Raw genomic sequence first — 547838 nt, 5'->3', positions numbered from 1 at the left:
ATCACTTCCTCTGGGTAGCCTTTCCTAGACCCCACTCTGTGTTCCATGACACTTTGCATTTCTCTGATCATAACTCATTGTCCAGTATTGTTAACATTTACTTCATCATCTGGCTTCATCTTTTTTTTTATAAATTTATTTATTTATTTATTTTTGGCTGCATTGGGTCTTCGTTGCTGCACGTGGGCTTCTCATTGTGGTGGCTTCTCTTGTTGCGGAGCATGGGCTTCTAGGTGCGTGGGCTTCAGTAGTTGTGGCTCGCAGGCTCTAGAGCACAGGCTCAGTAGTTGTGGCGCACAGGCTTAGCTGCTCCACAGCATTTGGGAATCTTCCCAGACCAGGGCTCGAACCCGTGTCCCCTGCATTGGCAGGCGGGTTCTTAACCACTGCGCCACCAGGGAAGTCCTGGCTTCATCTTTAACAATAACAGATGCCTTGTGAGCAGTCACTGTGTGCCAGACGCTGTGCTAAGTGCTTTACGTGCAACTCTCAGAGCAACCTTATTTCACAGATGAGGAAACTGAGGCTGGGCAAGAGTAGATACCCTGTCCAAGGCCACGTGGCTGCGAGGTGACAAAGCAAGGATTCAAATCCAGAGCCACACATTTACCCACCAAGCTCTCCAAGAGGTGAGATCTTGCTTTTTTTTTTTTTTTTTTTTTTGCTGTATCTCATCACCCAGCACAGCGTCCAGCCCCCAGCTGGTGCTCAGGAAGGCTTTGAATTATGATCATAATGCAGAGGGCATTACTGTGCTGTTGGGGAAAAATTAAAGAGTAAGTGGAGACCCTCAAGTCCTTCAGAGGCATCACCACATCAGGTGACAATGACAGTTGGCAGACAACTGTAATTGCAAATCAAGTTTATAAAAAGTTCTCAGATTATCAGTCATCGGGAAGATGCAAATCAAAAACCACAATGAGATACCACTTGACACCCACTAGGATAGCTATAATTTAAAAGACAGATAATACACTACATTGTAAATCAATCTATACTTGGATAAAATAAAGTTTTTAAAAAGACAGATAATAATAAGTGTTGGTGAGGATATGGAGAAGTTGGAACCCTCATACACTGCTGGCAGATTATATGGTGCAGCCACTTCGGAAAACAGTCTGGTTGTTCCTCAAAAGAATTAAACATAGAGTTACCATATGACCCAGCAATTCCACTCCTAGGTAAGTACTCAAAAGAAATGGAAACTTAAGTCCACACGAACACCTGTACACAAATGTTCACAAGAGCATTATTTATAATAGCCAAGTGGAAACAACCCAAATGTCCATCAGCTGATGAATGGATAAATAAAATTCTATCCATACAATAGAATATTATTCAGCCGTAAAAAGGAATGGAATAATGATACATGCTACAACAGGGATGAACCTTGAAAAAATTAGGCTAAGTGAAAGATGCCAGTCACAAAGGATTTATATTGCGTGATTTCATTTATGTGAAATGTTCAGAATAGGGGACTCTACAGAGACAGAAAGTAGATTAGTGGTTGCCTAGGGCAACAGGACTTGGGGGGTAATGGGGAGCTGAAAGGTACAGGGCTGCTTCTGGGGGTGATGAAAAATGTTCTAAGTTTGATTGTAATGATTGTTGTGAGTATGCCAAAGACCATTGAATTGTACGCTTTAAATTAGAGAACTATACGTGAATTTTATCTTAAAAAAGAAGAAAAAGGTCCTCTGAGCAGAGAAGAATGCCTGTTTTTAGTGGGAAATGAATCAAGCAGAGAAACACAGCTTCCTCAATTCCAAGGCCACTGGACTCATGTTTCAAAAAGCTTCAACCAGTCCAGTCTCCATGCGAGGAAAATCTCCCCCAAGCCGTCTTTAGGCTCAATCTTTCCATGTGTTTCACTTCACACTTAGTAACTTTTTGTAAAGGAATGTTTTTTCACTTGAATTGATTTTCAGAGTCGATTTTAACAAAAACAAGTGAGAGGTTCAAAAAAGGTGCAGCAGGGGACTTCCCTGGCGGTCCAGTGGTTAAGACTCCGTGCTTGCACTGCAGAGGGCATGGGTTCCATCCCTGGTCTGGAACTAAGATCCCGCATGCCACGCAGCCAAAAACAGAAAAGAAAGAAGGAAAGAAAAAAGCGCCTCCCTCTGGAGTGGGGAACTAAGTAAGGGTGGAGGGTGGGAAGGCAACTTCCTTTACGATATGCATCATTTGGACTATTTGAATTTTTTACCACTGCCTTTAGAGAAACAAATATGGCATCTCTTGCATAGTTAAACAAGCAAACAAAAAAACCCAACTCAACTGTGCAAGAGATGTCTAAAGCCTGTGCATAATTAATGTAAATTCTAAAGAGAGGTGGGAGAGAGGGGTCCAGAGTGGGAAGGAGGGAATTGCTCTGGCCTCGGAGGGAAGGGAGGGTGGGACTTGGGGGGCAAGCGGGGTGCACAAGCCTGCACTTTGCTTCTCCCAAAACTTGGTCCAGAGCCTGGGCTGGGCCTGTTTACTGGCCAGATGCAGCCTCTCTGAGCAGCTTTGTGTCTGAGACTGACAGAGAAGAAATAGAAATAAGCCAGTTTAGGAGGCTGGACAGTCTTCCTGGAACAAGGGAGACAGGGACTGGAGTTGAGCAGAATCGTAATGGGAGAGGAAAATACTGGCTGAGCTGGCCCTGGCCCTCAGAGGGCCACGGAGGCCAAGGGTGCCTCCTGCAGGAGAACGGGACCGAAGTCCTGCTGCTGTGGGTGGGGCCCTCCTGGCCTGGGAGGCTTCTGGCTCTCAGGGAAAGCGAGCTGCCCCTTCCCACACGGCCTCAGCGCCCCGCAGGCCACTGCTCAGCCAGGCCCAGATGTGGGGCCTCTCTCCCGGGACTCAGAATAACCACAGCCAGGCCGAGGGCTAAATCCGGGGACCCAGTCCCAAGCGCATAGCCTCTGGGGAATTTCCCCGACCTCGGGCTGGATCTGGGCCCGTCATAAACAGCCCCCGCTATTGGCTAATAGATGTCTGATTTTACTACTGAAAAGACCGGGAGAGAAGGATATTCTGTCGTCTGGGAGACAAGAATAGAGAAAGGGGGTGTGGGGAGGCGGAGGCGAGATACAGACGGGACAGAGAGAGGAAGCTCTGGTCAAAGGGACAGAGTCAAGCCCGCTTAGAGGGGCACAGCCTGAGGCCAGATAGGCAGGCCAGAACCAGCGACAGCGACAGGAGAAAGACCAGACGCAGGCTGAGTCAGCCTGGACCAAGGAAGCATCAGATAGCCTGACCGAGACAAAGGATGAGCCGGAATGCGTCCGAGGTCGAGCCAAAGAACCGCGGTCGAGCACCGAGGGGTGAATGCCAATCAGGAGACCAAGCAGGTGACGCAAAGGGCCCGCCTCCACGCCTCAGCCACGCCCACACCCGCGACTCCTCCCCTCCGCGCCTCAGCCACGACCACACCCAGGACTCCTCCCCTCCGCGCCTCAGCGTCGCTCGCACACCCAGGTTCCCGAGGGAGCCCCTCCCTTCGCGTCCCCTCAATTACCCGCCCAGGTGAGGCCCCGCCCCTTTTCCCGACGAGCCGCGGGAGCCAGGTGACCGCGATCTTGCTGGGCCTCCCAGGTAAGGACGCGGTAGGAGCGCGGCAGAGCCTCCCCGCTGACGCCCCCCTCCCCTCCCCTGTCACAGCGCGGGAGTGCGGGCGTCCAGGCTGTGGCCCCCGCCTCCGTCCAGGGGAGCGGGTGCGCGCCCGCGGGGCGCACCCAGCGGGTAGGGAGGCACCTGCCTCAGGCTTTCTGGGCGTGGGCAAAGCTGGAGGCGCGCGCTCGAGCCGGCGCCTCGGAGGCTTTCTGTTTTTTACGACCCACCTCCACGCTGAGAGGGAGATCTGTGGGCGTCTCGAGTTTTGAGAAGCGGAAACGGAGTCTGAGGGGTGAAGTTAACTGGCTCGCTCTTGATTACAGCTCAGTTCGCAGGTGATGGCGGTGGGATTGGGAGCAGGCGGTACCGTCTCCTTTTGCGTTCCCATCTCTTTTTTTTTAAAAGTCAGGTTTATTGTAGTATAACTTACACCCTTTAAAACTTTAATGTGCTTTGTAATTTTTAAGAATTTACACCCCTTTAAAGCCAGCAGGTCAGAGAATTTTGACAAAAATATACAAGCATGGGCTTCCCTGGTGGCGCAGTGGTTGAGAGTCCGCCTGCCGATGCAGGGGACGCGGGTTCGTGCCCCGGTCCGGGAAGATCCCACATGCCGCGGAGCAGCTGGGCCCATGAGCCGTGGCCGCTGAGCCTGCGCATCCGGAGCCTGTGCTCCGCAACGGGAGAGGCCACAACAGTGAGAGGCCCGCCTCTACCGCAAAAAAAAAAAAATCTATCTATCTATCTATATATATATATATATACACACACACAAGCATATGACCACCACAGTGGTCAAGATACAGAACATTGTCATCACCCCAAAATGTGCTCTGGTGCCCCTTTGCCCGCCCCTCCCCCACCGCCATGCTCTGGTAACCACTGATGATTTCTTTCCTCTACATCTGCGGTCTCCACAATGTCATGTGAGTGCAGTCACACAGTACGTGTCATCCCTGGCTTCCTTTAAGGTCCCACATATCTTGCTTTTGCTGCAGTTCCCCTTGGCGGTGTCTGACCACCTCCCAGGCCCCTAGACTTTGAGGAAAATTTGTTGTCCCTGCCTGGGGCTAGTGCAGGCCTGGAAAGGAAGGATGTTTTGAAGGTGCCTTAGTCCATTCAGGCTGCTGTCACAGACTAGGTAGCTTATAAACAACAGACATTTATTCCTCTTAGTTCTGGAAGCTGGGAGTTCAAGTCAAGGCCCCAGCATGTTCACCTACTGGTAAGGACCAGGATGGTAGCCAGGGCCTTCTCCCTGTGTCCTCACCGGATGCAAGGGCAACATCCCTCTGGGTCTGCTTTATAAGGGCACTAATGTCATTCATGAGGACTCCATCCTCCTGTACTAAGCACTTCCCAAAGCCCTACCTCCTAATACTGTCATCCTGGGCAATAGGATTTCAACCTGTGAGTTTTGGGGGGCACAGAGACTTTCAGACCACAGCAGAGGGAAGGACAAGTTGACTCAAGAACCAGGGACAGGAGTGCAGAACAAGGGTTTAGGACGTTTCAGAAATGTCACTCACATTTAGACTTTATCATGTAAGTTGTGGAGAGTGAGTTAGAGTTTACTGTTAGACCCTCCCTCAGAGCCCCAGGGTGCCCCAGGGGGCTGCCTCAATGTTAAAAACCCATCTCAGAAGAGAAAGGGTGTTGGCCAGGAAGGCTGAGTGTCCAGGCCGGCACAGCCTGAAAGCAGCACTTGGGTCCAGTGAGTTGGAGCGAGAACAGGAAAGCTTCAGAGTCTCCTTTGTGTCTCTGCGTGGTCTCCTTTGGTCCCAGTTCCACTTTTTCTGTTTGCTTTGCGGGGATCTCTGCCTTTCATGGAAGAGGCTTTCCTCGAATGTCTGGCACCAAAAAGCCAGCTGTGTGGATGGGGCTTCACTGAGCATCCTCCATGGGTGATGTCACAGTTCCCACAGTTTAGCAGACAGGTGTCCACTTCATTCCCCCCAGTCAGCAGGGTCTCCTCTGTGCTTGGGTTCCCAGGGCACTAGGTCTCAGCTTCTCTACTGAGTTACGAGTGGCCATCCACCGTCCATGGCGCAAACACTGCTGGCCGTGCCTCTGCCTGGTCTCCCCTCCCACTCTCTTTGTCCCTGTGGATTTACTTTTTTTTTTTTTTTAATCTTCTATGATCACTTTAGAGGGGCTTGGGGAGGAAGCCATTTTTAAACCATGGTTGTGATGTTTTATTTCTTTTTTCAAGACAATCTGAAGTCATCCCCACCCCCTCTGCCCACAGAAGGTGAAGAAGTTGAAGTTGGGATAATGGGCAGACCACCCTTTGGAGGTGTTTCATCATACAGGGAAGCAGGGAGGTGGCACAGTAACTAAGGAGACGTGAGGATTGTTCGTTTAAAGATCAGCTGTCCATGAAATGACAGATTCTGTTTGTATGCTGATGCATGTCCAGTGGTCAGTGCAGGGGGGAGGGTACCTGCAAGAACAGAGACCTCAAGAAGGTGAGAGGATGGCCCAAGTGGAGGTTTTCATCTCTGTTCATGGAGCGAGAAAAGGAGTCAGGTGGCCCAAGTGTGGACAGGTTTCAGGCCAAGGGTGGGAAGGTCTGATGGCCGGTGTTTTCTCAAAGAAACGTGAGGTCAAGGTCACCATCTGGGAGTAAGGGTGTGGGAAGGTTGAAGAAATAGAGCCTATCACCTCTTAGAGAAATGGAGAACTGCAGGGCAGTGCTCAAACCCCTTCCGAGTTTTGTCGTCATGAATTTAAAATGAAGCCAGTCAGCTGAGGTGTGTGATACCCTCCCCCGAAGGCAGGTGCAGGACTCTTCCAGGCTTCAGGTTTTGCTAGGTGACTAGGGAAGAGGAAGAGGTGTGTTTCCAAGGGAGGGTATATGCAGGGATCAGACCCTCTCCTCCCTCCCCCACCCCAGCAGCTCCCAGGGCCCTGGGTACCCCAAGGCTAAAGGGGTTCCCAGCCTCTCTTGTAAATAAGCCAGTTACCACATGACAGCTGGTGCACAAATCTGCCCGAGCCTGAGAAACTCAGGGAGAGTGTCAGAGAAGGAAAGAGAGGGAAGGGGCTTTCCAGAGGCTGAAGTAGGGGGCATCAATTAACCTCCAACCCAGAGAGCTGATCCTGCCCAATAAAGGGCTCATGCTAGGGGCTGGGGCTCTGAATTCACTTCTGTACCTCAAACCTGCAGAAGTGCCAAGGCTCTACCAGCTCTGAACTCATGTGTGCAAAAGTTATTTTAATTCTGACTTCAATGGTTGGTTTTATGAAAGTATTTCCCCTTTTTCTTTGCTCTTAGCTATATATATTTTCCTTTTTTCCTTTTTTTTTTTTTTGGCTGCGCTGTGTGGCTCGCAGGATCTCAGTTCTAATTAGAATTTTTGTCTCTTTTGGATATGTGCCCAGAAGTGGGATTGCTGAATCAAATGGTAACTCTATTTTCAGTTTTTTAAGGAACCTCCATCCTGTCCTCCACCCTCTTCAGCATTTTTTATTTGTAGATTTTCTGATGATGGCCCTTCTGACCGATGTGAGGTGATACCTCATGGTAGTTTTGATTTGCATTTCTCTAATTAGTGATTTTTTGTTTTGTTTTGTTTTTGTTTTTGTTTTTTTTTGCGGTACGTGGGCCTCTCACTGTTGTGGCCTCTCCCGTTGCGGAGCACAGGCTCCGGACGCGCAGGCTCAGCGGCCATGGCTCACGGGCCCAGCCGCTCCGCGGCACATGGGATCTTCCCGGACCAGGTCACGAACCCGTGTCCCCTGCATCGGCAGGCGGACTCTCAACCACTGCGCCACCAGGGAAACCCATTAGTGATGTTTTTTAAAAATGTTACTTATTTTTGGCTGTGTTGGCTCCTCGTTGCTGCACATGGGCTTTCTCTAGTTGCGGTGAGCAGGGGCTACTCTTCGTTGTGGTGCACGGGCTTCTCATTGCGGTGACTTCTCTTTGTTGTGGAGCACGGGCTCTAGGCTCACGGGCTTCAATAGTTGTGGCTCGTGGGCTCAGTAGTTGTGGCTCTCAGGCTCTAGAGCGCAGGCTCAGTAGTTGTGGTGCACGGGCTTAGTTGCTCCACCGCATGTGGGATCTTCCCAGACCAGGGCTTGAACCCATGTTTCCTGCACTGGCAGGTGGATTCTTAACCACTGCACCACCAGGGAAGTCCCAATTAGCGATGTTATTAGTTAGCACATCTTTTCATGTGCTTCTTGGGCACCTGTATATATTCTGTGGAGAAATGTCTATTTAGGTCTTCTGCCGATTTTTTGATTTTTATTGAGCTATATGAGCTGTTTGTATATTTTGGAAGTTAAACTCTTGTCGATTGCATCATTTGCAGATATTTTCTCCCCTTCCATAGGTTGTCATTTCATTTTGTTGATGGTTTCCTTTGCTGTGCAAAAGCATATAAGTTTGATTAGGTCCCATTTGTTTATTTTTGCTTTTATTTATTTTGCCTTTCCTCCCCTCCATTTTTATCTCCTTCTTCCAGGACTCCTATTTTCTAAATGTTACCACTTCTACTTTTATCCTCCATATTTCTTAGCTTCTGTTTTATACTTTCTGTTCCTTTGTTCTTTCTTTTTTCCTTTTGGGGAATTTCTGTTCTTCCAGTTCACTAATTCATTCTTCAGCTGTCTAATTCATCCGTTCAAGAGAATGTTTAAATATTATTTTTTAGTCCAACTATTACGTATTCAACCTAGTCTCTCTTATTGGTTCTTTTTGATGTTTTCTTGTTTTGTAGCTCCAATAGCTTCCTTATATCTTTTAACATGTTTATTAATCTAATTTAAAATTCTTATTCTGAAGATAATGCAGTGTGTAGCTTTTCTCTTGAAAGTGGTGATGTCCTTAACCTGTGGGATCTGACCTGTCTCCAAGTAGATAGTGTCAGAATTTAGTTAAATTGTAGGACACCCAGCTGGTGTTGCTGAATTGGTTAGTGTTGGGGAAAAAAAAACCAACCTCACATTTGGTGACCAGAAAAATCAGAAGTGCAGTATTGAGAGCAGAGGAGGTTGCCATACTATATCCTCTGGGTATATTCTGTTCTGTCTGCAGGCCCCAACAAGCTCAGCGCATGGGGAGTAGATAAACCCCAGAGGGAGGCTCCAGAAAAGCACAGCCAGCCACCCCTCGACCCACAGAACAGCCCCTCCAGGCCTGTTTTCACATTGTGCTCTCCAGAGAGAGGGACTCACCCCTACGATGTCATCCGTTAAGCCTGGTTGTTTGGAGGGGGGATGAGTAGGCAATTGCCGAAATCAGTCAGTCCCAGCTTGTTTTTCTCAGCGTACCCCAAACACAGGAGGTCTGGGCCGCCCTGATTTGGCTCCAGAGGCCTGGAGCAGAGATGAGAGTCACTGGAGGGGTGGCAGCAGGTACTGCGTGTTCCAGCGCAATGGTGGGGGAGAGGCAGGAGCAGACCCACTCCTCCATTTCATCGTCCCAATTCAGAACACGCGTCCCCCCCCCAGCACCCCAGGAGACTTTCACACCCTCCCCTGTCTTGGGGAACAGCCCTCAGGGCTCCTGACCCTGACCTAGCTTGGTATTTATCATCCCTGGTAAATATGGGGATGTTACAGGCCTGTTCCACTTGATGACTGGGCATGTTTGTCTGGGCGGCCTCAGCACTTTGCACAGGGTAAGAAGGACCAATTTTTTTTTTCCTTTTTTATTTTTTTAATTGAAGTATAGTTGATTTACAGTGTTGTGCTAATGTTTGCTGTACAGCGAAGTGACTCAGTTATACACATATAGACATTATTTTAAATATTCTTTTCCATTCTGGTTTATCCCAGGAAATTAGACAGAGTTCCCTGTGCTATACAGTAGGACCTTGTTGTTTATCCATTCTAAATGTAATAGTTTGCATCTACTAACCCCAAGCTCCCAGTCCGTCCCTCTCCCTCCCCTCCCAGAAGGACAAATTTTATTCCTACACACGTGAGGCTTTGGAGCAAGGCCCAGAACTCGTATCCCCAGGAGATGTTTAGGCCCATATTCACACAGAGCTGTTCGGCCCCACCTGTCCAGATGGAAGTGGTGATATTTGCTGATTTCTGGGTGAGACCAAACCATGCCCCACAGAAAGTTTGTGTCTCCACCTTCTGCCCCTTACGTTCTGTGTTCCTGGGTCACCCCAGAAAGCCTGCACAGATGGTGTATATACTTTGGGGTATGTCTTTAGGCATGGGCCCCGTATTTCACTATAAATTTCCATGTGAGGAGACCCATTTTGCGCCCCGCTCACCTGAACCTCGTGGCCAGAGGTTGGAGCCATGCTGCACTGCTCTGGCCTGAAATACAAGTGGGGACGGCAAAGCAGGAAGTGAGATGAGTGAATTATTTTAGGTGGATGACGTGAGTCTGCAGGGGAGCAGCCTCTTAGAGGAAACCACCAGCACTTTACTAGGACTGAGCAGTCTCCACCTGCCTTCTTGTGGTTTTACAGAAAAGAGGAGAGGAGGTCGCAGAGGTTTCAGCGTCGGGGTGGGGGTGGGGGTGCCAGAGGAGTGCAGAGGATGCAACGTGCATACTCTTCCAGCCCCCGCTGCACCCCTTCAGCCTCTGTCTGCTCGCCTCTGGAGGTCTCTGTCTCAGCTCCCTGCTCACGCCCTTGGGTGGCTCGGGGCCTTGGTCCCTCCCGAGGTCCTGGCTGGTGTGGGAACAGGAGCCTCCAGGAAAAGCTCGGGGCAGGAGTAGCATCATCTAAAAGGCCGTCAGAGCATCTGAACTTAAGTATTGGCCGCAAAAAGAGAGCAGGCCGCTTGAGCTTCTAAAGGTGATTACGCTCAGGCCTGATGCTCAGAAAAACAGCTTTCACAGGAGTGGGAGGGGCCGGGGTGCCGATTCTCAGAAGCCAGGGCAAAGCAGGAGGTGTTGGGGCTGCCAGCTAACCTGTATGTAGCAGGGTGGGAAGGCCGAGGATTATGGAAGGGGAGAGCATTCTCCCTGGGGAGTAAGGCCTTCTTTGGGTAAGCCCCAAAGGCCCTTTTCTCTCCCAAATGCTGAAGCATCCCCTTTGCTGGAGCGGTCAGTATTTTCCGCTCTGACTCAGGGCGAGCAGAGCAGTTCTGAAAACTAGAAGTCTGAAGAAAGGCAAGCTGAGCAGAGCCGGGCCTCCCTCCGGCCTTCTCCCGCTCCAGAGCCTCCTGCGCGGATGGATGTGAACTTGCTGCTGCTTCGCGCAGCAGCCTGAGTTCTGGGGCCAGGTGGCCCTGCTGGCCCAGCCCCTCCACTCCTTCAGCGTGTGGTCCATGCCTCTCAAACACTGGCCTTGAGGGATGGAGGGAAGGCCCCCAATTTTCAGAACGGCTCCCTCACTTCTTTGGCCCAGAAATCATAAAGAAAAGGATTGGCAGATTCCTTTTGAAATCCAAAACTTCGGTTTTTACAAAGACACCATAAACAAAAAGTGAAATACCCCTCTGAAAGACACTGTTTATGACAGTTATAACAGAAAAGTGATTACTTTTTAGAATGTATAAGGCGGTCCTACAAATTAATAATAAGAACGGGCAAAGATGTGAACAGGTAATTTGCAATACAAATTAATGTCAAAAAATGCAAAAAGTGTTTAATCTCACAAGTTTAATCAGGGACATGCAAATTAAAAGTGTCATTTTTGCCCTTCAAATTATCCAAAATTAAAGTGATTATTAATATATATTGGATATGGTCACCTTATCTTTGATAAAGGAGGCAAGAATATACAATGGAGAAAAGACAGCCTCTTCAATAAGTGGTGCTGGGAAAACTGGACAGCTACATGTAAAAGAATGAAATTAGAACATTCCCTAACACCATACACAAAAATAAACTCAAAATGGATTAAAGGGCTTCCCTGGTGGTGCAGTGGTTGAGAGTCCGCCTGCCGATGCAGAGGACACGGGCTTGTGCCCCGGTTCAGGAAGATCCCACATGCCGCGGAGCGGCTGGGCCCATGAGCCATGGCTGCTGAGCCTGTGCGTCCGGAGCCTGTGCTCCGCAACGGGAGAGGCCACAACAGTGAGAGGCCCGCGTACCGCAAAAAAATGGATTAAAGACCTAAATGTAAGGCCAGACACTATAAAACTCTTAGAGGAAAACATAAGCAGAACACTCTATGACATCAGTCACAGCAAGATCCTTTTTGACCCACCTCCTAGAGAAATGGAAATAAAAACAAAAATAAACAAATGGGACCAAATGAAACTTAAAAGCTTTTGCACAGCAAAGCAAAACATAAAAAGACAAAAAGACAACCCTCAGAATAGGAGAAAATATTCGCCAATGAAGCAACTGACAAAGGATTGATCTCCAAACTTTACAAGCAGCTCATGCAGCTCAATATCAAAAAAACAAACAACCCAATCCAAAAATGGGCAGAAGACCTAAATAGACATTTCTCCAAAGAAGACATACAGATTGCCAACAGACGTATGAAAGAATGCTCAATGTCACTAATCATTAGAGAAATGCAAATCAAAACTACAATGAGGTATCACCTCACACAGGTAAGAATGGCCATCATCAGAAAATCTACAAACAATAAATGCTGCAGAGGTGTGGAGAAAAGGGAACCCTCTTGCACTGTTGGTGGGAATGTAAATTGATACAGCCACTATGAACAGTCTGGAGGTTCCTTAAAACACTAAAAATAGAACTACCATACGACCCAGCAGTCCCACTACTGGGCATATACCCTGAGAAAACCATAATTCAAAGAGTCACGTACCACAATGTTCATTGCAGCTCTGTTTACAATAGCCAGGACATGGAAGCAACCTAAGTGTCCACCAACAGATGAATGGATAAAGAAGATGTTGCACATCTTCAATATACAATGGAATATTACTCAGCCATAAAAAGAAATGAAATTGAGTTATTTGTAGTGAAGTGGATGGACCTAGAGTCTGTCATACAGAGTAAAGTAAGTCAGAAAAAGAAATACAAATACTGTATGCTAACACATATATGTGGAATCGAAACAAAAATTTAAAAAATTGTTGTGAAAAACCTAGGGGCAGGAGAGGAATAAAGACGCAGATGTAGAGAATGGACTTGAGGACACGGGGAGGGCAAAGGGCAACCTGGGACGAAGTGAGAGAGTGGCATGGACTTATATATACTACCAAACATAAAATAGATAGCTAGTGGGAAACAGCCACATAGCACAGGGAGATCAGCTTGGTGCTTTGTGACCACCTAGACGGGTAGGATAGGGAGGGTGGAAGGGAGACGCAAGAGGGAGGGGATATGGGGATATATGTATATGTATAGCTGATTCACTTTGTTATACAGCAGAAGCTAACGCACCATTGTAAAGCAATTATACTCCAATAAAGATGTTAAAAAAAAAAAAAAAAATATATATATATATATATGGGATTCCCTGGTGGTCCAGTGGTTAGGACTCCATGCTTCCACTGCAGGAGGCGCAGGTTTGATCCCTGGTCTGGGAACTAAGATCCTGCAAGTTGGGCAGTGTAGTCCCCAAAATATATATATATGAGGGTCTGGAGAACTAGATACTCTTATGCAGTATTGGTGGGAATTCATATTGGTATAGTTCTCTTTTTTATTGTGTTAAAAAATACGTAACAAAATTTACCGTTTTAACCCTTTTTAAATATAAGATTCAGTGGCATCAAGTACATTCACATTGTTATGCGCCATCACCATTATCATCTCCAGAGCTTTTTCATCATCCCAAACTGAAACTCTACACCCATTAAACACTAACTCTCCATCCCCTTTCCTCAGCCCCTGACAGCCACCATTCTACTTTCTGTCTCTATGAATTTGATTACTCTAAGGACCTCGTGTAGGTGGAATCATAGAGTACTTGTCCTTTTTGTCTGGTTTATTTCACCGAGATTCATCTACATCGCATGTGTCAGAATTTCCATCCTTTTCAAGGCTGAATAATATTTTGTTGCATGTGGTACCGTCTTTTTTTTTTTTTAATAAAGCATTTTATTTTTAAAATTTTATTTATTTATTTATTTATTTATGGCTGTGTTTGGTCTTCGTTTCTGTGCGAGGGCTTTCTCTAGCTGCGTTGAGCGGGGGCCACTCTTCATCGCAGTGCACAGGACTCTCACTATCGTGGCCTCTCTTGTTGCGTAGCACAGACTCCAGACGCACAGGCTCAGTAGTTGTGGCTCACGGGCCTAGTTGCTCCGCGGCATGTGGGATCTTCCCAGACCAGGGCTCGAAACCGTGTCCCCTGCATTAGCAGGCAGATTCTTAACCACTGCGCCACCAGGGAAGCCCCCTGTACTGTCTTTTTGAAGGGCAACTTTGTAGTAATCACAGATTTCAGTGCCATATTCTTGGATACCATTCCACTTCTAGCTATATCCTGAAGAAATATTTGCACGTCTGAGATGAGACGTTCTCAAGGATATTCATTGGAGCAGTGTTTTATTTATTTATTTTTTTGGCCACCCACCACATAGCTTGTGGGATCTTAGTTCCTGACTAGGGATTGAACCCGTGCCCGTTTCAGTGGAAGCCTGGAGTCCTAACCACTGGACCGCCAGGGAAGTCCCTGCAGGGTTGTTTTAATAGCGAAAAAAACCCACAAATATCCATCAGTAAAGAGATGGGTAAAATATGGTCTATCTGTACTGTGAAATATATTGTAGCAATTCAGAAAGAAGCAGGGAGATCTGTATGTGCTGGCTTCAAGCTACATGAGTATGTTCTGTACAATTCCTTTTATGTATAATTTTTAAAGTATGTTTTTATATAATACATACATATGTAAACACACTAGAACAACCTGGTGGTAAATACACCAAACCTTTACCAAGTGACACAGAGAAAGATAAGTGTGGAGAGAGATTCCGAGGAGGGACACTGAAAAAGGACTTTCAAGTTTTATTCTATACACACACGCACACACACACACACACACACACACACACACACATCCATTGATTGAGTCTTGACAACTGGATCACACTCACTGTTATTTAAGTAAAAAATACTGAGAAAATAGGAAATATGCTAAATTGAGTATATTTGGATTGTAGGTTTAATGGGTGCTTTCTTTTTCTGTATTTCTCAAGTTAATTACATTGAGTATGTATTACGTTCATAATTAGGAAAGCAATAATTTTTTTTTTGTGGTACACGGGCCTCTCATTCTTGTGGCCTCTCCCGTTGTGGAGCACAGGCATGGCTCCCGGGCCCAGCCACTCCGCGGCATGTGGGATCTTCCCGGACCGGGGCATGAACACGTGTCCCTTGCATCGGCAGGCGGACTCTCAACCACTGCGCCACCAGGGAAGCCCTAAAATGATTTTTTAAATAGCGCTTTTTTAAACCATTTTAAAAATTGAAGTATAGTTAATTTACAATGTTGTTAGCTTCAGGTGTACAGCAAAATGATTCAGAATATATATGTTCTTTTTCAGATTCTTTTTCATTATAAGTTGTTATAAGACATAGAAATTGAAGTATAGTTAATTTACAATGTTGTGTTAGCTTCAGGTGTACAGCAAAATGATTCAGAATATATATGTTCTTTTTCGGATTCTTTTTCATTATAGGTTATTATAAGACATAGAATATAGTTCCTTGTGCTATACAGTAGGTCCTTGTTGTTTTTTTGTGTTTTTTTGGCCATGCCGCCATGTGGGGTCTTTGTTCCCTGACCAGGGGTCGAACCTTTGCCCCCTGCAGTGGAAGCGTGGAGTCCTAACCACTGGACCGCCAGTGAATTCCCGGGTCCTTGTTTAGCAATAAAATTATTTTAAGGAAAACATGGTGTACCTACTATGAATTATTATGCAGACATTAGCAAGATTGAAGTAAATATATACATTGGGACATGTATATATTTACACAAATGTGTCTGTAGTGGCATAGAAATCCAGAAGGATACCTACAACGTGTATCCTTACAGTGTCCTTATGAACCAATAAGTAATGTTCCCATCACCCCTGATACAATTTCATTCCACTTTTCTCCTTGCTAAGTTCCTGCTATACAGGCCATCATATTGATCTTGAATTTAAGCTTTCTTCTGCCGTAGGACCTTTGCACGTGATGTTCCCTTTGCCTGGAACACCCTTCCCCCAGATATCATGAGGCAAGTCCCTCATTTCCTCCAGACCTTTGCTCAAATGTCATATTATCTGTGGGGCTTTCCCTGATCACCCAATGCCCTTTATTCTGCTTTATTATTATTATTTTTACTATAGTACTTTCCATTATCTAAAATATGATGTATTTGCATATTTGTCTGTCTCCTCTTTAATGTAACTTCCATGAGGGCAGACTTGGTCAGTTTTGTTCATTGCTACATTTCCAATGCTAGAAACACAGTAGACGATAAATATTTGTTCAATGAATAAATGGATGGAAAAATAGTCTCTTTCAATGGTTTGCTCGGGGATGTGTGAGAGAGGTAAGAGGGGATTTTTCACTTTTTACTGGATACTCCTATATGTCATTGGATGTGTTTTATCAAGAGCTTGGAAAAAAAAAAGAGCTTGTATCACTTTTGTATTTTAAAAAAATCAGGTAACTTTTTAAAAAATCACATGTCCAAACTTTACTACTGTTTTGTCTGTTAACAGCTGATGAAGACAAGCCACAGCAGGTACCAGCTGACTAAGAACAACTTACAGAAGAAACATTTAACCTGAAGTCTTATCCATTTCCCTGTGAGTTGGAAAAATGTTTTCCTTTATATTCTCTTTTGTATTTGTGTTGCTCTATTTTTTTTAATTTTATTTATTTATTTATTATTTATTTATTTATTTTTGGCGGCGTTGGGTCTTTGTTGCTGCGCGTGGGCTTTCTCTAGTTGCAGCGAGCGGGGCTACTCTTCGTTGTGGTGCGAGGGCTTCTCATTGCAGTGGCTTCTCTTGTTGCCGAGCACAGGCTCTAGGTGCACAGGCTTCAGTAGTTGTGGCACATGGGCTCAGTGGTTGTGGCTCGCGGGCTCCAGAGTGCAGGCTCAGTAGTTGTGGCACACAGGCTTAGGAGCTCTGCAGCATGTGGGATCTTCCTGGACCAGGGCTCGAACCCGTGTCCCCTGCATTGGCAGGCGGATTCTTAACCACTGTGCCACCAGGGAAGCCCCTGTGTTGCTCTGTTTTAGTAGTAGAATATCCAGACCCAGTTTGTGACACTCCCTGAGGCCAGCAATGCTTCTGCCCTGCAGAGGCCAGGAAACCAAGCAAAATCAGCAGTGCTGGGTAGGGAGATGGGAGGGGTCATGGCTCTAACAAGGTTTCTCAAAGTGTGAGGGATGTTACCCGATTGAAGAGTTAAGTGGAAAAAAAAAAAGTGAAATTGGAACACACTGGGTTGAACCACATTAAACCGGTTTCTTTAAGGCAGAACTTCTTGGAGTCTTCAAGATGGTCTCCAAGGGGGAAGTAACAGACAACTTCCTGAGCTCCTGTGACCACAGCATCCTTTCACAGTGGTTGTAATGTTTGGAGGACAGAGGGAAACACTGATATCAGAAACTTGTGAAGGTAAAGGTGTTCCTTAAGAGGAGTGCTGGTGTTAACATGGTTAGAGGAGTAGGTGCTAGAGTAAATTACTGGCGTTGGCAGACCTACTAGCTGGAGAGTGACAGCTTCTGATGGCCACGAAAAAGAGGGGGAGATAAGGATGGTGATGGGATCAAGAAAGTATGAAAAAAGGAAAATCTCGGGCTTCCCTGGTGGTGCAGTGGTTGAGGGTCCGCCTGCCGACGCAGGGGACGCGGGTTTGTGCTCCGGTCCGGGAGGATCCCGCATGCCGCGGAGCGGCTGGGCCATGGCCGCTGAGCCTGCGCATCCGGAGCCTGTGCTCCACAGTGGGAGGGGCCACGGCAGTGAGAAGCCCGCGTACCGCAAAAAAAAAAAAAGGAAAGGAAAATCTCAAAACTTATTTCCCAGTTAGTATCGTTGCACTAAGTGCAAGATCCTTTCCCCAAAATCAACATTTATCTTAAAGCTTCCACTTGGTGTTGGCTGGGCCTGATTGAAAGAGAGCCATGACTTGCCCCTTTGGATTATTTGAGGAATAAGCAGAGTGTATCTAAAATGAAGCTTGTGATGGACTTCCCGGGTGGCGCGGTGGTTAAGAGTCCACCTGCCAATGCAGGGGACACCGGTTCGAGCCCTGGTCCGGGAAGATCCCACATGCTGCAGAGTAACTAAGCCCGTGCGCCCCAACTACTGAAGCCCGCGCGCCGAGAGCCCGTGCTCCACAGCAAGAGAAGCCACCGTAATGAGAAGCCCGCGCACCGCAACGAAGAGTAGCCCCCGCTCAACGCAACTAAAGAAAGCCCATGCACAGCAATGAAGACCTAATGCAGCCAAAAATAAAAATAAATAAAAAAAATTTTTTTTTAAATGAAGCTTGTTGAGGTTCAGTAATCTTGTTGAGGTTCGGAAAGTCTCGTGAGATGTAGTTTCCATGGAAAATGAAACAGAGACTGGTGCAAAATAAGTCTACTCTGCAGTTTGGGAGTGCGGCCTGACTTCAGGGCGGAATGACTGGCCCTTGGACAGGGGCCCGCTTGTTGTGAACACTGCTGGTGCTGTGTTGTCAGTGACTTCAGTCCTCTTGAAAGCCTGGGGGTGGCGATAAAGAAGCTGAAATACATCTCCCTTCACAATCCCCCCTTTCCTCTCCTGAAGCCACACACAGGGGCCCACTCATCTGCGTGCTTGTGCACATGCGCACACCTTTTTCTCTAGCATTTTTCACTGTCTTGAATGGTGTTCCATGAGTTCCTATCTCCTTCATTCTGTTGAACTACTGCATTATCATCATTTAACCACTCCCCTTTGATGGGCAATTAGCTTGTTCCCAATTTTGTCATTAGTGTTGTCAGCAGTAGGCAAGTTTTTCCATTGTTTTAAGTACTTCACATGTGATCTTCATAACTACTCTGATAGGTATAACTACCCCATTTTTATAGGTAAGGAATCTGATGTACTGACAGGATAAATGAGTTGCCCAAGGTTACAAGCCAGTAAGTGGTGCAGCCACGTATGAACTCAAGTAGTCCGGTCTGCAGAGCAACACTCTGAACCATTACATTAGACATTTTTACACTGAGGGCATATGATCTTTTAAATTGAATAGACCTAATTTTATGTAAAATCCACTGTGCCGTTTTCATATTTTTCATTTCACTGAGAACTGGCAAAAACTTATCTTGGAGTGGCAGCAGGCCACAGACCAGCCCCTGGGACCACTGCTTTCAGTATACCAAGCAAGTATTCTTTTAACACATCTTTGCACACACGTGTGAGCTTTCTTTCAGGAAAGGGAACAAGAAATATATTAACAGAAACTCTTCTTTTATCCAATTCCTAAGTAAAAGGGAAACAGTGAAGATTACAAGTGGGGGTGGTTGAGTGGCAGCTTGTTGTGCAAACTCTGGCATCTCAGGGCACGTAATGATGTACGGTACAAGCAGTTCTGGTCAACACAGGGAATCTGCTTTCCTGAGATAGCACAGGTCCAAGATTAAGTTTAAAATAATTTGCAAGACTGACCCACATACACTTTGGACACCAGCCTAACAAGTCACAAAGGTCCCATAAGCATCCCTCTGTGTTATTGTTTCTGAGGTTTTATAAGGGGTGGAGAGGTCCAGGGAGACATTCCCTTAAAGGAAGGGCAGGTGAAGTATTTGCACCATGGGCTGTAACGGAATATACATGTATCTTCCTTCCCATGGGCTCTTTAACATTTGGACCAACACTGGACTTGAGAACTATATCCCTGACAGTTGGATGAGAAGCTAACTGGACAAGGAACGTTGAGATGAGTAGGTGACAGGACTGAGAACTCTCTTGGCTTGAGATCCGTGAACAAATCTTTATGAACTCTCCCATCCCTTTCTAGGTCATCCCGAAGTTTCACTCCTAGTCACATTTCCCCCCTGCATTGCTGACCCCTCAGTCAACAGGAGTCAGCTGGGACCACAAACCACAACGGGCCTGTTTAATGCAGCGTAGAGCAAGGTTTGAGGCCAAGAGTGAAAAACCGACTTCCAAAACCAACTGATGGCACAGGTTGTTGAAGACCAACGCATTTAGAGAGACTTTTCCTTGCTCAGACTTCAGGTGTGTAGAGTGAGTTTCCTGAGATCCACAGATTTCAGGTGTGTAGAGTGAGTTTGCTGAGATCCATGAATACCTTAAGGGATCCCTACAGATAGGAAGAGATCCTGAGAGAATTAGGGCAACAGCTGAAACCTTACTCAAGGGATTCACAGGACTGCAGACCTGAGAGCCTGTCAAGTCAGTGATTTGGGAGAAAGGCCAACACAATTGTGCGAGTCCTATCGCCCAAATCAGCACTAGTCTTCACTTACTCAGGTGAAATGATTTTTCAGGTTTATTAAGTGTAATGTGTAGGAAAGAACTTTTAATCCTCAAAACCCAGCTTTACTGCAAAAGGCCTAAATTATTAAATATTCAGCAAAACACCCGACCTGCAAGCAGCAGTTTGAGGGGCAAGGAACCTAATAAAACTTCATGAATTTTCTGAGCTATGTCGGAGTTGACACTTGGATTCCAGTCCTTGGTTTGCCTGGAACAAAAACCAGGCCTTGAGCAAGTCAAAACACTGGGACTGGGAAGGATATAACCTTCCAATCTGACAGTGAATATAATGTGTTCCCTTAAGTCTAAGGAAGGCTTTTTAAAGGCTTGATGTTTCATTACCACTTTTTGTTGTTGTTGTTGTTGCGGTACGCGGGCCTCTCACTGTTGGGGCCTCTCCCGTCGCGGAGCACAGGCTCCGGACGCGCAGGCTCAGCGGCCATGGCTCACGGGCCCAGCCGCTCCGCGGCACGTGGGATCTTCCCGGACCCGGGCACGAACCCGCGCCCCCTGCATCGGCAGGCGGACTCTCAACCACTGCGCCACCAGGGAAGCCCCATCCGAAGCAGGGGACACGGGTTCGTGCCCCGGTCCGGGAGGATCCCGCATGCCGTGGAGCGGCTGGGCCCGTGAGCCATGGCCGCTGAGCCTGCGCGTCCGGAGCCTGTGCTCCGCGACGGGAGAGGCCCCAACAGTGAGAGGCCCGCGTACCGCAAAAAATTAAAAAAAAAAAAAAAAAAGGTTTAATATAAGCAGTTTCCCCCCTTTCTGGCCCAAGTTTTTACCACTCCAATTAGTTGAAGCATTAACAGTCTAAAATTAAGAGCTACCTCCAGTGTCTAACTTAACCAAGAAAACCGGGTAAGTATTCCAATTTAGTATTTCTAGGACAGAAGTTTAAGAAAAGCTACTGCGAGGGCAGAGTTCCTAAAACTATGCGCCAAGCACTTCTCAGGTACACCTGGAGTTATCAAAGGTGTATTTCTAGACATGCTCGGCTTTCTACATTTTTAGTGATTCTTACCCCTAACATTGCTTTTGTGGTTACACCAGCTTTAGTACCGGAAGAGCTATTTCCCTAGCATAGTGCAAAACTGAGATAACCAGGAGGGCTTCCAACTCCTCCCCCTTACTTGCACGTCCCTCCCCTCACCACTGTTTTGTACCAAGTTGAGAAGGAGCACTGAAGTTACATTACAGCGAGTCGACTATGAAGGGGGAAAAGGTTGAGAACTTAAAAGTATTGTAAAAAAATAAATTAAAAAAGAGTACCTTGTGCCCAGAAAGATTCTTACTCCCTCAGTTTTGTATCAGTATTGGAAACATACTGCCTAGTGTTTATTGGTATGGCAGCACAAAAACTGCTTGTGTAGGGCTTAGACAAGATTCTTACCACGACCTGAATTAGAGAATCTCTTACTGGAGCAATCTTATCCTTACAGTGAGGCAAAGCTGTTAGTCATTAGGAACCAATTATGTTAGGAACCACCTTAATTTGCTGCCTAACACACCCAAGTCAGCAAGTTGCCTTAAATTAGTATACCCTTTGTTATTTTAGAAGATGTTGGGGGTAGGAGTTTATTTTTGCTGTGCTGGGTCATCCTTTCTGTGCTAGGGCTTTTAGTTGTGGCAAGCGGAGGCCACTCTTCATCGCGGTGCACGGGCCTATCGTGGCCTCTCTTGTTGTGGAGCACAGGCTCCAGACACGCAGGCTTAGTAGTTGTGGCTCACGGGTCCAGATGCTCCGTGGCATGTGGGATCTTCCCAGACCAGGGCTCAAACCCGTGTCCTCTGCATTAGCAGGCAGATTCTCAACCACTGAGCCAGCAGGGAAGCCCTAGTATACCCTTTTAACTCAGGAATTCTTCCAAGCAATTTGTCTCTCCACCTTTGTTGACTAGGGCTCCACTTGGTTCTTGGCTCAGTTCACAAAGCAGAATTAGGGTTCTATATCATTGTCTAAGGCTGAGCACTTAAATGTATGCACTAGAAAGAAAAAAAAAAGCACAAGGATAGTCAACAAATAATGATATTGAAAGCACAACTGAGCAGCCTGGATCGCCATCTGAGGTGGAGGCACACAGGCAAGTTTGCTTTCTCTCAATATGCCTCCATATTCAATAGTTTTAAATTCTTACACTTTAAAATTGTTTTAATGACACCAGAATCCTAACTTGTAAATGATCTTGAACAAAGGACAAAAGTCCCTACACCTTGGCACACCCAATGTTTACCAAAGTCAAGTGACTTAATTTTGGTCATATTGACCACCTCAAGTTAAATGCCTTCTTTGAACACCACTTTAACCAGTTAGGAGTCCCCACCATCACTACATAATTTCAGGACAACAGACACCAAATATGCTACCATGCAACAAAACCTTTATTAACATTTTGAACAAGTTCAGCTACTACTGAAACTATCTTAAATTGGGGCAAATAGCTAGAATGCAGGGTGATGCCATTATTGGGCATTATGAATGCAAGACTGAATAATTAACAGCCACCCCTCAGACGAAGGACCAGGTGCAGGGTCGACTCTTTCTGGATGTTGTAATCAGAGAGAGTGCGGCCATCTTCCAGCTGTTTGCCTGCAAAGATGAGCCTCTGCTGGTCAGGGGGGATGCCTTCCTTATCCTGGATCTTGGCCTTCACGTTCTCGATGGTGTCACTGGGCTCCACCTCTAGGGTGATGGTCTTGCCGGTCAGGGTCTTCACGAAGATCTGCATACCACCCCTCAGACGTAGGACAAGATGCAGGGTCGACTCTTTCTGGATGTTGTAATCAGAGAGAGTGCGGCCATCTTCCAGCTGTTTGCCTGCAAAGATGAGCCTCTGCTGGTCAGGGGGAATGCCTTCCTTATCCTGGATCTTGGCCTTCACGTTCTCGATGGTGTCACTGGGCTCCACCTCCAGGGTGATGGTCTTGCCGGTCAGGGTCTTCACGAAGATCTGCATACCACCCCTCAGACGGAGGACCAGGTGCAGGGTCGACTCTTTCTGGATGTTGTAATCAGAGAGAGTGCGGCCATCTTCCAGCTGTTTGCCTGCAAAGATGAGCCTCTGCTGGTCAGGGGGGATGCCTTCCTTATCCTGGATCTTGGCCTTCACGTTCTCGATGGTGTCACTGGGCTCCACCTCCAGGGTGATGGTCTTGCCGGTCAGGGTCTTCACGAAGATCTGCATACCACCCCTCAGACGGAGGACCAGGTGCAGGGTCGACTCTTTCTGGATGTTGTAATCAGAGAGAGTGCGGCCATCTTCCAGCTGTTTGCCTGCAAAGATGAGCCTCTGCTGGTCAGGGGGGATGCCTTCCTTATCCTGGATCTTGGCCTTCACGTTCTCGATGGTGTCACTGGGCTCCACCTCCAGGGTGATGGTCTTGCCGGTCAGGGTCTTCACGAAGATCTGCATACCACCCCTCAGACGGAGGACCAGGTGCAGAGTCGACTCTTTCTGGATGTTGTAATCAGAGAGAGTGCGGCCATCTTCCAGCTGTTTGCCTGCAAAGATGAGCCTCTGCTGGTCAGGGGGGATGCCTTCCTTATCCTGGATCTTGGCCTTCACGTTCTCGATGGTGTCACTGGGCTCCACCTCCAGGGTGATAGTCTTGCCGGTCAGGGTCTTCACGAAGATCTGCATTTTGACCTACAAAGTAAAACGTTAGTGTTTCACCTCAGGATTTTTTACTGCTTTCGTAGGTAATCAATTCTTTACAACGAACAGTTTATTATTCTTAACTACGTTAATGACTCTCACTAACCTCCCCCAATTACTAGACTAACCGTTAAGTTAATCACTGAACACAAAATTCCTTAGTCAAAACGGCAACCCAAACGGGATGGCAGAATCAAAAGTGCTTTCTGAGATGAACATCCAGTTCTCTTTCCCTTAACTGCTACAGGTATTTCGCTAAAATGCCCCCGCCCCAATTTCCCCTAAACCTAGTATCATGGCGGCATTAAAATAAAAATCCCGGTTAGACGGAAGTACGGTGCGATACCTTCTCCACGTCGGGATTCAAATTAAAACCTTTCCAGAAGCCCCAGCCGACTACCTCTCTTCCACCTTCCCCGCCACGAAAAGAGAGAATGGAATCTCCATCGGTTAAGTATCCGTTGGCCTCTGCGGGCTCGCGCACCAACCGCCCCGCTCCCAACCCGTAAACAAGGCCCGCTCTTCCGGAAAAGCCGGCGCCGCGTCACCTCGCCTCCCCTCCCCCACCCCTCCCCGCGGCCTCCGAGCCCCCGCCCGCTCACCCTCACGGACGCCCCCCTCTCCAGTTCTCCCGGCACTCGTAGGCCGTGGGCCAGTACCTGTGAGCGAATCCGAAAATGCTGCGAATTCAACAACGCCGAGTCACCTCCACCCCAACACAGCAGGCCCCAACGATGCCAGTCGCCTCTGAACGCTGCGGTTCGGCAGGGCCGAAATTTATGCAACGTCTGTTGCGTCACTTATCACTCTTACGTAGGCGCCGTGTCCGTGCGCCGCTGAAAGTAGTTCGCTCGGCCCCCACCTCCCGCGACGCAGTTAGGCCCTTCGACTGACCCCTAAATTGCTTAGAGCCGAGCAAAGGATCCTAACAAGTCAGCTCACCTCTCTTCCAGGTGATCCTTCTCCTCCTTTCGGAAAAGGTAGGAAAATTATCGGGCGGATGAATTCGAGTTAAGGGGACCTTCCTCGAAAGCTCTGGAAACTTCCTTGCGGCGCCGGCGCTGATTGGTGAGGCGTGTGAGGCGAGGCCGGCGCTGATTGGTGGAGAACGCGGCGGCTCGGCTGTTGCTGGGCTCTGGCTGGAGTGGTTCGGTACCGACGTTACTTAGTAACTGAGTGCGCGTGCGCGGCAGAGGAGAGCCTTCGGGAGAGAAGCGTACTTCCGGCCGGGGGTGGAGGAGGGGGCCTTCGCTCCTTCCTCCGAGGCCCCGACCCCGTAAATGTCGTGTTTTCAGGGCTTTGGTTGGAGCATAGCGGGCTCCGCGGCGACTTTCCTGAGAAGGGCTCCCTGTCCCGGTCTGGAGGTGCCCAGGCGCTGGGCGGCGGGGCCCGTAGTAGTTTTTCCCGGTGTCTGCTCTGAAGCATAAGCCCCCCTCACACTGGCCTGTTTTTAGTTTTGTTCTTGTCTGGATCAGCGTTGCGGAGCTTTAGTCACGCTTTACAGTTAGGGTGCTTTGGTCGTGCTGTGAGGAGACGAAATCTAGACTCTGTCGGTGGACTCTGCTGAGCCCCGGTTTCTCCCCCGACCCTTCCCCCACCGCGGAGCCCCCGGCTCCCACCCCATACCGTGGAGGTTTCTCCTGAGCTCTCTCATTGCGGAGCACCCCTCCCCCCAGCCTCTCCCACGGCGACGCCTCCCCCACTCCCCATCCCCCACTCCCCATCCCCCCACCGCGGATCCCCACCCAACGCACACTGCGAAGGCTCCCTCCCTCTTCCGCATCATGGAGGCCCCGCTCTCCCCTCCCCAACACCCTCCATGTGACCCGGCGGCCGTGCAACGACCAAAACTGCACATCCCTTTCCCTCTTAGCAGTTTGTCCAGACTCTGGTGGGGAAAGAGGGAATGTGGATTAGGGAGCCGAAAACCCACTTGGAGAGACAGAGAATCCATGTACGAGAAATAGCTAGTATTTTTAGTGTCCCATCAATGTGTTGGTTGTGCATGCGACAGTAAAGGTGGGCCTAACCAGCTCGGACTGGTTTCCGCGCACTGGGGTTATGGCCGCTCGTCCGCAGGGAGATAACCCAGGGAACGTGAGTCAGGCAGGCGTGTTTGGATCCGGAGCCCCGCAGCCCCGCGTCTAAGTCATGCAGGTGGAGGCGTAAACAAACATGTGAGCGGCTGTTTGTCACGTAATAGCAGCCTCCCTAAGTTAAGAGGTGGTGTAACGATGTGCGCATGAGTACCAACTGGCTAGCTATCACTTAGAAAAGGTCGTTAGTCATTAAATGACATCTCTAAGCTTAACATTAAGACTATGTCGGTGGAGCTGCAATGTGACAGGTTTATGCGTTAACGCCTAGACAGCTCTGAATTATTTAAAACTTGGTAAGATCTACTTACAGGGGTAATAGGAGATGGAAATAAAGTTTCTTTAAGATCATTTGGATTGGGAGGTAGTTGATAAAATGTTTATTGCGCAAAGTATAAATTTTCATTTTCGTTAAGCTGACAGTGAGTAGTCTGAGCTTGTTTCACCAAATCGCAGTTCCTCCTGAGTCATACATGTGAATTGGTAGAATGATCTAGAATGGAGATCTCATGGTTTGATATGATGACTTGGCTGGGAATTCTAGCAGTTACCAGAAATAAGTTAGTTATACAGCTTCTTGGTTTAATGTTTTACCGAAGGGCATTTGGTAAGCTCAACATAGCAAACTGTTTTCAGAAAGGAGGCCTGTGCCTTCCTTGTATAATAAAAACAAGATGAATTTTTTATGGCCTGTTTATAAATAAAACTTTTAATAATAGCATCATTTCTGGTGATAAATTGTAAAAAGTAATTGGTAAACAAATTAAAGACTAGATGGGCAAAATCCCCCAAATCAGGAATTTGGAAATCTAGCACAATACTTGGTATTGTGCTCAATAAATGTTTGTTCAGTGAAGTGCAGTTTCCCTTTTGTTCAACTGGGGAAAAAAAACCCAAACAAACAACTGTGACAGCCTTAGACACTTAAAATACAAAACAGAAAGCCAGTACTTATTTAACATCCATAGACAAATAGTTTTTGCCTAGGCAGTTCCTTTGAAAAAAACGAAGAGGATTTGATTCTGAGATTCAAAGTGATGTTTTACTTAGCTAGATGTCTTTTAATAAAAATCTGTGAGAAAACTATGTTTCCAATTATAAATTCACAATTGTTTTCTTGACATTATCAGCTGATATTTAAAGTATGGAGTTAGTCTGTGGTTTGTCATTTCCTTGTTTGGCAATTTATCTCGACAGAATTATGAGACTAATTCCTAATTTCTTACCACCGAGTTAGAAACTTTGATATTGAATGCCCAAATGAACACAGAGCAAAATTCTAAATTGTCTTTACACTGGGCCTCAAAATTACAAAAATCTGTCCATTTAAAAATAGGTACTCAAAAATGTTTTTACTGTGAAATATTACATACATATATGAAAGTTGGAGGTAATATAATAAACACCGTATAACCACCACCCAACTTTATTAAATCTTAACATCTTGCTATTTTGCTTCAGCTTTTTTTTAATATAAAAATTTATTTAGTTTATTATTTTTGGCTGCGTTGGGTCTTTGTTGCCTTCTCTGGTTGCGGCGAGCGAGGGCTACGCTTCGTTGCGGTGCGCGGGCTTCTCGTTGCAGTGGCTTCTCTTGTTGCAGAGCACGGGCTCTAGGAGTGCGGGCTTCAGTAGTTGTGGCTTGTGGGCTCTAGAGCGCAGGCTCAGTAGTTGTGGCACACAGGCTTAGTTGCTCCGCGGCACGTGGGATCTTCCCGGACTAGGGCTCGAACCCGTGTCCCCTGCACTGGCAGGCGGATTCTTAACCATTGTGTCACCAGGGAAGTCCCAGTATTAGTCATTTTTGGACTGGCTGATTTCACTTAACATAATGTCTTCAAGGTTCATCCGTGCGTGTGACAAAATTTCCTTTTTTTAAGGCTGACTAGTATTCCATTGTGTGTATAGAACACATTTTGTCTATCCATTCATCTGTCTATGGATATATTGGATTGCTTTCACCTCTTGGCTGTTATGAATAATGAACTGCTGCGATGCACACGTGTGTGCAGATATCTCTTTTTAAGACCCTGCTTTTAGTTCTTGTGGGCAGACACCCGGAGGTGGGATTGCTGGATCTTTTTTTTTTTTTTTGCGGTACGCAGGTCTCTCACTGCTGTGGCCTCTCCCACCGCGGAGCACAGGCTCCGGACGCGCTGGCTCAGCGGCCATGAATCACGGGCCCAGCCGCTCCGTGGCATGTGGGATCCTCCCGGACCGGGGCACGAACCCGTGTCCCCCGCATTGGCAGGCGGACTCTCAACCACTGCACCACCAGGGAAGCCCTGCTGGATCTTAATGTGACAAAATTTTTAAGTTTTCGAGGAGCCTCCATACTGTTTTCCACAGCCGTTGCACCATTTTACATGCCCACCCAAAAAGGCACAGCCACGATTGTTCCACTTCCTCAACATTTGTTACTTAAAAAAAAACCCAAATGGTGGCTGTCCTCACGGGTATAAGATGATATCTCCTTGTGACTTCGATTTGCATTTCCTTAATGATTTATTTTTTACTTCAAAATAATTACAGATTCACAGGAAGTCGCAAAAATAGCAGAGAAGTCTCAATGTACCCTTCACCCATTTTCCCCCAGTGATAACACCTTACACAACGGTAGTACAATATCAAAACCGAGAAATTAACACTGGTGCAACGCACAGACCTTTATTCAGACTTCAGCAGTTTTACGTGCGCTTTTGTGTGTGTGCATAGTTGTGTGCAGTTTTATCACATGGGTAGTAGATTCATGTCATCCCCACCACGGTCAAGATACAGAGCTGTTTTCATCACCGTGAGGATAACCTCTTGATACCGCTTTATGGTTGGTCACAAGCTTCTCCCACCACTTACGCCCAAGCCCAGGCAATCATTAATCTGTTCTGCACCTGGATAATTTCGTCATTTTGAGAATGTTACATAAATGGAATCGTACGATGTGTAACTTTTTGACATTAGCTTTTGTCTAAAATTCATCCAAATTGTTGAATATATATTCATAGTTCATTCCTTTTTGTTGCTGAGTAGCATTCTGTTGTATATGTGTCCCACAGTTGGTTTAATCATTCACCTACAGATGGACTTTTGGGATGCTTCCAATTTTTGGCTATTACAAGGCTTAAGCAACAAAAATTCAACTGAGTAATGGCTTTATGCAACAATTTGTGAATCAGGCAGTATCACACCTAGCAACAGAAAGGATCTCTGTAGAGCTGCAGAAAAGGAAAGGCTTTTATTTTTTTGGCCACCGGCCACGCGGCATGGGGGACCTTAGTTCCCAGACCAGGGATCAGACCCATGCCCCCTGCAGTGGAAGTGCTGAGTCTTAACCATTGGACCGCCAGGGAAGTCCCAAGGAGAGGTTTTTAAAGCCAGAGAGGAAGCAGAAAAAAGGAAAGAATTAGCAAAGAGTACCTTGTTTGGGGCGAGGATGCCCTCCTAAGGGGAAGGGAAGGGGTGTACCCATGGATTACCTCCTAGTGCTAACTACGACATTTCCAGGTTGTCTGGTTAAAGGTCACATTCCCGGGGAAGCTTGGAACTGCAATTGGGTTAGGTATTAAGTCTTGGTTTGCTGCCCTGGGGCCTAACACGAGTGACTCCATTTGGGACATTTTGTCTCCTTTTAAATTTTTTATATTTGGCCACACTGCGCAGCATGCGGGATCTCACTTCCCTGACCAGCGATTGAACCCACACCCGCTGCAGTGGAAGTGTGGAGTCTTAACCAGTGGACCGCTAGGGAAGTCCCTTGTCTCCTTTTTAACACAAGCTTCTATGATCATTCATGTACTTTTTTTTTTTTTTTTTTGGTACGCAGGCCTCTCACTGTTGTGGCCTCTCCCGTTGCGGAGCACAGGCTCTGGACACGCAGGCTCAGCGGCCATGGCTCACGGGCCCAGCCGCTCCGCGGCATGTGGGATCTTCCCGGACCGGGGCACGAACCCGTGTCGCCTGCATCGGCAGGCAGACCCCTAACCACTGCGCCACCAGGGAAGCCCCATGTACATTTTTGTGTGAACATATGTTTTCATTTCCCTGGGATGAATGCTTACTACTGTAATTGCTGGGTTATATGGTATGTATATGGTTAGGTTTTTAAGAAACTGCTAAGCTATCTTCCAGAGGGGCTGTATTATTTACTCTCCCACCCCCAGTGTCTGGGAGATGCAGTTTCTTTGCATCCTTACAGCATTTGGTATGGTCACTATTTTTTATTTTAGCTACCTAATGCTTGTGTAGTGATATTTCATCATAGATTTAATTTGCATTTCCCTAATGATTGATGATGTTAAACATATTTTCATGTGCTTATTTGCCATGTGGATATCGTTTTTGCTAAAATGTCTGTTCATGTCTTTTGCCCATTTTGTAATTGGATTGTTTGCCCTTTTACTGTTGAGTTTTGAGAGTTCTTTATGTGTTCTAGATACAAGTTCACAAATTCTTAGAAGAAAATACAGATGTTTTCCTCCATTCTATAAGTTGTCTTTTAACTTTTTTTTTTTTTTTGGCCACGCCACACAGCATGTGGAATCTTAGTTCCTCAACCGGGGATTGAACCCGCGCCCCTTGCATTGGAAGCGTGGACTCTTAACCACTGGACCGCTAGGGAAGTCCTGTCTTTTCACTTTCTTGATGGTGTCTTTTGAAATATAAGTTTGTTATTTTGATGACGTCTCAACACCCTATCTTATATCACGCTTACCTGATCTCTTCCACAATCACCTCCATTTTACCTGAGCAATGAACCTTGGCATCACCGGAAACTGACTGAACTGTGCTTTCTTAAACCCCAGCATTCAACTCTCAGGGCCCAACCTGTTGCTTGTCTAGCTGTCTTTCTACCTTGTTTGCATCTGCTCTGTAAACCTTCTAAGGCCTGCAGTTCCCCAGTTCTCTGTTTTTTTCCTCTTAACAGCATCTTTCACAGAGCAAAATTTAAAAATTTTGATGAAGTCCAATTTACTGTTTCTTTTCTTTCTTTAATGGATTGTGCTTTTGGTGTCATGTCTAAGAGCTCTTCACCCAGCCCTAGATCCCAAAGATTTTCTTCTGTGTTTGTTTGGTTTTTTTAAAAATTATTTTCCTTATCGGTTTAGCATAGATTTGTTTGTTGTTGGTACTGTTGTTGTTTTGGCCCGGAGGCATGGCATGCGGGATCCTATGCGTGGAGTCCTAACCACTGGACTGCCAGGGAAGTCCCATTCTCCTGTATCTTTTCTACATGTAAATCTATTATTCATTTTGAGGTTTAAGTTGAGGTTCATTTTTTCACTTTTGGATGTCCAGTTCCTCCAGTTTCTCCATGGAAACACTATCTTTCCTCCATTGAATTACTTTTGCACCTTTGTCAAAACTCAGTTGGCTGGACTTGTATGGATCTATGTTAGTTGTTTGGTTTTTAAACTATTCCCTTTCCAATAACAATTCTTTCTTTCTCTTCCTGAAGGTAACACAGTGCTGAGTTCGATGTTTATCAACCCCAGGAACCTTTTAAGTCTAATAATATAAATTTATGTTTCCGTAAATATTACATGTTGGTATAGATTGACTGTGACCCCCCAGAATTCATGTATTGAAACCTAATCCCCAACGTGATGGTATTTGGAAGTGGGGCCTGTGGGAGTGATTAGGCCATGAGAGCAGAGCCCTCAGAAATGGGGTTAGTGCCCTTATAAAAGATCCCAGAGAGCCCCTTTGCCCCATGTGAGGACACAGTAAGTGGGCCTTCACCAGACACTGAATCTGCCAGCACCTTAATGTTGGACTTCCCAGCCTCCAGAACTGTGGCAGATACATTTCTGTTGTTTATGAGCCACGCAGTCTGTGATATTCTATTAGAGCAGACTGAATGGATTACGGCACCTGTTTTTAGACTTTATGTAAATGATGTCATGCCCTCCATATCATTCTACAACTTCCCTTTTTTAATATTGTTTTTGTGATTTAGCTGTGTTGATAAATCTAGTTCAACTGCTTTAGCTGCTATATAGTATTCTGCTATGTGAACATATCACAGTTTAACGTTAGGGTATCCCTAGTTTTCACAGTTACAAACAAAGCTGCTAAAAGCATTTTAAAATTTTATTTTACATTTATTTTATTTTTAAGAACTGTGGTAAAAGACACATAAAATTTCCATCTTAACCATTTTATGTACACAGCTCATTAAGTACATTCACATTATTGAACAGCCATCACCACCATCCATCTCCAGAACTCTTTTCATCTTGCAAAACTGAAACTGTACCTAGAAAACAATAACTCCCCATTCCCTCCTGCCCCTGGTCCCTGGCAACCACCATTCTACCTTCTGTTCCTATGAATTTGCCTACTCTAGGTACCGCATATAACTGGAATCATACAGTATTTCTTTTGTGTCGGGATTATTTCACTTAGCGTAATGTCCTTGAGGTTCATCATGCTGTAGCATATGTCAGAATTTCCTTCCTTTTAAAACTTGAATAATATTCCACTCTATGTATGTACCACATTAAAAATATATATATATAGGGGCTTCCCTGGTGGCGCAGTGGTTGAGAGTCCACCTGCCGATGCAGGGGACGCGGGTTCGTGCCCCGGACCGGGAAGATCCCACATGCCGCGGAGCAGCTGGGCCCGTGAGCCATGGCCGCTGAGCCTGCGCGTCTGGAGCCCGTGCTCCGCAACGGGAGAGGCCACAACAGTGAGAGGCCCGCGTACCACAAAAATATATATATATGTATATATATATTTATTTATTTGTTTGTTTATTTGTCTAGGCTGTGCCAGGCATTGTGGCGTGTGGGATTTTTTTTTTTTTTTTTTAGTTGTGGCGTGCAAACTCTTAGTTGTGGCATGCATGTGGGATCTAGTTCCCCGACAGGGATCGAACCTGGGCCCCCTGGGAGCATGGAGTCTTACCCTCTGGACCACCAGGGAAGTCCCTGTACCACATTTTGTTTATCCATTCATCTGTTGATGGACTCTTGGGTTGTTTCTATCTTTTGGCTGTTGTGAATAATGCTGCTATGAACATGGTGTAGAAATATCTGTTTGAGGGGCCCTGCTTTCAAATCTTTTGGGTATCTACCCAGAAGTGCAGTTGCTGGATCACATGGTAATTCTGTTTTTGATTGTTTGAGAAACTACCACACTGTTTTCCATAGCAGCTGCATCATTTTACATTCCCACCAACAATGAAAGCATTCATGTATATTCTTGTATGGATGTGTGAAAATGTCTCTAGGAAATATACCTAGGAATAGGATTGTGGGATGTATCTTAAACTCTATTAAACTTTGCCAAAGTGCTCTCCAAGTGATTGTACTAACTTACACTCCCTCTGGCAGTGTAGGACAGTTCCCACAGTTCTGTAGCTTCAGCAGCACTTAGGATTGACAGGCTCTTAAAATTTTGCTAACCTGATGGGAAGACTTTTTTTTAGAAAACAAGATTTACAAAGTCCCCTTCAGTTTACTTTATAAATATGAACCTATTTGTTTTCAGATGGGTTTTGACTATAGGGAGGGAGACACCACTGAGGCAGGTCTGACATCTGGTAGATTTGGCCACAAGAGGTCCGTTGGTGTGAGGCTCGAAGGAGCCTCTTGGGAAGACCTGTATGAGGCAGAGAAAGGTGACTTGTAGCTGCTGATGGAGGGTGTGAGGATGCAAAGGAATGTTGGGTTAGCTCCTACAAACAAATTGCCTTTGCAGTGTTTGGTGATTTATTTATTTTTTATTTATTTTTAATTTATTTTATTTATTTATTTTTTAAATTTTTGGCTGTGTTTGCTCTTCGTTGCTGTGCATGGGCTTTCTCTAGTTGTGGCGAGCGGGGGCTACTCTTCGTTGGGGTGTGTGGGCTTCTCATTGCAGTGGCTTCTCTTGTTGCAGAGCACTAGCTCTAGGTGCGAGGGCTTCAATAGTTGTGGCACGTAGGCTCGGTAGTTGTGGCACATGGGCTTAGTTGCTCCGCCGACATGTGGGATCTTCCCGGACCAGGGCTTGAACCTGTGTCCCCTGCATTGGCAGGCAGATTCTTAACCACTGCACCACCAGCGAAGCCCCTGGTTATTTATTTATTTATTTATTTAACATCTTTATTGGAGTATAATTGCTTTACAATGGTGTGTTAGTTTCTGCTGTATAAAGTGAATCAGCTGTACGTAAACATATATCCCCATATCCCCTCCCTCTTGCATCTCCCTCCCACCCTCCCTATGCCACCCCTCTGGTTGGTTACAAAGCACCGAGCTGATCTCCCTGTGCTATGCGGCTGTATCCCACTAGCTACCTATTTTACGTTTGGTAGTGTATATATGTCCATGCCACTCTCTCACTTCGTCCCAGCTTACCCTTCCCCCTCCCCGTGTCCTCAAGTCCATTCCCTACATCTGCATCTTTATTCCTGTCCTGCCTCTGGGTTCATCAGAACCATTTTTTTTTTTTTTTTTTAGATTCCATATATATGTGTTAGCATACGGCATTTGTTTTTCTCTTTCTGACTTACTTCACTCTGTATGACAGACTCTAGGTCCCTCCACCTCACTACAAATAACTGGTGATTTATTTTTAATTTAAAAATTTGGTAATTATGTCAGATTTGTCAGTAAATCCTTTTAGGAACCTAAGGCAGTGTGCTGCAGCAACAAGAGCATGAGATTTGGAATCAGACACGACTGTGTCAGATTCCCAGCTTGATTTCACACCAGTCCTATGACTATGTGTATTTTATTTGCCACTTTTTAAAAAATATATTTATTTATTTATTTGTCTGCGCCGGGTCTTAGTTGAGGCACTCAGGATCTTAGCTGCGGCATGCATGTGGGGTCTAGTTCCCTGACCAGGGATTGAACTTGGGCCCCCAACATTGGGATCGCAGAGTCTGAACCACTGGACCACCAGGGAAGGCCCTCACCACTTTTATTTTATTTTATTTTTTACATCTTTATTGGAGTATAATTGCTTGACAATGGTGTGTTAGTTTCTGCTCCATAACAAAGCGAATCAGCCATACATATACACATGCTCCCATATCTCTTCCCTCTTGCGTCTCCCTCCCTCCTCCCACCCTCCCTATCCCACCCCTCCAGGCGGTCACAAAGCACCGAGCTGATCTCCCTGTGCTATGCGGCTGCTTCCCACTAGCTATCTACCTTACGTTTGGTAGTGTATATACGTCCATGCCTCTCTCTCGCTTTGTCACAGCTTACCCTCCCCCCTCCCCATATCCTCAAGTCCATTCTCTAGTAGGTCTGTGTCTTTATTCCTGTCTTACCCCTTGGTTCTTCATGACATTTATTTTTTCTTAAATTCCATATATATGTGTTAGCATACAGTATTTGTCTTTCTCTTTCTGACTTACTTCACTCTGTGTGACAGACTCTAGGTCCATCCACCTCACTACAAATAACTGGTGATTTATTTTTAATTTAAAAATTTGGTAATTATGTCAGATTTGTCAGTAAATCCTTTTAGGAACCTAAGGCAGTGTGCTGCAGCAACAAGAGCATGAGATTTGGAATCAAACGCAACTGTGTCAGATTCCCAGCTTGATTTCACACCAGTCCTATGACTATGTGTATCTTACTCGCCACTTTTTTTTTTTTTTTTTTCGCAATACGCGGGCCTCTCACTGTTGTGGCCTCTCCCGTTGTGGAGCACAGGCTCCGGACGAGCAGGCTCAGCGGCCATGGCTCACGGGCCCAGCCGCTCCGCAGCACGTGGGATCCTCCCGGACCGGGGCACGAACCCGTGTCCCTTGCATCGGCAGGCGGACTCTCAACCACTGCACCACCAGGGAAGCCCTACTCGCCACTTTTTTAAAAATATATTTATTTATTTATTTGTCTGCGCCGGGTCTTAGTTGAGGCACTCAGGATCTTAGCTGCAGCATGCATGTGGGATCTAGTTCCCTGACCAGGGATTGAACCTGGGCCCCCAACATTGGGATCGCAGAGTCTTAACCACTGGACCACCAGGGAAGGCCCTCACCACTTTTAACCTTTAACTTCCCTATCTGTAAAGAAAAATTGTGGACTAGTTGTCTTCCTAGCTTGTCAGATTGTGGTGAGTCTTAAATCTAGGCAAATCGCTTGGCACTTGGTGCTGAGAAAATGTCATTTCCACACCTTTCTCTTTGCCTTTTTGCTTGGTTTCCTTTGCCAAAGAAAAAAGAGAGCTGCCCTTGGAAAGACTGGTATTTTCTTTTTTTTCCAATACCTTTCTAGGGAATTCTCAAACTTAGTCAATGAACCAAGAAACTGAGGCTTAGTGTATCAGTTTCTCAATCTGTTAGAAAATTGTATTAGGTATCCAGAAATGACTAGGCAATAGTTGCTATTATATCCTTGGATAAATAAATTAATCTTAATACCAATCCCTTAGACTTCAAAGAGTTATTCTTCATTTCTTTTTCTGATTACCATAGACTGTTTCCCAATTTGTATTTCAGGGTCCAGAACTGATTCTAGGATTTAAGTGACATTTTAAACTTTTTTGTGGTACCCGGGCCTCTCACTGCTGTGGCCTCTCCCGCCATGGAGCACAGGCTCCGGACGCGCAGGCCCAGCGGCCATGGCTCCTGGACCGGGGCACGAACCCGTGTCCCCTGCATCGGCACGCGGACTCTCAACCACTGCGCCACCAGGGAAGCCCACATTTTAAACTTTTATATATTGTGTTTAATATTTGCTGTCAAGTGAAAGAACAGAATAGCTAGACAAAAGACACAGATGGTTTTTTCAGTTGATGTGTTATTTTTGTTGGCTGTGTCACATTTAAACATAGATGAGCTTTATTATGGGATCTGTCTTGAAAGCAGCCCTTTGCCCCTGCTTTGCTGTCATAGGGTTGTCTAGTACATCTTCTGATGCTTAATACAGTCTCTGATACATAAAGGAATTTCCTTATCTCACATTCAAAATGCAGCAAACATACATATTAAGTCAGCCTTCATATCAATCAGTTCTCATTGCTGTGTATTTACAGCAACAGATTTCTAATCTATTATCATAATCTCCTCCAGGCAACTGTGTCTGGGCACCGTGGACTCTTGAAGTTTAAATGTGAGGCAAGAGAAAGACTAGGTGATTGGTTTATTCACTCATCCAGCAGCCATGGGTCCAGCAACTTCTGGGCATGGGAGGCCTTGGGGTTGCTGACTAGGGTAGGACATGCGCCCCACCCAAGGGGGTCATGGTCTCAGCACCAGTAAGGGGTCGTTGTGATGCTGAGAGTAGTTCCCTTAAAGAGTTGGAGGATTCAGTGAGTTAATCATACAAAGGGCTGAGAAGAAAGCTCAGCATGTAGGGCGTGCTTGATACATACTAGTTACCGTTATCAATCTTAAAAGGCAGAAAGGGCTTAGTGGTTAAAGTACAGACTGGACTGGGTTGAGATCCTGACTCTACCATTGGCTCATTGTGTGACTGTGGGTGAATTTCTTAACTTCTCTGGGCCTCAGTTTCTTCATCCATATGGTGGGGATAGTAATAACACCTAGCTCAGAGACTTTTTGCGGGTTGAAGGAACCTGCCTTGCAAGGTTAGTTTCTACAGGGAGAGTGCTTCGAGCAGTTTCTGGAACATAGGAGGCACTCAGTAAACGTTAGCTGTATAAACAAGGAGAAGTCCTTGGACTTCTCTGGGGGCACAGAGGAGGAAGGAGCAGTCCAGCTGCCTGGAGGTGGGGAGCAGAAGAACCCGAACGTTACGACTAAGGTATTATTTAGAAGCCCAGTCACAGGAGGAGGAAGGATTGTCCAGAGAGAGGGGAGCAGGTGAAATGTGAGAAGGTGGTGTAATGAAGAAATGGTGGGTGCCGGGAGTCCGCCTGCCGATGCAGGGGACACGGGTTCGTGCCCCGGTCCGGGAAGATCCCACATGCCGCGGAGCGGCTGGGCCCGTGAGCCATGGCCGCTGAGCCTGCGTGTCCGGAGCCTGTGCTCCGCAACGGGAGAGGCCACAACAGTGAGAGGCCCGTGTACCGCAAAAAAAAAAACCAAGAAATAGTGGGTGCCTGGGCTTCAGGGGCTTCAGGTGGGAAACAGGCTGGAGAAGCAGGCAGAGGTCAACTCCCCAGCAACTTCACTACCTCCAGCTGTCCTGGCTATCCCAGCTGTTTCCCACTTCTGGACCTTTGCACTTGGTGTTTCCTTTGCCCACAACTCTTCCATGGCCACTTCTGTCTTTCCTTTTCGGCAATGTAAACGTCACCTCTTCATAAAGGCCTTCTCTGACGTCCGTTCCTCCCGCCGTGACTCAATTGCATCATCTTGGTTATTTCTTTCAAAACGATTTCATGTTTCCCCAATCCATAATTATATTGCATACGTGGTTATCTCTTTATTCACTTCCTCCACTGGAGTGCAAAGTCCGTGAGTGAGGTACAGACCATGTTCCTCTGGTTTATCACCATACCTCCACACTTAGCCAGCTAGCATAGAGCCTCGTCGTAATCAGCACTCAGTAAATATTTGTTGAAAGAATGAATGACGAATGAGGGACCTGCCTTGCCATGCTGAGGACTTCAGATTCTTCCTGCAGGTGTTCTGCATGGGAATGACATGATCAGATTCCTACTGTAGAATGATAACTCGGTGACACTGTAGCAGGTGGAGAGAAGGGGGATGAGATTAGAGACCAGCACTCCGGAGATGGTGGCCGATGGTCAAGCAGGAGAGGATGGGCATCTACAAGTAGACCAAGTCAACGAAATCCAGCATCCCTAAAGAAAGTGGCAGGGAAGAGCCAATAAAATCGAATAAAAACAGAGCATTGTTTACTCATAATTGGCCCTTGTTTCCGGAAAGGACCAAGATGACTGACTTAAATGTTTATAGTGTAACAAGATAAAATGAAAGAAAGATGAACGGGTGGGGAACTTATAACAAAAGGAGAAGAAAAAAGAGAAAATGAACTTAGGGAGAGATTAGAAAGTGCTGGCTTTGAAGTCTATCCTTTTGCTAGAGGTGGGCCATAGATTTAGTATTTTGGTAGTTTTTTTCTCCAGCCAGTGTGGAGAGAGAGACACACAATCAATTACATGCATAGTAAGTCCTTGCGATAAAGTGTAAATACATCCATACAGTGGAGCACTACTCAGCAATAAAAAGAAATGAACTACTGATACACATAGCAACATGGCTGAATCTCAAAATAATTATGCTGAATGAAAGAAGCCGGACCAGAAAGGGTACAAACTGTAGGATTCCATCCCACATAAAATTGTAGAAAACGCAAACTAATCTATAGAGTGAGAGAGCAGATCAGTGGTCACTTTGAGATGGGGCAGGGAGAAGGGATGAGGTGGGATGGATGATAAGAGGCCGGAGAAACTTTGGGGGCGGGGTGAGGAAAATGTTTATTATCTTGATTTTGATGATGACTTCATGGGTACAAGCATCTATCCTAACTTAACAATTTGCATACTTCAATTAGGTACAACTTCTTGTGCATCATGTATACTTCAATAAAGGTATAAAAAAGTTAAATTAGATAAACATCTGGCAAAGCAGTCCCTAAGAGCTCAGGTAAACCCTTGATGAGCATGGAGTTACCTCAAGAAGTTAAACTGACTTCAGCAATAAAAATTAAGAAAAAATACTTTTTAACAATAAATATCAGTCTCCTTTTATAAAATATAAAGATACATTTACCCAGTTTGAGACCTCTTAAATTACGTTAATGTACCAGACATTAGCGTTACCCTAATAGATCCCCTCTGTTTGAGTTTATTTGACCTCAAACGGAAGCTAAAGCACAGATTCTTTAATTACTTTGGAATTAAGTGCTGCCCTTTGAATCCAAACAGACGTATTGTCAGAGGCTGTATCAGAAGACATTAATAGTAATGAACCTGTAGTGACCAAGGGTCACCCTCAGTAATGAATGCCTCAAGCAGGACACATATCTTTTCCATGTTTTCCCATCCTGTTGGGCATATAAATTATGCTCCCTTGCTACACGGTGTTGAGAGGAAGAGCCTCCCAGATGCAGATTTAATTCTCATGGCAACTTTTCCGAAGACTCTTGTCTGTAGGCTATGAATAGCAGATTAAAAATAATAATAACAGGGCTTCCCTGGTGGCGCAGTGGTTGAGAGTCCGCCTGCCGATGCAAGGGACACGGGTTCGTGCCCCGGTCTGGGAGGATCCCACATGCCGCGGAGCGGCTAGGCCGGTGAGCCATGGCCACTGAGCCTGCGTGTCCGGAGCCTGTGCTCCAAAACGGGAGAGGCCACAGCAGTGAGAGGCCTGCGTACCGAAAAGTAAAAAAATAATAATAACAGTAATCAGTTTATGCAATTCTGAAGTAGAAGTCGTCTGTGTGTGTGTGTGTTCTTTCTTAGGGACCAGAAAATACTAAAGGTAAGAGGAATATGACCACACAGAACTGCTTAGGTTAAAGTGAAAATGATTACATTTATGCTGATTGTTGTGCCAGGCCCTATGCTTAGCATTGTATCCTTTAATCTTTACACCAAAATAACTTCCCAAAGTAAATAATGTGATTATGCCCATTTTATAAATACTTGGGAAGAAAAAAGATAAGTAGCCCACAGTCACACAGCTAAGAGGTGGCAGAAGTGAGATTTCAACCCAGGTGGCCTGACTCCAAAGTCTTAAACCTGAGGCTGATTTTCTCCAGTGGTCCTTTAGGGTTATTAGAAATAGTCGGCAGATTTACTGCTAAACTACCTAGTAGTGGCCAAAGCAAAGAGGGAAACATGATTAGGCATTTATCACACTGTCCCTAAGACACAGACAAATTGATTCAAGAGACACAGCACGTTTCCTGCGAAAAATGTCTTCTATAGGTTCTAAGGAAGAGTATGCCCTGTGATGAATGGATAAAACCTTCCATTGCATCCCTCTGGGAGAGAGAATCAAGAAGTTTACTACAGGGACTTCCCTGGCGGTCCAGTGGTTAAAACTCCGCACTTCCAATGCAAGGGGTGGGGGTTTGATACCTGGTCGGGAAACTAAGATCTCACATGCCGCGAGGTGCGGCCAAAAAAAAAAAAAAAAAAACAGTTTCAGTACAATAAGATGAATAACTTCTGGGAATCTAATGTAGAGCGTGGTGACTGTAGTTAATACTGTATTGTACACTTGAAAGTTGCTAAGAGATTAGATCCTAAATCATCTTAATTTAATCATCCTAAATCATCACGCTATATATCTTGTACTTACATAATGTTACTTGTCAATTATATATAAACTGGAAAGAAAAAAATGAATTTCACTACGGCTACATCCTATGCTGGCCCTTGATACAGACTTGTGCCCAGCTGTTCAGTGAGGGTCCAGCCCAGTTGTCCAAAATCTCAGATGTTTTTCAGGGAAAACATATCTGGACAGATAGAGGCCACAAGCCCTCTGGTCAATCCACCCTCACTACTATGTCTCAAGAACAGTCTTGGCCAAAGATGTGGCAGCAAAGAATTGGTCCTGGAGCAAACCCAAATGTCCTTAGGTACTCAGGGCTGTCCTCAGGTGCACCCCACGCACATATCTCACCAGGCCAGTCTTTTGCGCCCCCAGCACACAGCAGAGCTGAACAGCTCCGTGTCTGTCCTGAAGTATTCTTCATCCAGAGGAACAGAAAACATGTCGATAGATAACTCACGCTGTGTGAGAAACACTGTACAGAGGCGCTTATAAGAAGCGCGGGTGACGTAAAGGCTGTGCTCAGCCCCAGCTGGCAGGGGTGGGCGAGTTCTCCCTGGGCGGACCCTGGAGTTGGATTCACCAGGATGCCAGACCTCCTGCTCAGACACACGCTCCCGTGCAGCCCGATACCCACGTGAGCTGCCAAGCCTCGGAGGTTTTGCCGTTTGTCGGGAGGCCTCTGCATCTCACCGTTGTTGGATTCCCTAGCTGGGTAGAAGGTGGCTCTTCTGCGTTCGGGCCTCCCGGCTCCGAGCTGAGCACAGTGCAGTGTAGACCGGGCGCGCTCCACTGCTGGAGAATCCAGCTGCTCACTCACTGTGCGTCACTCCTCTGCTTCCTGTGGTTCCCAAAGAAGATCCAGAGTCCTTGCCGTGGCCTCCCTTGCTGCTCTGCCCCTGTGATCCGCCCCTCAGTCACTTCAGTCCCACCGTGACGGCCTTCCTTCCGTCTCCCAGACTCGCCAGGCCCGTGCTGGTCTCGGGCTGGTGCCCGTCTTTCTGCTTGGACTGCTCTTCCTTTTTTTCTCATCATTCAGGTGTCAACTCAGGAGTCCGCTCCTCAGAGAGGCCTCCTCTGACCACGCTGTCATACTACACTGGATGGAATATTCTTTTGTTGCCTGCAGCACACTTATCGATGCCTGAACTTGCTCGGCTCATTCATTTTTTACCCCCCATACATTGGAAGCCCCAGGAGGCCAGAGACTCTGTCTTATCATGGTACCCAGAGCGATGCCTGGCACACAGCAGGCGCTCAGTGGGCATCTGCGGGCTGTCGTGCTCCCTCCCAGACCAAATGGGTCAATGTCCGGGCCCACTGGAGGGCTCCTGGGCTGTGCCTGGATGAGGCCTCCAGTGCACGAATGTAGTCCCCCAGACCCCAGTGGACGTCAGCAGGGACGTGCAGAGTCATCTGGTGCAGAGTCAGTCCCTTTGCTCCAAGGACACACGTCTGCTTCTGGTTTCAGCAGCCACGCCCTCATCTGGCTCACTGGGAAGACCTGCCCTGCTTCCAGATCCTGAGTACATCCCAGAACAGAAAGAAAAGTGAACATGTCAGATGGATAGATATTTGGGGTGTAATGGAGGAAAGAAGGCTTTAAAGCACTCTGTCCACAGTCCTGAGACTGACTGAATTAATGTGGGATAGAGAAGCAGGGCCCACAGGAATCCCAGGGAAGGCTCTAGGAACATGAAGAGGTCCGGCCACCAAGGGGACGAGTTGGGGTTCAGGCCCCAGGATGGCTCCAGAGAAACCCCAGGCACTAAGAAACAAGGTGTTTCCAGAGGAGAAGAAAACTCTCACCTGCTTTGAGTGTTTTGTTTTTTAGTAACAAAACCAAACGTTCATTATTACACATTTACTGAAAACAGAAAGTTATGGCCCAATAAACCAGCCGCTAAACAAGCTGGAATAAGAGAAAAAGAACTGATTAATTTCCCCAAATGGAGAAACATACCGTGTTTTTTTTTCTTTTTTGGCCACGCCACATGGCATGTGGGATCTTAGCTCACACACACACACCCCTTGCATTGGAAGCACGGAGTCTTAACCACTGGACCGCCAGGGAAGCCCCCCATAGCGTGTTTATGGATTGAAGTGCTCCACACCGTTAAGATGGCAGTTCTCCCCAAGTAGATCTATAGCGTCACTGCAGTCACCACTGAAATCCCAGCAGGCTTTTAAAGATAGGCATTGATGACCTGATCCTAAAATTTATGTGGAAACAGAAAGGACCTAGAATAGCCAAAGCTATTCTTTGGGAAAATAATGAACAAAGTTGGAGTACTTAGCCAATTTCACACTTACTGTAAAGACATAATAAAGACAGTGTGGTGCTGGTATAAGGATCAACATAACATAACAGAGAGTCCAGAAACAGATCTTCCCGTTTGTTAACAAATGATTTTCTCGAAAGGCATCAAGGAAATTCAATGGGGAAAGGATAGTTTTAAATAAATGGTGTTGGAGCAATTGGATATCCATATGCAAAGTAAATCTTACACCAAATCTTACACACAAATTAACTCAAGATGGCACAGAGAACTAAATGTAATGAAAAACTAGAAATCTTCCAAATGAAAAAAAAAATTGTGTGTGTGACCCTGAGTTACGTAAAGACTTCTTAATTATGACATCACAAGTGTAATCCATAAAAGAAAACATTGATAAATTGGAATTAATTAAAATCAGTCTGCCCAAGCCCACATGTAGAAGTAGGATGGATAACATATTTGCAAATAAGACTCTAAAAATCATTAGGTGATGAAGTACTATCCTCCCTGGGAAATCTTGAGGGATTGTGGCCAGTTTTTTGTTTTCAATTGATAAGCACTAGCCAGATAGTTCTAGAACTTAGGATAGCTGTAGCTACATGTCGCAACTCAGAGAGCTTGCCCGGGATTTTCCCGAAGCGTCCTGATCGTTTGTCTGATCTTGCTACTTTCGTTCATTCAGCAAATTTACTGAGTGCTTACTATGTTCTGGGCATCGGTCAAGGCCCTGAGGACATAACAGTAAACAAGACAGATGGAGTTCCTGGTCAAGGAGCTTAGTTTCTAGTAGGGAGGTAGACAACAAAACCAAACCATCTTTAATGTGTTAGGTAGTGATGAGGGCTGAGGGATAAAGGAAGGGTTAGAGAGACATGCAACAGCTCTTTTACATAGCACGATGGCCTCTTGGAAAAGGTGGTTATTTGAGCAAACACCTGCTTAAGGTGAAGGAGCCCGTCATGCAAATAAGGGGCAGAGAGTGGTGGTGGTGGGTAGTTTCTAGCAAAAACACAGCCAGAGAATGCTTGTTGAGGTCCAGGGGTGCCAAGGAAGGTGTGACTGGAGCTCAGAGGGAGAGGGAATGGTGGGCAACGAGCTGGGGCAACGAGCTGGGGGTGGTTGTGTGGATTGGTTTATTGGCGGTGGTGAAGAGTTTGGATTTTATCCTAATTTTGATGCGAAGACCCCAGACTGTCTTGTTCACTGTTGCATCCCCAGGGCCATGAACAGTACCTAGCACATAGGTATCAGGTTTGTTTGGGTTTTTTTCCCCAAATCAATAGATTTAATGCATCTCCAATCAAAATTATAACAGGATTTTATGGGGACTTGAAAAGCGAATCTAAAATTTATATGGGGACTTCCCAGGTGGTCCAGTAGTTAAGACTCCACGCGTCCACTACAGGGGGTGGGGGTTCGATCCCTGGCTGGGGAACTAAGATCCCACACGCCGCTCAGCACAGCCAAAAATAAATAAATAAAATAAAATAAAATAAAATAAAATAAAATTTATATGGATGTGCACAGGGCCAAGAACAGTCAAGACATTCCTGAAGAACCAACATATCAAGGCTTTATTACATTTTCTTTTTAATTTGGTTGCGCCAGGTCTTAGTTGCGCCATGCGAACTCTTAGTTGCGGCATGTGGGATCTATTTCCCTGACCAGGGATCGAACCCGGGCCCCCTGCACTGGGAGCACAAAGTCTTATCCACTGTGCCACCAGGGAAGTCCCTCAAGCCTTTATTAGGTTTTAAAGTTATAATAATTAATGCAATGTGATTGGCTCAGGATCAGTGAAACAGACTAGGAGCTCAGAGAAAGAGCTGTGCATATATAAAAGCCTAGTATACATACATGGGGTAAAGAAGGGATATTGGAAAAAATGAAAATAGACTCCTATTCTACACTGCACCCAAAACTAAATTATGGGTGAATTTAGGCCTTAACTGTGAAAGGGAAAACTTTATATTTTTTAGAAGGAAATCTAGGCAAATATCTTTATGACCAAGGTGAAGAGCTTTGGTAAATCTTTCATAAGTTCAACTACATTAAAATTGGGACTTCTGTTCATCAACATACCTAATAAAGACAGCAAAGGGACTTCCCTGGCAGTCCAGTGATTAAGACTCGTGCTTCCAATGTAGGGGGCATGGGCTTGATCCCTGGTTGGGGAACTAAGGTCCCATATGCTGTGGCAGCCAAAAAAAAAGCAAAAACGACAGCAAGAAGACTGGCCATAAACTTGAGGAAGAGCCTTGCAACACATAATTCACAAGGATCAGTATCTAGCATGGGGCTGTCCAATAGCATTCTGCAATGATGGGAATATTCTATATTTGCACCATCCACTAGCCACTGACCACACATAGCTACTGAACACTTGAATTACGGCAAGTGAGACTGAGAAATTCAGTTTTAAATTGTATTTAATTTTAATTGTAGTCACATATGACTAGTGGCTACCATGTTGGATAGCACAGATCTGGAATACATAAAGAACATAGAAGAGGAAATAGGATGGAATAAACATACGAAGTTGCTCAACCAGATCAGGAATAAACAAATTAAAACCATGATGAGATCCCACTTCATAACTTCCAGATGTGCAAAATTAAAAAGTCAGACAATAGGGACTTCCCTGGTGGTCCAGTGGTTAAGACTTCACCTTCCATTGCAGGGCCTGTGGGTTCGATCCCTGGTCAGGAAGCTAAGATCCCACATGCCTCAAGGCCAAAACACCAAAACATAAAACAGAAGCAATATTGTAACAAATTCAATAAAGACTTTAAAAATGGTCCACATCCCCCCCCCCAAAAAATCTTTAAAAAAAAGACAATACCTGCTGTGGTGAGAGTTTAAATTGTTACAACCCCTTTGGAAAACAAAATTGAGGAAGTGTATATCCTAGACCCAGCTATATCACTTCAATTATTATAGAAGAAAATTTGTCCTTAACCTGGCCTGTGGGGTGACATAATTCACAAACAGGTAGCATTGCTAATAAAATATTTAAGCAGTTTTATGACAGATCATAATCAAATTAAGATCTCTTCTGAGACACTAGATATCCATATACTAAATCGACTGTCAGCTATCAATCAAGAGTCTAAAGATCTTTAATTAGACTTTTCTTTCGTACACAGTCTAACTGACTGTATTACTGTGATGCTGGAGCAGTGATTACTGTGATGATGGGATTTCTAAGAAATTGGGCTTAATCCCCATTCCTACCACAGAGCTCCTAAAACCCTAGGAATTTTCTAAGTGATCAGAGTGATAGAGATGTCTTGTTATTCATAACAAGCCCCTTTTAAAATTCCCAGAGTTTGTGTTAATGGAGCGACTTTTGGAAAGGCCTTAAATTTGTGGGCTGATTGCCACGGGAATCAACCGTGTGATTAGAAGGTTGGAAGTTACAGCCCTACTCCCCCATCTTGGGGGAGGGGAGAGGGGCTGGAGGTTGAATTAATCATCAGCAACCACTGATTTTATTGATCATGCCTACGTAACGAAGCCTCCAGAAAACTCTCTAAAGTGCGGTGTTTGGGGAGCTTCTGGCTGGTGAACAGTGGAGGTGGGAAGGGTGGCTGGAAGAGCGGTCCCAGAGAGGAATGGAGGTCGGCACCCCTTCCCACACGCCCTGCCCTGCGCATCTGTTCCACCTGGCTGCTCCTGAGATACATCCTTTCTAATCAACCAGCGATCTAGTGAGTAAACCGTTTTCCTGAGTTCTGTGAGCCGATTGAACAAATTAATCAAACCCCAGGAGGAAGGAGGTCATGGGAACCTCGGCTTTATAGCCAGTGGGTCAGAAGCACAGGTGACAACCTGAACTTGGAAGTGGTGTCTGAAGTGGGGAGGGAAGGGGACGGTCTTGTAGGACTGAGCCCTTAACCTGTGGGCTGCAGGCAGATGGTACCAGTGTGAGTTAAATTACAGGACACCCAGCTGGTGTTGGAGAATTACTTGGTAAAAGACCCCCCAGACATCTGGTGTCAGAAGTAATGAAGTATGGAGAGTAGAGGAATTTTTTCCTTTAAATTGCCTAGTCAAAACAAACAGACAAACCAAAAAAAAAACCCAAAACAAAACAAAAAAACCCCGGAAAAAAAAAAAGGGAATTCCCTGGTGATCCAGTGGTTAGGACTCTGACCTTTCACTGCCAAGGGCCTGGGTTCGATCCCTGGTCAGGGAACTAAGATCCCACAAGGCGAGAAACTAAATAAATAAATTGCCTAGTCATTTTTCCCCCTTTAAGTGTTTCTACCAAGAGAGAAATCTTTGGCTTGGTCCATCAGAGACCTTTGTTCTTACAGCAAGACTATAATAAAACTTTGGCATGTACTCATAATCAAGTTGTCTTAAAAGATTTTTAAACACTCTATCCTAGAGAATCCCTTGCATACCTGCCCCAGGGGATATGAACAAGAACGTTCACAATAGCAAAAACTAAACGTGTTTCTCTATCAACAGTGAAATGGACGTTGTGGGATGTTCACATGATGAATACTAAGCAACACTGAACATATATCAACTCCAACTACATATGTCAACAGGGATGAATCACAAAAGACTAGTCTCAGCAAAATGCATACAGTATTATTCCACTTACATAGAATTCAAGAACAGACGAGACTAAATAGCATCCTCTCTAGATGTACATATACACGTGTGATAAAGATTAGCACAAGAGTCAGGACTGCGGTTACCTCTTTGGGAGCAGGGAGGAGGACGTTGGCAACATCCGCGAAATGGCTATTGGGCACTCTTTTTATTAATATTATTTGAGCTGAACGTTTGCATTATGTACAGTAGTTCCTCTAACGACAAGGAGCTACTGCGGCACGGGCGCGGGCACCACAGTCAGGAGGAAGCCGCGCCCTGGGGCGGGACTGCGGACAGGTGTGTGTGCAGGTGCGGGCGCGGGGCCCCTGCCCTCGGAGCAGGTTCCTCCGGTGCTAGGCCTGGGGACTGCTGCAGCTCAGCCTGTTTACCTGGAGAAAGCTGGGCCGTATTTATGGAAAGGTATTTATGGGCAGCCAGACATGCCCACTGCACCCCTGGGCGCTGGAGGGCTGCCCGCCACCTGCCCCGCCCGGGAGACCCTGACTCGGGACAGCGGGGCCCTGAGGGGTGTCCGGGCGGGGGCTTCGGTACCACGTGAAACCCAGTAAGTTAAGGGAGGAACAGCTGCTTCCTCGAAAAAGAAGAAAGAAAAACAAAACAAAAATAAGGAGCTGAAAAAATGCCTCTTGCTGCTGTGAGGGAGCAGACGGGGAGGCGGGGGTTGTAGAAGCAGGGAGCTCTTCGGCGAGGCTGTGCGGCGGCTGGGACTCCGCGGGCGCAGGGGACGTGGGAGGGACTTTAGGGCCGCCAAGGCCATGGCCCTCCTCTCTGGCGGGAGCTCTACCGCCTGCTGGCCCTGTGAGCCTGAGTTACTTACACCCTCAGTGTCCACAGCAGAAAAATGTGCACGCTAACCGTGCCTGCCCTGTGCCGAAGTGCCTCTCAGCACAGTGCCTGGTACTTTGAACCGTCCCAGGGCCACCGCGTGGGGCTGCCCGGAAGGAGGGGAGCTTTCTCTAACCCAGCAGCATCAGTCAGCTTGCCAAGCCCTGTGCCTGCCAGCTTGTGTGCCCGGAAGGAGGAGTCTTCTTGTTCGAATCGGCACAAAAGTTAGTGGTGGCCCTGCATATGCTCAGAAAACAGAAGTCACTCCTGGCATGTTCGTAGGAGGGAGGGATGTAGGTGTTGATATCAATGGCAGCAAGGAAAGCAATAGGCCTGTCCCAGGAGCTGAGAGATTTGGTTACCCCTCCTGTGGTTGAGAAGGACGCCACCCGAACCTCTGTCAGGTGCTTTCCCCATCTGCAGGCAGCTGGAAAGCTTGCAGGTAGCCTCCCGCACGCCTGCGGGTACAAAATGATGCCTTTGACAGTGGGCACTAACTCCCCGAGCCTGTGCCTACCTGGTCTGCACGACACAGGGACTCCTGCCCCCTGGTGGCCAGTACGGATTCTGCACACTCCCTCGAGCTAAAACAGCCAGGCACCCTAGTCTCAAGCACTGGCAAACCGTATCTGAAAAGCACGTTTGCCTTTGGAGGGCAATGTTATTTACTCTCTTATGCTTCTATACTTCTAGCACTTCTGGCCGAAATCATGGGAACTTGTGCTTTATAAAAAAGCAAATCGAACACACTGTACTATTTTCAGATTCCTAAAATCCTGTACAGATTTGCCAGGGGTTTTTGTGTTTTCCCTTTAAAGTTGAGTGTTACCTGTCCTCTTTCTGCCAGCACATTACACGCTGGACGTGTTTCTCCACAACTGGGGTCACCAGAGACCTTGTCATGTTGGTTTTAGGGGCTACACTAGAACCAAAAAAGCCCACTTACATTAAAAAGAAAAAAATATGGTAAAAGGAATTCCCTGGCGGGCCAGTGGTTAGGACTCCGCAGTTTCACTGCCGGGGCCTGGGTTCAATCCCTGGTCAGGGAACTAAGATCCCTCAAGTCGTGTAGCATGACCAAAAAAAAGAAAAAAAAATTATGGTAAAATATACATAAGATGTACCATTTTAGCCATTTTAAAGTGTACAGCTCCATGGCATTAAGTACATTCACATTGTTCTACAACCATCACCACCGTCCACCTCCAGAACTTCTTTCATCTTCCCAAAGTGAAACTTGGTACTTATTAAACAATTACTCTCCATCTCCTAGAACCACCATTCTACTTTCTGTCTCTACGATTTTGACTACTCTAGGTACAAGTATGTATATTTTTGATTTTCACAGGTGGGCTTTTATATTATGACACAAAGAGAAATTTCGAATCTACAGAGAATATATATACCCTTCATGTCAATAGAAATCAATTATATGCCACAAAGAAAAGGATAATAAATTCGAAAATAACAAGAGATTCTATAATTCAGAAACTTTAGCTATAGCCCAATACAGTTAGAAATCAACCACAAAAATATTTTTTTAATTTGCGTTTGGAAATTAAGAAACAGTCTCTCAGGTCTAAGAAGAAATCAAAATTATTGGGAAAATTAGTGAATTTAGCAACGTCAGTGGATACAAGGTCAATATACAAAAAAATAATTGTTTCTATATACTAGCAGCAAACAGTTGGAAAATGAAATTTAAAAATACCGTTTATAATAGCAGCAAAATATTTAGGATAAATTTAACAAAAGACATATTAAGTTTATAATTGCTGAGAGAAATTAAATAAGATTTCATAAATGGAGAGATATATTTGTGGATTGGAAAACTATATATATATGTGTGTGTGTGTGTGTATATATATATATATATATATATATACATATATAAAATTTTTTTTTAATGGCTGAAAACAGCACAAATTTATTATCTTCCAGTTCTGGAGATCAGAGGTTCAACACAGATCACTGGATAAAATGAAGGTGTCAGGGCTTTCCCTGGTGGTCCAGTTGGTTAAGACTCCGCACTCCCAATGCAGGAGGCCCGGGTTCGATCCCTGGTCAGGGAACTAGATCCCATATGCCGCAACTAAGAGTTCACATGCCCTAGCAACTAAAGACCCCATGTGCCACAACTAAGACCCAGCACAGCCAAATAAATATTTTTTAAAAAATCAAGGTGTCAGCAGGGCTACATTTCTTTTTTTTTTTAAGTGACGAATAGTTGATTTACAGTGTTGTGTTAGTTTTGGGTGTATAGCAAAATGATTCAGTTATACATATGTATACATTCTTTTTTATATTCTTTTCCATTCTTGTTTATTATGAGATATTGAATATAGTTCCCTGTGCTATACAGTAGGACCTTGTTGTTTATCCATCCTGTATATAATAGTTTGCATCTACCAACCCCAAACTCCCAGTCCATCCCTCTCCCCCACACCCCTCCTGTGACCACAAGTCTGTTCTCTATGTCTGTGAGTCTGTTTCTGTTTTGTAGATAGGTTCATTTGTGTCATATTTTAGATTCCATATATAAGCAATATCATATGATATTTGTCTTCTCTGTCTGACTTACTTCACTTAGTATGATAATCTCTACTTCCATCCATTATTTCATTCTTTCTTATGGCCGAGTAGTATTATATATACGTACCACATCTTCCTTATCCATTCATCCGTCAATGGACATTTAGGTTGTTTCCATGTCTTGGCTATTGTAAATAGTGCTGCTATGAAAGTAGTGGTGCATGTATCTTTTTGAATTATAGTTTTGTCTGGATATATGCCCAGGAGTGGGATTGCTGGATCACATGGCATCTCTATTTTTAGTTTTTTGAAGAACCTCCATACTGTTTTCCATAGTGGCTACACCAACTTATATTCCCACCAACAGTGTAGGAGGGTTCCCTTTTCTCCACACCCTCTCCAGCATTTGTTATTTGTAGAGTTTTTAATGATGGCCATTCTGACCAGTGTGAGGTGATACCTCATTGTAGTGGGGTTTTTTAAATTAATTAATTTATTAATTTATTTATCTTTTGGCCACGTTGGGTCTTCGTTGCTGCGCGCAGGCTTTCTCTAGTTGCGGTGAGCGGGGGCTACTCTTTGTTGCGATGCGCGGTGGTTTCTTTTGTTCCGGAGCACGGGCGCGGTGGTTTCTCTCGTTGCGGAGCACGGGCTCTAGGCGCTCGGGCTTCAGTAGTTGTGGCGTACGGGCTCAGTAGTTGTGGCTCGCAGGCTCTAGAGCTCAGGCTCAGTAGTTGTGGTGCATGGGCTTAGTTGCTCTGCGGCATGTGGGATCTTCCCGGACCAGGGGTCGAATCCATGTCCCCTGCATTGGCAGGTGGATTCTTAACCACTGCACCACCAGGGAAGTCCCGTCATTATAGTTTTGATTTACATTTCTCTAATAATTAGCGATGCTGAGCATCTTGTCATGTGCCTCTTAGCCATCTGTATGTCTTCTTTAGAGAAATGACTATTTAGGTCTTCTGTCCATTTTTTGATTAGGTTGTTTGGTTTTTTTTTTGTTGTTGAGTTGTATGAACTATTTGTATATTTCGGAAATTAAGCCCTTGTCAGTCGCATCATTTGCAAATATTTTCTCCCATTCCGTAGGTTGTCTTTCTGTTTTGTTTATGGTTTCCTTTGCTGTACAGAAGCTTGTAAGTTTGATTAGGTCCCGTTTGTTTATTTTTGCTTTTGTTTCTATTACCTTGGGAGACTGACCTGAGAAAACATTAGTATGATTTATGTCAGAGAATGTTTTGCCTATGCTTTCTTCTAGGAGTTTTATGGTGTTTTGTCTTATATTTAAGTCTTTAAGCCATTTTGAGTTTATTTTTGTGTGTGGTGTGAGGGTGCATTCTAACATCATTGATTTACATGTGGCTGTCCAACTTTCCCAACAGTGCTTGTTGAAGAGACTCTTTTCCAGTCCATATTCTTGCCTCCTTTGTCGAAGATTAATTGACTGTGTGGGTTTATTTCTGGGCTCTCTATTCTGTTCTGTTGATCCATATGTCTGCTTTTGTGCCAATACCATGCTGTTTTGATTACTTCAGCTTTGCAGTTTTGTGGAAGACAATATTTGTAAGATGTCATTTCTCTCCATGTTTGTCTACACATTCAATGGAACTACAGCCCAATATCCCAGCAGGCTTTTTTTTTTTTTGGTATAAAAATACAAAAAAAAAAAATCCTGGTAAAATTTCCACCCTGAACACTAGGTCTCTCACTTTTGGAACTCTGAGCTGCCAAATATAAAAACATCTGAATTCTCTGAGGCCACCATGTTGTAAGGAAGCCCAAGCCATATGTTGAGGCTATGGGTAAGTGCTCCAGGTGACAGCTCAGTTGATCTCCCAGCCATCAGCCAGCATCAGTTGCAGCATGTGAGTGAAGCCATCTTTGACATCCAGCCTGGTGAGCCTTCAGGTGACTGTGGCCTTAGCAGACATCCCAGTGAATTGTGCAAGAGACGCCAAGCAAGAACTGTCCAGCCAAGTCCTTCCTGAATTCTTGTCCCATGAGATCATCAGAAAGATAAAATGGTTGTTTAAAAAAAATCATAGCAGCCTTATTATAATAGCTCCAACCTGGAAACACTCTAAATGTCCTTCAACAGTAGAAAGAAGAAATAAAATGTGGTATATGCATATATTGGAATACTGCACAACAATGAAAATGAACAAATCATGGATTCATACAACAACATGGATGAAACTCACAGACATAACATTGAGTAAAAGAAGTTATACACAAGGGTACATATTGTATGAATGCATTTATATGTAGTTCAGAATCATGGTGATAAAGCAAGAGTAGTGGTAATCCTTGGGTGCACTGATTGGGAGGGGAGACAAAGGACCCTTCTGAGATGCTGGAAATGTTCTCTGTTTTGGTCTGGGTGGTGGTTGCAAAGGTATGCGTATGTGTGAAAACACTTCAGTGTGTGCAAGGTTTAGCCCAATTTAAAAATGAAAAACATGAGAGCCCAGAAATAAATCCATGTACTTATGGTCAATTAATCTATGACAAAGAAGGCAAGAATATACAGTGGAGAAAAGACAGTCTCTTCAATAAGTGATGCTGGGAAAACTGGACAGCTACATGTAAAAGAATGACATTAGAACATTTTCTCACAGCATATAGAACAATAAACTCAAAATGGATTGAAGACCTAAATGTAAGATTGGAATCCATAAAACTCCTAGAAGAAAACATAAGCAGAACACTATAAAGAACTCTGTAAATAAGATGGGATATATATAAAATACAATACTATTCAGCCACAAAAAATAATGAATTTTTTTTTGCCGTTAAAATTGGTTTTTATTTGTTCATTCTTTAGTGGAGATGTATAATGACTAGTCAGTATCCCTTATATAAAAGTCCCTGAAGATCAGCCATAGTTAAATTACCACTTCAGCCTTCTTTTCAGGGACAGCAATCTGTTTCCTTACATAAAAAATAATGAATTTTGTCATTTGCAACCACATGGATGGACCTGGAGGGTATTGTGTTTAGTGAAATAAGTCAGACAGAGAAAGACAAATACTGTATATTATCACTTATATGTGGAGTCTAAAAAATAAAACAAATGGATATAACAAGTAAAAATGAAAAACATGAATTAGGCTTAAAAAATTTTTTTTGAGGTATAGTTGATTTACAATGTTGTGCCAGGCTTGTTTTTCTTTTTTTTTTTTTTTTTGCGGTACGCGGGCCTCCCACCGCTGCGGCCTCTCCCGTTGCGGAGCACAGGCTCCGGACGCGCAGGCTCAGCAGCCATGGCTCACGCGCCCAGCCGCTCCGCGGCACGTGGGATCCTCCCGGACCGGGGCACGAACCCGCATCCCCTGCATCGGCAGGCGGACTCTCAACCACTGCGCCACCAGGGAAGCCCCGTGCCAGGGTTTTATTTTATTTTGGCTCCACCGTGCAGCACGTGGGATCTTAGTTCCCCGACCAAGGATCAAACCTGCGCCCCTTGCATTGGGAGCGTGGAGTCTTAACCACTGGACAACCAGGGAAGTCCCCAGAGTTTTATTTTAAAGATATTATACCATTAAGTTGGCTTGAGGTGGAGAAAACAAAGTTATTGCATGCCCAAAACCCAAGAAGGCGATTAAAAAGGTATGTTCTTGGAACAGTCTGACTCTAGGAATGAATGAAGTTGATTTGATTCAATCAAGGAGTAACTAGAATAATATGAAAAATATTAGTTGGTCTAGCTCTCAGAAGAGCAGTAGTGAAAGAATGAAAATTAAAGGAATGAAGTTAGGAATATTAAATTGGAGGAACTGAGGGATTTTCATAGGAATATGGTTGATAACGTAGAGTATCAAGCAGATTTTTTTTGTGCTCAATAGAACAGAATAGAGGATTGAGACATAGGCCACAGGATTTCAATATGGAGGAAAAAACAACAACCACCTGGTGTCTACCTCACACTATATGCAAAATTAATTTGAGTTGGATCATACACTTACGTATGAAAGCTAAAACTGTGGGGACTTCCCTGGTGGTCCAGTGGTTAAGACTGTGTGCTCCCAATGCAGGGGGCCCAGGTTTGATTTCTGGTCAGGGAACTAGATCCCACATGCTGCAACTAAGAGTCCACATAACGCAACTAAAAAAAAAAAAGAAGATCCCGTACATGGCAATGAAGATCGCACGTGTGGCAACTAAGACCTGTGCAGCCAAATAAATAAATATTTTTTTTAAAAAAAGCTAAAACTGTAAAGCTTCTAGAAGAAAAGATAGGAGAAAATCGTGAGCTTTGGGGTAGACAAAGATTTTTTTTAAACCTGACACGAAAAACTCTAACCATAAAATAAGTAATTCACAAGTTGAATTTTCTCAGAAGAAAATACCCAAAATAAAAAATTTCTACTCATCCAAAGATATTAAAGTGAAAAGGAAAGCCACGACTCAGAGAATATATTTTAGATAATATATGTCTGGCCCAGAACTCATATCCAGACATAAAGAACTCCTATACATCAAAGAAGCCAATTTAGTGCCTGTCAACAGGCATTTTACAAAGAAGATATACAGGGACTTCCCTGGTGGCGCAGTGGTTAAGAATCTGCCTGCCAATGCAGGGGACACGGGTTCGAGCCCTGGTCCAGGAAGATCCCACATGCCGTGTAGCAACTAAGCACACGTGCCACAACTACTGAGCCCAGGCACCACAACTACTGAAGCTTGCGCGCCTAGAGCCCGTGCTCCGCCGAAGAGAAGCCACCGCAACGAGAAGCCCATGCACCGCAACAAAGAGTAGCCTCCGCTTGCCACAGTTAGAGAAAGCCCATGCAGCAACGAAGACCCAACGCAGCCAAAAATAAATAATAAAATCTATCTTTAAAAAAATAAAAAATAAAAGAACGGCCATCATTAAAAAGTCTAAAAATAAGTCTAAAAATAACAAATGCTGGAGAGGGTGTGGGAAAAGGGAACCCTCCTTTTGGTGGGAATGTAAGTTGGTGCAGCCACTGTGGAAAACAGTATGGAGGTTCCTCAAAAAACTAAAAGTAGAGATGCCATGGGATCCAGCAATCCCACTCCTGGGCATATGTCTGGACAAAACTATAATTCAAAAAGCTACTTGCACCCCCTCTGTTCAAAGCACTATTCACAATAGCCAAGACATGGAAACAACCTAAAGTGTCCATCAACAGATGAATGAATACAGATGTGGTGCATATATATATACAATGGAATACTACTCAGCCATAAAAGAATGAAAGAATGCCATTTGCAGCAACATGGATGGACCTAGAGATTATCATACGAAGTGAATTAAGTCAGAAAGAGAAAGACAAATACCATATGATATCACTTATATGTGGAATCTAAAATATGACATAAATGAACTTATTTATGAAACAGAGACAGATGCACAGACAGAGAGAGCATACCTGTGGTTGCCAAGGGGGAGGGGGGCAGGCAGTGTTGGATTGGGCTTTTGGGATTAGCAGATGCAAACTACTATATATAGGATGGTTAAATAACAAGGTCCTACTGTAGAGCACAGAGAACTGTATTCAATACCCTGTGATAACCATAATGGAAAAGAATATGAAAAAGAATATATATATGTATAACTGAATCACTCTGCTGTACACCAGAAACTAACATTGTAAATCAACTATACTTCAAAAAAAAACTAAAAGTAAAAAACTAAAAAAAACTCACAAAATGGCACTTTAGCCATGTCAACTACTTCATCTTCCTTTCTTCTATCTAATACCTACTGTAAAAAAGTTTTTAAACAAACTTACTAAAAAGTTAAATCAGATTTATTTGAAATTTACCCCGAGTGGAGTCATAAACCAACCCAAAGGTGGCAGCAGAAGAAAAAGGTGAAACAGATGGAGTATCTTTTAGCTACTCTTGTTTAAAAAAAAAAAAAATCATTTAGTAAAATGTCAGTTATCTGCTGAGGGAAATCTACACAACGTTTAACTCATTGAATTTTCTATTTACCAATGAGGCATAAATATAATATTAAAAACAGTAGAAGAGTTTGAAACTAGGTAGAGGTGATGACCGTATAGCATTGTGAATGCAGCAAGTACTGCTGAACTGTACACCTTAAAATGTTTAATTTTATATCTATTTCGTCTCACTTTTTTTTAAGGAATTTTGTTTTTGCCAGGCCACGTGGCTTTCGGCTTCTTAATTCCCCGACCGGGGATTTAACCCGCACCCTCCGCAGTGAAAGCGGGGAGCCCTAATCACTGGACCGCCAGGGAATTTCCCATCTCAATTTTTAAAAGTATTCAGTAAAACAGTAGAAGACAAAAAAAGCTATGTGCCTTTTGCTGTATGTAAACTACGCCTCCAATGGAACCCTAATGCATACAGCTAAAGCTTTACTCAGGAAAATTTATAGTCATTAATATTTTATTAACAAAAATACTAAAAATAACGGAACTATGTATTTAATTCAATAAACTATCAAACTAATGATAAAACAGAATTAACAAAGAGGAAAGTTGATATTAAGGAAGTAGAACACAAAAAAGAAAAATGAGTAAATGAAAATGTTATTTCTTTTAAGATATGAATAAAATAGAGCAACAAAATAGGTTTGCAAAAGACTTGGGTTCCATCAGTGGTTTTCGTGATTTTGTGTTTAAACTTTGGTGCTGTGTTCAACAAAACCATAATAATTGGGTTTGGTGCGGAGTTCATTTATTAAATTGAAAAAAATCCGTTGACCATCGAGATCCTGAAGACGCTGTTTTATAATCTGGCAGGAAAGCCCAAGTTTAAGAACTCTGATTTCAGCTGCTACCTGTCCTGCAGTTGCAGGTGCTTGGCCATTTACCCACATTGATTAGCTCATTCAGGCACGCGATGGCTCCTGCCAGTAAGGTGCTGTCCTCATCCTGGAGATGAAGTTGCCCCGGGGCCCCTGCTGGGATGTGGCTGTGAATTCAGGGTGACCCAGGAAGGCAGGAAGAAGCCCTCGGGGTTCAAGGGCCCCGGAGGAGCCTCGGCAGGTGCAAACAGGCTCCGCGTGTCGGGAGCCGAGGCCAGAGGCGCGGTTCCGCAGGGCCTGCCGGCTAGAGCGACGCAGGTGTGGGCCCCGCGGCGGGCGGGCGGGGTGGGTGCGCTGAGCTGTGGCCAGGAGCGGGTCGGGGAGGGGGCCGGGGCCGGGGCCGGGCGGGGCAGGCGGGCGCAGCGCCCCCTGCGCAGACGGGGCAGCGGGCGCGCGGGCGGCGGGCGCGCGCGGGGCACAGCGGGCGCGCGGCGGAGCGGGAACGCGCGGCGAAGAGGCCTGCGCACCAAGGGTGCGGGAGCCATGCGGCGGGCGAGGAGCAGCGCGGCGGCCAAGCCACGCGGGCAGAAGCGGTCCGGGGCCTCCAGGGCCCCCGCGGCCGCCGCCTCGGCCCCCGGCGCCGACCGCGCACGGAGGCCCGCGGGCCAGGCCGGGGGCGGGAGCCGGGCGGCGGCGAGGCAGCCGTCGGCCAAGCGGCGGCCGCAGTCGTCGCCTCGGGCGCAGGAGGCGGGCGCCGGAGAGCCGCCGCCGGAGCCGCCGCTGCCCCCGCCTCCGCCCGCAGCGCCCTCGGCGTCCGAGCTGGACCTGGGCGAGCAGCGGGAGCGCTGGGAGACGTTCCAGAAGCGGCAGAGGCTCAGCTTCGAGGGCGCCGCCAAGCTGCTGCTGGACACCTAGTGAGTGCGGCGCGGCCGGGCTGGCGCCTGTAACGTCCCCGCGGCGCCCGAGCCGCGCACCGGCCGGACAAAGGCCTCCCCGCTCGGCCAGCGCCGCGCGCCAAGGCGGCGGCCTTCCCGCGAAGAGGGTCGGCCCGGCTCTCCGGTCCCCGAGCTGCTTTTGTGTTTGCGCACGTGTGTTTGGAGAGCGGCTGGGGGAGGGGGCAGGGCCGGGGTGAGAGGCGCTGGGACAGTTCGGAGCCGCTCGGGAGGCCGGTGGCCCCTGTTACTGCGCGCGCCCTGTGCGGAGCCGGGCGGCGGGGAGGAGCGCGCGGGCCGCTCGGGTTCGGAACCGCCGCGGGGGCCCGAGGGCCGGGGCTCCGCGTCCCCCGGGTTTGCCGCCGCGGGGCGAGGACCCCGGCTCCCCGGCGGCCGGAGGAGGACTTCGGAGGGTCCGTGGAGCTCGCAGTGAGCTGTTAGCCCTGGGGGGCGCCTCGTCGTCTCCAGATGGGGCCCCTGCCCCGTAGCACAGTTGTGCTACCGAGAAGTAGTTTAGCGCCCTAAATATCTCAGAATCCGTCGTCTTATGCTAGAAAACCCAAGAGAAAACAAAGCAACCTAACAATTGCATAGCAACCTGAGGATTACTCCTTTTCTTGAGCAGAAATGTTCCTTTGTCCTTGTTCTGTAAGAAATTCTCTTCATTAGGACGAGTCTTCTCAGAGATGGAATATTGGGTTTTCCGTGTGCTTCACTTTTTGGTTCATCATCTTGGACTATAGGCTGAACATTCTTCAGGATACATCATCATTCAGTATTTTTGAGCTAAGGTGTGCCAGCTACTGCTCGGTGTGGGGAATATGTCGGAAACGTAGAACGAAAGTTTGAATTTATACTTCAGAACAAGCTGATAAATGGCCAAGAAAAAGATTTTAAAATGTTGACATGAAAGGGTGAGATTTTTTTTAACTTATCAGATTGGCGCAAGTCACATACATTTGTTAAAAAACCAAAACTCAGTAAATTAAAAATATATTAAACAATAATCGATGTTATTGTTAAAACGTTATTGTACGGAAAATAATCTCAGGAACATAGAGCAAACAGTTAACTGTGGATCCCTCTGGGTGTTAGGACTTATGAGACTTTCATTTTTTACATTATCAAATGTTGTAATGTTTGCGTTTTTTACCATAAGCATTATTTGTGTCTGCAGAAAAAAATACATCAAATTAACGGAGTCAACTTGTACAGAAACGTGAGAAAGCATTCAGTCTTGGTAACCAAATAAATGCAAAATAAGACTGCAGCGAGCTATTCTTCCTGTAATTATTGCTTGAGAAGATTCAGTGAAATGTTTTCTCAATCATTACTGATAAGAGTGTTCAGCCCTTTTGGAAAGCAGTTGGATGATATTTATCAAATCTTAATGTTCAACGAAGGGCCTGACTCATAAGTTTCAAAAAGATTCAAGTTGTACGTAATGTGTACGGGTAGCTCTGTAAAAAACCACGTATATGCAAAATACCGGAGGAGAATACAGCAGAATTACAGGAGCCTTTTGTTAACTTTCTCCGGACTCGTCAGGTCTCCTTTCTTTTTCATGGCGGCCTGTACGCCTTTATCACAAGTCATGTAAATAGTCAGTTAATTTGTTTGATGGCTGCTCCAGGTCCCTGTGGCCAGGACCCCATCTGCTGTATCTTGTTTACTGCCTTCTCCCCAGTGCCTCGCTTGTAAAAAATCTTAGTAAGTATTTGCCATGTAAATAAAAACGTTCGGGTGGCTGGATTAGGATCCTCCACCCAGTTCTCTTTTTTCCATACTTTGGAATGCTTTATTTTACAATTTAACGAAATAGAAGTGGAAAAAAGAGCTCACATACAAAGAAGGTACTGAATCCTTTTATAAAACTGACAGTGCCTCCTCAGAAGCAGGAACGCATCTGGTTGTCCCGTAAAGACTCCTCTCCCATCTTGCTTCTTTCTTTCAACCATGGCCTGACTATTCAGAAACCCTCATCTTCCTGATTTGTGTTCCCTTCAGTGAATACCAGGGCCTGGTGAAACACACAGGAGGCTGCCACTGTGGGGCGGTTCGCTTTGAAGTCTGGGCCTCGGCAGACCTGCACATCTTTGACTGCAAGTGAGTGTTTTCTCTTCCCAAGTTGCTTAGACGTTAGAAGTTGTGTTAGATGTTTTCATTAATGAAAAAGGTTTTAAAGACTGGGGGAGGCTAAAAATAACAGCCTGCTGTGTGTGACACAGCTCAGTCTTGCAGCACAGCCCCAGGGGATGTGGAGCAGGGCCCTCGACTTGTGCCCAGCAGAGTGCCCCAGAGACACCGGTGCAGGGGATGGGGGCTGGCGGTGGGAGTGCTTCCCCAGAGACCTTGCGGCTGGGCACTGAATGAAAGGCCTTGAGCAGAGTCTTCGGGAGTTGGGTGAGGTGAGGTGAGGTCAGGGCGTACGCACCTGGAAGCTTGCCATGCCCCAGGCCACCTGGCCCCGTTGCTCCAGGTGAGGCAGGCAGTGCTGCCAGGATCAGTGGAGCGCCTGCTGTCAGCACCTCCCAGGCCTTGTGATAGAACAGGGTCTCCAGGCTCTGACTTCTGTCTGACCCGTAGTGACCCGTAGTTGGTGTGTAACTGATTACGCAACAGTATCCAGTCCTTTTGCCCCTTGGTGCTGTGGTGCCTGAATTACATGTGAAGAATAAATAAATAAATACCGTGGAATTCCTCCCACGGGGAGCTGACCTTGCTGCTAAACAGTGCGGTCCAGATTGAAGAAGCAGCCCCTGGAATAAGTTGTTAGAGGATTTTATACAAAATTAGAGTTTTTTAAAAGGTGGACTAAAACGGGGGGGGGGACTTATATTTAATTCTGAGGATGTGATTCTGAGGACCTGTTTGACGTGGAGCTGGGCTTTCTGTGATGTGCAGATGAGGACAGAGGGAAACCTAAGCTTCCTTATCCGTTTCTGGTGAGGATAGCCCAGGGGCAGAAGGTCGTAGCTCTGCCTGCTGCTTGTTTTCTACTGTCTCCAGAATCCAGCAGTTCCCTTCACCGTAGTAAACCAAGGGTGGGCGGCAGGAGCGTGGTTCTCCGGGTCCTGGTTTCATGAGGGGTGCGTGGCCTGCACTGCTGGCTGTGGGACCCGTGGGCCCTCCTGCACACACAGAGCAGAGGCCCCAGGCCGCTGGCCCTCCTGCCCCAGCTGCCCTTCCTGGGATGGCGCTGCAAGGGGCTTCACCTCAAGGGTCAGCTGGCTCCTGGGACGGGGCAGGTTGGGCCCCGGGGGGAACTCAGAGGGTGCAGGTGGTCGTTCACAGTCCGAGGTCTGCTCTTGTCTTTCTGTAGCTGCAGTATTTGCAAGAAGAAGCAGAATAGACACTTCATTGTTCCCGCCTCTCGCTTCAAGCTCCTCAAGGTGAGTGTCGTGAGTGGGGCTTACAGGGTGCCAGGCGCAGGGGGCCTCCCGGGCCGTATGCTTTCCCCTGTCACCCAGCTGTCATTCCCCCCTTTATATTGGGTTGGCCAAAAAGTTTGTTTGAGTTTTTCTGTGAGATGTTATGGAAAAACGCAAACGAACTTTTTGGCCAACCCAGTATTTTTGGATATATATTTGATATTACAGTGGAAACATGTACAAACACAGAGAATCAAAAATAAATAAGATCACCCAAATCCTGTCAATCAAAGGTAACCACTGGTTGTGTTCTGCTGAATATCCTTGCATGTTATTTTGGACATGGATGAATACATCTAAATAAATCATGTGTGCTTTTGTCAAGGTAGAATTTTACCTTTTTATCTGCTTTATAACTGACTTTTATCATTTCCCGATGAAAAATAAATGATTGAAAAGATTTTTAACTTTAGTATTTGGGGGAGTTTTCCGTGCTTGGTACCAGATTTGCAAAGTACAGAGTCGATACATACACGGTGAAAGGCCTCCCCTCCACTGGCCCTCATGCCCCTGGCCTCTCCCCGCGCCTACAACTGTTTCGTAGTTTACTTACAGACTTCTTGCTGTGTCTGTAGCATATTTCGTTGCATGAATGTACCACGAGCGACCTTCTACGTTTGAACTTCTAGGTTGAGTGCAGTGCTGTCGTAAACCTCCCTGTGTATAAATCTTTGACAGTTTAGACATTATGTCTTTGGATCAATTCTTCTGGAAGTAAAATCTCCGGTTTAAAAAAGGCTTCGGCAGGCTTTGCTCCCTTGGGGGTGGGGGGGGGCGGGGCTCTGGCCTGTCCTCTGCTCCCATTGCCCCGCCCCGGGCCCGACAGACGCCTCGCCTTGGGCATCATGCGCAGTGCCTGTCGGGTAGGGAGGGCTTCCCGGAACCACCTTTGGTCGAGTCTGCGTTCCTGGCCCTGGGGCCTCGGCAGGCAGTGGCCCCTCGGTGAGTGTCTGGGAGGAAAAGCTGAGATTCAATTCCAGACGCTTCAGGCCAGGGTGGCTCCTTGTCTGTGTCTGCCCTCGATCCTGGGGTGGGTGTCTGGTCGGGGTGGGAGCGCCAGCGGGCAGCAGACCTGCCCTCGCCTTTCCCGCGAGCCCCCCTCGGGTGCCAGCTGGAGGCTGTGGCCCCAGCCCCCCAAGACAGGCGGCTCCCGAAGGCACGCGGCCGGCCGGGGTCTCGCGGCCTCGGAGGTGGCAGCGCCCCCGCCATCCCACCCCCGTGGGCCTGCTTCTCCGGCCGCCCTGGTGTCTGGAGCACCCGCTCTCTTCTTCCGCCCGGCCTGGTGAAGGAGAGAGCAGTTTTCCGTTTGTTCTTTAAGTACAAACCTCCTTCCTTGATTCAGCAGCGTTTATGGGGCAGCTGCTGTGTGCCAGGCTGCGTTCCACTGAAACCCCGCAGCTGTCGTGGCAGACAGGGCCCTTGTCCCCTGGGACCTCACGCCTCATGGGGGAGACAGAGGAACGGGACGAGGCCCGGAAGTGCCCAGTGGAGCGTGGGAGCGGGGCAGCGTGACGGAGGCTGGCCGGTGGCGAGTCTCGGCGGCTAGGGCAGGCCCCTCTGGCGCTTCGATGCCGAGGCACGGGGGTCCTGGGCACGGGGCGGGCACGGCGCCGGGGGACCGCTTGGCGTGTCCGAGGAGCTGCACGGTGGCCCTCGTGGCCGCAGGGTGGAGGTGAACCAGCGGACCGAGCTGGGGCTGGAGAGAGGCCGGAGTGGATGAGGAGACAGGTTTTGTCCTCTGGAGAGTGAAGGCTGGGGAGGGTTTTAAGCGGGGCGGGACGACATGTGCTTCAGTGTTTGAAAAGAGCGGTGGCCGCCGCGTGCAGAGAGGATAGTGAGGAGGTGAGTATGGAGGCGGGGTGGGGGGGGCGGCCGGGAGAGGGTGGCAGCCGTGGGGACGGGCAGACAGTGGTCAATGCAGATGTGGTTTGGAGCGGGTGGTTCTCGGAGTCCAGGTTGTGCACGGCCACCGGAGGGCTCGTTAGACAAATCGCTGGGCCCCCTCCTGACTGTGCAGGTCTTGGGGGGGCGGGGTGGGCACAAGATGGACGTTTCTCGCAAGTTCTCAGGTGACGGTGACGCGGCTGGTCCTGGGACCACGCGCTGAGAGCCGCTGCTCGAGAGGAAGGACGGGTTGTGAAGAGCGGAGAAGGAGGTTGGGCCTCCGAGCAGCCGGTCGCCTGGAGATGCCAGGTCCTGGGGGAGAAGCCAGCGCGGAAGGTGCTGGACTCACATCCGATTCTTGAGAAGGTTGAGGTGAAGCGTCGTGAGCGCTGACAGAGGCGGAGCCAGGGGGTGGGCAGCCGCACACGTGTGTGTCTGGAGTTGTGGGGTGAGGGCAGCTGGGCAGACGGTGCAGTCCAACACGTGAGGGCCCAGGACCCAGCACGTACAGGGAGCGGAGCGGAGGGGCCTGAGAAGGGTGGCCGGTGGGGAGGGAGGAAGAGCCTGCACGGCGGGGCAGGTTCAGAGGGGCACGAGTCCGGGGGTCAGGAGAAGTAACCGTTAGACTTGCCACGTGGGGACACTGGTGATTTCTCATTGGGCAGGAAGACGGAAGCGAGCAGGGAGGGTGAGTGTATAGCAGCGTCCTGACGATGGACCACGTGCTGTAGCGGCCAGCAGGGTGGGGGTCAGGCAGGTGGACGTGTGGACACTATGGGACGGGGTCTGCATGTCACCGGTGGGCCCTCGTGCTGAATGAGGTCCAGGAGGCTGTGAGCCGGCGTCTCAGGCCTCCCGAGGGTTTCCTGGGGGAAACCGTACGCCCAGATAACTCTGCAAGGTTTGGGACCCCTTGGCTGTTCTTTGTGGCCTCCCTGTGGGGTGAGAAGAGGCCCCCCTGGGAACAGTCTTTCGATGCAGCTCTGAGGGCCTGTCTCCCGTGGTGGCCGGGGAAGACCCGTAAAAAGCTCTGACCCTTCAGCCCCCCAGTGTCTCCCTGGAGAGAAGCTGCTGCTTTCTTGGTTATTTCTTTAAAAGCACATGCCAGGATGTATGTATGCTTTTTAAAATTAGGAATGTTAGTATGCCACACAAATTGTTTTAAACCTTGCCTTTGCACTTAACTTTGTAACCTTGGAGATTGTTCCCTAGTAGTATTTGTAAGTAGAACTGCCTTATTTTTTCCAAAACTTGCTGAGATTCCATTTTTATGCCTGTCCGTGATTGCTCTAACCAGTCTTCTGTTGATGGACAGTTTCAGAGTTTCTAACGTTCAGCTTTTACAAATGCTGCGTTAACATCTACATACATCTCATTGGATAAAATACGGAATTTTAATTGCAGGATACATTTCTAGAAGGGGAATTGCTGTGTTAAACAATATGTGCATTTTGAAATTTTAGTAGATGTTACCAAATTTATGGGTTTACATTCCTGTGACTCATATCCGAGTGAGTGTTTCTCTACACATGCAATATCATTAGCTCACTGTTTTTTTTTTTTGGACGTAAAAATTGTATTAGCCCTCAGATTAACTATAACTTTCAATTACCTATAATACGCGTATACCTTAGGCTTCTATTAAGGTGTTTTTTTTAAACATCTTTATTGGAGTATAATTGCTTTACAATGTTCTGTTAGTTTCTGCTGTATAACAAAATGAATCAGCTATATGCATACATATATCCCCATATCCCCTCCCTCTTGTGTCTCCTGCCCTCCCACCCTCCCTGTCACACCCCTCTAGGTGGTCACAAAGCACCGAGCTGATCTCCCTGTGCTATACGGCTGCTTCCCACTAGCTATCTATTTTATATCTGGTAGTGTATATATGTCCATGCCACTCTCTCACTTCGTCCCAGGTTACCCTTCCCCCTCCCCGTGTCCTCAAGTCCACTCTCTACGTCTGCGTCTTTATTCCTGTCCTGCCCCTAGGTTCATCAGAACCTTTTTTTTTTTAGATTCCATATATGTGTTAGCATACGGTATTTGTTTTTCTCTTTCTGACCTCACTCTGTATGACAGACTCTAGGTCCATACACTTCACTACAAATAACTCAATTTTGTTTCCTTTTGTGGCTGAGTAATCTTCCATCATATATATGTGCCATGTCTTCTTTATCCATTCGTCTGTCGATGGGCGTTTAGGTTGCTTCCATGTCCTGGCTATTGTAAATAGAGCTGCAGTGAACATTGTGGTACGTGACTCGTTTTGAATTATGGTTTTCTCAGGGTATATGCCCAGTAGTGGGATTGCTGGGTCGTATGGTAGTTCTATTTTTAGTTTTTTAAGGAACCTCCAGACTGTTCTCCATAGCGGCTGTATCAATTTACATTCCCACCAACAGTGCAAGAGGGTTCCCTTTTCTCCACACCCTCTCCAGCATTTGTTGTTTGTAGATTTTCTGATGATGGCCATTCTGACCGGTGTGAGGTGATACCTCATTGTAGTTTTGATTTGCATTTCTCTAATCATTAGTGATGTTGAGCATCTTTTCATGTGTTTGTTGGCCATCTGTATGTCTTCTTTGGAGAAATGTCTGTTTTTCTGCCCATTTTTGGATTGGGTTGTTTGTTTTTTTGGTATTATAGCTCACTTTTTAATTTTTGCCCCGAGTGAAAACTACCTCATTGCAGTTTGTGAGTGTGGATATTTCACAGCTAAAGAGAGATTTGTTTTCCCCATTCCTCTGAACTGTCTGTTCACATCCTCTGCCCAGTTTTACGTTTGTGTTCTCCATTAAGGAAATTAGCCTGTGACGTCTGGCAGATGTTCTTTCCTACTTGGTCCTTTGTAGATGAATTTGAGTCCAGTGAGTGTGTTCTTAGGACCTTGAGTTTGGGGACACGGGGACCCAGTCCCTCGGCTGACCCCCCCCCTTCCCGGTTTAGGCCGGGGATGCAGGGCAAGCTCGAGGCCGGGGTGTTCTGTGTGCAGCTGACTAGGGAGAAGCCCTGAGCTGTCAACACTCCAGGCTGATGGGTCTCTGGGCCGTGCAGATGGGGCCCCGACCTCAGGTTGGACGTGACCCTGGGAGCCTGGCGAGTTGGGTTTCCCCATTGAGCCTTTTAGACGATTTGTCTTTGTAAACAACAACTGAAGCTCCTTGTCTGTGTCCCTCAGGGAGCCGAGAGCATCACCACATACACCTTCAACACCCACAAGGCGCAGCACACCTTCTGTAAGAGGTGCGGCGTCCAGAGCTTTTATTCTCCCCGCTCCAACCCCGGAGGCTTCGGTGAGTGAAGGGGGCCAAGCTCGGGGCACCGATGCCCTGCGGCCACGCAGATGGGAAGCTTGGGGAGGGCGCTCTGGTGTCGCAGGCTGCCTCCTGCCTGGCCAGGCCCCTCACACGTGTGTGAGGAACGGGGCCCACCAGCAGAGCTCCCTCCTGGCCCTGGCCCTTCCGAGACCATCCGGATCCTGACCCGCATTTCCTGCCGCCGAGGGAGCTGGACTTTGCTGGGGCTGACGGTGGAGGGTAGAGAGAGGCCGGGGGCCTGGGGGCGGGGGAGGAAGTGAGGGAGGCAAGAGTGAGGGGCAGGGATGATAACAGTAAAAAAAATTGGGTTTGTTCAAACACAAGCACAGAAACCCCAAGCCCGTCTTCGGGTCCTACTTAGATCTGGGGGCAGAGCGTCCCACCTTAGACAGTTGTCGAGAATGACACCAGCTGCCGTGCGAATCGGGTGGGACGTAGCCGTGGAGGATGCTCCTGGAATCCCGGCCCCGCAGAGACGCAGCCTCCAGAGCTGCAGTGGGGCGGCTGCCACAGCCTCGAGCCTGGTTGGTGGGGGGGCGGGGCGGGTGGAGCGCATGACGTCACCCTGCCTCCCCCCCCCCCCCCCCCCCCCGTTCTCCCCGTAGCAGCTCCCGTTTCCTCTTCATCTGTCACACGGAGAGTCTTTCCTGCTGACCTTCCTGTACGGATGGGGAGGTGTTTATTGCTCAGAAAGCTGCCCCTCTGAGCCCTGGACCAGGCCTGTGAAACCTCCAGGCTGCCAGGCGGAGGTGGCTCTGGGCTCGAGGCCTCCCCCGCCTTTGTCCTCCCAGCTTGGTACTGAGTGAGGTCCAGCCGCGAGTCCCTGGCCCCCATCTCAGAGATGGGGGGAGTGGGCCAGCAGCAGGGGCGCAGGACCCCTCGGAGAGCCCACTTCCTGCGACACCTGCGGGCTGGGTTGGTCTGAGAGCCAGCCTGCTGCCGGGTCTCACGCCCCCCTGGCTTCCCTGTAGGGATCGCCCCCCACTGCCTGGACGAGGGCACCGTGCGCAGCGTGGTGGTCGAGGAGTTCAACGGCAGCGACTGGGAGAAGGCCATGAAGGAGCACAAGACCATCAAGAGCATGTCTAAGGAGTGAGCCCCCGCCCCTCCCGCAGGAGGGCCCGTGGCCGCCCCCATCTCCGCAGTCAGCTCTGGTACCAGTGTCTTCAGGCAGCTCTTGTCCTCCCTCGGCTCAGATTTTGACATAGGCTAGCTGACACCCTCCTATCCCTTCCCGACTTTTGTGTGATCTTTTAGAAAAATAAATATTTTTAACATTAAAGCAGTTACTGCGGTTTGTCATTTTCTCTGTACGTTGATTTTGCCGCTGAGGCCAGTCACGAGCGGCAGGTGTTCACTGAGCACTGTTCTGGCGCCTGCAGCCACGTCGGGAGGGAGGGGTCAGGAGGCAAACTTAGGGGCTGTTAGAAACGCCTCACGGGTCACCGAGCTGGGAAGAGAATGAAAGGCTGGTCGTGGGAGACCTGCGGGGAGTGTGATTGGAGCCTTTTTTTTTTTTTTTTTGAGAGGTAAATCTGCTTCTGATTTCTTTTTCTTTTTTGTCCCAGTTGTGGTAAAATACACATAACATAAACTTGACCATCTTCACCATCTTTAGCACACAGCTCAGCAGTGTTGATTACGTTTATGTTTTTGTGTCACCGATTTCCACAGCTCTTCATTTTCCAAATCTGAGCCCCTCTACCCATAAATAACCCCTTTGAGCCTGTATTTTTAAAGGAAGCAAGATTTGGGAAGAGAGAAGGGAGAAGTAGCTGTGGACAGAGGTCCGGGCACAGGGTAAAGCCAGGTCACTCTGGAGGCTTGTGGTGGGAAGAAGCAGTGGGTCAGAAAAATACGTCGAAGCCGACTGCAGACAGTCCTGGGTCTTTACCTTACAGGCGTTGGGAAGCCTTTTGACTGGTTCCCTGTCCCCACCCTCTGTGTCTCATGTCACTTCCTGTTATAATCAGTGCTTTTTATTACAAGATGCCTTCCTAAAGCATTCTTCCATTATGAAGTGCTGGGTATATACATAAAGGCAAACGCCTAATAAATAATTGCTCTTTGCTTTAGGAAAGTGAATCATGAAATGATCCGGGACATAGGATAGACCAGAAAAAGGGGTGGGGGGAGGAAATACAGACACACTGGATTTCTGTGTGGTCACCATGTCAGCTGACAGCCGGTTGGAAGGAGCTGGTAAAAAGTTGTATGGGTGAAACGAGTATATCCTGGTGCAGTGAATGTCCCCTCTGACCTGCCTTCCCTCTTGCAACGATATATAAAACACATAGTTTTGTGTCTCTTTAATACTATTTTATTTTTAAAATTTATCTATTTATTTACTTTTGGCTGCGTTGGGTCTTTGTTGCTGTGCGCGGGCTTTCTCTAGTTGCAGCGAGCAGGGGCTACTCTTCGTTGTGGTGCGCGGGCCTCACTGTGGTGTCCTCTCCTGTTGTGGACCACAGGCTCTAGAGCGCAGACTCAGTAGTTGTGGCGCACGGGCTTAGATGCTCCGCGGCATGTGGGATCTTCCTGGACCAGGGCTCCAACCCGTGTCCCTGCTTTGGCAGGTGGACTCTTTTTTTGTGTGTGTGAACTGCCTTTTCTCTCTTTTTTTTTTTAACATCTTTATTGGAGTATAATTGCTTTACAGTGCTGTGTTAGTTTCTGCTTTATAACAGAGTGAATCACCTATACATATACATATATCCCCATATCTCTTCCCTCTTGCGTCTCCCTCCCTCCCACCTTCCCTATCCCACCCCTCTAGGTGGTCACAAAGCACCAAGCTGATCTCCCTGTGCTATGCGGCTACTTCCCACTAGCTATTTTACGTCTGGTAGTGTATATATGTCCATGCCTCTCTCTCACTTTGTCCCAGATTACCCTTCCCCCTCCCCATATCCTCAAGTCCATTCCCTAGTAGGTCTGCATCTTTATTCCCGTCTTGCCCCTAGGTTCTTCATGACCTTTTTTTTGCTTGTTTTTTAGATTCCATATATGTGTGTTAGCATACGGTATTTGTTTTTCTCTTTCTGACTTACTTCACTCTGTATGACAGACTCTAGGTCCATCCACCTCACTGTAAATAACTCAATTTCGTTTCTTTTTATGGCTGAGTAATATTCCATTGTATATATGTGCCACATCTTCTTTATCCATTCATCTGTCGATGGACACTTAGGTTGCTTCCATGTCCTGGCTATTGTAAATAGTGCTGCAATGAACATTGTGGCATGACTCTTTTTTTTCTTCATACACACACACTGTATTTTATTTTTACAAGAGATAAACTGACACCAAGCATTGTAAATGGGTGACCACAACAAAAGCAATAATGATTGCAATTACCAAACACAAAACACACTCACACTATGTCATAATATTGACATTAAGTCCAGGAATCCTCCACTGTAACAGTTCCTTTACTTTGCAGTGAAAATTGGTTTGTATATTTTTTGCCTCTGAGTCCTTGTGGGATTTTTTTTTTTATTCAAACAGAAAGAAAGTCACAAAAATTATAATCATCCTCATCAGTTCACTCAGTCCCATGTAATTAATTTTTTTTTCATCTTGATCTTTTGTTAGCACTTTTATGAGTTCATCAGTTTTCCATTAGAGTTCTGAAAATGCTTATTCATTCAGTTCAGCAGTATAGTCAGTTACCAGAAACCTGTACTTGTCAGAGTCTTTTCCATGAATTCCTTGATGATGAAACCCTTTTATAGGAACATTTTTGCAAAAGCATCAGAGTACACCCAGAACTGTCTGTAAATGACAAAAGACTTAAAAATGACCACGGTTAAAGATTTGATGAAAGTTCATAATAATGCAATTGACAAGGAAATTTAGTTATTTCTGAGATACACATTTTAAAGTAATAACTAGAATTATGACTTATAACATTATACCAAACATACGAGATTTTTAGGAATTTCATGTAATGTCTGAAACATTTATATTAACGTATTTCCATACAAGTAACCCAAAGAAAGTTTAGTATTAGTTGTTTTATTTGTTTGTTTTTTTATACTGCAGGTTATTAGTCATCAGTTTTACAAATATCAGTGTATACATGTCAATCCCAATTGCCCAATTCAGCACACCACCATCCCCACCCCACCGCGGTTTTCTACCCTTGGTGTCCATACGTTTATTCTCTACATCTGTGTCTCAACTTCTGCCCTGCAAACCAGCTCATCTGTACCGTTTTTCTAGGTTCCACATACATGTGTTAATATACATTATTTGTTTTTCTCTTTCTGACTTACTTCACTCTGTATGACAGTCTCTAGGTCCATCCACGTCTCAACAAATGGCTCAATTTCATTCCTTTTTATGGCTGAGTAATATTCCATTGTATATATGTACCACAACTTCTTTATCCATTCATTTGTCGATGGGCATTTAGGTTGCTTCCATGACCTGGCTATTGTAAATAGTGCTGCAATGAACATTGAGGTGCATGTGTCTTTTTGAATTATGGTTTTTTCTGGGTATATGCCCAGTAGTGGGATTGCTGGATCATATGGTAGTTCTATTTTTAGTTTTTTAAGGAAATTCCATACTGTTCTCCATAGTGGCTGTATCAATTTACATTCCCACCAACAGTGCAAGAGGGTTCCCTTTTCTCCACACCCTCTCCAGCATTTATTGTTTGTAGATTTTCTGATGATGCCCATTCTAACTGGTGTGAGGTGATACCTCATTGTAGTTTTTTTTTTTTTTTTTGTGGTACGCGGGCCTCTCACTGTTGTGGCCTCTCCTGTTGTGGAGCACGGGCTCTGGACGCGCAGGCTCAGCGGCCATGGCTCACGGGCCCAGCCGCTCCGCGGCATGTGGGATCTTCCCGGACCGGGGCACGAACCCGCGTCCCCTGCATCGGCAGGCGGACTCTCAACCACTGCACCACCAGGGAAGCCCTCGTTGTAGTTTTGATTTGCGTTTCTCTAATAATTAGTGATGTTGAGCATCTTTTCACGTGCTCGTTGGCCATCTGTTTGTCTTCTTAGGAGGAATGTCTGTTTAGGTCTTCTGCCCATTTTTGGATTGGGTTGTTTGTTTTTTTGATATTGAGCTGCATGAGCTGCTTGTACATTTTGAAGATTAATCCTTTGTCAGTTGCTTCTTTTGCAAATATTTTCTCCCATTCTGAGGGTTGTCTTTTCACCTTGTTTTGCACAGCTTTGCTGTGCAAAAGCTTTGACGTTTCATTAGGTCCCATTTGTTTATTTTTGTTTTTATTTCCATTTCTCTAGGAGGTGGGTCAAAAAGGATCTTGCTGTGATTTATGTCATAGAGTGTTCTGCCTATGTTTTCCTCTAAGAGTTTGATAGTGTCTGGCCTTACATTTAGGTCTTTAATCCATTTTGGGTGTATTTTTGTGTGTGGTGTTAGGGAGTGTTCTAATTTCATTCTTTTACATGTAGCTGTCTGGTTTTTCCCAGCACCACTTATTGAAGAGGGTGTCTTTTCTCCACTGTATGTTCTTGGGCAGGTGGATTCTTAACCACTGCGCCACCAGGGAAGTCCTTTGTGTCTCTTTAAAAACATAAATGGCATTCTGTACGTTTTGTTCTGCAACTTGCATTTTTGTTTGGTAACATCTTGATCTCATGTCAACATACAAATCCTCATCATTGGCTATTACATAGATTTGCAGAGTACGGGTCTAGTCTACTTAACTTTTTTTTTTTTAATGGAAATTAGGGATTCCAGTTTCTGCTTTACAATCAGTGTTGGCAGTGAGTATCCTTTTACAGGCCTCTTTGTACATGTGTATTATTGAGGCTATAGAAGATGAATTGCTAGGTTGAAGATATGCATATTTTAAACATTAAAAATGCTCAGTTTCCCTCAGAAAGTATATACCAGCCCCTAAAGGGTCCATCAACCCTGTGAATAGCAGTGCCCTCACCAACACCTGATGTTATCAGTCTTTTTACTTGTGACCAATCTGTTGGGTGAAACAGTTTCATTTCTTTATGTTTCCATTTTCCTGATTACCATGAGTTTGAGCATCTTTTATGTTTTTGGACCCATTTTTATTTCCTGTCCTGTAAGTTCCTTGATCACATCCTTTGCCCATTTTTGGGGGGGGGGGCTATTTTTTTTTCCATCCACATGTTAAAAAATATTAGTAAATAATGTGTTTCAGATACTATTTTTAAAATTAATTTTTGGTGCTTTGTATGTTCAGGATATAAATCCTGTGATGAATTTTGCAAATATTCTTTTACAGTTTGTCACTGTTCTAACTCTGTTTATTCGGGTTTTAGATTCCGAAGCGCTCAAATCTATCAGTCTTTTCTTTTCTTTTTCTTTTTCCTTTATGGCATTCTGACTTTTCTGCTTCCTGGCTTTTGTGATTTATATCTTGTTTGGGAATACCTTCCTATCGAGCTTATAAACTAGATTTTCTTCTACTGCTCTCATAGTTTTTTGGTGCCTTTTTGGTTTTGTTTTAACATATAGCTCTTTAATCTGGATTTTTTTTTTTTCTGAGTGGTTTTCATTTTTAATTTTTGTCTGTAGTATGAGGTTGGGGTTCAGCTCCCCACCCTCAAAATGGATAACCACTGACTGCATTGGCCCTTCCACTGACTCATCCATCCATTCCTTACTGATTTAAAATGTATGTTCTAGATGAGGTTGTTTCTGGACACTACTTTTTTTTAAAAAAGTTTATTTTTCTATAGTCCCACAGTTACCAAAGCATTTTAAATCCCTAAAGTTTAATGATGTGCTTTAAAAAACGCGATAGAATAAATCTTCCTGATTATTCTTTTTTGATTATTTTGTCTTCCAGATGAATTTTAGAATTAGTGTATCGAGTGCCATATAAAATCCTGTTCGGATATTGATTGAGAGCGTTCTGAGTTTATAAATTAATTGTGGGGGGGAGGGGACAGGCTTCTTTACAATACTCAGTTTTATCCTCCGGGGAAGTGCGACATCTCACCAGTTGGTTTTGTTCCTCTCGGCTCCTCTGTCAAGCTTCCTGCTCTTCTCCATGTGGCAGCCGTGTAGATGGCGCATCCTGTGTTAGGTTTATTCCTGGATGTCTTATGGTTTTTGGCCGTCCTTGTGAACGGGATCTCTTCTCCACTTTGCAGTTGGTTATTGCTGGTGGGGAGGAATGCTGTTGTCTTTGGTATGTTACATTTTACCTGGCTACTTGTTGAGCTTCTGGTGACTTTCTAAGCCAGCCTCCTGGAAGCACCCCTCGGCAGTGAGGTCACTGGGCGGGCCCCCGGCAGGAGACTCCCGGCTTCAGCCTCCTGAGCTGTCTGTCATCTTAGATGTTGGTATTTTCCCACATGCTTGGGGCTCAGAGAAGGCAAGAGTGTGATGCTGGCTAGAAGGAGCTCTGGCTAAGACTGTGCCTTGGAACATTAGATGCTGTCGGTAGCAGCCTGGCACCTGTCGCTTCCTTTTGGTCGCGGCCAGGAAGCTGCCTCTCACGTGACAGTCCCACACATGCCCCGTGGAGGAATCTGAAGGCATCTGTGTTACAGCTTTGTTGTACATCTTCTGCATTCATAAAGGAAGGCAACAGTCCTAAACATGGCAGGAACTTCCAAAAGACAAGTTCAACTAGCTGTGGTGGGTGGAAATCCAAGCTCTGGGATTCCCTCAGGATTCTTTCTTTCCTGAAATCAACCCTCACCCCTGTAAGGCCCGGGTCACGGACCGGTGCTGCTTTTGTGACTGAGGAGGTGCTCGGGGACGGTCTGTGGACCCCTAGCTCGCCCTCTGTTGCTCCCCTCGGGCGGGGAGAGCAGCCCTGGCGCTGGGACACAGCCGTTGCTCGGGGCCCAGGCTGGCAGATGGCTTCCGGGAGAGCACGTTTCTGCTGTTCCTGGTGGCTTCCTTTCAGGCAGCAAGGCTGCCACCGTGATCATTCATATGGAGTAGACCTAGGTCGGTGGGAGGAACGACCCTCAGCAATTCTGCGCTCATAGACTCTGATGAACCCTGTAGATCACTGGGATCCTTTCCCTTGAAGACCTCACCGCTCTCAATCTCCTCAAGACCTTCCCCCAGGGGCACTGGGTCGACCCCGTGTTGTCCAGCTTTTAATTTCTGAAGTTGACTACACTTCATGTAGATTTTCCTGGCAATACTGTCCACGAGGGAGGGGAGCCCCTGGCAGGGGTGCCTGTAGGATTCAAACTTGACCAAGACCTTAACACTCTGATCAAACCAGAACCATGTTTCTGCTGCCCGACCTCTTGTGGGCCCAAGAGCATAAATGTCCTGTTCTGTCCGTCCCTCCACACAGTTTGACTGGCTCACTTTTCTCAGGATTCACTGACTTTACACGATAGGCTGGTCGGGTGGTCTCCAGTGTACGGTGTGCTGCCTCCAGGAAGTGCTCAAGAGGGTCCATTATGGGTGGGAAGAAAACGTTAGAACTCCTATTTATCCATTAAAATTTTTTTTTCCGTATGTTTTATAATGTGCACTTAGAATGTATACATTATTGAAAACTCAGAAGTCGGGAGATCATTGCTGTAGCCGCTTGATTCTGTTCTCCCTCTGATCAGTGCTGCACATCAAACAACTGTCTGTGCATCTCTGTACGAGTTTCTACTTCCCAAGGATAAGTGCACGTGGAGTCCAGGGATATGTACATTTTAAAGATTTCTGACGTACTGATTTCCAGAAGATTCCACCATCTTCTGTTTGCCCCAGCAGCATATATGTGTCCATTCCCTCACCTACAGAACACTGGGCGTTACTATTGATAGACATCTTTGCAAATTAGATAAGTGAAAATGGCATTTTCATATAATCTGTGTTCCTTTAGTTAGTAGTGGGATTTTTTTCACATTTATTTCGTGTGTGTGTGTTTGTGAGAGAGAGAGAGAGAGAGAGAGAGAGAGAATGAGAGGGAGAGAGGGGGCAGACCTGTTCATGTCCTCTGCCCTGGAAAACTCCTACTTTAATCCAATCACCACCTTCAGTGAAAAATAGATTTTCATCTTTGCCTTAATTTGTAGCCACTACTGAGGTTGAATAGTTTTTCCTGTTTAATGGCCATTTAGATTTCCTCTTTCATGAATTTTCCATCCTTAATCCATTTTCCTTTTGGGATGTTTTCTTATCAATCTTTATATATTTGGGCTATTAACACATCTGTGATACCTGTTAATTTCAGAAACCTGTGAAATATCTGTTTTTTTCCTTTACTCCTTTTGTGAGTTTCCAGCCTGGCTTTGTAAGGGCTGCCCCATTCCAAGGTATATATGCATTTAGAGTCTCCCAAGTTTCTTAAACAATATTTTAATTGTTTTGATTTTTATGTATAAATCTGTAATGCATGTACAGTGTGTTTCTGTACTTGGTATAAAGTATGGAGTCTTTGTCTTCTTACAAATGCCTGACCAGCCATCCTGAAACAATTTATTCAATGTTTTTCCACTGAGTTAAAATGCCCCCTCTACTGTACAGTAGCTCTCATATAATATGGATCTGTTTCTGGATTTTCTCTTCTGTCCAACATCTGTGTACTCCTTTGCTTGTATCATACTGTTTTGGTTGCCATGGGTTTATAAGTTTTAATGTATAGAAAGGCAGGTCCCATATCTGCATTGTTTTTAATGTGTATAGTTTGGCTGTTCTTGGACATCTCCTCTTCTAATATATTTTCAAAAATAATTTTATCCAAGTCCAGAGATAATCTATTGAGTTTCTGACTGCAACTACATTAAATTTATATGTTGGGCTTCCCTGGTGGCGCAGTATCTCATTGCATTTTTTTGTTTTGTTTTGTTTTTCTTTTTTGGCTGTGCCGGGTCTTAGTTGTGGCTCGCGGGATCTCTTGTTGTGGCGCGCGGGCTTCTCTCTATTTGTGGCGTGCGGCTTTTCTCTTCTCTAGTTGTGGCACGCAGGCTTAGTTGCCCCGCCACATGTGGGATCTTAGTTCCCCAACCAGGGATCAAACCCGTGTCCCCTGCATTGGAAGGCAGATTCTGTACCACTGGACCGACAGGGAAGTCCCCTCATTGTGGTTTTGATAGACATTTCCTAATGACTAATGATGTTCTTGTGCTCATTGGCCGTTTGAAAATCTTGGATAAATGTATATTCAGGTCTTTTGCCCATCCTTTAATTAGGTTGTCTTTTTGTTGTTGAGTTGTTTATATATTCTGGATACTAGGTCCTTATCAGATATTTGATTTGCCAATACTTTTTCCCATTTCACTTTTTAAAAAAAATAAATTTATTTATTTTATTTATTTATTTTTGGCTGCGTTGGGTCTTCATTGCTGTGCGTGGGCTTTCTCTAGTTGCAGTGAGCGGGGGCTACTCTTCGTTGCTGTGAGCAGGCTTCTCATTGCGGTGTCTTCTCTTGTTGCGGAGCTCAGGCTCTAGGCGCGCAGGCTCAGTAGTTGTGGCGCGCAGGCTCTCTAGAGCCCCGGCTCAGTAGTTGTGGCACACAGGCTTGGTTGTTCCGTGGCACGTGGGATCTTCCCGGACCAGGGCTCGAACCCGTGTCCCCTGCATTGGCAGACGGACTCTTAACCACTGTGCCACCAGGGAAGCCTCCATTTCACTTTCTTGATAGTGTCTTTTGATGTACAAAGGTTTCTATTTTTTCTTTTGTTGCTTGTGCTGTTGGTATCATATTTAAGAAACTGTTGCCTAATCCAAGGTCACAAAGATTAACATTTGTGTTTTCTTCTAAGAGTTCTATAGTTTTAGCTCTTAAATTTAGGTCTTTGTAGTAGCTTTTAAAATTGGGACATGTGAGTCTTACAACTTGGTTCTTTTTTTAAGATGGTTTGGCTTCTGAGGCTCTTGCAATTCCATATTGTTTTAGGATCAATTTGTCAGTTTCTGCAAAAAAGATAGCTGGAATTTTAATAGTGATTATAAAATTTAGACAGACCGGGGCTTCCCTGGTGGCGCAGTGGTTGAGAGTCCGCCTGCCGATGCAGGGGACCCGGGTTCGTGCCTCGGTCTGGGAGGATCCCACATGCCGTGGAGCGGCTGGGCCCGTGAGCCATGGCCGCTGAGCCTGCGCGTCCAGAGCCTGTGCTCCGCAGCGGGAGAGGCCACAACAGTGAGAGGCCCGCGTACCGCAAAAAAAAAAAAAATTTAGACAGATCTTCTATCTTTTATGTTGAGCTTATTCCTAGGTATTTTATAGTTCTTGAAGTTGATGAGAATGGGATTTTTTTCCCCCGTTTTCATTTCTGTCACATTATTGCCAATTAAAGACAGTCTATTGATTTTTGTAAAGATACCTATTATCCAGCTGCCTTACCAGATTCCCTCATTTATTTTAGTAGATTTTATGGACATCTCTTGGGTTTCTAAGCACAGCTGTCTCTTCTAATACTTATATCAGTTATTTTCTTGTTCTGTCCTACTTCGTCAGCTTCACCCTTCAGAGCAACCTTGATAATCACGACGGTGGCAGCTTACCTTTCTACCTTGGCCGCTTGGTTTTAGATGCCAGATTTCGGTAAATAGTCTGTATTATATTTACGCTGTATTCTTTTTTCCTATTTTTCTTGAAGGTTGTTATTAGGAATAGTGACTGAATTTTGTTATCTTTCGGCGCCTGTGCGTAGAATATGGTTTTTCTTCTTAATTTGTTGATGTAATGAATTATGTTGATGGATTCCCCAAAGTGGAACCATTCTTACACTTGGAATAATCCCCTGCTTGGTCATGGAGTCGTAATTCTTTTTTTTTTTTTTTTTCGTAATTCTTTTGATGCACTGCTGGATTCAGTTTGCTAATATTTTCTTTTACACTTTTGCATCTATATTCACAAATAAAATTGTCAGGGGTTTTTTTGGTGCTATTTCATGTTTTGTTATCTTGTGTGTGAATTGGAGTACTTTTCTATTTTATGCTCTAAATAATATTGGAATTATTTTTAGATAGCTGCAAAACCATCTAGACTAGGAATCTTTAAAAAATCTGTTATAATTACCTTTCTAATTTCTTCTGTGGTTATTGGGTCTGTTCCCTTTCACTTTTTAAGTCAATTGTAGTCATGTAAAGTCCCATTAATAAGGTGCCCACCATTGGATATAAAATCCAGTTCTTGTTCCCTAGTTCCTATTCTCAAATGTGGGTGGCCAAAGCTGTACTGGGGGTGTGGGTGTGGAAGGGGGTTTGGAGGCGACCCCCAGATGGGACTCTCTCAGTTTAAGGAGAGCGTTTTTTACTTTGCAAGGGCTCAACAAAAGCAGCAGTGTGCAGCTCTCCAGTGGACGGAGACAGCCACCACGCCAGCCTCAGTCCATTGGGGGTCCAGCCCCTTGCAGAGCCTGGCTCCTCTGCCTCTCCCCACTGCTGCCATGCCTTTGGTCCCGAGCTTCTTGCTGCACAGGTGTCCCTCCCTCACTCCTAGACGCGGCCAAGAAAGCAGGACAGCCACCTGCCCAGGAACGCTGACCTCCTTCAGGTCTTGGGTGCACTAGCTTGATGCTGAGTCCTGGGAAGATTAAAAAAAACTGGTTGTCACTCATCTTGCAGTGATGCAACCCTGCATTTTATGGGATTGAAGTGTTTGGACCCTATCTGTGACATTACGGTAGGGTCTGGCGGTGGTCCAACATGTACTCGGAAGTCATCCATTTCCTTTCGATTTTCAGTTTTGTTGTCCTGGACTGTGCATATCATCTCCTATAGTTTTCTCAGTCTCTTCCATTTTTGTGGCTGTCCTATCCATTCTGTTCCCAGTAACGGCACGTTTGTCTTCTCTCTTTCTGAATTGGAGCTTCCCCTCTTTGGGCCACTTCCTGGACCACCAGCTGGACTCGGAATAGCTTCCAAGCCAGACCCCTTGCTGCCCTTTTATTTGTAGCACCATTTTAGGACATAGGTTCCTGAGTGTTAAGCTCCAGGTCTCTCTTCCTATTTCCTGCTTCTCCCAAAAGACTGATATGTGAGATATTTGATTGTATGCCGTTAAACGGACATGTCTTCCCTAGATTCAAATCTGATATGTAGGCCACGAAGATAAATCCAAGGAATTATGGTTGAACTAATTCAGTATAGACCATTCTTCTTTTTTTAAATTAATTAATTAATTTAATTAATTAATTTGTCTGCACTGGGTCTTTGTTGCTGCACTGGGCTTTTCTCTAGTTGAGGCAAGCGGGGGCTACTTTTTGCTGCGGTGCGCGGGCTTCTCATTGCGGTGGCTTCTCTTGTTGCGGAGCACGGGCTCTAGACGCATGGGCTCCAGAGCGCAGGCTCAGTAGGTGTGGCGCACGGACTTAGTTGCTCCGCGGCATGTGGGATCTTCCCGGACCAGGGCTCGAACCTGCGTCCCCTGCATTGGCAGGCGGATTCCTAACCACTGTACCACCAAGGAAGCCCTAGACCATTCTTTTGTGTGTGTTTATGTCTGATGAGGCTGCTTTGGAAACAACGTAAAAATACATTGCATTTAAGAAGGGATTTCAGAGCACTTTACATTCATTTACAACAATCGCGTGTGTGTTAGGGGGTTGACATACATTGTGCATTATGTAAACTGTCTTGCACAAGAGCTTGAGAAGCCGGCAGGGTGGCTGTTGTCCTCGGGTGGTGTGTGTTCCGGTGGTTGTGGATTTGCTCCCCACAGGAAGAAGCTCAATTCTGGACAGCCCGGTGGCCTGCAGGGCCTCCCTTTCCTTAGAGGCCGGGCAGCTTGGAGGAGAGGGGCCGGGACTCAGTCTTATGCTGGGATCTCCTTGTCTCAGGGAGATGAGCCGCTCCAGACACACCCTGGGCTCCCTGGCCATTTTTCTCTCTGTTCCTTGGGTCTGAGAGCCCTTCCCAGCTCAGAGGAAGTGCAGAGAGTTGATTCTCATGTACCGGGAGAAGAGCACATAGAGGTGGCGGAACCAGAGCAGCTGGCTGCGGTGGCAGGACATGGCTCTCTGGAAGAATCAGAGGACTGGTCGTGAGTGCTGGCGCCGGTGGTTGGTTGTTTTCACTCTGCTTCCTCTCCTTCAGGCCTCCTCCCACCCACATACTGCAAGCTATGGCCTGATCTGGCTTCTGCTGTGCCCTTCGAACCCCTCTGGATTGGACACCCCCTTCAGTCTCCTGATACCCGATGTGATAACAGCAGAGGATGCTGATGCAGCTGAGCGCTACCTCAGTTTAACAACCGTGTGAGTAAAGGACTATTATTATTGCTTTTTTTTTTTTTTAACAGATGAGGAAACTGATTCATCAGTCTCAAATAGCAAGTAGGGAGTAAAGCTGAGATCGAACCCAGAGCCATCTGGTTGACTGTGGAGCCTACATTCTTAATCCCTGGCTCCGCTACCCTGCATATATAACTCGTATAGGGCTATTTTGTGCCCAGACGCCTATGGATTAGCCAAGCTGGGCAATTACAGTCACTCTTAGAAGAAGAAGAAAAGGAATAGTACCCATATGTACTGGCTCTCCCTGCCATGCAGTGGGGGAAACGTTATCCTGTTATTCAGATCTAGTGTAGCTCAGTCTTTAAACAGAATAGATCATAACAACTGATTTAACTAGATGTAACCTATATAAACGGTTCCTGTTTTTCTCTAAGTACCATAATTAATGCTTATAATCTAAGCTAATATCATTGCAAACCTCTACGTAAAAAACTCATTTTATATTCACTATTGGAACATCCGTGGCTTTAGGGATGTAAACACCCCTGTGATGCCTGCAAGCTTTAAGTTGATAAAGAGAATTATCACCACATTCAGGCAAAATATTACATAGCATGGTTTCAACAGGAAGTACAACTAAAATTTTTAAATAAAAATGACTTTCAGAAACAAAGTGGATGTGTGAACTCACAGAATAATGTTTCAGTTTTGAAGACCATAGTGAGAATAAAAGGCTCATTTTAGAAAAACGTTGAGGGAAGATAGGAACTCTGTGGTCCAAACACACTTGTCTACTTGTGAGAGATTCCGAGTCACAGGGGCTTCCCACATCCTGCTGCCCAGGTGGCCAATTTTGTAGATTCCCTCGTCTTTCAGTGGCTGCAGCACCCACTCAATAAGATGGGCGCTTACAGTAATTATATATTTACGGCCAGTTTGGCTTTTTACAAGCTTTTCTTCCTATTACTTTTCGTTCAGAAATTTCAAAGGAATACTGCAAAATATCAAAATTGTTTCTATTTCCTCCCTACTTTTGGAACATTTTCACTACGTGTGTTTCAAAACTATGATTTTTCTGATTATATAGTACCACATCATTCACCTGCTAAATAATCTTAGCTCCTTTTTTGGGCCTCGTAAATTATACTAGTGAACATTCTTATACATCAGTCTCTGGACACAACTTTACTTCTTTAGGATAAAATTCTGGAAATCAAAATTAGTGGGTCAGAGAAAGTATAGATTTATTGATATATTGCTCTGCAACCCGCTTGTGTCTACTTAACGTATTAAGAACTTCAGAAGGGAAGTACAACTTCTGAGAAGACTTCTGATATTTACTACTGTTGCTTCCCAGAAAATGATAGCCGTTTACACACCTATGTCATTTAACGGCTCAACATGGGTTCTAGCCTTTGAACCTTTCCACCTGGATAGCAGAAATGGAAAGGGTCAAGGCTAGAACTCCTCAGCAGCCTCTCAGACCACCTGCCCCACCGACCACCAAGAGTCTTCACCAGGAGGGCCTCGCTGGGCCTGACTCCTCAGCCGGCAACCCGTGGTCAGCCCCAGTGGCTCTTTACAGAGGCTCCTGGCAGGTCTGAGTTCCTCTTGGCTCAAGCTGGGAGCACCGGTCCACGTGTAGCAGGGAAAAACCGGTAAATCGAGATGTTCAACCGTAAGGGGTGTGTGACCTATTTTATGGTGCGCCCATGCCATGGAACACAGGCAGACATTACAATGTGAACACCTAATAACCCTGGAGAAAATGGTCGTGATGTTGCTAAAGTAGGTTTCCAATAAGCAGGCTCTGTGTCCCCCACTCTAAATGCCTGTGCATGAATACTCTTTATGGAGGGCGTATATACTGTCAAGAGTGGCTACCCCTGAGGGGTGGGCTTGCAGGCAGTGGGGTTTCTTCTTTTCTGTATTTCCAGATTTTCTACACTGAGCCTGTATTGTTAATTGCCTTTTTTCCAGCACATATTATTTCTATAATCAGAAGAAAATGTGCAAGTCCCTGGTCTGCGGCTCCCAGGGTCTGGCTGAGGGCCAGCTCTGGGGACAGTGGAAGGCCTCGGTGAGGGGCTTTGAAGAGCCAGGGACGGGGCGCAGACCTGGGGGGGAGCACGGGGGTGGCGGGGCGGTCCTCACCTGGGCCTGGGCCGCCTCTCGGCGACTGAGCACGAAGAGGGCATCGCGGGCACACAGCAGGGAGCAGGGCAGGTCCAGCAGCGACAGGTACTTGCGCAGCAGGTTCACAGACTGAAGCGTGAGCACCGAGCACCCTGGGGGGCGGGCAGAGCGGAGACTTGCTGCTTCAGGTAGATCTTCCTGGGTGCCCACCCCTTGCTCCGGGCTCAGGGCAGGGCAGTGTCAGCAGAGCTGCTCTTTGCCCATCATTCTCACAGATAAGAAGGGTGAAAGGGCCCCAGAACACCTGACGGCCGCCCTCTACCTGCTCTGTGCCCCCAGCAGGGAAGGGTCGGCTGCTAGAGGCTGGGGTCAAGGCCCAGGGAGAGGGGATGCAGATAGGATTTCTGTCCTGGGAGGCCAGAGACCCGGTTCCTGCTCGTCACTAAAGAACTGACGGGCTTGGGGAAGTCCTTTCAGCTCTCTGAGCCTCAGTTTCCCCATCTGTATGATGGTGTTGGTCACGAGTGTGGGACCGGCCTGTTTCCCAGGGTTGATACAAGAATCAAACACACTAGGGTCATGTTCCGAAGCCCCCGTGGCACTGCCAGCCAGAAAGGCCATCATTCCATCCCCAGGGTTCTCCTGTGAGGGTGCACATCGTGACAGAAACCAGCTCAGGGAGGTTAGGGGGTGTCGCACAGAAACTGGCCAAGCGGGTCAGACGCCTTCCTGTGAGTTGGGAAGAGTTTCAGACCCGTCCAGCACCCATGCGTCACCCACAGCCTGGCCAGTTAACTGGGGGATGGGTGTGAGTTTCGGTGGACGTCCTGAAAGGATACCAGAGGCGGAACAGACCTGGCCAGGGAGAAACCAGGCAGGTGAGGGGCAAGGCCTACGGAGGAGGTTAACCTCCTTTGTCAACCCGACTGGGTCCTGGGTGCTCAGATGCTTGGCTAAACGTTGTTTCTGGGTGTGTCTGTGTTTCACGTTTGAATTGGATGACTTGGTAAAGCAGAAGGCTTCCCCAGCATGGGTGGGCCTCCCCCAATCCATTGAGGGCCCGGACAGAACAGGTGGAGGAAGGGAGACTCCATTCCTGTCTGTCTGACTGCAGAGCAGGACATCGGTCTTCTGCCCCGAGACTGAGATCTATACTATCGGCTCCCCTGTTCTCAGGCCTCTGGACTCAGGCCGAGTGACGCCCCAGCTCTCCTGGGCCCCCGGCTTGCCGACGGTGGATCTCTCAGCCTCCGTAATCATGTGAGCCAATTCCTTATTTTATATGTATATATATAAGTGCACATACCACCATAGCTATCTATCTGTGTGTCCTGTTTGGTTCTGTTTCTCTGGAGAACCCCGACTGCACGCTCCTCCCTCACACCCGGAGGATACTTCCCAGTGGATACAACCTGATTTCGAGACCTGGGGACCCGCCGTGACAGGCACGCTGAGCTGAGTCAGGAGAGTGTGGGCCTGCATCCCCCGACACCCGCCCTGCCCGGCCTGGCTGAGGGCAGCTCTCTGTATATTTACCAGTTTCACCCTAGAGGGATGGTAACGGTGACCTTTTACGGGAGGGACAGGCCTTACCTTTAGGTAACTTCCCTTGTGCGTGCAGGGTCCTGGAGGAGGGAAAGGACAGGTGACAGTGAGCATCCCTCTGCAGCTAACAGGCAGGGCCTTCAGGGCCACGCCTGTCCCACCCTGGGGTCCCTCCACTGTTGGTTTCTAGGCAGTTTCTTGAGCACAAGTCATCATATAGAGTCCCTGGATTCCACACCTTTGGCTACAGCTGAAGGGGCCAGGGTGGGTCCCTTACCCAAGGTCAGCCGATCCGGAGGTGGCCAGTGGCTTATGAAGTGCCCTGGTCCAAGCTTTGCCCAACAGATAGGAAGGTAAGGACAGTGGACTCTGTGAAGTTTTTCTCTTTTGAAATTGAGATGTGAGAGTGGTGGAGAATATTGAAAATGTTAATTGGTGTTTCCTCTCTGATGCCCGTTTCTCCTATTTGACGCCCTGCCCCACCCCTTCTGACCTTAGAGGCCCTTCTGTGCTCACTACCTTAAGAGGAGGGGTGAGGTGGGTCCACCAGCAATGAACTTGTTTTGAAAGCTGAGGGATGGAGGCATGGGGCAGAGTCCCCTCCCCGCACCAACACACAGACACACGCACTCGTCCACCAACACACAGACATACGCACTCATCTGGAAGGGATTCCCCAGAGCAGGAGTTAAAGTTGAGAAGCTGGGAGGAAACGGATGAACTTACAGGCCTGACACACACACACACACACACACACACACACACACACACACACACACACACACACACACACACACACACACACACACACACACACACACACACACACACACACACACACACACACACACACACACCCGCAGAGCCTGAGGGAACGGATGAACTTACAGGCCTCACACACAGATACACATAGACACACACACAGACCCCCCCCCCCCCCCCCGCAGAACCTGAGGAATAGAAAACCCTGAGGTCAGAGGCCACTTGTCCTGCGCTCTGGGTACAGCCCTGGGGATGATCTCCAGGGAAAGAGCTGGGAGGCAGCATCTAAGTGGAGGAGGGAGGGGCCCTGGAGATGAGCCTGGAAACGGCACTGCAAGCCCTGAAAAGCGTTGGGCGCGTTCAGAAGAGGGTCATAAAATCAGTCCTTCACGTCAGCCTGCCCCCTCCTTCCCCAGGCCCGTCCAGCAAGCTGCTTACGGGCCCAGGGGGAGCACGGCTTCAGAGGTCAGGACACATGCTCTAGGTCTCCATGACCCCGAGGAAATCCCTCAAGATGTGTGAGGATCGGGTTTTTACTGGTGAAATGCAGGTGCGTGTCAGTCACGTGGAGAGGCTGCAAAGGGCAAGTGAGGTTTCCTATGACATGCACATCCTCCTTCTCCAAAGCAAGGTCTGAAATTGTGCACAGAATACACAGCAGGAGAGAGCAAACAAGCTGGGGTTAGAGGAGGGAAAGAGGGTGCAGCCAGGAGGGCCGCCGATCCCCAGAGCTCAGTCCCTAGTCCTGTGCATGCGCTACAAGGAGCTGAGATTCGGCCCTAAAGCTTTCTGTGGCCAAAGCAGAGGGATAGATCAAATCCGTTCCCCCACTTGGCGTATCCGGGGGTGGGGAAACTCAGCTGTTCAGGAGACGAGACCATAATACCAGGACCCGAGGGCGACTGCCCCGGAAGCAGGTGGTGAGAGAGCATGGCTCTCTGATGGCCCGAGGGGGGACAGTGACGGGGAAACCAGAGTGCCCTACCTGGCAGCCGCATACAGAGCCACGTGGTTGCTGTGGCCGCTCACACCCCCCGCGTCAAAGGTCACCACCTGCAGAGACACACAGGCTTTCACTCCGGGCCGAACCTGTCTCTCCCACCTCGTCCCCGCGGCCCGGGAAGGACAGGAGGCCCCAGACCCTGTGCCTGTTCACGTTCTGAGTGTATCTGAACTGACGTGGGAGCGGGTCGGGGGTGTGACCATTGCTCGGCCGACTGTGTGGAGACCGTGACTGTGGGTTTGACTGTTCGCTCTTTTTTTTAATAAATTTATTTATTTTATTTATTTTTGGCTGTGTTGGGTCTTCGTTGCTGCACGTGGGCTTTCTCTAGTTGAGGTGAGCGGGGGCTACTCTTCGTTGCGGTGTGCGGGCTTCTCACTGAGGTGGCTTCTCTTATTGCAGAGCATGGGCTCTAGGCGCGCAGGCTTCAGTAGTTGTGGCTCGCGGGCTCTAGAGCGCAGGCTCAGTAGTTGTGGCTCGTGGGCTCTAGAGTACAGGCTCAGTAGTTGTGGTGCACGGGCCTAGTTGCTCCGCGGCATGTGGGATCTTCCCGGACCAGGGCTCGAGCCCGTGTCCCCTGCATTGGCAGGTGGATTCTTAACCACTGCGCCACCAGGGAAGTCCCGAAATTTTTTTTAAAAAGGCATATAAGCTAATCGCATTATGGTGGATACGTGTCATACATTTGTCAAAACCCACAGGACATGCAGCACCAGAACTGAACCCTAATGTGAACCAGGACTTGGGGTGATGATACTGTGTCAGCGCTGGTTCACTCACTGTAACACATTGTAGGCTCGGGGAGTATATGTATGTCCTTTCTGCTCAATTCTGCTGCGAACCTAAAACTGCTCTAAAAAATATACTGTATTAAAAAAAGGTCACCCCAGAACTCAGGTACCCTGTTCTGAGCCCACCCTTCCCCGCAGCCCAGTGTGGGCCCTGTGTCCACTCCCACCTCTGACGCTAGCTGCCCCCGCCCCTCAGGCATGTCGCAGCATGTCACCCTGGGAGTGATGTCAACTTTCAGTGTCTTGGTCTCCTCTTCTGTGAGATGGGATGAGTGAGGCCTGCCCGCCTTTCCTCTCTGGGTCGAGGTGAAGGTCAAGTGAAGCCATGTGGGAGTGTAGGACCTGGAGAGCAGTCAGGGCCGAGTGTCTGCTGCCCTTGGGTGGAGGTGATGCCGGGGCCGGGCTGTCACTGGTGAGCTGGGGCGCACTCCCTGGTCTGGGAACTTGGGGCCACTGCACGTTGGCTCCATCACTTCTGAAATTCCTCAGGGCCTTGTTTCTCTTCATCCTATACCTTCTGATGAGCCCCCTCTCTTCCTGCTTCGAGGAGGGCTGAGCTGATCTGCCTCTAGCCCTGGACTTGTGCAGGTTAGGGCCTGACAGCGATGGCGTCTGCGGTTCTTTGCAGAACTCCATCCACCTTCCCCGCTAAACTGCAGAAATCTCTGGGCAAATGAAGTCTTACCCAGACCCCAGTAAACAAGAGGGAACAGTGGGGTTGCTCTCGCTTCTTGAAGATAGTGGCTCACAAGACATGGTCTGTACTTTAGAGGATAAACAGCAACTCATGTCACAGGTGCAGGACACACGACAAATGCTGTCTCAAAGAGGGCTGAAGAAGTCAGGGAAAGCTTCTTGGAGAAGGCGGTCTTAAGCCGGGCCTGGACCACAAATCACTTTTCTGGGACACAAACTTGGGAGGCTCTTCTGAGAGCAGGAAAGGCACGCAGAGCGTCTGTGTCCTGAAGCTCCTCCCTGGATGTTCAGGCCCATGGCTGCAACATGGTCTAAACAACAACCCGGCCCCTCAGTAAGGACCAACCCTGTTCATCAGCGAAGAGCACCGAAGGAAGGTCCAGGTCAGAGACGGCCAAGTTCACAAAGATGGGAGTTTATCCTACAAGCAGGAGTTACTGGGAAACCAGCCGTTCCCATGCACCAAAGCGGGGGAGGGGAGAGTTTGGGGACCGGTCCTGGGGAAGCCGGGGTGCCGAGGGCCACTGTGCCCACCTCACAGGCCCCGCCCTGTACCCCAGGCAAGCCCGGAGGACCAGCTCTGCCCCCCTGCCAGGCTTGGGGCCCTGAGAGGTTCTGAGCATGGCGTGGGGGGTGGCGGGCAAGGGGGCCCAGGCCAGGCAGCAGGCCCGGGCGGTGAACCCTCCAGCTGTGACCCTCAGACCCTGTGGGAAGTACAGCTGGGAGGGGTGGGCCTGCGGCTCTGGTGACCATATTTCCAGCCAGAACAAAGAGGGAAGTCAGTGCAGAGCCCTGCACCTCCGCCTTGCGTGGGTCAGAGCCAGCCAGTTAGGTGCCCCTTTGGCCCATGTGGACGAAGTTCCCGCTGCATTTCTGTCATTAGAGCTCAAAGACGGTCTAATATATCCACGAAAATCTGCTCTTAACAAAGGTCTAACAAATCCGTTCACCTGGAGAACTCATCACCGATAAAAGCTTAACAGCAGGGATCATCTTTCAACGAGGCTTCATCAAAACTCAAAGCAAGTGGCTGGGTCTGAATGGTAGGATTTAGGTCTTAACTCCTGAAGGGTTAGCGTTCTTATTTTAGAGGTGGACACCTTCTTGGAGCGTAAGATCGACCGCTGGCGGGGCCCGGGCCGGTGGGGCCCGAGAGTCGAGGTGGGTGTAGCTGGGCCGTCCGCCTCTGCAGGTGCATTGAATGCCCACTAGAGCTCCAATCGTGACCAGAGCGTTCTCCCTGCAGGGGCTGTGAATGTATCCTCGCAGCTTCTGGAGTGAGGACTCCAGGCTTAAAATCCCAGCTTCACACTTGGCGGCCTGGGCAGCTGGGGGCCTCCGGGGGCAACTTCCTCAGTGTAAAGTGAGCATGATAACAACACTTACCTCCAAAGTTGCAATGATACCTTAAAACTAAGACGCTTGGTAGAAAGCTCTGTGCCAGCGGTCGTGGCGCAGCTCGCGGGGTCCTGAGGCTTCAGGCGGCAGCACAGGGGTGGGAGTGGGTGGGTGAGGAGGGCGCACTGTGGAAAAATCTCTGCCTGTGTCTGAGCGCTGGGATTTCAGCTACTCAGGAAAGGTGTGTGTTTTCCTCGGTGGGTTTCAGGCAGATGCAGCTGGGCCTCTGCTTCGAGCGGAAGGCATCCCCTTACCAGGCTGACGCGGCTGGCCTCTACGTGCCGGAGGAGGACGTCGGCCACCCGTTCGGTGTCCCACCACACGCCGGGGTCATCTGGGAAATCCCTGGAAGGAAGAAGCACAACCTGGAAACCATTTCTAACCCGGTACAGGCTTCCCCTGGGGGCTCCGGTAGGTGTGGGGGGCGGGGGGGAGGCAGCGGCATCCGGATGAAACACTGCGCTCTGGGGGCTTTGGCTCGTGGCCGGGGAGGGAGCAGACATCAGCGAGACACGACTCTGTCCATGAGCTGGGGACAGGTGTGGTACCCACGAGCTCGGACGCAGGGCAGAGGGACACGTGTCTTTGTAAGAGTCAGAGGAACGGCGCGTTGATAAAAGTACGGGAGTTGCTTCATTTAACCTCAGACAGGTGTGAAGGAGCCTCGATGGATGAAGTTAAGTAGCCTGTTTGTTGCAAGGTCGTGAGGGATGGATTTGACCCAGGTTTGCTGACTGTAGAGCAGAGAGGTTTCAGCCCTGGGGAGCACTGCAGCCCCATCCCGCCGGGCACCCTCAGGGGCAGAGGCCTCTGCAGGTGACTCCAAGCCTTACTGCTCCCTCCCCCTGCCACCTGCTGAGCTGAGGCCAAGGCCATGGTCTGCCTTCTGTTTGAAGATATTGTTCAGTCTTACACATAGATGGCCATCTCTGCCGGCTCAGGTCCCGGCAACACCCACCCGCTACTGGGAGGACACGGGCCTCTCCGCTCCCCACCTGGCAGGTGGCTGTCACCTCTCCGTGGACAAGGGCCGTTAAGGGCCCCACTTAGGACTTTGGTCAAAGGAGAGTCGCTGAAGGTTTTTCAGTAGGAAAAGGACATGAACCTCAGCACTAGATAACACAGCTACTTCCTGTGCTTCCTTGGCTACCTCTTCCGCACCCTGGGGAGCCCCCTGCAGAGCTGGCTTCAGGCTTTTCAGAGCACTGTCCTGCCAGCCGCGACAGGACAGACAGCTCAGCTGGGGGACGGGACAGGGAGAAAGGGAGAGGGAGGGACCAGGACAAAGTCCTGCCTTGTCCCCCGGGAGGGAGCTGAATATGGGATGGAGAACATGGCCTGAATATGGGATGGAGCTCAAGAGCAAGAGAGACGGGAAGGTACCCTGGAGTGAGCTGCACACTCGCCCCTGGCTGGGAGGCCCACGTACAGGTACCAAGGCGTCCTTTTGGAAACTGGATTTACCAATAATGGTCACGTGGATGGAAAAGCAGTGTGAGAGGAAGGGTAGGATGGCTGTTGGCTAAGCCTAGTTCTCGGGCCTGAAGTGCTGAAAGGGGAGGCCCCGAGTGGGGAGCTCGCTGCCGCCTTCTGGGCACCTCCCTCAGAGCCAGGCCCACGGGAATAAGTATTGCTCCCTGAGGTTCTCTCAGGGCCTCTACCCTGAAAGAGGAAGTCAGCTATTTGGGGGACTCTGGACTGTCGACACCCGCCCCCCTCTGTAACCCGATACATCTGATGTGGCAGCACCGCTCTTGGGATCTAGTCCAAACTCCTCTTGGTCAGGCATTCGAGATCTCCCCAGTCTGTCTCCTATTTGACCCTCTTCTCTTGACTTGGGCGAGTAAGTGAGATAACCTACGTGAGAAACTTTACATTCTAAAACTGTAAAGCGATGTGTAAATGTCAGAAGAGGGTCATAAAGTGGTGGCTGTTATTGAGGCATTAGCCTAATCTAGGCCCCTTCAGAAAGGAAGGCAGGAGGGAAGGGGTCCCCCATCGTTTTTCCTTGCTCTGGAAGTCCCTTGCAGATATCTCTGTGCTGACTGCCTGCATCAGCGGTCTCTGGGTTCACAGTGGGGTGTAGGCATCCCAGGAGATGTGTGAGATGATCCACTGAGGTTAAGCAAGACATCGCCAGAATTTCTAGTTACGTTTCTCTCTCTGTTTAAATGTCTATCTTGTAGCTATTTTATAAGGTAACATACGTTAACAGAGTTTGACACGTATACAATTTAAGGAAGCCCACAAACATTGGCAGCGCGTACTCAGATTTTGTTTCTTTTTGTCAGGGGGCTGTGATAAGGGCTGTGTGGGGATCACTTGTCTCATCTACTCACCCTCCATTTTACTTCATCTTTTCCTGGATATTTTAAAACAACTTTATTGAGGCATAATTTACATACTATAAAACCTACCCATTTAAAATGTACAATTTAGTCATTTTTAGCATATGTACAGAATTTCTACATTTTATTTTACTAGCATTTTGCCTATATTTAATTCTTGATTCTCTAACCTATTGTAAGTTCCCCGATGGCCAGCTGCTACGTTAGCCATCGAACAGTCAGGGCCAGCTAGGAAAACAGAAACCACCAGGGATTTCAGAGGGAATTTAATACAGAGAATTGCTTACCCCATTGATGGGAAGAGCTGAGAGGCCCAGCAGGGAACAAGGAGACGATCAGAGACTGGAGAAGCCACTGTCACCTCTAGGGTGGGACATCAGAGTCTAGAGACGGGGTGATGGTGGGAACTACAAGGGCAGTGGCTGGAGTCACAGAGAACATTTAGCTGCTGACGGAGGTGCTGCCCGAGGTGGAGGGAGCAGGAGAGGCCCTGGTTTTCCCTTCCTCTGCCTTCAGTCTCCCATCACAGCCACCTATTGTCAAACCTATTGAGAAGCCAGGTGACTGGCAAGGAAGCCTGGAAAGTGTGGTGTCCACTGGTCCTGAGCAAAGGCATAAGGTGTTTGGTAGTGCTCCCAGCAGGGGCCCAGTGCACGTCTGCTTTCAACTGCATCCCAGTTTGTTTGTTTTTTAAAAAATATTTATTTATTTGGCTGCACCGGGTCTTAGTTGCATCACGTGGGACCTAGTTTCCCGACCAGGGATCGAACCTGCGTCCCCTGCATTGGGAGTGCGGAGTCTTGGCCACCGGGCCGCCAGGGAAGTCCCTGCGTCCCCGTCTTGACCCTAAGCCTTCGAAGGGCAACAGCAGTCCAGCCACCTGCCTGTCGCCGTTGTCCACCCCTCTGGGCATGCCGTCGCCCACTAGCTGCTCGGGTGTGGAGGCCACTGCCACGAAGCAGGATTCCAGTCTCAGGGAAGGGAGGCGTGGCAGCGGTTGATGGGCAGCTTCACCCCCGCAGCTCAGGGATGGGGCCCCGCCCACGCTCAGAGTGGTCCAGTGTCACCAGGAGGCAATGTGATGCCAGGACGGACCACAGAACACCCGAGTTCCAGCTCCCTGCTCACCAGGTGACTGGGGCACGCGCTGTGTCATCGGGAAAGCTGGGAGAACCTGGGCCACACCTCCTGAGAGCCCTGACTTCTAGGACTTTATGTTGCAAGAAGCTTCTGAGGGAGGTTTGTTCATTACTGGGTATTTTGCACTGGAATAGTGCCTGGCACAGAGTAGGCACGTGTTAAATGTTGTCTTCCCCTTAGTATTTTGTAATGTTTTCCTATTTCCCAAGAGACAGAGGGATTACTTGTCATCATGAGGAATAACTGAGATTGATTTTGGACTAGTGTCCCCCAGTGGCTGCCGATCTGTGGCTCTGATGAGGGCTGAGCATGTAGAGATTGTCTCCCCAAAGTCTCACGCTATCTTGCTCTAAGTGTGTCTGTGGTGGGACTGGAACGTGACGTCATCCTGGGGAGGTGAAATCATCAAAGTGAGGAAAACAGCCTTCTGCTTCCCTGTCGCTGGAGTCCTCCCTTCGTGTGGCCTCCGGCCTCTGATAACTTGGGATTCCTCTCTGCTCTTCTTTCTACCCAGCCAAATCTCACACATCCTGTGGAGCCTCCTCCACGGACCCTTCTGGATGGAGTTTGGGGCCCTCATTTCTGAAAATAACTGCAAGTCCAGGGGTTCCCCCGGCCACCCTCGGGGTGATAATTCCCTGGAAGGACTCGCAGAACTCACCGAGAGCTGTGATGTGCACAGTTAACAGGTTTTCACCGGGAAAGGATACAGAGTAAAATCAGAAAAGGAAGAGACACATAGGGCAGCGTCCGGGGGCATGCTAAAGGCGGATGGTCTGTTGTCCTCTGCCTGTGGAGTCTGGGCGCTATTCTCCCAGCACTGACGTGTCACGGTACACACGGAGCATCGCCGCCAACCGGGGGCGCTCACGCGAGCTTTGTGGTCAGAGTTCTTATCGGGGCTCCATCACTTAGGATTCATTGGTTGCTGACCGGCAGCCCAGGTGGTTGATCTCAGCCTCCAGGTGACCCACAGCCCCACCCGAAGCTCCGATGTGATGCCACCCCCTCCCCAAACAAAGGCACTGCCATCAGGTGTGCCAGAGGTTACTCCCCAGAGGCCAAGCGCAAAGGCCAGACCTCTTTTTGAACTTGGCCAAATTCTTCACTACGAACTTCCTTGCATTTAGGAACCTTACTGAACTTTTCTACCAACTATGGCTCGGACGGCCCCACTTCGCACCTAATGAGTGCAACATTCTGCTAATTTCCGTTGTTTTGTGTGTCTCTCTACCTGTAGCCAAGTATGAGAACAGACCTGTGTCTCACCTATGTCTCACGTGGTACTTTGCACAATTCAAGTCAACCCAGTTTATGTAAATAAGCAACAGCAATAAACGGGATCTGCCGTGTGCCAGGCACCGACGCGCTGGGGAGCTGAATAGTGGCTGAGCCACAGGCAGGTGTACCTGCCCGCCTTTGGGGGTTGGAACATACAAGTAAGAGCTTTGGAAGATAGCAATTTTATAAAACAGATTAGGGACAAAAAAAAAGATATATATATCTATAAATATATATATATGAATTGCAGAGGGGAGCAAAAGGCATCCCAATGGGACCACTTCCCCTCAAGGCAGGAAAATATAAAATTTGACAGTGGGAAACTTCAAACAGAGAAACGTAGAAAAAGTGACTCCTTTGAGACCAGCGACGTGAGTTGTCTTCTTCCTAAAGTTCAACCCTAATCAACTCAAGGCTTGGGTCCAAGTAATAGCTTCTGCAATAGTTCCTTTCTTCTCTGATGGATTAACAATCCCGCCTTAGATAAACATGCCGGCAGAGGTGTAAACACAAGTGTGAGTCAGCCGTTGGACCCCTCCTTAAGGGAGGGCTGGTGAATGGCCTTTGCCCTGTGTTCCTTTGTGCTGTCCTGCTTCTCGCTGGCCGGAGTTGGCGGGGGTGGGGTGGGGTGGGGGGTGGGGGGTGACTGGAGTTGAAGCAGCCGTCTTGGTGCGTGAAGTAGCCTTAGGTATGAAAGCCAGACACGGCGGAGTCACCACAGAGAAGGAGCCCTGGCCCTTCACACCAGGCCCAGACGGTGCAACTCCTATCACAGTTATTGTAGTTATTGTGGGTTTTCTAACCAGATCCTGATTTATATATGCCAGAATTTTGTAAAGCCTCCGTTTTATTGATTATTTAGGTTGTTTCCAATTTTTATTATTGAACTAAGGTGGTAACTAGCATCCTAATACGTAACTGTTTGTATGCATCTCTCAGTATTTCCTTGGGATAAAATCATAGAGACGTACCTTCGGGGTCAAAGGTGAAGTGAGGAGAACCTGGGTAGATCTCCCTCTGAGGAACCGTGTTAAGAGGAGGAGGTGAAGGGACTTCCCTGGCGGTCCAGTGGTTAAGACTCCGTGCCTCCTCTGCAGGGTTCAACCCCTGGTTGGGGAACCAAGATCCCACATGCCGTGTGGCATGGCCAAAAATAAATAAATAAACAAATGAAACAGTATAAAAAATTTAAAAAATAGAGAGGAGGAGGTGGAAAGCATGTTAACTCACAAGGAACACCATCACGGAGAGAGAGCCGTGCACTTCACAGGCTGGAAGGAAAGACTAACAGGGACAACTCTTATCAAGAGCTCCATTCTTTCTAAACAACTCAGGTGTTTTGTACCTACTTCCTTATCCCTGAGAGCTCCCTGAAAAGGCCAGTTCATTTACATTCTTTGACAGCTGGAGAGAGCGGGTTGGAAGGGAATGAGTTACACGTGGAGTAGGCACCATGGCTGGCTGAGTGGGGCTGTAAGGGAACACGTGTGTTGTCAGGACCCCAATTTCATCTTGTTAACCAACCCCTCTCCTGGGAAATCACGTGGATGTAATTCAAAGCCAATAGGAAAGCAGAGGTCAAGCCCTAAGAGTAGTCAGGCTTCATATTTAAGGAACGTCTGGACTCGCCCTCCTACCTGAGGCAAAGGTGATGCGTGTGCTTCAGCAGCTGACAGGTATTCTGCAGCTGCTCGTTCCTCTCCCCGAACCCAGACCTGAGCAGGCCTACGGCGAACTACTGAGAGGTCCTAGAAACTTCCTTTAATTATTAGCAAGCTCCTTCTTGGCTTTTATTGCAACTTTAATGAAAAGAATATGGATCTATGCCTGGGTAGCTCTGCTAAGATGTAAAGCTGAGTAACCCTTTCTGGCTGAGACAGGATATGGTGGGCTGAAAACAAGTTTCTGGCCAGGTTTGGCCAAGTAGAGCAGAGGTGACACCTCTGAAGACCTGAGGACAAGGGCAAGCAGGGGTTGCACCGGGCGCCCTTACCCGACGCTTCTCCTTCCAGGAGGATTCCCGCCTGCAGAGCCCTTCAGCCCAGAAATGGTCAAGCTGGAGCTGCTCTGAAATGTCAGGCAAGTCACCATCAAGAGGCCCGCGGTCCCCCCACTTCACTCTAAATCTCTAGTCAATCAGGTGATGTTTCCTGATAAAGAAGCCAGCCGTGGAGAACCAGGAATGGGGGTGGAATTTCCAAGGTCGTTTACAGAGGAAGCCTGGAGACTACTTAAAACATTAAAAAGGCCTAGGAAAGATTGTTTGAAGAAAACAGGCATTTTACAAAGCAAGACATGCAAGCTGCCAGCATATATTCTTTTGATTCTCAGAAAGAGTCAAAACAAATGCAAAATGAAAGCAGGACGTGGTGTGGAGGAGGGCTCACAGGAAAGGGCGTGGCTGTCCCCCACCCCCCACCCCGAGCTGAAGGCTGCACCTATCTGCGAGGGCAGTTTGGCTACGGTGCGATTATTCGTGCTCTTTGACCTTATCTTTCTAGAAATTGACTCTAAGGAAATAATCAGCCTAAAAGTCAAAGTCCGATCAGGCAGAGACACCACTTTCACTGCAATTACCGGGGGAAAGAGGCCGGCAGTTCTGTTGTTCTGCCACCAGGGAGCAATTTCTCTAACTTCCTGAATTGTGGTTTATGAAAAATGCTAAAGATAACACAGAATTTTAGGGCATGTTCAAAGTAAAAGCAAAGAAACTTAGATACACCCAAGGAAAGGAATGTTAAAGCAAAACCAAAAAAGAGAACTCCAGTTAGTAAACTTTAATTTTGCTCCTGACTTAAGAATGAGACTCATATGAAAGAGGAAATCTATGTAGAGGAATTGAATTTTGAAAACAGCCTGTGAGAGAACTTCCAAATAAAGGGCTCTGGGTGTGTTCAAATGGCCAGGTATCCTGGCCTGCGCTCCCCAGAAATCAGGACCGGGACGAAGGCCTATTGGGAGGTGTGACCCGGGAGCAGGAGGGAAGCCGCACGGGGAGGGGAGGCGGTGCTGAGGTGCGGGCTGGCTGCGGGGGCCCGCGGGCTGCAGGACTGCGCAGAAGGCAGGCATCTCAGAATCGTGCATCTGTCCGGGACGAGAAAGAGGCAGGTACTGATCTCCGGGGGCGGGGGGCGGGGTGGTCAGCTCTCCGGTACTTTAGGGCTGAGCACGCGTGGCAGACACCGCGCAGGGGCAGGGCTGGCCCGGGCGACGGGCAGCCGGCCTCCTGGCCGCGGGGAGGCGTCGTGGGTGGTGCCGGCACGCACCGCGCAGGGCACGGCAGGGCGGGGCTCCCAGGGGGAGGGTCGCTGCACGTTTACCCGTGAGGGCTGCGCATGCAGTCGGCGCCAAGCGCGGGCGCCAACGCGGGTGCAAGACCCAGGGAGGCGGGGGAAGGGGCTCGGCTGCTGTGCGGGGAGGAGGGCTTGCGGGCCGGCGGGGGCCGCAGAAGCGCGGGGAGCACCTCGTGAGGACGCGGCCCTGCGACCCCGAGCGGGCGGGTCGCGACCCGACACAGCCGAGGAAGCGGCCCTCCCCGGAGTGCAGCTAGCAAACGCTGTGTTAATTCCGCTGGAAAATGCCCCAAACCTAGCCCTGCCCTAGACCTTCGTGCTCGGCCTGTGAGGGTCATAGAATAAAGTTTGTTTTCCTGCCGGCGGAGCAGCCTCGGACTCCGACCTGCTCTGCTCTTTCTAGTGACTTGCCCGGGCTCAATGGGGGCATCGTCCCGGGAGGGGTGAAGGGGGCGGTGGGCCCTCCTCCTCCCCCCTCCCTCCGTCCCCCTGGGAGAAGGGCTAGCCGGTGGGGACCCCGGCGTGGGACACGGGCCGGGGGCTGATCACCGCGCCCCGCCCCAACGGCGCCGCGCACGCCCTTATTTGGTCCTGTGGCTCCTCTGCCCGCCTCCTCCCCAGCCTCCCTCCGGTACATTTCTAAACCCCGGGGCTTCCTCTGTCATCCAGGCGGGCAAAGGTCATCTGAGTTCAGCACTAACCCGAGGCGGTTGGGCGGAGTGCTGGCAGATCACCTGGGCCCAGGCGCCGGGCCTCGGGCTGCAGGAGCCGCGCCCAGGCCAACGCGGGTCCGGGGACGCTGGGTGCGCCCGAGACCCCGGGGGACCCGCCGAGCTGGGGCCGGTGCGGGGACCTTGGGAAGCGGGCGGGCGGCTGCGGGGCGTCCCTTGTTCGCCAGGGACCAGCCGAAGAGGAGTAGAGAGGAATAGAAACCAGGGGAAGAGGAGGGGGAGAAAGGGAAGGAGAGAGAGAGAGAGAGAGAGAGAGAGAGAGAGACAGAAGTGAAATAGACCAGCCTGTGTATGTGAAGTGTCCACTCCGACAGGGGCCCCTCCTTAAGCAGTTTAAGAGCCCAGACAACGACCAGATGTCCCAGGAGACCCTCGTCCACATAGGCTCCCCACCCTAACCGTACAATGGATTTTCCTTTCTCAGGGACAAAAAGCTAATCATGACTGTTAGGTATACCTGTAGCTCTCCTTTCTCTGAAAGATGCGTTTTATGTTAGTATCACAACAAAGTGTGCAAAGCTTGCAAAATGAGAAATTCTTTTCCAAAAATTGCTAATTTATTAGCTGTCTTAGTGGCAACTGAAAAACAGAACCTGCTCACTGAACTCCCTTCAGAGGTCACCGGGTTCTGCTGGAGAGGCCCAGGCCTGTGTCCGGACTCCTCCCCTCTCCCCACCAGACACACAAGGGCTCCCCTGAGCAGAGGCTGTGTAATAATGTTCTCAGAACAGAGGAAGGGCCGTAGCCTAAACTTTCGATGGGTCTCTCAGTCTTCTGGTGCCTGAAATGTCTGCCTCATTCCTTTTTCTAAAAAAGCCAAATTTAGGGTTATGTCAGAGAAGGGGTTCATCCCTGATCTTGGCAAGCACCCGAGACACTGTCACACGCCAAGAAACAAGAGCAGACATGTAAAAAACAGAACTAAACTAAACAAAAATACAGACATAAAGCCAGAGGGTGGGGTGTGGAGTCCCCCCGGCCACTTGGCCTGCTCACCAGGACACCCTGGAGTCCCAAGGGGTGGGGTAGGAGGGCTGAACCAGGGAGCCAGGGCAGCTTAGGATGAAAGGGAGCCTTAACTTGTAGCTTCCACTGGGCTGCAAGGCACTGTGGGTGCAGGAGGATCAGACCAGTGCTCAAATAGCAAAATCCAGGACAAACGGCGCTGTCAGAAACAGCCAGACACGTTGCTACGGGGGATCAGAGAGGAAAATTTAAGGTTGCACAGTGTGGATAAAAAAGGCTCCTGTGGAGGTGGAGGCGTCTGTGCTGGGTTGGGAGGAACAGGCCTCCCGGCAGGGGCCACACGTCCAGTGAGAGGAGGAGAGCAGAGCCACGGTGTGCAGGCTGAGTACGGGGCTGTGGCTGAGACCACAAGTGTAGTTTCGCTGGGCAGGGGGCACCCGTCCCTGTATAGAGACTGTCGTACAGGGAGGAGCACGGGGCGGTTCCTGCAGGGCAGTGGGCAGATCAGGTTTGCTTTAGGAAATCAACCTGGGAACAGTGAGGGACGCACTGGGGGCGTGGAGCATAGCTAGGCGTCGGCAAGTTCCAGTTCAAAGACGTGCCCGTGCGATAGAGGAGAGCAAGGCGCCAGGAGGTCTCATGGAAGGAGACTTTGCCAGATTTAGCAGCTGATTGGGTGGTTCCTACCATCATGAACAAGGAAGAACACAACATCGCAGGTGATTCCAGCATCACACACGAGGGCTCCACGTTTAGAAACAGCGCCTTCCTTACAGTCAGATGCCATCACTTTATTTAGTCATCACTTGGTGTGACGGTCCAGGATGGGCACTGAAACTGGTGGTACCCAACTATAGAGAGCTCATCCAAATGGTGCTTACTTTTTTGGGTTCGTTTTAAGATCATCAAAATTGCAACAGCACGTAAAAAAAAATAATTCTCATGAAGAAGCTGTAGCCATGGAGAAACTCTCCGGGAATAGCCTCGAGGGAGCAAGAACCAGAACAGTTGCTTGGCGAGCTCTTGAGTCGGGATGGGGGAAGAGGATCGGGTCTGGTGGCGCAAAGACAGCGCAGAGCTGTCGACGGGACCAGCGCTGCGCAGGGCTTCAGGAAGAAAAGGCCGCTGCATTTCACCCCTTGGGAGACCACGGCTGGCCCTGGAAGCAGTGCCCATGAAGAGGGGCAGGCAGTGCAGAAGGACGGGGTCAGTGGGTGGTGAGAGAGCGGCACCAAGAGCTTCAAGAAGTTTGGGAGGAAGTGAGAAGGGAGGCCTGCAGGACCCGGAGTCGGACCCGGAGTTTGCGGAAGGGTCTGTATAGCCCTGAGGATGTCTGAGGATGCGGCAAACAAGTCAGCTGACTTGGTAGAGAGGAAAGCTGCCTGGTGAGGGCAAAAGGAGAGACGGAGGTAAATCCTGGGCAACGTGTGGCTGCAGGGGATGGACGTACCACGCAGGGAGCAGAGCTACAGGCTTGCGCAGGGGTAACGGTTCCCGCTCCGTCGGCTGCTGTGAGGATGAAATGAGATAATACCTGACGGACACTTAGAACAGAGCCTGTCCTGTGGTCGGGGTCCAACAAAGGTGAGCTCCTGACCGGATTCCTGATTGGAAGGGAATCTGATGCCAAGGAAGGAAATGGGCGATGGGGTGTCAGGCCACAGAGAAGTGTGGTCCACGGCCCACGTGATTAGATCACAAATGTGAGGGAGAAGAGCCACACTCACGTGACCTGACTGTCATCGGCCCAGCAGGGGGCCTTCAAAGGTTTCTGTGGATTCGACCTACATTTTGGGAGGGTGTCAGCGAGGGGACGTCTCTGCAGAACCCTGGATGCAGACGGTGGGGTAGAAAGATGGAGACTGAATGGAGACACGGCTGGAGGGCCGAGCAGAAGCAGGGGGAAACTGAGAGGACCCCGGCACCCGCCACGGTGACCACGCGGGCCACAACTACTGAAGCCCGTGCGCCTAGAGCCCTTGCTGTGCAACAAGAGAAGCCATTGCAACGAGAAGCCCGTGCACCGCAACAAAGAGCAGCCCCAGCTCGCCTCAACTAGAGAAAGCCCGTGCGCAGCAACAAAGACCCAATGCAGGCAAAAATAAATAAATGATAAATAAAAATAAATAAATAAAATAATTCAAAAAAAAAAGCCAAAACATGTCTCAAAAGAAAAAAAAAAGTGTCAAAATCTACCTTGTCAAAAAATGGGTTCAGGGACTTCCCTGGTGGTCCAGTGGGTTAGACTCCACGCTCCCAATGCAGGGAGCCCAGGTTGAATCCCTGGTTGGATAACTAGATCCTGCATGCATGCTGCAACTAAGAAGTTTGCATGCCATAACTAAAGACCCCACATGCCACAACAAGAATCATGTGTGCCACAACTAAGACCCAGTACGGCCAAATTAATGAAGTAAATACTTTTAAAAAATGAGTTCAAAATGAACTATTGTTCTGCATCAGAGTTTTCCAGCTGAGGCCCACAAATCCCTAGATGTCTGTGGCCAAATTCTCAGGGCTCCAGGAGTTCTTAGAAAAAGGTATTTTTATTTTTATTTTTGCGGTACACGGGCCTTGCACTGTTGTGGCCTCCCCCATCGCGGAGCACAGGCTCCGAACGCGCAGGCTCAGCGGCCATGGCTCACGGACCCAGCCGCTCCACAGCACGCGGGATCTTCCCGGACCGGGGCACGAACCCGTGTCCCCTGCATCGGCAGGCGGACTCTCAACCACTGCGCCACCAGGGAAGCCCAGAAAAAGGTATTTTTACTGAGATGACAATCTAGAAAAATTGTGATTATCTCACTGACAAGAAAGCAGATATGGTCATGTGATGTTAGCGCTTGTATTTACGTGTCTGAGATCACATGTGTATTCCCAAAGTTCCTGAGATACTTTTTTAAAAAGGACTCAAATAATACATATGAGCTAAACATGAACAGAAAACTAAGTTACGAGGAAAAAAGGATCCACGCACCACTCAAGATTAACGAACCCTGCCCCACAGCACTGTGGGTGGAAAACCACCCCACGTTCTCTAGGCATAAAGGCTAATCTCTCTGTACCAAGCCATCCTTCCCCAGAGTTGTGGGACCCTTAGCCCCTCTCCTGTGGGGTTACCATGGGCCCAGGCAGCACCGTTTAGTGGGTCGCACCCCAGGAGCAGGTGGGACCTAGAATTAACAACGTGAAGACACATTTTAGACTCGATTGCAAAGGGCCTGTGGTGAATTCCCGCACCTGTGTGCGCATCAGGCTCCAGTCTTTCCCCCAGCGATGCTGTGGTTTCCAGCCCTGTGTGCTGGACTCTGCCCTGGTTCACTTCTATTTCTTTACTAAGAGTGGAGCCAGCCCACTTGGTCAGGGCCTCGCGAGGGTCTGGTGAGGTCACATGATAAAAACAAGTGCCTTGTTTCCTGTCCTAGATGCTGGCTGTGGTCTGGCTCCAAACAAGAAGGTCAACTCAGAATCACCGCAGGCCACTTGCCCGACTCTGACGCCCCTGTTAGCTTGACACTTGCTGCGGTGTCACACCCACTAGACCAGGCCTCCTTGGAGACAGACGCTAGTCCAGTTCAAGTACGTTCGCCCCGTCCTCAGACTGCTATAATCTGACGGCTGATGGGCTGGCCTGTGCTTTGAGGTCCCTGCCCCTCCGGTAGACATGCCTGTCCGATGTGACAACACGGAGGGGAGGGGGGCGCAGTGGGGGCTGAATTTAGCTGTAATGGGAATAAGTTAATACGACATATAGAAGATCCTCTGTTGGGAAGTGCAGTGGAATGAACAGAAAAGTGAATGAAAATTGAAAAGTTAGAGATACACACGAATGTGCTAAAGGATACCTTGGGGCTTGAGGCCATCCTAAAAGGTCCCGCTGAACTCGCAGGCAGACCTCCTGACTCCATGCATCCACTGAGAAGGCACAGCCTTTGATGCAAGAAGCCTCATTTTATGCCTTTGATGCAAGAAGCCTCATTTTATGCCTTACAGGGCGGCCCTAAACACGGACAGAATTAGCACCTAAAACGTGTAAGATTCCGCTTGTAAAGATGCGTTTAAAGTGAAATGCTGCTGTGCAGCGAGCTTTCTGACGAGGCCTGCAGAGACTCCTGGCCTCCTCTTCCCTCGTCCTCACATCTGAATTGCTCATCCTGACCCATTTCTTTTTTTTTTTTAAATATTATTTATTTAGTTAGTTCTGGCTGTGTTGGGTCTTCGTTGCTGCACGCGGACTTTCTCTATTTGCGGCGGGCAGGGGCTACTCTTTGTTGTGGTGCGCGGGCTTCTCATTGCAGTGGCTTCTCTTGTTGCGGAGCATGGGCTCTAGGTGCATGGGCTTCAGTAGTTGTGGCTCGCGGGCTCTAGAGTGCAGGCTCAGTAGTTGTGGCGCAAGGGCTTGCGGTGCGTGGGCTTCTCATTGCGGTGGCTTCTCTTGCAGGGCACGGGCTCTAGGTGCGCAGGCTTCAGTAGTTGCGGCACGTGGGCTCGGTAGTTGTGGCTCACGGGCTCTAGAGCACAGGCTCAGTAGTTGTGGTGCGTGGGCTTAGTTGCTCTCCGGCATGTGGGATCTTCCCGGACCAGGGCTCGAACCCGTGTCCCCTGCATTGGCAGGTGGACTCTTAACCACTGTGCCACCAGGGAAGTCCTGTGACCCGTTTCTTATACCACATTCCAGACCCCTCGCCTCTGGCCTCACTCTTGATCTCCTATTTCTGACCTTGTCCTGACTTTCAGCCTCGACCCCTGACACTGTCTTTCTGGCAATCCCCTTGGTTCCCAACTGGCCAGGGCTTGGGGTGTCCATCTGTGACGGGCAACTTGGGAACACATTAGATGAGCACCTTTCCTGCCGAAGCCCTGGAAGCTCTGCTGATCGGGGGCTCTGCTCCCTGCCCCGTGAGTGCCCGGGTCATTGAGGGAGGCCATCGCCTCTTTACTAGCTGGGCAATCTGGAGACACTGCCCTCGCCCAGAAACCCTGGCCGTGGCTCTGACACCCCCGCCCCAACACATTTCCAACGGCTCCATTTAGCGGTAGGGCAAAAGGGAAAATTCAGGCCCTCGAAAAATATTTGTTTTCCCTTTTTAGGCAGAGTGACATTTTTGGTGTCCAGTCTGACAGGGATGCTGGAAAGACGGGTCACTTAGTGGAGGTGACACGTACACACCTGGGAGACCCTCTGGCCTCCCCTCTTACCTTTCACAGCTAGGTGGTCACCAAGTCCTTGAGATGCTGCCTCTGCAGCAGCACTTGGCACCGTCCCCTCTCTCTGTCTTCTCTGCCACTGCTGTGTTTCTGACTCGTGTGTCACCTGATTATGCTGACTGGTCCCACGGTGCCAAGTCTGGACCACCCCTCACAACGCTGCTCTCTAGTGTTGCCAGAGAGCTTTCTAAGATGCAGATCAGATCAAGTCATTGCTTCCAAGCTTTCCATAGTTTTCAGAAACTGCTGAACTCCCCTGACCTCCACCTGGTTTGCGCTCGTCGTGATCCGCACCCGCCCTGCTCTGCGCTGCCCTGGGTTCGTCACCTGTTGTGCTGGGATTCTCTTCAAGACCGTGAGATCCTGAGGGCAAGGGCCTGGCTTTTCCTTTTGCGTCCCTAGGGCCCAGCCTTTGAGATCCGGCATATGCTCAGTAAGTGAAGGCTAAATGAATAAAACGCATTTCAGGGATCGATAAAGAAACACACTGAGGGGCATCCCTGGCGGTCCAGTGGTTAGGACACTGCACTTCCATCGCAGGGGCCACGAGTTCGATCCCTGGTCAGGGAACTAAGATCCTGCATGCTGCGGGATGTGGCCAAAGAAAAAAAAAAAAAAAAAAAGGAGGAGAAACACGCTGAAGCCCAAGTATCTCTCACGAGCTCTCAGACCTCACTTCCTCCTGACTCCTGTGTCAGCCTGGACCAGCAGGCCCCAGTGCTTGGTGAACGGCCTCCCTCACAGTGCAGAGGTGCACCAACCCCGAGAACACAGGCTTAGGGGGAGCGCAGGCAATGCGAAAAGAGCTAGGGACCAACCCTGCAGCAGGTGTAGGTGACGGCCCCAAGTGGCCGGGAAGGAAGGAGGCGGGGGACAGCTGGGGCTGGTACTGCTGTCGACGCCAGAGTAGTGTCCCGAGGTGCGGGGGGTCAGCGTGCACCAGGGCTGCTGAGAGGTCAGGAAGGTGGGACTGAGAAGTGCCCCACCGATTGCACAATTAGAAAGTTACTGTGACCCTGACAAAGAGGGCTATCAATGGCAGGAGGAGGGAGGGAGGGCAGGGATCCAGATGTGACTGCGCTGGGGAATGAGTGAGAGGCGGGGATGGGATGGGGGACAGGTAGTACCTGATTATACGCAAGAGAGAGAAGCGGGCGGCGTGGGATGGAAGACAGTTGAGTGGAGGGGTTTTTTTGTTTGTTTATTTGAATGATGCAAGAATCTCGAACAAACAGACATGGAAAGTAGCCAAAACAATGAAATAAGAACGAACAGAAGCAAATGAAAATTTCCACTGAAGCTCCTTATGGGTGTAACAAACTGTGGCAAAGGTCAGGATTACTGACGAGGTTATCAGTGGCGAGGCTGTAAATAGCAGGTGTCCAGGTGTCTCCTGGCTGACCTGACAGCTGGTCCTAGGAAGTGGACCGTAGGTGACTCACCTCTCTAAATTCTGGGAGCTTATTTCACAGGTAAGGCAACGCAGTGAGCAGCCAATTTCTGGCTAAGGATAAAAGCCAGGAGACAAGCAGGCGCAGGTAGGGAAGTGGTGAAATCGACCTCAAATGAGATGGAAGGGAACGGCCTTTGGGCTTGGGGTGGCCAAGACGAGGCGCCAGCCAAAACCTGAATTTCAGACAAACAGTGAATAATTTTAAAATATAATTATGTCCTATGTGATATTTTGGACATACGGAGATTAAAAAAAATGATTGTTTACCTGAAACTCAAATTTAACTGGGCCACTTGTCCTTTATCTGGCAACTCTGTTTAGGGTACGTACCTTTCTGCAGTATAACATTATGTTCTTTGAATCACAAAATGTTAGTTGTGAAATAAAGACCTCAGAGATGATCTCACTCACATCCTTATCTTATTTAAGAAAAGAACGAGGATTGGGACACAGATCTGCCTGCCTGCTATCACCTTGCCGGACAGAAGCAGGGGAGCTGGGGCCAGATCATACGGTCCCCAGGGCTGTCAGAGAAGAGAAATGCCCAGGAGACATCATGAAATTCTCTAAGAGGCCTTATTATAAAATTAATTTTATTATTAAAAAAGGAACACGCCACCTATTCTATGACATCTCTCGGAGCCCTTGAGGAAGAAGGTGCATTGTTAAATGGAGCAATCACATATAACATATCCCAGTCACAGAGAGGCTGAGAGATAATAGTTTATACTGGATACACTGGACATGAGCCCAAGGTTATGTCTGCTTCAGTCTCCATGGGCAACGGCTCACATGTTTGTAGGTAGGTGACCGATAACCATCTAGTGAAAAAAAATGCCACGTCAGTTCCTCTCAGGTTGGATCTAGTAATTTGAAACTACTTGTGGGATCACAGAGGATCAGTCCAGGAAACCAGCCTCATAATAAGAACCTGGGCAGGATAACAAAGACCAGGGCAGGGATCCGATTTATGGAAGTGGGAAGATGAAGAGTGTCGGTGAGGCTGGCATCTGATGAACCTCTTAAGAGTGTAGCTTGGTACTGAGCAAACCCCCACCAGGACCTGGACTCAGCTCTGTAAAGACTGACGAATGAAACACAAGATGGGGAAGACAGTCTTGGTCAAATACTTGAGAGACGCCGTGACTCATTCTTTAAAACGAATCTGTGGCTTCCTGTGTCTGACCAGAAGCTCAGGGCTAGACAGCAGCCTAAGCGCCTTGGCCGTGCTCCACAGCCTTTCACCTGGTTGTAACTCCCCAGATCCCGTCTCCTGCTCTGCCCCTGCAGCCCCTCCGGACACCCTGGGACTTGGATTCCTGCATGTTTCTGGCTCTGTGAGTGTGTCTGGCCCTGGAGTCTGACAGTCCCTGCCCTGACTTGGGCTCCTAAAGGATGCCGTTCCAGCCCACCTGGAGGCTGAGGGGTTACAAGTGCCCACATGGTCATCTGATGATCCCATGCTGTAGCTGCTCTACACACTTCTTCGGGGTGGCTTAATAAGAGTGATGAGAGACATTCTGATTCTTCTTCAGCTCAGCTAGGACCAATGGAAGAGGCGTCTCTATGCCTTACCTTTTCCTCCGGAAAACAGTGATTTCCAAAGTTAAGGAAGACACTGGATTGGAGGGTGACAAGGAGAAAGGGGTGGCAGAGAAAGAGCAAATCTGCAGGACAGTTTGGTGAGAAGTAAAGGAACTTCATTCTCATCTGTTGGGCAGAAGGAAGCTGAGATGGGGGAGGGCCTCTCCTCAAGGAGCTGCATCTGAGGACCAATGTTAGTTGCTTCCGCGGTCTCGTAAGGAGTGACTGAGCTAAGGCTGTGTTATCGGTATGCGGGGTCAGGGGACAGCATACTTTGGGCTACACACAGAGGTTTCCCCAGGAATGCCAGTGACTGAAGATTCTGGTATTTTCTTCCTCACTCTTGCAGTCCTTTCTGCTCTTGAATCCCTATCAGGAGCCTGCTCCCATGCCCGAACTCCACGCAAAGAGACCAAATAATGCCCCCTCCCAGGCGACCTGATCCAGGCTTCTCCACTCCACTTCTCTCTCATGGGAATTCGGACCTGCAACTCAGACACAGCAACCCAGAGGTTCCCAAACATTACTGTGCCTTAGGACCATCTGGGGGGTCTGTAAAAAATGCAGAATCCGGACCCCTCACCCCACTAGAGTCAAGAGGATTACAGTAGAGCCTAGGTACCTGCATTTTCACAGGCACCACAGGTAGTTCTGCTGCACCAGGCCTACAGATCAATCCCCGTATTTTATGAAATACCATTCCAGTTAGTCTGTTTGGATGGAGGGGGGCCATGGAAAGCCAGGGCCATGGAGACCATAAGCACAGGCCAAAGCAGAGGGGAGGCCGTGTGGCCCTGGTGTGCTTTGGGCAAGTTACTTAACCTCTCTGTTTCTTCAGTTCGAAAATGGAGTAATAACAGTATTCACCTCATAGGACCGAGAAGTAAACAAGTTAATATATTTAAAGCATGCAGAATAGCGCTGGATACAGAGTGAGGATGTGTCAGCTATTATTATTATAAGGCTGCTGATCCTGTTTCACTGGAAAAGGAAGAAATGGGGAAAAGGAAGTGGCAGCAGAAAGGGATGGCTTGGGGGAGAGAGGGCTTCGCTGGACGCTGGCGTCTTGCACTCTGCCGGCATGACACACCACTCCCCTGGTGTTCACGCCACGTGGCTTGGGGCCTCTGACACTTTTGGGGTTTTCCACCTGTAATGCTCCCCTGCTGCTTCTTCACCAGCCTGCCTTTTACGCATTCGTGACTCGGCTCAGGTCACTAGAACAGTCACATCTTTAGGAAGACCTGCCCCAAATCTCAGGTCAGGTGAAGCAGTGCTCCTTGGAGACCTTCCTCTGCCCTTGCCCTTGCGCTCTATCTCTGCTCTTACCATGGCATGATGAAAATGTATGTGCTCATCTTCTCCCTAGCCTGGGGGCTCCTGGAGGGGTGAGTCTGTTTCACTTAACCAGTCTGGTCCCGGCTGTCAGCCCAGGCCAGGTGTGGAGCCAGGCAGAGGGGAACCTGGGATACCTGCTCTACTGTGGCTGGTCCTGCACAAGCCTCCACTACCCCCAGATGCACTCAGTGGGCTGGTGAGGGTCTTGAGTCTGAACTTGGTGGTCGGAGAAAGACTAATAGCCAAGTCAGAAACCACAAGTTCATTCCTAAGACCTCAAAGCCAAAGACTTGTCCTATGACTACATCCAAAAATAATTCAAAGAGTTAGGAGATTCATGAACTTGGTTTCTACCACCTCCTTGGAAAAAAAAAAAAGGAAGGGATTAATATTTATTGAGCAGTTATACTTGCCAGGCTTTGGGTTCCGGATTTAGTTCAAATAAGGGGCCTGTGAGGCAAGCAGCACCCCTACTGTGTAGCTATGAAGCCATGATTTAAAAAAAAAAAAAAATTATTTATTTATTTATTTAGCTGCACTGGGTCTTAGTTGTGGCATGTGAACTCTTAGTTGCAGCATGCATGTGGGATCTAGTTCCCCAACCAGGGATAGAACCCAGGCCCCCTGCATTGGGAACGCAGAGTCTTAACCACTGGACCGCCAGGGAAATCCCCAAAGCCATGATTTCTAACACGCGGCTGTCAGCTGCCCGGCACTACCTGGCACAAAAGACGAAGTAATGGAAGACCCTCAGGTCTCATCCTGGAGGTGGACAGGAAGCCCACCCTGCAGACACTGGTGTATAATTAAATAGTGTTTTACTCTATGTAACACGCCAGAGTGAGCGGCCATGGGGATTTATTTCACGAGGTTAATGAGGTTTCTAGCAAGGCCACGGGACAGTTTTATTAGTCAAATAAATTATGATACAGGTATCCCATGGAATAGTGTGGAGTACTGGAAAATGAACTATATTTGTGCTTGTATGTAAATATATATTTGTGAAGTATTGAAGGTATGGAAGTTTACACATCAAGAGGTTAACAGTGGTTTCTTCTGAGGAGAGAAGTGTATGGAAGGAGACATTCATTTCTTTCACTTGATATATTTTTGTACTGTTTGTTTTTACAATTAACATTATAAATGTTCTATTATTAAATGTTACTATGATTTTCATAACAGCTTGGTTGAGATTATAATTCACATGCTGTGCAATTCACTCACTTAAAGTGCACAATTCAATGTGTTTTCGTTTTTAGTATGTTAACAGAGTCGTGCAACCGTCACGGCAGTCAATTTTAGGAGATTTTCATCACCTCAAAAAAATAAACCCCATTATGAGTCCCTCCCCACTCCCCTCTCCTCCCCACTCCTGGCAGCCACTGATCTACTTTCTGTCTCCATGGATTTGCCTGTTCTGGGTGTTTCGGATAAACGGACTCATACGCTATGTGGCTGTTATCTGACTTTTTTTTTTTTTTTTTTTTTTGTGGTACGCAGGCCTCTCACTGTCGGGGCCTCTCCCGTTGCGGAGCACAGGCTCCGGACGCGCAGGCTCAGCGACCATGGCTCACGGGCCCAGCCGCTCCGCGGCATGTGGGATCTTCCCGGACAGGGGCACGAACCCGTGTCCCCTGCGTCGGCAGGCGGACTCTCAACCACTGCGCCACCAGGGAAGCCCCTATCTGGCTTCTTTTTAGGTGCATCCACACTGTAGCATGTATCAGTACTTCACTCCTTTTTGTGGTTGAATAATATTCCACTGTGTGGATAGACCACATTTTGTTTGCCCATTCATCAGCTGATGGGAATTTGAGTTGTTTCTAACTTTTGACTACTGTGTACAGTGCTGCTATGAACATCCATGTACACGTTTTTGTTTGAATGTCTGTTTTCAATTCTTTTAGGTCTTTACTTTGGAATAGAATTGCTGGGTAATGGTAATTCTGTATTTAAGTTTTTGAGGAACTGCCAAACTCTTTTACATGATGACTGAACTATTTTACAAACCCACCAGTGCATGAGGGTTCCAATTTCTTTGAATCCCAGCCTACACTTGGTATTTCCCTTCTAATTTTATTTTTAAAAAATGGTTGGGCTTCCCTGGTGGTGCAGTGGTTAAGAATCGGCCTGCCGGGCTTCCCTGGTGGCGCAGTGGTTGAGGGTCTGCCTGCCGATGCAGGGGACGCGGGTTCGTGCCCTGGTCCGGGATGATCCCATATGCTGCGGAGTGGCTGGGCCCGTGAGCCATGGCCGCTGAGCCTGTGCGTCCGGAGCCTGTGCTCCGCAACGGGAGAGGCCGCAACAGTGAGAGGCCCGCGTACCACTCACACAAAAATAAATAAATAAAATTAAATAAAATAAAAAATGGTCAACCTAGTCGGTGTGAAGTAGTGTCTCACAGTGGTTTTGATTTCTATCCTATAATGACTAATGACGTTGAGCATCTTTTCCTATGCTTATTGGCCATTTGTATATCTTTGGAGAAATAGCTATTCAAGTCCTTTATATCTTATTTTATCTGTTACGTATACTATACTCTATATAGTATATAAGGTATATTACATTTATATCTATCTACCTATCTATATCTGGATATTAATCCCTTATCAGATGTATGATTTGCAGATATTTTCTCTCATTCTGTGAGCTGTCTTTTCACTCTCTTGATAGTATGCATCAGGCACTAAAGTTTTTAATTTTGATGATGCAGTCTATTTTTTCTTTTGTTGGTTGTATATGCTTTTGGTGTCATGTCTAAGAGGGCTTTGCCTGACCCAAGCTCATGAAGATTTGCTCCTATATTTTCTTTCAAGAGTTTTATAGTTTTAGCTCTTATATTTAGGTCTTTTTGAGCTAACTTTTGGGTTTAGTGTAGGGAAGGGGTCCAGGTTTGTTCTTTCGTATGTGGATATCCATTTGTGGAAAAGAGTATTGTTGCCCCATTGAACTGTCTTAGCAGCCCTGTTGAAAACCAATTGACTGTATATATGAGGGTAACAGTATTATTAAAGAAAGAAAGAAAAAGAAAACCTAAAAAAGAATAGATCCTATAAATCCTTCCAGTACAGAAACTGGCTAGTTAAGCTGTGGCTCAGCCTTGCAGAACTAGGTCTACCTCACCATGACAGTTTTGCCAAAGTACGACCACATCGTCTTAAATTGCAACACATACAGGCAGCTGCAATTTTTCTTATCCCAAGGGCTCTCTGGAACATCCCACAAATGACTAAGAATTATTTCTTGGAACTTGGTGTTATGGAGAAATAATCTGAAAAACTGACCCAATAACCTTTCTTCTGGATCCTAACACTCTTTGTCTATAAGACTTGCATGGTAGAGAATTAGTTGCCTCTTATCCAAAGTTTTTGGTGCCTAGTACAATTTTTGTAGATGCTCTAGACTGAATATTTGTGTCCCCTCAAAATTCGTACGTTGAAACCTGTTTCCCCAATGTGATGGTATTTGGAGGTGGGGCCTTTGGGAGGTGATGAGGTCATGAGGGCAGAGCCCTCATGCATGGGATTAGTGTCCTTATAATAGAGACCCTGGAGAGCTCCCTTGCCTCTTTTGCCAGGAGAGGATACAGCAAGAAGAGAGCCATCTGTGAACCAGTAAACAGGCCCTCACCAGACACCAAATCTGCTGACCCTCTGATCTTGGACTTCTCAGCCTCCAGAACGGTGAGACATAAATTTCTGCTGTTTGTGAGCCACCCAGTCTACGGTATTTGGTTATTAAAAGGGCTGCTGTTTAGTTTTTTACATCCCTATTCAGCTCTCTGATGCAAGGACCCCAGCATGTCACAGCGAACACAGTCTACCGTGGATGTCGTGAAATGTGCCGGTGCTTAGTAAAATGGAAAGCACTTAAAAGTGTGTCAGCTGTATTGCCAAGCTGAGCACATAAACCTCCATTTGTAGAAGAACAGCCATATCTAAACACGTCCTGCTCTGCTCTGGATAAGATCTAGGCGCTTGAGGTAAAGTCGCCATCTCATCCAGTCATTGTACGTATAAGAAAAGAGAAGCCCAGAGAGGGGACATTATTTGCCAAAGGGAACACAGTCGGTTTGTGGCAGAGCTACAACCTGAAGCCCCATTTCATGACCCCTGGACCAGAGCTCTTTCCGTCATACTGTACTTCCCTCATTTTCTTTTCTCTGGTCTTGATTTCCTCTTACTCATTCTCCCTTCAACTGCTAGCAGGACTCCTAGGTGGGAATATGGACTTCCACTTACAGTGCCAGTAACACTTCCACTTCACTCTCTTCCCTTAGACGCCATCGAACACAACAAAAGGAATAACAGTTATAGAGCATCGACTTTGATGAAGCAAAAAAACCCCCACCATATCAGAAAATCAGAAAACATAAACATACCCGCCTAATACTGTAAGATCTGCCCCAGAAAGAGGGGCATACAGCTGGCCAGCAGATGCTCTACCTTGCATCTGCTTTTAGCAGGATTTGAAAGTCCCTCAAAATCAAGCCTCACCATCCTCAGAGGCACCAGTACTCTTTGATTAGCACTGTGAGAACCAGAGATAATAATGGTCAAGGAGAAGCACACTTTGAAGGAGAATCATGTTGATAAGCTATTTCTGGTGATGTGACATCATGTCTCCTTGTCCCAGGAGAGTACCAAAAGGCGAATAAGAAAAAACACAAGGGCTTCCCTGGTGGCGCAGTGGTTAAGAATCCGCCTGCCAATGCAGGGGACACGGGTTTGAGCCCTGGTCCGGGAAGATCCCACATGCCGCGGAGCAGCTAAGCCCGTGCACCACAACTACTGAGCCCACGTGCCACAACTACTGAAGCCCGCATGCCTAGAGCCCGTGCTCCGCAACAAGAGGAGCCACTGCAATGCGAAGCCCTCGCACCGCAACGAAGAGCAGCCCCTGCTCGCCGCAACTAGAGAAAGTCCGCGCGCAGCAACGAAGACCCAACGCAGCCAAAAATAAATAAATAAAATGAATTAAAAAAAAGAAAACGCACGAAAAATATAGGTGCCTCCATGATAAAGGAAAGAGAATATCTGAAGAGCTGCAGCTGAAGACAATTAACATTCAGTAGAAGTTTCGGATGGCCTAACCACTGGACCGCCAGGGAATTCCCAGAAATAATATATTTTAAAATAAATCTAATGAAACTTTTGGTTTACAAGTAATGTATACTCACTATCAAAACTATGGAAAATACAGAAAAGTGTAAAGAAAGTATACACTGCTTTTTAAACTCAACATTATATTATGAACATCTTCCTGTGTTATTAACTATGCAGAGAAAACTCTGAATTGTGGTTTCATGTTCTGGACCGTGGCTATATAATTAATTGCCTACTGCTAAATTAGGTTGCTACCAACTTTTTGCTATTATGAAGAGTGCTGTAATGAGTATCACAATACACAGTCACCTTGAATCCTATTTTTGTGGTGTATTTGCAGCCTCTTTCAAGGAGTAGAATCAGCCACAAATACATGCTTTGTTAAGCCCACTCTCCCTGGTCCCACTCTACTTCTATACTGACTTATGTGACTTGAAGACCAGTCATGTGACTTAAAGACCCAGCCTCCCTTCAGCTCCCAGAATAACCCGCCTTTGAAGTAGCAGGGAAGCAGCTTTCCAAGTTCACACAGTAGCTCCGTATCAGCTTGGTCCACTTCGGTCTCCTCCCCTGGTTCCTTTTCTAGGAAACATTCCTGTCCTTCGCGCCCTTTGGGAGGACGGGAGCCCTGCTCTGCTCCTGCCAACTGGGACTGGAGCTGTGCCCTTGTCCTGTGCCCAGGCACTTGTGTGTATTTGGAGAAAGCCTGCGTGGAGCTTTGTTTTCATCTCTTATAGCGAGAGGACGCTTGGTCAGATCCACTTTGGCTGTTGGCATATGGTCTTTTCCGGTTTTTTTGGGGGGAAGGCTCTTACTGGGTCTTGAGAGAGAGAGAGGGGGTTTAATTACAAACATGACCCCAACAGTCCCAGACTCTCTGCTTTGTGGCTTCTCTTTCACTGTATGATTTGTGTAGATTTATTGGAAAACACAAAGAGTTCCAGGAACTGCTAGCAAGCCAGGCTCATTTACGGTTTATACTAGGTACTGGATTCTGTTTCCTTGTTCAGCTCAAATTAGTCTGTCAAAGTCTTGGGCGTGTTAATGCCGCAATGGTGTTAAGACAAGCACTGGGAATGAGATTTTCATGACGCTGAACCTTTAGGACAGTGGAGCCAAGCTTATAGAATGGCAAAAATCAAGAGATGTAGAAAAATTCTTCCAAACCAAAGTACTCACTTAGGACTTTCCAGAAGTTTAAAAATAACGACGCAAGTCAGGGATCAAGACTGTTTCACTTAATTAAAAAGTGGAAACAGTCTCACTGAAGTCTCAGAAATTGGTTTGCTAATCACCATTTCCGGGTAAATGAAGAAAAAGTGAGGAAGGGGGTTGAGACGCTTCGGTATCATCTAAGTTCTCGAGACCACACGTTTACGTGCTGCCACAGGAAGAAAGCTTCGGGTATAAACGGAGTCATTCATTTATTCAACAAACATGAACTGAGCACCTACTATGTGTCAAGGGTTAAGACAGAGGTTGCGGATACAGGAATAAAAGATATAGAGGGGCTTATGGCGCAGATTAAAAAATTAGTGTATGTGCTAGGATAGAACGGGACAATGAGAATATAACCAAAGTGCCTAAGAAGATCTGGGATGGTGCTGCAGAGTCTAAGATAATCTTGAGCTGGGGTTTGAGGGATGAAGAGGTGTTTGCTAGAGGGCCAGGGTGTGGGGTGCTGGGAAGAGAGGAAGCGTGTGGAAGAGGGCCAGGCACATGCATGGGTGTGGACGCAGAGGAAAGCGTGGTGTGTTTGCGGCCCAGCTTACATACGAGGACACAGGTTGGGGCGCTGGGAGTCCTCCCTGTTTTAGTTGTGGGAATAGCTGTGACGTGGCATTGCAGGTGCAGGACGATGGGAGCATGGATCAGACCACGATCAGCTCTGAGACCCCATAAGTTTTGCCCAACAGTTGGTCATTGGGCCCGGAAGGCATTTTAATGGGCCTGGGTTATAACCGGAGGGTCTCCGGGGGTCAGGCCCCCCACATTTCCAGCCAGAGCCCTTTGGAGCAGCTTATCTGACCCTGTGCCCGCTCATCCTCCAGAATGAGGCCCATGAGACAAGCATAGTGTTTATAAAAAGGCTTCAAAGCATTATTATCTTTTCAAGGAATTCTATTCTATGTTTTGAACTTATCAAACCAAATATTATCAAAACGTACGCAAAATTATTTCTAATTTAGCCTTCACTTGTAGGGATAGAAGCTGAGTACAGAGGGAAGAATGTTTTATTACTTAGGTGGAGTAGTCTTTAAAAAATATAATACATCAATATAACCGTTTCCTTGTGCTTCACTTTATTGCGCTTCAGAGATGCTGCATTTTTTTTTATAAATTGAAGGTTTGTGGCAACCGTGTGAGAGCAAGTCTATTGGTGCCACTTTTCCAACAGCATTTGCGCTCTTCATGTCTCTGTGTCACATTTTAGTAATTCTTGTAACATTTCAAGCTTTTTCATTATTATCATCATATTTGTTATGGTGATCTATGATCTTTGATGTTATTATTACAACTCGCTGAAGGCTCAGATCATATCTATTTTTTAATTAAGCTATGTATGTTGTCTTTTTAGACATAATGCTACTGCATACTTAATACGCTATAATGTCGACGTAACTTTTATATGCACTGGGAAACCAAAACATTCCTGTGACTTGCTTTATTGTGATATTCGCTTTATTGAAGTGGGCTAGACCCCAACCTGTGATATGTCTGAGGTCTGCTTGTACTTTTTTTTTTTTACATCTTTATTGGAGTATAATTGCTTTACAGTGTTGTGTTAGTTTCTGCTGTACAACCAAGTGAATCAGCCATATGTATACATATATCCATCCCCATATCCCCTCCCTCTTGAGCCTCCCTCCCACCCTCTCTATCCCAGTCCTCTATGCCATCACAAAGCACCGAGCTGATCTCCCTGTGCTATGCGGCTGCTTCCCACTAGCTACCTATTTTACATTTGGTAGTGTATATATGTCCATGCCACTCTCTCACTTCGTCCCAGCCTACCCTTCCCCACCGGGTCCTCAAGTCCGTTCTCTACATCTGCATCTTTATTCCTGCCCTGCCACTAGGTTCATCAGTACCATTTTTTTTTTAGATTCCATATATGTGCGTTTCTGCTTGTACTTTAAAAAGTAATATAGGCGGGCTTCCCTGGTGGCATGGTGGTTGAGAGTCCGCCTGCCGATGCAGGGGACACGGGTTCATGCCCCGGTCCGGGAAGTTCCCACATGCCGCGGAGCGGCTGAGCCCCTGAGCCATGGCCGCTGAGCCTGCGCATCCGGAGCCTGTGCTCCGCAATGGGAGAGGCCACAACAGTGAGAGGCCCGCGTACCGCAAAAAAAAGAAAGTAATATAGGCTTCCTGAAAAAGCAAAAGCGAAATAAAACGGTACAGAATTCTGTGGAATTAAGAAGTGCAAGTGTCCTTCCCTGGTCCAGTTAAGTAGCAGCTACTATTAACGAGTCTGGTATATGTTCTTTTAGAAATTATCTATGTGTACAGAAAAGTGTGTTTACTTTTTGTTTTGTTTTGAAATGTAAATGAAATAATTCTATGGACTCTTCCTAATATATTAAGAAGCACAAAAGCAACAAATGAATACTAAATCTGTAGGTTGCATTTCCCAATCACATTCAATTCCCAAGTACCCTGGAGAGGGTCTCTAAGCCCCTTCTAGGCCTGAACCTTGGCACAGTGAACGTTTCTGCAAACTCAGCAGTGGCGACGGTCAGGCCAACACCTACTACCCGGCTCCTGGACCTTGAACTGTTCTCCTTCTTCAGCATCTAGCACAGCGCCTTTCCCAGTCCAGGCACTTAATATGCATCTGTTAGTAACATGCAGTTAAATATCATATGATTCATTAAATCAGCAGAACCCACAGATATTAAGGAGCTAGGTACAATCACCCGAAGTATCCATTTGGTTGTCTGATTACCGAGATGCCTTCTCATCTTGAGACCTGAACTTTTTCCCTCTTTAAGGCGTTGGATAAGGGTTTACTTTAAAAAAATTGTATTTATTTATTTATTTGGTCACATAGGCTCTTTGTTGCAGCACGTGGGCTCCTTAGTTGTGTCATGCAAACTCTTAATTGTGGCATGCAGGTGGGATCTGGTTCCCTGACCAGGGATCAAACCCGGGCCCGCTGCATTGGGGGCGCGGGGTCTTATCCACTGCACCACCGGTGAAGTCCCTGGATAAGGGTTTACCTGACTGAGCTCCTCTGGCTAAACGTCTCCCTGAAACCCAGCCACGAAGTTCAGAACAATGGAAGACAGCAGACAACATCAATCAAATGTTCTCTTAAACACGCATTCGTCTTCCAAATACACTAACAAAGTGGTGACCTACTTTCTCGCAGAAAGTCAGGAATCAGTTCCGTCTTCCTTTCTGCTTTCGAGGCCTAGCACTGACTGCCATTTGTTAAATGTCTGGCCTCAGACGAGTGTCTTAAGCTTTAGTTTCTTCATGTGAAACTGAAAAAGGATAATAAAGACCTATCTTTCTACAGTTAGTGGAAGAATTAAATGAGATGACCTTTGTGAAATTGTGAGTCCCTTCATGGAGTTGACAAAGCACAGTGACCACAGAGCCTCAGCTGGAACGCCAGCTCTACCACATATTAGCTGGATGACCCCGGGCCAATGACTCAACCTCTCACTAGGCCTGTTTCTTATCTATAACGTGGAAGAAGTAATTGGATTATTTTGAAGGTTTTAAGATCACGTATTTAGTATGGTCTTTGGCACGGACAATAACAGTTTAATATACATTTACCATTATTATTCCGAGTGTAGGTCCTCCATAAAACTTTTTCTTTTTTTCTTTCTCCCCTTCATTCTTCTCTTTGACCCATCTAAATAACCCAAAGCAAGATTCCAAAGCTCTGCTTTTTCTGGGTTAGGAAGTGAGAAGCTGAAAGACTAAAAGTTGCATGTTGCTAGGGACTGAATTGTGTCCTCCCACAATTCATGTGTTGAAGCCCTAATCCACAATGTGACTGTATTTGGAGACGGGGTCTTTAGGAGGTAAAGTGAGGTTAAGTGAGGTCATAATGGTGGGACCCTAACCCTATAAGACTGGTGGTCTTATAAGAAGAGGAAGAGAGAAACTTCTCTCTCCCTGCTACATGTGAGCAGTGAGGAGACGGCCATCCGCACACCAAGAAGCAAACTCTCTCCAGAAATCGACCCTGCTGCACCTTGATCTTATACTTCCAGCCACCAGAACTGTGAGAAAAAAATACATTTCTGGGGACTTTCCTGGTGGCGCAGTGGTTAAGACTGCGCTCCCAATGCAGGGGTCCCGGGCTTGATCCCTGGTCAGGGAACTAGATTCTGTGTGCATGCCACAACTAAGAGTTTGCATGCTACAACTAAGGAGCCCGCCTGCTGCAACTAAGGAGCCCACGTGCCACAACTAAGACCCAGCGCCACCAAATAAATAAATATTAAAAAGAAAAACTTCTGTTGTTTAAGCCACCCAGTCTCTGGTATTTTGCCATGGCAGCCTGAGCAGACTAAGATACCTGGTTTCCTTGAATCTTCAAACTGGCTTCTTGAAGTATTTATTTTTAACAAGTTTACTAACCCCCTCCTGTAGCATCTTCAAAGTAGGGGATATTGCTGAAGCTGCATGATCTTCGGGATATGTAAAAATTGTAATAAATTAAGTCAGAGTCTTCGTTTCTTATCAAAAGGATGCATGAGCCAACATGAAGAGGCCAAAGAGGAGACAACTGGAGTATCAAAGAACACAGTGACTTAAACTGAAAATCCGAACGCGTGAACACAGAAGTTCCTAATGAAATAAAGCAGTGGCCTCCCCATCCAAGAAACAAACAAACAAACAATGGGTTACCATCGGAGGTATGTAGGGGATCAACTCCTATTCTGAAAACGGCGATTAAAGGGAAAGAATTAAGCATTTAGCCTGTCTTTTGGGATCAAAGTACCTATCAGGATAACTAAATAGCCCCAGTTGATAAAGTTCTGCTTTATAGAAGAATATATAGCTAATACATTTGGAACGCAGGAGACATTTAGAAAGTCACCGTTTTGCAACTTCTAGTTCATTAAGGATTCGTGAAAGCACCGCGTGAAAGGCTGATGTGGGTCTTTACAGTGAACGGGGCGGCCATTGCCACGTGAGCTCACTAAGAGTGAGGCACACAGTATGTGTGACAGACAGTCACATGCGTGACTAAAAGTGAGACAGGTAGTACATGTCCTGAAATGACGGAACAGGGAGTACACAGTGCAGCTTCTTGCCCCTGAAAGTTAGCGTTCATTTCCAGTTTGCAAGAAATATGGAGGATAGAGGAACTGCTTAGGTAAAACCACGAGGGAGCAGACAGACAAATCCTTCTGTACGACAACTGACTCAGGTTTTCAACAATCAGTGCAAGGTCGGGGGGGGGAGGGACACGCAGAATATCAAGCAGGTATAATGTGTGCACTCTGTCTACATCCTGATTTGAACAAACCAACTGTGAAAAGACATTCATTTTTGAGCTACTTGGAGTAGCTCAAAATGGACTGTGCATTGGAGACATCAAGGAATTGCTGTTACTATTAATTTTGTTAGATGGATAATAATGACATTGTGGCTGCATGAAAAAAAAGTCTATCTTCTTAAGAGATGTATCCCGAAGTACGTAGGGATAGAATAACCTGATGGTTGGGTTTTCTTTTTAAAATACTTCACACACAGGAGGGATAAATTGGGAGACTGGGATTGACACATACACACTACTATATATAAAACAGATAACTAATAAGGACCTACTGTAGAGCACGGGAAGTCTACTCAATACTCTGTAATGGCCTATACGGGAAAAGAATCTAAACAAGAGTGGATACAAGTATATGTATAACTGAGTCACTTTGCTGTACACCTGAAACTAACACAACAGAGTAAATCAACTCTACTCCAATAAAATTTTTTTAAAAATATATAACAGCTAAGTTACAACTGCAAAAAAACCACAACTTCACACACAACAGATGTTATGTGGGGTTAGACGAAGTACGTACGGCAAAGGCTTGACAATCACTGGTCTCAGATTACAGGCATGTGGGGTTCGTAATACTGTTCTTTACACTTTTGACTCTTTTTTTTTGGCTGCGGCATATGGGATCTTAGTTCCCTGACCAGGGATCGAACCTGTGGCCGCTGCAATGGAAGCGCAGAGTCTTAACCACTGGACCTCCAGGGAAGTCCCTGAAATTTTTTATAATAATTTTTTTTAAAGATTCAAGAGAAGCAGCTATCTTAAGACAAAATCTGAACAGAAGTTGAAAAAATTCACTTGCACTACACTGTCACTTAAAAACAAACGTGAAACTATTTTCTGTAGACTTCTCAAGTAAGATGTTCTTATCCACCCACGTTATGTTTGTGTCTTTTCAGTGTACCACTGCATTTTTATTGCCAATGAATTTCCACTTGTTAAAAGATAAGTTTACCTGTTGTCAATAATCATTACGTTGGAGGGTGGAATCCCCAAAACATCACAGCTCTGCAAAAGTTCCTTCTTACGAGTCTCCCCTTGATTGTAGTAATTTCCTGAGGATAACAAATACACAGTTGTTGATTTCTTTATCAGTGGAGATCTATCGGTTCACTCATTCTTATCTCATCTTGTTCCCTATAGGATTTAAGCTACCTGAAAATTTTGTGGTGGTGATAAAAAGTTGAAGAAGACGCAACGCTAGGGTTACTATCAGACACTCCTGTGAGAAGCCGTCTTTAGAATCACCTTTGAATTCTTCCCCATCTCTGTGTCTCTCCCTGTGTCTGTCCATCTGCCTGCCTGCCTATGTACCTTTCAGCCCCAAGCTACAGGCTTTGAGCACCTGCTTTGCAGTGAAACAGATTTAGGACTGACCCTTCTGTAACCACTCAGAACAAGTCAGGTATCTGGACACACTATTTGTTTGGGCTCCTTATTATTTAATCTTATTTATTTTTTAAATTATAGTTGATTTACAATGTTGTGTTAATTTCTGCTGTAGAGCAAAGTGACTCAGTTATACACATATATACATTCTTTTTAAAATATTCTTTTCTATTAAGGTTTATCACAGGATATTGAATACAGTTCCCTGTGCTACACAGTAGGACCTTGTTGTTTATCCATCCTATATATAATAGCTTGCATCTGCTTATCCCAAACTCCCACTCCTTCCCTCCCCCACTCCCCTTCCCCTTGGCAACCACAAGTCTGTTCTCTTATGTCTGTGAGTCTGTTTCTGTTTTGTAGATAGAGTCATTTGTGCCATATTTTAGATTCCCCGTATAAGTGATATCATATGGTATTTGTCTTTCTCTTTCTGACTCACTTCACTTAGTATGATAATCTCTAGTTGCATCCATGTTGCTGCAAATGGCATTATTTCGTTCTTTTTTATGGCTGAGTAGTATTCCGTAGTATATATAAACCACACCTTCTTTATCCATTCATCTGTCGATGGACATTTAGGTTGTTTCCATGTCTTGGCTATTGTGAACAGTGCTGCTGTGAACATAGGGGTGCATGTATCTTCTTGAATTATAGTTTTGTCCTGGTATATGTCGTTTGGTCCCCTTTAAATTGATAGTCTTCAAATATCTGTTAAGCACTTATTTAAAGAGGCTGCTACTCCTGAGTGTTACAGGAAAATAGCCTCCTTCAGAGTTTAGTAACCAGCTCTCCCAGCATGTCCCCGGGGATCTGGACCACATCAGCACCCCAGATAGCTTGCGAAGTCTTTATTTTCCCAACACAGACACTATACTTCCCAAGAATGGTTCTGTTAAGTAACGGCTCTGTATCCTTACAAATAACATATGGTGACGTTTTGGTACCACTTAAATTGCCCTTATGAGCAATTGTCTAGCTACTGGCCCCCTTAATTCAACCCTCCAGCAGATAACTGCATGTGTGCTTTGTGCTAGTTACTTAACTCTCCTGAGCCACGGTTCCTGTACCTGTGCAGTGGGGATGATGGACGTCTGTCTCCAAAGGCTTTCCTAAGGATTATATGATGAGACACATCTACCTAGTCAGGTGCTCAGTGTTTCTCTTCTCTTCCCTTGACTGCTTTCTCTTTCCCTTCCCCCTCCTCCTCTCCTTTCTTCCTGAATTATAATTCTCCCTCATCATCCAGATCAAATGCCATTCCCTCTGGGAAGCCTTCTGCTCTTTTCCCCGGCAAGCAGTCATTTCCAGTATTCTGCTCAGAAATGTGAACTTTCCTCTGTGATCTGATTATTAATGCCTAAATGTCATTGACCTGAAAAGCCACTCTGTATCATCCTGGTGTCAGCACACTGCAGGCACTCCAGAGGCCCCGAGCAGAGAGTGGCTCTGCTTACTGTTCCAGAAAACTCAGAAAGGAACTCCCAAGTGAAACCTTTCAACTTTGGCAGGGGTTACTCTAGGGCTCGTTTTGAACTGTTTGAACCCAGATAGGAGACAGTCATTACATTGTATCTGATAAAAGGACTAACCCCCAAAAGACTCCAGAAAATAGCTTAATTTTGTACTGTTCTCATCACAGATTTTTGAGTCAAATAGAAATTGTCAATTTTTGTGATGGTCATTATATTTTAGGTTCCCCTCTCCCATTTTATCTCAAGGTTACTTATCTTCGGTGATAAGTAAATAGTCTAACGTACACTAGTGACGGGCTTCCTAACCTCAGAGGCCGAGCATGTTAGACTCTGGTTACAGTTGTGAGAAACAGCTTAGAAGTGAGGCCAAGGTGTTTTTGGACCTGGTTTTATTTCTTTGTGTTTGAACTGAGGAACTTAGAACAAGTTAGGGAGTTGAAGTCAGAGAGCATTTTCAACATTTTCATTCACTCTGGTGAACGTGTAAGCACTTCAGTGGAGTAAGTGTCTGGGACCCTCCAGCAGCTCCTGACTGGCATTCTCTAGAACAGTGTCCCCTGGGTGCATGTGGGGTGCACAGGACCATCTGCTGGGGTGGTGGAAAGGTTTTGGAACTTCTCCTCCTAATTTGTTTACCTTGTCCTTTATACATGTCAACTTTCATTGTTTTAGACTGTACACATTAATTCAGCGGTCTAGCTACTTAATATAATTATAAGTAAATATACATATAATGGGAGTATATGTTCAAAAGCTTTTACCAATAGGAAAATGTGACCCCAAAAAAGCTTGGAGATCATTATTCTAGAAGGCAGAAAACAAATGGGATTAATGTGGATTTATTTATATAGAACTACATTGTGTGTGTGTGTGTGTGTGTGTGTGTGTGTGTGATAACTAATACTTAGTAATAACTAGCAAACATAATGACATTTAATAGAAATTAAATTCACTTTGTAAAAGACCCACATTTACATAGCACAATGTATAAAGGTAGACATTTGTTTTACCTTAAAAATTCATTTATTTATTCTAAATAGGTAAAAAGACTTACATGGTTAAAAATACAAAGAAACAAGACCGTATAGATATTTTTTTAAAAAGCCCCTCTCCCACTCCTCTAGTTACCCATTTTCCTACCCTGGAAGTTTTAATTTGTTAGAATGAGAAGTGGTTTGAGAATCAAGGCATCGTGGACCCAATACCTGGCCTTCCACTAACTTTGTGAACCTGAAGAGATTCTTTAAGTTCCTGGGTTTCAGGAATGCTAGCAAGGGTTTTCCTTGAACATGACTAAGCTAATTCTAAAAGGTATTGGGAAGAAAAAAAGGTCCACATTTTCTCAACTATAAAATGGGGGAGTTTAGGTTCTCTACCACTTAGGGTCTACCCAGGAAAACAGAAACCATATCAAATATTTACATCAGTAAGAATTTAATAAAAAGAATTTGAAACGTAGCTGATGGGAGGAATTGAGGGCCAAAGAGGGAAGAGTGAGAGACCTAGAGTGTAGTGATGGAGGAAGTAACTACCAGCCCTAGGCTGCAGAGGTAAGAGGAAGCAATATCACTCAAGCCCAAACCGGGTTCCCCAGGAGCTGAAACCCAAAGAGCTGGCCACCTTCCATTAGAAGGTGTCCACAGAGCCCAGCTGGAGAAATCACGATGTGCGTATGTGTGATACACACACACACAGGGGAAGGATCATGCCCCTCTGATGAGCAATTTGAAAGATGGAAGCAGCAAGAGGAGAGGGGCCCAAGAGGCTGGATTTGCGAGGATCTCTCTCTCGAGCTGAAGACAGACGGATAAATCCTGTCTAAGCCGAGTGAACAGGCATGGGGGCTCTAGACCACTCACCCGTTTGGTTCATTGAATACCAAGACTCTCCTAGACTCGGCCAAGGGTTTGTGACCGCGCGGGGCGCCAGTGGGGACTCTCAGAAAGAAATAGGAAAGAGGAGGAAAAGGGGGCAGGGCCTCGGTTGGTGGCATACTGGGGAGTGCCCTCCATGTGCGGGCCATGTCATAAACAGTTTGATAACATTCTTTTTTTCTATCCTTTTAGTCCTCTGGCTTTCTCGCCCAGCTTTCGATATTTTCGAGATATATATACACAGATATATATTTTTTTTACAAAATAGGGCCAGAGATATGTAACCTTTGAGTCCTGTTCTGAAGTTTCTATCACTCTCTTAAACATAATTCATATTTACCTTGTTTATTTTATTTTTTTTGGCTGTGCCACGTGGCAAAAAAACCTTAGTTCCCCAACCAGGATCTTAGTTCCCCAACCAGGGATCAAACCTGTGCCCCTTGCAGTGGAAGTGCAGAGTCCTAACCACTGGATCACCAGGGAAGTTCCCATAATTCATATTTTAAATATTACTAATTTATCCCATTCTTAATAAGATGCAGTCAATCTTAAGATCATATATTTTTAGAAATCCCAAATGTATTGAGTTAGAAAGAAAAGAGTAAAATAGATGAGACTAACACTTTTGAGCCTGGATCTAAATTTATCTCAATAAGGAAAATTCTGAATAATTATTCATGATTAAAAAGCAATAGTGAGGGACATCCCTGGTGGCACAGTGGTTAGGAATCCACCTGCCAATGCAGGGGACACAGGTTCAAGCCCTGGTCTGGGAAGATCCCACACGCCTACATCCCACATGTGCTCATAGCCAAGGAGCAACTAAGCCCGTGCACCACAACTACCGAGCCTGCGCTCTAGAGCCCGTGAGCCACAACTACTGAGCCCGCGTGCCACGACTACTGAAGCCCACACGCCTAGAGCCCGTGCTCTGCAACAAGAGAAGCCACCAGAACGAGAAGCCCACGTAACGCAATTAGAGAAAGCCCGCACACAGCAAAATGAAGACCCAATGCAGCCAAAAATAAATAAATAAAAATAAATTTATAAAAAAAAATAAAATGTTTGGAAGAAGGTCAAAAATGGCAAACACACCCTGAGGAACAACAGATCAGAGGGCTGGCCCTACCAGATACAGTGTTGTAAAAGCTACAGAAGTTAATTGTTGTAAAAGCTACAGCATGATATTGGCACAGGGATGTCAAACTGACTGAAGGGACAGTATTCAGATCAGAAATACACGGAGCTCTGACATATGAGAGGTGGCAGTGCAGTCAGGAGGGGAAAGGATGGCCTGAACTGGTTTTCCCGACTCCAGTCTTTCCCTCCAAACGGTTCTCCATATGCCACCAGTATGAGCTTGCTAAAACACAGAACTGGCTGTGTTAATTCTCCAGCACATGCATTCTACAACACCCTACTACCTACTGTGGCTTCCTCTCATGTGTATATTAATAGGTACTTCAATGGTTACATAAATTGGAGAAATGCTGGACTAAACAAAATTAAATAGGAATTCTTTATAGCAAGACTTCTCCAAGATATTGATAGTCTAATAAGGACCGTGCACCTCTAAAGGGGGAATAGCACATCCGGTTAATTTCCCTAAACTTGTCAGGTCAAGGTATTAACATTTTTTTTTTTTAATAGCAGCTTGAGGAACTGCTATTTCGTGGAACATACACTGGGAATCAAAATGGTTACTTCCTTAACTGATACAGCAGCAAGGCAATGTGTGTGGGTGCAATGGTTTAGAACAGGAAAGAGCCACTGGGTCCTGGCTCCTCTGTGTTCTAGCTCTTCACTTTGGTCAAGTTACCTAACTTCGTGGTTCAGTTTCCACAGTTAAAAAATGAGAAAAACAAATTATATATATGTGTAATGCCTATCATAGGATTGCTGAGAGGATTAAATGAGCAACTAATAACAAAATACATTTTTTCCTGCTTCTCCCTACCCCTTAAAACTGGAGATGTAGTTAGAATGAGTTATTCAAATGAGTCCAAGACTTACTTATGCTTTTACTATTGCCCTGAATGGCTTGCCCCATTTCCTGTATACTTAAGTCCTATTTTTAAAGCCTAGCTCAAAAGAAAAGCTCTTTGGAGAAGTTTCCTTAATCCAATTGATGCTTTTCCCCATTTTGAGTCCACAGTCTTTTCTCTGTCAATTACAGCTTTCATTATGTTATATCACGTTATTAACTTCCTGTTTTTCAGGTTAGAATAAATCAGGAAGGTGGGTAATGTTTAGTCCGTACATTTTTTAAATGAGTTGGGTATTTTAAAAGTAATTTAAAAAATTACAAGAGAAAACAATTTAAACAGAAAGTTGGATTCAGAGGAAATAATGAAAGACAACAATGAAGATACTGAGTTTTAGTATGTGTCAAGGGCGTGGTGTTATATTTTTTACCTAAAAAAATTTTGATTTCTGGCCCCAACCTACTAAAAAATAAAGAGAAATTTATTAAAGAATCCTGTGTACCTATAATACTTTGTAAATAAAATCCAGGCATCTTGTAACAAATTTTGCTTATAATTTGATTCCCATAGTTGTAATATGAAACATAAATAAAATTAAAAGCAAACAAAAAATGAGGCCATTACTTGCATATATTTGCAGTTAATATCCTTAATAGCACAAACTGAGAAGAGAAGTGCTTAGATTGAAATTCTCAATATTTATGAAAAATGGTTTAATCTTACTGGCAACAAAAGATTTTGAAGGAAAAAAATGTTAGTCAAATCAAGAAATATTATACATAAAGAGATTATTTGTAATAGAGATAACCTGGGGGGGAAAAATCCCTAAATATATGTATAATAAGGGATGACTAACTAAATTAAGGTTTATCTGTATGAAACCATTTAAAAGGCTATATATCTAGTTCTTATAAACATAGGTAAATATTTAAAATATAAGTTTCAGAAGGACATGGTCCTCACCTAGCTTGTTTTCAGTTTTATTCCTAGGGCAGAGAATAAGTCTTGGCAGATAGACTTTTTTTAAATTAAAAACTTTTTTTATGAAGACTTTTTTTTAAAAGAGCAGTTTTAGGTTCACAGCAAAATTGAGGGTAAGGTACAGAGAGTTTCCATATATTCCCTGCCCTCACACACGTACAGCCTCCCCCATTATCAGCATCTCCCACCAGATGGTACACTTGTTACAATCGATGAACCTACACTGACACATAATAATCACCCCAAGTCCATGGTTTACATTAGGGTTCACTCCTGGTCTTGTACATTCTATAGGTTTGGACAACTGTATAATGACATGTATCCATCATTACATTATACCATACAGAGTATTTTCACTGCCCTAAGAATCCTCTCTGCTCTGTCTATACATCCTTCCTCTCATCCCAACCCCTGATCCCCACTGATCTTTTTACTGTCTCCATAGTTTCACCTTTTCCAGATTGTCACATAGTTGGAATCACACAGTACAAAGCCTTTTCAGATTGGCTTCTATCACTTAGTAATACGCATTTAAAATTCTTCCTTTTCATGGCTTGATAGCTCATTTCTTTTTGCCTCTAATATTCCATTGTCTGGATGGACCACAGTTTATTTATCCATTCACCTACTGAAGGACATCTTGGTTGCTTCCAAGTTTTGTCAATTATGAATAAAGCTTCTATAAACATCTGTGTGCAGGTTTTTGTGTGAACATGTTTTCAGTTCTTCTGGGTAAATACCAAGGAGGGCTACTGCTGGATGGTTTGGTAAGAGTATGTTTAGGTTTGTAAGAGACTACCAAACTAACTGCCTTACAAAGTGGCTGAACCACTTTGCGTTCCCACCAACGATGAATGAGAGTACCTTGGTGCCACATCCTCACCAGCATTTGGTGTTGTCCGTGTTCCGGATTTTGGCCATTTTAATAGTAAGCAGTGCACAAAAATCTTTAATAAATATTTGAGAAATTAATGAAAAGGTAATATTCGGTGAAAAATACAAAGTCTTATAAAATGTGCTGAGAAAAATCTGTATAGAAAAAGAACGGGTACGAAACAACCAAATGGGAAAAGAGGTCACTGGGCATTTGTTAAAAACAGCTTTATTGAGGTATGATTTTTACATACCATAAAATTCACCCATTATATATGTACACTTCAATTATTCCATTTATACAGCTGTGCAATTACCACCATAACCCAGTATCATGGTCAATTTGTTTTCTCATTCCTTCTTTTCTGTATGGTAAAGAAGGACTTAATTCTTTGAAAGGCCCTAGTGAAAGCTGGGTGGAGTTGAACTCTAAAATGACCTGTAAGATTATTTTCTAGTCTAATGAACTCTCTCTTCAATTTGATACATGCATCTTTCTAGCACAAAGTGGACTGAAGGATTGATCAGGAATGACAGCCCACATTCTGTTTGGTCGTTATTCTTGGCCTTCCTGGAAATGAAAAGGTTCCACAGGATACTGATCACAGTCGCAGTTCCCAACGCGGATGCAGGTACTGAATGGAAGCAAATGTGAGCTCCCGGATCCTGCTAGCGGAGAGCGGAGCTCGCACGCTGCCCACGCCTCCCAACGCACCTGGGAAGCCGGCCCTACAGCCCTCAGGCTGGGGCCACAGATTCTCGGTGAAGCGCCCGGATAAAGGACCTCCAGTGTGTTCACCCGGTTCCCTCCGACAGAGACCCCTCCGGGAAGAAGTCAAGTGAGACAGGTTGGCGCCTAAATGCCTTCCCAGCCCCGGCTCCCCGCGCCCCGCCTACAGCTTCCTACCTGCGGAGAAGCAGAGCAGGGACACCTGGTGCCGCATGCGGACCAAGCCTAGAACGGTGGGAGCAAAGAACATGGCTTCATCGTCGGGGTGCGCGGTCACCAACAGAGTCCGGCTTCCGCCTCCCGGCAGGCCAGCTTGCTCCGGACTCTTCATTCGCTCCCAGGAGTCCCAAACCCAGAGGAAGCCCCATGTCAGGACCGCCGCCGCCACACACAGCAGCAGACCCACCACCTCCATGCCCTGAGGAGGCACTGCGCCTGCGCAGGAGGGGAGGCGGCCGCCGGGCCGGCTCCGGCGGGAGACCGGCGCTCGCGGAAACCACGTTCCGAGTGGAAATCCGTCCGGTTGCCCTGCTCCAACGGCCGGAGGCTTTAAGCGTCGGGCTGTGTGCTCTGACACGGACGCCTCCCAGCCCCTCTTCACCGGCTGCCGCTACTTTACGCGGCCTTTACGAGCTCTCGTGCACGCTCCGCTTCAGGGCTGAGCCAACCCCCTTGCCGTCCACACAGTACTTAAGGGGAAGCGTCTGAAAAGAACCTCCAGCATCTTCAGTGCGAGTTCCTCCTGTTTTTACGTCACCATTTTCTCACTCATTTCTTAAAACCCGGACTTTCTCGTAATTATCCGGGTGAACACCGACTTTGTTTCTCCTAATTCCGGGATGTGGAGTGGCGCCTTCTCTAAAGGAAAAGTATGCGGTGGCGAGGCCCGTCCGGTCAGTTCCCTGGGAGCGTGAGGCCGAGAGCGCAGTTGGCGGGCGCGGGGGCCCGGGCTCCTCGGAGGGGCCGGAGGGAGGGCCGGCATCACGGGCGGGTCGGCCTCGCGCGGCCTTTCTGGCAGGCCCGCTGCGAACGCAGCCTGAGCCCGGGAAGCAGCTGCGCGGGTGGCCGCGCGCACCCCCCGGGCCCCCGCTTCCCTCCCGCCCTCAGCCCGGGCTCTCAGGCCCGGGGCGCGGCCTCGCGTCCTTCCCTTTCTCACGCCCGCGGGGAGTCCCGGGCGCGACGGCAGCACCCTGGGTCCGCCGCCGGGCCAAGGGGGTACGCCAGGGGCCCGGGAAGCTCGGCCAGCGGAGGGAGTCGGCCTCCCAGCCTCCGGAAGGAGGAGGAGCCGGAGCAGCCTCAGCCGCGGTCGCCGGGCCGGGGGGTGGGGGGGCGGAGGAGAGGGGTTGAATCAAAATGGCGGCCGAGGTGGCGAAGCAGCAGCGGCGGCGGCGGCGGCGGCGGCTGGAGTGAGCGCCCGGCTCGCCGCGCCGACCAGGGCCCGGGCAGGGCCGCGCGCGAGGCCGCGTCCTGCCCCTCAGGCCCGGGGCCGCGTCGGCCGCCGCGCTTCGTCCGCTCCCGGTGAGTAGGCCCGGCGCCCGCAGTCCGGCCTCCGGGCCCCCGCTAGCCCGGGGCCGCCGAGGGCTCCGGGGCACCAGCCGCGGGGGAGGCTTTCCGGCCGGCGAGGGGCGTCGCGGGCCCGGCGGCTCGGGACCCGCCCAGCCGCCGGCCTCTTGCCCTCGGCGGCCGGGGCGAGCCGGGCGCGGCGGGGAGCGGGGCCGGGCGAGCGGGGGAGGCTTATGGAGTTTGGAGGAAGAATGGGTTGCGGCCGGGCCGGGGCGCCCAGGGTGTCCTGCGGGGAGCGGGCTGCGGGGCCCGAGGCGGGCGCGGGCCGGGGCCGCGGGTGGGGCCGGCGCAGGTGGCGGCCTGCTCTCCCTCCGGGGCGGAGTTGGTGGCTGCCCGGGAGTGTGCAAGGGGTCAGGGCGGGTGACAGCGGTGGACAAGTGCCTGAAGAGCAAACTAGTTCACCTTTGCGACCGAACCACTTGGGGTGTAATGGCGAAGGGAGGGCGGGGGAGACGGTGGAGATCGGAACCCGGTACCTTCTGCCTTTTATCGTTGCTGTTTAATGTGAATTCTCTTTTGGGGGGAGGAGCGATTCGAGAAACTGTAACTGAGAAGTCAGTCTTAGTGGCGAGGAGACTGAATTCTTCGAATTAGCCGGATTAGGTATAGTCGTGTATTAAAGGTGTGGGTGGGAATAGGTGATATTTGTGAAAAGTGTTTGCTCAGAGTGTCAGTTTTCTTTTACCGATGTTGCATGCTACAGTGCCGCTTCTCCAGAGTTTCCCTTGGAGAGCAGAGGTGTGGGTGATTCTAATCTGCGGGATTAGTGTTTTCACCTGCATCAGATTTGCTTCCCTAAGTATATCCTAATTGTACTGAAATTTACATTCCTTGCGTGCACCTTGGTGAGGCGGTGACTCGAGGCGGAACGTTGCGTAAAGAGCAACAGGCCTGGGATTTTAAAATGCCTACAAATATTCATTCATTCGTTCAACATGTCGTGATCAATAACTGCTGCTGATAGGTCACATGTGACTTTCTCTTGGATAACTGAAAAGTTGATGGCATTATTTAATTTTTAATAGTTTTTGAAAATGTTTTGATGTATCCTTTCGTAAAGATATTTATTGGCAGAACTAACTTGCCCGACCTCAGGAGCAGACCAATTTTAGAATATTATTTAGACATGGGTGAAGATTACAGAAGAAATAAGCAAGTTGTTGCAGAAAGAAACATTGTCTTTATTTTCTCATTCTGTTAAAATCCAGTGGAGGTTTATTTATTTATTTTAATATTTATAGTACACAGTTGCTTTGCCTTGCTTTAAGCACACCTGTTAATGGAAATCAAGGTTAACACACACATGTATATAAATAATATGCACATACATACATAAGGATGTGATTGCTTGCAGTACCAAAATACTCTTTCCTTTTACAAAAGGCTTGCCATATGTTGGACTCCTACCCCAGAGAAAATACAATACAAAGAGTCCTGATTCCTCCTTTAACTGTGTCATTTTGGAACATGATCAGTCTTTTTCTGCTTGTTTCCTCATCTATGATAGCAGGAAAACATCTCTCCTAAGTTGCTGTTGTGAGCCTAAAAGAGCTGTTATGAAATTGCTTTACAGAGATCGGAAAGGTTATATTTCTGTGCCAGAGTAACAGCTCCCTCTTCTCTCCTGAAATGCGTTAACTACACATCTCCTCTCATGGCATTTACACTTTCTACCTTGTATTTAGGTACGTACCTGTTTTATCTCCTATTGAGGAGCAGGATGGGCCCTTCTCTGACTTTATCTTGAAGGCACTGCCTAGGATATTGACACTGCAAATGTTTATTGAACGAATAAACATTGTATTCTAATTAGGGAAATGTGTTCACATTACAGCTTACCAAATACATCTGCTAACCTGCTGTGACATATTTATATAGGTGTGATTTTCTCCATGATCTATGAGGAATACATTTTTTTAAAAATAAATTTATTTATTTTTGGCTGCATTGATTGGGTCTTTGTTGCTGCGTGCCGGGCTTTCTCTAGCTGCGGCGAGCCAGGGCTACTATTTTTTCTTTTTTTTTCGTTGCGGTACGCGCAGGCTCAGCGGCCATGGCTCACGGGCCCAGCCGTTCCGCGGCATGTGGGATCTTCCTTGACCGGGGCACGAACCCGTGTCCCCTGCATCGGCAGGCAGACGCTCAACCACTGTGCCGCCAGGGAAGGCCGCGGGGGCTACTCTTCGTTGCGGTGAGCGGGCTTCTCATGGTGGTGGCTTCTCTTGTTGTGGAGCACGGGCTCTAGGCGCACGGGCTTCAGTAGTTGTGGCTCACAGGCTCAGTAGCTGTGGCTTGCGGGCTCTAGAGCACAGGCTCAGTAGTTGTGGTGCACAGGCTTAGTTGCTCCGCGGCATGTGGGATCTTCCTGGATCAGGGCTCGAACCCGTGTCGCCTGCGTTGGCAGGCAGATTTTTAACCACCATGCCACCAGGGAAGCCCAGGAATAAATATTTTTAACTGGGTGTCTTGTTGGATTTAATCATGTAGTAAAACTTAAGAATTTGCCCTGCCCACATAATTTTTTAAAACACAGAATGCTCAAAATTAACTTTCTTTGAATTTGAGTAAAATTTGTCCCAAGGCCAAGCATATTTGTATTAATCAAACTATTTTTAAGCTTTTTTTTTTTTTTTTGGTAAATTTTGTGAAGTGGGAGATTGTCTTGCCATTGTTATCTGCAGGAGAAAAGCAGAGGCCTTTCAATATGCCAGGGATTGATGTAGGTAAATGTCAGGCTATTTGTTTCTCAGGTTTTTTGTGTTTGTTTTGTTGTTCAGTTTTAACTGTATTTTGTGACCTGTCTTTTTTTTTTTTTTTTTGTGACCTGTCTTAATTGCAATTTCAAATTCTTAACTGATGCCTGAGAATAGTAGAGATCTCAAATACTTAGTTACTTCCTTGTGTTCATTTACTTCAGAGACTGGATTTTACTGGAGTATGGTACAAAGGTTGTCAGGGTTTATTATGTCTGGACTTATCTGTTGGTGTGTAGTTCATTCACTTGTTCAACCAGTGTGGCATGCCTTATGTTTACAGCATGTTACTAAATTCTATAAAAGTATAAAGTTGACCAGATCAGTTACATGCACAAAGAACTCAGTCTGTAGATTGATACTTTGTCCTTTTCAGGTTTAATGTTGCAAAAGTACATTTAGATAGAATATTATTATTATGTTTCCTCCTAGGAGCCATGCATCCCCACAGCCTCATACTCCTTGACAGTCAGGTCTAGAGCTGCCCATTCCAGCCTCCTCTGACTTTAAGCCCAGCTTCTTCTCCTGATCAGTCCAGCTCGGGGTGACTTGGCGTCTCCTGTCATGCTGCCCTGTCCCTTTAATTGTCTTATTGATTTAGTATTTTTATTTTATGGCTGTTTAATTTCCCTGGTATTTATGGCCTATTTTCCCCCAACTAAATTGTGAGGATCTCTGAAGAGCAAAGGTCTCACATTTCTTTGAGTTTCTCAGTGCACCTGGTTTGAAGCCATGCCAGTATTGCTGCTCAAAAAAGTTTGAGAATTCTATCTTAATAAATAGCAATTTAATAAAGAGTATCAAATCTTGTGTTAGATACCCCTAAAAAAAAAAAGAAAACATTGGTTTTCTATCAGGACTCCTTAGGAGTATTGAAAAGCTATGAAAGCTTCTGTCATGTAGCGATAACTGTATGTAGAGCATCTGTTTTTTATTTTGGTATTATTGTGGTGGTCGTTTTCCATGAACATTTTTACTGTTCTACCATTTTTTCCTACCCCAGAAGCTTGTAAGCTTGTGTGGTAAAAATATTACTTGGATATTACTTGGATTGTTTTCAGATACATATTTTTTTTTGGGGGGGGGCGCTCCTCTTTGCATGTGAAAATGAGACTATACAAAGACATAAGAATGTTCCTGGGGAGCTCTTCAGTTTGATTCTTCCATGTGTGCTGCTGTTACTTTTATTTAATAATCTCAAAGACAAATCTAAATTGGTTAAAATAAAATGCTCATAATTTATAGAGTTACAGAATGTAGAGTCATGTAGATTATCTAGTCTTACTTGTTTTACTGGTGAATAAACTGAGGGTCACTGAATTGAAGGGGTCTGGCCTAAATTGTTACTGTTGGCCAGTAGCAGAATCCAGTCTTCTGCCTTCCAGGGTAGCTCCTTCTGGGACACCATATCATCCATGGGATGAGTCAATGTGATGATTGACTACTACTTAAAACAAAAATTGGGGTGGGTGGGAAATGAGTGCTCAGTCACTCAGCTTAGATATTGAATTTAGGTACTCCCCCTAACTTTACATTTCTGCAGTGAAAATGTAGCTTGAAAAAACTTGGTATTGATCTACATTAGTAACATGATCACCGGGAATTATGTTTCATTTTTAATCTGCTATGATGATTAAAAATGAAATGACAGTACCTTTTGTCTTCTTAAACAGAAATGTCTTTAAGGTTATCTGGACCTACTGATGTTTCATGGAATTTAAGTGTTACAGGGATGGAAATTTTATTATGCCAATGGTTAGGTACCTCTGAGATACAAATAGATAGGTTAAATTATTTTATATATTAGTTATTCCTTGCTTCACTTACTCTCAAACTTCTGGACTTTTTTTTTAAGTGTGAGAAACTTCAATTGTTATATGAAAGCTTAGATAAATAGCGTAAACATGAACTATCTTTTTAATGCCGTGTTGAAAAGCTCATATAGAATGTTAGTTTTCAATAGGTACTCATGCCATAAAATTTGTTTTAAAGGAAAAGGCGTAGTATTCTTTTTAAACTAATGTCCTCACATGAATACTGAAGCATGGCATGTGTGTTTTTTTAATAAATTTTATTTATTTTTATATTTATATTTGGCTGCGTTGGGTCTTCGTTGCTGCGCATGGGCTTTCTCTAGTTGCCGCGCGCGGGGGCTACTCTTCATTGCGGTGCGCGGGCTTCTTATTGCGGTGGCTTCTCTTGTTGCAGAGCACGGGCTCTAGGCTTGTGGGCTCAGTAGTTGTGGCACACGGGCTCAGTAGTTGTGGCTCGCGGGCTCTAGGGCGCATGCTCAGTAGTTGTGGCGCACGGGCTTAGCTGCTCTGCGGAACGTGGGATCTTCCTGGACCAGGGCTCGAAACCATGTCCCCTGCATTGACAGGCTGATTCTTTACCACTGTGCCACCAGGGAAGTCCCATAGCATGTTTTTTTATTCCACTTGGGCTATTAAATAATATGCCTCTTTTGTGTTGCATTAAGAAGGGTTGTTTTTTTCCCATTCTGTGCTCTTTTCTGGAATGCTATTTCCCTACCTTACTTTTCCAAACTCTACCGCACCTACATACTGCCTATTTTTTGAGGGGTTTTGAGCACATATCACTTCATCCAGGAAGTCAGTCTCCCTCCTCCTCCCTCTTCTCTGAAGAAAAGTGTTTTATGGTCTGGAAATTCTTAATGCCTCACTTACGCCTCTGCTATAATGTCATAGTTATTTATGTGCATGCCCGTTTAGTCCCCACTAGACCATAAGCCCATTGTGGGCATGTCTGTGTCTCAGTTATTTTTTGATCCTTCCCCTGCCCCCACTCCCAGAATAACACTCTGTCCCCAGGAATGGTGTAGTAGAAATTTGTTGAATGCATAAAAAGCAGCCCAGCTGCTTGGTGCAGCTGTGGAAGCCGACGGATACACTTGTGGGAACTTGATGGTGAGTAGTTTTTGGAAATAAAAAAACAGGTAGAAATTCACCAGTGTCAGTGAGATAAAATGTCTGTTATCAGTGAATTATTATTTTTGTTTGTTTGTTTTTGATTTGTTTTGTTTTTTTGCAGTACAAGGGCCTCTCACTGTTGTGGCCTCTCCTGTTGAGGAGCACAGGCTCCAGACGCGCAGGCTCAGCGGCCATGGATCACGGGCCCAGACGCTCTGCAGCATGTGGGATCTTCCCGGACTGGGGCACGAACCCGTGTCCCCTGCATCGGCAGGCGGACTCTCAACCACTGTGCCACCAGGGAAGCCTTGTTATCAGTGAATTATTAAAGCATTTCTTTAAAAAAGTATTTCTCTCAGTTTACTGGGATTTTTGGGAGAAAGAGAAAGTAAGCACAGAATCAGTTCATCTCAGATTATTTGTATTTCAGGTAATATTAGAACAAAAATGTGTTAATTTATATATGCAGGGAACTTTGGAGTTCAGTGCTAGGGAAAAAATGTGAATTAGGAATAGTTGGTTTATAGGATTATTATAAAATCCCTTTGGAGGGATCCCTTTGAAAGAATAGTACTTGATTAGTTTTATATCAAAAATTAAATTTTTGAGTAGATTAGTCAAGAACAAAGGAAGAGAAAAGTTAAGATTACCAAATTATTTTGATCCCCGCCCCCCGCCGGCAGTTTCTACTTGAGGAATAAAGTTTGGAGTGTTTTTCTGTTTTTTTTTCTTCGTTACACATAAACTGAAATTAAACCAGAATAAATTGAGGTTACATTTTTTAAGGAAAATTTGACTAAGTTGTTAGGAGGGCCATAACCTTTATGGTTACAGATTGCCTCCCCCCTCCCCCATACTTTATTTAACTGATAGGCTCTTTTCTTGACATTTTTGTTGTCATACACAGTTTAGCATCAGAGTAATCTGTTTTCGGCAGTTCATTTCCCTTGGCAACAGCACAGGGATTTGTATAATTTTGAAATGTTTTAAGTAGTAATCATCATGCCTTTGAACTCCTGTTCAAAGACATTTAACTTTGTATTACTTTTGATTAAGTTCTTTTAATTCAGTTTTGAATAATGATAACTTTTAAGTATTTGGAATGAAATCAAAACTTGTGCTTTCTAGGAGTTACAGCCTAAAATATACACAGTGTAAATATACCAGAAGTAGGGAGTGTGTAGTCCATTAACTGAGTGTGTGTGTGTGTGTGTGTTTGTGTGTGAGTGTGAGAGAATGGGAGGAACAAAGGGGGAGGGCATCAACTGAGCAGGAGCGGAGGGTGGAGGAAGTTACTCCCTATTTACACAAAACCATTTTAATGAGTGAAGGGGGTATGTTAGTTTGAAATCTTTACTTGTCTTTTATTTATTATAAGTAATACATTATTTTACGGAAGTACAATATGGAAGTATATAAAGAAATTGAAGCACCACTTCCTAGATGTAACTTGCTAAGTGTTGTGTATTCGTTCAGGTGTTTTTTTTTTTTTTTCTGTATGTATGTAATTTTCTGTATTATGGGACCATGATATGCTGTTCTTGTGTATACTGCTGTTCCATGTTGGTATTTTTAGAGCTACTTCTATCAATAACAGTTACATAGTATTCCACTTATAAAAAGAAAACACTATAATTTGTTTAATTAGTTTCCAGCCAGTACTGTTTTGTCAGAAAAACAAAGCTGTAGTGAATTATTTGTGTGTGTGTGTGTGTGTGTGTGTGTATTTATTTTGTATATTTATGCAAGCAGCTCTGTAGCATAGATTTCTGAAGTAGTGTTGCAGATATATGAATAGTGTAGATCTGGATGGATATTGTCACAGTGTATGGGTATGCCCCAGACCCTGGCCAGTACTAGATATTGCACATAAAAGCATTTTGCCAATTTAAGAAGTGGAAAAAGGGACATCCCTGGTGGCACAGTGGTTAAGAATCTGCCTGCCAGTGCAGGGGACACGGGTTTGATCCCTGGACCAGGAAGATCCCACATGCCGGGGAGCAGCTAAGCCCCTGCGCCACAACTACTGAGCCTGTGCTCTGGAGCCCGTGAGCCCCAACTACTGAAGCCCGAGCGCCTAGAGCCCATGCTCCGCAACAAGAGAAGTCACCGCAATGAGAAGACCGCGTACTGCAACGAAGAGTAGCCCCCGATCGCCGCAACTAGAGAAAGCCCACGCACAGCAACGAAGACCCAATACGGCCAAAAAATAAATTAATTAAAAAAAAAAGCGATTCTGACTGGCCTTTATCAGTCACTACTGACGCTGAACATTTTTTAATGAAGGGAGTTGTATTTCTTTTAGAAATTATCTACTTTTGTTCTTTGGTTATTTTTTGATGGGATTGGTGTTTTTCAGATTGATTTGAAGAGATGTTTACATATTAGGGTATTCACTTTTTACGTATGTGCACATCCCCCTACCCCCCAGCTGTTCTTTTGTAGTATTATGTAGTCAGATATATCCAACTGGGACTGTGCTGGCTATGTGACCTTGGGCAGATTACTTAACCTCTCTAAGCCTTAATTTCCTTATTTGTAGAATGGAAATAGAGATAATGTAAATAACATTTAGCATAGTGGCTGGCACACGGTAAGTAAAAATTCTAAATGTTAGCTGTTTTCATTATTGGTCTATATATGGCTTCTGAGTTTCATGCTCTGCTTAGACCTTCCTTAGTCTAAAATTTAAAATATTCATCCATCTATTAAACTGAAAAAGCAAAGTGAGGAATATTAAGTATAGTATGCTACTGCTTGTTTTAAAGAGGAAACATAATGTGTACATATTCACTTTTATATCGGAATATTTCTGAAACAAAACCTAAGAAACTGGTATTCCTTGTTGCTTGCTGTAGGATGGAGAACTGAGAGGCACATGAGTGAGAGACTTGATTGTATACCTTGACTGTATTTTTTTTATTTTTTTATTTTTTTGGCTGCGTTGGGTCTTTGTTGCTGTGTGCAGGCTTTCTCTAGCTTCTGAGATTGGGGGCTGCTCTTCGTTGTGGTGTGCTGGCTTTTCATTGCGGTGGCTTCTCTTGTTGCGGAGCATGGGCTCTAGGCGCATGGGCTTCAGTAGTTGTGGTACGCGGGTTCAGTAGTTGTGGCTCACAGGCTCAAGAGTGCAGGCTCAGTAGTTGTGGTGCATGGGCTTAGTTGCTCTGCCACATGTGGGATCTTCCTGGACCAGGGCTCGAAGCCGTGTCCCTTGCATTGGCAGGCGGATTCTTAACCACTGTGCCCCCAGGGAAGTCCCTTGATTGTATTTTTAAAACAAAGACGTCTTTAGATTTTAATTTTTTATTTTATTATTTTTTTTTTGCTTTGCCTTCCTTTCTTTTCCTTTTTTTAAACTTCTAATTTTTGGGGTCCATCTGGAATTCATTTCTAGTATAGGACATGAGGTAGACATATATTTTGGGGGGATAGAGGTGTGTATGTTTTTCCCCCTGAAATAACCAGTTGTGTCAGCACCATTTGGTGAATAATCCAGCCTTTGCCCCAGTTACCAGATTTGCACCTTCTATCAGTTTACTAAATATGTTTGGAACTGTTTCTAATCTGTTATGTTTTCTTGATATATGTTATCATATTCTTTAAATTACTGTTGTTGTATAATTTTGATACTAGTAGGGTTCGTCATCTGTTCATTACTCTTTTTTTTTTTTTCAGACTTTGGCAATTCTGGTCTATGTATTCTTCTGGATGAACTTTAGAATCATTCTGTGAGGTTCAAAAAGAAATCTTGCTGAGATTTTTATGGGGAATACTGAATAGTGATTGGCAATATTGAATTCATAGGTTAATTTTAGGAAAATTGACACCTTTGTGTACTTTCTATCCTTTTTTTCAAACAGACTTTTATGTTCTTCAGTAGATTTTCAAACTTTCCTTCAAATAAGTTCTGCACATTTCTTGTTTCTTTTGTCCAACAAATATAGTAGGGAATCAAACAGGGAGTTTATATTCTAGTGGGGGAAGCCAGTTTAAGTAAAACAAACGAGTGCATTTCAGATTATGATTGATCTATAGAAGAACAAAAAGGGTAACTGGAGGGTGGCTGGGAAAGGCCCTTATGGGAAGATGGCATTTGAACTGAGACCTAATTTTGAGGAGTCCTTGGCCCCAAGGGTGAGCCAGGAAGAGCATTCCAGGCAGAGAGTAAAGGACAAAGGCCTGAGTCAAGGAAGGACCTGGCCCTGGGTGAGGGAGCTGGAAGGAAGCTCCTTGTGGCCTCCTGAGCAGTTGTGGGGGCGGGTGGGAGCCCCTGGGCCACAGTGAGGAGTTCAGCTTCTGTTTGAAGTGCGTGGCAGCTCCGGAGGAGTCTTGAGCAGAAGAGTGATGTGTTCTGATTTATGGTTTAAAAAACATTTGGCTTTTTGAGTGGAGAAAGTATTGAAGTGGGAAGTCCAATTAGGAGTTTCTTGCAGCAAGAGATGAGGATGGGGGTAGTCAAGATGGAGAAGCATGGGAGGCTTGGGGGCGGGGCATGGAAGGAAGGCTAGGACTTGCTGTTGGAATTGGTGTGTTGAGAGCTAAGAACTCTTAGGTGCTGGGGAGGCCGTGTGTGCAAAGAAGAGATGGTCCCTGCCCTCAGAGGTCTCTGATGGTTTTGTTTATTATTATTATTATTGTATAGAATACAGTACCTTTTAAGTCAGTTGCTTTTTTTCTACTTTATTTTGGTATATATCTTAGAAGTAGAGTATGTTCATTAGCCTTGTTTTATTTTGCTTCCTAATCTTTAGCAGTCTCTCTTAGCAGGTCAAAGGGGAGGCAGCAAAACATGATCTTTAAGATAGCTCTGAGCTAAAAAAAAATTACCTTGTAGAAGTTACTTAGCCTCTCCAGTGCCTTACTTAGGGGTAATAGTGGAACTAGTGTTTTAGGTGAGCTCGTGCACACCATGCTCTTAGTACACTGCTGGGGATGTAGCAAAGGCTCAATAAATGGTGACTTTTTGTTATTCTCCTTAGATATTGTCATGTCTATTAATCCCAAGCATCCAAAGTTAAAATTTTTCTTTTTTTTTCTTTTTTTTTTTTTTTTTTGCGGTATGCGTGCCTCTCACTGTTGTGGCCTCTCCGCGTTGCGGAGCGCAGGCTCCGGACGCGCAGGCTCAGTGGCCATGGCTCACGGGCCCAGCCGCTCCGCGGCATGTGAGATCTTCCCAGACCGGGGCACGAACCCGTGTCCCCGGCATCGGCAGGCGGACTCTCAACCACTGCGCCACCAGGGAAGCCCAAAGTTAAAATTTTTCTGATCTCAATACCCTGTTCTTTGTGTTGATGGAGGAGAGGGTTGGTAAATAGTTGTCCTTTTTTTTTTTTTTTTAAAGTCTTTATTGAATTTGTTTCAGTATTGCCTCTGTTTCATGCTTTGGTTTTTTGGCTGTGAGGCATGTGGGATCCCAGCTCCCCGACCAGGGATCAGACCCGCAACCCCCCGCACTGGAAGGCAAAGTTCCAACCACTGGACCGCCAGGGGGGTCCCAATATTTGTCCATTTTCACTTTGAAATATATTCATTCTTATAGCTGGAGTGAATATTGCTCAATTTAGAGAATTAGGTTAGTACAGTGCCGCTGTGCCACAGGGTTCTCAGTCATCAGCCTGCTGCCGTCTGCCTGCTGCTGCTGTCTTTGGAAACTTCTCCTTTCTCACCTTAGGTAGGGATAGCGTAGTGTTGTTTTCACTCAAGAATTATTTATTGAATGTCTGTATTCTTAGATTAATGAAATGATTATGCCCATATTAATGTGTTCCTTTCATTGTCATACTTTATCGGGGGTAGGGTAGTCTAAAATGTTTTTTTCTTTAGCTCCCCTTTATCTGTCTTCTAAGTGAGATGTCATTATGTCAAAAGAGGCCACAAATAAAACACCTTGTTAATGACATTCCCCCAGAGTAACTCCTCCCCGCCCCGCAAAGGGAAGAATGCTTTAGATTATTTTACAGGAGAAATTCTGTTCCAGTTTAGCACCACTCTGATCTCATACAAATTACAGAATTCACTTGGATGGTTCTAGCCTCTGTATCCTCTCCTGGAGGCTGGACCCCGAGATAGGCTCAGATGGGCTTTCTCCAAACCTTCGCCAACCCAGAGACTCTTAGGTGGTTGGGATATCCCAGGGGGTGGTCCTTAGCCTCTCCCTGTCTCCTGGGCTTTTGGAGTTGGACTAGAGCTGAACTGCTTTGTGAGAATTAATGAGACCTGATTTGCCTCAGTTTAGTATCCAGTGTTTGGCACCTGCAGTGTCATAGAGGCCATTCTCGTATGCCATACTTTTGTATCGAAAAGTATTATTTGGTCATTTAAAAGAAAATTGAATTGTGTCCTTTTCCTGCTTTGGTGAAATGTGGATTTCACCTCTGTTGTGACCCTTGGTGGAGTCATTCTTGGTCATCTAAAGAGGCGTCTGTAGTCCTTCCACAGCGAAGTATATTTTTAGCTCTTTTTCCAAGACAGCTTAGGCCACCTTGAAAACCTATCCAAGTACATTTTGATTATGCAGAGATTGTAGGCCAAAAGCCAGGAGTTCCTGGGGAGAAAGGATTTGTTTTTTTTGTTTTATTGGTGTTTTTTTTTTAGGATTGCATTTGAAATATTGTTTTGCAAGATAAGTTTCCTGTTGAGTAAATTTGTGTGTGAGTATGTGTGTCTTTATTATGTTAATATGGGAAGATTCAAAGAGAAATTTAAATAGACTGACTTCATTTTACTGTATTTTATTACCTGTTTGCAAAACGTTGGAGGCTAGTTCTGAGTTTATCTCCAAAATTCCGATAAAATGTGTGCTCGTCACTTATAACAATGACGTCTGGTTTTAGTATATTATTTTCATCCTAGAATACAATTATATATGTTTATGATATGAGGTTGTTGCACATAAAACCTTGACCAGGTTTCTTAAACATTTCACAGAATTTTTATAGTCCATGAGTCAAGCATGTAACTGTGAGTTAATGAGTTTTGGAGCTATGAACTGAACTTAAAATTGGAAACTGCCATTTAAGGTTTTCCCTTCCCCTTCAGCCTCCACTTTAAACCGATTCTTTTACTTCAGTTGTTTTCAAACTGTCAAGTGTTCTGTGGAGGTGTCCTGGTGAGCCAGGACTGGAGTGAGGGTCCGAGGCAGGACGGGAATGGGGAGGGGGCTGAAAAGACAGATTTAGGTTCCGCGTTCTCCCTGAATCAGAGTATTTCTTCTTTGTGTATTTTATACATTTGGCTTCCATGTAAGATGTTTGAGGAAAGAAAGAGAGCTGGTTAAACAAAGGTCTGAACTGTTGTGTTGTGTCTTGTGGGTAAGTTTTTTTTGTTTTTTTTTTTGCGGTACGCGGGCCTCTCACTGCTGTGGCCTCTCCCGTTGCGGAGCACAGGCTCCGGACGCGCAGGCTCAGCGGCCATGGCTCACGGGCACAGCTGCTCCGCGGCATGTGGGATCTTTCCGGACCGGGGCACGAACCCGCGTCCTCTGCATCAGCAGGCGGACTCTCAACCACTGCGCCACCAGGGAAGCCCTAATCTCTAGTTTTGCTGATGTTTTGTTACCACCTGTGGTGGGCTGATAGTAACTAACTTTAATTTATTTTTAAGATGATTCAAATTAAACTTCACTAAAATCACATGAGAAAACTGGGGTGTCATGAAGGATTGGTTATGATAAAAGGGAAACACGGACAAATCATTTGACTTATATTTGAATGACATTGAATGTACGTGTTGAAATCAGGACTATCGTTGCTGAAAATGAAAATAAAACAACCCGAAAACAACACTGTACTCTATAGATCTCTCATCATGTAGGCCACTGATGGAAAAAAATTTGGATGACCTTGAACTAAGATCTTTCCTTTTGCCTCTCCATTCCATTTATAGCTTTATTAGGATGTCTGAATTGGGAGGAGAGCTCAGAGACAGATCACCTAAGCATTTCTTAGGGGTGCAGATCAGAATTACTTGGACAATGTATAAAATATTTGTGAACATTCATACAGTGAAATACATTACAGCAATAGAAAGAATGAAGAAGCTCTTTATGGAGTCATGAAAACGATTGTCAAGATCTATTAAGATGTTAAGTAATAAAAGCAAGATATAGAACAGTATATTATCTACTCTGCTCCCATTTATGTAGGGGGCAAAGTGTGTGTGTGTGTGTGTGTGTGTGTGTGTGTGTGTGTGTGTGTGTGTGTGTGTGTGTGTGTGTGTGTGTGTGTGTGTGTGTGTGTGTGTGTGTGTGTGTGTGTGTGTGTGTGTGTGTAGGCTCTTTCTAAAGGATACTCCAGAAACTAGTAACTTTGGTTGCCTTTTGGTTGCCTTTTGGGAGGAGAACTGAGTAGAAGCTGGGGACAGGGTGAGAAGGAGATTTTTCCCTCTGTATTCTGTGGTACTTTGAGAAACTCTTAAACTTTACGTATAATATCTATTTCTAGAAACAAAAACAAACAAAGCCTCCCCCTCCCCCCACACACACGTTGACTTTTCCCCTTCCACTAGCAGGTGCAGGTGTGTAGGAAGGGAGTGCTGCCCAGGTGGTTTTTTTGTTTGTTTTGTTTTAATTAGTAGGAAGGAATGGTTTATTTTTATTCATTTATTTATTTTTAAAATTTATTTTATTTATTTATTTTTGGCTGTGTTGGGTCTCTGTTGCTTTGCGCAGGCTTTCTCTAGTTGCGGCGAGTGGTGGCTTCTCGTTGTGGAGCACCGGTCTAGGCGTGCGGGCTTCAGTAGTTGTGGCTCTTGGGCTCTAGAGTGCAGGCTCAGTAGTTGTGGCACACGGGCTTAGTTGCTCCGCGACATGTGGGATCTTCCTCGACTAGGGCTCGAACCTGTGTCCCCTGCCTTGGCAGGCGGATTCTTAACCACTGCCCCACCAGGGAAACCCCTTGGTGGTTTTGATGGGTGGTCTCACCGCACATCTCAGCCCCTCAGAGTAGCTCACTACCTGCTGAGAAAGCTGCACAGCATCACAGAGAACACTAGCTTCTCCCATTTTTGCCGCTGACAACTTTGTGACATAGAGAAATGATTGAATTTCTTTGTGCTTCAGATTCCCAGTCTGTGAAAGCGCTGTTAGTTGGGCCTTGTGGGGGAGCAGGCAGGAAGCAGTCCGGGAGGCGTTGGCCCTCTTCTCACCCCTTCCCTGGCTGCTGCTGGGACAGCAGGAACAGTGCAGTGAGTAGTAGTAAGGATGGTAACATTTAAAAAGTTGTTTTCTCTTAAGTTTTCTTTTAAGGTTAGATTGAATGGCAGTTCTCTAGAAAATTTTATTTTCTAAGCCTAGCTGGGTAGGAATTTGGATCAAGTTGGCGCACTGAATTTTGCTCTTCCCAAATCCCTTAAGATGATGAAAAAGAAAAAAGAAAACTTAAGCCGTGTGTCAATAATATATAGTATTGTTTTCTGTATTTCGAACATACGTATCATTCTACAAGTTGTTTTCACCAAGCTTTACTTTTTTTGAGGTTTATATGTATTGAAACATAGCTGTAGTTTATTCATTGTAACTGCTGTATAGTATTTTATCATATGAATATGGAATTTGAGCTGTCTTCAAATTTGCCTATTGCACTGCTGCAATAAATATCCTTTTGTATGTACATGCGAGTTTCTCTAGGGTATATCCTGAAATTGCTGGGTTGTAATAAGAATGATTCGCATTTCAGATCGGTGTGGAAAGGGAGACATGTTTAGTAAGAGTTTTGTTTGGATAATTAACTATTAAGTAGTAAAGAAAATACATCTAGACCCCTACCTTACCATTCTTTAGAAAAAAAATTTAGATGATTAAGGAGCTAAATGTATTAAAAAACTTTAAGAAGTGTAAGAGGGGAAAGTAGAAGAATATTTGAAAATTTTGAGGTAGAGAAGGTCTTCAGAAAGACAAAACAAGTTATGAATGCTGAAAGAAAATATTTGTAACATAAGGTCACACACCAGCAGAACCCCATGCAGTCTCCCCCACCCAGTCTCAGGCCTGGCCTCAGTCACCCTCTCCCTCACTCCCCCTCAGCATCCTTGCTTTGCCTTAGGGCTTCTCTAGTTTCTCTCCATGGAATGCTCTTGTCTTTTCAAGGCTTTGGCTCAAAAGTCATCTTAGAATATAATTTATTACCCAAACTGGGACCGTTTTGAGAAGGAAATGGAGCATAGTTAATAACTGCACTGGGATAGTAGTTGTAAATTGGGTCTGTTTCAGGAAATTGGGGCATACGGTCATCCTAGCTGAGATTGGCTTTCTACCTGCCAGACGTGTCTCCCTTTCCCTTCTCCCATCCTGTTTTATTTATAGCACTGTATCGTAGTATTTTGTGGTCACTTATTGTCTACGTCACCCCAAGATAAGATGCCAATCGTGGTCTCATTCTATGCCAGCATTTAGAGCTGTTGACACACAGTATATACTGTTCAGTAGATGTTAAGTGAATACGTACATGATATTTCTGCCTTTGGCCTTGAAGTCTTGTGAAGATGTGATAGACACATGAAAAATAGAGAAGTAGTGGTATATACAAATCATACTTATATAAAACAAAATGTTCTCATTTATAAGAACTTTTTTTTGTGGCATGTTCTAAGTAAAATTTTTCATTAGCTAAATTTCTTAAAAAACAATTTTCTAAGCTTGTGTATTGGATATTTAGGACAGTTCCTTGAGAAACATCCTCAGGCATTCATTTTTGGATATATCTGTATTGAATAACCAAATGAATTCCTAGAAGTGGATTTGCCGTGGTAGAGGATATGCATATTTTCAAGGCTGATGCTGTATAAATTGCCATTCTTCTTTAGAAAGCAATTTGTACCCATTTTACATACACACCAGTAATGTGTGCAACAGTACCTTTTTCTCTAAACCCTCACCAGACACTAAGCATTATTTTTTAATATTTTGCCAGTTTCTTTGTTTTACTTTTCTGTCATTATTGAAGTTGACTTCATTAATTTTATTTCCTTTGTTAATCTCATATTTCTGTCATGTCTTATATTTCTGTTGCGATCATTTTTTCTTATTGATTTGTAAGATACATATGTATATCAGAATTTTGCTGTTGTGCTTTTTCTGGTTTGTGGTTTGCCATTTTAGGGTGTCTTTGTTTTACAGAAAAATTTTTTCTCTGTCAAAGATAACAATCCTGTTGTTTGTGCTTTTGGGGGTTGTGCTTAGGAGGGTGTCCTCTGTTCCTTGTTTGTATATGTGTTTCTGTTAGGTTTCTTGAAAGTCCTGCAAACGTTACCTGGTCTTTTGAAGGACCCCAGATTGGAAATCACTTTGGGAGTATCAGTGTCCTTAATTTTCTTGCCTTATCCTAAGCGTCAAGGAACAAATTAAAAGGACAAAAAGCTTTCTGGAGAGAGATTTAGGACAGAAACCTAAGACTGGATGCAGTAACTCTCTAATACTGTATTTCAGCAAAAAGATGTCTTTGCTTATAAGATACTGTTATTTACCTCTAAGATTAAAGGAAAAGTACTACTCATGAAACCATAAAATGCTAGTGATTGTGGGATGGATATTGACTTCAGAGTTTTTAAGGTATGAACATGTGGGTATTAGAATTCGTGAACTATGGAATATGTCAACTTGGACTGCAGCGCAGTTGTTTTTATTTATTTTTAATAAATTTATTCATTTAACTTTTGTCTGCATTGGGTCTTTGCTACTGCACACGGGCTTTCTCTAGTTGCAGTGAGTGGGGGCTACTCTTCGTTGGCGGGGCGCAGGCTTCTCATTGTGGTGGCTTCTCTTGTTGCAGAGCACAGGCTCTAGGCACGTGGGCTTCAGTAGTTGTGGTGCGTGGGCTTCAGTAGCTGTGGCACACGGGCTTCAGTAGTTGTGGCTCGCAGGCTCTAGAGCGCAGGCTCAGTAGTTGTAGTGCACGGGCTTAGTTGCTCCGCGGCATGTGGGATCTTCCCAGACCAGGGCTCGAACCCGTGTCTCCTGCATTGGCAGGCGGATTCTTAACCACTGCGCCACCAGGGAAGCCCCAGCACAGTTGTTTTTAAATCTTGTGGTTGCATTGTATAGTTTTTTTGCTTGTTTGATTTTGGCTAGGTAATTTTTTTAAAAAAGCTTTATTGAGATATAATTTATGTACCTTAAAATTCATCCATTGTACAATTCAGTGGTTTTTAATATATTAGAGATATGTGCAGATACCACTAGTCAATTTTAGAACATTTTCATCACCTCAAAAAGAAACCCCAATACAATGGAATATTATTCAGCCTTAAAAAGGAAGGGAATTTTGATACATGCTAACACATGGATAAACCTTGAAGATTTCTGCTAAGTGAAATAAACCAGTCACAAAAGGACTGGTGACTCATATGATTCCACTTATATGAGGTCCTTAGAGCAGTCAAGTCCATAGAGACAGAAAGTAGAATGGTGGTTCCAGAGGCTGGGGGAGGGGATGGAGAGTTAGTGTTTACTGGGTGTAGAGGTTCTTTTGGGGAAGATGAAAATGCTCTGAAGATGGACGGCGTGATAGTTGCACAACAGTGTAAATGTACATAATTCTACAGAAATGTACACTTAAAAATGGCTAAAATGGTGAATTTTATGTTATGTGTATTTTACGACAGTGAACAACAAAAGAAACCGCATACACTTTAGCCATCACCTACTATTCCTCCACCCCACCCCACCATCCCTAAGTGCCCACTAATCTACTTTCTGTCGCTATGGATTTGGCTGTTCTGGACTTTCATATGAAAGGAATCATCAGTCACTATGATTGGCTTCTTTTACTTAGCATATGTTTCAGAGTTTGTCTAAGCTGTAGCGTGTATCAGTGCTTTGTTCTTTTTTGTGGCACAATAATATTCCCTTGTATGAATATACCTGATTTTATCTATCTGTTCCTCCGTTGATGGATGTGACATTTGGATTGTTCAAGGTTTGTATAGTTATTTTGGGACTTAACTTGAGATCTCATGATTCTAAGACGTAAAAACCTACTCCACCTGTATTAAGCAAAGAGGACTTACTGTGAGACTATGTAGGCCGTTTAACAGGTATCCAAGGAGAAAGAAAGAAAGACAGCACCTTCTCTGGGGGCAGATTCAAGGAGTGTGAGCCTAGGCAGTTCCCAGTGTGTCTCGGAGGGCCTTTGAGGTCTCTGGGCTCCACTTCTCTCTGCTCCTGTTCTGGTCTGTGTCTGGACTGGCGTCCTCTGCTCCCCTGTAACTTCTCTGGCACATGCTCTGGCTCACCTTGACTCCTACTCTGGCCAGTTCGCAATAGCTAATGTTCTCAATTCAGATTCCTGGAGGGGGATGTGATTGGTACAACCCGGGTCCAGTAGAGTAGTTCACTTGACATAAACATCATGTCAAAGCCACACCTTAACAGGGCCAGAGTTTCTAGGAGTGCAGGGTAGAAGGAGTGCAGAGACCTGGTGTGACCTGCCTCTGTAGGGCACTCATGCTAGTCAATCTGAAGATGGCCTGATTCTCTAGGCCAGTGGTCATCAAACTTTCTGGCCTCAAGACTCCTTTTATACTCTTAAAAATTATTTGGGACTCCAAAGAGCTTTTGCTTATGTGGGTTATATGTGTTGATATTTACCATATTAGATACTAAGATGGGGAAATGTAAAAGATATTTATTTAAAAATAATATAAACCCAAATCTTAACGTAAATAACATTTTAATAAGTATTTTCCAAAATATAACAAAAAATTTGATGAGAAGAGTGGTATTGTTTTACATTTTGGCAGACCTCTTCTGTATCTGAAGAGAAGGTAGCTTGTTTCTCATTTCTGCTTCAATCTTGCAATACGTTTTTTTTTATATATATAAATTTATTTTATTTATTTATTTTTGGCTGCTTTGGTTCTTCGTTGCTGTGCGCGGCTTTCTGTAGTTGCGGCGAGCAGGGGCCACTCTTCGGTGCGGTGCGTGGGCTTCTCATTGCGGTGGCTTCTATTGTTGAGGAGCACGGGCTTTAGGTGCGCGCGCTCAGTAGTTGTGGTTCGTGGCTCAGTAGTTGTGGCTCTCGGGCTCTAGAGCGCAGGCTTAGTAGTTGTGGCTTGTGGGCTTAGTTGCTCCACGGCATGTGGGATCTTCCCGGGCCAGGGTTCGAACTTGTGTCCCCTGCATTGGCAGGCGGATTCTTAACCACTGTGCCACCAGGGGAAGCCCCAGTATGTTGTTTTGATGGACGTTTATGAAGAAAAGCTAACCTCAGGTAGACATGTATTTAGAAAAGGGAGGGGGTATTTTAATAGCCTTTTAACATAATTGTGGATATTCTTTGATATCACACCCAAACCAGACAAATGGTAAATTTTTAAAGGTTAGTTACTGTGTAGAATCTGAAACCATATTAGTAAACCTTTCATATTCTGTCACATTAAACATTTATTGGTTTGTCTTGCGCCTATTTATTTAACTGTGGTAAAATGTTTTGTACTTTAAATAAATATTTCATTTACGCCTTATTTTGTAATTCTGTATTGGTCATTTGGAAAATACTGATTCATTGAGTTATGCAGATCTTCAAATTTCATTATGTAATATCACACTTGTTAATACCACCACCAATCTTGCCAGAAAAGTCTTTAAATGTGGGGAAGCCGTCAGGCTCATGGTGACAGATGGAAGTTTTTCCAAAATCCTCATTTTCTAAAAAAATTTGGCAGTTGCTTTTCTTGAAGTGATAGGCTCACTTTGTTCTTCCTTGAAAGCTTTTCTATCCCTAATGCCTTCTTAGGCTGTCATTTTGGGGCAGAATTATTTAATAAAGACAATATTTCCTCTGCACAAATGCTTACCTTATAAATACTCTTGAATCCTTTTAACAGTTGACTTTTTCACAATCCCCCAAATTTACAGCCATAGATTTTTGTTTTTGTAATATGTAATATTTGTGTTTCAGATATTTACTGAAAGAAGGATGTTTACTGAGCAGTTGCTATGTGCTGGCTCCTGAGCTAAGATTTTATGTGTGTTCACTTTATGTAGGTAATGGTATTATTTGTGATATGTTAAAGAAACTTTTTTAAGTATAGAGGAAAAGACCCATTGATGTTTTTAAAGCCCCAGTAACTTCTATTATATTAAGTAAGTAAGAGAGAAAGCTTTTACTGATAATAGTGGTTTTGTTTATGTAGCTATAGTTGTGTTATTGGAAGCACACCTGGTGCTTTAGTACTTATCAATTCTTTTCTTTCCCCATCCTGTTTAGGTGATTTCCTAGAAGCATGATTGTTTGTTGCACTTGATCTCACAACCTGGTGAGGACTTCTTTACTGATAATGTCAAGTTCAGGTTATCCTCCCAACCAAGGAGCATTCAGCACAGAGCAAAGTCGTTATCCTCCCCACTCTGTTCAATACACCTTTCCCAGCACCCGTCACCAGCAGGTAAGGAACAGCTATTATGCAAGTTGCATACGTATTTTGTGTTTTTCTTTACTTTTCCCATTTAATACATTTGTTGGTCAGAAACCAAATACAATTATATATATATAATTGTTATATATATTTTTTAATGGCAAGAACCATTCTCAAAGGTGGGGGACCAAAGGTTAGGGATTAATTATATTTATCTTCTTATTGTGACTTTATGCCAGATTTCAGGAGGTGAACGTGTCTCTGCTTCTGATTGTAGGAGTTGTTGATGGATAGAGAAGAATCAACTGCCTAGAGTTTCTAAGTTAAGACCTCTGTTTATGCGCCAAGTTCTGGTTGAGTATTAAGCTGGCCGGATGACTTGGCCTCTCTTGAGTGAGGGCCAGGTCCTGTGCTAAGGTTTTCTGTATGTGTGTTTACTCTATGTAGCTACTGGTATTATTTGTGATATATTAAAGAACCTCTGCCTTGAGAGATTTGATGGTAGGAAGATGAGTTTGCATGATTGTTTTACCTTGTGAAAAATAAAATAGGTGAAATTATCAGCTTAGAGTGTGCCAGGGATGGGGGTGTAAGAGGTTTGAAGAAAAGAGAAGGGAAGGGATGAAATGGTCATTTTGGAGAACAAGAAAGCACACTTACCAGCAAATATAGTTGAGTACTACTGGGTACTACCGAGGACTCCTTTAAAGCATGGTCATGATTACAAAGTGAGAAGGGACATCCTTACCTTGTTTCTGTTTAGGGAAACATTCAGTCTTTCACTATTAAGTATCATATTAGTTGCATTTTTTTGTAGATGTCCTTTTTTGGTTGAAGAAGTCACTTTCTACTGCTAGATTGAGGATTCTTACATGGTTAGGTGCTGAGTTTTGGTTGTGTGTCCTTCCTGCCCCAGTGCTATTCATCTGATTACTGATTTCCTAGGTTATTGCTGCTGCTTTCTTTTTTTTTTAATCGACTTTGGGATTTGCTTTATAATAAAATTTTATTATATGTGTACATTTTGACAAGATTCATACAACCATAAAACCACCACCAAAATGAAGAAAGAAAAAAATGTCTATCACCCCAGAAAGTTCCCTTGTGCCCTGTCCAGGTCAGGCCTCCTCCCCAACTTCCCACAAACCTCAACTCCCAGGAAACTGTGGTCTGCTTTCTGTCATGACAGATTACCTTTGTCTTGAGTTTCACATGAACTCTTTTGTCAATGGCTTCTTTTCTGTCCCATAATACTTTTGAGGTTTATCCATGTTCTCACGCACCTTGGTAATTAATTTCTTTTTATTGCTGGGTATGGATATACCATAATTTGTTTATCCAGTCACTTATTCCAGTTTTTGGTTATTACAAATAAAATTGTTTAGGAGATACGTATCTATGTATTAGCTGTATCTACTAGATTACATAAAGAAGCTTTGCCTTCTTTTCTTATGGTATTCTTGGGAGATACGTTTTTAATCTTATCAAGTCCATTTTATTAATTTTTGTCTTGAATATTTCTTGCTTTTTGTGTCATATTTGAGAATTTTTTTGCCAAACTCAAGGTCACTAAGATTTTCTTCTATGTTTTCTTCTTAGAGGCTTTAAAACTTCAGGTTGTTACATTTAAGTTTGTGATCTATTTTGAATTACATTTTGTTTATGGTGTGAAGTAAGAGTTGAAGCCATTGTTTTGCATGTGGGTATTCAGTTCTAGAAATCATTTGTTGAAAAGGTTATCCTTTCCTCACTGAATTGCTTTGGCATTTTCATTGAAAATCAGTTGATCATATATATGTGAGTATATTTCTGTTCTCTCTACACTGATATGTTTTGTCTTTCTTTATCTCACAAATGTGATTTTTCTGTGTAAACAAACATTTAATCTTTTAATAAAGCACTGCACACTGTCTTGATTATTAGAGCTTTATAATACCCTGAAGCTAAGTAGTGTGATTCTTTCCTGAATTGTTGTTTGGGATATTCTAGCGCCTTCGCATTTTAGAATCAACTTGTCAGTGTCTACAAAAAAGCTTGATGGGATTTTGATTTAGACTGTATTGAATCTAGAGATTAATTTGGGAGAGAATTGACAACTTTGAATGTTTCTGTCCATGAACATGGTATATCTCTCCATTTATGCAGGTCTGCATTAATTTTTCATAGTAATTGATAGTTTTCAGTGTACAGGTCATGTACATCTGTTGTCACATTTATTCTTAAATATGTAATATTTTTAATGTGATTGTTACTGGTACTTATTTTTGAATTTCAGTTTTCAGTTCATTGCTGCTATGTATATTTATCTTCTATCCTGCAAACTTACTTGCTACTTCTGCTTGCTTTTTTATGGATTTCATAGGATTTTCTATGTAGGTGATCCTGTAACCTGAGAATAAAGACAGCTTTTGCTTCTCCCTTTCCAAACTAGATGTCTGTTCTCTTTCTTCCTTATTGCACTGGCTAAAATACCTAGTACAGTGTTGAATAGAAGGGGTGAGAGGGAACATCCTTGCCTGGTTTCTGATCTTAAGAGGAAAGCATTCAGCCTTTCACCATTAGGAAGGTTATTAGCTTGGGAAGTGTTTCCTCCCCCTGTATTTTCTTAAAGAGTCATTGTAGGATTGGTATTGTTTTCTTCCTTAGATATTTGATAGAATCTAAGCCATTTGGGCCTAGAATTTTCTTTGTGGGAAGAATTTAACTGATAAATTATTAACTCAATTTCTTTAACAGTTATAATTCAGATTCTTTACTTTTTCTTGAGTCAGTTTGGGTATTTTGTTGTTCAAGATACTAAATTTATTGCTGTGATTTATCATACTATTTCCTTATTGTTTCAGTGTCTTTTAGATCTGTTGTGATGTCATTCCTTGTGTTAATAAGTGGTTTTTTTCTCCTTTTTTTCTTTATTAGTCTAGTTAGAGGTTTATCAGTTTAATAGATTCTTTTCCTTGAAGAACTAGCTTTAGTTTCATCCATTTTTTGCTATTTTTTTGTATTTTACTGATTTCTGTCCATATTATTTTCTCCCTTCTATTATATAATTGCCCACATATATGTGATTTCTGACTCCTTTCACTTCTTTGTATATATTCAGGTTTCCTTTTGCTACATTTTCTTCCTGCCTGAAGAGCATCGTTTATTTCTCTTAGTGCAGGTCTTTTGGCAGTGAACTTGCACAGCTTTTATTTACCTGAAAAAGTTTACTTCAACTTGAGTTTTGAAGAATGCTTTCACTGGATATAGAATTCTAGGTTGACAGTTATTTTCTTTCAGCATTTTAAGAGATGTAATTTGTTGAACTCTGACGTGTTTGGTTTCTGACCAGAAGTCTTTGCTCATCCTTATCTTTGTTTATTTAAATATATCTTTTTCCCCCTCTGGTTACTTTTAAGATTTCTCTCTTTATCAGTGTTTTTCAGCAATTGATTTTGATGTGCCTTTGTTGTGCTTTTTGAATGTATATGTTACTGACTTTAGCATTCACTGAGCTTCCTGCCTCTGTGTATTCGTCATTTTCATAAAATTTGGGCAGTATTCAGCCATTATTTCTTCAGGTATATTTTCTGTCTCCTCTACTCTAGTTTCCTTCTGAGACACCAGTTACTCCTATATTATTTTATCCTACAGGTTACTGGACCTCTGGTCTCCCCCCCGCGCCCCTGCCACCGTTTTTGTACCCATTTGCTTTATTTTGCTATGGTTTCATGTTCACTGATCTTTTTTTCTGCAGTTTCCAACCTACTGTTAATTTCATCCTGTGAAATTATCATTGCAGGCATTGGATTTTTAATTTTTGATTAGAATATGAACATTGCTGGATTTTGCTGTATTCCTTTAAAGACAGTTGGATTCCTTTTGGTAGGCAGTGAAGTTACTTTTGAGCTTTATTTTTAAACACTCTTAAGGCAAGTTTAGAATAGTCTTTATTCTAGGTCTAATTTATCCTCCAATTCTGAACTTGCCACTTCTGGGCTATCTACTGAATATCTCGTGTATCCAGTGAAATTTCTTATCTCTGGCTGGAGGAAATTTGAATGAGGTCTGGCCCTGTGTGAGCTCTGGGAATTGTTTGTTTTATCATTCCTTCTAACAGTTCTTTCTTCAGAAGTTGTTCTTAGTTCAGCCTTTAAAGACTGGGCTATGCTCTCCCTATGCATTACAGATTGGAATTCAGCCAAACACTTAAGGGAACACAAATTCATATTTCAGGAAATATTTCTCTGTGTAACTCCCTCCTCTCTGGAAGTCTCCAGAAATTCTATCTGGCTTTCCCAAACTAGTATGGTTGCTTCTTCAATGAATAAGATTCTGGGGCACTGTTTGGATGCAGTTTGGAAATCACCTCCAGGCAGAAAGCCTGGATTATGCTAGGACTCCCCCATTTGTGTCACTTTTCTCAGAGGTCAGGTCCTGTGCAGCGTATTGTCCAATGTCTGAAAGGAATTCCTACACTTTGTCCAGTTTTTTTTTGCTGTTTACTGTGGGAATGTAGTTTGGACAGTGTTACTTGCTCATAGCTGGAAGCAGAAGTGCACTATTGTTTCTTTTATTTCGCTCCTTACTCTTCATTTGTCTTGCTGGGTGCATCCTTTAGGAATTCTTTCAGAGACACTGTCACTGGTGAATTTTCTGAGTTCTGGAATTCTGAAAAGTCTGTAGTCCTAAAACTTGAACGATGATTTGGTTACTGAATTTGTAGGTTCAAATTTGTTTTCCTCTGAACTTGGAATATGTATTTGTGTTTCGTTCTGTTCAGTGTTGCTGATGAGAAGTCTGCTTTTATTATGATCCTTCTTACTTTGTAGGAAACCAATTTTTTATTATGACTAGTAGTAGAGTTTTCTCTTCATCTTTTGTTTTCTAAGATTTTGATACGTCCAGTGTGGATTAATCTTTTAAATCTGCTCAACTTTTCTCTTAGGCCGTTTTAAATCTGAGGTCTATGTCTTTTTTAACTTCTGAGAAATGCTATTCTATTATTCACAGAATATTGCCTCTCACCTGTGGATATTGAATGTTGGAACCTTTTACTGTAGCTGCCATTTCTAACTTCTGTAATTTCTGTATCTTTGTGCTGTACTGTGTTATGAGAGAATTCCTCAGTCCTGTCTTTGCTTGCATTTGCCCTTCACCTCTGTCTGTTCTACTGTTGTTTAATTTCAGTGATCAACTTTTTACTTTCTTTAATTGTTATTTGGTTCTTTTTGAGGATATTTTTAATACTTTTGTGTCCTTTTTCACTTTCACATAATCTTGTCTCTTTCTTTGGATGTAAATTCTTTATTTTTTGAGTTTTGACATACTTTTTTTAAAAAATGATTTTGTCTTCAGTGTTTTTTCTTGTTTATGTTTTCAACTTTGTACCTGATATATTTTCATAGACTGTGTATGAGATAATCTTTTTACTGTTATTTGCTTCTAATGAAAGGTTCTGGACCGCCTGTCCTACTCCATGTTTCAGTCTGGCCAGCTCTACTTTATCTGTTTATGATTTTCTAAACTTTTGTTGATATATAATTCATATAACATAAAATTCACCATTTTTAAGTGTATAATATAGTGGTTTTTCATATATTCACTATGCTGGGCTACCATTACCATTATTTAATTCTAGAACTTTTCCATCACCCAAAATGGAACCCCATACATAATAGTAGTCAGCCGCAATTCCTGTCTTCCCTCCGTTCCCGACAACCACTAATCTACCTTCTGTCTCTTGATTTGCATCTTGTAGACATTTCATGTAAATGGAATCATATGTGGCTTCTGAATCTTTTTTTTTTAACTTAGCATTATGTTTTCTAGGTTCAACTATTTTGTAGCATGTATTAGTACTTCATTTTTTTAAATGGCTGAATACTATTCCATTGTACAGATATATCATGCTGTTTTTCTGTGTATGAGTCGGTGGACATTTAGATTCTGTCTTCTTTTTGGCTATTGTGAATAATGCTGCTTTGACAATTTGTGTACACATTTTTGTGTGTGGACATATGCTTTTAGTTTGTCTATATACCTAGGAGTGGAATTCCTGGGTTATTTGGTAATTCTGTGTTTATCTGTTTGTGATTGTTAATATCTTTTCAAAAGAAGCTTTGACCTTTTCAACAAAAAGTCAACAAAAGAAAAGTAGAAAAACAAACATAAAACACCCACCTAGAATGATGGAAAAACTATTACTCTTAACTAGCAGGTTGATTCTCTGGACTTCTGTTTCTTAATTTGTAAATACACGTGGATTTAACTAGATGGCTTCTGTGTCCCTTCTAGCTTACCCATTTTAAATTTAAGATAGGAATGCTTTTTAGGATTTCATATTGAACACAAGGGTTTGAGACCTTATTATGGGAATAATATAGATTAGGAGTTATTGTGATATGTTATTAGAAGAATAAATCAAATATAGGTTGAGACTTCCCTGGTGGCGCAGTGGTTAAGAATCTGCCTGTCGGGATTCCCTGGTGGTGCAGTGGTTAAGAATCTGCCTGCCAATGCAGGGGACATGGGTTCGAGCCCTGGCCTGGGGTGATTGCACATGCTGCGTAGCAACTAAGCCCATGTGCCACAACTACTGAAGCCTGCGAGGCTAGAGCCCGTGCTCTGCGACAAGAGAAGCCACTGCAGTGAGAAGCCTGTGCACCACAATGAAGAGTAGCCCCCACTTGCCGCAACTAGAGAAAGCCTGCACGCAGCAACAAAGACCCAATGCAGCCAAAAATAAATAAAATAAATAAATATATTTTTTAAAAATAAAAAGAATCTGCCTGCCACTGCAGGGGACACGGGTTCGAGCCCTGGTCTAGGAAAATCCTACATGCTGCAGAGCAGCTAAGCCTGTACTCCACAACTACTGAGCCTGCACTCTAGAGCCCGCGTGCTGCAACTACTGAAGCCCCCATGAGCCTAGAGCCCGTGCTCTGCAACAAGAGAAGCCACCGCAATGAGAAGCCCCTGCACCGCAACCAAGAGTAGCCCCCACTCGCCACAAATAGAGAAAGCCCACGCACAGCAATGAAGACCCAGTGCCCCATAAATAAATAAGTCAATTTTTAAAAATTAAAAAAAATATATAGGTTGAACAGGAAATCTCATTTTGAATTCTTTTGAATGATATATAGTTAATGTTGATTGTTTTAGGTTATGGGAAAGAGTTAAATCAGTGCAGGATTGAAATCATTGCTGCTTCTTTCCATACTTAGTGGACCATAACTGCCTTTGTTCATTTGTCCTGGGTTTGGTTTCATGATGCTTTTCACTTCTTGGTTAATAATTAGTTTCTGATTATTTTACCACTAGGAGTTTGCAGTCCCTGATTATCGTTCTTCTCATCTCGAAGCCAGTCAGGCCTCACAGCTCTTACAGCAGCAGCAGCAGCAGCAGCTTCGCAGACGACCTTCCCTGCTTTCAGAGTTTCACCCAGGTTCTGACAGGTAACAGGCTTTCTTTTCTGTTTCCAGCCAGGACTGAACTTGTGTCATTTATTTTATTACTTTAATTTTGTTATATTTATCTTGTAATCTTATTAACCAAGCTGTCATTACAGTTTATATTTTGAGCTCTTTTATATTTGTTGACCTTTTGGAGTAGTTGTCATAATAGTTAAACTCTTAAAAACTTGTTTCCAGAGTTTGGAGTTAATGCTGTGTAGTGGGCAGTCAGGTTGACCTAGGTTTGAATCCTGGTCAGCTGTTGTGGACTTTGTAGCATTGTGTAAACAGGTGTTCTCAATTCAGGCTGCGTATTAGGACCACCTGGGGAGGTTTAAAAGCTTGATTCCCAAGTCCCATCCCAGAATAATTAAATGAGTCTCTGGGATTGGGCCCAGGTCATTCTCATTTGCAGACAGGGTTGCCAGTCAGTGATTTAGACTTTCAGACCTTAGTTTTCTACCTGTAAAAATGAGGATAATAATGTCATTGTCTGCAAAGGATAAGTATTTGGTCGGGTAATGTTGGCCCCGTCCATGGCAGGTACTCATTTTCTCCAGGGTCCTTACCATTTCTGCGGTCTTTTACTCCATTCTCACTCTTATTCGAAAGGATTTTGAAGTTTTGTTTTAGCAGTTTTGTAAAGAAACTGATTTACTATTTTAAAAATATGATTACTCTTTGGGGTTTAAGATTATAAAAGGTTTGAAATTATTCGGCCATGTTTAAAATCATTGTAAAATGCATTTCTTGGTGAAGGCTGTGGAGAGAATTCAGGTCACTCTCCTCTACTATCTAGCAAATATACGAAGATAGTTTTTTTAAAAAGGGCTAAAAATGCACCCTGCATAAAGAAGGAAAGGATACAGCCACTGCCATAAACTTGGAAAAGTGGCATTCAAGTAAGGAGTGAGAATATTGCACAACTTGGCCTCCTAGTTCCTGCTTTTACTCTCAAAGAAGCAGTGTTGAAGAAAGAAAGAAGGTTAGTGTAGTCGTAGGATTTCTCATGATTGCTCCCTAATTTGGGAAGACATGAGTGGGGGTGATGATGTGGTGAACGGTTGGCTTAGGAATCCCCATTATGCCGTCCTGCAGGAAGGATAGTTACAGCGTGCCACTTTCCAAAGTGCTGAGCCAAAGGCCTCAGGACTGCTTTACATGTGCGGCTGGTGGAGCGGGCCCGGATCCTTAGCAAAGGCTGTCACAGCCCCATCCCAGTTTTCCCGTGATTTGCACCACTTTTCTGTTTCCTCAGGCTATATACTTCCAGAAAAGTTCTTTGTTTTTTGTTTTTGTTTTTTTTTTTGCGGTACGCGGAGCTGTCACTGTTGTGGCCTCTCCCGTTGAGGAGCACAGGCTCTGGACACGCAGACTTAGCGGCCATGGCTCACAGGCCCAGCCGCTCCGCGACATGTGGGATCCTCCTGGACCGGGGCACGAACCCATGTCCCCTGCATCGGCAGGCAGACTCTCAACCACTGCGCCACCAGGGAAGCCCCAGAAAAGTATTTAGAAAGCCATATCCAGTCCTCCATCTGTAGACAAACACATTCCAGGCAAAGTGGGGATGAGCAAGGAAAATGCCCACACACCATTCCACACCAAAGAGGAAGTCTGGGTAAGGTTGCTCATAGTATGCCTGAGCAGGAGGGTAAGGGATGCCATGAACAGGGAAAACATATTCCTGGAAAGGAAGATTAAAGCAATACAGTGTTCCAAAAACAAAGACCCGTGTGTGTAAAGAAGATGAAAAACAAAGAACATGGCCCATGAGTGCTGTGCACTGTAGAACTTAAAATTAATAATGAAGTATTCAAAAGCAAAATAAGGCAACCATATCAGATAAAATGAAAGATTGGACATTCCTGTGCCCCCAAGACCACCATTTTAAATTCAATATATAAAGTGAGAAGGAACAAGGAATAAAATAGATGTGGCTGAAAGTCAGACCTTTGTCTTGGAAGAAAGGTCTAGAAATGATCAGAGTGGATACAGAAGAAAAGGACAGAGATTAAAGCAATTAGCAAGAAGTGGATAAATAAGGAGGGCAAATTAAAATCATCCAGCATGTCATAAGAACATGTGTTTCTGAGGTGGAGAACCTGGTAAAGGAAAGGAAATAATATTCATAACTTTAAAAAAAACCCACTTTTCTCCACTTTAAAGTGAAGGAAGAACTCAATAGGTTGATAGGACATACCTTGCTCCAAGAAAAATTTGCACAGAATGATCAATACCGAGACAGATCCTGGTTATCATTAAAGTTTAAGGCTAAGTAAAAGAATTAGGAATCCAGGAAGCAAAGCACAAGTCCTTGATAGGGGGATAAGAATCTGACAGAAGATATTAATAGTAGAGCAATAGCTACAGAGTTCTGAGAAAAAGAAATTGAGATCCAAGAATATTATATCAGACACGTTTAAAAGCAACAAGCAGACGTTTTTAGACATGAAAGCGCTGAGCATCTAAAGCTTCTTGAAGAATTTCTACATGATGGAATCCAGTCAAACAAAGAATGGAAGCCGTGGTAAAAGGACTACAGTAGCCATAAACCCATTCGAGTGGAAAGTCCATATGAGACATCTCGATGAATTATGCTTCTTTAATGGAATATCAGTACCAAATCTTGACAAAGTAAAAATAATATAAGTATCCCAAATAAGCGGTACGGTAAGTATTGGGAGAATGTTTAAAGGTATGCATTTGAAAAGTGTGTGGAGACCTCCCTGGTGGTGAGTGGTTAAGAATCCGCCTGCCAGTGCAGGGGACACGGGTTCAAGCCCTGGTCTGGGAAGATCCCACACGCGGCAGAGCAACTAAGCCCGTGTGCCACAACTACTGAGCCTGCGCTCTAGAGCCCATGAGCCACAACTGCTCAGCCCACGTGCTGCAACTACTGAAGGCTGCGCGCCTAGAGCCCATGCTCTGCAACAAGAGAAGCCACCGCAACGAAGAGTAGCCCCTGCTCACTGCAACTAGAGAAAGCCCACGCGCGGCATCTAAGACTCAACGCAGCCAAAAAAAAGTAAATAAATAAATTTATCTTAAAAAAAAAAGAAAACTGTTCCTGCAGTGATTTGATGACTTCTAAAATGGAAATATGTTAGGTTAAAAAAATTAAAATCATAATTTTTTTTTTTTATAAATTTATTTATGGCTGCGTTGGGTCTTCATTGCTGCATGCGGGCTTTCTCTAGTTGCAGTGAGCGGGATTTACTCTTTGTTGCAGTGCGCGGACTTCTCATTGCAGTGGCTTCTCTTGTTGTGGAGCACGGGCTCTGGGCACGCAAGCTTCAGTAGTTGTGGCGCACGGGCTTAGGTGCTCCGCGGCATGTGGGATCTTCCCAGACCAGGGCTTGAACCCGTGTCCCCTGCATTAGCAGGCAGATTCTTAAACACCGCGCCACCAAGGAAGCCCTAAAATCATAATTTTAATTAATGCTCTTCATAATTATTTTCCTAACCCTTTAGCAAGTTTTTTTTTTTTTTTTTTTTTTTTTTGGCGGTATGCGGGCCTCTCACTGTTGTGGCCTCTCCCGTTGCGGAGCACAGGCTCTCGATGCGCAGGCTCAGCGGCCATGGCTCATGGGCCTAGCCGCTCCGCGGCATGTGGGATCTTCCCAGACCGGGGCACGAACCCGTGTCCCCTGCATCGGCAGGCGGACTCTCAACCACTGCACCACCAGGGAAGCCCAACTGAGGGTCATCTTGATCAGCCAACCATCTTCATAACAAGATTTGTTGAGAAGTCCTGGATTTTCTGCTAGAGCTTCATTAATTTCAGTTACTTCTCCTGATAGAGGAGAATAGAGTTCACTAGCAGCTTTCACACTTTGCAGAGCACCGAATTCCTCTTGTCTGTTCAGTTTTCTCCCAGCTTCAGGCAGACTACAGTAAACAACATCTCCCAAAGCTTTCTGTGCAAAATTGCCGATTCCCACTCTTCCAACACCATTTTCTGTTGTTACCCATTCATGTTTGTCTGAATTTACGACCCGACAGCAGAGCGGGTCCGGTGCGCAGCACCCGGACGGCGCCCGCCTGCAGTCCCCAGGCCCGCAGGCTGCAAACCGTGGCCCGCAGGCTCCGCACCACTCGCAGCGCCATGTATGCAGGGGTGCAGAGGGTCTCTGTGCAGCATCTAGAGCGCCCCCAGCCGGCGGGGAGAGGGTTTATCTTTTTAAAAAAATTAAAATGATTAGGTACATTTCAATAAAAAATTCATTTGATAAATTTGTTTTAAAGCTATTTAAAGATGATACTAAGAGATGATGAAAGTCAGTAAAATGTAGGGAATTTTAAGTCTAAAAGGCTACAGAGATATTTTAGTATGAAAATCTGTCTTTCTTGTTTGTTTGTTTTGGAAATACCACATTTTATTTTTCTATTCATCAGTTGATAGCTGTTTTCAAGCACAGATTTTTCTGTGGCTATCTATATATTCCTTTTTCTTGGTCCTATACCTAGGAGTAGGATTGCTGATTACATGGTAGTTTTTTGTTTGCCATTTGGGAAACTACCAGACTGTTTACAAAGTGGCCACACCATCATACGGTATTAGTTTTTTTTTTTAATTATTATTATTTAAAAAAATAAATTTATTCATTTTTGGCTGCATTGGGTCTTCGTTGCTGCATACAGACTTTCTCTAGTTGCGGCGAGTGGGGGCTATTCTTCGTTGCAGTGTGCGGGCTTCTCATTGTGGTGGCTTCTCTTGTGGCAGATCATGGGCTCTAGGCGCTCGGGCTTCAGTAGTTGTAGCATGCAGGCTCAGTAGTTGTGGCACGTGGGCTCACTAGTTGTGGCTCATGGGCTCTAGAGCGCAGGCTCAGTAGTTGTGGCACATGGGCTTAGTTGCTCTGCGGCATTTGGGATCTTCCTGGACCAGGGCTTGAACCCGTGTCCCCTGCATTGGCAGGCGGGTTCTTAACCACTGCGCCACCACGGAAGTCCTGGAATTGTTTTCTTAATTTCACATCCAGATTGTTCATTGCCAGTGTATAGAAATAAAACTGATTTTTGCATGTTGGTTTTTTTTTTTATCCTGTAACTTTGCTCTGTTCATTTATTAGCTCTAACATTTTTTGTGGATTCTTTTGAGTTTTCTACATATGAGATTTTGTCATCTGTGAATAGAAATACTACTTCTTTTTCAATTTGGATGCCTTTTCTCTCTCTTCTTGCCTAATATTCTGATAAGAATTCCCAATACTATATTGAAAAGAAGTGGCAAAACCAGGCATCCTTGTCTTACTCCTGAAGCTTCCTACTCCAGTATTTTTTGTGACATCATTGTGAATTTTAAGGAGACAATGGGATCTTATGTCTTGAATGAGATTTCAAATTTTTGAAGTATTATAAAATTATAGACCTCAGGGTTTATTTTATCATCTATCCTAAAAACCAAACCCCATGATTAACTTTTCAATGAAAAGTTGTTTTGTGAGACATTCGTTTAAAGCTTGGCTATAGGTAAGATGTCGCTTCTGTAAATACTTTGGTAGAAAATGAAAAGTCAAATTAACAAACACCCATACATAGTACTCTATACAGTATATCATGTAGAGAAATTAAAAACAGATTCCTGACCTTCAAGATACTTATGAACTTGGAGAAACTAGACAAAATACATGTATTAGGGGTCAGAATTATGTATTCAAAGTACTGTTGCATTCCCACTCGAGACTTGTTTTTAAGTCTTAATAATACCTCACGACTCAAGTCATTTATCTTTCCATGTGGCAGTTGCTGGGAAATTTTTTTTTTTTCTGCTTGCTTTTATTACTGGTTGAAAATGATGGCTCTTCTGGGCTAGATTATATTCAGTTTTTATGGCATAGGTTTAAAAATACTTTATGGATATTTTTCAGCAACTTCAAATTTTCTGCAAGTTGAAATCTTCTGTTACAACTTTCACTGCTTTATCACCTCTACTCCCACCTACCCTGAAGAAACTTTTCCTATCAGGATTTAGGTTTAATAGTACTTTATAGTGAGGTATATATTCTCCTGGGGTGAGGAAATACATTTGAAAGTGAGCATACCTTTTCTTTTATTTCATAGTTCAACCAGGGATGTTAGCAGGAAGTTGTACATCACTTAAACATTTTCAAGTGATTATTTTCTTTGTATGTATTAGGCCTCAAGAAAGGAGAACTGGATATGAGCAGTTTCACCCAGGCCCTTCCCCGGCAGATCATGATTCACTGGAATCCAAGCGACCACGTCTGGAGCAGGTTTCTGATTCCCATTTCCAGCGGGTCAGCGCTGCGGTCTTACCTTTAGTGCACACGCTGCCAGAAGGGGTGAGGTCTTCTGCAGATGCTAAGAAGGTAAATATTTGTTCTCTTACCCTGTGGAGTTGTCGGTCTGAAATGTTTGTTTAGCCATATTCAGGCACAGCGTCTAAAAGAAAGTCCAGTTATGCCAGTCTCTAAAGGTTAGTGCTATGGGAAAGTAAAAATTTTGTTAAACAAAACTAAAAACCACAGACTTAATACTCCAGACTTTTAAAGTCAGTACTTTTAACTTTTTGGTAATTGAAAACAATCCGAGGACTGCTGTAAAGAAAAATTGCTGTTGAATGACATTCAATTGCTGTTGAATCTCAAGCATTTTATATCGGCTTGTTGGGCTGTAAAATGTGGTCAGACTCAAGACTACCACAGTTCTGTTAAATTTAAATTAAGTTTTAAATAATACCTTTAAATTCAGTTGCAGTTTATTAACTTACCGCATAGGAGAAGACACGTTTTAGGTAAGGTTTAATTGTGCTTATAATTTTTGTAAAGAAAGTTTCTTTTTCTAATTTATGTAGAAAATATGTTCTTGCAAATACAGAGGAAAAAAGTTATCTATAATTCTCTGTCTTAGAGGTAACTGTTATACTTTTAATGTGTAGCTGTATCTCGTGACATTTCAAACAATGTATTGTGGATTTATGAGAAGGTTCTAAGATCAAACCTCTTTTTTTCTTATGTTTATTATTATTTACCTTTCTTTTGTGAAATGCATCTTCCTGTATTATGCCCTTATTTTGTTGCTGAGTTTATCATATTTAACTGTCTGTTTTGCTTGTCATTAAATCTTCAGATTAGGAAGTACCTGGCACTTAGTAGGTACTGAATAAATATTTGTTTTAGAAAGAATAAACTAATTCTTTAAAACACTTTTAACAATAAAGTGTTAACCCCTTTACTATCATATTTTCATATCTCTTACCCCTGCCTTTTTGTTATCAAATATTTTTCCCATAAAGTTTATTTGCCTTTATGGCTAATGGCCCTGTCCACCCTGATATCAGATAAATAAATACACATTTTCTTTGCGTTTTAATGCAGTGAGAAATGATTTAAAAGATAGTGAATATGTTTGCAATTTATCTTCAAATAGATCAACTGGGGGAAAAAAAAGGTAGGTGTGTGCATGTGTATAGAGACAAAGCAAATATAGCAAAATGTTACAACTAGTGAATCTAGATGAAGATATTGAGTGTCCATTATACTAGTCTTTCAACTCTTATGTAAATTTGAAAATTTTCAAAATAATAAGTTGGGTGGGGAAAGCTCTTTGTGATAAGCTAGAAATGAACTAAGCTTCTAGGAATATTGAGACCTGCTTCACTATGTGGAGTATGTATTATAGTCTATGGATTTATAAGAAATGTTTGAAACATTTAAAAAAGAAGGAAAGAAAGAAAGAAATATAGTGAATAAAGGTCTTCTTCCAAGGCTGAATAAATGACCACAAAGGTAATTTATACCTATGGATTTTTTTGGCAGAAAGAGATCTTAAAACTTCATCCATTTAAATAATGTGTTATGTTGGATCAGAGTACAGTTGATTTCCGTTTTACAGTAGAGAAGACAGATGTTAAGAAAAATTAAGTGACCTAGGTCGAGCCTCCTGAGTTGGAGTGAGAACCCATGACCTCTGACCCCTAGTCCTGCTCTTCCCCTCCCCCCCCCGCCCCGCTAAGTTGTAAATCATGACTTTCCTTTTTTTAGAAGTAGGGATTTTGAAAGAATTAGCATCTGTTAGTTTTTTTCTTTTTTTTAATGTTGTTAAGCCCAGGTATATCATGTATAGGATTAAATTAGGTAAGTTTGAAGGAAAAAGTTACAGTCTCACCAGTTAGAAATTGTTGTTAATTGTGCATATTTTAATGTGCTTGCTTTGTATATAGCTTTATTTTTGCTTAAATACATACTTCTTGTGTCGTTAAGTTTACAATTTTATTTTTAGTCATATTCCATGTATGGATATAAAGTAATTTATTTAATTGCCACACATTTGGGTTACCTGTTTGCTCATTAGAACAATGACATATTTTCTTTAGGTTGATTTTTTTTTTTTTTTGGGTACATGGGCCTCACTGTTGTGGCCTCTCCCGTTGCGGAGCACAGGCTCCGGATGCGCAGGCTCAGCAGCCATGGCTCACAGGCCCAGCCGCTCCGCGGCATGTGGGATATTCCCGGACCAGGGCACGATCGCGTGTCCCCTGCATCGGCAGGTGGACTCTGTACCACTGCGCCACCAGAGAAGCCCAATAGGTTGATTTTTGTGTTTGGTTTTTTTTTGGCTGCGCTGTGTGGCTTGCGGGATCTTAGTTCCCTGACCAGGGATCGAACCCTCACACTGGGCAGTGAAAGTGCGGGGTCCTAATCGCTGGACCACCAGGGAAGTCCCTGGGTTGATTTTTTTGGTATACAGTCTTATTTATTTAGCTAAGGTAAATTCCTGTTAGTGTAATTAGAGACCAGAGTTGGCATATTTTAAGGTTTTCATGAGTGTATCCAGATTGCCCTGCAAAGGAGGAGAACCAGTTTTTGTCCCTGATAGCACGGTATAAGGGCTCCCAGGTCTTGTGTGCCCTTACTGATACCACATATTTACTGTTTTTAAAAAAGTCATTGTTTGATACATTTTTAACTTGCATTTATTTGCTTGTTAGTAAAATTTAACATTTTTTCATTTATTTTTCCTGTTTTATGAATTGCTTTTTCATATCTATTGCCCATTTTTCTGTTGGTGTGTTTTTTATTTTATATTGAGTTGTAAGAGTTTACATTTTGCAAATAATTTTTTCCATTTGCATTTTAAATTTTTTATTTCAATTTTGATGAAGAGAAAATTGTTTTTTTATTTTGATTCATCAATTTTTTTTTTAATGTCTTTTGCTGTTGGCTTTCCTGAGTTCAAGATAATGTGAATGCCTTTTTTTGTTTGTTTGAGGCTTCTTGTGATTTGCTAATAAATCTCATATAAATGTTTGCTATTATTTGGCTTTCATTGTGATATAAGATGTGAGATAGGAGTCTTAACTTCTTCCCTCAAATTACTATCAGAATGTTCCAATACAAAATTATAAACTCCTTGAAGACGAGCATCATGCCTGTTTCGTTCACCACTCTACCTAGTGCCTGTCATATAATAGGCACTCAAGGAATTTGTTTACTGTTAAATATTTAACTAGAGAAGAAGTGAGTGGAAAATACTGATTTGTAATAGTAGTTCTTAGGGCACGGATCAGATCACCTGAGGAGCATTTTCAAAATCTGCTGAATCGAAATATAATCTGTTTTGCTGTTATACGTGTTATGTTACACAAATTAGCTCATATGCATATGTAAGAGAATGATATGAATATAACATGGAAGTCCTAAAGATTCGTGAATCATTGTTCCTAGCACATGAATGTTTTCAGGCTCTCAGGATCAAGCTGTCTCATAATTAAGAAATAGCCTTTGAGATAGACGAAGACCTTAAAAAGATTTGAAAAGTCTGCATTTAGTTTTCATTTAGTGCAGGTAGTACCTGGCTTAGTTAATTCAAGAACTGCTCTGCTTTTCAATGTTAAGCTAACTAATGAAGATTGGAATGTTGAAAAGAAACTGCGAAGACATTTTCTCCTGTACTTTTTTGTTTTTAAAGGTTGATAAAAATCTTTATACCCCGAATCTGATTTTTATTTTGATGAAACATACTATTTTCTACTGGAAGCAAATGACCTCAAGGATTAACAAAGGAAGCATAAACTATAGGGTTTATGGCTACCAAAGAATTGACTGTAGTCTAAATGCAAATGATATTGGAGCTTTAACAATATTATTACTTCTATTAGGATCGCTGTTGTTTTTGCTAATGCTCTGCTTACAAAGTTTAAGTAATAACCATAATCCTATTGTCCCCAGAAGTCTTTATATTAAACTATACTATTACAGAATATCAGACTTTTCAGGAATATACATGTTACGTTTTAGTTGAAATCTGTGTTCCAAGGTGTTTTGGAACAACTATCCAGGTATAATTAAGTGCATTCTTGGTTAGAACTAGTGATTTCTCACAGTTAATTAATCTTTTTTAATACATTGAGGGCTCTATAGTCCTAGGAACTATGCTCATTCTAGACTTCTTATACCCTAAAGAAAGCTAGTACCTTAACCTAAAATTTATCTGCTTTACAGTGTTGCTTATATCTTCGCTTTAGACTGGAGATTGGTAGGCTGTATGTGTGTGTGTGCATGCGTGCATGTGTGTGTTGACGGGGTGATAGGTTTTGGGTGGAGGGGCCTTCAATCTGCTGTAGTCCCCTGCTGGTTTGGAGCTGGAATGGGATGGTATATTTGGCTGAAGAGATGTTATGTGCGCTATAGGGTAGGCAGGCTTAGTTGCCCTTTATGAAGGTAGGCCTGGGTGATTGTAGCAACAAAAGTTCTAGATCATTTCTCGGACTTCCGTACCTCACTGTTGGCCCTTGGAAAGTCTGAAAACTTTTTGATAGGAACAGCCATATCATAGCTGTTATGTTGGGTGGGCACACAGGGTATGCATGTTCAGACCTTTTGGAGTGCCATTACAAGGAAATGGCTGAGGAATTGATATCTTCCTTTGCCGTGATTGCGTTATTATTTCTGCAGAAATTAGAAGTCTCAGTATCGTTGTACTAAAGGCTGATTAGCCACTTAGCCACCTCATTCTGGATAGCTTTTAGGATCTTCAAAATTGTGAATGATATGCCTAAACTATAAACATCAGTGGTGTGGGTTTGTGTGTGTGTGAGAGAGAGAAAGGGAGGGAGGGAGAAAATTGCTACCGTAGGACTGCCACCTACAGAGAGCACACATTGCTCTGCTAAGCTTTAAAATTCACATTTTTCAGTTAAGAGGATCTTGAAGCTGACATTGGCTGTTGGTGAGAAATCATTTGTTCTTGATTTTCTTCCTTAAAGGATCCAGCATTTGGAGTCAAACATGAAGCTCCTTCCTCTCCAATCTCTGGGCAACCATGTGGAGATGATCAAAATGCTTCACCTTCAAAACTTTCAAAGGAAGAGTTAATACAGAGTATGGATCGTGTAGATCGAGAAATTGCAAAAGTAGAACAGCAGATCCTTAAACTGAAAAAGAAACAAGTAAGTGTTTGATTTTACTGCTTAATACATTCTCAGAATGTATGTTCGTCTCCCTAAACAAGAGAATGTTGAACTTTCCGTATTTTTAACTTTACCTAAAGGAAATCATGCCTTGTATGTTCTGTGACTTGCTTATGTTTGCTGTTAGTTTCCTTAGTTTCATCCATTCATTTTCTTGTGGTATTGTCTGGTTTTATGAGTCCAGATAGCAAAACTCATTTGTCTATTCTGTGTTGGCTCTTACTGGATGTGTTGTTTCTAGTTTCTTGCTATTCCACACATGGTGCTATGTTTTTGGTTCACGTGTAGACAGATTTTCTAGGGCGTGTGCCCAGGAATGGCGTTCCGTGGCCTGAGCATGTGCACGTGTTCGCATGTGCTAGATGAGACCACATCTGCTGAGATGGCAGCACCATTTATACTCCCACTGGCAGTGTGTTCACGTTCCAGTTTGTGCATGTTCTTGCCTTCACGTGGATGTGAAATAGTTCTAATTTGCATTTCTCTGACGAGGAATGAGACAGAGCTTGTTTTCATTTGTTTATGGGTTGTGTGCCTTATGTGGATGGTTACTTTGTCATTTTCTTATGTTTAGTGTTTCCTGAAGCCTCTCGTCAGGTATGTGTATAGCACGTGTCTCCTAATTTGTGGCTCGTCATTTCACTTTTTGGGGGTGGGGTGGGGGGGTGGTTTTTTTTGAGATTAAGAAAGTGTACTGTTAAAGTGTACACTTTAGTGTACACTTTTAAAGTGTACAGTTCAGTGGCTTTTATGTATTCATAAAATTGTGCAACTGCCATCATTATATATTTCCAGAACATTTTTATCACTTCAGAAAGGAACCACATATCTTTTAGCAGCTACTCTATTTCCCTCTCCCCCCAGCCCCTGGCAACTATAAACCTCTTCTCTCTATATATGGATTTGCCTATTCTGGACATTTCAGATAAATATAGAATCATAATATGTGACATTTTGACTTCTTTTATTTAGCATGTTTTCAAGAGTCACCCATGCTGTATCTTGTATCAGCACAAAATTCCCATTGCATGGATATACTGTGTTTTGTTTATCCGTTCATTAGTTGATGGCATTTAGGTTGTGTTCACTTTGGGATGTTATGAATAGTGCTGTTAGGACACACTAGTTTTTGTGTGGACATGTTTATTTGGTTCTCTTGGGTATATGCTAGAAGTAGAATTGGCAGAGTCACATGACAAATCTCTGTTTAAAGCTTTGAGGAACTGCCAAACTGTTTTCCAAAGTGGCCGTGTGTCATTTTAAATTCCCACCAGCAGTGTATGAGGGAGGGTTTCACCTTCTCTACTTCCTTGTCAACATTTGTTGTTGGTTTTTTAAAAAATAGCTATCCTAGTAAATGTGAAGTGGTATCTCATTGTGGTTTTGATTTTCATTTTCTTAGTAACCAGTGATGAACATCTCTTTATGTGCTTGTTGGCCATTTGCATATTTTCTTCAGAGAAATGTTCGTTCAGATACTTGGCCCAGTTCTTTTTTAGCTGGGTTGTCTTTTCATTGTTGAGTTGTAAGAGTTCTTTATATATTCTGCATACTCAGATGTATGATTTGCAAATATTTTCTCTCATTCTGTGGGTTGTCTTTTTACTTTCCTGATAGTATTCGTTGATGTACAAAACCGTTATTTCCTCTATTTGATTCATTCAAATATTTATTGAGCATCTAGGGAGATACAAAAGTGACTAAAACATGGTCAAAGAGGTAAATCAAATGAATAAATAATAGAAGGCAAAGTATAAGATTCACTGAATCACAGCAGTCAAACGAAAGTGCTGTAGGAAATCAAGAGTGAGATTGCTTCTAGCCTGGAGAGGGGTGTGGGTGGCTGGCAAGTCAGGAACCGGGATTGAGATTAAAATAGAAGACTTCGTCTGGATTGCTAACGAGACTCAGTTTGAACCCTCCTTTGTATTCGTCTCTCCTTTTCCTCTCTCCCTGTCTTAATTTACCAGGACTGTTCATTGTGCTTTTTCCTAGACTTGCCTGCATTTTTACTTTAATGTCTTATACCGAACTAGGTCCTTTTGGTGTTTTAGGAGGTTTTTTTTTCTTTTTCTTTTTTTCCCTCTGTTTCTTGGAAGGATTCTTGACTTTTTTGCTCTTGGTATTTGATGGTTTTGAGTCTTTTCCATTATGGTTTGATTTTATGCCTTTCTGGCTGGAGTATCGTACAGATTTCTTTGCTGGAGCTTTTTCTTCAGCTTCTCTTCACCTTCATCAGCAAGTTTTGCTTGTTTTCTGTGGAACCTTGCTACCACTTCCAGATACACTTAGGGGTTTCACATCCTCCTCTTCTTCATCTTCTTACTCTGCATCTTCTAAGTGCTGTCCACTAATAAGTACAAGCCCTGAACTACTTTTAGACCACAGGTAGTATTGTTTCAGAGCCCCCCAGGGAAGCCATTGGCTGTACAGATGTTATCAACCTTGCCAGGGCTGCTTTGCTTAGGCTGCCTCTGCCTCAAGAGTGTGCACTTCACCCTTTGCACCAGCCCCGAAACTGACCCTTCCTAAAGATAACTGCTCATTTTCATCATTCTCCACTTTGAAGTGATAATCTTTGTTGGTCTTCAGTTGACAACTAAAAGATAGTTCTGGGGCCCCAGGGGCACACACTTAGGTGGGAGAGAAGGTGGACAGAGATAAGTGACTTCCTTTCAGAGGACAGCTGAGCAGGACAGAGTCATACCGGGGCGGAAAGTTGTTAATTGTGATGAAGTCCAGTTTATTTTTTCTTTCATCACTTGCACTTTTGGTGTCATATCTAAGAACCTTAATCCAAGTTGCATAATCCAGGGTCACAAAGATTTATACCTATGTTTTCTTCTCGGAGTTTTGTAGTTTTAGCTCTTACATTTAGGTCAGTATTTTGGTGAACAGAATTTCTGTAGGTTTTATATGAGACTACCCTGGGACCATTGAAAGAGTTTACTTATATTGTCTTTTTAAAAGTTTTATAGTTTTCTCATCAAATTATTCTTTTTTTAAAATTTATTCTTATTTATTTATTTTTGGCTGTGTTGGGTCTTTGTTGCTGTGTGCGGGCTTTCACTAGTTATGGTGAGCGGGGACTACTCTTCGTTTTCGGTGTGTGGGCTTCTCATCGCGGTGGCTTCTCTTGTTGTGAAGCATGGGCTCTAGGCACGCGGCCTTCAGTAGTTGTGGTGCGTGGGCTCAGTAGTTGTGGCTCGTGGGCTCTACAGCGCAGGCTCAGTAGTTGTGGTGCGTGGGCTTAGTTGTTCTGCGGCATGTGGGATCTTCCTGGACCAGGGCTCGAACCCGTGTCCCCTGCATTGGCAGGCGGATTCTTAACCACTGCGCCACCAGGGAAGCCCTCATCACATTATTCTTAATCTACCAGAAATTGAATTTTTGTGTCTGCCTCAAGGTAGGGGTCAATATACATTTTTTTCCCTGTATCGATAATTAAAAAGGTCATCCTTTTCCAACTGTTCTACACTTTTAGCTCTATTATAATTCAGGTTTGCATCTATATATGGATTGATTTCTGGGCTTTGTGGTCTTTGTGTTCTTTGTAGTACTGATGCAGAAATAGAATAGATATCCTTCTGATTACTAGAGCTTTATTCTTTTTTTTTCCAGTGAGGCAAATCCCACTTCTATGGGCATGATTTAGCTTTTTTAAAGTTTTTTACCATCTCATATAACTTTTAGAATCATTTTTTTCAGTTTTCCAAAATATCTTTCTGTAATTTTCATTGGAATCATATATAATACAGAAATCAGTTCAGGGACGATGGTATCTTTATCTTAATGAGTCTTCCTGTCCGTGGCTATGGTATATCTGTCTATTTAGGAGGGCTTTCATGTGTTATTACTTTCTTTTATTTTTTTTATTATTACTTTCTTTTATATGCCTTGTGTTAGATTCAGCTCTAGGAGCTTTATATTTTTGATGCTATTGTTAATAGTATCTTTTCAAAAATTATATTTCTTCTAACTGTTGCAGTTTTTTTCACATGCTAGAATTACTTTTTAAAAAAAATATTGAAGTATAGTTGATTTACAATGTTGCATTAGTTTCAGGTGTACAGCAAAGTGATTCATATATATATGGTCTTTTTCAGATTCTTTTCCATTATAGGTTATTACAAGATATTGAATATAGTTCCCTGTGCTATACAGTAGCTCCTTCTTGTTTATCTTCAGTCTTTTTTTTTTTAATATATGCCAGCAACCTCCCTAAATTATCCTTGTAATGTTAATTACTTATTTGTAGATTTTTTTTGGTTTTCTATGTAGGTAATGGTCATATCAACAGTAAAAAAAAAAAAAAAAAAAAAAAAAGACAGTTGTTTCTTTCCTTGCAGTTCTTAAACCTTTTCCTTTTCAGTTGCCTTATTGCTCTGCTTAAGACTGCAGTGCAACATTGGGACTTTCCTGGCAGTCCAGTGGTTAAGACTTCGCCTTCTAGTGCAGGGGGTGCGGGTTTGATCCCTGGTCCGGGAGCTAAGATCCCACATGCCTCCGCAGCCAAAAATCTAAAACATAAAACAGAAGCAATATTGTAACAAAATTCAATAAAGACTTTAAAAATGGTCCACATCAAAAAAAATTTTTTTAAAAAACCTGCAGTGCAACATTGAAAGTGGTTATTCTTGTTCTTTTCTGCTTTTTCAGGAATGCCTTTTACTTTTTACTACCACTGGTTATGATGTCAGTATTATAGACATCCTTCCTCAGATTGGGAAATTCCCATCTGGTCCAGTGTGCTGAGAGTTTAATCATGAGGGACATTGAAGTTCACCAGTTGCTTTTTCTGCATAAGTTTGTTGATCTTATTATTCTCCTTTAAAATATATTAATAAGGTGAATGACGTCAGTTATTTTTCTAGTGTTAAATCACCTGTGGATTTCTACGTTTAACCTAACTTAGTCATGATGTATTATCTATTTTTAATAAATTGCTGGACTTGACTTACCAGTATTTATTTTGGGATTTTTGTATCTTATTTGTGAGATAGATAAGCCTGTCATTTTCTTTTCTTATACTGTTCTTGTCTGGTTTGGTAACAGATCATGCTAATGTCACAACCTTTCTAAACTCTGAAATAGTTTAAGATTGTAATTATTTGGTAAAATCAGCTGGATCTAGTGGGTATTTTTTGTGTAAAAAGTATTTTAAAATTACTGATTCAATTTAAAAACATTCACTTCTATTTCTTCTGGAGATAGTTTTTTCCCTCATTTTGGGGAATATAGTTGTATCTTCTGTATCATGAGTTTCTGCTTCTTATTTCCTCTTTGGTTTTATTCTGCTCTTTTATAATTTGTCAACATTAACTTTTTAGTTTTTTCTTCCCCCTTCTCCCTGTGCACTACTTTAACTTCATTCAGCAAGTTTTAATTTATAATGCGTTTTATTATCCATCCTGGTTTCTTTTTCAACTCCTGTATTAATAAAAGTGTTCTTTTAAAGTTCTTACATAAAAATGTTTTCTTGACTATTTTTGGTTATTTGATTTCTAACTTTATTGTGGCCAGAGAGTATGGTCTCTAATACCCAGTCTTTTGAAATAATTGGTTCTTGAATTTTGGCCTAGATGATGATCAATTTCATAAAAATACTCTGGGCATACTTGAGAAGATTGTGTATTCTCTACTTTAAAAAATCATCCATATCTTCTCTCATTTTTGTCTGTAACTTATCAATTACCACTATGATTTTGGATTTGTCTCTTTTTCCTAGTAATTCTCAATTTTTAAAAAATTGAGGTAAAAAAATTGACATGCAACGTTATATTAATTTCAGGTGTATAACATAATGATTTTATGTTTGAATGTATTGCAAAAAGATCTCCACAATAAGGCTAGTTAACCATCCATCACTCCACATAGTTACAGAATTATTTTCTTGTGATGAGAACTTTTAATATCTACTCTCTTAGCAACTTTCAAATATACAGTACAATGTTGTTAACCATAGTTGCCAAGCTGTACTTTACATCTCCATGACTTATTTATTTTATAATTGGAAGTTTGTACCTTTTGACTCTGTCCACCCATTTGGTCCATCTCCCCCCTGCCCCTGCTACCACCAGTCTGTTCTTTGCATCTACCAGCTCCTGTTTCTTCCCCTCCCCTCCTTCCTTCTTTCTCCTCTTTCCTTCCTTTCTTTCCTTTTCTTTCTTTCTTTCCTTCCTTTCCTTCCTTCCTTTTTTCCTACCTTCCTTTACCTCTTTCCTTCCCTTCCTGTTTTTTCCTACCTTCCTTTTTTTCCTACCTTCCTTTACCTCTTTCCTTCCCTTCCTGTCTTTCTTTCAGGATTCTACACATAAGTGAGATCCACCTGTATTTGTCTTTCTCCGTCTGACTTCACTTAAAATAATGCCCTCAGGGTCCATCCATTTTGTTGCAAAAGATGAGAGTCCATTCTTTTTTATGGGTAAATAATAGTCCATTGTGTATATATACCACATTTTATTTATCCATTCACCTATTGGTGGACACTGAGGTTGTTCCAATATCTTGGCTATTGTGAATAGTGCTGCAGTGGGGCCCGCTATAGTACCAGCATCTACGCAGTGGGGGAGCTCCCAAGAGTGGCTGCTGCCAGTGTCTTGTGTCCCAAGGGTGAGCAGTGGCCGGGTCCACCCCCCACCCCTGCAACCCCCCCCCGCCCCCACCACCTCTCTGGGAGACTCTCCAAGACCAGCAGGTTCATATTAATATGGAAACACGGGCCCCTGATTTTATTGATGCTTCTCTTCATCTCTTCTGTCATGAAAGAGAAACTAAACACAAAATATGCCCCAGAAAATATGTCCAAGCCTAAATTCAGATGCATGCTAGGATTCCAAGATTTCTGCCTTTCAGCCCAGCTCTTGAAGGAATTTATACAGTGGCAGATGCAAGATTTCTCTGTAGAAGAGACTCAGGAATGGTGATGTGTTTGCAAGGAAGAGCTGGGGCTAAACTGTCTTTTAGGCAAACTGTATTTGCCTAAAACTAGGCTTGTTTGGAGTGAGCTGCCAAATTTGCTAGTGAATTCACATTCCCCTGGGAAGCCTGCTTTTTGGAAGGTCTTCAAGAAGTATTGAACTTTCAAAAAAGTCTGAAAACTATAATTGACCCTATACGTGAAGGCTCGTGAACTAAACTGGGTTCTGACAATGTGGACAGCAACCTCCCAGTTATCGCTTTCCATTCTCAAGTGGCGCTGCTTCAGCTCTTGTAAAATCCTCAAATTCCTACCTTAATGGCCAGGAGGAAATCAAACTGTGGAACTAGTCTGCACCTCCAAAGCCCCAGCAACCCCAAACTCTGTTATCCTCCCTTTCATTTCCCATTTTGACCCCTTTTAATGATGACCCCCCCAAAAAAAAAACTGCTGCAGTGAACATGGGGGTGCATATATCTCCTTGTTCATGTTTTTTTCTTTGGATAAATACCCAGAAGTGGAATTGCTGGATCATATGGGAGTTCTATTTTAATTTTTTGAGAAACTGTTTCCGTAGTGGCTGCACCAGTTTACATTCCCAGCAACAGTGCACAAGAGATCCCTTTTCTCCACATCCTTGCCAATGCTTTGTTTACCATAAAGTCTGCTTCGCCTGATATTGATGTAGTTAGATCAGCATTCTTTTGGTTGATATAGATTAGTGTATCTTTTTCTTTCCCTTTACTTTCTGTGCTTGTATTTTAGGTATATCTCTTATATAAGTATGTATCTGGGTTTTGTTTTTTATTGAGTCTGACAAACTGTCTTTCCACAGGGTAATTTAGTTCTTTTAAATTGACGATGATGTTCCCTGGTGGTGCAGTGGTTAAGAATCTGCCTGCTGGGCTTCCCTGGTGGCGCAGTGGTTGAGAATCTGCCTGCTAATGCAGGGGACACGGGTTCAAGCCCTGGTCTGGGAGGATCCCACATGCTGCGGAGCAACTGGGCCCGTGAGCCACAACCATTGAGCCTGCGCGTCTGGAGCCTGTGCTCCACAACGAGAGGCCACGATAGTGAGGCCCACGCACCGCGATGAAGAGTGGCCCCTGCTTGCCACAACTAGAGAAAGCCCTTGCACAGAAACGAAGACCCAACACAGCAAAAATAAATAAATTAATTAATAAACTCCTACCCCCAACATCAAAAAAAAAAAAAAAAGAATCTGCCTGCCAATACAGGGGACATAGGTTCGAGCCCTGGTCTGGGAAGATCCCACATGCCACGGAACAACTAAGCCCATGCGCCACATCTACTGAGCCTGTGCTCTAGAGCCCATGAACCATAACTACTAAGCCCACACTCTGCAACTACTGAAGTGCAGGCGCCTAGAGCCCGTGCTCCGCAACAAGAGAAGCCACCACAATGAGAAGCCCGCTCACCGCAACGAAGAGTAGCCCTCGCTCACTGCAACTAGAGAAAGCCCACGTGCAGCCAAAAATAAATAAATAAAATAAATAAATTTATAAAAAAAGAAAAAAGTTGACGATGATGATTGGTAATATCTCAATTATTTTAAAACTATTTTATGCTTTCTATCTGTCTTTTTTTTTTTGGCCTCACCATGTGGCATGTGGACTCTTAGTTCCCTGACCAGGTAATGAACCCATGCCCCTGGCAGTGGAAGCACAGAGTCTTAACCACTGGACCGCCAGGGAAGTCCCTGTCCTGTCTTTTTTATGCTGATATTGATGTTCTTGTTTGTTTTTTCCAATCCTTATTTTGGATTGATTGTCCTATTCCATCTTCTCCTGCTCCACCAGTTTGGATTTTATACATTATTTCTTTGTTTATAGTGGTTCCCCAGAAATTTTAACAGTCTGTTTAACTCGAAGCCTAAAACTAAGTAGTATCTTAACCATCTTCTTGAGTATAGGAGGGCATAGAATTTCTTGATTTCTTTCTTTCCTCCCGACTTTTATGCTATTGTTGTCATATATTTTAGTTCTTTCTTATTTTTTTTAAAACTGCCAAAGACATTATTATTTTATATGGTCAGTCTTCATTTCGGTTCACCCACATATATGTCATCTTATTTGCCCATCGTTCCTTCCTGCAACACAGATCTTCCATTTGTGAGAATGTGCTTCCTCTTGAAGAACGTCCTTTAGAATTTCCTTTAGTGAGGATCTGTTAGCTGGAGAGTTCAGTGTTTGTTTGGTTTTCATAACTTAACTGTTGTCTTTTACTTATGGCTGTTATTGAAAGGTATCTTTGTTTGGAATGTGGTTATTTTCTCAGTTTTCCCTGCATGCTGTCTTTTTCCTTTCATTGCGAAGAGATCAGCCCTTAGTCTAATTTGTGTTCTTTTGTGGAGAGTGAATTTACTCTCTGGCTGCTTTCAGTAACTTTTTCTTTGAGTGCTTTTGTTTTTACTATGATTTCTTTAGGAGTAGGTGTTTTTTTGTTGTTGTTTTGTTTTTTAAATATTTCCAGGTTGAGACTCACTTGACTTCCTGAATGTGTTAGAGTTTTTCATGTGTTCCGGAAAATTCCTTAGCCATTATCTTTTTTACAAAACCCTTTCCTACAGTTTCTTTATCATCTTTTGAAAGTCCTGTTAGATGTAATATTTCATCACTCTGTCTTCCATGTCTCTTAATTGCTTTTCTTTCCCATTTTTTCCTTCTTCAGGCTTAATTGTGTGCAGTATCTTCATTTCTGTCATATCTGCTGTCAAGTGTATTTTCAATTTCAATAATTATGTTTTTATTTTAAGCATTTATTTATTTATTTGGCTGCACTGGGTCTTAGTTGTGGCACGTGGAATCTTTTAGTTGCAGCTTGCATGTGGATCTAGTTCCCCGAGCAGGAATCGAACCCATGCCCGCTGCCTTGGGAACGTTGGAGTCTTACCTACTGGACCACCAAGGAAGTCCCTCAATAATTATGTTTTTAGTGCTGGAATTTTTATTTGGCTCATTTAAAAAAATCTGCTTGGTCATTTAAAAAATATCCCCCCCTTGCCTTTTTTTTTAATATGTTGAGCCCTCTTTTATTTATTAAATCATATTAGGTTTATTGACAATTCTTTTAAGTCTTAGTGGGTCTTATTCTTCTGGGTTGGTCACATTTTTTACTTTTCTTTAGTTTCTTCATGTATAAAATAGTAATAATACTAATAACACCAACTGAATCATGAGATTGTTGTATGAGTTGAGATAATGAATGTATTAATATATGTGTCACATAGTGAATGCTCAATAACATGTAACCCATTAAAATAATTAAAAATAATGAGACATAGTGTATGACTTATGAGATATACAGGAGCTATAAATTTTATTGAAGAATATAAAAGACAACTTGAGTAAATAAATACAGCAGAATAGAAACACAGTATTAATAATGTGAACTCCTGTTAATTCACATTTTATACAATTTCAATAAAAATTCTAACTAAATTTATTTTTAAAGTTTGCCAAAATTATCATAAAGTTAATGTAAAAGAATAGGTGAGGAAAGTTTGTTTGTTTTGTTTTGTTTTTAGACTTTCTGTTACTGTGGTTTTGTCCCAGGGCTACTTAGCTACTAAGAACAAAATGTGATTTCCTGAAACTTGTTTATTTCTTTCTCTGCACCTACTTAACGGGGATTCTAAAAGAAGGCCTTCTGAGCAAGGGAATAAAAGGGCATGGTTGAAGAACTCATTCCCATAAAAATGATCTCAGAATGCCAAATATCTTTTGCTCACACAGATAGCAGGTTGCAAGAGTACTTTCTGTTCCAAAATGGAAGTGGTCCTCACTGGAGGATTTTTATCCTTTCATTTGGGTGCGGTCTGACTTAAGTGACTAGGAACCTTGACTATCAGTCTTACTTGGTAGTATAGGTGATTTTTTTTCTGCTAGGCCTTTGGTAGACTTAACCATCTTTACCTAATGTCTTTTTTTATCATTTCATTCAGTGAACTTATATCCATGTAGCTATTTGTTGAGCATTTACTAGGTATCAGGCACTAGTTAGGTGATGGAAGACAAAAAGCAGTGAACTTAGCTGAGTCAGTCCTTACTTCAGTAATAATTGTAGGTAATAGTTAGTGACTGTTTATAGTTGTGCTTGCCATATATTGAGTCATTTAATCCTCTCAGAAAGCTATGTGGTAGGTAGGATTAATATCCCTACTTTACATGTGAGGGGTTTGTATACTTGCTCAAGATTGAGGTAAGGACTAGAAGGGGTCCTAGGATCAAGCCACTTGCAAAGGGTGACCCTAAGGCTGAATCCTGGGCAGAGTAATTCAGATAGGCTCCTGCTTTGTGATTGCACACACCAGCAGTCCATATTCTTTTGGTTTTCCCAGGGCCTCTTCGCTATAGAGTATAGTTTGGCCGGGGAGTAGGGTAGAGGATGGTGCTGTGCTGACTTAAGGATTAACCCTTAAACATTCTACCATACTCTCCCCGCCAGACATTAACACATACTGTGTATCTATAACACAGAAAAGCATTATTACAGTGCCACAAAAGGTCATTGTGATAGAGGTAGGTGGGCTACCTTCATATGTTTAGATTCTCTTACTATTTTGCTTTAAATTTATCAGAATTAAAATATAAAAGGATTTTTCAAATGATGACTTATGTTGTTTAGTTATTAGTCAAAATAAATCTGATTGGGTTTGTTAGAGCCTTTGGGTCCATTAGGCCCTAGTAGATTAAGTGATTACCCTATAGAATCAGCAAAGCATTGCTCAGAAGCATGTGTTATCTCTGGTGATTAATTACTAGTGGGGCTGATGTGCAGCAGATGCCTGACTCTTCCTTTCTGGGTCTCTTAGCAACAGCTCGAAGAAGAAGCTGCTAAACCTCCAGAGCCTGAGAAGCCTGTGTCACCTCCTCCCGTGGAGCAGAAACACCGCAGTATTGTCCAAATTATTTACGATGAAAATCGGGTAAGTTCATGCCATTCCCGACGGCACAGGCCTTTAAAACCACTGGACTATGCCTTTTCCAGTCATCTGTGTATTCTGTGGTAATATTAATTGTATTAAACCTGCTTTCTGTTATAATTTTTAATGTTCTTAAACTTTGACTGAAGCTTGGTGTTTTTTCTTTATATACTGAAGAAAAGTTGATAGTTGTGTCTTAAATTATTTAATATTTCATTTGCATTTTATATGGTATAATACTATTTTGTGACAGTATAATTTTATCAGCTGAGTCTCTCTCCTGTTATATAAATAGTGGTAAGCAAGTGTGTAGCACATAATACAGCCATTCTGTAGTTTTTCACTTTATAAGCAACATTTAATGCCAAATACACTATTCTAGTAGAGATGGTCATTGGACGTGGAAATGGCTTGCATTATCTGCTTCAGAACTGATAGCTGGGGTGTGCTTTGAATTTTAGTTACAAAGTATGAGGCCATTGACCTTTAGGTCAACTTTCCTTTTTAGGTTTGTTAACATAATTTCTTCTTTCATACTCACAATTAAAAGTGTCCACGGATTTAGGAAAGCCAGGCCTCAATTCTATGAATAATTTTGTGACGCTGAAGTTCGTTTTTGGCCAGAATCCAGCCCAGGAACTAGCAGTTAAAGGGAAACTGATTTCACCTTAATGTGAAGAAAACCTTTCAACAGAGCTGCTTAACACTGGGCTTCCAGAAGCCCCCAGTTCAAGAAAGAATTATATGCTTTAAGTACTATGGTAGAGAATTGGCTTGTCAGCTTAAGGTGATCATAAGGTAGAAGTTGGGGATTGTCATTTCAGTTTATTTGCCTTGTAGTGAGTGGAGTCTTACACAGGCATCCTGTAGCAAGGTTAGCCCAGATCCTAAAGGAAATTGACCTTAAGAAAAGCAGCTGTGAGATAGTCATTAAATACACTTTTATAGGAATGATCTTGGACTCAGGCGCGTGTGTGTGTAGATAGATAACTGAAAGTCATCAGGTACACAATACTTAAGGAATTTTAAGTCACTGAGAGGCAGAAATATGGACAATTATTACTAGTTCCTTGACTGGGTTCAAAATCAGTCCAATTTATTGGGCAGAACAACCTACGTGAAAATGAGTCCAGTGAGGGTGAAGGGAGTCTGTGGAAGGAGTGATGAGGACCCCTCAGGGCATGCCTGGAGGGCAGTGACGCTGGGGTCCTTGCAGGGATGTGGCCCAAGGTCAACAGGTGCTTCCTTGTTTAAGAGAAGCAAGGTACATGGATTTTATATGAAATCTCCTGCTTTTAAAAAAACACACTGGAGAACAAGAAAGTACTTCTGAGGGCTGATAGGCTTCATGGCCAGTTTGTGACTTCAGGGGTAAAGTAAATAGGGATTAGAGCTGATAATAATGGAAAAGGCTCTTATAAAATAATATATTGACTTCTTTCTTAGTATGAGTTACTTTTCAGATACATTGAATTCAGTGATATTTATTAATTGATTGAATTTCTTAATTAGCCTTCTCTTACAGGCCTAATAAACAGTTCCAGTGTTAGTGAATTCTGCGGTTGCCTGACTAGGATGTGAGGACTGAAAACTACTGAACAAGATCTGATAGAGAATTCAGTTTGTGTTAATTTATATATATGTATTTTTTTCATTAGCTAGTGTAGTAAATGTTCCTTGATGCCCATCAGCAGAAACGAAAGCTCCTTTTAGACCTCTTCTTGCCATTTTAGCATTTACAATTCAGTTTGTTACACATTCTGTGAAGAACAGAAGAACCAAACTTGAAATCTGTCTTAATATTAGACTTGCAATGAGGATTGTTTTTAACTCAGTAACCATAGAAATCATCTTTCAAAAAATAGGTTCTTTTTGTATCCCCTGCTGCTAGTCATCTGCGTTGGTGGTGCTTGTGCAGTAGACCCCGGATGGTAGCAGAAGCCCCCGAGGGGCGTGATGGGAGCAGGCCGCTTTCTCACCACTGACCCTTGCCTGTGTCTTCCTCCTCACCATGCTGCCTTTGTTAGACCTTCACTGCCTCTGTAGCTTTTTGTCATGAATGACCTTACCTGTTTGGACACCGAGGTCACAGAGCGGTGGGGGGCAACAAGAGTACATCTCCGTCTTGTTGCTTGTTTGACAGTGGCAGATACTGGTTGGCAATTAAGCCAAATGTGGCCCAAGAGATAGGGGCCCTTGTCTCGTATGAGGCATCTTTTATTTAGAAAGTTAGTGCAAGGCAGAAAACTACCTCAAACTGACTGTTAGTTTTAAAATTGGCTTCCTGGGAGAAAAATTGCCTTGTATCACGTTTAAACTTGAGGCTAGGATTCATTTAGTCTCCAAACAGACTCTTCTCCTGGACTGTTTTTAACAGTTCAATTTGCTGTTACCCTTCCCAGTTGTAGGTTCCAAAAATATTTGTAAGTGCTCTAATTTCAGCATTGTAATACATATAGAAAAGAGGGGGTGTGCAGTGAAGCTTTCAGGAACATGTTTATATTTTGATTGAATGATTTGCAAGTTAACGAGGCACCAGAAGAAAGAAAGTGATTGACAGTGGAGAATGTACTTAGTGCCAACAACCTCTGGTCACCATGGCCATCGTCCTGGAAACTATCGATTTCTCTCTCTTTGCCACTCTGCAGACTTGGTTAATCAATGAAGAGCCTCAGTCCTGCCTCCTGGATATTGGTCTGGTCAATTGCTTCTCTCTTCCTCCTTCGCCAGTTGCTTGATTGGAGCCCTCACCTCTCATTGATGCTGAGTTTCCTTCCTTCAGTCATTTTTTTCTTTCTAATCCATCCTTCATATTTGAGCCCCCTGACGTGGTTCTTCAAGTAAATCTTTTTTTTTTTTTTTGCGGTACGCGGGCCTCTCACCGCTGTGGCCTCTCCCGTTGCGGAGCACAGGCTCTGGACGCGCAGGCTCAGTGGCCATGGCTCACGGGCCCAGCCGCTCTGCGGCATGTGGGATCTTCCCGGACCGGGGCACGAACCCGTGTCCCCTGCATCGGCAGGCGGACTCTCAACCACTGCGCCACCAGGGAAGCCCCAAATAAAACCTTTTGATGACTTCCCCCTTTCTACAGAGTAGCCCAACCTTTTCATCAGTGCTTATGTGCCTGCCTGCCTGGCTGGCCCGTGGCCCAATATTCCCTTCTTAGCCATACCCTACCAGAACAGGTGTGAATGTTCCCTTGACGTTAGTAATTTACCCCGTGATGTTTCCCCTGCCGTCAGGCATCCCCGTGGCTTGCCTTTCTTGTCTGTTGAGTGCATTCGACTTCAGGACCCAGCTCAAGTATCATTTTCTCTATGAAGCCTTTCAAGACTCCTTATCTTCCTACACCAGGAAGGATATCTTATTCATTGTTTCCTTAGTGTCTCGCAGGTGCCTGGCACATAGAACATAGTCAACATATGTTTGAGGCATTAATTACTTCTATCTATAGACTTAGAATAAAATTATATTATGTAAATGTGAAGGTTTTAAATTAATTTTTTTCTGCCAAACGATAAGGTTAATCTGTTCTTAGCAGTTAAGCCAACATGAAGTCAAATATGTAATAAAATTTTGCAAAACTTAAATCTTGGGATATGCAAACACCTTAAATATTAGCCTTTAAAATTAGCTCTGAAGAGGTAAGTGCCTTTACATAATAGGATACCAGTAAATATTTGTCGTGATAAGATTTCCCCCTTGTCTCTCAGTATTCTCTGTTATAGCCTCACTTAGCCTGCCTGTTCTTGGCATAGACTCTATGTAACGTGGAGTGCCTCAAGAAAGCAGGTTTAAACGTTGGAGAATGAAGGTCGTCTAGAGAGAATCAGCTGTAGGTGCTAGATATTCCAAATTTATCATCTGCGATTATGCTGTTTGTGTGTTATTTAACATATACCTTAAAGCTAATAAATTTTGTGATAATTACATTTTGGCTTTTTGAGATTAGAACATTGTTCTCAACTGCAGACTGTTTTGATTGTTGTAACTTGGGGAGGGGTGGAGTGCTGCTGGCATCTAGTGGGTAGAGGCCAGGAGTACTGCTGAATAGCCTACAGTGCCCATGGCAAAGAAATGTCTGGCCCAAATGTTAATAATACCAAGGTCGACAAATCGACTTAAAACTATATACAGAAATAGCATTAGCTGTGCAAGTTCATTGGTTTTTTTTATAGTTTTGTATATGATATTTTTGATATGTTTATTTCTCATCTTAATAACATTTTAAGTTTCTTGGAGTTTGGAAAGTGCGTTACAGTACTTTGAGCTTCCTTTGCTAATTAAACATAGTTCTTTTCACATAATATATGCTAAATAAATATTTGAACTATTGTAATTGATAAATGAAAAGGATAGTGTTTATTTTAAGGGAACATCTTTCTCTACACTTGGGGATACTGATTAGTTCCATTCCCATTTGTGTGTTGCATCAGAAGCCCTGGAGAGTTTCCCAGCCACAGTGCGTGGACATGGGGGTCTCTGCAGCGGGCAGTGAGCCCTTGTTGTTACTATTGAGCATGTGCTGGGGCAAGAGAGAGATCTGAGAACCCCCGACACATTTGCTGGATGTCAAATTCCAGCTTAAACAGCTTTAGTATTGAATTTTATTATATTTCATTTGTCTATTAAAGGTAAATTTCTGTTAGATAGATAGCACTTTGGTCTAGATGATTTTACTTCTGAAAAAGGCATGTAAAAGTATATAATTCAACATTTATTTATTACTGAATACTTTGAGTAATTCAAACTGGTTGTTTTCTCTATTGTTATTACTAAGGTTTTCTTATAATTGGAAAATATGCTCATTATAAGCTTTTCTTCAAAGAGATCGATTTGGCTTACCGTAGTAAAGATTGGCAACTTTAATGAAAAGTTAAAAACATTAAATACCATAAAGACATTGAGTTGAAGTATTAAAAATGTTTGAAGGATTCATTTCTAATAGTGAATCTCTGTTCCCTCTCCCTGGAATCTTAATATCTTTTTGTTTTTAAGAACTTACCAATTCTTTAGGTTTTGCTTTCAATACAAATGTTCAGATCTGACTGAATTTTGTGAGGGAGTTATGAAAATAAAATTAGAGAGTATTTCAGGCTATCATATGAAAGAAGAATATTTGGAAATAAGGATAAGTTTGACTGTAGATTAGTATTTAGGTAAATATTATTAAATTGGAAGTGATTTTGCATTTAGGTAATATTATTTTTAATTATACAATATAATAATGTTTTTATCTAGAAAAAAGCAGAAGAAGCTCATAAAATATTTGAAGGTCTTGGCCCAAAAGTTGAACTGGTAAGTAAGAAATTTCTTTTTTCATGTCTAGTGCTCTTTTTGTAGCAGTTTTTCTTGGGATATAATGGAATACAGTCATTTACTTTGGGATGAGAGTGATGTAGCTGGGCAGTAAGGGTGATAAGCTTGAAATAATGTGCACGAGCTTGGTTACCTTTGCAGAAGCATTTTCCTGATTGTGTTTTTGCCTGAGCAGCCATTTAATCACTCGGTTAGAAGGAGAAAGAATTAAGAACAGAAATAGAAAGCTCTTTGAATCATACTGTTAGGGTAATATTGGTGTTAAATCCTCCTTTGCCTTTGAGATTAAAAAAATCTATGAATGAATTTATTATGGGGTACAGTGGATTTATGAACTTTCCTAGAGCAGTGGCGTTGTTAGGAGATGGGGTGGACAGAGTTATTCAGGGAACCTGAGCCTGGAGGTTTTGGTAGGGCGTCTGTTGTGTAGACCCAGTAGTACTGTACCGCTACCATTGAGATAGAAATTGTGTCTTTGTCTCTTCATAGATGATGTACAACATTTTGTATATAAATGTTTGATTTATTTTATAGCCACTCTATAACCAGCCATCAGATACCAAAGTGTATCATGAGAACATCAAGACGTAAGTATTGATCATCTTTGGAGTTCTTCAGTTAAAGACCGTATATTCTATAAAGAGATCATTTTTATGTTATCTGCTGACATAGTATTATAATATAGTGTAGGTGTGTTATAATATAGTGTAGGTGTGTTTTAGATTTGTGTAATTTGCTGTCGTTTTACTATATGTTATCTTCCTCTGGCTTCTTGGGGGTTGGGGTAACAGCTTTGAGTTTCCGAGGCCAAAAAATGAAATAAATTATTGCATAAAACTAGCTGGTTTTATAATCTGCTAGTAAAAAAGGTGGATACTTAACATTGAAATGGCTTACCTTGAGGCTTGAATTTTTTGCCTCCTGTTTTGTCTTTTTTTCAGTGGAGTACCTGCAAGGCGCATGATGAAGTAAGATAATGAAGCTTTTTCATTTAAGACTAGTGATGACACCGTCCCCCACCAAGCCACATCTGCCATTGCAAAGTAGAAGTGCCACGGATCATTTTATCATTATTCAAAATCCTATTCTAGGGAAATCCCTTCCATGACTCTTGCTAATGACGGTATTTGTAGACCCTTCTGCCATTTCATGTCCTGGTGCCTTGGAAGCGCTCAGCCACCTCATGTGGGTGAGGAGACTGCTCCAGGTTGTAGTTTGCTTAGCCTTGCTCATCCCAGACACCAGGCCTTTATGGATGCACATTTTGGAATGAGAAAATAAGTGAAAAGAAAACCTAATTACTGATCTGATTGAAGTAAGAGAGGAAGCTAGATAGGTATCTTTTTTTTATTATCATATTTTAAGAGAATTTTAGATGAATTATTCTTAGTTTGTAACAAAAATGTGATATTTCTACTTTATATGTTTTATTAAGTATAACCAGAACATTATACTTATTTATTAGTACCGTTACTAATGAGCACATTGCTATTTATATATATATATCTTTTTTTTTCTTTTAAAAAATTTTCTTACTGAGAGTATGTGCAATAGTTGACTACTTTGCAAAACTGGTGGCAAATATAATTTGCATGGTAGTATGCATGATAAAAATTGAAATTTGAATAATTTTAACTTTTGTTAAGTAAGTGGTTTATAATAAAAGTCATATACTTAGAATTTTTCTGTGAGATGCTGCTATGGGCTTGACAACCCTTAGAAGTAGGTTAGGCAAAACTCATATAAAATATACCTTGTTTTGGAACTGTTTCTCTGTTTTAACATTTTTACAAAGGAGAATAGCAGATAAAATCTAGTTGGCTACTTTTAATGATTTTTTTTCCGCAAAGCTTCCGTTATGTTTGTGTTCTGTCTTTTCCCTGATATGAGCTGCAGAGCAGCCCTGATTTATTTCATATTAGCTACATTGCCTGCTACAGTGCTTATCACACTGTCCTGAGATGGGGTTCTTCATTTAAATTCTTAGGAAACATTTTAAGTTATATTTATTGATTGTCATTTGCTTTTGAGTAGTACATAATTACAATGAGAGCAAACTGAATATATGGTAACACTCCTGCTGTAGATCACCTTGTGAAATACCGTTCACTCAGCTGCATGCGTCTGTATGGATCGTTCAGTAGCTATTCTGTCATCACCGTCATTTGCTTTGTATGAAATAGCAAACGTTCCTTTTAATAATTCTCTTCATCTCTTGGCTACTTTTCCGTATAGCCAGCTCCTGACTGTCCATGCTTATTTGAGTGGAGCCAGTGTCAATGTTAGTCCTGAGTGGCAGATAATCCAAAAAATTACTCCTACTTGCCTTGGCTTTGTATTTATATTTGAATAATCAGCTTGAAATCCTTTCTGGAAGTAGGTGGGGTATAAATATTTATGTCTGAGCCTGCATGTCATTGTTTTTGAAGGTTGCAGTGCTTCCAATTTGAAAAGTGAAACTATTACACTAAGTTATAAGGGAAGTCTTCCTGTCCTGTCACGTTGGCCTCCGTGGCGTCTTAGAGTGTATTGTGTTGTTTCTGTGTAAAGCAGAAGCTGCCTCTGTGTTGGTGCACTCTCACAGGAGGGAGGACAGCACATACCTGAGGGAGGAGATAACTTTACAAGCTCCGCCTTCTCTTATGCCCCCCTCCCTCCAAGAGTGTGCCAAGGTGTTTATCTCACGAGGGTTCTTAAGGAGAATCAGTAACTGTGTAATCAGAACTTGAAAATAATATTTGCCTTACAATTGAATGTAATAGCTAAAAATGAACTATTTGTATTAAAGTCTTACTATAGAATGGGAGGAATTTTAGTCAGTTCTAATTATTGCAGGAGTCTTATTTTGCAGGGTGAAAAAAATTAGGGTTAACTTTGATTACATCATATATTCTTAAGTGATCTTCGCTTGTTTTTCAGTGTCTCTGAAAACAAAAAAGTGAATGCATTATTAAATTGTACTTTTTCTTAATGTCATACAACCATATTTTTCTCTTCTAGAAACCAGGTGATGAGGAAAAAACTCATTTTATTTTTTAAAAGAAGAAATCATGCAAGAAAACAAAGGGTGAGGTCCTATCCTTGTTAACTGAAATTTGTGCAACTTTCCCGTCCGCGCTTCTTCAGGCATTCGCTTTCCCATTGTAGTGAGAACGGTTCTTGATCACACATGAGAACAGGTGCTGATTTAGACAGTAACTATAGATGTGACGTAAATATAAATCTAATTCTAGCAACATTTTGATGTCATAAATCACATTTAATATCATTATCAAATTAATTTCTTTAGTCATCTGTGTATAACATTTTCATCTAGCCAAAATAAAGAAAATGGTGAGTAGTTAAAAAAAAATATGAAAGAGAAATAGGATGATCTACATTTAGTCTCTTAACCCTCAAACAAATGTGGGTAAGTTATGGTCATGCTGATAAGACATCACTGTTCTTTCTTATTAGAAACTGGGTCAGCTAAAGTTCAGCTTTTTCAAATTCACATCGTTTTTCATATTTATTATAGGACTTGCAGTCTAAAAATTTTGTGGTTATAATCTTCATGGAAATTAAGTTACAGAAAATATAATGCCAGTATTCTTATTTTTATAGTGTGTTCCTACTAATTTTAGACAGACTATTAATTCATTTAAATTGTTTTTTAGTGAATAAATGATGTTCTTTGATTCACATCAGAAATGAACTTTGTACCTTGTATTTAAGGACCTGACAGTTTAATGAATTTTAAGGGTCAACAGCTTTTATTTGGTATTATAACTTCTAGTGTTCTAATTTGCCAGTCTAGTCCTTCAGATACTTTCTTAAATTACCGGTCTTGAATCTTTTTTTTTTTTTTTTTTTTGCCAAGAGCATACACATATAAATAAGAAATTAGCTAAAGTATTTTTTTCTATCTGATCATTTTGTTGTAATCATGGTGTAATTGCTAAATTTGCTATCGGGAGACACAAACACAGAAGCATGGACTTTGTTTTCATACTTCACAGGGTATTTAGTTATGAAGTTTGTATGTTCATTGATTTGCTTAATAAATACTTATTGGCTATTTCCTTTGTCCCATGTATTATTCTACAAAGGGAGCGGGCAGCCATGTGGTTTTAGCCCTTAGGGAGCCTAAGGAGTAAGGGGGTAGATGAGGCTGCAGGCAATTACAGTGTTGTGGTCTTACGATGGCACAGGATGTACAGATGACCATGAGAGCGTGTAAGGGGACAGCTGGCGCAGATATGAATCATGAGGGGTGTTGCACAGGAAAACCAGTCCCCTGCAGACTTTCACAAGCAGTGGGAGCAGCTCACGGGAAGGTCTGGGAAGTGGAGGGAGTGTGGCAGGTTGGAGAGGGCTGGCCTTGGACTGAGCTGGGAGGGTGGCGAGGAGTGAGGCTGTGCAGGGAAGCCAGGGCAGGGTTATGCACAGATCCTGAGGGCAGCTTTTAAGTGTTTGAGCTGAGGAAGTGAAATGTTGAGCTCTGTGTTTTTTTTGTTTTTTTTTTGTTTTTTTTGTTTTTTTTGTTTTTTTTTGAGCTCTGTGTTTTAAGAAGTCGCATCTGGTTATGCCATTCAGGGTGCATGGGAGTCATTTAGGAAGGAGGCCGTTGCTTGAATCCAGATGAGACCGAGGGGGCGGCATAGAGCTGAGCGCAGGTGGAGGCCCAGGAGTAGACAGGCTATGAGGAGACGGGGCATGGGGAAGGCAGTGCTTTCCCCTCGCGGCCGCTTCCTGGAGCTGACCGTGTGGCAGGCCCTTTCGTTGTCTCACACCCACGGTCTGGGACTTGTAGTGCACAGTTCTTTTTTTCTTCTCTGTTTAAAAAATGAGATCATACATTATTCTTTCCTCTAAAAGCATTCACTCTCGATTTCATGTAGTTTACTGCATTTCTTTTTATCATAAAGAACAACCAATTTCTGCCTTTTCCAAACTGTCAGAAATGTTCATTATATGGCATTATTTGTAGTAAGAAAAAACTGCAAGTAACCAAAACTTCCAGCAGTAGAGGGATGTTTAAGTGTGAGTGTTTTCTCTGACCTACTGGAAGGATAACAACAAAATGTTAATCCGCTTGCCTTTGGGATTATGAACTATTTACATGTTTCTATTTCTCATTTTCCATTTTTTTTGACAGTGAAGATGTAAATGTTATCAGAGTGGCTCATCATTTAGTTTGTTAATTTGTGTAGTCTTAATATTAACTAAAAAATCCAGCCACGATAGGCTCTATGTGTTGATCTTTCCTAGAAAACAGCTCCCTTTCTTTCTCTTCTTTCAGATCAAGGACAGCTTTTCATTCACAGTTGAGTCATAGGCCACATGTACTTCTGACTTAGCCTTAAGAAGTAACCTTTACTTTAAAGTATTAGGTTTGTCAGAATCACAGAGTTTAGTTTAATTATTAATTTGCTACGGGTATTTAATAGGAGCAAAAAATCTGCCAACGTTATGATCAGCTCATGGAGGCATGGGAGAAAAAAGTGGACAGAATAGAAAATAATCCTCGGAGGAAAGCTAAAGAAAGCAAAACAAGGGAGTATTATGAAAAGCAGTTTCCAGAAATTCGAAAACAAAGAGAACAGCAAGAACGGTTTCAGCGGTAAGTGGTTTGATGTTTAATGGCTATGCTGTTTTCCTTTGAATCATACTTTTGATCCTTCACAATATTTATTGTTACCTGAATCTAATCATTAAGAAAGTTCATAAAGAAATTTTATTATGTTTTTCCTCTTTTTTTTTTCCAATGGAAGTATAGTTGATTTACAGTGTTGTGTTAATTTCTGCTATATAGCAAAGTGATTCAGTTATACATATATATATATTCTTTTTAATATTCTTTTCCACTATGGTTTATCACAGGATATTGAATACAGTTCCCTGTGCTATACAGTAGGGCCTTATTTATCCATTCTATATATAATAGTTTGCATCTGCTAATCCCAAACTCCCAATCCATCCCTCCCCTGCCCCTTGGCAACCACAAGTCTGTTCTCTGTGTCTGTGAGTCTAAGAACTTTTATTTTGAATATAAAACTTCATTATCAGCTAACAATGTTTATGCCTTAGTGAATCTAATATTAATTTTTTATATTTAATCATGCTGTTGAATCTAAATTTAAGTGAATATTTTGAAATCAATTCTTCAGTTCTTGAAAACGCTCATTCCTTTGGAAATGACAGTAAGAATAGACTTGCATGTCTCACAGTTCTTCGTCACCTCCCAACATGATCAAAACTCTTAAATTGATTGCTAATTGAGAAATTCTTTGTTATTGGTATGTAGTTTCTGATTTCTTTTTACTTTTAGAGAACAAGTACTTTTGCAAAGGTAGAAGCTTTAGTTTTCTTCTCCACTGTCTCATGAAAGCCCCGTTAATCACAATTAAGTTTCTGTCAGGGATGATGATTGTGTTTTTTTCCCATCCCTTTAAAAATGTTTTGTGTATTTTTCTAAGTCTGCTATCCTGTTCTCTGGAAGGCAGACAAAAGACTGCTATTTGAGATGAAAATGACACCAATAACTGTAGTTTTCCAGAAGTTTCCCATAAACAGTTCTGCCATGGGAACTTAGACATGTAACCTTTAAAAAGAAATCTTACCATTTAAGTTGTTACTAATTTTATAGATAAATGGCTTAAACATATTACTTAAAAGTAGTTTCTCAGTAGCATTTTAGGTTTCTTCTCTGACTTCTAGTTGATTAAAAAGTCCCATTCAAAAAAAAAAAGTCCCATTCAGAAAAGAAATCGACGTAAAAGTAATCTAACTGATATGTCTTCTTTATAAAAGGCCTTTAAATATATCTAAAATTTCTCCCTCATATTTAGAGTTGGGCAGAGGGGAGCTGGTCTTTCAGCCACCATTGCTAGGAGTGAACATGAGATTTCTGAAATTATTGATGGGCTCTCTGAACAGGAGGTAAGACAGTTAATTGATTTAATTCAAGTTAATTGATTAATTATTCAGGCATTTTAGCTTCATACCCCATAAACTAAGGATTTATTTGTATATAACTGAGGGAACACTTATGGCGTTTGAATTGTTCCAAAGTTTGTGGCCAACCATCGAAGGTTTTAAACAAGGCCGCCCTGTGCCATTTTTACGAAGACGGCTTTGGCAGCAGGGAGGCCTGGAAAGAGGTGAGGAGGCTGTTATGATAAAAATAAGGACCTGAGTCAGGGCGACAGTGGTAGAAATGTGTAGGAAGGGCCTGGTGGAGAGATTTGTAGAAGGCAGAGTGGACAGGACAAGTGTGGGATGAGAAAGAAGAGCAGGTTAGAGGACTGAGCTGCTGGTGCCGTTTCCTAAAAGAACAAAGGAGCGTGTACTTTGCAGGTGTTTGTATGTTGGGTTGTGGACCTGAGGTTTGGGGGGATGTCCGGAGTGTGATCTCTAGCCAGCTGAGATCTGATCTGATATTAATAAATCAGTTCTGAATAAGAATAAATTTCTGTTCCTAACAGTGAATCTTTGTAGCTGTTTTCAAACTATCTCTGAAGGTCGGTCCAAAAACCATATATTGAGTTTTGCTAGTTTTGGTTTTATAATACGGCTTTTAAAAAACCTCATCTCTAAATTCTGAAAGTCATGCTTATTTGAACATCGTGGTCCTCTAAAGTAATGAAGACAATTATTATATTGCTATACATTTCAGAATTTGTGGCCATAATCTCTGCAGTGATGACTAACTCTGTGAAATTTCTTTGCTCACTTTTTGATTGATTCTATAAGGGGGGCATCTGTAAACAGCCAAAACTAGTATTAGGTGAGGTGATTTCAACCAACACACTTTGGTGTTCAGACTGATTGAGAGTACCCATAAAATTAGAACCTTTGTAAGGACTTTACTCTAAGGCAATGTCCGCTTCTAGGAGAAGAGTTTCAGGAAAAAAACCTAGCCTTGTATTGAGGTCAGTACTTATACTTTTTGGTAAAAGTTTTCTCATGGAAGTTTATGTTTATAAACTTACAGAATTAAACTGTGGGAAAAATAAATTATATGACTGTAACCTAGTTTTAGTTGAAATTCTAAGGATAATAGTCTTAAATTTGCAGTGGAAAGATTATGTAAGATTAGCAAGAAGTGTTTAATACTTAAGTAAGTTTAGTTAATTTAAAATCAATGACCTTAAGATTTCGGTTCCTGTCTGCTTATTTTTCTATTTTATTATTCTTTAAAATGATGTTAAGACTTTTTTAAATGAGGAAATATTAATGTTAGTAAGTGCTTCATAAGATCATTACTTCAGTGACCTGACATTACTGTGTGTCCTTTAGGTCTAAGATTCATTATTTGAAGTATCAGCTTCCTTTAAGGAAAGAACTCTTCTCAAATTGTAGTAGTGGATTATAAAAAAATAATAACTGTAGTCTCTGCCTCTGTTATTCATGCAATGAGTATTTATTAGATAATATGTATAATTACTGTATGTTAGATGTTATGGTACCACTGCTGTTGTCATTAAAGTACATATGTGGTGTTTCACTGTCGATTAAGACAGTTGGTCTGTGGCCCTTTTTAAGTTTTATTCTCTGTAAATTGCATTCTTTTTTCTTTTTTTTTCAGAATAATGAGAAACAAATGCGACAGCTCTCTGTGATCCCACCTATGATGTTTGATGCAGAACAGAGAAGGGTCAAGTTCATTAACATGAATGGGCTTATGGAGGACCCTATGAAGATTTATAAAGATAGGCAGTTCATGAATGTTTGGACTGACCATGAGAAGGAGATCTTTAAGGACAAGTAATTTAAATTTTAAATTACTCTCTAATAGAAGCTTACAGTGGTGCAGTGGTTGGGAGTCCGCCTGCTGATGCAGGGGACACGGGTTCGTGCCCCAGTCCGGGAGGATCCCACATGCCGCGGAGCAGCTGGCCCCGTGGGCCATGGCCACTGGGCCTGCGCGTCCGGAGCCTGTGCTCCAGAGCGGGAGAGGCCACAACAGTGAGAGGCCCACGTACCACAAAAAAAAAAAAAAAAAAAAAAAAAGAAGCTTACATAAGTTAGTGAAAAGTATTGGCATTTACTTGTAAATTGAACTGTTTCCCCCAAAACTTGACCCTATTTTGGCATTTGAGTGGGTACTGTGGAAGTCAGAAAAGACAGATTTGATATGACCTTCCTGTAAGTTTATGGGTGGGAATGTAGGTCCCAGGTAAGAACAGGGTTGTGGAGTCATTTTAAGAGTGGTACCCAAACCTGGGCGGTGTCCTATTCACCGGGGGGTGCATTTTAAAGTTACAGATTTCTGTGCTCTACTGTATTCCAATCCAGTCAGTTCCTGGCGGACGGTGCCCAGGAATCTGTGCCCTTTAAGAGGACATTAGCATTTAGGAGTCGCTAGAAATTAGTCTACATTATATTTCTATTCCCAAGGGCTTCCCCCTCTTTTTAAGTTGTTAAAATGTGTGTGTGTGTGTGTTTTTCTTTTACTCAGGTTTATCCAGCATCCAAAAAACTTTGGACTAATTGCATCTTACTTGGAAAGGAAGGTAAGAAATGGTTTGCACTGAGAATGTCTGTAGGTTTTTGATGGTTGCTGCTTTGAAGCTTTTGTGCCTAGTACACAGAAGTAGTTAAATAGAAATATAACTAGTTAAATAGAATTTTTGCAAAGGGCTTGATACAGAAAAGATTCTCATGGCAATAGTATAGTGATATTTACAATTATATGATGACCAATTCTAAGCACAGAACACAGACTAATTTTCATGGTTAATCAAAAATGACCTGATATTATATTTCCGTAAAAAAACATAGGTTACAATGTTTTTTGAACCTCATTAAACTTCTAATTAAAATTTCAGAGTCCTGATTTTTCCTGAAATTTTTTCACAGTGGATTGGATGTTGGGTTTGTGAGCAAAGTGAGACATTTTGAATATTTACGTATATAGAGGAAGAAAGAGAATTTAGTTACTCATAAAGAAGAAAGTGCTTGAATGTTTCTGATAGTTCCTGGTATCTTTTACATAATTTGTATTAAGACAGCTATAATTATCCATCAAGATAGTACACACTATATATATGTATTTTTACAGCCTAGATATGCCTTAAAAAGCTAGCCATTTGTGGTTTTCCTCATTTTATACTTTGAGAACACTAGAGATTTTCCTTGAAAGTGTTACTTGATACTTCTAAAAAATTTTATTTCATTGGATCCTCAAAAATAATTTTTTTTTTGGTAGAGTGTTCCTGATTGTGTTTTATATTACTACTTAACCAAGAAAAATGAGAATTATAAAGCCCTAGTAAGAAGGAACTATGGAAAACGCAGAGGAAGAAACCAGGTATGTTTCATTATTGTATGAAACAATTTCAGGGTTGGTGGAAATATGAAGATGAAAAATTTTATAATAGGAGCCTTATATATAGTAAGGTGTACTTTAGCAATTGACATTTCTGTTAAATTATTTAGAATGTTATGAGCATGTTTTTATTATTTTGAATATATATTTAATGTGTTATATTTTCTACTTTGAATGCATTTTAAGTTTCTGGTATAACAAAATTAATGAGAAGTTTTATATTTTCATGCTGTCGAAATTGTGCATGTCAGAGTTAACAATAATAATGTAATTAAATATGAGAACCGTGACAGCCTATTAAATATACCACCTTTACCAGTCCTTTTGTCTGTGGAGGGGACAGGTAGAGTAAGGGAGAGAAGTGAGAAGTACAGCATGGTGACTAGAGTACAGGGTTGTTTACTGAAATACCTGGGACCTGATTGTGTTTCAGGTTAACTTTATTTCTGGGGTTAAAGCACTTGACCTCAAAAGATTGTTTTTAATGCAGTGCAGTATGTGTTTTCACAGTCGCAGTTCAGTACTTTAGAAACTCTTTTCCTTCAAGTAGCTGATCAGCCGCCGTCACAGCTCCCATCTGTTCTTCCTGTGCGCCCCACACCCTGAGACCGCTTGCAGGATGCGTGGCACGTGTGGGCGTGGACGGCTGCTGCCATCTTCAGCATTCCTGACGCTCTTCTGGTTCCCTCACACAGTCCCCCGCCTTCCCTTCCCTGGTCACCCCGGTCGCCAGATACAGGTTCTCTCATGATGTGTGGTCATTGTTTCTCCAAAACAATGCCACCTGACAAGATGTGATGACACACTCATCAGAAGCAGTATTTCTTGGTCAAAAAAAGTATAGAGTGTTTCATGAGGCAACTGTGTAAAACCCTGCTAGAGGTCAAGTGAGCTGCGGTGGGTGGGTGAGGGGCCAGGACTAAGACTGTAGTGAGCGAGGGGCACGGGGTGCGGGGCTACACGCTGCAGAGCACAGGTGTCCCCTTGTTTGTAAGGTTTGCTTAAAGAGGGCGCCGAGGAACGGTGGCGGGGCTGCTGGGAAACAGAAGGGAGGGAAGGGCCTGCTGGTGCAGCAGCCAGTGTTGCAGAGACAGAGCAGTGGCTACAGAGCTCCAGGAAGGGCTAACCAACTATCTGAATGGCAGGTTGGACATTGGCGGTGATGTGGGAAACTCTGTTGCACCAGAGGAGTCAGGGCATCTCCCCACTTCCCACAGAGAAAGTGGAGTCAGGGTCCATTAGCCAGAGATGGTAGAGCCCACCAGCATCTCAAACAAGTTTCAGCTACTAATTTTTTTTTTTAATTGATTCTTCCAATCCAAGAACATGGTATATCTCTCCATCTGTTTGTATCATCTTTAATTTCTTTTATCAGTATCTTACAGTTTTCTGCATACAGGTCTTTTGTCTCCTTAGGTAGATTTATCCCTAGGTATTTTATTCTTTTTGTTGCAGTGGTAAAGGGGAGTGTTTCCTTAATTCCTCTTTCAGATTTTTCATCATTAGTGTATAGGAATGCAAGAGATTTCTGTGCATTAATTTGTATCCTGCAGCTTTACCAAATTCATTGATTAGCTTTAGTAGTTTTCTGGTGGCATCTTTAGGATTCTCAATGTATCTGCAAACCGTGACAGTTTTACGTATTCTTTTCCAATTTGTATTCCTTTTATTTCTTTTTCTTCTCTGACTGCCAAGGTTAGGACTTCCAAAGCTATGTTGAATAATAGTGGTGAGAGTGGACATCCTTGTCTTGTTCCTGATCTTAGAGGAAATGCTTTCAGCTTTTCACCATTGAGAATGATGTTTGCTGTGCGTTTGTCCTATATGGCCTTTATTATGTTGAGGTAGGTTCCCTCTATGCCCACTTTCTGGAGAGTTTTCATCATAAATGGGTGTTGAATTTTGTCGAAAGCTTTTTCTGCATCTATTGAGATGATCATATGGTTTTTATTCTTCAATTTGTTAATATGGTGTATCACATTGATTGATTTGCATATATTGAAGAATCCTTGCATCCCTGGGATAAATCCCACTTGATCATGGTGTATCATCCTGTTAATGTGTTGTTGGATTCTGTTTGCTAGTATTTTGTTGAGGATTTTTGCATCTATATTCATCAGTGATATTGGTCTGTAATTTTCTGTTTTTGTAGTATCTTTGTCTGGTTTTGGTATCAGGGTGATGGTGGCCTCATAGAATGAGTTTGGGAGTGTTCCTTCCTCTGCAGTTTTTTGGAAGAGTTTGAGAAGGATGGGTGTTAGCTCTTCTCTAAATGTTTGGTAGAATTCACCTGTGAAGCCATCTGGTCCTGGACTTTTGTTTGTTGGAAGATTTTTAATCAGTTTCAATTTCATTACTTGTGATTGGTCTGTTCATATTTTCTATTTCTTCCTGGTTCAGTCTTGGAAGGTTATACCTTTCTAAGAATTTGTCCATTTCTTCCAGGATGTCCATTTTGTTGGCATAGAGTTGCTTGTAGTAGTCTCTTAGGATGCTTTGTATTTCTGTGGTGTCTGTTGTAACTTCTCCTTTTTCATTTCTAACTTTACTGATTTGAGTCCTCTCCCTCTTTTTCTTGATGAATCTGGCTAATGGTTTATTACTTTTGTTTATGTTCTCAAAGAACCAGCTTTTAGTTTTATTGATCTTTGCTATTGTTTTCTTTGTGTCTATTTCATTTATTTCTGCTCTCATCTTAATGATTTCTTTCCGTTTCCTAACTTTGGGTTTTGTTTGTTCTTCTGTCTCTAGTTCTTTTAGGTGTAAGGTTAGATTGTTTATCTGAGATATTTCTTGTTTCTTGAGTTAGGCTTGTATTGCTATAAACTTCCCTCTTAGGACTGCTTTTGCTGCATCCCATAGGTTTTGGATCGTCGTGTTTTCGTTATTTGTCTCTAGGTATTTTTTGATTTCCTCTTTGATTTCTTCAGTGATCTCTCGGTTATTTAGTAACGTATTGTTTAGCCTCCATGTGTTTGTGTTTTTTACATTTTTTTCCCTGTGACTGATCTCTAATCTCATAGTGTTGTGGTCAGAAAAGATGCTTGATATGATGTCAATTTTCTTAAATTTACTGAGGCTTGATTTGTGAGCCAAGATGTGATCTATCCTGGAGTATGTTCCGTGCGCACTTGAGAAGAAAGTGTAATCTGCTGTCTCTGGATGGAATGTCCTATAAATATCAATTAAATCTGTCTGGTCTCTTGTGTCATTTAAAGCTTGTGTTTCCTTTTCTGTATGGATGATCTGTCCATTGGTGTAAGTGAGGTGTTGAAGTCCCCCACTATTACAGTGTTACTGTCGATTTCCTCTTTTATAGCTGTTAGCAGTTGCCTTATGTATTGAGGTGCTCCTATGTTGGGCACATATATATTTATAATTGTTATGTCTCCTCTTGGATTGATCCCTTGATCATTATGTAGTGTCCTTCCTTGTCTCTTGTAACATTCTTTATTTTAAAGTCTCTTTTATCTGATATGAGTATTGCTACTCCAGCTTTCTTTTGATTTCCATTTGCGTGGAATATCTTTTTCTGTCCCCTCACTTTCAGTCTGAATGTGTCCCTAGGTGTGAAGTGGGTCTCTTATAGACAGTATATATATGGGTCTTGTTTTTGTATCCATTCAGCAAGACTGTGTCTTTTGTTTGGAGCATTTAATACATTCACGTTTAAGGTAGTTATCAATATGTATGTTCCTGTTACCATTTTCTTAATTGTTATGAGCTGTTTTTTGTAGGTCCTTTTCTTCTCTTGTGTTTCCCACTTAGAGAAGTTCCTTTAGCATTTGTTGTAGAGCTGGTTTGGTGGTGCTGAATTCTCTTAGCTTTTGCTTGTCTGTAAAACTTTTTGTGTGTGTGTGTGGTACGCGGGCCTCTCACTGCTGTGGCCTCTCCCGCTGCGGAGCGCAGGCTCTGGACGCGCAGGCCCAGCACCCACGCAGTGCCCACGGCCCACGGGCCCAGCTGCTCCGCGGCACGCGGGATCCTCCCGGACCGGGGCACGAACCCGCGTCCCCTGCATCGGCAGGCGGACTCCCAACCACTGCACCACCAGGGAAGCCCATCTGTAAAACTTTTGATTTCTCCATTGAATCTGGATGAGATCCTTGCTGGGTAGAGTAATCTTGGTTGTAGTTTCTTCCCTTTCATCATATCGTGCTGCCCCCTTCTGGTTTGTAGAGTTTCTGCTGAGAAATCAGCTGTTAACTTTATGGGAGTTCCCTTGTATGTTATTTGTCGTTTTTCCCTTGTTGCTTTCAATAATTTTTCTTTGTCCTTAATTTTTGTCAGTTTGATTACTGTGTGTCTCCGCGTGTTTCTCCTTGGGTTTATCCTGCCTGGGACTCTCTGCACTTCCTGGACTTGGGTGGCTATTTCCTTTCCCATGTTAGAGAAGTTTTCGACTATAATCACTTCAAATATTTTCTCGGGTCCTTTCCCTCTCTCTTCTCCTTCTGGGACCCTTATAATGCGAATGTTGTTATGTTTAATGTTGTCCCAGAGGTCTCTTATGCTGTCTTCATTTCTTTTCCTTCTTTTCTCTTTATTCTGTTCCATGGCAGTGAATTCCACCATTCTGTCTTCCAGGTCACTTATCCGTTCTTCTGCCTCAGTTATTCTGCTATTGATTCCTTCTACTGTAGTTTTCATTTCAGTTTTTGTATTGTTCATCTCTGTTTGAACAGAGATGAACACCTCTGTTCTTCTAGGTGTTTGTTCTTTAATTCTTCTAGGTCTTTGTTAAACATTTCTTGCATCTTCTCGATCTTTGCCTCCATTCTTTTTCTGAGGTCCTGGATCATCTTCACTGTCATTATTCTGAATTCTTTTTCTGAAAGATTGCCTATCTCCACTTCATTTAGTTGTTTTTCTGGGGTTTTATCTTGTTCCTTCATCTGGTACATAGCCCTCTGCCTTTTCATCTTGTCTGTCTTTCTGTGAATGTGGTTTTTGTTCCACAGCCTGCAGGATTGTAGTTCTTGCTTCTGCTGTCTGCCCTCTCAGCTACTAATTTTTAACAATAGCTTTATTCCTAATTACAAAGTAGTATTTATAACATTTATTTTTAGAAATTATATGTATTACTGTTTAATTTTTTCAATCCCAGATAAACTCAGGGGATAATTTGATTTCTATTATACCTCACCTTTGCCGGGTTAGCAGTCTATCGCTTGTGATGACAGAGCAGGAAGTTTTGTGCGACGGGGAGTGTTTCTGTTACTCTGAAACATCGGCTTTCTATCCTAAAGTTATCTGGGGCAGCATTTCATTCCTTGCTGGGACGTATGTGTCCCTGTGCAGTTCGAGCCACGGTGGTGTTTTCTTCTGCACCACTTGTCCTCTGTGCTAGCACCCTTCCCACATCTCAGGACGCATGTGCAGAGCCAAGGTGGTCCGTGTGTACCCTCACTTGGACCTGAACCTTGGGATGCTTGCCCCTGGCTAGGCTCAGTTTCGTTTTGGGTAGCCTTTCTGATAGTCTAGTCCTGCCACCCTGAAGATTTTCCATCTACTTTTATATTTCTTTGGTTGATTCACTGGGAACTTGGAAGGGGAGGGAGTTAAATGATGGACTTAAACTACTATCTCAGACCAAAAGAATCTTACCTCTGTTTCTTAGTTGCTTGTGTCAAAATACTTCGACAGCTTTTCAGAGGTAGGTAGTGTTGGATTGTGTTTGCTTTCTCCTGTGGAACCGAATGATGGGCACTGATACCAGAGGAGAGGGGAGGCCATCAGACTTTTCAGCAGAAGAGTCACCTCAGGTTTCATTTGTGACAGGAGCCTTCTGGCTGCTCTGTTGAGACTCTAATGTAGGGGAGGCCAGTTAGGGGTTATTTTAGTAATTTCAGTGGCTTGGACCAGGCTATCGTGGGAGCTGGGGAGAACTGGTCAGGTTCTGGGTATGTTTTTGGAGGTAAGGCCAGTGGGTTTTGCTGATGGAGTGATTGTGGGTATGCAAGGATGGTTAGCAGAGATAGGCTGTCTTGGCTGCTGGAGTTGTTGTTGACTGTGACGGGCACGGTGGAAGGAGGAGCGGATTTGGGGGGATAATCAGCACGTACTAGATTTTAAATACCTGTTAGACTTTGTCCACATGGAGATGTAGAGTGGGCGGTTAGAAACAGAAGTCTGCAGTTTAGGAAGAAGGTCTCAGTTGGAAATAGAGAATTTTCTATATAGAAAAAAGTTCAGAAAGACTCCTTTTTTTTTTTTTTTTTGCCATGCCACGTGGCTTGTGGGATCTTAGTTCCCTGACCAAGGATCGAACCCAGGCCCCCAGCAGTGGAAGCTCCGAGTCCTAACCACTGGACCGCCAGGGAATTCCCCCAGAAGACTTTAAAAAAAAAAAAGAAACTAGTTACAAGTTAAAAATTTTTAAATGGATATTTTTACCCTGGCAGGTATAGAGATCCGACTAATTTGAAAATCACTCTACTGCTCTATTATGCAGTCAAGTTTGAATGAGTAGGAATTACCTCGGGTCATCCCGAGCGATTAGACATTTATTCCAGATTTATTCCTCTGACGTGTGCACTGCATCCTTTCAGGCTTTGATTGCTTCTCCCCTCCCCCACTCCCAGCTGCTTACCTGTAGGAAGTAATTTTTATTCAGCAGATGAATATGTAGTATGCTGTTGGCTGAGAGATTCCACAGCTGTGAGGTATGATTTTTTTTTTTTTTGGCGGTACACGGGCCTCTCACTGTTGTGGCCTTTCCCATCGCGGAGCACAGGCTCCAGACGCGCAAGCTCAGCGGCCATGGCTCACGGGCCCAGCCGCTCCGCGGCATGTGGGATCTTCCCGGACCGTGTCACGAACCCGTGTCCCCTGCATCGGCAGGCGGACTCTCAACCACTGCGCCACCAGGGAAGCCCGTGAGGTGTGATTTTTAACATTGCTGTTGCCATAGGGGACCTTGCATATTATTTACGCAGAAAATGAGCTTTAATCTTAGAATCATCGGGAAATGAGAGATAATCATAATTTTGTTACAGTTGTGTTCAGAGATTATTGTTGGCAAAAGTTTTAACTCTTTTCTCAAAAATTCTGTTGGCTACTCTGCCCAAACCATTGTTACAGTCCAGCTTGTTGGCATCCCATGACGGGAATGAGTGTGGTTCTTTATCAATTGTAGTTGAAGCAGTGAATGCTTATCAAAGATTATAAACCAAAAGCCCCTCTTTGGCTTTACTGTTTGGGATCTAGAATTGTAAATACCATGCCAAGTAGTAACTTGATTTTGTGTGCAGCATTTTTGTTAGAAGTAATAATTCCATCTCACTTTCAGCATAAACTCCCATGTAATAAGTCTGTCACTGTGCAGATGGGATTCCTGTGGCACCTGCTCGTGACCTGCAGTAAAGCAAGTCATTGTTTTGAAACCACATTTTTCATTTCCAGGTCTTCGAGGGCTCTTACAAGAATTTGTACTCTCCCTTCATGCCGGCAACATCTTCCCCTTTAACTGTGCCAGTGTGTTTTTGTTCCCCAGAGGTGTTCAGAAAGCACATACTTATGTAAATGTAGTAATTGTTGAAGTTGGAGGAGCTTTTGACTAAACCGTTAGTTATACACTAGTTAGAAAGGGTGATTTAGACAATTAAAGAATTGGGTATAATGGAAGGAGCTTTAGATCCCCAAATGCTCTGCTTCTTTGTGTCTGTGACACTCTAGTGTCCCTTCACTTGGTGACATCCGTGGGAGTGACATCTGTGAGCACTGGTTCTCACCTTGCAGGGTTTATAGGAGACTAGTTGTGTGTGCAGTACCCAGAGTGTAGGTACCGCCCAGTAAGTAAAGGGCAGCAGCTACCGCCTTTGTTGCCTTCAACCAAACATGCTTCTTGGTGATCGACAGCTTTCACTCTTCAGGAAAGTAGTCTCCAATTCAGTTGCTTTAAAGGCATTAGTTTATTAGTATACTTTGATAAGACTGGCATAAGATATTTTCTGTTAACTGCCTGAAGTACTTTAAAAAAACCTCAGTGGCTGAAGTACTTCATGTTTTCTGTTTCTTGTACATTGTTATTTAACTAGCTCCTTGTTCTTAAATTTGGTCATTTCACTTTTTGGCAACTTCATTGTCTGCTGAATGGGAATTCCTTTATTTATTTGTTTTCTAAAGACCTGAGCATTTTAACGAATATATATGAGTTAGACACCCAGTCACATGTAGTAGTAATAAATCTCAGCATAAGCTAGCATTTGATCTTTCTTTTTTCTTTTTTTTAAAAATATATTTCTTTTCAAAATTTATTTAATGTATTTTTGGCTGCGTTGGGTCTTTGTTGCTGCGTGTGGGCTTTCTCTAGTTGCAGCGAGCGGGGGCTACTCTTTGTTGCGGTGTGTGGACTTCTCATTGCGGTGGCTTCTCTTGCTGCAGAGCACGGGCTCTAGGCGCGCGGGCTTTAGTAGTTGTGGCACACGGGCTCAGTAGTTGTGGCTCGCAGGCTCTAGAGCTCAGGCTCAGTAGTTGTGGCACATGGGCTTCGCTGCTCCGCAGCATGTGTGATCTTCCCGGACCAGGGCTTGAACCCGTGTCCCCTGCGTTGGCAGGCGGATTCTTAACCACTGTGCCACCAGGGAAGCCCTAGCATTTGATCTTGCTAGAGAGGACCCTGCTGAAATTGACCCTATTCTTCATTTATTTTCATGAAATACATGTAACTTTCACTTTTTTTCATTGGAATTTTTATTTTGTTTTATAACATGCTCTGCCATTCAGAGTGAATAGCTTATTGTTTGGCAGGAATGTTTCATGTTGGGAGAACCTCCCTAACAGAATGAGACTTTTTTTTTTTTTTTTTTTTGCGGTACGCGGGCCTCTCACTGTTGTGGCCTCTCCCGTTGCGGAGCACAGGCTCTGGATGCACAGGCCCAGCGGCCATGGCTCACGAGCCCAGCTGCTCTGCGGCATGTGGGATCCTCCCGGACCGGGGCACGAACCCATGTCCCCTGCATCGGCAGGCGGACTCTCAACCACTGCGCCACCACGGAAGCCCGAGACTTTTTTTTAATTGACTATCAAGTGTTGGGCTTAAGGAGGGAGAAACCCGGACAAGAAGCTCATGGGACCGCCTGTGTCTCTTAGGGTCCTTTGAAGAGTTTCCTTTTGAAACCATGGGCTTCTGCTCCAGCCAGCTCGCTGGCAAGGGTTGAGGTATGTGGCCTGTAACCTCCGTCCTAGACCATGGGGGCTGGCTCTTTCCTTTACAGATCTGCCTGAAACAGAAGCAGTGCCAGCCACTTCTTGTGAAAACCAGAGTTTGTTCCTTCCTTTCTTAGTGTCCGTGGCCATCCTTGCTGTGGGTCTTGATGCTTGTCTCCCGGGTTAAGTGCTGTCCACAATCTCGGGCCTCCCTCACATCCCTCTCCACTCGCTGCTGCTCAGTGTGGGGCTCTGCTCTGGAGGTGCACACGCTTCTGCAGACTGTCTGGCAGCCCCAGCAGTTTCTTTGGCTCATTCGCACACACTCTGCAGAACTGGGGGCTGCGTTTCTGGAGGGATCCTGCCCTCTTCTTCCCTTTGACTGGTCGAAACAGGTGCTGCCCTTGCCTCTCAGCTACCAGCACTGCAGGAGGGGCCAGTCAGCTGTGGGATGGTTTCGGGCATCAGGGCACGTGGAGGATTGCTTGCTTATTTCAAAACCCGGGTCGGCATTAGAAGCAGAAGAGTATTCGGGGAATACAGTTATATGTGTTGTTCAAGTCTAAGGGACAGTAGACCTCTTTCCTTATCTTCAGCTGAGTTGACACCTCCCCATGACTTCTTAGGGCTGTAAACCGTTTTCTGGGTTACGTAGCCCACTTGCTAGGCAGGGGGCAGAGTTTGTTGTTGGTATGTCATTTTGTTGGTTCAGAATGACAGATGAATGCTACGTTTGTGGCGGGCAGGGTGAGGTTATTAGCATTTCAGACAGATCTTGGGATCACTGTGATGTGCTAGGGAGTCAGATGAATAAAACATTCCCAGTTGTAAAGGAGAGCTCGTCATGCTTGGAAAGTATCCATTAAAATCTTCCTGATTTCTTAGTTTTCTCTAGCAATAATACATACTTAGAAGAAAAGGAAACTGGCAGTTAGCCAGGGTGAGAACCTGGGAAGGTCAGGTCAGGTAAGTGAGGGAATCATGGTATTGAAACGATTTAGCTGGGGTCAGAGTGGAAGAGTGGATGCTGTTCTTGGTGGGCTGTGAAAATTTCTTAGCATCAAGGGATTGTAGATGGTGATGAGGACAAAAAGCAGGACTGGACTGGCGACAGTGGAGATGTGGGCTGGGACGGATGTGAGTGGTGGTGGTTGCGGGGCACACTGTCAGATTATAGGGTCGGGGGGGGGCAGTGCCCATCGAGGATGGCTGTGGTGACTCCCTGTGGGAGACTGAATGGCAATGACCTGAAAGTATTTCACACGTAGGATATCGTGTTGATAGAAAAGGCATTGACAGGCATCTTGAAATCTGAAGAATAATGACATGGCATAACGAGCCATGTGATAAAGTAATCTCTGTGCTCCTGGGAGTCTTTGAGAGTCAGTCTGTAACACCAGAAGAGGAAACAAGGTGTCATAGGTAGATTTTCTGAAATTTGTAACAGAAGGTTTTTAAATACCGCAGCTGAGCAGTGTTCTGGAAGTGGCAGTGGGGAGCAAGAAGAGTTTAGATTCTTCCTCCATATGTTAGAAGGAGGCCTCTCCAGAAGGGGTCCCCATTCTGGAGACGCCCCCTTCTGGAGAGGCCCCCTTCTGGAGAGGCCAGGTGTCTTAAGGAAGAAGCTAGATTGTAGTTCTGGGGAGGTGGTAAAAGACTGTGAGATGCTATCGGAAGTTGAGGAAGATTTTACTCTATTCTGAGCAAAGGCATGAAAATGCTGGGTGTGCTGAGGGCAGCCCGCGCGCAGACCGTGTGGGCAAAGGTACACCTGGGCTGGTCGGCCGCGTGCTGCGGGGGAGCTGGAGTCCGGTCCTATTCGGTTAGGCTGTTTGATTTCGTAATTAAAACACCACAGTTTCATTTCACTTTTCTCAGGTTTAGCAAATGAGACATCAGAGTTAAAAGGGTCCATAATCTTATTATCTTCGTCTTTGTTTATATACATATTTACGATTACAGAGTTGTAATTACAGTTTAGGCATATTTGAGTGTTTTACTTTTTAGTTTATTATATCCATAATACTTTCCTAAATCGCTTCAGTCTTAATAATGGCCATGGCTGTCTACTCTTCCAGTAAATGAATGTTTCCCCAAAAGAGTAAAAGCATAAAGAGGTTTCTTGTAGTATTATCCATAATGATGAAAAATTTGGGAACATATTAAGGATCTAATACCGGGGGGATGGTTTGACAAATTATCAAATTTCAAGTAGAATTGAAATGTGTAAGTGACAGATTAGATGTGGGAATTACAAAAAGAGAGTACCAACCTCAGATTTCTAAGTGGAATCTTAACATTGTCACCTGTCTGATGGATCCAGACACTGTGAACATTTGTGTGTGTTTATATGTGTGTGTGACCTTTTAAGCAATACATATAGACTACATTAAAGAGCATTAGACTCGTTTTTAGTACATGACCCCTAGTTACATTGTAGATGGTGAATAAGTTAATCATAAATTTGTTGCATAGATATTTATTATTTATCATTATGATTTGGGGAGCTGTTTGTTTTACTTTCCAATTTTACAAATGATGGTTCATTCTAGCAGCAAATTGCCCGACCCTCACAAGAAGAAAAAGTAGAAGAAAAAGAAGAAGATAAAGCAGAAAAAACAGAAAAAAAAGAGGAGGAAAAGAAAGATGAAGAAGAAAAAGATGATAAGGAGGACTCTAAGTGAGTTAAATAGTTAAATGTTATAGTTATTTTTAAATAATGAGATTGAATCTATTGAAGGTATAAAATTTTAGATAAAAGAATCAATGGGATGTGTGCTTTGATCACCTAATAGTTATTTGACATAATTAAGGAGTGGAATATTCCAGTAAGTATAACTTTTGGCTTGATGGACTTATTTGCCAAACATGACATACTCTGTTTCGGAAGGGATGAGCTACAATAATATACACCATCACTGAGATACACTGAGTATAATTTAATCTTTGATTTGGAAGAACCTCAGGATCTTTTGTTTTGAACCTCAGGTAGTGTACATTAGTGTAAAAATGCTGCTAAATGGTTTTCATTTATATAACACCTTCTATTCCAGCTTTATGGATTTTATTTTTCATATAAAATAGACTTCCTGATTTTTTTTTGTTGTTTTTAAAATTTATTTTTGGCTGCATTGGGTCTTCGTTGGTGCGCGTGGACTTTCTCTAGTTGCGGCAAGCGGGGGCTAATCTTCCTTTTCGGTGTGTGGGCTTCTCATTGCTGTGGCTTCTCTTATTGTACAGCATGGGCTCTAGGCGCGTGGGCTTCAGTAGTTGTGGCACGTGGGCTCAGTAGTTGTGGCTCGCGGGCTCTAGAGCGCAGGCTTAGAAGTTGTGGCACACGGGCTTACTTGCTCCGTGGCATGTGGGATCTTCCGAGAGCAGGGCTCAAACCCGTGTCCCCTGCATTGACAGGTGGATTGTTAACCACTGTGCCACCAGGGAAGCCCAGATTTCCTGGTTTGTTTGTGGTTGCTGTTGCTGTTTTCGTGGTTATAAAAATAATTCTAGTTCCTTACAGCAAATCAGTAAGAGAGAGCAAAATAGAAAGAAAATTAACCTGTAATTCTGCCACTCAGAGACAGCTATCGTTGATATCTTTGCGTACATGTTTTGGCAGGGTTGGGTGCAGGGAGGCCCTTAGCAGCTGGTTTGTTTGTTCTTCCTCCAAGGATCAGCTTTATTGAGGCATAATTTTGCATAGACTAAATTTCACCAGTTTTTAAGGGTATACGTTGATATATTTTGACAGTTGTATGCACTGGTGTACCTGTTGCCGCACTCGTGACTCAGAACATTTCCATCACCCCAAGAAAGCTCCCCTGTGCTCCTTTGCAGTAGTTTCCCTCCCCCCCATTCCCAGCCCCTGGTAACTACTAATTTGTTTTGCCTTTCCTATAATTTCATATAAATGGAATCGTACAGTATGTAATCTCCTGTTGTGTGGCTGCTTTTACTTAATAAGTGTGAGATCCATACAGGTTGTTGCTTGTGTTAGCAGTTTCTTTTTAATATTTATTGTTATTTCTATAATCTTCTTGGAAATACTGAAGGTTTATCTAATTTTGCAGCAGCTAAAGCAGCCTAAATCACTTGCCATGTTTTTTAAAGAGTTGGATACTTATGCCATTCTAATTTTGTGCTTTAAGAAGATGATATCTATAAAAAATTTTTTTTTTTTAGTTATTCAGGTAAAACATATATCCTCCACGTGGTCAGTGGTTCTGCTCATATGTTCCTGCCATATCTTGTTTTTACTTTGTTCTTAAAATCCCTAGTTTATTTAACAAGCACTCATTTATTACTGCTGTGAGCTAGGTCTTATGAAGGATGCAGAAATACGTAAGATACATACTCTTCCCAGGTAGTTTATGATCTAGTAGGAAAAATTAGGCAAGATGCAAGTACTCTTTAAGGAAAAGAAAAAAGCCTGGAAGGAATGAGCAGAGTCAATAAAGTGTGCTGGGAGATTGAGAAGAGGTTGAGGTTTCCTTCTGCCTGGATAGTTTGGAGGGCTTGTTGCAGGAGCCTAGTGGTCAGTGTGGGTAGAACAGAGGGAGTGGTGTGAATGGACAGGCCTCTTTGGGAAATGGCAGATAGTGGTTTCATTGGTTTGGAACGTAGGTCGCCTCAAGGAGAAAAGCGGAAGGAGGTTGGGGTCCAGTTAGGTAAAGCCTTAATGAAAGCTAAAGCGTAACCTTCACTCAGGAGGCTGCATGGCTCTGTTTGGGAATAGGTAGGATTAGAATGGAGGAAATGGTTTATTGCCAAAGCTGTTGTGCTAGAATATGGGTCCATGAGCAGTATAGAATGGATGGGGATGCAGAAGTCAGGAAGGCTGTTGTAAGAGACTGTGACTGTGCTACTAAGGCACTGAACACACGCAGAGGTAACAGAGATAGAGGTGGTGGAATTGGTGGGAGAAACATCAGTGAGAGGAAAGGACCAAAACGAGGCACTAGTTCACATACAAGTAACTAACAAGGGGAAGAGCTGAAGCTGAAGTCGGATCTGTAAACTGAGTGATTGTGAGCGTGCTGGTACCGTCAGCAGCTGCTGGTCAGGGGGCCAGGGAGCGGGAAGCAGGGTGGGGAGGGTGAGCGTGTTTTGGGGCAGGTTGAGTTTGTATTGATGGGAAGCCCAAGCGGTTATTCCAAATAACTGGGAGGTTGGATAGTTTTATTCAACTTCTATTTAAAGAATTTTCAAGGCTGTAATCTTTTTGGTGTATGTATGCTTTTAAATCACACAAAACGTTCTTTTGCTGTTGTTTCTAGAGAAAACACCAAGGAAAAGGATAAGACAGAAAGTACAGCAGAAGAAACTGAGGAGAGAGAGCAGGCCACGCCCCGGGGCCGAAAGACTGCCAACAGTCAGGGCCGCCGAAAGGGCCGGGTCACCAGGTCCATGACCAGTGAGGCCGCAGCTGCCAGCGCTGCGGCTGCTGCAGCCACCGAGGAGCCTCCCCCACCTCTGCCACCGCCGCCAGAACCCAGTGAGTGGACGAGACTGGAGCAAACGGGCCAGAATTTTGTTTGGGATTCTGTTTCAGTGCTAGGGTGAGGCAGGAGGGACCTCTGATATTGATGGCCTAGAAATGCTGATCTGAAATTCTGGCCTTTAAATTTGTTTTTTTTTTTAATGAATTTATGTATTTTATTTATTTTTGGCTGCGTTGGGTCTTTGTTGCTGCGCGCAGGCTTTCTCTAGTTGCGGCGAGGGGGGGCTACTCTTCGTTGCGGTGCGCGGGTTTCTCATTGCGGAGGCTTCTCTCGTTGCGGAGCACGGGCTCTAGGCTCACGGGCTTCAGTAGTTGTGGCTTGTGGGCTTCAGTAGTTGTGGCTTGTGGGTTCTAGCGCGCAGGCTCAGTAGTTGTGGCGCACAGGCTTAGTTGCTCTGTGGCATGTGGGAACCTTCCCGGACCAGGGCTTGAACCCGTGTCCCCTGCATTGGCAGGCTGATTCTCAACCACTGCACCACCAGGGAAGCCCTAAATTTGTTAGACTTTAATATCAAAGTCTTTTGAAAGAGAACATGAGCCCCAACCTTACTACCTAATACAGCTGTTTTTCTTTTTCCTGTGTTGTAATCCTAGTGTGCGTGCCACCTTGTTTCCTGATGTTCTTACTGGGCACATGTCATGAATGTTTTCTACTTTCTAAGTGATCTTCATTTTCACTTTCAATGGCTGTGAGATGTTGGCCATCTCCTCCCGCCTTTAAAACTAATATGGATAGCACTTTAATGAAAAAAAATCTTTATTCGCATAGCATTTTCTTTCTGTTAAATTAGTTTTCATGGAAATAAATTCTTAGACAAGGGAATACTGGGTCTAAGAGTACACGCATTTTTCTCTTTCTTATTAAAGACTGTCTTCATTAGTTTATAATGGGATCATATTAATGATGAGTACCATCATTGGTGGTTCAGTGGTACCAAGTTTATCATAACATGAAGTATGAAAGAAATTGCAAGTTTTGGAAATAACAGGAATGAAGTGAAGGAAACAATTGGACAAGCAGATGGGGGCAGATCATGGTGGGCTTTGTCTGAACTGCTTTGCTTACAAAGTAGGGAGCCTACAGAGGTTTTTAAACAGAGGAGTGTTGTGATTAGATTGGTGTCTTAGAAAGATAACTCTGGTGACAGTGTGGAGGAGGTGTGTTTGGGGTAAGGGCTGGAGGCTGAGGGACCAGCTAGAAGGGCATCCTTATGCATTCAGTGGTCCAGGCAGCGAGGGGGTGTATTCAGGAGACCAGAATTGACATACATCATTGCATGTGAGTGGTAGATGGATGGAAAGATTTAAAAATTAGTCTAAGGCTTCAAAAATTAGTCTGAAGATCCTGATAATAATTGGAGTGACTGGGTGAATGGTAGTAATGTTAATTGAGAAGGAGAATATAGCAGGAGCTCATTTTAGGCCTGAGAGTCTCAATTTTCTAAAGTAAAGGAGAAAGTGTTCAGTTTGTGATCCATCTGTTTGCTAGATTTCAGGCACTGAGGATGAACACAGGGACTTCCAGGAGTTCGGGGGAGATGGGGGTTCAGAGAACAGGAGAGGACTGCGCCTGCCTGGGCAGGAAGCAGAAGGGCGGCTGCTTCTTTTGACACTTCAGGAGAGAAGGGATGGAGCTCTAGGAAGTGGGGAGGCACCGCATTCAAACATGTGGACATGGATGGAATGTTAAAGAACATTGAGGAAGACCATGGTACTGAGGAGTGTGGGATTTTCCCTTCTATTACAGTAGAGGAGAGGCTGATACCATCCTATTTCCATAGTTTCTTTCACCTAATGCTTTAAAGTGGCTTTATGTCAGATAAATATTTAGGCTGTAGATTGTACCGTTAGTACCATATAATCTATGAATGAAGGACTTCATTTTTCTCTGGCTTATTGGGTTCTGTCTTTATTTCAGTTTCTACAGAACCTGTAGAAACCTCTCGATGGACAGAAGAAGAAATGGAAGTTGCTAAAAAAGGTAAATGATAGTAGTTCAGGTTCTTCAGGTTTGTTTTTCTTTGTTTGTTTGTTTGTTTTTAGGGTTATTGGTAATGAGTGAGATGGAACTAATTTCTTTTTAATTGAAAAAAAAAGAGTTCGTTCTTCCACAATGGTAAGTAGAATTTAGAAGTACACTTAAGAGTTCTTTTTTTTTTTTTTGTGGTACGCGGGCCTCTCACTGCTGTGGCCTCTCCCGTTGCGGAGCACAGGCTCTGGATGCGCAGGCTCAACGGCCATGGCTCACGGGCCCAGCCGCTCCGCGGCATGTGGGATCTTCCCGGACCGGGGCATGAACCCGTGTCCCCTGCATCGGCAGGCGGGCTCTCAACCACTGCGCCACCAGGGAAGCCCAAGAGTTCTTTTTGATGGTGTGGTGCCCTGTAAGGTGCCCCAGTGTGCCTTGTTTAAGAGGCCCACTTCTGAGGAATTTTTCTCTCTCATTTTGTTTTGAATGTCTTATTAGAGAGCAAGTAAGCTACTTTCAGTTTTCCAGAATAGTTGTGATTAAATGCTATTAAAGTTTTGGAAGGTATTTGATATAAAAACTCTCTTATTTAAAAGTTGCATTTAATAGAATGATAAATACTTTCTCAGTTTGCATTTAGTAAGGCTAAGTTTGATTATAAAATGATCCAGAGGAGAGAGCATGGACTTTGTAGCCAGACAGATGAAGGTTTGAATTCTGCTTCTGACACTTTGCTAGCTGTGTGGCCTTCATCTTACTCTGGAACTTTACGGATCTTGTGTTCTTCTGTTGTTTCTTATAAATGTCACACAGTTTGAGATTGAACTAAAATTTCTAAAAGGATAGATAATTGGTTTATAAATAAAAAATTATTTTTTAAGTAAGCTGATTTTGAGAAAGATTAGCCAGCTCTTTTCGGGGTTAAGGATTTACCTTGTAGTTCTAAAGAGAAATTATTGCAAATAGCTTGAACTTTTAGTGACACATTTCAGATTTATTTTCTGTTTAGCTGATAATGAGTAATGCATTTAAGAATCATATAAACCAACCTTACCAAAAATACAGCAGTTTAGAGTGGTCTGTCTTCAAAATATTTTTGTTTGAAGTTTATTGCCATGGTTAGCGCATCTGTGACTGTCATGCTTCTGTGTATTACTGTCATCTGACTGTCCCAGCGTCACAGTGGAGTAGTTAGGTGTCAGCTCTGCCACAGCGTGCTTTTGTCAGGTGCATGTCCTAGCACGTGACTGCTCAGGCACCACTCCTTCCAGCTTTTATAGTCAGATGTCAGCAGGGTCTGGAGATGATCTTCCAGTTATCATTGTTAAGGAAGCTACTGGTGTTAACCTTGGGAAATTGATGTTTTCCCATAAATTAATGAATTTGTACTAGAAATTCCTGCTTGGATACACCTATGTCTAAAATATCTCTCTGTATTTATGCATTTATATATCCATACTCGTTGCACATATGTATCTGTGTACATACGTGCATCATTTGTTGGAAGAAATGTCAGATTGAGTAGGTTCCTGTGATGTATTGTATTACAACAGGTCTAAAAGAAAAAAAAACTGGTTCATATTTTTGAGGGCATCCTTGATTGGGAATGGACTGAAGACATGCTGATTATAAATGGAACCTTAAGTATATCTTTACTTTGTGTTAATCACTTACGTTTGATTACCTTATTAACTTTGTATTGATATACTGTTTCCAAAGATTTAGAAGTACGGTACCTAATCACTCAGTTTACAGTGTTTGGGCTCTTACTGTGTGTCCAGCATTGTCCTAGTCTTCTGGGAGATATATAACAAGGATAAGGTTGAGTCCTTCCATTAATGAGCATGTTTTAACTTTGGGTAGAAAAATAGAGCTGTTAATGAGTTTTGTGTGAATCACATTTCAGCAAGCATTGAAGTATATCGATAAATAATTGAAAAAACACTTTTAGTGTTAATGATTGTGAATGCAGTGAATTAAGTTGATTTTATCATTATTCTTGTTGCTTTATCAGGTGGCTCCTTGGTTAATGTTTGGTCTGTTTTTAAAATCCAGGTCTAGTAGAACATGGTCGTAACTGGGCAGCGATTGCCAAGATGGTGGGGACTAAAAGTGAAGCCCAATGTAAAAACTTCTATTTTAACTATAAGAGACGACACAATCTTGACAACCTCTTGCAGCAGCATAAACAGAAAGTGAGTATATCAGGGGTGGTGAGTCTTTTACTTACTGTTTTTTACTTAGTTTTTTTTTTTGAGCTTCAGAGATTGGCTTTGAAGGAAACTTTTTTGTATCTTGTATTTTTTTTTAACATCTTTATTGGAGTATAATTGCTTTACAGTGTTGTGTTAGTTTCTGCTGTATAACAAAGTGAATCAGCGTATCTTGTATTTTTATTTGTGTTTACCTGTAAAGGGAAATGCTGGTTTCTTGGCACAAGTTGACGATTTGTTTTACTGATAAGGAGTAAAATTTCTGTTGGTACTAATGGCGATTCAGTACTTTTGAGTTTCTGTGGGCTGGATTTGAAAAATATAAGCATTTTGGAGTTTGAATTGAAAACTTTAGTTGTGTCTACCATGTTGATTGAGTTGATTTGTCATATTAAAAAAACATTTTCTCAGAAAGATTCCATGGGGTAAAAACTAAAAACCGGCAAGTTTTGAAAATTATTGAAAGATTATTGAAAATTCCTTAACCAGGAAGTTCCAGTGTTCTCAGAGTTCACAGAGCTCTTTGAGGGTTCCATGAAGTCAAAGCTATTTTCATAAAAATATTCAGATGTTTCCTTTTTCCACTGTCCGGACATTTGCATCCGTGGTGTCAAAGCAGCTGTGAGTGAGAGTGCTGGTGCCTTAGCAGAACCGGGCGCCACCGGGCACCGCGGCGCTCAGCACGCTCTTCATCTCCAAGCAGTTGCAGCTGTGTTTTGTAAACGGCAGTTTCACTTAAGAATGCCCTTGATGAAGCAACTGAAAATTGACTTTGGTAAATCTTGAGCCTTACCTGTTTGACGGTGGGAGGGTGCAGAGAGCCCTCTGCCCGGTCCTGGTGAGCAGCGGGTCTCAAGGGAAGGCACTCTTGTGTCATTTGAGTTCCAAGCTGAACTAGGCACCCCCCTCTTCCATGGAATGTTATTTTTAATTAAAAGAATGACAGAACAGATATGGTTTTTCAGACCCCTGAATATTTTGCAGACATCTTCTTGAAAATGAATGAGCCTGTCTTGAAAGAAAACAACCATTAGTATTTGTTGCCACTTTTAAATTTCCAGCTTTCAGGCAAAAATTAGAATTTTGGGAAGTGTGTATCTCTCACCGTGAGCTTAATTAACATCTTCACAATACTCAGACTTTTCTGATGAGATTAGTGGTAATAACTAATGTGATATTTTGATATGTAATGAAATGTATCCAAATTTTAAAAATCTCTAACTCATTTTCCAAGTGACCAACTCATGATGTCACAGTGTATGTTGGGTATGGATAAAAGATCCATAAAATGTTCTTTAATACACCAAAGTACAAGATAGAGGAATGCATTTTAATAGAGTACCAAAAGTGTATCGATAACGTTTCAGATTTCACGTTGCAACTAACCTTGAGTAGAGCATTTTATCCTTTTTAAAAAGATTTCAGGAAAAAATGACAAAATGTCTAATACCTGTTAAAACTCAGTGGAAGATTTATAGGTGTTACATTTCCGTTTAAAACGAATACTCTCATATAATGAAGCAGGGGTCTGGAGGTGCAGTAGCTCACTGCGTGTGAGGAGAGGGATGTCGCCGTCATGGTGAATTGCTGTCTCTTCTGCAGCTGTCCAGGACAGCGCCCCGCAGAATGGGTGGATGCTGCCAGAGGGAGGGTACAGGTGGGGCACTGAGAAAATCCACAGAGTAGCTATTAGCTAATGCTCAAAAATAGAGCATTCATGGAACCTTCTGAAGGCTTTTTAGAAAATGTACCAGAGGAGTCTTCCCTGTGTTTTTGCTCAGAACATAAGGATGGGTTTGTTTTTGGTCTTCAGAATTTCATCTAGTTCTATTACCCTGATGTCAGAAAATGGATTTTTCTCTTGACTTAATTAATGCTTTAGGTTGGATCCTAAATAGCATATTCATATCTAAACTAAGAGTAAGAAGAAACGAGAATAAGAGTATTGGTAATTTTTCACAGTTGGGGTGTGGTAATAGGAATCTGTTATGTGTTAGCTCTGAGGAATCTCTCCCTGGGAGAGGCTGGCAGCTGCTGCCTGGTGATGTGCAGGGTCTGTAGGAGGCACAGAACAGAAGACTGCCAGGGCCGGGACCCTAGAGATAGTACAGTAAATGGCTAACGCCTTACATTTACGTATATAAACACATACACTTACAGACAAGTGACCCCAGTAGAAGAATGAACAATTTTACGTAAACATGTAGTTTTCAGAAGGGAAAATCCTATTTTAAAAAAAAAGGAATTTGTTCTCATTAATAGTAAAAGAAATTCAGTAACAACTATGAGTTGTTGCCTATGAAATCATATAATTCTTAATGCTAGTGAAGGAAGGCTATTGCAGCATTATTAACAACCTGAATGCCTTGAAATAGGAAAATTTGAAATATATATTGGTAGAGTGTTTTAATGGGATCATTAATAAAAGTAGTAACCTTGAAGCATTTGTAAAGTAGGTGTGTGTGTAGTTCATGATTATATTGTTAAAAAAAAGATAGGATATATAACTACATAGGGCCATCCTGTTTTGTTCACATGTGTACATAAACATTTATACAGACGTATATGCATGTAAAAGACTGAAAGGAAATGCAGCAGTATACTTAGAATCTCTAGCTGCTAGAATTATGAGCAGTTCTTACTTTTCTTAACATACTTTTCTGTCTTCCACATTCCAACGTGTTATTTTTATTAGAAAATAAATATATGAAAATAAAAAGCAGGAGTTTTGTGGGTTTTGGCTGTTTGTACATGTATAGCGATGAGTAGTTCCAAAAACGGCTCCGACGTAACTTTTGATCAATTTGATGAAAGCCATCCATCCACCTGCACAAAAGGCCCGTTAGTGGATCCCCGAGGTGACTGCACTCCAGCCAGAGCGCTTGTTGGACACACAGCCTGCTGGTCTGGTGTGTGCGCGCCAGTGTTCTGCCTCACCTCAGGTGTGAGAAGGTTTGTTTCTTTCCTTTTAGTTACTTAAATCCCAAATAGCAATATTTTCACTCCTTTAGGCCTCACGGAAGCCTCGTGAAGAGCGAGATGTGTCTCAGTGTGAAAGTGTAGCTTCCACCGTTTCTGCTCAGGAGGACGAGGACATCGAAGCCTCCAACGAAGAGGAAAATCCCGAGGACAGTGAAGGTATCTCAGATCTTCCATCTGGTTGTGGCTTCTGCTGGCCCAGATGCGTGACGTGTACCTTGGTCATTTGACTATCTAGGAATTGCTTCATTAAGGAAACGTGAACACAATGCATTTATTCGTTCACTCAGCACATATTTATTTATGGAGCTCCTAAGACGGCCCAGGTGCTACATCCAAAAGATCTTGAAGATGGTGGTCCTGACACTAAGTGCCAACATCAGTAAAATGTCTGTGAGTCTGGATCGTTGCCACACGTATTGGTTCAGTCGGTATCATCAGTTACATTTCCCTCTTTACTTTATTCCATTGAGCTTGATTTATTTCAGTGTTTACAAAGCTTACACATGTCATATTGATGTTTTCACGTAAAAAGTATTAATGACCCAGAGGCACTGGCAGAAAAAAACGTCAGCCCAAAAAACTTAATAAAATCCTTTTCGTCATTTGAACAAATTAATGACAACTTCCTGAAAAAGCAAATATTTTCTTGATTTTTTTCCTAATTAAAAAAGTTACCTAATTTATTTCAGTTTACATTACTTTCAAAGTTGCCTTGGATTTCTTTTGAAAACTCTGCTCTTCTGAAGTGGGGATTTTCACAGTGATTTCAGTAGCTCTGTATATATTATATCTTAAACATGTTCATGTTTTTATGTATGCAAATATTCCCTCCATCTCATTTGCTTTTTGTTTTGTTTTATCTTTAAATTACCAGAGTTTAAACTTTGCAGGTAATTAGAGCTATTTACATTTTCTTTTGTAGGCTCCTATATTTTAAGCTTAAGAGGTTCTACAACTTCCAGGAGTTTTACATTTTGTTTTATTATTTTTTTTCTACAAGTTGTCGTTACTGGGTTTTCAGCTTAAAATTTGTCTTGAAATGGGTTTTGGCTTTGAACAGTAAACTTTATTCTGTGAGGTTTTGTGAAAAATGAGGCAGCTGTTACAAAAGTAAAGAGACTGTTGGAGTAGGCTCATCCTGGGGTAGAATGAGGGTCCTGCAGACAGTTGGCGGGGAGGGTGTGTCTGACACTTTGAAAGAGGTCCTCAGAGTTTGTTAATTTTATTTATTATTTATTTATTTATTTATTTTGCGGTACGCGGGCCTCTCACTGCTGTGGCCTCTCCTGTTGCGGAGCATAGGCTCCGGACACGCAGGCTCAGCGGCCATGGCTCATGGGCCCAGCCGCTCCGCAGCATGTGGGATCCTCCCAGACCGGGGCACGAACCCGTGTCCCCTGCATCGGCAGGCGGACTCTCAACCACTGCGCCACCAGGGAAGCCCCAGAGTTTGTTAATAGGTTTGTAGCTGGTAGCCAGTATTCCCTGGGTTATAAATGTACATGAAGCCTGTATTTCACAGACTGGGCGGCTTAAACAATAGAAATCTATCATTTGGATTAGGGCCCCACTCTTAGACCTCATTTAACCTTAATTACCTCCTTAAGGTCATTATCTCCAAATACAGTCACATTGAGGGTTAGGGCTTTAACATAAATTTTGGGGGCAGGGGGACACGATCCAGTTCATAAGAAGGGCCAAGCCTATTTGTCATATACGTGTTTATTTCAGAACAGAGAAGCCTATCCATGCATGGGCTAACAGATTCCTAAAAACTGAGCACCAGAAAGTGACTTTTTTCCTTCTGTTTCTCTCCTGTTACTTTGTCTTAGTGTGAAGCTTTTTTCAAATTGTCAGATAAGGTGATTAAGGTTGAGTGAGGTATTAAAATCCTGTTTCCATCGGCTCTAGTGTGGGGTAGCATGGTCACGTCATGCCCATTTATACATATGCTTGTGTCGTGACATCTAGAATAGTTTCCTATTAATAGGAAATGAACTTGCCCCTAGAATTGTGGGATCTTCATTTCCTTTGACTTAATTTCATTTGGAAAGTGCCGGAGAAAAGAAAGTACACTGTGGTGTCCACGAGCTATGCCCCGTCTCACTGCCCAGCTTCCGGAGACCCTGCAGACCTCCTGTTGGTTGTGGGGTCGGGCTCTTGCCCACGGGAGAGGGGAGGTGTCTGCTGAAAGCAGAGCCTCCGTGTCTGGCTTCCTGAGACACGCCTCTAGCCGTGGGAGTGTCTTTTGTGACTAGATGAGTTAAATCAGAAAGACCAAAACCTTACCAGAATTTGGATGTGTTCTTGTTCTAAATCGTTCCTTACGGTGTTTTGGCGGGGGAGAGAAAAAAAGGCACTCACATTTGGCTAGTGCTTGGTGAAGCGCTGTGCCTTGGAAATATTCCTACTCTTTTGTGGCTTGGAAGAAGAAAATAACTGAAAAAGTGCTTATGTCAGATGATATCATCTGTGTAATCACTAACATGTCCTCCTGTATGTGGAAGAGAAATGACTTGTTCATTTGTCCTTGGGTTTGAGGCTTTCCATCACCATATGTATAGAAATGAGGATGAAGTCGGGCTTTTTGTTGGCCTTTCAACGTTTTGGTAGCATTTTTCACTAATAGTAATTGCTGCTGTATATTGAGACCTTACTACCTGTGAGGTGCTCTTCTGAGCTTTTGTCTTTTGATTTTGTTTTTATTTTTGAGACTTGAAGTCTCATCTGAATCCAGGCTCATACATCTAACTGCCTATTTAACATCTCTACTTGGATACCTAAGAGTTAACATCCAGAGCTGACTTGTGTTTCCCCACCACTACAGCCTGCTTTCCCTCGAGTCTCTCCCTCGGTCCGTAAATGATGCCAGCTCTCTCTCATACCCCACGTGTGGGCCATCAACGAGGGTTGCTCACTTGTCTTTAGATGCATTATTTAGACTCTCGTCACATCTGCCTCCCTCCACTGCTGCCACCCTGCTTCTGAGCCCCTGTCACCTCTGCTGCAGTGGCCTCTGGATTGGTCTGCTTGCTGCTGTTCGTTCCATTATGTTTTTTTCCTCCAAAGAACAGCCAGAGTGAACCTTATAAAATATAAATCAAGTCTCTCTCACGCTAATGCTTTTTCTAATTTTCTTGGATTTTCTCAGGGACTTATTTTTTCATATAAATTATAAATTGGTCTGTGTAGTTTAAGAAGTTTTCTTACAAACCGCTGGGATTCTCATTGGAGATATGTGTATTCATTTTAGGGAGATTGAAAGTTTTATGTTGTCTTCTAGTCTATTTTAAGAAAATAATTGAAAACTTAACTTGAAGTGAACATCTCTGTGTAACTGTTTATAGCAGTGTCAAGTTGGAAGTAGCCCAAGGATCCACTAATAGAGGAAAGGTGAAGTAAATTTAAAGACACATTCACAGCCATTCATTCACTTCTTACTTCAGTAAATGTTTGAGTCTGCTCTGTGCCAGGCACTCGGCCTTGTGCTTGTCTCTAGGACTTAACTGATAAGCAAAATATATGATCCTTGCCCTTAATGGTATTTACAGCCTAGTGAGAGCAACAGCAAGGAATCAAATAATTGTGAATAAATGTAAAATTGTAACTGTAATCAGGACATGTGCCATAAGAACCATAGAAGCAAAATTCAACTTTGTTAAGGAAATGATAGAAGACTTTTTTTAAGCATGTGGGGTTTTTTTTTTGTTTTTAAGCATGCGGTATTTGATCTAATATCCAAAGGGGGAAAAGTAGGTGAAAGCCGTTCAGAATGTATGAAGTATGTGGTAGCGGACGCATGGGGCATTCACAGAACTGAAAGAAGGCCAGTGATATGGGACACAGAGAATGCAGGGCTCGAGATGAGGCTGGACGCTTGCAGCAAGGCCACGCTCAGGAGTTTGGAACTTTATCCTGGGAGCAGTGAGGGGGAGAGAGTGTGAGTGAGTTTTGGTAAAATTTGGCTTTTAAACTCACTCTGGCCTTGTCGTAGAGAATGGTCTGGGGTGGTGGTCAGAAGAGTCGGTTTTGGAGTCGAGTGGCAGTTGTGAAGTTGAACAGAAATGGCTGGATTTGAGGGATATTTTTAGAAGATCTGTGAGACTCATCGAGGCAGGATATGGGGACAAATGAGAGGAGTGTTTTAAAAGGTGACTCCTAGGTTCCTGGTTTGTTTGTTGGATACTAAACACTAAAAAAGAACTTGAGTTGGGACTTGGGAGAGTTGAATACCTGTCCAGAGTAGGATATAGTGAATTTGTGATTCCTTTGAGATAATCTGGGTAAAGATGTCAAAACGCATTAAAAGTATATTTATGAAATGGTACAAACGATGGGAAAGACCAGTGTTACAACGTTAAGTTAAAAAATCTATGTGATATTGTTCTAGAGCTTTGTTGTCTAATGTGGTAGCCACTAGACACACATGTGGCTATTGAGTTCTTGAAATGTGAGTACAGTCTTCCCTCTATCTGAGGGTCCTGCAGTTCAACCGTGGGTGGAAAATATTCAGAAAAAAATTCCGGAAAGTTCCCAAAAGCAAAATTCCACAGAGTGGCAACTATTTACATAGCATTTACATTGTATTTACAGCTATTTACACAGCATTTGTATTGTATTACGTATTACAAGTAATTGTAAGTAATCTATAGATGATTTAAAGGATACGGGAGGATTAGGTTATATATGCACATGCTGCCGTTTTACATCAGGTACCTGAGCATCCGTGGATTTTGGTGTCCGTGGTGGGGGCATGGGGGTTGGTCTGCAGACACCAGGGGACGACTGTAGTCCAAATTGAGATGTGCTGAAAATGTGAAATACAATCAGATTTTGAAGACTTAGTACCAAAAAAGGTAAAACATCTTATTACTAGGTTTCTATATTGGTTACATTTAAAATGATAATATTTTGCACATACTGGGTTAAATAAGGTATATTGTTGAAGTTAATTTTATCTGTCTCTCTTTTTACTTTTTTAACATGGCCACCAGAAAAATTAAAATTACAGATGTAATGTGCATTATGTTACTGTTGGATGGTGCTGTTCTAGTGTTAGCTCTCCTGGGTAAAAAGAAAAGCACAGAAACAGGCTGGTAGAAATAAACCAGAACGTTATCATTTATGGGAATGTTTTTTGTTTAGTTTTGTTTTTCTATCTTTCTTTGTTTTTCAAATTTCGTATGGATTATTTTTAGACATTAAAAGCTTTTATGCTTTCAGTTTCTGAAGGCCAAGACAGCTTGATGTTTCCCTTTCATACTCTACTTATGAAACAACTTTAGTTTTCCCAATGGCTGTAATACTTCAGTGAGGTCATCAGAGGAGGATAGTTCATCCTGAACGAGTACTTTCAGGCGTGGCTGCTGTCACTAGCGGATGCTGTTCACTATCAGATTTTTATGCTGTACCATTATCTTCAAGGTGCTGAAAATAGTTCTGGTACAGAAAGTGCTCCTTCTCCTTCACCAGTTGAAGCTGTCAAGCCCGGCGAAGACAGCACTGAAAACGTGCCTCCTCGGGGGACCACGCCCGACCCCGTGCCCAGGGCCTCTCCGTCGCCGGCAGTTCCGAGCACAGAAGCAGCCGAGGATGCCAGTGTGGAGACCCAGGCGAACGACAGCGTGGCAGTGGACACAGCAGAGCCGATGGACGTGGGGCACAGGGAGTGCGGGGCTGAAGGCACTTCTGCTCTGGACCTCCCCTTGGCCACCAAGGCTGACGCTGCGGACGTGGAAATGCCAGAAAGCAGTCCATCCAGAGTCGAAGGGGACCCCAAAGACAGAGATCTGGAGAGAGGCAGCGAGAAGCCGGAGCCTGGAGGCGACGACCTAGGGGTGGCCCAGCAGATGAGTGCCCCGAGGCCCGAGCTCCCCTCTGACCACGACTCCAGTGCCACGTGCAGTGCCGACGAGGATGTGGACGGGGAACCCGAGAGGCAGCGGTGAGGCTCCCGCCTTGACCTCCTCCTGCTCTTTACTCTCTTGGTTGCAGACTGAACCCTAGGGCGGTGCTGGCTGCTGAGGTTACTCCTGTAGAAATACTGGCAAGTGAGAGAGTCTGTCTGCTTTTATTTATTTTTTTTTAAATTATTTATTTATTTATTTATTTATGGCTGCATTGGGTCTTCGTTGCTGTGTGCGGGCTTTCTCTAGTTGTGGCGAGCGGGGGCTACTCTTGGTCGTGGTGCATGGGCTTCTCATTGCGGTGGCTTCTCTTGATGCGGAGCACGGGCTCTAGGCGTGTGGGCTTCAGTAGTCGTGGCTCGTGGGCTCTAGAGCACAGGCTCGGTAGTTGTGGCGCACGGGCTTAGTTGCTCCGCGGCATGTGGGATCCTCCTGGGCCAAGGCTCGAACTCATGTCCCCTGCATTGGCAGGCGGATTCTTAACCACTGCGCCACCAGGGAAGTCCCTCTGTCTGCTTTTAGTGTTGGGTTCTGATGCTGTTCCCCTGATTAAGTAACCAAAGAGAATTGTGTGATCATTATTCTTTAATAAGAAAGGTTTTAATTTCTTTCTACATCACTTGTTACGTGTGTGCCATATTATGATAGCAGAGAAGGGGCTGTCAGCTCACAGAGCTGTGGCCTGAGCCGCTCTGTGGCAGAGCCGTGTGACGTGGTGGTGAAAGTGGAGGTGTGGGGGGCGCTGGCTCCAGCTTTGCCCCCAGACCGAGCAGCCTCAAGCCAGGCCTGGGGGCCTGCACATGACATGTGAGAGATGCTGAGGGCGAAGATGGGAGCTGGAGTGAAAGTGTGTTAGAAAGCGTAATCAAGATTTAACTTAGTGATCATTATATAACGATCACTTTTTTGTATCAGTTAAAACTGTAGGTTATTCATATTTGTAATTCAAAATATCAGGTACGATACAAATTACCTTATAAGTACTTTTAGTCAAATCAATAATATGCAAATATAATCTTAATGGTTTTTATAAAAATTACTGTAAAAATACATATTTTGCAGGAGTAGATGCCAACTTCTTTAATATATTTAATTTCCTGGGTGTTTCCTTTTCCTTGAAAGCAATGGACTCACCTAGAATCACAGTAGAATGTTGGATTGGTGCAAATTCTAGAAATGAATTAGACTAAAACGTCATTTAACCAGAAACCCAATCCAGTTCTGGTTTTTGTTTTTGTTTTTTTCCCCTTTTTAATAAGAAAGAGGCTCTCAGGAGATAGCCAAGTTCTGCTCAGAGCTCAGTTTCCATAGTGTGTCCTGGTGTCACTGTGCTTTCAGTCCATATCCAGTATATTGTGCATCTTACATATTCTAGAATGAGACTTGGTACTAGAATAATATTGAACATAACACTAATGGTTTCTCCAAAGAGGTTTTTATATGGTAGATACTAGAATTTTAATCAGCAAGAATTGAAACAATATAGGGCTCCTACTTAACCGTTGGTTTTTCAGAAAATTGAAGATTCTAGCCCTCTTTTCTTCTCATGTCACAGTAATCTAGATTTTAATTGTCCCAGGCTTTAGAGTAAACATCAATGGATTCAAGCTGTGTGGTCCTTTTTAAGCATGCTTTATTGAAATATTTCAACTAAAATAAGAGTTACCTGTGTTTCACACTGCTGGTTTCAGTAACTTTTTTTTTTTTTTTTTTTTGCGCTACGCGGGCCTCTCACTGTTGTGGCCTCTCCCGTTGCGGAGCACAGGCTCCGGACGCTCAGGCTCAGCGGCCATGGCTCACGGGCCCAGCCGCTCCGTGGCATGTGGGATCTTCCCGGACCGGGGCACGAACCCGTGTCCCCTGCATCAGCAGGCGGACTCTCAACTACTGCGCCACCAGGGAAGCCCAGTAACTTTTTTTTTTATAATCAGTAACTATTTATAAATTTATAAATGAAGGAAAAATTAGGATGGCAGTAATCTAACAGGAGAGGAGCATCCTAAGAGATGACCATGACAATAGTCGTGAAATTCTGAAATTCCTTATAAATATATAGTGGTCTCTGGATGATACTCTAAAGTTTACTTCACTTCCAAACTATCAAAATAACACTTTCAGTTGTCTTCTATATCTTTAATATTATCTTTATTCTTTGTGTAATATGTAAATTGTTTTCTTTTACACATTCTAATTTTCTTACCAATTTATACCTTTGAAAATGTTCATCTTTCCCCAGTAACTGACAACACTGGGAAATATGATGGAACCTGTAAGGTATTGATATAATTTCCCCAGTTCATACGTTGGGTGTCCTAAACTCAAGTGTATGTCCTGAAAATGAGTGAAGCTGGTGGAGTGTGAGATGGCAGGGCTGTGACTGGGGAGCACGGGCTGGGTGGGGAGGGCAGCCCTGCGAGTTCAGCCCGCTGTTGCATGGGAGTGCTGCGTCTGCGGTGCCATTTCTTCCCATTTTTCATGAGAAACCAGAAGTCTGGGATTTTGGGTGAGATTCTTGGTTTTAAAATGATGGTGGTTTATTCAGATGTTTTAAAAAAAATACTCTGTGATCCTAGAGAAACATTCTGTTGCAGGTAACATAGTTTGTAACCTATGTTAATGATAAATTAGGACCTAACTTTTTATAATGGCCCTTGTTCAGACTGTTCCGTTGGTTAGATGCAGATGATTAAATTCAGATAAATTTCAACCTATAAAGCAACGTTAGGCTTCTTTACCTAGAAAATTAGCACTGTAGATTTTTTTCCTGACTGTTGAAATATGCAAAGTTAATGTGATGTGTGTATGTGCGAGTGTGTGTGTGTGTACATGTTAACTTAAAAGGAATTACGGTGATTGTATGTTTAAAGTTTTAAATAAGAATATATTAATTTATTTTTTTAAATTGCATTTGCAGAATGTTTCCTGTGGATTCAAAACCTTCATTGTTAAACCCCACTGGATCTATACTGGTCTCGTCCCCAATAAAACCAAATCCACTGGACCTGCCACAGCTTCAGCATCGAGCTGCTGTCATCCCGCCAATGGTAAGTTTTCAATGTGAGTAAGAGGTGTTGAAAACAAAGACATTTAGAGACATTTCTTCTCTTCTTTAATCAGTGCTTGTTTTTTTAAAAAAATTGTGGTAAAAAGTCACATAACATAAAATTTACCGTCTTAACTCTTTTTTAAGTGTTCAGTAGGGTTAAGTATATCCATTTAACCATCACTCTCCTTCCCCCACTTCCCCCAGCCCCTGGTAACCACCTTTCTACTTTCCGTTTTATGAATTTGGCTATTTACATAAGTGGACTCATACAGTAAATATTTGGTTTTTTGTGGCTGGTTTATTTCACTCAGCATAATGTCCTCCAGATTAATCCATGTTGTAACACATATCTGATTCTTCTTCCATTTTAAGACTGTTGTATAGACCACATTTTATTTATCCATTCATCTGTTGGATACATTGCTTTTTCAAATGGATTCATCGTGATAATTGATTGAAATGGTCATTTCCAATTAAGGAAAAAAGAGAAATATAGTGCTCTAGCCATAAATGTTAGTAAGTTCTGTGTTTGTTTTGTTTTGCTATAAGACAATAGTAGAATAAATATATAACTGGGTTTTGAATATTTAGAATAAATTATAGAGGTTATGGTTAACTTTAGTATACAGTTCCAAATCTAGTTTTATTTACATTTTACCTTATTAATCTCTATGAGTTTGACTACCTTTTGATCCTGAATTCCAGTCTTGGGTATTGATCTTTTACTTAGTTATGTTCTAGCTCTTGCTTTATTTCAGAGGATAAAAATTTATTTCGTCTCACATGACAATATGTAAAAGTTAAGTGTGTGCTTTTTTAAAAAAATAAGTTTATTTATTTATTCATTTATTTAATTTTTGTCTGCACTGGGTCTTCGCTGCTGCATGCGGGCTTTCTCTAGTTGCAGTGAGCGGGGGCTACTCTTTGTTGTGGGGCGCAGGCTTCTCATTGCGGTGGCTTCTCTTGTTGCAGAGCACAGGCTCTAGGTGCATGGGCTTCAGTAGTTGTGGCACACGGCCTTCAGTAGTTGTGGCTTGTGGGCTCTAGAGCGCAGGCTCAGTAGTTGTGGCGCACGGGCTTAGTTGCTCCGCGACATGTGGGATCCTCCCAGACCAGGGCTCGAACTCGTGTCCCCTGTATTGGCAGGCAGATTCTTAACCACTGCACCACCAGGGAAGCCCTAAGTGTGTGCTTATGATAAACAGGCTCACCAAAAAAATCATTAAGCATTTGCTCATTCATTGATTTACCCAAATGGACATTTATTGATTGTCTGCCTGGTTCAAGATAACATTTTTAATGCTGTGTGGAATATCATGATCTCTGACTTCAGAAAATTTAGAGATTGGTCTTGATAATAAGACATAGAAAAAAATCATAATAAAAATTTAAAAGAATTAAAATATGATGCTCTCTTAGTTTGAAAAATATACTATGGGTGATTCAAAGGAAGGAGAGCTTCCTTCTTAAAGAGACACTTAAAGAAGACTCCATGTAGGAAATAATGTTTTGGTTGGACCAAAACAGTTCATTTTGCTTTATAGCAAAAGGAGGAAAGCCATGTTTACATATAAGCCAAAGCACAAAGGCAAGAAAATTATGTGTGTGTCATGGGTGCAGTGAAAAATCCTACTTATGGCAGTGGAGAAAACTCTGGAAGTCTTTAGATAACAGGTTCTAAAAGAGTCAGATCTCTTCTATTCCCAGGACTCTTTTGTGTTCATCAAGTGATGGACTGAGTTAGGGGCTGTTTATTTAGTGTTGGACAAAGCAGCTTGGGTTCCTTCATGAAGTGGGAGAGACAGAAAAGAAGCAGAGAAAACAAGCATCTAATTGCAAATTGTGGCGAGTGCTGTGTGCTGTGAAAGAGAGGGAGGGGGTTTGCAGTATGTTTTGGATGGTTAGGGACGGCCTGTCTGAAGAGGTGACGTTTCATTTCCATCCTGAAGAGAACTGGTATGATAATGAATTGGTTATAGGAAGAGAGGAGATGGAGTCCAGTGTGGCTGCCAGGTTTCTGGCTTAAGCTGCTGTGGTTCTGTTTCGTATGATGGAGATTGCTGTAGGAGAAGCATTGAGTTTAGCAAATGAAAAGTTCCGTTTTGAATATAAGTTTTGAGGTGCTTTGAGATATCCAAGTGGAGTTGTTAGGTAGGCAGTCTGTGAGTATGGAACTTGCAGGAAAATGTATTAGAAATAGAAGTTTATGAGCCGTTAACATACAGATGACATTTAAATCCATAGAAGTGGGTGTGAGCACCTGTGAGAGGGCAGAGAGGAGGGTGGGACCCAAGCCTGAGCCACTAGGGACTCAACATCGTGAGTTAAAAGCAAATGGAAATATTGTGATTTCTGTTTTGATTTCTCTTACCACAACTTTGGGATTTATTTTGTGTTCAGATCTGAAAGTAATTGTTTAGCATTTTAAGCATTATGCTTGAAGATTTGATTAAAAAATGGTAAAATCACTTCAAGCAGTCATATTACAGAAAGAAGCATTACTTGCCACAGATGGTAATTACTATTTTGCTGGTCATTGGGCGTATTTAGATTTTCTTCTTCCTGTAGGTTTCCTGCACCCCATGTAACATACCGATTGGAACTCCAGTGAGCGGCTTCGCCCTCTACCAGCGACACATCAAAGCCATGCATGAGTCAGCGCTTCTGGAGGAGCAGCGGCAGAGGCAGGAGCAGATGGACCTGGAGCGCAGGGGTTCTGCGAGCCCGCGTGGCGCCCCCAAGAGCCCAAACAGAGAGTGGGAAGGTAGGTGGCACTCGCGCCACAGAGAACTTTTTTGGTGGGAAACAAAGCTATACTTGAAAGCAGTGTCCTTAGTGCTTAGGAACTTGATTTATGGCGCTTGTCCCTCACAGATAAAATTGACCTCAGTTAAACTAAAGAATGCCAGCATTACTGACCACAGAGGGATGGCAGTAACATTTTCAATAGTCATGTTGTTAATGTGAATTTTCTGATGTTCACCTTAATGCCAGATGACTGCATAAAAGCCATGCTTTACGCTGCATTCATCTGAGTTTTCAGAGTGAGAATTGTCCTGTCCTCCAAGCAAATCAGAGTAACATTCTAAATCTCTTGATATGACAGGGGACAGCTCTGTGTAGCATATAGCCGTCAGACCTTGACTTATCCCTCGCTCTGGCCATGGGCAAGCCACTTGACCTTCTCAGCTTTAGTTTTCTCATCTGTAAAGTGCAAATAATATATCTGTCTGTCTCTTTGTCTAATCTAGCTATATCTCTGCCTTGCCAGGATTACAACCTGTAAGAAAGAATGAGCATTCAGTATTGTTTTATAAGACATGGCTCAGCGTCATTTTATGTACAATATAATAAGTAATAGTAGTATATTCGTATATGCATAGTGTAACAGATACCACGAAGGTACTGTTATCGTTGTACGTCACTGTTATTTCAAGTGACAGATTTGAGTTGTGCATGCTCTTTTTAAGTTGGTGCATGATACACTTAGTTTCTTTTAAAAAAAGAAAAAGGAGCGATTTCTAAATTTTAATAACTTCTTATGCCATGGTAAGAAAATGGCACATGTATTCTGGTTGATAATGACTTATGGACTATCCAGTATGATGTGTGTAGCGTATAAGACTATTAAAGTCTTCTCTGATTATGGTTTCATTTTTTGTAATGATTCAGAAGACTGTAGTACCTGACATAGATAAGAGCTATTAGCTGTAGAACACCATGCATTTCAAGGGCTATTTAATGTAAAAGAGGAACTGTGCTGCTTAACTGATCCTGCTGACTCCCCGCGCCTGTCACACCAGTAATGACTTATTAGTTGCATGACACACTGAACCTCTTATGTTAGAGTTTTACATATCAGATTGTTAATGTTTTAAATATAAATCTTATGCTATTAAAAATGCGAACCAGAGTAATTAATACCCACCAGGGCTGTGTGTATGATAGGTGCTAAATGAATATTTCTTGAATGAAGGTAAAAAAAAACATTGTTAACCTTTGGGCTTTTAGTATATTGCCTCTAGGGAATCCTTAATTCCTAACTCAGTAATTGACATAATGTATACTCAGTAATTACATGTTAAAGGAATGATTAAATGAAGTAGGATAAAAATGGATTTAGCAGAAGTGCTTATCTTCAGTTATGAGAAAATCTGTCATTATGAGAATGATAAATTATAGAATAATTCAAAAGTCTTTTGATCTATTCCTTACATAAATGATTTAGAATAAATTTTTAAGGCAGAATTAAAATGTAGAAAAAATGACATTCAAAGGTATTTGCCGAACTCATGCTAAAGCTTAACATTATTCAGGTGACAATATCTGGGTCATTCTAATATGTCTATATTGCATAGTTATTTTAGGACCTCAGTTTCTTTTCTTGACCTCCTTTACGAGATGGGTTGTATTTGGTAGCTGGAGAGACTGAACTAGGCTAGAGCCCTAAATTCTGAGACTCCAAACTGTGACTTGCATTTCTCCGTGATCAGTCACATTAATTCATGTGGTTTAGATCTGAATGGTACCCTTACTTTTAATAGTGATGCAGTGGTCTTAAAACCAAACTGTCATTATATATTTGATCAATATGACACCAAGGTGTTTGTTAATAAGACACCAATTTGGTTCAGGGTGACTCTCTACAAACTGGGATGGTTGATTACATTTTATCCGAAGGTTTAACTTTTGTTTTAGCTAATCTAGCTAGTATGTTCATCCAGTAATTTATTTAACAAGTGCCTGAAGGCTCTCCTGAATTTATAGCTATCCTATATTTCGCTTAAAGGATAATCTCCCAAATAACATTTCTATATTTGCAGTTAACTTGCTTGTATGTAGACCGTTTGATAAAAATGTTTTCAGTGCGGCATCATAGAATAGTTTATAGGATGGTAAATATAGTGAGAAGAGGATTTATGTATAAACCATCACCAAACTCGTATTGTCCACATGAGGTAGGACCACAGTTTTGGCTTTTCCCTTCATGGGCTCATTTAGAAGGCAACAGGCAGCACCTGTTGTCCACCTGTTTGATTGTGTTCACCTTCTCTTAATATCAGTGAGACAGGTGGCTTAAGCCTTTCCACTTGTAGAAAAGCTTGAAAAAACCTCAGAGAAAGATTGTTTTCATTTTCCAGTGACGTTTACACAAGTTGACTCCTGCTTTAGTTGGAAACTTTTTTTCTACGGTGAAAGGACTCAGACTTTACACATGTAGAGAGAGAGAAGTGAAATTCTAATGCAGGTGTTAAAATCAATCCAATCAAAATAAGAGTTAATGCCTCTGTGCAACTGAATCTAGTTTATTTTGTTGTTGTTTCTTAATTTTTTCAGCTGAGTACATGATGATTTAAATAGCTATATTTAAAACCATCTAAATTTTCATCTTTTTCTTTAGCACTATTACGACAAAGTGTGTTTTCCCACCTGATTATAAAACAATCAGACACTGAATATATGTAATATATATTGCAATGCACTCTCATGTTAAATTCTCTAGAAAGGGAGAAGTGATATTCTTTTAAAGTTGGTTTATTTCATAAATCTGCACAGTATTAGGACACTTAATAATCTAATTCATTATATTAATCCTTCAGAGAAGGAACGGGTAACATCATCTTCATGGTTACCCCAGAGGCATCTGAAATTTCTGTACCCAAGTGCTCAGGGAGACACCATTGCACTCAGGATGGTTTAGAGCTCAGGGCCAGGAATTGCACTGCTTTCGAAAAATCTCCAGCCTTGGTTGGGCAGTTAGGTATGATTCTTCTGAGCCTCAGTTTCCTCCTCTGTCAAATGGTGTTAATGATCTCATTAGTCATGAGGGCTAAACGGGATACTCCTGTAATACACAGTGCTCTGCCCATAGTACAAGATTCCTATTAGCTGACATTACAGTTGTTGTTTCTGGTTTTAAAAAATATCTTAGTTAACTAAAGAGTGTTTTAATTGTGCTAATGAGTCTCTATCTGAAACCAGTCACAAACCATCCACTTAGAAGTGAAATGCTAGAGACCTTCTCTTTAGAAAAGGACCTGTGAGGATGCCCAGTGTTACTTTACTGCAGTGCAGGAAGAAAGAAAGGAACCAAACAAGAGGTTTAGCTGTTGAAGGGAGAAGACAAGTTATTATTCACAGGGTAAGATTATTCACCTAGGAAGCCTAAGAGAATTAACTGAGAAAGTTATTAGAGCTAAGAGGAAAGTTCATTACGTTTCTCAGAAAGAATTGATATACAGAAATCTACAACTTTCTTTCTTATATATCTGCAGTAATCAGTATATATAAATATATATATATTCCCATGTATGTTAAACAGATGGTTTTCCTCACAACAAAATATAAAATACCTATGAATACTTTTAATGAAATTATGAAAAATGACCTATATGAAAACATCTAGCTTCCTCAATTAGAAAGCTCATTATAAAATGTCAAGTCTCCTATAAATACAGGAGATAAATTTAATGCACGTCCACTGAAAATTCCAGTGATATTTTGTTTGGGGAGGAAGTATTCAAAATGATTTTAAATTTAGTTTTATCTGGAAGAATAAATGGGTAAGACTAGGTAAGCAAAAGAATAAAAAATGAATGGGAATTTGTTCCGGCAGACATTAAAATGCCACAATTTAAAATGGTTTGGATTACAGATGAGTTTTTACTTTCTTCTTTGTGCTTTCCTTATTTTCCAAAATTACAGTATGTCGATTCACTTTAAAAAAAGAAAACATTTATATTATATATATAATTACATATATGTGTGTTTTTAAGTCTTAATATGACTGCATATCTGATATGCCCTTTAAATGCTTCAAGTTTTTTTTAATACTTTATGTAGAGGTAAATTATGTGGAATAATTTTCATCAGCATTACTACAGTAAAATTCATAGTTTTATAAGCTTGTGTAGCCTTTAAAAATTATTTTGATCTGTATCTTTTGAAACCCTTCTTCCATTTCTTGATTGCATTTATTTCTCTGAATATTAAGCAGTGGGCTTCAACAGGCTAATTATAACAGCTGAAATCCTCAGAGTTATGGCCTCTAATTCAGGCCATACTTGAATTCACAGAATGGCTGGATAATCTGATGTTTGCCTGCTGTGGTCTTTATTGCATGTGGAAATACTTGATTCTCCTAATGAGAGGAAAGAGAAATTCTTTGTGATTTGAAAGAAAAAGTTGTAATTGGATTTTTGAGGATTTTATTAGGTCACAGTAATGACGCTTGCACAGAAGATTTAGATTTATAGGGTTTTTTTAAACCTCTCTGTGGGTGGATTCCCCCCCCCCCGGGAATTTTAGATGTTGATAGTAGTGTATAGTTGGATCTGCCCCTGGATGGTGTGGGCTTGGTCCTTTCACACTTACTATTTTAATATGGGGTTCTTCCCTTATTTTGATAACTTTAACTTTCATAGGAAAATCAGTCGCCTATATGCCTTATGCTGAGGTCACACGTGCTCTAGCACAGGAAGCACAGATGCGCAGTACCGCAGCAAGGTCAGCATCACCGTGTAGGCTCTCTCCGAGAGAAGTCAGTAAAGCTGCGCCACAGCCCGATGTGAGTGCAGCCCGCTGTAGTGTCCCGCCAGGTAAATACCGCTCCTCTGTGCCGTGGCTGCTGGCCATCAACCTACACGTGATGACCTGGGTGGTTTACTCCCAGGATGCGTCCTTGCTGTTTCAGAATTTCTCTGCATTCCATCTTCAGTTGTATTCAGTTGAGATGCACTGGGCCACTGGGAGGTTTGTGTTCATACATGTGTACTGTGACGTTGACTGCCTTCTTTTAAGAGTACATGTACTTTGTAAAAATCTTGAGATCCACCCCCCTAAAAAAAATTCAAGTGTCTGTGAGAGTCAGAATCAGCAAATGTTTCCAAATTATGCAGGATGCAAAGAGGACGTATAACTGGTTGTCAGTCAATCTGTATATTCTCCAGAGTTGTAATATCAGCTGTTCCTAAGAAACACCCTTTTTCTCACCTCCATCGTGAGGTCCAAAGAGTGATGGAGAGAGAGAAAAAAATTGTTTGCCATTTGCATATGCTGAGCAGAAATAGTTTGAAATGGACGTCAGCCTGAAAGCTCTGGTTTGCCAGGGAGTTGAGTATTTCAACCTCACAAATACCATTCGTGACCTGAGTATGGATACAGGTTTAATTTAAGTGAAAGAAATTTAAAATAGAAATGTTCATCCTCAACTTCATCTTGCACTCACAGTTTAAACATGATTGAAGAAACAATTGAGATAGGTGGAATGTCGCAAACTAGGAAGTTGACTATTTTAAATTATGTTTTCTCCCTTTTGAAAGTCCTCCAGCCTGCTCCGCATCAAGTGATAACTAACCTCCCTGAAGGGGTTCGGCTTCCAACAACTCGACCCACTAGGCCACCTCCTCCTCTCATCCCATCATCCAAAACCACAGTGGCTTCAGAAAAACCATCTTTTATACTGGGAGGCTCCATCTCACAGGTAAAAGGGCTTCTCTTCCCAGTAGATGGCCTGTTGTTTTTTTGCTTTGGTAAAAATTGTCCCTCCTTCCCATATTAATTTGTCAGAGTCCTAATAAATAAAAATGTGTCTGTTTATGAAGAGACAGTGACCTGAAAATGCAGCAGTCATTTTCTATTCCATACCACACACAGGAAGTTTATTCGAGTCATGTGCCCAGGTTGAGTGACAGTGGCACCCCTCTGGTTTAGCTCGGGAAAGGTGCGCGTGCCCTGAAGTGTAGTGTAGCATGAATGGAGATGGAATAGTTTCAAGTACTAGAGGATAACTATTTTAAAGGTTCTAATATTAAATTGTAGATGATTGGTAAGCCCTAGTTTATTCTGACCTTGGCCTTTCTCTCTGGACGTGGTCTGACTGTAAAGCCTCAGTCAGGTTGACTGACGTTCACCACCAGTGACTGCGCCCCCATTGGGCTGGGGGCCTTTTCCGCCCCTCCTAGGCTCTCTTCCTCCACTGCCTCAAGCGCTCTCTGTTGTCGTAGGTTAGTTCTGCCTTTTCCAGAACTCGATATAAATGGAGTCTTACACTTTGGCTCTTCTTTGTCTGTCTTCTTTAACTTAGCATTAATGATTTCAGGGATTCGTCCAGATTTTTTTTTTTTTTTTTTTTTGGCTGCATTGGGTCTTTGTTGCAGCACGCAGGCTTTCTCTAGTTGCGGTGAGCAGGGGCTACTCTTCGTCGTGGTGCACAGGCTTCCCATTGCGGTGGCTTCTCTTGTGGAGCACGGGCTCTAGGTGCGCGGCTTCAGTTGTTGTGGCACGTGGGCTCAGTAGTTGTGGCTTGCGGGCTCTAGAGTGCAGGCTCAGTAGTTGTGGCGCACGGGCTTCGTTGCTCCACTGCGTGTGGGATCTTCCCAGACCAGGGCTGCAACCCGTGTCCCCTGCATTGGCAGGCGGATTCTTAACCACTGCACCACCAGGGAAGTCCCCGTCCAGGTTTTTGTGTAATCAGTAGTTTCTTCCTTTTTATTGCTGAATAATACTCCATTGGGTGAACATACCAATTTGTTTATCCATTTTCTTGTTGATGGAAACCTGAGCTGTTTCTGCTTTTTGGCTGCTGTAAATAAAGCTGATACGAACATTCTTATACTGGGCTCTTTGTAGACATGTGGTTTCATTTCTCTCGTATAGGCCCTGAGAGCAGAATGTCTGGGTAGATGTATGTTTTACTTCATAGTTTTCCGGAGTGGCTCTACAGTGCCACTGCCACCAGCACAGTCTGAGTTCCACTCGCTGTTGTCATTCTTTTTTATATTAGTCATACTAGTAGGTATGTAGTATTCCACTGTGGTTTTATTCTGCATTTCCCTGATAACAAATGATGTTGAGCACTTTTCATACACTTATTGGCCATTTGTACATCTGATTGTGACGTGACTGTCTTATTATCTGTTTTTATTGGACCTTTTAGTTATTAGGTTGCAGAAGTTCTTTATACATCACAGATGAAAATTCTGTTTTTTATATATATATATATTTTTTCTCTCTTGTGTGTTTTGATGCATAGAAGTTTTAAATTTTGATGGAAGTCCATATATATATTTTTCTCTCTTACGACTAGTTCTTTTTCTCTAAAAAATCATTGCCCGTTTCAAGCTTGTGGAGATTTTCTCCCAGGTTTTCTTCTGAAAGCTTTATAGTTTTGGCTTTTATATTTAGGTCCATGTGAAACTGATTTCTGTGCACAGTGAGGCGAGGATGGGCCTCATCCATCCATGTGGATCTGCATTCCTATCACATTAGTTGAAGTCTTTTCTCTCTCCCATTTGCATGTTTGGGTCTGTTTCTGGACTCTGTTCTGTCCCATTGACCTACTTGCCCATCCTTTCATCAGCACCAGTCTTGGTTATTGTGCTTTCTATAGTAAGTCTTAAGATCATGTCGTATAAGTCCTGCAGTCGTATAAATAAGATTGTTTTAGCTCTTCTGTGTCTCTTGTATTTCCATATAAGTTACATAATCAGTTTGTCAGTTCCTACAAAAAATTCTGCTGGGATTTTGGTTCGTATTGCATTAAATCTGTAGATTAATTCTTAAGAAAATTGAGTCTTCTAATCCATGCACATGTTCGTCTTTCCATTTATTTAGGTCTTTGATTTCTCTCAGCAGTATTTTGTAATTTTCACTGTAGAGATTTTATACATGTTTTGTTAATTTTGTTAATCGGTTAATTTGATTATTTATAATGTATTTTATGTTTTTATAAGTGATATTTAAAAAATTTTCCTTTTCTGGTTCTTTCTGGTGTATGAAAAAAGTTGATTTTTATATCTTGACCTTATCTCCTGTTACATTTACTTACTGTTTGTGACAGGGTTTTTTGGTTTTATTTTTGGTTTTTTTTGGAAGGGGTAGATTTCTTAGGACTTTCTCTGTATGCGTGTCGTCTACAAATAAAGACAGTTTTACTTCTTCCTTTCCAATCTTTATGCCTTTCCTTTTCCTTGTTTTATTAAACTGGTTAGGGTAGAACTTTTAGAACAATGTTGAATAGAAGTGGTGAAGAGATTATACTTTGCTTGTTGCCCAACTTAGGAGGGAGGCATTCAATATTTCGCTAGTAGGTATGTTAACTACAGACTTTGCATAGGTGCCCTTCATCAGATTGATGATGTTTCTGTATATTCTTAGTTTGCTGAGAGGTTTTCTTTTTCTCCAATTCTTATACTTTTCAACTTCAGAATTTCTATGTGATTCTGTTTTATGATTTCTTTCTCTTTGTTGATATTCTCTATGTGATGAGACATCATTTTCATACTTCCCTATAATTCTTTTTTTTTTTTTTTTTTTGCGGTACGCGGGCGTCTCACTGTTGTGGCCTCTCCCATTGCGGAGCACAGGCCCCGGACGCGCAGGCTCAGCGGCCATGGCTCACGGGCCCAGCCACTCCGCGGCATGTGGGATCCTCCCGGACCAGGGCACGAACCCGTGTCCTCTGCATCGGCAGGCGGACTCTCAACCACTGTGCCACCAGGGAAGCCCTCCTTTAATTCTTTATACATGGTTCCCTATAGTTCATTGAACTTATTTATAATAGCTGACTTAAAGTCTTTTCCTAACAAATCTAAAGCCCAGGGACAGTTTTTATTCACTGCTTTTTTTTTTTTTTTTTTTTTTACCCTCCTGTGTATGGATCATATGTTCCTGTTTCTTTGCATGTCTTGTAATTTTTGGTTGAAACACATAACATAATGTGGAACTCTGGAAATCAGATTCTCCTTTCTCCCTAGGATTTGTTGTCGTTTATTTGAACTAATTCAGTAAAGTCTGTATTCTTGTGTCATGTGTGGCCACTGAAGTCTCTATTTGCTTAGTGAGTGGTCAGCTAGTTATTAGACAGAGAGTTCAGTGCCCAGAAAGACTAAGTTCCCACGTCTGTACTGAGGGCTCTGTGTGTATGTTGGGATGTGCTGCAGCGTTCAGCCAGGCAGCTGGCACTTCGGCCTTGGCCTTCACTTCCTGCTTTCTCAGCGCCTTGAGGTCAGCCAGCGGTGAGAACTCATGGCCGCCTTATGTCTTCCCTGGCAGGTACATAGCCTTGCACGTGCACTTGGCCTTCTAGGTTCCTAGGAAGATGTTGGAGCTTTTCAAATCCCTTGTGAATATCTCTTTCCTTAGCTTTTCCTCTTAAGGTTTCTGTTCAGCCTGTTTTTTCACCCTAGCTGTTCTCTCCTGCCTCAGCCAGTGGAGAGGTTAATCCATTGACTCTGATAGTTTTTGACAAGCCTGAACTTTCTTCCCCACCACAGTCAGGCCAGAAAAGACAGCTTTGCAAGTGGGTCTGTCAGAGAACCGTCAGACCAGTCTGATCATGACAGTTACCTGGGAATGATAACCCCATTCTTTCCCTTGTGCTGTCTGCTGGACTGCTGGTTTTCACCGTGGTCGAGGGCTGTGGGTTCTCAAGGCTGAGACAGAGCTGGCGGGGGTTGGGGGGTGAGGGGCGTGGGAGGGGCAGCAGAGCCAAGTCCAGGTGTCACACAGCTCATGGTTCTTACCTGGGTTCTGCCATTTTTCTTGAATAAATGCTCCCAGATTTCTACAAGCCTTTGGTTAAAGCGTTGGAAAAGAGTTCTTAAAAGGCTGATTCTGGGCTTCCCTGGTGGCGCAGTGGTTGGGAGTCTGCCTGCCGGTGCGGGGGGTGCGGGTTTGTGCCCCGGTTCGGGAGGATCCTGCATGCCGCGGAACGGCTGGGCCCGTGAGACGTGGCCGCTGGGCCTGCGTGTCCAGAGCCTGTGCTCCACGGCGGGAGAGGCCACAGCTGTGAGGGGCCCGCGTACCGCAAAAAAAGGCTGATTCTTAAAATTTTTGCTAGTTTTCTGGTTGCCTTTATGGAGGAGGGTTTTTGGAAGTCCTTACTCCACCATTTTCATTGGTGCTTCTATCCCATAGCATTTTTACGAGGGATAATGTTAACAATAGTAGCTTACATTTTGTGTGTATGGTTAAGTGCTTTTATTTATGTAATTTGTAAGTAATGCGTATTATCTTCATAAAATTTATGGTAATTTTGGAAGACATATCTTGCTCCCTTTAAAAACTTTTAAAATTTAACCAGTCTGTGTCAGGGATTTTCTTGCTTTACAAATACCTGTTCTTAATTTTGGTGGGGGGTGAGTGGTAAGTTTTATAAACAGAAACGTGTACCTTAAATATATAGTTGACCTTGTGAAAAGACAGTGTTATTCTAGTCCTTTAACATTATTTTTAGGGAACACCCGGCACTTACTTGCCTTCTCCTAATCAGGCCTCCTATGCTCCCGAGGCAGCGAAGCCCTCGGCGGGCTCCATCTCTCTGGGACTGCCGCGGCAGCAGGAGGCCGCCAAGCCAGGTCAGTGAGGAGGACGTGGCCGTCTCTGCCTTTGTAGCGTCACAGTCAGGGATTCAGCACTTGAGCTCACTTTCTCTTGCTTTGGTCCGTAGCTACTGTGCCCTACATCAAGCAAGAAGAGTTTTCTCCCCGAAGCCAAAACTCACAACCTGAGGGTTTATTGGTCAGAGCCCAACATGAAGGAGTGGTCAGAGGTAAAATATGCTATTTGGCAGAAATACTAAACTCTGGTCCCCAATAAATATATTAAAGGAAGTCGTTAATGTGTTTTAATGATGATGGGCTCTTAAACTAGAGCCTTTAAATTCTAAATGTAAGTTTTCTTTCTGTATAAAAATGACTTTAAAACTTTGAAATTTCATATTTCTACAGTCTTTTTTAATAATTGCAAAATTATTTTAAAAGTACATTTCAGTAAAACAAAAACTGTTCTTTTTGTGCTGCTGTTCCCTCTCTTCGAAGTAGGGGCTGATTTTGTTTGCTTGGTTTTTTGTTTTTTTGTGTTTTTTTTGCAGGTGCAGAGGTGTGATTCGCTAATGATTTTGTTTTTATTCAGGTACCACAGGAGCCATTCAAGAAGGAAGTATAACTCGGGGAACTCCCTCCAGCAAACTTTCTGTGGAGAGCATCCCATCCCTCCGGGGCTCTATCACCCAGGTTAGTTGCGCTCATTCATGAGAAAACCAGAAGTGATGTCTCAAGCGTGTTGGCTGTTCCAGCAGTAGTTTTGTGACGGTGTTGTTCGTAGTTCTGGGTTATGGAACGGGGTCTCAGTGATGATAAACCTCAGATCTATAAACTGCCTGCAGAGAGACAGTAATGTGATCATTTCGACCACAAGCCGTATCATCTGTACTGTGGTTCATTTGAAAAGGTCGATTATTTGCAACTTGGCAGAAGAAGCAAGTTCTAATTGATGTAACTCTCACTGCCTTCCTGGCAAAGCTTTTACCGTGTGTTCAGCTTAAATAGGAATTGAGAGGAAAATCATTATAAATTGTTTGCTTGCTTTGCCCCTTCTGAGAACGAAGGTCTGTAGTCTCAGGAAATACGGATGGTGTTGACAAAAACACCAGAAGTCAAGTATCTTCTTCTAATTTTAGGCTAAGGTGCCAATTTTGATTAATAAAAGGTCTTTCTTTTCCTCAGTTAGATGTAAATTTTAGTTTGAAATGTAAAACAGTCCTTAGCCTCTTTATTAATGTAGATCTGGAAAAGGAAAATTCTATTTTGGGAATTCATTGTAAACAGAATCCTGTGCTTTCGTGCACGTGCCTGTCACGAGCTTTCTGTTCCTCTTCCTTGACTTTTGTTTCTGTTCCCTAGGACAGTGGTGGTTAAAGTTTGTTCCGCAGAGCAGCAGCAGCAGTATCACCTGGGAAGTTGTTAGACATATAAATGTTGAATTCCTGCCCTAGATTTCCTGAAGTCTCACCCATGGGGGCCGGGTCCCAGCAGTCTGTGTTCTCCAGCTCTCCAGGGATTCTGCCCAGCACCCATTCAAGAGCAAGCCCTAGGACCCTGCTGACCGAGTGTAGTGTACCCCAGAGGAGCAGCATCTCCCGGGAACTTGTTAGAATAACGCAGACATTTCAGTCCCTGCTCCAGACCTATGGAATCAGAATCTCCTTTTTTTTTAAAAAAAAATTTATTTATTTATTTATTTATTTTTGGCTGCGTTGGGTCTTCGTTGCTGCGCATGGGCTTTCTCTGGTTGCGGTGCGCGGGCTGCTCTTCGTTGTGGTGTGTGGGCTTCTCACTGCGGTGGCTTCTCTTGTTGCGGAGCGTGGGTTCTAGGTGTGCAGGCTTCAGTCGTTGTGGCACGCGGGCTTCAGTAGTTGTGCCTTGCAGGCTCAGTAGTTGTGGCGCACGGGCTTAGTTGCTCTGCGGCATGTGGGATCTTCCTGGACCAGGGCTCAAACCCGTGTCCCCTGCCTTGGCTGTTGGATTCTTAACCACTGCGCCACCAGGGAAGTCCCAGAATTTCCATTTTAACAAGAGTCCAGTGATTTCTTTCTGAGACATGGTTATAGAGCATGTGGTGTGTAGTGATCTGGAAAGTTACACACTAACTTCTCAGATCTCTCCTTTCACATTTGACCAAAGTTATCCAGTCCCTTGATGTTAGTTTTCAGAATAAGCAAACACTTTAATATAAATAAAAGAAAAATAAATGGCCTATGCATCTTATTTTTCCTTCTTCATTTTCGCTCCAGTATCCAAACTGGATGCGGAATGAACTGGATCAAGTGAGGCTGGGCTTTGCCTGTCGATTTTCAAATCTGTCTGTCCGTGTGACATGAGCACTTCCAAAGAGGGTGCGAGGGTTTCTGGGTGTTCACCACGGAGCTCACCTCTCGGCTGCACGAGCGGACACGTGGTCCCCATCACTGTCCTGCAGGGACACATGGGTTCAGAGTGGCCTCAGTGGAGTTTTGGGGACACTGAGTTTTGGAGTGTGTGTGGGCTGGGGCTGGGCCCCCGACTCTCCCATGCAACCTAGGCAGCTCACTTTGCAAAGTGTTCTACACTTTAGGTTCCATGAGTGCTTCCCTTGAAGGAAGGGTAACAAGAACCGTGGCCATAGGTGGCCCAGAAGAGGACTAGTGATGGTGAAAACGCGGGTGACGTAACCTAAGCTGAGTCACATCACAGCACGGGGGCATCTGAGTTTTCTGTCCCCTCTTATTGATGACCAGAGGTCTAACCCAGCAGACAGTTTAGTAACTGAAAACTCTTTTTCCCTCTTATCACAATATGAGAGAAGGTTGTGGTACTTTAATTTAAAATTTAATTTGTTGACTTATTTTTCTTAGAAATTTTGAAAAAGCTTTATTACATTTGCGTGATTTTAGGCCTTCAGACACATTTTGTTGCTGAGAGTTAAGTACCTTCGTAGAGGTTTGACTTTGAGGCGGGGAAGAAAGCTCATCAGCTCAGATACCTGTTAGCGTTTTAAGAAGTTTTGTACGGCAGGGTTCAGGGACCAAGGTACAGTGTTTCTTTACGTTTATAAAACGTGTCTGATTTCCCGTCATGTGCTGGCCTGTCTCATTTGAGGACATGGCTTGCTCTGACTCTCGGTGTGGCAGGTTACATTTTCTGAGCGTCTTTGTGTCCTGTAAAGTCAAGTGATGTTTGTGGTGCCTGTGTTTGAATTGATGACAGGGGACCCCGGCTCTGTCCCAGGCTGGCATACCAACTGAGGCTTTGGTGAAGGGACCCATTTCTAGACTGTCCATTGAAGAGAGCAGTCCTGAGAAAGGCCGAGAGGAAGCTGCATCCAAAGGCCATGTTATTTATGAAGGCAAAAGTGGACACATCTTATCTTACGATAGTAAGTATTGCATCTCCACACTGAAGCCAGTGTTGTAATGTGTGACTAAGGATATGGTTCTGGTTCCCTACATGCTTGCTTTGGAAAAGTTAGTTTTCCTTCCCTGAGCCCAAGTTTCCTCTCTGTAATGTAAAAAAAGGTTAATACTTGTACTTCTCGTGAAACTTTTGTGAAAAATTAACTGAAACAGTCAATGAAAAGTGATTAACAGTGCAGAGCCCATACTACGTGTCCCCTGAGTGGTAGCTAACATTGCCAGCTGTGGTCATTTGATTTAGCCTAGGAAAAGAATCTTTGTTTAACTTTAATAGAATGACTTTTATTTTAAAGGGGTACCTATTTTATGTGTTAAGAATTAAGGAGTAGATAATAGTCTGATAATCCTAGAAAGAGTATTGAATTTAAATGCTGCTTAAATATAACTATTTTAATGTCTGTATGTATGTAAGCATTTATCTTTAGGTGTATCCTTAAGTTTCAGTTTTAAATTGCATGCTGTTCTGAGTAGTGAGATGAAATCTCACGCTATCCCACCCAGGGTGTGAATCTCCCCTTTGCCCACTGTGTCCACACTGCCTCAGTCAACAGTGACTTTCGTGAACCGCAGTGCTGTGTTCAGTGACCCTTATCTGAGCTTTCAGATGTCAGGATCCCCTTCCAGCATTCTCATAGCCCACTGTCCATAGTACCGGTTACTGTGTGTAACCACCTAGTAATTTATCTGTATCTGCCACTACTGCTGAGTTTCATGAGGGAAGGGACTTAATTTGTTAACCTAATCTGCAAGCCTGGTTTATGCCTGACACTCAATAAATATATTTGAGTGAATGAAAACATTTTTATAAATGGCATCTGCACAGATGTATATAGTAGATTAAGACCAGTTTTTATATATATATTTTTTGTGAGATTATGAAATTAAGATAACTTATTTACCATACAATAGGCCTTGGGCTCTGTCTGAGTAATACTTGTGTCTGTGTCCTGCAGATATTAAGAATGCCCGAGAAGGGACGAGGAGTCCGAGAACAGCTCATGAAATCAGTCTCAAAAGAAGCTATGAATCAGTGGAAGGAGCTCTAAAGCAAGGGTTGTCCATGAGGGAGTCTCCTGTGTCAGCACCGCTGGAGGGTGAGGTGTTGTTTCCAGAACGCTGTTTAGATACATTGAATTTCGTATAGTAAATTTCCATTGTTGAGTTAGGTTGTATTCAGTCTCTGTCATTTCAACCTGAAATTTATATCAATATATAAATGAAACTCATATAAATATATTAATATATTACTAATGCATGTAATATGAAATATACAGGTAATACTAACATGAAATTTATATTAATAAATGTTTAAACTTATGTTCATATCTACATATAAATCAAGTGGTACGTGGCAGTGGAGGGAAGTAAAAATTAAACATAATTGGTCATACCGTAGGTAACTGTTAGAATGCTCATATAATTTGTAGATTATTTCTTTTTGAGTTAAGTGAGTTTAAAAATGTGAAATTCATCATGAGAACTTTGTTTTTATTGTGAGGCAGATAGAGTGGTATAATGGACAGAGCAAAGACATGTATTTGAATCCTAACTTCACCCTTTCCTGGTGAATTTCTCTGTGTCCATTTCTTGCTCTGTAAATTAAGGGATTGTACCTACCATTGTGTGAGGATTAGAGACAGGTGTGCAGTCTTGTGCTGAGCATGTGACGTGCATTCATCAAATGATAGCTATGGTTTTGTTTTGTTAATGGCTCACTTTCCTTAAATCTTAACCTACCTCAATTATTTTATTTTAATCTAGATAAAATACTAAAAACAGTGTAAGGACTCCTCAATCTTGAAGGCCTGTGAAATTTTCTAAGAGCTGGATTTTCTCTGTAGTTAAAAAAAAAAAAAATCTCACTTTTCTTTCCTTGGTTCAGATTTGTTGGCAGTATAACATGAAACTTCTTAGGAGGTTATTTACATCTCTTTCATTTTGATTTGCATGTTTCATTTAATATATTTTACCTTTTTTTGAGGTATCCATCTTTCATGTTTTCCCCTTCTCACAGGTATATTTCAGAACTAAACAATGATTTCCAATCCCCCTATATTTTCTCTCACCTCTGTCAGAAAGCACTGGGTGTTTAGATTTAGCTTTGAAAATGTTGTTCTTTACTTTTTGACTTATAATAGATGTCTTCTTTGGCCATTTTCTATTTAGGAAAATGTTTAAAAAGAAACGGGTGATGTCATGTTGGGTACTTCCAACTTTTCTTATTTTTTCCATGATATTCTTCTGAATAGTTTGCAAATCTAAAATGGTACCCCTTTCTCCATGGAGCTTTTATCAACAGTACACCCTCTAAGAACAGTGTGCGTGAACTGACACCCGTGTTGTGTCTAACTCCGGAATTGCCTCCTTGTTTTGAAAGGGCTGATCTGCCGAGCATTACCCAGGGGGAGCCCTCACTCTGACCTCAAAGAAAGGACTGTGCTGTCTGGTTCCATAATGCAGGGTAAACATTTTGCTCATTTGCTTTTATTCATTACTGCCTCACTGGCAAAGTAGTTTGAAATTAATGTGCAGTGTGTGATATCTGAAAAAGATACCTGTTTTTCAAGATATCTTCCCTTTTGAAATATTAGGTATTTAAATCCTGATTATAACTCTTCTTCTCTGAGTTACATAGTGTATTGGAAGATGATAGTTGCCTAATCTTTGAATATAGAGACACCTTCATTATGTAAGAACAATTCTGTGATTGTGATGAGCGATGTATTAAATCTTGAACAACACCGCCCCCCCCCCCGCAAAAGAATGGCCGATGAGTATTGATTTAAGGATCCTTTGTAAACCAAAAATTGATTAGAAACTGCAAGATGGCAAGGCATTCATTTTTTTATATTGCGGTAAATTGTGTGCAACAAAATTTACCATTTTAACAGTTTTTAAGTGTATAATTCAGTGGCATTAATTTAATAAGCATGTTTCTTGAATCCTTTTTTGAAGGCACACCAAGAGCGACAACTGAAAGTTTTGAAGATGGCCTTAAGTACCCCAAACAGATTAAAAGGGAGAGTCCGCCCATACGAGCGTTTGAAGGTGCCATTACCAAAGGAAAACCTTACGATGGCATCACCACCATCAAAGAGATGGGGCGCTCCATCCATGAGATCCCACGGCAAGATGTTTTAACTCAGGAAAGCCAGAAAACCCCAGAAGTGGTGCAGAGCACGAGGCCCATGGTCGAGGGCTCCATCTCCCAGGTAGCCATTCCGCTTCAGACTGCAGTGCGACCTAAGGATTATCAGTAGTTCTTACAAGCATTATAAGTGTCAGGTCTCTTGGAAGGAAACGTGAAGGTTTGTGTCTGCTTTACCCTTAGTTGTTCTGGTGTGGGAGAGTGTGCAGCTTCAGCTCAGTGGACCTGTGATGGAGACCCACACAGACAGCAGCCATCGTTGCCGCGAGCCCGACGTGGCCTGTGGTGGAGAAGCGGCTGAGCTGTGGCTGCCTGTGACGCCTGTCTCTTTCCCTGTAGGGCACACCCGTCAAGTCTGACAGCAGTTCAGGCCAATCCGCCATCAAGCACAACGTCAAGTCCTTGGTCGCGGGGCCTAGCAGACTGCCCCGTGGGCTGCCTCCACTGGAAATTAGGCCAGAGAGCATAAAAGCGGTCGAACGGGGAAAATACGAGGACGTGAAAGCAGGCGAGCCTGTGCGTTCCCGGCACACGTCGGTGGTAAGCTCTGGCCCCTCGGTTCTCAGGTCAACGCTTCACGAAGCCCCCAAAGCACAGCTGAGCCCGGGGATTTACGAGGACGCCAGCGCACGGCGGACGCCGGGGAGTTACGCCAGCACTGCGCCCAGAGGCTCGCCCATGATGAGCAGAGCTCCCGATGGTGTGTTCCTCCCGTGTCCTTGTCTGACGTCTGTGTTGTGCTGCCCACCTCCGCCAGCAGCACGCAGCCCGGTGTTGGCTCCAGGTGGTCGAAAGCGCCGTCGGTGGTGCTTGATGCTAGGGCTCTGGAAGGCTGGCTGCCACATTAAAATAGGCGTAATTGTAGGTGAAGTGCCTAATGTTTTAACTCAATGCAGAGTATGGTGGAGTCCAGAAATGCTTGAGCAAGTAATGCTTAGAGTAGATTTTCAGCTAACCCGTGAGGTTTTCTGGAAGTCAGTCTGGACTCCTGGCTCCTGGGCGCCGTCTGCTGTGGGGCTGAACATTTAAGCTGTGGAGCCGGGCTGCTCAGGGTTGAATCAGGGTTCTCCTTGCTGTCCTAACTTGGACCCGTTCCTCAGGTTTTCTGTGCCATAGTTTCCTCATCTGTGAATTGGTGGTGTAATACTAAGGCTTATTACCTCATTGGATTGTTCTGAAGATAAAATGAGGTGATAGGTTTAAAGAACTTGGAAAGAATAGAGCCTCGTGTGTAGGAAGGACTCAGTTACTGTGCGCTATGGGTACAGTTGGCACTGCTGTTAGCGCCACGACCCCACACCTCCTTGGGGTTTATGCTGCTGGCAGGTAGATCAGCAAACTGAGAGGCGTGGTTTTTACCAGGTGGTCCCTGAAGCAATCCAAGGCCCTTAAACATGCTTCCACTTAGCATTTTTGGCTGTACTGCGGTAATCATTTATCGCTGGGCTTCTGTGCAGGGTCCTGGGCTGCACTCTGCGAGGCTGTGGGCGTGAAGGATGTGGGCGGTGGGAGGGGCGGCACAGAGGGAGGAGGAGAGGAAAGCGCCTGTTTGGGGGTGCAGAGTGAACCCAAACCTTGTTGGCTCTAGTTACGAAAGAGGAGAAGTGCCCTGCAGAAGGAAAGGCTCTACAAGTTAGAGCAAGTTGGGGTGTGAGGGGATGTACTAAACCAGCCTGATTCCTTGGTTTTGACAGGCAGGTTTGTGTGATCATAGCAAAGGTGACATTATCAAAATCTGAAGGATTAGGTGGTGCTGACGGTTGCACAACATTGTGTGTGTATTACTGTCACTGAAGTGTACCCTTCGTAATGGCTAAAATTGTAAGTTTTATGTTCCGTGTGTTTTACCACAATCATTAAAACGATAGAGGGTGGTGGCTGGTAGCACTGATGGGACGATCAAGCCTCTCTGGATACCGTCATGTAGAAAAGAAGCAGCTGGGGCAGGGAGGAGACTGATGCTGGTAAGAAAGTCTCTGGACGTACAGAGTGAGGAAACACAGTGTAGCCTAGCAGGGGCTGGCAACGCAGGCGCGGAGAGTAAGCTGAGGTTTGATGCATGCAGGATCAAGAGAAATTAGAATACCAGGTTGCGGAGACAACGAAACAGTGTATAGTGGGGTTTAAAGAGGAGTGTCGAACGTCGTTTTCAGCCTTAACATTAGGTGGTAAACCCGGGCTGTGATCCAGAAGGGGGCAGTGTCCAAATCACAGAGGTGCCTGCCAGCTCTTCACATTTGCATATTCTGCAAGATTACTGTTACATGTTTCGTGGGAAGAGAAGATCAAAATACTGTACGAATATGGTCTGTATTTGAGTGGTTGAGAAATAAACATTAACAACTTTGCTTAAGAATTTGTGGTGTTGGCCCCTTTATTTTTTCTTGCAGTTACGATTTCTTCTAGCAAGTCTACCAGTCATGAAAGGAAATCGACACTGACCCCTACACAGAGGGAAAGCATCACAGCGAAGTCTCCAGTTCCTGGGGTAGACCCTGCAGTGAGCCACAGCCCTTTTGAGCCGCACCACAGGGGCGGTGCCCCAGGGGAGGTTTACCGGAGCCATCTGCCCACACATCTGGACCCAGCCATGCCGTTTCACCGGGCTCTGGATCCTGGTAAGCACCGTGTGTAGTAATAACTGAAAGCAAAGAAATAACATACCTGTGTGGCTTTCTAGACTTTCTGTTTATTAAGGTACAGTCCACAGACAGTTGCATGGGTCATTAGTGTATATAGTTCAGTGAATTTTCACAAACTATACACCCCATGTAACCAGCTCTCAGATCAAGACACAAAATATTACCAGTACCCCTGAAAGAGCTAAAAATACTAGGTATGTGGAAAGCTCTCTTGTCTGATGGCATTTGGTTAAGCTGATTGGAAAAGTGGGTTAATGTGAAGAACTGTTTTTAAATGACACATCCATACATTATATGTTTCAATTTACAGCAGAGACATGCATTCACCAGTGTTCTGATCTCAGGTCAGGGGCCACTGATTAAACCTCACCACTGTCTTTCTTGTATAAATGATACATCTCCAGGTTTGGTTTTTTAAGTGAAGTTAGAATTTAAAGACACTTCAAAGCAATCTAAATACAGAATCCTTCTAGATTTTTTTCCCAGTCTTTTAAAATTATCTAGTCTATACCTAATTCAGCTTCTATATTGAGTCTTTCCAAAGCAGTCAACTTAGTTTCTGGAGAAACCACTTTTTTTGTTCTTCTCTCATAGATTTACAGAGTTTTTCATTAAGTTACACAATTACAGTAGCAAGTACAGCTGGAAGGAACTTTTGAACAGACACCACTGACTTTGAGTAAACATGGCTTTGGTCAGTGTAGAAGCGTGTAGGTTTTCTAGAGAGCATCCTGCACTGGGCACGGTGATGCTAGGGGCACCGGGCAGTGGACTCTGCACAGGGAAAGGAGTCCCATCAGCAGGTTGGTGCAGAGTTTTTGCTGGGCTGTGATGATGTCAGTACCATCACGTTGTCGCTTGAGAACGTTCAGTTTCAGAGGAGCCCACACCTGGTTCTTCAGGGCCTGTCTCCAGAACCAAGGCAGAAGTTCCCACTCACACAGTCAGCTGACAGATTCAGCTGGGAGTTCTAGAGGAAGGGGACGCAGACACTCCCGAAAGCTTGTTGTTTGTTCTTCTAGGGAGAACATATATATATATATATATATATATATATATATATGACAGTTCCTTCAAGCTCTCAGACAGAAGCACATGTTTTTACTTTCATGTAGTGTTTATCATAGTCCTTTATTTCACTTGCTTGCCATTGTTGAGCTTGAGCTGGATGATCAGTGTTTTGAGGATAGAGGCATTATCTTCTTTTATTTCTTCCAGTTTTATTGGGATAGAATTGACATACAGCACTAAGTTCCTTGTGTGTGTTCTGCTCATTTACCACACCTCCAGCTTCCTAGCATCTGTGTCACGCTCTAACCTAGGGTTAGAACAGCTACAGCCTCTGGCCAGATCCTGCTGCTGCCTGTTGGTGCAAATAAAGTTTTATTAGAACACAGCCACACCTGTCTGTTTATATTTTGTCTGGCTGCTCTCACACTGTAATGGCAGAGTTGAGTTGGTACGATGGAATGGTCCACAGAGCCTCAAATGCTGACCACCTGGCCCTTTGCTGGCTAATCTCTGCTTTAAACAGACATGCTAATTAAATGCTTGTAGACTAATCATTCTTACCCCCAGAAAAGTAAACTTACTATCTGTTACAAAGTGTTTTCACACATATTTCCATTTAGTTGTATTAGATGATCGGTACTATAAAAAATTATTTTCAGACACAGCTTTTGGAGACTTCAGGTGAAAAATCTAATAAAGGTCCACGTCAAAGATTGAAAATGAAACTACTGGAGAATTTTTTTTAGCTACTGTTCTAGTGGTAAAAAGGTTAATACTCTTGTTTTGTCTAGTCTGTCTTCCCCCTTTCCATTACGTCTGCCATTAGAATATTTATGTTCACGTTGCTGGTATGTCAAGGTCTAAAAGGAATCCACCAAAATCCTGTATTCCCCCGACCCCCGGCCCCATGACAGCTAGAAGTTGATTGTGCACATAGCTCAACAGATGGTTTTTTTCCTTATTTTTTCTGTGGGTGATGTTTGGCAAATGAGTTCTACCCAGACTAAACTATGCCTGTCTCTTTTCTCTCCCTCAGCAGCTGCTGCTTACCTGTTCCAGAGACAGCTGTCACCAACTCCAGGTTACCCCAGTCAGTATCAGCTCTATGCGATGGAGAACACGCGGCAGACGATCCTCAACGACTACATCACCTCACAGCAGATGCAAGTGGGCCTGCGCCCGGACGTGGCCAGAGGGCTGTCCCCCCGGGAGCAGCAGCTGGGTCTTCCGTACCCAGCAACCAGGGGTGTGTGCCTTTGCAGACTCGAGCATGTGCGCCCAGGGTTTCCTAGGCACTCTGATAAATGCTCGGTGGGTGGATGATGGAAAGAAAGAAAAGGCCATTCCTTCTCTCCATAGCCATTAGCCCAGGAAGGCAAACAAACTGATCCATCGAGGTGGGCTGTTTTGGCAACACTGATATATTGAAACCAGACCAGTGTGCTCGGGGTTTGAAGCCATGGTCTCACCAGTCTCCCTCCCTCTTTCCTCTCTCCACGTCTTTGGGTGCTGGTGTGGGGTGCAGTACTTCATATCCTTCTCTAGATGGAGATGGTCTTACTGTTTGCAAATTGTCATTGGGTTTTAGAGATAAACAAAATTAAAAAGCCAGGTATAGTTCTGTATCTTTAGAATAACAAATAAAACATAATTTTGTTGTATTTCTTTTGACTAGGAATCATTGACCTGACCAATATGCCCCCAGCAATTTTAGTGCCTCATCCAGGGGGAACAAGCACTCCCCCCATGGACAGAATCACTTACATTCCTGGAACACAGGTCACCTTCCCTCCGCGGCCGTACAACTCTGCGTCCATGTCTCCAGGTGGGTCTGCGCTCACCCCTTGCTGGTGTGAGCAACGTGCTCATGTCCTGGCAGCAGAGCCCTTGGAGGTGTTTGGGGTCCTTTTCCTGCATTTGGCCTGCAGTTTTCCATTTAATATTAGTTATCGTTCCTCTGTGCCGTCTGTCCCTAGATACTCGGGAGGGATCTTGGGAGCTTGTGTTATGCTCCGAAGTCACTCGAGACTCTTAATAAAACACACTTCCTACAGCTCAGCTTTGGAGCTTCCTGAAAATCTTTCAGTCACTCGAGAGTGCAAAACTTGTTTGACGCACCTGTACGTTGACGTTTTGTCCTCAAGTTGCAGGTTTGTGTGTTTTCCAGGACACTCAACACACCTCGCGGCTGCGGCAAACGCTGAAAGAGAGCGGGAGCGGGAGAAGGAGCGGGAGCGCCTCGCCGCAGCCCCCTCGGACCTCTGCCTGCGGCCAGGTGGGTGGGAGGCCTCGTGCTCGTGCGGCAGCGGGTGCCGGGGCGACCTCGCAACCGAGAGTTACCAGGCAGAAGGCGGTGGTGGCGCTTAAGTGGAGGTGCTGTGCGGGCTGGAGTGGCACAGAGGGAGTGGAGTTTCCACGATGACGGTGTCGTGGGCATTTGGCCCCAGCAGTTGGGTCTGCAGAGACTGGGCACAGGGCTCACTGAAGCCGAAAGTCGCCCGGGTGAAGGCTCACAGGAGACCAGTGAAGACGGGTGTTTTGTGGAGCTGGCGGTGAAGGAAGAGTGGACAGCATGGTTAGCAGGCTGTGTGACGGTGTGAATTACGGTCCAGCGCAGGAGGCAGGTGGCGTGATCAGGGGGGCATTTGCATGGGAGCAGCTTGAGATGGGTTAGAACCCAGGAGGCGGGTGTGGGCTGGTGCCAGGAGGACAGTGAGACCATGTGTGTCGTCCCTGTGTCTCCTGAGATAGGTTGACACTGGGAATGGCCAGAAAGGAGGTGCTTGGATGAATATTGTTAAGGTGAATCAAAAGGACTTCACAATAACTGGATAATGGGGATTGAGGAAGAGGTGAGAAACAAGATTGGTCTGCACTTCAGATAGAGCTGGATTAGTTGAAAGCAAAGTGATAGTGATTGTTTTGGCCGTAGCTAATCTGACGTGTCTTTGGAAGATGTGTTCTTATCCATGGCGTAGTTGTCATTTTATATTCTGTGAAATCAAACCATTGATCATGTCCATGTGGTCAGATACTCAGAGCAGTACTTAGGAGAACAGACAGAGCACGGAGATGGTGATTGAGAGTGGAGAGTCTGGCTTGAACAAGATATCAGGGGGGCAGGTATGCACGGAGGAGCAGGTGTGTCCTGAGATGTTTCTGGGAGGGCTGCTAGAGGTGGGGGCAGAGGGGGCCAGAGACCCGCCTGAGAGGTTGGTGCAGAACCAGAGGGTGTCACATTCCCGTGGCCACAGCCAACAGACCCCTTGGATTGAGGAGGGGGCCGAGGCCAGCGGTCACCTCCGACTTCCTCATACCATTCCTGGGGCTTTACCTCCAACAAGTCAATGGTTGCAAAGCCTAAGTACGTTTAGATGTAACCTGTTGTCTGTATATAATTCAAAGAATCACTAAGTGTGTGACCATAGGAGATGCTTTAATGAATCATGAGGTAGCACCATAATATTGATTATATGTTGATTGTATAGAAACCACGGGAATTGATTTAATTAAAGAAAGCCAAGTAGAACTCATACATAATTTTTTTAGGAACTGTTATCTTAAAAATGCTTGTGATCCCACTGATGAATAACATGCATATTTAAGTCAATAAAGTACCATTTTTCTCCATCAGACATTTGAAAGGTCGATAAATATCCTGTGTTGAGGTGTGTGAAGAAACACTGATTCTTACACATTGTCAATGGCAGTGTAAATAGGGATAGCTTCTTCAGAGATGTAAAAACGGAAATAGTAACCCCACTTCTAGGAATGTGCCCTGCAGGGCACTCAGTACTGGTGTGAGGTCAGAAGGGAGAAAATTGCTCAGAAGGCTGTGCTAGGCACCTGCTCTGAAGTGAAGACAGGGGTGTTTGCTAGAGCTGCTGGCTCAAGTGGGAAAGTCAGGGTGAGGCCGAGAACCCCAGGAGGTGGGGGAGAGGGTGAAGAGGGTGAACCTGAGACCCTGTGAGCTTTGCTGTGGAAGAGCCTCGGCCAAGCGGAGGGAGCTGCAGAGCTGCGGGTGGGTGGGCAGTCTCAGGCCCTGCTGCAGCAGATGTGCATTATTTGCATTATGATACTTAGATAGTTGTTGCAAACTTGATTTTGGAAATGAGAAACACGCCAGAGTTTGAGGAAAAATCTGAGAAACGAACTTATCTGAGTTGTATTAGTGCTTCATTATTGGTGTTATTTTTATTTCTCTTTGGATTCAAGATAGAAACTTGTCACCAAAATGGAAATGACAGTAAATGGTAGCTGACGATTTTGTTTCAAGTTACCAGTGTGGTTTTATTGCATCTTTATTGGAAAACTCTTACAGAATTTATTTCTAGAAAGGCCAGAAAGCAGAGTAGCAAGTTTCTTCCCTTGTTTTCCTTTCTCCTATTTAGGAATATTAGGAAGGCAACGATTCCCCAGTGATGCCGTCCAGCCTCTTCCTTATGGCTTGTTTCTTTGTCCCTCTGCCCTGCAGGCTCAGAACAGCCCGGCCGGCCCAGCAGCCACGGCTACGTTCGCTCCCCGTCTCCTTCAGTCAGAGCTCAGGAGACCCTGTTGCAGCAGAGACCCAGCGTTTTCCAGGGAACCAACGGAACCAGCGTGATCACACCTTTGGACCCGAGCGCACAGCTACGGATCATGTAGGTCTCTGTGTACACTTGGATCAGAAATCCCCGTCTTCTGCACACACGCTTTTAAATCTGTGACTGCAGTAGTCTAAGGAGGGTGATGTTTCCTCCTGCTGCGCACTCTTGTTTGTTGCGGTCCATCCGTCCCCCCCGCCTGCCCTGCCCCACCACACACACACACACACACACACACACACACCTCCCTCCCTTCCTCCCCGCCCCCCCCCCACACCCTTCCCTCCCTTCCTCCCCCACCCCCTGCCCCCGGGAGAGTCTCCCCTTCACAGACTTCTGGTTTGGTTTTATTTTCAGGCCGCTGCCTGCTGGGGGCCCTTCCATCAGCCAGGGCCTGCCGGCCTCCCGTTACAATACTGCTGCGGACGCCCTGGCTGCTCTTGTGGACGCCGCAGCGTCTGCTCCCCAGATGGACGTGTCCAAAACAAAAGAGAGTAAGCATGAAGCTGCCAGGTTAGAAGAAAATTTGAGGAGCAGGTCAGCAGCAGTTAGTGAGCAGCAGCTAGAGCAGAAAAGCCTGGAGGCGGAGAAGAGACCCGGTCAGTGTCTGTACGCTTCTTCAGCCCTGCCGAGTGGCAAGCCCCAGCCCCAGTCTGCAGTAGTTTACTCTGAGGCTGGGAAAGAGAGAGGGCCTCCTCCAAAATCCAGATATGAGGAAGAGCTAAGGACCCGAGGGAAGACTACCATTACCGCAGCTAACTTCATAGACGTGATCATCACCCGGCAGATTGCCTCGGACAAGGACGCGAGGGAACGTGGCTCCCAGAGTTCAGACTCTTCCGGTAGCTGTATGTATCTCAACCCGGCCTCGCACTGTGGTACCGAGTACGGAATTACTACTTGATTCTCTAGGGAAAGCAGAACCATACGGTGTAAAGAAATTCTAATCTTGGCAGTAAATGTAATGGAAAGGTTTTGTGGGTTAGGGGTGCAAAGTGTCTCTTCTGCTGTTATGACTCTTTAAATATCAGAGTGTCTTAAGTGTACCTGTCAAGGTGTTTTCCATGAGAAGCCATGCCCTTTGTGGAGATAAGGTTGGAAGGGAGATAGAGGCGGAGCTCACTAACATCTTCAGGCTCTGGAAGGTGATGGATGTGTCATCAAGCGCAGCGCTACCGAGGCCTCATTCCTCAAGAAACATTTCCTAGGATGTGATTCAGTATTTAGGCCAATACCCCAAAGCCTCTAGTGTTCTTTTTCTAAGATACAGATTTTTTAAAAAGCGGGACCACTTTGTTGGTAATTATTATTATTGGTAATTGGAATTTCTTGCAAGTTGGATTTTGACCAAGTCTGGTTAGTCACTTTGATATCTACCCTGTTAAGTGTAAGAATTCACAAATCTACAGTAAAATGCTAGAAAAGTTACTTTAAATTTATTTTTAACTACAGCCTAAATTCTATATAGAATTCCTGAAGGAACAGGCCAGTATTTAAACGAGTATCCATTAATACTGAAACCTCTCATTTCCAGTAATGAACTGAGTAGAGTCGGAGACAATGACCTGTGGGCCCTGTGCACCAGCATGCAACGCGTTGTTCTGTTTAGTTTAGTTAGTTCCACGCCTAGTCGTAACCTATTTGGGTAAATAACCCCATTGCTGAGGTTTTTGGAGACAAGTCGGGGTGGGGGCAGCTTGGTAGCCTGTTGTGTAAATGAAAGACATCCTTTAGCCTGGACTGTGAAAATCAGCCCAGTAGGTATTATCCATGCAGAAAATTTGGAAGATCCCTAGTTCTATGACTAGGCCTTTTGGAGGGAAGTCACCAGCACACATCTGGTGACCCAACCTGGGGCCTGTCGAATGCTCGCTGATCACCCGACAACACTTCTTTTCAGTTTGCGTCACAGAACGTCTGAGAGCAGAGAGTCTGGCTGCTTTTCTGAGTGTTTATCTTTTCATCACTGAGTCAGTTCCTTGCGTGAAGCCCACAGGCTCTTCACAGTTACCAGCGTGCCCTCCGGTTTTTCCTCTCCAGGGCCTCCCCACCCCCTCTTCAGGCGTCAAGAACAGTGTGCTCCCAGAGTAGCGCCAGGCCGCCCGCGGCTGTGCACTGGATGTGGGGAGCAGATTAGGAGGGCGCTGGCACAGGAAAAGCGGTGAATGCCCGCTGCAAAGGAGTGTCAGTTACTTTGAATATGGTGACTTATTTTAGTTCTCCAAAGATAATTTCCACCCCAGTTAACAGGTTTCTGTCCTGAGCATACTAGACCCAGGTTACTGCAGCTTCCGTGGCCTGGCGGGGGGCAGGAGAGGGCTGTTGAGATGAGGTTGGAGGAGTGGGTGGTGGTCTAGTAGCAGAGTTCATTCCCACCTTCTGCCTGTGTTCAGGACCCATCACCGCCTGACCACGCTTGCTGCTCTGGCCAGGGTCATACACCCTTTGGGCCTCTGACCGTTTCCTCAGGTGCTTCAGTGCACCCAAAGGTGCACACAGCACTCGCGAGTCAGAAGGTTCCTGAGCAGGAGGTCACAGCCCCCCGACGCCCCCGTTCTTGGCTCTCAGGCCATGGCAGGACTGAGAAAAGTACCTGGACCCCTACTGCATAGACCCCCGGTTTCCTTGGGAACCGCATTATAGAAGGGCCCTTCCCTGGCATGTGCATCCTCCCTTTCTGCTAACCCAACGGAGTGACTTTGCTTCCCTGCAGACATTCCCTACCATTTGTTTATCTTCACAGTGTAACGTGGTGCTAAAAAGTGGGAGAAATTTTTGTCAGCAGTACTCAGTGACTTGAGAAAATCATTATGTGATGTTACTTAATCTACAGCTTTAAAGTCGTCCTGGTAAAGGAGAGCTGACTGTCCCACAGAATGGAAACGACTGGAAACAGTGGACTGTTGACATCTACTCTCTCGTTGGTTTAATCCCTTCTGATGAGTTTCCTGGTGATTTTCTTTTCCAGCCCCCAGGAGAACGTCAAGCTCTGTTTCTGTTCTGCCTCACCTAAAGGTCTTAGAGCCCACAGACTTTCAGGAAACTCCGTACCCTGCCAGGATTAGGAGTCCGAGGAAGCGCCTACTGACCTTTGACACCATGCATTGACCTCGTTGTGTTTTTTTTTTTGTTTTCCATTGACCTGAGGTGCCATTGAACATTTCTCAGAGTAAAAACCGAAAATTTGCAAATAGGTTTGAAGAGCTTGGACTTCCAAGTCTTTTTATAGGATTAGTTTTAAAATAGATTCTTTTCTTTTCTTCAAGTATCTTCTCACCGGTATGAAACACCTGGCGATGCCATTGAGGTGATAAGCCCTGCCAGCTCCCCCGCGCCGCCCCCCGAGAGGCTGCAGGCCTACCAGCCGGAGGTCGTGAAGGCGAGCCAGGCAGAAAGTGGGTCTTTGCGTGTTTTCACACTTCCTTCTCCTTGCCTGTCCAGAGCACGTTAAGAAATAGCCCGTTTTGTTTGAGAGTAGTCTTGTATGAGTCTAGAAACATGTAAAACTTTTAAAACTGCTCTAATGGAAAACGGTTTTTAAGCCATTATTGATGACTTTTTTGTGTATATTTTAATGATAATAGTTGATATTAGTTTTGTTTGCTAGTCTTCTGATGTCTCTCAGTGAATAAATATTTTTTCTTCAAAATTAAGATATGAATTCCCTTCCATGTGTTTCTCTGCGTTATGTTTAATCTTTGCTCATGAGTGAAAGGCGGGCATCCCTGGAGTAAGACATCTGTCTGTCCCCATTAGACGAAGCCTGCAGGCAGTACGAAGGACCGCTGCACCACTATCGGCCACAGCCGGAGTCGCCCTCCCCGCAACCGCCGCCGCCCCCATCTTCACAGGCCGAGGGGGTGGGGCAGGTGCCCAGGACACACCGACTCATCACACTTGCTGATCACATCTGTGTAAGTTTCTCACTCTTCTTACTAGTTTTTTTTTTAAAAGAAAGATCATGTAGGAGGCACATTTCACGTAGAATCACAATAAAGTTGTCTAGATTTTTTACGCTACACTTTCTTGAAAGTACTCAATGGCTCTAACTAATTCCTTCTTCTCTCACGCACAGCAAATTATCACGCAAGATTTTGCTAGAAATCAAGTTCCGTCACAGCCTCCCCAGCAGCCTCCCACTTCTACATTCCAAAATTCACCGTCTGCTTTGGTGTCTACACCCGTGAGGACTAAAACATCAAACCGTTATAGCCCAGAATCCCAGTCTCAGTCTCTTCACCATCAAAGATCAGGTTCAAGGGTCTCTCCAGAAAATCTTGTGGACAAATCCAGGGGAAGGTATGGTCTTTATTTTAAGCCATATGTAAATTTCCCAACAGTAAAACAGTTTGTATTTCCAAGTTAGGAGATTCATTTCTTATACCTAAAGTTATTTTACCTTCATTCCCTGGAAAGTGTAAATGAGGGTTTTTCCTCTGTATATTATTCTTGGAATGTCTACTGGGCAGTTTGGTCCTATACCTTTTTGTTATGTATTCACAAGTTGATTGCTCTACTCTGTGGGTTTGCAAAGACAGGAAGAATGTGTGGTTCGGTGGTAATGTTGGGACACTTGGCCTGGTTCTTCAGAATCCTAAGAATGTTCAGATGTTTAGGAAGCTGACATTAAATAATGAAAGTGAGGCCAAGAGAGGCACCACGAGAGGAAACACGTTTATATGCAGGGCTACTTGGTAAAGAGCGTGTCTTCTCCCCCAGTGCTCTGCATTTGGAAGTTTAAAAAACGGACGCAGGGCTGTTCGTTCAAGGTAGTAGACTAAGTGTTGGGGCATGTGAATTGATATAGAGCAGCATGAACGTTCATGAAGTTCATAAAAATACTGAGAACAAGACTGGGGTGTCAGGTCAGAGATTCTACAAAGATCTGGAAGACACACAGCGGGGTAGATGACCCAGAGCAGCGGAAGCCACAATTCAATTTGCAGCAGAGGTGGTTCTCCAGTCTGCCTTCCGACCCCCCAAGTTGGCAGAGAACTTAGGGAGGAAGAATAACTTACTTAAGAAGCTGAATGTGCTCATTTGGGAAAAAAACACAACTTTATTGTGGGACTTTTTGAACACACAGAAGTAGAGAGGACAGAGTAAGATGCCACCGTGCATCATCGCCCACCTTCAAGATCATCAGCACAGGACCAGTTTGTTTCATTTCATCCCCACTTGCCCTACCCTCAGACCGCGTTGTTTTGAAACAAATCTCAAATGACATAATCATTTCAAGAAGCGGGATGATCTTAAGGATAAGATGAAAACCCATTCTCTTTTAACAAAGACCAAAAAAACAAAGAAGAGAACTTGTTATCAAAGAAGAACAGAAAGCTATAGCAGAGTCATTCGTGGTACATTCTTGATACGAAGTACTACATAGATTTTGAGCAGTTAATGGCATTTTTGAAAAGAAAATCCTTTTGAAGTTTTCACTTGTAATTTCTGCATCACTACACCTGTACATTTTTTTTTTTTTTTTTTTTGCGCAACGCGGGCCTCTCACTGTTGTGGCCTCTCCCGCTGCGGAGCACAGGCTCTGGACGCGCAGGCTCAGCGCCCATGGCTCACGGGCCCAGCCGCTCCGCGGCATGTGGGATCTTCCCGGACCAGGGGCACGAATCCGTGTCCCCTGCATCGGCAGGCGGACTCCCAACCACTGCGCCACCAGAGAAGCCCTACACCTGTATATTTGAATGAGGAACGTTACATTTCTTTCATTGGTTTTAGTCAGATTACCTGGTTTTACAGTTTAAAATGTTTACAAAATCCATAGTGTTGTAAAACACCATTAACTGATTTTTCAGTCAATGAGCAAAACACAGAGGAGTTTTTCTAGAGTTTAGAACAGAATGTAAATGCTGTAAATCACATAAAAATGGCTGAGCATGCTACGTGTATAGTTAAAGTAGACAAACTACAGATTAAAATAAAATGGGCAACAACATAGAGAAGGTAGTCAAGCTCTTCATCTTTCATGGAAGGAAACTGATAAGATTCTGTTTCAAGTTCTGATACATCAAGAAAGGTATAAGATTGATTATTTAGATGATTTAGAGGTGCCCACCAAAGAACTAAAAGAAAAATGGTCAAGAACGGCCACCTCTAAGAATCGGATGGGGTGAGATTGGGGAAAGAAATGACAAGTAATACATATATAATTATACTTATCTATAATAGTAATAAAAGCAGATATTAAAGGTCACAGAGGGCTTTTAATATGTACAGTTACTAAACCAAAAACTTTTTTGGGCCCAAACAGTGTTTATCTCACACCATCCTTACAACATGGTGTCCAGAGGAAGAACATTAAATTGCAGGTGTCAGTGTGGCGCTCAAGTCCTTTGTCTTTTAACTTAATGGGGAAGTAACCTGGTAGGTCCTGGCCCGAGATCAGCAACAAGACCCTGGAGGGCTCAGCGGAGTAGCTGGCCAGGGGCACGAGGGGTCCGGTGCTGGGCAGTGACCTCCCCACAGAGCCCGGGCTGCGGCCCGTCCCCAGCACCGTCTGTCATGCGACTCCGTGTGCCTGGACGAAGCAACAGTAACAGACTCTTTCAAAATAACTAGGTACAGAGTGAGTATACGAGGCCACTTTTTTCTGATACGTATTGCCAACTTTTGGTCCTTGAAATGACTGAAGTAATGAGGTAACCAGTTCCTGTTCAGGGTAAGCCGCAGGTGAGCCCTGGGAAGACTGTCTAATGTTTTGTATGTTCCAGTATCAGGCCTGGAAAGTCCCCAGAGAGGAGTCACGTCTCTAGCGAGCCCTACGAGCCCATCTCCCCACCCCAGGTTCCGGTCGTGCACGAGAAACAGGACAGCGTGCTGCTCCTGGCCCAGCGCGGAGCCGAGCCCGCGGAGCAGAGGTGCCTGTGCGCGCGCTGCATGCCTTTCGTTTTCCTGAAGTCAGTGCGTTTTTCCTCTTCCGGGTCATGTGTCAGGCGGATCGTTTTGTTTCTGTTTCCCTAGTGACCTAATGCCAGTGGATTTTAATGAAAAAATTGTAATATTTAAATAGGTCATAGAACATAATTATTCATTATTCTTCTCGAAGTTAAGTCGTCCTAGATCTTTTTAAAATCTTTCTGTCTGTGTGGTTGCTGAACCCCACTTGAGTGCTTGCTGGGCACCCGGCGTCTGGGCTGTGAGTGGAAGGGGGTCACAGTGAGCCCCTGGGCTGGGCTGCTTGCCGTGTGTTCTCTTCGCAGTTTCTGACCCTAACCCAACCCTAGGAATTACTGGATTCTTATTCCCATTTGGTTTTTTAGACGCCTTTGACTTGGCCCCTGCCTGGTCCACTTGCACCAGTGATCTGTCTAGAACTCAAGTGGACTCCAGCACTTGCTTGGTCACGAGCGTGGCATGGAATCTCTCTGTGGCCAGGCTCACGCTCCTCACCCCACTTGCTGCCGCTCCACCCTCACGCTTCCCTCCCTGAGCCCCGAGTTCCCTCACCTGAACTCGTGCTGCTTTCTTGGTGTGGAACACCCTCCCCTGATGCTCTGATTTGCTGGTGATCAAATAAAGTGAGAGGGAGTCCAGCTTTAGACCAAGGTCTGCCTCACTCCAAACCGTTAGTGCATTTCTTAACAGTGTGTCATAGTTATTTACTTACTGTATATATTAATAGGCCACCAAATAGAGGTTGGTACCTTTCAAGGAAATGAGGACGAAATCCATTTTTGGAAAGGGAATGATGTTAAATTTAATTATACGTTTACATGTTTCCCCTAAGCTTGTGAGTTTTCTGAGGACGGAGACCACGTCTTAGTCATTCTTCTTTGTCTTCCTTGGATACAGTAGGTGTTCTCATGTTTGAGTGATGGACCAGATTAAATTATCAGCACCTTTCCATATGTTCTCTGTTACCGTCTCTGGCACTAGTTAGATCCTGGTAGTCCTGCACTGGTAGAGGAAACTTGTTTTTCTAAATGTGTTAGTATAGGAAGCTGCCAATGAAATATGAAAGGAAGTCTTTATGCGAAACTCAGCTCAACTGGTCGCAGGCTTGAAAAGATTCTAATAAATAGGTAATTTTTTCTACATTGTAGCTATTCTGTTCAAGTCTAATTGTTGCTTAGGTGTGAGTGCTTGCTATTTTATAGGCAGGTGTGCTAGTAGTTACAATTTTATTGTGCTTCAAAGTAATCCTGCTAGTAAAACAGTTCCCAGCTTACATAGTAACCCTAAATATATCAGTGCCTGTGCTGTTGAACAGACAGAATTGTGACGAGTGTTCCCATTAACGTCCATTCACTCTTTGTTAAGAATCTTGGTTCTAGATTCTCTCTATTCCAGTCCTCATTTTCTGATGTCATCTTTGTGTCCTCAGATGTGATGTCCTCACTGGCTTTTGGTCACACACTGTCGTTAGGTTGTCAGCACAAACAGATGGGAAGGGACTCTAGGACTGGTACTAGCATGGGCGGGGTAGGAGTGCATGATGGTAACACGCGTAACTGTCCCTGACAGGAATGATTCCCGATCACCAGGGAGTATAAGCTACTTGCCTTCATTCTTCACCAAGCTGGAAAACACCTCACCCATGGTTAAATCAAAGAAGCAGGAGATCTTTCGTAAGTTGAACTCCTCTGGTGGAGGTGACTCTGATATGGGTAAGTGGGATTTCTTTCATGAACCCCAATAAAATTCGCATTAATAATGGTATCTCCAGTGTTGCCTCTCGTGTAATCCTTGAGTTCGAAGGCTCTTACAGGCATCTGTCCAAGCACAGCAGATCCTGAAGCTGCTTCCCAAATGTCTGTGGGCACGAGAGGGTTTCCTGTTAGGGAGCAAGCACTTGCCTCTTTCCGCAGCCCTCCATGTTCTCTTGGAACAAGTGCCGGGTCTGGGACGTTTGTTTCTCATGTGGGGTGGGATTAGCCCTCCAGTGTTTTCTGCCCTGGTCTGCGCTTCCTCCGTGCGGGCCGTCTCAGCTGTCTGCGGACAGGTTGTGCCCTTCCAGTCTTTTCTTTACACGCACCCCAGTTCCAGTGGCTGTCCATCAGGGGGCCTGGTTCCGAGCACTCCTGCCGGCCCAGGTGTTCTTCACAAAAAACGCTTTATTCGGCTCAGCCCTTCAGTAGGTTCTGAGTACTGTGGTAGGACCCACACCACATTCATCATTTTAAGGGGGTCTTTGACAACCTATGTGCTGTTAAGTTCCAATGCACTTAATGTCGGTACAGATACCAGGCCTCCCGAGATGAGCTGCCCTTGAGCCTCCCCTTGCTGTCCTTCTGTGTCCCTCCCGCCAAGCATGGGACGAGGCCCTCTGTGCTGGCTCCTTTTCTGCCCTGCCGGTGTCTTTGTGGGTGGCGTGCGAATCTGCTAGACCCGCCCCCTAGGACGGTGCCGGCACCAGGAGCAGCAGCCACCGCAGCTCCACGTGCAGCACTGCGGTGCTCCAGGCTCCGTTCTAAGCGGGAATATGCAGACTCCTGTAATCTTCATAACTAAACCCTGCACACCACGTGCTGGAATCATCTCCGCTTTGCAGATGAGGAAGCTGAGACTCGGGTTTCCTAGCTGTTGCAAATTACATAACTAGTGACTTGGGCTGTGGTTCAGACTCAGGAATTCCAGCGCCAGAGCCCCTGCTTCCAGTAGTTCTGCACTCGGCATCCTCACCCAGGCCGCTGGCAAATGTCCACTGGGATAGAGCTCTGGGGCATCCAAGCCTTTCCTTAGGGTGGACAGGCACGTGCCCGCTGTTTTCAGCACTCGTGCCATCACCCAGGCTTACTCGTGGTCCTTTCCTCACGTGTATCCAGTGATGCAGAAGCTGTGTGGGATGCCCTGTAGAATCCAGGCCTCCTACAATCTGCTTTACTTCTGGGCTACCTGCTCTAAACTGCCAGGTGGACGTGTGTTTGGATCTGTGACACTTCGTGATTAATAAAGGCCAAATGTCCCAGGGAAAAAAAGAGGAGCAGTGTCACTTGTTTGTGTAGTTATCCTAGCTCTTGATGACTAGATTCACTTTTTAAATGGCAACAAATTGTCCAAAAGAAATACTTTAGAAGGCTGACCAGAGTTGCCCTCAGGCTTACAGATATTCTTTCTTTCTTCTTCACGAAGAAATTCTTCTTGACAGGAAAATGCTATGTATGAATTGAAGAAGCCTACTTTATAGTTTTCTTCTCTCTTCTAATGTTTTCCATTGTCCTTTGGCAGTAGCCCGGTCATTCATTAATTCAATAATCATTTATCGAGCAGGGTGCTCTGTTGGGTGCTTTTAGAATGACAGATGGTCTCTACCCTGTGAAAATGTATAATGAAACAAGTATCTAACTTTAACAGAAGGTAAATTTTATTAATGTCGTAAGGCAAGTACTAACAAAATTTGCTTTAGTTTGGGATTTCTGATTGTGGAAAGGGACAATTAAGGGGTTATACTAAGGAACCAGTGGGCTCGTGGGATCCCAGGCACATTGGGTTCTCACCAGGAAGTAGAACTGAGAAATCCAAGCCCTGGGCAAGCAAGACAGCTTCAATTCACCTCAGGGCTCCCACCGGGGACATCAGTGCCTTTACTGTGCAAAAAACTTCATGCTTTAAAACTTACTTTATCTGATCTCTCTGCCGTTGACATTAGTGACCCACTTCCCTCTTCCGGAAATACTTTCTCCTCTTGGCTTTCAGGGACTGCTTTCTCCTGTTCTTTTCTCTACTTCTTTGACCATTTCTTATGTGTCCTTAGAAGCTATGTCCTGCTGTGCCTGGCTCTTGGGTGCTGGTTTTCAGTCTCTCCTCTTGCACCGTATTCTCGGAGGCGTTTCATCCACTCTGGCGGTTTGCACTATGTGCCGAAAACTCCCAAACTTGTACCTCGAGTTCGGCTTTTTCTACTAAGCTCTTTGCTGCCCTCATTGCTTCTTGAACGTCTTACTGGCTCCTTAAATGTCTAAAACGACTCCCCACGCTGGCTCTCCACACAGAGGCCTCTGGTCCTCCCCCCCCCCCCCCGCCACCCCGCTCCACGGTTCCCTCACGAGGCTCCGCAACTCGCTCTCCCAGGTGCTGTCCCGTCAGCCTCAACGTCTCCTGAGTGCCTGTCTGCCTTTCCCTCATTTCTGAGTAATTACCATGTCCTCTCGTAAGTCTGCCCATCTGTCTTACACCAGGGGCCCTCAAGCGTCACTACCCGTCACAGTCACCTGGAGGGCTTGTTAAAACACGTGCCTACTGGGCTGCAGGAACCTCAGAAACCGGCACTTTACTAAGCCCCCCAGGTGATTCTGACCTGATGGCCTCAGAGAGCACCCCGCTGACCTGTGAGCTCCACGGGTGGAGGAAGGGGTGCATTTTAAGTCCAGTACCTTAGTGTTATCGTTGGTTGAACAATATGAAATTGTCTTCATGTGACCATTTTTTTTTTCATATGACCATTTTTGATCAATATGAAGGTGATTTTATTATTCAGCCAAATAATCGCTCAGTAAATATTTGTGAAATGAATGAGTCCTATTCCCCAGGTTTTGTGGTAACTACCAGGCTGGCCCTACCACCCTGTGCTGTTTCAAGTTCAGTTCATCTACCATTTCCTGACCTGTACGTGAGGAGCCTATACCGCATGGTCCCTGCTGTGCAGTCTTCCTGGAGCTTCCTCCTCCCGCCCGGACAGTTTTCCCTGATCCCAGAAGTCAGCGTCTGGGCTCATATGCGCTCCCCATCTGCATGGACGGGCCCCCCTTCTGGGGTCTGCACATTCTTCTCTGGGACACCGCTTGTTTATAGCCACCGACTTTACTTCCTACGTTCTTTCTCTTTCAAAGTCTCAGCATCGAGTTGGAAGACGTGATGAAAACACCGTCTATGTTCCCAAATTCCTTCCATTTCTGGCACAGTGCTTTACAAGTAGCTCCCAGGTTGTCCCAGCTGTTGTCATTCAAACTGAGCAAATGACAAAGTGCACAGTTAGCAGGAATAAACAGAACCAATAGGCAGAATCTTTATCTCATCCTGGGATCAAAAATAGTTTCTAGGTAACCACAGCAGGGACACACGCGGTCCTGTTCTTGCCGTTCACGGGGCGTCTTTCCCCCGGATCTAATCTCAAACTCGGATATTTGCAGGGTCTTCTTAGAGTCACCATCTCTTCCCTGGCGAGCCTGGGTTCCTGTTCTGAGGGCAGCTTTTCCCTCTGTGTGTTTTCTCCAGCACTGCAAAAGTTCCTTTCCTTCCTGGGCTATATTATTATAGTACTCCTCCTGTTTTGATTTCTTACTTTCTGATTTCTTAAAAAAAAAAAATTTCTTTCACTTTATCTTCACTTAATGGGTGAAAAATAAAGTTGAGATCATGGAAAATAAGAAGGTTAATTTTATTGTAGGATTTTTTTTTTGAGACTTTATCTCTTCCGATGTATGTGATTATCACATCTCAATTAACTTGAATGTTTGTTTAAATACAGCAGCTGCTCAGCCAGGAACTGAGATCTTTAACCTGCCAGCAGTCACCACCTCAGGTAAGATTCAAAAGACATTGTTTGCCAACAGGAAACTGGTACAGTAGCAGTCAGTCCAGCAAATAGGTATCGAATACCGACTGCATACAGGAAACTGCTCCAGGAAAGCTCATCGTTTAGTCAGGGAGGGAGGGAGTCAATGGCGGTAAATAATGCGTTGAGATTCAGTGAGTACTTGTTGAAAAGATAAATGAAGAAAGAGAGTCAGAACTATTAAAGAGCTAAAAAGAAGGAAGCCATCCTCGAGCAACTCTCACACAAGTGGGTGCCTGATTTAACAAAGAAAACCACATTGCCTGTGAGCTACGCTCGCTGGCCTTAGCCGGCCTCCACGTGGGCTCTGTGTTGTGGGCACCTTGCCAGGTGCTGCGTGTCCTGGGGGGGCTCCTGTCTCCCGACCTGCCCTCGGAATCAGGCAGACTCGTCCTGCTCGTCTTTTGCAGGCTCCGTGAGCTCCCGAGGTCATTCCTTTGCTGACCCTGCCAGCAACCTCGGGCTGGAGGACATCATCCGGAAGGCGCTCATGGGGAGCTTTGAAGACAAAGTGGAGGACCACGGGGTCGCCATGCCCCAGCCCCTGGGGGGGGTGCCTGGTGGTGCCGGCACCTCGGTGGCGACCAGCGGTGAGGCCCGGAGAGAGGAAGGGGACCCGTCACCTCATTCAGGTAAAGGGCTCATTTCCGTGCTCTTCTGCCGCCTTTCCCAAGAAAAAGCCAATTTATACCCCAAGTTCTAACGGATCACTAAGATTTCATTTATGTGCTGAGTCACCTCTGAAGGTTTTAGTTACTTAAACCAAGACTTTTCTCTAACCTGCTCGGACATATTAGTAATGTGAAATTTAAAAAAGGATGAAAATTTTTACCCAGAAAGTCACCCTTTTTGCTTGCATCTAGTCCTTATCTGTATACATACATTGCAATTGTAATACAAGTGCAATTTCATATTCTGCTCTTGAATCAAAGTAACTTACTATTGTAATAAAAATGACAGGCTCAGTATAAAAGAATTTTAAGCCACAGAAAAGAGGGAAAAAAACCAGATCACATCGTCCAGAAAGCTAGTGGTGGTGTTTACATAAAAGGACAGCTTATTGGAATGAGGTAATTGTATGCATCCTGTTAGAAGCAAGCACACAAGAACCAGGACTCTGCTCTTTCTGTGTGTATATATAAGCTTTCTTCTTAATCCTTTATACCTTAAAAACTACCTGAAGGTCAGTAACATTTCAAGTTTAGTTTATTTTCCTGTTATGGTCAAACAGACGAGCTCACTAAGGTTAAAAAGATAAAGAGATTAGGGGCTTTAGTTATTTATTTTTACATATATATGTTAATTTTAGGACAATATGAATTTACTTCCTGCTCTAAAAGATGAGCCACTGTCTCCCATCTCTGCTCTAGCATTCCAATTTTTATTGATTTTAAGTGTGTGTGTTTTAAGGTTGTAGTATTGGTGACTTACACAGTTACAGTTATCCTGGTTACATAATCTTTCTATTATGGTGTTTCTTTCTGGTAAGGTTTTCACACCCTGTTTTCTCCGAAAGGCTGCTGTATCCTGAGGTGCGTGCTTGACAGTGTCTTCTTGCTGCCTTTATGTTTGAGACGGCAGTTTGGCAGGTTGTGATACTCAGCACGTACTTTTCTCAAAATATCCCGTAGACACTGTTAGGCTTTTTTCTGGCATTCGTTGTTGTATAAAAAATAAGACCAGATGTCTCCCCCACCACCACCTTTTTTTGGTGGTGACTCTCTGCCCAAAAAATCCTTTTTTTACCTCGATTTCAGTAAATTTATCATGAGTGTGTTAGTGCTCCTCACCCTGTTGCTCACAGGAGGGTGTTGCCCCTTCAGGTTGATATCTGCATTCAGGGAAATGTTCTACCAACTGTTCCTCTTAGTTATTTTCTCTTTCTTTTGGGCCCTCCATTTCAGAAAGTTACCTTTTTGCTGGATAGTTTTTGACCTCTGTATCTGTTAACCTTCTAATTATTTTAGTCATCTTGATCTTTTTCTGTTGCTTTTACTGCGAGTCTCTCAAATTTTTCCTTTGCACTAATAATTCCCTTTCCCTCGTGTCTATTCTGACCCTTGCTGTTCTGTCTTTTGTTTCCTAAGCCCTTTCGCCTCTTTCATTTTGGTTATCTATTCTTTGAGCTTTTCTTAAACTGGCTTCATGTATTCCGAAGTTTTCTCCAGTGTTTGAATCACGTTCCCTGCCCCTTCCCCCGCCCATTTCTTTATTATATTCTTTTCCTTATCACCAAGGATTTGCATTTCTTCTTTTTCCAGATAGTTGGAGGGGTCAAAGTTGCTTTCTGTTCCTTTTTTCTGTACCTCGAAGGACTGGGGGCAGGGTGAGACTGTTCTGCTAGGGCTGAGGAAAACATTTGCTGGTGACCTGGACTCTGATCTCTTCTGAGATCTTTTTCACGTTTTGTTCTAGAGCCCACTTGGGACTTCCCACTCCTGTGAACTCCTGCTGAGTTCATCAGCTGTACAGCCTGGAGCAGCAGAAAGGGCCACCTTGACTTGTCAGGCTCTGCTGAGGTCCAGTAGTGCCCTGAAGGGGCTTCTGTTCTACCGTTTTATTCCTCCTCTGTAAACTGGTGGGGGAGGAAAAAATGAGGATTTAAGATTTTTGTCAGCCAGCTTCCATTTCCTTAAGCAGTTTCTGTGCTCCAAGGCCAAGAAAGAAATGATGTTCCAGAAATGCTAGTTCCTTGATTACACGTTTCTGAGTTTATGGCATGAGGACATACCCCGTTTTGACTTTAGCTGCTGTAAGTAAATTCTGGCTTTCTTTTAAATGTTACTTCTTTACTTCATTAGGCACTAGGGTTTGGATTCTTCATGCTACCACTTTGCTTCCTTCACTTAGCATTAGACAATCATCGGCATTTTGGTAGATTTTAAAGTTGAGAACATAATTACTAAATATCAGCAGTAATAATTTATTTCACTTTTAGGAGGAGTTTGCAAACCAAAGCTGATCAGCAAGTCAAACAGCAGGAAGTCGAAATCTCCTATCCCGGGGCAAGGCTACTTGGGAGCTGAACGGCCCTCCTCGGCCTCCTCTGTGCACTCGGAAGGGGACTACCACAGGCAGACGCCAGGCTGGGCCTGGGAGGACAGGCCTTCCTCCACAGGTAAGGAGCTGCTGGGAGTCCGAAAGCAGCCGACGTCAGTGCCTCGGTTAGCGCTGCTTCGAACACCGCTTCCATATCACAGCCTCACTAGGGGGGTCCACTGTCCAGAGCAGAAGCGGAACGCGCATAACCTAACCCTCCTCCTCCCGCAGGCTCGACGCAGTTCCCCTACAACCCCCTGACCATGCGGATGCTCAGCAGCACGCCCCCTGCGCCCGTCGCCTGTGCGCCCGCCTCTGCCAGCCCCGCCGCCCCTCACCAGCCGAGCAGGATCTGGGATCGGGAGCCGGCCCCGCTGCTCTCCGCGCAGTATGAGACGCTGTCCGACAGCGACTGACCTGCGGGAAGGGGTCCCGGGGCCCCCTGGGTGGGGGAGGGGCTCTAGTTTCTGGTGGTCTCAGTTTTAAGTGCAGGCCAAAAGCCTGCCCTCCTAGGACTTGTGCCCAGAGACTTTCCAGGAGAGCCTTGGGCCACAGACGACGACGAAATGATGGAAGTTTATTTCAAGAGTCAAATGAGGGGAAAAGGCTGCCCTGATACAGGCAGTTCAGTGGATCATAATAATAGTGGAGGGTTGGAATGTAGAGTTTTTAAAAAGTGGATAATTCCTGTTCTTACATCTGTTTGTAAAGAAAATCATAATGTCTTTAAATCACTCTTCTGTAAATAGATGACCTTTTTGCAGTGTTTCCCCTCGCTCTAGTATCTCGTGTACTTATATTCAAATCAATCAGCGTATCAACTCTGGGGGTAATTTTTAAAAATCTCGTCTTTTTAACCTTTGCCTTCTAAACAACCTCATACAGCCCAGTTATACAATATTGGCTGTCACGGGCATTGTACTTTTATCCAATTTTGTTTCCTCCGAACTCAGATTCCCAGTGATGTTTAAAATCTTGTGATAAATGTTTAGATTTTTAACACAGACCCTGTCATAAAATCTGTACGTTAACGTATTAGGGTCAAAAGGAGAAACAAAATTCTGCCATACTGTAAATCTCCAGTGCAGGCTTTAATTTTTTTTTTAATTAGAAGCACTGAAAAAATAGTACTGCATGGGTATTGTTATAGTTCAGTTTTTAAGGTTTTAAAGGCTTATTTGAGGCATACCTCACTGTTATGCACACTGGTAATTAACCACACCCAAGCACTCCTCCTCTCCTGCATTTGATGCAGCCCAGCAAAGCTTTTGTTCTGAAATAAATCTGACCGCCCTGTCCACTAGCTACAGTAGAGTACTTGTGATGTGAGCCTTTCGCTGTCTCAGGTTTAAAAGGAAAAACTTACACTTTCCTTTAGTTTGATAGCTATTATTGGTTGAGAGTCAGAAGGTTACAGTCTGTGCAGAACCTCAGTGTTTTAGGTTTGCTTCGTGCCGCATAACCTGAGCTCTCGTGGGGAGCAGCCAGTCCTTTCCCCTTCGTGCCACCCTGTGCTTACTTTCACTTTGATTCCTTGTGGGCAAGAGTTCGTCAGGTGTTTTTATTTCACTGAATCTCAAGAAGCAAATAACTTAAAAGACTGAATTTTAAACCCATTATGGTACTAGAGGATCAGTCTTACCCTTCAATAATAATTGCTTGTTGAATTAAAAACTTTTTTTCATACAACTTTAACATAGCATTGAAGCATCCTTCTGTAGCACACGGATGCTAATGGTTTTGGGGGAATGCCACCGAGATAGAGGTCTCTCAGAAAGATAAAAACTAGCACTTTATAGACTCTTAAGTAGACCTGAGCTTTTAAGCAAAAGTACTCAAGCCTCTAAGGACAGCAGGTGTCCGACAACCACTGACTAAGCGCCTCCTTTGCAGTGGAGGGGACCTTGGTGTCTAGTCCCCTTTTTATAGATGTGGATGCAGGTTCAGTACGTTGCCCACACAGTTAAATAAGCAACGAAGACAGGGCCACAGACCGACACCTGTCTGAAGCTAAGGGAACTACGCACCTGCGTATGCTTGAGGTCCTCCAAGTAAGCTTTAGATCAGGTGTAGTGGTCAAATCCCTACTACTCGGAAAGCTGGTACGACTTTATAAATACTTTAAAAGTTTTAATGTGAATGAAAAACAGTAACTTAAGGTTTTTGCTTAAAGTTTTGTTTACGTACTAGTAACATTTTAGATTTTAATTATTTGTCAACAGTCCCAAAGAGATGATGCTGGTATTTTTCTATGACTAGTTCTTGAGAACACGTCAGATCAGAGCCCTGTGCGTAACCTGTGCAGCTCCACTCAGGACCCAAAGGGGGCGGCTGTTGACCACTCACCCCTCCTCATCACAGTGCAAGTTGTTTTACTTCACCTGCCGTCACCTGGAGAAGAGATCCCGCAACGGGAGACAAAACCCACGGTCCCGCCTCGGTTCAGAACAAGGGCAGGACGGAGTGCTGGCCTGCAGAGCGGGCAGACCATGTGGGAGGTGGAGGCCCATCCGGCGTGACGTGACTTGGCCAAGTCAGCTGTGAACCGAGGCGGGATGCTGCGGGCTGAGACCCCAGGGTTCTGAAGCTACAGCCTGGCAAGTGACTATTTTTTAGCACCCAGAACGAAGTTACAGTTCACAGAACTGTGACAGCCAGCCAGTGTCCACCGCGTGTTCATGATGAGAAGATTCGTAGTGCTTGAATGTGGGTGTGCTGGGTGATTCTATCTTAAAATATCCATGCCCTGAAAGCTCCAGTGAGATAGTTCAAGTTTTTATACTACTGTGAACAGTTCACCTTTGGATTCAGCCCGGTCAGTGGCAGGCCAGTCCTCCTCGTTTCGCTGCCTCAGTACAGTGAACTGTAGTGACCGCGCCGCGTGCAGAGCTTTCTGAAAACTCCCGCAGGTGTTCCGGGACCGGGAGCCGCATCAACGAGGGTCAGAAATTCTCAGTAAAACCTAGAGCGAGAAACCTCCCTTTCAGTAACTCCCGCAACTGTGAGAAGGTAAAAACGTTCTCAATGCAGAAGGTGAGTAGTCGACAGTTTTTTAAAGTCAACTAATAAATGAAGACTGGTTGCACTGAAACTCAATATGAGTTAAAGTTTCTCTCTCCAGAGTCAGACTTGAGTGGTTAAAGGAATTAACTGGGTCGGAAAGTGGGAAGATGGATACATCCGCAATGTTAAGGTGATAGTTTTAGTCTAATCCCTGTATTTTTACTTTTATGAACTCTTTAGTAAATTATTTTTTGATGAGAAACTCAAAGATTATGGAATACATACACTATTATTGCAGAGTGTCTAGTTTATTATGAAAGGATTCTCCCAGTATGTACACAGGAACCCAACTGTCAGTTTATTTCCCTCCCCCCCCGCCCGCTGCCACCACCACCAGCGTACCAGCAACAACAGGGTTCCTTCGTGGTACTTAGAAGAACCGCAAAACTGCTGGGGTGAAAACACCATCAGTGCCCGCTGTGTTGTGTACTTTACATATGCTGAGGCAGTGTGATAAAGCTCTCAACACTGCGGCCTATCCAGGTAAGGTCATCCACCAAAATGCATGCTCCCAGGGCTGAGAGAGACTCTGACTACACACGAGGATACTGAGACCCAAACTCCAAAAGGCTGAGCTCGGGTCCAGGGCACTGGTTCCTCTACAGCACCAGTGGGACACGTCAGAACAACTGGGAAGCTTTCAACACTACACCTACAGGGCCCCACTCAGAGTCAGAGGGTTTGGGGACACCCATGACCGGGTGCAGAGGAGTGAATGCTCAGAGAGCAGGGACGCAGGGGGTCGTCATTCCTTGCCCTCCTTTTTTCACAGTTGTATATAACCAGATGATACATACAAAAACATACAGTTCGCTTTTATTTATAATCAAATGGGCACTATACTTTCAAGTGCCTAATTCCCACTTTAAAACTTCATGCTGCTGGCAAGCCAAGATACTACTTTTTTACGCATTAAATTCCACACTGGGCTTCACGAGATAAATTATAAGAGAAAATAACTCACCGTCATCCCCCTTTGCCATGAGACCGGTAGCTCTGGTCTGCCAGGTGTTGATAAGAGAAGGCAGCAAATCAGTGGACAAAAATCTTACGGGAGAGACGCCTGGCTGAAATGCCAGACCCCACCCCAGAGGGAAACTGGCCCCTCTTAATCTATTCTCGGGCCAGCATGGACAGCACCTAACCAGCCGTCTGCTGCAACGGAAAGCATTAACCGACACCAGTCGCAGAAGCAAAATCAGGTGGGGGGGGGGAGCTTTCTTCGCAAAGCAAACGTGGCAGTGCACGCTGTGTACAGCTTGTCCTCCAGCAAGGCTAAGGTGAGGGGACTTGACTATCAAGGACAGAGGATTTAAGCCATTGATCAGGGTGCCACTGGGACTGGAATGAGAGGTGTTACCATAAATTCGCTACAACAGAAAGGGGTCCAGAGCTCGGCAAGGCTACGACAAAGGTCTCCTTTTTCTTGACAGCCCAGCCAGCTCTTCCCTGATGCGCTGCACAGAAACCTCATCTCTTTTCAGCTTTGCTCGCTTCAGTGCTTCCTGGTAGATCTCTTCTGCTTGTGCATATCGTTCTAAAATAACCCGGAAAGAAGGAAGAATAAAGAAAATGTATGTTTCACCATGATTCTGAAAGAGATTTTGAAGAGAAAGCACAAGTGATGGGACAAGTCTAGTTCATGGCATGGGGCCTTGTTTCACCCCGTGACACCCGGGACCTCATGGAGCCCTTCCTGGCACACTCCAGCGGCCAAGGCCTTCGCCCACGGTGGTTCGGGTGAGAGACCTGTCGTTGCAGGTTTCTGAGCAGAATGGCAGAGTACGCCCATCAAGCGGCCGTGCCCTGTCACACGAGCTCCGTGAGAGGCAACGTTTAGAAACCTGTAAAGCACTATAGAAATAAGGTCCCACTGCAAACGTTTCCACCGCGATGTGCCTGATAGGCCAGCAGGGCAGGACTACAGGCGGGACGTGAGCTGGGCCCGACGGCGCCTCCCCTGCGTCTCTCCCCACTGGCCCGTCGGTTCAGGAGCATCCTGTCCTCACTGCCCCCCTCAGCGCCACGCACAGGCTTCTGATCCACTGACACCCACCCCTCCCGAGGCCGGCCAGCCCAGCCCCGCACTCCGCACCTCTGTGCATCAGGACCGCAGCCAGATTACTGAGCAGCACGTGGAGCTCAGGGTGCTCCACCTGTCTCGCCAGGTCTGACGCCCTCTGTGCGTGAACACAGGCCTCGTCGGAGCGGCCCTGCGCATCCAGGGTGGTGGCCAGGTCACTCAGCAGCACGATGGTCTACACACGGGAGGAAACACAGGCAGCTGCTGCTTGCAAACACCTCCACAGCTCAAGAGCCAACGTGGAGTCTGATGAACTGTGGATACACTGAAGGGGTCGCCTTGCCTGGCAGTCCAGCAAAGGTCAGGGCGTCAGCAAGTCAGGTGCATTGATCATTCACACTGCACAGCATCGGTCTGACCCTCTGGAAAATGATACAAGTCTAGACACTAGGTAACAGGCTGAATATTACTTATGAAGCTAACTAATTATCAAAGGAGAAGCAGCAAATGAAAAATAACAGCAAAAAGAAGTGACAGGATCTGATCCCCTTCTATTCAAGGTTCAGCACCCCTGAGAGCTGGCCTCGCCGAACTGTACTACGATGTCGCTCCTATGTTCAGGAAGAGGAGACCCACCACTGCTCCTGGGAAAGTTCCCACCGAGTCTACAAAACGCTGTGGCGCTAAGGGTGGCGGGCCTCACCTCCTCCTGCACTTCAGGCCCGGTTCTAGTACCTCGTGATTCGAATTCCGTATCTGTCGTGGTCTTATTCCTCAGCGATATCCCGTGAAGGGGGTGCTCTAAACCCCCGTTCCTGAAGGTAATTCGGAGCCCAGTAACTCGCCCTGCTCATCTGCTCGCAGCCTTGGGACATGTTTAGTCCAGTTAGAACTTTCATGTCCTAGGCTGGGGGTTACCAAGCATTCACAAAGTGATCCATGTCTTACCTCTTAAGACAAAACAGATGATTTCAATTCAATGTGTTTACCGTTCTAACAGAAGGCTCTGCATGCTGTGCTTAAATTCTATGTCAGTGGTTTTAAATTTTGTTTAATGCGGTCCCACTGTCCTTTTCCCCCTACGTTCCCCTGGCATTTTATGGGTGGGGCTCAGGAGAGGATCTGCGTGTGTTAACCTGTTCCTCATAAGATTTTCATAGGATTCAGTACCTAAAATACCGTGCTGTGCAAACCAATCTCACGTAAGCCCTGCTGGGCAGACCCAGTAAACTCATCAGCAGCCTCAAATCCTTCTAGAAACAAGCAGTTGGGTGCAGGGGAGGGGTGGTCGGGCACGAGGAGGGGGATGTACCTGGGCCACCTGCTGACTACCTGTCCCCATTTCGTATTTCTGGATTCTGAAAGTTTTGTCTTACAGTCCTGTTTTTCTCCCTTACCTGTGGGTGTCTTTCGCCTAGTATTTCTTCAGCAATCTGCAAAGCTTTTTCATACATCCTTTGTGCCTGTGATGGCTGCTTGGAGAACAGAAGGTAGCGGGCATAGGTGTCTAGGCACATGCCCAAGAGGAGGTGGGTGTTGGCTTTCTCTTCCACTAGGAAGGAAATAAGAGCAGTGCTGGGATGTAACCAGTACAGTACAGAAAACGAGGCAGAGACGTGGCCAACCTGCCCTGATCATTTTTCTTATTATCAAGACTCGCACTGATTGTTTCACATCACTAAACAAGTACTCCTAACCTTGTACTTTGTTACACAAAGGTGACAATTCAGGTGGATTAACATCTAAACTGGCTCCTGGACCCACCTGTGTGTGTTGGGGAAGGGGTGGGGCGTCTCCACACCAACAAGCAGTTGGTCACCAGCAGGGTATCTAAGAATCAAACTAAATTCTGACACCATCCACCCAGAGTCCACAGGCTAACCCCCTCCCCTGACGTCAGACGCAAGTCCGGGTCGTCACCTGTGCTTGTGAACAACTGGCTGTAAACCACAGGTTCCCCAGGACTCCCTCCCTCGGGTTCAATTTGTTAGCTAGAGTGGCTCACAGATTACTAGATCACCGGTTTATAAAAGGCTGTAACTCGGGAACAGCCAGATGGAAGAGGCACAGGGCAAGGTGTGTGGGAAGGGGCCAGGCGCCACTGCCCCAGCACCGGCCCAAATCCCATCCTTTGGGATGCTGATGGCGGCTTCATTACAGAGGCACAACTGATTCCATCACTGGCCACTGATTCACCTTCCAATCCCTCTCCCCTCCCTGGAGGTCAGGGCTAAGGCTGAAGGTTCCAACCCTCTAATCCCAAGGTTGGCTCCACCTGCAACCAGCCCGTCCTTAGGTGCCGCCCAAGTCACCTCATTAACATAACAAAAGACACTTAAAATCACTCCCAACACTTAGGAAATTCCAAGGATTTGGGAAACTATGAATAAAGACCAAATATTTTTTGTCATCTGAATGACCAAATACGTATTTCTTATAAAACACAATACTGCAATACCCAATTAAATGATGTCTGAGTCCACACTTCGTTTCAAATTTTAATCTAATATTTAGCAGAACCAGGTGAAGATAAACTCAAAGAAGAATAAGTTAACAACAGAAAATGTCTAGGGCCAATGAAAAAGTTTTCAGGTATGAAAACAGCACTGCAGAAAGGAACCAGAGAACACTCAGAATCCTGCAATGGGAAGTCACAAGCCGAATCTAAAGAACAGCTAATCCAGTTTCTGAAGAACAGTAAAAGGCTGCAGATATGGCACCTCCCAACACACGCAAGAACTGACCACACAATGTCTGAAAAAGAACAAACTTCAAACGCCTAATGCCGTGTGAGAAGAACCAGAGAACAGACCTAGGGACCAGTAACTAAAAGCAACCTGCACAAGTAAAGACTCAGGAGAGATGATACCAAAAAATGTGGAAATGGTGATGAACTAGATCAAAGGAAATTTTGCAAACAGCTCAGCTGCAAGTAAATGTTTACACAAAGGGCTTGAAAAAGAGGTTCCCTCAGATAATCTTCTGTAACACAATTATTAGACACCCAAATGAAAGGGTTCAGACGGGTTTACCAGCAAAGGTATTCACACCAAATACCTTTCCTTCCATATCATCAAAGTTTCAGAAAACTTACAAATGGGACAGAGAATGTAAAGACTATGTTACCAAGTAACAGTATGACCAATTACTGAAGAGACAGTTTACATAAAACAACGCAAATAAAAATACCTACTGAAATAATATCTGAAGGTAAAAGTGAAAAAAAATGTTTTTCTTCAGGTAGAAATCCAAAGTTATTACTTTGGCCTAGTTATATACAAAAGGTAATGATAATCATTTTCTTAAAATCAAATTAGTAGTTTTAAATAGACCACCTTACAAATTTATTTTAAAAAAATATAGATGAAAATTATTTTTATAAATGTAGAAAGTATATATAAGTTTATGGATAAATATAACCAATATAAAAAAGCAAAACGTAACATGGCACCAAATAAATGCCACAGGTAAAGATACCATATTTCTCCATTAAAAGGAAATGTTGAAACGAAAAAATATATCTCACTATGAGCACTCTTTTTAGAATGCTGAGCAAAAGCTTATAAAATCAGCAGCAGTTTAAGATCCACACTATTGGGAGATAATGTAATGGACAAAGGTCCAGATAAAGACAGACAAACCACTGTGCTCTCTTCACTTACTAACAAAATAACAAAGGTCCAAGGAGATAAGCAATTTGTAACAGACTGAGAATATACAGATGCACTAAAATCCATGTTCTTGGAGAACATTTAAAAAAAATATTTACCAAAAAACAATGTATAAATTAATTATTCCAATTCTGGAAACTGTATGTTTCAAACGTGACTACTGAATCATATTTCTGGAATGTGTGTTAATAATTCTCTTTAGATATTTCTACATTAACAAAAGCATGCTCTTTTTACATTTTACAATTAGAAAATATGTTCAACACTATAACTCAAAAGTAAAAGAATAAAGTGACAATTCTAGTAGAAAATTACCCCTGATATCTGTAATGGAAATTAAACTAGAATGGCAGAAAAGATAGTAAAGCTTCTTATAAAGAATAACTGATGAGGTAAAATTTCAGCTGTAATATTTTGTCACTGTTAAGAAGAAAATACATTTTAAATTCGTAGCACACTCAAATCGTACTAACAAAACTATGAAGAAAAATTTTAAACAATATACTTCTCTAAAAATAGGACCAAGGGAGAAATAGACTCCATAATAAAACCTTTAGCACACTGCCAAGTTAAAAGTTCATACCTTTAGTAAAGTACCAAAAAGAGTTCCTCTTCTAACTAATAACAATTAAAACATGGTTCTTTGAAATATTAATATAAACACTGTTAGAAATTAGACAAGAACAAATCAGATAACCTAATAACAGCTGAGAAATAAATTGGGATCGTTTATACAGAGCTTCCCCCAAAGGATTACTGGAATCTGAAGGGGAGGGAAGCATACTTATTTCTTCAAACTTTAGTTGTAAATAGTTCTTTTCCACAAATTATTCCTAGGAGAAAAAGATGAGCTACCTAAAATCAGTCTATGAAACAAACAAGATTCATCACAGAAATCTGTGCTCAAAATATAAGCAAACTGAATTCTCAAATGCACAAAGGATAAATGCACCAAGCAGTTTTTGCTCCAGGAATACCAAGAATGGCTCAATCTACTTAACGCATCAGTGTATCAAAGTAGGCTTGCGTAAAGGCAGACTAAAAGGAGCTTGGTAAGTTACTGGAACAATTATATGCACTCAGAAAAACAGGAATAGGGCCTCCCCATCAGTAAGAAAAAGAGCATCTCGAATTTAAGAAAACGTGAGCACAGGCATCTAGTTCCCCCACCCACCACCAATAATAATCTAGGAAAGTCTACAGGGTCTCTGAACCTAAAGGTATTTGCCACCCATGTTCGAAGAACATCCTAGAATTTCTGCTAAGCTGAATCTCATTTACCTAACCGATTGCCCCATCGGCACTTCCTGAGACCACTAATGGCACCAGTGGAAGGAGTTTTTGGTTCCAGTAACATAACTGATAATCTGAAAACCCTTCTGGTTCAAATATTAGATAGATTATAACGAATATCCTTTTACATGCACAGCTAGCTGAGTTCCCGAGAGAAGGAAATCCCAAGGGCCAGAAATTAGAAATAAGCTAAAACCCAAAGTGGAAAGCATGTGTGTTGATGCAGGAGAAGCCCAGTCTGGTTGGTTCTGTGGGTGGCCTGAGTGTCTCTGAATCCAGAATTGGATTCTTCACCTTGTGCAGAACAGAGAACTAGATGTGAAGCCCCTGCATAAAACCACGATGTTCCCCAGAGGCTGCAAGAGAACGCTGAATGGCCAAGCTGGGATCTAGAAGGGAACAATGACTGCACGGAAAGCTGTTATCACAGGCCTGTGCACACTCAGTGTGATATCTAAGTCTATATCATCCATTTAGGCTCGGACCCGAGTGCCTGGAAGAAACAAACAAAACCAGCCTGGAGACTCATTTCTCGAACCCCGCTGAAGATGAATTTGTAACCCCAAGTATGTAAGCATGAAGATGCATCAGAAATGGAAATGAGCAGACAATAAAAAGGAGGTCTTCCCCTCCAGATAACTGAGTGATCCCAGACTATAAACTAAGTAGGGCCAAATGCTGACTCAGACGTCAGGTATGCTCCACCTCGGGGCCTTGCACTGGCCCCTCCTCTGCCTGTAACTTGCCTCCCTCAGCGATGACCACTTGGCTTCCTCCCTCCCATCCTCCAGGCTTCTTACCAGTCGGGCCTTTCCCGACCCCTCTATAAAATACTGTACTGCCTCACATCTCCCCTAAATACATATATCCTCATAAACTTATCTGTGTAGCCCTTTATCATCTTTGGATATGTTATTAGGTTAGTGATTGTCTTTATTGTGTGTTTTTCCTTCACTAGAAATTGAGGAGGTGTCTTTCAGGCTTTATTTACAGCTGTACCTCAGTGCCTAGTAATACGCCTGGCATGTCACAGGCATTCAATCAGTTCTTTCTTGACTGACTGGTTGAATGAGTGAACATATATAAAAAGAAATGACTAGAAACATGAAGGTACTGAACTAAATATGGAAGATACAATAAAACTAAAAGTTTTAATTACAGAAGTAACAACACAACACTGCATATATCTATGAAAGTTCAGTACAGAGATGTCATTACAAACCAGTGAGAATCGGATGCACTAATAAAACAGTCCTGAGCTAAAATCCGTGCTTGAGGGAGGAAAGAATCATATCATTACCTCACACCATGTTACAAATAAATTCCACGTAATTGAAGACTAAATGTAAAAAAGCCAAATATTTAGAAGACACTATCTTTCCGACCTTAGAAGAGTGAAGGATTTTATTAAACAAGACTCAGAAAACACAAACTATAAAGGAAAATATCAAAAGATTCTATTATATTCAGTAGAATTAATCAATCTCTGTCAAATGCCCTAGAGTGCAAAGACAAGGTCACAAAGAGATAATGTAACCAACAAAATAGATGCTCAAAAAAAGATGCTCAAAGACATTAAGCTGAGAACTCTTTACAAATCATTCAGAAAAAGACAACCCTTCCAAAAAATAAGCAAAGGGGATAAAGAGACAGTTTTCAGAACAGGAAATCTGAATGGCCAATAAATACATGAAAAGATGTTCTGTATCTCACTAGTAATCAGAGAAACATGCACTGAAGCCGCAATGACACTCCATCAGATCCACCAGATCATCCAAAAATTTAAGTCCAATAATAACAAAGATATAGAGCAACAAGAATGCTAACACACTGCCACTGAAAATGTAAACCAGTAAAAGCACTGATAAGCGATTTGGTCATGTCTAGTATTTGCACCCCAGCAATTCCACTCCTAGGTGTACCCCTAGGGAACATCATGCATGTGTGCACAGAGACACAGGTCCAAGCATTATTTTCTACAGCAACACAGGTAGAACCTACATGTCCATCAACAGGAGAAGTGAGTACATGCCCACAATGGGGTGTCGGGGCCACCTCTAGCTGTATCCCTCCTTTCCAGGATGGAAAAAAAGCACAACCTCACCCCGCACCCCCACCCCAGGGACTAAGTAAAGTCATCCCTTCTGGACAGACAGACAGTGTGGCAAGCGAACAGGGCCTTTATGTTAAAAAACCCTGATGCTTGAAGTATCAATGTGGATAAATCTCTGCAATATGATAAGTGAAAAATAAACTGCAGAAACAACTGTACAGTATGATGCCATTCATAAAAAGTTTAAAAACATATTAGTCCATAAAAAGTTTAAAAGCAGGGCTTCCCTCCCTGGTGGCGCAGTGGTTGAGAGTCCGCCTGCCGATGCAGGGGACACGGGTTCGTACCCCGGTCCGGGAAGATCCCACATGCCGTGGAGCGGCTGGGCCCGTGAGCCATGGCCGCTGAGCCTGCGCATCCGGAGCCTGTGCTCCGCAACGGGAGAGGCCACAACAGTGAGAGGCCTGCGTACCGCAAAAAAAAAAAGTTTAAAAACAATAAACATATTGTTTATTGATGTATACAAGTGTAATAAACAGGCATAAGAATGATAAAGACCAAAACCAAGTAAATAGATGGTTTACCTGCTACTTACATCAAGCAGGAGTACACAGGGGTTTAAACTCCCCGCTCCCTGCCCCAATCATCACCTGAAGCACATATGGTAAAATACTTAGACTTGACAAAGCTACGGGGAAAGTGTACAGGTGTTTGTTAAAGTCTCCACTCTTTATTTTTGCTTGAAATCTTAAACAAAACAAAACAAAAAAAACGCACAAGAAGAAAAGGACAGAACTGACTTTTCTGAATAAGTCAATAATACGGAATACACACTGGAAAAATTCCCAAAATACAGACAACAACCTGAGAGGAGAGAATAAACTTATACTACAGAACAGAGAAGAAAGAGTCCAACGTACAGGTAAACGACACTCCTGAATAAAAATCCACAGCAAGGCAGAACTGTAGCAATAATCAAAGGTGCACTACAGAAGCTCAAGAGAACTGGATCTTAAAATGAAGGGTCACCACAGACCAAGCAAATTCATAGAGACCAACTCCCTAACCTTATGCTAAAGAGCTTCTGACACCTATAAAGTAACCAGGCAGGAGAAAACAGGTTATTTACAAAAGAAGGCAGGGCTTCCCTGGTGGTGCAGTGGTTAAGAATCCACCTGCCAGTGCAGGGGACATGGGTTTGAGCCCTGGTCCGGGAAGATCCCACATGCCGCAGAGCAACTAAGCCCGTGCGCCACAACTACTGAGCCTGCGCTCTAGAGCCCGCGAGCCACAACTACTGAGCCTGCGAGCCACAGCTGAGCCCGCATACCACTGCTACTGAATCCCACGCGCCTAGAGCCTCTGCTCTGCAACAAGAGAAACCACGACAATGAGAAGCCCGTGCACCACAACGAAGAATAGCCCCCGCTCGCGGCAACTAGAGAAAGCCTGTGTGCAGCAACGAAGACTCAACACAGCCAAAAATAAATAAATTTATATATATACAAAAGAGAAGGCAAATAAGTTGGCCTCAGAATTCTGTGCAAAAAGTCCCACTAGAGGGGCTTCCCTGGTGGCGCAGTGGTTGAGAGTCCGCCTGCCGATGTGGGGGACACGGGTTCGTGCCCCGGTTGGGGAGGATCCCACATGCCGCGGAGCGGCTGGGCCCGTGGGCCCTTGCCACTGAGCCTGCGCGTCCGGAGCCTGTGCTCCGCAACGGGAGAGGCCGCAGCAGTGAGAGGTCCGCGTACCACAAAAAAAAAAAAAAAAAAAAAGTCCCACTAGATCTAAAATTCCAGATCACAGAGAAAAAACAAGTGGGGAGAGGTAGGAGAATGTTAAATTGTAGTCACCTCATCTTACAGAAGAAACTGAAAACAGAATTTTTTTCTGAGTCAAATACGTCTTTTAGAAATTTTTAGGTTACCCTTTAATAGAACTGGAGACCATAGATGTACCTTCCTTTCAAAATATAAATGGAGGTTTAGTGAGAAAATCGTCCCTATAAGAGGGACTTGAAGGGACTTCCCTGGTGGCACAGTGGTTAAGAATCCTCCTGCCAATGCAGAGGACATGGGCTCGAGCCCTGGTCCAGGAAGATCCCACATGCCGTGGAGCAACTAAGCCCGTGCGCCACAACTACTGAGCCTGTGCTCTAGAGCCTGTGTGCCATAACTACTGAGCCCGTGTGCTGGAACTACTGAAGCCCATGCGCCTAGAGCCCATGCTCTGCGACAAGAGAAGCCACTGCAATGAGAAGCCTGCGCACCGCAACAAAGAGTAGCCCTCACTTGCCGCAACTACAGAAAGCCCGTGCACAGCAACGAAGACTCAATGCGGCCAAAAATAAATAAATTTATTTTTTAAAAAAAGAGGGACTTGAAAATATAGGAAATAACAAAAATGGAAAGCTTTTAATGTAAAAAATTAGACCAAATATCACTTTCAATTCTAACTTTAAACAGGTTTTAAGATTCTCTACCACAAGACAACAATACTCAGATTAGGTTAAAAAAATCCAAACACAGCCTTCTACAAAACACATACTGAAAACAAAATTACTCAGAAAGTTTAAGAGTAAGATACAGTCAACAATGTAAAACTAAAGTTTGTGACAAATACCTTAAGTAGGAAAAAAAGAATCACTTTGCTGATGAAAGAATAATTCACAATGAAGATATATATATCTGAGGCTCTAAACAGCATAGAAATATGTATAAAGAAAAAACTCACAAAAACAAAAGTTCTGTCTAGAACTAGACAGAAACAGAAGACCTGAACGGCACTGTAAACCAACTAGACCTGACAGATGTCTACAGAGCACGTCTCCCAGCGGCTAAGGGACATACTCTTCTCAAATGCATACGCAGCAATCCCCGGAATAAGCCACGGACCAGGCCATGAAACAAGTCTCAGTAAAACGTAAAAGGACTGAAATCATACAAAGTATGTTCAAATGGAATAATGGACCATAATGGAATGAACTTAAAAATCAACAACAGAAGGAAATTTTGGAAATTCACAAATATATGGAAATTAATCAACACACTCCAAAATATCCAAAAGATCAGAGAAGACATCACAAGAAAAATTTTAAAATAGTTTGAGATACATGAAAATAAAAACACAACATACCAAAATTTATGGGATGCAGCTAACACAGTAGAGGGAAATGTATAGCTTGTAAATGCCTACACTAGGAAAGATCTTGAATCAACAACCTAATCTTCTACCTAAGAAACTAGAAAAAGAGCAAATAAACCCCACAGCAAGCAGGAGAGATACAAAAGATCAGAGTGGAAATAAGGGAGGTAGAAAACAACAAAAAAATTAGAGAAAATGAAACCAAAAGGTGGCTCTTTGACAAGGTCAACAAAATCGACAAAAAACAAGAGAAACTATGAATAAAAGAGTCAGGGAGTCCCTTCATAATTAAGAGTGGTAAACACAGAGGCGCTAAACCATTTAAGAAACTAGGTTAGCAGATGCACCACAGTCCAGCAGCCTCCTTCCAAGCCCTCACTGAGCCCCAGTCTCAATCCTAGAGCATGGAATCCCCGTAACAACGCTGTAAGGCACATTCTGTTCTTTTATTGTGTGGATGAGGAAACTGAGGAGGGCATAAGTAACTTGTCTAGTCCCACTGCTGTTCTAAGTGAAAAGCCAGAATTCCAACCAGGCGCCAGACTTCAGGCACTCCTGAAACCAAATATGCCACCAGAAATACTTCAACTCTCCAGAAGTGTTTTACTTAAACTATGAAAATGAATGAAACTCTCATCTCAAGGAGAGGAGGAAGGAATCAGTGGGAAAACTCTCTTTGAAAAAGGAAATAAATCCACAAAATTAACAACTGGGAAAGGAATATGATCCTGAATACATAACAGAATATTGTTAAGTTATGCTTTACAAATATAATTCCTAAGTAAGTTTCTTCCAGGAAAATACAGGTCTCCAAAATTCTTTCACCCACGCATTCACTTATTCAACAGGTATTTATTTAAGCTGTGGTCTTGGCACTGTCCTAGGTACTGAAATCAACTCAAGAAAATGGAAGAAACTTAAATGTATAAGTAACCGAAGAAAGAACAAAAGCTGCCAGAGAATCAACTCTAAAGGAGATCTGAGCCACGTGGTTTCGTAGATCCTACAACTTCCAAGGACTAGATCACTCCATGTAATACCCCACACCTATTCCAGAAAACACAGAAAGCATGCCAGTTCATTTTATCACATTAATACAATCCTGTGATGAGAAGCTCAAGAAATACACTATGGATCTCACTAAACAAAATAAATGTGGAAGTCTAAATAAAACGTGAGCATCAACTATTACCCAGCAGCACACCGAGCAATTAACCAGTTACCGGCAAGCCTGACATGCTCCACACGTAATAATACATCTGCTCACACGGTCTTGCACCAAATCAGATACAAGACAAAGTTGTCCAGCACCGCTGTTACTTAATGTTCTGAGGTTATGGCCAATGAACTACATTTAGTAAGGGGAGGGAGTAGGGACACAGAAGTACAACTATCTGAAAAAAGACAATTATCATGACCTCCCAAATCTCTAATTATATATCTGGAAATAGTGTGAATATCAACTCAAAAGCAAATAGTTTAGTAAGGTGCCCATTTAGAATCAAATGTAACAAAACAGCTGTCAGATCTACCTGAAAAGATCTGTAAGGAGAAGCAGACCACGTCCCTGAATGGGAAGACGGCGGCGTGATGAGAGCAGAGCTGCCGTTGGTCTCAGCCACTTTCCTCACATGATTCAAGCAGACGGGGTTCCGAACCTCTGTTAGGAATGGATCCTGATCAGTTTTAGCCAATCATGCTAATGCCACTTCTCTTGCCAAGGACTGGGTTAGAAATGCCACGTAACCCGATCTGGCCAGCAGGGAGCAAGCGTAAATCTAGGCGGGGACTTCCAGGAAAAATTACCTTGATTCTAAGAGAAACACGCAAGAAGTGGACACTGTCATTTCTGGATGAGATTCCTGGGATCTGACGGTCACTTTTCAACCACAAGGAAAGTGTGAAGTGAAAGCCAGCACACTGAGAGTGTCAGTGAGGATGGATGGGGAGACCACATCCCTCAGGACCTCTGTGAGCCATAAAGCCCCGCCCCCTTTCACTAAACCGCCAGTCACATGACATAACAGTGTCCTCACGGCTACACTTAATTTAGTTGAAATTTTTTGCTATTTGTAGTCAAATGCTAACTTATTCAGAAGGCAACCTCCCCAAACTAATTTATAAACAACACAAATTTAACAATTCATTCTCAAAGTACTTTGGGGAGCGAACAAAAAGAGCTAAAATTCACATGAAAAATATCTAAAATTCATATGGAAATTGAGTGAAAACCAAATGGGAAAAATTTTTGCAAAAGAAGTATGTGTGAGACCAGTATCACCATGTAACTCAAATGATATCACCTAATTCAGACAACATATACTGTTATGAGTCATCAGATGAATAAATCAGAATGGAAAACCTTAAAAGAGACCCAAGTATATATTAATTAACATAAGCACATAATGATGATAGATTATTATCTTTAAGAAAGCAGTTACCAGGGACTTCCCCAGTGGCGCAGTGGTTAAGAACCTGCCTGCCAATGTAGGGGACACAGGTTCGAGCCCTGGTCCAGGAAGATCCCACATGCCGCAGAGCAGCTAAGCCCGTGCACCACAACTACTGAGTCTGCGCTCTAGAGCCCGCGAGCCACAGCTACTGAAGCCTGTGTGCCTAGAGCCCGTGCTCTGCAACAAGAGAAGCCACCGCAATGAGAAGCCTGCGCACCACAACGAAGAGTAGCCCCCGCTCACCGCAACTAGAGAAAGCCCACGTGCAGCAACGAAGACCCAATGCAGCCAAAAATAAATAAATAAATTTATTAAAAAAAAAGAGCCAATTTAAAAAAAATCAGGTTACAAAGAAGTCATGTAAGTGTGACTCCTCATTTGCTTATTAAAATGTAAACAGCTAGAGGAAAACAAGCCTAGAAAGACATACACCAAAAAATAAACAGGAATTCTTTTTTTTTTTTTTTTGCGGTACGCGGGCCTCTCACTGTTGTGGCCTCTCCCGTTGCGGAGCACAGGTTCCGGATGCACAGGCTCAGCGGCCATAGCTCACGGGCCCAGCCGCTCCGCGGCATGTGGGATCTTCCCGGACCGGTGCATGAACCCGTGTCCCCTGCATCGGCAGGCGGACTCTCAACCACTGCGCCACCAGGAAAGCCCTAAACAGGAGTTCTTAATACAATTATGAGTGATCTTTATTTTCTTCTTAATGCTGTCTGAAATTTTCTTCAACACCCTTGTATTGCTTTTGGAGTCAGAAAAGACTGCTTTATACTCTGAAGCAACTGTCTACAGTCAATGTATAAATGAAACATAGCAAGGATGTGGATAGTTCAAAAGTGACTTATTTGACAGCTAGAACTTGTTTTTACATCTTTTGTGAATTTCTTCAAAGCACTTCCATACTGCACTGACATTTGTCAGTGTCTGCTGGGCCTTTTGCCCTTTCCCTCAGCAATTATTACTGAGCCTCTATTATGTAGCAGGCACTACTCTAGGTCCTAGGGATTTAGCAGTGAACAAAACAGATGAAGGCTCTTTCCCTCTTTGATAGGGAAGACAGACACTAAAAACGCTTGAACAAAAATGAACTTCAGTAGCTCAAGCACACAACACACACACACCTACTTCCCAGGGTGACAAAGCAGAGGAGGAGAGAGGTTCAGAATGCACACAGGTGGGAAGACTGGCTGGCAGGCTGGCCTCCTGAGCAGAGGCCTGGGTGAAGGCCACTGGCCATGGAGACAAGAGCAGGCACGGGGCCCCGAGGCGGCACTGAGCTGGGAACGTACGACAGCGAGAAAAGAGCCGGGTGGCGAAGGTGGAAGGATGGTGTCAAACAGGTGGGGGGGTGGGGGGGCAGTAAATCCTCTGAGGGAATGAAGGGAAGCACGACAAGCTGTGGGGAGATGACTACAGGAGTCCAGGCAAGAAGCAATGACAGCCTGGACCAGAGCGGTAGGGCAAGAGGCTGAGACGGCTGTGACATGGATGCATTTTGATGGCTGATTCAGTACAACTTGCTGGTGAATGACACGTAGGGAATGAGGAAGAAATCACAGCTGCTGCTTAGGTTCTTGGCCAAAGCACCGGGTGCATGGTGGTACCATTTACGAAACGGGCTGCCTCGCGAGAAACCAGCTTGTGAGGGGCAGAGACCAAGTGGCCCATCTCAGCGGGGAGGGGCGCTACAGGGGTAGGGAGTGAGAGGCACAAAATAAGCCACAAGGACACACTGTACAACTGTACAACATGGGGAACATATAGCAAATATCTTATAACTACAAATGGAGTATAACCTTTGAAAACTGTGAATCACTATACTGTACGCCTGTAACATAATATTAGACATTAACTATATGTCAACAAAAAAAAGTTAAATCAATGCAGAAAAAAAAAAGAGAGACCCATTTCAAACACGTTAAGTGTGAGGTGACCATTAAGCATTCAGGTCAGGGTGTCAGGTAGACCATCTAACCCATGAGCCTGCAGCTCACGTACAGGCTGGGGCTGAAGATGTAAAACTGGTATTTAAAGGTATGGGACTAACTGCTGTCTCCTAGGGTGTGAGGGCAGAGAGAAAAGGGAAGTGGGCCGAAGACAGCCCTGAGGCCCGCTACCTTTACAGGGGACCCGGGGAGGGCAAGGGACCAGTGAGGTGTCCCAGAACCAAGCGAATGAAGGGTTTCCAGTAGGAGACAGTGACCACCTGGGTTGAGCTGCTAGTAAGTAGAGCTGGTAAGATAAGGATTGAGAACTGGTGACCTTAATAAGGGGGGCTTCAGTGGAGTATGAAGGAGGAAAACTGAGTTATGTTCAAGGGAGAACTGGAAGACCCATGACTACAGAAAACTCTTGCAGCCATATGTACTGTTTTAGGGACAACAGAGTTGGCCGCTGTATCTCTAGCATCATGCTAGCTCTAGGCAAAGAGGAAGTGTGAAATCAGGGCTACTGAATGAATGTCAAATCTGAAAATTCCCAATACTTCAACCCACATTAAGAAACCCGAATGCATAGGAAAAGATGCTCAACATCATTAGAGAAATGCACATCAAAACTACAATGAGGTACCTACCAACTCACACCAGTCAGAACGGCCATCATTAAAAAGTCTACAAATAAATGCTGGAGAGGGTGTGGGAAAAGGGAACCCTTCTACAATGTTGGTGGGAATGTAAGTTGGTGCAGCCATTGTGGAGAACAGTACAGAGGTTCCTCAGAAAACTAAAAACAGAGCTGCCGTATGATCCAGCAAGCCCACTTCTGGGCATGTATGCAGACAAAACTCTAATTCAGAAAGACACACGCACCCCTCTGTTCATAGCACTATTCACAATAGCCAAGACATGGAAACAACCTAAATGTCCATTGACAGATGCATGGATAAAGGAGATGTGGTGCATATACACAATGGAACACTACTCACCCATAAAAAAGAATGAAATAACGCCATTTGCAGCAACATGAATGGACCTAGAGATCATCATACTAAATGAAGTCAGTCAGAAAGAGAAAGACAAATATCATATGATACCACTTATATGTGGGATCTAAAATCTGACACAAATGAACTCATCTGTGAAACAGAAACAGACTCCTGGTTGCCAAGGAGAGGGGGTTGGGGGGAGGGACGGACTGGGAGTGTGGGGCTAGCAGATGCAAACTATTACATTTAGATGGATAAACAACAAGGTCCTACTGTAGAGCACAGCAAACTATACCCTATCTCCTGGGATAAACCATAATGGAAAAGAATATTAAAAAAGAATGTCTATATGTGTAAAACTGAGTCACTTTGCTGTACAGCAGAAATTAACACAACGTTGTAAATCAACGATACAAAGGAAGGGAGGGGGGAGGGAGGGAGGGAGGGGGAGAGGGAGAGAGGGGGAGAGGGAGAGAGGGGGAGAGGGAGAGAGGGGGAGAGGGAGAGAGGGGGAGGGAGGGGGAGAGAGAGAGAGAGAGGGAGGGAGGGAGGGAGGGAGGGAGGGAGGAAGGAAGGGAGGGAGGGAGGGAGGGAGGGAGGGAGGAACCCGAATGGCTGAGAGCCAGTGTCCTGCCCACCCCATTCTGTTCCCAGCATGACTCTTCATGCTCTTCCCTCTGCGATGAGGACAGACAGACAAAACATGAGCTTCACTTCCTTTCTCATAGCTGGTGGACATTGGGGACCAAAGGTACTTAATTAGCATTGTGACTGGTAGCTGAACCAAGAGACAAGAGAAGAAACTTCCCTTTCTGCTCCCCAATTTTCCAGAGATGATATATAATAAAAATCAACAGATATATTATGAAGATGTTACCACGGGGTTAAAAAAAACAACCACCACCAGTGGTCAAGTCATTTAAAGAAAATATCTAATTCCAAACCCTCTGAGACCTTAGAAACAGCCACAGCTTCCAAAATGAGTAACTTTCCCCCCAATTCAGATACCTTTCTGCTTCCTTTACCACAGCTGAAGAGTGAAGCCCTTTGTGGCAAAAAAGGCAACTGTCCAAAAAATAGTCAGGTTTCCCTACCTGACAAAGTGTCTTCTGATAATTCCTTTTCTCTCTCAATTTTTTCCTCTAGAGTTGAAATGCAGAATTCATAACCAGCAAGAGCCAGCTCCTGTCTGTAAAGCAAAGAGCAACAATCAGCTGCACACCTTTCACAAAGTGCTCTTCTGTCCTCATCTCTCCAGCTCAAGTTTACATTGTCAAGTGCAAGACGGGAAGAGGGAATTTTGTTTAAAGTCTCTAAGAGGTGTCAATCTGCCCTTTCTCAAGTTTGGGGTTTTTTTGGTCACCTAATTAACGTTAACTTAAGACAGAGTTTCAATAACCGACATGACCAGCCGTTCCCTCACCTCCCACTAACACAGTTCAGAGGGGTCAGCTCCTCCTCCACGTGTGAGGAGGTTACTCCTGCTCAAAGTGATACACTACCAACGGAGGCGAGGGCCCCGGCAGTGAGGATTCTAACTGCTGACCTCACTCAGTTTCTGGAGGTCTGTTAGCTCTACACTTCTCCCAAGCTGCAGGTCTTTGATGCAAGTTTCTTTTACAGAAAGGGAACTCCTAGCTAGGGCACTAGAAGGCATTTAGCCCCACTCTCAGGACCTCAGTCAACTGGAGAGGACACCCAGGCAGCAGGGAGACTGACTCTGGACAGAACAAGGGTCATCTGCTGGTTTCTACAGAGATGCACAGAAACACGACATAAACTCCGTCTCCGTCCACAAGCTCAGCCCTGGTTTCTGCTCTTCCATTTTGGCTCCTAGCTTCTCACCACAGGTGGCACTACCAAGCTCACCTCTTCTCCTCTCGTGCTTTGCCAGATGACCCCACTGTTCTGCTGTTCTCAGAAGAACCAAACCTTGGCAGGAGGGACCCTATCCGATCAGGGCACGGACCGGGGGAGGCTGCCCACAAGGCATCCTGAGTCACAGCAAAATGTCTACCAACGACCCCTCCCAACTTGTATCAGCCTTTCTCAGCCTCAGGGCCTGGCCCTGGTCTCATGCGTTTCTTAACAAATCAAAATGAAAAAACACTTTTGAGTAACTTGCAGGCGAACTACTAGTGGGTACTACCTCGTAGGAGGCCACGGGCGTGCCTTACCCTCCGCCGTCACTATCTCTGGGCTGCTTCTTGCCCTGGGAGCTCACGCCCCACCCGTAGCTAGTCCTGTTGCCCAACCAAATGCCAGGAGACGGACTGGGTCCCGCTGAGAATGAAGGAGCTGCTGACTAGAGCAATTCCAAACTTCTGGTACCCAACTTCTGCAGCAACGATAAAGCAAAGGAAAAGCCAGGCTTACTCAGGTCTTTCCTTAAATTTACCCCAAAATATAACTCTCTAGAGGAGCTGTCTGCTTACATCCTAGGGTTTCTTCTTTGAACCCCACCTAGAGAAGGAAGGTACCAGGCCTCTCTCATCCGCAGCACACACCCGGATTGTCCCCAAAGCCCCTCCTGCGCACCCGCAGACTCCTCCTTCTTTGTAACAACTCAGGCTCATCTAACACTTTAACTTAGCACTGCCTTCTGGTCCCACCTGCAGGTCTCTCCTCCACTCCTGGGTATTGCTTCCTGAAATCTAGCTACCAGATCATCTCTATGGGCTTTAAAAGCTGCCCGCTGAGCTAGCCACTAAGACATTCCCACAGCAACTCTCTCATCATTTAACTTTATACCTGACTTCCTGGTTTGCTGATCCCTAAACCAGCAAAATACATTATTCCTAGCAGCCTTTACAGTGCCCCCTCCTCTCCTAGGAAAAGCTAAGCTAAGGTTCTAAGTACAACTTCCCTTCCCAGTTCAAGCAGGAACAGAAAACTTGCCTAGACTTGTCACGGTGCAGCCAAAGGTACGAGGGCCGCATGTCCCGCTCAGCAGGCTAATGGAAACAGCAGGGGCAAGCCCAGAAAAGACTCAAGATTTCAAAGGTGAGGGACGGAGCACTATGAGCGTGACACCCAAGTTCTGGAGACCCAGGTGATTAGCAGGTAAATGAAAAGTAAGCAACATCCCAGGGCCAACGTTTTGCCCACAGCCCTACTCCTTGGCTGCCTCCACGCCTAGATTCTGACTATACTTACTTATTCTGAGCAGCATAAATAGTGGCCAGCTTTAGAGAGATTTCTATTATTGCATTGTCTTCCTGTTGGGAAAAGAAAAATGAAGGAAATTCATAACAAGTAAAATTTCCTCAAGGGGTATTTCAGATCAACTTCTAGACTGACTCTGACCTGAAAGCCATAGTCTTTAGACTTTTGGAGGAATCAGGCAACTGTGAATTCCTCAGATACCATGCTCTTGCATGAATGAAAGACTGGCAAATTTTATACCAGTCTTAGGGAAAAAGAATTCCAACTGTTTGGCCAAAGCACACGTGGGGGCTGGATGGAGTTTACAGGAAGTAAGACTTTGGAAAACTGCTTCAGCTAGGGAGCAATCCTACGTCACATCCTTACCTGTTGCATGCCCCCTCCAAGCAGGTAACTCATTGTTGCTTTAAAAAGTTTTTCCGCCTAAAAGCACAAGGAAAAGATTTTTGTTTTATTTGGGTCCCCTATCCAGATGACCCTGGATTCTAAGCACTAGTCTTATGTACCATTCCTTGGAAAACACCACACACACACACACACACACACACACACATACACACACACACACACACACACACTTACACTCACACACTTACACTCACATATACAAAGAAAAAGGTAACCTTGTGGTGGGAAAACAGACTATAATACCAGGACTGCACATCCTCTGGGCACCTTGAAAACTATTCTGTGATGAGTAGAAACCAACTTCAGAAATTAACTTCCCTGCCAAACCCACTGTGGCAGAAACTGGAAACTACCCCCTAATATTTGCCCTCCTCTCCATCTCTTTAGTTAGACTCTCCTCAATTTTTACCAGGTCAAGCCTCCTTTGCAGTTAGGTGTGGTCACATGATGAAGCTGTGGCCAAGAGATGCATGCAGAACACATGTGAACAATCTCTAAATCACACTTTATAAGGAAGCTGCTTGCCCTCCATCCTCTCCTTCTTCCTTCCTGTAGGCTGGAGGTGAGCCAGCTCTCTTACGCAGATGAGGACCTACCTTAGAAGGAACCTGGGCTTCTGGGCCACTTCATGGAGCAGAGGTACCTACCCATCTTCAGGGCTTAGCTACCTCTGGATTAATGCATTAAAGGGAAATATGCTTCCTTCTTATTTGAGTCACTCTATTTTGGGGTCTCTTTGTTACAGCAGCTTAGCCTGTACCCTTACTAACAGAGGTTCCTTCAGGCTAGCCCTTCACAAATTCATGACATTACAAAGTGATTTACTTACATTTTCAAGCTGACCCCGTATAAATGCTAAGTTGGCCATCTGAAAATTAATTACAAGTTGTTTTTCAGTTTAGAGCATTGTATTCCTACTTACTTCAAAACGTTTAAGCTAAAGACTCCCCTTTGCTTTCACCCTCTAGCTAAAAAAATAGTGCAGAGAAAAGTATGTCACTGATCTGCCAGTAGCAAAGTACAGCAATGGTGTGAGAACAAATACGCGAACAGACTTTGACGATGACAAACCAAATCTAGATCCACTCTTCACTGAAGAAACAAATATTAATGATATTCATTTCTTTTTTGTCTGGGATTGAGGCGTCTTGTGACACCCCAAGAGTAATAAAAATTGAAACCAAAAGAAAACTTAGTAAAAACAAAAAGCAAAGAGCTTCAGGGCCTGCTGCAGGTCAGGAACATGAATCAGGTGCCTAACCACCCTTCTCCTGCATCCACCCTTAATCATCAATGGCTCAGACTGGCGAGAGGAGTTACCAAATCGTAAGTGTAAGTGATGGCCTTCTTGTTATCACTCTTATAGGCAAGACGAAGAGCATCATGCAAAATTAGCTCTGCCTCTGCTGGCTCATCTTTCATGATGCACAACTGAAAAGAGAAAACAAAGAAAATAACAGAAAATGAAATATAAAGAAAGCAGATGCCTGTGCTACCACACGGAAGTAGGTACAGCTATATATCCCAACACACAGAAGGAAGTTATTCATTCATTCGTCACATACTGACTGAACTCCTACTATGCACCAGGCATTATGTCTACAATGGTGACAGGGAGTTCAGCCTCCCCTGCAGCTCTGTTTGGCCACATGACAAAACTCTGGCCAACACATGCAGGCAGCAGGAATGTAAGCAATTTTTATCAAATCTTATAAGGAAGCTGCTGGCCCTACATCCTCTTTCTCTCTTCCTGCAGGCTGGAAGTGACCTTGTAGGACAAGTAAGCTTAATGACAACTAATGATAAAAGCTAGGAAGGAAAGCAACAGAAAGGAACAATAAGGGGTCCCCCTCAATGGGAGTCAGAGAAGCCTTCCAAGGAAGTGACAGTTAAACTGAGGTAAGAAGGAAGAGAAAGAGTCAACCAAATAAGGAATTGTGAGGAAAATGACCCAAACAGAGTAGGGAACGAGCAAAGGCCCTACAGGCTGGAGAAAATGGTTCTTCAAAAACCAGTCAAGGGCTTCCCTGGCGGTGCAGTGGTTAAGAATCCACCTGAAAATGCAGGGGACACGGGTTCGAGCCCTGGTCCGGGAAAATCCCACATGCCACGGAGCAACTAAGTCCGTGTGCCACAACTACTGAAGCCCGCGTGCCTAGAGCCCGTGCTCCGCAACAAGAGAAGCCACCACAATGAGAAGCCCGCGCACCACAACAGAGAGTAGCCCCTGCTCGCCACAACTAGAGAAAGCCCGCTCAGCAACGAAGACCCAACATAGTCAAAAATAAATAAATAAAATAAAAAGAACTAATTAATTCCTTCTAAAAAAAAAAAACAAAAATGAAAGGAAACAGATGTGAAGGGAGGATGGTGAGCCTGACGATAACTGCCAAATAGGTAGGCAACGTAGGGTGGATCGTGTAGGGTCTCAGGCCACGGCAGGGAGCTCGGGTTCTATCACAAATGCTGTGGGAAGTCATTCAAGGTTTATGGGCAAGGAAGTGATACGATCCGATTTACATTTAAAAAATCATTCTGGGGGCTTCCCTGGTGGCGCAGTGGTTGAGAGTCCTCCTGCCAATGCAGGGGACACGGGTTCGTGCCCCGGTCCGGGAGGATCCCACGTGCCGCGGAGCGGCTGGGCCCGTGAGCCATGGCCGCTGAGCCTGCGCGTCCGGACCTGTGCTCCGCAACGGGAGAGGCCACAACAGTGAGAGGCCCGCGTACCGCAAAAAAAAAAAAAAAAAAAAAAAAAAATCACTCTGGCTGCTGCATGAAGACTGGGTGGCAGGGGGCCAATAGGGCAGACCAGACTTGCAGTTAGGAGGCTGCAGCAGCGTGGCCAGGGTGACAGCAGGAGAGACAGAGAAAAGGGGGCAGATTTGAGAAATATTTTGGATTTGGTGGCAAAATCCAAAAAGGATCTGTTGCTGGACTCGAAGTGTATCAGGAGGTGGTAGTTAGCGACCACAAGTTTTAAAAATGACTATGAAGCGTCCAGGCTGGAAAACTAGCTAGGTAGCAGTAAACAAGAGACGGTGAAGGGAGGTGTCCGGGGGGCACTTAAGATCAGGGGTTAGTCTGGGGCAGGCGAAGCCTCAGAGAGGAGCTGGCACATCGGCACACCCCGCCGTCTGCGGGCATCAGTGTGGACGTTGCTGGCCAGGTGGCGGCAGTCAGCCCAATGGAACAGACGCGATAACCCGGGGAGGGGGAGAGAGAGAAGGACCAAACCGCGCACGGCCCGCATTAAGCTGCACCATCAGGACGCCACACGTGTGCACAATTCTCCCGGCCGGCGCTCTCACCCCCAACGCTGGCTAACTCCGCTGCCCCCGGCGCCGCCTCCACCTGCACTGGAGACGCCGGGCCTCCGTCCACCGGTGTCACCGTCACTGCAGGCCCTCACCTTGGCTCGCTTCAGCAGCTGGATGATCTCGGCCTCGGCGTCCCCGGCCGCCGCCCCGCCCGCGCCCTGCCGCTCCCGCTCCTGCTCCTGCTCCGCCGGGGCGGGCCTCGAGGACCAGGCGAGCGCTGCGGGAAGGGGCGCTGAGGTCACCGCGCCCGGCCCGGCCCGCCCGGCCCGCCCAGTCCGCGGGCCCGCGCCCCTCACCTGCCAGCAGCGGCAGCAGGCCCGGGCCCAGGCCGCGCGGCGCCTCTCGGAACGGCGGCACGTCCGCCGCGGGCGCTCGGCCTCCCGCCGGACCCCGCAGCAGGCGCGCCGGGCAGCCCCGGCCCCGCCGCCCCGCCACCCGCAGGAGACGTAGAGCCAGGCCCGCGCCCAGCATCCGCTGCATGGCCATCCGCGTCCTCTGCGGACTGCGGTCCGGGGCCCGGAAGTCCCGCCCCGGAAGTCCCGCCACCGGCGTCGAGCGCCCGCCGATTGGTCGGGACGCACTCGACGTCACCGCGTCCGCCACGCCCCGGCTAGCGCTGGACCGGTCATGGCGGTGGCGGCGCGGGCGCTCACGCTGCCGGCAGTGGTGGAGGAGCTGCTGAGCGAGATGACGGCGGCGGCGCGGGACGGCGCGCCGAGTACGGGCTGGAGGCTTATGCGGCGGCGCCGGCGGGGGCGGAAACCCGGGGTACCGGGGCGGGGCTGCTGGCCCCTACGAGGGAGGTTTCTGTTGACCTCGTCAGTAGCCCTTCCTTCTCAAAATCTGTGTTCGCTCTAAACGAATCCTCTCCTACACCCTGCTCAACGAGCGAGTATTTCAGGGCCGCAAACCCGGCTGCAGACGCAGCGACTTGGGGTGGGCGGGGGCGGTTCTGGACGCTGTGGATGTACCTGTTTTCCTTTGACCAGCAGAGGATGCTCTGTGACCAGGTTCCCGCATCCCTGGGCGTTCGCAGCACACACCGGTATTGAGAGGGTCCCGATCGAAGTGCATCTGCATGAGAACTGCGCAACCAGCGTCCGAATGGTCCTTGAATAAATAGATTAGACCTCAGAACTGCCCCTGCTGGTTCACTTGGATGGCTTTTGTTTGAAAAGGACCGCACTTTGAAAAGGATTTATCTTGAGTTACTGTTTTTAAAGAATTGAGAAAAGGAAGCCAACTTTTCTCATTTCAGTTAAAACTAAAGCAGTATATGTGCTTGAAAGATTAGGCCAGCCAGGTATTCAAACATGTTCTGATCCCAGAAAGGGTGGGGGGAAAGCCAGTCTGTTGTCAGCTCAAACAGTGGTTGCCCGAGATGGGCTCTGTGTCTGAATGGATTAATCCATACACTGAGAGTCTTGAAGGGGGCCTGCAGGTGCCCCTGATGCTCAGGACTCAGAGCGACCACTACCACTGACTCACGTTTATTTTCAGCAGAACCGTTTTCTGCTATTTAAAAATCTTTGTTCTAGTTAGTCATACACTCTTCCTGACCCCCCACCCTTCAACGATAATTTCTTTAGGTCAATACTGAGTTTACACTTGTGATGACGTAAAATGGAGTCACAGCTGAGCCATGCAGGAAGCTAGGATTACGTTTCCTTTCCTGTAACTTTCTGCTTTCTCTCAAAACTGTCATACTTGTGTTTGTTTACTTTTTCATGTATCCCTGATTCAACCTCAAACTCTTTTTTTACCAGTGTTCTAAATCGCTACTCAAGATGTTCAGGTGAATGAGATGTTTTATCAGTTTCATGTTCCTGCAGGAGTCTCTCCTAGAGCCTTCAGGTGTGCTCTCCTATGGGCTGGCTGTCTCCTGAGATCTCCCTTCACCATTATTGTCTGGGGAATTCCCTTTACCTAAGTTGAGCCTTCTGTTTAGTTCACCCTACAATTTTCTTTTTCTCAGTTTGCTACCTTATTTTATAGAGCACATACTCTGGTACCTTCCTGAAGAAAAGCACGAGATGTACTTTTTTTGAGGCTTTACATGCCTGAAAAAGTTCTTTTCCTATCCTCACACTTAATTGATAGTTTGGCTAGGTATTGAATTATATGTTGGAAATACCATTTCTTCAGACATCTGAAAGCATTATTCTGCGACCTTCTAGCTTCTTAAACTTTCTTTCAAAGAGTCTTATTTTAGCCCCCCTGCTTCCTTCCCACTCCAGAGCCATCTGGTGCCACCAGTTTCTGAGGTTTGTTTTAGCAGGAGGGGGTACTAGATTCTGAAGGGTAAATCAGGCTCTGATTTACACTCGGCTCTCCCATTGCTCACTTAGGATTCAGTGTTCTCAGGTCTTGTAAATTATTTTCCAGCTGTGTTTCTCCCTGTCCTCATCCTGGGGAGTTTATGCTTCTTTTAAAAAAATCCTTTTATTATTGTTTAGCAGAATATTGGGAAGGAGTAAAATTTGATGCCTATGTTCAATTCACCATCTTACACAAAAGTCTTCTTGGCTATAGTCTTTTCTCTCTTTTTTGATAAAATTATTTATCTTGGCTGCGTTGGGTCTTTGTTGCGGTGCACGGGCTTCACTCGTTGTGGCTCGCAGGCTTTAGAGCACAGGCTCAGTAGTTGTGGCACAGGGGCTTAGTTGCTCTGCGGCACGTGGGATCTTCCTGGACCAGGGCTCGAACCCGTGTCCCCTGCATTGGCAGGCAGACTCAACCACTGTGCCACCAGGGAAGCCCCTGTTTATAGTCTCTTTAAGATGGTTTTGTCTATGGTCACTGGTTTGACACAATTAACCTTTCCATTCCTCTTTTACAGTTCCTGATGAGCATCTGTTATCGTAAGTATATATCCTGTTGTATTTGGGTTTTTTGTTTTTAATCATTAATGTGTTTTTTAAAGGCCAAATTCTTTCAGCATCAACTCTTGATTTTTAAAAAATATTCTTACTAAACTAGGAACAATATTTTCTTTACATGATTAAAAATCTGTCTCAAGTGAATAACCAACACTGTATCTGACAGTACAAGGTATTCCATTATTGTCCTAATTGCCACTTTAACATTGCTCTAAAAGTTGTAGTTGTTACACGAACACATGAAAAAATGAGAAGTACACTTGATCCTTGAACAACGCAAGTTTGAACTATGTGTGTCCACACATAGTGATTTTTTTCAGTAAATACATACTGCAGTGCTATACCATGTGAGGCTGGTTAAACCATAGATATGGAGAGCAGCTTACAGTTATACGCAGATTTTCAGCTGCTCAGGGTCAGTGCCCCTAATCCCCGTATTGTTCAAGAGTCAGCCGTATGCCTATTTGCAAAGAGAGACAATTGTCATTATTTGTAGGGGACATAACTACTTTTTAAACACCAAGAGAATAAAGGTTTTTTTTTAAATACAGAAACTAATAATTATTTTCCTTCATACACAAAGTTCAAACATTAATTACATTCCTAATAGCAAGAAAAAAGTGAAAGCTACCTAGGAGTAACTAAACATTTAACTGCACATAAACATTTATATTTAAAAACTCCTGAAGGATATACACCAACTTATACCAGAGGTTATCTTAGGGGGGAGGAAGGAGGTGCAATTTAGAAAATGGCTTTAACTTTTTCTCTATTTCTTAAATTTTTTACAAAGATTTTACATTATTAAAAAAATTACTACATTTAAAACAAAGAAAATAGGCAAGTAATAAAAGAATTCAAGTTACCAAAAGCTTTGACAAAAAGCTAAATTTTACTAGTGATCATAAAAATACAAATTAAAATAATTAGATAACTTCCCATCTATAAAACCTGGGTATCACAGCAAAGATGTTGGTAAGAATCTTCCAGATGTTGGCAAGAACATGGAGAAGAGGATAACTGATGGTAGGAGTGTAACTTGGAAGGTAAACTGGCAACTGGGAACAGGAGCTTTAAAATATACATATTCTTTGACCCAGAAATTCCACTTATAAGACTGTATCTCAGGGAATTAATCATGGATGTTTAAAGACTACAGTGAGCACATTCATCCACTATTGTTTATGGTAGCAAAAAGAAAAAACACCTTGAAACAATCTAATTATTCAAATTAAATTTAACAAACTCTTAATTATCCAAAAAATAGAGTTTGGGGAAAATAAAAGTAATTGATCTTTACAATGGAATTCTTTATAACCATTAAAAGTGGTTAAAAGTGCATTGAGATATTCACAATATGTTATAAAGTAGACAAGGCAAGTTAAAAAAATTCTTATTAGATCCATTTTTAAAGTTAATTGGAATTTGATTGATAAAGTTGTTACCAGATTTTATGTCTTTAGTTTTCTTTGCCCATAGACAATCATCCTATGTTTAATTTTAAACACTTTTCCCATTCTAACAGTTTGTTATAGTAACAGACTACTTTGTTAGAAAATGAAGAAGTTGAACGTTTTAATTTTAAAGCCTTAGTAGTGCTGTCTTCTTATTTTGTGTCAAATCATATGGGTTCTTTAAAACATTAACTTTTTAGTTTTAGTTCAACCCAGCCATTTTATCTTCCAGTTTATAAAAATAACCCATACTTGTAAATAAATAAATAAAGTCCTTGGAAAACAAAACATCAAAAGCATGAATAATCATACAAGCCAGTGATAATCACTGTTACAATTTGGTTTATCGCCTTTTTTTTTTCAATGTAATGTTTTATTTTGAGGTAATTGTAGATTTTCTTAAGAAAAAAATTTTTAACATGATGGAGTTTCTAGATATAAAATACGGTGCCCGACCTTTCTCACCTAACATATTGTAAGAATTTTCCCACATATCACAAATTTTTCTGGTACATCATTTAACAGCTGGATAGCCTTTATTACTGATCCATAAAGAACAAATTTAACACCCATCAGATGGTCAAACATGAAAAGGCCTGATAATACAGGTGTTGGTGAGAATGAGAAGGAAATAGAACTCTCATATGGCGCTAGGGGGAGCACTGTTTCCGCGGTGGGAAGCTGTTGGCAGCGCCCATTAAAACTGAAAACTGCACATATCCTAAGACCCAGCAGTTCCACTTTCACTTACATAACCAGGAAGGACTCTCATATATGTGCACCAAGGGGCATGTACGGGGATAACTGAGTATTATTTGTAATAGTGTCAAATGGAAACATTCAGAATGTCCATCAATAGAGTACTTAAAAAAATAGAGTATTTAAAACATAAAATGTATTATGTACATACAATAGAATATATTCAAAAGTTTAAAAAAAATATATATATATATACACACACAAATATATACATGCATCATTCTCAAAAGTACACTGAGTGGGAAAAAAAAGTTGCCAAAAAAGCCTACCATATACCTTTTATGTTTTAAAACTTATAAAACGATACCATATGTATATATGTATGTGTGTATATATATGTATGCACACACACATATGTACTATGTATTATAAAATATAAAAACATTAATAGGAAGGAAACCATCAAATTCATGTGGTTGCCTCGGGGATGAAGGAAGTTGGGACGAATAGGAAAGACTGAAGTATAAAGAGGACTTCTTTATCCAAACAACATGTCAACATTTATTCTGGGGGGTCGATTACATGGGGTCATGTCAACATTTATTCTGGGGGGTCGATTACATGGGGTCATGTTAACATTTATTCTGGGGGGTCGATTACATGGGGTTTTGCTGTATTGTCAGCTTTTTTTTTTTCTTCCAAATTAAAATGAACTGAATTTTTAAAAACTGCCAGTGGTGATCCTTTGGGTCAAGTCACAGAGGTGGCTTGAGTCCAGCCGTCTAACCTGAAGCTTCTCTGCTCCCCAGGCTGAAGTTTGTCTTTGGCTCATCAGCCGTCCAGGCCTTGGACCTCGTTGATCGCCAGTCCGTCACCTTAATCTCATCACCCAGTGGGAGGCGTGTTTACCAGGTAGAGACCTAGAGGTGGGGATTATCTCAACAGAATCCCCGTAGGACAAAATGTTTTCATGAATCTCTGTGAAAGCTGGTGACCAGCTCTGAGTATTTCCTGGGCTTTTGAAAAGCCTTTGACCCAACTTGGTAAAATAAGAGTATGAGTAGTTAAAATAAGATAAACATGACCTGTTAGCTCTACCTGGTAGCGATGTGTAGAACCAGTAATGACGCAGAGAGGATCTCTTAGGTCTAACGGAGCACAGTCAACTTTTGCCTTCCTGTCGTTTAATACTAGAGGTACTTTCCCACCCACCCACCCACCAAAAAGTGCTGACTCCATCACCTTGTTACATTATCTCTTGCTTACAAGCAAAAACCAAAATGTACTTTGAAATCCTTCCACATGTCCAGGTTCATCTCATAGAAATGATCTGTCAAAATTGTTGTCAAGAAGTGTTCACGAAGGCCAAACTGCTGAATTCAGGCAGTTTACTTGGACCTTAGTTTTGCCCACTGGAGCTGAAGGCAGGTAGATTTGTAAAGTAACAGATCAGACTCTTATCAGACTCCGAATTACTTTCATGTATTGATAATTCTCACCAAAAGCCCGGAAAGATATTCATTGTGCCGAAAACTGAGGTGCAGAAAATTAACAGTCACCTCCGGCAGCGGGGATGTGTAAAGGCCATCCTGCACTGCCTGTCTGTACGTCAGCAGTGGGCCACACTCCCCACCCCCAGTTTAGCTACATTAGACAGTGGTACCTGCCGCTGGGATTGAGCGAAGGGAATCTTGTGAATGAAATTAAACACCAGCAGTGGTCTCCAGAATTTTGTGTCTGGCTTGGAAGGAGTGAAAACGAAGCTGTCAGCTCTGGTATTTAACCCAGGCCTTGCTGAAGACCAGGAAGGAGCGATTTTTCAGTGTTTGGATTCTGGTTTATTTATGATGACCTCAGAGTTAAGACCGCGTTGACTCATTCTTAGTGAGTGAGTGACTGGGCAGAGCCTCTTGGGTACACGGGTGGCTTTGCCTAGGGAACTTACTTGCGGTTCCACACTGCAGGATGGTGCGGCCAACCTGGCACGTCCTCCTGCATTTCTGCATGAAGTAAGCGGGGGTGATCCGTGCTGAAGGCTGCAGTTAAAACTCTGGGTTGTATTTACTTAAAAGAGGCTGCTGATGAGAACTTTCTCGTGGTGGACTGCATAGAATAATAAGCGGCACTCTTAGTGATATTGTTTGTACCTGAGGAAGTGTTTCCATCTTCCTTCTAGAGTATTTACTTTCGGTTTTTATGTAGCTAAAATACCCTCAACGGGGAGGGCCTCGGAGTTTTCCCATGTCTTTTAGTTTCGGATTTTTTGTCCTAGTTCCAACATCAGCAGAACCCCTGACCTGCACAAGCAGAGTCCCAACTGCCCTCTAGTTCTGGGATCTCATTGTTAGTTAAAATCTTAAAGACTCTGAAATACTTCAGTTATTGTTGACTTTTTTGTTCCTCCCAGGATCACTGTGAGTTGTTTAATTTTCATCATTCACATTCTGTATTATATCATGTTGCTTTATTCGTCATGAAAATGCTAACTTTTTAGAATTGTGGCTGTCAGCTGGGACTCTGAATTAAATGAGGCTGTAGAAATCTCATAGACACCCTCAAATTAACCTCAGTGGTTTCATTGTATATAGTAACATAGAAAGAAGTTGGCTTAATTCAGAGGTCCTGTGAGATGATAAAAGTTGAGTCAGACATTGCCTCTTGGTCCTGCTAGTTATCATTCCATAGGGCAACCTTCTAATGCTCTCACTTCATCCAGGTGTAGTGGAAATTATCTTAAAGTCACACTGACGTTGTTACCTGAGTTGCTTTTTGATAAACTTTGGTCCACCCAGGAACGGGGGTGCGTCAGTCAGGAGGTGCTAAATAAGTTAGGCTGTGGTAACAATGACCCCCAAATTTCAAAACAAAGTTTATATCTCACTCACTCACTATACATCTCCATTAAGAGTCAACTGCAGCTCTGCTCCAAAACGTCTTCACTCAGGGTCCCAGCCGCTGGAGCAGCCCCCGTCTGGAACATTGCAGATCTCACGGCAGACAGAGAAGAGGACATAGTATGCACCGTTTTTAACGTTTCTGCTTGGCTACTCACGTTGTACTGGCTATGGCAGGTCACACAGTCAGCCTGTATCTAATGGGGCAGGAATGTATAATCCTCTTTCCGAGAGAGGCACCGAACTTGGGGAACAGTAGATCATACAGTTCCCCACTGTGATGGATGCTAAGAGGCTTGAGCAGCCATAAAGTAAAACTGTCCCGAGTGGATGACCACGCAGGTGGGCCAGTCACCTTAGAACCTCACTGGAACCGCAGCAGACTTCCTCCAGGCAAGGTGCACACAAGTCCAGCCTGGGTTTGAGTATCCTCTTTCCTGCACTGCTTTTTTTAAAAGCTCTCTCCTTCTGGGGATAAACATTCCAGGTTCTGAGTGGCTGAACTGGGAGTATTTCCCGTGAGAGGAGGGGGTTTTTCCATTGAAGGGTGAAGGAAGTGAATTAGATGGTCCGTGAGGTCAATTTCTAGTTCTAAGCATATCCAACTCAGATCTCTGCCTGATTATTGGGTTCGTTAGTTGTCCACTGCTCGATAAAGACGAAGCAAATTCAGAATTGACTGTTCATTTACAGTATTCACTGCCTCGGGCGGCCAGCCTTTGAAAGGATCAGCAAGGGAACCTCTTGTAGAAACTCTCCCCGTCCCTGAGTTACCGGCACTCAGCTTCATCCAGAGAGTATTCTGATGGGCTGGGGACCCACCATAAGAAGGAACTTGTCAGTGTAGAATTCCAGAGGCTTATGCCTAGTTAAATGTAAATCCAGAGAGCAGAAGAAATCTGAAGTTTTTTATTCATTGGTGACAGTTTGGAGATGCAAGAATTGTTGGTGTCACTGCTGGATGTTGATCGGTTTTCATGCAGGACTGAGTGGGAAACAATCTGCTTTAATGCTCTCCCTTCAGCCTGTGTTTTCCAGACACTGGGGAGATTCCTGCAATCATTCTCAGCGTCCACCACCGAAAACATGTCAGCGCCCCAGGACTGGAAATCTGTAACATGTGATTTTCTTCACACCTGATTTGTAACTGGGGCTGAAATTTTTAATGGGAACAGTAGGCATCTTCTTACCTAGTCATGGGCCATTTCTGGTAATCTTGCAGCCCCCAAGGAATTCTCCTGACTTGGTCAAGAAACCTTAGCGACATGGCCGCGTCACGTGAATGCCAGGACATTTGACGAACAGGCACAGCTCGTGCCTGAACACTGCTGTTGCTCGGTTGAAGCCTTTCCTGCTGCTTTATTCTTTGTGAGGAGAAAGAGGAGCTCTGGCATTTGGTGCTTTTTAAGTCCTGGCCTTTTCATGTAGGTGGCCAACCCAGAGCCTGCAAAACGTGGGAGCCCTGTGGCAATCCCTAAGTTGCGGTTCACGTGAGCTAGCCCTCGGGGTGGCGCCGCGTGCCCAGGACGCTCCTTTTGCCAACAGTTTGCAGGGTGTTTTTTTTTTTTAATTTATTTATTTATTTTTGGCTGCGTTGGGTCTTTGTTGCTGCGCGTGGGCTTTCTCTAGTTGCAGCAAGCGGGGGCTACTCTTCGTTGTGGTGCGCGGGCTTCTCATTGCGGTGGCTTCTCTTGTTGCGGAGCGTGGGCTCTAGGCGCGCGGGCTTCAGTAGTTGTGGCTCGTGGGCTCTAGAGCACAGGCTCAGTAGTTGTGGCTTGTGGGCTCAGTAGTTGTGGCTTGCAGGCTCTAGAGCGCAGGCTCAGTAGTTGTGGCGCACGGGCTTAGTTGCTCCGCGGCATGTGGGATCTTCCCGGACCAGGGCTCGAACCCGTGTCCCGGGCATTGGCAGGCAGATTCTTAACCACTGCCACCAGGGAAGCCCTGCAGATTTAACTGTAGGAATGAAGCCCTCAGCTGTGTCTTTGGCCGCTTCGTGGTGGAGACGTAAACAGGCGATTTCTCCATTTGTCCAGTCACACTCCAGATGCAGCGTCACTTCCCTGGACGGCCTCTCCTCACCACTTGACTGACAGCCGGCCGTCTGCTCTTGGACTGGCGTGTTCCCAGCCCTCGTATCTGTGCGCTCCTTCCATCCTGCTGGGGAACAGGCAGATCTGGGCTTACCGCGCTCTGAGACAGCCGCCCGATCATCCCGTTACAAGATTCTCTGCTTCCTACATTCCTCCTGTTCTCAGATGCTTTTCAGAAGCCCTTTCCCGTTTTCTTCTGAAGACCTGTCTTTCTGCCTCACCGCCAAGCCTTCACCTGTTTTCAGACTCCCTTCACACGTGTGGTGGAAGCTTTAGACGTTTACACACATGCTGTGAAATACCAGAGATTGAGAAACACCACGATGAAGTGCAAATGAGGGGGCTTTCTCCTCTGCCTCTTTATAGTCAGCCCACGGAGTGGGCCCTCTGAATCACCAGCCAGAGGGATGGTTTAACCCACCCGAAACGCTTCTGTTTTGTCCTGTGGAGTCCTCAAGGGCAGAGCTCTAAGGCAGCGGGAAGGTCCCGCAGGCAGGGAAGTCGAGTTTCCACTCCTGCGGAAGATGTTCCTACGGTTCTTCCCAGCACAGAGCAGCTCTGAGTCGTCAGGCAGATAAATTCAGGGGAAGGGAGTGGTTTTCCAGCACACCTTTCCAAGTCTGATCCCATCTATCCTTTCCTTTCTAGGTACTTGGAAGTTCCGGTAGAACATACGTGTGTTTGGCCTCTTGTCATTACTGTTCGTGTCCGGCATTTGCCTTCTCAGTGCTGCGGAAGGGTGACAGCCTCCTGGTGAGGATGGGAAGGGCCCCCCAGCTGCGGCTGAGCTAGGAGAGATTGAGAGCCCTCGCTGCGTCGTTTAAGAGCTGCACAAAGTGGGGATTTTACTGCATGTGGAAACAGATAGTAGTTTCTTCTCTTTGACTTTAGTTAGTCCTCTCTTTTGGGTTTACCCTCCCAAAATGCAGTGTCCTTTTTAGAACTACACCAGTTTCCCATTTTAATTTAAAAGGTCACAGATGAAGCTGTGGGGAGGGCAACAGGTAATCCCCAAAGCTGGCAACTGGGGAACCAGTCGGCCCAATAGAAATACGAACTAAATTGCTGCTGGCAGCTTTGCATACCCCCAGCTCCACGTCCAGCCTCGAGGTGTTTCTTCCCACTCCCTGTGAGACAGCCTGGCACCTGGCCATGCTCGACCTTCCCGGGGGCAGGAGAGCACATCGGTGCCTCTGCTGACTTCACGGAGTCCAGGGCATCGAGCAGGAACAAGACACACTCACAAAGCTCCTGATGCCACAGGAGAAAGCACTGCCCAGCCATTTGTTAAGTCTTGCCAAGGAAGAATATCGTAGCACCCGCTGAGTTCTTCCCCTTTCTTTTACACACCTCGGGAACTGGGTGGCAGGTTGAATGTCCCATTATACAAGAAGCCACCTTCACAGCTGATTTCACCTGTAAAATGACAGGGTTCAAGCAGGCCCTCCAGTAACCTAAGCTGTATGTGCTATGATACAAGGTCCAGCACAGGTCCTCTCCCCAGAGGTGTTACAGGCCGAGATATGTGAGGGTGCTGCCACCCCTGCCCCCGACACCGTGCCCCGGAAGTCTAATAGTGGTGAAGGGACTACACTGTAGACTCTGAGCATGTGTGTAAGATGGGGATAAGACCTGTCCCCCTGGGGGGCTTAAATGAGATAACCTTATTATCTCATTATTAAATAATTCTCTTATTAAGTGAGATAAACTTTAAGAAGCACTTAGCACAGTACCTCAAGGAACGTTAGCCATTGCTATTAACAGCTTTCTGAAGGCGAGGAAGAAAGAAATATGATTTAGGACTAAAATAAAGAGCCTGTCTCAGTTTTCCCTTGGTTTTACCTGTACCAAGCTGGATCTAAACTGTTGCCCCAAACAACAGGCAAAGGAAAACCTCCTTCCTCCCCACTGCCTCCTAGGAGGTCTCATCTTTGCCTTCAGTTTCAGGCAGTGAGTCAGAGGCGCACAGTCTGTGCCCCACTCCTTTCCTGCTACGTGTGACGGTGGTGAGAGGTCTGGGTTAGCCCGGCCCCTCCAGTTTCTAACTGGTTTGTGTGTTTTGTTTCCAGTGCAAGCACCTCTTGGCAGTTTATCTTAGTCAGGTTATGAGGACCTGTCAGCAGCTGAGCGTCTCTGACAAGCAACTGACTGATGTATTATTGATGGAAAAGACACAGGAAGCATCATAAATGGCACAGATGGAGCATCACACTGTCCTTCAACACAGGAGTCCTGTCCAGGACGCACGCGACTGGCCACGCGTGATTCACGTGGCCGAGACGTGAATCAGACTTCCTGTCGCTGTCCCTTCCCTGTGGGCTGCAGGAGGCATTGTGGGTTGGGCCCAGGATGTGCGTATGGTTTGAAGCCCTCGTGAAAAGTCTGGACCAGCCTCCAAGCCCCTTGGGTAGAAAATTTCCAGATGGAATCACGCGTTTTAGACTCCAAAGCCTAACATCATGTCATGGTCATAATTAGATTCTTAAGTGACCAGAGTACTAGTCATTACTAAGAGGTTGGAACGGTAGGTGAAACAGCAAACCGAAGTTTATAGATAAATAAGCATCAGTTCTTTTTCTTGGGTCCAGAAAATTTTTCTGCAGTAAAAGGTTAGAGCGGAGATGTGGCTAAATGGCAGCAAAGACAAAAAGACATCAGGGTTCTGGTTTCAGTGAGCTGCAGAATCTGCGGTGTTGAGGCCAAAACGGCTGATTAAATAGGCTGTATTGTGAGACATGTAGTCAGTACCTAGGACAAGGAAGTGCCGGTTTGCTCTGCGTGCACTTCTGAGCTGTGTAACGAGCCAGACGATGGAAGCTGAAGACGCTGCTGGGGATTTCCAGTCTGAGGAAGAAAAGGCTGAGAGATTCCCAAGAGGATGTTGGGAGGGAGATCAACGGGACGCATCCGGACCCCAAGAGAGAGCAAAGGAGCAATGGCGGATGAAAAGGAACACGAGACAGATTTCGGCACAGGACAGGAACTTTTCATGGGGAAGGCTGTCCACAGCTGGAACAGGGTCATAGAAGGACAGGCTCTCCCTGTCTCTCTAGGGGTTCGTGAGCCTGCAACGTGTGCGCAGGGTTACTGCGGAAGGAATCGAGTCAGCGACCAGACAGGTGAAATAGATGGTTTTGCAGCCTCGGACAGCCCCCAGCCCTGTGCCCCGCAATATGAGGTGCTAATGAATGACTGTGGGGAAGGCCGCAGATGGCGCAGGGCTCTGTGGTGGCAGAGCCTTCTCTTAGGTTGAGGTGTGGCGAATAAAACCTATCAAGACTGTGCTACTTGGCAAACTTGGGCTCGGTGTAAACTTATTTCAGGATAGAGAACGGAAGGTAGGTGAGCTCTGCATAGCAGGCCGGCGCAGCACCCTAAACTGTATTTTTGTTTTTAAGTTTTATTTTTATTTCACCTCATACATAAACACAATTCTCTAACTTTCCTTAGTAAAATTTTCACTTTGGATTCCAGCAACTTGGCCAACTTGAACTTGGGAAAGAAGTAAAATTCACTATCTAGCTCTGGAAGCGGGAAACAGAATCTGGTGGCGGAGGGATCCCACTTCTCCAGTTTCTTCCTTTAGGGTAGTTTTTGCTGTACATGGAAAAGACTGTTATCAAACCTGTCATCTGATGACATTCTACTTAAGAACTTATGAGACTATCATCTCCCTAATATGGCAGTGTCTTGATTGAAGAACTATACTTCTAATTTTCCTGGTCACCTTCCCCAGAACAAGTATATATTTTTAGTATGTCCAACTTTTTCCATTGCCTGCTAAGTTAAAAAGTATTTGTATTGTAATAGTTCACAGTGTTTCACAGTAAAATAGTTTCAGTCATTTTCTACCACGAAAGAGGTAGACTCTTAGGAAAACAAAACTCTCTTTTACAATCCATTCAAGTCGTCGGCACATCAGCCAGAGCAGCCGGAGAACCGTAAACACATCTGCCGACCCTCGGGACCTACGAGTAACGTGTGCATATTAACCAGGTACGGGGTACCTCCGGGGAAGTGCTCCGAAGAGGCCACCTGCTGGCCTGTGAGGTGTAGCTGTCCTTCCAGTGAGAATCCGCCAGCCATGCCCTGTCCCTTTGTTACTGAACTTGTGCCTTCTCCTCGAACAGGCCAGAGGAGCCTCGGTCACAGGCCCACCTGGAGAGCAGGCTGCGCCCCTGCCTGCCCATCCCCACTCTTGCGGACGTCTGTCCGGCAGAGAACATACCTGGAGATGATTTTGTGGAAAGTGTAGCGGAAGTCTCGGTTCCGGTAGGCGTAGACAATGGGATTGACAACCGAGTTGGCGTGCGACAGGAGGATGGCCGTGTTCATGGCCCACTTGGGCTTCTCCTTGGCCCAGGCTGGCTGAAAGAGCGAGGCACAGTTGATGGCGTGTACCGGCAGCCAGCACAGAGCAAAGATCCCAACAATCATGGCCAGGGACTTGGCCGCGTGGACCTCCCGCTGGAGGACAGTCCTCGAGTGGCCCACGAGCTCCATGCGCCGGAGCTGCCTGCAGGCCACCAGGAAGATCTTGACGTAGATGACCAGCATTATGAGCAGCGGGGGCAGGACGCACCCAAAGAAATTGAAGTACACCATGTAGCTCATGGGGACCACGTTCTCAAAAAGACACTTCACAAGGCAGCAGCTTGCGTTTGTGGTTCCATCCCAGGGCTCCGTGCAGTTGGCGGCACGGTCTTTACTGTTCCACCCCAGGAACGGGGTCAGGCCGATGCCCAAGGCGAGGACCCAGAGGACAGCAATGACCCCTCTTGCTCGGGCCCCAGTGACCAGACTCTTATACCTGTTGAAAAGAACAGTATCTGTCACCGCCAGCGTACAGCACTCTGCCACCGAAGTCCAAGACCCCACGTCTGCTCTTTGTTCCTTTACCCCTAACAGCCTCTACCGTTCAGCCTCAGGGGGCACCGTGGCCTTTTACCCTCAACACTAACAGCTCGCTAACAGGTATAAACAGCTTTGCTCTAACAAGCTCAATAAGGTTTTCATTCTTAATAACTCACCTCTGTCTAATGACAAATCATGGTCGAGGAGAACAAGTGGAGAATTCTTAAAGGCTGCTTTCTAATCACCCAGATACTGACCTTGGGTCTAGGTTTCCTATGAGACACAGCTCTAGGGGGTCGAGATACACCAGGGAATGGAACCCACAAGACCCCTGCTTCTCAGAGACTTAACGTTCTAGCAGGGGAGACAGATCATAATAAACAACAAGCATAGGTTAGTAAATTATACAGTATGTTAGAAGGAGACGTGTAGTGTGAAATGAGAAAAAGCAGAGTGAGGAAGGTGAGCTGTGGCACGGACTAGCGTTAAAGAGGTCAGGCAGGGAGGCTTCACTGATAAGATGCCCTAGAACAAACACCCAGCAAGTGAGGACCGGAGGCCCCTGGAGTCAGGCAGCCCCACCCGGTGACTCCGGGCGAGAAGCCTTCTGGTCAGTCTCCCACCAACACCCTAGGAAGAGTCATCCCCCTGAATTCCCCGGTAAGGTGCTGGAGGACGAGAGTTCTAGCAGCGTGCCTGGCTGTCTCGGCTAGCGGCGAAGTTGATAAAAATTGGGAAAGAACTTAGCAGATATCAAACCTTTTAAGTAATTTTTAGACCATTAAATCTTATTTAAAATCTCTAAAAATCATAATACACATTTTGGACGTTTTGCTACAAGGTAGTCCATATATGGTTTATAGCAAAGGTATAAGCTCTGCTATTCATAACTGGTCCATAATATGTATTTAACATAATGTATTGAAAAAAATGAAATAACATCTTTACTTAACCTCTGGGAAGAAAACTGGGAAATAACGGGATACACATTATCTTAAGACTCGTCTGTGGGAAGCGTCCGATCTCCTTCGCCTGCAGGGTTAAGCTCACACTTCTCAGCATGGACCACGGAGCCCTCAGGCCGCAGCCCCAAGTGCCCCTGCCTGCTGTTCCAGACGGCTGCTGCGTCCTGGCCCGGCTGCTCTCCTGTCTCAAAGGTCACCTCCTTTCCTGCTCCCTTCGCAGGCAAAGGTGGCCTCTCCCACTCTCTGGCCTCAGACACACACCTGTCATAGAGCTTGTTTATCTCTCGCAGGTGTTCAGCCTTTTAAGGACTTGGACCTTGTCCCTTTGATTTGGTGTCCCCAGCAGCTAGCATAGTGCCTGGCGCATAGGAGGTTCTTAGGATGGTGGCCATTACAAACACATTCCTGGCTCGCTACCAGACAGCTTTAAAACGGGCTTCTGCTTATTAGGAATGCCTGATGCTGTGGCCGGACAGGCAGCAGAACTGGTCCAGTTTGTGGGGGCAGTTAACCGAGGTCTTGCCTCACGTTGACGGTGATCCCTCATCTTCTCTGCTCCCTACGAGGGCAGCTCAGTTGTGGGGTCTTGACTACAGAGGACCTGCTGGGTGCAGCTGCTCGCTGAACTTTTCTGGGCCAATAAATCCATCTATTTCCAAATCCTTTCTGCTTCCCTCCTTACGCAGGAATGTAAAGCCATTCCTTATAAAAATGTTATTTCTGGCCATTGCCTTGCCAGAGACGTGAAGAATGCAATGTTACCCCTGTAGGGTAACAAGGCCACCGCCTCCTGAAGGCCAAGCACTTAAGAGTCACAGACTTCAGGCCCACGAGGCAGCCACGCCTCCACTGTTCACGGGACTCAGCTGCACCGAGCTGTGTACAGCTGAACACAGACCAGCCCCGGGGGATGAGTAAGACCTGGGGTTAGCACATTCTCTTGTCAGTCATGGTCTGGGATGGATACGGGAGGTGGTTCTGGCCAATGTGACTAAAGGAAGTCTGCTACGGTACTTCCAGGAAAAGTTTTACTTGATAAAAGGAGAGAGACACAAGAGGAGAGCTCCTCCCCATACTCATCCCTTTCTGCTTTTGATGCTCTTATGGGAGGCTGTGATGCCTAGAGCTGCAGCAGCCATCTTGTGACCATGAGGCATGAGCCTGAAAACAAAGCAAATGGCGAAGCAGAAGGGAGGAAAGAGTCCAGGTCCTTGATGGTGTCTTTGAACCACTACACCAACCCTAGAACCACCATGGCTCCATACTGTAGTTCAAGAGATAATTGATGGTCTTGATGGCTTAAGTCACTGTTACCTGCAGCCAAAAGCATGCTCGTACAAACTGGAAGGGACCTTCATCTTTTCTAGTCCAACTTCTCTTATTTTACAAATGAGGAACCAGACATACAAAGTCTTCAAGTAACAAAGGCAATACAAGAACCAAAGACCAATAAGTCAGGACTTTCAGGCCTCTGTTCCTTACACCACGTTATGCTGCTTTTTTTAAAAAATATTTATTTACTTACTTTTTATTTATTTGGCTTCGCCGGGTCTTAGTTGCAGCACACAGGATCTTCGTTGAGGCATGCAGGATCTTTTAGTTGCGGCATGTGGGATCTAGTTCCCTGACCAGGGATCGAACCTGGGCCCCCCTGCATTGGGAGCGCGGAGTCCTAACCGCTGGACCACCGGGGAAGTCCCTATGCTGCTTCTTTTACGTGACTTTTTCCTAAGCAATATTAGACACGGAGTCCTCTGTACACAGAGGGATCCCAGGGGGTGGCTTCCTGGCGGAGTTCAAAACAACTGGAATCCACCCACATCTGAACCTCTCAAAACTGCTGGATCCTGCGCATATGAAAAACTACTTTTACGCTAAATCGTCTTAGATGAGGAACAGCAGCTGATTTCATTCGGGGAGCAGCTGGTCCCAGCCTTCTCCGTGACCCCCTGCACCAGGGCCCTTCTCCCCTACTGGCTCATTATTTTATTCAGAGTCCTTCCTTGTATTACCACACACTCCACTGGCACTGGAAACAGAATCACAGCCCTCGTGGGCTGTGAAGCTAACGGAAGAGACAGAAAATAAACAGGTAAACACTCAAAGGTACAATCACAAGTCAGAAGGAGTCTGGCCAAACCAAAAGGAACAGGGTGCAGATTAGAGAAAACCAGGAAGAGCTTGGACACAGGGTGTCAGGGAAGCCTCTTAGGCAGCAGAGCCGGAGGTGCAGGGGGCAGGGAGGCTCTGAAAAGCGGGGAGAAGCCATTCTAAGCAGAGAGAACAGAATGTGCATGGCTTCCAGACAGGAAAGGGTTTCACCTTCCTAGAGAAGCAGAGGGGTGAGGCGGGCCCGTCCCCCGGCCGGGGGAAGGGGCTGGAGCTTGATACTCAGATACCCCAGTGCTGCGGGATGCCATGGGCGGCTCGAGGCACACTGGGGGGACGGCACTGGTTTCGGCTGTGTGAAGCTCACCGTGGAGACTGAGTTTCAGAGCCGCCAGAAGGAAAGCAGAGCAGAGCAGTTAGGAAACTACTTCAGTGGTTAACTCAAGAGAAGACGTTGGCGTGGGGCAGGATGACAGCAAAGACAGGGCTCACAGACCCCACCCCCCATCCTAGCAGCTCTGAACCACACGGCCACACGACACGCTGGGGGCTGGGCGAGACACGTGCCTACAGACTCCCCCGGCCGCCAGCCGCACAGGGCACGAGACGCGCGGCCGCCCCGCCTGAGCGCCGCTCCGCAGGCACCAGGCCCGCGCGCATCCCCCGTCTCGCGAGGTCAGGGCACCATCGCCAGCTACAGATGTGGAGGCTGAGGCTCCCACGGTTAAATGATTGGCCTGCTGCCCCTGAACTGCAGTCAGGACACAAACCCACCGACCTGATCTGATTCCGGTTTTGCCCAGAGCAGTCACTTTCCTGCTCAGGACCCCGTGGTTCTTCTCACAGATCCCAGCTCCCCCCTCCGCCAGCCCCGGCTCTGCTGCCCTCTGCCCGGGCCAAAGCTGCCAGCCGTTCCAGGGATCCTCCGACCCCAACTCCGTGGCCGGCCACCTGGGAAGCGGCAGAGGCCTCTGCTGCCCGCTCGGCAGGCAGTCCTTATAAGGCGGCAGGGCGACGCTTCTGCTGGCGGACACAACCAGACCCACAGCAAGACGTGGGCTCCAAAGGCAGATGCGCTTTTAGCGCCGGAGCTGCAGCCCCACGATGGCAGAACAGTCCGTGTCCACGAGACGCTGCCTGGACCCGGGCACGGGTGGGAGACGGCCAGGGATGCTGGGGAGAGCAGGCCGGTGTCCCTGCACCGGGCGGGAGGCTGGGGGCACGATCCCCGGGTCTCTGGCATCTCACGGGGGGTGGTGGGCTCCGCTCTCCTCCCCCATACCCTCCCGTCTCCCACTTCCGGCTGGGCCTCTTTCCTCTCCCTGAGCACCCCACTCCCACCCTGCCCACCCCTCGCTCCTTTGCTCCCCGAGCACCAGGGGCTCTCAGAGCATCCTCGTGTGTGTGTGCGCGCGTGCCCCCCACAACATTCCTGAACGGCGGGAACGTGTCCTTTCCCACATCCGCCCCAAGTGCAGGAGGAGTAAATGGAAGGCGATGAGTAGAGGAAATGTAGGCGACGGTATTACACCGAGCAAGCAGGAACAACTCCAGCCCACACAAAAGAGGTGTCCTGGGGGAGTCCACCCTCTGGGAAATGGCTGTGCCCCCGCTGTGCCGGACCCACCCACTCTCCACGCGAGGGGCTCATTAGCTGAGGAGCCGGACCGAGACAGTCACAGCTAAAGGGAACAGTGTGGACGCCCGGGCTCACATCATGACAGAGGGCTTGCCAAGCGCTGCCTGACAAGCGCCGGCCTATTTCTGGGCCAGGGTCCCCCCCGCTCCGGCTCTGCAGCCCTCGGCTCAGACCAGGCCACACGCTCAGCCTCGGAAGCCAGAATTCCCAGCGCTCAGGGTGCCCTGAGTGCGGCAGATCCCCAAGGGCAGCCACCCCGGCAGTGACACTGAGTCCAGACAGGGGCTGGGGAGAGCCGGAGCTCTGCTCTCAGAAAAATGGGGAGAGCGGTGACTGCAGAACCCACCCCTGCGGGGCCTCTGAGCACAGATTTCGTGTGTGCAAAGCACTTTATCAATGCAAAGCACTAGGTACGTACACCCGGAGTTCTGTCCTCTCCTTAAAATTGCCGATTGTTCCTCTAGGGACTTTTCCCTTCATGTTCTGTTTCGCTCCCAAGTTTCATTTCTCTGTAATAGAAACACGTCTGCTCCAAAGCAACATACACATTCTCAGAAAACGTCATATTCTCTAAAATCGCACACAAACAGTAACGGGACTTACGTGAAAATGGGGTGAGGACAGACCACTCAACACCTACCAAGAGTTATAACTAGAGTGCTAACAAGATAACTTGGACGGCCCAGCAGGCAGGTCCGCGGAGGGGGTGGGGGTAGAGGCTGCCGCGGTGAATATTAAAAAAGTCTTGGACGGCCCAGCAGGCAGGTCCGCGGAGGGGGTGGGGGTAGAGGCTGCCGCGGTGAATATTAAAAAAGTCCCCAGAAAGTCTAATGGAAATCCCGGCAAAAGTGCAATTAGGGCAAGGCCGACGGGTGCCAAGGCAATGCAGCCGGACGAGGCGGTGCGGCCGCGCGCTGTGAGGGCTGAGGGCTGCGGGCGGCGGGGGCCGCAGGAGGCCCGGGCCCTGCTTCCCTCCCCCCCCCCCCCCCGTCCTGGGAGCCGCTCTGGGCTGCACAGCAGTCACACTGAGGGCTCTTCCCGCCCCTGCTGAAGCCGGCCAGGCTAATCCCACTATTCCTGCTCCTGGGTCCGGGCAGAACGCCAGATGAACCCAGACAGTGCCTGCACCATCCCAACACCGCTCGCCCAGCGCATGCGTCCCGTTCACAGGACAGAAATTCCCCTGAAGCGCAGCCCTGGGCTCCCGTGGAGCCCCGCGTCCCCAGGGCCCCTCGCAAGAGCCTCCCCGGGGGCCTGCAGGGCCATCCCCTCCCGCGGAGCCGAGACTTCCTCCAAGGCCGGGACTCCCTCACTCACGCTCGTATCCAGAACACCTCACACCGGGCCTGGCGAGCAAAGCCCCGACGCCAGCCTGACTTTGTAAGAAAGGAACAGAGCTCTGGGTCCTTGGCACACGTACCCGCTGAACACCCACCCGGTAGCTCTAGACAAACAAGCCGAGGGGCGCGTGGACGTGTCCCGAGCTCCAGCTTGTAGCTCACAAGAGGCATCTGTCTAAGGGGGACCTCCTGAGGCTGAAGAGTTGCTTCCCACCAAGGTAACGGGGGTTTCAGATGTTGTCACGGACAGAAGCAGTAGCAGTTCTGCACTGTGCCCATTCAAGACCCAGGATCCATAAACCTTCCCGCAAAGAAGGCCGAAGGCCCACATGACCTCACCGAGGAATTCTCGCAAACACGTAAGGAACAAATAAAACAATTTTTACACAAAAAGGACTGCTTGGTTCTGTTTACGTTAAGTTCAGGTCTAGGGGTGGGAGGAGGGTCTCCCGTCTACCGTCTGTGGTAAATAAATGTCTTGAGGGCCAGCCGCCTTGTCTCCACGGCCTGAGATGGCCACGGCTGGAGCCTGCAGGGCCGCTGGAGGCCAGGACAGCGCCTGCCCACCTGCTGCATGACAAGCTCTGGCCGCCAGAGCTGCCCTTCAGGCTGAGTTCCTCCCGGGAGGCCAGGACCACTCTGGCTCCTGGGGGTACCCCATCCCCTCCACCAAGTTCAGACATGCCTGAATCCCGGTGGGGACCTGAGCCAAGCCACTGCCAAGGTGCAGGCGGGTGGAAGAGATGCCACCTGTCCTTCAGGGCCACCCGGGAGCCTCAGAGGAAGAGTGCAGGAAAGAATGTGGGCAGCTGTCCGCACCAGGTCAGCACGGCCAGAGGAGGCCGTCCAGAGTGGCCTACAGAGATGGCGGTGGTGGCCAGGACCAGGTCTCCCAGAGCTCACCTTTGAGGCTGGTTCTCGGCGAGGCTCCCATTTTGGTCTCATATATCGGGTGGGACCTGGGGACAGCCCAGGGTCGCTGGGCTCCAGACTCTGGTCTCTTTGACGTGAAATAAGAACCCCCGAGAGAAAAGCCCACTGCCTGAACCCAGACCAGAGAAGAAAGAGGATACCTGTCATCCTCTCTCCCCGCAAAGGTACCCTCCTCCCACGGCTGGGGCTGAAACACAGTGCGCTTCAGACACACCATTAATTGTCAACAGCGTCAGCCACCACGCACACTAACGACCAGTTAGACGTCAGGAGACACGCGGCATCGGAGGGCACGGCATCCTGTTACTGGGGACGGTAACTTTGAAGGTAACTGCTCGCGGGGGCGTCCACCAGGCTTCTCCGCTGGGACTGCTCATCCCTCTGTGATCGGCTGTACCTCGTGGTGCATAGACTTTGAGATTCTGTAAACATCTTGGCCCTCATCAAACTTTCACCGGTGAGTTTTATCACCTATTGACTGTTCTCCCCTGAACCGGTTATTACGATGACAGTTGCCAAGTGATGACCCGCTTACACTCAGTCATCCCTACTCATTAGTGAGCTGGCATTCTCCTGCACGCAGGAGTTCCTCCAAGTCATTATTTAACAAAACAAAACAAAGCTCTCCTAGCTGTGTTCATCACGAGGGCCTAGAAGAAATGACGCTCCAGCAGCCATGAGCGCCCCTGCCGAATCTTGGTTTGTAAATACCATTCTCCACTGCAAGAAAACAGGGCTCCTTGGAGAAACGGCTGATTCCAAAGCCAGAAAATACAATGGAGCCTGAAAACCCTTTCTGTACCAGAGAGTAAGAAGTGCTCGAAAACGTGACGGGAACGCTCGAAGAGAAGCCAGCTTGCACAGGCTCTCATTCGCCAAACTTGGGCATCAAAGTGAACAACGGGTATGGACTGTAACACATTAAATGAAAATAAAATTCCCTAAGTCCACTGGCATGTAAGAAACATAATTTAAGGAAAAGCAGGGAAAGGTAAACCTCTTCTCTACAGAAGAAGGACAACTGATACAGTGGAAGGAATGGAAAGAAATAAAATTACCATCTGACATGGTAATAATTGATCCAAGCAAGAATCATCAACGGGGAAAACACACCTTTACAGTGATGAACGCTAGCAGTGATGAGATTTAACACAACAGCAGTGGGACGGATTGACCCCGTGTGCCGTCCTATGTGATGGGCTGAAATGGACACGCCATCAGGTAGACAGTATTCCCACCAAAAATGTTCAACTTGAGAATCTAATCATAAAGAAACAACCAAACTCAAAATAATGTATTGCCATGAAAGAGAGGGGGGGAAAAAAAGACTGAGGAATGCTTCCAGATTAAAGAAAACCAAAGGCACATATTAAATGGACGTGTGACCTTTTATTGGAATCTGAATTTTTAAAAAACTGTAAAGAAAATGATCGGGATAACTGGGACATCTGACTATAGACTGTACCATGTCAATGTTAAAGCTCTTGAGTATAATTGTGTGTGTGTGTGTGTGTGTGTGTGTGTGTGTGTGTGTGAGAGAGAGAGAGAGAGAGAGAGAGAGAGAGAGAGAGAGAGAAAGCGAATGTAGCAAAACACGAACCATGTGGGAATTTGTCTTAGTTTTGAAACTTAGAAGTTGTGAAAAAACACACACTAGTTCAGAATGACTCATTCTTTCTGAAACCACAGACCACATTAGATTAGTCAAATGGACGCAAATGTGTGTGTATAACTATATATATATATGTGTATATATGTATATACACACAGATATAGATACATATATACAAATATATCTTTTAATAGCAGGGACTTTTTAAAAAGTACAAAATGAATGCAGCATGTGTGTGCTTGTGTATGTATTAAAAAACTACGTTTCTCACGACTTCTGAAAAGGCCAAACTTAGGAGCTATTTACCCCTCTAGGTGATGCCAATATGTCTTTTCCCCTCCCTCTCCTTCTCAGTCTTCCACTCTCCCCGGCTTTGTTCTGAGGACACCCTCCACGGGCTTGTCCTGCCTCAACGACAATCTGGTCCATCCCTATCGGGGCAGGTCCCCCCAGCACACGTGTGTACACATGTGCACACACACCCTGACAACCCCTAGACACGTCACACGCTAGTAACTGGACTCGCCTACTGGAGATGCCGGGGGGAGCAGCATGAGCCCTGCTTATAAAGAAGAAGCAAAGGCAACCTTAAACCAATGACAAATAACCTAGAAAATACCCACAAGCATGCAGAGAGCTGCAAGGGAATCCAGGGTGCCTCCCGGAGAGAGTGTCGTGGAAATCGGCAGGAGTCGGCAGGTGCAGAACACCCCAAGCAGGGAGAAGGGCACGTGCAGAGGCCTGACCTCGGCCAGGGGATCGAGGGGGTCCTGAGAAGCAAAGCAGAGACACAAAGGGGAGAGGGGGGCGGGGGAGGCCCGCCCTGTCCCCAGGCGCGAACAGGGCTGCAGGGGCAGCAAGGATGCAGGGCTGGCAGCGGGGACAGGGAGGAAGCAGAGGGGGGACCAAAGAGACCGGGCTGCAGGCGGGGTGAAGACGTGCAGCCACCAGCACCTGGTCTGTGGTGTCTTTCACTAGCGCTTGAGACTCTACATTATAAAAAAAAAAAAAAAAAAGGCAGCTTTGGCGCTGGTGGTGTCAAAATCAGCGCTGGAAATCAAGATGTGGGGCAGAAAGCTGCTTTGGGGAGCCCTGTGCGGGGCAGGGCGGTAGCAGACCGGCCAAGAGCAACGCCATTGGGGCTGAGAGAGGAGAGAGCAGCTTGAGGATGTTTCAACAGCGCTGGGTCTGGAGTGATGCTGTCAGGAGGGGCTGGATCCGGAGCCGAGAAGGGCCGCCCAGCCTGGAGCTCCCCGAGCGCCGCCCGCCACGTACCCCGCCCCATGCGGGCGCCTTAACGGCCCCCGTGCCTCTGGGATGGGCCCCCTGGCGGCCCAGAAACCTGGGCTCCCCTGGACTCTTCCTCTCCTCGGGCCCAGCATCCTGCCCAGTCAGCGAGTCCTCCTGTACCCGTCACCCCTGTGACCCCGTGTCCTCGTCACGGGCCCGCCGCTCGGCGCATGGTGTCCAGGCGGACGCCAGCCCAGCCGCGTCTCTGGTCCCCGTTCACCGACTGTACCCCCAGGGCCCACCTCTGGTCTCGGGGGTCCTCCCCGTCCTGGTCTTCTGGTCGGCTGCACGGTTTTCCCTGTGGCCCCTCTGCTCCAGACTCTGCCCGACCTCCTGGCTGGCGCGGCGCGTCAGCCTGCTTCCATGGAGCCCTAAACCAGAAACAGGTTGGCCGGGAAGAGAGGTTCCAGCCTTGCAGACAGCAGGGTCCAGACGGGATTTAGGGAAGGAGCAGAAATCAAGAGGAAGGCTGCCTGCTGACCAGCCTAGGGCGGCCTCGCCCCTCAGGCATCACGCCTGCACTTCCCGCATAGCTGGGCACTTATCCCTCACGTCCCCACCCTTCCCTGGCTGAAGCTTGAGACCCAGTGACGGAGGATGGGGCTGGAGGAAGAGTTCTGATTATACACAGTCTATGCCACAGCAAGAATCCGAACCATGTGAACCCAAAAGTGGTTTTTCAAAACTGACTCCAAAAAATTTCACCTTCAATCAAAAGTAAAAATATGAACACTAAAATTTAAAAACAAACAAAAATAGAAGAACTAGGGGGGAAAAGTCAAGGAACTCTTCCAGGGGAGAACAAAAGACTAAAGTATTGGAACCTTCTATGGAAGAGTACGTTTACAAGACAGAAACAGTCAAGGAGGGAACGTCTCCATCTACTCATCAAGAATCCCAGAAGGAAACACAGACGGAATGGAGATAAGGAAATAATCTAGGAAAATTCTTTTTTAAGATTTCAGAGCTGAAGACAGACCTAAGTCTTCAGACTGGCAAGGCGTCGTCCCCAGGTAAAGGAGAAAAGCTGAAAGTCAACATTTAGACCCAACCTCGTGGAATTTCAGAACACCGAGCAAAGCAAAAGATCCCAAAGGCTTCCGAGGAAACAGAGTTACAAAGAAGGATTACACCCACGTCGGACTTCTTGGACACCCTGGGTGTTAGAGCAATGCCTTCAAGCCTCTGAGCGTATCCAGTCCCACTACCAACCACGTGTGAGAAAGGAAAACGTTGCTGGCATGAAAGAACCCACGTCCTGAAAAAGCTACCTACGGATGGTATATAGACAACCATGTGGAATCCCAGAAAGAGGAAAGAAAACATGCGGGAGGGGGGCAAGAAATGGCAGAAGCACCCCAAGAGTACGATGGGGAGACCCAGCACGACACCCGCGCAGCACCGTGCACCCTCCGCGATGAGAGTGAAGGAGCTGGGTAGTCCTCTGATTTCCAGATGGGAAATTGATGATCCAAACACGAGGCTGACTGAAATGGGGCATAATTCTGAGCAGTGGGCGGCACCTACAAACAGAACCCACGTGACCTGCCATGAGACCCATCTCCTGGAGAAGATGGGCTTAGCGACAGGAGGGCATTTCTGCTCCAGTCACCCTGCTCTGCTCGGGAAACGCGTGCGCAGAACATTATACGCGCCGGGTATCGGTTTCCACTTTTCAGAAACTCTCTACAAAGTGCAGGAAACTTTATTATAGATACAGAATAAAATGCAAATGTTATGAACCTTGACACTGTAAAAGCAATGGTATGATATAAATGTGTTCAATACGTAATTTGTGCAGGAAAAAGAACAACAACTAAGAAGCAGTGGTTTCCTCTAACAGGCAAATGGGAAATCAGAGGTCGGACTGGGTGACTTACTTCCCCCAGTTTACCCTTTTATATGGTTTCATTCTCTTTACTACGGCATGCATCGCCTTTGGAAAGTAACACCTCCTACCTGTCCAAAGTAAGGTAGAGACGGGGTGACAGCAGAGGTGGAGAGATGGCGGGGGGAGGGTGGTACACGTTTCCTCATTTTTCTTGACGGTTAACAGCTACTGCCTACAAGTGATGGAATCAGAAATAGAGGCTGAAATAGGATCCACAGGAAAAAAATCAAAATATAACAGAAATTGGAAGGAACAGGGCTTGTGTCGTGCGGTAGGCAGTCGACAGATTCTGTTTCAAGACGGCAGCACAAACCCAGCTGTGGCCGTGGAGGGTGGAGTGGCCCTGGGAACCAGTGTGGGAGAGCTTCCAGGCAGAGGGGCTGGTGTGGGCCACTCGGCCTTTCCCCGTGGAGCCCTCTGTGCTTTTGAATACCTACTTCTTCACACTAGTGGATTTCTAACGTAGGACACGACAAACAAAGCCAAGTCCTTCATGGACTTACCAGTGCCTTGAGGACAAAACCCACACTGCTCAGCAAGCCTCCGGGCCCCTCGGACCCGCGGTGCTGGGACCCCGACCCTGCGGCCCAGCAAGCCCGCTGCTCCCACACAATCCCCACCGCGCCGTAACCCTCCATCCTCCCATCCTTCTCCCACATGAAACTTTGGCATCAGCCCCCCAGAAGGACCGCCGCCCCCTGTCAACCCGGGCCGAGTTAGAAGGCCATCCTCAGCCCGTGACAGCCTGTTCCCAGCTTTAATTCTTTCAAAGAAGGTACAGTTGCTCTTTGCGGTCAGTCCCTGCTGCCCACGGCAGTGTCTCCAGCCTGTCAGCCTCCGAGGTGAAGATCACAGCCTGCTAACGGGTCTCCTGGGTCGGGGGGGGGGCGTGTATAAGAACCACGCTGAAGCCCAGCCCCTGAGGGTCAGTAATGAGTCAGAAGCATCAGAAAAGGCTGGGCCTCGCTTCCCGCATCTGAGGAAGGGGAGGCGGCCAACAGGCTCCCGCGGTCCGGGCAGCTGAGTCACATCCTGTGACGGTTCATGCACCTGCCGAGGCACCGGCCTCCTTCCCCTCTGGCCACGGTGCTGTTCCGCTGCGTCCTCTATCCTTGTGACATTTAAAGGGTCCCACTCATGACTGCTGGGGTGCCCCCGCATCCACGCCGAGAGGCTGCAGCCTCTCCCTCCAGGGGACACAGGCTTACCCCGCCCTGGCCTTGTGACCTGGGCCGATGACAGCTCTCTGAGCCCTGTCCTCCCCACCTGTGGATCTGGAGGTGACAGGATTGCCCCCAGAAGGCTGTCGCAGGGGCTCACCGAGACGAGGCATGGGGGGGGGCGGTGCCCAGAAAAGGTCAAAAGAGCGGCTGCCGCTCACAACCGTGCCCTGCGTTCCAGTGTCCGGAGCACACCTGTCTGCCCGCGTGCCCCTGCCCTGGTGTTGTGACCCCGGCCGGCAGGCAAGCGTGAGGTGGAGACAGGGTACCACAGGGCAGCTGTGCCCACGGTCACAGCTCGTCTGCCTGTGCAAACGCAGTTAACTCTGCTCCTTGACACATACTTTTTCTGCACGTGATCAAAGGCCACCTGTGCTTTCCAGAATCCTGTGCAAACGCTACTGAGCCGCAGAGCCGGGCACTGTGTCCCTGCGAGGCTGCTGCCCCAGCATCAGAGCCCGAGGGCCGCAGCCTCCCCCGCAGAGGGGCTCCTGGTCACCATGGTCACCATGGTCCAGGGCAGCCTAAGGTCGCGGGGGAACCCATCCCCCTCCCCCGACCCCCCAGGTGCTCGGGGCTCCGTCTCCACCTCCCCCTGCCCCAGGGGCTCCTGCACGAACATCCAGCTGGTTGGACTCTACCCGCAGCGAGGAGACGGGACCCCAGGCGCCCTCCAGATTGGAGATGGGCCGGAGGGGAGCAGCGGGTGGGGGGGGTGTGATCCCCGCAGGAGCTGGTCCAGAGCTGCCAGAGGGCACAGGCAACGAGGCCCAGGAGGAACTCTCGGATTCCACCAAGAGGGGGCCCTGCAGGGGTGGCCTGATGGGGGGGACACGGTGACAACGGAAGTGGAGGCCGTGAGACTGGACGGCATGTCAGAGAAGCTTCCTGTCAAGGAAACCAAGGAACGGCCGGCATGTGGGTGGGGCGACGGAGGGTCCGTTTCGCACGTTCGGATAGTGATGGGGGTTCCCTGGGGCCACGGTAACAAAGCGCGGCGAACTTGAGCGGAGGCTGACACCACTCACTCCCTCCACTCCCTGGAGGCCAGGAGCCCGGAATCAAGCGCGGCAGGGCCAGGCTCCTCACGGGCTCTAGGGGAGGCGGGGCTCTGGTGGCCGCCCAGCATCCCAGTCTTTGCCTCCATCTGCAAACGCCTTCCCCCTTCTCTCTGCGTGTTTACTTTATAGGAATGGGGTTTCACTTAGGGGCCACCAGGTCATCCCGGGTAAGCTCCTCCTCTGAAGATCGACATAAGGTGATGTTCATTCTTTTCCCACCTAAGGCCAAATTCACAGGTTCTGGGGATTAGAGTGTGGACACCATTCAACCCACTCCAATGGGAATGATCTGGAAGAGAAAGACAGCCCTGGTGTGGAAGAAGGGAGGACCCAAGGCGGGGAGTGGCGGGACCCAGAGCTGAAACCTTCTTTCTCAGCTTTATTTCAAAACAACATTACAGGGACTTCCCTGGTGGCTCAGTGGTTAAGGACCTGCAGGGGACACGGGGTCGAGCCCTGGTCTGGGAAGATCCCACATGCCGTGGAGCAACTAAGCCCGTGCGCCACAACTACTGAGCCTGCGCTCTAGAGCCCAAGAGCCACAATTACTGAAGCCTGTGCGCCTAGAGCCTGTGCTCCGCAACAAGAGAAGCCACCGCAATGAGAAGCCCATGCACCGCAGCAAAGAGTAGCCCCCGCTCGCTGCAACTAGAGAAAGGCCACGCGCAGCAACGAAGACCCAACGCAGCCAAAAGAAAAAAAGAAGTAGATAATGTTTAAAAAAAAATCACAGGTGAATTTTATTGTATGCGAACTGCAGCTCAATTTAAAAAAAGAAAAAGTGAAAAAATAAAAGAACGCTCAAAATCCCCTGCCAGCCTCCTATAGTTCAGTCACCTGCAAGGAGCTCGGTGGAGGCCACCTTCTCACCCAAGACACAGTCTTGCTAAGAGGTCCCCAATACCTCCCTCCCAGACTGGACACGTGAGGCTCTGAGAAGATGCCTCCACGCGGCAAAGGGGGCAGGAGAGTGAGCAACCAGGGACAGGCAGACAGACGCGGCGCCTGCCATCCTGCTGACCCACCCAACCAACCCAGCGCCCCCAGAAACACCCTCCTTCGGCCCCAGCAGACACTCAGCAGCGCGGTGCAGGGGAAACGGGGTCCAGGAGCCGGGAGGGCAAGCCTCCAGGCGGGCAGAGGGGAACCACGCGGCACTCCAGTGGCCTGGGGTGCGGCTGACAGGCAACAAGATTAGGGAGGAGGGGCTTCCCTGGTGGCGCAGTGGTTGAGAGTCCGCCTGCCGATGCAGGGGGCGCGGGTTCGTGCCCGGGTCCGGGAAGATCCCACGTGCCGCGGAGCGGCTGGGCCCGTGAGCCATGGCCGCTGAGCCTGCGCGTCCGGAGCCTGTGCTCCGCAACGGGAGAGGCCACAGCAGGGAGAGGCCCGCGTACAGCAAAAAAAAAAAAAAAAAAAAGATTAGGAGGAGGAAGGGCTCCTGCCGGAAACGCCTGAGCCAGCAGCTGCGGGCAGACACCCCTGCCCCGCAGAGCCCCGCCCTGCCGGCTCCCCAGAGCACCACTGGGCCTGGACCCCCGGTCAGGGCCTGCGTCAGGAGCCGCGCGCACGTGAACTGCAGTTAGCGGATGTTCTCCTGTGTGTGGACGCCCCTTGCTCTCAGGCCAAGGGCAGGGCCCGGTGTAGGCAGACACGCCTCCTGGTCAGGTCGGCACAAGTTCTCGTCTTCGTTTCCGGCCATCTCCTCGGGCGCCCCTTTCCTGCAACGCTGCCTGGTCAGTATCTGCCTTGACAGCTGGGCAGCCGCAGGGCTGCAGGCTCTGCGGCCTCGAGCCGTGCCCACGGCGGACCGCGCGGGCCTCCGTCAGAGCCTTGGGGCACCGGTGACGAGTCCAAGCCCCCGCTCGTGCCGGGTAGGAGGCGGGCCTAAGCTTCTGGCCCTCACCCGGTTACTGCTGCCTCTACAGGGAGTCCCCTCCTCCCCAGCACACTTCCAACTTCACTCCCACTGACCCGTGACCCCAGGGAGGGCCTCGGAGCCGAGTGGGAGCTGCCCGGCCTGGGTCAGTAAAGAAGGGAGCCCCCCGTCTCTCTGACTCCCAGAGGTCCTCGAAGTTTGGTGGGACCGGAAGTCCCCGGTTACATACTGGTACTGGAATCCACACACACCCGGCCCCAGAGGTTCTGATTCGGGAGGGCCCGGTGCGGCCCTGTAATCTGCTCTTTAGCTCAGCAGGCCAGGAAGTGCTGAAACAGGAGCCGTGAGGACCTCTCCAGCCCGTGACGATGGGCTGGGCGCCAGGGGCCAGGACACATGCCATTCCTTCCTGGGACAGGTCACACACCTCCTGCAGACCTCTGACCTGCTGCGGGCAGGCCTGGAGGGCAGGGGTGGGACCGGCACTCACTCCGGCACTCACTCGGGGGTGCTCCGCCCTCCCCAGCCTACATCCCGCCCTCCTGGCTTCAGCAAACGCAAAGGAGAAGTTAGGGACCTGTGATTCACATTTCTTTCGCCTTCACACACCCACACCCATTTCTTCAAGACCCCGCCCAGCAAAGACCGGGACAAGAAGTAACAGATTTAAACTTTCATGGAACTTCCTGCTCCGTGGGGCACGGGGGATTCTTCTGGTAACTCGCACTGAGCTGAGGTCTCTCTGGACCTCTGCCAGGGCCAAACCCAAGGGGCTTCCGTGAGATAAGGCTGGGGCTTGTGGCTGCCTGCTGGGTGCAAACAGTCCAAAAGGCTACCAAGTAACCAACACAAGGACCAAGAGGCAAGAAAGGGAGCCCTAAGAGAAAAGAAGCTCATGCTGTGCGCCCCGGTCCTCGGAAACCCCTGGGCTCTGTCACACCTGATGGGACACATGGGGCCTCCTGGTCACAGGCCAAGGGCAGCAGCACGTGGAAAGGCCCAGACACACAGAGGAGGCTCACAGCCTGGCCAAGCAGGAGGCTCCTGCCCTCGCTGGGACCCAGGACACAAAGCACAGGGAGCAGGTGTGCCACGCCAGCCTGCTACAAAGGCTTCTGGGAGCATGCCCCCCACCCCCGTCAATTCCCTCAAACACTTTTCCCGTACAGCCACCAATTCACTGCAAGCAGAATCCACTTCCAGAAACGGCCGTCTGCTCTCCGCCCACATGCCAAACACTGATGCCACACACAGCGGGAACATGGGGCCAGCGCTGAGACCCAGTCCTGCTGCTACACTGATTCAGAGGCACCATCCTGCGTGTCCTCCCCTTGCCTACAGGACACAGGTACCTACCTCTGGAATTACTGGCAGGATTAAAGGATGTAAGTTTAAAGCGCCCGACAGAGTTGGCACTCAAGATATTAATTCCTTCCTTTCCCTCCTACTCAATTTCCCTGTCTCAGTTCTAGACCCAAAGAGATCCCAAGCTCACCCAACTCAGAAACGCCAAAGGGCATCCAGGCGCGCGCAGAAGAGAGCGAGAGGAAGAGGGAGAAGGAGAGGGAGGGAGGAGGGAGGGAGGGATGGAGGGAGGGAGGGAGGGAGGGAGGAGAGAGAGGGAGGGAGGGAGGAGGGAGAGGGAGGGAGGGAGGGAGGGAGAGGGGGAGAGAGGGAGGGAGGAGGGAGGGAGGAAGGAGAGAGGGAGGGAGGAAGGAGGGAGGAAGGAGGGAGGGAGGGAGGGAGAGAGACAGAGAGAGACAGAGAGACAGAGAGAGGGAGGGAGGGAGGGAGGGAGGGAGAAAGTAAATACTTTCAATTAAGCCCCACGTGATGCTTGTGATGCTCGGGCTCTCCAGCTCCCAGCTACACCTGGGACTCCGCTCCCCTTGCCGGCTGGCTCCTACATCTTCGGACTGTGGGAGAAACAGTGACCCGCAAGTCCTCCAGCGTTTGGAAACCCTGGTGGCACTTTCCCAGCCGCTGGGACTGGGCAGCAGATAAACAAGGCTATACAACGCACGAGGCTCTCAGGCTGTCGGTCTCGGCGAGCCGGGAAGCACTTTAACTCTCTCTGAAGTATAAGAAGGTGATGAGAGTCCGCACGAAGCGCGCAGCGTTCCCCAAAGTTAACTGGCACCTCCACCCGGGTCGGCAGGTACAGCCTGAAGTCGGGCGGCGAGTCGCGTCATTTTGCCCACGCATATCCCACCGTCCAAGGTTGCCCTGGAGCCTCTCTCCCCGGCCCTACCGCCCAGCGCTCGCCGGGCCCCTTCCCGCCCGCTCGGGGCGCTTTCCCCGGAGCTGCCCCGCCGGGCCGCACCCCCGGGGCCCCAGGGCTGTCCCTACTCGGATCCCCTGAAGGAGGCGCGCGCCCGGGGCACCGAGAGGGTCGAGCCCGGCGCACGTGTGTCCGGAGGCTGCGGGCCGGAACTCGCGCGCCCCGCGCCCCGGCCGGGAGGGTCTGGGGTCCCGGGGGCCGGGGCGGACGGGGCTCCGCGGGGCTGGGGCCTCACCTGAGCGGGACGCGCACGGCCAGGTACCTGTCGACGGCCACGGCCAGGAGGCTGAAGATGGAGCTCTGCGTGACCACCAGCACGAAGCAGGCGAGGAAGAGGCAGCTGTGGAAGTCGGTGCAGAAGCCCAGGCTGATAGTGACGGCGAAGGGGATGGCGAAGAGCCCCACGGCCACGTCGGCCGCCGCCAGGGACACCAGGAAGTAGTTGGTGGGCGTCTGCAGCGCGCTCGAGGCGCCCACCGCCGCGCACACCAGCACATTGCCGGCCACCGCCAGCGCGGCCAGCGCCAGCTCCAGCACCACGTACAGCGCGGCCTGTGTCAGCTCCAGCGGCATCGCCACCCGGCCCAGCCGCACTGCCACGAGCGCCCGGACCGCGCGTCTGAGCCGGGGTCTCGAGCTCTGCCGGCCGGCGGGCGGGACGAAGGCGGCGCGGGGGCGGGGGTGGTGCCTCGGCCAAGCCCGCCCCCTCCGCCCCGCCGCCGGCCCCGCGCTCCGTGCGCCCCACCCGGCGGGGCGGTCCGAGCGCTCGCACCTTCCCGGGAACCCGCGCTGGGGGTCAGGGCCGGACGTGCCGCGAGAGGACCCCCGCGCCGCCGCCGCCGGGCGAGGCGACGACCTGCAGGCTTCGGAGTTCCCCCAGCGCACACCACGGACACCGCTGGACGGCAGGGCTCGCCTGAGAACGACGGGGAGGCGCGGCCCGGCCGGGCCGGGCTCCCCATCCTCGCCCCCAGCGCCGCCTCGGCCCTCTGTTCACCCCGGTTGAGCTCAGGCCCCAAGGCCTCACACGGGGCCCTTAACTGAATCCCCAGACCCTTCCCCTGCAGCCCCGGCGCCTCCGGAGAGCCCGGCCTGCGCCCCCTGCCGCCTGTCGGTCTCCCCAGGAGAGCCCGGGCCCAAGCCCAGCTGTTCCAATTTCGGCTCTGCCCAGGCCCGTGCCCCACCCCGCCCCCGCCCCGGGCCTCAGTGACTGACCTTACCACCCCTCGCAGCCTCGCCCACCCCGGGAGGGCGGGTGCTGACAACCTCCCCCGCCCTTCCCCACAGACACATCCGTATGCGATGCTGCCGATTCTGCCTCCAGAGCTTCGCTTCTCTCCACCCCAAAGTCGCGGCTGGTGGTCCTGCCTCACTGCCTGCTCCCAGCATCCACCCCCATCGCTGCCCTGGGTCCCCGCACCCTGCTCCATGATGCTGCGGGGTTCTCGCCTACACCGTCATCATTCCAGAGCACACCTGGGCGTGCCTGGCCCCCACCCCACGTGCTTTGCTTGCAGTCACCTGACGAGATAGTTAAGAAGAGTGTCAGGGGGCTTCCCTGGTGGCGCAGTGGTTGAGAGTCCGCCTGCCGATGCAGGGGACACGGGTTCGTGCCGCGGTCCGGGAAGATCCCACATGCCGCGGAGCGGCCGGAGCCTGTGCTCCGCAACGGGAGAGGCCACAACAGTGAGAGGCCCGCGTACCGCAAAAAAAAAAAAAAAAAAAGTGTCAGGGACTTCCCTGGTGGCACAGTGGTTAAGAATCCGCCTGCCAGTGCAGGGCACACGGGCTCAAGCCCTGGTCCGGGAAGATCCCACATGCCGCAGAGCAGCTAAGCCCGTGCGCCACAACTACTGAGCCTGCACTCCAGAGCCCACGAGCCACAACTACTGAAGCCTGTGCACCGCAATGAGAAGCCCGTGCACCGCAACGAAGAGTAGTTGCTCGCCGCAACTAGAGAGAGCCCACGTGCAGCAACAAAGACCCAACGCAGCCAAAAATAATAGATTAATTAATTTTAAAAAGTCACCGTTTAAATACATGAACGAATGAATGAATGAACGGATCAGATGGCACGAGAACTCTATTTCAGTGTAGCCATAATAACAACACAGCCCCTCAGCCTCCATCAGGCATGACCAGTATCACCTGCCTATGTACCAACAGGGGTAACGAATTCTCCAAAAGCACTCACAGTGGATGTCCCGGCTGGGCGAAGTTATTATAGGGGATTTTCTCTCTCACTACCAAGGGTTAGAAGCAGATGGCAGTACTGCTCCTTGCCCCCTCTCTGGGCTGCTAACAGAGCCCCAGGTGGCAATGACATGCACGCACCAGAGGATGAATCAGGAGTGGTCTAAGCCAATCAAATGACCCCTTTCCCCTTTGCCAGTGATTGATCTAAGGGATGGGCGCGTGACTAACCCTGGCCAACAGGAAGGAAGGGGGACTAGGCAGTGAGGTTCCGACCTCCTCCCTCCCCTCCTGCTTTGGCCACTGTTTTGTGAAAACATGTAACTACAGCTATGGCAGCCACCTTGCAACCATGAGGTGACAAACCTGATGTGAAAACCAACACACTGAAGGTGATGGAGGAAAGGGCTTGTGTCCCTGATCACATCTTTGAACAGCACGAACAACCCCGAGAACTACATCTGGACTTCTTGTTCAACACCCCTGCAAGTGTCCCCACAGTTGTGCATGTTTTCTGGGACTTGCGTCAAAGAGTCCTACAGAATTCAGAGCTACACAAATACTGGGTCAAGGGGATCTTAGTTCTTGGCTCACACATTCAGCAGAACCCCATGGGAGAGAGCGATGGCTGGGACCCCGAAGCCTAGTCTCCAGGGCAGGGCCAGGACTGGGAGCATCGCTTCACGTCTCTGAACCTTTGTTTCCTCAGGGATGAAATCATGAGATGAGAAAGCTGAATCCAGTGCCCTCTAAGGTTGCTTCCCTCTCCAACCTCCTGTTACTCAGAGTCCAGGACAGAAGTCCTAACTGCACAGGCCACGGACGCAGCAGGCTGCCAGCCCCTGCTCCAGATTCCACTCCACAGAGCTCCAGCTGTGCTCTTCCTGCTGTCGGGGGTGACAGCTCGGATTCTGGGGAAGATGAAAAAACCACGAAAGGAGAATTGCCACCCCCTTAAGAATAAAGGCTGTCCAGGGTTGAAAAGTAAAACCGGCCATCCAGCGGCTCAGGATGACATCTGGTGGGGCTGACCATGGCCAAGTCTGTACCTGGTACCTCTGTTGTTGACGTGTTGTTTTCATACATGGCAAAAATGACATGTGCTCACAGTACAAATTTAAATTCACAGACGTGTTTAAGACAGTAAAAGTGCCCTCCCCAACCTCCCTAATCCTGCCCGCCACCCCCGTGGTGCACAGTTTTGAGGACTGTTCCAGACTGTTCCAGACATTTTTCTGTGCTTATACAAATATGGTGCCATATATTATAGAATCAAAAATGCTAGTGACGGGGCTGCCCTGGTGGCGCAGTGGTTGGGAGTCCGCCTGCCGATGCAGGGGACACGGGTTCGTGCCCCGGTCCGGGAAGATCCCACATGCCGCGGAGCGGCTGCGCCCGCGAGCCATGGCCGCTGAGCCTGCGCGTCCGGAGCCTGTGCTCCGCCATGGGAGAGGCCACAACAGTGAGAGGCCCGCGTACTGCAAAAAAAAAAAAAAAAAGCTAGTGATGACATATCCTGTGAAAACGTGAAGAGGGTACGCAACCTGGAATTAGTGAACTGGGACATAAGCATGTATACATAAATAGATTTTTTTTTCTGAGTACTTTACATATTTTATTCAATGTTTACAACAATCTTATGACGTAGGTACTATTATTATCTTTGTTTTTTTAAATATTTTTTTAACATCTTTATTAGAGTATAATTGCTTTACAATGGTGTGTCAGTTTCTGTTTTATAACAAAGTGAATCAGCTATACATATACACATGTCCCCATATCTCTTCCCTCTTGCATCTCCCTCCCTATCCCACCCCTCTAGGTAGTCACAAAGCACCAAGCTGATCTCCCTGTGCTATGCGGCTGCTTCCCACTATCTATTTTACGTCTGGTAGTGTGTATATGTCCATGCCACTCTCTCACTTTGTCCCAGCTTACCCTTCCCCCTCCCCGTATCCTCAAGTCCATTCTCTAGTAGGTCTGCATCTTTATTCCCGTCTTGCTCCTAGGTTCTTCTGACCATTTTCTTTTTTTTTTTTTTTAGATTCCATATATATGTGTTAGCATACAGTATTTGTTTTTCTCTTCCTGACTGACTTCACTCTGTATGACAGTCTCTAGGTCCATCCACCTCACTACAAATAACTCAGTTTCATTCCTTTTTATGGCTGAGTAATATTCCATTGTATATATGTGCCACATCTTCTTTATCCATTCATCTGTTGATGGACACTTAGGTTGCTTCCACGTCCTGGCTATTGTAAATAGAGCTGCAATGAACATTTTGGTACATGACTCTTTTTGAATTATGGTTTTCTCAGGGTATATGCCCAGTAGTGGGATTGCTGGGTCGTACGGTAGTTCTATTTTTAGTTTTTTAAGGAACCTCCATACTCTTCTCCATAGTGGCTGTATCAGTTTACATTCCCACCAACAGTGCAAGAGGGTTCCCTTTTCTCCACACCCTCTCCAGCATTTATTGTTTGTAGATTTTTTGATGATGGCCATTCTGACTGGTGTGAGATGATATCTCATTGTAGTTTTGATTTGCATTTCTCTAATGATTAATGATGTTGAGCATTCTTTCATGTGTTTGTTGGCAATCTGTATATCTTCTTTGGAGAAATGTCTATTTAGGTCTTCTGCCCATTTTTGGATTGGGTTTTCTTATATACATTCCTAGATTTTTAAAAAATAAAAGTAGACTTACCCCACCCACACGGTCAAGAAACCTGTTTTTAACAACTGTCTCGCGGACATCTTTCTAACAACACATTCATCCCGGTCTATCTTGAAGATGCCCGGTATTCCATACTATTGGACACACACAATTTAGTTTTCATCACTCTTCTATTCATGGAAATTCCTACTTTATTCCCCTTATTTTTGCTGTTACTCTTGTCCATAGCTCTTCTTGAATATCCATGAGTACTTCTCTGGGCTAAGTTTTCAGAAGTGGGAACACTGTATCAGAGGTTTATATATTAATATTTAACATTTAATGTTAAGATTTAACATACTAACATATCCAAATCACTCTCCAGAAAGATCCTGTTTATTCATCCTTCACCAACAGTGTATGAAAGTATCCATTTCTGCATAATTGTGCCCAAACCGAACATCACCAACGTTTTTTGTTTCTTCCAGATAAGTAAACATTGACGTCATCATTGCTTTATTTTACATGACTTTCTAGGGAAGTCGAGCTTCCCTTCATTCTTACTAATACTTTTCATTTTTTCTAAGCGTTGCCTGTGAATCCCTTCTTTGACTGGATTGTTTGTTTCCTTTTTTTTGGAGCTCTTTGTATTATGGTTATTACATAGTGACTGTTGGGTATTGCCTGCGATGTATTGCAAATATTTTTCTCAGCCTGTTTTTCCCCGCAGTCTGTTTTTAATCTCTTAATTTTGTTTACGGTGTCTTGTTGAACAGAAGCTTTTCATTTTATGTGGTGAAGCGTGCCAGTCTCTCTTCTGGGTTTTGTGTCTCCCCCGAGGAGGATGGATCTAAGCTGCCCCCAATCCCGACACAGCGGCCAGGTGTCCCCCACCCCCACCGCGGCGAAGTCACCCTCCCTCAGCTCGGCGCAGGTGCCCATCCTGAGCCGTATCATCTCTGGACTCCGATCTGATGAAGGAATCTACTGCCCTCTCTTCCCAGCTGGTACCACACTTTTGGAAAGCACTGTCTTTACGGCGTCTTGATACCTGTCTTCCTTTGTTGTCTTGTTCAGAATTTTCTCAGCCTCTTCTGCTTTGTGGGTCAGACTCGGGTTCCCAACAAGCGCTGTGGGGCCCCGGCCGAGCGGCACACTCAGGTGAGCATTAGGGAGCTCGGCAGACGCTATTTTCTCTAAAGGGAAGAATCGGGCAGTTTTTTTTTTTTTTTGCGGTACGCGGGCCTCTCACTGCTGTGGCCTCTCCCGTTGCGGAGCACAGGCTCCGGACGCGCAAGGCTCAGCGGCCATGGCTCACGGGCCCAGCCGCTCCGCGGCATGTGGGATCTTCCCGAACCGGGGCATGAACCCGTGTCCCCTGCATCGGCAGGCGGACTCTCAACCACTGCGCCACCAGGGAAGCCCAAATTGGGCTGTTTCAATGATAGTTTTGAGGTCCAGCACTTGAGGTTGGGGTCAGGGAGAGCCACAGGGCTGGGCCTGCCGTCGTGAGCGTTCACGAGCTGGGCAGCTGCCCAGGTGGCCCCCCCACCTGCCTGCTGCATCTACCACCCTGGGGACCCAGGTGTCTCCAGGGGGCACGTGTCCCTCCTGAGGGGCACCAGGTGGCCCCTGGGCGCTCAGCATCTGAATCACCACCCACCCCATCCCTCTTCCTGCGCTGGGGTCAGGAGCCAGATTCTGGTCTGATGTGTGGCCCAGAGGGCACAGGGCAGCCTCAGTTTCCCCACATCGACTTTTGTTTTAAACCATTTTAACCACATCTAAGCGTACACAGCACAGTGGCATTAGGTGCGTCACATCGTTGTGCGGCCACCACCACCAGAGCGTCATCTTGCAAAACTGAAACTCGGTCCCCGTTAAATAACTCCCCCTCCCCCTCCCCCAGCCCCTGACACCCACCTCCCCGATCCCACCTTCTGTCTCTGTGGATTTGATGACTCCAGGGAGCTCATACAAGTGGGGCCATACAGTGCCCGTCCTTCTGTGACTGGCTGTTTCACTCAGCGCAACGCCCTCCGCGTTCATCCATGTCGCACACGTGTCAGGATTTCCTCCCTTTTAAAGGCTGGATGATACTCCACTGTGTAGACAGACCTTCCGGCTACAGGAATGGGGCTGCTGGACGGGGGTGGGCACCACAGCGGCTGCTGAGACAGGATGGAAGGAGCTGAGCAAATGCTTCTCAGCCTCCTGCACGAAGAAGGGCCCGCTGACCAGGCCGGCCCCCAGGAGCCGGGCAGAGATCAGCACGTCTGCTGCTTATCCTCCCTGGGATGCAGGGCAGGCCCGGCTCATCCTGGGGTCCGCCCGGGGCTCCTGGGCCCTCCTGGGGGATCCGCTGCACCGACTGCTCCAGGAGTTGCCCCCGACTCCACGGGTTTTGGCTGGAGTCCCCCTCCACTGCCCACTGCTGTGATCCCCACTCAGCGCAAACATCCCCCCGTCTGACCCAAACGTCCGCCTCCTCCTGACCCCCAAATTTCTTCCAGGCCGCTGGGAACTCATGGTGTCACCAGAAGATGCCCCAAATCCTCGGCCTCTTCTCTGAGTGTCCCGTCGTCCTCTGGCTCTCAGGGAAGCGGCCGTGTGCCCCGCCCCTCCCCAGGGCGGCTTGCCCCACGCTCTCTCCGGAAGGGGCGGATTTGGGCTCACGTCCACAGTAAGGAAGCATTTCTGCCTGCGGCCACCTGCTCACCCTCCGGCCACTTCCAGGAAAGCGGTTAGTCTGTGTCCCGCCCACACCCGCGCCCCATCCCTGCCCTTCTCTCCCCAAATGTCACCATTCCCGGCAGCTCCAACAATGACTTTCCGTTAATCCTCCGCCTCCGTCTCCCTGGTCCACACTCTTCCTTCCGACCCACATGAACCACCTTTGCCCTCATCATCCTGCTTCAGAGTCACTACTGGTACCCGAATCACCTCCAGAACGTCTGCTTCAGCCGTCCCCCCACCCCCAGCCCATCTCCTGGGCCTCGTCCAGCTGCATCAGCTGTGAAAATAGACACGTGTCCACCCAGGTTGGCAAACAGCCACTGCCTGGGCCTCCGCACATTGGCCTCTGGAGCTCGCGTGGGATTTCACAGCACTCCCCGCCGCTGCCCACGCACGGCCTCGCCCGACGCCCGGGCCCCTCGCCGCCCAGGAGCCCGCTCCTTCCGCTAGTTCCTGCCCCCGGCTCCAGACTGTCCCCCACGAGCAGGCAAATGGGCTGCATCCTTCCATCCTTTAGGGGAAAGAAAGGAAAATGACCACGACATCCCTCCCTAACCTCACATCCCTTCCCGCGATCTGCCCTTCACACCAACCTCGTCCCAAGCGAGGGCTCGGGCCCCGACTTCCTCCTGTGTCCTCTCTCCCACCTGTGAGGCCGTGGGTCCCGCCCGTTCCTGAAACCATCTTGTAAAGTCACCAGCTGCGCAAGACTTGCCCCATCCAATGGTCTCCTCTCAGCGCTCGCCTAACGCAACCTCTCGCAGCGTTGGTCCACCACTTCCTCTTTCTCCGGTCGCTGGCTTCCAAGATGCCCCTCGGCCTCCGCAGAGGCCACGTGTTGGAGGACCAGGAACCGTCCTCCTGCGGTTTTCTTCTTTTCTCCTGGGCTCCAGGGACCTGTAGTTTCCTGTCTACTCAACTCCTCTACTTGGCTGTCGAAAAGGTGTCTCGAGCCTGACGCTCATTCCCCGGGCCTTCTCCAGCTCAGGTCCAGCAGGTGCCCGGCTCACACGACCGCGCTCCGCGGAGATTCCTCTCCCCACAGCAGTTCAAGCGCATGCTGCCTCTGCCTGAAACCTGACCCGAATCCGCCGGCTCATCTCCGTCTTCCCTGCTGTCATCCTGTCTGAGCTCCCACAACGCTCACCTGACCTTTATTTCACCTTTATTTTATTTTTACACTCTTGTCCCACCACAATCACTTCTCTGCTTGACTTCCAAAAAGAATGTTTAAGAATGTAAGTTAGACCATGTTCAGAATGCTCCAATTACTTCTGACAAGCCTGGGAGGTTCTTACCCCTTCCCGCTTCTAGACAGTCACCTCCACATTCTGCCACCCACGCTGGCCCCCCTGCTACACCCCCAACACATGCACACACGCCCCTCCACACACAAGTGGCACGCTCCTGCCGCAGGGCCTTTGCACACGCTGTTCCCAGTCTATCAAGCTCCACCCCCCCTATTTTCGTAAGACTCCCTCTCATATCTTTCAGGTATCTGTTCAAACTTTATCACCTACTCAAAGAGGCTTTCTCTGTCCATCCTTCCTAGAACAGCACCTGCCCTCACCGGCCACCCAATTTTCTCCCCCTGCTCCGCGTTTCTCCCTAGTGCTTATCTACACCGTCATCTTGTACATTCCTCTGTTTCTCGCTTGCCTCCCTCATCAGAATGAGGCCCTCCAAAAGGGCCTGGGCCGAGTCTGTGTCGTTCACAATTGCAGCCACAGCACCTGGCACAGAAGAACCACGTGGAATATTTGCAGATGACTCTTAGGGTTGCTCAGATGCAACAGTGAAAGCATTCAAGTCAGGAAAACAAACACCAGGTTACCACTTATTCACAGACAAATGCAACCAGCTATTCCAAACGATAAGATTGTGCGAGTAGTTAGAAAAAAATAAATGCCTTGCAGAAAAACATAAGGAGCTCCCCCCTCTCCCATGCTTTAACCCCAAATCTGTCCGGTTTTTGTACTTTTTTTTTTGCGGTTCGCAGGCCTCTCACCATTGTGGCCTCTCCCGCTGCGGAGCGCAGGCTCCGGACGCGCAGGCTCAGTGGCCATGGCTCACGGGCCCAGCCGCTCCGCGGCACGTGGGATCTTCCCAGACCAGGGCACGAACCCGTGTCCCCTACATCGGCAGGCGGACTCTCAACCACTGCGCCACCAAGGAAGCTCTGGTTTTTGTACTTTTGAAAAGGGGTCACAGTGACTAAATCAGGTCACTTACTGAAAAAGGAAAAGTTAATTCATTTTTACAAGGAGAGAAACAGAACATGGTCAAATCCCAGTACCCAGTACCTGCTACCCAGTGGACAGATTTGATGGGCATTTGTGTACAAAGGATGTGGAGGTGAAGGTGCAGGACTTAAAATTCTCATGTGACATAAAAAAACACATTCAAAATCGATAAAGTGAATACAGGGCAGTGTAAGTTACTATTTATAAATATGGAGGTAACTAAACCGTGAGCTTGTATTACTATGAAAAAAAGTAAATATACTTTTCAAAAGCATATGCATCCATACCCCACATGAACACCCCAATAAATCCCAAATGAACCAAGGATTTAAAATAGAAGAAAGTTCTGGAAGAAAACTTTGAAGCACTCCTTCATAACAGGGCTCCTTTTATAACCTTGGAACAGGGAAGGGCTTTGACTTATAATCCAAAGGCATCAAAGAAAAGATAAAAATAAAAAACTCCTACGTGGCAAAAACCAACACACCGTCATAAGCAAAGACAAACAACCAGCCGGGGAAACTATCTGCATCTGAAATCACCAGCATCATCTCTCTCACACACCAAAAGCTCCAAGATGAGATTTCTAAACACTCAGTAAGAAAGAAATGCGCAAAGGAGTCGAAAAGGCACGTCACACGGAAAGGAACACAAACAGGATTTTAAAGCATACTCAGCCTCATTCACAGCAAAATGCACCTTGAAACTAAATTCAGGGACTTACCTGGTGGTCCACTGGTTAAGACGCCACGCTTCCAATGCAGGGGGTGCGGGTTCCATCCCCGGTGGGGGAACTAAGATCCCCCGTGCCACGCAGCATGGCCAAAACAATTTTAAAAAACAACTAAATGTGGACGCCGCTTTTCACCTATTAGGATGGGCAAAAATCCAACGGTCTGACAGCATGCTCTGTGGGCCAAGCTGTAATGATGAGAGAAGCCAGTCCAGCTCCCACGGAGGCAAAGTGGCAGTTTCTACCCAAAGCACAAATGCAGGCAGGCACCCTCTGACCCAGTGATCATATGTGAGACTTATTCAGATGAAGCCATCTATGCACGTGCACATTAAAATGTACAGCATTGTTGTAACTGCAAAGCACTGCGACTGACACCCCCATGTTCATCCTTGTGGGGTGACTTTGTGCCCCAGTTTGCCTGGGACAGTTTACACCTCTGCTCCAGTGTAATTAGTAACAGACACCCCCACGTGCACTCTTGGAAGGGTCCTGGTTTGTACGACACATCATCCAGCCACACCACCCCTCCCCAGGGGAGCAGATACATAATTTATGCTACCCTCACGCAGTGGAACACCAGACAGCAGAAACAAAAAGTGAGAATGCTCTCTTTGTATTGACGGGAAAATGTTTCCATGATACATCATTAGGGGAAAACAAAACAAAAAGCAAAATGCAGAAGATGTGCCTAGCCTGACACCTTTCAGGTTAAAAAGATGGAGAGCATATGATATTCACACCTGCTTGTATAACACACTCAAGAAGGATACACAAAATAACTGATAACACGGTTACCAGTGAGATTGTGTATGGGGAGAGGAAGGGAGGGGAGGGGAGGGGAGGGGAGGGGAGGGATGACTGAGCAGACAAGGGACTTTTCACTGTATATCTTTTCATAATTTTTACATTTTTGAGCCAAGTAAAAATAAGTTTTTGAACCTATTCAAAGAATTAAACTTTAAGATGAAAAAGTGTATACATTGTCACAGAAGCTTCTAGGTGCCTACGCAATGTTGATTCTTCCCCTCCCTAACTTTTAGCCAGCTTCACTGCTATTCACCTAAAAGACTACTTTTCCTGGCCTCCTGTGAAGCTAGGTGTGGCCAAGAGACTAAATTCTGCCCAATGAAATATAAGTGAAAGTGTTAAATGGGTCTTCTAGGAAGACTTAAAAGGGACAGGGCACTCTTCCTCTATCCTGCCACCTGGAATACAGTTGTGATGACTGGAACTCTGGCAGCCATCTTAGCTCATGAGGACAAATGCCACTTCCTTGGGGATGTCAGAGTGGAGAGGGGTCTGGGTCCCTGAGGATTTGATGACTCTAGCATACCAGGCTTGGACTTTCCACCTCTGGACTTCTTTCTCTTTTTGGTGAGAAATAAGCAGTTTCTTACCTAAGATAGTATTTATTGCTCAGGTCTCTCTATCCCTTACAGGTTAACCCAATCCTAAATGATCCATAAGTGTACCAATAAAATACCAAAAGGAGGTTAATTCTGGTAATGCATTTTTTGATGTGATGCCCAGAGCTTTGTATTGTCTTTGTACTTTTTGGTATTTTCTGTACTGAACATGTATTTTAATAACAACTGTGACTTTAAAACAATTTACACTACTGCAGGAAACGCATCTTCCGGCTTCTGGTTGCATCGTCAGAGTCTTTCACTTTCAAAGGCGGCAATGCTGCCGCTGCTGAGGGTACCATCTCCCACAGCCACTCACAGCAGCAGAGACCTCACCACATCTCTGCTCTTGTGCAGCAAGCTTGGAGCCGCAAGTTAAGGAAGAGCGCCTGCTGCTTTAGACTGTGAACAGGTGGGAGAAGATGCCTGGGTCCAGGTCCGATCCAGATTTGCCAAATCCCCAGGCTCCACAAGTCTGCTCTCTGCTGGGAGACAGTTTTCCATTGTCTGAAGTAGGGGAGGAATCCTCCGTGGGCTGGGGACACAGACAATGAAACGCAGGTGGGTTCCAGCTGACTCAACCTGGAGGGTGGGAAGGCCAGCAGATGTTCTTGGAATCCAGCCTGGTTCCTCACACTGCCATGTGCAAACAGCTCCAGAGGAGAACCTTTCCAGAAACGTGTAGAAAGGGGCTCCAAGGAGGCTGGTGACCACCATGCTCCCTGGTTTTCTATTCCCAGATGCCTGCAGTTACACAATTTGTGACTCACCTTTATGGCCAGTTTTGTGCTTCTCCAGCTGGACTCGCGCCACCCCGAAGCTGGACTCACTCCCCGGACTCGCAGGCAGGCCTGTGGGCTCTCGACACCACGGGACATGGCTTTAGGATGAGGTGATGAACCTTGCTGGCATGCTGATGTTACTCAAAGATTTTCTTAGGGGAAAAGTCACCATCTTTATATGAAACTCACTGCTATGCTGTGGAGGGAATGTAGAATTCTCAACATTTTTAAGACTTCAAATAAAACATTGAGGCCCTCAAAATAAAAGATCCCTAAAAAAGTCATAGTGCACAGCTTCACACTTGTCTTGAGACCCTGAGGGGCATGAGCTGGTCTAGGAGATAAGGTCTAACACCCTGGCTTACAGGACTGCAAGACTGGTTGAAAATATCCCTGGCCCTGTCATACATCCGATCTCATCTTCTGAACAAATGAAGACGCGGCTCTGCCCTGGGGAAGCTGAGTGCCCTGCGGCAGGAAGGTGGTGCTGCTTGGCCGCTGGCCAAGACCCCACGGCCACAGACCCCTCGGGCAGCTCAGAGCCACTCGGGCTGAGTCATGAGACACCACGAGGAGCACGGGCTGCGGGTCAGCCCCACCGGGAGCAGACTCAGCACACACGGGCTGTGCTTCGTCCAGAGAGGGGCCCAGGCCCACAGACCAGGAACCTCCCTGCTGGACCCCAAGCCACGGAGGGATGACTGGCAACGGCTGAGGCACTGGCCATCCACCAAACGTCCACGCGTCCGTGTGTGTGGGCGCGCACGCACGTATGCGGGCTGAGCCGCTGACACGGCTTTGGGTCATCACATGGGGAGCCTGGTATCTTCTGGGTGCAGCATCACGCGGCAACTGACGGCCCAGAGGAAGTGGCTGGCGGCCACCGTCCTGGCCCCGGGCCTGTCACACCCTCATCCCAGGCTGTGCTGTCCTGGGAAGACCGAGTCCCCCAGGAGGGAAAGGCCAGCGCGTGGGGCCTCCGTGGGAGGAGGGGGAGGGGGAGAGGCTTCTCCTCTGTCCTCTCCTGTGGGCAGGGCTGGTCCCCAAAGGCACCATGAAGGATGGCCTCTGAGTGGTGCCCGAAGGCCACACGTCACCTGACGAATCGCTCGCTCAGCGTCCTGGTGTCAGCACACACCAGCATCCCCGGTCCGTTAAAGTTCGTGTTCACTCTGCCTCCGCGATCTCGGTATAACCTCTCCTGCCCCCACCCTCAGTGGGCACGTCCAAGCAGCTCTGCAGCACCCCGTGCGGCCCTGGAGGGCGGGGCCCCCGGGGAACCGCGGTCACAGCAAGGGGCCGTGCAGGGGAGGGGGCCAAGGGGCATCAGGACCCAGTCCTTTCTGGTGACCCCCGGCAGTTGCAGTGGGGACCACGGCCCAGTGAGGAACAGGGACGCGAAGATGCCAGTTTGGAAACAGACTGAATGGAAGCCTGGCATTTTGAGAAAATAGTAACAATAAATGTCACTGGGACAAATTCATAGTCAGACAGAAACAAAATATATTTATTAGAAATATTACAGAGCCATAAATCGCACGCGTCCACGTTCACAGTTACACACGCCTCTGTTGCGTCCTGACAGCGCTGGGCACGGTCTGTGCTCTTGGCAGAAAAGAGGCCACAAACACACTGCTGCATTCCACTCATGCAGTCGAAGTTAGTGAGCTACTCGGGACAGCACAGGTTTAGCCCAACTCTAACCTGGGTCGGAGAAGTGAAACCCGCAGTGATGCCAGGCACACGCGATATTAAAAATCCTCTATAAAAAGGTTGCTGGGTCCTGTCCTTTGCCGCACGTCACTCGTCAGCTCCTCTCAAATGGCCCTCGAGCTCTGGGCTGGGAAGAACTAGGGCTGGATTTGGCAAAGGGGCTTGTATCTGACGACAGAGACCTCTGTCCCCAGGCAGCGCGGTGCCTGTCCCCTCAGCGGGGACGTGGGGGGCGACTGGGAAAGCAGCCCGTGGGTCTGGGGACCGTGACGCCAGGTGTGAGCCGCTCAGGATCCTCTGGGTGGAATCAACAAAAGCTATAAAACAACAGCTGGGTGAAGAAGGGAAACCAAAGGCCGTCTTGTTTCTGAAGTGAGGAGGGACAGAATGGGAGGTGGGTGAATTTGCCTGGTTGCCCAGACACCGCGCCTGGTGGGCAGGGCCCGTGCCACCATCGGCTGTGAAACAGCTCAACGCAAAGAACCATGGGCTTCTCTTCATGTCTTTAAAAATACAAAACAAAACAAAACTCCTCCACTCTTGGGGGGGTCTTGCATTCTGCATCTATCTTGTGTATAAAAATAATACATTTTTTGGAAAAAGGATCTGTAGAACCACCAAATAATTTTAGGTGACGAAGTACTGGCTGAAGGAAGACGGGAAGTAACACGGGTACTGTGACCTCTGAAAACCTCAGGACAGAAAACTGGGGACGATGCGGTTTGCTGACAGTAACCACCGTGTGTTCTCAAGTTTTCCACACTCACCTTGTGCTCCGAGCTCCCCAGTTAAAACCTGACCTACGCGGCGGCCCCCTGCCCCCCCCCCCCCGACCCTGCAGTGCTGACAGGCCTGAGCCGCCACCCCCAGCCCCGCAGGGCCAGACCTGCCCCAACGCCACCCTTGTCCCTGCGGGCAGGACACAGGTGCCCTGTGCCCTAAGGGTGCCCTTGCTGAAAAGCAGTCAGGCAACCTCTTTCCGTTATAAAAACAAATTGCACGTGGCCTCCTCTCCTCTTTTTAGCCTAAAGGCGGCAGCAGCTCCAGCATGGGGGGAGGGGAAACAGCAACACCTCCACCGCAGAGGCTCCGTGCTGATTCCGAATCCCCCTCAGTGATCACACTGAAGACAGGACACCTCAGCGCCCAGGCCCCTCCAGGCGCGCTGAGGCATCAGCGGCCCCTCCCACACGGAGCCTCACGGTGACCCCAGGCTGCACACAACCAGCAACGTCCCAACCGCACTCCCGGGGAAGCAAGCAAGGCAGGGTCGGGGGACGAGGAGACACCGGGAGTATCTTTCAGCGGGCCGCCCCTCAGGAAGGCGAGAGCTACACCTGTCCGGTGGTACCTCCAGCTTCCACGTGAAGACAAATTGTCACGGCCACCGTCACCAGACTCTCTCCTTTCAGTGCTTCTCGGGGACTTTGAAAATATACAGAACGCAACCCTGGTCCCCTTCCCAGTACTCTGACCCCACGCTGGGGCAGGTGAGGAGTGTGTGTTATCAACGAGGCCCCTGCAGAAGGACCCCAGCCAGCGGCCTCGGCAGCTTGAGGTGGAGGGACGGGCGCGGATGCCTCCTCCAAGGCGGCCGGGAGGGAGGGTCGAGCTCAGCCGCCCCCAGGACAGGGACCGATGGGGCCCCGGCTACGAACAAGGGCTCCTACCAGCCTGCAGGGAGTACTGCACCAGCTGCCCTGGGCTCTGGGGCCGTGGGAAGGACCTGGTCAACGGGCGCTGATGTAAGCAGCTGTGGGATCCCCCTGGGCCGGGGTGAACCTCATTTGCTACGTAATGTACATTTATTTGCCCAGGTGATTACCTGCACCTGCACCTCCCAGGCGGAGGGCGGCTCTGGAGAGGGCTCTGCTGCCGCTTAGGGTGACTGCAGGCTCTAGGGAAACTGAGTTGCCTCCTTCAGTTGTACCCCAGCCGGCTCTGCCTGCTCCCAGGGCCTCCTTTGCCGTGCAAATGTAGGCGGCCTGGGGAAGGGCTAAAACCACAGCCAGAGTTGAAATACTGTTTACATCGCCGTCTGCCCAGCATCCCAAGAAATACACGTCCTCCAACTGTTTGTGCAAAAGCACGAGGACCCCGGCCGGCACAGGCCAGTGCCTTCTGTCTGAGCGACTTTGTCAGGTTCCGTGCAGGGCAAACGTGTGCGTGTGGATGGGGCGTGAATACGTGCAGGACACTCGGAGCAGATGACAGTCACGGAGGCTTCCCGTCCGCCGCCGCTGAGCACGGTGTCCTGGTGTGACTGCGTCCCAGACACACATCCTCCTGTCCTCCCAGGGACACCTAGCAAACTACCCAGGGGCTCCCTTACATCTCAAGTTTGATCTTCCACCCAAAGAATCAAATAAGGGACAGGAGACCTAAAGGTGGTGAAGTCCTTACTGAGGACGCAAGTCTTTTCCCCAGGACGCAGGGCGCTCGTGTGTTTCAGGGTTGCTTGAGAGCAAACTTTCTCTTTTTGTGTTTTGTTGGGCATTTTTCTTTTGGAGGGGTCTGGGAGGTGTCAAGTGGAGAGTTTTTATAGAGGCAGAAGCCAGCATCTGTAGTAGAGACGGTGGGGTTTGGAAGTGCTGTTTGTTGTGAGATTCAGGGCAGCTCCAGTGAACACACTGCTGGGCTCCCGCGGAGAAGGGGGGCCCAAGAGAGCGTGGCCCCCCCACTTACGGGCCATGTGCGTCGGCGTTCAAGGTGGGCGTGGTGGACCTGGCTGTTTCTTGTGTGTGTGCTGGCCCTGGGCAAGCTGGGCGGTGGACGGAGCAGGGACGAGCAGCAAGCGCTGCCTCCAGACTTACGTCTCGAAGTACTTGTAGATCTGGGCCACGTACTGCATGACGCTCTGCCAGTCGGGCCGGTCTGTGTGCAGCATCTCACTGAGCTCCTGCGCGAGAGGGCAGAGGTCACAGGGGGCCACAAAGCCTTCCCATGCAGCCGGCAGGTACAGGCAACACCCAGCCGGTGCTAAAGGTGCTTAGTGAAAAGAAAAGCTTTTCCTTCCCGTTTGTTCAAGAGATGCTGTCCCTTTTAGGAAACATTAGACTTGACCTCCCGCCTCTCCCATCTTTTAACAACATGACAGTGAACATTAACAGAAGTTTTGAACTAAAAATAAGAATTGCCCTATGATCCAGCAATCCCACTCCTGGGCATATGTCTGGACAAAACCATAATTCGGAAAGACCCATGCACCCCAATGTTCACTGCAGCACTGTTCACAACAGCCAAGACATGGACACAACCTAAATGTTCATCAACAGAGGAATGGACAAAGAAGATGCGGTACATATATACGATGGAAGACTACTCGGCCATAAAAAAGAATGAAATAATGCCACTGGTAGCAACATGGATGCAGCCAGAGATTACCATACTACGTGAAGTGAGTCAGACAGAGAAAGACAAATACCATATGACATCACTTACATGTGGAACCTAAAATATGACACAGGGCTTCCCTGGTGGTGCAGTGGTTGAGAATCTGCCTGCTAATGCAGGGGACACGGGTTCGAGCCCTGGTCTGGGAGGATCCCACATGCCACGGAGCAACTAGGCCCGTGAGCCACAACTACTGAGCCTGCGCGCCTGGAGCCTGTGCTCCACAAGAAGAGAGGCCGCGATAGTGAGAGGCCCGCGCACTGCGATGAAGAGTGGCCCCCGTTTGCCACAACTAGAGAAAGCCCTCACACAGTAAACGAAGAACCAACACAGCAAAAATAAATTAATTATTAAAAAACTCCTACCTCCAACATCTAAAATATGACACAAATGAATCTATATAGAAAATAGAAACGGACTCACAGACAGAGAACAGACTTGTGGTTGCCAAGGAGGAGGGGGTTGGGATCAGCAGATGCAAACTATTATATATAGAATGGATATAAGGTCCTACTGTAGAGCACACGGAACCATATTCAATATCCTGTGATAAACCATCATGGAAAAGAATATGAAAAAGATGTACATATGTATATAACGGAATCACTTTGTTGTACAGCAGAAATTCACACATTGTAAATCAACTAGACTTCAATAAAACAAAAGTTTTGAAAAGAGTCACCGCGATTCCATTATTGTAAAAGGATTCCCACCTCTCCAAGCTACCTCTGAACGCACACCTGTGTCCCACACGCTCCGTCACTGTGTGCCCCGTGCTTTGACACTTTTCATACACCATTTCCCGCACAACTGTGCTGTGTCGTTTTAGCGGATGTGCGCTGTCCTCTCGGTGCGCGGCATGTGACCGTGGTCCCTCCTTCACCACAGACTTTGCAGCGAGCATCTCCTCTGTGCGGTACTGCTTCCTTCTGTCGGATTCGTGCCACAAAAGTCCTGACCTGATTGAAAGCTGTTTTACCAGAATGAAGGGTCACCATTCCATGTTTTATTGTTGTTTCCCCCTCATTTCGTTGGCAACGAGCAGGCAGAGGCAGAGGCCGGGAGTGGCGGCAGGCAGGACGGCACTCCGTCTACTGCGTGGCCAGGCCATCCTGAAATTCATGGTGCTGAACGAATTTAGTAATTCACTTTGGGGCTGAACTTGGATTCTTGTGTGGTCACAGGAGCACACTAGGGAAGGTCCTGGAGTAAAGCCAGAAGCAGAGATGCAGTGGAAAAGCAGGCTGACCTTAGCACATCTGCTCCTGGGCGGGGTCAGAACTGGCTGAGGCCTGGAACCAGCCATTTAGCTTCTGTTTCAACATCTGAATATATTTTACTGATTTTGCTCCCTGGTTATGCGAAGAAATCAGCACAGCATTGGTCACGGGAAAGGGGTGGAAAAGAAATGCGTGGAACATTCCACGCAGATGTACCTAGAACAATTTGAAAAGGAAAACAAAGTGTTTTCCAGAGATGCTGGAGGGACGGCAAACCTCCCTCCAAGGGGGGCAAGGACGCGTCTTCCTGCTTAGAGAGGATTCGGAAGTCTGATCAATATTCACTGTTTTACTCAGAGTATCCGATAGGCCTGAACCTAACAATAATTAAATTTTAAAATATTTTGGTCCATGGTTAATGTGACATCTGAAGAAATGATTTTGAAGAAATCATTTAGCACTCTTCAGGAGAAGAGTGGGTACGCCGCATCAATAAAAATCTGCTAGTGCATGACACCTGTTTGATTTAGTAGCTTAAAACCTGCCCCAAAAAGAAAACACCAGGCCCAGATGGCTTCACTGGTTAATTCTTCCAAACAGTTCAGGAAGAAATAATACCAATTCTACACAATCTCTTCCAGGAAACAGAAGAGGAGGGAACACCTCCTCACTCATTCTGTGAAACCAGCGCCAATATTAATACCAAAACCAGACAAAGACATTACAAAAAACAACTACCAAGTTCTCACTTGAACATAGACACAATAATCCTTAATAAATATTATCAATTGAATCATGATCAAGTGGGGTTCATCTCCGGAAAGCAAGGCTGCTTCAACACCCATAAATCAATCAATGTTATTTATACTAACAGACTAATAAGAAAAACCATATGGTCATATCAATAGATGCAGAAAAAGCATTATACAAAATTCAATAACTATTCATAATAAAGGTTCTCAAAATACCAGAAATAGAAGGGTACTTCTTTTACCTAATAAAGAACATATACAAAACCCAAGGGCTGACATCATACTTAATAGTGAGAAACTGAGCACTTCCCCGCTAAGATCAGCAAAAAAGAACAAGGTGAGGATGCCTTCTCTCACCTCTCCTAGTCAGCACTGTACTGGAAGTTCTAGCCAGTGCATAAGGCAAGAAAGAGAAACAAAAGGCATACAGATTAGAAAGAACTGAACTGTCTTTATTTGCAGGTGACATGACTGTCTATGCAGAAAACTCCAAAGAGTCTACCAGAAAAACCTCTTGGAACTAATATGCAAGTTTAGCCAAGTCTCAGGACACAAAATCAACAACTTTCCTACATGCCAGCAATGAACAACGGCATATGAAAAAAAAAGAAAAAAAAAAACCCAACCATTTAAAATGGCACCCAAAAAAATCTACATGCAGAAAACTATAAAACACCACATGCAGAAAATTACAACATACTGATGAAAGAAATCAAGAAGCTCTAAATAAATGGAGAGATGTTCTAGGTTCATAGCTTGGAGACGGAGTATTGTTAAAATGGCGATTCCTCCCATCTGATCTACAGATACAATGCAACCCCAATCAAAATCCCAGCAAGCTGTTTTTGGGGGTAGATAGCGACAAACTGATTCTAAAATTTACAAAGGCAAAGGTACCGGAATAGCCAAAACAATTCTGAAGAGAAGAATAAAGCTGGGAGACTTGATGTCACAATTTCTAAAGCTCTATTGATCAAGGCAGAGTGGTGCTGGTCAGGGGGCAGACACTTGGGGCATGTTATGCGTATTCTACCACAATAAAAATAATTGATAAAAAGAAAAACGATAGGGCTTCTTGTCCTCAGGGGTCTTGGTGGGGATGGAGATAAGCTCTATAATCAGAGAAATTACAATATCACACACACGTGCTCCACAGACTATGAATAAATTGTGCTTTCAGAGCCCAGGTGGGCATGGCTGCCCAGAGGCAGGGTCACGGAGGGGTGAGACGTGGGCTCTGGAGACAGCTGGGCTCCTTGACCCTTGTCTTTGCTACTCACTGGACATGTGCCCTTTCAGGGAACCGCACTGTCTCAGTGTCCCACCCACAAGGAGCATCTACGTCGCAGGGCTTTTGAGAGGGCCAATGAGCCAACACATGGACAATGCCCGGCACAGAGTAAACATGCACATAGTAAGTGAATTAATTGTCTAAGTAGCCTCTATAAAGTTTATGCTACAGATCAGGCCCAGTTATGCCTAAGGAATCATTCTGATATCCCCGTAAAATCCTGAGTTGCAATGACCTCCCTTCCCAGGTGACCTGAGGACCTTAGGCTGTGTGAGGAGTGACCGTTCTGGTGGACACACCGGCTCACCCAGCAAGCAGCACCCTCACAGACCGTATGACCTAGTGCGGGCGTGCCCACCTCAGCAGGTACGAAGGGCACACATGCTGGCTGCTTTTACGGCAGTGGCAACAGTAGCACACATATTCTCTCTCCTATTCTTCCTGTGAGGAGTTGTTCCACCTGTGATGTGGCATGTTAAACTTCTATATTACACCGTGGCTGGGAAGGAATGCATTCTAAAATTTGGGGAACACTGTAGGGTTTTCACTTGTAAAAAATCTCATCCCTGCTAACAATGGTAAACCCAGAAACCTATATTTGCTAGAATATACACATATAAGGGAATTTTTTTCCTGACTAATCTAATAACAGAACTTGACCAAGGACCTGGGATTATTACTGCTGTCAGTTCTGATTGGGTGTATTTTTAAAATGTCATGTGTAACTAAATATGTTATTTTTCAATCCATCTCACGATACTGTAAAGCAAATTTAATAATGTAGGAAGCTTCTATTTTTTTGATGGCATAAATGGGTTAAATTGCTCACAAACATTCCTAAATGGTTTTGAGATTCATCATGATGTTTGTCAGTAGTTCCTCAGAGACATCTCTACAAATGAAACTGCTGGCTCTGACTGTTAGTTCAACAAGATGATCTCATTTGCTCCCCAGTTTTCACTACAGTAGTACGTGAGATGAAAAAGAGGAAAAAATGTTAAATTTAAAAAGCAAATATTAACTGTAACACCACAAAGAAAACCGTATTCTGTGTATAATATCATCTTCTAACAAGTTCTCATGGTGTCTTTGATTCCTTATGTAAATTACCTGTGGTCACTTGTTAGCTGTTTAGTGTTTCAGAAGATAAATCAGGTTTCTGCTACGCCGTCTTGGCCAGACATTAAGTCCCCTCACTCCTTTTTAGATTCTCTAGACTTGTATTTACACAATAGGGACACCTGTTTCTTAAAGGTTCAGTGGAATTTGGGCTTACTGGGAATTTTTTGTTCGTGTGTGTGTGACTATATTTAAAACAATGAATTTCACTTGGTTAAAGTTCTACTTCTTTCTAAGTTTTGGAGAAATATTTACATTGACTTTTTTTTTTTTTTTTGCAGTACGCGGGCCTCTCACTGTTGTGGCCTCTCCCGTTGCGGACCACAGGCTCCGGACGCGCAGGCTCAGCGGCCATGGCTCACGGGCCCAGCCACTCTGCGGCATATGGGATCTTCCCGGACCGGGGCACGAACCCACGTCCCCTGCATCGGCAAGCGGACTCTCAACCACTGCGCCACCAGGGAAGCCCTACATTTGCTATTTGAAGGAACGTATTTACATATTTTTTTTAGAAAATTGCCCATTCTGTTTCAAACACTTTGGCGTACACTGTCACAGTACTAAAATTCCTGATAGCTGTCCTTTCCCTTTGTCATTTCATCCTCTGAGGTTACACAAGTATGTCTCACTGTTACTTCAACTGAGATTTTCCTAATCGCTAGTAAGATTGAACATCTTTTTAAATGTTTACTGGCCATTTGTGAGTTGTTTGTTCCAGACTTTGATAATTTTCTACTAGGTTTTTTTAAATTATTATTATTGGTTCGTAGAAATAATCTGTAGATTATACGTCTTTGTTTTTTTTGCAGTTATGTTATGATGTGTCTGGATGGATATTTTGTATTATTCATCCTGTTTGAGATTCATTAAGAATCTGTGGTCTTTCTCATCATTCTGGAAAAATTTCAGGCACCACTTCTTCAAATATTATCTCTCTTCACTTTTTCTTTCCTCTTCTTCTGGAATTCCCACTGGACGTGGGACTTAGACACGGTCTGACTTTATCTTCCATGCCTCTTAAGCTCTGTGACAGACACTATCAGATGTTCCCAACCTCTCTCTCCCTTGAAAGGCTTCCCGCTAAATTTAGAGAATGAGAAATGTTATATGCTTACTTTCTCAAACTCCCTTGCAGCTGGTGTGGCCCCATAACAGAGTACTACCAATGAGCTGGAGGGACACTGGGAAGGCTTTTGGTTTCCTTATCAAAGGGGGAAGATGTTAGGCACTTGCTCCTCTCCCTTCTCCCTCCTTCCTGCCCTGCAGACAGGAGTGATGTCTGGAGCTTGGTAGTCATGTTCAACCACAGAGAAACAAGTTTGAGGGCAAAGAACCAACAGATTAAAGATGGTGGAGTGAAGAGAAGAGACATTCTGGGGTCCTTGATTATAACATTGAGCAGTGAACCATTCCTGAAACTAAAAAAAAAAAATATATATATATATATATATATATATATACATATACACACACACACATACATACACATATATATACATATATATATACACACACACATATATATCTTTATGGTTGAAGCAACTGTTAGTTGGGTTTTCCATTTCTTGAAGTTGAAAAACCTATTAACTAATAAAACCCCTCTACTACATTTTCCATTTTTAAATGTTCCTGGTTTATGTTCTGGGTAATTTCCTTAGATCTAGTTTCCAGTTCAGTAGTTCTCTCTTCTGCTGTATCCAATCAGTTTTCAGCCCAACTGGTAACTGGTATTTTTAATTCCAAATTTTAATTTCTACAAGTTTTACTTGATTCTTCTCCAAGTCTTTTTTCTTTATAGTACTGTGTCTTTCCTTATGATTTTAATATGTTTAAACACAGTCTTTTGAGGTCTCTTTCTTCCTGTTTTATTATCTCAGGTTCTGGTAGATGATCCTCTTGGTGGTGGTGCCTGCTGACTAGCTCAAGTAGATCGATTTCTTTTCTTTTTTAAAATTTTATTGGAGCACAGCTGATTTACAGTGTTGTGTTACTTTCAGGTGTACAGCAAAGTGATTCAGTTACACATATACATATAGTCATTATTTTTCAGATTCTCTTCTCACATAGGTTATCACAGAATCTTGAGTAGAGTTCCCTGTGCTATACAGTAGGTCCTTGTTGTCAAGTAGATCATTTTCTTGAGCGTTTTGTAATTCTGGATTGTGAGTGTATTTTCAGCAGCCTCTGTGCTACGGGCCCAGGAGCCTCCTACAGCAGAGACAGTATAAACCGGGGAATGCTTGCAGTAGATATTATAAATTTGGACTCCAAACCTCATCTGGCCCAGTTTTCTTTCCTTACAGGAGATTTTCCTTTTCTGGCCACCAAAAAATCCCAGGAGGAGACCAAGCTTCCTTATCACCTCCCTGGACTGGAAGGTGGAGATTTTTATTTCCCCGTCACTAAGAGTAGCATTTGTGAGCCTTGGTTTTGTGCAGGGGTCTCAGGACTAATGCACTGTTTACAGGAGCTCAGGGCCTTGTCTCTTGCCCCTGCATGGGCAAGAACCACAGCCTATACCCATCAGATGCCCGCTCATTACGAGCTCCCTCCACCACCCCAGCCCCAACCCTGGGGGTGGCCAGAGTCCCAGCACATGCCTCAGGGCTCTGGTCTTCACACCTCTTTTAATTTCCAGCATCTGGTTATTTCCCCGTCTTTCTTCAGAGATCAGCTATGTATTGATTTTTTTTTTTTTTTTTTTTTTTTTTGCGGTACCCGGGCCTCTCACTGTTGTGGCCTCTCCCGTTGCAGAGCACAGGCTCCGGACGTGCAGGCTCAGTGGCCATGGCTCACGGGCCCAGCCGCTTCGCAGCATGTGGGATCTTCCTGGACTGGGGCACGAACCTGTGTCCCCTGCATCGGCAGGTGGACTCTCAACCACTGCGCCACCAGGGAAGCCCTAATATTTTTAAAATTACATTTTATTCAGATTTCTAGGTGCCTTGAACAAGAGGGTTTTAATGATAATTCAGTCTAGAACTGAAATTTATCCACAGTGAAATCTTCACTGAAAACACTCTAAATCACATGTGGTCAGACCAACTGGATAATTTTCATTAGGAATCATGAGTAACATATCTTCAGCAGATGGATTTCACTGTTGTGTAAAAATTATTTAGTAGATGGTATAAAGTTCTTCCTCATATGATTAGAACAAAGTATCACAAGGACACGAAGGAGGATACTTACCAGGCTGGGTTTGATGCCTACACTTTCAGCTGCTTCAAATGCCAACAAGAGATTTCTTTTCTAGGTTAAAAAGACAAAGACAATGAAATTATCAACTAAAAATATATAGTTTTTGCTAGGAAAAAGCACCAACTGACATTCCTATAAAGATTACCTACTGTTTATAAAACACTTAAGTTTTGAAGTCAAGTATGCAACCGATGATCTTAGTTTACGGGGAAAAAAGGATTAACAGGTTACCGTTGTCACTAAAAATGACATTATTGATTGATTCCTGACCATCAAAGATACATTTTTGTTAATTCGGTTATTTATGTATTTTTTTGCTTTGTCAAGATTTATGACATACACATTACGTGGGGTATCAAGTTGTTTAATCATGGTGTTATACCAAAAAAATTATCAAAGGAATATGTGCACATCGTTAAACACAGTCATATGAAAAACTGTTGCTTCTCTCAATCCTGGTCCTCGGGAGAAGACCTTTTTGTTTCTCTCTTTAATTCTGGTGATCTCCTCCATATCTCTGTAACTGCTCACACCACCATTGCTTGACTTCCGAAACAGAGGCATTGCCTTCTAACTTCTTCCCAAGATAAATGAGGACTTAGGTGCCTCTCTCCTCCCTGCATTATACTCACATAGCTCACGTTTGTGCCTGTGTTAGTTATGTCTGTGACTTGGACCATTTTCCTGAAACCTCCATTTCTCGTCCCATCAATTGCAGACAGCAGTTCCCAACTCCACTTTGGAAGACGTCCCCTTGCCTTTCATCCACCTTGTCAAGTTTTAAACTGTTAAAAGCTGATAGAATTTGCTTCCTTTTCTTCAACCACACTTAAGTGTTCAGCACCCTCTTAACAGAACGACTCTGAAGGCTGAACACAGTAAGCGGTGTTTACACAGCAGCTGCGATCAGATTCCTCTCCCCAGTTCCACAGTCGTGATGCTGTGCCCCTCAAAACATTTCTTCCAAATGATTTTTTTCTTTGTAACTCGACCAATGGCTCAAATCCACACCACGTTTCAGTGTGCTGCAGACCTGGACCTTGACTGTCCTCAAGTCCGTTTGTTTTCAGTTCTGCTTGTTGGGATTTTTCTTGCTGGGAGAAGAACGGTGCCTCCTCTCATCTTCTGGTTTCTTATCTTTCTGACTATGGCTTACAATCCATGATATTCTCTTTGTACCAAAGTGACTTTCTGTTCTAATATGTTCTGTTCTCTCATTGCCCCCCTTTATTAGACCCCCAAGCTCTTAATCGTATCATTATCCTATGAAACCCTTCAGCCCTGGAGTCCTCCAGAACCTGTCGACTGACCAAAAAAAAAAAAAAAAAAAGCACAAACTAAAAGTGGAGAATTATGTTTTATTTGGTGGACGTACTGAGGACTTAAGCCTGGGAGACAGGCTCTCAGATAGCTCTGAAGGCATTGTTCCGAATAGGTCAGGGAGAAGCCAGAATACATAGGAATTTTGCAAAAACAAACCAGGTAGTTGAATATCAAAAGATTTCTGCTAATTAAAGAACAAAACAAACTTTTCAAGCTAGTGAGTTTAGCACTTTTCTATGCATGGGAAGATGCAAGAGTCTGGGCTCACTGAAATCGTTTCTCTGAAATGCACCTTAACTATCTAGGGCCCGTATCCTGCTTTTTTCCTCCATCCTGGATCCTCGCAGGTTACATGGTCGGGGCGGGGGCAGTGGCTCAGGGCTTGATGGCCTCAACGTCCTTTGTTTACTGATATGGCAGGTGACACTTTTTGTCCACAAACCTCATGTCAGTTTTTGGATAAAACCCCTGTTCTTTTTTAAAATTTTTTTTATCTATCTATCTATCTATCTATCTATCTATGGCTGCGCCCTGCAGCTTGCGGGATATTAGTTCTCCGAGCAGGGATTGAACCCACACCCTCCGCAGTGAAAGCTCAGAGTCCTAACCACTGGACCGCTAGGGAATTCCCCTGAGAACCACATTCTACTAGAGCACATTCTTAGTTTCCCTCTTAAAGAAAGGCTGTGGGAGAGATACATTTTCTGGATGCATTCATATACGAAATGTTCTCTTTTCTGCCATCTCACTTGGTTAATAATCTGGCTGGATACAGAACTCGAGGTTGAAAATAATTTCCCCTAGAACTTTAGAGGCTCCACGTCACTTAGCCCTCGTTTGTTGTTCCTGTTTTGAGACCCTTTCTGGCTGTTCTCTGATGCTTCTTCACCTGGATGAACTTAAGAATCATTTGGTCACACCTCCTCCCGTAATTCATTTGAAGTCATTCAGATTATATGAAACTTTAATGAAATTGGTAACGTAAGTCTAATTGAGAGACGAATGTTTCCCTATGTATTCACGTTTTCTGTTGCTCAGCAGAATTTTGTAATTTTATGCATTTAGATTTTCTACAGAATTTTATACATCTCCCCACTTCCCCTTTCCGTCCTTTCCGGCACATCTGGTGCCTGAAGATTAAGGGGTCCGCTGGATACTGAGGCAAACTCTCTGTACTAGGTACCAGGTCACGGGAAACACTACAACACGGCAAAAAACTTTTCTTTTGCTCTGTGGTCGGGGCCTTGGAAAGCCGTTGACCTGTGGTCGTCTTGCCCAAGCCGCCGGCCCCCTTCCTCCATATTAAAGGTAATTAATGGGGATGGACTGAGCGGAAACTTTAGGAGTCTGTAAGCCAATGGTTTTTAGGCTCCCATTACTCCAGACATTAAGAGACAAACATTCTTTTACGGTTTTTGGTATGCAATGCCCAACAGCTTTGTAAATGTTAACACAGTTTTCAGTTCCAGCAACAGCGTTTAAGGGCCCCTTTTCTCCCACCTTTACTTGCACAGAATGTTACGATTTTCAAAAGTCTCTGCCAAATGTGACAGGCTAAGAATAATATTTTGTTTTAATTTGTATTCTTTGATTACCAGTAAGGTCTAAGGAAAAAGCATTTCTAAACCTCAGGTTTTATACAGAATTCCCCCCCCCCCCGCCCCCAAGACCCTTTATCCTGATTCTAATGAAGCTGCTAGTGTTTTCTAAGCAGAAATTGAACAAAGAAGAAATAGTCGAAAACTTGTCGGAAAACACTCTGAAATTGCATATGGTATGACATGGACCATCACAGGGAGAGGTGGTTTCCGGTGCATGAAAATGACTTTTATTGGTTTTGGTGGCAGCAGGACATTAGTGATGAAGCATCTCGATCCTAACTCTCTCATTAGAACACCGTCACGGCCACTGTGGGGAGGCCAGAGGGGAGACAGACGCAGAGAGTGTGCCCGGCCAGGACCTTCCAGCCCCTGGACAGTGGAAGCCCCCAGCCATGGGGACTCTGCTGCCAGCTGGCCCTGCAGTGGGGATCTCGCCTGAAACTGACGGGACTGAGGAGCCCCAGCCCAGAATTTCCCCCTCACATCAGTACTTCGTTTCAGACACCAACATAAAGACGGTCCATCCTATCACCTGAATCTAAGGACCTCAGCGGGAGTTTCACAGGAGGACAGAGGAATAGGCTTATTACTGAAAAAACACCAAACCTTCCACTGACTGTAACTCACATCCCGTGTTTGTGAATCTCTTTACCGTTTCAGGAGACATCCTTGTTAATGTTATCAGAAATTCCCTACCTAGTACCGATGTCACACTTCCACTGAGGAAGGAGGAACAGCTCATGACTTGTGAACGTTCTGGGCTGTCGAGAGCTAGATCATACAGTTTTTAAATTCTGATTTTAATGGGTTTTTACAAACATTACCGGCCTCTCTTGGTGCCCTTTCGGGTGTATGTTGCTCAGCAAAAAACCCGAGAAGCACCCAGCACTGAGAGCTCCCCAGATTCAGGCTCCGGGTGAGGGCTGGACTCCACGCGTCCTGATGACGTCAAAGCATACTTTTCGTTCAAATTAGCTCGTCCCCTTTGAAGCCCAACTTCGAACAGGCCCCTTCTAGGAAGGCTTCCCTGCCTGAATCCCTCTCTCTCCACCAGCAAGATACTCCCAGGCTGAGTCTCACACACATGCTCAGTTTCAAACTGTAATGATTTGATCTGCCTGTGTTGACACACTGTTTCTGAGAACAGACCTCCCCATTGGCAGGAATGCCTGCTCAACCACAAGGAGCACCATTCTCCTAGCACCAGTGAGACACTCCCTAGAAGACAACCTTCCTTCTTAGTCTTGCCAGGGGCCATCATGACCCATGACCCGCAGCAGACCTGGATCATGTTAACCATTTAATGCACAGCCCTCTGTCTCAAAATCCTATGTAACTGTGCTTTGACCTCTAAAGGATGGAACAGTTCTTGGAACTTTCTCAGAAGCTGTTCCCGGGTTATAATCCTCAACTTGGCTCCAAGAAAATTTTCTATCTCTTCGTTAGATCAGCTGATTACTTTTTTTGTCAGCAATGCCCGGGCTGCGTGGACCCCGGCACTCCACGTGCCCCCGCTGGTCTCCTCCGTGGCGGTACCTTCTGGTCCTTCCGTGGCGACACCCTCCTCTGTCCTGACAGGTGTGGAGTCCTCAAAGCTTGTTCCTTGGTCTTCTCCCTGTGCCTCTGTGAAGCTGTGATTTATAATAAGAAATGCACCTTGGCTCCGTCCTGGTTCCTGGCACAGAGCTCCTGAAACCTTTGTAATTTTCTACGTAGGAGCCACGGGGGCATCTTTTGTTACAATATGTGGTTTCTGTCCTCGGTTCCAGAAACAGCTTCAGAGCAATAAAGGTGAAACAGGTGTCTTTTGTTTTTTGGCTGCCTTGGGTCTTCGTTGCTGCATGCGGCCTTTCTCTAGTAGCGGTGCGCGGGGGCTACTCTTCGTTGTGGTGCGCGGGCTTCTCATTGCGGTGGCTTCTCTTGTTGCGGAGCACGGGCTCTAGGCGCGCGGGCTTCAGTAGCTGTGGCTCACGGGCTCAGCGGTTGTGGCTCGTGGGCTCTAGAGCACAGGCTCAGTAGTTGTGGAGCACGGGCTTAGTTGCTCTGTGGCAGGTGGGATCTTCCCGGACCAGGGCTCAAACCTGTGTCCCCTGCATTGGCAGGCGGATTCTTAACCACTGTGCCATGAGGGAAGCCCGAAACAGGTGTCTTTTGTTACTCATAACAAACCCCTTCCAACACCACCAGCGTTTATGTTAACGAGGCAATTTTTTTTAAACCCCTGGATGACTGAAGGATGGGGCTGGTTGCCAGGGGAACCAACCACGGGATTAGAGGGTTGGAACCTTCTGTCCCACGCCCTGACCTGCAGGGGCGGGAGAGGGGCTGGAGGTTGAATCAATCACCAAAGGACAATGATTTAATCAATCATGCCTCTAATAATGAAGCCACCGCAAAAACCCAAAGGACGGGGTTCAGAAAGCTTCTGGGCGGGTGAACGCATCGATGTGTGGGAGGGTGGCACGCCCCAAATTCCAGGGCACAGAGGCTCCTGTGCTCGGGACCCTCCCGGACCTCGCTCTACGCATCTCCTCATCTGGCTGCTCATCCGTACCCTTTAATATCCTTTGTAACAAACCAGTAACCTCGTAAGTCAGCTGTTTTCCTGAGTTCTCTGAGCTGCTCTAGCAAATTAACTGAACCCGAGGAGGGGGTCCTGGGAACCTCTGATCTACAGCCGGTCGGCTGGAAACACAGGTGACAACCTGGACTTGTGACAGGTGTCTGAAGGGGGTGGGCAGTTGTGGAGGACTGAGCCCTTAACCTGTGGGACCTGACGCCGTCTGCAAGTGGACAGTGTCAGAACTGAGTTAAACTGCAGGACACACAGCAGGGGGTGCAGAATCACCTGGTGTGGGCCCCCCACAGCTGTTCACAGAGGTGTCAGAAGTGAGATGCTGAGAGCAGAGGAGCTACATGGGAGGGCCTTTCCTTAGTGCCTGGGGCCCAGGTGACCGCCATGCTCACGGCTTTAATACCACCTATACCTGCCCTGTTCAGTTCAGGTTCATGTCACTCATGACATGTGGCTATTTAATTAAAAGTAATTAAAATTAAAAATTCAGGTTTCCAGTCACACGAGACACTTCCCATCAGCAGCCCATGTGGCGAGTGGCTGCCGCACGGGACAGCATGGATGTATCACATTTCCATCATTTAAGCTCAATTAGACACAGCTGGTCCATTTCCTGGGGCCCCAAATCTCTATTTCCAGCTCTGACCTGCCCTCTGAACCCTGGGTTTGCTATCCAGTTGCCTCTGACATTGCTACCTGCATACTTCACAGACATCTCAGATGTAACATGATTCAAAACGGACCATTTCCCCCCCAAAATGTTTAATAATCCTGTCCAGCCTGCTTTACAGATTACAAAGCATAAATTTTAATTCATGCCCTGAAACTTTAATACTTCTGTGATGGTTAATCTTATGTGTTGACTTTGCTAGGCCTTGGTACCTAGATATCTGACTAAAAATTATTCTAGGTATTTCTGTGACGGTATTTTTAAGACGAGATTAACATTTAAATGGGTGGGCTTTGAGGAAAGCAAACGACCTGCCATAATGTGGGTGGGCCTCACCCAATCAGCTGAAGGCCCGAATGGAAAAAAGACTGATCTCCCACCAAGAAGAGGGACTTCTGCTGGCAGACGGCGTGACGGCGTTTAGACTCCACCTACAACACCAACACTTTGTGTCTCCAGGTTGCCAGCCCGCCCTGCAAACCCTGGATTTGTCAGCCTCCACAACTGCATGGGCCAACTGCTGAAAATAAACATCTCTCTCCCTCTCTCTCTCTCTGTATGTGTATATAATCTGTGTGTTTACACACATACACACCCAAATCCTAGTAGTTCTGTTTCTCTGGAGAACGCTGACCGATACACACTGTAAACAATTAAATCACTTTGCTCAGTTATCATCGCCATCAGTGCCAGGACCATTTGGACTTTATTTACATCCTAGTGTGAGAAAGTCAAAACCAGAGCTTTCAAACATTTCTGTTCCTTCCCCCTCAGCAAACTGTCCTGCCAGCCAGACACCTGGGTTGCCTCCGACTTTCTCTTCTCCCCACAGCCACTTAGTCACCGTGTCCAGCTGGTTCTGCATCTCAGATGTATCTCGAATCTTCCTCCGCCTTCCCACCCACGACGCTGCTACTGGCCTCCACTAACGGGTGAACAGGGAAGTGAGCTCTCACCACAATGCCTACAACCTCCCAACTGCAGCCTCTCTTTCATTCTTGTCCCCGTGACAGTTCACTTTTTCACAGAGAGATCTTTTCAGAACAGGAATCGTCGTCTGTCACTGTCCAATGCCGTCTGCCAGCTGTTGTGGAAGCCAGGCGGCATGGCAGGCCGCCTTCCCTGTCCCCTGCAACCCTGGCTGCAAGCACCGGGCGTCCCCTCGGCTGTGCTCCCTGGCTCTGGAAACCTCCCCCGCTTTGTGTCACTGGTTCCTTCATGTCAGCTTTTCAGCTGGAATTCCGCCTCCTCGGAGACCTTCCCAGCCTTCCTGGTGGAAGGAAGTTAGGTCCCCTTGTTCACCCTACAGCCTCGTATTTCTCTCATGTTCTTCCACATTTTGTTTATTTACAGTGTTGCTTGTTACAGGTTTACTCACTTGTTTACTGAACGTCCACCTCCTGAGGACAAAGAACCTGTCTACGTGCTCACTGCTGCCCTTACCACTGTGACTGACGCCTGGCAAGAAATGCTTGTTGAGTGAATGAGCACAGGGCCCGGGACAGCGTTTCCCAAAGTACACTCTGTGGAATGTGATATTTAGGATGTTCTAGGTCAGGATTTGGCAAACCACAGCCTGCAGGCCAATCCTGGCCCTCAGCTCGTTTTTGTAAATAAAGTTTTATTGGAACACAGCATGCCCATTTGTTTACAAACATCTGTGGCCGCTTGGGAGCCACAGAGGTAGAGCTGAGTAGCTGTGACAGAGAACACAGATCCACAAAGCCTACCACTGGCCCCCAACAGGAGAAGTCTGCTGATTCCTGTTACGGGTGATTATATTAAAAGTTAAAAAGGTTCTGTGGCTCTGATACAGGTTGGGCTAAACAGAGTCGCACAGGTTTCTTTAACAAAGGACTTCTTGAAGTCTTAACGAGTGCTGTGAATCTCCAAAAGTGTGATCAAATATACAGCTTCCCACGCTTATTTGAGCAGGGAACTCTTTTTAGTGGTGCTTTCTGGTTCTTTGGATTTTGAAAATGCTGGCCAAGGTCTTGAAATCATGAAGGTGAGAGTCCATCAGGGCTTTCTTTGAAAACCGGGTGACGGGAACTTCTCAGCAGCCACAGTCAACTGGGCTCCACTGTGTTTTTCTAGGTAACAAAGGAAACTGAGAACATTTACCAGGGCTGGGGTTCTGCAGTGTAGACCTGTCCTCCGTAGATATCTGTGCTGGAATCAATACCCCAATTACCACCTCAAGTCCACAAACCTCACCCCGGTCGGGATGTATTGAAAGTATGAGGAGTTCCCCTTGTGTGTTCTGGAGGGTAACAGGGGTGACCAGGGAGGGGTGGGGGGGGGACTTACCTTCTCCTGACTGTTCAGCTCCTGGTATGGGATGTGAGCAGGCAGGTAGGTGTGCAGGAGAGCACACAAGGCCAAGCCATCACTCCAGCTGCTGCTGAAATTGGTGATATCGATGTTCTGTGGGGGAAAAGCAGCATTTATCACCAAACCGTGCCAAGTCACAGACTATGAACGGGACCGTGCTAGGATCCATGTGCGTATCCACCTCTGGGTTTGCAGTAAGACAAGATCAGACACTACCCAATCTGCTGGCAGTACCTTTAATTTTGGTACCAGGAATGGTGGCCTGATGTTGCCCAAATCCATTCACAGAAAAGTACAAGGGACTTCTCTGACGGTCCAGTGGTTAAGATTCCATGCTTCCACCACAGGGGTAATGGGGAACTAAGATCCTGCAAGCTATGCAGCATGGCCAAAAAAAAAGGCACGAGAAAAGCCTTTGGAGCTCAAAACAGTAGGGAACTTCTTTTTTTTATTATTAATTTTTATTGGAGTATAGTTGCTTTACAATATTGTGTCAGTTTCTGATGTGCAGCAAAGTGAATCAGTTATATATATACATATATCCATTTTTTTAAAAGATTTCCTTCCCATTTAGGTCACCAGAGAGCACTGAGTAGAGTTTCCTGTGCTATACAGTAGGTTCTCATTAGTTATCTATTTTATACATAGTAGTGTATATATGTCAATCTCAATCTCCCAATTCACCCCACCCCACCTTCCCCTCTTGGTAACCATAAGTTTCTTCTCTACATCTCAAAACAGTAGGGAACTTCTGCCCACCCTCTGGTATGTCAAAGGCTCTGACATCTTACTCTCAAATTAACCTACCTAGTCAGCTTTGCACATCCCAGCACCCCCCAGCCTTATGTGGCCAAAGAATCATCATCACCATCACCACCACCATCACCATCACCAACATCACCACCACCACCACCATCATCACCACCATCACCATCATCACCATCACCACCACCACCACCACCACCACCATCACCATCACCACCACCACCACCATCACCACCACCACCACCACCATCACCACCACCATCACCATCATCACCACCACCACCACCACCACCATCACCACCATCACCATCATCACCATCATCACCACCACCACCATCACCACCACCACCACCACCATCACCAACATCACCACCATCACCATCATCACCATCACCACCACCACCACCACCACCACCACCACCATCATCACCATCACCATCACCATCATTACCTATGACCCCAATTAACAACAGGGAGACCACAAGAAGACCTTAAAAACCCACATGGCTTATTCCTGCCACTACCCTCTTCTCCCTACAACTTGGAGGCATCTCAGGGGGGGAGAAAGGAGCTCCTCCTTCAGGACAGGCGGGGGCCCCAGGAGCTGCCTGGCAAAAAGTGATAAGGAAGCCAACATCCAACTTGACAGGCAGCCCACGGAGATGACGGTTCCCAGGCAGAACCCCTGGTAGCTCCAGGCTACCTCCACCTCTTAGACCCTCACACCCATCTGCCTCTTTCTCCCTGACCGAGCTCATCCTAACAGGGCTGGTTTTCTTCCCAAGTTCACAGGCTCATCCTGAATGAAATGCCAGGTTCCCACGCCCACCGACCCCTCACGGCTTAGGCTGATCTACACAGCAGCTGCCTGAATGTGTTGACACAGCCTGGGAGAGGCCGCGGAAGCGCCTGCAGGAGGGCACACCCCAGGGGGCCCCGAGCGCAGGCCTGTCCTGGGTGCTTTCGGTGGAGGAGGTAGTGTTGCCGCCACACATGCAGCTTTACCTGAACCAGGACACGCCAGGGACCCAGGGCCCACATCTGGCCTCTCTAACAAGTCTTTTCCCGCCTCCAACTGCAGTCCAGGGTGGTCCCGGGACCCCAGGACGCCCCTCGGGAGCACCGCCTTCAGCTGCGTGTCCTGCTCCGGGTCTGGTCTGCAAGCACACTCCCACTCCCCGCGAAGGGACGTGGCCCAGAGCACAACCAAACACACAAGCTGCCAGGTACCAGTGTGACATAAACGTCTGAGAACCCCCGCTGGGAGGGGCCCGTCTGTTCTCAGGCTGGACCCAAAGCCGGGACCCCTGACAAGTGGCTCATCTGCATCTTTGGCTTCAAAAGCCTCCTGGGGACTTTGGAGCTACCTGATGAGGGGGCTGGGGGCTGCTCTAGACATGGGAAGTGCTTTGACTTTATACCTTCTGAAGAGGGAAGAGCTGGGCGGGGCCACGGTCCATCCAGTTCACTCCCAGCTTTCAAAGCAGACACTGGGCCATCAGACCCTGGGAAGGGGAAGCCAGGCTGGGCCGGGCCAGCTGCAGGGAAACCGGGCACCACCGTGAGGGGCGGTGTTTCCAAATGCTCCGCGGTCCAGACTTAAGGGGGCGGTAGGGCAGAAACGTTTGCTGAGTGTCTACAAGGTGCCTGTCGCTGTGTATTTTCTCATTTAACTCCCAGAACAACCATGCAAGGTAAGCGGTGTGGTGATCACTTGACAGGTGAGAGAGCTGAAGCGAAAAGAAATGCTGCCGGTGTACCCGAGTCACGGGCCGGCTCCCGCCCGCCCGGCTGCAGGGCACGTGTCCTCTTGCTGTGTCTCCTTCCTCCTTTCCCCTTTCTTTTCTCTCTCCCTCCCTCCCTCCCTGACTTCCTTCCTGTGTAAATTCACTTTACATTGAAAGCATCTGACACTTGGCAGATCTTTCTTTTCCTAAAACGTGAAAACATTTTCTACACTTCTCTCTCGTGCCATCTATGACACAAAGCATCATTTTTCCCCATCTGCACAATCTTCACTGGCGTTTGGAGAGCCCAAAGGGACCCAGAGGGATGACAATGCCATCCACCTCACAAAACCAGGACGGCACCCTCTGTTTTAGTTCACTGAACACCACTTAGGGACAGCTTTTGATCTGAAGTGTAAATGTCCTCATTTATTGAGCAGGTTGAGACCAAAATCTGGTGCAACCAAAGCCAGGGTTGAAAAGTCAATCAAAACGACTCATGCCCTCAGGACAGCGCAGCACCCACTTCCGGGTGGACAGCCCCTCGCAGGCCATCGGGGATCGTTGAGACACACACAGACCCTCACGTTTCAGCAGCGGGACCACCCAACACTGTCCCAGACAAAGGAGGCAGTGTCCTAGCTTTTAAAAAAAGGAATAATGGAAATTCCAAATCCGGTCAGCTCAGCAAATCCAACATCTGGGTCAGGAAGGGCTTCTCTTTCATGTCAACCGTTTCCCAGGTTTGGGACTTTGAACAGTTCTGACTCTGGCAGAGATAGACGGCATCAGGCTATGATTCGTCACATTACGTTCATTCTAAGAACATGATGTTATGAAAAAAACCTTACTTTTATCTCTGGGTGGAACAACCCAGCTCTAGTTCCCTGAAGGTCATCTGAAACTGTCCATGGTTCTATGTGAACAACAAGAGTAACAACAATTCCCACCTCAGCACAGCTGGCGGGACAGCTGTGCATCTATGGTCCCTCTGGTCAGAAGGTGAGGGCCAGCGTGCGGAGGCATCAGGCCTCAGCGGTCGCCCTGTTGCTATATCACCACCCCATGTGCTTCCTTACTGCCTCCCAAGGTATATTTGGGTGAGTGAGGGGTTAGCTGTGGGGTGACACAATTTGATAACGGCCGTGTTTTTCACGTGAATCACAGGAAAGGGGTGAGCTGATGTGTGCCCTACCGGGTCTCTCTCACTTGAATCCCCGTTCACCTGTGCACCCGTCTTCAGATCACTGACCTGAGTGCTCTGAGGGTCTCTGGTCAGCAGACCGAGGGGGCGCAGGGGATGCTGAGGACGCAGGGCGATGGCCTCGCCGAGCAGGGAGCCGGTGCTTCCTGGGGACGGCACGGCCTTCCCGGGGGGCCCTGCAGACTGGACCGTGTGGACAGCTTGGGGGTGCCGGTGGCAGCACAGGGACCACCTATCTCTGGGTGGCCAGTTTCCCTGGACAAGAAAGGCATCCAGGGTAGCTGGGCAGGGGCTGTGGGCCCAGCCCCACTGCCGTGACAAGAGAGGTCAAGGAAACACAGCAGGAGGTACTCGTGGATGGGACCGGGGTGCCGGGTAAGGGCAGAGAGGACAGTTTCCTGGGCCAAGGAACAAGGTGACTACTGACTCCAGGCCCCACCCCTGGACAGGATGAAAAGCCTTCTTTTCAGTTGGGGATGATCAAGGTCGGCTCAGCCTTGGTGAGGGGTGAGGCCTGCCGAGCTTGCGGGCAACAGTCCTCAATGCTCATAGATGCACTGACCAAGGACAAGAACACAAACACCCCGTGAGTGCTAATACGATGTCTTCCTCTTCCTAGTGCCCATTCAGCTGAATCTCAGGGCTTCATCAAAAGAATAACTTAGAGAAAAAAGGAAAACGGCCAACAAGGCATTCTACAAGATAGATCCTCAATTCTTTGCCTTGTTACTTATTCCTGAGTAACATTGACTGCGATAACTGCTATCCTTGACTGGAAGTCGGTAACTGGAAGGGAGCACGAAGGGGATTCTGGGTGGGGGCAATGCTGTGTGTCGTGAGCTGGACGCTCGTGACGTGGGCTACACGCACTTTGTGAAAATTCACTGAGCTGTACGTGTGTATGTACAATAAAACCTACATCAATAAAACAGAAAGGAAGGGAGGGAGGAGGGGGAGGGAGCGGAGGAGGGGGAGGGGGGAGGGGGATGGATTAGGAAGGAAAAAGGAAAGAAACTGGGACCCTGATCTTCTTAAGGGGCTGAACTGTGGCTATTAAAAAGAATGCCAACATTTTGCAGTTTAGGTACTATAAGATTTACTGGCGGGAAACAGCAAAGCGACAACCAAAAGAAACTTGCTGATTATTTTCCCAAGGGTGATTACTCACTGCAAATTATCTTTAACTTTCTCTGGGATATAAATACCTCAGAGATATTTCTCAGTGAGAGAAAATTCTGGGGAAAGGAAGGCTCAGATATAAAAAAGGTAATATTCTGAGCATCTCCAAAATAGGTTAAGTTTCTAGGAGCACTTAGAAGAAAATTTCGAAAGATAAGAGAATTCTGTCCTCGGGGCAGCAAAAGTCATTTGAGAAACATGGAAACACTGAAGGGCACAGGGGAAGCTAAACTAACTTTAGTGAACATCCAAGAAAATAATCAGTGGCTGAGATTGTAGACAAGCTCCAGAAGGGCGAGTGGAGAGGCAGCGCTCTTAACGCAGACGGACGGAGCAGAGCAAAACCCAACACGCCACAGCTTTTGCTTCTGGAAGGTCCATCTCATTTGCTTCTGTTGCCTGGAAACACCAACATCTGGTAAAAACAGGAACCACTCTGCCGAGCCCACACGGGTGGGTCCCCTCAACCCCACCGAGGATATGGCTGTGCTCCCACCCCGTCTTCATCTTCTCTCAGGGCCTCTCTAGGCTCCTCCGCTAGATTTCTATGAGCGGGTCGACCCTGTGTGCACTAAATGCACGAGTTTTTAAAAAGTTAAAAAGGAAAAAAAAATGAAGGTTCTGGGAAGAAGACAGGAGACTGATTAGAAAATGCCGTCTGTCCCCTGCTGTAGGGACCAGCTGTCCTGGGCACAGGGAGGCCTTAGCATCCCCTCTCTGGGACCTCCTGGACCTTTTTTGGAGACGTCTTATTGTCACAGCTGTAGAATCAGACTGGGTTTTTTTTGCGGGGGGGGGGGATGTAACAATTTATAGCTCATGGAGGATAAAATCAGCTCATTCCTCAGCAAGGTTCAGCTTGTCTAGGAAGGAGTCCTGGGGAGACCCAAGCTTCCTTTGAAGATTTGGTGAGAAACAGTACAGAGCACGTGCACACGTGGGGGGCGGGGGGCAGGTGGCAGGTGGCGGGTGAAATCACCACAAAGGCGGCCTGCACGCCCTCCCCTGCACGTGACCCGGCCTCACTCCCTGTCTGGATACGTGTCTGTATCCATCCCATTCCAGGAGCCGGTCCACCCTCGGGCTACCCGGTGAACCCCGAGTGGCCTGGACCCACACGTGGACAGCACAGTCCTCAGCCATGGAGTCATGGAGACCCGCCTGTGGACCACAGGGGCCCCTCTCTGCAGATTCTTCCTTTCTGAGGCCCCATACTGCTGAATGTCACTGTTTTGGGTGCCCACTCTGATCACTGCCTCCCACCCCCCCAAAACACGCCAGCTCTGCACCATGATGGAAACTGTTCCCCAGCAGAGAGCTGTGACCATGGGGTCACCTCGCGAGTTTCCCTTCTCTCGGAGATTAGCTGCCTGGAGATAAGTATGTCTTATCAGATAGCGAAATTTATAAGCCAACATCAAACATTATTAGAATATAGATGAACGGATTTATCATCTTGGGGAAAGAAAGCCATCCAAGGCACAAGATGCAACGAGCATAAAAGGACTGAGAGAACCGACTACATAAAATTAAGTTTCTGTATGACAAACATTACAAATAAGATAGATGCATACATACAGCAAATGACTAATATCCAGCATCTATTCCTTTAAACCATGAGAAAGAGAGAAACAGCTCAAGCAAACACTGGCAGAGGAATGAACTGGGGAGGTGCCAAAGAGGAAAAACAAACAGTCAGAAACATAAGAAGAGGTGTTCAAGCCTCACCAGAAAATAAAAATAGCGAAATGTTTCACTCAACCAATTGGCAAAAATGATATAGATGGTAAATTCACAGAGGTAATGAACATACGGGGAAATAGGTATTCTTATATTGGCTGATAGGAACACAAATTGGTACAGGCTTTTAGGAAGGCAACCGGAAGCATTTTTTTTTTCATGAAAATATGATTTGATCAAGCAATTTCACTTCTAGGCCACTTTTCTAGAAGAAAGAGTCATGCATCTATCTGCCCAAAGACATACCTACAAGAATGTTTACTGCAGCATCATTGCTCAGAATGGGGAACTGGCAATACCCTAGGTTGTCTACCAATTAAGCTAAGTAAACTTTTCTTTTGAAAAACTTCATAAAACATCTGTAACTCAGTTTTCTAATCTGTATACGTTCCAATGAAGCTCGTGGGAAAACTCCGACGTTCTGGTTTTTGAAATGTTTGCCATATGCAGTAACTTCTAGATACTTGGTATTTTTCATGAATTACTGGATAAACGTTAGTCTAGAGGGTTGTTCCTGTATTCTTCTACATCATCATTGACTTAGTTGAGGAAATCTGGGAGAGACAGAGAATTACAAATGCATAGATTCAGACGCCAAAACGATTTCAATAAATCAGAAACAGGAACCAAATTGAGCGACATTCAACCTAATTCTTCATCTTCCTTTTGTATGTGTTTCCTGTTTTTTTCCTACAATGACTATGTGCTACTTTTACAATTAGGAAAAATAATACACGTTATTAAAGATATTAATGGCATCAAATACAGACAGAATAAGCCAATGTAGATTCCAAGGTGATGAATGAATCTGAGTCCTAATAATTGTACGTTTCTATACTGAATAGTTCCTTGCGTTATGCCCTCTTTTTTCTTTTCCCCCGCAAAATTTTGAGGAAGGAGAATACAGACTTGGCTGTAGATGAGCGAAGGAAAATGGAATTAAGAACTTGCTAGAAAGACAGTCTAGTGACCGTAATTTTTTTCCCCTTGTGATAGATTAAAGGAGGCTACAGTCTCCGAAATCTTCCACGGGAGGGGCTGAGTGTACCCCCTCCTCCTCCTGAAATCTGGTTTGGCCTTAATAGTTTACGTGAGTGTGGAGGAGTGACCCGTGGGACCCTCAAGGCTGGGGCACAAGGAGCCTTAAGCTTCTACCCGGGACTCGGAACACCATCTCTGGGAGCCCCGAGGCCCCCGGCATGCGGAAGCCCACCCCAGCCAAGGGCAGAGGCTGTCTGGAGAGAGGCTGGCCAGCCCCCAACTGCTCCGGGCCCCAGACATGGTGCAGCAAAGCAAGTCAAGCCTAAACTGAAGACTTGGGAACAAAACACTATTGTTCTTCTAACTTCTAACCCACTAGCTTTGGGGGTGGTTTGTTGTACAGGTATAGGTAACTCAGAACTTGCTTCATGTACCTCTTTTATGTCTGCTGCACAGTGGAGAATGGAAACCAACCTTTTGTCCCTCAAGCAAATAACTCTGGGGCTTCCTTGGAATGCCTTTTCTCTCCTGATCCTATTCATATCATTGCTTTAATCATTTGTTTCTCTACTTAAGATTGTATGTGGCTGATAAGCTCTCCAGTCTGAAAAGTTTTGCTTATCCTTTTTTTCCTCAGTTGTACTAGTCACATTTTAAAAAATTATTTTTTATCTATTTATTTTTTATTTAAAATTTTTTGGAAAATTGAGGTACAGTCAACGTACAATATTATGTGAGTTTCAGGTGTACGACATAGTGATTCACAGTTTTTAAAGGTTATACTCCATTTATGGTTATTACAAAATATTGGCTATATTCCCTGTGCCGTACAATATATCCTTGTAGCTTATTTATTTTATGTGTAGTGGTTTGTATCTCTTGATCCTCTCTCCCTATCTTGCCCCTCCTCCCTTCCCTTTTCTCCCCACCACTAGTTTGTTCTCCGTATCTGTGAGTCTGTTTCTTTTTTTGCTATATTCACTAGTTTGTTTTATCTTTTAGTTTCCACATATAAGTGATGTCATACAGTATTTGTCTTCTCTGTCTGACGCATTTCACTGAGCATAAGATTTAAGATTTTATGGTCATCTCTCTGGAATCCATAAGGTGGGTTAACGGGGGTAGGATGAAGGGGCCTGACCTACTCCAGCTTCAGTATGTTCCCAATCAGGCATGGCAAATGCGCCTTCATTATTATACCATACACTCCTTCAAAACTTTCTTGGCTGTTCTTGTTTGTTTTACCAGGTGAATTTTTAACTATTTTAAGTTCATGAATAAAGAAATCCAATTGGGATTTTTAAAAAATTTTATTTATTTAATTTATTTATTTTTGGCTGTGTTCAGTCTTCATTGCTGCGCGCGGGCTTTCTCTAGTTGCGGCGAGTTGAGGCTACTCTTCATTTCGGTGCGCCAGCTTCTCATTGCGGTGGCTTCTCTTGCTGTGGAGCACGGGCTCTAGGCATGCAGGCTTCAGTAGTTGTGGCACGTGGGCTCAATAGTTGTGGCTCGTGGGCTCTAGAGCGCAGGCTCAGTAGTTGTGGCGCACAGGCTGAGCTGCTCCGAGGCATGTGGGATCTTCCCAGCCCAGGGCTCGAACCCGTGTCCCCTGCATTGGCAGGCGGATTCTTAACCACTGTGCCACCAGGGAAGTCCCCCAGTTGGGATTTTAATTGGAACTGAATTCAGAGATTAATTTGGAATAATTTACTTTTTCAATGAGTCTTCCCACACTGTATCCGTGCTGAAGGAACTGAGGCCTCAAGACCTGGGAAAGCGTAGCTCAGAGCAGCGAGTCTAGGAAGGGTTGCCCTTTGCCTTACATGGTGAGGACCAAGGGGTAAGTTACAGGGGAAAGAGAACAGGAACATCTTCTGAGGATAAGGGCTTTCTGATGACAAAAGGGCTGCTGTGTCTCCAGGGATGTATAGGCAGATATGCATAACCTCTCCCTGGAGACAGAGTCAAAAGGGTACTGACATCAGAAGAGTGGCTGGAGCTTATCTTTCTTGCTTCGTCCTTCTTCACTGAACAAGCGCTGGAGCGTCGCCAGCCACGACTTCCCTCCCTGAGGTTCTCTGACCTTGGCATTGTGACACGTGGTCCTGTTTCACTGCAAGTGCCCTGCTGCCTCACGCCGGCCCCTGAACTACCTAGCTGGGTCCAGCCCCAAGCCAGCGCCCCTCCCGCCCTGCCCCCAGCTCAGCTTGCAGGGCTGGCCTCCCTCAGCACAGGGACAGGGGACAGCAGTTCCTCTGCAGCTTCCTGTGATGTCTCCCCTACCCCTTCAGCTTGGCTCCCAAACAACCCCCTGCCGTGCCCCATCCCCAGGCCCAGCCCTCCTGGAGGGAGGTCTCGTTCCAGGAGGAACACGTTTCAAGGATCTTCTTCCTCTCCTGTCCTCTACTGCCTTTCATTAATTTCACCCATCATTTTCATTAATTTCACTCACCTTCTTGGCTGCGTCTTTCTAAAAAAGGAGATGGTTATTTGCAGCTCTGCTGGTTCCATTCATCCTAGAATGGCCCAGTCACCCCCTTTCCAGGCTCTGTCATCTCTCTGCACCCCTAAACCCCATCCTTCTAGCTGAGAGCTTATCTGTATCCATCAAGGATGTGTTACAGAAACCTTCTCACGCACCATCTGCACCCATGGGTCAAATCTCCAGGCTGGAGGAAGAGCCCAACCCACTGCTCTGAAATCTAATTCCAGCAAGTGTTCATCAAGCCCCTCTGGGGGTCAGGCGCTGAGGGACAGACAAACAACGAAGCGCATTCCCGGCCCGAATGATTGGCCACGTTCAGTGGAGCAGGCGGGGCAGACACACCGCGATGGCGGAGGGGGTGTCACATGGAGGAGGCCCCTGGTGGTTGGGCTGCAGAGAACCAGCAAGTCGTGGACGGGATTCCCCATGTGGTTGTGGGACACTGGAGACAAAAGTCCGGTTTTTGTTTTCTTTTTGTGGCCGAAAATCGGATTGAACGGGCCTTGGCAAACCAAAACGTAAGTGGCTCTAAGGAGAAAAAGCACACCCGAGTTGTGACCAGCTCCTAGGCCCGGGTCTTCCTCTGTCACTAAAGCAGCCATGTGACTGTGAATTCAGGCAAATGACTCAACTCTTCTGGTTTTTAGTTTCCCCATCTCCCAAATGCCTAGATCAGATGTGGTTAGATTATATGCATGGTATTGAAATGACTGGCTATGGAACCTGCCCTTCCAACGAAAGCTTCTGCAGAAGCTTCTGCTAAAGTCGAGCCTGAAAACCAGACGATCAAATGCTCTCTCGCCAGCTCCCGCGTCTGTTCTGTCCTACACTGTCCAACACAATGGCCACTAGCCACGGGTGGCTGTTTACATTAGTTAAAATTAAAGTTTAAAATTCAGGTTCTCGGCCACATGAGCCATCTTTTAAATGCTCGGGAACCACGAGTGGTGAGTGGTTACCGTGCTGGACGTCACAGATCTCGAATATTCTAATCAGCACAGAAAGTGCTACTGGACAGCCCTGCCCTGCACTTACACAAACACGTATATTTATTTCCTCTCCTTTTATGCAAATGTAGCATGATGTGCAGACAGTTCTGCATCCTGGTTTTTTCCCTCTCACCAAGATCCACAGAGATAGGTCTTTACACCACATAAGATAGAGACGGTTACAGTGTAGAGACTAGGAGGCTGGATTCTGAAGCCAGAAGTCCCGTCAATTACTAGTGGTATGACTGTGAGCACGTAGGCAACTTCTCTGTGCCTTGGTTTCCGAATCCTTAAAGTGGATTTGGAATAGATACCTCATAGGATTGCAGTCAAGATTAATGCGCAAGGCACAGGTAAGCATGCAGAACAATGTCCGCCACACGTGAGATACTCACTATACACCAGCTCATTCTCATCTCCGTTCTTTCCTATGACACGCATGGACACAACAGACGTTTAGGCTGTTGCCGGTCTTTTGTTATCACTCTGCACACATGTGGAATAAATTATGATGGATTCTGCCAAACTGCCCTCCAGGATGTTCTTTCATCTTATTCCCTCCCATGCCCACCCCACAACATACCAGTGGCTTCTCTACACATTTGTAAGGGAATCCACAAAGTTTCAGGGAACAACATGATTCTGTCCACCCTACCATGTTCTAAGCACTCCAAACAGAATATTTTTAGCAAGGAAAAAAAAACCCATTTTTTAAGGGAAACAGCACTTGTATATTTTTGGATGTGCTTACTAAGAAAATAATACATAATAGCTAAACAACTTGTGGAGGAATTCTGTTCTAAGACCAAGTTTAATTTATACTAGACAAACAATCTTCAAGCCAATCTTAACCTCCCACCCCCAGAAAGACTGAATTCAGCCTCTGAAATCCGAAGCTTCTTGCGGCTGGAACGCTTCTTTTTCCCAGATGAACATTTCATGATTAAGAGAATGGAAAAAATCCTCAGTGCAGAGTCACTTGGGACTGTTAATATCTAAACAGACTTGCGTGCTGCCCTGGGGGATGGAGAGGGAAGGGCTGCAAACATCCAGGCCTCTTACTGAAGGCAGGACGATGGCGTTTGGTGTCTGGTGGTGCCGCCCTGCCGCACTGGCTGCTGGTGTATCTCATCTCCAGAGCCGCCCCCCACAACCAGGGAGCAGACAGGAGGAAACATTCTCACACCATTTGACTTTGAAAATCCTGCTCTTGCTTCCTGAAGCCGGCGGGACACCTAACATTTCTATGCGTGCGGAGAAATGGACGCACTGGCAGTGTAAGAACGCAGGCGTTTCGTGCCAACGATCCTGCGCAGCCACAAGCCTCAGCTAACTCACAGCCAGAGCCTCGAACGCTGTCCCTAAAAGCCCACTTCCTTCTGCTCCTGCCTTTCTCCGGCACTTGCTAGGAATTCAGCAGGTTGGAACGGACAGGATGTGGGTCCCTCGGCCTGTGGCCTGTTGGGCTGCCGACACTCCTGCCCACTCCCCCCGACGGCCCCTCCCCAGCCCGACTCCAGCCCACACCCAGCCTGCCCTCCAGCCCTCTCCCTCGGGGACCCCCTGCCTCTAGTTCCTCAACACAGACCTTTATGACCTCGGAACTCCAGAGCCCAAATCCTCGGGGACCAAAACACTCTCCTTTTCCTGGAAGACACAGAGGAATTACTCTCCCAGTCTTTCCAGTAGGTGGTGGTGACTTGGGGGGCGGGGGGACTACATTCCAAACCTCTGAGAAAAGCGAGCGAAAACAAAACAGCTAAATACTCCTGCTGGAAAAGCCTGACCTTCTCACACAGCCCACAGGTACGGGTCTAACGTTGGGTCACTGAGGGTGGCAAGTGGTCCCAGGGCACTGAGGTGTTCCTGCTGAGTTCACCCACGAGGCAGGCGGAGGTCTGCAAAAGCAGGGGGGTGACACCTGCCCCAACGTGGACGAACCTCGAGGACGTACTGCCCAAGTGCTATCAGCCGGACGCAGAGGGACGAGCACTGCACGGGGCCACTTCTACGGGTACCTGGGGCAGCAAACTCACAGAGACAGAAAGAGAACAGAGTTTACTCGGGGGGAGGGAGAATCACTGTTCAGTGGGGACAGAGACTCAGTTTGGGAAGATAAGAATGGTCTGGGGTTGGAGGGCGGGGACGGCTGAACAACAACGCGAATGTGCCTAATGCCGCTGAGCTGCGCACTTAAAAATGGTGAAGACGGTAAATGTTACGTTATTTATATTTGATCACAATTAAAAAGAGAGAGAAAAATAAAAGAGAGAAAAAAAGAGAGAGAGAGAGAGAGAGAGAGAGATGGAGGACAAGAAAGACAACCGGGCTGAAGGGATGGCTCCTCCCACAAACACCAACACAAGTCCCTAAGTGGGTTTCACTGACAGCAATGGATGCTCCCTGGGTAATTAAAAGTACTTTCAAGAATATCCTGGGGCTTCCCTGGTGGCGCAGTGGTTGAGAGTCCGCCTGCCGATGCAGGGGACGCGGGTTCGTGCCCCGGTCCGGGGGGATCCCACATGCCGCGGAGCGGCTGGGCCCGTGAGCCATGGCCGCTGAGCCTGCGCGTCCGGAGGCTGTGCTCCGCAACGGGAGAGGCCACAGCAGTGAGAGGCCTGCGTACCGCAAAAAAAAAAAAAAAAAAAAGAATATCCTGCTCTACTCAGCAAGCTGCTAAGTAATCTTGCCCAGTTCAGATTCCATCAAATCGCTGCTCAGAAGTTCTCCTTGGCTGTGCTGTTGGCACCGTTCTGTCCCTGGAGCCCCTGCGCAGCTGCACGTGTGACCACATGGTGTGGCCACGTCCACTCCTTCTCCCCTCGCCCAGCTTGCTCAACCCCCGACCCTTCCAGGTTGCTGTCTTGACCCCCTCCTCTCCAGCCCACGATGCTCCAGATGGCTCCCAGGCCTCCCAAGTCCCTCTCCCTCTCAGGCACGACTCTGGCTCTGACTGCTTCCCTGGAGGCTGACCCGTCCACCTGGCCCAAGCAGCCGGCCTGCGCTCTGACCCCGGAAGGAATCCCTGAGCCATTTCTCATTCATTCGACTGGCTTTTTAGCTCTACATTTTAAAAACCTAACTGTGATGAAAAAGGTCTCTTTATTCTACTCAAATTTGATAAGTACTGACCTTAGCTTAATCTTCACTTGGATTCTCAGGTGGGGACACCTGTGCTTTTCCCACCTTTTCAACCCGCATGCTTACCACAGGTGCCGTGGCTGGAAATCAGTAAAAAGAAAGCCAGTAGGAAAAGTATACTACGAACAAAATAAGACTAAATCCATACTAATAAGCCACAAGAAAATGTGAACGGACTAAATTTCCCTATTAGAGGAATTTTCAGATTACACATAAAGCTAAAAGTACTTACAAGAAATCCACTTAAAGGGAGTAAAGAAGACAGAAAACAAAGGAAGCCGAAGATACATCACGCAAATAAAAGCGGAACAGCAACGGGAACAGTAATGTCTGTGTCACAGAATGTAAACTTTCAGATCAAAAGGTTCAACTGAAATGACAGGAAAATGTGTAAGAGCTACAAACCCTTAAATCTGGAATCAAGATAATGTTTAAAAACTCTTAGAAATCAAAGATTTTGACAAAAACCATAATCAGCGTGAAAGACTTCAACGAATCCCTTGACCATACCGTGAGGGGCACTGTCCAGCCTAAACCACACAACAAGACAAATGTCCTTTATGACGAATACAGTACAGAAAACAATATGCTTTGTATTAAAAGAACAGCCATCATCAAGCAGAGATTTCCCCCAGGAATAATATACCATATTAATAAATACCATACACCATGACCGAGTTGGAATTTGGCCCCCAAGGGATATAAGAATGTTTCCCTAATGGGAAATCTGTTACATAATCTATTTATGTTAATTACACAGATGGGTTAAAAGAGAAAAACACCTGATGGATTTATTGCTCGACAAATGCCAAAAAGAAATTTGATACGTTTCTTATCTATTTCTGGATTAACAAAAGAAAAATCTCTCAGTAAACTCAGAACGAAGCTTCCTTTAGTGGGCAGAGTGTTTATCAGGAAGCAACACAAAAATCATATTTAAAGGTGAGATACTACTCACCTTGAATGCAAAACAAGACAAGAATATCCATCATCAAATGTATTATTCAACATTTTCTGAACTTTTACGAATGAAGGAAACAAAAAAAGTACGAGAGGTATAAATATTGGAAAGAAGGGAGACAGTTATTATTTGCAATAGTCTGCCTCAGAAACTCTAGAAAATCAACAAATACAACCAAATAATGAAAAACGAAGAGTTGCAAACACTGTGATCAACCACAAGGAGAAGGAATGTTCTCGGAGCCCTTCCCACGGCTCCGCACATGCCAAGTACCTGCCGGTCACCTTCCCATTTTTCTGCACGGCAGCCACTGGTGGCAGAAAACCAGACCAAGAGACCAGCAGAAGAGCCTGGAAAGTCCAGATGCTGAATTTCCATTTATGTCTGGGTCTATTAAGTGGTTTAACAAAGACTGTTAAATAAATGATGCTATAACACAGAGCCACTCATTGAGAAAAAAACGTTACAATTCTACCTGGTAAAATAAACACAAATTCCAAAAAAAAAAAAAAAAAAAAAGGAAAGATTTAAATGTTTAAAAAAGGATATCTGGAACCACCATGGCAGCTGAAGGCTAATATTTTAACCTATAAATAGCTCTGAGACTCCTGGGTAGAGAAGGCAGACGGACACATGCTCTTACTATCATTCTTTCTCAAAGCCGCTTTAAAACCTCTGAGAAGAGATTTTGTTTTTCTCCCCCAAAGGTATTAACTGATAAGGAAAAAGGAAACGGGAAAGGAAACAAAATTCTGCTGTCTGAAAAGCAGGTGCACCGGAAATAGCTAACACAACAGACCTAAGAAAACGAAATCTCAGGCCAGTAGGGGGAAGAGCGAAGATCCAACCTGACGTCGGCGCAGAACCTCCCCAAGGTCAGGCGATTGGCACGAGCACCGGGACGTGGGGACAAAGGCCGTTAACACCAGGAGGCCCGGGTCTGGAAGTCCGTCCACAGCGGTCAGAGCCGCACATGCCCGGGCATCTCTGTACAGCCCGGGCGGCCCCTCCACGTGGCCGAAGCCTGGAGAGCAAAGGGGGCGGGGGGTCCCGGACTGGGGGGTTATCGAGCACAGTGCTTATCTATTTCTGGATTTAAAAACAAATTCCCAGTAAACGCAAAAGAGAAGCAAGATTCCTTTCGTCAAGAGAGCATTTATCAGAAAACAATACAAAATTCCTATTTCATGGTGAGGCATGTCCCGAAAACAGGGAATCAAGAGGTATTTACTGGGTGCGCAGGGGGCGGACAGTCCCCGCCCCTCCCCACTGACTCCTCTTCTCTGATCTGCTGCCCCAAACCCCTGCTGCCAGGCCGATGCCCTCAGGCAGGAGACCGGAAGGTCCTTCTCTGGGGAATCTGACCAGCCCCAGACACCGACACCAGGAGTCTGTCACGGGCATGGCACGAGCACAGCACTCCACAGTGACAGCCTCAGTCACAAGCCAGGAGCTGCCAGTCAGCTCTGCAGAGCCCCACACTCATCAAGACCACCTGGCTTCCGATAAAGCCTCCAGCAAGAACAGAGACCCGGCGATACCAACACAGCAAAGGAATCCGTAGGAAAATCTAGGCAGGGGGAAGATTTGGGAATAAAAACAACCTATTATTCTCGGCAAGATTAATAGATGATATTACATGTGTGAAAAAAGAATAGGATGCTATAAAAAATTCAGGGTCCAAAAATAAGAACCCCTAAGACTTGAAAACACGATAGCACATACATATAAAGGAATATTACTCAGCCTTACAAAAGAAGGAAATCCTGACATGTGCTACATGGATGACCCTTGAGGACATTATGCCCACATTATCATGTAGAATAAACCAGTCACAGAAGGACAAACACAGTATGATTTCACTTGTGTGAGGTCCCTGGAGTCATCATATTCATAGAGACAGACAGTAGTAGAAGGGTGGGTGCCGGGGGGCTGGGGGACGGGTAGTTAGTGTTTAATGGAGACAGGGTTTTAGTTTGGGAACATAAAAAGGTTCTGGAGATGGATGGTGGTGATGGCTGCAAAACAGTGGAAATGTACTTAATACTGAATTGTACACTTAAAAATGGTTAAGATGCTAAAATTTTATGTTATATGTGTTTTACTACAGTTAAAGATTAAAATAAACTGAAAGGATGCAAAAAATATGATAGCAGAAATGAAACATTTAATAGATTTTGGGAGACTAAGTTAAAGAAGTCTTAGAAAAACAAAACTGTAAAACAGATGGAAAAAAAGGTAAAAAAGATAGGATAATGGGGGATCCAGGCTAGGAGGAATTTGAGAAAAAGAAAACAGAGATGAAGAAATTACCAAAGAAATAATTCAAGAAAATAAATACATGCATTACCTTATTGAAAAGGTGCAGTGAGTGTCCAGTATGACAGCAAAAAAAAAAAAAAAAAAAGATACACATCAAGGCAGATGACCCTGAAATGGTAGAATACTGGGGGACAGAAGCTCCTACAAGCTTCTGGAGAGGAAAAATTACAAAGGATTGGAATTATTTTGTTCTCATTGCAACACTGGAAACTAGAAGACAATGGAGTGACATCTACAAAATTATGAAGGAAAATATTTTATGACCTAAAATTTTATACCCAACGAAACCATCAAGTGTCAGAGTAAAATAAAGATGCAAGGTCATAAAATTTTACCTTCTATGAACTCTTGTCCAGAAGATACTGGAGGAACCAAAACAAGAAAAAAAAATAGGGTATGGGACCCCAAAGATCAAAAAAAGGGGGGCAGGCAGAAATATAACAGCGACACCTGAGCATCCTGTAGGTCTCCCACTCATCTCTCCTCTGCCCCATCTATTCTCTACACCATCACCACAATCACCTTTCTTTCCTTTTTCTTCCTTTTAAAAAATTTTGGTAAAATCTACATAATGTAAAATTTGCCATTTTAACCATTTTAAGTGTATAGTTCAGTGGCATTAAGTACATTCACAATGTCGTGCAATCACCTTTCTTTTTCAGTTAAGTAAACTTTTTCTGAAGTAAAACATATACGCAAAAGGGGGTACAGATCATAAATGTGCAACCTGATTGTTTATAAAGTGTACACACTGTGTATCCCATCAACTAGATCAGGAAATAGCAGCTGGAGGAGACCTTCACATCAAGAGCATACATTTTACATAACTGTAACCATAAATACAGTTCTGCAATTAGGACAGCTAGCATTTATTAAGCCTTTATTCTGTATTAGTCTCAGTGTTCAGTGATTTATTTGCATTATTTCATTGAATCCTCCTGATCTTTTAAGGTAGGGATAATAATTATCTCCATGTCACAGATGAGGAAATGGAGGCCTAGAGATCCATTTCACAGATGAGGAAATTGAGGCCTAGAGATTATCCAAGACCATATCATAAGCGGGGTTTGACTCTAGGCTGGAGTTAATGCCATTATACTGTTCATGTTATTTCATGCCTGAACTGCTTCTCATTTTTTTCTTGCCTTATTTATTTACAGAAAAGGCTGTAACCATTTAAAAATTTTTTCACATAGATGTCATAATGAATTTTTTATAGTGGAAGAAATTACATAAAATTTACAGTGTTACCATTTTAAAGTATACAGTTCAGGTGCACTAAGCACATTCATTATTTTGTGTAACCATCACACAAAAGTCATCACTATTTTGTTCTTCTTTTTCAACACTGTTTTGGGTTTTCAGGACTCCTTGCAATTCCATATGAATTTTAGGATCAGCGTTTCCATTTCTGCCAGAAAAGGCCTGTTTTCTTAAATTTCATCTTCAGATTGTTGATTGTGAATATATACAACTACAGCTGATTTTTGTGTGTTGATCTTGTACCCTGCAACTTGTAGATTCTTTGGGGTTTTCTATGTATAAGATCATGTAATTTGTGAATAGTTTTGTTTGTTCCTTTTCACTTTGAATGCCTTTCAATTTATTTATCTTGCCTAATTGCTCTGGCTGGGACTTTCAGTACTGTGCTGAATAAAGGTGACTAAAGCAGGAAAAAAATAAGAAAAGAAAAGAAATACAACAGTGAAACGGTTTGACGGCTGGGCACCAGGCACAGAGGACAAGCCAGGATAGAGGAGGTCAGAAAGCTCAGGAAAGATTCCTCAGGGGGAAACTAGTGGAATCCCTCACATGTATGATGTAAGGAGATATTCCATGAGGGTTTGGATTGAATTAGTGATAATCACATAGAAAACTAAAGTAAACAAAGAAACACAAAGGTGATTAAAAATACAAGTAAAACAAAAGATTATGCAGAAAAGAAAATGTAATGTATACTATGACATGGCTTATCCACAGATAACATTTATATCATTTTAACGTAAACTCCAAACACCCACAACCACACTGGGTAGAATGGGAAGACAGGAAGTATGGGGGGGGTGAAAAATATAAACCCTCATCTTTCACAGGAGGAGGTCAAGACACAACATCTAAAATAAGAAACAAGAAACAGCAGTATACGTGTGCTATTTAGCAATGGGAAGGTAAATTCCGAAATACACAGCGGCTGCACCATTTTACCTTCCCACCAGCGGTGCGAGGGGCACAATCTCTTCACATCTTTGCCAACGCTTTTCAAATTTTTCACTTCAGTTCTAATCCTTCTCAGCTGCAGGATTTGTTTGGTCCCTTTCTATACTCCCTATCTCTTTGCTGATTTTCCCATTTTGTTCATGAATCCCTTCCTTGATTTCCTTTCGTTTTTTGGCCGGGGCCTCCTTGAGCTGAGTGTATTGAAGGCAGTTGGTTTAAAGTCTTTGTCAGTAAGTGGAGTGTCTGGGCCTCCTCAGAGACGGTTCCTGTATTTTTTTCCCCTTGTGCATGGTGCCAAACTGTCTTGGTTTTCTACGTACCTGTAACTTCTGCTGCAAACTGGCATTCTGAGCATGACCGTGTGGCAACTCAGGAAGTCAGAGTCTCTCCCTCCACAGGGTTTGTTGTTACCATTTGCGGTGGTGCCTGTTTGTGTAGGGACTTCTCTGAACTAGTTTTGCAGAGTCTGTATTCTTTTCCGAGCGAGTCACTGCAGTCTCCGCTCTGTTAGATCAGTGACCAGCTAGTGACTGGACAGAGATTCCCTCAAACGCCGGGAGACCTCCCCAGTCTCTGCAGGGCGGCTCTGGGAGGGACTCGCCTGCAGCCGCTTAGGGCTCAGCCTTCCCCTCCTCCCTGTGCGGAGCCTGAAGGTCAGCCAAAGGTCAGAGCTCAGGCCTTTTCAGGTCCTTCCTGAGCTTCTAGATTCTCGGGATACACGGGGACTTTTCACAGCCCCGTCCCCACATACCTCCCTCCCCAGGCTCTCCTGTCGGGCTGCTCAGGCTGCCTCTGCTTCAACCACCCGTCCACCCCTCGACCTGGGAGGCAGAATACCTCTGCCTTCAAACGCTTGTACCTGGGAAGCCACCCTATCTTTAAGGAACCATCAACAGGTCAAAACGCACAACCACAGTCCTTGGAGAGCAAGGTCTGTTTGGCGCCCTCTGGTACTAGCGAGCTGCCCAAGGAACAGTGGCCTCCATCTTCACAGTTATCACTGAGCTGGGGGTGCGGGGGACGCTAGCAGGGGAAGCTCTCTGCCTGGAATTCTGCCGGTGATTTTCCCCCTTCACCTATTACGTATCCCCCCCCCCCCCGTTGCTGTAAGTTTCTGATTAGATTTCAGCGTTCTGAAAAGGTCGGTCCTGACAGTTTTGCCACCTTACTTCTTGCTTTTGTAGAGGGATGGAGTCTTGGATTTCCTAACTCCCCGCTTTTGCTGCTGTTCCCTTGGCAGCATTTCTAGAGGTGGTGGTAGGACAGGTATTATGGATTACTTTAATCAACGGTCATCTAACCCCTTTCAAGGACCTCCAAAGTTGAAAAGTACATCTCCAAGACACACATGCAGCCTGGGTTCAGCATGTGATTTGGGTTCTGTCAATCAGAGGCACTTGCATGAGACGGATTCAGAGCTGAGCCACACGAGGAAAGAGGCAAGGCTGCGGCGTCCACCCCATAGCAGAGGCGGTCTGATTCTGGAGCCCACAGCTCCAGTAATCACGGATGCAGCTCCCCTGGCAGGTCAGTTCTGACACGTACAATTTGGGAGTTATCAGGCTGGCCAAAAAGTTCGTTCGGGTGTCTAGCAAGCGGTTGTGAAATGCCCGAACGAACTTTTTGGCCAACCCAATGTTTCTAGAATTTCAGCCTGGAGTATGTGTCTTTGATACTCCCAACAATTCCGTGAGCCAAGTATACCCTTACTAAACAAACCTCTTCCTGCTTAAAACACCTGGAGTGGATTCAGTGGTCTGTAGCAAAGCACCCTGAGAAATTCAAACGTAAAGTAACAAGCAACCTAACGGTTCATTAATAGGAGACCAGATAAAGTATGGTGATGCACACCGTGAAAACCTATGCAGGTGTGAAACATAATAAAGTAGCTCTAAATGCACCAACAGAGAGATGACCACAGACATCAACTGAAACGTTCATCACAGATCAATATACGACCTCATTTTTGTGAAGTTAAGCTTTTATACACACAGTTGTATATTTAAAGCAGCGGTTCTCAACCAGGGGCAACCTTGTCCCCTCCCTCTCCTGGCTGGGGACATCTGCCAATGTCCGGAGACATTTTTGGTTGTCACCACCAGGAGAATGCCATGGCATCTAGTGGGTAGAGGCCAGGGATGCTGCTGTAATCCTACAAGGCATAGGGCAGCCCCCACAAGGAAGAACGATCTGGCCCAAAGTATCAGCAGGGTGAAAGCTGAGAAACCTTGATTTAAAGAAAAATACCCAAGGACTTCCCTGGTGGCACAGTGGTTAAGAATCCACCTGACAAGGCAGGGGACACGGGTTCGAGCCCCGGTCCGGGAAGATCCCACATGCCGCGGAGCAACTAAACCCATGAGCCACAACTCCTGAGCCTGCGCTCCAGAGCCCGCAAGCTACAACTACCGAGCCTGCGTGCCACAACTACTGAAGCCCGTGCGCCTAGAGCCCGTGCTCTGCAACAAGAGAAGCCACCACAATGAGAAGACTGCGCACCGCCAAGAAAGACCCGATGCAGCCAAAAATAAAGAAATAAATTTATTTAAAAAAAAAAAAAAAGAGGGGCTTCCCTGGTGGCGCAGTGGTTGAGAGTCCGCCTGCCGATGCGGGGGACACGGGTTTGTGCCCCGGTCTGGGAAGATCCCACATGCCGTGGAGCGGCTGGGCCCGTGAGCCATGGCTGCTGAGCCTGTGCGTCTGGAGCCTGTGCTCCGCAATGGGAGAGGCCACACAGTGAGAGGCCCGCGTACCGCAAAAAAAAAAAAAGAAAGAAAAGAAAAATACCCAATTGTTATAAAAAACATTTTTAAAGGGTAGAATTGAGCAATGGGCTAGGAGTTGTCACTATTTATTTATAAATTGATTGATTGATTGATTGATTTTTGGTTGCACTTGGTCATTGTTGCTGCGCCCGTCCTTCTTCTACTTGCAGCAAGCAGGGGCTACTCTTCGTTGCTGTGCGCGGGCTTCTCATTGTGGTGGCTGCTCTAGCTGTGGAGCACGGGCTCTAAGCACACGGGCTTTAGTAGTTGTGGCACACAGGCTCAGCAGTTGTGGCTCTCAGGCTCTAGAGCGCAGGCTCAGTAGTTGTGGCTTGCGGGCTTAGTTGCTCCGCAGCATGTGAGATCTTCCCGGACCAGGGCTCGAACTCGTGTCCCCTGCATTGGCAGGCGGATTCTAAACCACTGCGCCACCAGGGGAGTCCCTATGTCACTGTTTATACACAATTATTTTATTTTCTCCCAAAGAATTATGATTTTTTAAATTGAAAAAACACAAATAAGGAATAAAGCAAACAGCACCATTTTTTCTAATAATAAAAGGAACAAATGCTTAGCGTAAAATATTCAGAAAACACAGAAGTAAAGAGAAGATCAGTTATGATCCTTTTGTATGAGCTAGAACTGTTAAGCAACAGAACCCAACTGGAACTGTTTTAAGAAAAGGGGAAATCTGTCCTAAAGATGTTAGTGTCTCACAGAAGCCAACGGTACCCAAAAAGGATGCTACTGAGCCTTGAGATGCTGGAACCAGGACACTCAAGGTGTCTCATTCTGTCGTATTATCTGGCCATCTCCCCGTGTATTTGAACCATTCTCTGTCCTCCACTCTTTTCCTGGTCAGTTAGCCACGTCAGGGTCTCCGAGACCACCTCCACCTCAGGTTCAGTGACCACTCGGAGGGTGCCCAGGACTCAGCCCAGAGTCACACTCACGGTGATAAATCTGTGCACAGACTTATCACAGAGAAAGGACTCAAAGCAAGATCAGCAAAGGGAAGAGCCCTGTGGACTCAAGTCCAGGCGTGCAGGCTTCCAAGAGTCCTCTCCAGGCGGAGTCACGTGGCAACAAGCCGTGAGAACACGGGAAGCTCTCCGGGGACTCGGCACCAACGTTCTCTTCTGGGGGCTGATCATGTAGACGCCCTTTACCTAGTATGAACCCAAACTCCAAACTCCCAGAGGGAAAGCAGAGGTTCAGCATAAACCACAGTGTTTGTACCCACTGTTCAGGCACAGTGAGCCTCTCTTATCAGCTCTGGGAACGGTGGGAACCCTCCCAAAATCCAAGTCCCCAGATGCCAGGCCCGGGCGCCCTGGCTGGCAGCCTCGTGGGCACAGCCTCCTCAGGCCCGCCACGCCCGCTCTTTCCTGCACAGCGATGAAAACACAGCTGCACAGTGTCTGGTGCTGTATCGGAGTCACGGCTCTCTCAGCTGTAGTTCCGAACCCCCTGGCTTAGATCGGGTGCCTCCCCGGACCCGTCGGCAGTGGAGAGGACGTCACGGGGCTGCTTTGCGATAGTGTAGGTGAAGGTGCGGGAAGACCCTCCCCATCTGCTGTGCACACAACCTCACAATCTACAACCTTCATTTGATATTGTTGTTCAGAAAAACCTTTTTATTGCTCAAAATTTCATCCCTCTGGGCGTGCATACACAACTGCGAGCAGGAAAGGGGGGCCCCTGAACACACCGGCTCACGAGATACAACCAGCAGGAGTTACAGGTCGACTGCACATCTACCACAACTTCATCTTTATCCTCCAGACAAGCTCTACTGTTGCCTCACGTTGTAAGGCAATGCCTGGTGCCATTTAAAATATCTCCACAACATACAGACGGACAACAGGCCCATGAAAAGATGCTCAGCATCGATAATCATTAGAGAAATGCAGACCAAAACCACAATGAGGTATCACCTCACACCGGTCACAATGACCATCATCAAAAAATCTGCAAACAACAAATGCTGGAGAGGGTGTGGAGAAAAGGGAACCCTCTTGCACTGTTGGTGGGAACGTAAATTGGTGCAGCCACTATGGAGAACAGTCTGGAGGTTCCTCAGAAAACTAAAAGTAGAGTTATCACATGATCCAGCAATCCCACTCCTAGGCATATATCCAGAAAAGACAAAAACTCTTAATTAGAAAAGATACATGCACCCCAATGTTCATAGCAACACTATGCACAATAGCCAAGACATGGAAGCAACCTAAGTGTCCATCAACAGACGAATGGATAAAGAAGACGTGGTACATAAATACAACGGAATGTTACTCAGCCATAAAGAGAAGGAAATAAGGCCACTTGCGGCAACACAGATGGACCTAGAGATTATCATACAAAGTGGAGTCAGACAGAGAAAGACAAGTATCATATGATATCACTTATACATGGAATCTAAAAAAGTGATACAAATGAACTTACTTACCAAACAGACTCACAAAGAAAACAAATTTATGGTTACCAAAGGGGAAGGGGGGGTGATAAATTAGGAGTATGGGATTCATAGATGCACACTACTGTATATAAAATAGATAAACAATGATTTACTGTATGGCAAGCAAGTGAACTATATTCAATATCCTGTAATAACCTGTAATGGCAAAGAATCTGAAGCTGTACACCTGAAACTAACACAATATTGTAAATCAACTATAGTTAAGTTTTTTTTAATGTAAAAGAAAAATGTCTTCACAAATCACCATGTTTCGTAAACAGCTGCAGAAGCAGAGACAGCAGGTGAAAAGGGGCCTCCACAGAGTACAGGCCAATAAGGACATTGGTTTACTACTGGGCATCTATCTTTATAATGCAGGAAAAGAGCCACTTTAATGACGATAAACAAAGCAAAGCATTTTACATTCTCTGAATCGTGCTCGCAGCTCTCAAGAGACCTGTCTCAAAAAAGAAAACAACCAACAGAGCCCCAAGTGGCCCGATGGAGCACAGGCTGCTCGCTATTGGTTAGGTGCTTGCCGGTGCTTGTCCGGGAAGCAGAGACAGAAAAACACAGTGCGGCGACAACGACGTGGGTGTTCTTTCCAGATGCAAAATAAGGTTTGTTTTGGACAACACAAAGACTGCTTTTTTCTCTAACAGAGGAGAATGCGTAGCTGCTAGCTGAGAGGTTAAAAACAGGCTCAAAGATGTCTGGGCCTTCGTAACAGCACAGCTATCTCCTTGCTAGCTCAACTCGTGCAATACAAAATCAGAAACTGAACAGAGTCAGATACATTTTCAAGTAAGTCTCTTGACATCTCTTGACATCTGAACACTGGCTTCTTGCTATCTGATATCTGAAATGCAAAAGCCAAATATGATTTGAATGATGGGGGATACTTGTATGCATGTTCATCTAAGGGAGGGGTCAGCCAACTTTTCCCGGCAAGGGCTCTTTTGCAACTACCCAACTCCACTCTTGCAGTACAGAAGCAGCCATAGGCAACAGGTAAATGAATGGATGTGACCGTGTGCCAATAAAACTTTATTCGTGAAAAACACGTGGTGGACCATATTTGGCCCCCGGGGCCATGGTTGGCTGAACACTGATCTGAGTCAAGACTTAAATGTTACTTAGTGTAACAGGATCAGACCTATGCTATTTCAAATGGCAAAAGCTTTGATGATATAAAATGTGAAAAGATAAGACGAGCCAGGCCAAAATGAGAAAATTCTGAGTTATAGTATGTGCCATTCGGGGTTAAGGACACTTTAGGTATACCACTTGGAGAAGCCCATTTTTCTGAAAAATGTGCGATCAATCTTTTAGGTTTATGTTTGATTTTCAAGCCCATTCTTTGTACTATAATTCCTTAGGTGTTCTGCTCTTCCACTTTAAAGTTTTTGTCAGAAAGGATCTGGTTTAATTGTTGACTGTAACACACTTTTATGGCCTTTTCCCTCAGACTTCACCCCCAAACTGTATGTCATAACACAACGATAGATACAAAGAATATATCTGGATTATGAATGATACTAAAGTGAACAAGTGTGAATCCCACCTCCCAAATAAAAACTAGAGGACCAACACCTTGCGAATCTCCATTTTACTTTTCAATATTTTAAAAAAATTTTATTTATTTTATTTATTTATCTTTGGCTGTGTTGGGTCTTCGTTGCTGCGTGAGGGCTTTCTCTAGTTGCGGCGAGCAGGGGCTACTCTTCGTTGCAGTGTGTGGGCTTCTCATTGCGGTGGCTTCTCTTGCTGCAGAGCACGGGCTCTAGGCACACAGGCTTCAGTAGTTGTGGCGCATGGGCTCAGTAGTTGTGGCGCACGGGCTTAGTTGCTCTGTGGCATGTGGGATCTTCCTGGACCAGGGCTTGAACCCATGTCCCCTGCATTGGCAGGCAGATTCTTAACCACTGCACCACCAGGGAAGTCCCTCAATTATTTTTTAATATACAAAGTAATACATGGATACATTTTTTAAAGTTATAGTTTGATAAGATTTATAATTTAAGTACTGGTTTCCTACCCTGCCCCCACCTACATCTCACCCGCCATCTCCTTGATCTCTCTACAGAAGCTCTTCTAACTGCCTTTCCTAAAAGTAAATAATAGCTTTACTGAGATATAATTCACATACCATAAAGTTTACCCTTATAAAATGTACAATTCAGTAGCTTCTGAGTGTTCTCACATGGTTGTACAACTACCACCACTATGTAATTCCAGAACATTTTCATCACCTACAAAAGAAACCCTGTACCCACACACTCCCTCTGAAACTGGATCCCCCTAAAATCGAATTCCCCTGCGGAGTTTATGATAAACGTCTCTATCTAAAAACCTTATTCCCTTCCATGTCCTGCCCCGTTCCCCTCAGGATGGAGGAGTATATCAAAGAAAAGGGGGGGACTGAAACAGCGCAGCATCCTGTGGGGCCTTCCCGTGTACAAAAGCCCCCGTCTCTTTTTTGTAGAAAAAAGGCTTTGTCTCCTAGGCTTTTCCTGAGCTCCAAAGAGCAGATTTAAGCAGTTACTAATTAGGTAAGGAAGGAATGTGGAAAGAAAGGACAAGCGGTCAAGAAACAATAGTTCAGCATGAAAACAGAATCCAGGCTCCTCCCAAGAGATACACAGAACAACCTGACGTGCGTATCTCTGAGTTGTTCCGCAGGAACTAAGACCCCCACCCACGTGGCGGATGGTGACTACAGGCTGACCACAGCATGCAGACCCCAGACTGGTTGGAACCAGAAGGTTGATGACTAAGATTCCTGAAACACCACCCTGTTACCTCACCTCCAGCCAATCAGAAGGATGTGCTCGAGCTGATTACACACCCTGTAACCCTTTCCCTCTCTTTGTCTTTAAAAATCCTTCCCTGAAAGTCATGGGGAGCTTGGGCCTCTTAAGCATGAGCTGACCGTTCAATGAATGGTACACTAGTGGCCTGAAGAAGCGTCTGTCCCTGGTTATCACGTAGGAAAAGTAAATAACCTGACCCGAAGGAAGAACCTGGGGCTCTCTCTGCTGCGTCCAGATCCCAGTGACTCCACGCTACCAGCATTCTGTTGCTGCAGCAGCTGAAACGACACCCATTTACTGTTAGCTTGTGTTTAGCGGGTCAGAAGTGCCGGCAAGCTCTGCTGGGTTCTTTGCTTCAGACGTCAAGGTGTCAGCCGGGCCGGGCCCTGCCCTGGAGGCTCTGGGGCAGAATCCACTTCCCAGTTGACTCAGGGTGTTGCCAGAACTCGCCCTCTTAAATTTGCCACATGACCTTGATGGAATTGCCAGTGTGGCGGCAGTCCAGGGCATGGCAGGGCCCTGGGAACGCAGCCAAGGGGCCACCTGCAGAGGGCGGGGTGGCTGCGCCTCTGTCCTGCTTCCTGGGAGGTCCCAAGACCTTGCCGATCGGGACTGAATTCCACGCATTCATCATTGTTACAGGTCAAGGCCCCTCAGCTAAGGGCGGCAGAAGGCCACGCAAGCCGAGCACCCTTAGCCCAGCTGAGGTCCGCGGGCGTCAGGACAGGGACAGAAGGGACAAAGGACCTGCAGCACCAGCCGGTCCACTTCAGAACTGCTGGGTGCCCCCACGGCGTTTCCTGGGTGTTGGCAGGACCTCGGCGCTGCAAGGCCTCCATGCTGGAAAGTCCTGGTCTCCTCGCTGGCTGTCAGCTCCTCTCCACGCGTCCCCTCCACCTTCACACCCACCGACGGTATGGGTCCTTATGCTTCAGAGAAAACTCTCAGCTTTTACGGGTTCATGTGTTAGGTCCACCCAGGTAATCTCCCTTTTGTCACATATACAGTGGGAAACTCCACAGGGCGAGGGTCACTGGGCATCATTCTTAGAATTCTGCTCACCCCACCCACCACCATCGTGGTTTTCCGCCCCTGCAGAACGCTTCCTGGTTCTTTAGAGATGGAAATCTCTCTGTCATAACCCCAAAGAGGGAACTAAAAGCAGATGAAGAAAGGGAGTAGCAGGGGTTCTGTGGGTTGGGTGGGATACAGCTAAAGGCATAACCAGTGCCAAGCCCAAGACTGAGGGCAGCTGCAGGGCCTTCCCCGAAGTCTGACTTTTTCCCGAGAGGATCCAAGGAAATCTGAGTTGAGCAGACCGTCTGGAAGGGTCTCCTTTTAATGAGTGTGGGCCCCACCCCACAGTGCAGGTCTGCTCAGGCTCTCCTGCCCAGCCTCCATCCTGGGGCAACCTCAAGACACCAGAAAGCTGGGCCGGGGGCCAGCTGAGGGTCTGGCTGGCCGTTCTAACCTTCGCCGCCACCAAACGAAGCAACCATCTCGCATTACTTCAACTCCAGCTGATGCACCACTAAGGCCATGACCTCTGAGCCTAGTACTTGGTGTGAGATAAACACTGATGAAAACACGAGTCCTCGCCTTCTCCAGGTGAGCTGAGCCATCCCCCAAATATCACCTCTCCGACCTTTGTGTTAAAATGGCATCCACAGGACCGACATTCCCAGTCCTCCTTCCTGGCTTTATTTTTCTCCCTAGCACATTCCACTGGCTGACACAGTACATATTTTCCTCTTATATTTTAATTAACGGTCGCTCCCCATGAGAAGGTAAGTTCCTGGGGAGCAGAGGTTGTGCCTGTCCCATTTCCAGCACTTAAATATTACATAGCTCCAAACCGGCACCTCAGTACGAATTCACTGAATTAACATAAGGAGAGTCCCTTTTTTTTTTTTTTTTTTTTTGGCTGCTTTGGGTCTTCATTGTTGCGCGCGGGCTTTCTCTAGTTGTGGCAAGCAGGGGCTACTCTTCGTTGCGGTGGCTGCTCTTGTTGCAGAGCACGGGCTCTAGGCACATGAGCTTCAGTAGTTGTGGCACGCAGACTTCAGCAGTTGTGGCACGCGGGCTTCAGCAGTTGTGGCACGCGGGCTCTAGAGCGCAGGCTCGGTAGTTGTGGTGCACGGGCTTAGTTGCTCTGCGGCATGTGGGATCTTCCCAGACCGGGGCTTGAACCCGTGTCCCCTGTATTGGCAGGCAGATTCTTAACCACTGCGCCATCAGGAAGTCCCATAAGGAGAGTTCTCATCTAACCCATCACACTACACTTTGGTGGGGTAAAAAGAAATCATTTTCACTCAAAATTACATGGCTACCGGTTTTTAAAGAGATGGTTTTTAAACTGTCTGAGTTTTCTACAATTTACTTTTGGCTTCCCAAGTCGGAGAGAACAAGCTTTAAAGGCCTGTCTTAAACAAACAGGTCTAGACAGAGAATATTCTGTGAAGAGTAAATAAATCAGACACATATGATTTGTATTTCTCTCCAAGTTTACGGAGACTTAACAATGAATGGAAGATACTTTGCAGGCAAAATCAGTTTGGGTTTCATCCAACGTGAGATGCTTTGAAAACTAGTTCAGAATGTTCACAAAAAACAAAGCAAAACAAAGCACTACAGCAGGAAATGTCATTCTCACTCACACGACTGGAAATGTCTCGTCTAATCCCTCCCTGTGACCTAATCATAATGACATTCCACGTTCAAGGGCTGATTCCTTCTGAAAATTTTAATTGTCTTTTCGTACCTGTTCTAGCACGTCCCTCAGCCCACTTCTGTGAATCGGGGAAATGACAGTGCCTTCGACCACGGGCTGGGCCGTGGCTGGACCTCGCGCCTGGTTGATTACTCCTTCCCATTTTCACTTTTCTGTTACCAGGTCTACTTCCTTCACCCTGAAACCTCCTGTAACCAGCTCTCCTCTCTGACTCCTTTGACCTTGGGAGCCTCTATTATTGGTCATTACCCTGACCTTTTCTTTTCCTTTTTTAACAGAAAATGAAAAGAAGGTGATGTCACATATTCGGGACACTTCTCTCCTTGGGCAGAGTCTGACTTTGAGACGCTTGACTTGCTGCTGTTGCACAGACATCCCAGCTGCTGCCTTGCCGTCTGGGCTGGCTCTCAGCCAAAGCCTTGTTTTCTTGCCACCCTTAAAAGCCGGAGGTTGGGGAAGGAGAGTCGTGGTGCCGGCGGCTTCAGAATTTTTAGAAAAATGGGGTAAAGGCACGGGAGGCTGGGTCTGAATAAGGAGAGTGGAGAAGTTGGCCGTTTTAAAGAGGGCGTCTCTTTAACGGGAAGGTAAAACAATCCAACTTCCAGAAGAAAACGTAAGAAGATGTTTTCATGACTGTGGAATAGTCAAAGGTTCCTTAAACAGAAACAAAATGCACTAATCATCAGAGACTGATAAATTATACTTAACTGAAATGAAGAACTTTGTTCAACAAAAGAGTGAAAATGCAACCACCCTGGGAGAGGATATCTGTCTATTTGACAAAGGACTTGTATGCAGAATATATAAAGAACTCCTGGAAGCAATAAGGAAAGAAAGACAGTCTGCTTCTAAAAATGGGCAAAAGGCCTGAGCAGGTGTCCCAAGACAGACAGCCCAGACAGATGTCCAGTGAGCACATGAAAAGGAGCTCAACCTCACCCTCCAGCAGGGAAACGCCAAGTCACAACCACAGTGAGATCCCACGTCACATGCGTCCAAATGACCGGGAGCAAGAAGACTGACAACAGCAAGTGCTGGGGAGAAGGTAGAGAAAACAGAAATTTCATAAATCACTGGTGGGAGGTAAACCGTACAACTGCTTCGGGAATCTGGCTGACACAATCTACCACACTTGAACACACGCACATCCTGTGGCCCAGCCGTTCCATTTCTAGGTATAGATCCAGAAGGAATGAGCACGTGTGTGTTCCAAGAGGAGTACAAGAACATACCAGCAGGATTTATGACAGCCCCAGAATGGAAGTAACTCACCTGCCCATCAACAGCAGAAGGGATAAATGAATAACGGTGGGATCATACAACAGGTTACTGATGGGTTGAAGAAAATGAACAGACTTACAGTTATAGGCAGCAACATGGATAAATCTCAGTAACTTAACTTAAAAAGACAGGTGGAAATACTACAGTTTTTAACTTCCATTTATATAAAGTTCAAATGTGGGCAAAACGGACGTGGCATTTAGGGATGCACACTTTTGGAGAAAGCCATCAGGAACCGAATTGAGGACAAAGGTACCTGTGGGAGTCGTGAGGGCTATGACAGGAAAATCACACAAAGGGTTTGGAGGACGGCAGTGCCGCTTCTGGGTGCGACTCCGTGGGTTTTCACTTGACAATAATTCATGAAACTATGATTCACGCTTGCCGCGCTTTTGTCTTTGTACATGAAATTTCATAATAAAAAAACAAACTTATATCAGGTATTACTTCCTTGTTTAAACTTCACGGAAAACAAAAACTGTCCCAGAAAACCGAAACTCTTCAACTAAATGCAAGCAACTCCTAAAGTAACAGAAGAAGTTGAAGGTCCACCGTGTGGGGACTTTATGTGAATTAGGAAACGGCTCCCTCTTTGGGAAGATGATTTAGCGAAAGCTGTCTGCTCGGGCTGAGCAGCCTGTCGGGCGCCCTGCTTGGGGGTTTATACCTCCTCTGAGCGAAGGAAAGGGCCCCCTCCCGTAAGAGACGCAGGCCTGCGTTGAGGTCACGTCTGCTGGGAGTACAGACGGGCCTTCAGTCCCGCCCGCCTCTCCGACGGGGCCCTTGGGGCCGCACAGACATCTCCCTCCCTGGCAACCCCGCCTGTGAGAACAGAAGCCGACAGTGACAGGCACAGTGGCCCAGCCCGGCCAGTACACACGCAGGACACAGGACCCCCCCCCCCACCGAGCCGCTGGGCGCTGGCCGCCGCCGCCCCTTACCGCGTAGCCCTCCGTCTTCTTCTGGCACCACCTCAGCAGAGCGTTGCGCTTGGAGCCACCGTATTCCCGGGCCAAGGCAGCCAGGGGGTCTCTTCTTTCCACGCTAGTTAGAGAGGAGAGCACACAGTACAGAGAAGATGCTAACTTTTAAAACCCACAAATACGTAGGAAACAACTAACTAGATTAGAAAAGCAGAAGTCGAGGTCTATCTAGTGAGACTCTAAAGAAACCACCCAATTGGTCCCATCAACAATACATTTTTATTATGTCTCATGGTACGAAAGAGAAAGTAAATTGTGCTTCTTGGCTTTCAGAAGTCTGAGGAGGGTTTTTTTTTTTCTTTCTAATCTATCTGCTGCTCCATCCTTCTAGCCTTTTATTTATGTATCAATACCTATGTACAGTATCATTTTAATTAAAGACACCTATAGAAAAACACTCTGCATGCTTCAAGGCTACACCTATTTCCATGTAACAAATAAAAGGTAGATTGGAAGGGCATTTTAAAAACACCAGATTGGCTACTTACGGGGAAGTGATGGGAATGGAGATGAAAAACAAAATCGGTAAAACTGACTCAAAATGGCAGGGGGGACCTGATACTCTGAAGGTGACACTCATACTCCTCAGTTTATGGTGCAGGAACTCAATTCTGAGCACCTGTTTAGCCAAAGGAAGTGATTTCACTAATTAATACCATATCATTCCAAGAGCAAGAGTTTAGGTGCCCCAGCCTCAGTTTTCTATAGACACCTATACTTCGTATGTGACGTAAAATTATCCAAATACTAAAGAGGGACTAAAGATCACACAGTGTCTTCCATGACGAATATCATGAAATGAGAACTACATTCCTACAGCAGGTGGAACAGTATTCTATTTCCCTACACCGCTAGCAGTAGAGGGAGAACAGGAGGTGGTGCACGTCTGGAGCGGCACCTGTAGCAACAATTTACGAGCAACAGACAAATACTCTATGATAGGATTTATATGTGGGACCTAAAAATAAAACAAACTAGTGAATAGGACAAAACAGACTCACAAATATAGAGAAAAAACTAGTGTTTACCAGTGGAGGGGGGCCGATATGAGGGTGGGGGGATTAAGAGGTACAAACTACCGCGTGTAAAATAAATAATCTACGAGCATATATCGTACAGCACAGGGAATATGGCCAATATTTTATAACAACCATAAATGGAGTGTAACCTTTAAAAAGTGTGAATCACTCTGCTGTACACCTGAAACATATATAATATTGTAAATCAACTATACCTCAATTGTTTAGAAAAGAGTAATAGGATTTCCTCCCCGATGTACATAGCATCAGGGCATATATACAAGAATGTTCATAGCAGCACTTTTTATAAGAGCAAAAAATTGGAAACAAGCAAATGTACCTCATCAGGAAATGGATAAACTGTGGTATATTCATACAAGGGGATGCTATATACCAGTAGAAACTAAAGAGTTACAGATGTATGCAATAACGTGAGTGCATCACAGGAACAATTTTGAATTTAAAAAAACGGAAATAAACACAAGATGTTTCCATGTATACAAAATGTTAAACATATAATTTAAATAATATAGTTTATACTGCTAGAGGTACAAACATACACGGTGATAGTATAATGAAAAGCAAGGCAAGTTCAGAATGGGGGGGCAGGGAGGTGATACCAATGAAGCGGCTGATAGGAAATTTCAAAAGTAATGATTTTCTTTTCCTTAAACTAGAAGGTAAGTACCCAGGTGCATCTCCATTGTACTGTTAATTCTTCATGCCTTAGACATATTTTATTCTTCTTCTTTTGTATCCATCCACTATTTAATTACAATGACTTTTAAAAGAGTAACGGGACACTTCTGGACCTCAGGTGATTTCTCTCCCGTGTACCCAGCATATTTGTAAATTGGAGTCCATGAGTTTCTGTGGTCAGAATCACCGTTAACGATGAAGTTATGGGGATTTTGCCTGTTTTTACTATGCCTGGTCTTAATTCATCACTTAACTCATCGAATTTGTCAGCCAAGTTTTTAGGCCTGACAAATCAGAGAAGACTGAGGGAAGGCTTGGAAAAGAGTTTCTGCATAAACAAATAAAACATTTACCAGTTTTCTTTAAAATTATAAAGTTAACTAGATATGATTGCAATAATAATAATACGAGAATTTCCAAAGTAAATAATTTCTATGCTATTATTGTTTTGTCTCAGTAACATGAATATAAAAATGAAACAACAAATTAACTTCACTAATGTAACCTTTCATGATGAATGTATAATATAAATAGCATATTAACATACACATAGCCTGTTTATATACATTTCTGGCATAAAGAAAAGAGAAATTTCAGAATAGCACTAATTCTGGTACTTAAAGCCTGTTTTGATTACTTAAATCTCTTGCACATAAACATGACAGAAATGTAATATCTGGGGCTTTAAATTAAACCTCTGAAAGATATGACCTCATCTATTTGGGTCCAAATATAGGCCACACCCAAAGATATGACAATAGCTGGCCTGAGGTATTCAGACTTATATAAAATCCTTTCATAATACTCATAATGGTAGTTCTAACGTATGTTAAAAAGCCATTACTTCTAAAGTAGCCCATTTTGTGTATTCATCTACCTGCCTATTCGTAAATATTTACTGAAAGGCTCAGTGTAGCATAATACAAGGGGCTGAGAAAGAGATTAAAGTGTTAAGATGGAGTATTTACTGTCCACTAAATTATAGCCCAAACGGGGACCATGGCACACACACTATGCAACGGTAAATTAAACACCAAATGGGTGTCAGACACCAAAGGCAGAAAAGGGGGTGTCCCGGATACCGGGTGGTGAGCTGCAACCTCAGGGAAGGGTTGACACAGATGGAGAAGTGGTATTTAGGAGTGTGAAAGGACAAAAGGAAGGCAGTTCGGCCGGAACCTCGTCAGCAGTCAGAATTGCTGGTGTGACACTGCAAAGGCAGGAGACATAACAGGCTCTGATGGATACCTGAGTTTGCTTTGTGGCTTCCAGCCCCCAGTGGGAGCGCCCAGCAGCCCGGAGCCCCCGAAGCCCAGAGAAGGAGGTCTGCTCAGGGACTCGAGCGAGGGGCTCTTCCGGAGATAAGGGTCTGGTCTCAGGTCCTCGGCCCTTCCCTTCAGAAGATCTGTGGGGACAACAGAATCGCCCGTGTGAGGAGGAGAGACCCGACGGGTCACCACACTCTCCAGTACAATCCTCACATCAGTGTCACGTACAAATGCACAAGAGACACTGACTCACTGTGCTGTGCACCTGAAACCAACACGACATTTTAAATCAACTACACTCCAGTAAAATTATTTAAAAAACTACACAACAGATACAGATGGAGATACAGATACACTTTTTGGACTGAGTGATGAAAATGCAAACAGGGACGTGGTGTTTTCTAGAAAGGATTCTCCAGGCAGGACTGGCTCTGTAATTCATAGGGACTGATGCCAAGTTAGCCCCTCGTTCAAAAACTACTCTGAATTTCAAGATGGTACCAGCAGGGCACTGAGCAGACATCCTGCTTCTAAGAGCCTCTGGCAGGTGCGCAGGTGGCCAGGCCCATGCAGCCAGCCCGACCCCCGGTGAAGCACCATGTTCTAACGAACGCGCATCTGAGGGAGGGCGCCAGCAGGAAGACCTCTAGTGGGATTATCGGGTCAAAAAGCTGGGAACAGGAGTGACACCCATTTCCCAGGACAGGAAGCCATGCCAACCACAGGGCCTGGCTTGCCAAAACTCAGTCACAGTATTTCTTCTGAGGCTCCTCTCTGCTGTCCTATTAGTCTGTGGCAAAAGAGCTAATGAGACGGCCTAACCCTCCAGAGGATATTCCCCAAAGGATCACAAAAGTGCAGAATGGGAGAAAATTCCCAAGACTGCCTAGTTTGTATGTGCAGAGGATCTGGGAGCAGGAAACTGGTCACTTGCTTGATGCCACACACAGCTGGTGACCAGGCCGAGCCCAGCGTCCCTCCTCTGACGCCACAGTCGTGGAGAAAACAATACTTGTATAGCTGATAGCATCAATTATGGGTGCTCAAGCTGGGAGTGAGGCTAATTAGCTGGGAAGAGCAGAGAAAAACAGAGTTTACATCACTGAAGGGAACAACAAAAACAGTGTATTAACCCCAGTCCTGCAGCTTCTGGGGACGTGATGCTGCAAGGCTGGCCAGAAAACAGGCAATTGTCACCGTGCAGTCCTTTCTGAGCCAAGTAAACAGAATCACCTGGGTGGACAGGGGCCTGCCGGGGTGGGGGGGTTGCTGAGGATGAACTATTTACTTCCGGGCAATCGCCGCTGTGGTCTCAGCGTCAGTATTTATCTTGTCAATGAAAAGAACGGTTTCTCTATACAAAGGAAATTTTAGAGCTGGAGGAACAGAGATTACCAGTACTAAGACCAAAAGTTCACCTGATGCACTGAAAAATGGTTCAGATGGTAAATCTGATGTTACAGATATCTTACCACAATTGAAAAAACATCACACACACAGCCCTGCGCTTATAACCAAGTCATTCCTATTTCACAGTATGTGGCAAACAAATGTGGAGAACTCAGCGCGGGCACCCCCTCTGGTTTCCTTATTCCTCTGACCCTGGACAACCCGTGGTCTCTGGTCACCATTTCCTCTTCCTGGAAGTCATTATGACAACTTGAAGTCCTATACAAACCGTGACCACTTCTTTATGAAGCTGCTATCAGAGCGATCGCCAGCCTCGTCACCAGAAGGCAACCGGGTAGAAAGAATCAGGAAAAATCCTATCCTGGTCCCAGAGCTACTCAAAATCAGTGTGGCCTTTGTAAATTGCTTAAGCTCTTCAGGGCCTGCGTCTCTTACCTGTAAAATGCAGGGAACGGACCAAGGTAATCTTTAAATTCTCAATGTCGGGGTTTATCTAAGGCTAAAATCCTATTAATTCCATGAAAAAGAAAAAATTCAGAAGCGAAAAAAATAAGGTGGTGAGGTGAAACAGTTTACAGTCAAAGGGTAAAACTTATCTCACAGAAACAACTATTTTAAGGATAAACCTGTGTTTGACCATGACCTAAAAAAAGGATAGTGGGGATGTCTTTTTTATTCACCATGTCACAGAAACTGACACTTAAAAGACACAAAGGATTTCTCTCCATGCGGTCTAGATTTCTGGCTTTCTCTCCTTCTAACAGGCACCAGGAATAAGTCAGTTAGTGTTCTTTTCATTGTTTTTGTTTCCTCATAGCAGTGACCTCGCAGTCAGCCGTCAATTTCCAGGGTGAATGTTCTACACAGCCGGAACCTTCCGCTGACGCCTCCCAGCTCTGGGGTGTGAGCTGACTCCACAGGCGACAGTGCGTAGGTGACAGCAGCCCCTCCGCGGCTCTGTCCCCAGCCCGGCTGGGTTCACTCAACCCTCCAGGCCGTCCCGCGAGGCGGACGGCATGATTTCTGTTTCGGAGATGGGGGAACCCCAGCGCCGAGGGCTGGAACAGCCGGACCAGAGCCGGACCGTAGGCAGCAGGGGGGGCCAAGGTGCAAGCCCACACGCTATCCCGCCCCGGTTCCCCCTCAACAGCTCCTTCACATCGGCCATCAGCACGGCATGTGCAGCAGGAGCGAAAATGAGGCGCGTGCAGCCCTGCGGTCACAAGCAGCGCTTCGCCGTCGGGACCCGAAGTTTTTAAAACATGGCATAACAACAGGAAGAGGTCTACACTCAGAGACAAAGACGGCTCAGAAGAGGCATATTTTAGGTACTGTGGGAGCAATAGAACTTCAGAATCAGATAAGATTTTTTTCTCAAAATAGTTTCTTTTAAAGATGCGATAGTCTCTTGAGATTTAGTTAAAAGAACAGACAAAAGACCTCCAGAGCCTGACATTTCTCCCAAACTCATGCACCCTGAGAAGTGCAGCCAGCAGGACACAGCTGGGGTCTTGTGTCCATAACACATACACTCAGAATTTGAAATTGTTTGCGATAAATGCCACTTATTGCAAATAAATGATTCTTTTTCTAAGCTCAGTTTCATGCAAAGAAAAGAAGAAAAGTTAACCTCACAATACGTAAGTCAGAACTACTTCCTATTTAAGGTGATTTACCTGAGAGGGAAAGGTCTGGGAGATCCAAGCGCTGAGTCACTCCTTTGCTGGCCGGCCGAGCACTACTGAAGGTTGAATGCCTCTGAAACCAAAAGGTACCCGCACATAGGTGGACGTGTCACATCAGGGACAGCATGAGCAAGGGGTGTGTGCGTGTGTGTATGCGTGTGTGTGCGGGTGCGTGTGTGCGCACGCGCATAAACAGTTCTCAAGCTCGTTAGAATCCCCAGGGGGACCTTTTAAAACGACTTCTTTATTTGAATAGGTAATAGATCCTATTAGGAACAGAAGGGACACAGAGTGAAAACAAAGTCTCCCTTTCACTCCCATCACCCAGTTCTTCTCCCTGGGGTAACTGTTATTAATCAGGTTTGTGAACATCTTCCTGGAATATTCTATGTATATTCAAGGATGCGTGTAAAAAAATACTGTTTTTTAATGGCCAACGGGTACATGAAAAGATGTTCCACATCACCCGTCATCAGGGAAAAGCAAATCAAAACCACAATGAGATAACGCCTCACACCTGTAAGGATGGTCATTATAAAAAAAACAACCGCCACAGAAAAAACAACCGCCACAGAAAAAACAACTGTTGGTGAGGGTGTGGAGAAAACCCTCCTGCACTGCTGGTGGGAATGTGAAACGGTGCCGCTGGTATGGAAAACGGTAGGGAGGTTCCTCAGAAACGTAAAAACAGAACTACCACGTGATCCAGCAATCCCACGTCTGGGTAGATACACAAAGGAATTGAAAATGGGATCTTGAAGAGGTACCTGCACACCCATGTTCACTGTAGCATGATTCACACATTAGGCAAGAGGTGGAAACAACCTAAAAATGTATTAACAGATAAATGGATAAAGGAAGTCTCTGCATGCAATGGAATGCTATTTAGCCTTAAAAAAGAAAGGAATCCTGTCACTAGCTACGACCTGGATGAACCTAGAGGACAGGATCTGCTGACAGGGGCTGCACCTGTGCCGTGGCCCGAAGGCTGAACCTAGATGTTGACAGAAGTGGTCCCAGGCTGCACTTAGAGGAAGACTTCCTGATTCTGGCAGAAATAGATGTTCCTTTAATGGGCCAACTCTGGGGTGTTCTGGGAACGTTTGCTGAAGCTCAGTGCAGATCAGAGCTTCCCCTGCAGCCTTCCCTGTGTTAAATTCCTTCCCGCTTAACTAGCTAGAGTGACTGACGTACTTACAAAAGAATGGGGATACACATTCATAGAGAAATAGTCCCTTGAGTGGGGAAAAATTTGTAGAAGGAATTTCACTTTTGTAATAAGTTTTTTTTTTTTTGCGGTACGTGGGCCTCTCACTGTTGTGGCCTCTCGCGTGGTGGAGCACAGGCTCCGGACGCGCAGGCTCAGCGGGCATGGCTCACGGGCCCAGCCGCTCCGCGGCATGTGGGATCTTCCCGGACCGGGGCACGAACCCGTGTCCCCTGCATCGGCAGGCGGACTCTCTACCATTGCGCCACCAGGGAAGCCCCACTTTTGTAATAAGTTTTATCCAAAACAACCTAAATGCCTATCAACAGAGGAGTGGTTAAGTTAATCACTGCATTATCATACACCCTTCAAAAAGAATGAATTATTTCTCCAAACACTGACATTTAAAGATATCTGATATACTCCTTCATTTATTCAACATATACTTATTGAGCTTCTACTATGATATGATTATGTGCAGCCACTGTTCTAGACAAGAAATATAACATCAAGCCAGAGGGATAAAAATCCCTGCCCTCAGGGGTACATGCCAATGACAAAGCGAAAGCAGCCAGTGTCTGAATAACATGTAGTGTAACCCAATTTATAACACTTTCTCTCCCTCACTACACCCACACACACACTCCCCCCACACACACACGTACACACTTTTTTTTTTTAAATAAATAAATTTATTTTTGCTGTGTTGGGTCTTCGTTTCTGTGAGAGGGCTTTCTCCAGTTGCGGCGAGCGGGGGCCACTCTTCATAGCAGTGCGCGGGCCTCTCCCATTGCGGAGCACAGGCTCCAGACACGCAGGCTCAGTAGTTGTGGCTCACGGGCTTAGTTGCTCCGCGGCATGTGGGATCCTCCCAGACCAGGGCTCGAACCCGTGTCCCCTGCATTGGCAGGTGGACTTTTAACCATGTGGGTCCTGGGAAGATCCCACATGCCACAGAGCAACGAAGCCCGTGCACCACAACTACTGAGCCCGCGTGCCACAACCACTGAAGCCCGCATGCCTAGAGCCCGTGCTCCACAACAAGAGAAGCTGCCTCAGTGAGAAGGCCGCGCACCGCAAGGAAGAGTAGCCCCTGATCGCCGCAATTAGAGAAAGCCCGCGCGCAGCAACGAAGACCCAACGCGGCCAAAAATAAACAAATAAATAAATTTATAAAATAAAATAAGCACGAGTTAAAAATTGGAAGTAATCTAAAAGTCAACCATCAGTAGGATGGATAAACCATCAGTAGAATGGTATATTTACAAAGGAACATGACACCGCAACGAGAAAAGAACTGCCACAAAAACAGGAATGAATCTCACAGACTCAGCGTTGAGCAAAACCATCCAGTGAATGGAAACAACTAAGTGCCCGTCATCGGATGAATGGATAAAGAAGATGTGGCACATATATACAATGGAATATTACTCAGCCATAAAAAGAAACGAAATTGAGCTATTTGTAATGAGGTGGATAGACCTAGAGTCTGTCATACAGAGTGAAGTAAGTCAGAAAGAGAGAGACAAATACCGTATGCTAACACATATATATGGAATTTAAGAAAAAAAAAATGTCATGAAAAACCTAGGGGTAAAGCAGGAATAAAGATGCAGACCTCTTAGAGAATGGACTTGAGGTTATGGGGAGGGGGAAGGGTGAGCTGTGACAGGGCGAGAGAGAGTCATGGGCATATACACACTAACAAACGCAGTAAGGTAGATAGCTAGTGGGAAGCAGCCGCATGGCACAGGGATATTGGCTCGGTGCTTTGTGACAGCCTGGAGGGGTGGGATGGGGAGGGTGGGAGGGAGGGAGACGCAACAGGGAAGACATATGGGAACATATGTTTATGTATGACTGATTCACTTTGTTATAAAGCAGAAACTAACACACCATTGTAAAGCAATTATACCCCAATAAAGATGTAAAAAAAAAAAAAAAAAAAACCATCCAGTGACAAAGTCTGAGGTCACAGAGAACTAATCTGTGGTGAGAGGTCAGAGAACGGTTCTTTCTAAGGGGTCACTGACGAGATGGTGGCATGAGAGCCCCTTCTGAGGTGACAGACATGCTTTATCTTGGTGTTGGTTACACATGGAAACATCCAAGTTACGTATTAAAGAGGTCTGTACTTCATGGTATGTGAATTATAGCCAGTGGTGTGCTGCAGCTGGTGTGTACCTGCTCATATCGCCGACGGATAAGTCTTCAGGAACTGTGCAGGCTAAGCTACTAACCACGGCTGTTATTAAAATGAGACTATGTTAACAGCAAAAGTAATAAATACTCAAAACTCATTGCTTCCTAATTATTTTTCTACATTTTGCTAATGGGGTTTTCATACCTGCCGTGTCTGTCTTGTACAAATACTATCTAATGTACATCTCTTCTCAACCCCATATGCACTGAGGTCGTAGAAAAAGCTTGAAATTGGCCACAACGGGAATATTTACCAAGAAATTGGCAAACACTACAAATCCGGGCTCTTTCCCCCAAGGAGCCAGTTGTAAAACATTTCCTAGCAAACTTGTGTTTATAGCTCAATAAAGATAAGTAAAAATGAAGCATGACCTCTTTCACTTTTATTAAATAAAAAATGATGATCATAAAATAAATAATTGTTTTATTTGGTTTTACACAGGAGGTGGTGGAAGTTACCTTCAAGGGCAAAAAAGTGAAAGAAGTATTTTTTTTAAAGCTTAAAAGACCCCAAACAATGTCCATAACTACTAATAACATCAGAAATGGAACCTGTTGACAACAAGATCAACCTTAGCTCAGCAGAGGCAAAATGCTGAGTGCTACCGATAACAACAAAGGCCCTGGGCACAGAAATGCCAAGAGGCTGTGGTCTAAAACCTTCAGGTTTCACATGCAGTCACATGCAGTGAACTCTAAGAATTTATAAATTGTAAACATTCTCTCTCTCTCTCTGGGGGCATTTTAAAAAATCGATTGTTTGAGTAATATACCCAGTTCAATGTCCACTTCTAATAAAAATTACAATCTTCATTTCACTGAAATCTTTGACAGTGTCATCTTATGGGAAACCAAGAAAGAGGCATTAACAAAACTGTATGACAGGGGCTTCCCTGGTGGCGCAGTGGTTGAGAGTCCGCCTGCCGATGCAGGGGACACGGGTTCATGCCCCGGTCTGGGAAGATCCCACATGCCGCGGAGCGGCTGGGCCCGTGAGCCATGGCCGCTGAGCCTGCGCGTCCAGAGCCTGTGCTCCGCAATGGGAGGGGCCACAACAGTGAGAGGCCCGCGTATCGCAAAACAAAACAAAACAAAACAAACAAACAAAAAAAACCCGTATGTCGTTTGCAGCATCTCAGACCTTCCTCAGGAATCAAAAGGCAATTTTTAATGAAAGTTTCATTATTATTATTTTAGGCGTACTAAAAAAATGTTCCATGTGCCTCAAAAAAATAAACCCACTGGTTTTCGGTTCCCTTTTGTTGCCTGGGTACCGTGTGACACCAGCCCTACCCCCCACCCCACGCCGTTGGCTCTGATACCTGCATTGGAGAAACAGCGGCAGCTGGAGTGGTCCTCACGGGGATTCCGCTCAGGGGGCTCCTGGAGGCCTTATGGACAGAAATGTCCTGCCCAGCTCCACCTGCCAAGAAAAGAGATGGGGACATTTCTACGCTGCTCCGGTTCAAAACAGCAAATAATAGTTCCTGACTTGCTACTCTTTTGGGTGACTAAAAAAGTATCCCATGATGCCAATTAGGTATTACGTGTACTCTTTCACCCTCTTCTGCCCTGGACCAGTATTGAATTGGGGAATGAGTTGGGGGGAGTTAACTAAATGGGGGCTGGTCTTAGATGTAGGACACATACAGGTGATGAGTCACCTACAGCAGGCAGAACAGAACACTCTTGCATAAACCATTATTGTTCATTCCTTTTCCACCTTCACAGACCGAATGTAGTCACTGAGTCTTCACAGCTTCAAGTCTTTGTAGTCTAATCTTAATCTAATTTAGCCCCGAACTATTTTAGCAGAGACAGCATCCTAGGATTAGCCGTTACCCTGGCCTTCCAGTACAACAGGCATATCTGTTGCAATCAAGGGAAAAAATATGTTGCATTTTGGATACAGGCACATCGGGTTTCTTCTCTTTACTGTATTTACAGGTGTACAGTATAGAGATGCATCTTTCTCATGTGGCGGTAACAGTGACTAAAGGTGACTTGTGAGTCAGGCAGACATTGCCAGAAAAAGCTGGGAATGTCCCACGATCAGGAACGACACATCAGCACCAGCGGCCACACACAAGACCAGGGGGAGAAGCATGTAACAGCACGTTCTAGGATAAAGGAGCCCAGGGTGTCAGCAAGGCGGCCGAACACACAGATCAGCGCCTCATTTCCCAAGGGACGAAGCCTCTGGCTGGCCCTGCTAATCCTCACGAGATGGTAAGAAGGCGCTCAGCAGTGACCTGGATTTAACAGACACAGAGGCAGAAGAGGAAGGTGGAGAGGCAGCAACTGGAGTTGCGGAGAGGAGGACAGGAGAGCTGACTCTCTCTGTTGTCTCATTGGAGCCCCAGAGGGCATCACGCACCATGTCTACACGTGGATGGTCTGGGAAGGGCCCCGTGGTCACGCCAACGTGGGACCAGGGTGGTGGAGGACGGGCTTGATCCATGGGGCCACGGTCTGAATTTGAGTTTTGCTTATGAAACAAAATGACGAAATACCTGGACGCCCCAAGTCAAATGACTTGATAAGGGATTTAACGGTGGTTGCAGACTCCGAAGATGTCGGAGGAGTTCTGTTCACGTAGCCGCCGTGCCACCGGCCAGGAGCATCCACCTCGGAGGGCTCCGAATCTTCCTTCACAGGTCTGCACGGCAAAGAGCAAATCAGATTGAAAGGTGGAGGATGTCCCCACGGGACACAGGACACAGATGGAAACAACCAACGTCGAGAAGAGAAACAAATCTGGGAGGGGGATCGCAAACTGAAAATCCTGTTTTCCGTACCAGCTTTGCATTTTAGGAAATAACGTGGGTACCGCTCTTAATTTGTATCAGAGATGTTTTCTCCGGAATGGCCAGAGAGAGCATTTTTCTATGCAGGGTGACTTGACATGAGCTCTAAATAAAAAGGATGTAACTGTAAACTGCAAAAAAAAAACCCAGACAGATGTTATTTATCAAAAAACAGTTAGCTTACTGTCCGTGGTGGATACAACGGGTTGGGGTGTCGATGGGAATCTAATCCCCACCTGGCACACAGAGGCTGGAAAGACGACATTTCGGGACCCCCTGCAGCTAGGATTTCAGATGGGGGATTTAGGCTCCTGCCAGAAAGACTGGACAAGACGTGCACCAGGACCTGAGTCAGGAAGGAGAGGCCGGGCACAGGGCCTTCACTACGCTGAGACAGACGGAAGCAGAGGCAAGGTTCTCCTGCTGCTGGAAACTGGTGGCAGCTTTCCGACCAGGCAGGCAGCTTCCTGGCTTAAGGCTCCCCTTCACGGCAGAGGCAGCAGCTGGCCTGGCAGCCCAGTTCTGTGTGCTGTGACTTCGAGCGTCGTTCCTGGAAGCTGAGCCTGGAGTCTGTTTCTCCAGCAATCCCCCCATCCCCCAACAGTCCTGCAAGCCCTTTAGTACCTTCCTGCTTAAACCCCCGAGGCTGCCATCTCTTAGGTACAAGAGAATCCTGACTCATATGTGTTTGCCCCCAAGAGGATGGTAACTGTGCTCTAGAGCAACACTGCAGCTCTGCATGAGCTGAGGCTTCTCCGCTCTCCCACACTTTCCTGGTGAGTTCTCTCTGTGGTTTCCAGACTGCAGCACAGACTCATAGAAGAGCCTTTTAAAGACAGACCATCTGCGTCAATCCTCCCATGCATGGCTTCCTCATCCAGGGGACGCTGGCCTGTCATTTAATCTCCCTGTGAATGTGCCAAGACAACACCTCCCAACTTCCCATTCCTAAAGCACTGCTCTTTCCATTGTGTCAAATTGCCACAGCTGTTTTGCAAAAAGATGACTAATTTATGAGAATATGGCTCAAACAGAATACTTCCAGCAAGGTCAGTGGAAGTTTAAAATATTCATTTATTGATCTTTTTGAAAGGAACCTAGCTACTCATAAGCTTCTGCGGTTGAATTTACTTGTCCTTAATCCTCAAAGCTTTCTCCTGTTGTTCTGTAATCAACGTGAGTAGAATAAATTTAAGTGAAACAGAACTTAAAACGCTTAAGTCACACTGCCCTACACTCTTGTCTCCACAGTCCCTTCTTTCGAGTGAAAAAGAAAATCAGTAAATTGATGACTTTTTCTGGAACGAAATATCAGGTATTTCAGAAATTGGTAAGGGTTTGTTTTTTTTTTTAATCGAATGGCGTTGGTTCTCTTTATTTTCCCTGTTGTGTCACACAGTATAAAATCAGATGGTAAGTAGGAAGAGAGAGAGCGAAATCAGGTTAGGTGCGAGCCGGGGAAAAACCTCTCCTTTCTGTCCCAGCCATTCTCAGGAAGGTGATACAGAGGGCACCTTCTTGCCCATCCATGTACCCGCCCTGCCACCTGGCCTGGAGGATTTAGAGCACCCCTCAAAGGAAGACTGTTGTTAAAAGTCCACTTCTATTGCACTCCCTGATAATTTAATAAGAATAAAATTACATTCCGCCGAGGTGCTCTCTTTGATTACCTAAGTTTCTCTGTGACTCACAACATCAAATGATACAGACGACTCATTTCGACACCATAAGGAAGTAGCAAGGATGCAAGAAGCAATCCCAGACCCCCTGCTTTCAGGTGTCAAGGGCAGCATTCCACACTAGCCACGCTAGTCTGCTGGGCTAGGACAGCAAGAATGAGTGTGAGAAAACCCAGCCAGTTGTTTAAGTAGGTTAACGAAGCTACTGGACTAAAGACCTACCACGTTACATAACAGCGATGTGTGTGTGTGTGTGTGTGTGTGTGTGTGTGTGTGTGTCTAGGGAGAAGAAGCATAGGGGTGTGTGTGTGTGTGTGTGTGTGTGTGTGTGTGTCTAGGGAGAAGCATAGGGGTGTGTGTGTGTGTGTGTGTGTGTGTAGGGAGAAGACGCATAGGGGTGTGTGTGTGTGTGTGTGTGTGTGTGTGTGTGTGTGTGTGTGTCTAGGGAGAAGACACATAGGGGTGTGTGTGTGTGTGTGTGTGTGTGTGTAGGGAGAAGACGCATAGGACACTGTTGGTCCCATCAGTGCTGTAACCGTGAGCAGGGACACCTCCTGGCTTCAGACTGTTGGGATCAACCAGCAACAACCCCAGCGATACACCGAGTACGACATTCCCTCTGTTCTGCGGAAGAATAAAGACCCTGTATTCTATAAAGAATACTAAGAAATACTCAAGCATACAACCAGGTGTACACTAACCAATTCACTAAGTAAAGGAAACACTCCAAGGGCCCACTGCGGGTTAAACACTGTTCATGGTCAGCCACGGCCTCCTAAGACACACGAGAGGCTCTTGGGTTTATCTGTAAAGTAAAAATCACACGTGTAGCCAACGGAGCCTTGGAAATCCCGTGAATCGCCCAGAACGACAGCTTGCACGGTGCTGTAAACACAACTGCACACAAAAGCAGCTGCTCTTCTTGCGCTTTGCGCAGTCTGCTTCTCAGGTGCAGGTCAGACAGCTGCGTCGTTTAGCGACCACGTTTAACCAACCACAGAAACGAGGCATGTTTCCCGTCGGCTCCCAGCATGTACAACTCTGGTGACAATGAATAACTTCCACAAAAAAATCTGTGTCTGATATGTAACTCCACGGCCAGTACCATGGGTCTTAAAAACATTATCTAATATACTTTTCCGCAAAAACTCCATAAGTTACAATCCTTCATTTTAGATGAAACACTTGATGAAGGTCATAAGGCTGGTATGTGGTGAATCTGGGGTGAAAACCCAGCTGTTTGATACGCCTTACTCAGGTTTTTCTATGACACGTGGGTGTCCTGGGAGAGGCACAAAGGGCTCTTAAAAAAAAAAGGTAATAATGCTGATGGGACTTCTTCTCCAAATTTGTTTAATGTATATTTAAGAAAAATGCTACCAATATTTCTTTCCTTGCTCGTATTTTTATGGGGTAATCTGATCTTAGCAGGTGGCAACCCATCTCTGAGAACGACAGACAGTCAGTTGTATGTGAGGTCACCCGAGGCACCAACACAGGAGATGGGGGCGTGTCCTGCCCATGGACCACGTCCCCTGCTCGCTGACTGCTGCCTACCTTCTGTACCTCTCACTGGTATGTAAACATGTACACGCGCCTATGTCTGTACTTACCCCTTACTTATTAAACGTTGTCTAATGCCTCTAACATACGGCTTCCCTTGTCTGGTTACAGAACAGAACCTTCAAATAGTGTCGGTTTTCTACGGCTCTTAGGTCATCACACAGGGCACAGCTCGGCATTGCTGCTGGTTTTGATCCAAGGACGTGCGAGTTATTGCTTGCAATTAGCTTTAAGGTATTCAAGGGTTAACTACGTTTGGGAAACGTCGCATTACACCACTGCTGCCTCCACCACCGGGAGACTAGTTTTTGTAAAGAAGACGGGGCACGTCAATCTCGCGCTCAGGACAGCTCTTTCCTGAACAACTGAATGGAGCCACCCAGGCCCTTCCTGGGGCCGCACAGACCGACGGCCCGTGACTCCCCTCCACCCACTGGCTTCCGGACCAAAGCCCGGCCGCCTGATGCTCTCTTCCTCTTCTGTCCTCCGTGCCTTTGCTCGTTCTGTATCCTGACGTGGAAGGAAACCTTCCCAAAGTGTTTCTTCTTATTATGTACAACACAAACCTAAAAGAAGTCTGCAGGTCCACAGCGAGACAGAAATCAGTTAAGCATTCTGTCTCAGGTGTCAGGGTCCTCGGAATCTCTGTGTAAGTATGTCTATGACAATAAAAACAAACAGCGTAAGACAGCATTTTGAACACAGCCTCTTACCCTCCAAATCCCAACAGCAAGAAACACAGGAATACATCGTAAAAATCCTGCATCGGCACCAGAAACTACAGAAAGATAGCACGTCCATGCCTCAGACTTTGAAGAATTTCTGCGACGCAGAGAATAAGTGGGGGAAAGTGACAAGAAAATTACTACCGGTTTACCCCGATTCCCTTGCAAAGAGATTGAAGATGTGGGAAACCCCACTGAGGCCCCGGGTCCTGGAGGGCGGCCAGGGCTAGAAGCAACACCTGGGGGACAGGCAGAGCACCCCTCCTGCAAAGGATCAGTGACACAAAGAAAGACACGCCCGTCCAAGGAGGCCAGGGTGGTTGATTCCCGGCACAAAGGACAGTAGTAAAAAGGGGCAGATTGGGAAAGGCCACAGAACACGCCTGAAATGGACAACGGCCAAGCAAAACAGACCCCCAAAAACCGGCTCCTCCATGCTGCCTCCACCAAACAGAGAAGAAACCGGACACGGGTGAAGTCCCCCCACGGGCACCTCTTCCTCTGCGCTCCTCCTCGCCCTGTCTGTGTCTGCGAGGTGCCACAGAAATTTACGTTAAAGAGGCTTCCTTCAAGTTTTAAGATACGAGAAGATTTCTAGAGCAGTCAGGCAGAGTGAGCACAGATCGAAGCAGAATCCAGACACTGATCCTGGGCGAGTGACAGGCCCTGATACACTTTTATCCACTGAAGCAAGAATAAGTGATGGGAAAAAACAGGCCCTGATCTATGAATAGATCTCACAGCATAAACTGAAAAGGATCACCGCACTCAAAGGAGAACAGACATTTGTAAATACGGAACAGGAAACAGATTTAGACACTTAGAAGTATCTGCCTTCAGAATACAATAAAATTCAAGAAAGTATATGAAGGATGACACTTTAAGATGAAAGGCCGAGTGTCAAAAATTACATTAGCAATCTAAGAATCCCATGAAGACAGTTTAAAGCAGAATCAGCTCCAGAGAAAAAAGAACAAGGGCATCCTGGGAAAGTCTCTCTGAAAACGGATGAAATGAACGATGTCAAGGTGGGATTTCAGTTCTGCGGGCAAAGGATGGTGTGGTAATATAATAAACAGTGCTGGAGTGAATGGCTGTCCATCTGGAAGAAGAAGACCCACTCCTCACATCAGACTAAATAAAGAAAGCAGACCAAATGTCCGAGAGAGTATGTGTGTAAAACAGATGAAGAATACTGATTACCTTCCAGGACGCTACTCAAGGGGGAGAAGGATGAATATTTTTCTTTAACACCTCCATTTTATTACCGGTTCACCTAATATTACTTCATAATTAAGAAGAAATCCAATACAGTAAATCACCAAACAATTTACTATTTGTTTTTAAATTTCAACAAGACAGTTCTAGACTTCAAATACCATGTCCTGTACTTTCCAATACTCCAGAATCTTTAATTAAAAATTCATTTATGCAAAATTATTATATTTGCTCCTTGCCCTCTTGTTTCCAATAATGAAATCATTTTTAAAAAAATAACATTTGTACTTAAAAATCAACCTCCTATCTACAACTTGCATTGAAAATACCGTTTGCTTCTGCCTCAATTCCAGTCATCTGACATGGCTTTAAAGTTCTGAAACTACACACCCTGGAAAATTGAGAACAAAGTGACCGGAAGGCCCTGCAGAAACGTGGCCAGTGATTAAAAATCAGGCAAAAGACTCTTCGAAATAATGACATGTTTATTTAGCACTTCATAAACGCTTACATATAAAAATACTCGACAGTCCCCAGAGAAAGATCAAAATATGTGGGGCAGAGACAGCTGTGCATTTGAAGCTGAGATTGCCTTTTTCTTGTTTGTATTTGAAAACACCCGGCAAATGAGTTTTATATCATCCTAACGATTCTCAGTCCGAGGTAAAGATCTCCCAGTATATAAATTCCTGTCCCACTAGGATAACTCCAGCAAGTGTCAGAACTATTTTTACAGAGAGGACGTCGACCTCTCCTCTTTCTGTCACCAAGTCGAATTTTTCTAGTGACTCTGTGCTCTCTCGTTTGACACTCACAATGTTCTCCTGAGTTAAAGGGCTTTCCTGTTCCTGATTTTCCGTGGATCCCATCTTGTCTCACCTTCCTGATGACGTAGCTAATGGCCTAGAAGTTCTTCACATGAGAGCTGCAATGAGTTCTGCCTGAGGGAGGTTGCTGAACTGGACCCAGATCTTAACAAACATACGTACTTCCAAGAGTTTCAAGTCACACTTTGAATCTGGGATCCCTCTGAGTTATATGCTTCCGGATTGAAAAAGTCTTTAGATTTCCAGGGTGAGTTTTATTCACGAGGCTTTTGTCGTTGTTCGTTAGTTCTCAGTTCAATTCCAATTAGCATCGTCCCCACAGAAGCTTATCTGATTCAACTACATCCTTCATGAGCAAGCAAACATCGATGCATATTGAACCCCAAAGAGATTTTGGAAATCAGCCCAAAACATGGTGGTGGCTTGTTTCAGACAAGCTTAAGGAAGTCAGACTCCAGCTGGAAAAGGTGAAATCAAGACTGGACACAGAGGAAGCAGAACTTTCTAACTTCTTCAGAACGAGACGTCATGCAGATGGTTTCCTGTTTCACCTAAAACAGTGTTAATTCCAAGCTTATCAGACACTGTATTCAAAAGGAAACATAAAAGTAAACTCCAAAAAAGTAAAGCACAGCCTGGGCTGTGTTCACTCTGCACGTGCAACGCCACGGCCCTCGCTCAGCACTCTGGCTGCATCTCAAAAATTTTTTCACGACAGACTTTGTTTTGCAGAACAACTTTATTTCGTGCTCCAAACAAAAGACTGCTGAATCTTCTGTGAAGAATAAAGAAAAAAAAAGAGGGAAGGATCATCTTTGTGCAGAGTTGACTCCAAAATGCAAAAAGAAAACAAAAAAAAAGGTAAAGAGACTTGATGACAATGACTGGGCAACAGTGGCTGTTCTAAGGAGACCGTTTGGTTCTTTATCAAAAGGTTATTTCTCCTCTACACATTCCCCCTTTCACAAAGAAATGGCTGTGGTTTCCCATCATGGCAAGGGCTGGGCGGCCTCTCTTCCACCACCTGCTCTGCTATAGCTGACAGAGACCATGGAGCTGGAAAATAGAAACGGGAGGCAAAGGCTGGTAAAGGTGTTACTTAACGCAACACGACCTTAGTCTACACACACAAGGACTAACAGCTGGCGCTGTCCACGGGGAAAAGCTCAGAGCAGCACGTCTGAATTTCGACTGTCCCCATCTCTTTTGGAAGTCAAAGGTCTTCAGACAAAGAAAATGCTAAAACTTCAAAATGTCGGGCTCCTCCCACTAGACCGTCACCAACAGACAAGGGTGTCGGCAGAGATGTCCAAGACCAACCAAATCAGGTCCCTGTGATTGACAGAATGGCTCGTGCTTCCCTCTACTGTCCTACAGTTAAGGCCAAAAAAAAAAAAAGATTTCTTTTACTATTTCAGTATACACATTCTAAAGGCTTCCGGGAAGCTCACGCCCACTTTTCAAAGCAAACCTGTAAAGACAGGGGCCTGGGAGCAGAGAAGCAGACGTAGCTCTTTAGAATCAGAGGCTACAGCTCTAATGCCACAGATGCAAATTGAAGCTATGAAAACATAAGTCATATGAGAGTGAAAGGATTATGCTTGTTGGGATACCAGAGGACCGGTTTCTACTTCGAGGGGCAAATAAAATGCCAGAGGCCCCCAACAGTTGGAGCTTCGCATGTGAGGTTCACTCGGAAACTCCTCAGGAGTCCCCACGAGAACTGGTCCCCTCGCTGGAGGGCCGGAGATGCTGTATCGAAGCATCCGCAGGGAGCGAGCTGGACAAGTCATCTCAGTGACCCAAGAAGCTATGCCTCCAACTTCCTACTTTCCCTTTCCAGTGACAGCTCCAGACACCCAGCGAGCGGCTGTGACACATTACAGCTGTAAGAACGACACACAGGGCGCACAGGCACACAACTGACGTCAGGGCAGAATGCACGTGTGCACACACAGAGTTAAAAGCCAATTCCAGAGAGTCTGGCAGTGACCGGCCGCCATGCTGCTCAGTTCAGAGGTGACAACAAGAGAACCAGTGGTACAAGCTAAACACACTGGGAAGCTTCGACGTTCTATTTCAGAAACTGATACAGTTACTTAGGCACAGACGTTCAGTGTGTTTAACTCTTTAAGAGGCTGCTTATTGGTGTCGTACGATACATACAGCAAAAATCGAATGTCACCCTGAAAACAATGGTCCACACCGTGTCAGAGTAACAGGAGGCACACAAAGGTCTCTCCCTGCTACTGTCTGAGAGGCCCATGTCATGTACATGTCACCGACAGTGTCTTCTGTTAGAAAGGCTGCATGTGGCCCAGCAAGGCATTAAGTCGAGCTGCACGTGTGTTCTCTGAAGCCCAAGGACTCAACTTTTCAGGAAAAAGTTCTGATGTTTTAACTTCAGCGAAAGTTTTAATTTCCTTGTATTTCTCTTAATGGTTCAAAACAAGACGCAGGCAGAGTTGAAAAAGTTATTCATTATCCTTCCATCCAATAATTTCTGTGTCTGGCAAAACAGATCATTTTCAGGTCCACAAAAACTACCCGGGTTTGTTCAAATTTCTGGAAGAGAAAGAGGAGGTCCATGGCCCAGCTACAAGACGGAGATGCCACTGTGTAAGGGAGACCCAAGGCTTGAGCTGGGAACGTGGAACTGGGGGCACATGTGTCCCTGACTCCCCCATCAGAGAAAGGCTCCTTGACCAACCAGTCTCAGAACAGAGCTTGGGGGGGGGGTCTTAAAATCCGACCTACTCTTAACCTTCTCATTTTTTTAAAAAAAATTAATTAATTTATTTATTTATTTATTGGCTGCTTTGGGTCTTCGCTGCTGTGCGCGGGCTTCCTCTAGTTGCGGCGAGTGGGGGCTACTCTTCGTTGTGGTGCGCGGGCTTCTCACTGCGGTGGCTTCTCTTGTTGTGGAGCACGGGCTCTACGCGTGTGGGCTTCAGTAGTTGTGGCACATGGGCTCAGTAGTTGTGGCTCACGGGCTCTAGAACACAGGCTCAGTAGTTGTGGCGCACGGGCTTAGTTGCTCCGTGGCCTGTGGGATCTTCCCATACCAGGGCTCAAACCCATGTCCCCTGCATTGGCAGGAGGATTCTTAACCACTGCGCCACCAGGGAAGCCCTTACCTTCTCATTTAAGAGAGGAAGGAGCTCGGTCTGGGAAGAAAATCTTGCTAGTTGGTGGCAAAGATGAGACCAGCGCCTCATTTTCCCATGTACCTTAACATCAGTTATTCTGACTCCAAAATAAAAATACCTCTGAAAACATCACAGGATTGAAGATGGCTAATGAGCTAAGCTTTAGAATCATCTAAAACTACGTTAAGTAATGTTCCACTTTAACTATTAAGTTCTTGGTAATAAACGCTAACTTGCCTTCACACCCAGGCACCCCACCTGCCTGCCTACTGGCCTATGATTCCTTGAATGCCAGTTGATGAGAATGTGAGTCAGTCCATCCAGGGTCACGATCAAGTCGCTTTTCTGATGCTCTTACTTTCTCTTGATTGTACTTGGAGGACCCCATCAGAGAATTTTCTGCAAGTTCTTTGGCTGTGGCTGAACCGAGAAGGACTTCTGAGTTCTCGTCGGAAGACTGTCAAAGTCAAGAACCCAGGCAGCCGAGATGGAAACCCTCTGCGGCTCTGGGGCCTCGGAGGGTGTCAGCTGGCTGCAAGTCTGGCTCAACGTGGTAGGTTCAGGAAGAGGTGGAGCCATCTGCGAGTAACTTTCCAACAGCCAATGCTTTAGAAGGGGCAGCTAGCCGGGGCAGCGCAAAATCAGACAAGAAACCACTCTGGCAATCATCTGAAGGGCAGTGACAGCCAAGAAACCCACGGACGCCTGCAGGGTTTCAGCAGCACGCCATGTTCTGAACTGCTGTCAGTTCTCGAATTTTGAAACATTTTGTGATAAGGGATTAAACTGCTGGAATTAGGAGGTAGGTTTGCAAATCACTGGAAAATCAAAAGAGAAACATACTGTGTTTGAAAAAAAAAGTGACCCTAAGTTTGAAAACGTTGGATGTAGCACATGGGGCCCTAAACTGTCAAGACGCACGCAGATTTCCTATCGTATCAGGGTTCAAGTTGTATAATCTGACCTGTATCTTAGAATCTAAGTAAGAAATGCAGCATCCCATACAATAACTTATTTAGGGCCACCTCTTAAACTCAAGGCTTGTCTTTTATCATTTATCTGTAAATTCACGTATATATGAAGCAATGCAGGTTATGACGTGGTTCCTCTTCCAAAGACACACAATAGAAAAGCAAGACACATGGACAAATATACAAAAGCAGACACCAAAGCAAACCAGAATGACCTCACAATCATTTCAATAGAGAACACTATGAAATCTAGTTTTCCTATTCTGCTTCTCCCTTAAAATTCACGTGCTTTTGGTGGCCAGAGGGTATAGGTGTGACTATAAAACTATGATCTTGATTTTTATAAACAAAGGGCCGCCAGATTGATTGAAGCAAGTTTGGTAAGAGAATCAAAAGAGAATTCTGAGCAGAAATCTACTCCTTCCACTGCTGTGAAGTTCATGATACTATATCAGACCCAGAGGCTCAGAATCCAGCCCGTCAACCCTGGAAAACAGGTAAAAAGGGCAAACTGTACAAATCTGCACCCAGAATGTAATAAATCTGATTTTTAAATTCTACTACATCTTATGTTGAGAGACATCCCAAAATTCAAAATAACTTCTAATAACCAAGAATCTCAACATCAAGGACATCTATTCCTGATGGGGAAAGAGACAGCACTGCATTAGCTGAAGCCTAAAATACTGTAGATAGTCTTGTTTGTAAACCATTTAAATTTTAAGCAATAACCAACTCTGGGCTCACTTTCGGAACAGCTTATTCTGAAAGCTCGCTGTTAAGAAGGGCCTGCTTGGGTAACGGACTGTAACGATCCCCTCGAGAGCATAAGGGAATCACGTATCAGCCGGACATATGTTCTCCACGCTTACCCTTTCTAATAAAATGGCTTATTTCAAGGTCTTCTGCAGGGAGCCCACGGGGGCTGCTAATACAGAAGCAGGTCCTGGGCCAGGACGGTGAGGCCTCCACCTGGTGGCCAGGCCCCAGGAAGCGGTCAGTTTCTCCCATTGGGTGAGGGTGACCGACACGAGTTGCCCGGACCAACAATGAGATGTAAGGGCATCCTCTCCTCCAAACCCGGAGGGGACTTGGCTAAAACTTTGTCCCCTCGAGTGACAAGCTTTCTCACCAGCGGGAATGGTGGTGACGGTGTTGGGTGGAATATTTCTACCATGGAGCTAGTTATGCCCTGGCCGTGGGGTTCGTTATACCCTGGCCGTGGAGTTAGTTATTCCCTGGCCGTGGGGTTCGTTATTCCCTGGCCATGGAGTTAGTTATTCCCTGGCCGTGGGTTAGTTATTCCCTGGCCGTGGGTTAGTTATTCCCTGGCCGTGGAGTTAGTTATTCCCTGGCCGTGGAGTTAGTTATTCCCTGGCCGTGGGTTAGTTATTCCCTGGCCGTGGGGTTAGTTATTCCCTGGCCTTGGGGTTAGTAATTCCCTGGCGTGGGGTTAGTTATTCCCTGGCTGGGGGTTAGTTATTCCCTGGCCATGGGGTTAGTTATTCCTTAGCCGTGGGGTTAGCTATTCCTTGGCCATGGGCTAGTTATTCCCTGGCCGAGGGTTAGTTATTCTCTGGCCGGGGTTACTTACTCTCTGGCCGGGGTTAGTTATTCCCTGGCCGTGGGTTAGTTATTCCCTGGCCGTGGGGTTAGTAATTCCCTGGCGTGGGGTTAGTTATTCCCTGGCTGGGGGTTAGTTATTCTCTGGCCGGGGTTAGTTATTCCCTGGCCGTGGGGTTAGTTATTCCTTAGCCGTGGGGTTAGCTATTCCTTGGCCATGGGCTAGTTATTCCCTGGCCGTGGGTTAGTTATTCCCTGGCCGTGGGTTAGTTATTCCCTGGACGTGGGTTAGTTATTCCCTGGCCGGGGATGGGGGCAGAGGGACCTGGAGGGAGGGGAGGGCTCAGGACAGACACCCAGCATCACGTGCGTGGATGCCGTCGGCCCTGGCCAGGAGGGCAGGTGGGCCCGGCCCAGGGTGCGTGCGGCATGACCCACCTGCCGCGGGCCCGCGCGTCCCCCAGGGCCTTCTGCAGCCGGGCGTTCTTCTCCTCCTCCTCCAGCAGCCTCCGCTTGACAGCACGCAGCTCCTGCTGGGCCTCGCACTTGATGTCGTTGGCCACCACCACCGCTGTCTGCAGGTCAGCCTGGAAGCGCCGCCACTCCTCCGTCTCGTCCTGGAAGAGCCGCAGTCCGCGCCCGCGTCAGACCGGCCCCCAGGCAGGGGCTGCGGGGCCCCGGGTGGGTCCCCGAGCAAGGCTGGCTGTAGCAGCCTCGCCGCCGCCGGGAAAAGGCGCAGGCGGGGCTGCAGCCTCAGGTGTCGGAGTGCCCGTCCTGAAATCAAGGCCGCCTGAACTTCCCTCCCGGCCACACCGTTCATGGTTCCAGGACCCGGGCCCCGCAAACCTGCTATACGCAGCGGGCCAGGGAGTCGTCAGGGCACCTCTCAACGGCGTCCACACCCATGTTCCCGGGGACCCCTCCAGTAAAATGATGGCGGCGTCCCATCCCTGCGTGACTGCGCCTCACCTTTATCTGCTTTGTCAGCGTCTTCAGCTGCCTCTCCAGGTCCGACTTCTGTTCCTCCAGTTTCATCACGTTGCCTGGAAATGAACAGGCAGACGGAGTTGGAAAAGTCTCAAGACCCTGGGGAGAAGCTAAGCTCGGAAGCAGAGCAGACCCAGATCCTGCAAGAGGCTTTGAAGTCCACCCCTTCTGCCTGCCGGGGCCCTATCTCAGCGTCCTGAGCACGGGAGCCAGAGGCGGGGGCTTCTCCGAGAGAGGGGGGGATGATTCGGGAAAGCGGCGGCATGAGGTTAGGGCACAGCCTCACAGAGCTCCGGGAAGAGGGCAAACAGCGGCTCACACTCACACACTTACTCTTGGCCTCCCTGGAAGTGAACGCGGCAGCCTGAACGTCCTTCATCACCGTGAGGTGGAGGGAGGGCTTTAGCGTAACAGCGGATATGGCTGGTTATTACCGTCGTGACTTTTAGGTCAGTTTCTACAGCCATGGGACTTAACTGCAGTTAAAACTCTGAATCACTTGGGAAGCTTTCCAGAAGAGCAGATGTTCAAGCCCCAGACTCTGCACAGACTCAGAATCCCCCAGGGTGACAAGGGTCTGGCGGGTGTACGTTAACAGCTCCACTGGGGACTGGACTTCCTTTCCTTAGTAAAGAACATCTTACTTGGAGGGTGTTATGCTCAGTGAAATACGTCAGAATGAGAAAAACAAATACTCTATGATCTCACTTATACGTGGAATCTAAAAGTATACAACAAACCAGGGCTTCCCTGGTGGCGCAGTGGTTGAGAGTCTGCCTGCCGATGCAGGGGACGTGGGTTCGTGCCCCGGTCCGGGAAGATCCCACATGCCGCGGAGCGGCTGGGCCCGTGAGCCATGGCCGCTGAGCCTGCGCGTCCGGAGCCTGTGCTCCGCAACGGGAGAGGCCACAGCAGTGAGAGGCCTGTGTACCGCAGGAAAAAAAAAAAAAAGAATACAACAAACCAGTAAATACAACAAAAAAGAAGCAGACTCGCAGACTCGCAGACATAGAGAACAAACTAGCAGTTACCAGTGGGGAGAGGAAAGCGGGGGCAATATAGGGGCTGGGGATTAAGAGGTACAAACTATTAGGTATAAAATCAGCTCCAAGGATATACTTTACAACACGGGAAATACAGCCAATATTTTAGAATAACTATAAATGGACTAACACTTCAAAAATTCTGAATCACTGTCTTATACACCCGTAACTTATACAATATTCTATATCAACTCCACTTCAGTAAAAAAATAAAATAAAATTGAATTAGAAACGTAAAAAAAAAAAATCCTCAGTCCCTCTCTCTCTCAAGTTCTCTCCACGTTGCTGTCAAGAGTCGTTCAGTTTAAATCTGATCGCGTCCGTTACACGTAGTGTCAGTTCTCCAGTGGGTCCTCACGGTCCCTCCAAAGCCGTCCTTGTCTATTAAGGACATGAACCGGAACCACCAGAAAAGCTTCAAAAAACCCACACATGGTCAGGTTCTACCCCAGCAGTTCAGGTTCACACGTGGGGCGTGAGGATTTGTGTTTGGGGTCAACGGTGCAGAAAAGGACAGCGCTCCGTAACTTCTTTTTATCTTTCTGTCCATTCCTCTGAAGGGTCTTAAGGGGGAGGAGCGGTTCACTTCGAGATGGATTTTCGTGTCCCCGCGTATCCTGGTGAAAAGACACCTATCAACACCCTAACGTCCCCAACAGACGTTAACGGCTTCTCAAAAGATGCAGGTCTGTCACTGTTCTTTTCAGTCTTGGACACATTATGACGTAACCAGAGGGAGTGGGCCTGACATGTGCTCCGGATAGTAATTACATGCTGCTTTCTTGGTGTGTCTGTGCTGACGTTTTAGGATTTGGGGACAGTATGACCGAATTCTCGACAACAATAAATCACTGAAGCAAAAACAAACAAAATACAAACGAAACAGGTCTCCTCCTGTTTGGCCCTGTACTTGTCCGGTCCAGCGTCAGGTGTTCTGCCGTACTCTCAGGTGTGACCTCTGAGAAGAGCCTGGGTGACAGTGATGCTGAGTGTCCTGTCGTCACCCCCACATTGCACACGAAGTAGCCGTGACGCTGACCACCGGAGCGAGGCACAGACTACGCGGCCAGGTGCCACGGTCGAGGCAGGTATGTACAGTCGCCAGGCGCACGGGATCAGCTCCCGCGGCAAAGACGGGTCACCTTCCCGTGGGCCTCTGGTCCCGACGTTTTGCACATCGGGAGGGTCAAGCTTTCCGCTGCTCTGCATGGGCGCCGGCGGCAGTGGGAGCGCTGTGAGTACTGGTTTTAGGGGTTACAAGTCAGTCTGGGCGAGCAGGTGAATTCGAAAATAAGGGTTCCTCAGATAATCAGGATGGGCTGTACCCGCTGGGAGACTTCTCAGGCAACCAGCGTGCTATTGCCAGTAAGGCCGGGGCCACTAAAAGCTCTGCACGCTAATTCTTTTGTTACGAAGGGAAAACATTCGATGCGATCGTCTGATAAGGCTTATTTGGACAAGGCAGGCAGTGTTTAATCTCTGACAAACATCCCTCCCTATTCAAAACAAGCAACCGGTTCACAGGTAAGGCATACAGTGGTGCCTCCTGAGTAAGAAGTGGGTAACATCTGTAAGTCACTTGATACCAACCATCCACGGGGCCCATGCTGGAACTGTTTTCTCCTGAGGCCAAGAGCACACGCCGTCCGAATCGGTCCGACCCCCTGCCCCCTACCCTTCTATCCATCAGAACCCAATGGCAACACCTGTTGGCACCTGCCGTGTGGTCAGCAGCGGCTCACATGCGGTGCTCCTAACTCCACACACTGTCCGCCCACGATCCACAGTCTTTCTTCTGTATCACCTGCTTTGCAGCTCAGGCGAGGAGACTGACGATTCTGTCTCTTTTAACTGCCGTTCTTCCCGGGAGACCACAGCACACGCAAGAGGAAGACCTCTCACCAGCATGCTCCCCTCCCTCCTGACCCACGCGGCCCGGGGCTTGGTTCCACTTACTCTCCAGCTCACTGATGAGCTGCTTGTTGTGTAACTTGACGGCTCGATGCTGCTCCACCTGGTCCTCCAGCTCGAAGATGGTCTCCTTCATGTCTTTAATCTCCGCGTCACTCTCCGACGCTTTCTCCTGCAGCTTCAGGCTGGTTCTGCTCAGCTGTTCTGCCTGATGATCGCATATCTCCTTCAAGTAAGAATAATCCTTTTCCACCTGGAAGAAAAGGAAGGTTCCCTGCTCACCTGGACAGGAAAAAGCTGCCCGCATGTCAGCGTCAGACCCATCGATGCAATGGCAAAGGAAGCTCTGGGCACGTGTGTGTCCGGCACTGTCTCTGTATCCTGAGCCTTGGAAACAGACAAGGCAGCAGACGTGCAGAGGAACGTGGTGGATGTCAAGGGGCCAAACGGGGGGATTCTGGGCCCCTTCCTACAGCTTACAGAAAGCTGCATGTGCTTATTAAATACCCTTCCTTCCTGCCCCTTCCACGGTGCTGCCCAGCCGCCTCGCGTCCGCTACGCTGCCGCGCCCCCTGCTGGGGCCCCAGGAGGCTGGCACCCCCCCCACACACACCCCAAACCTCTGTAGCTACAGTGTTTCTTCAGAGGAACATCCATGTGACAGCAATGCCAGAAATGTGCACACGCCAGACAGGGAGAAGCGCACAACACGCCCATTTCACCTGTTCAAGTTTAATCAGTGAATGTTCTCAACACACAGAAAAGCACCAAAGGTGACGGTAACCAGGCACCAAAACAGATGAACCCATGGTTAAATGTTGCCACGTCTGCGAAATCTTTAACGTTTGTTAAAGCCTCAACCTTCCTTCCCACACCAGAGAGTGTCCAAAAATTGGCATGTGGTTTTTCCTCGAATGGTTTTTCAGGTTTACTATATGTGGACGTGCCCAAGATAATACACAGTATTGTTCTGGATGTCTTTAAAGTTTTACACAAATGATATTACACTGTATGAAGCTTCTGCAGCGCACTGTATTATACTGCGTTGTATCCTACGGTAAGATTCTCTTGTCCGGTATTACACTGTGTCCTGTTATATGCTATGCTGATTACACTTCTGTAACTTGTTTTCAACTAGGTTTTTGAGATGTATTCATGATGATACACATTGCTCTGGTCAGTACTCTTTTTTTTTTTTTTAAGGGAAGCTTTATTCTTTTTTTTTGGCCATGCCACAAGGCTTGTGGGATCTTAGTTCCCCAACCAGGGATTGAACCCGGACCCCTCGGCCATGAAAGCGCCAAGTGCTAACCACTGGACCGCCAGGGGATTCCCTAAGTCACTACTTTAGATGCTGCATTGTGTTCTATTGTCTGAATACACTAATCATTTTATTATTATGAACTATACCCTGTTTCTGTAGTTCTCTGTTATTAAATAACTATATATTTGGTAACATAAGCTTGATACCTAACACATTTCTTACTAGATTTGGGAGAGGGGGTCTCCATATATGATACCATTTTTTTCCAATTGCATTTAATGTACAAAACGTGTAGGCCGTAAGCTCTGTGGGGACAGAGCCCATCTGCGGTCTTCCCCGGTGTATCTATCCGTGGTGCCAACACCGCCAGACCCACAGGAGGCATCTAACGAGTAGCTGATGAATGGATAAACAAACACTGGAGGGCAGTATTGCACTGGCTTTCAACTGGGAGGTTGTGACAAAGGATAACTAAGGAAGGAAGGGAAGAAGGGAGGAGCAGAGAGACAGAGAGAGAGAGAGAGGAAGAGAGCGAGAGAGAGACTGAGAGCGAGAGAGCGAGAGAGCGAGAGCGAGAGCGAGAGCGAGAGCGAGAGCGAGAGCGAGAGCGAGAGCGAGAGAGAGAGAGAGAGAGAGAGAGGGAGAGAGGGAGAGAGGGAGAGAGGGAGAGGGAGAGAGGGAGAGGGAGAGAGGGAGAGAGAGAGAGAGAGAGAGGGAGAGAGGGAGAGGGAGAGAGGGAGAGAGAGAGAGAGAGAGGGAGAGAGAGAGAGAGAGGGAGGGAGAGAAAGAGAGAGCGAGCGCCGGTGCGGGCAAGGTAAGGGGGAGAGTGATGGTGAGAAAGGGTGGCTCTGGAGGGCCATGCCCATTGCTGCAGGGGGGTCAGGAGCCTGAAGGCTGCTGTGTGACATCCAAGGGGCGGAGGCTGCAGGCCCGGAGCCGGACTGCAGAGTTTAAATCCCAGTTCTGTCAGACCAAGCCCTGTATCCTTCCAGCTCCCTGCCTCAGTTTCCTCATCTGAACAATTAAATGAAACAGTGCACTTCACGAGTTTATCACAGTGCCTGGCACATGGCAGGCATGCGAAGGAAACTATTATTTCTCTCTGTCTTCGTGTATGCACGTTAAATGATAATACAGGTCCAAGAAAATTACAACACACGGAAAAGGCCAGAAGTCTTACGTTCTATGATAGCTACTTTAATAAACAGAAGGCAACTCCTAAAGAGAAAGAACCACTACACCTTGGCTACTAGAAGGCTGACGTCTGGCAGCCTTTAAAAAGCAGCCACAGGGCTTCCCTGGTGGCGCAGTGGTTGAGAGTCCGCCTGCCGATGCACAGGACGCGGGTTCGTGCCCCGGTCCGGGAAGATCCCACGTGCCGCGGAGCGGCTGGGCCCGTGAGCCATGGCTGCTGAGCCTGCGTGAACGGAGCATGTGCTCTGCAACAGGAGAGGCCACAACAGTGAGAGGGGCCCGCGTACCGCAAAAAAAAAAAAAAATCAGCCACAGAGGGCACCTGTGAGTCTTGCATCCCGAGTCAGACCTGGCTTTTCTTCTGCAGAGTGACCGGGCTCCACATCATGGAACCCTCAGGCTGAGGGCTGCTCCCCTGGGGTCTAGAAACACGCCCATTACTTGGCTGGGACTAAAATGGGAGGATGTGACCAGGTGAGGCAAGGCCGAGGGCCTGAGGAGGGTCTCTGCGTGCAGCAGAGGCTGCCGGCCTCTCAGCGGCTCTGGCCTCCCGTTACGTCCTCCATGTTGGGGTCATGAGCACAGGCACCAGTGTAAGCTCAGCGGCGGGGAGGGGCCCCTGTGATGTGTGCCGAGCACAGCTGAGGCCAGCCAACCCATACGCCAGTGAGTGCACTCTTCCAAATTACACACATCGCTCTTCCTTCTTGATTTTGGGATAATTCTCTCAAGTTTAGCCATGTATTCTGGAAAGCTCTTTTATTTAAAAGAAGAAGAAAAAGAAAAACCCTAAGTAGCTTCACAACTCTTCCCCCAGGGGCTGGGTAGTAACAGGGAGGTACTGTTATATTCCTCTCACAGAGTAAACTAATGGAGAGAAAAATTCAATCATTTGAAAAGAACAGTCTGTTCAGCCGCTCAGACCAGCAGCCTGCCCCTGACGACTGTCGGGTTCCAGCTGCCCCCGCACCCAGCCAGTTCCCCTGAGCCCAGCTCCTCTAGTCCAAGAACCGCACTCGGCGCTCACACACCCGGTGACGTGGTTTCTGTCCAACGCTTCCCTTTAAAGTGAGAAATCACTCACGTGTTCCAAGCACCTCTCCTCTTCAGAAGCCAACTTTTCTCTAGAAATGGGCCGTGCAGAACTGCACCACAAATATGTCAGATGAATTCCCTGGGAGCCCAGGAAAGGTGGCGCTTAAAGCCGTCCCTGCTGCTCTGACAACCAGCAAAGGCAGGTGGCAGCAGAGACCACTCAAGAGGGACTGTCTTGCGGGGCTCAGCCTGAGCCAGACGGACGGGGCTGGGATCTCAGCAAGGCTCACCACCTTCCCTCTGGCCTGTCAGACACTGACACTGAGGACCCGCTATTGTCAGAGGCCTGTTCCCAGGGAAACTGACCCTGAGATCTCTGGGCTGTGCACAAGGAACTCACCCGGGAGCACTGTGGAGACCCACACCTGCAGGGGCAGGGGCAGGGCCGGCGGCAGAGGGGGGCAGCGGTGGAGCGGTCACAGCAGAGGCTCAGCTCCTCCCAGGGCAGCTCTGCCCCAGGACGCCCTCCAGGGCTGCCCCACGCTGAAGCAAGGGCCAAGGGCCAGGCCTTTCTCCACGCCTTCACCCCCAGTGGATTAGCCATGGGGGCACGCACCCCGGAAGGCGGTGGCTCTCCCCACAGAGGGCAGGTTCGGGGAGGGGCTCCAGTGGGGTGCTCGGGAGAGGAGGGATTCGGTGCTGGGGGCCCTGGGGGCGCCCCCCGTCCCCCCAGATATTACAGAGCATTCCTGGGCTGGCCACGGGGGGCACCACACACACCCCTAGATTCTCTCCCAGGGGAGTGGACAAGCGGTTGGCATGGTTTCACCACCAGGTGATCTGACCACGGCGGGGGAGGGTCATCTACACGGGCAGAGGGTGGTGACGGCAAGTTTAGCATCCTACCCACCCTATCTGCAAGAATGTGTCCCCCCCTGACGCCACTGAGACGCTTTGCGAACCCCAGCAGAGGTAAGTGCAGGGTGTTCTCCTACTCGTGTTCTTCCTGTGTCTCGGATACCGGAGGGGCCAGGGGTCCTCGGGCACGAGAACGGAGGGGCCTCCTGGACTCGGGGGCATCCCCGTCCGGCCTCAGCATCTGCCCGTGGCTGGGTCGGCGGGTGCCGAGAGCAGCCGGGCTTTGCCGGCCTGGACGTCCCTTCTGGCTCCACTACTCCCACGTCCGACAGCCGTCCCTCCTCAAACCCGCTCCGTGTTCCATGACACCCCACCTTACGGTAAGCAGCACAACCACGCCGTCAGTGACACAGCCAGAGATCTGCAATGAACTGAACCCCTCCTCTCTCCTGCACACACCCCCAAACGACCCGCCTGTCCATCAACTGACGAAGGGATAAACAAATCGCTCAGCTCTAAGCAGGAATGAAGTTCCAGCTCACGGTACGATGCGGATGAACCTCGAAAACGTTATGTCAAGGGAAAGAAGCCAGAAGCAAAAGGCCACAGACTTCAACTCCATTTAGATGAAATGTCCAGATCAGACAAATCTACAGGGACAGAAAATAGAGCAGCCGTGGTTGCCAGGGGCTGCGGGGGAGGGGATACCGAGGAGGTGACTGCTCCCAGGTACAAGGTGATAAATATGCTCTAAAAGTGATGGTGGCGACGGCTGCACAACTCTGAGAATACGCTAAACCCCACAGACTTGTACACTTTATATGAATTGTATCTCCATAAAGCTGGCATTAAAAAAAAAATTCTTCAGAGGCTCCCACTGGCTTGAGGGTACAGTTCAAAGCTCTCGACTGGGTCTCCTCCAGGCCCACCGCAGGTGGCCACCGTGCACTCAGCGACTGCAAACCACTTCCTTGATCGGCGACCGAGAACTTGCTGTTCTCTTCCTGCGGCATTCCCGCTGTCCCCGCCCCACCGACACACCTGGGTAACCCTGACTCCCCTCAAGATTCAGGTTATAAATCAAACAGGAGGACGTGTCTTGATGACTCAGCTTTTCGCTGAGAACTTCTCTACTGTGTTTACACGTAAGAAAATGTTTCCTGGTTCATCGAGACCCAACCGGTTGCTTTCTTCAAACCAAAGGGCTTTGGCCCCCGTAAGACTACACTGTATTTGAGCCCTTAAGGTCTGCTTTCGATGGTTCTCTCTCTCCTCTTTACTGTCACGTAACCAGGAAGCAGCGTAAGTCAGGGATGAAGAATAAGAGCTCGGGGGTCAGACCCGACTTTGAATCCTGGCCTTCATCAGTTAATTAATTAAGCCTCGTAACTTCATCATTCTCTGCCTCAGTTTCCTCAACGGAAAAAAAAATAGATAATGACAGTACCTACAGCCTAAAACTACGACGATTAAGTGAGATTAAATGACCTAAAGGCCCTAAGAGTGCCTACTAAAACGGAAGCTGTTATTAAAATACGACAAACTTTTATTTTTTAACATACTGATATAAAATTCTAGCAGCCTCGCTCTCCTAATTCTGTTGCGAGTTTCTCTGACATTCATTCCTTCATTCATTTACTCACTCACTCAACAAGCATTTACCGGGGGCTTAATACATGGAAGAAGTGACATGTCACGACTGTACATAGTATGACGGCTTGAGTAACTGTACCATGAGTGTGTGTTATTTTGTTGTGTTTGTTTTACATCGAACTTGGTTATTCCAAAACTCCTTCTGCTGACTCTTGGCCCTGTTCTGAGCAGACACCGCTGATGGAGAGCCGGGTCTCATTCACTCTGGCCTACGTTTGCACTATTTTTTTACAGTGCTACTCTGCACGGGACAGGGAATAGACAGGCTAACTCAGTCTGCACTTTTGTTCTGGAAAAAGAAAAATGGCGACGGAAAACTCAAGGAAGAGGGTAAAAAATCTGTATTTCACCGGGGAACCCTCGAGGAGACCTTCCGAAGCCAGGGCTGTGATGCTCCCCGAGGTGTTTCCCAAGATCTCACCGGGGAGGTGAGCGCTGGGGTGGCCAGAGGCTTCAGAGACCAGCTCTGTGGTCAAGTTAAAGAAGAGAATGGCGCTCAGGCCCAACTCAGCACCACCGAGGTGCCCGGGGCGGGCAAGAGGCCCCATCTCATTCGGGACATGATCACCTCGGTCCACAAGCCCACAGCCCCCCAGAGCTGAGGGTCTCCCTAAAGAAGGGACGCTGCAGTTGAGACCTAAAGCTTAAGACAGGACCTGCAGGGGGAGGAAGGGGGCAGCCACACCTGAGGGCGAGAACTGCGCCCGGCAGGGATGGGGGTGGGGGGAGGGCAGTGAAGGGGCCAAGGCTGGAGGGGGAAGCAGACAAGCAGACGGGTGGGGAAGTGACCACGCGGAGTCCTGCTGGCTGTGGCAACGGCTCGCCTACCCGGGGGCCACTCCCCCTTCTTTTCTTACTTAGAACGCTCATTTATTCAGGAATCAGGCTGTGATCCTGTGATTTCAGGGAAGGTGACCAAGGGAGGGTGTGTGACCCAGTTCTGACCAGGTATAAAGGGAGGGCTGCTGAGGGGCTCCCAGGGAAAGTTCTTCCCACGGGACTGAGAGCCTCCTGCCTGCAGGGACCGTGGAGACCAGACGCTGAAGAGGTCACGCTCACCTGCACCCCAGGCAGAAGGGCTGAGAGGGTCACGGAGCCGCCTGCCTGGAGCCGTGACGTTACCCCGCCTGGACCCCAGGCTCTGGGTTACGGAGTGCAGTGCGCATCTGCCGGCTCCGGCACCGACACCAGGGGTCTGTTTCTCACGGTCCAAAGCGTCACCTGGGTATCCTCACGGATCACCTGCTATTTAAGGCAGGGTCCAGGTCCCTCCAGTCCTGGCAGGGTCCTATTCTCAGTCACGGAGACAGGATCATCCAGTTGGCCACGCCGTCCTCTCGAATTCTGCTTTTGCCGTTTGTGGCCAGTAGCTACCCTAATTATTCTGCCTTGGTGACCAACGCTGGTCGCACAATCATCATGTCACCTCTAGTTTTCCCCGACCATTCACAGCAAGTGTTTCTTTACGATCCCCTTACTCCTCGGGACAAAACACCTGAGTTTTTGCAGAAAGAACTGAATTTCAAAGGATACCACCTATAAGCTTTCAACCTCAGGAGGGGAAAAACATCAGTGTTTTCTCTGAAAACGTCTAGGTTCCAAGCCTTATAAACTCTCTAGCTTGACATCAAGATCCCAAATGAATGAAAACTTGAAAGTCAAAAAAATGTAAACCTGGGTTGCATTATAGTCTGGAAACAATGATGTGGTCCAACTCCACGCCCCTGGCTGGCTGGGGCAGGCACGTGTGCGATCGCAGGAGGCCGAGACCTCAGGATTCTGTGGAAATCAGCCCCTCCCTCAAAGCTGTGCAGAGGTAGGTTACATACTCACACAGAAAGCTGCCAGCAAAGTTGTATAATGGGTGTCACAGAAGCTCAAAGAATGAAGACATTAGCTGAAGACAAAAAAATGAGAGGAAGAGAAAGCCTACAAAACATTCACACCATTAACAAACACACCCGCCAACTGTCCACTCACTGTATGAGGAACTGACACACACGCACCCCACCCCCTCGCCCCGTACCAGAAAAAAGTACTTTTTAACGCCTTTCCGAGGCTCTTCTAACAGTATCTGAGTCACTTAAGTAACTTATCTAATTATCTAAACTGGAGACTTCTCCAGATTTACTAAATCTAAAAGGTCACAGGATGGTTTGGCATTGCCTTTCCTCTCTGTAAATAGGTTGTTTTGTTCTTTTCTCGTAATATTCACCTTCTGCCAAGAATAGGTGGACGGATGCAGGGCTCAAGGGCAAGAGCTGTTCAGCACCACACAGTCTGCTTGGTGACAAAGAGGACAGCCACCCTGGCATCTGCTTAAGGAGGTTACGTTTGAAAGTTCTATGCAAAGTGTCCAGTGAAGCAGTTGAGAACTGGAGACTCAGAATTTACCCAGGAATGCAAAAGTGGCTTAACATCAGACTGCCTTAGAAAGTCTGTTACCCTAATCTACCTCATTCACACATTAAAGGAGAAAACTCATTATGATTATATAAAAACTATAAGATTTTAGTAGATGTACAAGATCTACTGCATAGATCTTACAGATGTCTAAGGTCTACAGCAAATATAGAAAAATTCAATCCCCATCCTTTTTTTAAAAACAAGCAATGAAGTTAAAACACTAATTCTTCGCAAAATACTTGCATAACTCAATAAAAGGTATACAGCCAATGCCTACCATGGACATCCTTCATGATGAAATGCTGAAAGCACTCCCTTTAAATCAGGAACAAGGCCAGGATCCCTCTACCATCACGCTTCTACTGTACACATGGAAAGGGCCCATGGTCACCAAATTAACCATCAGCTGAGTCAGGAGGACCCAAGCGTTCTAGCTGGTCCAGCATTTATATCCTCATTAGAGTTTTGTGCTAAAAGTGCTCTGGTTTCCTTTGGGCAAGAATCCCTACGTCTTACCATCTAAATTCACGGTTGCTGGTGGGTCAGTTGATATGCTTCGGTGGGGCTACAATAAGCTATTAGGCTAGGAGATCTGGGTTTTACTTTCCTACGTAACAGAAAAGGGCATAAAGATTAGAAGTTACAACTTCTCTGTGTACAAGCACAAAATTACCGACCTAAGATCTCAATCTGTGACATCATGCCTCACACCTTTTACCTCCAACTCATGTCAAAATACTAGCTAGGACCTTTTTCATCCTACTGTCAAGTATGTGATCATTCTAATCAGCAAGCAATTAATAAAGATATGGAATATACAAATAATATAATAAACAGCTTGATTTAAAGCATATATATTAAAAAATGCTTTTTCTTTCTCTCCAAAATAGATTCCATTTATCCTAGAAAATTCTAGACTTTACTGTCTTCATTTAGCCAAAGCTATAATAAGGGGCAAATTCATAGCTTTAAATACTTATACTATCAACCAAGAAAGGATAAACTTAAATGAACAAAGAATTCTACTCAAGAAACTAAGAAGAAACCAAAGAAATATACAAAAGGCAGGATGAAATAACTGATAAAGATAAAAGTAGAAACAAATTAATCAGAAACAGATTAATAGGAGAATTGATAAACTAATCCAACTGGGTCTTTGTGTTCACAGAATGTGGAGTGACATACTCTGTTCCCCTGAATTGGAAGATTAAATATTGTAATTATGCCAGTTCAAGTTTGTATGCATGTCAAAATGTGCTTAACCTAGGAAAATGTCTGAAAAGACAAAGAGTAAAAATGTTAGCGGCATTTTTTTCCTCCAAGTAGTGAGATTAAAGGTAATATTTATTTTCTTCTTAACACTTTTCTGTATTTTCTAAACCTTCTGTGATGAATATACAACTTTTTGATCAGAAAAATAAGCTATTGTCTTAAGATGCCAAATTATTTCTCGCTGATGCACGTATTTAATGTAATGCCAATGGAAATAACAAAGAGACAGATGAAGGACTGAGGGAGGACTTCAAGAAAGTTGCCTGGGAGATCAAACATTTTGCAACAGAGTAACAGAGGGGGGATTATTCCAGACACGAAATCTCAATGTAAAGCTACAAATTACCAACCGACAGTTCACATGGGCACCTGGCTAGTACCTGCCAAGGGTACCGCTTCCACACTTTCAAATAAAATGCTGTGAATTCAGAACACAATGATAAAAACTTCTAACACTGCCCACCACTCAGATCGGCCCAATGCCAGAATCAGGCTCAACTGTCAATCAGTGACAATTCTTAAGGCAGATAAAGCAGGAAAGAGAAATCCCCCTGGGGGTTCAGGGCAAATTTGTTTCTTAAAAGAGTGACAGCCTCTGAAATAAGGTGGGAAGATGTTTTCAAGCTCTCTCACCAAGGGACCCCTAAATCACAGACCCAGAGCTTAGAGGAAACAGGAAATTGGAAGCCACCTGTCTACACTTTTCCAGCACTGCTCTGTGGGTGGGCAGAATATCACACAATCGGGCTTCCCTGGTGGCACAGTGGTTGAGAATCCGTCTGCCAATGCAGGGGACACGGGTTCGAGCCCTGGTCCGGGAAGATCCCACATGCCGCAGAGCAACCGCGCCCGTGTGCCACAACTACTGAGCCTGCACTCTAGAGCCTGCGAGCCACAACTACTGAGCCTGCATGCCACAACTGCTGAAGCCCATGTGCCTAGAGCCTGTGCTCCACAACAGGAGAGGCCACCGCAATGAGAGGCCCGTGCACTGCAAGAAAGAGTAGCCCCCGCTCACCGCAACTAGAGAAAGCCCATGCGCAGCAACGAAGACACAATGTAGCCAAAAATGAATACATAAATAAATTTATAAAAAAGAATATCACACAATCACCAGCAATCTTCACCACAGAACAAAGGTCCAGACTGATTAAAGGATTATTTTTAAAAATGAAGGTGGTGATCATTTATTCGATCCTGGGTTGGGGAAGATCTTTCTAAGTAAAAAGGGGAAGGGTCAAAGAAGAAATGAAAACCAGATCTGAATGACCCAACAACTTGATACCAAGTGTTGGCTACGGGTCAGGGAATCCCTCTGCTGGTGGGAGCACCTGTGTCACACTCCTGGCGGCCAATCTGGACAAATGCATTCAAAGTCCTTAAAACAGTCATACTCTGACACAGTAAGTCAATGAGTAGGAATTTTTCCTAAGTCAGAGAGATAAAAAATGATTTACACTATTGAAAGACTGGAAAAGAACAAAAATGTTCAACAACAGGTGACTAGCAAAGTACTTAGGAAATATTTATAGAACAGAGTACTATCTGGCCTTCAACATCATGTTTCAAAGAAGAGTTAATGATTAACTAATAGTTAATAGTTAATAACACGCTCAGGAAACATCAGATTTTTAAAAACTTAATATACACAGGATGACTCTAAAAAAAATTTGTTTTAACTTGTGTGACACACACACACACACACACACACATCTGGAAGAAAACACCAAAATAGTGGTTATAGCATTACTTGGTGGGGAAACTTGGGGTGGTTTTAATTTTCTGTTCCTAGGTGCCCAAAGCATGGTATCTGAGAGACCTGGAAGCCTCTCACTCATTCCTTCAAGACTCAGCTTACTGCCACCTCTTCCAGCAAGTCCTCCGGCACTACTACCTCCTTTATCCACGTTTTTCTAGGTGTTCCTCTGGGCACTGGACTCCGGGCTGTCCTCTGCGATGCTCTTTAATCCCACATCATCTTTATCCCTGCATCAGACTCACTATATCCCCACTACACATTCAACTGCTGCAGCCAGAAACTGGGGTGTCTCGTTTCTGCATCCCCAGTCTGTCTGGACTCTGACAGATCTTCAGGCTAGAATGCTGGATTATGAATGAAATCGAGTGCCTGATTCTCTGTGCCGTGTGCCTCTAAAGGCCGAGGAGGGCTGCGCTTTCAAGGATGAGCAAACACTGGCAGAGAGAACGCCCCTTACCTTGGACAGCAGGCTTGAGACACGCTTAACCTCACCACGTGCCTTCAGCAGTTCCTGTCTGAGCTCCGCGCAGGACTGTTCCAGCTGTTCCTTCTCGGCTCGGGCCACTGTCAACATTTCCTGAACCTCACAGCCCTCGGCCGTGTGCCCTGGGGGGCTGGTCTCTATGGCTTTAGGCTTCTCATTCTCCAGGTGCGCCTTCAGAGACCCGTTCTCCACCTTGAGCCCTTCCAAGGGAACCCGACACTCCTCCAGGGTCTCGGCCATGGTCCCGCTGTCGCGCCGTTCCGGCTCCAGGAAGGTGGTCCGTTCCCCGTTCTCCTCCTCCAGGAGCCGGACTGTCTCCAGAGCCCCCCGGTCCTCCCCGCCCTTCCTCAGACGGCAGGTCAGCTGCTGCTGCATGTTGAGCAGCTTCTCCCGCTCGAAGCGGCCCTGCTCCAGGATCTCCGTGCAATTCTGCTCCAGCTCCAGGATTTTTCCTTCCTGGGTGCTGAGCTCCCCACTCTTGACTCGCTCCTGCAGGAGGGTCATCAGCTTCTCGTTCTCCTGACTCAGCTGCTCCGCCCTCTCCCGATGCTGATGAAAGGACGCTTCCAGGAGCGTCTTCTCGTCCGTCAGCTTCTCGTTTTCAGCCGTCAATTCCTGCACCATCTGCTGCTGGTCCGACAGCTCCTGCAACGTGGCCTGCAGCTCCTCGGCAGTGCTGTGGTGGTTTTCTTCCATCCTGTGGATCTTCTCCGTCAGGGACGCCAGGGACAGCTCGCTCGCGGTGTGCGGGGAGCTGCCAGCCGCCAAGCACCTGGAGCTCTTGACGAGGCTCCCGGCGGGGGACAGGGGCCCCGGAGGGGCGTCTGCTGGGATGTGCTCGAAGTCGGAGGCGTCCGGGGACAAGGAAGCCTTGGTGACATCACTGCTCGAAGAGCCCGACGTCCGCAACACACCTTCGTGTGGGCCTTTTTTACACACGTCCATTTCACCCGACAACTCATTTCCCATCGGGCTCCCGAAGCTGGACTCCTGAGTTACCGACGTCCGGCAGCTGCTGTCCCCCGTGTGACTCGCTCCCCCCTCTGAATTTGGGGAATGCTCAAAATAAGTCAGTTTCTCCTTCAAGGCCCGGTTTTCATCCTCAAGCTCAGCGAGCTCTTTCTGGAAGTTCTTGTTCTTCTCCTCGAGGGCTCTGATCAAAGGCTCCGAGTCACCCGGCAAGACTGACGCTCCGTCCACACTTGGGTCCAAAGCGTCAGCCCCTTCGGTGTTCTGAGTCCACTTCTCCATCCATTTCTTGAGTTCACTTCGGAGCCTGTTAATTTCACCATCTTTCTCTTTGGCTTCTGCCAAGAGTTCCCGAACCTGGGACTCGAGCGCGGCCTTCTCTGCGTCTTCGTGCTCCGGCCTGGGTCTCGTGGGAGTGGCCCGCACGTGCTTGGTGGGGGTGGGCGTGCTGGAAGAGGTGGGGCTGGATACCGCTTTCCTGGAGTTGGAGGGACCGCGTGGCAGCGTTCTCTCTCTCGAGACAGCTACCGCGAGTTCTCGAGGGGTGGGAATGCCTGTCCGCTTGGCTGCTGCCCCAGCCCCTGAAGAGAGAAGGAGAAACCAGTGAAACCCAGCGAGCGCTTGTATAAACAACTCCAACTACAGGGCACGGTGAGCAGGGCGGCTGTTGCCTCCCTCCATCCCCCTCCCCTAAGTAACTACCTGGCTCTGACTGGGGTTTCTGTACCTGTACTTCAGTGGGGAGCTGACTACAAGCTGAGCTCCTCAGCATAACCCCATCCCCAGCCATGGCTGCTGGTTCAAGGCACAGCACGAGCCCCCCAGTCAAGGTCCATGAGACACAAGGAGAGGTTTCCTGGGCGAGTTTCTAAAACATACTGGACACGGGTGAGCAATTGTGTTAAGTCTGGCGATGGCTGGCAACCACCATCACAAGAGGAAGGTGAGGATGCAGGGTAGAAAGAAGGAAACCGAGCTCTTAGTGGACTGTGGAGCTGTGCACCAGTCACCCTGAGGCTGGCCCTACCCCTAGCCTTCCAATTACACAAGCCAACAGTCACCCTTCATGAGTCACCCTGAACTGGGTTTTCTGTAACTTGCAACAGAATACATCTGAACTGAGAGTCCTGGCACCTAAACAAAATACAGGATTGTTGTGAATTCCTAAATAAACACTCAAAAAAATTTTATCATTAACTTTTTTTTTTTTTTTTTTTTTTGCGGTACGCGGGCCTCTTACTGTTGTGGCCTCTTCTGTTGCGGAGCACAGGCTCCGGACGCGCAGGCTCAGCGGCCATGGCTTACGGGCCCAGCCGCTCCACGGCTTGTGGGATCTTCCCGGACCGGAGCACAAACCCGTGTCCCCTGCATCAGCAGGCGACTCTCAACCACTGCGCCACCAGGGAAGCCCTATCATTAACATATTTTGACTGAGCACAAATTCGATGAAGAAATCATAAGACCCAAATAATACTAAGGAGACACGGATCTGATTCAATGACCTATTATTTTTAACCTAAGTGTGAATGCTGTGTGCATTTATATTCATATAGAAACAGGAACCAACAGGATAAGGGCCCAGTATGTTCATCTATGGTATGGTTTTCAATGCCAAACGGATTTATATAACATGGAAATGATTCAGGATTTAGAATACTTATAATGGGAAATGTAAGGTATGGAACTATTTGTTATTTTCCCCTATACCACCATCGTTATTTTTTAGTCTTCATCTATACTACATTTTTAATTTTCACTTATACTATTTACTCTAGACGATGTCAAAAAAAATTCTAGGGGTGAAAACCCAGACATCGATCTCCTAAATGCTCTAGAAATAAAACCCCCTTGGAGGTTAAAGTATAAAATGAAAAATCTGGACCTCTTTTACAAACTCAAAAGACATTTGATGAATCACAGCCGATCGCAGTAACTTATACATTTGCACCGTGGGTTGGAGGCCTCTGCTGTGTAGGGAGGGTTGGGAGCAGGGACGCGCCCACAGGCTGGCAGAGGCCTCCGTCTTCTGAGGCAGAAGCAGAAACCACTGTGGTGAAACAGCTCTGAACCCACTGCCAAGACAGCTACTGAGACATGAGCAGCTGCATCTCCCAGCATCCCAGAATCCGAGGGGATGAAGTGGAGGCGGGTGGCATCCTCTGCTAGGTGTCTGATGGCTGAGTGCTTTGAAAACTTTGACATAATAAAGGCTAAACTGTCATATTCATACACTGGAAAGTTATGGTTTTTAAGTTAACTTTTCCAAATTAAGTTACCAGAAAGCTAAGAGCACGATAATACACATGTAATGCACGTAGGTGTCCAGACGCCTCACTTGCCATCACGCTAAACAGTGATGAAGAAAAGATGCATTTAATTATTCTTGTAAAATGAAGATTAAAACCACTAAGCGATAAAACATTTTAGTAACACCAGCCCTCTGGAGTGAAGTAATCTTGGCAAGGACCATAATGAAAACTGGAGGGTAACTAAAGTTTCAACATAATTACAGTCAGAACAGGCAAAGCTGAGAGACCAGGACTGACTGTCATAGAGGCGTTTTCCATTCCTAATAACACCACTAAAAGTAAGGCTCCTTTTCAGCTATTTGTTGGTTTGGGAAGAATGACAGAGGACCGTAGACCAACCCAGGCATCATTCTCAGCTACAGCTTCAGTCCTTCCTTTTGCCAACAAATCTTGGTCTGTTCGCCACTTGGTGTTACTTATGCCTTATCTAAACCACTAGGAATTTGCTTACATCAAACCAAAGTACATTATGAAATGCATCCAGTTGTAGATTATGAAGCACACAGTCCAGCTATACTTTTACCACATCTGCTCCTTTTTCCGTTCTTGCCACTTCATCCCCGGAAGATCAGTATAATTTGCCCCCTGATCTTCTGAAAGCCTCTTCCCATCTCTGGACACATCTTTTCAGAAACTGTAACGAGCCGAGGTTAAGTTGAGAGGGTTGCTAAAATTCATCATCAGACCAAACTAAGGTGGGTGTCGCTCCCCCACCTGTGCTCAGACACCCCGGCACTGTCACTGGCAGGGGGGCGGTCCCCCAGCTTATGATGTCATCCACCAGAAGGGTTCCTCTTCTCAGTTCTCCTTCAAGTACTGAGTTCAGAAGGCTCACCACGGAGCCATCCATCCTGGGCACACTCCCTCGCACAGGACAGCGGGGCAGGGCGACAGCAAAGGTGGCGGGAAGCCTGGGTCCATGGACAGGGCCCGGCTCAGCTGGCGCCCTGAATCTTTCGTCTTCTTCCCCTCCTCACACCAGAGCGCGGCTTACTCCTAACCGAGGCTGGTAGTCCAACTGCAAGAAGTTAAAGTAAAAGCAAGCCCCACCTAATGTGATCATTTTTTTAAGCCGCGTGTGACGTGTCACATTTCACAATGCCAAATGAAAAACTATTGTACGGTGGTTGATCACAGGTGCACCCAACTACGTATCACAGAGACACACACGGGAAAGGAAGAGAGAACACAACAGGAGAGTGTTAAGCTGGCCGGACTGTGAGTAATTTTCCTGTTTCTTTTTATAGTTACATTTATGCAATAAAGAAAAAAAGAGGAGGGAAAAATCCTATCATGCCAACACACAGAGAGAGAAGGGGGTGGGAAAAATTAATCTTTCCACAGAACAAAAAGCACGTTGTGAGTAACAATAGCGCGATCATTTCAATCATGGACCAGGTTTTCAGAAGTGATTCTCAGGAGCTGAAGATAAAATATTTTCAGTCCCTTTCTGACTTCCTCATCTTACCTAAAGAACATGCTACTGGGGCTGTTCTAACGTGCACAGGTGAGGGAAACGGTGGCATTCTGAAGTAAGCGATTAACCTTTGGTTTAGGCACCAAGGATTCGAGGACCTGCTCTACAGGAGATACACGTGGTTCACATCGTCACACGCCTGTTGCCCTGCCTCCTAAACACAAGGGGACTCACTCGTTCTGTGTCTAAAAATCTAAACTATTAGGTTAGTCTTTACTGTTTTTTTTTTTTAAAGCACTGACTAATTTAATCCTCACATCCACGGTGGCATTGGTACTTTTTTGTTTTTTTAATTAATTTATTTATTTTTGGCTGTGTTGGGTCTTGGTTTCTGTGCGTGGGCTTTCTCTAATTGTGGCAAGCGGGGGCCACTCTTCATCACGGTGCGTGGGCCTCTCACTATTACGGCCTCTCTTGTTGCAGAGCACAGGCTCCAGACGCGCAGGCTCAGTAGTTGTGGCTCACAGGCCTAGTTGCTCTGCGGCATGTGGGATCTTCCCGGACCAGGGCTCAAACCCGTGTTCCCTGCATTGGCAGGCGGATTTTCAACCACTGCCCCACCAGGGAAGCCCCTACTGTTAAGTCTTCATAACCCTTTTCTCGGAAAGTTCCAATAATTTCCCCAGCTCCTTGTCCCTCTCCGCTCTTGGCCGGCGGCTCACTTTTGAGAATCTTACCTCTTTTTATTCACGTTTGACACCGGCACCAAATGTTTTTCAGGTTCTCCCGTTCAAGGAACCTTGAAAACATATTTAAAACTTCCCTCCCCCTTTCTTTTTGTAAGCAACCAGTCGGTCACTCAAACGTATTAACTGGTTTTGGAAAAGTCTCCATATTTTTCCCTTCCCTTCAGTATTGAATCTAGGCCAGGTCCTTGGGATGTTCCGTTGAAATTTCTGAAATGTTCTCACAGGGCTTCCTGATTCCAGCCTCTCCCACCTCGGAGATGTTCTGGATCAGTAACCCTTAAAAAACTCTCATTTTTCTGTTCCAGAATCTGTAGGTATTTCCTCTCGTCTGCTGCATCAACGTCAAACCTCTTCCGGTGGCTTCAAGGTCACTCCAAGGTCATGCATAATCTCTAAGCACACAGCCAACCATACTCACTATTTGGGTGTTTCTGCTCTCCACCACCCCCACTGAGCCCTAGCCAGTGTCCCCAATACACATGTGACTTGTGGTATCATTCTCTTTCCACTGGATACTTCAGACTGGCATTTAAACACACTGAATTCTCTTTAATTTAAAAGATACATGCACCCCTATGTTCACAGCAGCACTATTTACAACAGCCAAGACATGGAAACAACCTAAGTGTCCAGTGACGAATGAATGGATAAAGAAAATGTGAGATACACACACACACACACACACACACACACACACACAAATGGAATACTACTCAGTCATAAAAAAGAATGAAATAATGCTATTTGAAACAACACGGATAGACCTAGAGATTATCATACTAAGTGAAGTAAGCCAGACAGAGAAAGAGAAATATCATACAATATCCCTTATACGTGGAATCTTTTAAAAATGATACAAATGAACTTCTTTACAAAACAGAAACAGACTCATAGACATAGAAAACAAACTTATGGTTAGCAGGGGGAAAAGGGGAGAGAGGGATAAATTAGGAGTTTGGGATTAACAGACACACACCACTGTATATAAAACAGATAAATAGGGACTTCCCTGGTGGTGCAGTGGTTAAGAATCCGCCTGCCAATGTAGGGAACACGGGTTCGAGCCCTGGTCCAGGAAGATCCCACATGCCGCAGAGCTACTAAGCCTGTGCGCCACAACTACTCAGCCAGCGCTCTAGAGCCCATGTGCCACAGCTGCTGAGCCCGTGTGCCACAACTACTGAAGCCCACGCGCCTAGAGCCCGTGCTCTGCAACAAGAGAAGCCACCGCAATGAGAAGTCCGTGCACTGCAATGAAGAGTAGCCACCGCTCACTGCAACTAGAGAAAGCCCACACGCAGCAACGAAGACCCAATGCAGCCAAAAATAAATAAATAAATGTATTAAAAAAGAAAAAAAGGGCTTCCCTGGTGGCGCAGTGGTTGAGGGTCCACCTGCCGATGCAGGGGACACAGGTTTGTGCCCCGGTCCGGGAAGATCTCACATGCCGCAGAGCGGCTGGGCCCGTGAGCCATGGCTGCTGAGCCTGCGCGTCCGGAGCCTGTGCTCCACAATGGGAGAGGCCACAAGAGTGAGAGGCCCACATACCGCAAAAAAAAAAAAAAAGGAAAAAAAACCAGGTAAATAACAAGGACCTACTGTATAGCACAGGGAACTATACTCAATATCCTGCAATAACCTATAATGGAAAAGAATCTGAAAAAGAATAGATAATTATATATGTATAACCAAATCACTTTGTTGTATGCCTGAAACTAACGCAACACTGTAAATCAACTATACAATAAAATTTAAAATTTTTTAAAAGAATAAAAAAAAAATATCTGAATCCACATCTTCCTCCAGCTCATCTCTGATCTGCCCCTCCCACTCCCAGCAGAATCCTGCCCCAAGCTGTGTTTACTGGTGGCCTTCATGTCTCCCCCTATATCCCCTCCTCTGCCCACTCCCATTACTCAACCAAATGCCAGTTCATCAGTGACCTCCACTGCAATGGGCGTTTCCAATCCGCTCAGCAGGGCGGGAACAATACCTCCCTTTTTGACACATGCCTCCGATGTCACACGCTGACCTACTCTCTCTGACCTCAGCAGCCACCCCCTGTCTGGTTCCTCCCCCTCCCCGCTCTCTGCATGCCGGAATTCCTCAGATCTCAGTCCTGGGCCTTTTCCCTTCTCTTATTACAAATATTTTCTTGGTGCTTCTACTCAGTGCCATGATTTTAAATATCACCTACATACTGATGACTTCTACATCCCTTCTCTCATACGGTCCTCTCCTCTGAGCAACATCTGAATATCAAACAACTTCATAAGCATAATTGAATTACCATAAAAATACCTCAAGCTAGATAAAAGGGAGAAAGGAAGGCTAGGAAAGTGTGAACAGAATGGGCAAAGGCCCTGGAGTGCAGGGAGGGTGAGGTAGAAGGCTAACTGGCAGAAGGCACTCAGGGAAAGTCTTGCCATTGAGATTCAAGGTGACACACATCCACTAAAACAAGGCCAGGACGCTATGGAAAAGGAACAGAGATAAAACAAGAAGAAGCTCTCAGAATATTTAAGTATGTTTTTCAAATTAAAAGAATTCAATGGAAGGAATGGAATGCAAAATCAAGGAACTCTCTCAATGTGTACAAGAGAATCGAAACAAGATGAAAACAGAAAAAAACACAGAGGGCCAATCCAGGCAATCAAATAATCAATTAATAGGAGTTCCAGAACTATAGATCAGTGGGAACGGAGTGGAGGAAATAATCAAAGAACGGACACACAATTCCCCAAAGTTGAAGAATGTTGAGTCCCCAGAATTCGTGTCAGGCAAAAAGATCTACATGGAGATAGATAAATATTTTTTAAAGTTTCAAAATACCAAGAATGCCTGAAAGTTTAGGGAAGGGGTGTGAACTGAGAATGAGACTGGCCATCATCATGTACAGGTAATACTGAATGCTAGAAGGCAACAAAGTAAACGCCTTCAGAGTTCTGTGGGAAAATGATTTTCAACCTAGAATTCTATACCCAATCTAACTATAAATCAATCAGAGAGGTGGAAAACACGTTTCAAAACACGCAAAGTCTCAGAAAATTAAATTGTGAACACCCTTTCTGAGGAAGTCATTTGAGGATGTGCTCCAGGAAAACAAGGAAACAAATCACAGAGAAGAGGAGGAGTGATCCAGGAAGCACGGTCCTATCAGAGGAAAGCGTTCAAGGGAAGTCCAAGATGGTAACCATGGAGCAAGTCTGGAGAACAAGCCCAAGCTGGGTGAGAGGACAAAGTGCCTAAGAAGGGAATTTCTTTAACAGAACACCTCATCGGATGATGAGTACGGGGGGGTGGGGGGGGGAATGACGGTATAATAAACATGGTGAAGAAAACAGAAACCTCATAAAAACAAGAAGCCACATAAGAAAGGTAACAAAATCATAGCACATGACTTCACTCTGCAAGGAAGACTAGCTATGTAGTCATAAAAACATTAATACTACTTAAATTGACACCAAGTAGGAAAGACCCAAAGTAGGAAAGACTATTTTATAGAACATTTGAATAGTATCATCCTTGTTAGCAAAAAAAGTTAAAGTACAGATGAAAGAAATTGGGAGGTAGAAGACAAGGTGGAGAGAGCTGGCAGAGAGGGGTGGAGACAATAATATCCATCCTCATCTTACAAATGGAGAGTCCAAGATACTAAATACAGTTGACAAAACAAGAAAAAAAGATGAAATACATTATTAAAATAAAAGAGGTAACCACGAAAGGAGCTAAGAATAGTGATATTATGACACTGGGAGGAGGTGAAATGTTATGAGTTAAATCCTCATCTAACACAGCAGGAATCCACAAAACGTCTAAACTTGAAAAATTAAAATATAGCAATGTCGGGGCTTCCCTGGGGGCGCAGTGGTTGAGAGTCCGTTCGCCTGCCGATGCGGGGGACACGGGTTCGTGCCCTGGTCTGGGAGAATCCCACATGCCGCGGAGCGGCTGGGCCCGTGAGCCATGGCCGCTGAGCCTGCGCGTCCGGAGCCTGTGCTCCACAGCGGGAGAGGCCACAACAGTGAGAGGCCTGCGTACCGCAAAAAAAAAAAAAAAAAAAAAGCAATGTCAAGAGAATGATTAGACAAGCCACAGACGGGGTGAAAAAATTTGCCAAAGACGTATCTGATCAAGAACTGTTATCCAAAATACACAGAGAACTCAACAATAGGAAAATGAACGATCTAATTAATGGGCAAAATATGTGAACAGACACCAAGCAAGATATACAGATGGCAAGTAAGCATATGAAAAGCTGCTCAGTGTCGTATGTCATTAGAGAATTGCAAATTAAAACAACAGTGAGATACCACTGCACACCTATTAGGATCGCTAAAACCTCAAACACTGACACCAAATGCTGGTGAAGATGTGGACCAACAGGAACGCATACCTTGCTGGTGGGCACGCAAAGTGGTACAGCCACTCAGGAAGACAGAGTGGTGGTTTCTTACAAAACCAAATATACTCTTGCTGCGCAGTCCAGCAACTGCACTCCTTGGTATTTACCCAAATGAGCTGAACATTTATGTCCGCACAAAAACCTGCACATGGATATCGATAGCAGCTTTCGTCACAGTTGCCAAAACTTGGAAGCAACCAAGATGTCCTTCGGTGGGGGAATGGATAAACTGTGGTACATCAGCCAATGGAATATTAATCAGTGCTAAAAAGAAATGAGCTATCAAGCCATGAAAAGACACAGAAGAACCTTCAATGCATATGACTAAGTGAAAGAGGCCAATTTGAAAAAGGCTACATTCTGTACGATTCCAACAACATGACATTCTGGAAAAGGCAAAACTATGGAGACAGGAAAAGAGATCAGTGATTGCCAGGCTTTTAAGGGGGGCGGGGATGAACAGGCAGAGTGTGAAATATTTTATGGGCGGTGAAGCTCTTCCGTAAAATACTTAGATGATGGATATATGTCGTTATACATTTGTCTAAACCCATATAATGTACAAACACCAAGAATGAGCCCTGATGCAAACTACGGACTCTGGGTGATGATGACATGTAGGCCCATCGACTGTTAACAGGCCCACCGCTCTGGTGCGGGACGCTGCTGGTGGGCGAGGCCATGTGTGGGTGGGAGCAGGGGGCATATGGGAAATCTCTGTACTTTCTGCTCAGTTTTGCTGTGAACCTAAAACTGCTCTAAAAGTCTACTAAAAAAAAACTAAGCAGCATAAGATGATGAAATGGTTACCTTTCAGAAGCGGGACACAAAAGAAGGTGACAGGCAGCAGTGCCCTGGATTTTCATAATAAGGGTCTTGCCCTATTTCATTTTTTAACCTGTGCATCTGTCACTCTGTTAATAAGACTTAAGAAAAAGAAATGTGAGCGTCTGTGGATGCAGTGTGGAAGCAGGTAATCAGCAGTTGGTTTTATAGGCAGCGCTGATCCTTTGGACTTAGAACAAACGAGATAAAGGAGGACAGCTTGAGGCCACTCAGCAAGCAGCAACACTGCCGTGAGGAGTCTCTTATCACGCCTCCGGCCGCACCTTGCCTGTGGCAGTTAAGCCTTTCCATAGCTGGACTGCCTTCCGGAGAATCTCAGTCGAGCGATTTCCAGAAATTCACACATACCTCATATTAAAGAAACTCCCTCTGCAAACCAAACAGAGGAAAACACACAAAAGAGTTCTACACGCACACAAATGAACCAAATGACGTGCTCATCTGGCTTCCTTCACCGAAGGCAAGCAGTAGGGTCCACATTCGGAGCTGGTTTTTGAAACAGGACAAATGGGCTGTCTCGTCTTCACCTCACTTTTCTTTCTCCAGAACGCAGAATTAACTTCACTCACGCTCCATTTCGTCAGCGACTTGGGTGAGGTTTCAAAACACCCGAAAATCTGCATTCTTCTCCTTCCCAAACACTCACGCTGGACCGCAGCCACGACGTACAGTGCTCCAGAACCGGGGAGCTTCTGAACAAAAGACCCCTAACACTCAGGAGGGGCTCTGGCCTGGGGAGGACACAGTGGCCGCTCTGTGCCGGGTTCAAGGCGAGATGGGGCAGGAGACAAAGCGGCAGTGTTTGCAGAAGAGCTTCTTGCACGCGGCCCGAACAGCCGCTCGATTTGTCATCACCAGGAAGAGCCGAAATGCAAACGGGAGCTGGACGGGCAGCTCCCAACGTGCCGGCCGAGAGGCACGGGGACAGCTAGTTTCCCTTGAAACCAAAGTGGCCCGGACTTCGCCCTGCAGGCCACGTGAGCCTCCTCACATACCATCCTCATTGCCTAACCCTAGAGCTCAGCATCTGCACACAGGAATCTCCCAGCATCCCCAGGGTCTCCAGGCAGCAAACGCGAAGAATGAGGGGGATCTGGGGGCGGAGGGGCTCTAGTGAATGAAAAGACCTGCCTCTCCATGCACAGCCTTCCTTCAGGTCAGACAGAAAAGATGGACCCTGCGAGGCTTGATGCAGGGGGGAGCGACCTATCTCGGATCATGATTTAGCCCTGGCTCCTTAAGATGAGACACTTGGCTGTATCTCACAGCGACCCCCAAGAAACTTCCGAGTTCCACCATTAAAAGATATGAAATTCACCTGAATTTGCGCTTGGAGAAACAAGAGAATTAGGTGGACTGGGCAAGCTGAATCCTATTTATCTGATTAGTATCACTTTTCTTTTTCTCTCTCTCTTTTTTTTTAACCACCCATAGGTCAAAACAAACAAAGAACTTTAAGGAACTGTCCACATTCTTTAAACTGGAGTTCACAATGTAGGCAGTGATAACAGCTTTTGCCATGTGTGGAGGGCCTTGGTTTTCACAGCATTTTCATACACATTATGAGGCTCACAAAAGTCAGCTGGCAACGTGCTGTTATCTTCGTCTTATGGAAAAGGAAAACGAGAGCCTGAGAGGCCTCACAATTTGCCTGAGGGTCACATAATAAGTACATCTTCTGAGACCTAAGGAGGCTCAGAATCCTGTTATTTCAGAACTGGAAGAAAAAGAGAAATCATGCAGCCTCATCTTCCACGAAAAGTAGTTATCGACAGCACCCAACTTCTGCTGCTGTTCTGAACTCTCACGTTGGGCCCAGCATTAGCTGCTTCCACTGTTGAGCAGCTCAAATAGTCGGACCTTCCTTCTTTATACTCAGCTGAACGGTGTCTTCGTTAACATGGCACATGTGGGTTCCAGTTCCGAAACCATCTGGAACCACAAACAACAAATGGACTGCCTTTTCCACGTGACATCTGAACATCTGAGGGCAGCTTTCATCCCCCTGGTCTTCTATTCTCGAGACAGGACATTCCTAACCCTTCCCGCCAGGCCTCCCAGGACCCGGGGCCAGTCACCGGATGAACTGCCTGGAGATCCCCTGATTTAGCAAGGTCCCTCCGAAATGTCACCCAGAATCTCAAAAATGCTGCGGACGTGGTCACTAGGAGTTTTTGCAACAGAAAATCCAAGTCAAGCTTGCAGTAATAAAAAGAGAGGTTTTGGGGCTCACAGAACTGGAAGTCCAGGAGCGGCCCAATGTCAGGTCCAGCTCAGCAGGAAGATGTCCTCAGGGCCCATTTCCCTCCATCCCTTCCCGGACAGGTGCCCTTCATCAGTAAGCTGCTCTGCCTCAGGGCCCCAGGATGCCCCTGGCAGCTCGAGGCCTCATATCTATCTGCACACCCCCAAACCCAGTGAAGAGAGCTAAGTCTCTCCCAGAAGCCCCGACAATGTCTCCTCACATCTCAGTCTGACTGGACCATCCTCGTCTCACTGATGTCAAGGGATTGGCTGATCTACTAAAAGTGGAGAAATGGTGAATTAGCCAAGGAGAATTCCTGAAAGAAGAGGGAAGTAGATGCTGGAAACAAACATCAAAGTTTCAGAAAGTGTTCACAACGTGGTCTGAGCAAAGCTGAGTCAGTTTCCTGGTATAGTACGCCAGTATGGGAATACAGCATAGAGAAAATGGCATAGTACTCCAGTTCAAAACGAAGAAACAAATAAGGCTTCAGACCCCAGCACGAGATATTAGGCAACAATTAAAAATCAATCGACAGATGAATGGATAAAGAAGATGTGGTGTGTGGGTGTGTGTGTGTATATATATATATATATATATATGTATATAATACACACACACACACTGGAACATTACTCAGCCATAAAAAAGAATGAAATAATGCCATTTGCAGCAACATGGAGACAAGTAGAGATTACCATACTAAGCGAAGTAAATCAGAAAGAGAAAGGCAAATACCATATGACATCACTTATATGTGGAATCTAAAATATGACACAAATGAACTTATCTACAAAACAGACTCAGAGAGAACAAACTTGTGGTTGCCAAGAGGGGCGTGGGGGAGGGATGGATTGGGAATTTGGGGTTAGCAGAGGCAAACTATTATATATAGGATGGAGAGACAACAAGGTCCTACTGTAGAGCACAGAGAACTATATTCAATATCCTGGGATAAGCCATAATGAAAAAGAATATATATATATATTTATATAAGTCAATATGCTGTACAGCAGAAATTAGTACAACATCGTAAATCAACTATACTTCAATAAAAATTTTTTTAAACGTATACTGTTTGCCATACTTTTAGTGTATGTAATGCACATATAATATATATATTACATATATACAATTACAGTATCTAATACATACTTATATATATTATAATTATTATATATATTATATATGTATTATATATATAACATCGTAAATCAACTATACTTCAATAAAAATTTTTTTAAATGTATACTGTTTGCCATACTTTTAGTGTATGTAATGCATATATATATAATATATATATAACATATATACAATTACAATATCTAATACATACATGTAATACTTAAAAATAAAACATTATATGTAAAAAGGCCAAGTGGGATACCAAATTTTAAGAGTACTTATTATAACTAGGCAAACCTTTCTTGTTTATGGCATGGTTTATTTGCGTGCAACACGCAGCTGGGATCAGCCCCGTGAAGGCTCCTCTACCCTGAGTGTATGAACATCGTCACAGTCACACTGCTGTCTACCAACCCTGCATGTCTCAGTTACTGCTGTTTCAGGACTAGTTTCCCCATAACCTCAACGCTTTAAACAACCATTTTATTTCGCTCATGGTTCTGCAGGTCAGGAAATGTGGGAGGGGTTGGGCTGGCTTGCCCGCACGGCCGGCAGGTGGGAGCTCCCGGCAAGGTGAGCTCAGGGCTCCTAGCGTCCCTGTTTCTGCAAACAAGGGCAGCTGCCGGGCCTGTCGTAACCCGGCCAGCCCCGGTGGTCACACAGCATCACTTCTGTCATATCTAGTGGTCGGAGCACCTCCACAGGTGGACAAGACAGAGCTGCATCTCATAAAACCAGCAACCGCTCACTGAGCCGTCCAGACATGAAGCCAACGTCCATGCTACTGGCGATCTGCTAGTCCCCAAGGCACAGTGAAGACACCTGTAAAGTCCACTCTGCTAAGCACACGACTCTCTGTGGTCTGCACTTTCCTGGACTCTCTGTGGTCTGCACTTTCCTGGACAAGCTGGACAAGTCTTCACTACATGCCAAGGAGTGAAGCCACACAGAGATAACAAAACTGAAATAATCAAAATCCCCTACCTTCCCGAGCCATCAATAAGAACTATGAGACATGGGAAGAACGCGTTCTTCCACGTTGAGACAAAAGGGCTTAGTCTTTGGTTTGGGATCATGACATCTGCATACACGGCATAAAGCTGCAAACGCTCCTTTGTGAATTCCATTTCATCACGTTAGAATACACTGCATTTACAACCTTCCAAGACAGTGGGAATAGATCTCGCTGCTTTTTAATAATACAATACTTCCTAAGAATAATGTCCTGCAATTTATTCAGCCAGTTCCCACCAAGGAACATTCAGACTGTTCCCAGATTTGGGCCATTACAAAAAAAGTACTGCAATTGACAAACTTTTTCTACCTTCACTGCATGCTTAAGTACTGGTGCTTTTTATTTCTAGAGGACAGAATCCCCCAAACGGAACTGCTTTGTCAATAGAAACGTGTATTTTCAATCTCAACAGCTACTGCCGGATTGCCTTCCAAAAAGACTGCAATCACTCATGCTGCCACCAGGACGTCGGGGAGTAACTGTTTCTCGAGTCTCTGACCAGCCCGGGAAGCTATTACTCTTTTCGATGGGCGAAAAATGGTTGTGTTTGACTTCCACTTCTCTGATCACCACTGATGTTCACTATCTTTGTTTTTTCTTTTCTTTCCTTTTTGCCATTTAGTTGCTTGTCATACTGTTGCCAGTTGACCTGGACCACCACCCACTCTGGCATTTAGTTTTTCCTTATTTGTTTCTAGGCGGACATCACAGACACAGGGTATCCTGCAATATTTCCCCTGATTGTTACATATCTGTAAGCAGAGGTTGGCTGTAGCCCAGGATTCCTTCCCTTTTCCTCCTCAGTAACTTGACTTTTCACTGGGCACATGGTTTCAGAACGAGGACATTTTCCAGCCTCTTTGCAGCTGGGTGTAGCTGGGTGACTAGGTTCTGGCCACCTGGATGAAGCATTTTCTGCAAGGTCTCCTTAACACCCCTTTCCTCCATCCTTAAGCCTGAAGTACAAATGCCACGTTTGGGACCACGAAGTCAGGGTCTCACACGGTGGAGCAGGAAGTCCCCGGGAGCCCAGGCCCGGAACATCAAGCCCCATGCCGGCCTGGGCCACGTACCTAGACTTTCACGTGAGAAATAAACTTGGGTCTGGTGTCAACCTCTATCATTTGGGGGAGGGGGATTGTCACTTGTAGCCAAACGTAATCCTAAGATAGAGTGACTCTGAATCTAAGGTGATACCCATCTCCCAAAGAGCAAAAAACACAAAACAAAATACAAGCTTCTTGACCAAACTGAGAAAGGTTTCACTGCTGCAGACAAAGGGGTCAAATCCCTATCTTTAATTTATATATTACATATTTAACATATAATAGGTATTCCATATTTCCCTACAAAATATGTACTTTAATTATATATTTCTATGTGTTAATATATGATTATATATAATGCCTTACTGTATTACATAATATATATTAATACATTAAATTTCTGTTTATATGTACATATTTAAAATCATATTATATAAAATATATTCGTTCAGAAATATTGATCCCATACTCACATTTCAAGAAAATGTCCAGATCTGTCACAAGCTATGTCCTACATCACAGTCTCCATCACCACTAGAGCTACTTTTTTTTTTTTGCGGTACGCGGGCCTCTCACTGTCGTGGCCTCTCCCGTTGCGGAGCACAGGCTCCGGACGCGCAGGCTCAGCCGCCATGGCTCACGGGCCCAGCCGCTCCGTGGCATGTGGGATCTTCCTGGACCGGGGCACGAACCCATGCCCCTTGCATCGGCAGGCGGACTCTCAACCACTGCGCCACCAGGGAAGCCCTAGAGCTACTTTTAAACCATCTATTCCAATTTACAAGAGAACCGCTGAAGCTGTTTGAGATTCTGTGCTTTTTGAGTCCAGCGACAGTATCATGCTGTCACTGAAAATTTTATACCAAGTCACAAATACATATTTGCATGGTATCAGGTTGATTCTTTAAAAAACAGTTCTTCCCATGGGAATATATATTTCAGAACTCTACGACCTAACCACCTACTGTACTGTCATGTCATCTTTCAAAGCCTCACGCCAACAACCTATGATGCTTGTAACTCTGAGATCATACCTCATGGCATAAGTACTAAGTTTGTTTTAAATGTGCCTCCCTTTTTCTAAACCAACTCTATAATTAAAACTCTAAAATTAAATCAGAGTCAGGTTATTTTAGTCTGTCTTCCCCAAATATTACTTTGTTATTCAGAATAAAGTAATTAAGGACATGCTCAGTTAAAAGTGACATTTTGTGAGGCTTGAATGTAAGGAACTTCCTTTTTTCCTAAGAAATAATTCTGGGGAGAAATTAGTCTCATATCCAGGCATATTAATTGAGAAGTACAGTTGCTGTATCATTTCAAGTCTTGTTTTATGAACCACAGTGAGGTTTAATATTTTCCACCTTATGTTCTATAATAGTTAAAATTAATCCTAGATATTTTATGGCACCCGTGATTTTCTTTTTTTTTTTTTTTTAATTTCCAGGGTTAACCAGTTCCTGCTAGTATAGAAAAAAAAAGCTATTGTTCTTACAATCAAATTCCCTTATTCTTGGGTCTAATTTGTTTTTTCTTTTCAATATTTAAACCAAGAGATGTTTTTGCTTAATAGCATTAATACCAGAACAATGTTAAACGCTAGTGATAATAACTTCAAGTTTTCTATTTTTTCTAGGAACAGTTTTGTGAATTTATATTTTGAGGGAAATTCATCCATGTCCTTCAGTTTTTCAAATGTGGGCTCAATTTTTCATTTCTTTCATACTATAACAATAGATCCTTACTCATTTTTAATATTTTTCCTCTTTTCTTTTTTTAATCAGAGATAATTTCCATTATTTGCCTTTCAAAGAACTAGTCTTTGGCCTTATTTATCTTCTTTACCATTTTGTTTTCTATTTCATTCGTTTCAGCTTTTATCATTATTAACTTATTTCTCTTTTATTTTTTTTCTGTTTCATAAGTTGAATATTTCACCCATATATTTTCAGTCTTTCTTTTCTTATATACTAGTATATGCGTCTATGATTATACATTTTCCTCTGAGTATGGCTTTAGTTCTAGTCCATGAATTTTGCTACAAAACTCTCCTCCCTCCGTTTATTTCTAGGTGATTTGTAGTTTCTGTTTTGACTTTCTTTTGGTGCAGAGATTATTTTAAAAGTGTCTCTGAATTCCAAAGCAGTTTTTTTAATATTCATCTTTTTTTTACCACTAATTTCATTGGATTAAGATGACATATTGCAAATACAATCACAATGTTTATATTTTACTTTTTGTTTTCTGTGACAAAGCACACAACTTCTGTCAACAATCCTAAGGTCCAGAGGAAGAACATATAAATTTGCTGAGTGTGCTATTTATAATCTGTACACTTTGCTTTTTCGTTTTGTTTTGTTTGTTTTATTTATTTACGTAGTTATTTATTTTTGGCTGCGTTAGGTCTTCATTGCTGCTCATGGGCTTTCTCTAGTTGCGGCAAGCGGGGGCTACTCTTCGTTGCGGTGTGCGGGCTTCTCATTGTCTTGGCTTCTTTTGTTGCGGAACACGGGCTCTAGGTGCGAGGGCTTCAGTAGTTGTGGCACGTGGGCTCAGTGGTTGTGGCTCGCGGGCTCTAGAGCGCAGGCTCAGTAGTTGTGGCGCATGGGCTTAGTTGCTCCGCGGCATGTGGGATCTTCCCGGGCCAGGGCTCTAACCCGTTCCCCTGCATTGGCAGGTGGGTTCTTAACCACTGCACCATCAGGGAAGCCCCACTTTGCTTTTTTAATTTGTTTCAGAGGTTGAAAACTGGCAGCCTGCAAGATACAGATATGTTTTCTTTAGCTGGCAAAGTGCTTTAAAATGTATGAATCTCAATGCCCTTAGGCAAGGCATGCATCCTCCAGTTCATCGTGCAATCCTGTCATCTGTGCTGTTTTACACCAGGAATTCACATATTCACGCTGCCCAACTGGTCCCTGTGGGCATCCCAAGTTGGCAACCTAGTTTCCCTGGCCCGTCAAATTAGAAAAGACGCATAATTAACATCTCCTGGCATAACATGTGTTTTTTTTTTTAATTCAATTCTTCTATTCCCAGTTTTTGTTCTGCGTAGTTACTTAAAGATGGTCACGTACTTTTGGTTTTTATCAGTATATATCTCTCTGTGCTGTTCAACACTTCTGTTCTTCACTCTACTTTGACACTAATATTGCTACCTCTGTTTTTCATGGGTGAATTTGGCTTAAGAATACTTATTGTGAGGCTGTTTCTTTGGCTTTATTGTTTCCACTTCATTTTGTTTACTGTGTATTAACTCCTGGTTCACCATCTTTCCTCTCCCCATTTTGGCTGATTTGGTACTGTTTCTCCCCATTCCTCGGTGGCCTGCCTACCCCTCATGGTCACCCTCAATCCCTGTTATTTGGGGAAAACTAGCTTTTCTATTCTGTTTGTGGTTACCAGGCGTTCCTAACAGTCCTAACCACAAGTTCATCAAAATTAAATAACGATGCCCCCCAGTCCCTTGCCAACAAAGACGAGATCACTTTCACAGTAATTTTACATCTGAATGTCTTGAATGCCCCCAGCCGCAAGCCTGGGTTTTGCTGAGGTAGGCAAGAGTTCTCAGTTCTGGGCTATTCCCTAGATTTTCCCTGAGAGGGCAATCCTTCTTTTCAAGAATCCTACTTCACATTTTCAGCCGCACTAGCATCCTCCACTTGTGTGCAGTGTTTCCTGAATTTTTCACCCCCCCCCGCCATTTCTACTGATCCAATCACCAACATCTCAGTGGACGTCTGAACATTTGCTCAAGTAGGGAACATAAGTCCTTCATGTCTAAAAATACCCTTCTCCTGCCCTGATTCATTGGACTGATTCATCTTGGCAGGGGGAGCTGCATCCGGCACCCTTTCTTTCCTGTGCTTGGGGACTTCACACTCTGTGAGTCCCGGGGGAGGGCAGGGTCCACCTCCCATCAAATAAGCTGAGAACGTCACCCGCTTGCTTTCCCAGCTGCCGCCCCGCCTCCCCTTGCAGCCAGGGAGGCCCCTTGTCCTGACGTCATGTGCGCCTGCCCTGGACTCTGACTCCGGAATTCCCGCTGCACGGCGACGCCAAGACAGGGGTGCTCGCTGGCAGGCATGGTGGCTGCAGCAACACCCCCAGGTCCCGGCAGGTGGTGGCTCAGGCGCTGGCCGTGGCCCCGGTGTTAGCGTGTCTGGGGCCAGGCACACTGGCCACGCTCCTGCACACGCAGTGGGTATGTCCAGCCGGAGCTGACCTTGCCTGCGGTTCTGCGCGCTGCTCCTGGCTGCAGCATCCCCGAGCCTCGCTCGCCAGCCCTCGGGACAAGTCCACAACCACTCAATGGCCTCCACGAGCTGAGTTTTCTTCCTCAAGGAACCGAAACCAGCTGCTGTGGCTGCAGGGAAGCACCCAGACCTGCAGGGCTGGCACGGAAGCCGCGAAGACCTTCAGAGTCACTCGTCCCTACGGATGTGACCCTCGCCCCCAGGGCAGGGGCACCTGGCCCCATCCCCACGCTCCTCAAAGCTGCATGTCCTCCTGTGGAGAAGCTGCCAGGATTTCTATCTTCATTTCTGCAGTCTAGCCACCAAGTTATGTCTTTTTCCAGAATTCTGCGAGCCCTCTTCCTCTGACGTCTAAAGTTTTCTTCGGCTCAGGTCTTCTCCCTTTACTTATTTATGTCTTCCCCCTTTTACTGATGATTTAATTTCATTTTTTATTTTTTGGCTGGGCCACGCAGCTGGTGGGATCTTAGTTTCCCGACCGGGGATGGCACCTGGGCCCTCGGCAGTGAGAGCGGGGAGTCCTGACCACTGGACCGCCAGGGAAGTCCCTCTATGTCTTCTCCATCTGTTCCTTGTTCCCTGCTAGAAATCCTAGTGTTCAATGACCAGGTCTCCTGGGTTGACCTCAAGCATCTTCCCTTATTCACCTCGTGATAACAGTATCTTTGTGTTTACAAGCCACTCCTTCCAGAAGACTAATTCAGTTCTCAGTAGGGGCTGTGATCCTCTGTATTTCATCAGGAATACTAACTCCTGGAGAGTGATCACTTTCTTCTGGTGAATGCTTTCTTCTGTCTCTTTATTCTCAATGTTCAGCTTGAGGTTTCCAGCTCAAGTTATTCAATCTCTCTTAAGGTGGAACAGGTTTGTTCTTTGCAAAAAAAAAAGGGTTTGGCCCCCGGCATCCAATCACAGCAATGCTTCTAGGGCAGCGGCAACTCATCACACAGAGCAAGTTTCATGCTGGAACCCAGCAGTGAACGGGCTGGCATACTGGGACCCCCTCCACCCAGCCATGGGGAACATTTCCGTCTGAGCTCACGTCTCTGAGAATAAACAGAGGAGACGTGCTCCTTCCCAACGGCCAGCTCCTGCCCGCTCCAGGTTCCTGGGATCTTCAGGACCCGGGGCCCCTTCCAGGCTGAAGGCAGGGAGGGCAGAGGGCACTGTTCTACCTGAAAGCAGGGAGGGCAGAGGGCACTGTTCTACCTGACACGCTGCGGCTCCTCCTGTGCTGAAAACCGCCTGTGTCCTGAGCAGTGGCCAGAAGATGGGACCAGGCCTGAGATACACCATCTCCATCCCCAGACTCCAGACGTAAATAAGGTTCGCAGGAGATGGGTTGGGTGGGGGTGGGAGGAGGAGGGGGGGTTGCTGGGGAGGAGTGCTGACTCTGCTCTTCCCTTTCTGTACCTTTTCCATAACCCGCCTCTGAAGTGTCAGACAGCCACTCCATGTGAATGATTCCCAAATATTAATCTCCAGCTATAAGATTTCCAACCACCTGTGTAATTTCTCTATATCTATGTCCTGGCATGAATGTAGCTCAGATTGTTTGCTTTTTTAAAAAAATTTTTGGCTGCATTGGGTCTTTCTTGCTGCACGCGGGCTTTCTCTAGTTGCGGCGAGCGGGAGCTACTCTTCGTCACGGTGCGTGGGCTTCTCATTGCGGTGGCTTCTCTTGCTGCGGAGCATGGGCTCTAGGCACGTGGGCTTCAGTAGTTGCAGCATGCAGGCTTCAGTAGTTGTGGCTCGCGGGCTCTAGAGCGCAGGCTCAGTAGTTGTGGCGCACGGGCTTAGCCGCTCCAAGGCATGTGGGATCTTCCCGGACCAGGGCTCAAACCCGTGTCCCCTTCACTGGCAGGCGGATTCTTAACCACTGCACCACCAGGGAAGTCCCAGATTATATGCATTTTAACAAAGCTTTCCTGAATATGTTGTATGTGCCAAGCACCCTGGTACATGGTATTGATGCCAGAACGTATGTAACAGATACCAAAGAGGTGCTTTCAATACAGTGCGGTAAAAAGAGAGACTTGGGAGCACAGAAGGGCACTGGGTCCAGCCCAGGGGGTCAGGGGAGATGGTCAAGGAAGGGATCACAACTAAGCTGGGTCTTGAGGACAGACCAATAGGAGCAGTGAAGACAGGCCATCCCAACAGAGCTGGTGGACTTGCAGATGAAGAAAGTGGAGCAGACAGAAGAAGCTACAAACCCAGTAAAATAAACAGCATGTAATAAAACAACAAAGAGTACACCAGCATTTCAGAAATTAGGGAGGAGCCAATCTCATCCCATCATCTTGAAAAGTGCCATCCTGAGACAGAACAGTTAAGAGGATGAAACCCAGAAAGGACTCCACAAAGACTGAGGGCAGCACAGCAGGGATGACAGCAAAACGCACCTGCTGTACAGTGACTTGTAAAAGATACCAGAATGGCTGTCCACCCTCCTGGAGGAAAGGAAGCATCCCTAGGGGGTGGGGGGCGGGGAGGGAGGTACTTAGACCATCTCCATCGACCAGCAACCACTTTCCCCTACACAAATCGATGGCAGCTTAACAGAAGACGCAGAGCCATTCAGATGTGCCCATGCGCTAAAACTCAACATTTCTAAAAGTGAATTCTTCACGTTGTCTCTCACACCCTCCTCCGGAAGTCCCTGTTTTCAGCCTCTGTCTCTCTCTCTCTCTTACTGATATCACCATTTTCCCAACCACCCGATCTTAACACACATCACCTTTAATTCATTTCTCCCTTTAATGGGAAGAAAGTGAAAAGTTTTACTAGAGAATACAAAAGAGAATTACTAAAGACATTTATCACACTCCTAGAAGGAAAAGCTCTATACTGGAAAATGTGCTAATTCCCTCCTAGAGTAATACAATTTCGCTAAAATTCAAATTGGATGTTTTGGAAACCAGCTAAAGTGACTCAAATATTCATTTGGAAGAATAAATAAGAAAAACAGTAAAAAAAAAAAAATTACAATGAAGAAAACTTGTCTTGTCAGATACTAAGATACTGCATAGCTACAACAATTAAAATCATACAACCAACGAGCAAACTATAGAGAACAGAAAATATATCCAAGAATATACAAGTGTCTAACATAAGATAAAAAATGGAAAATTCAAATCAGTGAGGAAAAGAAATTTTGCTCAGTAAATGCTGCTGGAATAATTGCCAAATGTTTTAAATACATTTTCTTACAACATATGTCAAAGTACATTCCAAATGAATTAAAGACATAAATATTAAAAAATGCGAACATGAAACCCCAAAACATCTGACCTTTGGGAAGGAAAAATCTTTCTAAGCCTAGAAACAATGCTAGAAATCACAATGGAAAAAAAAAGACTTCTATGTTTCAAAAAACTGAATAATTAATATACTACCAAAAAAAAAAAACCCTGTACAAATTATCTGCAACAATAGAACAGAAATAGATTGGCAGTGTTCACATGCCAAAAAATAAACAAGAATAATACTAAAACTCCAACGGAACATTGCGAAAAGACAGGAATAGACAAATCACAAGAAAAAATAACCAATAAATATATGAAATTCAAGAGATACACAGATTAAAACAATGAAATACTTTTTTGCCTATCTAATTAGGAGAAATCATTTAGGATCAGAATAACACTGGCAAGGCTACCATGAGACCAACGCTCTCCTCCTACCCAGCTGCATGTATTTTCTAACACTTCCAGAAAGGACACAGAATACCTATCAAGAGGTTTACAAATGATCTTATATTTTGGCCAAGGAAATATCTATCTAATAATTTAGCCTAAGGATATATTCAGAAACTTAGACACATTAATACATAACAAGAGAATATCACGGAGACGTTAAGAATATTTGGGAATATTTAATGACACAAAGAAACTTTATGATACAGTGTTAAGTAAAGAAGTCAGGACGTGAATCTGAATACACAATACGGTTTAACTGTGTGACAGTGCGTATCAAAAAGGCTCAGTAACCACACCACGCAGAAACGTCAAGGGTCATGATCTCTGAGTGGCAGGATTATGAGTGATTTTATTGTCTGGACACAGTTCTTTAGTCTCTTCATTTTCTATAAAATGAGCACGTATTACTTACGTAATCAGACAAGACATTTGTATTTTAAGAAAAACTACCAGAACAGCTGCACGGGCTCCCCTCTCTCCACGGGGTACATTCTAAGCCCCTGACCACAGCACACTGCCTTTTTAACCTGCACATCTTTGCCTCCCATCCCTCCTTAATGCTCTGGCAACAACAAAGAGCTAACCAGCCCTCAACACTGCTGCATCCTCGCACAGCTCCACTTCTTGGCAGGTGCTGTGCCCCCTGCCGAAAGGCCGTTCCACCCCCAAAAGGCCTCTTTATCCTGAAAGACTCACTCGAATGTCCCTCTTCTGTGAAAACTTCCCCATTGTCCCCAGGAAGAAATACTGCTTCCTGGTCTGGGTTCCACACCTCTTTGCTCAGGGCAGCAGTGTGGAGGGAGGGCGCCATAACGAGGTTTACTGTGTGTCTTCCTCCCTGTGGTAGACACGACGATGCCCCAAAGGTGTCCATTCCTAACCCCCGGGGCCGGGAATATGTCACACGGCAAAGGGGCTTTGCAGGAGTGATGAGATTACGGATCTTGACTCGGGGAGATTATCTTGGATCATCTAGGGGGTCAACATAATCACAAGGGTCTTGTAAGAGGGAGGCAGGAGGGTCAAAGACAGAAAAAGGAGATGTGACCATAGAACCAGAGGCTGCAGGAAGAACTTTGAAGGTGGAGGGAAAATGCAGGTGACCTTTAGAAGTTGGAAAAGGCAAGGAAACAGATTTGCCCTGAAGACTCCAGAAGGAATGCAGCCCAGCCAACACCTTGATTTTAGACATCTAACCTCTAGAACTATAGGCAAATAAATCTGTGCTCTTTTAAGCCCATAAGTTTGTGGATTTGTTACAGCAGCAATAGGAAACTAATACACTCCTGACCACACCAAAAGCACCTTGGGGCGGGCACGGGGAGGGGAGGGGACGGGGGGGGAGGGGGGAGGGGGGGACAGGGCAACAGGGGACACACTCTGTCAAACATCAGGTGATAAACGAACCACTGTCTACCTCGAGGAAAACGATGGGAAATAAGTAAGAAAATGAGAGGAAGGAGGAGAGAGAAGAGGTTAACATTTACTGAGACATTCAAGTTTATTGCTAATTTTTTTGTTAATGTTTATTAACATTTTTTGAGAACTTATTCCCCCTTCCAGGCATTGTTCTAAGAACATTACGTCGTTCTGGGAATTTCTTTAAGGAAGTGCTATTATCCCCATTTTACAGAGAAGGAAAACAAAACAAGAAATTAAGCAACCAGCCTAGGACCACCCAGCTGGTAACTAGGGAAGCCAGGATAAGAATGCAGGAATTCTCGCTCCAGAGCCCAGGCTGTTGAATATTAAGAAGAAACAGCGTACACACTGAGGGACCGGCAGGAATTTGCACGTTTGCATAAGACACAGGGAATAAATATGCTTTAAATTAGGCTGAACTTATTAAAGGACTATTCTCTATTCGACCTGCCATGCTTGGTGCAGCTCTGTTTTCTGCGTAGTCCGACTCACACGGGGACGCAAACCCCGCGGCCTGATGCCAAAGGGGCTGTTTGAAGGCTGCGGGGATGCTGCCTGGGGTCTATCCTTCCCAGGCATCCAGCCCTCCCTCTTACCCCCGCCCAGTCTGTCCGCCCAGTCCGTCAGTCCAGCGCACACTCCCCGCACGAGGACCTGAGCTGACAGTGGTCAGAGAAGCCCCAGGACCTGTAAGAAGTGTTCGTTTTGGTCAGGAGAGCCGGTGGAAGGGAGGTGGGTGACTGTAGGCCGGCAGCAGCACTGACCCCCCGGAAGTAAATCAGTCATGGTTCCCAGACTACAAGGCAAGGCCAGTGGGGAAACACATCTTTGCAAAGTCTCCCTTCCCTGTTTTCAGTAAAATCTGAAAGGAAAACACCTTCCTTTAAGGGGAAAACTTGGCCTCAGGAAAGACTGCTTTCAGGTGCTAAATACCGATGCCTGGCAACACTACCCACGACAGAAAACCAGTCCGTGAGTCAGAAGACCAGCTAAGGAAAGTCACTCCGAATCCTGAGAAAAAAGGATAATGGGATGAATACAATTTGGGGTTTTTTGGTTTTTTTTTTTTTTTGCGGTACGCGGGCCTCTCACTGTCGTGGCCTCTCCCGTTGCGGAGCACAGGCTCCGGACGCGCAGGCTCAGCGGCCACGGCTCATGGGCCCAGCCGCTCCGCGGCATGTGGGATCTTCCCAGACCGGGTCACGAACCCGTGTCCCCTGCATTGGCAGGCAGACTCTCAACCACTGCGCCACCAGGGAAGCCCAATTTTTTTTTTTTAAATTAAGAGACATGGAGGACGATCAGCGAGACCAACCTAAGCACTGTAGGAAAGCCAGATGGTAAGAAGAAAGCAACTGGAGAAAATTAACCTGAGATAAAGAACAGGGTTAACGGACTTCAGGGATCACCAATTACCTGGCAAAGCACCACCAGGGGTGTCAGCCCAGCCGGGCTGGCCCACAGCAGGGGCAGGAGGGAGGGTTCCGACGTCTGACGAGGGTGCTAGAGGGGGGAGCCTAGGAATGACTAGCCCCGACTGGGGGCTCCCCATCCTCCGGGGGGCGCTGCAGATAGAGGTGCCGAGCCCACAGCGAAGGTGCCAGGCTGAGCTGGAGGATGTGGGGAGGCCCCTGGCTGGAAAGAACGAACCCTGCTTCCCCGCTGCACTTGCCCCGACAGCCGACCCCAGAAGGGTGGGTTCCCCACTCCGGCCGCCTCTCTCAGCCGCCTGAGTTCTGCCCCAACTAACTACCTGGACTTAACCCGGGACCCACAGGTTAAAGTAAGGGCTCAGTCCCCAAGATCGCCTCCCCCCACCCCCCGGAGGTGCTGTCACAAGTTCCACGTTGTCGCCTGTACTTCTGACCACCCGGCTATGGACCACCGGTCTCACAGCCTCCCCCTCAGCTTTGATCATGCGCTACAGCCGCTCACAGAATTCCGCAAACAGGTAGATCACCGGTTTACTGCAGGCGACACGACTCAGCACAGCTGGATGGAAGAGAAGCCCATCCAGGGGGGCCACCCCCTCCAGCACCTCGACGCCCTCCGCAGCCCGGAAGCTCCACGGCCCACGGTGAGGAGTTTAGGGAGGTTCCGCTACGTAGGCAAGATTGATGGGATCCCTGGCCATTGGTGGTGAAACCCCTCCACACCCCCTCCCCGCCCCAGGGGTCCCAAACCTCCGACTGACCGACGGACCGCCCGCCCGCTGGTCCCTCTGCCACCAGCCCCGGCCTCAGGTACGGAAGAAGGAGCTCGTTACAGTTAAGAAAAGACATTCCCCTCACCCCATCACTCAGAAATTCCACTGGTCTCGGGGCTCTGTGCCGGGAACCGGGGCCCAGATGTATATGTCTTAACTCTGCCAGGCATCACCAGGCCTGTGACTTCGCAGGGCCTCCGGCACACGTGTCCCAGGGGGAACAGAGCGAGTCAGGCTCCGCGCTGACCTCCTGAGTCAGCCAGTCCCTGTGGGGCAGGACCTGTGGTCAGCATGGAGCCAACTCCCCGCGAGTGAACTTTTTAAGGAAGAAAACTCCGGGTGATCTTCATCGGCTTTCAGGACATCAGAGTGCTCCCTTCGGGGCAGAATTCGTAAAGGAAATGAAAGATTGCTGGAAGACGCCAGGAAACAGATTCTCCCTTGGGGCCTTCCCCTGGCTGATGGGGGACGACAAAGGTCTGACCACCCGGCCTCAGTGTGGGCCTAGTGTGAGGACCGTCCCAGCTCCGGCTCCCCCAGGACTGACGGACAGCGGCTGTGACTGCATCACTCCCCCTCTGCCACCCCACTTCCGTGGCCCCCTCACAGGTACTGTTTCCACGGGGACCCCCCCATAAACCTGCTGCACACAAATCTCTGTCTCGGGGCCTATTTCCCCGGAAGCAACCAGAACAATCCGTTAAAACCTCATTACACGTGTGTAGTGTGTTCATTTAATTACTTGATCTTAAAATAACCTTTCTTTTAAGTTAGTCTTACTTCATTCTTTTAATATATAAATTTATTTATTTATTTTGGGCTGCGCTGGGTCTTTGTTGCTGCGCACGGCGTTTCTCTAGTTGCGGCAAGCGGGGGCTACTCTTTGTTGTGGTGTGGGGGCTTCTCATTGCAGTGGCTTCTCTGTTGTGGAGCACGGGCTCTAGGCACGCGGGCTCAGTAGTTGTGGCACGTGGGCTCTAGAGCGCAGGCTCAGCAGTTGTGGCGCACGGGCCCAGTCGCTCCGTGGGATCTTCCCAGAGCACGGCTCGAACCCGTGTCCCTCGCACTGGCAGGCAGATTCTCAGCCACTGCGCCACCAGGGAAGTCCCAAGTCTTATTTCATTTTAATTCGTCTTATAATTTCTTCAATCAGAGGTCAAAAGCTCAACTGCCAAGAGATCCACACAGGTAAATAAAGGTCTGAAAGGCAAAGTAAGGAGCCAAAGGGAATGGAGGGAAATATGACACGGGGAGCTCAGGCCCCATCCGAAAACTTCCAGACGCTCCGGAAGTAAAGGAGGTTTGCCCATCCACATCCTCTGGACCGTACTTCCACAAAGACATCATCGGTACACACACAACTCTGCACTCGGCTTTGTTCATCCCCCTCGACATCACATGCTTCTCATCCTTGGGTGTAACCCTGACGGTTCCGTCTGGTGCTACCCAGTGAGTCAAATCACCACAATCACTGGACCATTCCTTCTGTTTAGACGGCTACACTGTGGGGAAGTGACCCAGCAACGCTTGGGATGGTTATCAGGTGGGGCGCTGACTGAACGTCTACTGTCAACATCTGTGGGCTTAGATTAAGTTTTTCTAAATTTGGCTTTCAGGCCCTGCTCCTGATACACAGACAATGAAGCATGGCAGTTTCACAGATAAAAGTGAGCACCAGGCTCTCAAGGATAATATAATCCACTCGGTATTACGCAAACATCTTTAAAGTCTAAATTGCAACTTCTTTGGGAATAATGGTCAAAGCTGCCCATTTCACCTAAATATGAAATAAAACAGAAACCTTTAGGTCAGTCAGCAGTCTGCATTCTTTTCATGCCAAGGCAAAGGCTAGACTTGTATTTTAGTATGATTTCCCTTTGTTTCCCAGAGTAGCTCATGCACCCTTATTTGGAAGTTTTCCTTTCTGGCCTGCAATTGGGGAAAAAAAACAGTACTCTAGAAACTCAAAATGCCTTCTAGTCTGGCATCTCCAAAGCATCCTGTGGAATCATGCACTTCTTCTAAAAGGTGGAAAGGGCATCACGAATACAGCTCAGGCCCTCATCTGACCAAACGTGAAAACCCACCGGGTCAAAATGGAGAAATGAACCTCCAGCGTCTGTCTCTGAATCCAGGGCTCTGTCTAATATACGACCTATCACCGAGAGAAGACGCAGTTTATTTCACGCAATCCGTGTATAATCAACCCCCTCCCTGCATCGTGCACAGTGACTGTCTCATTTCTGAAGCACTTAAATCTGATGCTACAGGGCTTCCCTGGTGGCGCAGTAGTTGAGAGTCCGCCTGCCGATGCAGGGGACACGGGTTCGTGACCCGGTCCGGGAAGATCCCACACGCCGCGGAGCGGCTGGGCCCGTGAGCCATGGCCGCTGAGCCTGCGTGTCCGGAGCCTGTGGTACGCAGCGGGAGAGACCACAACGGTGAGAGGCCCACGTACCGCAAAAAAAAAAAAAAAAAAAAAAAATCTGATGCTACAGCCTTGAGGGCAAGAGGGGATTAGAATTCCTTGAGGGAGGTTGCCCAGGATCACAGCAGTAACTACCCCCTCCCACACAGACCATGTCCCCTTGTTTCTTCCTCTCTTTCTCCTCTTCCATCTCACCTCCCTCCCTGCCCCCCCACCCCACCTAAGCATCTCCTGTCTCACTCCTCCCGGCCTGGCCCTGCTCCGTCCCGTCCTCTCGTGCAAAGAAGCCTAAATTTCTCTACTTCCGCAGAAACCCCGGCTCAGCCCAGCCCAGCCCCGCCCCGCCCCGGGGGCCGTTCACCGGCCACACAAAGAATCTTCCCCCCTCCCCGCCCCCCACCCCCGGGGGGAGAAGGGAGCCTGCCCGGGCTGGTGGGGAAAGGTCCACCTGGGGAGGCCACATCTGAGCTGAGGCCTGGGAGCACGAGGAGAAGGTTAAAGGTATCGTTTATCTTCTCAATGGCGGCACTTTTGACGGTGAAGATAAGAGTAAACCGATGGGCAGGCGGCGGACGTTAGCTGGGACGGTGGCAGGCAGGGTAACGCGCGGCGGGCTGTGAGTCCTGTGACAGGAGCAACCCAGGAGAGGGGCAAGGACAGGGGCAGGTGGGTCACGGGACACAGAGGACACGCCTTAGGCAGGAACGGCACGTGACCACACAGGTGCGCACTGAGGCCCCGGCTAAGGCTCACCTGGACGGCCCTTCAGCCTCCTGCGGGGTTGTCATTAACCGGGAACAAGAAGTGATCTCCAGAGATGGTAAACATGTCTGTGCCCTAAACTTCACACACATTCATCAACAGGAGAAGCACCTCTGCTTTAGACACATCTGGCAGCTTTGGTGACTGGTTTCCAGGTGCGTGGGAACACACTTGCGGCAAGAGGTAAGTGACGGGGGGGAGTCCAGAATGTGACCAGCACATGACCCCGTGTGGACTGACCACAGCCATCAAGGAGCCCCAGGGCACCCCAGAGTCAAGGCTGGGGACAGAATTGACATGGACAGTGGCGACCTGAGTAAACAAAAGGAGGACGTTGGTAACACTTTGGGGGATGATTTTGTATCCGAAGTGGTTAGCATAAGACTCTGGATGCCAGAATTTATTACAGAGAAGAGGGTGTTTTAATGTACAGATTACATTAAAATGGAATCACTGTTATCTCTTCATTTTCATTGTTTCTTTTTTCTTAATCGCCTAGAATTACTGATTGAAAATCCCCACATAGGCAGAAAGCACAAAAGCAGAAAGCCACGGAAGATTAGGATGCCAGGACAGTTGTGAGGGACACACACAACACAACACACACAAAGGCACGCCCCTCCCCAACACTGTGAACCTGCAAACAGACGCTCTTCTGACACACCTCTGGCCCAGCTTGCAAGCGTGTAATTCCACGCAACTCTGCCACACTGTAACACACTCAGACTGAAGAGAGCAGAAGAGACCAAAATAAAACTACAAACAGATAATGCTCATGATAGTTCTACGCCCATGTGAGCCTCTGAATAGGCTCTTTGTTCATCTGTTTGTAAATCAGAAGAGAAGGTTAGACTGCTGATAACTTAACCTTCCAAGTTGTTTTGTTTTGTTTTGTTTTTTAATGTGGCTACTGGTGCCAGAGAGAAAAGCAGGACCATTGAGAGGAAGGAGATGAATTCTTTGGCAGATAAAACAAAGGGGATTTTCAAGGGCTCTGAAGGTGGTTGGCACTGGTTCTTTCCTGGATATAGTTTCAGGTCAAAACTTATGACTTTACTTTCCAAGTTGATCATAACCCCTAATCTTAACACTCATCGTAATTAGGTTTAATTTGGAACAAGCAGCTGGAAATGAGGGAGGATAAGGGGTAAAGGAGAAAAGACTAGAGAAACAGAGCACGGGTTTTACAAAATGAGCAGAGGCAGAAGGACACTGGTGAGAGAATACTTACGAATAGATCTGAGTTATGACAGGGGGACAGCCTCTGTGACAGGCAGGGAAGGAGACGATGGGGGCAATGTCCTGGCCAGCCCCCCAGGGAGTCCTCAGCCCAGGATATCTGGCTTATCTCTGTAGTGGTCTGGAATGCAGAAAAACTCTTTCTGTGAAAGAAGCTTTTCTGAATTTCATAACATTAAATGATTTTTTTAACCTCAATTTTAAATATTTGGCCAACCGCATTAATTTTGAAATATCAAACCTACTTTCTCCTGAGAATTCAAAAATTCCCTGGCAATACAAGGGCCAGCTGCCATTAAGGTCTTCATAAGGATACACGGAAACCTTCGAAATTCTCCACGTTTTAATGCTGCTTCTATGATACTACTACACAGTCTGGTCTCAGCTGATTGGAGCCATAACAACACTTAAAGAAAGTAAAACAGGATTCAACAGACTAGAAATCTCATACCTAAAGCACATTCGGGCAACACACTCCCCAGGTGAAATCCCAGTCTCCCCCATCCCCAAAGTCACAGAATGTTAAAGGCAGCAGAAAACCCTGCACACACACCCTGTTTTACATACAAGCAACAAGGGACCAAGAAAAGCTTTAACTGATAATTCACCTTTCCTGTTAAAAAGGTTTTTTTTCCAAGAGGAGGATTTAAGAAAAACCTGATTGAAAATTTCATTATAAGGTGAAAAATTTCAAATCCATCACATTATTCTGCCTAAAAAGAAAAATCATAATCTCAAGAGCGATGCCCAAGAGGCATTTTACAAAACTCAGCAACTGTTTCTGACCTTAGAACCTGTAATATGTGAAGGATAATTCCTCCGTGTAACAGGGGACATCCATCCTGTGATCGCGAGCATGCAGCTCAGAGTGGAGAGCTCACAGCTCATCACAGAGGGCCTCACACACCCATTTCTCCCCAGGCTCACGCCATGCATGTGACCTTTTAATAAACCCTTGTTTCTGGTTATCATTAACTTAAAGAAAGCTACGGTCCTACACACATCTACATACACACATGGACGCACATATACGCATGTTCGCACATATAGGACTATACGTGCATTTCCAAGCTGGTTACCTTACCGTATTCTCACTAGTTCTAATAGTTTTTCAGTTGATCTTCTTGGCTATTATAACAGAAGAATTACAGTCTCTATAAATAATGCTAATTTTGTCTCATTTTTAATAAACCTTAAAAAAAAAAATCTTACTGCCTTGGCTAGTCTATCTGAAAACAACGTCCTCTATGGGCACCACTGTTTTTTTCCTGACCTTTGAAGGAATGTTTTTAGTTTCCTGTTAAGCATGGTGTGTGTGTGGCTTTCAGACCATTTTATTTATTATCTTAAGAAAGAATCCATTCATTCCTATTAAATGTTTATGAGGTAGATGTTAAGTGTTATTAAATGCATTACTGACATACAGTAAGATGAATTTTCTTCCTCTTTAAATTTACTGATGTTGTAAATTCTATTTATATAATACTATTATTGCATTCTTGGAATTAACCTTTTTTTTTTTTTTTAACCAGTGGGTATAATATTTTAAAAAGGCATCGCTGTAGTAAATTTGGCTTATATTTCAGCCGGGATGTGCACTCCATACTGTCCTCTGGGTTTCTTTTTTCCTCTCTCTCTGAAAGGCTCTGGTATCAGGATGAGCATTGATAGTATTAGCACTGCTTCTGTCAAAATAAATTGAAACGCTCTCCACCTTTTATGTACTTTGGAGTATTTTTCAAGCTTCTGTTATTTGAGTATCACCTTTACATTTTTGGCTGTATTTGCATTTACCTGTCCTATTACATATTTAATATTTTTCTGCATAAACTTAATATCGACTCACTTTTTAAAAAATCTAACCTTGTCCTAAGCAACACAGATTCAACGAACCAGTTACAATTTTTCTATCACATTTTAATTTAATTATTAAAATAAGAACTAGTCATCAGTATATACCTTAAACCATTATCTGCACCTTCTGTAATATAATAATCTTTGGGAAACGATGCATTAGACGTCTTTAAATAGCACAGAAATTCTACTTTTCTGATCTTTGAAAAACTCTGCCTATAACACCATCTGGGTTCAGGATTCTTTTTGGAGCTTTTTTTCTTAAGTCACTTTGTGATGTCTTCCAAGATTATTTTTCTGCCCAAGTATCTCATTACTTCATGAATTGATTTTGGTAATTTCATTTCCCTAGAAAATTTCAATTTCATCAAAAATTTCTATTTTTTTCTCTTTTTTAAAATCTCCACATCTCTGATTACATACATTCTTACATTACTAATTTGGGGTATTTGTGGGGGGGGGGTTCTAAGTTTAACTACAGCTTTATCTACTTCATTGTTTTAACAAAGGACCTACTCTTAGATTTTTCAATTCTAGCGTTTTTTTTTCTTTTTTGTTAATTCATAGATTCATTTAACAAATATTTACTAAGTGCCAACCATGTGCCAGGCCACCTGCCAGGTGCTGAGGGTAGGAGAAGGGGGAACAGACGCTGTCATAATTTACTTCATTAATTTCTGCCCCTTTAAAAAAACTCCCTCCTGTTTTCCCAGATATCTTTTGTTGTTTATTTTCTAATTTTCTGCACTTCATTTATGATAACAAAAGCTTTCAGAGAAATGAATTTGCTTGCTATTTGTAACTTTATGAAGTATTTCATAACTATTTTTCTAAAGGATGTGAATTATAGTTTCCAGTTCCTATTTGCGTCAATTTCCAAATAGTTTTTTTTTTCTTTTTAGGTATAATTGACAAACAACATTATATTAGTTTCAGGTATACAACATAATGACTGGATATTTGTACACACTGTGAAATGACCACTCCAATAAGTCTGGTTACCATTGGTCACCAACAAAACGATTTACCCTCCCAGCAACTTTCAAATGTGCAATACATTATAATGAACTATAGTCACACCATGCTGTACCCAGATGGATTAAGTTTTTAAATTTCCAATTTTTTTTTTTTTTTTTTTTTTTGCGGTACACAGGCCTCTCACTGCTGTGGCCTCTCCCGATGTGGAGCACGGGCTCCTGACGCGCAGGCTCAGCGGCCATGGCTCACGGGCCCAGCCGCTCCGCGGCATGTGGGATCTTCCTGGACTGGGGCACGAACCCGTGTCCCCGGCATCGGTAGGCGGACTCTCAACCACTGCGCCACCAGGGAAGCCCTAAATTTTCAATTCTTATTCCTACAGTTTTATTGCCTTACAATCACACAGTGACCAGTAAAATTTCCCTTAAGAGATGGTAATAAGGTTTTCTTTCTGGTCTAGAACAGATCAATGTTTTAACCATTCCACGAACAATCTAGAAAAACTGTAAGACACAGGTTGAAGTCTCTCATTTCACATGTGAGTTTTTCCAGGCATTTCTAATAGCTTTTGCTTTAATCACTTCCACGGTTTTGCTAGTTAGTATACTGCATTTTGTAACTGCTACTTTTTCTTCTGGAATTGTACTTTTATCAATAAAGAAGGTCCTGTCTGATTTAAGGTACTCTGTGGTGTGTGTCTTTAAATGATACTACAGTCAGCTGTAAGCCAGGCAGAGGCGTGAGCGATAGCCACAATTAAATCATATTTTGCTTTACTATCAAGAAAGACACCGCCTTAAGAGACCAAGTGTTAAGAAAAGCAGGCAGAGTTGTATCAAGTCAAAGGTCTTCTGAGTCAGATGGGAAAACGTCTACATATTTTAAGTCCCAAAGACGCGCAAACCCTAATCAAGTGATACGGCTGGCCGGCCGTTTGAATGGAGGTCTCAGACTGCTGTCCGGAGCTACAGGAATTACGTAAAATGTAATTTGAATCTAAGGTACATGGGCATTATGACCACTTCCTTCTTCAAGTTTTGAAGTTAGTGTCACAGAGAGATTACAAGGATTTTGAACCTAGAATTCTCTACCCTATCAGTAAGGTTGAAGGCATAAGAGAGATATCCTCAGATAAAGGCTGAGTCAGTGCATCACTCCTGGATTATCTTTGCATGGGCGCAAACCCAACTGCTCAAGAATGTGCCCCAACCACAGCAAAAGGTGCTCTGGCTGCTATGGGTAAGAATCCCGTCCCTGTTCCTGCCAGAAATCTCTGTTGGTTAAAAAACCTCAGCAAACTGAGAAGGCAACCCCAAAATTATATGGGATGAAATCCCAATACCATTTATTATTTGGAATAAAACACTTAAGTGAACATATTTTAATTTGAGAGGTTAGAATCAAGGAGAAAAATATTCAGAATAATTTAACAAGTAGTAATAGTATTATGTATTAAGAAATACCTGCATTTTGGAATTACGTGTTTTAATGTTTAAGAGAACTGGACCTACCAAGAGTTACCGGTCAGCCTCAAGATTCTAATTTAAAATGTGTAACTGAAAGTGTGCATCTATATACACGCACCTATAAAGAGAGAATGTGTGAGTGTTTGGGGATGTATAAGAGGACTTAAGAAACACTATATTTTTAAGAATAATTATTAAATGTATAAGACTTCTAAAATCTGGACTTGTCAGTCAGACTTTAACAGGTACCTAAATATATTAAATAAACACAATTTAAAATATTTAAAATTTATTAACCAAGTTTGAACACTTGGTTAATAAATACTAATCAAATAGTGATTAATAAGTCATCCTTAAATAATGATTATTAAATTTTACTTGAGTTATAAATAGAATAACAAGATGCTGAATTGAAAGCTTTCTTTAGAATTCGTTTCTTATTATTCACAACTTTAACTGACTTAATTTTAAGAATCAAACTAACATCTGAATATGATTTTCTGCAGCATATATATTTTGTTTTTTGTTTTAATCTAGAGGAGGAGGCTCTTTTTTTAAGTGAGTTTAACCCATTCACATTTATTATAGTAACAAATACATCTGATATTCTCACCTTTTTTTTTTAAATTATGTGTTATCATTGATCTTTGATATACACATCTTTTTAATCCTAAAAGGCCGCATTTTCCCAAGTATGTCTCTCAGGACACTAGTTCCACTCTGAAATTCTTCTATGGAACAAAATACATCTGAGAAAAATGCATGCTATATTCTCTTCTTTGTGACTATTGTAAAAACTCTGATGAATCCTTGAAATCTAAAACTAAGGACAAGAGAAGCCACTAACTCATTTACTCAAGCCCTCCTACCAACTCCACTCCCCTCCTCCCTTAACTCAAAACCCTAAACTGCTATGAATAAGATAAAACAGAGCACAAAAAAATACACTGGAAATAGAAAACAGAGTTGATGAAATTTTAGAAGTCAATAGGAAACCTGGAAGAAAAATGTGAATGTAGAGATGATACAATATATAAAAGTTCAGCAACAGAGAGAATCACAGGAAATATTCCAGCCAAAGCAAAGGGAACGCAGGAAAAGAGAAAAAGGATTCAAGAAGCAGTCTGTCCTGAGAGTGAGTCAGGACCAAAAGGCAACCAAGTCCAAACGGAAACATTAAGTCAGAAGGCCTAGAATAGTAACAACTAAACCTTACCAGGCACTTTCTGTGACGTGTGAGCCTATTCTAACCCATCATGTGTTTCAACCTATTCATGACCACAACAACCCTATAAGGTAGGTTGTTCAACTATCCCCTTTTCTAGAGCTTAACTCACTTGCCCAAAGTCTCAGAGCTACTAAGTGACAAAATTTGAACACGGAGTCTGGCTCCAGAGCCCAAACTCTCAACCACCATGCCTTGTGTCTCTAAGAAGAAAATGAATTCTCCACGACAATCCATAAAATCGAGAAGGTGGATAAGAGGGTAAAACCATGTTAAGATAATTTTCAAAGTATCAATAAATAACTATACTACTTTCCAATCTCCTTACTCGTTCTATTTTTCTTTTAAAGTAATATTGTCTGTCACAGATTATAAGTTAAATGACCTAAGATTGCATGTCCTTCTCTTCTACATCTAAATGCACTACCTGATTTTCCAGCACATAATATACATGGGATCCTAATATTTTAAATGTTGATTGGTTTTCAATTTTTAGAATCAACCTACAAACATGCACAGAAGATTTAAGGATACTGATTAGGAAACAGAATGTTCTAGCCAGGTAAAAATAAAGGTTGAGAGTAGGCCAGGATAGGGTATGGAAGATGTAGGGGAAAAGGCAGAAGAACTTTAGAGACAGCATATCCTCCTTTACCCAGCCAAGGACACTGTTTAAAGTTGGTTACCGTCAAGAAATACAAGTGGTAAATAATAAAAGATCTCCTTAGTATTTTTGTTTTTTGAATGAAAATTTCATAGAGCAAAGTTAAAAGAATTTTACAGCGAACAACCAAACACCAACAACTGTATTCCACCGTTAACACTTTACTAACAATAGATTTAGAAAATTTCAGTATGACTTGCAGGACTGGGGGAGGACAGGAAGACAGCAGTAAAAATGTGCTGAATTCCTCACCCTGCACAGTGACCGTTAGTAGACAGCCTTCAAAGCTAATAGGTCAAGAAATAGCATAGGTATAGCATATTATGTAGAATTACAGAGATAACCACCATTTCTTTGAAATGCATCAAAAAATAAGAGGGACTGACGGATGGATAGCAGGATGAATAGAAGGATAAAGCAAATGTAACAAAATGTTAATTGTAGCCTCTACGTGGCGGGTCTATGGCTGTTAACTATATATATCTTTCCATTTTTCTGACTAAAATTTCGTAAGAAAATATTGACACAGATGTGGTTGAGAGTGAGCTGCCTTCCAGCCCCGAGCCTGGCCGGTGGAATGCGGGTAGGGATGAGGGGCACCCCGTCCAGGCCTGGCCCCACCAGCCCCCGCAGGAACCTCATGCCCTCTCCCCTCTCCTGACCGCCACCAGAGCCAGCACAACCAGGGAGCCAGACCCTGAAGACGATGTTCCCCAGCCTGAGCCTCTAAGAACCCTACAACTCCCTGGACGGCCCCCACCTCCCCCTAGACTGGGGGCTGAGCGAGAAATCATCTTTTACTGTCTTAAGGGGCTATTTTGGGATTCGTCTTTAACCACAGTTAGCATTAACTATAACCAGTACCGAGTGGAACCTGAGGGAGTGTGGGTAGAAGCTTTTACTTTTGTTTCCTATCACTGGTAGCCACTGTTTAAACACATACATGCAAATTTAAAGCAAAGACTAAGCAGATATCAGCTAGTTGTGAGACTGGGAAAAGCCTTCTAAGCTTCTAACCCTAAGTAGAAACTAACACCTCCTTCAGCATACTGGGTACCTTTGTGTGAACATAAAATGGCAAAATGGTACCCCTTCCTCTGGAGTGATACAACCCCACCTGGGCCCACTCGCTTCTTTATTCCCAGCTGTCTTTGAACAGTGTGCAACCTGCGCGACTACACCCAGCAGCCCTCTCTGACTTGCAGGCACCAACAACCTGGTTGGAAACTGAAAGACTGTTAACTGAGATCTTTTAGGAAGTTAAGAGGTGTGGTCATCAACACGTTCTGATTCCAGCTGCCCTCAAACTTTCATGCCTTCTGCTTGATTCATTTCTCCTGTCCATCCTGTAACACCACAGTAAAAGTGACTCATCTCAGAGGATCGCAGACCCCACAAAAGAGACTCTTGCTGTCACAGCAGCCAATTCCAAGGCTAGAAAAGCAGCAGCAGCTGAGAACCGCCTTCTGCCTCAGGCCTGCCCGCAGAGGGGGCTGGGGTGGGGTAGGGGTTGGAGATGGGGCTTTTACCTCATTTACCCTCTCATAGCCCCTCCCTGTGCGAGTAACCGAGGTCAGGGATCCGAGGGAGTCAGCCAGGAGGTGCGCCACTTGGATCTCCATTCCACAAAGACCTCGGCGTTCAGCTGCGAGGGCTGGGGTTAGCTGACACTCCAGCTGTCAGCGCCGCTGGGACTCAGCCTGGCTTCTGGGCCTAAGGCACATTCCTCCCAGGCAGCCTCCAGCACGAGGACCAAGGACTGGCCATCACTGCCCGAGCGGGGGCTCCTCTGCTGGGCGGTCTGCTGGGGGCTCCGGGCAGCTGGCCAGGACTTGGTTGGACCTGCGCGGTTCTCTGCCCACACCTGCTGCTCCCTCCTTTTCCATTCCTAGGTGGTGCGTCTGCATCATGGTCCACAGGCTTTCCAGGCCCGGTCCTGCTTCCCACCCCTTCCGTCTCCCCTCAGAAAACCCTCCTTCATTCCTGATTCTGTTTAAGGGTCTGCGCCTCAGAGGACAAAACTGACACGACAGAAGATGGGTGTGAAAATCATACTTGGGCGTTTGTCGCTCTGCCTCGTCTGCCTGTTTCTACTGCCTGCCCTTGGGCCCTGCTCTGATGACCCACCACAGCACTTGCTCTGATGCTAGTCCAATGCACCGCACCTGCCAGTGGGAGGCACCGCCACTTCCCGTGTGGGCGAGGTGGCAAAAGGGATTGAGGGTTCGTTAATCTTTAACTAAACTCTCATTTCCGGGATCTCATTGGCGCATTCTATAGCATTTCATCACAGCACGGAGATCACCTAAAGTTATACACACACTTTCAGCCAACAATATTCTAGCATTACAGTCTTTCCTAAGACTTTCTAATTGGGTATCTTTACTCGCAGCAAATCAGCCTGAGTTCCCATTCTGAAATTATTTGCACTCTGAAAAATGCAATAAAATAACTCACTGGCATAAAGTGTCCTTTTCATCTCCTATCCATCAGAGTTCCCTGGTGGCGCAGTGGTTAAGAGTCCACCTGCCAGTGCAGGGGACATGGATCCGAGCCCTGGTCCGGGAAGATCCCACATGCTGCAGAGCAACTAAGCCCGTGCACCACAACTACTGAGCCTGCGCTCTAGAGCCCACAAGCCACAACTACTGAGCCTGTGTGCTGCAACTACTGAAGCCCGAGAGCCTAGAGCCCGTGCTCCGCAACGAGAAGCAACCGCAATGAGAAGTCCGCGCACCGCAACGAAGAGTAGCCCCCGCTCGCCGCAACTAGAGAAGGCCAGCGAGCAGCAATGGAGACCCAACGCAGCCAAAAATAAAGTAAATAAATAAATACATTTATTAAAAAAATAAAAAGGTCACTTAGAAATCGGAACACAAGCACCCGAATAACTCTTAAAAACTCTAACAAAGGGCACAGTCTCTTCACAGTTTTGACACTAAAGAAATAATACACAGAGCAAGTGTGTACTACTGAGAGGTGTTTTTAAAATGTTACATATCCGGGGCTTCCCTGGTGGCGCAGTGGTTGAGAGTCCGCCTGCCGATGCAGGGGACACGGGTTCGTGCCCCGGTCCGGGAAGATCCCACATGCCACGAAGCGCCTGGGCCCGTGAGCCATGGCCGATGAGCCTGCGCGTCCGGAGCCTGTGCTCCGCAACGGGAGAGGCCACAACAGTGAGAGGCCCGCATACGGCCAAAAAAAAAAAAAAAAATGTTACATATCCTTCACCTAATAGCTTACCACAGGGCTGTTTATGACACAGGCAAATTTGCACTAATTTGCAAATGTTGGCTATTTTTTGCCCAAAGAAGCTTGGATAAGTGCTGTGTAGTTTAGAAAGTCACCCCTACGTAATCAATGCAGTAACCCCATCTCTAGAGTTCTTCTTCGCGGTCTGTCTCCCTGTGAGGCAAAGTTTTCCGTCCCGGTTGTCATACCAGTCCAATGTCCCACAGCTGCCAGGGAGGCACGCGCCTCCGCCCAGCCTCAAGGATGTGGCCTGGCCCTGCTTGGCCTCCCTGCCAAGGTGAGTGAAGAGCAGTGACCCGAGGCTGAGATCCAGGTCTTAATTAACGGCCCTGCCTCCAATTCGACGGATAAGTCACCTGGACCATTCGCTGCACCTCTCAGAGCTTCCATTTCCTCATTCAAATTCAAATTTAAAAATCACCCGCTGGAAAAAGTATTCCGAGTTCTGACTGTCCCACAAACACAGACCCGTCACCTGCCAGCCCAGGACTCCAGTCCCTGGTGGACCATCTCTCCCCAACCGGCCAAGATGTACTTTTGGGGGCTAAAGGAAACCCCGTTTGCGTGTGTGACAGTACAGAAATGTTCTGTTTTGTTTGTAAACGCGACCCCGCGGTCAGCAGCATCTAACTCTGCTTAGGAGGTCAGAATGACCAACGGGAGATGAAAACCAGAGGCCAGCTGCCTTCCAGCCAGCTCGCCCAATCTCTGCGCAAATAAAAATTTGATAAGCCGGAGAAGCGCCGGAATCCCAGAATAAGCACTGGCTATTTTGAGTAAGAAACAGTCACAATCCAGCCCCGGGTCTGAGGATGAGTTAACAGACCTGCTGATGGGCCGCCACCTTCCACAGGACTCTGGAAAGTGTGTGACACGCACACGGACAGTGCCCACAAAGTCCGCACGAACTGCCCACGCGGCCACGGGGGCGACCCCGGCCCCTCGGCCGCCCCCGCCCCCGCCCGCGGGCCCGGGCGCCAGGTGAGCCGGCGGCGTTTCCCCGTCGCGGCGCGGGCACAGGTGAGTTCACCACCCCCGGCGCGCATTCCAGAGGCGGGACTCACGCCCGAGAACTTCGCCGTCCGCGCCCCTCGGCGCCCGCGGGCAGCGCGGCTCCGGCCCAGGGCGGTGGGGGAAGGGCGCCCGGCCGGGAGGGGGTGCGGCGACCCCCCCGCCCGCCGCACCGACCTGCTTCGGGATCCTCGGGTCGCCCCGAGTGGTTGCCCATGCTCTGCGGCCTCGGGCAGCGGCCGACCGGCCGCCTCGGACGGCGTGTCCACCGCGCGGCAGCTCGCGCCGGCTCCGGCTGGCGAGGCGGCTACGTCCGGCGGGTCCGCTCCAGTCAAAGAAAGGGCCGGCGCCTCGAGTCCCCGCGACCGCCGGCCGCTCTGCGCCCGCTCATCTGCATACCGCCCGCCCACCTTATCTACATACCGCCCCCCACGCAGGCCGTCCACCTCGACTCGGGCTGCCCACCCCACGCGGCCCGCCCACCTCATCTACATACCGCCCGCCCACCTCATCTGCATATCTCTCTGGATCTTCCAAAGCTTCCCTCCCAGGCGGGGGAGGGACGCGCCCGCTGCCCGACTTCCGGCCTCTAGGGGCGGACGCTGAGAACTGCGGCTGGACCCTGCAGGCTGGAAAAACCCCACTGCGGGGACGCTGAGGCCAGGTGTCACGAGGAAGGAAGGCACAGTCCCGCGCGTGAGAAATCAGACCTTCGGGAAATCTGGGTTGCCGTAAGACAGGCGCTTCGTAAGTATTTTTTGGGACTTAGTTCTTGGATGAATGAGTAGACGAATAAGCAAGTTTTGAGGCGGAGGCAGTGTAGACGACGCTTTAACAACATTCTCCACGATGAATACTGCCACTAATAATAAATATGCATGCCAGTCACAAGGACAAACTGCCCTCAGAAATGACTGCCTTATCGGGGACTTCCCTCGTGGCGCAGTGGTCAAGAAGCTGCCTGCCAATGCAGGGGACACGGGTTCGAGCCCTGGACCGGGAAGATCCCACATGCTGCGGAGCAACTAATCCTGTGCGCCACAACTACTGAGGCTGTGCTCTAGAACCAGCGATCCACAACTACTGAAGCCTGTGCACCTAGAGCCTGTGCTCCGCAACAAGAGAAGCCATTGCAACGAGAAGCCGGTGCACCGCAACGAAGAGTAGCCCCCGCTGGCCGCAACTAGAGAAAGCCTGAGTGCAGCAACGAAGACCCAACGCAGCCAAAAATAAATAAATAAATAAAAGAAATGACTGCCTTATGTGAAAATGCTTAGAACTCACTAAATCTTGCAGTGAAAAGTATCTAATGGGGAAAAAAAATTATGAGCAGGACGGCGGGTTCCACGTGCCGCATCACTTCAACACTGGCCAATTTTCAGCTCTCATTCAACATCTTAGGTCACCGCTGGTCACTCTCAACAACAGTTTATTCCCTTGGTTTCAGGGACACCACACTCTCCTAGTTTTCTGCCACTTCCCCGGTCCTCCTCTCTGTCCCCTTCATTGGTTTCTCCTCATCTCCTCTAGACCTCCAGCGCCCTAATGCCCAGTCACCTCCATCCAACTTACTCTTTGCCTTTAACTTGGCCATCACAGCCAAGCTGTGGCTTTTAGATCCCGCCTGTATATCTTCAGCCTGATCCTGCCCTCTGAACTCCAGACTCATCTATCCAACTACCTTCTTGACGCCTCCACTTTGATGCCCTAATAGGCATCTTCAGTTTAATGGGAACAAAACCAAATTCTAGATTTTCTTCCAGCGATGTCTCACGTAGTCTCCTCCATCTCCATAAACGGAAGATATCAGGATCAATATGGTAAATGCCACCTCCTCAGCACTTCTCACCGCTTCCACTGCTACCACGCCTGGTGCAGCCCACAGTCACCTCCCACCAGGATCACTGCAGCCGCCTCCTAACCTTCTTCTCCCTTCTTCTGCTCCTGACCTTCACGTAACAGAGTGATGCTTCTAAAACCCAGGTCAGATCATATCACACCCCCACTGACACGCTCTGATGGCAGAAAAGCCAAGCCCTAACAATGGCCTTCAAGGCCCTGAATTCCCTTCCCCTCCCTCTACCAGTGGACTCGCCCACCACACACACACACACACACACACACACCTGTCTTGCTACAGTAGCCTCCTCACTCTTCCCAGGTAAGCCACGTTGCTCCCACCCGAGGGACTTTGCACTTGCTGTTCCCTCTGCCCGGGACGCTTTTCCCCACATTCCTACGTTACACAGACCATATGGTTCACTCACTCTCACTTCCGAGAGGCTCTCACTTCTCCTTCATTCGATTAAGAGGGGCTTCTCTTGTCACATCATGTGAAATAGTCAATCAGACCCTCCACACATACACTTCCCTGGTTTGTGGACCTTTGTGACACTTTCCACCATTTAGTCGACTGTATGTTTACTTGTTAACTGGTTTACTGTCTCTCCAGTAGAGTGCAAACATCATGAGAGCAGGGAATGAATGCATGAGTGAGTTTATATGCTGTACTGTAAACACATCAGCTCTTACACGTTACTTCCTTTCAGTAGGAGTGCTGTGAGTTATTCTCCATCAAAACTAGTTTGTCAAAGACAAGAGCCATAGTTCTATTTCTATAAACTACAAAACCTGGCACAACCCAGAGCACATAGAAGCGGATGTATGAAGGAAAATAAATTGCATAGGATGACTTCAGAGCAGAAATGCATATGAGATCAAGCTCAACCCCCCTTTTTAAAAGGTGAAGAATGGACTTCCCTGGTGGCACAGTGGTTAAGAATCCACCTGCCAGTGCAGGGGACACGAGTTCGAGCCCTGCTCCGGGAAGATCCCACATGCTGCAGAACAACTAAGCCCGTGCACCACAACTACTGAGCCTGTGCTCTAGAGCCCGCGAGCCACAACTACTGAAGCCACGTGCCTAGAGCCCATGCTCCACAACAAGAGAAACCACTGCAATGAGAAGCCCGCGCACCGCAACGAAGAGTAGCCCCCACTTGCCGCAACTAGAGAAAGCCTGCTCACAGCAATGAAGACCCAACGCACCCAAACATACATAAATAAAAAAATAAATGGTGAAGAATAAGCCCAGAAAAGATGTTTGACTTCCCAAAATATGTATGGATCAATTGACAAAGACTGAGTTTGTGAACACTGCCACAGTGACAACCACTTCCACTTACAGAACAGTTACATACTTATCTGGAGCGTTTTGCAACTGATGAGTCATCTTCTTAATCCCATAAACTGTTATGCAGTTAACATGTATCTCGTCACGAAAACTTGACAAGATACCAACCCAAGATACATCCTGTACAACTACGACTCTCCTTCACAGTCGAAAATATTTAAATCGAGTCCTGTGTGTATTTCACCTTCTTAACATTGTTCTAATCTTGCCTCTCTCTCATCTTTGCTGGCACTTGCTTAACTCAGGCTGTTAATTCGCACAAGGAGAAACTAGCACTAGCTTCCAACTCACTCGATGCTTTGATGCGGCTGCCCAAACCCCTCCGCCATTCCACCCATCAAGGAGGCAAATGCGACCTTATCACACCTCTGCTTAAAAGCTCCCTGCCGCTCCCTTCTACCTTTAGCATAAAGTCCCCAGTTCTTGGTGTATCATCTTGCACCCCCATACCCCTTACTCTACCCTCATCTTTCAAAAATACACCCTCCCTTTATCTCCCAGTGACATGAAGCCAGTTGTGGTGCCCTGAAACATGCCCTACTGTCTCAGGTCCCTACGCTTTCATATCTGTTATATGCCCTCTGACTTGATACCCCACTGTAGCCTGGCTACCTGGCAAATGCCTACGCTTTCCTCTACATTCCTGGGCAAGCATCACTCCCCCTGGGAGCCTGCCCATCCCAGCCAGAATCAAATACATACTCGCTCCCTTATGGTATTTCTGTCCCTTGTAAATGCTTGTATTTTCCCACAGAATCACATTATTTAAACTATGCTTCTTTGTAAGACTGTGAACTCTTTGAGCGGCAGTGATGCTGTCTTAGTCATGTTTGCATCCGTATCTCATAAAACTGAAGTAAATAATATATTTACCTACTCTATAATACAACGCTAACTTAAACAAACAAAATAGTTCTGGGATGGTCACTTGAACTTCTGAAGGATTCTTTGCTCTCCGGAGACATCCTAGGTTATTGAAATTAAAAGACTAAATATTATAAAGACATCAAGTCTGCCCAAATAATTAATCTATAATTTTAACAAAATTCAAATTAATCATGAACTTGATGTATTTACTCCAAGATTCACCTGGAGGAATAAAGGCATCAGAAAGTCTAAGAAACTCTGGAAGAGGAAGAAAAAGAGAAGAGATTTGCCTTATTAGAGATGAACACATGCCATAAAATTACACCAGAAAACCAGTATGGTTACAACAGAATGGAAATTCCAAAAAAAACAGAATTAAAAGAATTGAACAGGACTTCCCTGGTGGCTCAGTGGTTAAGAATCTGCCTGCCAACACGGGGGACACGGGTTCGAGCCCTGGTCGGGGAGGATCCCACATGCCGCGGAGCAACTAAGCCCGTGCACCACAACTACTGAGCCTGCACTCTTCTAGAGCCCGCGAGCCACAACTACTGAGCCTGCGTGCCACAACTACTGAAGCCCTCGCGCCTACAGCCCGTGCTCCGCAACAAGAGAAGGCACCGCAATGAGAAGCCTGCGCACCGCAACGAAGAGTAGCCCCCGCTCGCCGCAACTACAGAAAGCCAGTGTGCAGCAACAAAGACAAAACGCAGCCAAATAAATAAAATAAATATATAAATAAATAAATGTATTAAAAAATTAAAGAATTGAACATAAAGTAGCACTTCAAATTAAGTGACAGCCATATATCCCTCTTTATGCCAACAATAAGTTCAATTCAGTATAAATTTAAGTGTAAAATATGAACATATAAAAGTCTTGAAGTAAACACGGATGAATGTTTTATAATATTGAAGGAGAAAAAGTCTTTTTTTATTGTCCGACTTTTCACTGTGAACATTTTCAGATTCACAGGAAAGTGTGCCCAGAACACCACAATGAACCCCTTCTATATCCATCACCTACATTTACCAATTGTAAACATTTTACCGCATAAACATTCTACCACATTTGGCCTTTATCTCGACTCCTCTCCATTTTCCTTCTCATTGACTCATTTGAAAGTATGTTGCCAACCACATGACATCACAACACTTCACCCCCAAATACTTCCAGCAGGATCTCCTAAACTCTCCTACAACACCATGATCACACCTACGAAAAATAATATTCTCAAAATATTACACGGTACACAGTTCATATTAAAATTTCCCCAATTGCCTCCAAAAAATTTTTTTTCCGAAGACATCATGATCCAATCAATGTTAAATACTGTTTAAGGAAGACACATCCTGAAATAACCTTCATCAATGATAGTTTTATTTATTTATTTGGCCACGCAGCTTGTGGGATCTTATTTCCCCTACCAGGGATCGAACCCAGGCCCTCTGCAGTGAGAGCAGCGAGTCCTAACCACTGGACCACCAGTGACAGTGATAATCCATCAGTGACAGTTTTAGATGCTGACGGCGGTAACCTGATAAAACCATTTGAAAAGGAGATAGAGAAATTTAACACACTCCTAGTAATTATTCCTGAGGGCATGACCTCACAATTTTAAGTATCAGCCATCACTGAAAACAAATCTTTTAAAGATAACTTTGAAAGCAGGACAGCGAGAAGTCAAGTTGTGGCGATAATACGAACTGGGCAAACAAACGCTGACCGTCCAGTGTTGGAATAGGATAAAATTTCCAGTGGGATCAGTTTGTCCGGAGCCACAGGTGGAGGTACAGCTGACATGCTCCAGAACCAGAACCGGTGCTAAATAACCTCAAAAATGGCTCTAGGGACGTCAAAGGCACCTATGATGCTTGTTTTAAAAGAGCAACAGGGCTTCTCTGGTGGCGCAGTGGGTGAGAGTCCGCCTGCCGATGCAGGGGACACGGGTTCGTGCCCCGGTCCGGGAAGATCCCACATGCTGCGGAGCGGCTGGGCCCGTGAGCCATGGCCGCGGAGCCTGCGCGTCCGGAGCCTGTGCTCCGCGGCGAGAGAGTCCACAACAGTGAGGGGCCCGCGTACCGCAAAAAAAAAAAAAAAAAAAAACAGATACGCTGCGTTTGTCTTTCTGCTCAGACCTCCCCGCGCCCTGCCCTGTACTGCTCTTTGCTGCCTCTTCCTTCTCTGCTGCTTCCAGTGAACTGTGCACTGGACCTGCCGGCAGCACCCTCAGGAAGCAAGCCAGTCCCAAGCGTGGCTGAGGCCTCTCTCTCCCCTTTATCTCATCTTCTTCAAAGCCAGTATCTTTCTAGCCTTTATTCCTGGCATTGAGGCACCCCCAGGCTTCAGTCCTGCTAATTGATTTGGAGTAATGACGGGGCTCTTTTTAGTTCAGAAATAATTGAGTCTTGAAGGCTCATCGGTTTATCTCCTTTTACTTATTAAAAAAAGCCCCAGGGCTTCCCTGGTGGCACAGTGGTTGAGAGTCCGCCTGCCGATGCAGGGGACACGGGTTCATGCCCCGGTCTGGGAAGATCCCACATGCCACGGAGCGGCTAGGCCCGTGAGCCATGGCCGCTGAGCCTGCGCGTCCGGAGCCTGTGCTCTGCAACGGGAGAGGCCACAACAGTGAGAGGCCCGCGTACCGCAAAAAAAAAAAAAACTTTTAAAAAATTTAAAAAATTTTTTGGCAGGCAGATTCTTAACCACTGAGCCACCAGGGAAGTCCTGTTCAATTTTTTTAAAACCCAGCTTTATCGAAGTGTAATTTACATATCACTAAATTCACCCATTTAAGATGTGCAAGCCAAAGAGTTTTAGTCAGTTTACCAAGTTACAACCATCCACCATGACGGAGCTTTAGAACATTTCTGTCACACCGAAAAGATGCCTTCTGTTGATTCCAGTCAATTCCTGTTTCACGCCAGCTCCAGGCAACCACAAATCTGCTTTCTGTCCCTACAGATGCGCCCTCGATGTTTCCTGCCACCTTTTGTCGTTGGAGTGTTTTTCAGACCAATATATGTGCTGTTTGCCTGAGGAAATTTTCTTCTGATTCAGTTACTAGACTTCTTCTGTTACCCTCTCTTTGACTCTTTCTCCCAGCGTTTAAGTTTCTCTTGGTTTTCTTTGTGTGAACCTCGTTGGCCTTTGACTTATTAGGAAAGTTGAGGTTTCCCCCCTCCTTTAGAAGATGGAAAACTTGGAGAGTGTCATGTACAACACAGGTGCTGAATATTATTGATTGAATAAAGCAGCCTAAGCCCCATGCTCCTGGGACTTCCAGAAATCATTGAGGGGAACACGACCCCCTTTGTGCTCCTAGACTTGGAAGCTTAGGGAAAAACTCACGTTACACCCCTAGGCTTGTCTTTCGCATATAATGTGAACTTCAGAATCTGAAGGCCAGTGATGAGTCTTTATTATTCATACGAAGCTGCAAGGGAAGGTGATGGGTAGATAATAAGGCTCTTGTAGGCTCCGGGGGTGGTCTGGGCGAGGCCACCTAATGAGTCAGTGGCTGAGACAAGGACAGACAATGGGCATTTTTATTGTACCGGGGTCTATAGTGGTAATGACCATTATCTCAATCTGCCTTCCTTTACCCTCTAGCGATGTCATTTATATTTAAGTTAAGTCCTGTTGGAGATTTAAAAAATGTGTTTTCTCTAATTCAGGAAGGGTTCTTCAAGATTTTCTCCCATAGTTTACAGTTACTTATTACAAGAAACTATTTGCTTTTCTGAATCCCGAAAGAGTCGCTTCTCTTTGAAGATTCCGGGGCCAGCTTCTCCTGAAGTCAGAGAGGTAGAGAAAGAAAGAACAAGTGCTTCGCAGGCAACAGGCCTGAATTGAACTCTGGCTCCTTCCTTTTTATCTCTATGTCATTGGGCAAGATAGCGAATCTCTCTGAACCTGAGTCCCTTATGGAGAAAAAGGAGAGCTACCAGGTCAGATCATATCTGACTCAGCTGGACTTCAACACTGAGGAAGCATGCCATGTTGTATTAACAGAACAGAAGGTAGGTGACTCAGAGCAGGTTTACCTTGGGGACACAGTGATGTCGTGGGAGAACCAGTTCTCTCTGTCTTTCTCATCTACCCTCCTGGCCACCTCCCTTCGCCGTCTTGGTGGGGATGGCCGCTGTAGTGCTGGTGACTGCAAGCAGGGAGGACAAAGCCCCATGGAAGAAGAGAGCATGCTTCCAGTGTGTCCCCTTAAGGGCAAGAAAGCGTTCCCGGACTCTCCCACCAGACCTCCCTCAGTCACTAGCAAGGAAAATGGAATCACCACGATTGGCTTCGACCGTGTAATTAAGATTCATTCCGGAGCTAAGAACAGTGTGACCTTCTATCAGCATCGTGTTCCGTGGAGTTCATTAGCAAAGAAGAAGGAAATGGCTGATGGACAGGTGATCCCCGGTGACGGTTATTCCTGTTTTGTGGTGTTACTTTAAGCCCGAGGCAGTTATTTGGATCATGATTTTTGTTAAAGGAATAGCCTTTGTTTTTTAAAGAGGTTTCAGGTTTATAAAAAAAATGAGTGGCAAGTATAGAAAGTTCCCATATACCCCCTCCGCACCCCCCTCTGTTTCCCCCTTTATTAACAGCCTGCGCTGTGGGGTACATTTGTTACAATCGATAAGCCAATATAGATCTGTGTTTTTTTTCATTTTTTTTATTGACGTATAGCTGATTTACAATGTTGTAGATCCGTTATTGTTAACGAGACTCCACAGTTTATATTGGAGTTCACTCTTCGGGTTGGTTATACATTCTGTGGGTTTGGACAAATGTGTAATGACATGTATCCATCACTGGAGTGTCACACAGAATAGATTCACTGCCTTAAAAGTACCCTGTGATCCACCTAGTCTTCCCCCCACCTTTCTTCCTCCAAACCTCGGCAACCACTGATTGTTTTACTGTCTCCGTGGTTTTGCCTTCTCCAGAGTGTCGTATGGTTGGAATCGTACAGGATGCAGCCTTTGCGGACTGGCTTCTTTCACTCTGGAATCTGCATTTAAGGTTCTCCAGCTCATTTCTTTTTTTTTTTTTTTTTTTATGCGGTACACGGGCCCCTCACTGTTGTGGCCTCTCCCGTTGCAGAGCACAGGCTCCGGACGCGCAGGCTCGGCAGTCATGGCTCACGGGCCCAGCCGCTCCATGGCATGTGGGATCTTCCCGGATCGGGACACGAACCCGTGTCCCCTGCATCGGCAGGCGGACTCTCAACCACTGTGCCACCAGGGAAACCCAAACGCAGTGTATCTTTAAAAGGGGAAAAGCTCATCCTGTTGTGGGATCGAGAAAGTCTTCACGGAGGAGGTGATGCTTACCAGTTGGTCCTCCCTCCTGTGGTGAACAGCACTGCTGTCAAGGTCCAGAGTGGCAGGAGGGGCCAGCAGGAGAGGTGCCGGGCCTGGACGTGTGTCCTGGAGGAGCATTGCCGGGTCTGTGCTCACCAGGGCGAACAAAGGCTTGATTGTTGGAAAGTCTTGAGTGTATTTGGAGAACCAGCCCCCCTGTGGCCCAGGACTGGAGCTCAAGGCACGAACAGGGTTGGGCCGAGGCTGCTGCGGGATCGCGCTGGATCCAGGCAGGAGCTTTGCCCCTGGTCTCCCGTGGGAGAGCCGCAGGTGTCTGAGTAGAAGGCTGAGCCATCCAACGCTGTGGTTCAGGATGGAGGGCCCTGCTGATGCAAAGCCTGCTGTTCATCCGCCCTCTTCCTAGCATTTTGCACATAACCAGCTCACCAAGATAACCAAGGTGCCCATTTGAACAGGACACATTGACCAATGTCCTGGGCAGGACGAGCACAGTTGGCTGGCAGGCCCCACCTGGAACAGCCGTGCACTTCAGCCCCCTCCACATGGGTTGTCTGCATACTGAGAGTAGGTCTATTTGTTCCAACCCCCTTTATGCTAGTTGTACCAGTGATTTTATTTACATAACTTAATTATTATGTAAACCAATGAAATAGCGCAGAGAGAGAGAGAGAGAGATTGTTTCCTCAAAAGCCACTCTGGGGCTTCCCTGGTGGCGCAGTGGTTGAGATTCTGCCTGCCGATGCAGGGGACACGGGTTCGTGCCCCGGTCCGGGAAGATCCCACATGCCGCAGAGCGGCTGGGCCCGTGAGCCGTGGCCGCTGAGCCTGCGCGTCCGGAGCCTGTGCTCCGCAACGGGAGAGGCCACAACAGTGAGAGGCCCACGTACCGCAAAAAAAAAAAAAAAAAAAGCCACTCTGAATGGTTTGAAAAGACTGGATGAAAGTGAGCTGTTAAAATAGGTGATGGGGGAGGGATAAATTAGGAGCTGGGGATTAGCAGATACAAACTACTGTATATAAAAGAGGTAAATAAGGTCCTACTGTATAGCACAGGGAACTATATCCAACACCTTGTAATAAACCATAATGGAAAAGAATCTGAAAACACATATTACATATAAATATATATATATATATAAAAAACTGAATAATTTTGCTGTACACCTGAAACTAACACAACATTGTAAATCAACTATACTTCAATTTAAAAAATGCCCAAAGTAGCTCTAAATGATGAGGGGACCAGTAGCAAACACGTGAAAGGAGTCTGCAGGCAGTCCTCTTCGGAAGCACCTATGCTCTCGCTCCTGTTTAAAGCTGGAAATCATGGAAGGTGTGTCACAGGTGTGGGAAGATGCCAAAGGGTTCCCACCGACAGGTGCGCTCCAAGAAAATACCTTGGCTCTGTAGCTGGACATCAGTGAATGAAAGCACTTGAACATTTTAGGTGAAAATAAAATGTTTAAAGTATATCTTTCATTTTTTAGGATTCCCCAATTTAACCAACTTTGTCAATGAACTGACCCAAACTGGTCCCAGTCTCTCAGGACAAGAGGGTGGGGCAAACATTACCAGCAGCCCGACTTCAACCAGGAAGCCTCTGTGCCTTAGGTGAGAGACGCTGTGCCAGGTGGGGTCAGGGGAACCCAGAGGAAATGAAAAGAAGTGGGTAGACGTGGTGACAAAGAAAATCACACGCTGAAGGAAAGGAAGCTGATGGATAACAGGAGAGTTGATCTGGGTGTCAGGAGAGCACTGCAGTCGGCAGGAGTCAGATGCTAGAGGAAGCAGGGAAACAAGTGCAGTAAGAGGGGTGGGCATCACTCCGACAGATCCCACACAAACGCAGTGTAAGACCCAGGAGAGCCGGGGCTTCCCTTGTCTCGCTCGTGGCTGCGTCCCCGGCACCTGGGAAGATGCCTGGAACTCAGCGGACACATTTGTTGAAGGAACGAAGGGACGGACACAACACGTGCAGAACATCCACGAGACGCCGTGGGCAGCTGGAGGCGTGTTTCCGGAAGGCAGGTGCAAGTTGGGGCAGAGATGCAGGTTTGGAGTCATCAGGTACCTGGTGGTCCGAGGGGCTGGAGCAGTGTCTCCCACATGGAAGGAGACAAGAGGAGGAGGTCTCTGAGCTTCACAGCAACCCCTCGAGGGCTGAGAAGGACGTTAGTGAGGATCTGCTCCCATCGCCCTCCAACATCTCCAGCAAGGAGTTCAGCGCAGAATGAAACCTCCCCACCGATAACCGGGAGCTCTTGGTTTCCTGGGGCAGCACGCTTCCCTGCACTTCTGTGGCTGCTAGAACATTCTTCCACATATTCAGTCAAAACCTGGCCCTAATTTTACTGCTTGGAACCAAAAAGGAGAACTCTAACTTTGACTGAAAAAGGAATTGTTGACAAAGTGCAAGGAAGAAAAAAGCACATCATCTTAGGAAAGCAGAGCTGGAAGAGCCTGGTCAGGACGCCCCAGAGTCCAAAGCAGGTGGATTTTACTAAATTGTCACCATTCCTAACTCGGAGATCCTGTTATGGAGGATGGTTTCAGAGGAAAAGCAGGTTTTATAGAGAGATCTACATTTTAGGCTCTGTTCTTGGTTCCTGACAAAGGCCATTGCCTTTTGTGGTCCCCACTTGCTGAGATGGGTGGGGTTAACTTCGTCTTACAGGTAACGAAACACGTGATGCTTCTCCAAACGGGAGAGTCTCATCCCACAGTGAGTAACGATGGGAGAAAGGGGTGATCCCTAAGCAATCAGGGTGACGGTGACCCGGGCAAAGTCGAGGACTTGCGTAAAACTGAAGGACAGGACGCAGAGCCTTGCCTGACTATGAAGTTGGCAGAAACCTGTAAGAAAATGGTCTGGAAAGCTAATCCTGGAAAGGAGCTGAGGTTTGCTGAAAACAATTAAGGGCAAAAGCTCTGCCCCTCCTCCTGTCTTCCCGCACACACGTGCCCCCCAAAATGGTTTTGCCCTGCGGAGGGCAGACCAAACCTTAGTTTGGAAGGAAACTCAAGCCCAAGAAAACCACCTAAGGAGCATAAATTTCCTGGCCCAGGGAAATGACGACCCCAGAAGCGGAGATAACTTTGAACAAGGTCATGAACGGCTCTCATAAGCAGAGAGATGAGGGGCAGGCTGGAGAGGAGTGAAGCACACCGCACACGTGGGAGGGTGCAGACTGGGTTCCGGGGCTCACCGCGCGGAACCTGTGACCGTTCCCGCCACCGTCCGTGCACAGAGAGGGAAGAGGACACACACCTGCTTCTGCACACACTGGGAATCTCTAGAAGGATAGCGGAGGGCCATTGCTGAACGAGGCAGTGCTGAACGAGGCAGACGGGGGGTGGCAGCAAAGCTTCTCACTGTACCCTTTACGTTGTGAGCCATATGATTCTATGACCGATTCAAAAAATGAATATGATTTAAAAATTTTACCTGACCAAAGACTAGAGTTTGGTAGAACAGATTTTTAAAGGAATGGTTTGCAAGGGCCCATAAAGGAGCCCCAGGGGTGGCCGGGAGCCAGGATGGGTTAACTCGGAAAACGCACTGAGAAAGAGGCAAACGGCAGAAGGACCCTTCCTACCTGCTTTCATTTGAAAGCCCACAGGCGCGGCTACGCCAAGAGCGGGACTGGCAGCGTTGCTGGGGGATCCTTTTGCTTCAGGCCACACAGCTGGGGCATGGCGGGAAGGGAAGAACAAAGCCGCGTCTGTGCCCGCCTCTGCCACTTTTCTTCCAGCCTTCCTGCTGCTCCACTGCTGTCTGCAAGCCTTCCTTTCGGACCCTCCGCCATCAACCCCACACACAGTTCCTGACTTGAATACTCTGCACTTAGATTATCAAATACATGTTGATTTCATTTATTATCAATCTCTTGCGTTCGGGTTCCGAAACGAATTCCCGCAGCATAAAGCCACCTCGGCTGGGCTGTCTTTTGGAATTGATCAAATGAGGATAAATATCCCGTCCAAGAGCATTTAAGAAAACCCGAGCAAGGTTCAGTTGAGGGAGGGGGATGGCACGTATCCGCAGGACACACTTCTACTCTATCTGTACTGTAATTTGCTTAGGAAAAACGCTTTCCTCAGTATTCACCTAATTTTTGACGTGGAAATCAATATGCTAAGAAATAAAATTCGACGGCAAGCTTAATCATCCAGACAAACTTTCAGGAAGAGAGAACAGAGCACTGAGAATCTACTGTGCGTCGGCAGCCAGGAAAGGCAGCACGAGGGAGCAGGTCTGGTCATGTTTTCCAGAGGGCGATGTGAACGTTTCAGAAGGTCATGGCCAAGTTCAGGGCCTGGAACTTGAATGTTCCATGAATTCAGTGGAAAGACCTCCGGCTTACCTTCCATCCAACGTGACGGTTACCCAGAACCAGAAAAGCAGAACTTTCTTCTGGAACATAAAACTCATTCCACAGTGGGACTCACCGTTTCCTTCCCTTTTCTCCGCTTCCATAAAGAAGCCTGGGGCACGGGCGCCAGGCCACGTGGTTCTGACCAGGAACCAGCTCACGCTCACTCAAGGAGCAACACCCACGATCGTCCTCCTAGAAGAACGAATCATTCCATCCCTCCGTCCAGAAGCTGACCCTATTAAAGGCCATTAGTCACCATGCTCTCCCGGGAAGGGCAGTTGCAGTGGGAGACGTCCTCGACCTCCACCCACTGTACTGCAGTCATACTGCCCCTGCCAAGCTTACTCACAGGCATCTTCGACATTTCAGCTAGCAGACCCCAGCTGTCAACACAAACACGTATCATCAGTAGTATCACATCTCCATCCCTGAAGTTTACTGCTGTAATGTCACTCCGGCACGTAACCCAATATTCTCACCTGGTTTAAATTCACCGAAATCTAACAGTAATGTTGTGTTTCTGACTAAATACTGCAGAGAGAGTCAATGTATGAATTGTTTAAAAGAATAATAAAGGAGAGAACTGTTACCTAGGGGTGCTAGTGAGGTGTTCAGACATATAAGTTTTGCTTTATAAGATGCCTTTGCCGACTTTAGAAAATCGATCCCTTGTTCCCTTCAGATACCTAAAGGAGACTTGATTTTTGTACATTTCAGTCCCAGGACAGTTGTGTGTTTCATCAGTAGCTGGCTTCTTCTCATCTTATCATGAATCAGGTTTCCCTCTCCCCTCTGGCTTCCAGAAACTCCTCACCAAACTAGCAATCATGCACTTTCCTTCTAGCTTTTGCTTTTTCTATTTCCGCCCCCCACATATTTATCTTTTTATTTTCTTGCATTTATCTCTATAAGACTTCTTAAATTCTTGCATACAACAAAGGGTATAAATCAAAACATTAAAAATTCCACTCTCCCTTTTCTTAACGAGTGGTTCACAAAACGCTCTCCCAACCATCCACATTTTTAAAAAGTAAATCTAAAAATAAAAAAAAACTAAAAAAATAATAATAATTAAAAAAAAAAGTAAATCTAGCTGGTGAATACATTGACGGTCAGCTGGTCCACTTTCCACCTTCCGTTCATGATAAATGTTGCAATAGAGGGGAATTCCTCAGAAAAAAAAAATCTTACAAAAATTAGGATAGAAGGGAAATTCCTCAGCTTGATAAAAAGCATGTACAAAAAACCAAAAGCTAACATTATACTTAATGGTAGAAGATTGAATGCCTTCCCCCTAGGGTTATGAACAAGGCAAGTATGTCCACTCTCAGCACTTTTATTCAACACAGTGTTGGAATTTCTAGACAGTGTAACAAGGCAAGAAAGGGAAATAAACGGTATACAGGTCAGAAATGAAGAATTAAAACTGCTCCTACTTGTAGATGACATGATTGTCTACATAGAAAATCCCAAGGAATCTAAAGGAAAAAAAATCTCCGACAACTAGTGAGTTCAGCAAGTTCACAAGATACAAGATAAACATAAAAAATAAACTGTATTTCAATATTCTAGCAATGAACACCAAAATTAGAAATACAGTAACATAATACTTACAATTGCTTAAAAAAAGCAGTAGGTATAAATCTAGCAAAATAGGTACAGGATTTGTACGCTAAAAGCTATAAAATGCTGATGAAGGAAATCAGAGGAGATCTAAATAAATGTTTGTGTATTGGAAGATTCAACACAGTAAAGATGTCTATTCCCAGAAGACTTTCTGTGTGTACACAGATGAGATAATTCTAAATTTATATAGAAAGTCAAAGGAATGACACTAGATAAAACAACTTTGGAAAAGAAGAATAAGGTTGGGTTTTCCCTGGTGGTGCAGTGGTTAAGAATCCACCTGCCAATGCAGGGGACATGGGTTCGAGCCCTGGTCTGGGAAGATCCCACATGCTGTGGAGCAACTAAGCCCGTGCACCACAACTACTGAGCCTGCACTCTAGAGCCCACGAGCCATAACTACTGAGCCCGCGTGCTACAACTACTGAAGCCCGTGGGCCTAGAGCCCGTGCTCCGCAACAAAAGAAACCACCGCAATGAGAAGCCCGCACACTGCAACGAAGAGTAGCCCCGTTTGCCGCAACTAGAGAAAGCCCACGCACAGCAACGAAGACCCAACGCAGCCAAAAATAAATAATAAATTAAATAAATAAAAAATTTTTTTAAGTTGCAAAAGAAAAATAAGATGTGCTTCAACATCATTAGCCATCAGGGAAATGCAAATTAAAACTAGAGTGAAATATCACCACACACCTATTAGCATGGCTGTGGAGAAACTGGATCACTCACACATTGCTGGCGTGACTATAAAATGGCACAGCCACTCTGGAAACACATTGTGGCAATTTCTTAAAACACTAAACATGCAACTACCATACAATCCAGCAATTGCACTCCTGGGCATTTGTCCCAGAGAAACGCTTCCACAAAATGTCCACGTAAAAACCTGTACCGCTTTATTCATGATAATGTTTGTGACAGCTTTATTCATGAGAGCAAAACACTAGACACAACCCAGACTTGTGGGTAAATAAACTGTGGCACATCCACACCAAGAAATACTATGAAGAAATTAAAAAGGAATAAACTTTTGATATATACAACAACCTGGACCACAACCTAACAGATCACCCAGATCCTTCATAGGCTACTTAATTACACTGATCAGAACCTTGCCCATCAACAGTGGGCCCTTATTTGCCTCCTTGCCCCAGGCCCTACAAATGTCGGGGGTGTGCCTGCTTCTTGCAGCCCTCTCCCCTTTCTTAGGATACCCAGCATTCGGGAAGTGAAAAAAAGAACTGTTTATAATGATCTGAGTCCAGAATCTAACACTATTTTACATAGAAACACAAGGAGAGGTTTTGTTTGTTTGTTTTTTGGGGTTTTTTGCGGTACGCGGGCCTCTCACTGTTGGGGCCTCTCCCGTTGTGGAGCACAGGCTCCGGACGCGCAGGCTCAGCGGCCATGGCTCACGGGCCCAGCCGCTCCGCGGCATGTGGGATCTTCCCGGACCGGGGCACGAACCCGCGTCCCCTGCATCGGCAGGCGGACTCTCAGCCACTGTGCCACCAGGGAAGGCCACAAGGAGAGTTTTTACACTTTATTAGACACTGAATTTTCTAGAAATGCAGCTAACATGTAAATCAAGGGAAACCAGCACTTTGCATTATTCAAAGTTTACCCTGAGTCTCAGCGTGAGAGAAAGTCACCGCGTGGACACCACCCCTGGGACGTGACACAACAGATTTCCCTCTGTGAAGATGGACGATTGTAGAAAATCACTAGATCTATATGGAAAGTCTCAGCAGTTCATAAAAAGGGAATCATCTGAGGAATCCAGATAAATATGTACCTATGAAACAAAGTTATTGGAAGAAACAGGAAATGTTTTTAAAAATCTCTAATCTGCCTCCTCATTGAAATTCAAGGAGCTTTTATAGCTATGAAGATAGAGCAAGAAGTCATAAAGAAGAAGCAGTTTGCAATCAGAGAAATTATACTAAAGATTAAAGACACAATAGTTGAATTCAAGGAAAGAAACAAAGCAAAGCATATTAGATGATAAGCTTTTAAAAATCAGAGGATGCATGAAAGCAATCAAAAGGATTAAGGAAATCCGTGATGTGGAAGACATACCCAGGAGACCAAGTATACACATATTTGGATTTCCTGAAGGAGACTCCAGGGTAAAAACGAAAATCAGTAATTAAAGTAATAACAGAATGCCTTGAGGGCATTTAATAAATCTACCACCCAATCCTAGTAACTCTGAGCAAAAGAGGAAAGGAAGAACTGAACCTGCAAAACAATATCTCAAGCCAACTTTCTGTATCTGATTTAATGGGGAAACATCAAAAGCAATCACAGTGGGCTTCCCTGGTGGTGCAGTAGTTAAGAATCCTCCTGCCAATGCAGGGGACACGGGTTCGAGCCGTGGTCCGGGAAGATGCCGCAGAGCAGCTAAGCCCGTGCGCCGCAACTACCGAGCCTGCGCTCTAGAGCCTGCGAGCCACAACTACTGAGCCCACGTGCCACAACTACTGAAGCCCGCGTGCCTAGAGCCCGTGTTCCACAGCAAGAGAAGCCACCGCAATGAGAAGCCCATGCACCGCAATGGAGAGTAGCCCCCGCTCACTGCAACTACAGAAAGCCCACGCGCAGCAACAAAGACCCAACACAGCCAAAAACAAAATAAATAAATTTATAAAACTTTTTAAAAAGCAATCACAGTAAAATGAGAACAAGGACATCACTAGCATTGAACACAACTCGGGTCTCACGGTACAGCAGGAATCAGAGAGAAAAGACACAGCTACAGGATGGAGGAGACAAAAGGCATTGTTATCGCAGCTGACAGAATCCTCCACTTGGAAAACACATAAGAATCAACTGAAAACCATCAGTACCAGTAAGGGAAGGAGTCAGTTATGAATTAAATAGTTTAAAAATATCTAATTAAAAAAATACAAATGCTCACTTCAGCAGCACATTCTAAACTTGGAAGGATACAGAGAAGATTAGCGTGGAGGATGACATGCAAGTTCATGAAGTTTTCCATGTTAAAAAAGAAGAAAAAGAAAGAAAATACAATGACTAAGGAATCCCATCCACCAAAGCAGGATAAGTATAAACCTAGGCATAAACTCAACAAACAGAAGGAGCCGGAGGAAGAGCCGCTGGGCAGGAGGAGCTGGGCAGGGGAGGGGGAGGGGAGGGGAGGGGGAGGGGAGGGGGAGGGGGGAGGACGGGGGCAATAAGCAGACATTAGGGAAAAGCGAAAATGAAAACTCAGAGAACTGGAGAGGCAGCACATTTCTGGACGGAAAGACTTGGCAGAAACGTCAGTGTTCCTGGGGGCAGGAGCAGGGAGAGCGCCCCACTCTGAACCACGGGTTCCTGGGGAGGACCCCGGAAAGCCGCCAAGCCCTGATGACCCCTGGGAAATACGGGGTCATGAAACCACCAGGTACCACCTAAGAACCCAGGACTTGATAATACCAGCACCAAGTTCGAAACCTCCTCATACCGGGGTCACCCCAGACACCGCCTGAAGTTAAAGCTCGTTCCTGGTCTTTCTGGTCTGTCCGATGGCGGAGGGATATAGAAAATGTAGTATTTACATATGATGGACTATTATTCAGCCTTGAAAAGTCTCTCTCCTAGGGTCTGGCCATAGCCTCTCATCTGGTCTCCCCTGTCCATTCGTCCAGTCTGCACAGGCAGCCAAAGTGCTCCTTCCAAAATGAGGTCGGGTCATTCACCCCTCTTTCTCTCAGTCCCCGGCCCCCCCGCCCTCTGTCCTCCTCCCCCACACGGCCGCAACCACATCTGTTCACGGAGCTCCATGTCCTGCTCCTTGATATCTCTCTGTTGCCTAGGACAGCGTCGAGCACGCAGTAGGCGCTCGAAAATATTTGTTGACCTAATGAATGCCAGGAGGACTGCTGGTCAGAGCGGGGACTCCCAGCACAAGGGTCAGTATTTGGACAAGGCTGCCATCTAGTGGCAGGACCGCCTTGCAGCTTTGGGGGGCGCTCAGCATCTCGTGGGGGCTGAGATGCGCGGTTATGGGGTACCAGGGAGGACAGCTGCCTACCACGAGGGGCCACCCCATTCTCTAAGCTCCACGCCCATCGGGTAAAACTAGGTCTGCACCACGGGCACCGGAGGGAGAAAAGGAAGAAGCAGGTGTGTCCGGCTGTACCGCAGAGATGTTATAATACTGATTCAGAATCAGTTAGGAGGAGCCCGTGTTCGGTGTGGAAATAGGGCGGGCGTGGGCAAGACAACGTCACGCTCGTTTGACTTCTCTGAAGCCCCCTGATCTGGATGAAACATCGCCTTCTCCTGGAGGCTGCTGGGAGGACGAATGAGGCCAGCACCTCGGGGGCACCAGCCGGGGCTGGACCCCGAGCACCCTCCACACCCCTGCGGCTGCTGCAGTTACTGCAGACGGCGGCAGGGCCCCGGGGATGCTGGGGCCTGGACACCAGAACCCGGAGACAGTCCAGCCCCTTCACGCAGTTCCCCCAGCACCTGAGTTAGACTGTGCGTTAGCAACAGATGCAAGCGTGCGCAATCATACAATCATTATTACCTAAGGAGTGAGCATTTTCTCCTGTTCTACGTTTGAGGGCTCCTCCTTGAGGTCAGATCAATTCCCAGGAAAGGGTGCAATACAGGCTGATCACAGGTGTAACCACTGTGAGTTTACAACCACAACACTGTATCATAATTTCACAATGAGATCCCTTCCAAATTTAATATATTTGAAAGAAAACACAGATTATACCATACCATGCATTACCAAAAAAAAGAAGTGTCCTAAAGCCAAAAGTTCAAAAACTAAGTAAGACTTGAGGGCCATAAAAAGATTTCTGTCCCCTAAGTTCTATAAATAATTTATAATTACATCTTTCCTTTAAGAGGAAATCAACTACATACTGCTAGCATTTTCCTTATTTTCTTTAGTTTTATATTATTCTTCACAGCTGAATCTATAGAGAATGGTTGTGAGTCCAGTGAGGTGCCGTTTCTAACACACTAAATCGCCTCCCTCTTTGACTCAACAGGACTGAGATTTAAAAACCCACACTTATTACTAGTGCCAACACTCTCGTTCCCCTGGTTTTCGTGCTCATAAAATAAAGACCAAGTGTGATCCGATATTCACACGACCAACTAACACGACTGCATAATTGCAGGGGTGCTGGCACCTGCAACAGAGACACACCGGCTGACGGGCAGCATGGCCAAGCCACTGCTTCTAACAGTGGGCTCATCAGCTGATGCACGGGTCCAAATTCACCAGGAACGAGGCAGTTTGGGGATACATGACAATGTACAAAAGTGTCAGCTGTCCAAAAGCTGATACGAAAATGTTAAGGACAACCTGCACTTCAAAACACAAGGTCCAGAGACAAATGCAATTTTCTAATTCAACTCGATGAGGTCAAAGGATATAATTTCATTACAATCAAGTAGATGGCAAACTGAATTTGAATGATAACTACAGGAATAGAAGTGCATCTTACATTTCAATAGCTCGTTACAGTTTACAAAGCATTCACAGACCTTTGCTGTGACATCATTGTGCCGTAGATCTGTAGGTATTTCCTCAAGGGAACAAGTAAGGAAACTAAAGCTCAGGGGGTGTGGGAACCAGTAAAACCAAGGTCTTTCTCTAGAATCCTGAACAAAGGGAGTACGTGCTGGGATCAAGCAGTTAAATAATTTACCAATGAATAGTTAAGACACACTAAAAAGCAAGTGGAAGAGGAAGGATTTGGCTAAGGCAAAAAAAAAAAAAGTTAGGTTATGATTTGTATTTACTCTGTTTTTATTTTTTTAAAGCAATGTCTGCATGTGTTTTTAAAATTTTTAAACAGAAAGATCTAACATGAAAAGTCTCCTTCCTCCACCACTTCTTTTTTGTGTGTGTCTTTTTTTTTTCTTTAATTTATTTTTGGCTGCGTTGGGTCTTCGTTGCTGCGCGCGGGCTTTCTCTGGTTGTGGCATGCGGGGACTACTCTTTGACGCGGTGCGCGGGATTCTCATTGCGGTGACTTCTCTTGTTGCGGAGCACAGGCTCTAGGAGCGCGGGCTTCAGTAGCTGTGGCTCGCAGGCTCTAGAGCGCAGGCTCAGTAGTTGTGGCGGGTGGGCTTAGCTGCTCCACGGCATGTGGGGTCCTCCTGGACCAGGGCTCAAACCTGTGTCCCCTGCACTGGCAGGCGGATTCTTAACCACTGCGCCACCAGGGAAGTCCCTCCCCCACCACTTTCAATTCTGGTAACTCTCCTCAAAGATAACATCCCTACATCCTCCCAGAATAAAAGTTATTATTTCAAAAATTATATTAACATCTATTTAAAAATCAAAACAAATGAGGTCAGACTAGATGCACCATGTTATTTTCCCCACTTAGTAATGATCTTTCCCTGTCCGTACAGACGAATCTGTGTCAGTTTCCATGGCTGCATACTGTTCTGCTGTACCAAAATCTCATTCTGCAATCAGCGCTGGGCTGATACACACTTAGGTATTTCCAGTATTTTACTGTTACAATAATGCCACAACCGAATATCTTGTCCATATATATAGGCATCCTTTTTCAAGTATATCAGTAACGCTAAATGCTAAGCGGTAGAAATTCTTGGTGAAAGATTATATGTATTTCAAATGTAGATAGATTTTACCAGATTGTCCTTGTCATCAGCTATATGTGGTGTGGTTCCTTTCACACTTAATAACATCAGAAATTATCAATCGTTTTAATGTTTTTTTTTTTTTTAAACTTATTTTGGCCGTGCCGCACAGCATGTGGGATCTTAGTTCCCCGACCAGGGATCAAACCCGTGCCCCCTGCAGTGGAAGTGTGGAGTCCTAACCACTGGAGCACCAGGGAATTCCCTCAATCATTTTAATTTTTACTAATCTGTTAGGGGAAATTGTATATCATAATTATTGCTCTGATTTACATTCCTTTACCTCTAAGTAAGACTTGGCATCTTCCTAGTGGCTATCTGTATTGCCATTCTATGTGAACTACTCTTTTCTTTTTTACTATTTTTCTTTTTCTTATTGATTTATACAAACTCTTTGTAAATAAGCCCCCTTTGTTACATGTTTTGCAAATAATTTCCTCTTTTTACGAAGGAGTGTTTAATACTTATGTGATTTTTCACCATTTCCTCTATGGCTTCTGTGTTTGTTCCTACTTAGAAAGGCCCTTCCAGGGCCGAGACTACAAGTTGATTCTCTCATGTTTTCTCTTTGTACTTGCATGGTTTCACTTTTTAAAATTTAATCTCTAATTCACTTGTAATTTATTTTGATGAGAGGAGTGAGATAGGGATCCAGGTTTACTTTTTCCTAAAAATCCAATCAGTTATTATTTTTGAGTGAATTATCCGTCTTGATATACAATGCCGCCTTTATCCTACATGAAATCCTCCAGTGTATTCTGGACTGTCTCCACTGTTCCACTGAAGAGGTTAGTCCCTCGATCACTAATTTTTCAGAAATTTCCTGGTTATTCTAGAGTATTGATTCTCCTAGATCAGGGTTTATCAACAGCGACACTATTGACATTTTGGGCAGGAAGTCCTGTGCTTTGTAGGATATTTAGCGGCATCTCTGACCTCTGCCCACTAGATGTCAGTATCAGCCCCCTAGTGATGACAACCAAAAAATGTCTGCAGACTTTGCCGCTTGTTCCGTGGGTTGGGGTGCAGGGCAAAATCGCCCGCAGTTGAGAACCCCTGTTTTAGATAAACCCAGTATCATTTTATCAGTGTTCCTACTCTCAAATTCCCACTGATATTTTAATTGTGATGAAAACGAATTCACAGAATAATTTAGACATCTTTGTTGTATACGGACTAAATTTAATCTTTTTTTTTTTTTTTTTGGCTGTGTTGGGTCTTTGTTGCTGCCTGCGGGCTTTCTCTAGTTGCAGCGAGCTGGGGCTTCTCTTGTTGCGGAGCACGGGCTATACGCACGTGGGCTTCAGTAGTTGCGGCTTGTAGGCTCTAGAGCGCAGGCTTGGTAGTTGTGGCGCACGGGCTTAGTTGCTCCACGGCATGTGGGATCTTCCCGGACCAGGGCTCGAACCCATGTCCCCTGCATTGGCAGGCAGATTCTTAACCACTGCACCACGAGGGAAGTCCCTAAATTTAATCTATATTATATTTTGTCTTCTTATCCAAGAATCATGTGTATTTATATCTTCTTTTATGTCCTTTAAAAGGGTTTTAAGAGTTTTTAAAATAGAGGCTCTGGTAATATTAAGTTTATTACTAGGTATTTTACCTCTTTTGTTCCTTCATAAATGGGATCATTTCTTATTATCTTTTCTAACTAGTCACTGATAAGAAAACTATTGATATTTTATATTCTATAACCAGCCACACACTGAACTCTTATATCTAATAGATTTTTAGGACATGCTAAGTTTTTTCTCATGATACAACTTTCAGGAAATTCTAAGCATTTTTCTAAACATACAGCGGTATTATCTGCATAAAATCATCATCTTGTATCCTCATTTCCAACATGAATACACTCCTATAGCTCTCCTGTCTCAATGCCTAGGTTAATACTTGCAGAAAAATTTGGTGGTGGGCAACCTTGAATCATTCTTGATTTTAATGGAAACACTTCTAGGATTTCACCATTGGGCATAGTGCTGGCTTTGGCTTGAGATACATATATTTCTTTTTTTAATATAAATTTATTTATTGATTTTTTTGGCTGCGTTGGGTCTTCGTTGCCATGCACGGGCTTTCTCTACTTGCAGTGAATGACGGCTACTCTTCGTTGCAGTGCACATGCTTCTCACTGCGGTGGCTTCTCTTGTTGAAGAGCATGGGCTCTAGGCACACGGGCTTCAGTAGTTGTGGCACATGGGCTCAGTAGTTGTGGCTCGCGGGCTCTAGAACACAGGCTCAGTAGTTGTGGTGCACGGGCTTAGTTGCTCCACGGCACGTGGGATCTTCCTGGACCAGGGCTCGAACCCATGTCCCCTGCATTGGCAGGCGGATTCTTAACCACTGCGCCACCAGGGAAGTCCCAAGATACATATATTTCATATCACTAAAGAAGTACCCATACACTTGTAGTCTACCAAGAGCTTGTTTTTAAATCAGAAAGAGTGTTAATTTTGTCAAAGACATCTTCCATCTCTATGGGGATGACCATATGGTTTTTCTTTTGTAGTCTATTAGTATTGTATGATGGATTATATTCCCCAATCTCCTATTAAGCATTCCTGGATGGCGTAAATCCACTTGGTTGTGATGTGCACTACTGTTCTTTTAATTTCTTGTTGAATCACACTTGCTAATATTTTCATCTCCCATTTTTGCATCCATATTTGAGAGTGAGGTCAGTCTGTTAGTTTTTAGTGGTGCTTTGTTAACCCTTATTTATTTATTTGTTTGTTTATTTATTTTTGGCTGTGTTGGGTCTTCGTTGCTATGCGGGCTTTCTCTAGTTGCATCGAGAGGGGGCTACTCTTGGTTGCGGTGCGTGGGCCTCCCATTGTGGTGGCTTCTCTTGTTGCAGAGCACAGGCTCTAGGCGTGCAGGCTTCAGTAGTTGTGGCATGCGGGCTCAGTAGTTGTGTCACGCAGCCTCTAGAACACAGGCTCAGTAGTTGTGGCGCACGGGTTTAGTTGCTCCGCGGCATGTGGGATCTTCCCGGACCAGGGCTGAAACCCATGTCCCCTGCATTGGCAGGTGGATTCTTAACCACTGTGCCACCAGGGAAGTCCCTTTGTTAACTTTTAGAATCAGTCTTAGACTGCCTTGATAAAAATAAGTGGTACTTTCATATGTTGTACTTTACAAACCAAATGTGGGGACTTCCCTGGTGGTCCAGTGGTTAAGAATCCTCCTTCCAATGCAGGGGACACAGGTTCAATCCCTGGTAGTGGAACTAACACCCACATGCTGCGGGGCAACTAAGCCCATGCGCCACAACTAGAGAGCCCAAGTGTCACAAACTACAGAGCTCACGCGCCACAGCTAGAGAGCCCAAGTGCTGCAAATTGCAGAGCCCATGCACCACAACCAGAGAGAGAAAAACCTGCCCGCCACAACTAGAGAGAAGCTCATGCGCCACAATAAAGAGCCCGCACACTGCAACGAAAGATCCCGCGTGCCTCAGGGAAGATCCCATGTGCCGCAATTGAGACCCAATGCAGCCAAAAAAATAATAAAAGAAAATAAATAAATAAAAATTTTAAAAAATACTGAAGTGTCAAGTTAAAAAAAAAAAAAGTAAAACCATTATGTAGAAACACAAGGCCATTCCCCTGCATCCTAGAAAAAAAAAGCCACATATATTCTTCACAGATTCAACTTTTTGAAAACTAAATAAATTAAAATACACCTTTGGAAAGCTAATCTGGATTGTGATATTTTATGTAACAGTGCAAAAATCACAAGTAGTCTACCATTCACCTCCTATTATAAATGAGTAATGTCATATTTCAGCTGTGTTCCCACCTTAGACAATTGAGCAGTACATTACTATTATTAATGGAGCTGCATTGTGAGTTAGACCACGGAAAGCTTAGCTTTCTTATCTATGTGCTGCAAAAGAAAATGAAATACATTCTCTGACGTTTTAAGTTTCCTATACTCTGGACTCAAATATAATGGTTTAAAAAAAAACCTTTTCGAAAGAATGAAATTAAAACACTCCCTCACACCATACACAAAAATAAACTGAAAATGGATTAGAGACCTAAATGTAAGACCAGACACTATACAACTCTTAGAGGAAAACATAAGAAGAACACTCTTTGACATAAATCACAGCAAGATCTTTTTTGATTCACCTCCTAGAGTAATGGAAATAAAAACAAAAATAAACAAGTGGGACGTAACGACACTTAAAAGCTTTTGCAAAGCAAAGGAAACTACAAACAAGACAAAAAGACAACCCTCAGAATGGGAGAAAATATTTGCAAACGAATCAACGGACAAAGGATTAATCTCCAAAATATATAAACAGCTCATGCAGCTCAATATTATCCAAAAATGGGCAGAAGACCTAAATAGACATTTCTCCAAAGAAGACATACAGATGGCCAAGAGGCACATGAAAAGCAGCTCAACACCGCTAATTATTAGAGAAATGCAAATCAAAACTACAACGAGGTATCACCTCACACCGGTCAGAATGGGCATCATCGGAAAATCTACAAACAACAAATGCTGGAGAGGGTGTGGAGAAAAGGGAACCCTCTTGCACTGTTGGTGGTAATGTAAATTGATACAGCCACTATGGAGAAGAGTATGGAGGTTCCTTAAAAAACTAAAACTAGAATTACCATATGACCCAGCAATCCCACTACTGGGCATATACCCAGAGAAAACCATAATTCAAAAAGACACATGCACCCCAATGTTCATTGCAGAATGAATAGATAAAGAAGATGTGGTACATATATACAATGGAATATTACTCAGCCATAAAAAGGAACGAAATTGGGTCATTTGTTGAGACGTGGATGGATCTAGAGACTGTCATACAGAGTGAAGTAAGTCAGAAAGCGAAAAACAAATATCGTATATTGACACACATATGTGGTACCTAGAAAAATGGTACAGATGAACCGGTTTGCAAGGCAGAAATAGAGACACAGATGTAGAGAACAAATGTATGGACAGCAAGGGGGGAAAATGGAGGGGGGGTGGTGGTGGTGGGATGAATTGGGAGATTGGGATTGACATATATACACTAATATGTATAAAATAGATAACTAATAAGAACCTGTTGTATAAAATAATAAAATTCTAAAAAATAAAGATATGCAAAGATATAAAATGCCATTTTTCTCAATATTATTTTTGTTTTTGAAAATTTTTCATAAAGATATGGTAATTATGTTAACATGTAATGGGTTTAATTTTATTTGTTATTTTTAAATGAATTAATAAATCAATATTTTTAAAACTTAGGAAAAAAAAAAAACCTTTTTGGTTTCTCAAAAAGAGCTAGTAACACTGAGAAAGCCCAGGGGTTCCCGAGGCCACTGGCATCTAAACGAGTCTGAACAGCCTTCCGAGAGGACCTTCCCGGCTTCCGTAGGGCCCAGGACGGATGCTGTGTCCCTGTCTCTGCCAGGGACTTACGCACTGACTCGCTTATCTGACATGCGGAGCACCACGAAGACACCAAGACGGCCCCAGAGCCTGCACCACCCTGCCCGGATCTCCAGGGACGCAACACGTGCTAGATGATGGGCAACCAGAGGGAACGGGGGAAGCACAGGGCTCCCCACTGCCTCTTTGCTTCCTTTTGTGGATCATCCCATCTCCTGTTGTGGGATGTTGTCGCCTGAACCAGTTCCTCACTCAGAGTAAGTGCTCCGTACGTATCTGATGGGGAAGGAGGCGTGAATGCCCGAGGTGCTTTCAAATGGACAAGAAAAGGCCCGCCTGGGTCCCTCTGTCCTGGCTCCCTTCCTGCCTGGGTCCCTTCAACCTGGGTCCCTCTCACCTGCGCCCCCCACCTGGGTCCCTCCCACCTGTCCCCCCCCAACCTGCCTGAGTCCTTCCACCCTGAGTCCCTCCCACCTGCCCCCCCCTCGGGCCCTCCTACCTGGGGGGCCCCTCAGGCGGCTCTCCGCGAGTTCGGAGACGGCCCCGGACGTGGACGTCTTTTTCAGTCGAGCTGCCCCAGAAGCGGCGGCACCGCCTGGCTTGTTGAGCGTGTCCTCACTGCTGGCCCGCTTGAGCTGAGAGAGAGGTGGACGGAGAGAGACAAGGTGAAGAGACGCATTTTCGGGCTGGAGCGCTATAAACCAGGAAAGCACCGAGCAGGCCCACCTGCCCGGCAGCTGAGGGGCAGCGAGGGCACCTCGAGTAGCAGGAAGGCGCGGGGGGAAAAGCGCAGACAAACCCGCGATGCCCTCACAGGTCACAGTGTGATCCTCCATCACTGTTTCAGAGATCGGTATAAGGTTTGCGGGTGGTTACTGCCCATCATTCACACGTCAAATAATGAGGTTTTTTAAAAACAGTTAAAAGGCTGGGAACTGATGAAGAAAGAACTGTATGGTACACAGAAGTCAGGATAGGGCAACACACAAGAAATTCAAAGACAATAAAATGTAGCACAAAAACATACGTCTGGAGGAAGCAGGGGGAAGAGATACAAAGATCTGAACATCTACGCGTGCTCACCCCAAGCATTCCCATGGCCCCAAACACACGCCGCCTCCGAAGGGAGCAGAGGGACTTTTTTGGAGGCCAGAAGAAGGCTGTTAGGGACCCTCGGCTCCTTTTCTGCTTTCTTCCCTGGCATGGGAGGTGCAGAACAAATATTTGTTGCAAGGTATTGAAGTGTAAGGGGGGGACCCCGTCCCGAAATGAGCTCACACTCTGGCCCAGGTAAATTACGCTCAAGGTGAAAGAGAAAACCCACAAATAAGTTCTCTCAACCAGTGTGAGTCTCTGCTAAAGAACACTAATCGTTCCAGAAGATGGAGGCAGGCAGATGCCACCACAAATGCACCTGACATCCTGGGAACCAGCGTGAAAACGCCCTCAAATCAACCGGGACGTGGAAGCAGCAGCCTGGCCCACCACACCGGCCAAGGGCCCTGCTCCAGCCTGCTTTGCTGGCTCTGGGGTCACATACTGAAGGTTAGGAGTCTAGATATTTGCACAATGCAAAAAAAGCATGTCCACCTTTGCAGCATTTAGATTTCAGGGTGTTGCGACATATCCCTCAGAATGGCTTGAAAGAGAAGAGAAATACCAAGTGCTGGTGAGGTTGGGGAGCAACCGGAACACTCCCCGTCTGCTGGTGGGAGTGTAAACTGGTCGCCGCTTTGGAAAACAGGGAGGATTCACTAAAGCTAAATATTTGCACCCTGTGATTCAGCAAACACCCTCAAGCTCTACACAGGCTCCTCAAAGAATGTTCACAGCAGCTTTATTTATTACAGCCAAACCTAGAACAACCCGAATGTTCTTCAACAGAAGGGGTAAATTAAATAGTGGTACAGTATACAATGGAAACCACGCAGCAATTTAAATAGTTACCGATACAGTAATGAATGGGTGGGTCTCACATTCATTATGCTAAGTGAAAGAAACCAGACACAAAAGAGTATATTATGCCTGGTTCCATGCAAGTGAAGTTCAAGAATGGACAAAACCGGGCTTCCCTGGTGGCGCAGTGGTTGGGAGTCCGCCTGCCGATGCAGGGGACACAAGGTTCGTGCCCCGGTCCGGGAAGATCCCACATGCCGCGGAGCGGCTGGGTCTGTGAGCCATGGCCGCTGAGCCTGAGCGTCCGGAGCCTGTGCTCCGCAACGGGAGAGGCCACAGCAGTGAGAGGCCCGCGTACCATAAAAAAAAAAGAATGGACAAAAGCAAATGACGGTGACAGAAGTCAAAACAGTGGTTCCCTCCGGGGGAGTTACGGGCTGGGAAGGAAACTTCTTGGGCGCTGGCATGTTCTACATCTTGCCTGGGTGCTGACAGTGACACAGATATAAGCACACGCAAAAATTCAATGGGCCGCACAGCTAAGACTGAGATTAATGCACTTTATATGCTGATTTGTAAGTATGTTGTGCCTCACGAAAAAAAGAAAGAAAACTGGAGAATGGGTTAAACCAGGGGCAAAGCCCTGGTGCCACCCTGCCAACTGCTCGTGTAGGGTTTTCCCTCATTGTTATTTTTGATCGTGGTAAAATATACATAACATAAAATGTATCATTTTAACCATTTCAAGTGTACAGTTCAGTGGCCTTAAGTACATGACGTGGTTGCACAACCATCACCACCATCTAGAACTTTTCCGTCTTCCCAAACTGAAACTCTCCTCCTTAAACACTAACTCCCCACAGTCTACATTTTAAAAAGGTGGTAAAAGTCTAAATATGAGCCAAGCAATCCTAGTCGAGATCTTTAACAAATGATTAATGTTTAGAACAGCCAGTCAATATTGACAGGATAATCTGCGTGCACACGCTTGCAGTTTACTGGATGTAAATGTAACCACACAGCCCAGCCAACAGCACAGGCCACCACAGCTTAACAAAAGGGATGAAATACGACAAGGGTTGACGCAGAAATACCTCAACTGCCTTCTTACACGGACCCCATGATCGCTTTCCTACCTCCCATTTCAGAGTAATAAGGGTCCCTGCACCCAAGCTCTCCAGCCTCTCAAATTATCCGCCAGGTCATCAGTGTAACATGTATTTAGTACTAAACGACAATAGCTCAGGATGTCAGCACCATTTCCTCAACAGAAAAGAACTATTGTTCACTCGGCCTAGAAGCGTGCCAGGGGCTTCCTGGGTCCCCACAGGGAAATCACTTCTGATCTTAGACTTTGAAACACCTCAAAGGAAACACGGAAGGGAATTCTTAACGTAATTTTGCAAATGATACGCTATTGGTTCTGCTTTGCTCTGTCTGGTTCTCCGACATTCCTAAAATCAGTAAGTCTGACGCAAAGAAGTGCGGAATTATCAAACTCTGCAGCAAAGGCCCAGAGAGCCAAGGCTGGGTCTGCAAACCAGGACAGGGCACCCACCGAATGAGAGGTCCCCACCGGCCTCCAGCCATCCCACCCTGGCCCCCATCCCCGCCTGCCCCGGGGCATGGGCTCAGGGGTATAGCTTGCCCCTGGCCCCTTCCCATAGAGCTTGGTTCTTGGTGAGATGGCGGGCGAGGCAACAGAAGGAAGGGGTGGCAGGTGGGAGGTCACCACCCCAGGCTCAGGGCTGGAGGGTCTCCAGTGGGGATTTAGCAGTGCACAGATGCTGTAGCTGAGGGTCTGCTTTTGTTCACAAGGGCGGCAATGCAAAAGAGGACTTGGGATGTGGGAATTCAACATATGAGGTGCCCAGCAATCCCATGGGAAGCAGCCCACATAGCGGTTAAGGTGTGTGCCTGTGGCTCCAAGAGAGGCTGCTGGTGACGGACCCTGCCTCCGCCTCTCCCTACCTGTGTGATGGGGGAAGGTGCTGAGGGCTCCTCGATTCTAAAAGGGAGAAAATAACACACACATCTCCAAGTTTCTGACCCTAATTAAGAACACAATAAATAGCGGCCATCATCACCACCACCACCATCATGATCATTAGCAACACCACCATCACCACCACCATCACCACCATCATCATCACCATCATCATCACCATCACCACCACCATCACCACCATCATCATCACCATCATCATCACCATCACCACCATCACCACCATCATCACCATCATCATCATCACCACCACCACCACCACCATCACCACCACCATCACCATCATCACCATCATCACCATCACCACCATCATCACCACCATCATCATCACTATCATCACCACCATCATCATCACCACCACCACCACCACCATCATTACCACCATCATCACCATCATCACCATCACCACCACCATCACCATCACTATCATCACCACCATCACCATCACCACCATCATCACCATCACCACCATCATCATCATCATCACCACCACCATCACCACCATCATCACTATCATCATCACCATCATCACCATCACTATCATCACCACCATCACCACCATCATCACCAGCGCCATCATCACCATCACCATCAGCACCATCGCCATCATCACCATCACCATCACCACCATCATCACCATCACCACCATCATCACCATCACCACCACCATCACCATCACCATCACCACCACCAGCATCACCACCACCACCAGCAGCAGCAGCATCACCATCACCAGCATCACCATAATCACCGTTACAACTGTGGGAACTCAGCCAGAAACTTCCCTCTTTGCTGTCTGAAAGCTTTCCCGGTGCTCCTTCCATGATGGTTCTCTGGGCTGGTAGCCACGGCAGCACCTTCATACTTACAAACAAAAGTCTGGAACCAGAGCATGGGGTATTGTTATGTATTAGAAATAGGTGACTGATTGGCTGCTGGACCCTAGGCAAGTTATTATATAGGGACTCAGTTTCCTCGCCTAAAAAACAGAAGAATTTGATTAAATCATCTAAGATCCTTCTCACCTCCTAAATCCTAGCTGTTATATTAGATTTTATTTACTTATTTAGGCTTAACGAATTTGCTGATCAGGCTTATTGCATATTGTATCAATGTAAAGCTTTTGCTCAAAGCACAAGTACTGTAACGAGGTGACAACAACAATACCCCAGGCTCTGGGCTGATAAATAGGAGGGCGTGCCAGCCCCATCACGATCCTAGACTAAGGCTGCACTCGCTCCCCATCCGCTTACCACCAGCAGTGGCTGCCTCTGACCCTTCCTTACATCAGAAACACCGGCACTGCCAAGGCACCGCGGTAAAAGCCAAGCGTTGTAGTGACTGACTTGATCTAACCTCCGTTTCAAACACAGAGAATTTTGACTATTAATCCTAAGGCAGACTTTACATTCATTCCACAGACAATATGGAAACTCTGTGATTAATCACCTCGGGTCTGGATGAAACAACATTTCACACCAAAAGAATGTGATTCAGGGAGGTCCTGAGAAAACGCCCTTCTCCCCCACCCTTTGCTCTTTTGCCCCTTTTCCCCCAACCCTAAGGTGTCCTGTGGGATATGGGGACCATCTGAAATATCAGCTGCTGCTAATAGTTTAAAGGTTCGAGGGCGTTTCGGCCATTGAACAGCCTTTCATATCTGATTTCATCCGACTGCCTTCCATCCAGATGTGAGAGCCAGGAAGAAGTGGGCCGGGAGAGTCGGGTCCCGGGGAAAGAACCGAGGGCATCCCTTCTGGGTACCATCATCCCAGGGAGCCCAGAGCAGCCCTATGCACATACCCTGGGGAAGAGAGAGAGAGAAAGGGGGAGCGGGGCCGGAGCAGAGACCCTGGGACTCCTCCCCTCTCACCATGACCCCTGGGGCTGCTCCCACCGTCCTGGACACTGTGACCCGGAAGGCCTACTGCAAGCCGGGCGTCCATCCTCAATACACACAGTGTACTTAGTCCACGGGGCCAGGCTGCACGCGTGTCAGAGTGGAGCAGGCAGGCCTGTGTTCTGAGTTAACGTCCAGCAAAGGGCCTGGTTCCTGTGCAGTGACTCAGAAAACGAAGACGGGAGAGGCGGGTGGCCTCCCGGAGCAGGTGCCCTGGAGCAGGCCTGGAAGACCACCAGGCTTTTATCGGCAGATGAGGCAGCAAAGCATCCCAGAGGCCACAGGTATGTGCTAGAGGGTGGGGACAGGCAGCCGGGGAGAGGGGGAGCAGCGTGTGGGACCAGGGCAGGACCCTCCAGATTCCCCAGGTCTGCAGCAGTGATAAGGATTCAGACTTGGTGAGCTGACAACGGGGACACCCATGTGTCTGCAGCCAGGTGAACCCTCCGGCTGGGGCTGCGCTGGGGAGAGCCCTCTGTCAGCAGGACCAGAGGAGGCACCTAGGGGAGGTGGAAGGAGGGCAAAGTCGAGTTCTTGCTTTGAAGACACGGAGGACGGGGCTGTTTGGAGGGCCGGGGGCAGAATTCAGAAAACGGACGGGAGCTGATGACATGGGGCGGCATGGGTCCTTCTAGGTCCTTTACCCACGGGTTTCTTCTCATTCAAACCACAACTCTGCCGTGTTGGACATGAGAAAACTAACATGAGATTAACTAACTCACTCAAGGCTGTATTGGTAAGGCAGAGTGGGATTTAGGCCCGGCACTGTGTTTCCAAGGGCTTTAACATTCCTGCTGGGCCGGAGACCAACAGGAGTCAGAGGCTCTGGCCATACCTCATGGGGTGAGGGCGAATAAATGGGGCTGCAGGAAAGCCACATCACGTGGGCGGCCCAGGTTGGTGCCTATGGGCATAGGCTCTAAGTCCAAACCTAGAATCCTGGGTTGGAATCTTGGCTCTGCCTCTTACTAGCTGTGTGACCTAGGGCAAATCACTTTACCTCTCTGTGCTTTGGTTTCTTCACCTAAAAATCAGATCTAGCAATGGTACCTACCTCAGAGTGTAGCTTTTAGGCTTAAATGAGTTAGCCATAGGACGTGCTTAGAATAACAGTGTCTGACACATAGCGTGCTTTTAACAGATGCCGGCTATAATCATAACCAACACAACTCATCGTCATTATTTTTGTTATTAAAGGAAAGCAAAAATGAGAAGGGACTGTTTTAGGAAAAGATTAAGGCAATGCAACAGGGATTCCAGAGGGCACAGTAGAACTTTTTTTTTTTTCCTCAGCGGCCATGGCCCACGAGCCCAGCCGCTCCGTGGCATGTGGGATCTTCCCCCGTGTCCCCTGCATCGGCAGGTGGACTCTCAACCACTGCGCCACCAGGGAAGCCCACAGTAGAACTTTTTTTTTTTTTTTTTTTTTTTTTTTTTTTAGTAGAACTTTTTAAAGCAAGTCACTAACCTCCCTGGACCTCAGACTCTCCGTCTTTTCATAACAACGTCCAGGAAACATTCATGGTGTGCGTGCTTATGAGGTACCAGGCACAGCCAGGGATAGCAGACTCTTCACATGGCTATTGTGACAAGTGGAAATGAAATATACAAAACACCTTGGCACAGGACACCTGCTCCACACATGACAGCTGTTCCTGAAAGTTCTGTTGCTTCTACACACCATGCTAGCCCTGAAGCCCACTTCTGAGCTCCATTTTCCCAGCCGCACCCAACTTACTCTGTCTCTTCGTGGACTTCGGGGTCCCACTCTGTATTATAAAAAGATCTGAGCCCATCCTTTCCAGGTGAAAGGATAAGTCAGACACGTTCCAGGCCAGGGGCATGCCGTCTCTCCTTACCACGCACACGGCGCGTTTGGGTGGCAGCAAAGCTTTTACGGGGAGCACTTCATTTCTCCTGCACCTTCCACAGGGAATTCCATCAGAGCAAGAGTCACGGCTTAGAAGGTCTCCCAGGGGGCAGGGCCTACAGACCCCAAAGCGATCCTACCAGTCCTCTGAGGCAAACTGCCGAAGCCTCTCTTACACCGTCACTATTTTTTGAAGGCAACATCAGACACAGAAAGCTATGAGTCTCAGTTTCTAAGTCTTTTTCTTTCTCTGTTGGTGGCTGCATTCTTGGCTCTGTTTCCTAGTCATCAAGTGCAGCCTCAGCACCACTTGAGATCTCTGGTTTGTTATAGAAGATCCCTACGAAAGTGTTGGTGTTGCTTTGATATGCTTGGTAAGTATTTTCACTATCGCTTCCATTGATATTCAAGCCGCTGAGCACCTGTACCTGAAAGCCGACAAAAGGAAACCCTTTGAACAGCTCACAGGTGAATGTAACTAAGAAATTCCTTCAGTTCCACAAAGATGGGGTGGGGGGTGGAGATGCAAAGCTTTCAAATCATCACACAGAACACAACCCGGTCTTTAAAGGGAGATAACATGTTCTGGTCGGAGCAGTGGTTCTCAAACTTGAGAGTCCATCAGAATCCTTGGAGGTTCTGTTAAAATGCAGACGGCTGCCTGCACCCCAGCCCGCAACCCTAGCATCACCACCAAGCTTCCGAATCCCTAGGTCTGGGGCAGGGCCTGAGGATTTGCATTTCTGGCAAGCTCCCAGGTGATGCGATACTGCTGGTGTGGGGACCACACTTTGAGGACCAAATGGTTTACAGCAGCACTGTCGATGGAAATATTATAAGAGCCACAGACCTAAGTTTACATGGTCGAATAGGAACATGAAAAAACGTAAAATGAAACAGGTAAAATTAATTTTAACGATATATTTTCTGAACCCAATACATTCAAAATAGTATCAGTCTATGTAAAACACATTAATAAGGTCTTTTACTTCTTTTGTAGTCACTCTTCAAAATCTGGTTTGTATTTTTTTTTCACCCGTGACTCATTTATTTTTTCTTTTAACATCTTTATTGGGGTATAATTGCTTTACAATGTTGCGTTAGCTTCTGCTGTATAACAAAGTGAATCAACTCTACGTATACATATATCCCCATATCCCCACCCTCTTGCGTCTCCCTCCCACCCTCCCTATCCCACCGCTCTAGGTGGTCACAAAGCACCAAGCTCATCTCCCTGTGCTATGTGGCTGCTTCCCACTAGCTATCTATTTTATATCTGGTAGTGTATATATGTCCATGCCACTCTCTCACTTCGTCCCAGCTTACCCTTCCCCATCCCCCTGTCCTCAAGTTCATTCTCTACGTCTGTGTCTTTATTCCTGTCCTGCCCCTAGGTTCTTCAGAACCTTTTTTTTTAGATTCCATATATATGTGTTAGCGTACAGTATTTGTTTTTCTCTTTCTGACTTACTTCACTCTGTATGACAGTCTCTAGGTCCATCCACCTCACTACAAATAACTCAATTTCATTTCTTTTCATGGCTGAGTAATATTCCATTGTATATATGTGCCACATCTTCTTTATCCATTCATCTGTCGATGGACACTTAGGTTGCTTCCATGTCCTGGCTATTGTAAATAGAGCTGCAATGAACATTGTGGTACATGACTCATTTTGAATTATGGTTTTCTCAGGGTATATGCCCAGTAGTGGGATTGCTGGGTCGTATGGTAGTTCTATTTTTAGTGTTTTAAGGAACCTCCATACTGTTCTGCATAGTGGCTGTATCAATTTACATTCTCACTAACCGTGCAAGAGGGTTCCCTTTTCTCCACACCCTCTCCAGCATTTATTGTTTGTAGACTTTTTGATGATGGCCATTCTAACCGGTGCGAGGTTATACCTCATTGTAGTTTTTTTTTTTTTTTTTTTTTTTTTTAGTATGCGGGCCTCTCACTGTTGTGGCCTCTCCCGTTGCGGAGCACAGGCTCTGGACGCGCAGGCTCAGCGGCCATGGCTCACGGGCCCAGCTGCTCCGCGGCACGCGGGATCCTCCCGGACCGGGGCACGAACCCGTGTCCCCTGCATCGGCAGGCGGACTCTCAACCACCGCGCCACCAGGGAAGCCCCTCTCATTGTAGTTTTGATTTGCATTTCTCTAATGATTAGTGATGTTGAGCATCCTTTCATGTGTTTGTTGGCAATCTGTATATCTTCTTTGTAGAAATGTCTATTTAGGTCTTCTGCCCATTTTTGGATTGGGTTGTTTGTTTTTTTTTATATTGAGTTGCATGAGCTGCTTGTATATTTGGGGGATTAATCCTTTGCCCATTGATTCATTTGCAAATATTTTCTCCCATTCTGAGGGTTGTCTTTTCATCTTGTTTATGGTTTCCTTTGCTGTGCAAAAGCTTTTAAGTTTCATTAGGTCCCACTTGTTTATTTTTGGTTTTATTTCCATTTCTCTAGGAAGTGGGTCAAAAAGGACCTTGCTGTGATTTAGGTCATAGATTGTTCTGCCTATGTTTCCTCTAAGAGTTTGATAGTGTCTGGCCTTACATTTAGGTCTTTAACCCATTTTGAGTTTATTTTTGTGTATGGTGTTAGGGAGTGTTCTAATTTCACTCTCTTACATGAAGCTGTACAGTTTCTCAGCACCACTTATTGAAGAGGCTGTCTTTTCTCCACTGTATATTCTTGCCTCCTTTGTCAAAGATAAGGTGACCATATGTGTGTGGGTTTACCTCTGGGCTTTCTATCCTGTTCCATTGATCTATATTTCTGTTTTTGTGCCAGTACCATACTGTCTGGATTACTGTAGCTTTGTAGTATAGTCTGAAGTCCAGTAGCCTGATTCCTCCAGTTCCGTTTTTCTTTCTCAAGATTGCTTTGGTTATTTGGGGTCTTTTGTGTTTCCATACAAATTGTGAAATTTTCTGTTCTAGTTCTGTGAAAAATGCCACTGGTGGTTTGATAGGGATTTCACTGAATCTGTAGATTGCTTTGGGTAGTATAGTCATTTTCACAATGTTGATTCTTCCAATCCGAGAACATGGTATATCTATATCTCTCCATCTGTTTTATCATCTTTAATTTCTTTCATCGGTGCCCTACAGTTTTCTGCATACAGGTCTTCTGTCTCCTTGGGTAGGTTTATTCCTAGGTATTTTATTCTTTTTGTTGCAATGGTAAATGCGAGTGTTTCCTTAATTTCTCTTTCAGATTTTTCATCATTAGTGTATAGGAATGCAAGAGATTTCTGTGCATTAATTTTTTTGTATTCTGCTACTTTACCAAATTCATTGATTAGCTCTAGTAGTTTTCTGGTGGCATCTTTAGGATTCTCAATGTACCTGCAAACAGTGACAGTTTTACTTCTTCTTTTCCGATTTGGGTTCCTTTTATTTCTTTTTCTTCTCTGATTGCTGTGGCTAAAACTTCCAAAACTATGTTGAATAAGAATGGTGAGAGTGGGCAACCTTGTCTTGTTCCTGATCTTAGTGGAAATGGTTTCAGTCTTTCACCATTGAGAATGATGTCGGCTGTGGGTTGGTCACATGTGGCATTTATTATGTTGAGGTAGGTTCCCTCTGCCTACTTTGTGGAGGGTTTTTATCATAAATTTGTGTTAAATTTTGTCGAAAGCTTTTTCTGCATCTATTGAGATGATCATATGGTTTTTATCCTTCAATCTGTAATGCAGTGTATCACACTGATTGATTTGTGTATACTGAAGAATCCTTGCATTCCTGGGATAAATCCCACTTGATCGTGGTATATGATCCTTTTAATGTGCTGTTGGATTCTGTTTGCTAGTATTTTGTTGAGGATTTTTGCATCTATGTTAATCAGTGATACTGGCCTGTAGTTTTTTTTGTGACTGGTTTGGGTATCAGGGTGATGGTGGCCTTGTAGAATGAGTTTGGGAGTGTTCCTCTGTCTGCTATATTTTCGAAGAGTTTGAGAAGGATAGGTGTTAGCTCTTCTCTAAATGTTTGATAGAATTCACCTGTGAAGACACCTGGTCCTGGGTTTTTGTTTGTTGGAAGATTTTTAATCACAGTTTCAATTTCAGTGCTTGTGATTGGTCTGTTTATATTTTCTATGTCTTCCTGGTTCAGTCTCCAAAGGTTGTGCTTTTCTAAGAATTTGTCCATTTCTTCCAGGTTGTCCATTTTATGGGCATATAGTTGCTTGTAGCAATCTCTCATGATCCTTTGTATTTCTGCAGTGTCAGTTGTTACTTCTCCTTTTTCATTTCTAATTCTGTTGATTTGAGTCTTCTCCGTTTTTTTCTTGATGAGTCTGGCTAATGGTTTATCAATTTTGTTTATCTTCTCAAAGAACCAGCTTTTAGTTTTATTGATCCTTGCTATCGTTTCCTTCATTTCTTTTTCATTTATTTCTGATCTGATCTTTATGATTTCTTTCCTTCTGCTAACTTTGGGGTTTCTTTTGTTCTCCTCTCTCTAATTCCTTTAGGTGTAACGTTAGATTGTTTATTTGAGATGTTTCTTGTTTCCTGAGGTAGGATTGTATTGCTATAAACTTCGCTCTTAGAACTGACTTTTGTTCATCCCATAGGTTTTGGGTCATCGTGTTTTCATTGTCATTTGTTTCTAGGTATTTTTTGATTTCCTCTTTGATTTCTTCAGTAATCTCTGGGTTATTTAGTAGTTTAGCCTCCATGTGTTTGTATTTTTTACTGATTTTTTTCTGTAATTGGTATCTAGTCTCATAGCGTTGTGGTCAGATAAGATACCTGAAACGATTTCAATTTTCTTAAATTTACTAAGGCTTGATTTGTGACCCAAGATATGATCTATCCTGGAGAATGTTCCATAAGCACTTGAGAAGAAAGTGTATCCTGTTGTTTTTGGATGGAATGTCCTATAAATATCAACTAAGTCCATCTTGTTTAATGTACCATTTAAAGCTTGTGTTTCCTTATTTATTTTCATTTCGGATGATCTGTCCATTGGTGAAAGTGGAGTATTAAAGTCCCCTACTATTTTTGTGTTACTGTCAATCTTCCGTTTTATGGCTGTTAGCAGTTGCCTTATGTATTGAGGTGCTCCTACGTTGGGTGCATAAATATTTACAATTGTTATGTCTTCTTCTTGGATTGATTCCTTGATCATTATGTAATGTCTTGCTTTGTCTCTTGTCATAATCTTTATTTTAAAATCTATTTTGTCTGATATGAGGATTGCTACTACAGCTTTCTTTTGATTTCCATTTGCATGGAATATCTTTTCCCATCCCCTCATTTTTAGTCTGTATGTGTCCCTAGGTCTGAAGTGGGTCTCTTGTAGACAACATATATATGGGTCTTGGTTTTTTTTTTTTTTTTTTGTGGTATGCGGGCCTCTCACTGTTATGGCCTCTCTCGTTGCGGAGCACAGGCTCCAGGCGTGCAGGTTCCAGACGCGCAGGCTCAGCGGCCATGGCTCACGGGCCCAGCCGCTCCACGACATGTGGGATCTTCCTGGACAGGGGCACAAACCCGTGTCCCCTGCATCAGCAGGCGGACTCTCAACCACTGCGCCACCAGGGAAGCCCCCATGGGTCTTATTTTTGTATCCATTTAGCCAGTCTATGTCTTTTGGTTGGAGCATTTAATCCATTTACATTTAAGGTAGTTATCGATATGTATGTTCCTATTACCATTTTCTTAATTGTTTTGGGTTTGTTATTCTAGGTCTTTTCCTTCTCTTGTGTTTCCTGCCTAGAGAAGTTCCTTTAGCATTTGTTGTAAAGCTGGTTTGGTGGTGCTGAATTCTCTTCGCTTTTGCTTGTCTATAAAGGTTTTAATTTCTTCACTGAATCTGAATGAGATCCTTGCTGGGTAGAGTAATCTTGGTTGTAGGTTTTTCCCTTTCATCACTTTAAATATGTCCTGCCACTCCGTCTGGCTTGCAGAGTTTCTGCTGAAAGATCGACTGTTAACCTTATGGAGATTCCCTTGTATGTTACTGGTTGCTTTTCCCTTGCTGCTTTTAATATTTTTTCTTTGTATTTAATATTTGATAGTTTGATTAGTATGTGTCTTGGCATGTTTCTCCTTGGATTTATCCTGTATGGGACTCTGTGCTTCCTGGACTTGATTGACTACTTCCTTTCCCATATTAGAGAAGTTTTCAACTATAATCTCTTCAAATATTTTCTCAGTCCCTTTCTTTTTCTCTTCTTCTTCTGGGACCCCTATAATTCAAATGTTGGTGCGTTTAATGTTGTCCCAGAGGTCTCTGAGACTGTCCTCAATTCTTTTTTTTGTGTGTGTGTGTGGTACGCGGGCCTCTCACTGTTGTGGCCTCTCCCGTTGCAGAGCACAGGCTCCGGACGCGCAGGCTCAGCGGCCATGGCTCACGGGCCCAGCCACTCCGCGGCATGTGGGATCTTCCCGGACCAGGGCACGAACCCGTGTCCCCTGCATCGGCAGGCAGACTCCCAGCCACTGAGCCACCAGGGAAGCTCTGTCCTCAATTCTTTTCATTCTTTTTTCTTTATTCTGCTCTGCAGTAGTTATTTCCACTATTTTATCTTCCAGGTCACTTATCTGTTCTTCTACCTCAGTTATTCTGCTATTGATCCCTTCTAGAGAATTTTTAATTCCACTTATTGTGTTGTTCATCATTGCTTGCTCTTTAGTTCTTCTAGGTCCTTGTTAAACATTTCTTGTATTTTCTCCATTCTATTTCCAAGATTTTGGATCATCTTTACTATCATTACTCTGAAGTCTTTTTCAGGTAGACTGCCTATTTCCTCTTTGTTTGGTCTGGTGGGTTTTTATCTTGCTCCTTCATCTGCTGTGTATTTCTCTGTCTTCTCCTTTTGCTTAACTTACTGTGTCTGGGGTCTCCTTTTCGCAGGCTGCAGGTACGTAGTTCTAGTTGTTTTTGGTGTCTGCTCCCAGTGGGTAAGGTTGGTTCAGTGGGTTGTGTAGGCTTCCTGGTGGAGGGGACTGGTGCCTGTGTTCTGTTACACGAGGCTGGATCTTGTCTTTCTGGTGGGCAGGACCGAGTCCAGTGGTGTGTTTTGGGGTGTCTGTGAACTTAGTATGATTTTCAGCAGCCTCTCTGCTGATGGGTGGTGTTGTGTTCCTGTCTTGCTAGTTGTTTGACATAGGGTGTCCAGCACTGTAGCTTGCTGGTCGTTGAGTGGAGCTGGGAATTAGCATTGAGATGGAGATCTCTGGGAGAGTTTTTGCCCTTTGATATTACGTGGGGCCGGGAGGTGTCTGGTGGACCAATGACCTGAACTCGGCTCTCCCACCTCAGAGGCACGTGCCTGACACCCGGCCAGAGCACCAAGACCCTGTCAGCCACACAGTTTTGTTTTTCTTTAAGGATAATTTGCTTCATGGAAGAAGAAGTATAGGTTCTTCTGACTCTTTTCTATCTTGCTTGTTTCTCTTTAGGGCCTGACAGATTTGGTGCAGCAAGTTAGAAGGGAGAGTAGAGAAGATTCCTAGAGAATGTCTTAGCTACGCCTTCTTGTGGCCACAGGAAGCTGCAGTTGGTCCCGCCCTCTCAGGGTGGATCCTTTATTCCCTTCCCAGGATGGTGTATCTGAGGCAGGGCTTAGCAGAGGCGGGAGGTGGGGAAGCCAGCATCTCTGAGGACGTCAAGGAGACATGAAGATGGCGAGGCGACCGCTCTGGTGTGTATTTTGCACTCACAGCACATGTCAAGGGCTCATCGCCACACGGGGCTGGTGGCTCCTCTATCAGGTGGCGCAGGTGTAGAGCATTCACTCCTGAAGGATAATGACAGGGCTGACCGGGTCCCCGAGATTCGTAGAGGACATAAACCTTAAGACTCTGCTTTCCGGGCACGCTGAACCCTGGCCGCAGGAGACTGGGCAGGATCAAGACATGACTCGCGCCTAGCCAATTCTTCTCTTGCTTTTGGTTTTAACCAGCCAGAAGCAAAGAAGCAGCTGGGCCTTCCAAGGGAAGAGGGAGGCTTGGGCCGGCAGGCAGCCATGCTTCATACCACGTGCAGGCGACAGAGAAGCAGAGACAGGTGACACGAAGTCCTGGGACACCCCAGTCTATGGTCCTGGCCTATCTGTGCTCCGGTCTTGCACCTTTGGCCTGCACACAGTGACCCGGGAACCTCAGATCTGTTCCATATACTTCTTTTCTGCTCAAGCCAGTGTTTTGTCATTTGCGACCAGGAGAGTCCTGACTAATAGACTTGGGCCGCGTAAGTGGCCCGTGTGACACAGCCTGTCCGCATCAAAGCAGTCCGGGTACCTGCCTCCCTGTGCTGTGCTCAGAGACACAAGGAAGACTCACGGCAGCCCCTCACATCACCCCGTCCCATCCAGGCTCCTGTTCCCCCACCGGCTCCCCCAGGGCTCCTTCAGCTCAGGCCAGCATCTGCAGTAGGGTATTTCATCCTACTTTTGGTGCATTTGTTTTAGTTTTCCTATTTGGGGCTAGTGAAAACACATCTGTCCATCCCATATGTGTCCATCTCCTACAAAGCAGTCGTAGTAAGACGTTAACTGTGGCATCCAGGTGGTGGGACGCTGTGTTCACTGTGTAATTCAGCTTCTCTGAACGCTGACAGATTTCCGTAGTAAATACTCAGGGGGAAATCTGCTTGCTCTTCTGTCCATCGCTGTTGCCTCTTTCTCTTCTGTTCTCCGGGTTTTTTGTGTTCTTCCTCTGTCCACTGAGGCGGACAGCAGAGACGGTCAGAGCCAGACAGGTACAGGGGGGTATGGCTCTCTGCTACTCCGTCCCCCAAGCCCCATCATCCTCTTTTACAGGGTCGGGCCTGGGAATCCCAAGGACCAGGACGAGAGCTGAGAGTCTCCGCAGGAGTATCTGCTTTGCCCCTGACATATTCCCCGTGGAACAAGTTTCCAAAACACACACCGATCAAAGGCGGAGCGGCCACCGTTTCACTGTCTTTAGGAAACACACGAGCTTCAGACCTTTTTTGAAACACTGCTTTTAAAATATTTTAATGTATTCCAGAAGCTCTAAGGGTCTGTTCTGGGGGAAATGTATGTATTCATTTAAAATCCATATTAGGGCTTCCCTGGTGGCGCAGTGGTTGAGAGTCCGCCTGCCGATGCAGGGGACACCAGTTCGTGCCCCGCTCCGGGAAGATCCCACATGCCACGGAGTGGCTGGGCCCGTGAGCCATGGCCACTGAGCCTGCGCGTCCGGAGCCTGTGCTCCGCAACGGGAGAGGCCGCAGCGGTGAGAGGCCCGCATAACACACAAAAAAAAAAAAAAAAAAAAAAAGTCCATATTAGAGATGCCTCCCAAATGTGCTATAGGTCAAAGATAATAAAAATTAAAATCATGGAAATAACAGTCAAGTCTGGGATATTAGAATAATAATCCAAATTGTAAGTAGGACACTTTATCCACATTTACTCCTTGTGGCAAGTACAGTGCTCGTCCCATCTCGGAGCTCAAGGCAGCTACCTGGCTTGCCTGACGTTTCACAGCTAGAAAGGGGCAGAGCTGGGGGTCCCAATGCGGCCAGGGGTCCCGACCCCCTCTCCTCCTGTTCCCACATCCATCACCCCCGGGAGAACAGGTGTGCTCGGGCATTCAATCCACGCTGAGCGCTGCCAGGTAGCAGGTGCTCTCCTAAGCGTGAAGGACACAGCTTGTGACAAACAAAAAAGCAGATGGTCCTGGCCCTCGTGGGGCTTCCAATCTAGCCATGGGGAGACGACAGTAACCACGCAGGTGGGTGTGAGGGTCCTAAGAGCTGAGAAGGAAAATGAGGCAGGGCGGGGAGGACGGGCCGAGGCCACACTTTACACAGACTGGTCAGGGGCGCGCCTGACAAGGTGACCTTGAGCACAGCCTTAGGGGAGGAGAAGCGGCAGAGTGCGGGGGTGGAGGGAGGGATGCCCCAGGCTGAGGGGCAGCTGCCTCACCTGGCTCGCACGAGGGACAGCGCCAGGGCACCTGGAGGCCGTGTGTCCGGAGCCCGGGCAGCCTGGGGGGTGGTAGGGGTTGGGCTTTGCTCCCCTCTGAGTGGGTGGGGAGAGCCTGGAGCGTATTAAGCAGAGAAGTGACATGACTTGTGTTGAAAGGACCACTCAGCTTCTGCTGAGAACGGAGCATAGGCCTCAAGTGAAAAGCAGGAAGGTGGTGGCATGTCCCCGGTGGTCCCCAGGAGGCGGTGGGAGCTGGTGGGAGTTGACATCTATTTTTAAGGTAGACAGCATTTTGCCGATGGACCACGGGATGTGAGAAAAGGAGGGTCCAAGGATGATGCCACGGGCTCTGGCCTGAGCGACAAAAGATGGAGTTGCTGGGGACTTCCCTGGTGGCAAAGTGGTTGGGAGTCCGCCTGCCAACGCAGGAGACAGGAGTTCGAGCCCTGGTCCAGGAGGATCCCACACGCCACGGAGCAGCTGGGCCCGTGCACCACAACTACTGAGCCTGCACTCTGGAGCCTGTGAGCCACAACTACTGAGCCCGCGTGCCACAAATACTGAAGCCCACGTGCCAAGAGCCTGTGCTCCGCAACAGGAGGAGCCGCCGCAGTGGGAGACTCGTGCACCGCGGCGAGGGGTGGCCCCCGCTCGCCGCAGCTGGAGAAAGCCTGCATACAGCAACAAAGACCCAACGCAGCCAAAAATATAAATAAATTTTTTTTAAAAAGATGGAGCTGCTGTTTACTCAAATGGGAAGAGTCAGCAGGGGCAGGGGCGGCAGGTTTGGGGGGCAGGAGAGATGGAGAGGAGGAAGAACAGATTCAGTTTTGAATAGGTCACCTTCAAGGTGCCTTGTAGACATCCAAGAGGTGGTGTCACAAAGGCAGTTGGAGGAGTGCTGGTTGGAGATGCACATTTGTGGGTCATCCACACATGGTGTTAAAATTCATGAGAGCAGAAGCTGTCATCTAGAACAAGTGTCCTCACCAGGGACGGTGCCGTCCCTCATGGAGTGTGTTGGAAATCTGTGGGGGCATCTTTACGTGCCACTGCAATTGGCGGTGCTACTGACACCTAAGGGACAGGAGGATGGAGATCGTGAACGTGACAATCTTGCACAAAGAATTGCCCTGCATCCCACATGTCTCACGGATTCCACAGACACTCAGCGGTGGAGCATCTTCTTATTGTTATCCGAGCCAACAGCATCCCTTTGTTTTACATGTAAAAACAGTGTATTTCTTGCACAACTTTAAGATACCCTCAACTTTCTAAGAGTAACGAGGGGAGGCTGCACTTGGGTTCAGAACTTTACGAAGAGCGCTCAGCATTCAAACCAACACGTCACGCGTCTCCCCCCCGGCCTTCCTGGTACCTGAGACGTCAGCACGACAACCCTGAATCCGTCTGCCCAGAGCTGCCACGCCCACAGGGCTCCAAGGAGCATGGGGGTCCTTCAGCGGAGTCACACGCAGGCAGACGTGGGTAGAAATGCGGTTTACTTACCTGTAAGCGATGTTCCCTTTGTTTGGCTTTTATAGTTAGGATACTACACTGACTTCTCCAAAGTGTGTGTGTGTAGGTAGGTGACACGGTCTCTGAGTTTCATCTCAGGGTGAGGAAGGAGGCGCCCCAGCCCACCTGATATTAGGAACCCCTGGGGGGTGAGAAGGAGCCAGCAGTGGAGCCCCCAGGGGCTGCCCGGGTCAGGGCAAAGGAACACGGAGAGGAGGGAGCCCAGCTGCAGGCAGGTGGGGAGTTGACACCTGGACTGTCAGCATCCTGGTGACACTGAGCCCGTCCAGTGGGCGCTGGGGGTAAACTCTGGCTGGAGAGTCCACATGGTCCAGGGCAGGGGATCCCAGTCACCCTGTTAAGCTGCACGTTTCCCTCTCCACCCCAGGGCACTCCGACTGCATCCCCTTTGCTCTGCGCCTTTAGGTCAAGCAATGCCGGGGCTCCTGGGGCCTTGCTCACTGTCACGGGGGGCCCAGCAGCCCTGCCCTGTGTGTCCCATCCATACCTTGCTGAGTCGGGACTCAAATGCCAGCGAGGTGGACGACTTGGAGCTCTTCATGCCGGGAGGGGGGGCGGGGAGGGGTCGCACGCGGTCCACCCCACGGCCTCCCACTCTGGTGACTGGACTCCAGGGCTTGGCTGCACTCCTCATGTCTGTCCCAGTGGGTCCTTCTGTACAAGAGCAGAAAAGAAAAAGCATGTGTCCACACTTGAACCACCTGCTAAGACATATCACAGAGATCCATCCCCACGCACCACGGGCACCACCGTGGTCATGGAGAACGAGCCTTCGGGATGGGGCTGCACATAGAGCACCTTACTACTGAGAAGGTACCTTTGCAGCAGGTTTCTTTCTCTGGCTTCACTGCAGCTTTCATGAAACTATTAATAACACATGTGCAGGCTTCCCTGGTGACACGGTGGATAAGAATCCGCCTGACAATGCAGGGTACATGGGTTCGAGCCCCGGTCCGGGAAGATCCCACATGCCATGGAGCAACTAAGCCTGTGCACCACAGCTACTGAGCCTGCGCTCTAAAGCCCGCGAGTCACAACTACTGAAGCCCGCACGCCTAGAGCTCGTGCTCCGCAACAAGAGAAGCCACTGCAGTGAGAAGCCCGCGCACTGCGATGAAGAGTAGCCCCTGCTCACCGCAACTAGAGAAAGCCCGCGCGCGGCAACGAAGACCCAACGCAGCCAAAACTAAATGAAAATTTTTTTAAGTGCAATATTACTGATGCTCTGACATTACTCTTTGGCAAAATGATGGCTTCTCCTTGGTCAGGGGCACCTAGCACAGTCTTACTGCATATATATATATATATATATATATATATATATATATATATATATATCCCCACATAAAACAGGTCAGCTTGAGTCAAGACACGTTATGTCCATAAGCCTTGCCGTTTTAGGGTTGATAATTGAGCAACTTAACGTAATTTCCAAGTAGACATAAATGAATTACTTGAAAAACAGATTTCACAGAAGCACAGGTTTTTTCTTCTTTTGGACAAAAATGGTATCAAAAATTAATAGGGCGCCCTCAATAAATCTGTGAAATAAATTTTTAAAAATTAATAGGGCAGCTTTTTTTTTTTGCGGTACGCGGGCCTCTCACTGTTGTGGCCTCTCCCGTTGCGGAGCACAGGCTCCGTACGCGCAGGCTCAGTGGGCATGGCTCACGGGCCCAGCCGCTCCGCGGCATGTGGGATCTTCCCGGTCTGGGGCACGAACCCGTGTCCCCTGCATTGGCAGGCGGACTCTCAACCACTGCGCCACCAGGGAAGCCCCAATAGGGCAGCTTTTAATTGGGCAGACCTGACCTGACATCATAGGACAGAGTTACCCACCCTAACTAAAACATTCTATGAAAGACAATTTATGCAAAGGAGCAGGATGCGGTTAAAGACCTGGGGGGTGGGGGAGTGTGAATCCACGTCCCAAGGCAAGCAAGACAGCCTGAGTCCTTCGATCAATGCTGAGGAGGTGGGCCGGCCATCTCTTAACCTCTCTGAGCCCATTTTGTTCTCAGTAGCACAATGGGACCCTGACTCTGCTGTCCCCGTGGACTCTCATGACCAGGGATGTGAGACAGAAGACCAAAACCGCAGACAAGAAACAAACTGAAAAAAAAGCACTTTGAAAAACACCGCTAGGGGGCTTCCCTGGTGGCGCAGTGGTTGGGAGTCCGCCTGCCGATGCGGGGGACGCGGATTCGTGCCCCGGTCCGGGAGGATCCCGCGTGACGCAGGGCGGCTGGGCCCGTGGGCTGTGGCCGCTGGGCCTGCGCGTCCGGAGCCTGTGCTCCGCGACGGGAGAGGCCACAACAGTGAGAGGCCCGCATACCGCAAAACAAAAACAAAAACAAACAAACAAACAAACAAAACACCACTAGGAAGGAAATCCAAAAAAGAGGGGCTATATGTATATGTATAGCTGATTCACTTTGCTGTACAGCAGAAACTAACACAACACTGTCAAGCAACTATACTCCAATAAAAATTTTAAAAAACAAACAAACAACACACCACTAGGTGACAGCTAATGCCAGTGGCCGCACTCACAGGACCCGGGGCTAAATAACTGCTCCCCAGGATCACAGCTGGTGCTCAGCGGCCCTGGGCCTCCTCTCCCATCACCACATCCCAGGACACCCTGTCCGTCCCGCTGAGAAAAAGAAAAGGCTGCCCACTGCCCCCAGCCTGGCGCAGTGGGGTCCTCCTCCCATTCTTATCTCCTTTCCCAGGGACACCATTTCAACCCACAGCGTCCCAGCCAGGGCCATCCAGTTCCTGCTCCTACTTAAAGGGATTAGCTGGGGGCAGGGGTCCAAGACCTGGGGCTCATTCTGCAGCACTGCTATCCTGGCAGCTGTGCCAACGTGGCTACAGGTGAAAATAATATTTTTTTAAAGATTTATTTATTATTTATTTTTGGCTGTGTTGGGCCTTAGTTGGAGCATGCGGGATCTTTCGTTGCAGCGCACGTGCTTCTCTCTGGTTGGAGTGCAGGGGTTTTCTCTCTCTAGTTGTGGCGCGTGGGCTCTGTAGTTTGCGGCATGCGAGCTCAGTAGTTGTGGTGTGCGGGCTTAGCTGCCCCGCAGCCTGGGGGATCTTAGTTCCCTGACCAGGGATCGAACCCCCATCCCCTGCATTGCAAGGCAGATTCTTTACCACTGGACCACCAGGGGAGTCCTGTGAAAATAATATTTTTAAGACAGCGATTTGTTTTCTAAAGTGTTTTTGAGAAAAATTATTCACGATTTCAGTTATATGATTAGTTCAATAGTCTCAGCTTGGTTCCAGGTATCATGATTTTTTAAAATTCTATATTTAAAAAACCACTTCTCGTGTATTTTACGATGTTCAGCGCCAGCTATTTTTCTTTCTCGGCCCACAATTTTTAATTATGGTTTCCACAGCAACAATGAAAGAATTCCTAGGTTAAGACCTATAGAGCAACTAATTTTATTAAATGAATATAAACGTAAAATGAACGAACATAGCCTGAGTGATTCTTGGAGAGAATTACTGATGAATTTTATCCAGGACTGCAGGAACAACCAGTAACATGTCAGTGTGACTCATGGAGACGAGAAATAAAATACGTTTCATGAAGACGCCCTTTTACGTGATGATTGCAACTACTTACAGATGATTATTGCAGGGCTTACTTGATGAAAACATAGGTGATGTTTTGCAATGCATCTATGCATTGCATATGCATCTATGCTTTCCAAAATCTGCCCAGGTCACCCCTGAAATGAAATGCCTCTTGTTTATTCCCCAGAAGGAAGAAAGAATGTGAAGAGGAAAAGCAGAAGAAAGATGATAGAAAATATCCCCAAAGTTGCCCTAAGTCCTTGGCCAAAAAAAAAAAAAAAAGTAATAACAATAACAGAAATAAACAAAGGAAGGAAAGAAGAAAGGAAGGAGAGAAGGAAAAGGAAGGGGGGGGAGGGGAGGGGAGGGGAGAGGAGAGGGGAGGGGAGAGGAGAGGGGAGGGGAGAGGAGAGGAGGAGGAAGGCATCCTAGTGAAAACTCCAGATCTAAACTCTTAATCTCTGACAACCTTCTAGACAATCACCTGAAAAACATGCAGCCACTTTTTTTTTTTTTCCTGCAGCCACTTTTCAAAGGCTGCCTGGTTACTTGCTCTGAGGCAGAATTCTCAGGTTTACTTCATTTGCATCATCACACCTTTCTTTATTCTCCTAGAACCCTGAACCCATCAAATTACTCCCAGACAAGTGTACACAGAGGGCCTTCCTGCCGCGGGCCCTCCTCGCTGCCAGGCTCTTCTTCCTTGTCTCCCTTCATGTGTCTTTCCCGTTATCTCCCCAGACGGAGGCTTCTATTTTGTATTCGTGCACCAGCCAGGCTCTTCAAATTCCATCTTCTTCCAGAAATCAAAATACACAGAAATGAAGTAAGTAATGTCCCCTCTTGAACCAGGAAGAGAGCCCTAATGGTAGGGAGCGTGCCAGGGGGTGGGATGCCGGGGGGGTAGTGGGCTCTGCTAGATCAAAGCAGCTCTCCAGGGACGGACGACGAAAGGATGAGAGCAGAGGGTGGGGACACCGCTCCAGCCAGGCTGAAGGCCAGCTTTGCACCCTTCTCCCCATGCTCCACGTCCAGGACCTTGTTAAGCATTGCCCAACCCCCATCCAGCGGGACTGGTGTCTTCCTAGTGTTATCCAAATCTCCAAATCGGCCTGCTCTGGCCCTGCCCTGTGTCCACTCCCAAGAAGGCCTCCTGCTGGCAGGTGGCAGGTGCCCTCAGGCCCACTCCTAGTTTCTGCAGCCTTTCACCCAATCCGCTTCCCCCGTCTCCTCTCCGACCCTCCTCTCGGCCTGGTGTCAAACCCTCCCTGTAATCCTACGAGGTAAGGGTCACCTCCGTTCAGGGAGGTTAAGCAACGTGCCCAGACCACAGAGTTTATGATACAGCCAGGATTCAAACCCAGTTTTAATGGGCTCTTACACACCAGGGTTGGGTACGGCCTCCCTGGGTAATCCTTCTCCCACGGGAAAGCACACGGGCTTTTGGATCCAGTGTTCCTGGTCAAAATCCAGCTCCACTGTTCACTGCGTGAGCTGGGGCATGCTTGCCGAACACTGTGATTCTCAACATCGTCACCCGATCAATGGAGTTACTAGTGCCTGCACCGCAAAGCTGAAGATGAAGGAGGACACGGCACCCGGAAGACACTCAGCAAACACCAGATGCCCCCCCACAACTGTTCGCCGTGTTCAGCTGAGGGCCGCTCTGCTTTAAGAACTCAGCAACACCCAGCGGTGGATCGGTGGGATCAATGTGCACTGGCCGGGGCCACCTAAGGAAAGAGCTCTCTTTATACACAGAGCGGCCTGTTTTCATTTGGAAACGTCAAAGAGGGAAAGTACGGAGGAAGATGAACACCGAGGGCAGACACCTTACAGTCATTAGAACTGGCCCCCGCTGCTGAAAAGAGAAACACGGGTGTGAATGCTGGGTGAACGATACTTTTCTTAGGGATGTGAACAAGTAACGGAAAAGAAATAGACGGGTTCTGGCCAAGGACAAGATCATGGGAAAAGAAGTTTCTATTACTGATTCCCTGATTTCTTAACATCCTCCTAAACATCTCAAAGACGGTTGCATCCACTGTTGCAAAACACCCACTTGTAAGGAGATCCACGCAGTTCAAACCCGTGTTATTCGAGGGTCCACAGCACAGTTAAATTTAGGAATTCACTCCCACCGGGGTGGGGTGAGGGCCTTCCCAGGGGTGTTTTCCTTAAATTGTTCATTTTATTTAATTATCAAGCTCCTTTCCTCGCCAGAATCGTGCAAGACTTCTCTTTAAACCAGAACTCATTAATTGTATGGAGTTAAGTAGAAAAGATAGAAGAGAGAGAGGGAAGAGGGAACACAGTTAGGAATACGGTGAGTGTCCGGGCACCGGGGAGGGTCAGAGCCCCTCCAACATGCTGCTGGGCTGCTTCATCACCGCCTTCAGAACCTGGGCTGGAGGGGTTGTCTCGGCCCTCAGATTGGTTACGCTTTTAAGGCAAGAAAACGGAAAGGCGACTGGGAAACCAGTCTGGACCATCACAAATAACAGGGAGCGTCCAGGGACTTCCCTGGCAGTCCAGTGGTTAAGACTCTGCGCTTCCACTGCAGGGGGCGAGGGTTCGATCTCTGGTCGGGGAACTAAGACCCTGCATGCCACGCGGCTTGGCCAAAAATAAATTTTGAAAAAAATAAGGAGTGTCCGGGAGTGGGAGAGGGCATTGAGGTTTGCACTCCAAGTACAATAAGCCCCAGGAAGCTGAGAACTGTGGCATTCAAGTCTGAGAACGAACACACTAAGAATGTTCACATAGCTCAACTACCAGGGGACTCGGCAGGAAATAGAAGGCAAGTGAACAGCATGCCGAAAATATCTAGCTAGAGCTTTCTAGAACACATGCCCAGTTTGCTCTTGACCTCTTCAGCAGGGTGGGTGGCTGATTCTGCCCCCGGGGGGAACATTTGGCAATGTGCGCAGCTGCTTTGGGTTGTCACAACTTGGGGCGGGGGGAGGTGCTAGGGTAGAGCCAGGGATGCTTCTGGACATCCCAGTACCCAAAGGGCAGCCCCACAGCAAAGAAGGATCCAGGCTAAAAGGTCAAGAGTCGAGGTCGAGAAACTCAGTTCCAGAGGAAGAGGGAGGCTCCTCGGGCGCTGATTCTTAGGCACCTGGTTCGTTTATGCTAACACTGGAATGTTTACGCTGAAAATCTAGTTTGGGAGCAGCTGAGGGAATCCCGGACTTCGGCTGGAGGCCACAGGAAACTCTTCAAAGCTTATTATTTCCTGTTAGTCTCGACATGAAAAATCATCCCGTTAGCCTTAGATTCCCTCCTGGTAAATAAATAGAAAAGAACAGGTTTCCACACAGCATCAGAAGGAAAATGGCAAACAAAAATTCACTGATCCTATCAGGAGAAGTTATTGAAAGAAAACGAGAACCAAGAAGGGATAAGACAAAAACTAAACAGAAGAGAACATCTGCACAGCACTAGCCATACCATCTCAAGCCGAAAACAAACTCTGGCAATGGAATAGGGACTTGCAGAAACTATGACACACTGCCACGAGGTGGAGACCATAACAAATAGAGCTTAATCTGGAATAAGAAACAGGAGGAGCTGGTCTCCAAATATGAAATGCAGACCCCAAAGAGAGGCTGTAATCTGGGAGCTATATTGAGACCAAACCCTGAGAATCGCTGCCCCAGGACATCCTTCTGTCTCCAAAGCTGAACCCAGAAGCCGGCATCCCACAGAGCTGGTGGCCCCTAATCAGTAGTTACTTCCTTACTTATAACATGGCTTCACATCAAAGAATTAAAAGAATGAGCCAAGGCAGTAGAAAGGAGACGGAAATAAAATACTTCCAAGAGTTCTTTCTATAGGAATAGTTTGAAAAGGTCTGTTGAAAGAGTAACTAAGAATACAAACTATAGTCTAGTGCCAAGACCATTCAATAGGGAAGGACAGTCTTTTCAGCAAATGGTGCTGGGAAAACTGGATATCCACACCAAAAGAATGAAGTTGAACCCTTACCTTACACCATATACAAAAATGAACTCAAAAAGAGTAGATGAAAGACCTAAATATAAGAGCCCAAACTGTCAAACTCTTAGAGGAAAACACAGGGGAAAAGCTTTATGACATTGGATTTGGCAATGAATTCTTAAATATGACACCAAAAGCACAGGCAACAAGAAAAACTGGACAGATTGGGATATGTCAAAATTAAACACTTCTGTGCATCAAAGAACACAATCAACAGCGTAAAATGGCAACTCACAGAATGGAAGAAAATATTGGCAAATGGGTTTGCTGTGGACTGAATTGTGTCCCCTGTCCCACCACATTTACATGTTGAAGCCCTAATTCTCAGTGTGATTGCATTTGGAGCTAGGGCTTTTAGAAGGTAAAGTAAGGTTAAATGAAGTGATAAGGGCAGGTCCTAATCCAATAGGATTGGTGGCTTTATTAGAAGAGGGGGAGAGAGAGATCTTTCTCCTGTGCACACACACTGATGAGAAGCCATGGGAGGACACAGTGAGAAGGCGGCCGTCTGCAAGCCAGAAAAAGAGCCCTCACCAAGCACCAAATCAGCCATACATACCTTGCTCTTGGACTTCCCAGCCTCCATTATGGTAAGAAATCAATTTCTGTTGTTTAAATCACTCAGTCTATGGTATTTTGTTATGACAGCCCAGGCAGACTAAGACAGGGCTAATATCCAGAATATATAAAGAACTCCTGCAACTGAACAACAAAAACAAACCTGATTTAAAGATGGACAAAGGGCTTGAATAGATATTTCTCCAAAGAAGATATATGCATGGCCAATAAGTACATAAAAAGATGCTCAACATCACTAATCATTAGGGAAATGCAAGTCAAAATCACAATGAGATACCACTTCATACCCATTAGGATGGGTACTACCAAACCAAACCAAACCAAACCAGAAAGTAACAAATGTTGGCGAGGATGTGGAGAAATTTGGAACTCTTGTGAACTGTTGCTGGGAATGTAACATGGTGCAGCTGCTATGGAGAACAGTATGGCAGTTCCTCAAAAAATAAAAAATAGGGCTTCCCTGGGTGGCGCAGTGGTTGAGAGTCCGCCTGCCGATGCAGGGGACACGGGTTCGCGCCCCGGTCCGGGAAGATCCCACATGCCGCGGAGCGGCTGGGCCCGTGAGCCATGGCCGCTGAGCCTGCGCGTCTGGAGCCTGTGCTCCGCAACGGGAGAGGCCACAACAGTGAGAGGCCCACGTACCGCAAAAAAAAATTAAATTTAAATTAAAAAAAATAGATTTTACCGTATGATCCAGCGATTCCACTTCTGGGCACATTCCCAAAAGAATCGAAAGCAGGGTCTCAACGAGGTATTTGCACACCCATGTTCAGGGCAGCATTATTCACAACAGCCAAAAAAGGTGGAAGCAACCCAAGTGTCCACTGATGGATGAGCAGATACACAACATGTGGTCTATACATCCAGTGGAATATTACTGTCTTAAAAAGGAAGGAAATTCTGATACATTCTACAGCATGGATGAATCTTGAACACCTCATGCTAAGTGAAATAAACCAGGCAGAAAAAGACAAACACACTTGTATGATTACACTTATATGAAGTACTTACAGGAGTCAAATTCACAGGAACCGAAAGCAAAATGGTGGGGGCCAGGGGCTGGGGGAGTGAGGAACAGGAGTTAGTGTTTAATGGGGACAGAGTTTCAGTTTTGTAAGATAAACACAGTTCTGGGGACGGATGGTGGTGATGGTCGCACAACAGTGTGAATGTACTTAATGCCACGGAACTAAACGCTTAAAAATGGTTAAGACAGTAAATTTTATATTATGTGTATTTGACCACAATTTTTTAAAATGTGATAAGAAAGACAAAACAAAACAAAAGCTATAGTGTAGGAGAGAACCGCAGACTTTCATCTCCATTTCAGCAAAAGCATCTTGGGTCAGAATGTTTGCTCAGTCACATGATACCCCTGCCACTGTCTGGGACATCAGCTGGAAAACTGGGGAGAGCTCCAAAAGGACCCGTTTACAAGGGGCTGGGCTAGGACGTTATCACCGCCGGCCCACGGGGTCGGGGAGGAAGCCGCTGGGACCCGGAGAGAGCTAGACCAAGAGCAGAAGCTGAGGCCTCGATAGAGAAATGCAGCTAACCCAAACAGCTCAGTAGCACTGGGGGCGGGGGGGCGGGAGCAGCTGGGGAGAGAAAGACCTCAAGGGTGTTCTCCCCTCCCCGACCCTCCAGGGCTACCCACGGGCTCACGGAGAAGGCGGGGGTGCAAGGGTGGAACGGCCACCACTGATGCGGCATCCACAAGGTGGTGGCAACGTGGAGGGACAAACGAAGGCCTGGCCATCTGCCACCCGCCTTCCAAAGTGAGCTCAGGGGTCTCCCTCCGGAAGCCCCCCCCCAGCCCAGGAGGGCCTCCTCGCGGCTCCTACCCTCGTCTGTCCACCGACCCGCCACGCTGCTGGCCTGTCGCCTTCCCAGGGGCCGCCTGCCCGAGCACAGCACGGAGACAGTCCTGACTCCAAAGCTTCTCCCGACTTCCCGTTTCTGTTATCCTTGAGGGCTCCCTCCCGGCCTCCCAGACTCAAAACCTCAGAGCATCGTGGCCTCCCCGCGGCCCGCGGCCGCTTCTCACAGCCACGGCTGCCGGGGGAGCTCAGACTCCGGCACCAAGCCCGCAAGCCCTCCTTCTTCTCCGGATGGACTGAGCACAGCTCCGGCTCCTCCGTCCCGGAGCCACCCCTTCCCCGCAGTCCTCCTGCCCGGCTCCAGCGCTCAGCTGAGGCCGCCGCTCCCGCTCAGACCCTCGGTCGGTGCTCATCTTCAGGCTGACGCTTCTCACAGCGTCTCCGGGCCAGGCTCGGGGCCAGAGGCAGAGATGTCACCATGCTTCACAGTCAGCGCCCAGTGAGGCCCCAGGAATTTGCTCGCTTCCCAAGCCGGGGCCTGTGCTCAACCTTGCTCCAGATCAAGGGGCTGCCCAGCTGAGCTCTGCCCTGAGGTGCAGCCAGACCCAGACCTCCCCACCGTTCTCGTCTGGGGGCACCCACGGCCCCGGGACCCTCCTCAGAGACCTCCCCCAGAAATGTTCCAGCCCCTCCTGCGAGGCTCTGCCAACAAGACTTTCTGATACTCACCCGCCCAAGACTCCCCCCGCATTTCCCTGCCCCCTCCCCGTCCCGCCCCGCTCCTGATGCCGCAGCATCCCCGGGTCCCCAGCTCTGCTCTTGCCCATCTTGCCCACAACAGTTAATGCCACTCAGCAGCCGGAGGGCTCTTTATAAAAACACAAATCATGGGGCTTCCCTGGTGGCGCAGTGATTGGGAGTCCGCCTGCCGATGCGGGGAACGCGGGTTCGTGCCCCGGTCCCGGAGCGGCTGGGCTCGTGAGCCATGGCCGCTGAGCCTGCGCGTCCGGAGCCTGTGCTCCGCAACGGGAGAGGCCACAACAGTGAGAGGCCCGCGTACCGCAAAAAAAAAACAACACCAAAACACAAAAAACCATAAATCATAAAAACGGCTAACATGGTACATTTTATGGTATGTGTGTGTTTTTAACCACGATTTAAATTTTAAAAATTATTAAAAAAAAAAAAAAACCACACAAGTCAGATCATGTCCCTCCCTACGGAGAAACTCACTGTGGCTTCTCACTATATTTAGAGTGCAAATCCAAGATCTCTGTCACAACCCCAAAGTCCTAGGCCATCGTGGGGCTGCCCGTCTGCATTCTGAGACTCTCCCCTGTGTGCTGTGGGAGCTACTCCAGCCCCTCGGACCTGCCCAGCTGGTTCCCAAGGAGGGCCGTTGAACTGGATGGCCCCCCTCCAGCTCTTCACACGGCCCGGCCCGGGTGGGGGTGGGGGTGGGGGTGGCGGTCCTTCCTCCAAAAGGCCTTTCCCTTCCAGTCTCCGGAGGAGCTCACCGCACAGCCCCCCAGTCATTTCTTCAGAGCTTCTATCACCCCAGCCAGGCTCTGGCTGTACTGATCATCCATCGTGGGTCCTCAGCCTCCGCCCACCCCCTGCAGCTCCCAGCACACTTTACCTTCCAGTTCGTCACAGTGTTCCCGGATGCACCGAGCAGGTGCTTAACCAACATCAGCTAATGAATGTTTAGATCCTGCCTGTCATTGAAGAAATGTGTGCAAGTGTCTCCCTGCCCTTCCCTCTCTAGCCAGGCACCCAGATTCACAAAGTATTTGCTGAATTAATCAGAGAACACAAAACGGAGCTGTAAAGCAATGACAGTTCTTCTCCTGTAAGACTTATAAATGCCTCTAAACAATTACCAAATAAGTAGTCCCCAGATTGCTTTCAGGATGAGAACCCCATGGATATTGATACAGAGCCTTCCAGCATTATTACCTTGAAAACAGGGTTCATGTTGATGTATACGCATTAGCCTTATGAAATTCATCTCATTAACTTATAACATGCTGGAGAAATAGTTCCCAAAGTTATTCAACACCAAACCTCTGAAATCATCTACTGATTCATCTCCATTCGTGAGTTTATTCCCAAAGGACAGCTTTTTCAATTTGTGCTAGACATCCCAGTTTCACCGTAACAGTCAATAATAGTTTACAAATTTTTTTTTTGCGGTACGCGGGCCTCTCACCGTTGTGGCCTCTCCCATTGCGGAGCACAGGCTCCGGACACGCAGGCTCAGCGGCCATGGCTCACGGGCCCAGCCGCTCCGTGGCATGTGGGATCTTCCCGGACCGGGGCACGAACCCGTGTCCCCTGCATCGGCAGGCGGACTCTCAACCACTGCGCCACCAGGGAAGCCCAATAGTTTACAATTTTATGCTCTAAGATTTCAGACACCTTAACCAAAACATCACAATACATGCATTTATGTTCGATGCTCTGTTAAGTGGTAGCCAATGGCAACCACAGGTTTAGGGACCCAATAAGTTAAAGTGTCAAGTCTAAGTACCTTTTATGCAGCCTTTTCTGTTTCTTTGTTCCTACCAGGGGCCCCTCAGTCAGGTGGGACAAGGGGCAAGGCCCTATGATGTCAGTGGCACAGCTTCCAAGGAAACAGGCGGCCACTTCTGAGTCATTCTGTTCTATTTCCTCTAGAAAACAATGCAAACACTGCAGGGCATGCCACCCCCAACCCCAGTACCCCCAGCAAAACCCTATGCCCTCCACCACTTCAATGCACTTGCCCTACAGAGATGGGGGGCACGCAAGTCCCCTCCCCCAGCGCTACAGGGCACAGATGCAAACAGGGGTCCTCCGTCCACAGGCGGAGAGATGGGGCCCCACCCCACATCCACCGCCCCCCTGGGCTCACCATACGTTAGCCACATGGGCCTCTGGCCATGTTTCTGACCTTGTGTGTGTCTGTCTGTATGTATGTATACCTGTGTGTGCACTGTCTGTGTCTGTGCCTCTGTGTGTCTGTGTGTGTGTGTGTGTGTGTGCATCTGTGTGTGTCTGTCTGTGTGTGGGTGTGGCAGTGGGAACAACCCATTTGTTTTAGGATTTTTTTTCTATTGGGGTATAGCTGAGGTACAGTGTTGTGTTAGTTTCAGGTGTACAGCAAAGTGATTCAGTTATATATACATATATATATTCTTTTTCAGATTCTTTTCCCTTAGAGGTTATTACAAGGTATTGAATATAGTTCCCTGTTCTATACAGTAGGACCTTTTTGGTTATCTATTTTATATAGAGTGTATATGTTAATCCCAAGCTCCTAATTTAGGAGTTTGGGAACAAGCAACTGAATAAGCAAAGTAAATCTTGAGCTCGACAAAATGAAGAACTTGTATAGGCAAGAAACCAAGACGGACTCTGGTTGCCTTCTTGCTTCTTACTCAGAAAGGGCGGACTTCTCCTCTGATCGGTACCTTCAGAGGCCTGTGGTCCCTGACAGACTCACAAAGGACCCCGTTGGCGGCTGTGGGTTTTCTATAACGATGACATTATTCTGAAAAGGCAGCCCCGAGTCATGGGAGCTTGAAGGGTTCAGAGTGGCAGGGTCTCAGCTGGAGATCAGCCACGCTGCGTGCTGTGGCCCAGGAGTGTCGGGAGGCCGGCCAGGGTGGCCCCTGGCAGCCCGTCCATCTGTCTGCCTGTCTGTCTGTCCAAGGCACTGAAGAACCTCCCGGGAGAACTCTCATCCTGGGGGCCCAGGGAGGGAGGCAGGGACTCGGCCGGGAAGATGAAGGGCCCTTTCATCGTGTCTTTGGGGGCGTATGGAAGCCCTGGCTCTTGGCGGTGGCGGAGGAGCGGCAGCGGGCGGGCCAGGCTCCCAGCTGTGGCCCCAGGAGCTGGGTCTGCAGCACCTCGAGTGCAGGGACAGGACAGCGGGGCAGGGGAGGGACAAAGGGAGGGACCGCACAGCCGCTGACCCTGTTAGCGGTCTGTGTTGGCTCCTGGACCGCGGGAGGAAACGAGGGGGAAACAGAACTTTCCTGGACCTTCTACAGGCACAGAGCGTGCAGGGGCCTGACTCAGGCCCGCACGGTGGCACTGGCCACCCCAGGCGTGGCAGACACCCCCTCTGGGTAAGGGGCAGAGTCCGTCCCTCCAGCAGGGCTGTAGGACTCTGCCATTGCTCTGGATTTCCTTATTGTTACCGGCTTAAGTTAAATCACTGGACGTGCTGATTTCTTTTTTGTTTTCACATTCCTGAAATATTCTTTTCTAAGCCACAGGCTTCAGCTATTTTCCTGTAGTACCAGCTGGCTCATGAAAGCAACTGCTGTCCTGTGCAGGGTTAACGTATTCAGCACCTGGAGCATGCCCTACCTTTCCCCAGCACACCACACTTTGAGGATTGTGTTTTAAATATATACAATAGCCTCAAATCTGAGGGATCATGTACAGGCTGCTCCTGGGACGACCTTGTCATCAGGGGTGCCTCGCAGGGGTCTTGGGAGCGAATCTACAAGGAACAGCAGGACAGCAGCGGCTCTCTGGTCCACCCCCAGGGTAGGAGCCTGAGACAATGATGCCACAGCACTGTGGCCATCCCCTAAGGATGGGCCCTTTGTGATAAGGAAGAAAGATAGTCCCCTGTCCCTCAGGGGACCCGGCATGAGCCACGTCACCAGGCTGCCCCCACCTTCTCTTTGTTCTGGGATGAGGCCCACCGTGCGCTCTGCCCACGTCTGCCAGGCGCCCTGCACTCAGATCCCAGCGCCACAAAGGATGGGGACTATCCTGCCACCAGCCTCCGGGCCTCCCCACTGCCACTCCACACCCAGGACAATGGCTCCCCACCCCCACTCCTACTTGCAACCTAACCCCTACCGTCCTGTCCTGATCCCCCACCACAAGGAGTGTCCACAGCACCCCAACCAGACTGACACCCTGCTGACTCATCTCCCACCCCGGCTTCTCGGTCCAGAGGATCCTGGAGCAAAGGACCATCTCATTCCTCTGTGGTTTCACAGCTCTCCGCCCACTGTCTGGGCCATAATCAATGTTGTGTAAAGACAGGCTGAAAACCTCAATAAAATTAGAAAGCTGCTAGAAGAAGACAGGAGAAAATCTTTGTGACCTTCAGTCAGGCAACGATTTCTTAGAATCAACACCAAAAGCGTGATCCATAAATAAAATTTTTTTAAAAACTGATAAATTGGACTTCATCAAAATTGAAAACTTCTGCTCTTCAGAAGACATTGTCAAGAAAATGAAAAGCCAGCTGGAAGGGAAGCATCCGCAAAACACAAAACTGATAAAGGATTCCTGCATTTAGGAGGAAACTCAGCAAAACTCACAAAACTCAACAATGACAAAACACACAGCTCAATAAAAAATGGTCAAAGATTTAAATACTTCACCAAAGAAGATAACTGGACGGCAGATAAACACATGAGAAGATGCTCAGGGGCATGAGTCATTAAGTAAATGCAAATTGAAACCACAGGGAGATATTACTACGTGCCTAATTAGAATGGCTTGAAGCTTAAAAAAATAAAAACAAGTGCAGGCAAGGATATGGAGCAACTGGAACTCCCATTCATTGTGGATGGAAATGCAAACTGGTGCGGCTGCTTTGCAAATCAGTGTAGCCATTTCTTATTGTTAAAAAAACCCCAAAATTTAACTGAGTAAATTTTAAAGATCTTATTGGCTTTACTCAATGATTCACAAAGAGAGCAGCATCCCATCTAGCACAGAGAGAGGAGCTCCGAGGAACTGTACAAAGTGAAAGACTTTTACAGGCAGAAGGAGCGGGAACAGGAAGTTATACTCGGCGAAAAGCAGGCTGGTTACTGCAAGGTCACTTCCCTTTAAGGGATGCAGGGGTCCACCCGGCAGGTGACCTCACGGGTGCTGATCAGGGGATTCCCGATTCCCTGGTTAAAGATCCTGTTTCTGGGAGAGGCTGAAACTGTAATTAAGAGAAATTTGGTGGCGTGGGGCTCAGCATCAGCGACTCCATTTGGGCCTCTTGTTTTTAACGTTACAAAATTAAACATGCGCTTGTCATACAATCTAGTAATCCCACTCCTCAGTATTTATCCAAGAGAAATGAAAACTGTGTCTGAGTGGGAAGCCTGATTCACAGGCTTGGGTTCTGATGAAATAAAATGCCTATTTTAAGGCAAGACAAGAAAAATTTAAACAGAAACTTTTTTCTCTGCTTTTGGTCTCCTCCCCCGCCTCCAGGGTACACTGTGCATCTTCATCAACCAGACTTCCCCCATGGCAGAGAGAACTGCTCAACCATAAAGATCAATTTTTCTCCTTCTGCAACAAGGACCTACTGGATAGCACAGGGAAGTATACTCAATATTCTGTAATAACCTGTAAGGGAAAAGAATCTGAAAAAGAATAGATATACATGTATATATATATATAACTGAATCACTTTGCTATACACCTGAAACTAACACAACACTGTAAATCAACTACACCTCAGTAAAAAAATAAAATTAAAAAACAAAAAACAAAAATGTTCTCCCTCTGGTACCAGCCATGTAACTCATGAGAAGACAATATTCCTTTCTCAATCCCGTAAGGGGTCACGATGACCACCACTGGCCTGGTGCATGCAGACATCTTTGGTGGACTTTATATATGAAGCCAATATATCATTTCCCTTAAAGACAGTGATTGGTGCAGAAGAGACTGGTCAGAAGACCTAGAGAGATACTGGGCCATACCTAAAGGAAGTTCTTAGCTTAAATACTTATGACCTTACATGAGCATTACTAGCTATGTTACCTGTATCCTGCCTATTTTACAAAAGGATAGTTTCTTACGTCACCAAATGTGTGACTGAGCCTCAGATAAAATTAATGATGATTAGGTGACTTGAAACGACTGACCAAATACATAGTTCTATAAGATCAGTGATTGTAACAGTGTAACTCTAGAATTGGGAGGAAGCCACAGAGGGAACCGTTTCCTGGACCATAACAGACTGTAGGACAGGGGGTCCAGAGGTTTTGGGCAACTATTAACAGGGCCTAGTCCAGTATCAGCACATCAAGGGACACATCAACAAAATCCTCACCCGACCTGGGAATGAGCATTCCTAGTACCGTGGGACAAATTGGTCACTAAATGCCTCCCGAACCTTTGTCAAAATTAAGACCAAAAGGGAGGGGCCTGTAACATAAAGAATGTAGCCCACCATCCAGTTCCACAAGAACCAAGTCATCAGCCACTGCAGTGCAGTCAGTGACCCACAGGACACCTTGAAAGGAATTCTGAGCAAAGACCAAGATGAGGCACTTTGTGTTCCGGGAAACCTGGCAGAACCAACCCTCAGACAGGTAGACATTTCCAGGAGAAATTTTTTATGAACCTGGATTCTTACATCTTCCCATACTTAGAAAAGCACTTAAAAAAAAAAAAAGCATTAATTAAGGTGTCTGTTCCTGGTGACCAGCAGCAACCTTCTACTGAGATGAGTGCTTCACTGTATGTACCCCCTTTGCCAAAATCACAGCCTCCCCGCCTTACCTCTTGGGAACAGTTCTCAGAGTTACCTGACAGGCCGTCTCCCGGGTTATAATCCCTGGGTTGGCTCGTATAAAATGTCCATTTCTTTCTTAGATTGACGATCAATTAATTTTTGCATCGACAGTTCATAACGGCAAAAACTGGAAACAACCTGTCTCCGTGGTGGGTGGATAGACAGACTGGAGTGTCCACGCAGTGAAACACTCCTCATCAGTGAAAAAGAAGGAGCTAGGGGTACATGCAAGAAAGTGGATGAATTATGCTTAGGGGAAGAGGTCAGCCTCAAAAGGCTTCCTGCTACGGGACTCTTCACATGACGCGATGGAAAAGGCAACACCCTGGGGACAGAGCACAGACCAGCAGTTACCAGGGCCTGGGAGTAGAAGAAGGAGTTGTGTATATGAAATATACCTGGCCTTTGCCTGTGGTTCCTGGTATGGGGCTGGTCACCAGGAAGACCAAGT

The 547838-nt window shown here is 46.0% G+C and overlaps 8 protein-coding genes, 1 long non-coding RNA gene and 3 pseudogenes across 32 annotated transcripts; 4 read left to right on the top strand and 8 right to left on the bottom strand.

The window, feature by feature from the left end:
• Positions 1 to 22282: 22282 nt before the first annotated feature.
• Positions 22283 to 24377, bottom strand: UBB (ubiquitin B). The gene is made up of 2 exons (XM_060133633.1): positions 24239 to 24377; positions 22283 to 23570 (listed from the first exon to the last, which is right to left on the bottom strand). Exon 2 carries the CDS (start codon positions 23562 to 23564, stop codon positions 22419 to 22421), a length of 1146 nt encoding a protein of 381 aa, XP_059989616.1. The 5' UTR covers positions 23565 to 23570; positions 24239 to 24377; the 3' UTR covers positions 22283 to 22418.
• Positions 24378 to 58373: 33996 nt separating this feature from the next.
• CENPV (centromere protein V) lies at positions 58374 to 68697 on the top strand. The gene is made up of 5 exons (XM_060135359.1): positions 58374 to 58759; positions 60785 to 60883; positions 62100 to 62169; positions 67277 to 67391; positions 68387 to 68697. Exons 1-5 carry the CDS (start codon positions 58389 to 58391, stop codon positions 68509 to 68511), a joined length of 780 nt encoding a protein of 259 aa, XP_059991342.1. The 5' UTR covers positions 58374 to 58388; the 3' UTR covers positions 68512 to 68697.
• Positions 68698 to 80852: 12155 nt separating this feature from the next.
• Positions 80853 to 131422, bottom strand: PIGL (phosphatidylinositol glycan anchor biosynthesis class L). 2 transcript variants are annotated; one of them, XM_060135360.1, is made up of 7 exons: positions 130321 to 131422; positions 121792 to 121891; positions 90118 to 90208; positions 86961 to 87028; positions 85262 to 85293; positions 83687 to 83820; positions 80853 to 81316 (listed from the first exon to the last, which is right to left on the bottom strand). In XM_060135360.1, the coding sequence occupies exons 1-7, from the start codon at positions 130556 to 130558 to the stop codon at positions 81218 to 81220; spliced, it is 762 nt and encodes a 253-aa protein (XP_059991343.1). In that variant the 5' UTR covers positions 130559 to 131422; the 3' UTR covers positions 80853 to 81217. The 2 variants fall into 2 exon arrangements, with proteins under 2 accessions (XP_059991343.1, XP_059991344.1); XM_060135361.1 differs by lacking the exon at positions 80853 to 81316 and adding an exon at positions 82205 to 83226.
• NCOR1 (nuclear receptor corepressor 1) lies at positions 130699 to 276622 on the top strand. 18 transcript variants are annotated; one of them, XM_060135336.1, is made up of 49 exons: positions 130699 to 131036; positions 152593 to 152770; positions 160043 to 160176; positions 166316 to 166508; positions 171407 to 171589; positions 183364 to 183477; positions 188716 to 188772; positions 189328 to 189380; positions 189735 to 189761; positions 191794 to 191860; positions 194075 to 194098; positions 194223 to 194395; positions 195624 to 195714; positions 197363 to 197541; positions 198236 to 198290; positions 198986 to 199087; positions 210808 to 210935; positions 213529 to 213746; positions 215671 to 215733; positions 217777 to 217916; positions 220946 to 221072; positions 226341 to 226860; positions 229737 to 229866; positions 232437 to 232632; positions 237293 to 237466; positions 238190 to 238350; positions 243106 to 243226; positions 243319 to 243420; positions 243783 to 243883; positions 246395 to 246563; positions 247554 to 247694; positions 248978 to 249061; positions 249556 to 249812; positions 250088 to 250448; positions 252139 to 252366; positions 254438 to 254647; positions 255077 to 255226; positions 255569 to 255676; positions 257876 to 258041; positions 258342 to 258832; positions 261251 to 261379; positions 261741 to 261898; positions 262060 to 262283; positions 264710 to 264856; positions 266463 to 266605; positions 270406 to 270459; positions 270903 to 271124; positions 273431 to 273610; positions 273763 to 276622. In XM_060135336.1, exons 2-49 carry the CDS (start codon positions 152663 to 152665, stop codon positions 273945 to 273947), a joined length of 7548 nt encoding a protein of 2515 aa, XP_059991319.1. In that variant the 5' UTR covers positions 130699 to 131036; positions 152593 to 152662; the 3' UTR covers positions 273948 to 276622. The 18 variants fall into 18 exon arrangements, with proteins under 18 accessions (XP_059991319.1, XP_059991321.1, XP_059991327.1 ...); XM_060135338.1 differs by lacking the exon at positions 130699 to 131036 and adding an exon at positions 131592 to 131661 and having other exon boundaries at positions 210811 to 210935; XM_060135344.1 differs by lacking the exon at positions 130699 to 131036 and adding an exon at positions 131592 to 131661 and having other exon boundaries at positions 226389 to 226860.
• Positions 162247 to 164283, bottom strand: LOC132511411 (glycine cleavage system H protein, mitochondrial-like; annotated as a pseudogene).
• Positions 173462 to 177664, bottom strand: LOC132511409 (nucleophosmin-like; annotated as a pseudogene).
• On the bottom strand, positions 263018 to 276879 carry LOC132511772 (uncharacterized). Its single transcript, XR_009537727.1, has 2 exons — positions 276331 to 276879; positions 263018 to 264963 (listed from the first exon to the last, which is right to left on the bottom strand). It is a non-coding gene; the product is annotated as an uncharacterized LOC132511772 (long non-coding RNA).
• A 509-nt stretch (positions 276880 to 277388) lies between these two features.
• On the bottom strand, positions 277389 to 301567 carry TTC19 (tetratricopeptide repeat domain 19). Of its 3 annotated transcripts, XM_060135355.1 has the most exons (10): positions 301347 to 301567; positions 301143 to 301267; positions 299054 to 299164; positions 298563 to 298601; positions 297692 to 297748; positions 297317 to 297378; positions 295255 to 295349; positions 280015 to 280169; positions 278690 to 278852; positions 277389 to 278131 (listed from the first exon to the last, which is right to left on the bottom strand). In XM_060135355.1, exons 1-10 carry the CDS (start codon positions 301534 to 301536, stop codon positions 277998 to 278000), a joined length of 1131 nt encoding a protein of 376 aa, XP_059991338.1. In that variant the 5' UTR covers positions 301537 to 301567; the 3' UTR covers positions 277389 to 277997. The 3 variants fall into 3 exon arrangements, with proteins under 3 accessions (XP_059991338.1, XP_059991341.1, XP_059991340.1); XM_060135358.1 differs by lacking the exon at positions 301143 to 301267 and having other exon boundaries at positions 301347 to 301425; XM_060135357.1 differs by lacking the exon at positions 301347 to 301567 and having other exon boundaries at positions 301042 to 301174.
• ZSWIM7 (zinc finger SWIM-type containing 7) lies at positions 301451 to 317545 on the top strand. Of its 2 annotated transcripts, XR_009537726.1 has the most exons (6): positions 301451 to 301768; positions 303890 to 303911; positions 306892 to 306994; positions 311715 to 311819; positions 313136 to 315062; positions 315197 to 317545. XR_009537726.1 is itself a non-coding variant. In XM_060135362.1 (5 exons), the coding sequence occupies exons 1-5, from the start codon at positions 301678 to 301680 to the stop codon at positions 313253 to 313255; spliced, it is 441 nt and encodes a 146-aa protein (XP_059991345.1). In that variant the 5' UTR covers positions 301451 to 301677; the 3' UTR covers positions 313256 to 317545. The 2 variants fall into 2 exon arrangements, 1 of the variants encoding a protein (XP_059991345.1); XM_060135362.1 differs by having other exon boundaries at positions 313136 to 317545.
• On the bottom strand, positions 314483 to 334710 carry ADORA2B (adenosine A2b receptor). The gene is made up of 2 exons (XM_060135363.1): positions 334373 to 334710; positions 314483 to 315876 (listed from the first exon to the last, which is right to left on the bottom strand). Exons 1-2 carry the CDS (start codon positions 334708 to 334710, stop codon positions 315213 to 315215), a joined length of 1002 nt encoding a protein of 333 aa, XP_059991346.1. The 3' UTR covers positions 314483 to 315212.
• A 12310-nt stretch (positions 334711 to 347020) lies between these two features.
• SPECC1 (sperm antigen with calponin homology and coiled-coil domains 1) lies at positions 347021 to 530495 on the bottom strand. 3 transcript variants are annotated; one of them, XM_060133596.1, is made up of 15 exons: positions 530340 to 530495; positions 511223 to 511358; positions 440658 to 442234; positions 428805 to 429012; positions 425788 to 425861; positions 425257 to 425435; positions 412830 to 412975; positions 411639 to 411739; positions 406899 to 406980; positions 403793 to 403949; positions 400785 to 400887; positions 368061 to 368177; positions 359573 to 359632; positions 351419 to 351504; positions 347021 to 347088 (listed from the first exon to the last, which is right to left on the bottom strand). In XM_060133596.1, the coding sequence occupies exons 1-15, from the start codon at positions 530484 to 530486 to the stop codon at positions 347067 to 347069; spliced, it is 3195 nt and encodes a 1064-aa protein (XP_059989579.1). In that variant the 5' UTR covers positions 530487 to 530495; the 3' UTR covers positions 347021 to 347066. The 3 variants fall into 3 exon arrangements, with proteins under 3 accessions (XP_059989579.1, XP_059989578.1, XP_059989580.1); XM_060133595.1 differs by lacking the exons at positions 511223 to 511358; positions 530340 to 530495 and adding an exon at positions 483452 to 483615; XM_060133597.1 differs by lacking the exons at positions 347021 to 347088; positions 351419 to 351504; positions 359573 to 359632; ... (4 more) ...; positions 411639 to 411739; positions 412830 to 412975 and adding an exon at positions 418776 to 420191 and having other exon boundaries at positions 530340 to 530486.
• Positions 501581 to 501673, top strand: LOC132512416 (U6 spliceosomal RNA; annotated as a pseudogene).
• Positions 530496 to 547838: the final 17343 nt, after the last annotated feature.

Source organism: Lagenorhynchus albirostris, chromosome 20 (genome assembly GCF_949774975.1).
Source record: "Lagenorhynchus albirostris chromosome 20, mLagAlb1.1, whole genome shotgun sequence".
NCBI lineage: Eukaryota > Metazoa > Chordata > Mammalia > Artiodactyla > Delphinidae > Lagenorhynchus > Lagenorhynchus albirostris.
This window is presented reverse-complemented; position numbering and strand designations above follow the sequence as displayed.

What these genes read in the sequence shown, in the direction of transcription:
- UBB (XM_060133633.1), bottom strand. Translation starts at nt 23,564, where the DNA reads ATGCAGATCTTCGTGAAGACCCTGACCGGCAAGACTATCACCCTGGAG.
- CENPV (XM_060135359.1), top strand. Translation starts at nt 58,389, where the DNA reads ATGCGGCGGGCGAGGAGCAGCGCGGCGGCCAAGCCACGCGGGCAGAAG. An exon ending in AAGCTGCTGCTGGACACCTA is followed by an intron (nt 58,760 to 60,784) that starts GTGAGTGCGGCG and finishes TGTTCCCTTCAG; the next exon opens with TGAATACCAGGGCCTGGTGA. An exon ending in CTGCACATCTTTGACTGCAA is followed by an intron (nt 60,884 to 62,099) that starts GTGAGTGTTTTC and finishes GTCTTTCTGTAG; the next exon opens with CTGCAGTATTTGCAAGAAGA.
- PIGL (XM_060135360.1), bottom strand. Translation starts at nt 130,558, where the DNA reads ATGGAGGTGGTGGGTCTGCTGCTGTGTGTGGCGGCGGCGGTCCTGACA. An exon ending in CCTGCTCTGCTTCTCCGCAG is followed by an intron (nt 121,892 to 130,320) that starts GTAGGAAGCTGT and finishes TGTTATCCTCAG; the next exon opens with GAAATTACTACAATCAAGGG. An exon ending in AGGCCAGCCGCGTCAGCCTG is followed by an intron (nt 87,029 to 90,117) that starts GTAAGGGGATGC and finishes GTGTCTCTGCAG; the next exon opens with GTGGTGACCTTTGACGCGGG.
- NCOR1 (XM_060135336.1), top strand. Translation starts at nt 152,663, where the DNA reads ATGTCAAGTTCAGGTTATCCTCCCAACCAAGGAGCATTCAGCACAGAG. An exon ending in GATGATAAGGAGGACTCTAA is followed by an intron (nt 210,936 to 213,528) that starts GTGAGTTAAATA and finishes TGTTGTTTCTAG; the next exon opens with AGAAAACACCAAGGAAAAGG. An exon ending in GGACCTCTGCCTGCGGCCAG is followed by an intron (nt 255,677 to 257,875) that starts GTGGGTGGGAGG and finishes TCTGCCCTGCAG; the next exon opens with GCTCAGAACAGCCCGGCCGG.
- TTC19 (XM_060135355.1), bottom strand. Translation starts at nt 301,536, where the DNA reads ATGGCCATGCAGCGGATGCTGGGCGCGGGCCTGGCTCTACGTCTCCTG. An exon ending in ATCAGAAGACACTTTGTCAG is followed by an intron (nt 280,170 to 295,254) that starts GTAGGGAAACCT and finishes TTTCCTTCCTAG; the next exon opens with TGGAAGAGAAAGCCAACACC. An exon ending in TGCGGTCCTGATGCACAGAG is followed by an intron (nt 278,132 to 278,689) that starts GTGCGGAGTGCG and finishes GGGTTATTTTAG; the next exon opens with AACGATATGCACAAGCAGAA.
- ZSWIM7 (XM_060135362.1), top strand. Translation starts at nt 301,678, where the DNA reads ATGGCGGTGGCGGCGCGGGCGCTCACGCTGCCGGCAGTGGTGGAGGAG. An exon ending in GGCGCGGGACGGCGCGCCGA is followed by an intron (nt 301,769 to 303,889) that starts GTACGGGCTGGA and finishes CCTCTTTTACAG; the next exon opens with TTCCTGATGAGCATCTGTTA. An exon ending in GGAAGGGTGACAGCCTCCTG is followed by an intron (nt 311,820 to 313,135) that starts GTGAGGATGGGA and finishes TTTTGTTTCCAG; the next exon opens with TGCAAGCACCTCTTGGCAGT.
- ADORA2B (XM_060135363.1), bottom strand. Translation starts at nt 334,710, where the DNA reads ATGCCGCTGGAGCTGACACAGGCCGCGCTGTACGTGGTGCTGGAGCTG. An exon ending in GCCGTGCGCGTCCCGCTCAG is followed by an intron (nt 315,877 to 334,372) that starts GTGAGGCCCCAG and finishes TCTTTTCAACAG; the next exon opens with GTATAAGAGTCTGGTCACTG.
- SPECC1 (XM_060133596.1), bottom strand. Translation starts at nt 530,486, where the DNA reads ATGAGGAGTGCAGCCAAGCCCTGGAGTCCAGTCACCAGAGTGGGAGGC. An exon ending in GCTCATCAGTGAGCTGGAGA is followed by an intron (nt 425,862 to 428,804) that starts GTAAGTGGAACC and finishes GTTCATTTCCAG; the next exon opens with GCAACGTGATGAAACTGGAG. An exon ending in AGCTGAACAGTCAGGAGAAG is followed by an intron (nt 359,633 to 368,060) that starts GTAAGTCCCCCC and finishes TTTTTAACCTAG; the next exon opens with AAAAGAAATCTCTTGTTGGC.